The following is a 506,244-nucleotide window of genomic DNA, read 5'->3' on the forward strand; positions in this document are numbered from 1 at the left end:
GGAGCACAAGCTCCAGATGCACAGGTTCAATAGTTGTTGCTCATGGGCCCAGTTGCTCCATGGCATGTGGGATCTTCCCAGACTAGGGCTCGAACCCGTGTTCCCCACACTGGCAGGCAGATCCTCAACCACTGCGCCACCAGGGAAGCCCTATATGTTCTTAATATTAACCATTCTCATAGTCATAACAAGCCTGTGCCCTTGTTATTTCATCATGCTTCTTCTGCAGTCAGCAGCAGCAGCCTCGTGTCACTAAAAAGGCAAACAGTGCCGTGCCAAACAGTGCAGCCTTTGCCATCACACAGAGCTACATTTAATTGTCCAGTCTGCCACTTATTAGCTGTGTGACCTGAACAAGACATCTAACATGTCTGGTCTTCCTCAGTTTCTTCATCTGAAAGTGGGAGTAATAACATCTATCTCCTAGGCTTCCTGCCAAGATTAAATACAATAGAGCCCATAAAAAGTTTAACACACAGTCTGATGCACAGGAAATGCTCACTAAGTAATAGCTGTCATTATCATCACCATCATCATTCCATCTTAGGCCTGTGTGCTTCAAATGCCTCATCAATCTGCCCCGTTGCAGTCCTGACCCAAAGACCTTCATCCATCAATTCTTAGCTCAAATGCCACCTCACCCTTTAAAGTCAATCTCTCCACACATTACTTTGTTTATTTACTTCCTTGCAATTGTCGCAATCTGTAATTAACTTGGTGGTTTGGGTTTACTTGTTTATTTTCCTTTTCTCCTTACTGAAATGTAAACTCTAGAAGAGGGGAGGGCTCTTTATCTGTCTTGTTCATAATAGAACACAGTCTGGCTAATAGAATATACTCATAAAATATATGAGGAATCAAAAAGGGAAATGAAGAGAAAATGCTGGTGAAGGAACTATTTCCAGGTTCCTTCAGTTATACGATCCACAGGGGCAGGGACTTCCTATCTAACTCCCCATCGTATACCCATACCCAGCAGAGTAAGCTCATGACTATTTGTTAAATGAATGCATGTATAAATTCTACTCTTAGGCCCAGCCTGCTGGTCCTTGTGGCCCTCAAAGACTTATCCTGAGGGTATCCGAAGGGATTCAGTGGGAAGCAGTCCAGTCATCAACTATCTGCCTTGTGCCTATGAGGCTGTGGTTCTCACAGTTTGGTATGCATAGGCATCACCTGGGGAGATTGTTAAAATCCAGATTCTTGGTCCTCACTACAGCCAGTACTGGATTAGTAAAATGGGTAGGGCCTTAGAATCTGCATTTTTAGCTAGACTTTCTAGATGTTCCTGACATAGGATATTGAGGACCACACTTTGAGAAATTCTCATTAAAGTATCCACCTTGAGAGAAAATGGTTAAGAGTTAGTCTCTTCCATAAACCTGTGGTTGCCAAGGTTGGGGGAGGGAAGGATTGGGAGTTTGGGACTAGCAGATGTAAACTATCATATACAGAATGGATGAACAACAAGGTACTACTATATAGCACAGGGAGCTATATTCAATATCCTGTAACAAACCATAATGGAAAAGAATATGAAAAAGAATATATATACACACATATCCGAGTCATTTAGCTGTACATCAGAAATTAAAAGAGCATTGTAAATAAACTATACTTCAATAAAAAAATTTTTAAAAGGGTTATTGTCTTCCCACAAGATGAGATATGACAATCTGGTTGAGGAGATAGGACAGTAAATCCTGAGGGGTCCAGATCAAGATGGCAAAGGAGGAAGATCCTGAGCTCACTGCCTTCCATGGACACAGCAAAACTACAAGTAAATATAGAACAACTATCTCTGAGGAAGACTAGCAGAACAGATTTTCTACAACTAAGGATATAAAGAAAAGGTCACATCCAGATGGGTAGGAGGGTCAAAGATACAACCTAGTCAGAACCAATACCCTTGGTGCAGTAACCCACAAGTGGGAGGGATATCATAACCATGCAGACCCCGCCCCCTGCTCAGAAGTGAGGAGTCTGAGCCCCACATCAAAATCCCCAGTCTGGGGGACCTGCACCAGGAAGACAAGCCCCCATGATGTCTGGCTTTGAAAGCCAGTGAGACTTACATCCAGGAGAGCCAGAGGGCTGTGGGAAACTGAGACTCTGCTCTTGAAGGGCTTGTGCACAAACCCACTCATTCCAAGTCCCAGTACAGAGGCAGCAGGTTGAAAAGTGCATGGATAATACAAGAAGGAAATTTATTAACTAATTTTAGGGCATACGCCAGAGGGCAGAGATCTGGTGGAACTTTCTCCGAGAACAAAAGCACTGGAGGGTGCCATTTATTTCACTCTCCTTTCACCTAGCTGGCCCATCAGTCTCCATCATTTCTGTCACTCTCCATCAACCTAGCTAATGCTGTGTGCCCTAACCTGGCATTTCCTGGGGACCACCCCCCCACAACCCACTTGCCCTTGCTGGCCCCAGCAAAATCGTTCCTGCCCCACCCCACCTGGCAGGCTGTGTCAACCTGCACTGGGGCCCCTCTAAAGAGGCTCCCATTCCAGGGAATCAGCCCTATACTCCAGCCTGCCTACAATAGTTGCAGCCAGGACTCACAGCCAGGCATACTGAAGACAAGTCCCACACATCAGCTTGCCTGCAGCAGTCACAGCCAGACCTCTCAGCCAGCTGGCCTGGGGCAAACCATGCCCTGAAGTGCACCTGCAACAAACAAACCCAACCAAAACAGAGGGTGCACAGAGCCCACATAGAGAATACCCCTTGGAATACCTGGTTCTGGTGACCCAGAGGATTGCTCCACTGGGCCCCACAGAACACCTTCTACATAAGGCCACTCTTTCAAAACTGGGAGATATAGCTCATGTACCTAATATATAGAAACAAGCACAGAGAGTTAGACAAAATGAGGAGGAAAAGAAATACTTTCCAAATGAACAAAGAAGACAAAACCTCAGAAAAAGAAAAAGATAAATAGTTCAAAGGAAGAGTCATAAATATGCTAACCAAACTAGGGAGAAGAATGGATGAATTCAGTAAGACCTTCAACAAAGGGATAGAAAATATAAAAAAATAACCAATCATAACTGAAGAATACAAAAACTGAAATGGAAAGTATACTAAAGGGAATCAGCAGATTAAAGGATGCAGAAGAACAGATCAGCAATCTGGAAGACACAGTAGTAGAAATCACCCAATCAGAGCAGAAAAAAAAAAAAAAAGAAGAAGAAAAGGATAGTTTAAAGGACCTCTGAAACAACATCAGAATTCTAACATTTGTGTTATAGAGGACCCAGAAGGAGAATAGAGATAGAAAGGGGCGGAGAATTTATTTGAAGAAATAATAGCTGAAAACATCTTTAACCTAGCAAAGGAAACAGACATTTGGTCCAGGAAGCAGAGACTCCCAAACAAGATGAACCCAAAGAAACTCACACCAAGATACATTATAACTAAAACATCAAAATTTAAAATAATCTTAAAAGCAACAAGAAAAAACAACTAGTTACATACAAAGGAACCACCCTAAGACTATCAACTGTTTTTTCAGCAGAAACTTTACAGGCCAGAAGGGACTGGCATGGTATACTCAAAGTACTAAAAGTACAACCAAGAATACCCACCCAGCAAGGTTATCATTCAGAATTGAAGGAGAGATAAAAAGTTTCCCAGACAAACAAAAGCTAAAGGAGTCATCACCACTAAATCACCTTTAGAAGAAACTTAAAGGATTTCTTTAAATGGAAAAGAAAAGGTCACTACTAGAAATAAGAAAATTATGAAAGAAAAAAGTCTCACTGGTAAAGGCAAACATATGATAAAGGTAGTGGATCAAGTACTTATAAAGTTAGTATAAAAAAACAAAAGTAGTAAAATTATCTATATGTGCAATAAGTAGTTAAGGAATACCCAAAATTAAAAGATGTAAAATATGATGTAGAAAACACATGGAGGTGGGAGTTAAATGTAGGGCTTTTAGAATGCATTTGGACTTAAGACATCATCAACTTAAAATAGACACTTATATATATAGGTTGTTGTATATGAACCTCATAGTAACCAAACGCCTATAATGTAGATATAAAAAATAAAGAGAAGGTAATCCGAACATAACACTAAAAATAGTCATCAAATCACAAGTGTAAAGAGTAAGAGAAGAAGAAAAGAACAGAAAAGAACTACAAAAACAACTAGAAAACAGTTAAAAAAATGGCAATAATCACACATCTGTCAATAGTTATTTTAAATGTAATAAACTAAATGTTCCAATCAAAAGGCTTAAAGTGGCTGACTAGATAGAAAAAATGAGACCCACCTACATGCTGCCTACAAGAGACTCACTTCACATCTAAAGACACACACAGACTGAAAGTGAAGGAATGGAAAAAGGTATTCCATACAAATGGAAAAAAAGAAAGCTGGGGTAGCAACATTTATATCAGACAAAACAAACTTTAAAACAAAGACAAAGTAGGACATGACATAATGATAAATGGATCAATCCAGCAATAGAATATAACACTTGTAAATATCTATGCACCCAACAAAGAAGCACCTAAATTCATGAAGCAGATATAAAGGGAAAAATTGACAGTAATACAATAATAATAGGGAACTTTAACATCCCACTAACATCAATAGCTAGATCATCCAGACTGAAAATCAACAAGGAAACACTGGCATTAGATGACACATTAGACCAGATAAAATTAGTAGATTTATACAGAATATTCCATCCCAAAACAGCAGAATACACATTCTTTTCAAGTGCACATGGAACATTCTCCAGGACAGATCACATGTTAGAGCACAAAACAAGTCTCAATAAATTTAAGAAGACTGAAATCATATCACGTATCCTTCCAATCACATTGTTATAAAACTAGAAATCAACTACAAGAAGAAAACTGGAAAAAACACAAACACACGGAGGGTAAGCAAAATGTTTCTAAATAACTAGTGAGTCAGTGAAGAAATCAAAGAAGAAATTTAAAAATACCTGGAGACAAATCAAAATAGAAACACAATATTCTAAAATCTATCGACATAGCAAGAACAATTTTAAGAGGAAAGTTTATAGCCACACAGGCCTACCTCAGGAAACAAGAAAAATCTCAAATAAACAATCTAACCTTACACCTAAAGGAAGCAGAAAAAGAACAAAGCCCAAAGTTAGTAGAAGGAAGAAAATAAAGATAAGAGCAGAAATTAATGAAATAGAGACTAAAAAACAATAGAAAAGATTAATGAAACTAAAAGCTACTTCTTTAAATAGATAAACTGATAAATCTTTAACAAGATTTGGGGGGGTGGGGGGAGGGGGCGGGGAGAGGCCAAAGAAATAAAATCAGAAATAAAAGAGAACTTATAAGTGACACCACAGAAATACAAAGGATCATAAGAGATTACTATGAACAAGTGTACACCAACAAATAAAACAACCTAGAAGAAATGAATAAATTCCTAGAAACATACAATCTTCCAAGGTTAAATCAGGAAGAAAAGGAAAAACTGAACAGGCAAATCACTAGTAATGAAATTGAATTAGTAATTTTTAAAAAAATCTCCCAACAAACAAAAATCCAGGACCAGACAGCTTCACAGGTAAATTTTATAAAACATTTAAGTGTTAACACCTATTCCTCTCACACTATTCCAAAAAATTGAAGAAGGAACATGTCCAAATTGTTTGATGGAGGCAGCATTACCCTTATACCAAAACCAGATAAAAACCCTACAAAAAAGAAAACTACAAGCCAATATTCCTGATGAACATGGATGTAAAAATCCTCAACACAATATTAGGAAACTGGATTCAAAAATACATTAAAACAGTCATACACCATGATTAAGTGGGATTTACCTTGGGATTACCCCAGGAATGCAAAGATGATTCAATATCTACAGTCAATCAATGTGATACACCACCTTAACAAAACAAAGTATAAAGATCATATGATCATCTCAGTAGATGCAGGAAAAACATTTGACAAAATTCAACATCCATTTATGATAAAAACTCTCAACAAAGTGAGTATAGAGGGAAAATGCCTCAACATAATGAAGGCCACATGTGACAAACCCACAGTTAACATAATACTCAATATTGAAAAGATGAAACCTTTTCCCCTGAGATCAGAAGACAGGGATGCCTGCTCTTGCCTCTTTTATTCAACATAGTATTGGAAGCCTTAGTCACAGCAATCAATCAAGAAAAAGTTATAAAATTCATCCAAATTTGAAAAGAAGAAGCAAAACTCACTATTTGCAGATGACATGATACTATTATAGAAAACCCTAAAGACTCCACCAAAAAAATTACTAGAACTAATAAATGAAATCAAGTAAGTTGCAGGATACAAAATCAATATACAGAAATCGTTTGTGTTTCTATACACTAATAATCAACTATCAGAAAGAGAAATTAAGAAAATAATCTCTTTTACAATGGCATCAAAAAGAAAAAAATACTTAGGAAAAAGGTTAACCAAGAAGGTGAAAGACCCATACTCTAAAATCTATAAGACATTGATGAAAGAAATTGAAGATGACACAAATAAATTAAAGATATACCGTTCTCATAGATTGGAAGGATTATGATTGTTAAAATGTCCATGCTACCCAAAGCAAGCTACAGACTCAATGAAATCACTATCAAAGTACCAATGGCATTTTTCACAGAACTGGAACAAATAATCCTAAAAGTTGTGTGGAAACGTAAAAGACCCTGAATGGCCAAATCAATCTTAAGAAAGAAGAACACAGCTGGAGGTATCATGATCCTTAATTTCAAACTATATTACAAACTATAGTAATCAAAACTGTCTGGTACTGGCACAAAAACAGACACGTAGATCAATGGAACAGAATAGAGAACACAGAGATAAACCCACATTTATATGGTTAAGTAATTTATGACAAAGGATCCATGAATATAGAGTGGGGATAAGACAGTCTCTTCAATAAATGATTTTGGGAAAACTGGACAGCTATGTTTAAAAGAATGAGACTGGATGATTTTTCACCACATAGAAAAATAAACTTAAAATGGACTAAAGATTTAAATGTAACACCTGAAATCATAAAACTCCTAGAAGAAAACATAGACAGTACACTCTTTGACATTAGTTTTAGCAATATTTTTTGGATCTGTCTCCTCAGGCAAGGGCAACAAAAGCAAAAATAAACATGGGACTACCTCAGACTAGAAGGCTTTTGCATAACGAAGGAAACCATCAACAAAATGAAAATGTCACCTACTGAATGGGAAAGATATTGCAAATGATATAGCCAATATGGTTAAAGTGAGCATAGGAATTCTTGAGCACTTTGGGAGTGCATTGAATGGGGAAGCCTAAGTGTGCCTGGGGCTATAGTTCACCTTTGAGCTTGATATGAAGAGAGGAAAAGCTGGTGCCAGAAAAGTAGAACTAAAGAAGTTTCCCCTGTGTATCAATCCATTTGACTGAGCAGTGAGTTACCAATACTATTGATATCCTCAACATCTCAGAAAAAAATGTGTCCTGATTTCAAAAGTCTGACCTCTTCTCATGGCATGACCCACCCCACAGAGGCACTGCTAAAAGAAGTTTCTGGATAAATGAATTGATTTTCGAAGTGTTTCTTTAAAAACAAATGTGACAGAGCAAAACAACTTCAAAAATTCCATATCTATTTTTTTAGCTTGTTTTCAAGAGCTGCATGAATGTGGGAGAAATGAAATCAGGATGGATACTTATGAATTACATAAAAAGAAGACAGATTTGAGGGAGAGAAGTTAACAAGTTTTTACTTCATTAGAAGAAAAACTGTCAATTCAATTAGTATTTATTTCATTTCTGCTCAAGGAAGGTCACTTTTCTATGCAACAGAATACTGAAGAAGTTTTTATTTCAGAAATTAAATAAATTCAAGCTAATTAGCAATCATGTTCATCTCCTTCTAAAACTGTATCATGATATGGCATAAAATATATTACAAAATATGTTATATTCCACAACTGGAAAGTCCCTTATCAGCTCCAAGGATTATGTTACCACCCAACCTCAACATTTTTACTTAGGGGAAAAATTCATTCTAAAAATCATATTCAAAAATTTTTCTCTGTGTTTAACCATTTTTCCTCATTTTGCACACTCACTTCAAATTAGAGCCACAACAGGACAGGAATAAAGACACAGACATAGAGAATGGACTTGAGGACATGGGGAAGGAGAAGGGTAAGCTGGAATGAAGTGAGAGAGTGGCATGAATATATATACACTACCAAATGTAAAATAGGTAGCTAGGAAGCAGCTACATAGCACAGGGAGATCAGCTTGGTGTTTTGTGACCACCTAGAGGGGTGGGATAGGGATGGTGGGAGGGAGATGCAAGAGGGAGGGGATATGGGGATATATGATATATATAGCTGACTCACTTTGTTATACAACAGAAACTAACACACCATTGTAAAGCAATTATACTCCAATAAAGATGTTAAAAAAAAATTAGAGGCACGAACTATTTTGCAATAGCCAAGACATGGAAGCAACCTAAATGTCCATCAACAGATGAATGGATGAAGAAGATGTGGTATATTTATACAATGGAACATGGCTCAGCCATAAAAAGAATGAAATAATGACATTTGCAGCAACATGGATGGACCTAGAGATTATCATACTAAGTGAAGTAAGTCAGACAGAGGAAGATAAATATCACATGATATCGTTTATATGTGGAATCTTAAAAAAAATTATACAAATAAACTTATACACAAAACAGAAATAGACCCTCAGACACAGAAAACAAACTTATGGTTACCAAAGGGAAAGGGGAGGGATAAATTAGGAGTTTGGGATTGACATACATACACTGCTATATACAGAACAGATAACCAACAAGGACCTACTGTATAGCACAAGGAACTGTATTCAATATTTTGTAATAAACTATAAGGGAAAAGAATCTGGAAAAATATATATGTATGTATAACTGAATCACTTTGCTATACACCTGAAACTAACATAACATTGTAAATCAACTATACTTCAATTTAAAAAAATTAGAGCCATGATTAGAATGAGGGTGTCTTTCTCTGCTATAGTTTTATAGCAGGTTTTTCTAAAGATACTGAATCCTTGTAAGAGAAAGGAAATAGACCATATTGAAAGTTTGCCTGGTCAATGTGAAGTGTTGGCAAAATTCCACTTTCTGCTCTGCAGGATTCTAAAAAGATGAGCTTATGTATTTAGTGTAGGATTTAACTCTCACTTCTGTCCCCTAAGGGATTCTTCCATTCATGGAGTTCCTTCGGAAATCAGGACAGCAGATGAGTTTGGGCAACAATACTGAAGAATGTATGAGGGTGAAAGTGGGTAGTATTGAATAATCAGCTTGCCGGGTAGTCTCAGGATTGTACTAAAGCTGGTTAAGTCTGGTTGGAAGGAACATTGGTTTAAAACAGTTCAATTTATACATCTTCAGTGTAGTTGCTCTATAATCTATAAATAATGTCAATCTCATTGCTGGATGCTTAAAGAGTAGAGGTGGGAACAAGTGGATTTTCTGCTATCTGTGTGATTCTAAGCAACAAGGAACAACTGGTTAGTGATACGGAAGTGACTGGAACCTTGGAAGAGAGTGAGAGTGTTTCTTGAAGTTGAACAAAAACAAAGAAAGAAGGGATTGTTTTTTTCCTAGACTATACATAGGATGTTTAAAAATCAGAGAAAAGAGCTTATGGAAGAAAGAAACTATAAAAAGAGACACATGTGAAGAAACTCTAAAAATTACAATCCCTGCTAAAAAAAAAACAAGCTTGGAGTGATCTTGGTGAGAAAAAGGAAGAACTGAGTTAAAGACCGTGACTGCACATTCTGCTCTCAGAGAAGCTTCAGTTTTAGAAGAACCTGAATGTGAACAGTCCAGCTGACTCCACGGCCGGGCTCATGCTTCCCCGGCCAGAATGCCTCTTCCACATCCTGCCCCGCAACACAGTTAAGAGCTATGATTAATTGAGCATTTACTATGTGTAAGGGAAAGATACCAAACTTCTCTTTACATAGCATTCACTCACACTGCTCACCACAACTCTGCAAAGTACCATCTCTAGTCTAAAGGTGAGACCATTGAAGTTCAGAAAAATTCAGTGAATTGCCTTAAATCACACAGTTAATGAGCAGCAGAGCTGGGATCCCTATAAATGGGTTTATATTGTACTTTTAAACAACTTAGGAGGAAAGTGTCAGGGGAAGATGGGAAGGTGACGTGATGTTCACAGAGGACAGCAATAATGGTGAGAAGGAAGGCCTACTGTGCACTTACTCTACGTGTGTCATCTCTGCAGAGCTAATCTCCATGGATTTCCCCGCATATATTATCTCACTTAATCTTACCATCAATCTACTGTAGGAACTCTTATTGCCCCATTTTACAAAGGAGGAAACAGATTAAGTAACCTACCCAAGGTTACACAGGCAGGATTTTGAAACCATGCTCTTAGGCAGTAGGTTATGATTCCTTCCAAAAAGAGGCAGTACTGGCCAATTCCTCTTTACCTTCAATTGGTCATTTGGCAATGATTTGTTAACTACCTGCTGGGGGCCTGGCACTTTCTAGGCACTGGAAATACAACAGTGAGCAAAACAGACACAGACAAATGAAAAGCCCTGCTCTTGTGGAACTTAAATTCTTGTAGGAGAGTGAGATAATAAAAAACAAGATAATATAAAATACCTGTTATGTTAGATAGTAATAAGTAGTACTAAGGAGAAAAATTAAGCAGCCAAGAAAGAGAAGCAAGGACGAGACAGAAAGTATGCACAGGAGAATGAAATTTTACATAGGAGATCTACAAAAGGCTTCAATGAGACTTTTAAATGAAGATATGAAAGGAGTGAGGGCATGAGTCATGTGGGTATCTGGATGAAGAGCATTTAGGGCATAGGAACAGCAAGTGCAAAGGTCCTGAGGCAGTAGTCTTGCTGATGAATTCAAGGAGGAAGTGTGGCTGAAACAGAGTGAGAGAGGAAAACTAGTAGGAGAGGAGGCCAGAGAGTAATTGGGCATAGAAGTAACAGGGAGCCAGATCATATAGTAGGTTATGGACAGGACATCGGCTTTTATTCTGAGTGAGCTGGGAAGACATTGCAGGGTTATAAGGAGGGGAATCACATGTTTGAGAAGGAGCAGCCTGGCTGCTCTGTGGAAAACAGACTGAAACAGTGCAAGGGTGAAAACAGGGAGACCAGTTAGGAGACTGTTGTTACAAGCATCTAATAAGAGAAGAGGGAGGGGCTCATCCAGGGTGGTAGCAGTAAAAGGAGTGAGGAGTGATTTGATTCTGAACATATTTTAAAGGCAGAGCCAGTAAAATTTGTTGATGTTATGAGAAATAATATAAATCAATGACTCCAAGGTTTGGGGGCTAATGAATTTAAAAAATGGAATTGTCATCATAGAGATAAGGGAGCAGATTTCAGGTTGGGGAAGGGAGGCATATCGGGTGCTCAGTTTGAGCTTGTTCAGTTTGTGATACCTATTTGATATTCAAGTAGAGATGCTAAGTAGGCAATTGAAGTATGAAACATAAATCTAAAGTTCTGGGGAGCATCTGGGCTACAGCCATGAATTTCAAAATCACCAACATAAAAGAGTTACTTGAAGCCTGGAGACCAGGTGGGGAGCAAACAGGAAAGAGCACCAAGGACTGACTCTGGGGCATTCCAATATTTAGAGGTTAGAGGTGAGGAAAAAACAGTAAAGGAGAAGTCACAGTGTATGGAGAAAAGTAGGTCAGAAGAAATCAGAAGAGCAGGCATCTTGGAAGTTAAGCGAAAAAATATTCCAAGAAAGAGACACCAACTCACTATGTTAAGTGCCTCTAATGGGCCAAGGAGTAGCATGATCATTGAGCAAGGATTTAGCAATGTGGGTGATATTGGTGGCCTCAACAAAAGAAGTTTGGGTGGAGTGAGGAGGGGAAAGCCTGACCAGAGTCATGGAGAGCTCAAGTACAGACCACACATTCAGAGACTTTTCCTGTGAAAGGAAATAGGAAAATGGAGCAGTAACTGAAGAGGGAAATGAGGTCTCTGGAGGCCTGTGTTCAAAGTGAAGGAAATCATGTCTATACTCTGGTAAGAAGATCTGAAGAAAAGGCATTATCTGGTAGCACAGAAAAGAGCGGGGAGCGTCCCTGAGTAGGCGAAAGCAGGGAGACCCGGTACCCAAGTGGAGGCAACAGGCAGAAGAGAAGCCCTAGTGTACGGACACAGGCAGGAGGGTAAGTGGGCTGGAATGATCTTGTGGGAGCACCTTCTAATGGCTTCAATTTCCTCAGCGAAGTGGAACGCAAGGTCACCAGTTGAAACTCAGTGAGGGAGGAGGTGTTAAAGTTTCAAAGAGAAGGAAGAGGAAATCAAAGAATTGTCTAGGAAAATAGAAAATCATGTTCAATAAGAAAATACAGTACAATTGATGGATGAAGTTATGACCCACTTAGGGTTAGTGATCATGAATTTGAAGTGAGAACAGGCAGCACAGGTAAGTGTTTTTTCTTAGCCATGTTAAAGGTGGAACTATAGGCAAGAAGGAAAAAATGAGGGGATTTAACCAGAGTTAGAGTTTAGCCAAGAAAGTACAGTAAAGCAAAGGAGAGTCGTGGGAGTTGAGGGTATACACAAAGGGGTGATAATAATGATTGGTCATGGAATTTAAACTAGGTAAAGAGGGAAGCGAGATACTAAGGATGCTGGTGAGGAACAGTTAAAATGTGACAGAATGAATAGACTGAAACAGGGCTTTCATGTACACTTGTGAAGCTTGTGTGCTGCACAGAAGTACCCAGCTGAAAAGGGTAAGTGGTGGCTGAAATCTAGTCTGTGTCCCAAGTCATGGTCTACATCACCCATTAGAGGGAGTTGCTGACCTAGGACAGAAGACAAGATAATTGGAGGAGAGAAAGTCAAGAATCCTCTACATGTCTGTTCAAATTGCCAACAGTAAAGAAAGAGTGATGAGGGAATGGCAGTGAGCCAAAGCTAACGTCTTCAAGAAATTAGGCTGAGTGGTCCAAGTTGTGTTAATTGACTGCAACGAGGGAGTGGGGACTAGTGAGATTCATAGCTGAGTGATTTTAGTGGAAGAGAGAGAGAGAGTGTGGTCCAGAGGAGGAAATGAGTAAAAGAATATACCTACTTCACCTCCAGGTCCAGCAGTGCAACAGGGAAGGAAGAGAAAACAGCAATCTCCTGAGAGGGCTGCAGGGAAGCAGTGTCTTGGGGTGAGCAAGGAGGTGAAGAGAAGATTCAGCAAAGCCTTGAGGATACAGGGGATTATGCTGACAGTTGACCTTAAATTCCACAGGGCCAGTGAAATCCTTTAAAGAGGAGACGTAGAATCATAGGGGAATTAGTGTCTAGGGACGAAGATGGCCAGGCAGTCTTGGGCTTCGGGTGATGAGTGACATGATAAGAGTAGTCCTGGTGGTCCCAAGGCCACAGAGGAGGTAAAGAAAGTATGTGTTGGCAGGGAGGTGGGAAGGGCTGGTTATAGGAGCCTGAAGAATTCTACTGCACTCACTTGACTTCTACTGATGGAAACCTCCAGGCCAGAAGGTGGTCCTACTCTTTTGACCATCTAACCCGGTGTCGTTCCATAGAGCTATTTGTGAGGATGGAAATGTTCTGTCTCTGCTCTGTCCAAAATGGTAGCCACTGGCCACATGTACTATACTGGAAAGCACAGTTCTAACTCCATCCATGTCTCTAACCTTTTTGACCATTCTGTTAGTGGTACCAGGAAACCTACTCCTTATTTGGCCACCAAAGAAAATGTTCTTCAAATTATAAAGCATAGAGTGAACCTCATAAAACAGACCAGAAGCCCAAGGGAACAAGCATTTTCCCTTTGAATAAATTGAAGTCTACAGTTCCAGAGGAATTATTACAGGTGATAATTAGAAATGCACACACATTATGATAAAGCTTAAGCCTAACAAAGTTCCAGGATAGATTATTACAGAACTGATTTCTGACACGTACTAAAGGATGTTCACCAGAAGACCACATTGGCTCACTTAAGAGAACGTCATGGGAACCTCTCCAGAGTCCATTTTACAATCACTCAGTAAATATTCTCTGCTGATGATGACAGCACACTTTCACCTCATCCATGCACTTCTCTGCCAGAAACAGCCTGATGTCCAAAGAGATCACAAGAGAGGAAGCGTGACCTGCGCCTGGGGAGCTAGCAGCAGAACAGCATAGAAATTAGGTATCTCCAGATTCAGTAAGCAAAAAATAGAAGCACATCAGAATAGATTAGGAATAATTCAGTTGGGAACATCAAATGCACTAATTTCCATTCCCATCACTGCATACATGGGACACCGGAGAGAGAACGGAGAAAATAAAACCAGTTATTTTCAATGCTTCACTGAAAGAGAGAATAACATTGTTTTTTCCTCCATTCCCAGTGGGTTTCATTACGCCTCCAGCAGTTACCACAGCACCCCACCTCTTGGCCGCTCACCGTCGTAGATGCTGGATGTGAGTGGTCCTCCTTAGCAAATAGAGAGATTAAAGACAGAGAGAGAACAAGGGATCCAATTTTGAGATCTCCCATCAATAAGCCACCCAGAAAAAAGCAAAAGGTTTTCTTTTCAAACCCTTTAAGAAAACACGTATTTTGTCCTCATCTCCAGGGAACCATGGCCATAGAGCGTGTGTGTTGTATCACCTGTCTTTCTCCTAAATGCAACGTCTCCCTTTGTAAAGCTTGGTGACGGCTGCTTGCTGAGGTTAACACAAGCTTCGCCACCACTGACCCCCAGGCGGACACGGTTTAATGAGTCAATAAGCGTTAACCTTCAACAGCTATTAAGTCCCAGAAAGGGGAAGCCGAGAAACATCTGTCTCCTCTGCTTGACAATGGTGTCATGCGTGGGACATGGTTTCCTGGCTCTTGGAGCTAGCCATGCAGCTAATAAGCTGAATTCCAGTTAAAGAGAAATCTGGGGGTCGCTGATAGAAAGCACTCTCTTTCTGTCATTCAGTCATAACGTTATACACTTGACCAGAAAAAAAGCAAGTATTCTGGAAAAGGCACCAGTTATCATTTTCAGCTGCAAATTAGTGGTGTTTTGTGGGCACTTCCTTTGTGAAATTTTCTCTTAGCATAATTAAAATTATGGCTACTATTTATTGAATACTGACTATGGACTCAGTAGGAACCGAAACAAGTACTTTAAATGCCCTTTCTCCCATCATCCTTAAACCACCTTTTATTTTTTTTCAGTATATATATAATTGTAGATAGTTTATTCTCAATGCTCCAATGCTGTAGAATATGTATCTATCATAACTGACTTATATATTCTATTGTTATAGACTTTTCAATAATTTCCAATTTAGCACCACTATAAATAGTATTGCTATGAACATTCTACAACGTGTCTTTTTAGAAATACATGTGCATAGTTCTACTGGAATCAAACCACCTTATATTCTTGACATCATTCAGATGATGATCTAACTGAGACTCAGTCCAAGATTTCAGCTATGAGCTTAGCCAAGGTAATAAATGGTTGAGTCAGGGCAGTCTGACCCCAGAAGCCCTTAATCATGATCATGCTATGGGATAAACAGTGTGCAAGGTGAAGCCAGCAGTCAGTCATCACACTCTGAGCAACAACCCCTGAGTCCTGTTGATGGCTCTGTAATCTAATCTATAAAAATCACCCTGTATTATCTTCAATTTTGGCATACCTAATTAAAAAAAAAAAAAACCTATTGTCTGACTTCTAGGTTTGACTTTCAGCTCTTATGGAGCCGAATTAGCCTTCCCTCTCCCCCAAACACCCAATTAATGATATTATTTGTATGTGTCACTAGGCTAATCCAGGGCTCTGTAGGAAGTCATAATTGCTCTCGGTTCCTACTTCAAACCAGTCTCTAGGCTCATTTCAAGATCATTGCCAATTAATCCTTGAAAACTCTTCAAAAATGAGGAAACTCCAGAAGAACAAATATAAGAAAATACTGTAACTACGATAATGAGTCTTTGTGATATCTATTGGATACGATGAACAAAAGAAATAACATATTAAATAACTGACATTAAATGCTTACCATTTGTTTGACACTATGATAAACCCTTTACATAATTTATCTTATACATCCCTCACTGCAACTCTAGTAGATAGATATTTACTCACTTTACAGTTGATGAAACTGGGGTTCAGAGAGGTTCCATAACTTCCCCAATGTCAGTCTGCTAATCAGTAAAGAGCTTCAAACTGAATGGTGACTCCAATTTGTAGGAAGATTCAACTGGTTGAATCCAAAAGCCAAGTGTTGATTATTAGATGGGTAAAACCTCAGAGTAAAATTTGTGGTGGGGTGCTGGAGTGTGCTGGCTTTGCCTTTTCTTATTTAGTCTATGCTAAAAAATTACAGATGGCACGAATCCCTCTAACTAACAAATTCAAAATTACGTCAGAGGATAGGTGAACTGAAATTATTTAAAATAAATTCATGTAAGTAGTTGCATTCAGGCTCACAAAGCCAATTATACAACTATGGGGTGGAAGAAACCTGAGTGGATAATGGCTCTTATAGACATTTTCCTTTAAAAGTTAAAAGTCTTAGGTTACATTAGTAGATGTAGAACATCAAGGAGACTCAGTCTGCGTGTGGTATGTTGAAACGCACCCGGAGGAGGACTTAGAACAGCACCGTGGATGTCCCATGTCCCAGGCAGCGTTCCACACACATCTCAAATGGTAACTCATTGAATTCTCCCACCAACTCCATAGGATCTTATACCCTTTTTACAGACTAGGAAACTGAGGCCAAAGGAGAGCTGATAACTTCCCCAAGATCACACAGTGTTTAGACAGTAGAACCAGGAATAGAAGCCAGGCAACCCAGCCCTGGGCTCCTCCCCAAGCTCTTTACCATTTACTGAGTTGGGAATTTGTATTGCCATTCCCCTCTTCCAAAGGTGAAACTCCCTCGAGACAGCGTCTGACACTGAGCACATAATAGGTGCTCAATACATAATTATTGAATTCAATTCGCACTTGAAATCATCTGGAATACGTGGCCGGGGAACGGGGTATTCAGATACATTCTCAAGCTGCAGTTTAATCCCTGGCATAAAATCTGCTTGTTCTCCACATTCTACTTTGCCTTTGTGGTTTTCATGTTATTGGCGTGTTATTGTTATTAGCTTGGGTCTCAAAGGCATGTATCTGGGCTTAGGCAAATCAAAGATAAACGTGGAGAACTAAGCTACTAGCCCCTTGTGGCTGCCTCACTTTCTTAAAAAGCAAACAAACAAACAAGAAAAAAAAATCTCAGCTTGTCAACTGGTAACTCAATAAAGAAACTTCCTTTACCAGAAGGGACAGAATTTCTTTAATCTACTCAAACCTTTCTTTGTGACCAGGTTTAAGCCTCAAATTAGTATATTGTTTGTGAGTTTAGTTGAAAGCCCCCAATTTTATTTTTTCTTAAGTTTTTTTGTGGGTTTTATTTTTTTTTCCTTTATTTGTTTTATTTTAATTTGGGGTATAGTTGTTTTACAATGTTGTGTTGGTTTCTACTGTACAGCGAAGTGGAGTTCCCTGTGCTATACAGCAGGTTCTCATTAGTTATCTATTTTATACATAGTAGTGTATATATGTCAATCCCAATCTCCCAATTCATCCCATCCCCCTCTTCCCCCCTTAGTTTCCATACATTTGTTCTCTACATCTGTGCCTCTATCTCTGCCTTGCAAACTGATTAGTCTGTACCATTTTTTTAGATCCCATATACATGCATTAATATACAATATTTGTTTTTCTCTTTCTGACTTCCTTCACTCTATATGATAGTCTCTAGGTCTTTCATTCCTTTTTATGGCTGAGTAATATTCCATGTACCACATCTTCTTTATCCATTCATCTGTCGATAGACATTTAGGTTGCTTCCATAACCTGGCTATCTTAAATAGTGCTGCAATGAACATTGGGGTGCATGTGTCTTTTTGAATTATGGTTTTCTCTGGGTATACATGCCCAGTAGTGGGATTGCTGGGTCATATGGTAATTCTATTTTTAGTTTTGTAAGGAACCTCCATACTGTTCTCCATAGTGGCTGTATCAATTTACATTCCCACCAACAGTGCAAGAGGGTTCACTTTTCTCCACACCCTCTCCAGAATTTACTGTTTGTAGATTTTCTGGTGATGCTCATTCTAACTGGTGTGAGGTGATACCTCATTGTAGTTTTGATTTGCATTTCTCTAATAATTAGTGATGTTGAGCAGCTCTTCATGTGCTTCTTGGCCATCTGTGTGTCTTCTTTGGAGAAATGTCTATTTAGGTCTTCCACCCATTTTTTGAATGGGTTATTTGTTTTTTTGATATTGAGCTGCATGAGCTGTTTATATATTTTGGAGATTAATCCTTTGTCAGTTGATTCATTTGCAAATATTTTCTCCCATTCTGAGGGATGTCTTTTTATCTTGTTTACGGTTTCCTTTGTTGTACAAAAACTTTGAAGTTTCATTAGGTCCCATTTGTTTATTTTTGTTTTTATTTCCATTACTCTAGGAGGTGAGTCAAAAAAGATCTTGCGGTGATTTATGTCAAAGAGTGTTCTTGTTTTCCTCTAAGAGTTTTATAGTGTCCAGTCTTACATTTAGGTCTTTAATCAATTTTGAGTTTACTTTTGTGTATGGTGTTAAGTGTTCTAATTTCATTCTTTTACATGTAGCTATATGCTTAGAGGCTGCAAATCTTTCCATTAAATTCAAATAGTTTCTATCGAAAGCTTGAAATTCACTCCAAACTGTACTTGGAACTAAGAAACATACAAAGAAAATTAAAACCAGGTCCTTTTCTTAAGGACAGAAGGTAAGAGGATTTCCCATTGCTCAGGGCAAAAATCTTGGAGTCTTCCTTGTATAATCTATTGGGAAATCCTTCAGGTTCAGTCTTCAAGATATATCCAGAGTCTGCCCAGCTGCTTACTATCTCCACTAATATAGCTCTCCCAAGCCACCATCATTCTTCACCTCCATTATTGCAATAGCTTCCTAGATGCTCTCCCTGCTTCCACATTTGTCCAAACTTCCTCCCTCCCAGAGTCTATTCTCAGCACAGTAGCCAGAGCAATCCTTATAAAACATAAGGAAATGATGTGTTGGGAGGAGGAAATATTGAACCATATCCTCCAAACTGAGAAGGAACTCTGAGACTGAAAGATGAAGCAGGCAACTCCATAAAGTGCAATTATGACGTTTATCGTAGGTAACTTGCATATGGGCAGGATTGGGCAGACAGCAATCCAGAGGCATTCTCAGCTGTAAAGGGGGTACAGGGGGATTTAAAGGGGCCAAAGCTAAAAATAGAATCTGACAACCAAGTGAGAAGCATGTCCACAGCCACAGGATCCGGGATTTTTTCCTCTCCCCAGGGTGTCTCATGACCGTGAACCATCTGTGTCAGCGAAAGGCATTCTTCCAGGTTTCATATCAGATGAAGGCAAGAGTATAAGCTGATAGGGAACTTATCTGGCTTGGGTGCATTCCTTGTAAGTTAGGCTAAAGCTCAGTCACACAGAAAGGGCTGGAGTAGGACAGCGGGCCTAAGATGGAGCTGACAAAAATGGAGCCAGCGTGGTTCAGCCACATACAATGTCACTTCTCTGCTGAAAATCCTCTAGGGATTTCCCATCTCACTCCTAATAAAGAGGCAAAGTCTTTCAAATGATCAAAAAAGCCCTAAATGGCTTGCCAGCCCACACTACCACTGCCTCTCAGAGGTCACCTCCTACCACTAGCCACTCAGGAAAACTCCGAGATGCCAGGCCCACTCCTTCCTCGGGGCCTTTGCAAGTGCTGTTGCCTCTGCCTGGAATGTTCTTCCCAACATCTGCACAACTCTCTCTTACCTCCTTCCATATCTTTGCTACCTAATTTACTCAGTTATTTTATTATCTGGCAGGAACCAGGAACTCTCTCTTACAAGTCTCAGAGTCCCAAGCACTATTTCAGTGCTCGACAAATAGCTGGTGCAGAGGGAGGGAGGAAGGGTGTGTGGGTCATGGCATGTCATTAACAGTTGCTTACAGATTTATGGTGTTCAAAACACCTTCACGTATTTCTCTTGTTTATTCCTGACATCAACCCTCTACAGTTGGCGAGGCAGGTATGATTACTATCCCCATTTTAAATTAAGACATTCAAGTTCAGCTATAGGAAATAACTTGCTCAAGGTTACAAAGCTAATAACTGAAGAAGCCCAACCTGGAAGCTAGGTCTTTGCTCCGGACACGCAGGCTCAGCAGCCATGGCTCACAGGCCCAGCCGCTCTGCGTCACGTGGGATCTTCCCGGACCGGGGCACGAGCCTGTGTCCCCTGCATCAGCAGGTGGACTCTCAACCATTGCGCCACCAGGGAAGCCCTGGAAGCTAGGTCTTTTGACTTCAGATTCCATGTCTTCTTCTCTCCATCAAACAGAAAACTGCTTCTGGAGAACTGTGAAAGGTAGAGAAGTTTAGACCTGGGATGAGCAGAGCTGTGAATGGCATGCAAAAGAGTTTTGAATTCCAGGACATGGTATCGGCCAACGTGCACATGCCAAAAAGAATGTCCCCAGAGAATGAAAAAAACTATCTGATCCAACTCCCTCACTGGATTAGTTAGGAATAGTTTTCAGCTGCTGGTTAAAAAAAAAAAAAAAGCCCGAATACAGTGGCTTCCATAAAACAAGGATATGTCTCTTACCTAAAAGAAGTGCATGAATATTACTCAGCCATAAAAAAGAATGAAATAATGCCATTTACAGCAACATGGATGGACCTAGAGGTTATCATACTAAGTGAAGTAAGTCAGACAGAGAAAGTCAAGTATCATACGATATCGTTTGTATGTGGAATCTTAAAAAAATCATATAAACGAACTTATTTACAAAACAGAAACAGACTCACAGACTTAGAAAACAAACTTATGGTTACCAAAGGGGAAAGGTGGGGGGGGAGGGATAAATTAGGAGGTTGGGAGTAACATATACACAGGACTATATATAAAATAGATTAACAACAAGGACCTACTGTATAGCACAGGGAACCTTACTCAGTAGTTCTATATAGGAATAGAACTATTCTATATAGGAATAGTTCTATATAGGAATAGTTCTATATGTAATAACCTATATGGGAAAAGGAATACATATATGTATATGTATAACTGAATCACTTTGCTGTACACCTGAAACTAACACAACATTGTAAATCAACTATACTCCAATATAAAATAAAAATTAAAAAAGATTTTTAAAACCCAAATGAGATATCCCTACATACCAATGAGAAAAAATAAAATAAAAATATATGACAACATTAAAAAAAGATAAAAGAAATTCATTTTAAAGAAGAACAGCCTATAGGTTGTGTGGAGGCTCCAGGGTCATTAAGAACCAGGCTTTCTGCATCCTTCAGCTCCACCATCTTTTGTGTGGTGGGAAGAACTCTAAGATGGTCCCCAAGATTCTTGTCCCTTGTGTATATGCCCAGAATAACCCCCTCCCTGTGAGAGTGGACAGTGCTGTGAATTGGATGGCTCTCACCATCATGATTAGGTTACATTATATGAAATAGGTGAAGAGATTTTCCAATGCAGTTAAAGTCCCAAATCAGTTGATTTTTACTTAATCAAAAAGGAGACTATCCTGGATGGGCCTGACCTAGTTAGGTGGGCCTGACCTAGTTAGGTGAACCCTTAAAAGGTGTTGGGATCTTCCTAAAGGAAGATGTTCAAAGCTAGCTTTTAAACCTTTCTGAGTGAGATTCACCAGCTCGCCTTTATGAAGAAAGCTGCCATGTGTGAGAGGGCCAGGGCGCTAGGACCTGCAAGTGGCCTCTAGGAGCTGAGCAGGAAAACAAGACCTCAGTCCCACAACTGCAAGAAACTGAATTCATCCAAAATCTGAATGAGCTTGGAAGAGGTGCCCAAGTTCCAGATGAGAACATAGCCCAGCTGACACCTTGATTTCAGCCTCATGAGACCTCAAGCAGAAAATCCAGCTACCTCCTACCCAGAACTCAGAGCCAGAGAAACTGTAAGACAATAAACTTGTGTTGCTTTGAGCCACTAAATCTCTAGTAATTTGTTACACAGTGGTAGGAAATGAATACACTAGGCATATCTTTTATTCCCGGGCACCTCAAGGTGCAAGTTGGCTGTTGAAATTCTGACATCTGCACACCAGGTAGCAGGAAAGAAGGAAGGAAAGGCAAAAAGGAAGCCCTCCCACTCAGTTACCACCTACTTCGAAGCAGCCCTAAGTCTCCATAAGTCTACACAGAACTTCACTGAGCTCTCCCCAGCCAGACATATGTGGCTACAGTTCCTGCCAAGGAGGCTGTGGGAAATACACATGTTTGGTGAGGCATTTTGTCACCTCCAATAATATAAGGAAGGGAGACTGGCTACCAGGGAGGCCTCTGTCATACAGAGACTGAAGCCCTGAGACGTTAGTGACTTACTTGCCCAAGTCTTCAAGCCCTCTCTTGGGCAGGGCTGCATGTCCTGACCCTGACATCATGTGCCAGGTTCCCAGGAGCAGGCCCTCTGTGGGGACCAGAGGCTTTGACCAATGCCTGGAGCCAGCCCTCCACCACTCTACTGGGGTCCTTTCCAATTGCCTTGTCTTTCCTTTGTCTCCTGTGACCCCACAAGCACAAGGGCTGATCACACTGGGCCCACTTACACTATTTCACACCCTCCTTAGAAGGGAGAGCATCACTTTACCAGTTTGTAACAGGACTTTTTCTACTGATCAGAGGTTAAAGAGGGCCAGGGTAGAGGATGAACACTGGGGACTCAGGACAGGGGCGGGGGACATGGCACATCATAATTCTGTAGGAAAGGATGTGACTTAGAGCTGTTAAATCTAAAAGGTGGACCTGGTAGAAAGGGAGAGTGTGGGAAGAGATTTTAGAAACGTCATGGAGGTAAAAGTCGCCAGATCAGACAGCAATCAGAAGATAAAGCACAACTGGCTAAGAGCCGAACTGACCTTAAGACAAAGTACTTATCGGACAAAGGCAAAGGTGCTCTGCCCACAAAAACTAGGAAATTGGGTGTTCAGAACACCTGAGGGGAAAATCAGTTGTGCTCAGCAGAAGCCAAAAGTCATTTCAGCAGGCAGAGGCATTACAGAGGCAGCTGGAAATGATGAAATGATAGGAAAATTGGGGGTAAAAGGGTAGATCTGGGAGCTGTTCACGTAGAGAAACAGAAACAATGTCTGGGGTGCAGTGAGTGCTAACTGCTTGATCACTCTGTGGGGTGAAGCATTTTGCAAATGGAAGTGGGTTATCATTGTTCTATCTATGCAATTACAGAGCATCATTTCCCTCACCACTAATGAGAACTCTGGGTGAGTTTCCACAAGATTTGCTACATTTCCTGGTCTTTGGTGATCTTGTAACACCAGCTCTGCCTTTAACTCCAGGCATTTCCTTCAGAAAGCAAATTCCTTTCATATTACAAAGTCTGTCCTGGTATGTATGATAAAATAAAGATGCCGCTCTTGCATGAATCTGGAGTGGCTCTGCAATTTTCAAACATTAAATGGCCCGATGATGCCTCTATGGCCTGTCTTCATAAAAATTATTATTACTTATGAGCGCACACATCACTTACCAGGCACCAGTGAGAAAGAGGAATTGCAGAGACTAATAAAGTCAGTATTTTTAACAAGTATGTGACAAATCCCTACAACGTGAGCATATGTCCCTCTACACAAGCAAAAACTAAGAGAGAGGCAGCTGGTGGGTGCTTCGAAATACAGGTTCTGGAGTCGGGGATCTTGGGTTTGATCTGTCCCAGTGCTTAGTAACCTAGTTTAGCAATTTGGCTCATCGTTTAACCTCTCTAAGCCTCAGTTTCTTCATCTATAAAAAATAGGGGTAATAATAGTACCTGCCTCATAAGAGTATTGTGAGTATTTAATAAGAATTATTTCAAGCCCTTAGCACAATACCTGGATTCATGAATGTTAGCTATTATTATTTAGAGAGTGGCCTCAGTTCACTGTTTTGCTTTGCCCCTGAAGTGCTAACCTGTAATTCCAATCTGCTCACTTGCATCCACCTCCACAAGCCACAGCAATATCCAACAACCCGCGTGTATTTCTGAAACCACAAGTCATCTTATAAGTTGCGTATCCAGTCAAGGGTGTACAACCAAGGATGTGCCAGACCCTCTGGGCACCAGTGGTATTGAAAAAGCTTCCCTAGTTGAGAACCTCTGACCTACTCTAAACTTCCTGTTTCCCAGAGGAGCAAACTGAGGCCCAGAAAGATGAAGAATCTTCTAGGGTCCCAACACCATTTTCAGGGTCTGCTTATTGACAGACTGGCTCAGGCCTGAGACTGGCAGCAAAGTCTCTTGACTCCGATTGCACAATTTTGGCATCACCTCAAGCTGCCTTATGGAATTCAACAAGCATTTCCTGAGAAACCACAGTAGGGGTCATGAAGGAGAGCAAGACAGTGACCCTGCCAAGAACGACATTGAAACCTAATCAGGGAAACAGGCATTGGTGGTGTTAAGAATTCTAAGAGAAGTGCCAACAAAGTGCTAAGAAGGTTTAAGTGCTGCCTCTAACTCATGAAACTTTCATGAAGAAAGTCAGTTTCTACTGGATTGTAAAGGCTAAGGGGTAAAGGGAGTCCTTCGCAGCAGAATAAATCATTTGAGCAAAGGTCCAGAAGTTTAGAGAAAGCTTATAATCTTCTTGAAATGATGAAGGAGATGAGCTATAGTACTGAAACATCTGGGTTCAGGAAAAGCCAACTGTATCTTATCAAGCTGCAAAGAGAATAAAATACTTCTCTTCCCAAATGATTCACAGAACGTCTGCTTTCTGCTTGCCACTCATTCTGAAAGATGAAATGCCGGAGATGGTAGCACCAAAAAACAATTCCCATTGGATTCCACTCTGAAGACATTCAAGGGGGTGAAGAGGCTCACTATTCATTCCTTGGAAAAGTGGAAGCAAACCGGAATACCTCAGCCCCTCCATTGAAAACTTAGGGACATGCTGATGGAGCTGACTATGACAACTACCATCATTATATTTGGTCCTGCTTGAGAAAAAGTAGGAACGCCAATTTTTTTTTAAGTATCTTTATTGGAGTATAACTGCTTTACAAAGTTGTGTTAGTTTCTGCTGTACAACAAAGTGAACCAGCTATATGTATACATATATCCCCATATTTCCTCCCTCTTGCATCTCCCTCCCACACTCCCTATCCCATCCCTCTAGATGGTCACAAACCACCGAGCTGATCTCCCTGTTCTATTCAGCTGCTTCCCACTAGCTATCCATTTTACATTTGGTAGTGTATATATGTCCATGCCACTCTCTCACTTCGTCCCAGCTTCCCCTTCCTCCCCTGTGTCCTCAAGTCCATTCTCTATGTCTGTGTCTTTATTCCTGCCCTGTCATTAGGGAACTCCAATATTTTTAAATCACTGCTTTGCTCTGGAGTTCCAGTAAGCAATAACTACAGCTTTCTATCACAAGATAGAGCTATTAAAATAACAGAAGTAACACAGTTCCAATTTTCTTTACAACCATACTAAAATGTTAAGAATAGTTTTGAAATAGATGAATCTTCCGATCTTGTCCTGGTTAGCTGTTGCTGTGTAACAAATTGCCTTAAAACTTGATGGCATGAAACAATTATTTTACTTTGCTCATGGATTCAGGTAGGTTAGGAATTTGGAGAGGGCACAGGATATATGGCATATCTCTGCTCCTTGAGGAGACTCAAAGGCCAGAGGCAGGCTAGTATCATCCGGAGGCATCTTCAGTCACTGGTGGTTGATGCTGGCCATCAGCTGGGACCTCAGCTAGGCTGTCCACCAGTACACCTACATGTGGCCTCTTCACATGGACCAACAGGGGCTTGCTCACAGCATTGAGGCTGGCTTCCAAGTGTGAGTGTTCCAAGAAAGCAAGACAGAAGTGCATGGCATTGTCTTCCAAGTGTGAGTGTTCCAAGAAAGCAAGACAGAAGTGCATGGCATTGCATAATCTAGCTTCAGAAGTCATATAATATGTCTTGCCATACTTGCTTAGTTGAGGTAGTCACGACATCACCCATGTCCAACAGGAGACATAGACCACATCTCTCAATGGGAGGTGTGTCAAGATCACAGTGCAAGAAGAGAACACGGGATAGGAGATATTACTGCAGCCATCTTTAGAACATACTATCTGCCACACATCCCAAGTTAGGATGTATTAGTTAGGGAGTTAGAGATTGACACGTACACACTGCTATATTTAAAATGGATAACCAAAAGGACGCTACTGTATAGCACAGGGAACTCTGTTCGATATTATGTAACAACCTAAAAGAAAAAGAATTTGAAAAAGAATAGATACATGTACATGTATAACTGAATCACTTTGCTATACACCGGAAACTAACACAACATTGTTAATCAACTATACTCCAATATAAGATAAAAATTAAAAAAAAATAAAGTCTATATTATTTTCACACTTCCTTTTAAGTAAGTGAAAACGTGTTTATCCAATAGATAATGATAAATACATTCACAGAAATCAATAAATACTAAGTGAATGAACAAATGAATAAACACTAGACTCAAATTGGCAATCATTTATCAGAGCGCTAAGGAAATGACTTAACTTAGTTTTGATAAAACAAGAAAATTCCTTTGGAGGGTAAGCCTGGAAAAATACCACAGTAGAAAACTCTGATGGTCAATTTGGACTCTGAAAGTGGGGAGGAATTGGTCAAGGCTAACGATAAAGTTGTGAGTGCTTCCAAACTTTCCTCTACAAAGCTTTTGAGGGGAGGAGTTTTTATTTCTATTTTTCTTTTCAATAATAACTTGAAGATTTCATAGACAATTTAAATAATTCCCAGTTGAGATATAGGTAGACCTGTCTAAGGGAATTAAACATCCTTGGAACACTGAAAGATTTGGTTTTCATGTTTAATTCTTTGGACAATTTTTCCTTCCACTACAGTCTACTAATTAGAGCACTATTTGCCTGATCTAGAATTTGAAACAATTTCTTGTCATCTCCTCCCAACACTACTCGCCAGTATTATTCCAGGAGGCATTGGATTAAACTTTTGAGGAAAGCAATCTTCTGTCATTTTTGTTTTAGCATCTTTATTGGAGCGTAATTGCTTTACAATGGTGTATTAGTTTCTGCTTTATAACAAAGTGTATAAGCTATACATATACATTAAAACTTTATTGGAAATTAATTATCTGAATATTAGTTCTACCTCAATGAACTGCACAATGAAAAGTGATAAAATAATTTTAAGATCTCACTGTGACCTTTAAAATGTATTTAGGGACTAATAAATGAGTAAGTAAATTCTCAGTTCCTCAGATGTTCGAAGAATTGGCGGAGTAGGCAGAAAACTAAAAATCTTCAAGTATTGGTTAGACATAAATGAACACAGATGAAAACAAAAATAACCTCAAGGCTTCCAGACTATGACTGTTTTTCCCTAAAACTTTCTCTTTCAGTATCCTTGATTTAACATTAGAAGTTCTTTAACATTAAAGGAGCTGAATGATGGTCATTTATATCATTTCATTATTTATAAATCTGTCCCAGATACGTACTGGAGCACAGAGACCAATTCATATTTCACATAATTCAGTATGCTTCTTTTTATTTCTCTACTGAACAGAAAAATAGTAACTCTCAAGACTGTAATCTCCTTTTTAAAGGGACCATTAATGATTTACAAGGGTGGGGGCTTTTTTTCCAAAGGAAGGGAAATAAAACTTTGTATGCATTCTCTTCCAAGACGGCTTTTTCAGAACACTGATATGAAAAAATTATACAGCATTGAGAATAATTAGAACCAAACCCAACCCAACCTCTCCCCTTGGCATCCTGGGCCCTTCATAATCTACTCTTTTTATTTTTTAATATTTATTTATTTATTTGGCTGCCTGCACCAGGTCTTAGTTGCCACGTACAGGATCTTTTTAGTTGTGGCATACAGGATCTACTTCCCTGACCAGGGATCGAACCTGGGCCCCCTGCACTGGGAGCACAGAGTCTTAACCACTGGACCACCTGTGGAATTCTGGAAGTTCCTACAATCTACTCTTTACTTGCCTTTCCCATCACTTTTTTCTCCATCACCCTTACCCTTTCTACTCTTAAGTTCAAGAGAATCCCTCTCTAAACCCTTTCTGGACCCATGTCTGGGTCATTCTCCTCTGTTTCTCCATTTACAGCACCCATCATCCTCTTCCAAGATCCAGATCAAATGCCATCCTTGGCTGAAGCATCGTCTAATCTACTCAGGGATCCTTAGTCACACTAGCTTCCCCTCATCTTGTAAAAATAATACAACATTTATTTCATTCTGGTTGAGTTTTAATTGCTAGCTCTTTGCATAGCTGGCATTCCAAATAGATTGCAAAATGCAAAATCCCTGAGGAAGTGATATAGTATTTCATCAATATATTCCTGCACAATGTCTTAAAGTAGGCTCTTAATTTTGTTAATGTTTACTATAGATGATATTTATTGATCACATACTATATATTGGTCTTGGTTAAGTATTTTAAGATATTATTTCAATTAACTTTCACAAGAATCCTAAAAAAAAGTACTATAGACATCATTCCTACTTTACAAAGGAGGAAGTGAGATCACAGGATTTAAGTACCTTTCCCAATGTCAAATAGTTAGTGAAACTAGGATTTGAACCTGAGTGGTCAGATTCCACAGCCTAAACTCCTCTTCTCTAATTTTACATCTCACTTGACGGTTTCTGAATCAATTTTAATGAAAGTTAAGAAACACACAGACTTTATTTATTCACTGAAAATGAGACTTTAAGGTAGGCAAAAGAAATAGCTGCATTTTCCTACATATCATCTCTGCTGTCTACAGAGTAAATGACAACAAGTGTCAGGTATTTGATCTCATAAGCCAACACCTAGATTTTCTTAAGATTTTTTTTTAATCCATTAATCAAAGTAAATCCATCTTCCCATAATATGACACCACCCTGAGTACTAGCAAATCCTCTACTAATCATTTTATTCAGTATACAATTATGGGACATAAAAGAGAAAACATTCTTCCTTTTAAATTACTTATATCCACTAAGCAATAAAAAAGGTCAAATAAGGTTCAGGCTGTGTTGTGGCCAAATCATTGAGTCTGACATCCAATAGGCTGATTGATATGTTTTTTAAATACTTTACCACTCAGTCAAATCATTTAAATTGCTTCATGTATGCTAGCAATCACTGTGTTGGAAACGCTTCTTCCATGTACCTACTTATTATGTACAGCTTGTCCTGAAACAGTAAGAGATAAATTAATTGAGAAAAATTCTACCAAGTCTTTTCTTGTCTCTCCAAAACATTTTTGCACATTGTTGACAGAGCAAGCTTTCTAAAATGCAACCTCGAATGAAAAGAAATGAACCTCATGTTCATAGCAGATTTATTCATAGTTGCCAAAACTTGAGGCAGCAAAGATGTCCTTCGGTAGGTGAGGGAAGGAGGGAGGGAGAGAGGGAGGGAGAGAGAGGGAGGGAGGGAAGGAAGGAAGGAAGGAAGGAAGGAAGGAAGGAAGGAAGGAAGAAGGAAAGAAGGAAAGAAAGAGAAAGAGGCAGGAAAGAAAGAAAAGAAGAGAAAGACAAACGACCTAATAAATCTCCTGATCTGGAATGCCCTATTGGTGCACTTAGAAAACTCCAAATTATCCTTCAAAAGAGTGGTCAGCACCACCCCACATGTAAGCAGCTCACTCCAAGCACATACTCTATGCTTTTTTGATATCTATAAACTAGTGTTATAATCTCTCTACTGTAGACATTTATGTAAACGGATAATTACATTAGACTGTGAGTTCTTCCAGGGACCCACTAAATTCTAGCTCCCCAGCACCCAGGAGACAATGCCCGGCTCAAGGAGTTACTCAATAAACCTGTGTTAGCCTGAGCTTTTCAGAAGAGCAGAATCCAGGCTTTCCTCTGTCTCCTCTGAGTCCTGGGTCTGATTAGGCTGCAGTGAGGCCTGTAATAGGAAGTGTGTGTAAAGGAGAAAAGTTATATGCATAAAGTTCTCACAGAGAGAAGAAAAAAAGGGGTATACATAGAGTAAAAAGACATTCATAACCCAACAGTAACAAATATAGGGAATTAGAAATGACCTTGAACTACATTTTCCTCTGAAAAAACAATCCCTCAAAGAAAGCAAAAGAGGGACTTCCCTGGTGGTGCAGTGGTTAAGAATCCGCCTGCCAAAGCAGGGGACACAGGTTTGAGCCCTGGTCTGGGACGATCCCACATGCCGCGGAGCAACTAAGCCCGTGCACCGCAACTACTGAGCCTGCGCTCTAGAGCCCATGAGCCACAACTACTGAGCCCGCATGCCACAACTACTGAAGTCCACGCACCTAGAGCCCATGCTCCACAGCAAGAGAATCCACTGCAGTGAGAAGCCCGGGCACCACAGCGAAGAGTGGGCACTGCAGCGAAGAGTAGACCCCTCTCGCCACAACTAGAGAAAGCCCACGCACAGCAACAAAGACCCAATGCAGCCAAAAATAAATAAATAAATACATAATTTTTTTTTTAAAAAAAGGAAAGCAAAAGAAAAATGAACAATGGCAGGATAAGCAAAGCTGCTTATACCAAAAGAATACTTGGAAGATAAAGCATGAAGTGAGGGGACACACATTATCTCTTCCCAAAGTACAGGTTTGTTTCAGGTCTGTTGCTCGGCACCACCTCCCCCTACCAGCCCCCCACCCCCCGTGTCTGCAAGTCATGTAGTTTCACCTCGGCTAATGTCTTCAGTGTCCCAAGAATGATTTCGAACCCGCAAGGGGTAAAATTATTCCACTGATGAAGGGGGTTCAACTTGGCCATGATACATTCTGAATCCTAGGGCAGTAACACATGCTCTTCGAATCACTGAAAGAGGGAGTTTCTAAGAGCTTGACCAAAACAAGTATTTGTGTTACAGAAGAGGACTTTGTGCATATTAAAATTTTCCAGAAGTCCTCACAACGTCTCACCGAGATCGTTGGCTCAACACTACTTATTTTTCTCAGAGTTTCAGAAGATATCACTGCTTTTTGCCCACCTGCAGCTGATTAGTTCATCGCCAACCAGGTACTAAAACATTACGAGTGTAAGGAGACAGCTCACCCCACAGTGTAACCCCAACCTCATACCTTAGCAAGTCCTGTCTCCGGATGTAAGAGCCAGTTCTCCTGCTGCTTTTCGTAAGATTCCCATTAGTTCTATTTTAAAACACCATAATTTTTATCAATCCTTTGACTTTTTCCTAGGTCCATGTGTCTGTGTGCGTCTGTGTCTGTGTCGAATCTTTCATTGCATTAATTGAGTCTTAAACTTGGTAAGCAGTCATGCATCACAGACCTAAATGTGGAAGTTCACAAGCAGGGCCAGGACTAGGGTGAGGGAGAGATGCCAAAGGTGCAAAATTTAAAGAAACACCCCGGTCAGAGTGCTCACTGCAAAGCATCTTCACTGCCCGTCCTACTCATCTGAGGCTCTGGAAAGGGCAGCCACACGCCTAGGTACTGGGTGGAAAACTTTATACACAACCTCTCAAAAAAATGCTAAGTGTTCCCTTCACATAACTGGCTACTCCTCAGCCTTCAGGATCTAGCTCAAACATCTCCTCCCTAGAGAGAACTTTCCCAGACACCTTCTCTAGAGTAAGCATTCCCTGACGAAATCTATCACGGCATTCTCTTACACTTCTTCTCTGCAGTTATCAAAATGTATAATTACTTCTTGTTTATTGTTGGTTTCTCGTGAGGATGTAAGCTCCCTGAAAGCAGGAACTATCACTGTCATGTTCCCCATTATAGCCCCATTGCCTGGCACAGCGCCTGGCACATAGTTGAAACATAATAAAGAATCTGTTGAATGAATGAAACTTTACTGAATGGCTTTTGGGATGTTTCCCATCCAGGTGCGACCTTCCTTACCTTGTGACCTTCCATAAATTGCTTATTCTCTCTATGGCTCCGTTTTCTCACCTTAAAACGGGGATATTCATTGATTCAATCATTCAACACGTTGCTTGCGAGATATCTGTTATAAAGCAAAGAGTAAATGAATGACTAAATTAATATCTATTTTCCCATTTGGAAATATAAGTTATATACTGTTTAAGTACGCATGGCCAGTATTCTGGTTAGCTATGACCCTACAACAAATCACCCCAAAACTTAGTTCCTGTGAGTCAGGTATTGGGGAAGGGCTCTGCTGGGCAGCTCTGGCTTGGGACTCCTCATCCAGTCAGAAGGGGCTGGAGCATGAACAATGGAAGGTCTGGGGTAACAGGATTGGCCGGGCATCTCTCTAAACAGTCAGCCCTCCCTATCCACAGATACAACCAACCATGGATTGAAAATATTCCCCCCCAAAATTCCCAAAAGTACCAAAAAAGGAAAATTTGAATTTTCCATGTGCCTCAACTATTTATGTAACATTTACATTGTATTAGATATTATAAGTAATCTAGAGATGGTTTAAAGTATACGGGTGGATGTGCAAACATTATATTCAAGTACTACGCCATTTTATAAAAGGGATTTGAGCATCCCTGGATTTTGGTATCTGTGGGGAGTCCTGGAACAAATCCCCCAAGGATACTAAGGGATGACTGTATATGTGTAGATGGATAGATAGCTAAACTAGATAAACAGATGATAGATACAAACATAGAAACAGAGATATGTAGATAGAGATATTGCTTCAGGGCTCTTTATGTAATGCACCAGTTGCGTTTCCTTACAGCATGTTGGCTCCAGGGCAGTCAGATGGCTTACCTGCCTGCACAGGACCCCAGTGCAATGTTCCAGCAAAGAAGGCAGAATTTGCATTACCATTTATGATCTACCTTAGAAATCACATAGCATCCCTCTGCCCTACTCTATTGGTCAAACCATTTCAAAAGCCCTCTTGGCAGGAGGAGTGCCAAAGTGATTTCAGATGTGTTTTTAAACCACCACAGTTCACTTTCTGAGCCCAAAATATACAAGCAAAATTCATTTACCCTCTTCACAAGACCACTATATTTTCATTACATTATGGTATCAGGCTTGAGGTTCAAGACATTATCTAAATCAAATCCAAGTACTATGGTATTCCTTGGGTCCAATTCCTTGGGCGTGGTATTTTGTGTACAGTCCCTCTCAATGAGAAAAAAATTTTTCTCAATTATGAAATAGAATGACAAGTTGTCTGTCCCACATACTTAACACACAGTGGTGGAAGAGGCATAGGACAACCATTATAGACACTCCCTTTCATAAAGGGAAAAACAAGAAGCACATAGCAGTCTCTAGTCCATGCAGCTGAAACCCAGCTGGGCACATGTTCCCAGTTCCTTGCTGCAGGCCCAATCCTTCTACCAGGGAATGTTTTTCTGTGGTTCTTGGCTTCACTCCCTACACTCTTGGTTTTACCGAGTCATTTTTACTTTTCTGTAAAAAAACAGCCTATTTGCAGCTGAGTAGTTTCCTCAGCCTCCTTCTTGGTCATATTAGTTTGAAGAAACATAGGCCTCTTTTCATTTTGTTTTGTCTTTGTTGTTTTCAGTTCAAGCTGATACAGTTCCTTTAAAATTTTTGTGGGATTTTTGTATATTAATGTATAATCCACTCCATTGAACATAAGCTATACAAATCTCTTTAAGACAAGCCTTCCCTACCTTGGGCTTCCTGTGAAGTTGCTATTGGAAAACTCTCTTAAGATTCTTAAAAGTCCTATTTAAACAGCCTCTCTCTGTTTAACAGAGAGAAGCTGTGAGGCACGCCCTCAAGATCCTTACAAGATGTTTTGTCTGTTTGAAATGATCTAAGAGGTACCACCTGACATTTTTCTGAGGTCTTAACCAAAGACATTACAGGACCGCCATGGATTTGATCTTTGCCCTAAAACTATTACTAAATTTGAGAGGGTTTTTTTGTCATCTAGTTAGATTACAAATAAGAAACAGTTTCGTTCTCAAGCACAGAGAGTCTTGGCATCTTAATACTTCCTCTAAATTTTTATTGAAAACTGAACAGTTGCATTTGGACTTATCTCTCTCTATTTGTATCTTAGCCCGCACATCTAAAAGAAAGCAGTTGGCCTTTTCAGCCTTCTGCCTGCAAATTTTCTCAGCCGGATCCATCCGTTCATTTGGTGTGTTTTCTTTTCCACATGACTCTAGGTGACAATTCTGCTACACTTTCTATCACCGTCTAACAAAGGTCCCCTTTCCTCCAGCTTTCAATAAAATTTTTCTCATTTTCCTTTAAACTTTTACAAGAGATTCCTCAAGGTCCATCAAGCTTCTGCTAACAATTTCTTCAAGGCTCTTCTAGCATCTGTCTGCTGCCCAGACCCAAAGCTAATGCCACATGTTTTAAGTTTTTGTTATAGCAGAACCTCACTCCAAAAAAAAAAGAGGAAAACAAAAATCTCTTCCATTTATCTATCGATGTGTAACAAATCTCCCCAATACTTACTGTCTTTAAACAACAGCTAACATTTTATTATGTCTTATGGTTTCTGAGGGTCAGGAATCTGAGAAGGGCTTCACTGGGTAATTCTGGCTTGGGGGCTCCCATGTGGTTGCTGTCAAATAGTGACTGAAGCCCAACAGTAGTGGGATTGGAGCAACTGGGGGCTAGCGAGGCATCTCTCTCTCTCTCTCTCTCGTAGTCCTAGGGCTTCTCCATGAAGTCTCTATACAAGGGCTAACTTGGACTTCCTCATAGATGGCACCTGGAGCTACAGCATGAGTGTTCTAACAAGCGAGGCAGGACTGCATCTCCCTTACGTCTTCTCTTTGGAAGTCACTTAGCATCACTTCCACCACACTCTATTGGGCAAATAGTCAAAAATCCTGCCCAACTTCAAGAAAAAGAGCATAAACCCCATCTCTTCATAGGGGGACTATTAAAAAAAAAAAACTGCAGATGTGTTTTCAAACTGCCACATCCAGTAAGCAGTGAAGTTGCAACTGAATTACTTGCTCTTCATTACATTAAAGGAAATAGATGGGTAGATTCATTCACTCTTTCCATTATTCGTTTATTCATACTCCCTGAGCTCCTGTGTATATCCTGTTGATAGAATCACATTGTTTTTAAATGACCTCTTTTTTTGGGGGGGGGGGGATTTTTTTTTATTCAAACGGAAAGTCACAAATATAATCATCCTCATCAGTTCACTCAGTTCCATGTAATTAATTTTTTTTCATCTTGATCTTTCGTTAGCACTTTTATGAGTTCATCAGTTTTCCACTACAGTTCTGAAAATGCTTATTCATTCAGTTCAGCAGTATAGTCAGTTACCAGAAACCTGTACTTGTCAGAGTCTTTTCCACGAGTTCCTTGAAGATGAAACCCTTTTTTTTTTTTGTTTTTTGCGGTATGTGGGCCTCTCACTGTTGTGGCCTCTCCCATTGCGGAGCACAGGCTCCGGACGCGCAGGCTCAGCGGCCATGGCTCACGGGCCCAGCCGTTCTGCAGCATGTGGGATCCTCCCGGACTGGGGCATGAACCCGTGTCCCCTGCATCGGCAGGCGGACTCTCAACCACTGCGCCACCAGGGAAGACCGAAACCCTTTTATAGGAACATATTTGCAAAAGCATCTGAGTACACCCAGAACTGTCTGTAAGTGACAAAAGACTTAAAAATGACCACGGTTAAAGATTTGATGAAAGTTCATAATAATGCAATTGACAAGGAAATTTAGTTATTTATGAGATATACATTTTAAAGTAATAACTAGAATTATGACATAACATTATACGAGAACATATAAGATTTTTAGAAATTTCATGTAATGTCTGAAACATTTATATTAACATATTTCCATACAAATAACCCAGAGAAAGTTTAGTATTAGTTGTTTGTTTGTTTATGCTGCAGCTTCTTATTAGTCATCAATTTTATACACATCATTGTATACATGTCAATCCCAATAGTCCAATTCAGCACACCACCATCCCCACCCCCCTGCGGTTTTCCTGCCTTGGTGTCCATACGTGTGTTCTCTACATCTGTGCAAATGACCTCTTTTTGTATCTGTCTCTTCCTTTACACTCTTACATCCCTGTGGGTGGGAACTATTTTATTCGTCTTTGTATCTCCATTATTTAGTGCAAAATCCAACTCATAAAAGATGGTCAACTAATATATGCTGACTAAATGGATGAATAAATTGCAGTTTTACCTTGTTTACAAATATTGAAATGGAACATTTCCTATTAAGTAATGAATCACCAGAAACTAAATTTATATTTCTATTCCCTGTTGCCAGAAAACTTTGTTCCTATTAAGAAAAGTCAGTAGCATAATTCACATTTATATTGGCTTTATTTTACAATTTTACAAATATGCATTTTCTCATCATTTTTTGTACCACTTTTTGACAGAGTCGTTTACCTGCATAGACTACAGAGAAGATATCCCTGGGCCCAGCATCCAAACAACTCAGGCAAATGTCAAAACACCTCCCAAAAGAACGTTGACCTAATCACAGCGCAGCACTGACTGCCTAACGTGGGGAAAGTGACAATAGAACAACCTGGTGAAAGGGCAGTAGGAGCAGGAAAAACTATTGTGGCAGAGATATGGCCCTCGTGAGGAAAGGAAAGAAGCTCTGCTGTAATTCTGGGGACATGTCCATCTCAAGGAGACTGAGCTAAGGAAACTTCTGCATAAGAGATTCAGGGGATGGAGGAAGTGGAGGAAAAGGACATGCTAATTATGCATGCTAGGGTGGTCGGGGGCACGGGAGGAGTGTCAAGAAAAAAAAAAATGAGAAAGAAGATAACTAAAAGATCAATGGGAAGATTTTAGCAGAAGGAGACCAAACAGGCAGATTCCCTCTCTGAACCTCCACACCCTCACCTAAAACCCAAGTTCCTCCCAAGATGAGGATTGGTTCAGGAAGCTGTCACATGGTCATCATCACTGAGCAGGAAAGATGTGGCTGACATCCAGGCACTGCAGCCCTAGAGCTTAAATGCAAAAAGGGGTGTTTTATTGTTGTTTTTAACTCTGTTATATAATGATCCATTAAGACAGGTTGGTCAATTTGACTATTCACTCACATAACTGTTTGGTTCCCTGGTGGTGCAGTGGTTGAGAGTCCGCCTGCCGATGCAGGGGACACAGGTTCGTGCCCCGGTCCAGGAAGATCCCACATGACGCAGAGCGGCTGGGCCCGTGAGCCATGGCTGCTGAGCCTGCGCGTCCGGAGCCTGTGCTCCGCAACGGGAGAGGCCACAACAGTGAGAGGCCTCTGTACCACAAAAAAAAAAAAAAAAAAAAAAAGTTACCCGGAAAATTATCAAAATTCTCAAAACAAAAAAAGTATTGCATGTATAATACGTCTTTGGGAAAACTGAACCCTTTGTCAAAAGATCAAATGTTGATACCGTGAAAAACGATTCTATTTGTCATGAGCGTGACTGAGGTGAGGTTAGCAGAGCTTCCCACTCTACTCGGATATGAAGTCACACAGGACGGACTTACTGGAGGACATCGAAATGACCTGAGCACTCATGTCGTTTGATTTCAGTCTCTGATCAAAATGGTGCCTCAATCAGATTTCCTGTTTTTCCACCCAGTTACCCAATGATCCATTAAGGCAAGTGGATCAATTTGATCAGCCATCCGTGCAACTGTCTGAGAACAAAATTTACAGTTCACTTGCAAAAGCTGGCATCATGTAAATACAATGCCTGAGAGTCAGTTTAGAATCTCTGTTTACCATACTATCAATCTCTTCTAGTGAACAAAGAGGAAAAAAATATCAAGCCTTTAATTACATTTAAATGAGGACATTTTCCATTCCCTCACACACACTCTTCAATCAAAGAACCTAAAGGCACTAATACCAAGTGAATCATTTTATGCCTGCTTTTGCAAACAACTCAGTTTTTTCCCAAATTTTGGAACTGGAAAACTTTGAGACACTTCTAAGCTTCCCCTTATATTTAGTCGAGATGTGCCAGACAACTGCAGAGATGGAGTTATTTCTCGTCCAACACAGGATGGATGGCATGTGATTCACAGTAACTTTTACTATGGCAACAAGCTGCAGGACGTGAATTTATGAGAAAATGATGCTAGAACTCATCATATCCAGAATTTGATAATTAGGAGTTGGAAAGCAGTCAAGTTCTAGTATTTTGAACTGTAAAAGGGATCTAAGTTTAAAAGTAGACTTTTAAATTTTATGTCTCAGTAAGTTTCCCACCAAGAATAATAATTAGACAACTTTATAGATGATTCAAAACAAAAGACCTCAATTGAGGTATTATTTAGTCAAAAATTTTTTAAAATTGGCAAGAGTGAGGTGCAAAGGGCACTCATGTATTTCTGGTAGTATAGTGTATTGGCAAAATCATTTTTGACGGTAGTTTGGTAATAAGTATCCTGACTCATAAAGGTATTTGTACTGTTTGGTCCAGCTTTTACAATTTGGATAATCATTCCTAAGGAAATCATTTTAAAATATATGGGAAAAGATGCTTTCCATAAGATTATTTATAGTAACAGAATTGGAAACAATTTAAATGTCTCAAAATTAAGAGAATAATTATCTTATTGGGGGGGACAGCCAACAATATGGAAATGCTTAAGTAAACTGTGGTACTGTTAGGGCAATAAAAGCAAAGGCATATTTTTCCTTTTTGGTAAGTTCCAAACTTGCTATAAAGTGGTTATGATATAGCTATATTTTAAAAATAACATTTTAAAGTCCTCGAAACCCCACCAACGCATTAGAGTGTCGTGAGAGCTTCAACACTGAGGAAGTTTTACAAATAGCTAAAGGGGTAGCTTCATCCATACTTTTGACACTTCAATTTCTTCAATAGGAGATGCGTTTCTCAATATGAAGGCAGCATTTGAACAGACTTCATGAAAATAGCATACCATCATACATTTTGTCAAATAATTACAGTTACTGTGTGCTTGGCACATGTCTGCAACCATGCTAGGCACAGGGGAGAAAAAGAGGCAAGATGCCCGAGCCCTTTAATAACTGTGAGAAAGAAACACGGAAAAGGAGCAGGTACTGAAAATGAGCACACCCCAGGGTCATAGGGTGCACGAGGGGCCGTATGCAGCCAGAAGAGGTGAACAGACTCCCTCTGGGACATTTCCCCAAAGACAATACTTCTGAACTGAGTCTGGAGGCATGAGCACAATTTCATCATGCGAGCAAGTCAAGAAAGGACATTCCAGGCAGGGACCATCAGGGAAAGACAGGAGAGCAAGGAAACCTCAGCATAGTCAAGGAGGTTCAAGTAGTTTGAAAAAAGTAGGGAGGATTCAGGACACAAGGTTGGAATGTTAGGAAGAAACCAGATCATGAAGACCCTTGTGTGTCCTCGTAAGGAGCTTGGGCTTCAGTTAGTGATTCAAAGAGTTTGAGTTGTTTTAATATTTCCATTTTAATTAGAATTATAAGAAAACCCAAAGAATAAGGTCTTGATACAGAAACTTAGAATGGATTTTACAATTCAGTTTGAACTGAATTCAGTTCAAATTCAGTTTCTCTAAGGTCAAACAATGGAAAAAAAATTAGGCTGTTTGGGTAAACATAAAGTATAAATAAAAAGAATTACAAAAGTATAAGTACACAATTTGAAACTGAGGTTTATGGACACTAGTTGCAATCATGTAGCAGCCTCAGCAACCAATTTATTTCTGTATTCTAGTTTGCTCAGAATCAAGAAAAATTCTAATTCAAAAAACTTAGGAACTTCAAATCATAGCAGGGTTGTTTTTGTTTTGGATGTGGTTTGGTTTGCCCCCAAGACTTTACTTTGCAATCTCCTGCTCCTGAGATAAATGCATCTTGAAAGCATTGTAATAAGGAAGAACAAATCTCACTCCATATTAGATGTTTCTTTTACTTTAACCTTTGTATTCTATTATTTTGCTTAGAGTTAAGAATGTTGCCTATAGCCTGAAATATACAGGATAGTCTATTCTCAAGGCTCTGACCTTTAGGAGTATAACACTTTTCCATTCACACAGAGATAAAAAGTTGCAAAACAAAGAATAACATTTGTCTTGTTGGATGTTTACAGGAACATCAGTACCTGACCTACATGGACAAAGAATTCCTGCACCAAGAAGTTTGCAACAGCTAACCTCGCCCTTCCCTCATCTTGCCTTTAAAAATGCTTTGTTGAGGGCTTCTCTGGTGGCGCAGTGGTTGAGAGTCCACCTGCCGATGCAGGGGACACGGGTTCGTGCCCCGATCCGGGAAGATCCCACATGCCACGGAGCGGCTGGGCCCGTGAGCCGTGGCCGCTGAGCCTGCGCGTCCAGAGCCTGTGCTCCGCAACGGGAGAGGCCACAACAGTGAGAGGCCCGCGTACTGCAAAAAAAAAAAAAAATCATCAATTGATGCTCAATCTAGGGGAGAAAGTTTGATGAGAAGCCAAGTATATACATGTTCTTAAAGTGTCTTCCCAAGGACTGCAAGGGAAAAATAGACTCAGTGAAGAAACTGGACAACCCCATGACCAGATGATCAGAATGAATGTCATAAGCCTCTGGATGTGATGCCCTGAGAAGGACACAGCATTCCTTTTGTAGTATCCATGCTGGAAATATACAACTGAATCCAATCATGACAAAGTATCATAAAATTCACATTGAGAAACACTCTATAAAACCAGGGCCTATAATCCTTTTTTTTTTTTAATGACAATGTCATGAAAAACAAAGAAAAGCTGAGGAACTATTCCAAGTTAACAGACTAAAGAAATTTGAAACACACCCCCACCCCCCACCCAAGATGCAATATGTGGTCCTAGATCCTGTACTGAAGGAAAAAAGTTTCTGTAAAATACACTACTACAACAATGGATAAAAATGACAAATGGGGACTTCCCTCTTGGTGCAGTTGTTAAGGATCCACCTGCCAATGCAGGGGACACGGGTTCGAGCCCTGGTCCGGGAAGATCCCACATGCCGCTGAGCAACTAAGCCCATGTGCCACAACTACTGAGCCTGCACTCTAGGGCCCGCGAGTCACAACTACTGAGCCCACGCACCACAACTACTGAAGCCCGCGCACCCAGAGCCCGTACTCCACAAGCCTCAGACTTCCCTGGTGGCACAGTGGTTAAGAATCCTCCTGCCAATGCAGGGGACACGGGTTCAAGCCCTGGTCCAGGAAGACCCCACATGCCGCTGAGCAATTAAGCCCATGCGCCACAACTACTGAGCCTGCACTCTAGACCCCGTGAGCCACAACTACTGAGCCCGCATGCCACAACTACTGAAGCCCGTATGCCTAGAGCCTGTGCTCTGCAACAAGAGAAACCACCACAATGAGAAGCCCGCACACCTCAACAAAGAGTAGCCCCCACTCGCCTCAATTAGAGAAAACCCACGCGCAGCAACAAAGAGCCAACATGGCCAAAAATAAAATAAATAAAATAAATAAATTTATTTTTAAAATGGCAAATGGACTACAGATTAGATAACATATTATACAAATCCACAGTTTCCTAGATTTGATAACTGTACTGTGATTACATAAGAGAGCATCCTTGTTCTTTTTTTTTCCCCCTTGTTCTTAAGAAATACACACTGAAGTATTAAAGAGTAAGGGAGCAGGATATTTACAGCCTATTCTCAAATGACTTAGAAAAAGAATAATTGTTTGTGTGTGTGTGTGCTGAAAGTCAACAGATATGGCCCAAAATTGATTAACCAAATATTATTATTAGCATATTATTGATGTAGAGCCCGAAAAGAGATTGAAGAGCTAAGAGAATTTAAAGTGGTTTCCTCTGAGGAGCGGGACCGGGGAAGGATGAAGTAAGGTAAGGTTTGCTGCTCTTCTGTACCATTTGATGCTTTCAACCATTCAACAAAAACTTAAGAATTTAAAGAAAAGGACATTTACTGCTCTAAGTATTGAGACAGAGGGACTACAAGCAAGGGAAAGATGTGAGCAGACTGTTTTAGGAATAGCCCCCATGGTGAGTCTGGAGAATGGATTAGGAGGAAGTGATAGAGACAGTCTGTTGGAGCTAGAAAGTTTTAATGATTATTCTTCACATTTGTGTTGTACTTTATAACTTTCTCACTCCATTATCTAATCTGAATACTCACCATTTAAAAAGGCAATAATTAGACATCAGATTTCAGAGGAAATGAGCATGTAAGTGAGGCATCACGCAAAGAAAACATCACAAACGCGAGCCCCACTTAAAATCTACAATAAAAATACCAACAGTCTGCAGTTGCCAGGAAGCTCTGAGGCGCTTAATGTTTATCATAGGATCTGTACTGAACTGTATTTTAAATGTATCTGTTCCATCTTCTTTCCTCGAGGTCTTTTGAGAGTTTATTCTTATTGGAACAAGCTTACTGCTGTCCCCAAAGGTCAGTCGCTTGTCCCACCTTTATCTTCAAGCTATCACACTCCAACACTCCCACCTCACTGACTTTTACCCAAAAAAAGGACCAAATGGTCACTGATGGCTTGGACAGAGCTGTTCTCTATCCCCGGGATCTTTTTTAATCCTTTCCCATTTACCACTCTGGCTGCAGAAAAAGAATTGGTAGACTTGCCCCAATCCGGAATATTGGTCCCATTCAGGCTACACCAGTCCCCACCCACCCCTCCTGAGCTCAGAGGAGAAGCAGCGATTATGACACTGAACCTCCGTCTGGCCTTGGGCAGAGCACTTTACTTGCACGGTTTCAGCCGTGCTCCCTACAGCCCTGTGGGGTAGGTACTATTGTCCTCTCCCCTTAGCTGTGAAGAAAACAGAGCTCAGAGATATCTTGTAGCCAGCTACAGCCACACAGCTGGTCAGTAGCAAAGCTAGGTTCAAACCTAGTGTGTGTAACTCCAAAAGTTTTGCTTAGGCACGGGGGTAAACGCGGCACTATTCTTGGGTGGTCTCCCAGGCCATGTGTCCTTCATTCCTGTAGCTTTCACTTAAGGTTGAGTAGAGAAAGGGGTCTTTGTGAAGCCACAGAAGGCTTAAGGATCCTTTGCTTCTAGTTAAACCCAGGAGTAATATATTGATCTTATCTGAGCAGCCACTTGAATGTACTAACTCAATTCCTGAGTTTTAACTAGTATATAAAAACAGGCCTATTCCTGAAATGCTACGGTATGAAGCATCTGAGTCAGATTAAACCAGAGCATGTGCCAGGCTATTTTTAGAACAGGGCTGTATATAGGACATAGTTTTCTGGTTATGTCACAATCTTGCAGGTGTGCCTTCTATTCACATTTTGGATAAAAATAGATACATGTATTGGTGATAGAAAGATAAATGCAATACAGTTTCTGCCTTGAAGGGTTCCAAGACTAGTTACAGGGACAGAAAAAGTAGAAATCAGGCAAAAGAATGTAAAAAAGGGGCATAACGGAGGCAGAGGAGCACAGACAGCGGGAATTTAGGACGGCTTAGTGGCCCGCTTCATTGGTGCAACAAACTTTACTAGGTGCAGGCGCTGCAAAGACAAAGATGCACAAAAACGGACACAGTTGCTGCTCTCAGGACACTTCCACCCTCATGGGAAAATCAGACCTGGTCAAACCACAGCACAAGAGCAGCGTGAGATGCTGAGAGCAATGCTCAGAAGGAAAGCCGTACTGTCACGGAAGACACATAACAAAAAACTTGATTTGGACAGGAGCTGGGATACTCTGCCCTGATGGGGACATGATTCCTGAGCTGAGCAGTGAGGAAAGAGGGGCAGGGGGTGGAGACCATTTCAGTCAGAGGCAATCACAGCCCCTGTGACAAGAGAAAGCAGAGCCTTTCCAAAACATTGCAAGAAACTCGATGTGACAGAAGTGCAGAGAGCAAGGGGCAATGGGGACAAGATGATGGGGGAGGAGACGTACCAGGGCCAGTGCTGCAGGACCTGGCCACCGATGGTAAGGATATAGCTTGGGAAGATATAACCGTCAATAAGACTCTTGAGTCTCCATTTACCTCCTAGGTACCGTGTCATTTAGGCAGCTGCCTTTCAGTAGCCATGCATGGTAACAGAGGTATCACAGACAAACATTCAGGCAGATCATGCAAACTCTTAGTTTCTTCAATTAATAGAAATCAACATTTTGGCCAAGGTAAATGTTTTCAATTAGGTGAAATTTTTTAGCATCAAAAAATTTTCCGACCTTCCTCCCTACCAAAGTTTAGTAGTACTTTTATTCAATCCTGATTGAGATATAATGATAAATATCATGATAAATAGCTACTATGCTTTCAGTCCAGACTTTAAGTGAATCTTAGCAAAGTAAATTAGAGTAGCATCTATTGATATGTACATCTGAAAAAGTATAATTCATGTATGTGTGCCAGATTTGCGCTTTCTTTCATCGGCAGGGCAGAGTTTGTGACCTATGTAGATTTAAGGACCACTTGTAAAAACGATGCGGCGCATGGGAGTTCCCTGGAGGTCCAGTGGTTGAGACTTCACCTTCCAATGCAGAGGGTTGAGGTTCGATCCCTGGTCGGGGAATTAGGATCCCACATGCCTCAGGGCCAAAGGACCAAAGCATAAAACAGAAGCAATGTTGTAGCAAATTCAATAAAGACTTTCAAAGTGGTCCGCATAAAAAAAACCAACAACAAAAAACCAAAACTATATGGCGCATAGCTTGGAAACCACCAGTCCAGATAAATTCTAAGATCCCTTTCAGCTCTGAAATTCTGATTCTATCATAATTTTCAATAAGAATGGCCTTAACCCTTCTATATAATAGAGGAAATGGCAGAAATAAGTTCTCCTTTGACTCACTCTGCGTCTAAAGTCTTCCTCTGGATCACAAAAGCAAGTGGGAAAATCTGCTTAAGTTGACCCTGATTTAGCGAGATTCCAAACATGTGTGCTCTGCAGCTGATCAACACCTCTCTTTAATGTGCTTTTTAAGCTTCCTGAACCTCTTAACCTCAGCTTTCTGAACCTTGATGTCATCAGCCTTGATCTCTCCATGTTCAAATTTTCTCTGTGAGCTTTGCTTCCGGACAGTTCTTTTCCACATTAATGGCCCCAACAGCTCTGGGCTGGCAACTCCAGTGTTGTAAATCTAGAGAAAATCTCGCTTCATACTTCCAAGAGTTCCTATAAAAATCCTTAGCTGAGTCTCTCTGACATGGATTTTGCCTTGTGCCAGTCCCTGAACCAATTATTGTAGCCAAGAAGTTGGAATTCACTGATTGTCCAAGCCAAGTGCCACCACCCATGACTTAAGAGTGGAGAGGTGCATGGGTTCCAAACAGAAAACCAAGGGGGTGATTAAATAGATGCTCAGTAGCCAAAACGGCATCTTGTATATTCTGGACACAGTTTTCTGTTGCAAATGACAACAACCCAATTTATCTAGTTTCACCAAAAGAGAGCCCTAATTGGCTCATATAACTAAAACCTCTAATAGTAGTGTGCCTTCTCGCATAGGAAGAATCAGGGATTCAAATAATAAGAGAATTCCCAATCTCTCTCTCTCTCTCTGTCTCTCTCTCTCTCCCCTGCTTTCTCCAAATGGAAGTCTATGTCCTCCCCTGGCAAGCCCTGAGGAGCGTGATCTTAGCTCTTGAACTTGCCAAAGGAGAGTGGTCCTCTCCTTCCCTCCATATCAGGTTCCAGGAAGGGCTCAGAATAGTGCAGCTGGGGTCACATGTCCCCCCAGGTGACAAGTCACCTTGACCAGGCAGGGCATGAGCTACTCTGCCTGAAAAGCTTAGAGCTCTTACGGTAATAATCTGAGTAACACTTACGCAGCACTTACCAACACCACTATTCTAAACAGTTCACGTGTTGTCTCTCAATTGAAAACGTAGCACTTAAGGTAGGTGCTCTCATTATCCCCATTTGACAGATGAGAAACCAAGGCACAGACAGGATGTCACTTTCCTAAGGTCACACAGAAAGCGGTGATGCTGGGATTCAGAGCAAGCATCTCATTCCAGAATCAGTGGACTCAAACTACACTCTAAACAAATAGGCAAATAATTTCAGACAACGGCCAGACAATGAAGAAAATCAAAGCGGGTGGTGTGAGTATGCCTTGGTGTGCGGAGGCCGCATTAGACGGGAAGTCAGGAAAGGCGTTTCTGAGGAGGTAAATGACACTAGAATTAAGACTGGAAGGATGAGGTTTAGTGGAAACATTGTTCAATTGGGTGGAACCGAAAGTGCAAAAACCCCGAGGTAGGACTGAGCTCGGTGTATTCAAGGACCAGCAGGACAGTCAGACAGACTGAATAATAAACAAGGCAGGGCCGGCACCACATCTAAGAGTCAGGCAGGGGCCAGGCCATGTAGGGCCTCAAAGGCCATGAGACATAGTGTGGGTTTTATTACGAGTGGACAGTAAGTCACTGGGGCCCTTGGAGGGGAGTTACTTCAGTCATTCCATAATCACTGCGTCTGGGCCGGAGGCAGTGGGTAGGAGTCTCTGGGGTGTCCTACAAGGACTCATGGGCAGAATCTGCTCTCCAGCAATTATAAATAAATCTCACACCTCTCTGGTGTGAGCATGCTTCAGAAAAGCAGTTTTAATAACTCATTTCCAGGAGCTAGAGTTTTGTGATCTGTCAACTGGGTCTTATTATAAGGTTGATTGACACGGACCTGGTATTTATGTTTATGGGAAAGGAGCTGTGCTGATGTGGCTGCTTTGCCCCTGTTTTAGGGAACGGTCCTCACTGGCGGTGGCGGCCTTTGTGGCCTCTACTGACTTCCCTAGGTCTCCCTTACTTGGGAGCCTACCTTGCTCCAACCTCCTTCTCCCTGTCCTTCTAAAAAAGACAGCAGTTGTGTGCACTGTCTTCCTGGAATTCTCTGAGTCTACTTCCTCCAAGGAACATCTTTCTTGCTAAGGTGTTAATGGATTCTTTTCCCTAGGTAATACTGGAATAACACAACGAAGGCAACTACTTTAAGCTGGGGGTGGGGAGCAGAGGACGCTCTAACACTAACAGTGTCACGGATTATGGCAGGATAAGGGGGGCGGGCAGTCACTGGAGCTATCTTAGATAGCAGTCGCGCTGCGTGGCTTCTGCGTGCATCAGGAAGCATGGCAGCTGCCCCATCAACCCCTTTCAGGAGCCCCTGGAGAACTTGGAGGTCGTGCTAGGATCCATTGACCCCTGTACTCCAGGCTCCTTCCCTAAGCTGCTGCTGATGCCACTGTGTACGTGTGTGTGTTTAATTAAATTCACAAATAGTAAAATTGACTTTTCTGGGTGTACCATCCTATGAGTTTTAACACTTGTTTTTTTTTTTAATTTATTTTATTGAAGTATAGTTGATTTACGACGTTGTGTTAATCTCTGCGGTACAGCAAAGTGAGTCAGTTATACGTATACAGACATTCTTTTCCATTATGGTTTATCACAGGATATTGAATATAGTTCCCTGTGCTGTACGTAGGATCTTGTCGTGTATCCATCCTATATATAATAGTTTGCATCTGCTAATCCTAAACTCCCAACCCATCCCTCCCCTACACCCCGTCCCCCTTGGCAACCACAAGTCTGTTCTGTATGTCTGTAACACTGTGTCTTGACACCCCAATAAGAATACAGACTAGTTCCATGACTCTCAGTCAATCCCCGCCCCTCACACCTAACCCCTGGCAAACAATGACCATTCTCTGTTGCTATAGTTATAAATATATATTTTTGAGAATGTCATATAAATGAAATCATCCAGTATGCAACTCTGAGACTGGCTTCTTTCATTCAGCATAATGCTTTTGGGATTCACGCAAGTTGTCACATGTATTAATAGTTTGGTCCTTTTTATTGCTAAGTGATATTCCATCGAATAGAGGCTTACTCATTCACCCATGGAAGGGTATTTGGACTGTCTCCTATGTTTGGTGATTATGAATAGAGGTGAATCCCTTTATTGTGTGAACCTAAGTTTTATAGTGGGTAAATACTTCAGAGTGGAATGGCTGGGTCCTATGATAAATGTATCAAATAATATAAACTAAAAATAATTGTAAGAAATTGCCAAACCATTTTCCATTACTCCAGAATAAGTGATGCTATAGAAATGGCTCTTCTAGTGCCCCAGAGCTCACTCATCTAAAAGCAAAGCAAAAGAGTATTCTTATCTAAAAGAAGTAGCCATTGATAATTTGTCTTAATGTTTATTCCTACACACAGCTGTGAGAATTCACCCCAGAGGGAAAGCAAGCACTCTTGTGTCTTTTTATACCAAAGTAGGCTGACTTAGGAGTAGCTTAGGTTGGGGCACTGTCTGGGTCCACAGCATCAAGAAAAGCCTAGAATGGAGCAGTGAGAGATGGCCGTGCTTTCTGCCTTAGCCCAGAGGAAGAAAACAAGCATGAGGTGCTGCAGGGTAACACTGCGTGTACATGAAGCAATCAGCAGGGACAATTCCTGAATTGATCTTCCCAACGGTATCGTGAAAAAAGAAGCAGATAAAGTGTGACAGTCCTCTAGCACGTGGGTTGTCTTTTCTTCTGATGGGTCTGAGTGCCTGAAACAATTCCTGCAGCCTGAATTTCTGGGAATTCAGATTAGCTAGCATCCAACACATCTTCTCGTGAAATCCATCAGCAATTGCACACAGCAAGAGTTAAGCAAATCTTAGGAAAAGCTTTTTACTAATCACAGAAAAAGTCACACTTCACTTATATTTTAACACATCCCACTATGCTAAACCCACTGAAATGAATCAGAGATAGTTATATAAAGGATAAATATACATTTCAGAGGTAACATTTTTGTAACATTTTCTAAATTTATTTTTCTGATTTAAATTCTATAATAGCACAACTTTAAATCACTCCTAGGACAATTATAAGATAGAAAAATTGATATATGTGTAAAGGACCTAATGGATCAAGGATCATATCAGACAAACCTATAATTATAAGAATTATGGTGAATGATAAGTAGCAATTGGAGAACCTCAGAAGCCTTTCCGGCTTGTCTTGGATGACCACCTGAAAGTTTCATCCCTCAGGCAAATATTTTGTCTCTGCAGTCTAGAAAAACTGGACTGGAAGGGCTTCCCTGGTGGTGCAGTGGATGAGAGTCCACCTGCCGATGCAGGGGACACGGGTTCGTGCCCCGATCCGGGAAGATTCCACATGCCGCGGAGCGGCTGGGCCTGTGAGCCATGGCCGCTGAGCCTGCGCGTCCAGAGCCTGTGCTCCGCAACGGGAGAGGCCACAGCAGTGAGAGTCCCGCGTACTGCAAAAAAAAAAAAACTGGACTGGAACTCTTAGGACAACATGATTTCCTCCTTCTCTCGGGATATTTAGTACTTCTGCTGTAGCCCCTTCCAGAAATCAGAAATTTAGAGATCCTACAACAGTTAAAAACCAACAATGAAATGGTCACTCGTATGATCAAGTGACATCTTGCCAGTCCCTTCCCTCCCCCAAAATGTCCACACACAGCTGCCTAGCTTTCCTGAAGTTTCTCTCCACTCTTCCTAGGTTATTTTCACCTTTCTCTTCTCTGAAAAGGAACCAGAGCTACAGGTTCCATTCTTTTCTTTTCTTTCTTTTATTTTAAATTATCTAGAGTGCAAATTATCTTTCTTTTGTTTTAAATTATCTAGGTGTGTGTTTGTGCTCACCCTCATTTGAAATGCTCTCTCCTTCCCCTGAAGGCCAAGCATCCTAGCATCCCAGGTTTGAGTACCACTCCTGTGATATTTAACCCCCACTGACCTGTATTCTAATGAGATCTTTTTTTTTTCTAATAGACCAACTTTGTCACAGATCTGGGTACATTCATTCAGATTTTGCCTCTCGCTTGATATCTAGAAGTGTCTTCAAATGAGCAGACTCTCAAGACATGTTTATTGAAAAATTGAATTCATTCATTCATTCAACAAATATTTAGTGAGCACCTACTATGTGCCACGTACTACTCTAGGCAGAGAGGGGATCAGAAGCAAACCATGAAAATTAGACCTGTGCCCTCAAAGAGCTTACATTCTGGTGAGCAAGAAAGTCTCAACTCTCTTTGCTTGCATACATCACATATTAAAATTATTATTTTGTCCCAATCCAGCATATTCAGCGTCAGGAGCTATCTCAGTCCTATAAAGTAGATAAAATTGAGGAGTAGTAAAGGTACATATTTTTTCTATTTACCAAGTATGTATCATTCTGAATAAAGCAGTGCTAACCTTGAAGTGTCCTATCCAAGAACCACATATAGTTCCACCTGAATACTTTTGTAGATTTTATTCCATATTTAGGTTTCTGTGACTTCTTAAATATCCAAAATTGATGTGGATTACTCACTGAAATCTGAAATGGTAATTTTTGGTCACCGAAGAAGAATAAAAAATGAAAATGATTGCTTCAAGATCCTGCAAGATGTTTTGCTGTAATTACATACCAGGTTTAATAATGGTCGAGTCTGACACATGCATTCCAGCATCCTGCTGAAATTAATTGAGGTAAAATATTTGTGGGTCATTTCCCTCTTTTCTTCTCTGGAAATTTATAATTCAAAAGAATGAAAGGAGCCTGATTGCTAACTAAAGAGAGTTCACTAGGTTGCCTTTTTTGGTTATTGTTGTTAGAGCTGCATAGCCACAAATTACTGTTACTTGTTACCTGCTTCTAACTTCGGTAACATTACCTGATGATCAAGTGCCCTGAGAGATGCTATTTTTATATAATGCTATAGGGCATATGCACAGAATTTTTTCACATCTGACATTAGGTAACAGAAAGGCATTAGAACTAGTTCTGAATGAATCTTTTTGTTTAACCAATTCCTAAAGAACTCATCTTTTAAGTGTACCAGCTCTCTTGTATAGTTGAACAATTATGATTCTCAGAGGTCACTGTGTGTCCCATTGAACCACAAAAATAGCAGTGTGATGGTCTAGAACAGTTTGATTTCTTATTTTCCTTATATGCCTTCTTTCTGGTGTAAAAGCATTAAGGACTTTTGACATAATGATAAGCTGCTATTTAAAGGCCTCACTTGTGAGATCGGAATGCAGTGCATTCAGAAGAAATGTACACGCTATGCATTCACGCTGGGTGAGAGCTCACAACACAGAGCATTGCTCAAAAGTGGGAAACAGTTCACGTTTAAAATTTCTGTGACCTTGATTACATTGACTGTGGAGGTGATTATCAGAAAAATTTGATAATATCTTTAAGACTCTTATACGGTCTTATAGGAAGCAAAATATGCTGGTGATAACTAAAAACATTTTATGGCTATCCAGATGTTTTGTTCCGGTAATGCCAAACATCTGGATGTTAAGAAACATTTGGATAATTGAGTGCATTTTTAAAGTTGGGTTTTTATGCTTGCTATCCTGTGGCCATGGCTGTCTAGTCAACATCAGAACATGACTGTTTCGTAGTTTTATATCATAATACTAGAACATAATCTCAAAAGTATATCTGGGGGCTTCCCTGGTGGCGCAGTGCTTGGGAGTCCGCCTGCCAATGCGGGGGACGCGGGTTCGTGCCCCGGTCCGGGAAGATCCCACATGCCGCGGAGCAGCTGGGCCCGTGAGCCATGGCCGCTGAGCCTGCGCGTCCGGAGCCTGTGCTCCGTAACGCTAGGGGCCGCAGCAGTGAGAGGCCCGCGTGCCACAAAAAAAAAAAAAAAAGTATATCTGGAAGAGCTCTCTTTCCCAGGTAGAATCCTCCTTGATTTCTGAAGAAATTGCATCCAGCTGCATAAGGGATGCTTATAAGGAAACTACATGGATGAGCGATCATTATCCAATTACGCTGATGTTTTTACAGGAGGCTCCTTGCAAACTCAGGGTTACACATCAAGATGGAACTGAAGGAAACAATTTCGATTCGAGGAACTGGAAAGTGATCCAGAGGGTTCTAAAGACTCATAGGATAACCCTGTCACCTAAAACAAGCAAAACACATAACCTGAAGTTTTCACTAAGGGAAATCACTATAAAAATTGATGAAAACTATTGATCTCCTTAGAATTACAGTAATGGAAGTAAAGCTGTATTTGACCTAAAGATATACTAAACAAATCAGACAGAAATCTGAAGCAATTAGGTGTTAGAACTATATCAGAAGATATTTGGTATTACCTTTCTCATGTTTAAACAAAACGGTTGATGAGGATGAGAGGACATTTCCCCATTTATTTTGTGTCCTTCCTTAGTTCCCTGGAGAGATTTTTATGCCTCCTATATACTCAATTAAATGCTCGTTTCTTCTAAAAGTGTCCCCAAATTAAACCAAGCCGAGACCTTAGCGTTGTAATTTATGATTGCCTGCATTCTAAATGCCTCCAGGTACTTTTTTCTAAGTTTGTTTTCCCTAGACCAAAAAGTAATACAAAGTAAAAAAAGCCTCCCAAAGTTCCTATATCAGTTATTCATTTACTTAACATACATTTAGTAAACACATACTACAAGCAAAACACCTTGCTATGTACCAAAGGGATACAAAAAGGAAAAGGGAAGGGAAGGGATGAGATGCAATGAGAAGTATGAGATACAGTGTCCCAAGCAGAGTGCCAGACATTTTATATCTGTGGGGCTATTTGAAGACATGATTACTACCTTCAACAAGTTTGCAATAGAGTAAAAAGGAGATGATGGGTACTGTACCCACAATCCAAGGTAAAATGTGAGCAGCGCTACAAGATAAACACCAACCAAATTTCATATGAGAGCAGAGAGGAAGAGACCATTTTCAACTGGGAAGGTCAAGGAATCCTACTCATTTGAAAAATGGTTAGCATTTCAACAGGAGGAGATGGTATTGGTGGGTAGAATTTGAGGAAACTAGAGGTCAGCATATGGAGCTATTGGATGTAAAGTGTAGAGCAGGAGAGGAGTAGAAAATCTTTGAGCAAAAAGAAATGCACTTGAGTTGGTGTATAAGGTATGCCAGTGCCTCCCAACATGTCAGAGCAAAAGAATTATTTGTGTGTATGTGCGTGTACCCAGGGGGAGAAAAATGGATTCCTCAGCCCCACCTAGACTTATTGATTCAAAATCTCCAGAATGGGCTTCCCTGGTGGCGCAGTGGTTGAGAGTCCGCCTGCCGATGCAGGGGACACGGGTTCGTGCCCCAGTCCACGAAGATCCCACATGCCACGGAGCGGCTAGGCCCGTGAGCCATGGCCGCTGCGCCTGCGCGTCCGGAGCCTGTGCTCCGCAACGGGAGAGGCCACAACAGTGAGAGCCCTGCGTACCGCAAAAAAAATCTCCAGAATATATTTTTAGCAAACATTTTCCTTCTTTAAATAAGCACTCAAAGTGATTGCTAACAGCTGGTGAGTTTGGGGAACACTAGAATGTGAGGCATAGGTTTGAGGAAGTCCTTGCATTTGGTTTTTATTCAGGAGGCGATCCATTTGCAAGTAAGAATTCTCACTTCTCAGGTCAATAAGCAAAATATTTCTGATTTTTTTTTTTTTTGGCTGTATCCCTTTGTTAAATCACATTGTTTTCAGTTGAAGTATAGTTGATTTACAACGTGTGCTAATTACTGCTGTACAGCAAAGTGATTCAGTTACATATACATTCTTTTTTTTAATATTCTTTTCCATTATGGTTTCTCATAGGATATTGACTATAGTTCTCTGTGGTATGCAGTAGGACCTTGTTTATCCATTCTGTATATAGAAGCTTATTTCTGCTCACCCCAACCTCCCCCTCCATTCTTCCCCCAACCCCCTCTCCGTCGGCAACCACCAGTCTGTTCTCTATGTCTGTGTTAAATCACATTCTTTATTTTTTTAAAATTTATTTATTTGCTTTTGGCTGTGTGGGGTCTTCATTGCTACGTGTGGGCTTTCTCTAGTTGTGGAGAGCGGGGGCTACTCTTCACCGTGGTGTGCGGGCTTCTCATTGCAGTGTCTTCTCTTATTGTGGCGCATGGGCTCTAGGTGCGAGGGCTTCAATAGTTGTAGCACACAGCCTCAGTAGTTGTGGCACACGGGCTCAGTAGTTGTGGCTCGTGGGCTCTAGAGCTCAGGCTCAGTAGCTGTGGTGCACGGGCTTAGTTGCTCTGCGGCATGTGGAATCTTCCCGGACCAGGGCTCCAACCATGTCCGCTGCACTGGCAGGTGGATTCTCAACAACTGTACCACCAGGGAAGTCCTAAATCACATTCTTGAAGAACTTTGAGAACCCAGGCCTGTCAGGTAGATGCAACACCAGCCCCCACATGCCTTCATTGAGCAACTAAGAGGCTGTGAAGTGTGGATGCTCATAGCCCAGCCTGAGGAGGCAGCTGCCGTGTTAAATGCTCTTATTGTGCTGAACTGGGCTGTGTTCTCAGTGGAAGGTTTAGATAGTCCTCTGAAGGCAATTCAAACAGTATTCTTTTGCTCATGGCTTCCTCTTGGCTGCCCCAGTGGCAGGGCTGGGACATGTTTTGAGTGGTCAGGGAATGCCAGTCTTTGTCTCTTGTGTCTCATATTAAAGTAGCAAAAGCACAGGAGCTGTTGGAGAGTGGAGGGACAAAATGAAAAGACATCGCTGCTGGATCCAGCCTTTTTTATTTTCATAACGAATGCTGTCCTGTCTGTGCTATGAGGCTGATACCATGCTCTTTATTAAAATATTTTTATCGCATACTAGCAGAGGACCACAGGGCATGATGGCATTTTGAATGCCCAAGGAAAGGACCTTCTTTTTTCACTGTGTCCTTTTCTTTTTCTTTTCTTTCTATTTCATCTTTCTGGACCCAGATCCTCTTTTCTAAACTCACCTCTCCTTGGCTCTACCTCCAAGGACCTGCCCCTCCACGCCCCTTCCTGCTGTTCCCACCCCTCAGCATCCAAGCTCATTCTCATATCTCCTTTACTCCCTCCCAACCTCCTGAGTTTCATTCTTGCACATCAACCCCGTCAGCCCACTTCTAGCTTCTCCCGCCTCCACTCCACGTCCCTTCCTTTTGCTTCTGCTCCTCTTTGTGTCCTGTTGTCCAGTCTCAGCCCTCCTTCCTCTGTTTCCTTCAGTATCTTTGCTCTGCCTCCCCCCATCTGCTCTTTCACTGCCCTCCAGCTGCCTAAAGCTACGGTAATAGCATTAAACTGTGCTCAGAAGTGGGAGTGAAGGGCTTCCTTGGTGGCACAGTGGTTAAGAATCTGCCTGCCAATGCAGGGGACACAGGTACGATCCCTGGTCTGGGAAGATCCCACATACCACAGAGTAACTAAGCCCGTGTTTCACAGCTACTGAGGCTGCGCTCTACAGCCCACGAGCCACAACTACTGAGCCCGTGTGCCACAATTACTGAAGCCCACATACCTACAGCCCATGCTCCACAACAAGAGAAGCCACCACAACTAGAGAAGGCCCGAAGACCCAATGCAGCCAAAAATAAATAAATAAATTTATTTTTTAAAAAAAGAAGTGGGAGTGAAGAGTGGTTAGAAACAGAGGCTAAGGTGGTGGGGAAGTTAAGAGCAGAGGTTCTTGGGCTCTACTGCCTGGCTTCAAATCCAGACTGTGTGATCTCAGCAAGGTACAGCCTCTCAGTGCCTCATCCTCATCTTTAAAATGGGCCTGCAAGGGCTTCCCTGGTGGCGTGGTGGTTGAGAGTCCACCTGCCGATGCAGTGGACATGGGTTCGTGCCCTGGTCTGGGAAGATCCAACATGCCGCGGAGCGGCTGGGCCCGTGAGCCATGGCCGCTGAGCCTGCGCGTCCAGAGCCTGTGCTCCGCAACGGGAGAGGCCACAACAGTGAGAGACCCGCGTACCACAAAAAGCAAAACAAAACAAAACAAAAATAAAAATGAGCCTGCTAGCCGCATGTAACTCTCAGGGGCATTGTGAGGACTGAACAAATTCATATAAGTCAATCACTTAGGATAAGACCTGCATGTAAATATCATGTAAGTGTTCGTTGTTATTGGTTTCTTTGCTCTTGACCTGTAACTGATGTCTTTTTCCTTCATATTGAACATGTCTCTGCACATTTGCCAAGTTAAAACATTATCATATTATTTGTTTAAAAAATGGTATATTTAAAAAATATATTATTCTTTCATTTCAGATGGGAAACTTTAATGTTTGAGCTCTACAATATTTGCATGTGTCTCTGTATCTGTGTAAGATAGTGTACAACAAAGACTGTGCAATCCCTTTCTGCGCTACATGTCTACTCAAATAAATGACTGATGCATTTTTGTGAGCAAGCAGTTCACCAGCTGAAGATTGAATGGATTCAAGTGATTTCTCCTTGCTAAGTATACACTTGAGCCGTGGCCGCTGAGCCTGCGCGTCCGGAGCCTGTGCTCCGCAAAGCGAGAGGCCACAACAGTGAGAGGCCCGCATACCGCAAAAAAAAAAAAAAAAAAAAAAGTATACACTGAGAACTAGCAAGCTGTTCTTTATCTTTCTCTTATTTCTCGCTATGTTCGTTGACCTGCACCCTGACAGTTTGTGTAATGCTCATGGGCTACAGATCAAAATTACAAAATATAAGGAAGAAGGAATAGAAAGAAGAGACTAGAAGGGAATCATCTTACAAATTGCTAGAAGATGTGTATCAGCACCTTGTTTTAAAAGAAGAAATGGATCACCAGGTAGGTAGGGTCCATCATCCGCTAGAATGAAAGGCCTCAAAAATGTCCTACATCAGATTCACCTGGAGGGTTCCAGCCTCAGGATTTCTGACAAGTGCAAAATTTTAAACAAACTCCCAGGTGATGCTGATGCTGTGATCCCCAGCCCACACTCAGGAATGCTGTGGTAGATTTCTCTTCCCATCCCTTTCCTTGGCGACACTTTATTCTTTGCTTCTTATTCATTAAAAAATAATAGTATTCCTTTAATTTCTTCCTGTTTTAAAATGATTTAGTTTTCATTGGAGTTACTGCCATTTATTGTACTTTATCATCCGTATTTGTAAAGTTACCCTCATTTCTTTGCAATGAATCCCTCCCTTCCCCAGTCCTGTCTCCTCTCATCCCGCTGCCATCACCCCTACACCCTGACTCCTAATGGCCAGTACACCCTGGAATAGGGACTGTCCACTGGGTCAGGGTACAAAAAGAAGGGGTCTTGGGGTTGGGTTAAAGCAAGAGGGATGTTACCAGGAGAGTTTCCTAGGAGTGTGCCGAGCCAGGAAGGAAAGAAGAAAACAACGAGGTCAGGGGTCAAATGCTGGGTGACAGACACAAGATGTGTCAAGCTGAATGTTAGGTGAGGACTGAAACAGACATCTGTCGCTTTTGCTTTCCTATCACCCCTTTCCTCTTTCTGATACTACATCTGACTTTTCCTGTAAAAAGCTGTTTCTCTTATACTTTGTGGGCTGATCATTTGGGACCTCACCATCATTATTCCAAAACAAGGATATAGGCTCAGTGGGTGTAAATAGCTGAACTGTTTGTTCACTCTGCCCAGTGTCTAGAACTGTGCCGGCACGTAGTCAGCAGGTATTTACTGAGTGAATGTAGGAAGCGTCCTATGAATATGTGATCAAGTACTCCGGTTGCAATGGAATTCTGCAGGGATGCCAACCTTACATGGAATAGCCTGCTGACTGCTAGAGGCTGGATGTTTCAGGATCAAAATAAAAATCCCCAAAAGCAATTAATTAAATAATTAAATAAAATAAGCTCCAGCTGCAGGCCGTATGGATTACGCCTAACCAGTCCTATAATTTAAACCTAACTAATTTCAAGTTCCTCAGGGACCGGACCTGTGCATTTCAGTGTCCCCATCCTTTCTGATGCTCCCAGAAGGTGCCTAATAGTTTTTTAAATGAATGGAGTGTAGGAATGAGTATGCAAGGGTTTAGTAAGAAGTTCAGACTGATGATAAGAGCACTTTAACCAAATGCCCTTCCAAGTTTCTCTTTCCCATTTCTCTGCCTGAAACTCCGTGGTCCATAAACCAAATCCATATACTTTTTCAGAGTAGAAACACTGCCTTAGAACCACATAAACATCTCCTTCTGAGTTTACAGAGACAGGTTAAATAAACAAGACAATATCATGTATTTATCTCTGTGGTTGAGGCCATTTTTAATGCACTACATTTTATCCTCTTTAATGTCCATCTCCACCTGACCTACCCTCTCCCGGTCACCTCTTCACTCCACCATGTTGGAAATCCATCTAACTCTTCTCAGAACACATTTCCCTCTACTGGAGAATAGCAAGGTCAGGTACTACATTTCTAGAATTTACTCTGACTCAGATACTATTTAAATGTGTTGACCATCTAAAGGTTGATGTGGGTAATTGGACATAGGTTTCATTTCCTCTCTTCTGGAATTAGCATTTCTTTAAACTTCACAACCACACATTAGTCTTCTTTTTCCTTCTTTTTTAACATCGACATCAAAATATTCACTCACGTTATTATACAACTGTACCAATCACATCACAGACAACTTTCAAGTAGTTTAGTACAGGAAGTAATTACAAAGAATTATATTTTGAAAAAGTATTATCTGCGTGATTTTTATCATTCAAGAACTATGAATTTTTACTAAAATTACATTTTTTCATAAATGTATGCACACGCACACACACGAATTTGTGATTCTGTCTGAAGACTTCAATACTACCCAGAAGCACGAAAACATTAAGCAGCCATTGCTGGTGCTGGCTCCAGGCACATAGTATCTCTTTTCATTAAAACAGGACTTTTTTTCAGCAGTAAGAGCATGGCAAGACCTGAAGGAGGTTCAGCCGTTTGGCCCAGGAATGCAGACACAGCTCTACTGTTTAACACTGAAATGCTATTTATTAGATAAACATTACATTGAAATAGCCAAAGAATATACAAGGCCATTACACGAGTGGACTTTTTTTTGCCACCACTTACTTCTTTTTATGTTATCTCCTTAAAGAAAGACTTTCATACTAGAGCAACCTTGGGGGAAATGAGACCACAAAAAAGGCATTCATGGTGGTGATTTTCTAGACCCTCCATTCTATTATTTTGGATATTTCCTTTTGAACATGGGCTCTCTTTCCCACAGCTATGCTTGGCCTCCTGGTTTGCAATGACGTTATGTCTGTGTTGGTGACTTCCCAAACTGTCACTAGAAAAATTAGTTCCACAAATGTAACATAAAGAGCTAAATTCTAGCCTCAGTTGTTTCACTCTAATTCAAGGATACTTTGACTATAACTGAAGTCTTGATATGGGGATTCCTTTTTTTCTTTTTTTACCATTTATTATTGATGGAAGAGAAAATAACAGTAAAAGTAAAACCCATATGCCAGATACAGGTCACCAACATTGCATCCAATTTTCCCAATTCTGTCCACTAATATTTATCCGGTACCTTCTGTTTGAAAGACAAAAAACAAAATTTTCCAGGGGCTACTAAGATAAATAAGAAACAATGTTATTTTCAAAGGACTTACAGTTAGTAGGAATACAAAGGAGAAAATACCTACCATACACACAGAATAATTTCCATTTATTTGTATTTTTCTTTTGCTTCACACTTCTGATGTGAACCAAAAGAAAAATATAAATAAATGGAAATTTAAAGAGAAGAAATTACCTTGGGAAGAGAATAAAGATGGTAAATTAAAGATGCTTTCATGAAGGAAAATTATTTGAGGTCTGTATCTTATAGAATGGTTTAAAATTCAAAGCGCTGAAATTGGAGAAAGCAGACAAAAAGGCGTGTGCAAACATCAGAAACAAGCAAATGAGGTGCCTGGTTAGGAGACCAGTGAATAGTCCAGTTATGTAGCGATGATCCATTTGGGCAGCATATGCTGTGGTCTGTGATTGCAACACCACCTACACACCGCTTCTGCATGGTTCTTTATTTCTTCTGCATGGCTCTCCAGCATCAGCTCATGCCAATCAGTGTCCCAGGCTTGTAAGGGGAGGGTTGACTTTGATCATAATTGACATGGCCCAAGAGAGCCAAGACCAGAAAGAAATTAGGTCGGACCTAATTCTAACCTGAAAGATTAGAAGATAAATTGTATATTCCGAAATATGAATAAGAAACTTCAGACCCTTAATGTTCACTGCCATTAGCTATAGAACTGAGTGAAGCTCAATAAATGTTTTTTCGAATTAATAAATGCATGATGGGAAGAATAAAGTTGATCAAATTTTTGCAGGTTGCTAAAGTTATTAGCAGCAAACTGTTAGATTTTTGGTCAGTCTGTCTGGAAAGGAGATTCTTTCAAAGTTGCCGTATTTTTGTTAACATAAAGACATTTAAAACATGGCCTATTGATTCAAAGATTGTTCATATTTAAATTTCTAAATTTTCTTGGGCATATATGTCTTCTCCTAGATCATGCTTCCCTAGCTCAAGATGGGGAGAAATTCTTGAAGTAGCCACACGTTTGATTTCAGAGTTGTTGAAAATCAAAGCATACTTTTTTTTCTAACTCTCTTCTCAGACCTTCACTTTTCAAACTGAAATGCTCTGACAGTATTTATGTTTATAATTTTCTAACATGACCAAGAAAGATAGAAAATGTACGACCAAAAAGATCAATTGCTGCTGAAAATGCAACACCATCACAATTTATCTTAAAGGCCCAGGACTAATGAAAAAGAGTTAAATCTATTTGTTTTTAAGGAAAAGCTTTCCTCGGTTCAACTTTAAGAGATGATTAATTGCAGTGATTTTCTCATGTGTTCCACTGATTTCGCTGGATTGCCTTCATTGAATTTAAGTGGCAGTTGGGGCTGAATAGCTTTATATATCTTCTGTATCACATGTCCTGCTTCCAATGTAATTACAAGTTTCTAGAAGCAGAATATAAAGAACTCATTTAGAATGGCTATTCAGGTTGTTTACTATACACCATACATACAGTTATTCAGAACTGTAAACTCATTGGGTTCCTAATAGGCTTTTTTTTTTTTTTTTAATGAATAAACCTCTTGAAACAGGGAGGTTTTGCTTTAATCAGTACCTCAATGTCAAATTTTGCTGTCAGACCAAAGTCCAAAACTGGGGTTTGGTTTTGTGCCATTGCAGTGTAAATCGTTCATCTGTCTGTGTTCACATCAGTGACCTGCTTTCCCAGCGCTCACTGAGTAGGCTCAGCATCTGAAAAGCAGAAAAAGGAAGCGCCTCGATCTGCTAAGGAAAAATGGCAGCTGTCAATCTGGAACCATGAGCCATAAAGAGGAACAGCTCATGGTTCAGTCCATAGTTTTAAAGCAATGAAGGTCCCAGGAACATTCTAATTAGCAAATTAGTACCCTCAATGTTTTGAGTTTGGAATTTTGTGCTTTATTTGTCTGGTAACTTTTTTTTTTTTTTTTTCACTGCCGTGGCCTCTCCCGTTGCAGAGCATAGGCTCCGGACGCGCAGGCTCAGCGGCCGTGGCTCACGGGCCCAGCCGCTCCACGGCATGTGGGATCTTCCCGGACCGGGACATGAACCCGTGTCGCCTGCATCGGCAGGCGGACTCCCAACCACTGTGCCACCAGGGAAGCCCCTGTCTGGTAACATTTTGTCCCTTGCTTTACCTTCTGCTTCTTTTTAAACAAAAAAGGAAGTTTTTATATTTTCTGCCCTGTTTCAGGAGTTGAAAAATCCTATGACACATTTAATAAGTGTAAAGGGTAACCTGTCACATAGTGGAATGCTTCCGTTTCTATGAAGCAGTGATATTACCTAAATTAAACACCATTGGAATTTTCCTGAAATTGTATTCATTTTTAATAAGATTTTTTTTGAAACGTAAGCAGGCTGATCTGTCCTTTTGCAGTAGGCTTCATTTTTCTTCCCAGGAATAAAATAGATTATCCGGGGTCTTTATTTCATCTGGTAGCTCTCAGATTGCCATTTGCCCATGCCAGCAACAAAATTATGAAAGATCATCAATCTTCAAGTACAATATATCAGTCTGAAATTGTGAGACCATCTAGCCTGACTGGTAAATGATTGGCAAGATCAGTTTAGTTACACAATAAATGGAATTCCCACCATTTCTAATACTCTACTGTATGTCTGTCCCTGTGGCTATGTAGTCCTCACCATAATGGGCAAAAAATGTTCAAATAATATCCCTGAGCTACTACTCCCCGGGTAGGGGGATGGCTGTTAAATGGGGCGACAAGAGACGTCTTGGCATCCAAATTGCTGTCCAGTGAAGAAATCTATTTTCAGCTCTGACTCCAAGCACAGAGTAGCTTTCCCTGCCAGAGGGGGTTTCCTACTCCCCTCCCAGTACCACGGCACACAGAATGTTGAGTCCATCAGGACAACACACAGACCAGAGCATATGCAAAGGCAGAAGTGCACAGGAAAGTCCAAGAGGGTGAGGGTGTCCCGCCGTTAACATGTAGCCATTGTGGTTGATGGGGGAGCAGGCAACCAGCATTTGCAGACCACATGGGAGGGAAGCCAGCTGATACCACAGTGTTCTGGACTTTACACCAGTGGCTTCAGGGAGACTGGAACTATTCCCTTTATCAAGTGTTACTTAGTGGAAAGGAATGAGAAACTGCCTTCGAGGAGCTTACATTCTAGAAGGGATCAAGGGAGAGAAAATAAACACTTGGACAGGTAAGTAGCCCAGGTGCTAGTCAAAGTAAGAAAAACACAGAACAGGCTCAGGTGCTTGAGGTTGACTGAGGGATGGGAGAACTGATTTTACTAAAGACTGGTGGAGACAGCCTCTCTGAGGAGGGAATACTTGAACTGAACGTGGGAGCAAAGAATTCCAACCAAATAGTACAGAGCACAAAGTTCTTGGGACATTAAAAATACTTTCTATTAGTTTGCTAGGGCTGCCGTAACACACGCCACAGACTCAGTGGCTTAAACAGCAGAAATGTATTTCCTCACATTTCTGGAAGCCGTGAGTCTGAGATCAAGGCGTCAGCAGGGTTGCTCTTCCTGAGGCCTCCCTCCTTGTCTGGTAGATGCCACCTTCTCTTTACATCTTCTCATGGACCTCCCTCTGAGTGTGTCTGTGTCCTAATCTCTTTTCATAAGGACACCAGTCACATTGGATCAGGGCCCATCCTGATGACCTCATCTTACCCTAACTGAGGACCACGTTAAGGACCCCATTTCCAAATACAGTCCCATTCTGAGGCACTGGGGTTAGGACTTCAACATGTGAATGTGGGGCACAGTGTTCAGCTCATTGCAAGCTTGGTATGTTCAGGGGGCAGAAAGAGCACTAGAAGAGCCACGGTGGGCCGAGCAAAAGCGAGTCAAGGGCTTCCCTGGTGGTGCAGTGGTTGAGAATCCACCTGCCAATGCAGGGGACACGGGTTCAAGCCCTGGTCGGGGAAGATCCCACATGCCGCAGAGCAACTAAGCCCGTGAGCCACAACTACTGAGCCTGCATGCTGTAACTACTGAAGCTCGCGCACCTAGAGCCCCTGCTCCGCAATGAGAAGCCACCGCAATGAGAAGCCCACACACTGCAACGAAGAGTAGCTCCCGCCACTGCAACTAGAGAAAGCCCATGTGCAGCAGCGAAGACCCAAAACAGCCAAAAATAAATAAATAAAATAAATAAATTTATTTAAAAAAAAAAAAGTGAGTCGAGGGGCAGCAGCAGGGGGAGAGGCAAGGACTCCAGATTTTATTTTATGAGTGTTATTCCAGGGCCTGGAACAACCAAGCTAAGCCCTTTCCATGACTTCAGTGCTTTATTCAGTGTTATCTTATTCCCAATAATTATTTTTTTGAATTTTATTTTATTTATTTTTTATACAGCAGGTTCTTCTTAGCTCTCTATTTTATACATAGTAGTGTATATATGTCAATCCCAATCTCCCAATTCATCCCACAACCTGCACCACCCAATAATTTTTGAACGGCTTATATAGAGCACCGATTTAGTACACAGTTTTGTATATTTTTCTGTGGTATTTTGAATTCATTGGCACAAAATAACAACCCATTTGTTCTTGTGTCATAGTATTATCGTCAGGATTTGACTAGACGATGCATGTAGACACTAGCACAGTGCTAGAATTGAGTAAGCAATTCTACTTGTATCATTATCTCATCATTATTGGGAAGGGAGCCCTAGATGCCAGTCAGAAGCAATGTTCCCCTTAACTACCCCAAAAGAAGAAACTTCTCCAAAACAAGACTTCTCCACACACTCCCTCAGCTAACCACAGAGAAGCTCAGGAGGACGGACTTGCTCTGTTGGTTGGGATCATGTGGGAATGTGGTGGCCAGGGCTGGAGGAGCGCCCACCCCGTCAGGGAAAAGCAGCCCTTCTCCTCCCTCAGACCCGCTGTTCCTGACCCCGCTACAGAGCCTTTCTGCGTTCCTCGCCTTCCAAGGCCGTCCTTTCTGTACAGTGCTCCTATGTGTGTGATCCCCACATAATACGAGTAAAAATAAATAGAAGGAAGCAGGGCAGAGCACTTTTTTCTCCCCTAGTTGCTGGAAACAAAAGCCCTCAGAAAACTCCAGAAGGGCTTTGGCTTGTGTGCACAACCATATATCTTTTTTTTTTTTTAAGATTTTTTTTGACGTGGACCATTTTTAAAGTCTTTATTGAATTTGTTACAATATTGTTTCTGTTTTATGTTTTGGTTTTTTTGGCCACAAGACCTGTGAGATCTTAGTTCCCCGACCAGGGATCGAAACTGCACCCCCTGCATTGGAAGGCAAAGTCTTAACCACTGGACAACCAGGGACATCGCACAACCATATATCTTATCCCCCAGTGAGCAAGTAAGGAGAGAAGACTTTGTTGAGACCAGCAGAGGCAACTAGAAAGAAGTAAGTGAGCCCATCATTTAGGCCCCTGGGAGAACTAAAGGAAAGATCCAGAATCCTCCTAGGGTATCCCCCAGAGATTTCATTCACACCAGGAAAAGTTCCCACAGCCACCTTCTTTCAGAGTCACCTAGTTCCTCAGTTGTCCCTCGCCTCCCAACACCCACCCTGCTCAAATCCATGCCACAGACCATGGCAGCCACCACCATAACTTAGAAATTGAGTCCTCTACTCACAATTCCCAAACATAGGAGGAGAGGGGAGAGGCAATCATAAGGATAAGGGGGGGGAAAAGGCTGAGAAGACAGGGGAAGGGATATCCTCTTGAGAACTCTGAACACATTTTTCTAAAACAAAATGTTATTCGTGCTTTTTATATCAAATAGTCCCATCAGTGTTCTTTACTGCAGTATTTAAAAGAGCAAAGTCTCTTCTATCTCAGGTCATGTAAGTTCTGATGGCTGGCCTGGGAGCGTGACCTCATGCATGGCATTACTTCTATTGGAAAGTGCAGTATGAGTTCGGTAGGGATTCAATGCAGTTTTACAAAATAATTTGTTATCCTGACCACTTGAGGTAGGCATAAGAATGTCCTCCCCAAATATATTCATGACCTAATCCCCGGAACCTGTGGATATGTTATCTCACCTGGCAAAAGGGACTTTGCAGATGTGATTAAGGTTAAGGACCTTGAGATGGAGAGATTATCCTGGATTATTCAAGTAAACCCAACGTAATCATGAGAATCCTGAAAAGCAGAGAAGCTTTTCCAGTTGAAGCCAGGCAGTGGGAGATGTGACTATGGAAGAATATCAGAGAGATGTTAACATTTTTGTCTTTAAAGATGAAGGAAGGGGCCACAAGCCAGGAAATTCAAGTGGCCTCTAAAAGCTGAAAAAGGTGAGGAAATGAATTTCCCCCAGAGTCTCCAGAAGGGAGAGGAGCACTGTTGACATCTTGATTTTAACCCAGTGAGCTCACGTTTGACTCCTAACCCACAGAAACATAAAATAATACATCTGTGTTTTTTTAAGCCGTTAAGTCTGTCATCATTTGTTATGACAGCAATACAAAGCTAATTCACCACCAAAGTAATGTGTGTTTATCTTAGGAATTTTGGAAATTTGGGGAAATGTTTAAAAAGGAAACAAAAATCACCCAGAATTCTACTATCGCATAATATCCATTATTAACTGTTCAAGGTATATCCTTCCAGTCTTTTTTTTTCTTACAAAATTAAAGCACACCTTTAACCAATCTGTTTTTAAAAACACAAAGATAGGCTTTTCCCGATCAAAAGTTGGAATCATACTTCACGTGATATTTTTATAATCTGCTTTTATTCTGTATTGTGTGACTATTTCCCCACGTTATTATATATTTTCTATAGCAGTGTTATTTAGGCTACATAATATTCCATCTCATAACTGTAAGTTCAAAATTATGTTTAAAAGTCTTTTAAAATTGACTATGTTGCATTCAATTATTAAGTTGTAACTATAGATTATATTCATTTATATATTATAACGCAATATATATTACATTTATATATTATAACACAATGAATACATTTATATATTATAACGCAACTAGGTTGTATTCACTTATAAATCTGTGCCAATATATATTACCACTGGTTATTTTTCCAACACCTTGTCTTTTCATTTCCCACTCAAAGATCTTCCCATTCAGAAGCTGCAGATATATCATCATGACCTATGATGAGTCATGTGTTGGCCAGCAGATGTCAGGATAGAAAAGGTCAAAAGGTCTATGGACTACCTCAATACAAGCATACATATTGTACTTCATAGCTTAGTTATATCTAACTCACCAGGGTCTCCCTCTGGAAAGAAGAGTTCGTTCAATTTTCCATCTAAGATAGGAATCCATTGAACTCCATCTCTCACAGAGGGCAATCCAGGCTTTGCCTTATTTGTCCCAGTGACTGAGAGCATTCTATAACATTAGACAGCTTGTTCATGTTAAGGAAGCTCTTATTAATAGAAAATATACCCTCCTATCAAACCCAAGTTTGCCCCCCTCTAATTTCTACTCACTAGTCTAGTTAACCCTCAGCAGCAATACACAATAACCTCTTCTCCACAGTAGCTCTTCAAATATTTGAAGACAGCATTTATAACCTCGACATGTGTGAATCTCCTGAAGGAATGTTGGGACTTTGAGATCATGACTGAATGGTAATGAAATGTGGTTTCTCTTAAAGACAAGTCATATGAACATTCTGTTGCCGATCTTCAGAGAAATGTCAAGCAATTCACTTACAACTCAGAAGGCAACAAACAGAGCAATTCCTCTCTCTCTCAGGGCTTCATTTTCTTGGATCTAAATTTCGAGGTCCTGGAGATACTAAAAATATTTCCAGAAAGCTGGAGTTAAAAATGGAGATACTAAAAATATTTCCAGAAAGCTGGAGTTAAAAATGCTTTCCTCTTCATGGAGGAAGACCAGGCGCTATGCAGGGATGTATCCTTCTAGAGGAGCACAGGCTAAGAATGGGGTAGAGAAAAATGGGCAGAAACTGTCTAGTGTTCTGTTACTCTGTTTCCACTTTGTTACTCACCTAGCCTTGATTGTAGTCCTAGTAAAATATTCCAATCTTGACTCAACTGTTATCTAGGTATTCAAATAAGGATCATAAAGCCTTTGGTGGTTGAAGGGCAGAATTATCCTCCTGGAAGCAGTACTTAGCAATAGAGCTTTAAGGTAGGGATTGCAAATAAGCGTCTTTAATGCCAATAGCAATCAATTAGTAGTGGCTGCCTGGAGTACTGTTGAGAAAGATTCTGAGGCCATATCCAGATTCAACAGAAAAGTATGCTTTGATCAGTTACTGCTATAGATCATTACTATGACAGAGGGAGAAGCATAGATGAATGATGAGTACCATCCTTGCCCTAAAGGAAGTTGCACATCAAGGAACAAGGGTTAAAACCTTGGAGAGGGCTTCCCTGGTGGCGCAGTGGTTGAGAGTCTGCCTGCTGATTCAGGGGACACGGGTTCGTGTCCTGGTCCAGGAAGATCCCCCATGCCATGGAGCGGCTGGGCCCATGAGCCATGGCCGCTGAGCCTGCGTGTCCGGAGCCTGTGCTCCACAACGGGAGAGGCCACAACAGTGAGAGGCCAGAGTACCACAAAAAAAAAAAAAGAAAAAAGAAAAAAAAAAAAACCTTGGAGGATCTAAGTTTTCTTTAATTAAGAAAGAAAATATTCATTAAGAAAGTAAATATACTAAAGAAGCCATCACCTTACAATTTCTCACCATAATTTTTCTAAGACATTTGCCTCTATTTCCTTCAAATATTCATCACTCAGCATGGTTTTCAGATATTTTGACATCCAGATTATCCACCATGGGGGTACCTTCTAAAATGTTATGCCCAGAATTCCCTGGAAAGTGGTGGAGTAGGAAACAACACAGCCAAATATACCCCCAAGTAATACTGGAAATAAAGAGAATTAAAGCCACAAAGAAGCAAAATTAGCCTCAAACACTTTTATCAAATCCATGAAAAATCTAACAAGTATGACACCTCTGAAAAGGAGAAGCAGGCAAAAATCTTAAGATGACCCCAGTGGCAGAAACTCCAGTGTGAGGATAAACACATTTTTATCCTGTGTCTTTTTAAAGATTGATAACAATTATTGCTGAAACAATAGGGAAAACACTTCATTAAGTAATATTTAAGAAATCAGACTTATTTGGAGAGAAATGTAATAGTAGAGTTTTATATACTTATTTGGAGAGAATGAAATAGTAGAGTTATATATATATATATATATATATATATATATATATATATATATATATATATATATAAAATAAAAAGTACCAAGCGTGAAACACAATTATAAATGTTCAACATATTCTTGGACTATTCTAATTTATTTTTCTACCTACCTGATTACTTTTCCAATGTACATGAAACCAAAAGTCACAGGACAGAATGGAGTTCAGCAGTGTCTAGTCTTCCTTTGGAGAACTGTGTGATCTCTAATAAAAAGCCGTGCTGTTCAAAGGCCTCTTACGGTCCCAGGAGTCGCTCTCCAGGCTGTGCACAACAGACACTTGGAGAGTTGTGGGATTTTGCGCTTGATGTTTTGTTTTGTTTTGACTTGTTTATTGTTGTTTTTATTAATTCCAAAGTTTGGCTGATTAAATCAAGCTCTCTGGCTAAAATAGCCTCTCTAGGGTACTCTAATAAGAAGCCACATTGAGTCCTAGCTAAATTCTAATACAGTTTAGCCTGCTTCTTCTCACTTCTCTGACCACTACTCAGCCCGGCATTCCAGCTGGTAGAGTGAAAATTGACCGTTGAGCTGGGAAAATTAAATTCTTCCTGCACTGTTTTATCAGATAACTTCTCTCTGTTCCCAGTTCAGCCATGACCCAGTCCTATCTCGTTTATGCACATTGCAGATGATGTGCCCAAACTAGGAGAACATAAGAGAAGCAAGGTGCCAAATAAAGGCTGGGAGGTCAAACGCATCAGGAATAAAAGTATTTCTTCAGTCCTGTTCATCAGTCCAGAGCTGCGAAGACTTGGTTCCAAGAGTGCACATGTTTTTAACAAAGTAAGAGTGTTTGGTACATTTTTGGCAGATGGCAAGATAAAGTCCACTTGCTTAAGAAGCCACTCCTTCTTTGATGTGGGTAATTATGACCTCTTGGGGCACATACCAACCTTATCAAAATCCATCTCGGTTGTGCTCTCTCTCGTAAAAATGCCTCCTGTTGCTTTAGTATTAGTGTTGCTTTCATGCCAACAGTGTTCCTGACACTGTGTAATGCCGGGAAGACAGAGTTCTGCACCAGTGACTTGAAACTTAAATAAGACAGACCCAGAAATTGAGACATAAAACTACAAGTGAGAATGTGGGAAGATTTGAAGACTGTAAGGCTTATTTTCCTGTTTCTTCATCTTTCCTTGAGCTATTCATTAATCCATGCAGTTAAATTTTTTTCTCCTTATTTTTTTCCTGTGCTACAGAATAAAACTTGCTGACTGTAAGGGAGAATTTTTTTCCCCAAAATGCCAAAATACATAAAGAAAAAATTGAGAGTTCCCTCTCACAGTTCCAGTGCTAACAGTGAGGTGTGTGTTATTCAAGATTTTTTTCCTATGTATATACTGTACATGACTTTCAGTGTTGCTATTTAAAAAAAACAAAAGAAAAACAGTTTTACACAGAGACATTCACACAAAATGAGTTTTATGAAGATTTTTAGGAGAGAAGCTTTAGGTCAGTCCACTAGATTCAGAGGAAAAAGAACCAAAGGATTAGTATGGGCAGTAAGAATAGAGAACATGAAACTAGGAGATGAGAGAAAAGTCTAAAGCCATCAACAAATGGAGAATTAAAGGAAGACTTCACTGCGATCCAGAGAGTTAAACAGAGGCTACAAAAACAATAGAAAGAAAAGAAAGAAGTCTATTTTATTCTCAGTGGTATACCCAGGGCCTAGAATAGTAGGTGTTTAATAACCATTTATCTACTAAATGAATACCCTATAATCTCACTTCCATTGCGTAGCCTAGATCAAATGAGAACCCAGGAAGGCAGGGACACATTGTAATAGTTAAGGAGACAAGAAATTAGCTCAAGAAAAGCATTTTGATAATGAAAAAGGTGACATTTGATACTGGCTTTTACATGTGGAAGAGAAAGTGTATAGAGATAAAGTTACATGAAAAAGGCAATATAGATTAAATGTAGCTGGTAATTACGGCAGACACAGAAGGAAACTATTCAGTATTTGTTAGGGAAGACAGCCAGACCCGCTGAACTGGGGAGCCCAGGTGTGGAGTCCCACCGTGGGACAGACTCTTCCTATTGGGTTTTCTTATTCATCTTCAACCCTAAGAGGGAGGAATTCATTTATGGTATGGAAAGTGAAGTTCACAAAGATTTGGTGTCCCAATTCTCTCAGCTAATACGTAACAGAATCAATTTTCAAACCCAGGCCTTAGTCCTCTAAGCCCAAGCCTCATTCTAAGAGACCAAAACTTTCTCCAGAGCATTAGGCGGCGGGAATGGACATATCAGATTGATAAATAGTAGGCTTAGCATCTTGCTACTCTGAGTATGAGGTAGGGACCATTAGTGTCGGCATCACCTGGAAACATAACCTTGGGCCGCACTCCAGAATCACTGAGGCAGCCTCCGCATGTTAACAGATCCCTAAGTTATCTGTATGCGTCTTAAAGTTTGACAAGCACTCCTATAGACCATCATATTACCTGGAACTCAGCACCACCTGTTTTGGGGAATTTTAAGAATTCTTTGCAACTGAAAAGCCTGTAAATAGTGAGAAGCTATTTTCCACTTGGTCCCTGACAAATTGCATACGGGACTCTCTTTAATTATTTCATCCCTGTTATGTGCATATTAGATTGTTCATATGGTGGAACAGAATAAAACAGGCCCAAGGCCACGACTGCTCCAATTTGGCACAGAGTGGGCAGTGCTTCTCAGCGGCATCCACCGAAAAGGCAATTTTCCACCCAAATTCATTCCTCTCCTTCCTATGCAAACACATATGACAGCCAATTTTAGCTCCCCCTCTACTGCTTAGACCTCAGAAACAGCCCGTCACAGGCTGTGCAAGTCGTGTGGGGATGGGAAAGTGTTTACTTTGGAAAGCCGCCCTGCATTTCTACGAACTGCTGGGCTTAGGTAAATGAGACCCAGAAGAGCGAGGGCTTCATCCTAGTGTGATCCCTCCCACTCCCTCACCCACAAGATGCAGCTGGCTCTGGACACCTGAAAGGTACAGAGCTCTCCAGGCTTCTGGGCTCTGCCATCAGCTACCCCATAGCCTTGAGAAAGCCACTTGTCCTTCCTGTGCCTCAATTGCCTCACCTGTAAAATGGGCCTTACCTAGTTCACAGGGACACTAGGAAAATTAGTGTTTTGTAAAGCGTTGAGATTCCCTAGACGTAAGTGGCTGTATAAGTGTAAATGATTATCATTATTATTATTTTTACATAAAGTATGGATGACAGATTAAGCATGGGATTACACATCAGCCTCCTGGGGATGGTTGATTTCTGGATAAACAAAAAGTGCTGTAGACTGTTATTATCCACCCTCCTTTCCCATGCCTGTTCAGGGATGCACCACCATGTTTGCTACGCTAATAATACAGAAAGAATTCCTTAGTTCACCAGTGAATTCAATAAGATGGAAATGACTGAAGACTAGAAAATCCTTTGAGCTGTATATCTCCAGGATCAAGCAGAGCCTGCTACCCATGTGAATCGTAATCATCCAGTGAATGGGTATGGAGACAATTCTAAACCTAGTCTACCACAGAAACAAATGACCAAGTTAGTCCAATTAAAAGTTTGCATTTTCCTTTCAGACATACTATAAAGGAAAGTGTAAATAAATGCTAAGAGAAGTCTAAATCTCCCCCAGATGATCTCACCACACAACAAAAGTTAAGGAAATCTGTGGGGGATTAAGGCCACTTCTGTTCACTCTGAATAAAATTGAATCAGCCTCATAGCATATGTTCAGTCTTTCCATTTGCTAGGACCTGGCCGTGTGTGTGTGTGTGTGTCTGTGTGTGTCTGTGTGTCTGTAACAGGGTTGGAAGTCCCAGATGCCAGCCAGGCAGAGCTGCCACATGAAGAAAGCAGGAACTTTGGGGGGAATAGCTAAATAAGGGGCCCTTAATATGGAGTCCCACATTCCTGTGTGTCTGGGGGTCTGTGAACTCCCTGAAATAGCCTGAAGGCTTTTATGTCTATGTGAATTTTTCCAGGGAAAAGGATCACTGCTTTTAGAAATTTTCAACAGATTCTGTGGCCTAAAAGGATTAAGATCCAAATGCTTTCCTCCCACTTATTTCACTATTCTTGGACATACACAATTTCAGTTCCCCTGAAACCCTAATTCATACCACTTCCTGATATGGAAGTGATAACTGCATCTAATATCACGATTTTCCTAGAAATTCCTCTACTATGCTGATCATTTTTAGGAATAAGTTTGACAAAGTCAACATGAGTCGTATAACCTGAATCTGGTTCTGATTTTATGTTTAGTTAGGGACACTTTGTTGTTCCAAACCTTGCTCCATTTGGAATAACATTTGTGCTCTGCTATGCAAGTTTTGTTTTTTTTTTTTTGCGGTACGTGGGCCTCTCACTGTTGTGGCCCCTCCTGTTGCGGAGCACAGGCTCCGGGTGCGCAGGCTCAGCGGCCATGGCTCACGGGCCCAGCCGCTCCGCAGCATGTGGGATCTTCCCGGACCGGGGCACGAACCCATGACCCCTGCATCGGCAGGTGGACTCTTAACCACTGTGCCACCAGGGAAGCCCTATCCAAGTTTTCTACTAAACTTCTAATGCTTATGCTCTTCATTTAACTGCCCTTTCACCGTATTAAAATGAACAGACTATCATTGAAATTTGGTGGAGAGAGAGCTCTGTCTGAGAAAGTATGAATCTTTTATTTTATTTCAGATAAGCTCCTGGAAAATGTACATATTTTCCAAAGCAATCAATAAGAATTCACTTGGCAACTAAGTAATTCCACAGGCCCCAGTTCCCTTATGTGATTTATGACAGCTTCTCTTTCCAATAAAGTTGAGAGTACCTGGAGAATAGCTTCTCACCCAGCAGTTTTTAACTGTAGCTTCCAAGCTAAGCCAAGAATCAGAAAGGAGCACAATGGGATGCAAAAATTCAAGGAGTGAAAAAAAGAGATGGAACAAATTCTATTTGAAGGTGGAATATCCTCCTTAACTCACTTTCTAGCCCAATGATTCTGCATTTTTCACTGATGCAAATATTAATTTAAGTACTGGTTTATACCATAATTCAGAAGAGGTCCTGACAGCATTGAGTAGTGTAAGAAATTGTATTCTTTAATTACACAAACCACCCTGGGGTAGTCCAAAGAACATTGGCCTGGGAGCTAGGGGGCTTGAGTCCTAGGCCACCACTTGCTTCCTGTGTGAACTATCACTTTCTTATTTGTAAAATGAGGAGGATCTACCAGATGCCCTCCTGTTCTAAAATTCTGCATCCATGGAACACTAGACGAATACTCTGAATACTGTTTAGGAGCACCCCATTCAGGTTTCTGACGCCCTGGCTATCATAAAGAAACATGTATTGAAATGCTGTTTTATGCTAGGAGCTGAGCCTCATGCAAGATGTTCAAAATAAAGAAGACAATATCCCTGCCCTTAAGTTGCTTCTTTCTCTGTGCCCGGAGACCACTCTCACCATTTCCCTGTGCAGCCCTACAAGGTGTGGAGCCCTCTCCTCTTCAGAACTGCACAGAGTGAGGTGCTGGAAATACAACAACCAAGCAGCCACTGACAGTGCCTACACAGAGCTGATACTTTTGGTGGGAGAAAATCAAGGAAGAAGCAAAATTTGTGGCCCTGAACCAAGATGGCGGAGTAGAAGGATGTACTCTCACTCCCTCTTGTGAGAACACCAGAATCACAACTAGCTGCTGGACAATCATCGACAGGAAGACACTGGAACTCACCAAGAAAGATACCCCACATCCAAAGACAAAGGAGAAGCCACAATAAGACGGTAGGAGGGGTACAACCACAGTAAAATCAAATCCCATAACTGTTATGTGGGTGACTCACAGACTGGAGAACACTTATAGCACAGAAGTCCACCCACTAGAGTGAATGTTCTGAGCCCCATGTCAGGCTTCCCAACCTGGAGGTCCGGCAACGGGAGGAGGAATTCCTAGAGAATCAGACTTTGAAGTCAGTGGAATTTGATTGCAGGACTTCAACAGAACTGGGAGAAACAAATACTCCACTCTTGGAGGGAACACACAAAGTACTGTGCACATTGGGAACCAGGGGAAGGAGCAGTGACCCCAGGGGAGACTGAACCAGAAGTACCTGCTACTGTTAGAGGGTCTCCTGCAGAGGCAGAGGGTGGCTGTGGCTCACCGTGGGGACAAGGACACTGTCAACAGAAGTTCTGGGAAGTACTCCTTGGCGTGAGCCCTCTGAGAGACTGCCATTAGCCCGCCAAAGAGCCCAGGTAGGTTCCAGTGTTGGGTTGCCTCAGGTCAAACAACCAACAGGGAGGGAACCCAGCCCCACCCATCAGCAGTCAGGTGGATTAAAGTTTACTGAGCTCTGCCCACCAGAACAACAGTCAGCTCTACCCACCACCAGTCCCTCCCATTAAGAAACTTGCACCAGCCTCTTAGATAGCCTCATCCACCAGAGGGCAGACAGCAGAAACAAGAACAACTACAGTCCTGCAGCCTGTGGAACAAAAACCACATTCACAGAAAGATAGACAAGATGAAAAGGCAGAGGACTATGTACCAGATGAAGGAACAAGATAAAACCCCAGAAAAACAACTAAATGAAGTGGAGATAGGCAACCTTCCAGAAAAAGAATTCAGAATAATGATAGAGAAGATGATCCAGGACCTCCGGAAAAGAATGGAGGCAAAGATCGAGAAGATGCAAGAAATGATTAACAAAGACCTAGAAGAATTAAAGAACAAACACACAGAGATGAACAATACAATAACTGAAATGAAAACTACACTAGAAGCAATCAATAGCAGAATAACTGAGGCAGAAGAACGGATAAGTGACCTGGAAGACAGAATGGTGGAATTCGCTGCTGCGGAACAGAATAAAGAAAACAGAATAAAAAGAAATGAAGACAGCCCAAGAGACCTCTGGGACAACATTAAATGCAACAACATTCGCATTATAGGGGTCCCAGAAGGAGAAGAGGGAGAGAAAGGACGTGAGAAAATATTTGAAGAGATGACAGTCGAAAACTTCCATAACATGGGAAAGGAAATAGCCACCCAAGTCCAGGAAGCGCAGCAAGTCCCATACAGGATAAACCCAAGGAGAAACATGCTGAGACACATAGTAATCAAATTGGCAAAAATTAAAGACAAGGAAAAATTACTGAATGCAGCAAAGGACAAATGACAAATAACATACAAGGGAACTCCCATAGAGTTCATCCAAAATGAAAATAAATAAGGAAACTTTAAATGACAATGATAAGAAGCTTTAAATGACACAATAGACCAGATAGATTTAACTGATATTTGTAGGACATTCCATCCAAAAACAGCAGATTACACTTTCTTCTCAAGTGCACAAGAAAATTCTCCAGGACAGATCACATCTTGGGTCACAAATCAAGCCTCAGTAAGTTTTCCAAAACTGAAATCATATCAAGCATCTTTTCTGACCACAACATTATGAGATTAGAAATGAATTACAGGGAAAAAAATGTAAAAAACACAAACACATAGAGGCTAAACAATACGTTACTAAATAACCAAGAGATCACTGAAGAAATCAAAGAGGAAATCAAAAAATACCTACAGACAAATGACAATGATCCAAAACCTATGGGATGCAGCAAAAGCAGTTCTAAGAGGGAAGTTTATAGCTATACAAGCCTACCTCAAGAAACAAGAAAAATCTCAAATAAACAATCTAACATTACACCTAAAGGAACTAGAGAAAGAAGAACAAACAAAACACAAAGTTACTAGAAGGAAAGAAATCATAAAGATCAGAGCAGAAATAACTGAAATAGAAACAAAGAAAACAATAACAAAGATTAATAAAACTGAAAGCTGGTTCTTTGAGAAGATAACAAAATTGATAAACCATTAGCCAGACTCATCAAGAAAAAGAGGGAGAGGACTCAAATCAATAAAATTAGAAATGAAAAAGGAGAAGTTACAACAGACACCACAGAAATACAAAGCATCCTAAGAGACTACTACAAGCAACTATATGACCATAAAATGGACAACCTGGAAGAAATGGACAAATTCTTAGAAAGGTATAACCTTCCAAGATTGAACCAGGAAGAAATAGAAAATATGAACAGACCAATCACAAGTACTGAAATTGAGACTGTGATTATAAATCTTCCAACAAACAAAAGCCCAGGACCAGGGCTTCCCCAGTGGTGCAGTGGTTAAGAATCCGCCTGCCAATGCAGGAGACATGGGTTTGAGCCTTGGCCCGGAAAGATCCCACATGCTGCAGAGCAACTAAGCCTGTGCACCACAACTACTGAGCCTGCGTTCTACAGCCCGTGAGCCACAACTACTGAGCCTGCGTGCCACAACTACTGAAGCCTGCATGCCTAGAGCCCGTGCTCCGCAACAAGAGAAGCCACCACAATGAGAAGCCCGTGCACCACAGCAAAGGGTAGCCCCCGCTCGCTGCAACTAGAGAGAGGCCGCACGCAGCAACAAAGACCCAATGCAGCCAAAAATAAATAAATAAATAATAAATTTAAAAAAAAATAAGTCCAGGACCAGATGGCATCACATGTGAATTCTATCAAACATTTAGAGAAGAGATAACACCCATCCTTCTCAAACTCTTCCAAAAAAAGAAGAGGAAGGAACACTCCCAAACTCATTCTGTGAGGCCACCATCACCCTGATACCAAAACCAGACAAAGATACTACAAAAAAAGAAAATTACAGACCAATATCACTGATGAATATAGATGCAAAAATCCTCAACAAAATACTAGCAAACAGAATCCAACAACACATTAAAAGGATCATACACCATGATCAAGTGGGATTTATCCCAGAGATGAAAGGTATCTTCAATATATGCAAATTAATCAATGTGATACACCATATTAACCAATTGAAGAATAAAAACCATATGATCATCTCAATAGATGCAGAAAAAGCTTTTGACAAAATTCAACACCCATTTATGATAAAAAATCTCCAGAAAGTGGGCATAGAGGGAACATACCTCAACATAGTAAAGGCCACATATGACAAACCCACAGCAAACATCATTCTCAGTGGTGAAAAACTGAAAGCATTTCCTCTAAGATCAAGAACAAGACCAGGTTGTCCACTTTCACCACTATTATTCAACATAGTTTTGGAAGTCCTAGCCATGGTAATCAAAGGAGAAAAAGAAATAAAAGGAATACAAATTGGAAAAGAAGAAGTGAAAATGTCACTGTTTGCAGATGACATGATACCATACATAGAGAATCCTAAAGATGCCACCAGAAAACTACTAGAGCTAATCAATTTATTTGGTAAAGTTGCAGGATACAAAACTAATGCACAGAAATCTCTTGCATTCCTATACACTAATGATGAGAAATCAGAAAGAGAAATTAAGGAAACACTCCCATTTACCATTACAACAAAAAGAATAAAATACCTATGAATAAACCTACCTAAGGAGACAAAAGACCTGTATGCAGAAAACTATAAGACACTGATGAAAGAAATTAAAGATGATACCAACAGATGGAGAGATGTACCATGTTCTTGGACTGGAAGAATAAATATTGTGAAAATGACTATACTACCCAAAGCAATCTACAGATTCAATGCAATCCCTATCAAACTACCAATGGCATTTTTTACGGAACTAGAACAAAACATCTTAAAATTTGTATGGAGATACAAAAGACCCCAAATAGCCAAGGCAGTCTTGAGGGGAAAAAAACAGAGCTGGAGGAATCAGACTCCCTGACTTCAGACTATACTACAAAGCTACAGTAATGAAGACACTATGGTACTGACACTAAAACAGAAACATAGATCAATGGAACAGGATAGAAAGCCCAGAGATAAACCCACACACCTATGGTCAACTCATCTATGACAAAGGAGGCAAGGATATACAATGGAGAAAAGACAGTCTCTTCAATAAGTGGTGCTGGGAAAATTGGACAGCTACATGTAAAAGAATGAAATTAGAACACTCCCTAACACCATACACAAAAATAAACTCAAAATGGATTAGAGACCTAAATGTAAGACTGGACACTATAAAACTCTTAGAGGAAAACAAGAACACTCTTTGACATAAATCACAGCAAGATCTTTGTTGACCCACCTCCTAGAGTAATTGAAATAAAAACAAAAATAAACAAATGGGACCTAATGAAACTTCAAAGCTTTTGCACAGCAAAGGAAACCATAAACAAAACGAAAAGACAACCCTCGGAATGGGAGAAAATATTTGCAAACGAATCAACGGACACAGGATTAATCTCCAAAATATATAAACAGCTCATGCAACTCAATATTAAAAAAACAAACAACCCAATCCAAAAATGGGCAGAAGACCTGAATAGACATTTCTCCAGAGAAGACATACAGATGGCCAAGAAGCACATGAAAAGCTGCCCAACATCACTAATTATTAGAGAAATACAAATCAAAACTACAATGAGGTATCACCTCACACCAATTAGTATGGGCATCATCAGAAAATCTACAAACAACAAATGCTGGAGAGGGTGTGGAGAAAAGGGAACCCTCTTGCACTGTTGGTGGGAATGTAAACTGGTATAGCCGCTATGGAGAACAGTATGGAGGTTCCTTAAAAAATAATAATAGGGCTTCCCTGGTGGTGCAGTGGTCGAGAGTTTGCCTGCCAATGCAGGGGACACGGGTTCGTGTCCCTGTCTGGGAAGATCCCACATGCCGCGGAGCGGCTGGGCCCGTGAGCCATGGCCGCTGAAGCCTGCTCATCCGGAGCCTGTGCTTCACAACGGGAGAGGCCACAGCAGTGAGAGGCCCGTGTACCGCAAAAAAAATAAATAAATAATAATAATAATAGAATTGCCATATGATCCAACAATCCCACTCCTCGGCATATACCCAGAGAAAACCATAATTCAAAAAGACACATGCACCCCAGTGTTCATTGCAGCACTGTTTACAATAGCCAGTTCATGGAAGCAACCTAAATGCCCATCGACAGATGAATGGATAAAGAAGATGTGGTACATATATACAATGGAATATTACTCAGCCATAAAAAGGAATGAAATTGGGTCATTTGTAGTGATGTGGATGGATCTAGAGACAGAGTGAAGTAAGTCAGAAAGAGAAAAATAAATATTGTATATTAATGCATATATGTGGAACCTAGAAAAATGGTACAGATGAAGCGGTTTGCAGGGCAGAAATTGAGACACAGATGTAGAGAACAAACGTATGGACACCAAGTGGGGAAAGCTACCAGGGGGCGTGGGGGTGGGGTTGTGATGAATTGGGTGATTGGGATTGACACGTATACACTGATATGTATAAAATTGATGACTAATAAGAACCTGCTGTATAAAAAAATAAATGAAATAAAATTTAAAAATTAAAAAAAAAGATGTGGCATGTATATACAATGGAATATTACTCAGCCATGAAAAGGAACAAAATTGAGTTATTTGTAGCCAGGTAGATGGACCTAGAATCTGTCATACAGAAGTGAAGTAAGTCAGAAAGAGAAAAAGAAATACCGTATGCTAATGCATATATATGGAATTTTAAAAAGTAGTACTGATGAACCTAGTGGCAGGGCAGCACTATAAACGCAGACATAGAGAACAGGCTTGAGGGCATGGGGAGAAGGGGAAGCTGTGATGAAGTGAGACAGTAGCATTGATGTATATACACTACCAAATGTAGAATGGATGGCTAGTGGGAAGCAGCCACATAGCACAGGGAGATCAGCTTGGTGCTTTGTGACCACCTAGAGGGGTGGAATAGGGAGGGTGGGAGGGAGGCTCAAGAGGGAGGGGATATGGAGATATATGTATACATATAGCTGATTCACTTTGTTGTACAGCAGAAACTAACACAACATTGTAAAGCATTTATACTCCAATAAAAATGTGAAAATATATATATATATATATATATATCCCTGCCCTTAAAGAGCTCTCAATCCAACCACATACTATTAATATAATATTATGGGATTAAACTAGCAGAATCAGCCAAGTTCCATGAACACAAAGTAGGAGAGAAAAAGGCCAGGGCATTTGAAACAAAAGAGGTGACATGTGCAAAGTCACTGGGGTATGAAATGCCTGGGGGGGCTGGGGGAGGGCAAAATGCTCTCAAGACCTTGCCTCCCTCTCTACACCAGTGAACCAGCTCAGGCAATCTAAAAGGAAGCCCCAAGGTCTCCTTATCTTTCTCTCTACAGCTTGTGTCTCCCCTACCTCCTTTATCTGGACCCATCTGGGCACCCTCTATTTCTAGAGCCAAACAAAAGGCGGCCCCACCCAGAGATAAGGACCTACTGAAGTCTCCCCAGTTCATGCTCACTTACTTCTTTACTCTCTGCACCTTACCTCTCTCTGTGTTGTTTGTGCCTCATAGGAGGAAGTGTGGAACGGAAGACTGGGGTCGCCTTTCTCCCTTTCTGCTACAGGGTAAAGAATTCTTTCACTTCCACACAATTTCCTGTTCAAATGTATTTCTTTTTTTCCCACTGTTCAACTTGATTGGCATCTCTAGAATAGCTCCTTCCTCCTCTCTCCATATCTTCCGTTGTAAAATAGTAACCAGATCTCTTCCCTGGGGATGTAGAGAGAGGAGGTAGAAAGTCTGGCCAAAGTACATTCCCATCAGTATTAATGGGTTGCTCTTCATAAAAGATGACATTACCAAAGGGGTTTTCTCTTTAAATTAGTTTTCTAGCAATGGTTCTGAGTTGGTACTAACTCATGTTTTTATCCCATCTCCCTTGGGACGAAGGTCAGCAACTGAGCCAACAGTACAAAATCCAGGATTCACACTTAGATCTTCCTATCTAATGTACCTACTAAGATATGACATTAATTTATTAGTATCAAACTAGCAAGCACCTGAAACAACCTACAATTCTTATGCTATTGGTTAGAGTAAACGTTTCCAATAAATAGTATTTGGTCAAATAACAGATATTCTCCCCCAAAAAAGTTTTGTAATGAAATAATTTGGGGAAATCCTGGGTTTAAAAAGTTAAGCAGTCCCTACTGCAGGACTTCTCAGAGCCTTTAATGTGCTACTTTGGTTTGTAAATCTTCAAGAAAGTGGGTCACAAATTTATTGGACCCTTTATTCCCAGAGGATGTATGAATCACCCTGCGGAACCCTTAAAAATCTAGATTGCCAAGCCCCACTCCCAGAGAATGGGAGTCCACAGCAACCCTGGAGTCTCTATTTTAACAGACACCCCAGGAGGCTCAGATGCAGACCACCAGCACGTTTAGAAACACTGATCTGGACAGTTTCCCTAAGTAGGCTCCTCAGAATACACTTTAGGAAATGCAAATGCTGGTGTAGGGAATTAACTCAAGTTTAGTAAAAAAAGACGTGTTGATTTGTTCCACTACACAATGGTTCTCATTCATATTAATTTGAACCAGTTTTCTTATAGCTTCAAGAAAAGACCTCATTAATGAAAAGGGGGCAAACCAGCAATAGAATTGAAAGAGGGCAGCTAGCTATTGGCAACAAGACCCCAAGATTCTGGCATCCAAAAGTAATTCTAGCAGAGCTAATAGTACTAGTGTCAAGATTTTCATTGTTGAGTTTATTTTTAAATATGATCATCCAAATCTAGACAGACTTTCTCCAACATCTTTTTAAAGGCAGAGAAAGAAGAGAACACTATATTTGGGGTGGGGGGTGTAAATTTAAACCATGTTAACACTTGGCATATTGTCAAGTTTGGTCCCTAGGTTTTCATGAACGGTGACAATTAACCACTAACACCTCTGAGTTATCAGTAGTCAAGTACCAGAAAGTAAACATACCAAAGGGATTTTGATTCTTTTGAATCAACAATATGTGAAATGGGTCATAGCTGTAGTGAGACAAAGTAAGGTGTTAAATACACACTGGAGCAGTGTCAAATTGAAGAGTATTCCTACTACCTCAGTAGGACCTACTCCAGACTCAATCGCTAATTAAGAAACAGGACCTCGGGGTACACATTGGCAGGCAGCGCTTTGGTAAACTGAAATCAATAATCCAAAGAGGGAAAATGCAGTGTTCTTAAATGTAGAGTAACTATATTCTAACTGGTTCTCTGGTAAGAGTGCTATGATTTAATATAGGTAAGATTCATTTTCTGAGGAGAATTAAAAATAGGTTTTTAAAATCTTATAAAGTTATCAACTTAAAAACAATATTTCATTTTAAAAGGAAGGAGAAAAATTTTGTAAAATGAACTGAACATTATTAACATAAGTTTATTCCATTTATATTATGACTTTAAAATTCAGTTCTAAGACTTTTAATGCTGACATTATACAGAACTGAATATTTGAGTGAGGACAGATTGGGTGAGTTCACTAGAGACTATTTTTATTTGACTTCTTTCAAAGATAGTAACTATGGGCACTGAAATATCTAGCTAAGGAGTTCCCCTTTTACATACTCTGGAATCTTATTTAATGTATTATCAAAGCTATGAGGGAGTTTTAGAGATGATGAAATCTGTATTATCAAAAGACTTTCATTCATAAGTTACAGAAACTTAATGTGGTTTGAGCCTGTTTCTCATCCAACTAAAATACCAAATGCTTACCTAACCTTAAGAATCTTGTCTCTCTGCCTCCCTCAGCTCTGCTTTCCTTTTTCTTGGCATTATTCTTGGGGCAAGCTCTCCACAAATGACTAAAATGGCCCTTTGGCTACTCCAGGATTATATTTTACTAGCCTAGCAACAAAGTAAAAAAGCAAAAGGTCTTCTCCCAATAGTTTCAGCCAATGGAATAATGTAAATATTTGACAACTGGCTTTCCAGAAAAAAAATTCTGGTTTGTAGCATTCGTCAATTTCCATGGTGTAAGTACTCCTACGGTGGCCAATTTCAACCTACTAACTTGACATCACTAAACGTGGAGTTGGGAAGGGCACTAGTCCATTATACAGTCATCCCTTGGTGTGGCTGGGGGATTGGTTCCAGGACCAACCCCTCGGATACTAAATTCCGTGGATGCTCAAGTCCCTTATATAAAATGGCTAGTAGAGTTGGCTTCTATCCAGGGGTTTCCAATTTTAATTGCAGTCATCTGTTGGTTGAATCCACGAACATGGAACCCTTCAATACGGAGGGTGGATTGTTTAGTATTTCCACCATACATAAAGGTACGACACATATATATAACTTTAAGAGAATAGATAATAATAAAATGGAGTACTATAACTAGAAAGCTGTAAATTTTGAGTATTCAGTACCTTTATTTTAACAGAATTAATTGTAAATTCATATAGTCTAATTTTTTAATAATAGCTACGTTTAACAACTGATTGGCAAAATTCCTAGAAATTAACATTGGCTCTTGCAGGCCCTGTGAGCCAGTTCCATCAGAAATCCAGGAGGACTGTTCACAAGAGCCTGGCTTGGGCCACACACCCACATTTAGACCCATCTCTGAGGCAGAGGGGATGTGGTGCTCTGACTGGCCAAGCCTGGTCATGTGCCTCGGGATAGAGTTAGACTGCAAGGTGTAGGCTGGGAAAGAGTCTGTGATAGTGGGAAAGGTGGTTCTGCAACACATAATGACAAAAACAGGCAAGGCAGCCAAAACAACAGACATCCATGTCAACAGGTGAAATACCTCCCATATAGATAAGTAGGGTAAGCATAGGATTTGTGGTCCCCTTTGAGAGTAAGGTAAGATGCTAGTAATTATTGTGCTGGAACCAAATAAGGAATCTAAGGCCCAGGCAGGCTAACTGGCTGGCTTAGAATCTCACACATCAGTACGTACCAGGACCAGGACTAGAGACCAAATTTCCTGACTGCCAATTTAACGCACTCTAAAGAGCTTCTCAGTTGTAATGGTGTTCCATTTTTCTTTCTTTGGAAAGGTTGTCTAATAGAAAATCTCCAAAAATAAAGAATCAGAGCATACTTAGTTGTTGAAATTAACTGAAATCTACTTTTTCAATCTATGTTTTATACTTTCTACCTTTTGAAGTTTCTTATCCAATGTTTTAGTTTACCATTTATTACTGGTGGGAATATAGAATTCTGAGAAAAATTTGACAAAACTAACAAAAGCCTTAAAATCCTATATATCCTTTGACCTAACAACTTAACTTCTGTGAATTAGTTTAAGGAACAAATCACTGATGTGCTTAAAAATTTTGCTTTAAGGATATTTATTGCAGCATTATTAATAAGAGTGAAAAAATAGAAATAACTTAAATGGTCAATAGTAGACAAATAGTTACAGAAATCATAATACATCAGTCCACTAAAGAGCCATAAAAATGAGGCAAACCAAAAAAAAAAAAAAAAAGAAAAAGGAATTGACACAGAAGAGTCCATAATATATGATCACATATTTTTGTAGGAGGAAAATATGACCAAAAGGATAGACCATACCAAGATATTAACAGTAACAATCTCTACATTGAACAAAAGTTGTTTTTGTATTTTTTAAAGATTATTATTTTGTTTCTTTTTAAAGATTAATAATTATACAAGCTGCTCAATTATTTTTTAAATTGCTGTGCTCTGTCCACTGTAATGTCCTGACTTTCTTCACATCTCCATTGCTGCATTCATCCTGCTGTAAAATCAGTTTAAAACTTTTTAGCTGAGATGGATCCACCACGCGGCAAAAATAAAAGAAATGAGAAGAGTTTTAAAAACACAACTCAAGGAAAATCTCTATGTAAAAATTCAGTAAAAGAAGCCTGATTTCCCTAACCTGCAAACACTACAATTTACAACTCTGTGCTGACTTTTCCACAATTGTTCTAATTTTATTTTATACTGCCTACTTTGGGAAACTTTTGTAAAACAGCAGAAATAGACGTCAACTCAGATTATTTCCAAGAATCTCTCTCGTTTCCCACATAAAGGATGAATTCAGAATGACATGGACTTTTAAGAATCCAGCAAAGACAGGTTTGAAAGACTCTCCAAATACAGTTTAGGAAAGAGTCAAAAGATCGAATTTTGAATTCATTTAACCAGAGGAAATTGAAGAAATAAAATTAACTAAAGGATATGAGACAGGGAGGGGAAGATTATGGTAAATGATTCCCTTTTAATTCACTTAGGGACTTCCCTTGTGGCGCAGTAGTTAAGAATCCGCCTGCCAATGCAGGGGACACGGTTTCGAACCCTGTTCCGGGAAGATCCCATATGCCATGGAGCAACTAAGCCCGTGTGCCACAACTACTGAGCCTGTGCTCTAAAACCCACAAGCCACAACTACTGAGCCCATGTGCCATAACTACTGAAGCCCACGTGCCTAGAGCCTGCGCTCCACCACAGGAGAAGCCACCACAATGAGAAACCCGCGCACCACAATGAAGAGTAGCCCCTGCTCGCCACAACTAGAGCCCACGCACAGCAACAAAGACCCAACACAGTCATAAATAAATAAATAGATAAATTCACTTAAAGGAAAGCTTATAAATGCAAATTTTAAAACACACAAATGCACTTTGATTTTGCAAGTCATAATGAATTTTAGGCTACCAAACTCATCTAATTGAAAATGAAATATCCACCAACACACATAACAAGGAGCCCCTGAAATTAGAAATCCATTTCCCTAGAAATGTGTTTATTTTGCCATTAAATAGTAAGTGACAGAGTGAAAGAAGAAACAAGGACGCTTCTAAAGAAATGTTAGCTTCAGGGCCCAGATTTTTAAATTACAGCTATTGCATCAGAAAGAGCACTGTACTCGGAAATTGAAAATAAGAATTTGGGTCCTGGCTTTGCAATTTACCAGCTCTATTACCTTGGAAAAATAACTTTACTGCAGTATTTCAGTCTTAAAATATGCATAAAATCGTAACAACTATATAGCTGTTACAAGCAAAATGACTGGTATATATGGGATGCTCAATAAGTATTGGTTAAATGAATTAAGGGTGTTTGTGAGATTACTTTGCAAACTGTGTAGACAACAGTACTTCCATAGCACTTAACAGCACCTGACACAATGACACATATTACTCACTTATATTTTGTTTTCTGCCTCCCGCCAACTAAATGCAAGCTCTATGAAAGCAGGAATATTTTGCCTTTTCTGGTTTTGCTTCTCAATTGTCTTCACCTTTCAATTTAAATTTAAATTTAAAACAAGGATCTCAGGGGTTTCAGGCCCTCTGTCCTCATGTAATCTTGATGACCAGACTAATATATCTATAGCAGAAAGCGCTCATGGCTCTGAATTACCAAAACCTTAACATAGTGAACACAATTTTCTCTTAATAAGAATTCTGTCCTGAGCTCGGTAAAATGTGTATAAACTGCACCAGTACACATCTTGGGATGAGAAAGCTCGGGAAGATATAAGGTAGACCAACCTATATTTTCAGTAAGAAGCTGACCTCCCCTCCCTTTGAGCATAAGCTCCAGGAGGGCAGGGATCTTTCTCTGTTTGGTTCCCCCCTTTACTCCAGCATCTGGTACAGAGACTTGCATACTGTTCTTCAATAAGCATTGTGAAAAGAAACATTTTGGGGGTGAACCTAATCTGAAACCTCTGATTAGGTTTCAGAATACAAAGCTGCTCTTGGACGGTGAAAGGCAAGTCTATGTGATGGGCCTGGAGTCCGAGACGATTATCCTAATCTTAATGGAGTAGGATAGTGACAGAGGCTGAGCTGTAAAGAAAGAGAAATATTAGTATGTAACTGAGGAGAAGAAAATTCCTCTCCTCCTGGGTTGATCATTCTTAGAAATGGAAGCCTGAAGATGATGGAGCCATGTTAGGCTACAGATCCCAACCCAAGGTGAACACACGTAAAAATAAATCTTCGAGGAAGAATGAACTTGGTTTCTATGTTTTAAAAGGCAGCTGGGCAGAATTGTCACCCTCTCTTAAAATAATTTGCTCTTGGTCACCTGGAAAAACTGCAACAGAGAGAAAACAGACTAAAATCAATTTTCCCCACTTAATGCCTTAAAGCAGCTTCAATTTTAGCTATTTCACCAGAAAAATATATTCTTTTATTCTCTCAGACAAGTTCAGTTGTCTCAATGCTTTCTTCGTGTGCATTCATGACAGATAATTAAAGAGCAGTTGGGAAACTGCACTCACGAAAGTGGCAAGGTACCTTTTTTTTTTTTTTCGGTACGCGGGCCTCTCACTGTTGTGGCCTCTCCCGTTGCGGAGCATAGGCTCCAGACGTGCAGGCTCAGCGGCCATGGCTCACGGGCCTAGCAGCTCCGCGACATGTGGGATCCTCCCGGACCGGGGCACGAACCCGTGTCCCCTGCATCGGCAGGCAGACTCTCAACCACTGCGCCACCAGGGAAGCCCGCAAGGTATCTTTTAAAACCTCTTAGAGTTACCTGAAAAGCCTCACTCATCTCAGAAGTTGAGACTTCCTCAGTTTCCCTAATTGTTGACACCTCAAGGAGATAATTAAAGTTAGCTCTGCTCTGTACGGTGGTGCTCTCAAAATACAGTGTTCCTTTCAGACGTGTGAGCGTAAAAAGAAGAGAAAGTTGCATTTCCTTCTAAAACGGGTGCACAGACTCCTAGTAAAGCCCCATAGAGATTTCCTGTAAAGCAAGGAGCTGCAAAAAGGCCCAGTTTCCTGCCATAAACAGTGACACAGATTAAAATGAAGACCTAAATTATACCCCTTGTAAAGTAACGTGTGTGGCCACTCTTGGTCAACATCATGGAAATTGGAATGTCTCTTTTATCCTTCTGAACTTTCCTGCAGTGACTCCCCAGGCAGGAATGCACTTGGCAAGATTTCTAGAAAGAAAAGAAAGACTTCAGCTTTGAAATTACTTGACATGAATTAATAGGAGCTTCAGATGGAGAAAATGGAAGCCGCTGGCCAAAGCTCAGGTTGCGTCATTGAGATGTAGACCTGGGTACCATGGGGTGGGGGTGGGGGCATCATCTCTAACCATCATTGGCAGAGCAAACGGGCTAGAGACACACGCAAATAACAAGTCCATGTGGCGATGGCTGCAAGAGCAGAGCTGCGGCATAAGGCAGGATCTCGCCCAACGAACATTACCACCGAGGTTCTCTAAAGCCAGCTACACAGTCAGAGCCAAAGCCCTACTCTCGAAACTATGAGCAGCTTTCTAATAGTCGACAAAACTCAGACAGTGGTCTTGAAAAGCCAAGCCAAAAAAATTCTCACACAATAAAACAGAGGACTTTGCCTCCAAGATTGTGTTCTACATTTAAAATGTTCTCCTAAAAACTACTTTTAACAATTAGATATTCTATCAAAAGATACTGTATACTAACTGTATGTGATCTTTGGAGGAAAAAAAGACAGTAATTACTGGAATATCCTTGGGTTTTGACTGGAGTCATGGCTACAGAAAAAGAGTCAATGTGGCAGCGTTGGCTTCACTGTCTGGGACCAGGACTCTGCAGATAGAAACTCTATGCAATCAGTCCATTCACATTTTAATTGCACTGTGGTTTAATTGTAAAACTTGTAATTTGAAAGGGATTGGTTGGTATGAAACCCGACAGTGTTTATCTTAACACTTTTATTCTTTCCATAGACCATTCTCTCACAATTAGAATGATGAGTAATTGATTTCTTGACCTGTCACAAGTCTCTGATGAATAATCAATCTATTGATTTAGTGATTTTATTTTGTAATTTACTTTTAAATATAATAAAAAGGAGAGAGGGAATTCTTCCAAGAAGTTTTTTTTTTAAATGAGCCTTATTTAAATGGTGTTTAAAATAATACACAAAAGTACTAAAATAATTCAAAGTTATATTGTCTACTCCATTTTCACTCATGACATTTCAGTGACTGAGGACCAGGCTAAGTAATGACATGAAAAATAGGTGGGAAAACAAAGAAGCAAGACTTTGATAAAACAGGTTATTTCTATACTTGGATTTAGCCAGTTCATCTGCCTGATATTCTGACCTGTGTGTTTTTCCAAAGATTTTCTTAGCGATAACTGAGGTATACTGAAAGGAACTCGGTAAGCAGAATCCTTTTTTAAAAAAGTATGAATTTGGCTATTGATGACCTGTGTGGTCAAGTCACAACCTCTCTAAGTCTCATGTGTAATATGGGGTAAATAATTCAAACTTCACAATGTCATGTTGGGGAGTCAATAAAATAACTCGTGAAAATATTGTTAAGTACAAACCATCTGTGGTTGGATGTTAAATTCTAAACGAGGGTCCCATTCAGTTGAGGAAAACCTAGACCACAGCAGCTGATGCATCACTTCCTGCAGCCCACTCTGGGGTACTCTGAGCCTCTCAGAGAAGTAGGAGTTCTGTGGGCTACAGGGCAGGTGAGCAGCAATGCTGAGCAAGAAACCCAGGGCAGTGTCCTCGGGTTGTCTTATAAACCAAAAAGCTATCAGGTATTTACTCTGTATCACGTACTCTCAAAAGCATTTTGCATATGTTAACCTATTTATACCTGACAACAACCATCTAAGGTAGAGTTACCATCATGATCACCCTTCTTTTCCAGGTTGAACAACTGAGACAAAGAAAAACACAAAGAGACTCGAGGTCACCGGGCTCCACAGAACCAGAACACAAACCCAAGAGCTGAGGCTTGGGAGCTTGGGTCCCAGTGCCTCTCACGCCCCTTCCATCAAAGATCAAGTTTCCATGCCTGAGCAGTGCTGAGAGGACCAAAGAGGCCTGGAGTCTGTACAGAGAGCCCCAAGCTGCTGGGCAAGGGATCCTGGGGACTGGGGGCAGTGGTCAGGCCAGTGGTTATCAGTGGTGGTGACCAGATTCAAGTGCGGAAGAGGAGAACAGGGTCAGGGCACATTGCATGAACCTCGGCAGACAGAGCAAGGACAGAGGCTGAGCCCCAGGGACAGAACAGGACCAGACTTTTCCCTCGGCTGGAAGTGAGCACCGTGCTGTGTAGGCGAGGTGGAAGGAGCCCCTGGAGAAGGGCAAGAAGGAACCATTAAGACAAGGCATTACCAAAAGCAGAAGAGACTCCAATGTTATTCGTCAGCAAACCAAGTGTTTCCTTCCTTAAGGGAGCTTGGAGCCTGAAGGCCCAGATCAGGTCATGTAGGAAAATAAATCTACAGGCGTGTACCCACCCAAGATCTTCTGCTCACTATTCCCTCTACGTGGAATGCTCTTCCCCACATCCTTACAATCTTTCTCTTGCTTTGTTCAGGTGTCTGTTCAAATGTCACCCTGGGGAGCTTTCTATGTCCTGCTTTCAAATACCAAGCACCATCTGTAATTACTTCATTTATTATCTTTCCTTCAACTAGAATGTTGAAGGGCTTTGTCTCCTTTCCTGCTTTACTCTCCATGCCTATAACTGTGCCTAGTGAATAACAGATGCTCCGTGGTGTTTGTTGACTGACTGAATGGATCAGAATGTGTTCACATCAACCCCAAGGTGAACATATTTAGGATAACAGCTAGAAGGGAGCTTAAAGTTCAAACTGGCGAATCCCAAATCTTTTTTTCCTTTTAATCAGTGGAATGCCTTCTTTAAAGACTGGATATAAGTGGGGAAAGCCCTATTAGCTCTGCTTGAACCCTGAAAGTGAGGGAGAGGCACTTTCTAGTAGGAATCATAGAGAACGGTTTAGAGAACACTTCTCTAGACCAACTGCTTCGTTTTTGATTGAGGAAATTGAAGCTCAGAGAGGCTATAAAATTTGCTGAAAGTCACTAAGTCGAAAAGTTAGCTCTCAGGAACTCCAGTCTAAATGAATACCATATTTGCAAGTTACCTATTTTGTATTGGGCAGAGTGGAGGTTCTGGTTCCAGAAGCAAGCCCCTTGTTTAGATTTTGTGTGATGGCGACTCTGCCTGCAGACTCCATGAGTCATGCAATTTCTTGAAAATTATAAACTCAGGCTCTGGGTAAAGAGTTTCATTTCTTCTTTGTTGTTGTTCTAATAACGAAAATTTGGCAGACACGGCGAATGGCGCGACGTGAGTTTGTCCTATCTTCTTAGTACTGTTTCCCTCACCAAGCCCTCCCTGGCACACCCAGGATCTTAGCCTCGTCTCTTCTGGCAGCTCAGTGATATTCCTCTCTCCCCCGGTCTTCCCCTCCCTTGTATGAAGTTGGGCCACACATGTTCCACATCTGTCAGAATGCCCTCCAGCAGCTACACACTCCAAAATACTTACATACACAATTCCTCCTGAGTATGTGCACGTGGCACTCTCTCTCTCACCCTCCTTCCCTTCTCTCTCCCTTTCTCCCTCTCACCCTGTCTCCCCCTCTCCTCCCCTCAACAACCCCACTCAGCCCTTGCTGCTGTGATAGGCTTTTCCTTGTCTCTCCCAATCCAAGCCTCTCTCCTCTCCCTCTTCCTCCAGGCTCTGACAGGCTTGACTCATTTGCCACTTTCCTCCATCCCATGGCTCCTGTAGATGGCAGTGGGGAGTGGGACCATTGGCCATGAGTACCAAGTGATATGTTATTATGGAAAATTCTTCTCTAAATGAAACTCAGCCATCTGGCAAAATGTGTAACAAGGGGAAACCAAAGCAAGAAGGAATAATCCATGAAACATTTGCTCATTTCAGGTTGGGAAGGAATATAAAAATGGAAGATGATATACTCCAATCCATCTAGTTAACATGGAATAGAAAGTAGAACAGCCTAGGTTAGTGATAGAAACACCCATATCCCAGTCTGTGTACATAATATTGAAATTCAAGGTCTGAAATTAAGTTTTGCCAAGAGAAGTTTGTGGTAAGCAACATTTTTAATGAAGTTCGTTGGGGAGAAAATTTGCACCTCTGCCTGATAGAATCGATAAATAACATTGCTTTGACCTTCCTAAGTGAAAGAAAAAACTGTCTTATGGAAGATTTTTCTTTAAGTTTTTAGATAACTTTTTAAAATATTTTAATGTCAAAATAAAAAAATTCCTAATATTTCTCTTTTATATCCATATTCCAAGTAGTCTCTCTGATTTTTAAATATCCTATGCATGTAACTTTAAATCAGAACAGAAGGTCAAAGGATAGAGTTAGAATCATAATATGTACCTTCTCATAAAAAGCTATACATCAACCACAATGAAGATTTTTCCACTTTATTTTCAACTGAGACAGAATTTTGGCATGAAGCAGAGAAAGAATGTGCTTTATGAAAAACAGACAGTGCTGACTTTTCCATAACTTGGCTCTATCAAGTAGAAAGTTATTTGCTAGCAAAGAAAATACAAGACTATTTATGTTTGAATAATAATCATATTTGAATCAGTCACATCATAACTGGGATATGAATTATCTATGTCCAGTGTGGAAAAAGGGAGTGGTAATTATCAAAACAACTCTCAAGGCCCTCTCAGTTCCCCCAGCATGCAAATAAGATGACAATATGCAAATTTCAAAATATCGTAATCAGACCTTGAATAACAAATCATTCCTGGCTCCTACCAATGGTATGTGTCCTGTGGAGGGATCCAAGAACCAACATTTGATCTGCCCAAGAGGACCGGGATCTTTCTGTTGGGCATACACTCTGCACATGGAAACTTTACACTTGGACCCTGTCTTTCAAAACGTATTTCTTTCCTGACTGCAGCTGCATCATGCTCTGTGTGATTTGTTGCCATGGGCTCTGGGCTCCAACCTCTCACACACACACCACAAAGTTTCCCTCAAGGAGGGAGTGTGTGACTGTGATAAAGAAAGGAAGAAAACCTCCCATTTCCCAGTTTGATGAAGACCTCTTTGTTTATACTGCTCTCTCTTCCTCTACCTTTCTCTGCTCCCTTGGAGTTGTGGCAGAGTGCCAAATGAAATAAGGACTGGGTAAATACGAACTAGTTAGGATTCTTTGGATTAGAAGTGACAGAAGAAAACTTCACACCTGCTCAAACCAAAAAAAAAAAAAAAAAGTGGGAGTGTTATCATAATGATACAGAGGTGATAAAAAAAAAAGTGGGAGTGTTATCATGATGATACAGAGGTGATCTCACACCCCGAGGACAGGAATGTGACCAGGCTTCAGGAATACAAGAACGAGAATGCAAACGGGTCAAGAATTTCTCCACCTCTCCTCCAGAATCTTCAGCCTCTTCCTCCATAACATGGTGTTACTTTCTGTTTTTTTGCGGCACGGGGGCCTCTCACTGTTGTGGCCTCTCCCGTTGCGGAGCACAGGCTCCGGACGCGCAGGCCCAGCGGCCATGGCTCACGGGCCCAGCCGCTCCGCGGCATGTGGGATCTTCCCGGACAGGGGCACGAACCCGTGTCCCTTGCATCGGCAGGCGGACTCCCAACCACTGCGCCACCAGGGAAGCCCCTGGTGACTTTCTTTAACCGAGTGAATATACGACGGACACCCGTTGCTCCTGGGTTCAACTCTTAAAGTTCCAGCCCCTCCGAGAGACAGATTCTTCCTCACAATCCCACAGAAGGGGTTCTGATTGGCCCTACTGCACACCCTTGGCCTAATCAGCGGTGTCTGGGGAGGGTGAGTCATCTCCCCTAGAACTGCTGGGAGCCCACCATTCAGAAGGGCCAAGCGAGTGGTGACGTGCTGGACAGACACAAGATAAGCAACAACCTGGTGACTGAACCAAGAAAACTAACCAGGAAGTGGAGTCAGGGTGACAGGAAAGAGAAACCGACTATTTTATCCTAAAATATATATATATATATTTGCGACAGACAAGGCTTAAATAACTGTAAATCACATAGAATCCAGCATAGTAGAAAGATTAAATGTGTAACCTGGGTGACCTGTGAGGAAGCATTTCTCATCTCTCCTCAGAAATCCCCAGGAAAATGATCCCCCTGAGTTGCAGTTGACATAGGGTGAGGCTTCGTAAACTCTGACAGTTTTCTTTTTAAACTTTGTGGGAGAGTTGGGGTCAGTGGGGGGAAGGAGGATGAGGGCACAGGGGGACAGCTTTAGAAGAAAGCGTTTGACTGAGCTGTAACAGAGCTCCACTCTGCTGTGCCCCAGAAACCAAAGGAGCGGGACCTTCTCGTCCAGGCTGTGGGAAAACCCGCGTCCTCAGCAGTCAGCTCCACCTCAGTCTGCTTCTTTGGCTGTGATCCCTTCAGCCTAAAGCAAAGAACAGTTCGAAACCAGGCTCTGGGTAGAGACAGCTCTCACCACTTAACATCTCCCAGACCCAGAATCCAGCCCACTGGGTGTCCTAAGTTCCTGCATGTCTGTTAAATGTCACCGTGGCAACAGCATCTCCCAAACATAAGCGGGATGTTGAGAAAATGAAGTGTCTTTGCAAAGGGTAAGGACGCGCAATGTACCACACAAGGCTGTCACCTTACATTCACATTCCCTAAGGGACCCTCCCAGACTTAAACCCAAAGGCCGGAACCCACTTGTGAACAAGGGCAGGGCCTTGTGGGTAGAATTTTTTTTAAGGTATGAATGGACTTACAATGTCTCTGGCAGGACCAGCATGAAATCTAATAATGTACACTTACTGTGTATTAAAGAGCGTCCATCCTAGAAGGCCCAAATCTAAATCACAGCGATGAATGCAAAGGCAGCAGCCAGCCAACAGTGTTAAGAGCTTAGCTGTGAGCAGGCTGCCGGATTGCCCACGTCAGCTGCAGCCCACTCCCAGGACTCAGAAACCTGATGTGTCACCTTCCTCCCGTCTGTCGCAGCAGAACACCCATTCTCCACGAGAAAGATACAGGTCTCAACAGATCCTTGCCCTCTCTGCTTCTCTTCTCCCCTCCTAGAAGCTCCAGTTGCACAGCAAGTATTATTTGAGACATTGGGAGAGGAAAAAAGAGGAATCAACAGGATCAGGGCAAACATGAACCCATTTAAAATAAAGGAATGGTGTTGCTGACTTTTAATTCCCAAAGCAAAAGCCTGCAAATGACACTACTGCTCAACTTGGTAATGAGAAATATGCTTTAGAGTTTATAAATTCCCTGTGAAAGAAGATGAACTTCATGGGCTTACTTGACTTCTTGCCGAAGAGTTTTCCCAAGACCTTAGGACCATTTAACTCCAAAGGGGGTACTGGTGGCAGGGCCTTGTTACAAACCTACAGTATTTTAGCTTCTGTCACTCTTGCCCTTCTGGGGACTATCAGTGTTCCTGAAATCCAGATGAGCTCTCCTTCCATCCGTCAGTCAGTCTTTCATTATTTTATCGAACACTGTTTCCCTCCACATTTACTATGTACCAGGCATTGTACTAGATGCTGGAGATGAAACAAGAAATAAGATATCAAAACTGCTCTTAAGGGGGGTTCAGTGGGTGGAAGAAAACCCGTGATAGAAACAATATGCAATATTCCTGCTTGGAGCCCCCTAGAAACTTGGCAATCCTGCCTAAAAGTCCTAACCCTATTTGAGAAGCGTGTGGCACATTTTCCACCTGCTGTCCACCGTCAAATTGCTTCAGTGCTGTGAAAGATGACATTTTGGAAGTATCAAATATCAAGATAAAGTACCACCCGACATTTGAAGAAAATCTAGTGGAAAAAAAGTAAATAAATTACAATCTTCAGAAAGAAGGGCCAGGCTACAGAGACACGCAAAAATGAAACAAAATGTTTTCAAATGAAATGTGTAAGGTAGAAAAGTAAGTTTCAGCAATTTCGCATGTGCCTAAGAGGCTGAATGCTAGGACTAGGGTGGAGCTGAGTACAGTCAAACATATAGACCTAAACCATAAATTGGATCCTGCTATGCCCTTACTTAAAAACCTCCCTTGGGGCTTCCCTGGTGGCGCAGTGGTTGAGAGTCCGCCTGCCGATGCAGGGGACACGGGTTTGTGCCCCAGTCCGGGAAGATCCCACATGCCGCGGAGCAGCTGAGCCCATGAGCCGTGGCCGAGGAGCCTGTGCGTCCGGAGCCTGTGCTCCGCAGCGAGAGGCCACAGCAGTGAGAGGCCCGCGTACTGCAAAAAAAAAAAAGAATCCACCTGCCAATGCAGGGGACATGGGTTTGAGCCCTTGTCCGGGAAGATCCCACATGCTGCAGAGCAACTAAGCCCATGCACCACAGCTACTGAGCCTGCGCTCTAGAGCCCGCGAACCACAACTACTGAGCCCATGTGCCACAACTACTGAAGACTGCATGCCTAGAGCCCGTGCTCCACAAAAAAAGAAGCCACTGCAATGAGAAGCCCGTGCGCCGCAATGCAGCCAAAAATAAAATATAAATAAATAAATAAATTTATTTTTTAAAAAATATTCTAGGACTTCCCTGGTGGCGCAGTGGTTGAGAGTCCGCCTGCCGATGCAGGGGACATGGGTTCGTGCCCCGCTCCGGGAGGATCCCACATGCCGCGGAGCAGCTGGGCCCGTGAGCCACGGCCGCTGAGCCTGTGCGTCCGGAGCCTGTGCTCCGCAACAGGAGAGGCCACAACAGTGAGAGGCCCGCGTACCGCAAAAAATATATATATATATATATTCTAAGTGCCAGATTTGGTGCTAAATCATTGAAAAGACACGGCTCTCCCTCAGATAGCATACATTCCAATGGGAAAGACAGACAATAAATAGAAAATGAGTTTAAGAGATCATAAAAGTTGCAACACATGCTGGGATGAAAACACAGAGTGATGTGAGAGGCAGCTGCTCTTTTCTGGAGCAGTGATACTTTGGCAGAGATCTGAAGGGAGACTGAAAAATTGTACTTCTAGAACTAATGTTTCATTTGAGTTTCTACATGGATTAAATTAATAATTATTGTATAAAAGGGGAAAGAATGCACTTTGGAGCTAGACACACAGAATCTGTGTTTAACTGCTTTGGGTGAGTCACTTCTCATTTCTGGGCATCTGCTTCCTCCTCTGCAATTTAGCCATAATAATACCATCTAACTGAGCCATTAATGGCAATAAAGGAGGAAAATACAATAATGGGCCAGACACACATTTCTATATTAAGTCATTTGTATCTCCCAGCAAACCTAGAATATAGGTACCATTATTATCCCCATTTTACAGATGAGGAAACTGGGCATCCATAAGGTAGAAGTGGGGTTTAAATGAGGGCAGTGTGACTGCAAATTCCATGTTTTTTAAATACTGTCTTATGCTGCCCCCCGATATTAGTACCTAGAAGTCAGGGCTAGTTAGTCCTCTTCCCTTCACTTTGGATAAATACAGTTTTAGAAAACAGAAATCCTTTCACAAGTTTATCCTATGAAAGTAATGAATGAGCACAAAGAGTTAGCTAAAGAATGCTCATCACCAGTTAAAGAATGTTTATTTTTTCAAAGTTATTTTAATGTTAATGGCCAACAAATGTATGTTATAGCTATAAAATAATGGTTGTAAAATAATACTGACATGGAGAAATGTTCATTATATATTAACTGAAAAGCGAGTTTCACTTGTCCAATGTGATCAGTTTCTGTAATATATGTATGTCCAGGGGAAAAAAAAGACCAGAGAATACTTTTCTTTGTGCTTTTTTATATTTTTCAAAATTTTAATAATGAGCATGTTCTTTCAGTAGAAGAGAAACCATAGAATGGGAGTTATCCAAACACTACTCCTTTTTAAACAGGCTATTCATCTTTGTGTATTCATATAATATTTTTCCTTGTGGAATAATACTTCTTTTAACAAAGATAAAGCATTCCAACCATACATTGCATTCTTGGAAGTTTAAAGACCAGGGGTGGACAAATAGAGACTCAGCTCCGACATTGGCACTATCTCCCAGTTTGCCTGTGATAGGCCACCCCCTTCCAGAAGTTCCTCTCTCCAAGTTCATTACTTTCGTCACAAAGGATCTTCACCCACCTCTCCAGGCAACAAAACGGGCAGGAGGAATGTGCAGTTCCCTGGTGGAGAGGAGACTCATCTTGTTCCTGCTACTTGAAACCATTAAAACACTGATCTTTAATGTGAAACAGCGCTGCAGAATGGGTTGTTGGAATGAGACATTTTAAGGTAATGGCCATTATGCCACGATAAGGAAATTGGACCTCATTTTATCTGAATTTAACTGGAAACCTCATCAGCATTCTTCTGACTACAACGACAAATGATACCTTTACGGTTGGAAAGCCCTATATCATACTAACCTATAAAACAGATGAATCAGAGGAAGCATATCTGCATCACAAAAAAAGATGCTTTGCTTCACAAAAGATTCACCTCAGGGCTTTTTTAATATCTGGATCCCCTTAGACAGCTGTTTATTTGTTTACAGGTTACTAACTATTTGGCTGAAAGATGAGAAGAGGCCAGGGTGGGCCAAAGAGCCAGTGCCACCATGAACTAGAGATCAATTAAACCTAGAAACAGAGCTTTCTGGTGGAGAATCCAGCCCCTTTTTTTCTGCCCCATGTCTGGGAAGGAACTGTTAGGGAGCCGAGAAAAAGAGGCAGACTAGCAAGGAAGCACGTGGTTTTTGTGTACTTCTGAGAAAGCTGCCTTGGGTTCACACATGGCGGGGGAGGAGGGGCAGGGGAGGGGCTCCCACAGACCTCAGAGGGAGGCCTGGCCCTTAGACTCTACTTGGTGGCTGGGGCTTTGTTTTCACAGGACTGTGACGGGAGGAACTGTGACTTACAGATCTCTGTCAAGGCCCGGCTCTGCTGCTGCAGCTTCGGGACAAGGGCTCTTGTTTTGCTTCCAGAACACTCCCTAAGACAAGTCTTAAGCCAGAGAAGGGTCCCAAGGAAGCCCTGCCCTGGGAGCTTTTTAACCTACTGCAATTTACAGGTCTGATTTTTGGAGAAATCTGTACCTCCATTAACTAGATGGACCCAAAGACCATTGAAAACAAAAATGAGATATAGACCCATTTCACCTCCTCTCATTTCCTCGGAATTCTATGCCAGTTCTGCTCAACGAGGTCCAGGCCTGGGTCACTCCACCTCTTATGCCCCCTGGAAAGCAGGCTGGTTTGAGGTTTAAATGTTCAAATGTTGCTTTTTGTTTCACTTAATGAAAATTTTAATTTTTCTGGCAATTACTGATCTGGTGTCAGTCCTTCATTCTACAGGCAATGATTTATGGCCAGATTACATAATGTGCGTTGACCCAAGGTTTTTAATACCCCTTTACCGCATTTAATTCCCTACTAGTCTGAGAATCAGAGCTGACAGGATTCACTTTCTGACGACTATAGCATCTTTACAGTGGCACACAACCCCTTCTGAGTTTAACTTGTACCTGGACTATTTGGTACTAGCTCCAAATCCAAGGTACCCATTTGGCCAACAGAAGAGAAGGACCCTTTTTATGCTGATCACATGGTACCACTTTCACGTTCCAGGAGTGGCCTCTAAAAGCAGTTGAACCTGTTGACCAATAACTGCCTAGGAGAACAGCTAAATAGTAATTATGTCAAACCAAACTCTTGTCAGTTGCACTGTCATATGTAAATGGATAACACTAAACAATTTTAGCCAAAAGATTTCCCCATTCAGTTATACAGCGCTTCATCTGGGGAACGATTTATCTTAGAATCAAATCAGGTTGCAGTCCTTTTCAAAATTAAACATAACTCAGGAGTTAAGGATCCTCGAGGGCAGAAATAAATGAGGTTTGGGGTAAATTTTTCCCTCAAAATACCCAGGTCAAAGTCTGTTCTTCTTGATTTTTTTAATGGGACAGAATTTGGGGAATTCAACAAAGTATTTCTTTAAATTCTGAAACAGATGAAGAGCTCAGAAAGGAGGAACTCCTCTACATTGTCCATAGATATTACTGAGTTAATTTTCCATGATTTTACTCAAGAGCATTTGCTGTGTAGGCATCCTTTTGACAAATTTCTTTAAGAGTTTAAAATTCTCCTCCCTCAAAAAAAAAAAAAAAGTGTCTTTCTTTTGCGATAAACCTTGATCCTTGAGAACTTCGTAAATTGTCCTATTTCCTACCTTATCTGGGCAGCTAGAGAGTATAGTGCCTGCCTGGCGAGAGGAAGCCTGGGTGGCTAGGAGAAGGGGTGAGATGGAGGCTTTTTATTGTCTGTATGTTTTAACTTTCAAATTTTGAAACTTATGCAGGTATCTTCTATCTAAAAAATTAATAAACTTTAAATAAGATGGCATGATGATGGCAACTCAGAAGGCCGTTCTTTATTCTAATATTATTCCCTTCCCTGGTTATGGTGAGAATCAGTAGGCTGTTTTACTTCGTTTTGTTTATTTTATACTAACCTTATTAAGTTTAAGATTTTGACTCTTATTGAATCAGTGCCTTTTATTCTAATCTGCCTCACATTCTTATTGGAATTAGACTAGATATAAATACACAAATACAGACAGACAGAAACACGTCACACACACACGCAAGTTACACACTCCAATCTTAATGCTGAAAGATCCCTGGAAGTCTCCTCTTCCAATCCCCTCGCCTGATGAATGAGGAAACCTGAGCAGAGGGGATTCCCACCCTCCCCTGTTAAGGGGGGCCCTGGACCCAGAAGCCAGGTCTCACAATTTCCATTCCATTGCCCTTTCCATTAACTTTTTGTTGTTGCTTTAATTTTTATTAATTAATTAATGTATTTATTATTTTTAAAACTAATTTTTATTTGAGTATAGTTGCTTTACAGTGTTGTGTTAGTTTTTGCTGTACAGCAAAGAGAATCAGCTATATGTACACATATATCCCCTCTTTTTTGGATTTCCTTCCCGTTTAGGTCACCACAGAGCATTGAGTAGAGTTCCCTGTGCTATACAGTAGGTTCTCATTAGTTATCTATTTTATACATAGTAGTGTATATGTCAATCCCAATCTTCCAGTTCGCCCCACACCCCCTTCCCCCTTCGTATCCATACGTTTGTTCTCTACGTCTGTGCCTCTATTTCTGCTTTGCAAATAAGATCATCTATAGCATTTTTCTAGATTCCACATATATGCGTTAATATACGATATTTGTTTTTCTCTTTCTGACTTACGTCACCCTGTATGACAGTCTTTACATTTTAAGTCCATGAAAAACATGATTTGCTTTATAAAAGTACTATTGTATACCACTGGGAAAGACTTAAAAATTGCAAAAGAAAAAGGTATCTCCAAGAACTAATTTTCATCTTTATAGGAAAATAAAATGAGCCCGGGTCTATTTTTTCTTTAGCAGAGCTATTTATATTTAGCAACGTGTATTACTTTGAGGAAAAGGACATTAGTATTGCAGGTTTCTGCTCTGCTGGTTCTTTCCTCCCCATCACCTTGAGCTAAAATATAAACTCCTTAGAACAGCATCCAATGTCCTTTAGATTTCTTCTTTCCTGCCTTGGCTTTCAGGTCCCCTCCACACAACTCCCCACTCTCTACCACCCCAAAACATTTCTGGGTTCCTAAGCCTTCCGGGTTTTCCTGCAGCTGCACATGCTACCCCCTCCACCAGGGACATCTCTCTTCCAGCGAAACCTGACCCGATAACTCTTCCATGAAGACTCAATGTCACTTCCTCGAAAACGCTCGCCTGGCCTCATAGACGTCATTAGCTGTCCCTTCCTTTGTGCTCCCACTTCGGAGATGCCTCCTTCAGCATTTATCTCACTGCTGGGTGAATAATGGTGACATTCATCTCCCTAATAAACCCAGGCACTCCAGAGCAGGGCAGAGGTCTTTCATAACTGTCTCCCCATCATCTCCTCCGCATTGTGCTCAGCGTATAGTAGTAGGTGATCAACAAATATTCTCAGAAGGAAAGAAGGAAGAGAGGGAGGAAAGGAGGCCATTATTTGGGATGCAAACAGAAAAAAGCCCTCCTATATGTTTGCTTTTGGATTGTGGTCAAAGAAAAGAATGTTTGCCCTGCGGCCAGTGCCCAGAAATAGCTGCTTAAAAAGAAACTTTACAGAAAACCAGGCAGCCTAGGCCTCGGGTAAGAAAGCCAGCAGCACACTTTTGGCTGCCACGTTCTCTTCTTTCTCTTTAGGCTCATGCCTGGGAGCTACTGCTTAGTGGAACATTCTCTTTGTCCCATATCAAGGCAGAGAAGCATTCCCGATAGCCCTGGGTCCTGAGTGACGTGCAGAACACCCTGTGCTCTACTTACAAAACAGCCATCACACTCAAAGCTAAGAACGATGCCTTAGCATCTCAGGATGTGTGCCATGAATTCGTTTTACCATCAGCCCCTAATCTCTTGAACTTTACTTAATGAAACCAGTTTCTCCAACTGGGAAGGAACAAAAGGAAATCATAGAGGTCTGACAGCTGAGCTCTAATCTCCGCTTGGTGTTGTGCCTATGAGCACAGTTTTCTCTTTCTTCTCAGTTTTCTCTTCTATAAAATGAGTCTCCCACGACTCTTCTATGATTTTGTGTTCAGAGTACATTGAGGATGTAGAAATACTCAGTTAATCAATGTGAGTCATCAACCAGCATGTATTGCTTTCCGACAGTGTGAAGACACAGTTCCACGTGCATAGGTATATGGGAGAGATAGAAAGAAATCTTTCTATCTTTCTAAATCTTTCTAAATGACCCCTGCCTTCCAAGGGCTAACAATCTAATCGGCGGAGCTTTAAAGCACACAAACCATGCCAAATAATATGAAAGCAGATGTACAGGACTTCTTTGGTGGAACAGTGGTCAAGAATCCTCCTGCCAATTTAGGGGACATAGGTTCAAGCCCTAGTCCAGGAAGATTCCACATGCCACGGAGCAACTAAGCCCGTGCACCACAACTACCGAAGCCCGTGTGCCTAGAGCCCATGCTCTGCAACAAGAGAAGCCACCGCAATGGGAAGCCCACGCACCACAACGAAGAGTAGCCCCTGCCGCAACTTAGAGAAAGCCTGCACGCAGCAACAAAGACGCAACACAGCTAAAAATAAAATTAATTATTTTTAAAAATGTATCCTTTAAAAAAAAAAGAAAGCAGATATGCAAAGTGCCAGATGAGAGGGAGAGATGGTAAAAACTTTGCCACCACATAGCTGCTGTGTCAGCAAACCTCATTCATAAACAGAATAGAGAGAGAATGCACCACTTAAATACTAACAATAACACACCTAGCATCCCATCCTTATGGTGCCCATAAATCAGTGAATAAGCTGAGGTTTTTGTTTAAACATTTTAAATCAATTTCAGCATCAAATCCTAAAAGTGAGAAGAAAACTTCATCCTCCAGTATTAACCCTCAAGAATCCAATAAAAATAATGTCGATAAGAGTAACAATAACAACTTGCCCAGAGCCGAGTCCATTGATAGGCATTTGCACTATAAATGGAATGGCTTAGATCTGTTTCCAAGGACTTTGCTCCCACGGAGAGCACTTCCCTGACGGAGGCATCCACCGCAATTGGGGAAAAATAGTATCAGTATATTCCCGCCGGGTTGTGACAAGAGCTCCATTTCCTTTGGCTGTGTTTTGAGAGTTGCCTCTCCTTTCTCTTCCTTTTCCTCCTTACTACTGTCACCCACACACCTTTGCTGATTCTTGCAGAGAGAATCGCTGTGCAGAGACATCAACTTCCCACTGTATTCACATTTCTCCCAGGCCCTGCTGACAGGACTGCCTGCCTGTTTTAACCTATTTAATGAGACAGTAAGAGAATTATAGCTGCTTCCAGGCAAACTCCAATTTCAGACTAGAAGAGATTTCATATAACTTGCAAACATAGAAGTTCAAGCACCATGCAGAAGCATGGGCTGGGATCTCACCATCTCGAGTCATTCATTTGGGAAAATTCATTGATTTCATTTTCAGCTCCTGTGTGGGGTTTGAGGTGGGGTTTTTGTGTGTTTTTTTTTTTTTTTTTTTTTCCTTTCTCTCATATTGACTTATTCTGTTTTGGGGGCTGGAATAGTACTTTTTAGCAAGAATGGGTTGTAACTCTGAAACTCTATAAAGTGGATTAAGCGTGTTGATTTGCTTGGCACCCTAATTTCCTCTGTTCCTCTATTAAGCTCCTTAAACTTCATCATTTCACCATATAGAACGCTAAATTAAAAGAGAAATACCCTGTCAGATAACTAATTCTGAAAATTAAAATATTACCATTTGATTATGGTTTCAGTCTCTCATTTGCCTTTTATCCTAATGGAGTTAGTAAACTCATTTCCTTTGTACATTTCTCTCAACCACATCACGAGTGACAGGTCATTTTGCTAATGCTTTAGGACAGTAATGGAGAGTCACGTGGTCAACACACTAACATAAAAGGCTAATTTCCAGGCCCATCAGTGGCTCTCACTCACCAGAAAACCACATCCTGGTGGAGGGTGCCAGTCTGGCAGCCCGATCTCAGGGGATCAGAAATGCTGCCCTCATCCTCTTTCTACCCTGTGGCTTGTATCTGAATTTTCAGAGTTGCTAAGCAAAGCCAACAGCTCCTGTTTTTGCTCATGAAATGGCATGCAGTCAGCACCCCACAATTTCGCCCTTCCCATCTTAAACTCCAGAAGAAAATGGGTGTAAATCTAGCAATCTCTATTTGAAAGTTGCTCCTTTTTGACACTTATAGCCCATAACCACACTACTGAGCATGTCATTTATTTATTTTTTTTATGCTTGCTTGAGCTTTGTTTTATTTTTTATTTTTTGTGGTACGCGGGCCTCTCACTGTTGTGGCCTCTCCCGCTGTGGAGCACAGGCTCTGGACGCTCAGGCTCAGCGTCCATGGCTCACGGGCCCAGCCGCTCCACAGCATGTGGGATCTTCCCGGACCGGGGCACGAACTCGTGTCCCCTGCATCAGCAGGCAGACTCTCAACCACTGCGCCACCAGGGAAGCCCGAGCTTTGTTTTATTTTAATGACCCACAAATGCTGGGCTCAGGGTGGGAGTTGGGACATGGGGTGCAAGTATGATTAGGAGTCGTGGGATTATTTAAACTCCAACATCTGGGAACTTCTGTCCCAGCCAAAGCACTAGTGAGGGGAAAAGCTAATTCAGACATTGCAGGTCATACCTGAAGATATTTATGGAATGCCATGTGTTATCTGTAGGAGAGCTTCAAGCCTGGGGCCAAAAGAATAAGCCACATTCTGAAGCAGGAATTGCTACTTTTTATAAAAAAAAGAGAAAATAGGTAGTAAAATCTAAGAGTAGAGAGACAAAGGTTTGACTTTAGTCTTCCTTCAGTGATTCAACTACAAGTTCCAAAGTTCCTTTCAGACAAAAAAAAGAGAAAATAAAACACCATTTAACCCAGGATATTTCCAGAAAGGTCATTAGAAGCCATCATGCCACTGTCTTAAGTTTTGTAAGCTGTCAAAGCGAAAGAATTAGTCTTAGTGCCTCTACATAGCACAAAGACCTGAAATAAAATAGATAGGGTTGGAAGCAGCCGCATAGAGCAGGGAGAGCAGCTCGGTGTGGTGCTGTGTGACCGCCTGGAGGGGTGGGATAGGGAGGGTGTGAGGGAGGGAGACGCAAGAGGGAAGAGATATGGGAACATATGTATATGTATAACTGATTCACTTTGTTATAAAGCAGAAACCAACACACCATTGTAAAGCAATTATACTGCAATAAAGATGTAAAAAAAAATAGATAGGGTTAACAGCTGTGAGCGAGAGGACATTAACTTTTCCTCTCTTTTTCTCAAACTCACAGGTATGTGAAATCGATAGTGTCTGGTCTGAAGTATAAAGAAGGACGCCAGAATCAGAGAACCAAGATAAATAAAACACCAATCTATTCTCCACACCAGCTCCTCATTTTGGCTGCGGAGGTCTGGAATTCATCTTGTTCTCCGAAGTTGGGGATCTCCTATAGGGCTTCTCTAAGCAGCAGCTGTGCCCCTATCACACAGACACCACTGGACTTCACCCTGATTTCTAATTTGGCCACTGGGACTCTGGTCCACCCTTGAACCTCAGCTCCTCTGGTTGAACACTGACAACCTGACACTCCATCTTCCTGGGATGTTAGACCCTGCCCCTAAACCCCGATTGCTGCTTCCCCTAGCCCACTGCCTCTCCATCTATGGAGTCCCTACTGCCCAAAGGCCTGGTCCTGAGCTCCTGCAGATTGAGGACCACACTAGCCTTGGCTGGACCACCTTAGGGTGGGAAGACCAGCCCTACCTGCCTCCACCTCTCTCCCTCCTCCCCAGCAGCTCTCCACTGGGTCCCAGTGTTCACTTATCATTCTGTGTATATTGAGCACCAACTGGGTTCCAGTCTCTGTGCCAAGCACTGGAGTCACAACATTGAAAGAGGCAACACTGCCTTCAAGGACCAGACTAGTGGAAGAGACAGCAAATTAAAGACCACAAAGATTGCTGTGATGGACGAGTGGACCCTGACCCAGTGATCTCCTTCCACTCACCTTTGAAATGGCCTTCAATTCTCAGGTGTCCTGAGTAGGCACAATTTTTACAAGAGATCATCAACTGGCCTCAGCTGACTGTTAAAATATACAATTCCTTTTAAAATGAGCAGCATGGAATAGTTCAGTATTTCCCAGGGATTATAATTTCAAGATCACTGCTGGTCAAACTCCCCAAAGCCTAGTGCACTTTTATTTAAGGAGGATTGCCTGAAGGATATGCAGATTTGTTGGTCCACTTTATGGATATGAATAAACTGCTGAAACCCCTCGAGGTGCCCAGGACCCGCCCGTCAGGCCCTCTGAGAGCCTCCATTAAACCTCTTAGTTTAGGGGTTCGATAGAACTCTTAGGGCTCCATGGAACATAGTCTGCTCTGGACAGTCTAAAATTTAGCAGAAGAGGGTAGGTACTACTCTCTTCTTGAAATACTCTCTTCTTTTGAATTCTTGCACACTGCTTTCTCCCTAGCTCCTTCCACTTGCTTTAACTACTTCTTAGCTAATATTGAAGGTTACTTTCTCTTGTCTTCCAAAACTGAATCTTCCCCCAACAAACTTGTCCCTGCTATTAAGCTCATTCATGACCCAGCCTCTGCCCACCTCTCGAGGCTCATCCAAGCCTCCACCATCACTCTCCCCCAGTACCTCAGACTGCAGCCAGACGGAACATGTTTCCGTTTCTCAGATTCGCCGTGTTTATACTCACCTCCTCACTTTTACACGTGATGTTCCCTCTGCCTAAAATGCTTAAACACATGTACACTCACACACACACACACACACACACACACACACACACCTTTCCCTAGGTTAACTCATCGTTCAGATGACTCTTCTTCTAGGAAGCCTTCCCTCACTCTACCTCTGTCCCCTCCAGCCATGTAGCTTGCCTCTGCTATGCACTACCAGAGCACTCTGGACCTCTCCCTTTAATGTCATTGCTCACACTCAGTGAAGTGCCGGTCACAAAATGAAGTGAATTAAATTGCTCCTTCTTAAACATGGATTTTCCTTTTTCTTTTTACCATCTTTATTGGCTGAAACACGGATTTTCTGAAGAGTGAATTGAGGGGTGCTCTGGGAAACAGCCTCAAGAGACCCATTGTTGTGTGCTTCTGGGACGATTTTGTTGAGGATATTGTTTGTCAGTTTTCTAGAGCCTTCTCCATAAAGACCTGGGGTGAGGGTGTTACTTTCTGCTCTTTGATTTAGCAATAGTTGTACTTCTCTTAATAGGATTGTTTTACCTTAAATACATTTTCAATTGTGTAAAAATTATGTAACCCTTATTATACTGGCTGCTAGAAAACTAAAAGCTAAATTGTGTCCCACTCTTTATGGGATGAATTTTATGAATTTGTCTCATTTCTGTTTCACATTTCATAACTATTTTCAAATTACAATTTCACATTAACTTGCTGCATTTTATTGTTGCGTGATTGTAAGTGGACTTAGATCTTTTCTGGAATAACGTCAGGTTTAATTAATTAAGCAAAGTGATAAAGGAGTGGAAAGTTGAACAGAGAAAAGTGACATCTAAATGGGAGAGGGATATACCAGTTAGTATTCTTTAATTTCAAGTCATTTAAACCCCTAACTGGCTTAAATAACAACAATAAGATATTGATGTAATCTGACAAGTTCAGTGGTAGTTGTTTTCAGGTAGGGTTTGATCCAGGGGCTCAAAGAAGATCCACAGGGGTAGAGACTTTGTCTGTTTGGTTTACTGTTGGATTTCCAGTAAAAAGGTGGCTGGTACGTCAGTGCTCAGTACATATTTGTTGAATTTGTTGTTGTGGAATTCCTAAAAGCTTGTGCACGAATCTCAGGACCTGACTTGGATCACATACCCTTCCCTGAACCAATCTTTTGATCAGGGGGATCCAGAGCTCTTCCTTTCCAGGTCTGGGTCACATGATCCCAACAGCAAAACCAGGGATGAGTCTGCAATGAAAGCTTGTGCACTCACAGTGAAGGAAGCTGGTTCCCCAAAGGAAATCTGGGGTGTTACAAAGGAGAAACAAATTCTGGGCAGACAAAACAACAAATATGCAAATCAATGGACTGTCAAGAAGTTGATGCTTGAGTTGAATTTTAAAGGATAAGCAGGAGTTAGCTAATAAAGAGGACCTTTTGTCAGTGGATAATGTTCTAGGTGTGTTCAAAGCACAGAGGCATAAAATAGCTTGATGCTTTCAAGGAATTGTGAATAGCTTAATATGGTAAGAGCAAATAGGATGGGGAGTGGTAGGAAAATAAAGTAGAAAGATAAGCAGAGTGCAAATATGACAGACCTTTTAGGCTAACCAAATAGGGTGCACTCTATCCAGAAAGCACTGGGAAGTCTATGTAGGATTCCTCAACAGGGGAACATGCCTTACAGCTAAGCCCATGCAGGTCATTCCAGGGTCAAGATGACTCACTCTGGAAACATTAAGTGGGGCTGAGCCTGCAGGTCAGGGAAAAGAGTCCCAGATGTGGGCAAACAAGAGACACAAGGAACAGGAACCAAGCAAAGCCTAGGAACCCAGCAGACCAGGGAATCAAACAGAGCCTGACAACACCATCAGGTTCTTCCTTTTTAAAGTCCCAAGCTTGTGGCCTAAACCGTCGTGAATTCCTCATCTTCACCTGGAAGTCCTCTTCAGCGAGCCAAGGCATTCATAGCATGACTTGATTGGGAATTGAATTTGTGAGCGGGGCTGCCATAACAAAGCACACACACTGGGTGCCTTAAACAAGAGAAATGTATTGTCTCACAGCTCTAGAGGCTAGAGGTCTGAGATCAAGGTGTCAGCAAGGTTGGTTCCGTCTGAGAACCACAGGAAGAATCCGTTCCAAGTCTCGTGCCTAGTTTCTGGTGGTTCCTTGGCTTATCTATACGACACATCACCCTGACCTCTGCCTTTTCACATGCTGTTCTCCCTATGTGCGTGTCTGTTTGCACTTTCTAGAAGAACACCAGTCATGCTGGATTAGGGCTCACCCCATGACCTAATTTTTTCCCTGATCATCTCTGTAAAGACCCTATTTCGAAATTGGGTTGCATTCCGAGATACTGGAAGCAAGAACTCCAACACATGAATATTTGGAGTACACTTCAATGCATAAAGGTATCATTTACAAAAAGATGCATTTGTTATCAAAGCTTTAAAAGAAAAGTAGACATTCCCTAAGTGAACTGATTTATTTATAAAAGATTTGGTACTTGTTGGTTTGTAAAGACAAAGAAAATAACACCATTAATATAAAAGACCCAGAAGCAACCGAATAGTCCACAATGAAGAATGCTTTTTCAGATTACGTTCAAAATTGTTCTTTTCTAATTTGTAGGATTTCGCATGGAGGCTGGTGTAGAGAAGAGTGGTGTGAGACAATGCCTTATACAATGGCATTGTATAAACTTTCCACCTACTGAGTCTCTTCTGCATACCTAGCATTCAATCCTCCCAACAGCTCTCTGAGGTGGATATTATTATCCTCATTTACAAATAAGAAGCTAAGCACCACTTTAATCCTAACTACATTATCCTAGGCTGCATTTGGTAAGCAGTTGGGCTGAGATTTGAACTCAAATTTCTCTGACCACAAATTGTCACATGTAACATCCAAAGTAATTTTGTGAGTCCTGGTTGAAGACCAAGGGTTCGTCTCTGCAATGGGTCCAAAAGATGCTGCCCAGCGCACTGTCCAAAGAGGCAACAGTCCTCTTAAGGGACAATTATGAATGTCCTCCTGTGCCCAACATGTTTGATACCAAACAATAGGTGCTCAACAAACAAAACCTTTGTGAAGTCACCATAGAGCTGTAAGTCCTCTGATATCAGATTCATTTCTAATCATAAGAAAGTAGCATTGTCTCCAGTTAATAGGGAGAGCCAAGTGCAGTTTTCACAAATATCCTCCTCTTGAGCTTCTCCATACTCAGCTCTGCCTGCTACAAGTGTCTACTGGTCCATCAAAGAGGACTTTCTCATGAAGACACAGCTGCAGGAGTTCAATGATGCTGTCCTCCACTCCATCCTCCATTGATTCTATTCCATTGCGTCATTCAGTGTGTTGGGAAACTGCTTTCATTTGAAGGTCTCCATTGAGACAATAGACAGATAGGCACCCACAGATGCTAATAGGAGAGTGGACTCTTTGCCCTTATAAGTACTAATTTTCATGACCTTCATGGGTGGAATAAATCATTTTGTCAGTCTTCTTGGCATTTCTGGAGTTCAGGTAGAAGATAAAAGTTTACAGCTTAATAGAAGCATTTGTAACCCTGGCAAGATAAACAGACACAACTTAAAAGGCCAACTCCAATAAAATGCCGAGGAGCAAGACAGCCCAGATTGTTTTTCCCTAGATTCCCATTAGTTACAAACACCAGGAACAAGTGGAGTTATTTCAAAAGCAACAGCCTTGTTTCCTGAGGGATCTATGCTCAGAGGTTTAGAAACTCAGTCGTGAATCTAGAGGGGTTTTGACGGTGCAGGGAGATCTGAATCTGACTTGGAATCACAGAGCACAGGGCTGTGGTCAAACATTTTCCTAGATTTGTACCTTTTCTCCTTCCTTCTGCCTTTAGATGTTATTGCTCTACATCCTCTTTTTCATCAGCTCCGAATTTGTTTAGTATTCCCTTGTTTTACTCCCAATGAAAATCAAGGAGATTTGGTGCTCTGAAAAGTCCAGAAATTGGCTGTTTTGATTTTTCTTAAAGGAATAAAAAAAATGCATTGATCAACACTCCCCCCCCCCCCCACACACACACACATACACACATCCTCATCTTTCTGGAAGATGTTACAGTGTCTTAGAGGGCTGTAGAAGGGATTGAGAGGTCAACAGAGCTCCAGCTTTGCAGAGACACCTGTCAAATTGGGCTCAGCAGCTGCTGTCGGATTCACCCTCTGCAACGGGGGAAACAGTACTCCCACGGTGTGAGACTCCACTGATCTGGAACTGGAACGAGTGAAGGGTTTTAAGGTTCTAAGGTAACCCAGACGTCAGGGCAGAACTTTCAAACAGGCTAAGTCCAAGTTCCTCCTGAGCAAAAGCGCCTGAGAGCCCAGCCCTGGGAACTGGGCAGAATGAAAACATGGAGAGTAGCTTGGCCAATGAAAAATGATCATCGTGATCAAATTAACACTTTGAACACGGCTTTAAGTTCGCCACGCTAACTTGGGTCAGGTTGAGGACATTGCGATGGGCTGAGGTTCTCACGTGCACTTCCCAAACTTAGAGATTTTTTTTTTTTTTTTTGAGATGACCAGGATCGTCGGGGAGGGAAGGGAACAGACTAGAGGCTGAATCTTTGGCTTCGTGCTCCGAGGCGGAGACAGCCCAGCCTGTGGGATTACACGAGATAGGATCGGGTCCAAGCGGGTCCCCAGTGAGGCGAGGCGCGCCGGAAGGAATCTAAGTAAGAGTTTAATTAACTACCCCCCCTCCACGCCGAAGGAGAAGAAACCCAAATAGGCAACCCCCAAACCGTTTGATCAGAGGAAATTGAGTCTGTCTTTTCCCCCACTTCACCCTTCCTGTCTTTCAATCCATCAGAATGGTTGGTTAAAAAAAAAAAGGCGTAAGATGGGGGGCGGAGCAGAGGAGACGACCCAACTGCACTTGAGAACCTGGGCTGCGCCCAGGCGAACTTCATCCAGCCTGTCCCCCCGCGCCCAGCTCAGCCCTCCTGCTGCGCAGAGCCGGTCCTGCCCGCCCCGCCGCCGGAGCCGGGCGCCTACCCGGCCTTTCCAGGCGGAGCCAGGGGCGCGTGGGCGCGCGAACAGCCCTGATCCCGCGGCGGCGTCCGCGCTCCGCGTTTTCGCTAGCGCCGGGCAGGCTGCCGAGGGCGGGGTGCGCTGCAGCGCGGCGCGGGCTGCGGAGCAGGGCGCACTCCGCCTGCAGCCCAGCGAGCGCCGCCTCCCGCGGCCGCCGCGCCCGACAGCGCGCCCCGGAGCGTGCCCGCCTCGCACAGCCTGCGCTGACCTCCGCGAGGGGCACCGCGGCCGGCACGGCCACGTCCCGGGCTTCGGATGGTTCGCGTGCTGCCCACCCTCGCCCGCCGCTGACGCCGCGGACCTCAGCTCCGCAGACCCGCCGCGGCGCCGACGACAGTCCAGCCGAGTCCCGCTCCCTCGCCGGGGTGAGTGGGCTCCGCAGAGGGGCTGCGGGTGCGGCGGTGAGGGGCGAGCGCCGCGGGGGAAGGGCCCAGCACGGTCCGCGTCACTGCGGGGGGTCTGTGACACCCAGACTGGGTCGGTGTCGCAGAAAATGGGGGAGATGGGCATAATCGGTTTGTTGGGCTTGGTAGACAGTGAAAGCAGATACTGGGGCTGCAGCACCAAGAGGGCTTCAGAGAGGCTGCCCGCACGGCTCCCGCTTGCGGCATCACAACCAACTCTTCCCTTGATTCTCTCCTGCGTGGAAACCCGTTCAGTAGCCCCAGAGTTGGGGCGATGCGGGGCGCGGGGAGGCCGGGGTGCATTGGTCTGTGTCCACCTCTTAGGATCGCCTGTCACCTACTGGCGTCCGGAGGCAGGGTGCCTATTCTCCCCTAACGCTCTGGGGAAAGGGCCGATTGCTTTTTGACTGAGGTGCATCAGCTCCCCCCTCCCGCCCCCGCCCCCGCCCCCGCTCCCGCCCCAGCAGTGGTGTTTTCTGGATTTTGCACGTATATGGGAAAGAGTGGGAGCGTCTTCTTCCCTTTAGGCAGAAAAAGTTGGAGAAACTGGGCATGTTAATAATTAGCAGGACCGGGACTCAGGATGCAGCAGAAAGCTGTTAAATTTTCATTGCCCTCTAAGAAAAACAGACGGCATCGCCAGTGACTGTTGGCAGTGCCATGTTATTTGGGGGACTTCGGGAAAATTGTCCACAGATTGTCTTCAGGAGGCTGAAGAAGGAGGTGGGGGTGGGGGGAGGATGGCTGGCACTGCCCTGAGTTCCAGCTTCCCTGAGGAGGATTCAGAGTCTTAAGCCAAACACGTTTGGTTGCTGATTTTGAAGAGTATGGTAGGCAGAGCTGCGGCCCTGAGCAGGGTGAAGAACACAGCATGGGAACTGCCTGAAGGAAAAGAACATGTAAGGATCTTGCCTCTCCCGAGGAGTTAAGATGCATTTGTGCTACAAAAAGCATGCATATATACGTGGCTTTGGGGACGGGTTTTATGAAGGACAGATTACATGTAATGAAATTGTATTTGTGCATGCCGGTACAGTTTTGTCTACCCCCCGATTTTAACCAGACTTCAGAAGGCACTGTCTGCAGCTGATGTTATATAATTGATGCGGTTCACCATCAGTTAATTTATAATGTGCCTTTGGAGTAAAAGGAACTTCCGTCTGTTACTTCAGACAAACCCAAGGTGTAGATGGGTGAGGGTTGCTGAATGTTTGCCCTGGTCTGGCTCCAGATGTGTGAGCTCAGCTGTTGCCTGTCACTTAGGTGACAACTGGCCTTTTCCCACTAAGCCTTTGCTGTCTCCATTATCCTCAGTGAAGTGTCAATGTTCAGCCGCCTTCTATTATCAGAGTGGACTCTAGCCCCTTGGGAGGTGGCAGCGTTGTTTCACCATCCCCAACAATATGTCTGTTTTCAGACTCTAGGAAGGAAAAAAAAATCCCATGACAGCAAGATAGATACATTTTGAATTGAGCACCAACTTAATCCAAAGATTCTGCTTTAATCAAGACAGCTCTGGAAGGATGACGCAATATTTGTCAAGCCTTTTTCTTTGGAACAATATTTACTCCCACTAGGGGATTTTAAACTTAAACAGCAGCCATTTATCTTGCTGTCTGGTGGGGCCCGGTTCAGTTTGCCTCCATGTGGTCCTAGCCTAGGTGGCTGGGCCGGGCCTGGGACAGGAATCTGTCATTGTAGCCCAGCTGGAGCCTGAAGAAAACAAAATACAGCACCTGCTGGTACCAGGAGGTTCCTAAATGCCATCAACTGGCGAGTCAGGAAACACAGAAGGAGATATTTTACAAGCTCTTCCAGAAATGTTTATACAAAGGATTTAAAGGTTAACAATGCATGTGTTCTACATATTAATACTAAAAGGTGCTAGAAATGAATGGACGTTACCCACAGTTGAAAGTTAGCACACTTGCTGATGAACTTGAAAATCTCTCTTTTAATAAACCATGGCTAACAATAGTGACTTCTTCTTGTGAATCAGTGTGGGAGGGAGGGAGAGAGGGCTAAAGGACTGGATGGGACATAGGGGTAGCTATATTGACGTGAGAGAATAGATTTTGTAAATTAATTTTCAATCCTTAATTTGGTACTAATTGGTGATTTATCACTGAGGGAGCCTGTTGGTTCACAGGTTTTTCAAAGAAAAGTGATGTATTTTACTCAAGTGACAGATTCAATCAGTTCTGCCAGCAATACCACTGAACCTTTAATTAAAAGTTTATCATGTTTTTAAAATCAAGGTCCATGGAACCGCCACTTTTCTCTATAATAAAGGAGGTTGTAATGAGTCAGCTTGGGTCACCCAAATAAAAGCTAATATCAGCTGGAGGAAAAAAAAGACCCTTATAGGGTTAATAGCTAAACTATTAAGTTTAGAGTCAGATATGGGTAAAAGTCTGGTTATTCCTAATGTCCTCTGCTATGATAACTGTGAAAAGACAGAAAAGAAAAAAGGTGACAAGTTAAAATTTCTTAAGTCAGAATTTTAAAAAGTAAGCTGAAATCTAAGTTTTAAAAAGTGACACTGTAAGATAATTTCTCTAAAACCGTTTATAATTACTTGAAAACCAAATACAAATACTTGAGTATTATGAGTGACTTTTCATAATACTCGTGAGATAGAACAAGAATTTTTAAAATGATTCTCCAGTAATTAACTATTTTAGTGATATAGTTTGGGTTGTCCATATTACAGGAAACAATTTTCAGAAAAGATTATTCTAGTTAACTACTGTTAATTTTCCCATTAAAGTAGTTTCTAAAGAGTAAAATTTTCCTTTTAAAGAAGGAAAGTAATTTTGAAAATCAAAGTGATTCTCATCTGTGCATAGAAATGTTAAAGATGCCAGTAGACCAGGGTATACTCCTTCCCCTTGGGAAAAAAAATAGCTCTCTCTCTTTTTTTCCCTCCAGGTTACATAAAATAATGTTAATTGTTTAACTCTTATTCATGTGAGAATATTCAGATTACTTAAATGCAGGTCCAATTATTTCACAATAAAGAGGAATTAGGAAAGTAAATGAGTTATATTTCTTAGTTGGTTGGTTGGTTGTTTGGTGTTTTGAGGGAGCACTCCTGCTTTGTCTTCTGGTCACAGAATAAAGCAGTACCGTATTACACACTAATGTCTTCAGAAGGTCGTGTTAGCACACGAGCTGGGAGAGGGAAGTACAGTAGTCCTGGTGCCAAGTCCTGCCTTGATGCAGTTCCTCGAAACCTCAGGCGGTACGTGGAGCCAGAGCCAAGTGCCAGGACCCAGCCGGCCCCCCTTCTGGACTCTTCCGTCTCTGGATGCACACAAGCCTAGCACCTCAGCGCCGCCAGCAACCAATAGCCAACCTTCCTGTCTGTGGCCGTGCACAACTGAAGTCGCGGAGGTTAACTAAGTGTGTGTTGGTGGAGGAACATTCTGGAACAGTGGAAAAGGCCTGGCCCGAAATGGCACACGGGGGTCCACCTCACTCTCCATTTCGCTCACTCTCCTCTCTCCTGGAGGAGGGATGGTGCGAAGAGACGGGCTTTACAAGATGGAGCACGCTGATGTCATGACACTCCTGGCGCAGAGACACGACAGAATAATCGGACCCCTCTCCCGTGTGCCAGAATGACACGATTTTTCCAAGAACCGTTCCTGAGCCAGTGGTCCACTGGCTCTATTTCCAGTCCCCGGGGGGTGGCAGGGGGGGCGGGTACAAACCTCGCAAACAGAATGCAGTAATTCTTCCTGTGTCTCTGTTTTGTGCGCTTGTTTAGACTAAACTCTAAATGCATTTTGGTCACTTTTGAATGGACCTCTCTGGAACAAGAACGATTGCCCAGCCTGAACTGATTAGACCTCTCCAGATTCATTTCCTTATGAAGAGAGATTTTAAATGTAAAATAAAAATAAAAATACCAGCAAGACAGAAGCCAGTGTAAACATTTTAAAACTTAGAGCTGTAAACTAGCGGGCAACTGTCATTCCCCTTTACTTAACTTTTTCCTTCCTGTCCATAACTTCGTCTGAAGCGATCCTAAAAAACAACGGACCGGTTCGACTGCAGTTGCATTTTTTCTCACTGGTAGATTTGTCCTAAAGTCTTGGGAGAGAAGCCTTTCATTTCGAGTGGATTACACTTCAGAAGGAAAAAAAAAAAAGTGCGGGCTGTGTTATTTCAGTTGTTCAAGTACTAAAGTCATGTACTCCTTTCTAAGAGTTTTGTCCCGACTGCTGATTTATAGCACCCACCAGCTTTTGCTTTGTGTACGCTTCTCTCTGTTTCCTTCTTGTCTCATTGGGCCTCTGGAAAGAAAGAGTTGTCAATAATACAGTGAAAATATTGTAGTCAGATGTGGCCTTAAGGAGACCCCTGGGTGCAGCGTGCTCTCCCTCAGCTGCCCTGCTTTTATCTGCAGTGCAGATCCCACAGCTTACAATTATGGTCTTTGACTTTGGTAACAATTCTGTTTGAAATGTTTCCAATTACACACAATATTGGCGGCATGTAGCAGCTGCATGCCAAAAAGCATTTCCAAGTGTGTTCCAAGAATCAGGCTGTGATTGCTTTTAATTTAAATAAAGGCTATTTGGTTTCCTGGGAAGCTTTTTATAACCACCTTCTCTCCCCCACCCCATTTTTGTCACCTTTTAAAAAAAGTCTCATATAAGGTAGCCACCACTTAATGTGATACAGTATTGGCCCTGGTTTTCTAGGATGGCCCTTGGCTTTGTGCAAGCATGAGGACTGTTCAGTAAAGGAAAACGTAAAGAAACATTGTACAGCAGTTTGGATTTCCCCAAAGAAGAAAAGAAGGAAAGGTTATCTGATCACATATTGTAAGTAGCCAACGTTTTCGAATTTTTCCCCCTCCTTCTTTAGGGATCTGTCGTTATAATTATCAATTTAGGTCACTGAAGATTATTGGGTACAATGTCTTTCATTCAACTTCTTCTACTTTTCTTTTTGTGAGCCCATGAACATACGTTAAAGACACATTGAAAAGGTAGAGAAAGTTCAATAAGAATATTCTTAAAACAGTGGGCATAGGGTGGGGGGCGGGGCAGGGAGGGAACCATGGAAATAATTTCACCATTCTACAGCAACCAAACCTGCCAGATCGCCCACTCTGTGGGCTTGAAATCTCTGAACACTGAAACCTTTTAAAACAGTAGTGGCTTAAATCTTTTAATAGCTACCAGATATACTTATTAAATCTGAAAATAAGAAAATATACACTTTCAGGATTTAGAGTGAAGGGATTAGTTGCAAGACTGGGGGTTCTGTTTCCAGGATGGTTTGTTGGCCCATTTGAAACATAACACCTAGAGCTAGAGGGTATCCAATAGCTGAGGTGCTAAGATGGTCCCAATTAGGGTGTTTTCACATAGGCTCTTTCAATCCTGGCAAACACATCCTATAGAATATAGTGCTTCTTTGGGTTGAACAGTAGTTGACTTGCATAAATGCCAACATCTCTTCTGGCATTTTTGGAAATCTTCCATCATGTAATAAATAGTGCTGTGTAATCCAAATTTGTAAATGCCATGTTTCATGTAGCCCCTGTAGAGACAGCTGAAATTAACCCAGGCTGCCAGGGATCCTTGAGATCCTGGAGGTTAAGTTACTGCCTGCATCCAATGTCCCACCACTAATGAATGATGGTGGGGGGCTTTGACCAAAGCTAGGAGAGGGTGCGAGGTGAGCCTTAGTGTAAGAAGCACCTACCAACCGACACTTAGACTTGTCCTTTCTCCTTGAAAACTCTTTCAATTAAGCAAACCTTCTCAGAGGAAGTTTATTCAACTCAAGGTAGAATGAGATTTATGTTGCTTTCCCAGCTGAGCACCCCAGCCTGCCAGATACTCAGCCCACCCAGGTCCATTGCTATAGTGACAAAACCCACTATAGTAACTATGGTTGAAGTAGAAAGTCTATATTAAAACCCATTTCTATATTGGCCAGCTCCTCTGCCCTCATTGCAGTGCAGTGTTCTGGATACACACACACACACACACACACACACACACACACACACACACACACTCATACACAACATTCTTTTAATCTAATAATAGTAAACTGATTTAGACCATGTTATAGTTTCACGAGAGGCATTTGTACTTGTTTCTTTTTTGTCTTTTATCTTAGTGATAAGTAAATAGTATGGTATTCTTCTGAAGAAACTCATAACTTGTTAACTGTAATTGATGTTTCCAACTCTGTTATTTACATGCTTGAATAATCTATGTTCCTTCGTTAGGATCTGAAAAAGACCTAGATAGCATGGCATTTTGTTTTGCTTTAAAATATCTCTGCCTTGAAATAGAGACACAGATGTAGAGAACAAACGTATGGACGCCAAGGGGGGAAAGTGGGGAAGGGAGGGAGGTGATGGGATGAAATGGGAGATTGGGATTGACATATATACACTAATATGCATAAAATAGATAACTAATTTTTAAAAAGACCTAAAAATAAATAAATAAAATATCTCTGCCAAACAATTTCAGGAACTGTTAGATTTTATGTAAGAAGACTCCTTAGTGCTCTAGTGTTGAAGTACTTGTTATAATGTGTGTCAAAAGGAGACAGCATTTTAAATTCTTCTGTGACTATGTAATTAATAAGTATGTTCAGTGCTTGAAGTATGTGCATGTTACATAATTTTTAGAAAGAGATAAAGTTAGCTCTGAAGTGCATTAGAGCATCACAGATGTTTCTTGTAAGAAAATTCATATGCTTCTTAGGAATTTTGAACTCCTTTCTGATGCTTAGCTTTTGTTCCTTGCAAGGATCATATGAATAATTTCATTGAGTTGCTTCAGTTCTTATTTACACAAGCCTTGGGAAGGGAGCTGAAGTGATAAATAACTTGCCTCCTCACCTAGTTCTGAAATGCTTTAGCCTTTTATGTTTTTGTGAATGTGAAGGGAGGGAATAAAATATACAGAGAAGATGTTTGTGTTTAACTAACTTAATCATATAAGTTCCCTTTGTGGGTCTTCTATAAGCTTAAACAGCTTGTCAGGCTAATAGCCAAAAACATGTCCTCAAGTACTGCCAAACGTGTTAAAAGCAGACCAAGCTTTCTTCATATTGAGGTATTGGAAACATATTTTTTTTAACCTTCTGAATTTTAGGAATAAACCAGAAAAAAATTACTCTCTTCTTCTCCTTACCCACAAAAGCCAAAATTATTATTCAGTGCAGTGCTGAAATGAGAAACTGATAGGAATAATGATATTTGTGTGGGAGAGTTTTAAACTGGCTTGACTTGGCTGTTTAAGCAGGGAGCAACCAGGTTACAGTGGTACATGATGGGTCTTTGTTTTTTATGTGTTCATGTTGCCTGTACACACTAGCTTTTTTTACTTTGGTTCAGTAACTTTTGGTCAAGTACTTGTCCATTTATCCTGTTTCTTCTTGAGCAGAGATTCAAGAACAGACAGTGGTGATGCAATATAATAGTACAGAAAAAGTCAGTTTTTCTACCATCATTTTCTGAAAATCAGAAAATTTGGACTGTGGTATAATAGCTGTGTGATTTCTAGTCAGCCACTCAGCCTTTCTGGGCCTCAGTTCCTCATATATAAAGTAAGGGAATTAGGCCAGGTCAGTGCATGCTAACCAAAGATTTGAACCGTAAACACCTATGGAGCTTTTTCAAAATGCAAATACACAGAGATTTTTAAGGCAGCAGGTTTGGGGTGGGGTCTTGCACATTTAAGTTGAAAAAGCTCTTCAAGTAATTTGATACACAGCTGTGGTTAAGAGCCACTAAATTAGATGATCTCTAAGATTTCCTTCCAGTTCTAAAATTTTATGTTTCTAATCCTACTAGACTGAACATTTTTCCTTCCTTCCTTCCTTTCTGTTTTGTTCATTTGTTCATTCATTCTTAACAGCTACGTTCATTCCTAATGTTGCTGTCAAAATATAGACATCATTTTAACTCAGTTCTGGGAAGATCTATGTTCTGCTCCTGTGAGTAGATGGTAATTGATATAAGGGAGGAACCACATTAGTTCACCATTTCATACCCAACGCCTAACACAGTGCCTGGCACATAGTGGACACTCAACAACAGAGAGCCCCAAAACTCAGGAATCTTTGAAAATGTGATGTTAGTTATTTTAGAATAATATGGTCGACATTCTGCAGTGTACACAGAAGTATAAATATAATGCTGTACACATGAAACATATAAGCCAATATTACCTCAATAAAAGATAAATTAAAAATGAAATAAAGTAAAATAATATGCTCAATATGTTTTTCGTCAGCCTTCAGGTACCTTTCAGGTAAAGTGCCTCCAAGTTTAAAACAATGGATGTAATTGTTCATCTGAAAGATAACATAATAAATACATTATTTCCCTTATGTTTCCAGACTTTTGGGATACTCTATAGTGTACTGACTGTAGTTTTTCCGAGATTAACAATTGGCCTCATTGCTTTAAATGTGGAGTTACATCACCTGAAAAGGTATCTGGAGGTTGACAAAAAAGATACTAAGCATATTACTTGAAAGTGCAATTAATGTACTATGAAAAACAGATTCTCCTATGAAAACCATAATGTGTCTTATGTTTCCTTATCTCTTGGGCTCCTGCATTTGTTGAATGAATGATTGTTCAGTTTTCTGCCGTGACCTATGTGTGTCAGTTTAAGAAGTATAACCCAACCAAACCACTATAAAGGTTTCAGAGCTTATCTGACAAATGTACAACTTTATTACAATTTTAAGTCTTATTTTAAAATATTTTAAATTACAGAGGTCAAACTTTTTAAATCGATTGCTAATTATAATTGTTTTTTATAGCCAGCAATTGTGTTGGATCCTTTTACAGACATGATTCCACATCATATATTTCATAACATATAAAGTGCTTTTAAAGTGTCCATATCCACAGTGCATGTGTGTATACACAGATATATGTATATGTACACACATATGCATATTGTTCTAGATACGATAAATCAGAAAATCTCAATAAAATATGAGAAGCACACTCTGTTTTTCTCATAACTATGATGCATCTGAAAGTTTTATTATCAAGGGTAGGAAGATTCTTGGTTGCATAGTTTTGTGCAAATTGATTAAAAGAGTTTGTTGCTCATTTTGTTTCTCTGCTCTTCAGTCTTTGAAAAATTGGGTTATTTCCTATCATTATCCATTATTACCATTACTGTAGAACATAGACTAAATAAAAATAACTTAAACCAATCAGTATAACTGCTGGCTGTGTCTGCATAATAGGAACAAAAGGAGACATTTGATACCTACCTAGTTTACTTGATTTTTTTGTTGTTATTGTATGTTGCTGTTCTTGAGAGGAGGGAGGGTATTGTTTTGTTTTTAATTAAAAGAACTTTAAAAATTCACCTTTCTAAAACCTGGATAACTGTCCAGTTTCCTCTGAACTTTTTCACTGTGAAGGCATGGCCAGTAGCAAAATCAGCTAGCGTGAGCTCTTTTTTCCTACACCCACTGCCAAATCAACTAATCAGGGCCTCAGAGTGGACATTGACACCTGAGTTATCTGCTTGGGTTGTTTGTACAACGCAACAGGAAAGCTCTCTCTTAGTCATTATGTGAAGGGATACTACTGTGAGGCATTTTAGTCAGGAAAGAGATTAAGTAGTCGCTAAACAGGGTTTCAGGATCATTGGAGAGAAATTGAGGGCTGGTCCAAAGTATGGTGTAAGCCTTATTATTTGTAGGTTTCACTTTCCTGAAGTTTCACAGCTAATCTTGTTTGTTCTGGACTTCAAGCTAATATAAAAGCACACGTGTTGGTTTTTCCAAGTGGGAAGATGGCTCACTCCATCCCTTCAGGTCTCGGCTCCAAAGGCATCTGATATCAGGGAAGCCCTCCCTGATCACCTTACATGAAACACCAGTGCGCCTGCCTTCCCAGCCACCAGTTAGCACTCCCAAAACCCCTTAGCCTGCTTCACTTTTCTCCATAGCACTTACCACTCCTGGACAGATATCTACTTATTGTAGCTGTTTGTTCCAGGAAGAAATCTCTATGCTGTCTTATATATGGCTTTATACCCATTCTTAGAGTAGTGCCTGGCACATAGTAGGGCACTACTTAATAAATACCTGCAGAATGAATGACTGCAAATATTTGGGGAGCTTCGAATTGGAACACCCCTCTCTGATCTAATAATATGTATAATAATGTGTATAAGCTAGTTAGAGGGTTTTACTCTTACATTCTCATTCTCATAATAGAATCATAAAGTTAGCAAATGGCCACTCTCATTTTACAGGGTAGGCATTTGTGGACCATTTTAATGTTATATATAAAGTAAAAACGGAAACCAGGACTTCCCTGGTGGCACAGTGGTTAAGAATCCGCCTGCCAATGCAGGGGACACAGTTGGAGCCCCAGTCCAGGAAGATCCCGCATGTTGTGGAGCAACTAAGCCTGTGCGCCACAACTACTGAGCCTGCGCTCTAGAGCCCGCGAGCCACAACTACTGAGCCCACGTGCCACAACTACTGAAGCCCGCGTGGCTAGAGCCCGTGCTCTGCAACAAGAGAAGCCACCGCAATGAGAAGCCCGCGCACCGCAATGAAGAGTAGCCCCCCGCTCGCCGCAACTAGAGAAAGCCCGCGCGCAGCAACAAAGACCCAATGCAGCCAAAAATAAATTTAAAAAAAAAAAAGAAAAATCTATATGTCATAAAATAACCCTTAAAAAAAAACAAAAATACAAAACAGAGACCTGACTGCTGTTTTTATCTGAGAGAAAATCTCCAAAACAGAGTCTTTTGGTTATTTGTCTGGGGGCGGGGCAGCTACAGTGGAGTTTCTGAGCTGTTTCCTCCCTTATCTGAGTAAAGCCAGAGAAATCTTATGGAGTATGAGAAAAGAAACTGATCAAATACCCCTCCTCCCTTCTCTCCACCACAAAGTGCTCAATGATATGTAATCTTATAGCGAATGGATGCCATATTAATAGAAGTAAGACCAAATATTTGTGAGCTATGTGACTTCCCACTTCATAATGCACCCATGCTGTTCTGTAACCTTAAAAAAAAAAACAGGTAGTATCTTCTGACAGACTTTTATGTTAAAATAAGGATGATGGACTATCTTTCACTCAAGAAATCCTAACTTAAATTCCAGAGGTGAAAAGCTAATCCTCTAAGTGATGTCAGCCAGCTCAGTAGGAAACCTGTTTGCTTGAAATTATTATTTTAATGTCTCAGGTTCCAGGGCTAAATTGGCAGTGAGTCAGCTTTCCTGTTAAGGAGCTGTGCCAATGTATTTGTCCAGAAATTATCATGTTTTAACTCAGGGGTTCTTTATTACTAATATGGCTAATACCTCCGAAGTACACAAAGCAATTTCAGATTCATCTCATTTACCTTCACTGCATCTTTGTGTAGAGGTCTAACCAAGGTTATCCCCAATTTACTGATGGAGAAGCTGCCTGTTCGTTCAAGATGCACCTTCCTAAGGAGCTTTGGTTTGATGACTCCTAAATAAATTAGTAGTTCAATTTTTCTAGAGAAGGAAACAAAAGAAAGAGGAAAAATAAGCAGGCACTTACAATCGATCTAAAGTAGTTTGATAAAGTTTTATTGTTTTGTAAACATTGCTGTGTTTATATTTGTTCTATATTAAATGCTTTTAGATAATTATAGCCTCTACTACTACTAACTTACATGTAATCTTGGACAAGTCACTTAATTTTTTGGACTTCTTACCCACTTTGTGCCTCAGTTTCCCGAATGATAAGTGAGAGGCCTGATGACATTTTAGGCTCAAAATTTCCTTGATTCTAAAATACTAGACTTCCCTTTGGAGGCTAAAACTTTAGGGGACTAGTTAACAAATGGGAGCTAATATTATTATTATTAATTTTCATTATTACCTAAGTCCCTGACTAGAATTATTTAACAATCTACTCAAAATTATTCATGTTAACCAGGTGCAACTTTTAAAAATGGTCTCTTTATTCATGATTCAGTGTGGCCAATTCAAAATTCAACAGTAGCGGTGTTTTAAAGACCTAAGAGAATGTACACTTCCCCTTACCAAAAGTCTGGTTTAATAAGTTACATTATAATTTAATATGAGGAGCTAAAAAAATGCAGTAATACTCAGAGCAAATTAGGAATCTGATGTAGTTACAACAATGGCATAGTTATATTCATACTAAAAGCTACAAACGTGAGTACTGTGTTTATACATGGGAAATATGGAAAATTTATAAAGTAAGACTCAAAGTAGTATGTTCACTTACTTATGTAATCAATAGTGATTATAATTTTGTTTAAAATGTGTGTGTCCATTGACCAAATTGGAATTAATTGGGGGAGGTTTAGAGAGGGTTTGCTGGAAAATAAAAGTAGCCCAGCATCCATTTTAGTTGCATTCTTAATATTTTTTAAACCATAATAATATTCTTATCTCCCCCCACCCTCCCAATAAAAGCTGGTATAAATATGCAGTCAGTGGTGAAACTCTTTCTGTATTAATCTTAAATAATACATGTTGGCCTGTGTCACCATACCTACTGGCCTGGCTGTTCCATTTTTGTAGCAAAAATCATTTTTGTGATTAATTAAATCACTAACTTTTACGCAGATTCTCAGGCCCTTGGATCTTATTCACATTCTAATTAGGCTGAGCCTGAAGTTACAGCCGCCCACTGGGAAGTAGGGTACTACTTATATCTCTGAAGATGGAGTTCGTGAGTTGCTCAGATGAACAACTCAATGAGCCGTGGCCCCGATCCCAGCAGATTTGCAAGTGACTATAAGTGCTGTTCCAATAGGAAGTACTATAGAAATGTGACATTAATAATCACCAGTTTGAATCTGGGTCGCTTCAGCCATGACTCAGAGATCAAACGCTATCAGATGGTAATGAGTGTGTGAAAGTGCTGCAAGAAGGCATTCCATCTCTTAATGACACCTTTGTGGGCCTTCTCAGCAGAAGGTTAGAGGGAGGAATAGAAATAAAGTTGCATCTGCTCCTTGGTCTGGAGGCCAGCCCTCCAGGTTACAGTTGGCATACTTTTGCAGAGATGTTTTAGGGACAGCTCACAGTAGTTTCTATTGTTCTAGCTCCTTAAATGGGTATACAGAACCTTTCATCTTCTGCCTCATTTCCTGACCGTTTATTCCCTTCAAAGTGATGGTAACTATTTTGCATATTCTCTACCGCCTTTTCTCTCCTCTGAAAGGTAAGAAGAAATTGCACTTACAAACGATGTTAACCATTTAATGTTAAACTTCCCATTTTTATTTCAGGTTGGGGGCACCATTTTCACTTCAGCACATCCTCATTGAGTCCTATGGTTTGCCAGGCACTGTGCTAGGCTCTGGGAATACAAACATCAAATAAGAATGGTTCCTGTCTTTAAAAAGCTCACCATTTTGTAGGGAAGGAAGGCATTTAAGCACTTGTGAAATACTGTGGTAGAGGCAGGAATAGAAATGTACTAGATATAGTAGTGGCACAAAGCCAAAAGTGGAAGTCATTTGTTCTGTGTGAAATGTTAAGGAAGGCTCCAGAGAGGAGGATATGGTTGAGATGGGTCTTGACGACTGAATAGGAGTTGACCAAGCCATTAGAATTGGACAATGACTCAGGTTGGGGAGAAGGCAAAGTGTGTGCAAAGGCAGGAAACATGAGACAAGCATGATGCTCAGTGAATTGCAGATCTTTCTATCTGGCTCTAAGACTAATTATGCTCTTAGTCATGGACTTATTGTCACCTTTATAAAACTTCAGTTTCAATCAGAAGAGATGAGTTTTGACAACTTTAATTGTGACCCTGTCTTTCTTCTCTGTAATTGACTTTAAGCTTCTGAATAAGGGCTCTCTCTTCTCCTTAAATGTTGCATTAACCTGGCCAACCCACCAGGTATTTATTTACCCTTGTGTCTTTTCATTGTTATGTTGGTACAATCTAAATTTATTTACTCTTCGGTTTCACTGCCAGGTTTCAATTTCAGACTCAAGTGTTTAGACAACATTATATAATGTGTTGCACTTTTATGACATCTGCCTTAGTACTGTAAGTGCTTTCCATGAAAGCTAATGGTTGGGACAAAAAAGAGCCTAAATGTCACCAAGTGGCCACCAGATGTGTTTTATTGTGTTCGTATCTCTGTTTTGTTTTCATAAAAACTTTTTCTTAGTCTAAAAAACCTTAGCAAGCAGAAACAGCAGACAGTAGACTTGTAGGAGATGAACTATTTTCTTCATTTCCTGATTGTTATTTCTTGATCTCCTGTTTCAAAAACTATGATTCAGCTGAAAAAAATCCATAACAGTATAATTTACTTTTTAAAAGCAAATTACGTTACGTTTGTTTTTCAAAGGTAAGTTCACTTCTTAGGCTGGAAGGCCTGCTGTGTTTCAATATGTGGTTCTTCAGTGTAGTGAGATTAAAATTGTGATTTAACATCTTCCAGAATTTCTGCCATCTGATTGTTCACTGAGCAATCAGTATGTTTTCAGGCAGTCTGGCGTGTGATAAATATTTTGTAGCATATGTGGGTGAACATGCCAATCGCAAAGGGCTTTACAAGCTTTAATTAATTTTCACAACAACCAGATGCACTCTGCTTTATTCATGAGAAGTCCGCAGACAGTGGAGTTCAGAGTGTTGCCCAGATTCGTCTAGCAAAGTGGTTTACAAACTTTTTTTGGATAGCTGAACCCTTTTCTCAAACACAAGATAATCTGGAACTCCAGCACGTCAAGTAGAAACTGCTTTTGTTGGGAGGGAGAAAGGGAGTTAGTGATAGGGCTGCCAGGTTTGTCAAGATAAGAAAACCACACAAGATGCCCAGTTGATTTGAATTTCAGGTAAACAATTAAGAATATTTAGTATAAGTGTGTCTCAAATATTGCATGTCCCTAAAAAAATGATTGATGGTTTGTCTGAAATTCAGACTTAACCGTGCACCCTGTATGTTACCTGGCAACTCAAAGTTCCCGTTTATAGCCCTGCCCTTTCAGTGCCCTTGTCTCCTCCTCAGCCAGGTGAGGGTCTTGGTTCCTAGCACACAGTTTGAAAGCCACAGATAGAAGAAATGTATACAAAAATTTATTCTTAGGATAAAATACTTCAGTCTAGGGCTTCCCTGGTGGCGCAGTGGTTGAGAGTCCGCCTGCCGATGCAGGGGACACGGGTTCGTGCCCCGGTCCGGGAAGATCCCACATGCCACGGAGCGGCTAGGCCCGTGAGCCATGGCCACTGAGCCTGCGCGTCTGGAGCCTGTGCTCTGCAACGGGAGAGGCCACGACAGTGAGAGGCCCGCGTACCGCAAAAAAAAAAAAAAAAAAAAAAAATACTTCAGTCTCCCGATCTTTGGGAACAATGTTTGTCAAGTCACCTATTCGTATAAGTCAGCAATTTAAGAGGAAGGAGAACTGATGGTAAATCCGGATTGCAGGTTGGCCAAATAGAGTCCATCCATAAAGAGAAAAATGGATGGGAGCTTGTGAGCCTGATTCTAATGCAACCCAAGGGAGAGGTGCCTGCATGGGCCCATCCTTGGCTTTTGGTCTAGTTGACATGCACATGTTTTAGTGGTCCTGGCTTGAAGAGAATGCCTGTTAAGGTAATTCGGTTATTTTGCTCCAGAATTTTAAAGTAGCCCTCATTATTATTTTCATTTCTCAAGCTGACTCCTTTGTGGAATATTCTTATTTATTTGGCCATTACATTTCTCAGTGTAACTGAGTACAGTCTAATTAGCGATCAGAAGCCACTAAATTTCTTTAGGATAAAACAGTCCTGCAGTGCTCGAGGAACTCCCTGGATTAACTGATGAAAAGTCTTTTAAAAACATACAAGAAACTGAGTACCTTCTCCTGGACCTATGGGTCCCCAGGTGCTTTGGGTTTGATGCCCTGTGTGGATGGCCTACTGACTCTCCATGAAGTTTTTGTATCAGCAGAATGTGAGTAATGGTTTATTTCTTGGTGGGTAGATTAGGAATGGATATGACTTTGTGTCCCTTTTTCATTTTTTCCATAGTTTATGCTGTAGGTGTGTTACTTTTTAAATAAGGAAATTAAGTATTAGTGATATATTTTACACGTTTCTTGGCAGGGGAAAAACCCATAAATATTTCCTTGTTTAAATGTTCTAAAGTATAGATGAAGATAATCTGGAATATAGATAGTTTTCATTTGCAAATGCTTATATATCTTTGAAGGTTAATTGTAATATGAAATCTACCCGAATTGTTCACACTTAAAATTTATCTCTCATTCATTCATTTTATTCATTCAACAAATATTTATTGAAGAAACATAGACATATTCCTGTACAACACAAGAAAGGGGGTGATGAGTAGAAGCAAAAGGAAAGGAAGATCCAAAGATGTGACCCACCCGCTCCATCCTTCAGGACGCCACGATGTGGTGGGCTGGGCTGGGGAATGCACTCACGCAAGAGGAAGGATGCTTGGCCTGCATTAGTAAATGAGCCCTCTGATGCTCAATGAATGAAAGTGACTTTCACGAGGCTGTTGGCACATCAGGACCTGAAGACCCAGGTCACCCGAGTCCTGCTGGGGGATCATCATCTTGTACCATAAAAACAAGTGCAAGCTTCCATCCCAGGAGCTGGATTTGAAAAGCCACAGAATCCCTGCTTGTTTCCAAACCAAAGGCTTGGGAGCCCGGAGTTCGTCTGCTTCTCACCACTGGCTTTAACTACAGACTGGGTTTGTGCTAGTTGGTTTTACCCTCCCCTAGGCTGGTTTCAGGGATTTTGGTTTTGATCAACATATAATATAAGCTACAGGGATATTTTCTTTTTCCTATTAGCTTCTTTTTGAATTCTCTTGGAGGAGGAAATAACTTCTTCATAAAATCCCTTTTACTGGTCTTTTTTGTTGACTCTGAAACTCATACCAAGTCTATAATATGGAGAAACCCAAAATATTTGTTTTTTTTCTTTTCTAATATTAACATGTGCAAAAATGACCTATCCATGACATTTATACTTACTTTCACAGTTCAAATAGGCTACATTTTTCAGTGGCTAGATGAAGGTAGAATTTGACAGGTGATTTGAGGGGATTTGCACGATAAAGCCTAGGAAATTAAAGGTTTTATATTTGCTCAGACAACTTCTGGGGTTAAGGTTACATTCGCACAAACTATTGCGTATTAAATTAAACTGGTTATTGTTGACCTTAACACATAAATGCTTGTGAAAATAATTTCCCAAATATACAAAATAGTTGCTTCAAAGTAAAGTTAAATATTTTCTTATTTTGACTATATATTTTAAAGTTTATATAATAATTTTCAAGAACTCACTGAATTTGGAATTTTTAACTTGTGATATTAAACTGAAATAAATATGAAAGGACTTTCTTCAAGATTTATTTTACTTATGAGTAAACTAGGTATTTTCTAGAAAGAGAAATATGGGTGCCATTCAGAGTTGCCTCATCATAATTCTGTGAGCTGTTGAAATCAAATCAATGTCTTGATAAGTTGAGCTTCCAGATGGAATTTTATCTAAAATCAGTACACTTCGTTTATACTTTAGGACTCCAGTGAATTTTATGACAAAAATCACTTCATACCCCATTTGGAAGGCAGCCACTTAAGCGTGGAATATGACAATTGTTTAACAGTGCACAGTAAAACTTAAATAATCTATGACTCATGGAAGGGAACTATATCCAATTGAAACTTCCAGTGTAATTCAGGTAGGTGGACATAACCACACAGGTGTCTTGGAACTATTCCAGTTCCAATTGGCTAATGAGCTCATAAGGCCGAAGTCTCCTTTGCTGTGTGTCCCTTACTGGTTTACTTGTCCATTAGCACAATTCCACCTAACATCATGCTGGGACATTGATTTCACATTGATTCACAAAGGAATGCCTTGGGTCACACAGTGACTATCTAGTCTGTAGCAGGTGTCTCTGCAGGACTCTGATTTCAGAATCTGTGCTCTTCAGCCGCTGACATAATCTTTAGCTGTACCGGCTAGAGCAGAGTTTCCAGTGCCACACTGCTCATCTTAAACATGAACTTTGGTGGGGTTACATGTTTCCATCATCAATCCATCTGTTATAGGGATTACATCACCACAAAGGAGTTAATTTGTCTTGTTTTGAGGGTCATGTCTAATTGCATAGGTCAACAAAGGATAATAAATGACTGCTTTTTACTTTACTTCAAGTCTGTGCCTCACTTTTTCTCTAAGACTGCTGAGCAGGACAATTAATTTCCTTAATCGGCACAGCTGGTACCGTAAGAATGCCATCCAAGCTGAAAAAGGTTACTGCTATCTGTCTAAAACCTGAGTTAACCAATCCAGAAAGTTAACTACAGACTCTCCTTAAACTTGCTCACAGAAAGCCTCTGCATCCAATAGGGAGAAAGGAGGCACTAGATGGCAGTCTTAAACAAATTTGAAATGACCTTTCCTTTCGTAAAACAAATGCATTACCTAAAAGCAGTCACTTCTGTTCCAAATGAATGTGGACTTGAACTATACTTTATAAAAATTGCAAATATAAGGGCATTATGAAGCTTAATATCACAATATAAAATTTTGCTTCTGATATGGAAAAGTATTCCATATGCAAATCTTCCTCAGCCCACAGGTTAGGTGTCCCGATAAACCCATTGTAAATTGAAAATACCGTAAGTCGAAAATGCATTCAGCACACCTACCCTATGTATAACTAAATCACTGTGCTGTACACCTGAAACTAACAGGACATTGTAAAGCAACTATACTTCAATTGAAAAATTAAAATAGGGACTTCCCTGGCCGTCCAGTGGTTAGGACTATGTGCTCCCACTGCAGGGGGCATGGGTTCAATTCATGATCGGGGAACTTGGATCCTGCCTGCTGCTCGGCCAAAAAAAATAAAATTAAAATTAAATAGTAGTAAAAAAATAATAAAATAGTAGTAATAATCTTTTTGCCCCTCATATACAGAAATTGGAATAGTAAGGAGTTCAGCTAACCCTTTGCCAAAGATGGCATGCAAATTCATCCAATTCATTCATCCTCGGACCTCTGTTACAGTGCTGAACACATATTGTAATTCATCTCTTTATATTTTATCTCCTGCACGCTGAAGTTTGAGGCTCTTAAGGAAAATAGTGTTACTTGTGTTTCTGTTTTTAGAATAAGTGTAAAGTAGGGCTCAAAATTTTTTTCCTTGATGAGTAAATAAATGTTTCTCAAGTGAAAAACCAAGTTTGGGACACGAGATCCTGATGACTGTATCAGCCCCTGTGAGATTACTGTCCACTTCTGTACCTCTGGTTCCTGGCTGAAAATAGTACCAAACGTTTGATGAGTGTAGGGGGGTGTGGAGACTTTCTTAGGTTCAGACTTTCAATGCTTCAGCATTGAAAATGCTTTTACACACATTCTCATTTAGTCCTGGTAACAAACTGTGGGTCAGTTGTCTCATTTGATACATGAAGAATCAGGTTCCCCATGGTTGAGAGAATCACTGTGGGTTACACAGTTACTAAATGTTAGCACCAGACTGGAATCCAGACTTCTTACACGAGTCCAGTACGTTCTCGCCCCAGTTTGCTTGAGATCAACACGTAGGGTACCTACGCTGAGACACCACTGTCACCTCCCCGGCCAGCCACTCTGCTTGCCACTGTCCATCCTCAAACCTTTCCCACCATCTATATATGTCCTATATCTATACAGTAACGTCATAAACCACGTAGTTGTCCAAGTTAGAAACCTGAATGTTATCCTCCACTCCTCTTTTTCACATTCCTTCAACCACAAGTCCCATCTAATTTACCTCCTGGACATTTCTGGGACCAGCTATCCTGTTCTCTCCAAGATTCAGTTCTTCATCTTCGTTCACTAAACCACCATCCAGACTGCTGGACTCTAGTCGTGCTGCCTTCACAGTGCAGAGTGATCTAAAATGAAAATTTGACTGTGCCACTTCTTCGTTCAAATTGTGCTTCTCCTATGAGCCCTCCATGGCCTGGTTCTTGAGCCCACCCCGTCAAGCATCTCACTCGAGTCTCTTCTTTGCCTTTAACCATCTAGCAACACAGGCCAGACAGAGTGCCCCCATATTTTACTTAGATTGTCTCTTTCCAGGTCAGAACCACATTTTCCCTCCCCCTCCCCCTCCCCCCACCCCCAGATTCTCATTCTGGCCCACTGTAGGTGAGTATAAAAGCCACAGAATCAGGCGTTAAAGCCAGAGACCTGGAGGAAAGCTCCTCAGAGGGTAGTTGTAGTTCTTCCATCAGTTCCTTTAGCCCAGTCCGTCTTCAGCAACCTCCCCTCACCAGCCTCTGGGATCATGAGGTCAGTGCTGATTTAAAAAGAAAAAAGGAAGCTAGGGGAACTGGCTGTGGGTGAAAAGCAATTAGCAAAAACAACAAAAAAAAGCAGATGCAAGCAAATAAACAGAACAAATGGATAAAACTGCAGGATTGGGGAATTCCCTGGTGGTCCAGTGGTTAGGACTCGGTGTTCTCACTGCTGGGGCCGGGGTTCAATACCTGCTCTGGGAATTAAGATCCCATAAGCCAAGAGGCCAAAAAAAAAAAAAAAAAAATTGCAGGATTAGCCAGGCTTTACCAGTAAGGAAGACGTGCTGCTTTGGTCCTTTGGTCGTTGGGGAGAGTGAACCCATAAAAAGGGCTCCCTTTTTGTTTACCTCTTCTCTTTCCCTGTGTCCCTTAAGGATCCCAGCCTATATTCCATGTTGCTTTTTTTTTTTTTTTTTTTTTTTTGCGGTGCGCAGGCCTCTCACTGCTGTGGCCTCTCCCGCTGCGGAGCACAGGCTCCGGACGCGCAGGCTCAGCGGCCATGGCCCACGGGCCCAGCCGCTCCACGGCACATGGGATCTTCCCGGACCGGGGCACGAACCCGTGTCCCCCGCATCGGCAGGCGGACTCTCAACCACTGCGCCACTAGGGAAGCCCCCATGTTGCTTTCTTTAATGCCAGTTCATCAGGGTCTTTATGGCCTCTGATAAAGCACCACTTTGGGAATGGGGCATGGGGGGAGGTTGAGGTGGGACAGTTGCTTCCCACACCCCTGCTCTACTCCCCCTGTCTCCAAAACACACCCCTCCTAGATGGAGGTACTTCCCAGAGTCTCTGGGCTCTTAAGGTGACCCAACCCACCGGTTTTCTTCCCCACACTGCTCTCCCCTATCTCCAACTTGCTTGGCTGATGAGAATTTGGAAGAACCCCCTGTTTTAAAACTTTCAGCGCTGATGGCCTCTCCCTTTAGGCGTCACCCACAGCAGTCCTGCTGTGCTGCTTGAATGTTCCTCAGCACAGAGAGAGCTGCTGTCCCCAGAAGGCTAGTGATATCCAGCAGCAACTCAGATGTCCCTGAATCTGGGAACCCTAATTGAGATATTAATATTTGTATTTGACCTTGACCGTACTGACTCAGATATTTATGAACGATATTTTCAAACATGTGGTATCAATGTCAACTCCTTTTGAGATTCTTTGTTTACTTTCAGTTTGCTAGTGCTAGTGTCTTGCCCCAGATAAAATGTATTTGTATTTATTTAATGCAAATTAAATGCAAGCTAATCCTTTTTGCAATAATTGAATTATTGTTCTTTATTACCAGTGTCACTAAGCTCTACATCTGGATACATTACAGTAAATGTATCCTTTTGCTTTTGTTTACATTCCACTTGGACTTTGGAATCCAAATGATTCTGAAACTGACAAAAATTAAATTAAATCCTTTTACAACTAACCCTTCTGAGGATATTTCTTTGAATTCTTCAGTGAAGTTTGGGAAATGTTATTCCTACATTTTAAAATACGACCTCCAGAAGGATTGCAATAGAATTTTGGAAAGGGACATTTTTCATAGTGGGAGAAGGGGGGGTGGTGAGTCCAATTTTTTTAATGTTATTTCACTTTAGAATTGTGCTATATTTAGGATGACTATACATCCTGGTTTATGTCTATTGTCCCAACATAGTTATTAGTTGCACTCAAAAAATGTCCTGGTTTGCATTGATAAATTATATGATCTCCCAACTGTATTCTATTTAATTATGAAACAACTGATCAGGATTTTTGTTTGTCTGTAATTAAGTCTTGCAAAGAAATGCAAAAAAAAAAAAAAAAAAAAAAAAAATATATATATATATATATATATATATATATATATATATATAAATGGCTTTTTAAAAACCCAATATGTAAGTGTAGTTTGAGAAAGCCGCAGTCAGTATTCTTACTCACCCTGCTTGAACTTGGCTCACCACAGGCAAGTTTCTGTTTGTGGCAGTAACTTAGCTCTTTATCTTCCAGAGCTGTGAAATTGTCCTGATCACAATTTTAAAATTTTAATTAAATCTGCTAAAATTTGAATGCAAGCTATGTCTTTGTTGGTGATCCAGTGTTTCTGGCCAGTGATCTCCATCATCTGTCTTAGCAGCAAAGTTTCTTCCACTGTTACATCATTTATTTTTTTCTCTTTTCCATCTGTGATTTAGGGTACTGAAGCCACTCTTCATATAAGGAGAAGAGTTCGCATCTTCACCACAGTATGAAGTAGATATTTAAATTTTATCTGCAGGTCTTTGCCTTGCTTTGATTCTTTCTCATCTTGGCTTTTCTTACATATATTCATTCATTTATTCATTTCTCATTTCTTTCATTGCTAGTTCTAATTTTTTTCATTTTTTAAATTTATTTTTAAGATATCTTCCAGAGGTGCTTTATTTCAGAATTCACTTCAGCTGATTTCAGGAACATTTCAAGTACATTAGCAACTTTTCTTAATTTCCTTTAGCTCTGTTATGTGTATAATATACTTTGAGTCTGTTATCAACATCTTTTACATCTTCAAAATGGGTTTCACTCTTTTAGACAATCTCTAGTGAGGTTTCCCTCCCCCTCCTAATCTTTCCCTTTGTATTCTTACCATGTTAGCACATATATTTTAATTTTCTAATACAATAAATGAGATAAGATATCTTTGCCTTTTGACTGATTTGAAAATGGGGGGGTGAGACATTACATTTTCACCTGTTTGTCTGGGAGCAACCGTAAGGTGACTTCAATGACTGACAAATTTCCCACAGTGATTTTGAATTAGCAATGTATCTTGGCCATTCTTAGAGATGACTTTTCATAATTACTGTACATAAGCGTTGAGTCATTTTCATTAAAAACAGACATCTAAAATGGAAAATAAGACAAATTTCATTAGACACCCTGATAAAATCTCTAGTGAGGATTTGTAATGTATATATTTGCCTGCAATTGAAAAACATTTGTGGGCTTCTAAAGTATGACCTTTAAATTTAAACCAAATTAGTTCATTAGTTCTTGGACAGAATAGCGTTAACTTTCTACTGTAAATAACGCATTTGAAAACACATATTCACCCAAGATAGATGCCAGTAGTAAGCTGTTCTGTGACTGAGTGTTACAAAACTGTGAGTCGAATGGAGTAGGAAAAAAAATACTATTCAGGAGAAAAATTTGGGTGGAGTAACAGGAAAGTTTAGAAAAAAGAAGGTCAGAGAAGTGACTGGGAGTGGTTAGAAAGGGCTTTCAAAATGAAAAATGCCTTTGGTGCTGGAGACTTTTCTATTGTCTTATTTTCTATTGTGTTATTGTGTTATCTTTTTAATAGATCTTTCCCTCACAAGCACACAGAAAAGGAAAACAGAATAAAGGTTATTACTAAGTATATGGTTCCCTTCTTGCCTCAGTGCCCACCATCTTGCTGTAGCAGACAACAGTGTATTATTAGTAAGAGGCATTTGAAGGATGTTGGTTTGATAAAGTATAACCCCTAAGCCATTTCCCCTAACATGATCTTTCTAATATCTTCAAAAAGTGTCTGAGGCTTATCTGGTTCTAATCTTGTCTGGCAATGTGACAAATGCCTCAGGGAAGTGGGAAGGATATAACCTGTCTTCAGAGATTTATAGCATTTCAGGCATCACAAATCCTGGAAGACATTTTTGTTCTTTTGGGGGGTAGGATTCTATTAATATTTTTTATATTATTAACACAAGTTAGCAATATTATTACTGGTTTTTAGAACTGCCAATGGTACATGTGTTTCTTGCATGAAGATGGTGCTTGGGACCTGCCAAGATTAAGGGAAATTTTTTCCAGAATCAGATGCACATCCATTCTTGCCTACCGTTCCTTGTGAACAGTAGTGGCCATGTGTGAAGTGACTGTCCAGGGTTGGGGCTACTGCCTTCAGCCATGGCAAAGCACAGATGTAACTAAATAACTGCGTAGTCCAGAATTAACAAAAGCTTGCCTTTAATGGAAAATTGGATCACTTATTCTCTTTCTCCCACACTCTGTCTCTGGTACTATTTCCACACTCTTCAACCAATAGTCTCAGACAATAGAAATGGTATACATAAGTTTGAATACCGAGTTCAAAGACTAAGAATATCTAAATGTTGAATGATTTCCCATTTTATCTGTGATATTTAAAAATTTATATCATCTCCACTTTGTTTGAAGAACTTGTTCCTATTTATTTCTTTTCCAGCGTATGTAGAACTAATGGTTAGCACATTAATTTTGTGAAGCAATGTTTAGGGAGCATGGATACAGTTGTTTTGCTTGCCAATGATTTGTGTATCGTATAACACCTTCAGCACAGGCTCCAGACTTTGCACCTGGAATGTACTTCCCCCGCTGTGAGAATGTGGTAAAAACCTGTTTAATTGTGGTCAATCAAATCAGGTAAAATCAATACTGGAGCCAAGGGCAGGTCGGTAGCCTATATCTAAGGGAAGAGAGATCAGGATGTTTCCCTTCGCATGGAAAGTCTTAAGTAGGTTTTATTTTGGTACATTTTAATTAGGAAGGAGCATTTAAGCATCTTGACATCAAAATAACTCTTCTAAATAAAAGACCTCTGATGGCTAAATGGATTATATAGGTTAACATTATTTTCTAAAAGCCACCAGGAAACAGAGTGGCTGTTGAAATGAGAGATGATATTAGTGACAAAGAAGAAAAAGTGATTTCTTTGAAGGAGTTTCAGTGCATGTCTAGCACTTCACATGGGCCTGAACTCGTTGTCCTTTGATTTTCTTTTCTTTCAAACTACTTACTGCTCCCAATTTCTCAGTTTTCTACAGAAATTTACCCTCTACACTGCAACCTAAAAGCTAGGACGTCTCACAAATGAAAAAAGACATGTAAAATAAATCATTCAATTCAGTACGCCTGGTTAAATGTCAGATTAAAAAAAAACTCCTGCCTGTTTGGTAGCTGTTTGACTGCCTAAGAAAATTAACTAATTCAGTATACTTGTATTTCCAGCAGTATCTTCTGCCTTCTCAGTTTAGCTTCCCTTGGCTGTGGCGTATACCGTGTCAACCGTATACATCAGCTCTGGCTCCTCTATGGGAAAAGGAAGTTCTTTAAAACAATATAAGGTCATGGGACTTCCCTGGCGGTCCAGTGGTTAGGACTCTGTGCTTCCACTGCAGGAGGCCCAGGTTCGATCCCTGGTCAGGAAACTGAGATCCCACATGCCACATGGCACAGCCAAAAAAAAAAGAACATAAGGTCGTAAAAGCCACAAAATAGCACTTTATTACTTTCTGTAAGAAGACTTTTAAAACAGAGCGTTTCTTTGTAGCTTAGTGACCCCAAGGCAAAAGTGATGCTTGTCCAGTGAGCCTGTGGTCCAGCGCCCACTCCCGGCTGGCATCTGCTGCTCCCGGGAGAGCTGCTGGGGACCCAGACATGCCGAGTCCTGCTGGAGACCTTCACCGCATTTTCCACAACAGCATCAGAATTTTCCTAAGGCACTTTCACATCTGGAATTTTAAAGAAAGTTTGCCCTGCAATAAAATGGTAGTAAATCTTAGGAAACATTGTGCCGTTTTTGTTTTAATTAACCTGGCATTTTTCTCATAAACCATTAACAAATTATGGGTTGTTCCCTCTCTTTTTCACCCTTAATGGTAATAATGGACAAAGAGAAGAATTATGAAATGCTCTTTTGTACTTTACTTTTGACTTAAAGTAGCGTGTTTCCCAGAATATCTTTCCATTTCTAACACAAGAATATGTGGGCACTAAAGTGTAAATATTACATTTTATTTATGCAAAATAGCATTACTTTATTATGAAGATGTAGCATTTGTATGATTAAACAAGATTGAAACACATTTCTAATGGGCAGCTCCTGTGAGACATGCATTTATCCAGTCTTTAGAGACACTGTCTTCCTTGGAAACCTGATTTGGAGGCTGTCGCCACTACAGTATGCCAGTTACGAAGCATGTGAAGTATCTCTCTAAAAGCCAATTTTAATGACTCCAGCTTGCTATTAGAATAGTTGAATCAAATTCTGAAAGTGACAGTTTATTTTAAAATGTCAAAGCTGTTCAGTTTTTGATTGAAAAAATTGTGATGATTTTGGAATATTTTAATGTGTGTGAGGAACCTTTTTTATATAGACAGAAAAACTTTGCATGGTTACATAAAGCAGTCATGAAACCTAGAATTTTGATTTGCCAGTTTTATAGAAACAAAATGACTCCCACAGAAAGCTCAGAATTGTAATAACTCAAGTATTCCGTGTGTCACAGATGACATAAGGAGGGATCCAGCCTTTCCAGTCCCTAAAGCATGTTTTAAGTAAACATGGACATCTTTAAAAATAAAGCATTTGCAGAAAGGAAGAGAGGGTGGTGTGTGAATAGGTGATATAAAATCTGGAGTTCCATTTGCTATTTTGATTTTTGACTTGCCCCTCATTTTTGTTTGTTTGCCCCTCATTTTTAAGGGAAGCGTATGTGAGGGGCAGGGAGTTGTTAACTATGGCTCCTCTCCTGCTCTGATATAATGAGAGTCCTGAACTACATGAGCCTGCAAGTTTGGTTAGAACCTGAAATGCATTTTCCAAGGTCATCAAACAAGGTGACCAGTCACAGTTGGCTTGCTGCCTTCATTTGACTTCCTTCATCCATTTAACAAACAGTAATTGAGTTGCTCCTCAGGCCAGGCACTGTCCCAGGCCAGCTCACAAAAGGTTAAAGCAGAACGAATATGTGTTGAATAAACTGGCTTTATTTATAGAGCATTCACTGTTGTCTTGAACCCTCCCCAAGGCTTAGCTCTTTGCAGCTCAGATGAGTTATTCTGTGGCTGAGTAGCACCCAGCAGTCAATGCTCTGGTAGCAATTAGTGGCCTGTTCTTGGTCTGTGTCCTACACTGGCCCAAGAGCTTTTTGGAGGCAGGGCAGTGTCCCCTTCTAGCCTGGGTGCCTGGCACATTGTAGGTGCTCTGCAATATTTGCTGAGCAAATTTCTGCATTATCCATTTAAATCCTCCTTTGAAACTCATAATGGAGTTATGTGTAGAAACTGGGAAGTCAGGACTGACTGTATAGACGTCTTGACTAATTGTAGAAGTCATTTGTTCAGTCATTTAATAAAGATTTACTGAGGTCCTACTTTGTGCAAGACCCTATCTCTGTATAAGTGTCAAGATGGGAGAGCTCAGGCCTGGAGCCACACTGTGCTTGTTTGAATCCCGGCTGCCACACTTGCTAGCTGGCAGATCTCAAGCAGGTCCTTTAATCTCTTCTGTAGAGTGGGGGTAATAATAGTCCCTCCACTCTAGGGTGTTGTAAGGACGAAATTAATTGCTTTATATCCAGTGCTTAGGTCCTGTGTGGGTAGTAGTTATTACTGTTGGTGGTTATTAGGAAGAACAAAGATGAGCATGTTGTGAGATGAAGCCGTGAAGGTCGGAGGACCACATCTCCAGTTTGGGGCCTCATCCTCCACCCTAGGAAGCCTTCAAGCTGGGGCACGGTGGTGGTGAAGTCTGTAGCATTTTGCCTCCATCAAGGCCAGAGAACCTCCTTCAGTGAATTCAACAAGCACTTGCTTAAGGCACCCTTGTAAGTGGCCACTTGAACATAATCAATAGGGCTTTATGTCTGAACCACAGACAAGAATATGGATTGTATTCAGGAACTAAGTGGGGTGGTAAATGTTTGCCTACCTTCAAAGTGGAATTAAGAGGTACATAATATTACAGACCTGCCTTCAGGCTATTCGTAAAGAAAATCAAATTTGGTGATTAAATGCTGAAAGGTGTAATTCTTTTTACTTTCTGGGTTCCCAGATAATGAAAGGTTTATATGCGCTAGGAATAAGAGTAAGGTTGTTGCTAATTCTGAGTAACCATGTAACATACAAAGAAATGCTGTTATAGGAATAATGGTTATTCTAGAAGGATCCTAGAGGGACGATTTTAAAAAGCTCTTCTTGAATAAGTAAGCTTTATTTCTTATTGTTAAAATATTTAGACTCTTATAATTTACAAATACTCGTGTGTCACATTTCAAAATTATGTGTTAGACCATAAAAAAACATGAGAAAAAATTTAACCCTGAGCTCTTGTGTCATTTGAAACTTGAAAATACATTAGAAATAATTATTTTTGTACATTCTTATTTTAAAAATTAATTATATGTATGTAGTAATCAGTACATAGGTTGTGAAAGATTTTAAATTTTGGATGTGGGGATAAGAAAAGGAAAGCAAAGAAACATTGCTAAACTGATTTTATAGTCCCACAGAAAGATTATTGTTTTCCACATATCTAAACAAAATAATATTATTTAAACCCCCCAACATATTTGGCCTAAGTTTATTCTATTTTCCTTTATAATCTAACAGAATTTGTGTATTCTAAAGGAGTTTGAAATTTTTTTTTAAAGCTACCCACTCAAAGCAATACTTTTAAGTGGACCATCCCCTCCAAGTGTCTGTATCACACTACCTAGTATGGCACTCTTGGTTTAAAAAAAGGTCTAGGTCCATTCTCTGTGATTCAGACTAGAGAAATTTTCATATTAATACCCATTATTGCCCAGTGCCTTAGGGAAAGAGTTGATGAAGGGAACTTGAACCTGGGTTTTAGGGGGAAAGTTCCATATTTTAAAACCTCCACCTCGAATAGGACTTGGACTTGTTGACATTAATAAATGCATTCCCTTGCTTCTCTTGGGTTTATTGAACTTGGAGCTTCCCATTTTAGTAGGCATTTGCCTTGCTTCGTGTGATACTTTTGCTGTCTTACAGGTTTCTATTAATAGTTCCTCCACTGAATAATTTGTGAACTGTTAATGGGTCTAAAAGGGAAATACAGAAGTCATCTCCCACCTTTGGAACGTCTTAGTCCAGACTCCTTTTAAAAGGATTATTAGGGAAAAATATTTCCATAGTTTTCTTAGAAATAGTGTCTTTCTCCAACCACAATTCTGGTCATTTTTATACTATTTAATTCTAGAAGTTTCCATTTAAAAATTGAGTTATTTTACTTTTTTCTGGTTCGTTCATTTTATTTTCTAATTTCTTTACAGTAAGAATGATAGGTACTGTGTAGTGAGCACTTAATACCTGCAAGGCTTACATACATGCATTATCTCTTTTGATCTTTACAATGATAAGCAAAATGAATTCAGTTCTAAGCCCCATTGTAGTATCAGCTTATTTAATGCTTACATAACTTGATGAGTATTTTTATTATCACCCCTTTTCAAAGGAGGAAACTGAGGCAGACATTCAGTGATTTGCCCCAGGTCACCTAGGGTAAATGGCAGCTCGGGAGAGGCACCCTGGTCCCCCTGACTCTAGAACCCATATGCCTTTTGATAACATAATACAATGGACATATTTGTTTGAAACTTTTTAAAAAAAGAAACTGAGGGTGGCATACAAATATTCATATCCTAAAACACCTCTTCCCTCTTTGCCAAAAGATTTGTTGTGTTTACTCAGCTTTAAAACAGGGTCTTTATGTACATTTCTGATAGAACGGCCGCTTGTGGTACTGCTCACAGCTATCTCAGCCCAACTCTTTCAACTTCCTCCCTGGATTCCTTTTCAAAAGAAGAGAGAGGATGCCTCCTTTCTGGCAATGATGCCCCTGGCAGGGGTGATCCCTCAGGAATCGTGATGATTCCTAAGATTTTCCTGCTAGTTTCTACCGTAAGACTGGCCATAATGATAATAAGAATAAAAATGACAAAGATAACTCATATTTGTGGGCACTTTCTCTGCTCCAGGCCCTGGACTAAGCACTTTTCATACATTATCTTTTTTTTTTTTTTTGCGGTTCGCGGGCCTCTCACTGTTGTGGCCTCTCCCGTTGCGGAGCACAGGCTCCGGACGCGCAGGCTCAGCAGCCATGGCTCACGGGCCCAGCTGCTCCGCGGCATGTGGGATCCTCCCGGAGCGGGGCACGAACCCGTGTCCCCTGCATCGGCAGGCAGACTCTCAACCACTGTGCCACCAGGGAAGCCCCATTATCTTTTTTGATTTTCACAGCCCTCTATGGTAGATACTATTGTTTTCTCCATTTTACAGAAATAGAAAATAAAGTGTTAGGACATAAGTAACTTTCTTAAATGTATACAGGTAGTGAATGGCTAATGGAGATTTTAATCAGTGTCTGTCATACTTTGCAAAACCCATCTTCTTAACCCCTCTGCTGTTCTGTAGGTTAAGGACCATAGTAATAACTAGTTAAACATTGTAGAGCCAAAGTGGGTTTTTTTGGTGGGCTGGAGTGGTGAGGATTAGCTGTTTCTTACCAACTGGTTTTAAAAATTCAAAATCCTTCGTTACATTGGTTAAAAACTGGACAGTCTTTGCCTATGAAGTTAACTGGGCTCTAACAGTGGACGCATACAAAAGCAGACAGTCAGCTGGCTTCTTTTCGGAAGGGAAGATGTCCAAATAAACATCTCCTCCTCCCTTGGGCCACACACACACAGAAGAAACTGGCTTGGAGCTCTTGGCCCAACGTGTGTGTTTCTCTTTCCTCTATTCTCCTCCTGCTTTATTTATTTGCCACCATTCAGAGATGGCACCCTTATTCTTTACAGGTGGATCAATATTTACAGCCATTCAGAGGAGACGTTGGCTCTTCCCGTTTTCTAGGCTGCCGTGTAACAAAAGCTGCCTGTTTTTCTTCACATCTGCTAGCAGAACTGCAGTTAGATTTAGCAGGAGCTTTGAGAGATGACCAGTTCAAAGGAATTTTGTTTGGAGCACTCAGCCATTTTCCTGTTTGCTAGGAGAGGGAAACATCCCTCCGAACACAGGCATGAGACCCAGAGGCGGGTATGTGGTTCAGAGTGGACATTTATTTCTCATCTTTATTTTTTTCTCATGATCACCTCAACATTCTGATGTGTGATCACAGCCATCTGTACAATTACAGCTACTTAACCTACCGTAAGTTTAAAATTAAAGGTTGCATAGGTGCATATTAACAAGGGTGGTGCTGATAAATTTTAAAAACCCAGCATTTTTAAATTAATGAATGTGATTGGCTTTAATTATAAAACAAAAATACGTATGTCTAGCAGGCTTCCTCAGTAAGACGCTGACTACAGCACATGTTTCCTCAAATAATTGCAGAGCTCAGCATTATCATTAAGCAGATGGTTTCTATTAATTCCCAAGGAAAGTAAATGATTGCAATTAACCAAATACTCAAAACTTGAGGATTTTAGAGTTCAGTCCTACGATTTCCAGCATGAGTCTGTGTGTCACCCTTTTCCTCGAGGGATGCAAAGACAATTTCATAACATCGCCCATTTTATAGGGGGCCTTTGAATGTAATTTTGAGAGTTCTCAAAGCTAAGTTAGTGCTAGGTCTCTGTTGTCTGGCTGCTTCTAAATTTTTGTGGTATTTCTGTTGTTTTGGTAGTAGAGAAGAGGTTGAAAATATTCTAGTTAAATTTGAGTATCAGCAGGGTGGAAAAGAGTTCCAAAACCCTGTAAATTCAGGTAGTACCATAGAGGTCATTTCTTTTAAACAAATGCTCCTTTGCTTCCTTGCCCTGTTGTACAACATGCGTGAGTCTATTTCATTGGCTTGACAGTTTCAAAGAAAAGATAAACTGTTGGAGAATATCCCCATGCAAGTCCACCCCACCTCCAATTAAATAGACTATAATGTTTGCAGTGGATTTCTTCAGACTTGTTGATTTTAACCAAATAATATCGATTCCTCTCTTTTTCATTTTAAAATTAGTCATTTGCTCAACAAAGTTTTGTTTGGGTGGGCACTGTGTGCAGGATGCTAGAGCTGGAAGGAAAAAGGTTTTTGTTCCTGATTTCAAGGAGCTTACAAAGCAGGTGCAAAGACAGACATTGTAAATTGTCACAGTTCTAGGCTATACATGGACAGGAGCATCTCAGCACATGGGCAGGTGTCAGGAAAGAATCAGTGCAGAGAAAGGACTTGAGCTAAGGCTAGAAGGATGAATAGAAATGTTCCAAGTTGTCAGCACAGTGGGAGGGGAGAGTGTTTGCAACACGGGGAGGCCCCAAAGCAGGGTGGGTTCCGGGACCTCTCAGGTAATTAGATGTTGCCAGGGTGCAAATTTCAAGGAAAGAGTGTTGGAAGCTCAGGTCAGACGGGTCGGCTGGGGCCAGATAATGATGCCCTTTTCTGCCTTGCTAAAAAGGAGTTGAGATTTTTATCCTGCAAGTGATACTCTTTGTGGCAGCAGTCTGGAGAATATATAGATTATAGGAGGTGAGACCAGACTGGGGAGATAGTGACCCATCCATTAAAGAATCTAAGGAAGAGACAGAAGTCCATGGGGACTTTCAGGTTTCTGGATTAGGCCACTGTTGGGAGGAGGCATGCGTATCCTATGAGATAGACTGTGGAAGGAGAAAGGAAAGGGTGCCTAGAGTCACCCAAGTGGAGATGGTCAGTAGCAGTAGGGTGGAAGATGGGGGCATTACACCATCCCAGGGCATAAAGGAGACTTTGAGTCAGTGGAAGCCCCACTCTGAGAACTCTGCATATGACCCATGCAACTATGTCAAGATAAGCTTAACAACAACAGGTATTTCAACCCGTTCCCTCTTGTGTTTCTTACACTTTATTTTGTATTCTCACAAACCCCCATTTGGTGTGGATTCTGCTGTAGCTTGTTGGATGTATGTTCTTACCTCTGACCAGCTTCAGCAAGACCCCTCGATGCCACAGGGCAGATGAGGAACGCTGGGATGGGTGCCAATTGTTCCTTAATGTTACCCCTCATACCTTTATTCTAGCTTCCTGTGGGGGGAGGCGACCTTATCTAGAAAGTTACAAGTTCTCTCCCTTCTTACGCCAAATCAGGGAACCTTCTGAGACTCTGGACTGCAGCTTTATCATTAGTTTAAATTGTAGATGGGGGTTGGACAGGCCAGCACATTCTTTCCATCTGAAATAATGACCTTGCTCTTCCCCACCTCCTCTCCGGAAAACTGACCTTTAGGGCCCAGCTCAAATTCCCCCTACTCTTTTTTTTTTTTTTTTTTTTTTTTTGCAGTACGCGGGCCTCTCACTGCTGTGGCCTCTCCCGTTATGGAGCACAGGCTCCGGACGCGCTGGCTCAGCGGCCATGGCTCACAGGCCCAGTCGCTCCGTGGCATGTGGGATCCTCCCGGACCGGGGCACGAACCCGTGTCCCCCGCATCGGCAGGCGGACTCTCAACTACTGCGCCACCAGGGAAGCCCTCCCCCTTTGACCACACCTCCTGAAAGGGAGCCAGCCCTTGCTCCTTGGAACTTATTATTCCGGACCCTTTATTCACCACTTAGCTTATACGGTCTTGTGTAGTTCGTTATTCCGGTGTGCGTGACTGCTGTGTACTCCTAGATGGACTGTCCTTGGGGGAGGACCCAGGATTGTCCTTTTTGTCGCCTGTATTACGCTTATGCTTAGAAAGCACGAATACATATTTTTCTGTTCATATATTAGGGAGATTTAAAGATAGAAGGTATGTTTTCTACTATCTATACTGTGAACTTTAACCTTGATTTTCTTCTCTCATAAATTAAAATTGTCAGTTATAAAAATCGCTGCCTTCATTAGGTACATAATACTGTTCATCTGAGAACCTTGAAAGTAGGTTTATCCAGTTCCCGGTTTTTAATCTGAATTGTTCTAATAATGGTAGCTCATACTTTCTGACCCTCACACATTTTGTCCCATTTGGTTTTTAAAAATAACATTGTGAATTAGGTGTAGTATTTTCTCCATTTGGCAGCGGGGAAGCTGGGCCTCAGAGAAGAGAAGTAACCTATCCTGAAACACACAGGTGTCTACAAAACTCTACATCCTGGGGTTTTGTCTATTGCATTGTGCTACTGACTCTTGTGTGTCTATTACATTACATAACTGCCCAAGTACTTCCTGGGTATCTGTTGTTAGCCTCTGTTAGAAGTGGTTAAAACTATCTGGCTCCCAACCCCTTGCTCTTTTGACCACGGTGCACCACTTCCTATTATCAGCCCTTGCTAGGAAGATGCCTCAGGTGGAGGTTTGAAAGTACCTCATTCTAAGAGCCTCCCCATTCTGAGATTCAATGTTATCAAAGCTAGACATATAAGGGAAATAATATTACAGGGGATAGAAATTATTCCAGCTACAGAAAATAATTTCACATCTGCTCCAGATTGCTCCTGTTAGTAATAGTACGTGCATACTTGGAGCCTGCAGCTAATTACAGAAAACAAAAACAAAAAACAAAACTCAGGGTCTCTTTTGTCAGAACTGTTAACAAGTAATCAAAATGGCTGGTTTCGGTTTCTTTCTTTTCTCTTCTTGCAAAATAGTTGAAATGCAATGAAAGTGAAAGGCCCAAAGACACACAACAAAACATGGAGAGTGAGTTCTTGGAAAATGCACAAAGCTACGTAATTCAGCCAGTAAATTTAAGAGTTTTCGTGCCTTGTTAGAAAATCTGATGCTGGTTGAAGTCAGCTTGAGAAATTCTCAAGTACTAAATGGAAGATTTGCCACTTTAAAGGTTTCCAAGTAAAGAAGAATATTTAATTCTTTCATCAATTTGCCTCAGATAGTCCCGAAAGCTGGATAATACAAAGAGGCAGCAGCAAGTCAGGTGAAAAATTCCTTCCATTGTATGAATCTGTTTTCATTTAACTTTTGTTAGTGTCCACTACACCTATTTTGTCTTTGTATAACATAATTTTGTCTGTGATTGATTATCCGTCCATTTCAAATGTATGTGGACTGTGATTTAATTAACTTTACCCTTAAGCAATGTGTTTTGAGACATATTAATGAGGTGGGAGTCTTTTCAGAGTATTCATAACTTATACTTTTATTTTGGCTTAGCGTCAAACTTTGAAATTCTGTGAGGCAAAGGGCTGAATTCTGAGCCTGCGTGACTCCAGGGAAGGTCTCCCATATATTTTCAAGCATGTTTGCTCATCATTGTTTAGAAAAGACTACTTTCTCACATCTAAAGTAAGAAACTAGAGATTTCTTTCTCTACTGCCAATTAAGAATTTACTTGAAAAAAAATCTTTGGGCTGCAGAGATGTTTTTCCTGAGTCCTTTTAATTAGTTTCATGACATTCCTCTTTTAAAAATATTTTAATGTGTTGAATTTTAATGTTTTCTAAGAACATACTAAAACAAAATACAAATAACCGACTTAATGTATGTGATTTGGGAAGATGAGGTATTTCTCCTACATTCTGCTCAATGCATACTTGCTATGAGAAACTGCAGAATGCATCCTGGCTTTATGCATTTGGATATCTATATCATTCATCCAATGACATTCAACAGTATTTTTAAGGCCCACTAACCATGTGCTAGTGGTTGTCAAAATTCAGTGTGGTCGGGCTTCCCTGGAGGCGCAGTGGTTGAGAGTCCACCTGCCGATGCAGGGGACACGAGTTCGTGCCCCGGTCCGGGAGGATCCCACATGCCGCGGAGCGGCTGGGCCCATGAGCCATGGCCGCTGAGCCTGCGCGTCTGGAGCCTGTGCTCCACAACGGGAGAGGCCACAACAGTGAGAGGCCCGCGTACCAAAAAAAAAAAAAAAAAAAAAAAAAATTCAGTGTGGTCACCTTAGGAGTTCACGTTCACTTCTCCTCCAAAGCCAGTACTAGGAAAAGCAGCTAATCCTCATCTACTGTAAGAGGAAGTCAGAGATAATGACTAAAATTTTTAAATTAAGTATAATAGTTCTACATATTATTTAGAAATATGGAGGTAAGTAGTGGAAGAAATAACTACAAGAGTTAAAAGTGGTTGACTCTGTTGGTCAAGGGTGGCCAAATGACTACTGTTTCTGTTGTGAGCCTTTTAGCATTGTTTTGCTTTTAAAAAGTGTATGTGTGTGTGTGTATATAAATCTTTGATAAAAATAGACATTTTCAAAAGCATAACTAATTTTACCAGATGGTTAGCATTGTTCTTAGAGTTTTGGGTAGAGATTGAATTCTGTCCATATCCCGATGGAACTCCCCTGTCCTGCAAAAGGTAAGGCCCACCATCTTTACTTGGCAGGTGGAGGAAAAGGCCTGAACCTGCAGTTAGGTCCATGAAGGTAACACTGGGAGGTGGAAGTAGGGCAGATTTGGCTCACCAGATTCCCAACCCAAATAATGAATGTTGCAGAAGGATTTTAATTGGTAAAACATGATACATTTACAAACATAACATAAAAAATAGCTACAAAAATTGAGAAATTGTTGAGGAATAGCCTATCTACATAGTACCAAAAAAATTACGTATACTAACGATTGACAAAAACAAAGTAAAACAAAACCCACTTTTAAAATGGAGAAATATGGTGCTCACCAACTAAACGGAGTGATCACTCTGAAATTCCGTAACAGTGGGGCGATCTTATATGTTTCTTGATGTAGAACAATAGGAAGCAAGGTGAGATGTGAAACAATGTGAAACATACCACCACCAGTGAAATCTTCTTTCCAAGAATCCAGTCAAACCTGACCCAGGTTACAGGATATAGAGGGGCTAGCAGAATATGTTAAAAGACGATATAAGGAAACAACCAAATCCAGAATGTGGCCCTTCTAGAAGACAACAGTTGTGATGCTTCATAAAGCCAGTGTGATTTAAAGAAATGATGGGAGGGCTTCCCTGGTGGCGCAGTGGTTGAGAGTCTGCCTGCCGATGCAGGGGACACGGGTTCGTTCCCTGGTCCGGGAAGATCCCACATGCCGCGGAGCGGATGGGCCCGTGAGCCATGGCCGCTGAGCCTGCGCGTCCAGAGCCTGTGCTCCGCAACGGGAGAGGCCACAACAGTGAGAGGCCCGCGTACCGCAAAAAAAACAAAAAACAAAAACAAAAACAAAAAAAACAAAAAAATAAAAAAAATAAAGAAATGATGGGGACACTATTCTAGTCTAAAAGGTCTAAAGAGACCTAGTGACCAAATGCAGTGTACCACTTTGTTCGGATCCTGGTTAGGTGAGGAAAAAGCTGCTATTAAAACATTTTAGGGAATTCCCTGGTGGTCCAGTGGTTAGGTCTCTGCACTGGTACTGCTGAGGGCCCAGGTTCAACCCCTGGTCTGGGAACTAAGATCCCGCAAGCCAAGTGGCGCAGCCAAAAAAAAAAGAAATTGAAAAACAAACTGAAAATTTTGAATAGAGATTAAATATTTGATGATATTATGAAAAATTATATAAAAACCCTAGTTTTAGAACCTTACTTGCTTTGACAGTGGAGAAAATAAAACCAAAGGCCACAAGAACCACATCTTGGTGAAATCTAGTGCTGCCACAGGCGAGTTCTCAGTGCTTCCCTCCCCACAGCCCTTTTCTCGCCCTCTGCCCACAGAATGACGTGGATGGAGTTCCTACCTCTGCCACGTTGCTGGTTTTCTTGGGCATGCCATCTTCCCCTCAGACCTTCATTTCTTGACGAGATAAAATAACTGTACCAACCTCATGAGGACCATGGTCAAGTGAGTTCTGTTATGACCTTGTCGATGGGACAGTGCTATGCACACGTGCAGTGTCAAGCCTGTTTCTCTTCCTTGCTCCAGGCCGCCCCCCCACCGCCCCGCGCCTGGGCCGCCCCCCTGCCCCGCACCTGTGTGCTACAAGCTTATTTACTGTGTCAAGTGCCATATGATCAGTATTGCATTAAATGCTCCCAGCAATCCTGTTCTCATTCCCATTTCACAGATGAAGAAACTGAGTCTTAAAGAGATAGCTAATTTTCCTAAGGCTGACATGATGAGGCTGAGTGGAGAATTTATATGACTGGAGGGGGCCTGGATTCTGTTACTGACTAGCACTGTCATAAACATCTTCAATGGGAATGTGTCCACCGCCCTCCCTTCAGAGACAGGTCACCCTGATGCAGGGAGTGTGTGCATCAGACCCCTTCTCACCTGACTGTGCTGACACACAAGCCCTTTCTTTGGCTGATGATGGGAGCTTGGCCAGCCCGAGCGATTGTTCCTGGGACCACTGTCTCCTGTCCCTGATGAGGAGAACGGTTCTTGTTCTTTCTCTGTCAGTTCTGCGCTCAGTAAGGAAAGAGAGGAGTTGACATGATTCTTGTGTAGGCAACAACCAAACTAGATACTGAAGGACAAAAACAGTCCTCTGTGTGAACTAAGTCAAATTTTCCCCCTGTGCAATATAAATTATGTATTTGTCTACTTCTACTTCGTTCTCAGCTACTTGGACCTCACTTCAGCAACCCCATGACTGAAAGTTTTCTTCTAGAAGAGTGTATCTAATGTTACTGACTCAATCTGGGTATTGATACTATATTTATTGAGATTGTACTTCAATGTCTTTGAATCATTTTCTCTCTGAATAGGGGCTATAGAGCATTTCCAGGTGAGCAGATAACATACTTGTTTTGAAAAAACAAATCCCCAAATACATCTTTTATTTCTCTCATAAATAGATGTTTTTTTTTAATATTTTAAGGGAAGATTTCTAGATGCAAACACAAAGTAAGAGGTCTTAAAGGAGCTTGATGAAAGTGAAGGAAAATATTTCATGGCCACTGAGCTATGATATATCCCTTTCAGATCTAGTAAAAATAATTAAGGTTCATTTAAAGCTTACTGTGTGTTACATGCTTATTTACTGTGTCAAGTGCCATATGATCAGTACTGCATTAAATGCTCCCAGCAATCCTGTTCTCATTCCCATTTCACAGATGAAGAAACTGAGTCTTAAAGAGATAGCTAATTTTCCTAAGGCTGACATGATGAAGAGGCTGAGTGGAGAATTTGTATGCAGCCAGTAACTCCAGACTCAAACTCTCAACCATCATACTGCTGCCACCTTCCTGCCAGAGAGCAGTCTACTCTCCTCCTAGGGGAAAAAATGCTCATTTAGTTACCCTCCCCAAAATGAAGTGGGAGTTTGAGGAATCTTAGCACAAACTTTTATTGGCTTAGGTTGTGTAGCATAAATAAATTTATTGATTTAACTCTTGAAACATTTCCATCTTTTAATGTGTCCAAGAAGGTCTTAAACAAAACTAGGGAGGTTCATGACATACTCACAGTGTAATCCCTGATTATCTTGACGAGGTGGGATGATTTTGTGTTGTACTCATCGCAGTTGATTTTCTTACACCGGCTCGAATGCCAACTGGAAGAGATATCAGATAGTCTTCTCTAGGACATTGGATTGTAATTAAAGGGCTCTTCTGTTCCACTGCTTCTTTTACTTTCTCTGAAGTCCAAAATCAAAACCAGAACTCTAGCATACTTAACATTTCTTTCAGTCTTGTGCATTAATAAAACTTTTTTTTCTTGTTGCTTTATAAGGAATACATTTAGAAAGGCACAGAGGACTCATTTCTTTAAAAGCTTAATGCATAGATATGTGACTTTTAGATACAAAAGTGATTGAACTCTTAAACCTAATGCAAAGTTCTTAATTAATAACTGACTACATATAGTAATCACTGAAATTTCTAGGAAAATGGAAATTGCTGATGGAAAACTATGATAAGAATTATAGAAGTGCCTGCTCATACCAAGACAGCTGTCAGCTGTCCCATTAAGAAAGGGTGCCCTGTGTTTCCAGGCTAGGAAATAAGGCCACAGTAATTTAAAGACACAGATAAAATTTCTTATTGTATTATTTTTGTAAATATTTTAATCATTTTCTAATTTTAGAGAGAAGTTGGATATTCAATTGTACTTTCAGGAGACTATTTAGCATCCATTCAGCTATCAAATATACCTTATATATTTTTTCTCAACTATTTAAAAATTATTTTAAATATGTATGCTTTAGTAAAATTCACAGTTCATTTTAAAACCATTAAATACAATTAATTCCTATGTGTTTTCTTGAAGTTGACATAGTACAGCTACCAGTGTCTCACTTTTGGGAAATCAAAGGCAGTGAATGGTTAGATCAAAGACCTGGTGTCTTTTGAAAAGAAAAACAGGGAATTTCCTGGCAGCCCAGTGGCTAGGACTCCGTGCTCTCACTGTTGAGGGCCTGGGTTCAGTCCCTGGTCAGGGAACTAAGATCGCACAAGCTGTGCAGTGTGGCAAAAAAAAAAAAAAAAGAAAGAAACTGTTTATGTGTGTGTGTTTATGTGTAGCATTGCAGTAACTTGCACCAAATATAATGCATTTATAGATAGGAAAACTTACTCCTGGTCTGCCCCTACGCTGTGCAGTCATGATGAAGGATGGGAAGTATAAGATGTGGTGCTCTATCTTAAGCAGCTTAAAATCTCATGGGGCAGACAAAAACATCATACACATTAAACTGTTAGGACACTAACTCTTGCAGTATTAACTGCAGTATTGAACCAGAACCTTGACACTCCATACTGCCAAGTGTGGTCCTCAGACCCAGCACAGTTCTGCGGACGGAAGCTTATGAGGACTGTATAATGTCAGGCCCCATCCCGACCTATACTGTATCAGCATCAGCATTCGTACATGATCCCCACAGACTGGGTACTCTGCCTATTAAAGTTTGAGAAGTGCTGAGCTGGAATAAGGCAAGCAGTGTGTTTTAGACCCCACAGCACTGTCCAGTGAACTTTCTGCAATGATGGAAACAGTCTCTTTTGTTCGCTGCCCAATACAAGAGCCACCAGCTTTTGTGGCTGTTGAGCACTTGAAACGGAGGTAGTACAGCTGAGGAACTGAATTTTTAATTCTAAATTTAAACTTAGAGAGCCGCATGGGGCTAGTGGCTACCGTACTGGACGGTGCAGGAGAAGAAAGCACTGGATGAAAAACCAAGAGATTTAATACTTGTTTCAGCACTAATGATATGGACCACCTGGGGGAAGTACCCTTAACTTACTTTGCCTCAGGTTTGTCATCTGTAGATGATGGGTTGAATTAGATGATCTTAAAGGTTTTTTGTGTTTGTTTTGGGTTTTTTGTTTTTTTTTGTTTGTTTTTTGTTTTTTTGTATTACTGTTACAAGACTGCTTTTGTTGAAAGAACGCTTCTTTGAACAACTGAGCCTTGACATGGACATGCTATTTTTAAGAGTATATCCTGGGAAGAGTCAATAAAGTAGGAAGGAAAGATGGATTTATCTCCATGAAGGAGGAGGGCATAGTTTGGTACTCAGTACATACAAAATATTCAGAAAATGTCTTGTTCCCGCCTTATCCCCAAAGCCTAGATCACTGTCTGATACGCAGTAAACACTCACTGTAAATTTGTTGCATAAGTGAATCAATGTGATGGTTAAATGACTGCTCAAATCATTAGAGTTGGTATTTAAGTCCGTTTGACTTGGTCCATTATTACTGGGTTTTGGTTTTTGTTCCTTGGTGCATTTATTCAAGAATAGTCTCCCCTCAGGTCCCAGTTAACACAAAACAGATAATTCAGGAAGCGTATTTGTGTTGAGTGAGGCGTTTTAATTTAGCAACACCCAAATGGGATCTTTATGTTGAGATCTTGTAGAATGGAGAAGAATGAATATAACTCTAGGTGGGCTACATGTAATTTTTCCAAACAGTTAATTGAAGAGCATTCACCTCCACTAAATATGAATTAAATCTGTGATTTGGGCATGAAACTTAATGAGTCTTCATAGCAAGTAGGGTGAAAAACCTACACATCTGCACAGCGAGTTGGGAAGAGGCCCCGTCTGAAGGCTGGACACACAGGAATGTAGGAACCCAGAAGCCAGGTGCTCTTGGTAAGTTCTGGGGCCCTGGATCCTGCGTTTGGCAGAGCAGTTCATGTCCCGCCTCACTGAGGAGGGAGCCAGATATAGAACTGCTCAGGGAAATACAGTAATTGGTCAGGAGGAGAGATGAGCTACTGAGAGCTATGGTGGTAAAGGCCAGAAAAGTCTTGCAGCGTTCATGTCCTTTTGTAGCAGCTGGAGGCATTTTTCACCATGGCTCTTTGTGGTGTCCCCCCTGACATTCTCTTCTCAGTTCCTAGATTGATTTCTTTCTTTAGCAGCTTTATTTCTGGAAACAGACCAGAGTCCACTTAGATTCCTGCAGTTCTGGTTCTAACTAAGCCTTTCTGCCCATAGCTGCTGCTGCTACCAGGGCTGGTCTCTCATCTTCCAGGTCTCCCTGTCTTTTGGCCTCTGCACTTTCGAGCCTTTCATTATAGAGTTCAGTGGACGATGTTTATGTCTAGACTAGAGAACCAAGACTTTCTTTTTAATCAGGTGCTGTTTTTACTGCACTGTGTTCAGTTTGTAGGTAAATTATGATGTAGGTATGCTCACCTGTGCTTCCTTCCTTTTCCCTCTGGAGTAGCTATGAACTCCAAGGGGGAAAGGGACTGTGTCTTGTTCATCAACATATTTCTGCACCACAGCGCAGAGTCTGGCACCCCTCAAGCAGCCAGTAACTCTAGGGAATGAAATGTTCCAGTTGCCTAGGTGTGAAGAGTCATGTGCTCAGCCCTAAAGCAAGCCAGGGGTAGGGTCTGCCCTACCAAAACCACTGTAGACTGAGAGTGGGGGAGGGAGAGCTGCCCAAAGAAAATAGTTTTTACTAGAAAAAAATGAAAATAATGTGTCAGGAAGACAAAACCTGCAGGTATCTCCTATAGCATGCTACACATATTTTTCTTTGTCCTTCCTCTGTGGTTCAGACATGAGCGAATTTGGTCTTTCGTGTCCATAAGATAAGTTTCTCCTTCTAGGAACAGAAATCTCAGTTTCTTTGTTTTTTTCCAGTATCCTCTTTCAAAACACTCTGCCTTTGCCCATAACTCTGGTGACAATGGATCAGGGTGCAAAACTTGGAAGAGAGGCAGTTCATCCAAGAGGATGCTGTGTCAGCAGACCCCCTACCCTGCCCTCTACAAGTCATGTCACCTCAGACAAGGTTCTAACCTCACAGGTGCTTCATCATCCCCATCTCAAAGGGCTGCTGTGAGGAATTAGTCCATGATTGTGTGTAAAGCTCTTAGCATGTGCCTAGCTTCTCAAAAGTGCTTATATTTTATCTACTGCTGTCGTTGTTAATACTAGCAATGACCATGCTTACACACTGGCCCCTCTGCTAGACTCCCACGGGCTGGAGTGGCTCCAGCCTTCTTCCACTCCCTAACCCTAACCCAGCCAACCCTAGATTCCTGAATTTACCTGCTCTCGTCCACCCGGGGCTGGGACATGCACATCTTCAGCAAGGCACTTCTTCCCGCTTTTTCCCTCTCATCCATCAGGCCTCAGCAACAGTGGGTTTGTCCTTTGTCATTGGAGAGGGCTTTCCTGACCACCACCCTGCTCCTGCCCCAAGCCCCAGTCTATTATCTTCTTCCATAGCACTCTCTTCTTTTCCGTTATTTTCCTTACCACCATTTAAAATTATTTTTGTATTTTTATGTTTTTGTATATTTCTCCTATCTGATATAAGCCCCACTTTAATGCAGTAAATAGGAACTCAGTAAATATTTATCAGTAAAATTAGTTAATGTCAGACGTTTTCTGGACCTCCTTAAGGGCCCCAGGAATTTTGCTGAGGATAAAATGAGGACTGCCAGAGAGCTAGACAGTGATGGGGAATATTGAGAAGAGATGGTTGAAGAGGAAATATAGGCTGGTTTGTCTTAAGAGCCTTTTTTGTGGGGTTTGGGAGGGTGGGCTACAGTGATGAAGAGGGTCAGCAGAGTAAGCTCTCTGCTGCTTGAAGGTGGATGCCGAGCTTGTAACAGTCATTTTAGTTTAGTCTCACTTTTTCAAAGTGGATTTTGTCTGTATTTAGCATCTTTGCCCATTTAATATATTTTCTCTCTCTTTTTTTGTGTGTGATTTGGGGTACGAGGAGGTGTTGGTCACATTGCCTATTTATTATACAATTTCCCGAGTACCTTGAATGGAAACTTTATAAATAATGGCTACTTATGATTTTTGTCTAGACTTGAAATGGTTATTTAACAGGCAATGAAATAATTTACTCACAGTTCTTATACTGTAAATACACACACTGCATTCAAGGGGCAAATGTTAGGGCTCATGCTCAAAATCTTGTACATAGTGGTGAATTATTCTCTGAGGACAATGAAATTTGTATTCACTAGTATGAAATACAAAATAAATACAGTTACTTTTCAGGGATCAAATTCTTAGAAAGAGTTGAATGTCTAAGGTCATCATAAATCTAATCAGTGCTGACTAGAGCCTGTTAACAGAATCATTTCTTAAATTCAAAATAATACAGGTTTATTTTCAAACATTTAGAAAATACAGAAGAGAAAAAAGAAAACAAGAAAATAACTATAATCCTGCTTCCTAGAATAATACCGTGAGCATTTCGGCATATACCCTCCTATGCTTTTTTCTCCTGTTCATGAATTTTTAAAGCATATGATTAGAAACATACTATAGATATTTCATATAATCTGTTTTGAAATTTTCATACATTATTAACTACTTTCTAGATCTAAGTATTGTCTGTGACTGCACTGTTCAGTACTGTCACCACAGCAGCATGGACTGTTGAGCACTAGAATTGTGGCTAGTTAGAATTAGGATGTGCTGTGACTACAAAAAAGCACATCAAATTCCAGAGGAAGTACATAAAAAGGGAAAATGCCTCATTATTAATTTTTATTTTGATTACCTGTTGAAATATTGGGTTAAATAAGATATAGTAATAAAATTAATTTCACTTTTTAAAAACTTTTTTTCATGCACCTATTGGAAAATTTAAAGTTACAAATATCACACACTATTTCTGTTGGACAGCACTGGTTCTATAGCATCATTTTTATAGCTGCACAATTTTATACCACTTGAATATAATTATTTAACTAATTCTTAATCAGTCCCATAATGTTGAATCTTCAAGGTACTTCTTATTTTTCAGTATTAAAAATTACTCTTGGAACACGCTGTACATAAATCTTTTTGCACATCTCTGATTACTTCTTTAGGATTTACTGCTAGAAGTAGAAATGCTGGGAGAATGGAAATTCCTTTTTTTTTTTTTTGGCTGCGTTGGGTCTTCATTGCTGCGCACAGGCTTCCTCTAGTTGTGGTGAGCGGTGGCTTCTCTTGTTGCGGAGCACAGGCTCTAGCCACGCGGGCTTCAGTAGCTGTGGCTCGAAGGCTCTAGAACGCAGGCTCAGTAGTTGTGGCGCACGGGCTTAGTTGCTCCGCGGCATGTGGGATCTTCCCGGACCAGGGCTCGAACCTGCGTCCCCCGCATTGGCAGGCGGATTCTTAACCCTGTGCTAATAGGGAAGCCCGAGAACAGAAATTTTTAAATGAGAAATATGTTATAAATAAATGAAGAAAAAAATAATGCTTTTGTTTCTCATTATGTTATCATCCTCATAAAGATATGCTTCTGATTATTAACTGTTGCTCATTTTACATTGAATCAAAAATATCACGTCGACTATATTCAAATAAATCAAAATTAGCTCTAAGTTGTCTGTAAAGTTGGCTCGAATTTTCATGTTTTATGTGAATTGTAAGGGGTTCAGAGTTGGACTCAGCATTATTCTTCCTCCCGAATTAAAACGCATACGCTTTCTCGGTTGTTGCTTGTAGACAATCATGAAATGGAAAAGGTTAACAGTATATAGTTTTTTAAACCTTTCTGATTTATCTTTGTAAAACTACATCATGTGAAGGGGGAGGGGGTTGTGAGCCTAAAAGATCATTTATCAGAGATCCAGAGTATTTGATCTATCATTGGTGGAAAGGTACCACTGTTTTAACACTATCGTACATTAAAAACAAAGCCTTAGGATGTTTAGCGATAAGGCATATGTTCGATGAACAAGGTTGTGCTTTTCTTGTAATATTAACTGGACAAAGTGCACTTAATTTTTTGTGTCACTTGGCCAGTAGATCCTCTGTGAAACCTTCCTTGCTTATTTAGGGTTTTTGCCTTTTGTACTTTTCTCTAGCGTCTCAGGGACTCTTAGAGAAAAAGTCAGGAACCTTCAGGAGTTACTGAACTCTCTTTCGTTTCCCCAGGGGAGTAGTAAAGAAAATGCCGATTCAAAAAGAGAGCTTATGTTTGACTAGGGAAGTTAGCAAGTCATTAAACAGTGACTTCAATATAATTTAGGGGGAATGATTCATGGCATTTCTAAAGTAGAAAATAAAGAGTTTCAGGTTCTCTGTCAGTGTTTCATTTAAAATAATGAACTACATTGTCTACCAATGGAAGAAGCAGAAATAAAAATCCATAATTTAATCCAACTTGACAAATTCTTCCTTTTTCCTAACTTTGGATCTAATGAATTTGATCCAAACCCTACCTCCATGAACAGAAACTCCAAGCTGGATTTTTCCCCTTATGAGGGAGGGGAGAAGAGAAGACTGACTTTCAACGGAATGGTATTCAGAACTACCAAAAAAGAATTTTTAGTCCCCGAAGATAATGTTATGTAAGACTCTACTATCTGTACATTTTGGATTATTATTTAGTTGCTTTGTCTTCCCTCCAGAGGAGATAACCATCCAAGATAAAAATATTTACATAACTCTTTTATTCCTAACTTGCAGTGAATGTTTCCCATCTTTGCCATCTGATTGCAAAAAAAAAGATTCTCCATTTATTCACTTTAACATGAGTCTTCAGTGAAAATCATCTTTTACAGACTTTGCTGTCTGCCTCTCAGTTCAACGTACATGAAAGTACACCATGTCGTACTAGCTTGGGATAGTTTTGTTTTCGATCGGATATAGTAGCAGTAGATCTGAGATGACCTGACTTCTGTAAGAATCACATTTTTATCCTATGGTGGCATTTTAAATAAAAGGCTAGTATTTATTTCATAAAAACAAGTAGCAAAGTACAAGCACTTCATCATTACTCAGTTTCTAGCTTGACTCTTGTATCTCCCAGGTAAGTAGACAAGTATGAGAAACATTTTTTAGAGGTCATTCATTTAGATTTCTTTTAACTTGTATATATAATTAATAGCTTAGTTTAATTCCATATTAAATCTTTGCCATCTGCAGGATTATCATGCAGTGGCGACATACAAGTCACACAGGAACATGTTTAATTGAGTAATTAAGCCTACAGAAAATGCTTCCAGAGAAATATTTTGATTACAAATAAAATCAAAGCAAAATATCTAGTTTTGAAGGACTAGAAATTTTTCCTAATTAAAAAAAGAACCTGCCATTTTTTAGTGTAATTTTGTAAGTGTTTCCGTGTGTAGTGCCACAGAGCAGAAGGTCTAAATCTGACACATCCATTCTTTAAAAAAAAAAAGTACAGAGGAAGAGGGGCTGCTTTCAAGGGAAGCTGCCCTTAGTGGTGGTACTTCAGAGGCAAAGAGCCATCTTTTGGTTTTCACATGAAGATTTATGTGAGAGGCTACAAGGACTGCTTTCTAACTAAGATGCTGGAGGTCTGTGCGATCCTTAAAAAATTAGCTAATACAGCTCATTCACATGCTCGTCATACACCTACATGTTAGGTATGTGATGATTATTTCTTGATTTTTTCACACTCAACAGATTAAAAGAAAATTTTTTTAGTACAGTTTTAGGTTCATAGCAAAACTGAGAGGAAGGTACAGAGATTTCCCACATACCTCCTGCCCTGCCATGTGCACGGCCTCCCCCGCGATCAGCATCCCTCACCGCAGTGGTACGTTAGTTACAATTGATGAACCTACACTGATGCATCATAATCACCTAAAGCCCGTAGTTTACATTACATACAGTTCATTCATAGTGTTGTATATTGTATGGGATATGACGACCTGTATTCATCATTGTAGTATACAGAGTATTTTCTCTGCCCTGAAGATCGTCTGTGCTCCACCTTCCCCCAACTTCTGGCAACCACTCATCTTTTTACTGTCTTCTTTCCCTGAATGTCGTATTGTTGGAATCATACAGTATGTAGCCTTTTCTGATTAGTTTCTTTCACCTAGGAATATGCATTTAAGTTTCCACCATGTCTTTTCATGGCTTCATACCTTCTTTCTTTTAGAGCTGAATATTCTATTATCTGAATGTACTACAGTTTATTTACCCATTTACCTATTGAAGGACATCTTAGTTGCTTTCAAGTTTTGGCAATTATGAATAAAGCTGCTATAAACATCCATATTTCTGTAAACATAAGTTTTCAACTCCTTTGGGTAAATACCAAGGAGTGTGATTGCTGTATCGTATGGTAAGAGTATGTTTAGTTTTGTAAGAAACCACCAAATTGTCTTCCAAAGTGGCTGTACCATTTTGCATTCCTACCAGCAATGAATGAGAGTTCTTATTGCTCCAGATTTTCACCAGCATTTTGTGTTGTCAGTGTTCTGAATTTTGGCCATTCTAATAGGTGTGTCAGTGGGTATTTTTTGAGCCGCTGTGAGAATATCAAATGGAGTCTCATGTTATATTCCAAACATTTCTAATTACATCAAATTCTGCCTGATTGATAGCTATAAAAATTTCTGGCAATTTAAATTTAATACATTTAACTTTTTCCTAATACCTAAGATCTTTAAAATCTTTAAAAAAATAATGTTTTATTATGAAATAATGTTTAAAGGCAACTGTAAAACCAGGCCATAAGTATTATGTTCTTATTTTTATAAATATGAAGACTTCTTGCAAACATTCAGTTTTTCTCAAACTTAAGAAGTTTTTCTCAAAACTTTCCTTAAATATAATGTTTTCCACAGTAAGACTTCCATACAGATTTAGCTTTCCCATGTAAATTTGAGAAAGCTTGCACTTCATTTTATTTGTTTAATTGCTTTATGGCAAAAAGATACAAAATAAAACTTTAGATAGACATTAAAGAGTATAGAGTATATATAAAATTTTTAGTAGATTGCTTATCATTAGATACAGAACTTGGGTAGTTATTCCTTTCCAACATCAATACTCCTTGATCAGGTCTTGCTTATTTTAAGAATTTTCTTTCTCTAATTCCTAACATTTTTATCTCCATTTTATAAATTTATTTATTTATTTATTTTTGGTTGCACTGGGTCTTCATTGCTGCACGCAGGCTTTATCTAGTTGCGGTGAGCGGGAGCCCCTCTTTGTCACGGGCTTCTCATTGCAGTGGCTTCTCCTGTTGTGGAGCACAGGCTCTAGGCATGTGGATTTCAGCAGTTGTGGCACGCGGGCTCAGTAGTTGTGGCTCGTGGGCTCAGGAGCGCAGGCTCAGTAGTTGTGACGCATGAGCTTAATTGCTCCGCAGTATTTGGGATCTTCCCGGACCAGGGCTCGAACCCGTGTCCCCTGCATTGGCAGGTGGACTCTTAACCACTGCACCACCAGGGAAGCCCTCATCTCCATTTTATAAATGAAAAAACTCACAACACAGGAGTTCAGTAGATTCAAGTAATTTTGAGACCCAGTCCACTGTTTTATTCACTTCCTGCTTATCAAATTCACGGACACGCGTTTATTAAGTGCCCTCTGCATGCCATGTCTTCATGGGCTCCCAGTAAAGTCTTCTCATGACAAGGTATCCTGGTCATGAGATGGGGCCTCCAGTAGTGCTTGTTGCCTGCTAAGTGAATCTTGAGTTGCATCTTGGGTTGGAAGGAAGAGAGAAGGAGGCAGTTTTCCTTTAGGAAAACACACCCTTAAATTCTACCCTTTCCCAGTGACCCAATCTGACTTCCTCACTTCTCCTTTCTTAACTGCTTGATCATCTGAATGTGTAGAGATAATGCTGGTCCACAGTTTGATATTGGACACACTGTCCTTGACAAGGCCATTTCACAATGGCCCCTGTAACATTCAAGCACCATAGACTATTGTGTCTTCCTGGGAACTCGCCCTCAAATCTAAGCCTTCCTCTCATTTTCATTGCCACACTTAAGGCACCGTGATTATTTAACAGCTTCCCAACTAGTCTTTCTGCCTAAGCTTCTTTCTGCATTCCTCTGAACCATTTTCCACACTGCAGCCATGGTCCCTGTTCTGAAGAGCAATCTGATCATGGCCTGGCCCTGCTACAACATGCCAATGGATCACCCTTCACCGGAGTTCTCATGCAAGGCCCTTGCAAAGTGGTCCCAGCCCACCCTCCAGACCTCTCTGGCCACGATTTTGCACTTGCACTCTCTGTTTCTCAACCACGGAACCTCTCACTACCCTCTAGGCAGGAAAACACACGGATTTCTTGGGAAAAGGCATTCATCCCCTCCTTGCCCATTATGATGGTCTTTGGTCCATTCGTAATAGTGACATTTAACATCTGTTGAGCACTTACTGTGTAGAAGGCATAGTGCTTTATATGAATGATCATTTTTATTGGTGCTGTTGATGTAGGTGCCATTATTGTCCCTGCTTTAGAGAATAGGAAATGGAGGCCCAGGGAGGTGGCACAGCTAGTGAGTGGCAGAGCTGCCATATGGACCAAGTCTTGATGATTCTAGAACCCATTTCCTTAACCACTGTGCCTTACTGTCTTCCAAACAAACATTTCTTCTAAAAAGGATCATAACTAATAAAGAAGAATTTTAAGGTAAATGTGAAAAATTTAAACAGTAATTATTACAATAATATTTACTCAATAATTTAACTTTGGTTTTTATTTCAGGAAAACTTTAATCTACTATTGGGTTAGTAGGAAAAAATTAATTTAAAAAGGATTACATGACTAAAATTCAGGTGCTTGCACTTACTGGTTCTTTGTTTTTCTATTATTTGCAGTGTTTCAGAATAGCCTTGATTTTCATAATCACACATTCTATACAAAACAACACTTTGTAAAGCTGCTGTATTATAGGTGTGCTTGCTGTTTCAAATTACCTGTGTTGCAAAGGCCATTTTAATGGAAATAAAATTAGCTTAAAGATAGGAAGTGCCTTTTATCAATGAAGCCATGGTCAATTCAATTAAAGTGTTAAAATATATTTCAGAGGAAAGAATGTTTAGGGTCATAAGTTAATTCAACATTGTTGAATTGTTGTTCCTAGGCACTTACTATTTGCCTGGGGACGAGTACTGTGTTTGGTACTTTGAAGATAAATGTTATTTACAAAATGCCTAGTTAATAAAAACTTGCTTCAGAATGCTATGTTTGACATTCAAAATCTTTTTTTTTTTTTTAATTTTTATTTTGTCTGCGTTGAGTCTTGTTGCTGCACCCGGGCTTTCTCTAGCTGAGGTGAGCGGGGGCTACTTTTCATTGTGGTGCATGGGCCACATTGTGGTGGCTTCTCTTATTGCAGAGCACTGGCTCTAGTCGCGCGGGCTTCAGTAGTTGCAGCACGTGGGCCCTATAGTGCACGGGCTTCGGTAGTTGTGGCGCATAGGCTTATTTGCTCCGTGGCATGTGGGATCTTCCCAGACCAGGGATCGAAACCGTGTCCCCTGCATTGGCAGGCGGATTCTTAACCACTGTGCCACCAGGGAAGTCCCTGACATCCAAGATCTTTATCCTGAACTTTGTGGCTGACACGGTTTAATTTCATTTAAGCATGGGATAAGTTTGGTTAAGTTTGCAGATAGATAAAAGTTGCAGGTTTATACAGATCACCTGTTTTGACTGTGTTTGTAAGATGTATTTCCATCTGTACTATGTAATGTGACCCCCAGATTTTTACCCTTTAATACACCAAGAGGGTTCTTATTTATAATTGGGCATTCCTTGAGCCATCTCCCTGAGAATGTGAAAGACGTGCATATGAAAATCCATTGCTTCCACCCGTCTTCTTTCTTTCCTTTCTTGGTCGTTTGAAGACTCAAGAAAGGTGGTTAGTATCAGCCTATTTTTTCACACAGGTTGGGAACAGATGCACTTGTGTGAAAAAGAGTTTATTGAAATATTTACCAGGTGACCTTTTTGTGAAGTAGCCATTAAAAGACCTAGTTCCCTGTGTCCTGTTCACAATTCAAGAGATGCCCCTGCATCAATTGGGCTAGAGGGAAATTCAGAAAATGGGCAACTTGATTAACCTTTAAATGCCTGCTCCAAGTTTAAAAAGAACTTTGTAAAAGAGGTTTTTTTTTTTTTTTTTTTTTAATCACCTTTCAACTAACATGAACTGCTTTGGGACATGGGCAGTCTTTATATTAAAGTGGTTAAGGATAAAACGGGTGGAGTAGCACAAAGCTTGCTTTCTTTATGAGAGTTCACTGAAAATTCCTAGATCCCTTAAGATCAAATTTATGTAACATATCCACTTTAAAAATAACTTTGCCAGTGTCTTGCTTTAAAGAAAGATTCTGTTTGCTAATGGAAGAAAAGAAAACTTTGCTCAGCCACCAAAGTAATAAAACTCACTTGGTGCCGTGGTGGGCTTCCCACGGCAAAGTGCCACAGGAGGTGCAAAGGAAAAGAGCATTAATGTGGCCAAGTCCCAAACCCCGCCAGATGTACATAGCTCTCATTTTCAAATTTTTAGGGTATTTTTTGACTGTTGGCTACATTTATTAAAACAAGATACATTGTCAGATAAATATACTTTCTCTTGTCACATTAGGTGGTAATTCTATGGACTGTGCTGTGGTATAATTTAGAAACCAGGGTTTACAATACCAAACTTGCAAATTTCAAGGCCAAGACATAGCCTGAATTATCTGAGTAAAACTCAGTAAAACTTGTCTGCTTTGATCTGGTTCTATTGCAAATGGACTGTAGTCATTTAATTCCACATTATTCTAGCTGTACAAGCAAAGTAGAAAATGGCAGTCCTAAAAAACCCCTGATTTCATTTGAAGTATTTAGATAATTAAAACCAAATTGGGTTGTTCTGAGGGTAGTTGTCTCACTCTTCACTGTTGGTTTATACAGCTAGTGTCTTCATAGGAGACATTCTCAGTGCTGGGAGAAATGGGACAGATTGCAGCAGACCATTTCTTCTGAATTTTAACTGGTTGGTTAATTTCCACTGTTAATCACTTTTAACTGTATTCCCTTCCTAACGGTCTTGAAACTGAAATACATTGTGGTTTTAAAAGTATTTCTCTTCATCCATTAACTGTGTAATTGGCAAAGAAATATAGTGTTCCTCAAAATAAGGTTTTAAAGTTTCTTTGCCATCACTCTTTTGACTTTCAATTGTATAATCAACATTTGTATTAATACAGTATAAATTGCCTAGATTAACTCATTTTCCTTGTATCAGTAGATGTAAGCACACACTACCAAACATGACATTACATCTGATTCAAATTGTGCATATACTGAAAAATTTCTTTGACGCTTACATTCTGATTTGCAATACCTCACTGTATTGCTAACCAACCAAATTCAATCAACAGTTTGAGGCTCTGCCTAAATTAAAGAACTTTTTCTTAAGTTCAAAACCTTTTGAATTAAAAGTGTATTGTTAGGTTATACAGATAACACAAACTAAAGTGAAGACTTAATCAAATTAAAACAATGTAAAGGACTGTTTGGCATGGATCTTGTTCACTGAATCTCCCCACTGTGCTAAGCACTTTTCATGCATCATCTCATTTAATCCCCATCACAACTTGGTGAAGGAAACTTTACATCTCCATTGCGTAGTGGAGGAAAATGAGGCTAAGAGAGAGTGAAGTGACATGCCCCCCTCAGGAAATTACTAAATGGGAGAGCTGGCATTCTAACTCAGGGCTGTCCTTCTGCACAGTGCACTGTCTCTTAATATTCTTCTCATGTATGTCGTCCACCAAGGCCCTGCATCTTTCTTTTCCACATGTTAGGCTGGTTATGGCGGAAGAACATGGTGAGCGGTTCGGTTGCCAGGGTGTATTGGGGGAATCATCTGTTCTCCTGTGCAGATTCCATATAACTCTCTTACTTCCAGGACTCCAGATCCACCATAGATCTGGGGACTCATAGGTATACAGTGACCTTATCATTTTTTATCCAAACCTGAACACTTGAGAGGTTGAAAGAGGGTGACGTCAATAATTGTATGTGGAAAGGAGGCACAAACTAAGATTTTCCAAATCAAAATGGGGCGTGTGGTTACGTTACATAAGCAGTGGTTGCTGGGAGGGTGTGCCATATCAGAACTGCAGGGGAGGGAGTGCTGTGGGTTGAAATACACCACCGTGGGGACAGCTACTGATCCTGATCGGGACAAAGAAGATTGAAAAATTCTGGTTTAGAGCAGTATTTCTCAACTGTTTTTAAAAGCACATGCCTGGGCTTCCCTGGTGGCGCAGTGGTTGGGAGTCCGCCTGCCGATGCAGGGCACGCGGGTTCGTGCCCCGGTCCGGGAAGATCCCACATGCCGCAGAGCAGCTGGGCCCGTGAGCCACGGCCGCTGAGCCTGCGCTTCCGGAGCCTGTGCTCCGCAACGGAAGAGGCCACGGCGATGACAGGCCCGCGTACCGCAAAAAAAAAAAAAAAAAAAAAAAAAAAATAGCACATGCCTATGCTGCTAAACACACAGGTCTGCCTTTAATGTTATTTGAATTGCTAAGTAAACACTGGATTAAAACACTCAAAGCCACAGGAAAGTTCTGCTTTGTTTTCCTCACCAAGATCAGCGAAGGGGTTGGAGTTGATCAAGTACATTAAGCCACAGAAGTCTTGAAGTATCCCTTTTCTTTGGTAAAAGTCTAAAGCTAGAGCTAAAAATTCAGTCAATGTCTATTAACAACACAGTGGAGGGACTTCCCTGGTGGTCCAGTGGTTAAGACTCTGTGCTTCCACCGCAGGGGTGTGGGTTTGATCCCTGGTCATGGTACTAAGATCCTGCCTGCCACGTGGTGCAGCCAAAAAAAACCCAACCAACCAACCGACCAAAAAAACACAGAGGAGGCAATAGTTTAGTTCCCTGAGTGCTATTTAAGAATTGGTCATGTTGAAGACATTTTTCAGTATTAAAGATGACAGTGATTACTGTTGAGGGTTATGTACATGAGGGAGAAATAAAGTAGCCATTCTTTCAACATTTCAGGCCTGACTTTCCTAAATAAAGCAGAGAATTATCCATTATGAAGCCACAGTGCCTCTCATGGAAGACCTGCTACTTTATATGAATTCTCATTTTTATTGCCCACATCAGCACCGTTATGCTGTAGGTACTATTATTGCCCCCATTTTAGAGAATAGGAAATAGAGGCACAGGGAGGTGGCACAGCTAGCTAGTGGCAAAGCTGCTGTGTGAACCAAGGCTCCAAGATTATCTTGTCAATAAGTGCAATTTACAGTTTATTGGAAGGCTGTAGGGTTATTGTTGCTAGGTTTCACCCTACAGAGGGTGAAGCAAGGTCCTGGAGTGACACCCACTGTGTGCAGTGGACAGAGGACAGGACGTGGCGGCAGCCTTTGCTCCCAGGGGGAAGGGGAGATTACCAGTTATAAGGGAAATTGACAACAGGTTGGCTCATTGGTTGCCAGGAAGCTAGCAGAGGGGCACAGCCCTCACCACCCCTTTGATAAGCATAGTGGAGAGTTCTGATCTAAAGCTAGAACAATCATTAGCTTTGGGCCTGGGGCAAGTATGTAGGAAGGTCAGTCATGTGAGTAGCGTGTAGCTAAAGCAGGCACTGGTCAAGCAGGAGCTGTACAGAGAGCAAGAGAACAGGTATCTTGGGTGGCCTGACCATACAGGGATCCCTAACCAAAACCAGAGGAGTCAGGTAACATGCCTCAACTTACCTTCCACATCATTCAGCTGGGTATCATCCTGTAGGCAGGAGATGGGAAGTGTTCTCTGGAGAATCTGGTTAGCCAAAAGTGGGCAAAAGATGAAACAAAACTAGAGATACCGACTTTGGGGGTTCCTGTATTATCTTAGTCTAGAGTGAAGACAGAGTCAAAAAGCTCCCTTCCCCTGATCCCATTCTCCCAAAAACAGACAGCGTCCAATCAGATTTTTAGTGTCTCACTCTGAAATATAAACAGATAGCCAAGGATCATCAGACATTAGAAGAATGTCTGGAAGACATTGGAAGGAATATCTAATATGAAATGAACAGACAGAGAGAGAGAGTACTGATAGAACAGATACTACCCAGGGAGAAGAACACTTAAAAAAAAAAAAGAAAAAGAAAAAAATATATATAATTAGTATTGTCTGAGAAAGGAGAAGATAGTGTACCCAGTAAACAAGAACAGAATGCTACAAAAAAAGGAACCTTCATGGGCAAACAAAGCAACTCTTGGAAATTAAAAATAAGAAATGAAAAACCATCCCCTAGAAGCCTTGGAAGCTACAATAATAGAAAATCTCTTAGAAAGTAAAATGAAAGCACTAAGAAATGAAAAATCTGAGAGAGAAGATGCGAAAATGGGAAGTCAGGTCCAGGGAACCAACATCTAAATAGGAGGAGAAAATGGAGGGGAGAATATCATCAAAGAAATCATTCCATAAATTTTCCTGAACTGAAGGAAATGAATTTCTGGATTGAAAGGCCCACCAAATATCTTGTCCAGTGTATGAAAATAGACTCAATATGAAGGCACATCATCGGGTAATTTTAGAATGCTAGGAATATAAAAGGTCCTACAACCTTTCAGAAAGAGTAGAAAAACAGGTTTCATGTAAAGGATGAAGAATCAGAATGGCAACGCTGGCAGCTAAAAGACAGCAGAGTGGTGCCTTCAAAATTCTCTGGAGAAATCAGTTTGGGCTTAGAATTCACTAGTCCATCAAAGTATCCTTTGAAGTTAAGGGTAGGTGATGGTAATATCAGGGATTCGAGGTTTCGACAGGTTTACCTCCCATGAAAGGGTGCGAGAGATAGAGTGAGGGTAGGAGTTAATAGATAATACATTTAAAAAAAAGAAAAATCAAAGTATTAATATCTCTGCCCTATCTAGAGAAGTAGAGATAAATAGTGAAAGGATCAATAAAAAGCGATGAACTTGGCTGTCTTTGGGAAGCAGAAAACAGGAGAGGGAGGTACAGGAGGGGACTGCTATTTTTCAGAAAAAGCCTTTTAGAATTGTTTGTTTTTTAAAGTATGTGCTTGTATAATTTCAATGAAATGAAATTTTAAAAAAGAAACTTGAAAAGTGGAATAGGCCAGGATGGGCAAAGAAACTTTGTTTTCATTTTTGATAATGTAGATATTTCAATGTGACAACGTATAATAGATAAATTGTTCAGATTTAATTTTAGCTTATCAGCCAGTGAGTTTCCCAAGGCATTTTTGTTGGTCTGCATGCAATCATTCTCTTGTAACAAAAATTAAGCCGTATTTGGATATCTATTTCTTATAAGAACACTCACAAGAAATTCAGAAAAAAAAAATAGATGATGATCATTCTTCTTCCACTGAATAACCATGAGATAAGAGTTCTGTCTGATGGGGGGTTTAATAGTCTCGCAGCACACACAGAGGAAAATATGAAATGCAGAAAATAAAAGAATCTGTAATTCCAGAATAGAAGACGTAGTTTCATTTGCTGTAACCTGAAACTAATTGCTTTATTAGATCATTAATGTTTCATGATTTGGGGATATATTTGTATACCAAACTACTGTTGGACTATTTTATTGCAATGAAGATGTCTCAAAGGATTTTTAAAGACAACAAATATATATTGGAATGGTTATAGTCTTGGGGCTACTGTATATACTAAATTGAATAGCTCACTAATATACAGTGAGATTATATCCATGTTTTATTATGTAATAATTTTTTAAAAGAGACACACTAAAGCTTTAAGAGAGACATAAAAATGAGGAAAGAATTGACAGTATATATTTAAATAGAGGGAGTAGTGAGTTGCTTCAGGGCAAAAAGCAGCTGTTGTTCCTCTTTATACCGCAGTGTCCAGCACGGTTGCTTATATCCATTTATGGAATGCATATTAATTGAGAACCTACTATGCACGAGGTCCTGGAGCTACATCAGTGAACAAAATTGACAGAAATCCTTGCCTGGTGGAGCTTACATTCTAGTGGTGTTGGGGGCAGGGATGGAGGCAGGGGCCAAACAAAATAATAGTCTGTGAGATGGGGCTAGGAGCTATGAAGAAAAATAACGCGGGAGAAAGAGATGAGAAGTGAGGGGCAGAGAGAGGGCTGGGTGGATACATAATGGGCTCACTAAAATGCCTGTTGAAATTATTTCTTGACAAAAACAAATCTGTCCATCTCCCTGAGAACCTTGTCTGAACGCGTTTTTTTCCCCCCTTTGGTTGATTAGTAGGACATGCGCTGTTACAGGCATTCAGGCTCCTCACTGGGGTTGAAGCATAGACAGGAACCTGAAAAGAACTAGGGCGAGGTTGCTTGAGTAGCACGACCCCAGTGGGGGTCGAGTGATGGCTTAAAGGACTGCCCAGACCTCACAGTCTTATTGGTGTTCAGTAAGGCCACCAAGCTCTTTGCAAAGTACAAAGGGTTCCCTATAATAATTGGAGGTTGTTTGCTTGTTTTGAAAACACCCTTGATACCCTAGAATGTACAAAGTACAGGCTTTGAAAAATAAAGAAAACCTTATAACTTACTGTTTGATGTCGACAAAATCAAGCTGTTCCTTATTCGGCCTCCTGCTTCCCAGTATCTAAGTGCCTGGGTTTCTTTGAAATAACCTATCTCTACATGTCTCTAATACACATCTCCAAGAAAGGCCTGGCAAACCTCAAAGGTAAGTTTTTCAATCATTTCCATACCTGTTTTCCTGTGGAACTTGGTTTGGGAAAGTTCGTATTTGTTTTTGATTTTCAGGAAAGTTGAACAAACAAGGCCAACAGATCAGAGCCCCCATCACAAGGCCAGACCCTCAGAGGGAATACAGCAGATTCTGTTCTTCTGTTATCCTCGTACCTGTAGGCTTTCTCTTTGCATCCTGCGAAGCCAGTGTAGACTTTTTTATTTTTATCCACATCTGCAAATTTCATGCGGACACCTGCAGATGATTCTGGGTTATCTGCAGACATACTTCTTTCTCTCTCTCTCTCTCTGTCTCTCTCTAATTATGCGCTGAGGACGCTGCGCTGAAGCTCACTTCCATCCCCTTGCAGCTTCCTCACCCTAGTAGAAAAAGGAGACCCTGGCTTTTGAGAACTCCATGTTGGGAGTAAATGGTGTTTAAACTGAAGTTTCCCCTGGCTTTATTGGTAAAGACAGAGTCCTTGACTACTCTGCAGGCGTGATGCCCTTGACTGTCCCACCTCGCCTTTATTGTGGGATGAGCTGTTGGAATGCGTGTGTAAACATCCCGGTGAGGGGCAAACTCAGGGCATCCTCTGTGCGGTGCCCGCTTCTTTTGAAGTGTCTGGTGATTGTACCATTGTCATGCCAGTTGGAGGAATCCTTTGTTTTACAATGGCAGGACTCTGAAGAGCTAGCTGATAAGACTTGGGACCCTGGTGTGAAACTGACCCTTTGAACTAGGAAGAATCTTTTAAGATAAGCAAGCCTTGGCATTTTTATCACACACTTTTTATTAGGGCTCTAAATGGAGCAGGTTAGTGGCCCCGCTAGGCAGGTAAATAAAGGTTTTTTCAAGCTCTTCAGTAATGACACAGGCTAGGACCTGAGCTCCTTTTTGACAAACATGTAAACCTTCCAGTTGCCCATCTCAATGAAGATTTTTGGGAAATAGTATCAATTTGGGGGATATGTTTGTTTGTTTACTCATAACAAAAAGATGAATTGTATCAGGAATAAAATACAAATGAAACTCAATTAAAGACTTTTTCAAGAAAATGTCATGTTTCTGACTAAAAAATGATCTTATCTTTCAGACCAAATGGCATGACTTATTTCTTAATAAAGGTCATTGGTAGAACAGAAAGTAGAAAAACTGGGTACATGGTAATCATTTTTTAATTGACATTTTAATATCCTGAATGTTCCACATCTCGGATATTCTCATAAAATTAATGGCACTCATCATTCAACCATTCAGTCACTCGACAAACCTTTGTCAGTCCTGACGGGCGTGACGGGTGTTAGGCTTGTTTTCAGGGGCAGTGCTGAGCACGACCATCACGCTCTCCATCTACATAAGTCCTCCAGCCCAGTGGAGACCCCAGACATCACACAAATGATTAAAGGGTGAACAGAATATGGTAGGGAAGTAAGAAGTGCTGTGGCAACATTATTCTTAAGAAGTCCTTTAGAACTTTATTCTGGAGTGTGCTTTAAAGGAAGAATCTCATTTTCCTTTTTCAACAGTTCTTTGAGAGTGTCTACGTTTTATGTCCGAGTTTGCTTTCCAACTGTTCCTTCACGTTAGCCTAAATGTATCCCGAGATGGTTTCCCGAAATAGAATTTTCTATTCAGACTAAGGAGCCGCGGATGAGATGGGGAATTTAGGGTACATGCCTGGGAACTTTCATTGGAAGTTTTGTACCATCTAAACCCCAAAGAGACAAGAAGGGTCCGTGAGGCTGCACAGACGGTCAGGCCCATCACTGTGTGTGGGCTTCTCTCCTGCTGCCCTCGCTGGGAATTCGGGCATTGGGTCCACTTCACCATGCTGGGGTGTGGCAATAAACGCTAAAACCAGCCTTTGGTTAAAGTGGCCTCTGTGCATACAGCTGACCTCCTCCATTCCTAGGTTTTCTAGACCGAAGAATTCAGAGAATTAGAGGATTTCACAGCCAAAAGACCTCAGAGATCATCTACCATTTTGTGGATGAGAAATTGAGGCCCAGAGGGTTAAGGTCTTCCAGCCAGTTACTGCCAGAGGCAGGACTACTATGCCAAGCCCTGCCCTCCCCTCCAACCCAGATCCAGAGTGGAACAGCCCCGCTCCAGGACCCTGAGAGTGTGCCCACCCACTTCCATCACACTTCTTCATTCTCACCGCTTCTGGGACCTCTCTGCCCATCTGTGTTGGAAGCCCGCAGTTGTGAGCGATTTCCCACGTTTGACCTAATCTAAATGTCTCTCTATATTGTTTTTCCTTTAAACAAACAACTAAATAATAATGCTGTTTATAATAGCTCTCTAAGTAATAAGTAAAACTCTAAAGAATAAAGCTATTTATGCAACAGTTCTTTATCAATGAGTTCCATTGATGAATTTCTAATTTGGTATATGTTATATACCCATACATAAAACTGTTGAGCCCAGACCAATAAAGGTTATCCTAAAAACTGAGTAGGGATTTACAGATTTATTACCACTTGCCTTTTTTTCCCCCCAAACAGTAGCTCATTTGTGGGAATTACATTACACATTATGTTCAGGCATACTTCAGTTTTCAGCCAAAAAACTCCATGGTACAGGATATTCTAACAGGAAAGTATGTTGTGCTAAGATTATTGCTATATAATAAGTTCTTAGTGCCCTTAAGCAGCATGAGTGGGGAGGATCCTTTATAAAAATTCTTAGTCTAGGACAAACATTCCACCCCCTTCCCCTTTTCCTGTTCCCTCCTTCCTTCTCAGAGCCACATTCTCCATACTTCTCATTTTCCACTGTGACCATTACAAAAGAAGGGTTATTATCTTTTCACGATTTTTTTATTAATGTAAAAGCAGTGTTCTCAATCGTCGTTAAAATATATTTTCACTTTTGCTTATTTTACAGTTAACTTTTGTAAAACCCCATAGTGACAAATCGATGGATTAATTCAAATAAGATTGATGTAATTGCATTTCATATCCTGATAAAAATCACACAGGAACAGGAGGTGCAATCCTATCCTACTCTGTGTCCTCAGATATGTATTTATCTTGTTCTCTGACTAATGAGGAAAAACTAATCCTGTCAATACTGTGATTCAGCCTGGTGATAAGCTTCTATGTCATCTGTCACATGACTAACCATAGTCACCTTCTGTTTCCCTGCATTAAATCAACACAGATGCGTTGGCTTTGGAAATGTCCATCAACCTCATGTAGGCTCTGCTCTCTGCTCAGCGCGATGCAACCTCCATTGATGGTGTGATGGGGATTGGAGGTTAGTTCCTCCAGAATAATTCTTTCTTACAGTAATATTAATAATATCTGCAGGAAAAAATCTTCCATGTAATAAAACAAATTAGAAGACTGAGCACGAAAAAAGCTGGTGCAAGAAGAAAGGGAAAATACTATAGCAGAGAAGAGCAAGAGATATAGTTGTGGACAGTGAATCATTGTTGTTGTTACTTTGGGACAGACAGCAAGTTGTGGGATAGGGGAAGGCTTTTCTATCCTCTGCCAAGACAGTGCTCTCCCAGTGAATTAGTTTAATTCAAACACCTTCCCAGCTTATGTCTGTGAGGGTCACGTGATTTATTATTTTTCTGCTTTGTCTACACACCTTGATCTTCTTAGTATTTTCAGTAAATATCCCCTGTCTCCCGAAATGACATGTGATCTGCTTGCGATGTGTCCATGTGCTGGGACGCTAATGAACACTCAGAACTCAGGGAGACAGCAGCTTCCCAGCAACCTTCAAGTTTCAATAGCCTTACCCAGCAGGACAGCAGTTAATTTACATCAGTGGGAGCAGTACTCGCCTCAAAAGCATCCTGAGAGTGGAGCTTCTGCAGAGGAAATGTGTTGAAATGACAGAAACTATGCATAAATAAAATTAAGCATTGTATGTCCCCCCAATTATGGGCTTAAATATTAGATATTAAATGGCTTTGAGTTCTAAATTTCTCACTTCATGCTTTTTTCTAACCCATTCTAGAAACCATAGTTCTCAAATGTTTTGTGGATTAAAACCAGCACCACAGGTCACATTAAAAGAAGAGTTTCACCTAATATAATAAAAGAGAAGTTAACTTTCACTTGAGCAAGACATCTTAACTAAGGTGGGTCAGATCCCTAAAATGATATGTATCCCTTTAGAACTTTTTATGAAAGAGATCTGAGATTTACTCATCAGCATGCCTGCTTCATAAGCAATATTGAAGACGCTGGAGGGTAGAATTTTGCTTCGACCAACTACTCAATAAGAACTTGAAGTAGCTTCTCTTTTTCATTCCACAAATTTACCACTGTCTTAGGAGAGCTAGTAACCAAAGTGAATGGTGTCTATAGATCAATGCCTGGTTCCTAAACCCAGTTACAAACTGCAGTTACCTGGGAAGACTGCCTGAAATGCAAACTTCTGGGTCCTAACTCAGACTTACTGAATCAAAATCTATAGGGATGTGGTCCAGGCATCTATATATTTTTAGGCTTTCCAGGTGATTCTTAAACTGTCAACCAGCTCAGCATCAATTTCTCTTGGCTCACCGTTATTAGGGACAATGCCCGTCCATAATATCTAATAGCAAGTTCTCTTGCCCCATTGTACAAATAGAATTTTTTAATCCATTTAATAGACAGTTTTGGAGTATCTGTGCAGGACAGAAACAGGTCCACCTTCACTGGGAGTTACTGGCCTGCAGCCCATGAAACACAGTTGCCCAAATCCAAATCCATGTACCCACGTGGATACATGGTCAAGGAGTGGGGCCCTTGGCGGTCATGTTGCATTCCAACACCAGAACTGAGAGGGGGCCATTTTTTAACCTCATAGACTAAGGAGCCACCAAGCCCTGTCTGAAAGGAAAGAAGCACAAAATGTTAACCAGAAAGCAGCAGACGGAAGACTAAAGGAAGAAAGAATACTGTCTAGTTTTCTGAGCCTTTCTCTTTCTGAATCACATTTTCTGAAGCTCAGCTACAATCCTGCTCTGTGTTGCCTGAGACACCTCTTGTATCCATCCAGCAAATGATCACTCCCCACCCTTTTTTCCCTTAAATTAGTCTGGTTTCTGTTACTTACAAAAAGTGTCCTCACTAATACAAACCTCATTAATTTCAACACAGCCCAGTTTGCAGCAGTATAGTTCCCTAATGTACTTACCATGCTTGGATGCCACCAAAAGGGAGAGGAAGTAGCCCCGTCTGTAGAATCGGTTCCAAGTGACCCAAGTTCCACTCAGACGTTCTGCCCAAATGTGCTCATTTGGGAGGCAGGTACACTTGTTCATCATCGGAATATTCTCCTTAAAGACCCTTGGATTATAACTAAGCAATTTTCCTATACTCTGCCTACCAGATTTCCCTGAACAAGAAGTTTCCTTTCCTGGCACCACTCCCAGGACTCTGGTCCCGGAGAGGCGCCTCTGAGCCTACTCTGTTTTCAGAAATCTGCATTCAACTTTTAACATCCCCTGCTTTTTTTTTTTTTTAATTAATTAATTTATTTATTTTTGGCTGCGTTGGGTCTTCATTTCTGTGCGAGGGCTTTCTCTAGTTGCGGCGAGCGGGGGCCCCTCTTCATCGCGGTGCGCGGGCCCCTCACTGTCGCGGCCTCTCTTGTTGTGGAGCACAGGCTGCAGACGCGCAGGCGCAGTAGCTGTGGCTCACGGGCCTAGCCGCTCCGCGGCATGTGGGGTCTTCCCAGACCAGGGCTCGAACCTGTGTCCCCTGCATTGGCAGGCAGATTCTCAGCCACTGCGCCACCAGGGAAGTCCCATCCCCTGCTTTTTAAATACCCTCATATTTTATGACATAGACTTTTCCTAGGACTCTACTTTTCTTCGCATCTCATTTCCCTTTTTAAAAAACCATCAGCAGAATTAATACTCCAGTGTGATGATCATTTAAATCTTCTAAAATCCATGTATGATTTTTGTGAGGAAGTGGGGGTTTTGTTGTTGTTGTTGTTTTTCCACAGACATAAAATTTAACATAGATGTTTGTGTCAAACCTCTTTTCCCCAAGAATCCCCTTTGTCACTTAATTAAATAACCAGGACCCCCTTTCGAATTACTTGCAGATTGATGATGGGAGGACCACAGGGATGGATTTGTGGAGGATGTGGGAATCTCAAACTTGACCTAGGCTTCATCCCTTTATTACGGTAATTGAGTTAGGGAAGGAAGAAAGTGTGGGGATAAAGATTTCCACAGCCGAGCGTTACCCCAGCTGGGAATATTCTGATGAGAATTTATTTTGGACATTCACATTTCTTAGGACTGTAGGACCTAGAAGAAAAATCAGCTTTCATAATTTGTTACTTGTTTGTTTGTTTTTGGTTGGTTGGTGCTTTCCTTAGAACAGACATTGAAGTCTATGGCCCTTAATTGTTTGTTTTTTGTGTAAGTGTTACATGGAAGAGCTCTAAATAGACTGTCTCTTATGATGGTTTTGTAAAGGTCTGTGCTCTTTTCTGTGATTACTTTAGTTAAGATCTGTATTGTGATAGTCTATTTGGGAAAATTCCAGGGATTTTAGTGTGTGTCTTAATTTCTTTACTACCCAGCACTGCAAAGAATCTATCCCCTTGTGTAAAATGAGTGTGAGGGAAGTCTGGACATGCTCATCCAGGTGGGGAGTCTCTAAGCCCAGAACTGTTCTAGATAAGTAACAGGTGTGAAGTGTTGTCAAAAGGCCCTTCTCTTTGACAGGTGAATTGAGCCATAAAAATTTTGAATAATTTATGCAAGTCTGTGGAAGCCCAGATAGAGATTGTTAATCCAGGGTTCAGAAAGCGCTAGTGTCCATTTCACAATGAAATCCTTACAGTTTATTTCTTGTGTGTGTCTCTTATCTTTGGCTGAGGTGAAAATATTCAGATTGCCCCATAAGTCAAAATTAATTTTGTGAACTATTATCCATGGTCTTAGCATCTTCTCTGTGCTTCTAAGTAAAATCAGAGCTTATCACAATCATATGTTTCAATTTATATTTTAAAATATTACAAGATGGCCAAGACTGGGGTTAAGAAACCTTTATAACATCTTTAATTTCAGTGAACTGCTAAATTTGCATACTCTTCTTGTAAGCTGGATTTTTCCTCCTCAAGAAAAGGAAAGCAGAGCAACACGTGGTTTGTGACATTCACTGCTCCTCTTAGCCTGTTTTGCATTAGGAGGTTATGGAAACCTAAGACTGAAAGCTCCATAAGGAAACCTTACAATGAAGGAAAGAAATAGAGAAAAGAGACATCTGAAACTTGGCCCTTTTTCCCCATATGCCCTAAGAATACATGCCAGTGTAAAATGTGGGTCCCTGAGAGTTGGAAGTATAAAGGAGCAGAGAAGCAAATACTTAAAAAATAAAATCATGCCTATTAATACCTTGGGTAAGTAGCCCCTATATTTCCCCTTTAAGAGCTGTCGAACACATAAAACCCTCTGGAAAAAAAACAGAACCATAAATGTCCATTCATTCCCAAGCCATTCTTTAAATTAACTGACAGTTCCTCACCTACTCAAAACAAAAACTGCCACCGAACATCTACCCAGTGAGGGTCCTGGCTGCCATACCCGTTGACAAGCTTCTAGGAGTCACATGGCAGAGGTCCCAGCCCACTGTTTCCTAATTTGTCCTAGCGCTGTTAGTGGTGAGAATATCTTCCTCACGACGCACAGAAAATTTGCAGCCTAGCTAGCACACTAGTGGTCATCTTGAATTCTTTTTCCCCTTATAATTCCACTACAAATTAAACTTTTTATTACACAGCATCAGCGTCAAAATGCCTAGATGTTCCTACTATAGGCTTTCAAGGAACCCAAATAGTTACGTATGTGAACATCGTACTTATTCTCCCTAAGAACTCTCTTAATTAGGCATGAGAAACATTTTTCTGTAGAGTGACAAGCATTCTTCTGTAGATTTTAATTTCCCTGACTGTGCAAAAAAAAAAAAAAAATGCACTTCATGAACGGTGCTCTTAGGAATCAGAGAGTTACATGTTCGGGAAAGTCACTGTAAAGATTCTTGGAAGGACAAGAAGATGATCAGAAATGTTGCTTGTGCAGGAAGTGGCGCTCCTCTTTTATCTTTTGAATGGTGGCTCCATTTGAAGAGGTTATCTAACCATGTCGTTGGATTTTTTTCAAAACACATTTGACTCTTTATATCCTGAAAGCATTATGTCATAAAACTATTTTGCTAATGATACGTTCAGTCTTCACTAAATTACTCCCCCTCCGAAACTTACCTTTCCAAAAGGTGGAGAGAAGCATTTCAGAGATTCCTGGAATCTTGTTAGCATCTATTGAAAGAAGCTAAAAACTTCAGAAATGGTGGATAATGGAAACGTGGTTTGTTCTATTACATAAGCAACAAAGAAGTCAGCAGTCTTAAATCAGAGCTAGAGTTTGTGTTAAGTAAAAAATGTGTGCCCTTCAGTAAGAAGCAGATTGTCTTTACAAGCCTGTGTGGTATTATATGAGTCTTAATAGTTTCCTATTATTTGTGCTCATCTGCAACAAATTTTTGTTGGGGAACATACTGGCAATTACAATTGCCAAGAAATGCTGCCAGACAGACTATTAATTCTATTGTCTTTTGTTTCTTTCATGTGCTACAACTGAACTGAAGGACCTTAGTAAAATAATAATAATAGTGGATTATGGTCCTGGGAGTTGAGCTGTAATCAATTTTGTCTGACAGGCTTATTAATGGCTGCGTTATTACTTCAGTGCCTTTTTGCCTTCAGGATGTCGTGTGAGATGCGTTCAGCAGAGTGGGTCACACACGAGCTACAAAGCGAACCGTTCTCACGGTTTGCCCTTTGTTCAGCATAATCTTCCTCTAAGTTGAGGAGCTTATGGTGGGCTTCAGAACCCATCCGAGAGTGATACCCTTACTTGAGTAGGAGCTTAGCACACCCTGATACTGTAATGACGAACAGTTGCATCAGAGCAACTGTTATATAAATGATCTTCAAATACAGGCCAGTTTTGTTGTATTTGGACAATAAATGATTTTGTGTCTGTAGAAATTAAAATGGTGCAGTGAACTGCTTCCAAAAGCTCAGAGCCGCATTTGTCTGAGGATCCGCAGGATTGGGGGCTGAGGGTGATCCAGCTCCTTTGAGCTGTGCAACATACTGGTCCTAGAGGTCAGCACAGCCAGTGTGTTGGCTGTGCTCCCCTCAGTGAGACCGACGATCACTGCTTTATTTCTAGATGAAATAATGCAGTATGAAACTTCTAGAATTATCCTTCCTACTTTCTGGTGATATCACTGAATGACAAGTTAGGGAAAGCAAAGCATTTTATTTCACTATTTATAAGAAGCTCTGCTTCAAAAGCAAATAACGTAGTGGTTTAAGACTGTAGGCTTTGATGTCAGACGCAGTTCTGAATACAGGCTCTTGCACTAAGTCACTGATGATGAGATGACTGAGCAACTTATCTTACTTTTCTCATTTGTAAAATGAGGAATATAGGATCTACCTTATCACGTGGTTCTCAGGATTGTCTTTAATGTACAGGATTTAGCACAAGGCCTAGCATACAAGTACTCCATACGTTATAGCTGCTTAATAATCATCATCATAATAGAGGTTCACTTGACATTATGTTCTTACTCGATATATCACCAGACAAAATGCAGTAACATCATACTATATGTCCAAAGAGACACGCAATTCTAATACATACTTGACTCTCATTCTATCCCACCCCCATCTTTAGGTCACTGCATGTTCAGTGAAAGGAAGGCCCTGTACGAGGTACTCGATGGCCTGCTATGAGGCAGCACTCCCTTTCCCCAAAGGGCGCTAGGGATGTTTGTAGCCTCCAGATCCACCCAGACCGCAGTTTTATCCCTGACAAACAGCTTCCTCACCATGATCATCATGGGATGATGTTACTGCTTTTTGTTTGGGAAAGCTCTCTGAAGGAATTAGGAACATCAGGAGGTCTATTTCTCAAAATATATCTCTTCCATACACTAATATTAACCAAAATAGTGACTACAGCCTATCCTCATTGGTGTAGCTGCTGAGTGGAAAGTTTGACCCTCTGGGTTGTCCCAAAGCTGTGTGCACAGAGGAAGAGAAACACGTCACTTGAGTTAATAGAATTTCTAACTGAAAAAGAAAATAAGCAGTAATTATGGTGTAGGGACTGGTCTGAATAAGATAGGTATCTTGGGGCTAATGGAGGGTCTTGGAGCAATGGAAGTGCAGCGTAGAAACCTTTGGTCTGATGGGGCCTCAGGGAACATTCCTGGACCCATCCCAAATTAAGTCCTGAAGTAAGAGTTAGCCAGGCAAATAAAAGTGAGTGGCTAGACAGTTGCAAGTAGAGGAAGCAGCGGGATTAGGCAAAGGGGCCTGAAACAACATGATACACTTAGAAACCACCAGTTCTGGAGCCAAAGGTGAGGTATGACAAGTGATGGAGATAGGGTTGGAGGGATCAGTAGGGGCTGGAAATGGAGGACCTTCCTTTATTCCATGGAGGTGTTGGGAAAGCTGAAGAAGGGAATTTTAAAGGAGAATGACATAGCTTTGTGGTGGTCAAGTGAGGGAGAATGAGTGTAGGGAAGAGAAGCCCTGAGGCGATGTTAGGCTGCAGTAGCATCCCAGGGCTGGGGAGATGGGTGGGCAGCAGTTTTAGGGGTGAGAGAGGGATATACACATCAACAGAGAAAATTGAAAAGATGCAAAGATTTGATAAGCAACTGACTGAGGGCAGGCAAGAGGGAGGGCGCCTAATGAAGGAAGCACCTGTGATGGTCAGGTGTCTGGCTTACTGGGAGTACTGGTGGTACCATAAACAGACTTGGAATAGAGGAGGAAAGAGGCTATTGGTCTGGAGGTGGGTGGAGCACATGATTTAACAATTTGAGCTTTCTAAAGAGATTTCAATTTAGCCAATTGGTTTGTGTTCATATCAGATCTTATATGCTAAAAAGAACAAGTAACTTAAATGATAAACTTGATGAGGTTCCTTTAAATATTAAAACTAGAGAACTGAACCCTAAATTAGTTGACTCACTTTTTTTATCCAAATAAAAATAAAAACAGAATCAGTAGATAGATAATTGATATAAAAGTAGGAGTGCTTAACAAGGTCTGAGTCAGGGTTTATGGAAGGTCAAATGTGAACCAGTCATTGACCACTCAACAAATATTCACTGAGACTCCACTATGTAGCAGGCAAAGTACCTAATGGACCAGGCCTGTGTATCTAAGCACTTGGGATAGATCCATCACTAAACAAAACAGGTGAGATCCCTGCCCTTAGCCCCTGTATAATTCAATGCAAAATACAATGCTGAAGAGGCAAGGGCTCCAAGCATAAAGGAGAAAGGAACTATTGAAAGTAACTTTCATCAAAAGACAGTTACTGAGATTGGTTCAAGATGGCGGAGTAGAAGGACGTGCGCTCACTCCCTTTTGTGAGAGCACCGGAATCACAACTAACTGCTGAACAATCATCGACAGGAAGATACTGGAACTCACCAAAAAAGATACCCCACATCCAAAGACAAAGGAGAAGCTGCCACGAGGCGGTAGGAGGGGTGCAATCACAATAAAATCAAATCATGTAACCGTTGGGTGGGTGACTCACAAACTGGAGAGCAATTATACCACAGAAGTCCACCCACTGGAGTGAAGGTTCTGAGCCTCACGTCAGACTTCCAAACCTGGGCGTCCAGCAACAGAAGGAGGAATTCCCAGAGAATCAGACTTAGAAGACTAGCAGGATTTGATTGCTGGGCTTTGACATGTCTGGGGGAAACAGATACTCCACTCGTGGAGGGCACGCACAAAGTAGTGTGTGCATCAGGACCCAGGGAGAAGGAGCAGTGACCCCATAAGAGACTGAACCAGACCTACCTGCTAGTGTTGGAGGGTCTCCTGCAGATGTGAGGTGCGGCTGTGGCTCACTGCAGGAACAAGGACATTGGCAGCAGAAGTTCTGGGAAGTACCTCTTGGCATGAGTCTGCCATTAGCCCCACCAAAGAGCCCGGGTAGGCTCCAGTGTTGGGTTGCCACAGGGAGGGAACTCAGCCCCACCCATCAGCAGACAAGTGGATTAAACTTTTACTGAGCTCTGCCTACCAGAGCAACACCCAGCTCTACACACCAGCAGTCCCTCCCATCAGGAAGCTTCCACAAGCCTCTTAGATAGCCTCATCCACCAGTGGGCAGAGAGCAGAATCAAGAAGGACTACAATCTTGCAGGCTGTGGAATGAAAACCACATTCATAGAAAGACAGACAAAATGAAAAGGCAGAGGACTATGTACCAGTTGAAGGAACAAGATAAAACCCCAGAAAAACAACTAAATGAAGTGGAGATAGGCAACCTTACAGGAAAAGAATTCAGAATAATGATAGTGAAGATGATCCAGGACCTCAGAAAAAGAATGGAGGCAAAGATTGAGAAAATATAAGAAATGTTTAACAAAGACCTAGAAGAATTAAAGAACAAACACTTGGAAGAATTAAAAAACAAACAAACAGAGATGAACAATATAATAACTGAAATGAAAAATACACTAGGAGGAATCAATAGCAGAATAACTGAGGCAGAAGAATGGATAAGTGACCTGGAAGACAGAATGGTGGAATTCACTGCCATGGAACAGAATAAAGAAAAAAGAATAAAAAGAAATGAAGACAGCCTAAGAGACCTCTGGGACAACATTAAACACAACAACACAACATTCACATTATAGGGGTCCCAGAAGGAGAAGAGAGAGAGAAAGGATCTGAGAAAATATTTGAAGAGATGATAGTTGAAAACTTCCCTAACATGGGAAAGGAAATAGCCACCCAAGTCCAGGAAGTGCATAGAGTCCCAGGCAGGATAAACCCAAGGAGAAACACTCCGAGACACATAGTAATCAAATTGACAAAAATTAAAGACAAAGAAAAATTATTAAAAGCAACAAGGGAAAAACAACAAATAACACACAAGGGAAGTCCCATAAGGTTAAAAACTGATTTTTCAGCAGAAACTCTACAAGCCAGAAGGGAGTGACGCGATATATTTAAAGTGATAAAAGGGAAGAAACTACAACAAAGATTACTCTACCTGGCAAGGATCTCATTCAGATTCGATGGAGAAATCAAAAGCTTTACAGACAAGCAAAAGCTAAGATAATTCAGCACCATCAAACCAGCTCTACAACAAATGCTAAAGGAACTTCTCTAAGTGGGAAACACAAGAAAAGAAAAGGACCTACAAAAACAAACTGAAAACAATTAAGAAAATGGTAATAGGAACATATATACTGATACTTACCTTAAATGTGAATGGATTAAATGCTCCAACCAAAAGACACAGGCTCACTGAATAGATACAAAAACAAGAACCATATATATGCTGTCTACAAGAGACCCACTTCAGACCTAGGGACACATACATACTAAAAGGGAGGGGATGGAAAAAGATATTCCATGCAAATGGAAATCAAAAGAAAGCTGGAGTAGCAATACTCATATCAGATAAAATAGACTTTATAATAAAGAATGTTACAAGAGACAAGGAAGGATACTACATAATGAACAAGGGATCAATCCAAGAAGAAGATATAGCAATTATAATTATATATGCACCCAACATAGGAGCACCTCAATACATAAGGCAAATGCTAACAGCTATAAAAGAGGAAATCGACAGGAACACAGTAATAGTGGGGGACTTTAACACCTCACTTACACCAATGGACAGATCATCCAGACAGAAAATTAATAAGGAAACACAAGCTTTAAATGACACAATAGACCAGAGAGATTCAATTGATATTTATAGGACATTCCATCTGAAAACAGCAGATTACACTTTCTTCTCAAGTGCCCATAGAACATTCTCCAGGATACATCACATCTTGGGTCACAAATCAAACCTCAGTAAACTTAAGAAAATTGAAATCATATCAAGCACCTTTTCCGACCACAGCGCTATGAGATTAGAAATCAATTACAGGGAAAAAAAAAACCGTAAAAAACACAAACACATGGAGGCTAAACAATAAGTTACTACATAACCAAGAGATCACTGAAGAAGTCAAAGAGGAAATTGAAAAATACCTATAGGCAAATTACAATGAAAACACAACGATCCAAAACCTACAGGATGCAACAAAAGCAGTTCTAAGAGGGAAGTTTATAGCAATACAATCCTACCTCAAGAAACAAGAAAAGTCTCAAATAAACAACCTAACTGGGACTTTCCTGGTGGCGCAGTGGTTAAGAATCTGCCTGCCAAAGAGGGGACACGGGTTTGAGCCCTGGGCCAGGAAGATCCCACATGCCGCGGAGCAACTAAGACTGTGCACCACAACTACTGAGCCTGCGCGCTAGAGCCCGTGAGCCACAAATACTCAGCCCACACACCACAACTACTGAAGCCCGTGTGCCTAGAGCCCATGCACCGCAGCAAAGTGTGAAGATCCAACACAGCCAAAAGTAAAAATAATAAATTAAAAAAAAACAAAAACAAAAACCTAACCTTACACCTAAAGCAATTAGAGAAAGAAGAACAAACAAAACCCAAAGTTAGTAGAAGGAAAGAAATCATAAAGATCAGAGCAGAAATAAATGAAATAGAAACAAGGAAAACAATAGCAAAGATTAATAAAACTGAAAGCTGGTTCTTTGAGAAGATAACAAAATTGATAAACCATTAGCCAGACTCATCAAGAAAAAGAGGGAGAGGACTCAAGTCAATAAAATTAGAAATGAAAAAGGAGAAGTTACAACAGACACCGAAGAAATACAACGCATCCTAAGAGACTACTACAAGCAACTCTATGCCAATAAAATGGACAACCTGGAAGAAATGGACAAATTTTTAGAAAGTTACAACCTTCCAAGTCTGAACCAGGAAGAAGTAGAAAATATGAACAGACCAATCACAAGTAATGAAATTGAAACTGTGATTAAAAATCTTCCAACAAACAAAAGTCCAGGACCAGATGGCTTCACAGGTGAATTCTATCAAACAGTTAGAGAAGAGGTAACACCCATCCTTCTCAAACTCTTCTAAAAAATTGCAGAGGAAGGAACACTCCCAAACTCATTCTGCAAGGCCACCATCACCGTGATACCAAAACCAGACAAAGATACTACAAAAAAAGAAAATTACAGACCAATATCACTGATGAATATAGATGCAAAAATCCACAACAAAATACTAGCAAACAGAATCCAACAACACATTAAAGGGATCATACACCATGATCAAGTGGGATTTGATCCCAGGGATGCAAGGATTCTTCAATATACGCAAATCAATCAGTGTGATACACCACATTAAAAAATTGAAGGATAAAAACCATATGATAATCTCAATAGATTTCTCAACAGAAAGCGCTTTTGACAAAATTCAACACCTATTTATGATAAACACTCTCCAGAAAGTGGGCATAGAGGGAACCTACCTCAACATAATAAAGGCCATATATGACAAACCCACAGCAAACATCATTCTCAATGGTGAAAAACTGAGAGGATTTCCTCTAAGATCAGGAAGAAGACAAGGATGTGCACTCTCACAACTATTATTCAACACAGTTTTGGAAGTCCTAGCCACGGCAATCAGAGAAGGAAAAGAAATAAAAGGAATAGAAATTGGAAAAGATGAAGTAAAACTGTCACTGTTTGCAGGTGACATGATATTATACATAGAAAATCCTAAAGATGCCACCAGAAAACTACTAGAGCTAATCAATGAATTTGGTAAAGTTGCAGGATACAAAATTAATGCACAGAAAGCTCTTGCATTCCTATACACTAACAACGAAACATCAGAACGAGAAATTAAGGAACCAATCCCATTCACCATTGCAACAAAAAGAATAAAATACCTCGGAGTAAATCTACCTAAGGAGGTAAAAGACCTGTTACTCAGCAAACTATAAAACACTGATGAGGACTTCCCTGGTGGCGCAGTGGTAGAGAGTCCACCTGCCGATGCAGGGGACATGGATTCATGCCCAGGTCCGGGAGGATCCCACATGCCGCGGAGCGGCAGGGCCTGTGAGCCATGGCCGCTGGGCCTGCACGTCCAGAGCCTGTGCTCCACAACGGGAGAGGCCACAACAGTGAGAGGCCCGCGTACCACAAAAAAAAAATAACAAAAAAAAAAAAAAAACACTGATGAAAGAAATCAAAGATGACACAAACAGATGGAGAGTATACCATGTTCTTGGATTGGAAGAATAAATATTGTGAAAATGACTATTATACCCAAAGCAATCTACAGATTCAATGCAATCCCTATCAAATTACCAATGGCATTTTTTACAGAACTAGAACAAAACTCTTAAAATTGTATGGGGACACAAAAGACCCCAAGTAGCCAAAGCAATCTTGAGGGGAAAAAATGGAGCTGGAGGAATCAGACTCCCTAACTTCAGACTATACTGCAAAGCTACAGTAATCAAGACAATATGGTACTGGCACAGAAACAGAAATATAGATCAATGGAACAGGATAGAAAGCCCAGAGATAAACCCACTCACCTACGGTCAATTAATCTATGACAAAAGAGGCAAGGATATACAATGGAGAAAAGATAGTCTCTTCAATACGTGTTGCTGGGAAAAGTATATAGCTACATGTAAAAGAATGTAATTAGAACAGTCCCTAACACCATACACAAAAAAAAACTCAAAATGGATTAAAGACCTATATGTAAGACCAGACACTATAAAACTCTTAGAGGAAAACATAAGAAGAACATTCTTGATCTTTTTTGACCCACCTCCTAGAGTAATGGGAATAAAAACAAAAATAAATAAATGGGACCTAATGAAACTTAAAAGCTTTTGCACAGCAAAGGAAACTATAAACAAGACAAAAAAGACAACCCTCAGAATGGGAGAAAATATTTGCGAATGAGTCAACAGACAGAGGATTAATCCCCAAAATATATAAACAGCTCATGCAGCTCAATATTGAAAAAGCAAACAACCCAAGCAAAAAATGGGCAGAAGACCTAAATAGACCTTTCTCCAAAGAAGACATACAGTTAGCCAAAAGGCACATGAAAAGCTGCAAAACATCACTAATTATTAGAGAAATACAAATCAAAATTGCTGCTGTATGACCTCACACCAGTTAGAATTGGCATCATCAAAAAATCTACAAACAAAAAATGCTAGAGAGGGTGTGGAGAAAAGGGAACCCTCTTGCACTGTTGGTGGGAATGTAAATTGATACAGACACTATGGAGAACAGTATGGAGTTTCCTTAGAAAACTAAAAATAGAACTACCATATGACCCAGCAGTCCCACTACTGTGCATATACCCAGAGAAAACCATAATTCAAAAAGACTCATACACCCCAGTATTCATTGCAGCACTATTTACAATAGCCAGGACATGGAAGCAACCTAAATGCCCATTGACAGACAAATGGATAAAGAAGAAGTGGTACACATATACAATGGAATATTACTCAGCCATAAAAAGGAACGAAACTGGGTCATTTGTAGAGACGTGGATGGATCTAGAGACTGTCATACAGAGTGAAGTAAGTCAGAAAGAGAAAAACATATCGCATATTAACGCATATATATGGAACCGAGAAAAATGGTACAGATGAACCTGTTTGCAGGACAGAAATAGAGACACAGATGTAGAGAACAATCGTATGGACACAAAGAAGGGAAAGCAGGGGGTGGGGGGAGGTGGTGGTGGTGGTATGAATGGGGAGATTGAGATTGACATGTATATACTGATGGGTATAAAATGGATGACTAGTAAGAACCTGCTGTTTAAAAAAAAAAAAATTTTCAAAAAAAAAAGACAGTTACTTATCTAGAACTATGTGAGTCAATCCAATAGAACAATTTGAATTCTAACTCCTGGCCCTGGCACAATCTAATTAAAGCTTGTAAACCAGTCCCCACTACAAAGTCACCTTGTTTAAGTTGCAGAAAGGGACTTGGGATCTTAGATAAGATAAAGAAATGTTATGGAAAGCTTGGCTGACCCTTTTCATTTGGCAAGAGGCTGCTTGAAATAATTCTTTGCTGACACCTCTGTACGAAAGCTTTTTTTTTTTTTGTAAGCCACAGACTTAAAAAAATTTTTTTTTTTATTTTTGGCTGCGTTGGGTCTTCGTTGCTGCGTGCGGGCTTTCTCTGGTTGCAGCGAGCGGGGGCTACTTTCGTTGCGGTGCGCGGGCTTCTCATTGCGGTGGCTTCTTTTGTTGCAGAGCACGGGCTCTAGGCACGCAGGCTTCAGTAGTTGTGACTCGCGGGCTCACTAGTTGTGGCTTGCGGGCTCTAGAGTGCAGGCACTGTAGTTGTAGCACCCGGGCATAGTTGCTCCAAGGCATGTGGGATCTTCCCAGACCAGGGCTCAAACCTGTGTCCCCTGCATTGACAGGCAGATTCTTAACCACTGCGCCACCAGGGAAGTCCCTGTAAGAACGCCTTGATTATTTATTGTACACGGTAACTGTTAAAAGCTGGCCTGCCTTGATTGGCCCAGATTTTTCATTGTGGAGAATCAACCATCTTAGGTAGGGGAGAGTTTAAATAGCATAAGAAAATACACAGGTGAGTGAAATAGCTTTGATCATGTAGTTCATGAAGAAAAGCAGCAAATATTCTATAACTTTAAAATTTAAGACAAAGCAATATTTATTATGTAGATGTTTTGTACAAAACACTAACTGCTAGGTGTAGACCCCACATAACACAGTAAGTTTCCACTTTCGATTCATCTCTGCATCTGCGTTGGTTGGGTAGTTCTTCTGCATAGAAGAACTACATAACACAGTAAGTTTCCACTTTCGATTCATCTCTGCATCTGCGTTGGTTGGGTAGTTCTTCTGCATAGAAGAACTACTATCTTTCAACCTGAAAGTCATGGGCCTGTTTCCTTCATAGTGATGGACCCTGAGCTCTTAACACTGGAGGATGCCAATGTTTTTTATATATATATATATATATTTTTTTTTTTTTTTTTTTTTTTTGCGGTACGCGGGCCTCTCACTGTTGTGGCCTCTCCCGTTGCGGAGCACAGGCTCTGGACGCGCAGGCTCAGCAGCCATGGCTCACGGGCCCAGCCGCTGCGCGGCATGTGGGATCTTCCCGGACCGGGGCACGAACCTGTGTCCCCTGCATCGGCAAGCGGACTCCCAACCACTGCGCCACCAGGGAAGCCCGCCAATGCTATATTTTAAGGGTGGATTCCAACAGGAAGATAAAGTTTGAGCAGAAATGTAAATACTTCAGGTTACCTTGAGTTTGTCTCCCATGGGCAGTGAAATATATCCGCGGTTTTAAGCTGGAGTTTATATCAGGGCTAAAGCATTGGTTGTCTTTCCAGTAAACTAAGGGAACACTGACTCCTTCAGAATGTCAGCCCCCATCGGCCACCCCTCAGTCCTCACCATACACACTGGGCCACCACAGTCCAGTCTGTCTGCCCTCAGAAATCACACCCTCAGAAATCACGCCCTCAGACGCACTGTTTTGTGTTTTCTGCTCTTGACTGCTGGAGCGGCTTCTAGGCTCTTCCCATCTGGTTTCCCTGCACTGTTCTCTCTGCCCTCTTTCTAACGAGGGCATAGATACAGTCATGTCACTTTTCTTTAAGCTTCTGTGGCTCCCTGTAGCCCTTGGAATAGCTGAGCGGTCCCGGCAGTCCTGGCACACAGCCATTTAGAGCCTGGTGCACCTTTGACTGGCTCAACCTGGGCCCTGTTTCCTATACCCAACTCCACTCGTTACCCTGATTAACTATTCAAATCCTTACAGGCCCAGCTCAGATGTCACCTCACCTTCCTGGATTCTCACCTTCCAACCAGAATTGATTGATCAACATTTCCTCTTGTTCCTGTATTAGAATTTTAACCACACCTCAACTGTATAATCACAACATATCATGGTTTGTTATGTATTTTGGAAAATTAGACCAGTTGTTTATTTTCCCCGCTCATCTTGTGTATTTTTCTATGCCTCTATTTTATCAAGATATAAATAGAATATGAAATTTAAATACGAAGTCCTTAAGTTAAGGGGAAGGTCTAGGTCCAATAGTGCTGCCGTTCAACAAATATCTTTTGATTCAACCAAAGAATCTATCGGTGAATCAATGGATGGATTCATGAGGCATAAGCTGGGGCAGCTCCTGTTCCAATATGTCTGGCTCCATGGAAATGTGGGACTGGTGACACGCCCTTCCCAAAGTATTATAAATAATGCAGCAGAGATTTCACCCTTGAAGTTTGTGACTGAGCGGAAGATAGCACAGTGAGGAATTATGTATTCATACTTCTTCCTATATCAGCTAATAACTTAAGAAAGTCACTTTCTGCTTCTGAGCTTTTCTTATATTCATATTGTAGAATATTTTCTCTAATGTTTCTTAAACCATTTACAAAATTTTTATATGATCATTATAAAAAGAAAAAGTTTATAAGTAACGTGAAGATACATATAAAAGTACATTTATTTTACAAATATACAGTGGATGCTTGAACAACACGGGTTTGAAACTGCACAGGTCCACTTACACTTGAATGTTTTTCAGTAGTAAATACCGCACTGCACAGTACTGCACTGCCTGTGGTTGGTTGTCTTTGGATGCAGAGGAACTGAGGATAGGGAATTATCCATGGATTAATCCCCACGTTGTTCAAGGGTCAACTGTAAACTCAAAAGCGATAGTTTCCCATCATCTGCCTTTCCCTAGAAATCATATGAATGGTTTGGTATTTATATTCCTCTAACTAGTTTTGCTATGCACACACTAGCCCATATATTATTAGTTACAACAATGTGATCATACTATATATTGGGATTTGCATCTTAATATTGTCTTGGATCTCTTTTCATGTATAGATCTCTCAATATTTACTGGAAGATTTATTCTTTATTTCTTAATATTTTGGCAGTTTTTCAGCAATGAAATCTTAAGTATGTTTGTATTAAACCACAGGTCTACAGGAGTAGAGAAAGTTGAAGAACTTAAGGAAATGTGCTTGAATCCTGGTTTAATTATCTGTCCACGGAAAGAAACGTTTCCTGGGGTGGGGAAGGGCTATTTCAGAGCAGTTGAAAGTGAGGAGTGGGTCGGGCAAAGACGGTTGCCATTTTCTATTAGAAGTCATAACCCTGAGCGAGAGTCAAATCAAAGGACCTGACCCCATATTCTCCCACCCAGCCTGGGCTGTAGACTCAAGACACCTGCCTGGTATTAGTGTCACAACGAGCTATCAAATTTTAAGAGACTGGGCTTCCCTGGTGGCGCAGTGGTTGAGAGTCCGCCTGCCGATGCAGGGGTCGCGGGTTCGTGTCCCGGTCTGGGAAGATCCCACATGCCGCGGAGCGGCTGGGTCCGTGAGCCATGGCCGCTGAGCCTGCGCGTCCGGAGCCTGTGCTCCGCAACGGGAGAGGCCACAACAGTGAGAGGCCCGCGTACTGCAAAAAAAAAAAAAAAAAAAAAAAAAAAAATTTAAGAGACTCAAAAAGTATTTGAACTGGCGGAGCCTCTGGGAGCATCTAGTCTGAGATGAAGGAGCCTGAGGTCCTCGTTGGAAGAGTAGGTTTGGGGAGGTAGTTGTGGGAGGGGTTTGGGAAGAAACCAACCCAGAGCTTCAACAGAGCAGTTTTACGTTCATCAGTTTCTATATTAAGATTCCTATTTTAGGGGCTTCCCTGGTGACACAGTGGTTGAGAATCCGCCTGCCAATGCAGGGGACGCGAGTTCGAGCCCTGGTCCAGGAAGATCCTACATGCCACAGAGCAACTAAACCTATGTGCCACAACTACTGAGCCTGTGAGTCACAACTACCGAAGCCCCTGCGCCTAGAGCCCGTGCTCTGCAACAAGAGAAGCCACCGCAGTGAGAAGCCTGTACACTGCAACGAAGAGTAGCCCCCGCTCGCCGCAGCTAGAGAAAGCCCACGCGCAGTAACGAAGACCCACGCGGCCAAAAATGCATAAATGAATAAATAAATTTATTTTTTTAAAAAGATGCCGGGATTCCCTGGTGGCGCAGTGGTTGAGAGTCCGCCTGCCGATGCAGGGGACACGGGTTCGTGACCCGGTCCGGGAGGATCCCACATGCTGCGGAGCGGCTGGGCCCGTGAGCCATGGCCGCTGAGCCTGCGCGTCCGGAGCCTGTGCTCCGCAACGGGTGAGGCCACAACAGTGAGAGGCCCGCGTACCGCAAAAAAAAAAAAAAAAAAAAAAGATTGCTATTTTAGTTGAAAAATTGGTTGCGTTCCCTTCTCAGAAGTTCTACCCACCGACCTAGCCCAAACACTAGCATTTTTAGAAATGAAAAAAACTAATACCTTAGATAAATGATTTATCCCAATGTCACAGAGCCTACTAATTGACGGAGAATAGACTTTTAAGTCTCCCAACTCCAAACCCAGTGCATCTGGGTACTTTGCAGGGAGGATTTTCCTCACTCACAAAGGAGGTAGGAGTTGGGGGAGGGGACGGATGGCTGGGAGGACTGGAGTAGTAAATCTGAAGAGGGATTGGGTGTAGAAAATGTTAAAGAACCATTGCTCTCTAATCACATTGCTTTAAATGTAATCAAAGGGGGAAAGAAAGTAATTTGAGACCTAGAGAAACTGCAACCTATTATAAAACACCATCCAGCCTGTTAACTCTGAGAAGAGCTGATATCTTCCTTTGGGCCCTTCCCTGGGGCTGCTACGGACTTAGCTAATGCTAGAATTTGCATATGTTCAGTGACCCAGCAGGATATACCGCCCCATCGGAAATACGACACAAATGTTTAAAATTAACAAGAAAGTAAAACATTTTTCGTAAACTTTTAGTGGTAACAAATTTGGTGACAAACATGAAGAATTATGATTAAGATTGTTTTTCTGGATCTCGGTTTCTTTTTCTGGACAAGATGTAGGGTCCTACAGGTTGTTGTCAACTCTAACATTGCCTGATTCTGTGATTTGTTTTTTGTTTTTGGCCGCACCGAACGGCATGTGGGATCTGAGTTCCCTGACCAGGGATGGAACCCGCGCCCCCTGCATGGGAAGCACGGAGTCTTAACCGCTGGACCGCCAGGGAAGTCCTCTATGATTCATTTTTTAAGCTATTTTATTTTCATTAGAAATTGCATCCTACAGGTGTTGTGATTCTTTTAGTTACCTATCTCTATATAGTCAGAACTACCCAACTGCTGTCCTGAAAACTAAAACTGTCACCCTACTTAACATTACTTATGCCGACTGCCCCTTCAATTTAGTGAGTGAAATATCATTTGATGAATTTTAGAGCCCTTGATTTCTCTTTTCTATTCAGAAACTTAGACATCCAGTCATTTAAATATACTCTTCCTAGATGACTGGCTTTTAGCTACAAATCCTTCCAAATGTCTGAGACCAAGAGCAACTCTTACTCTTAAAGCTAGAAAGCAGGTCTGTTTTACAAATGAAAAAACAGAAGGAGCAGAAAAGACCTCAAGGTCTCTATATACAAATCATAGGAGAACCAAGGAATAGAGCCCAGGTGTGCTTTATATTTTGTATGTTTACCTCTTTCTTCCAGACCCAATAAAGGTGACTGGCATTTGACAACCAAAATGCTCCCTTCTTTATTTCTCTGCCCTTGGCATTTTTCTGTCTTTCTATCTTAGTCTCCTCCATTAGGACACTGGAGTTCAGTCTGGCTTTTAGGTTAGAAACATTCCTAGTTCAGGTATGGTATGGCTGTGAGGGCCTGAGAGGAATGTCCAAAAATCATTCCTTCATTTAACTCGTGTTTACTGAACTTGTCTGCTAAGTGCCAGCCATGAATCTCAGTGCTGAGAATATAGTGACGAATCCCCAAAGTCCCTACCTTCTAGGGGAGAAGAAAGCAAACATGAACAAATAGACCTATAATGTCAAGCAAAGTGCTGTGAAGACAATAGCACAAATAAAAAGGGGGGAGGGTGATATTTGGGATGGGTAGTTGGAAAAGGCCTCTCTGAGTGAGAGCAGAGCAGAGACCAGGATCGCAAGAGGGAACCGAGTCCTGTGAATTTCTGGGCTTCCTTTCTCAACCTCCTCGCAAGTGTGATCTGCAAGCAGTGAATATTCCTCCTGGCTGAAACAAAAGGATGCTGGTTGGGGGTCTTGCTCCGCATCCTGAATAAGTTCACCCTTGACAATAACAGTGCCTTTCAGACCAGACGAAGGTCTGCTGCATTCAGATTGAAACTTTAGTGGGAAGCTCTTAACTGTCTCCAAACTGCTTCATCACTGAAAACACTTACAATAGGCAATAAAGCTGACAGTACTGGTTGAAAATGTAACAAACAGTATTTACAAGTAACTGCATGAGAGGAAGCATACTTACAATGGCTGACATTTAATACTCCTAAGTGTTGCTATGGCTTGTAGTTGGGAGGGTTCCGGGGCCTTGGCTAATGTGTAGTTCTCCGTTAAAAGCTTTCAAAAAGGATCCATCCACCAGGCTTGAAGCATTGGTGTGCTGATACTCCCTTTATTATAATGACACGATAGTTCAGGGTTGGATTTAAATCAGTAATGGACTGTACACTGTCAGTTGATGACTTCCCTGAGAAAGCCCAAAGGGAAGGAAATAGGAAAAAGGAAATCTGGCCTAGGTATTCATGGTTAATTTCACAGCCCCACAGAGGAAAGTGGTCACCTGTGAGGTCCACCACCACCCTCTCACAAATCCCCACAGGACCTGAAGGCTAGAGGAGTTCTATATGAGAACTGTTTGGGAACTGTATTCAAAACTGGAGTCTAGATTTGCCAACAGAGAGTCTATTTAAATTACAAATCCTGTTGTCTAAATCAGTGTTTCCAAGCTAGTCTACCAGCCGAGGTGCAACCTTTTTTTTTTTTTTCTTGTCTCTGCCACTTTAAAAAAGTAAGTTAAAAAAAAAAGCGGCTTCTCAGCTGCCTTGCCTTGCAGCGGAGATAACAGAAATTGGCCACAGAATTATTTACTTGACTGCTCTATTTATGGCAACTTATTTGTGTATTTTTAAGTCAGTTACAATGGGCTATTGTTCAGTTGTATACTGTAGAAACATATATGTTGCAAATCACTGCCAAGGAATCCTGATGGTTTAAGGATTTTTTTAAATATATATAGCCTGAAAAAGAGATAGGATACCCAAGGAACTGGTGACCATTTTAAGTTGTTTTCATTTATGTGCATTTTATAAACTGATAGAGCTCTTAAATATTGCATGTTTTTCTCTCCCTTCCTTTGGCATTTTTTCACCTTGTGATAAGGAGGCTATTGTAGAAATTAAAATTTGTAGTTCTGAAGACTCAGTCCTCTGCTGTGCGTTATTAATCTATCGTTTCTTTCTGGGCTTGCTTTGAGGTCCTGTTTTTGCTTCTCTTTGTTTTCTGTAGACAACTAATGTCAAGCTTCGCTTTCTCTTAGTGTACCTATAAGTAGCTCAGAAACAAGATTAGCCTTGAGTATGAGCATAGTTCTTGTGTTTGAATAATGATACTCACTTAACCTATTTATAAAAACTCTTATTCATGTGCTTGACTGAGTGCATCCCGCGACCTGGTTCCTTTTCTTTTGCTGTTATTTACTGATAAAAATAAATCTCCTGCGCTAAGCAGTAGGAATCTCTCCGAAATGCGAGGAAAGTCCTAAGAGGAGAATTCATATGTTAATGACCCCTTCCAAGTGAGAACTTGGTTAAACGTGCCATTTGCTGACATCATTGTTATGGGCAGAGTGGAGATGATTTCTTTAAGAGGTGGCCTTGCATATGCTCCCAGCGTTTTGTGGCCCGCGCGTGCACCTGCGGGAGGGGGAAGTTTACATAAGCGTCCTGGGGTATTTGCTTGTCAGCTGCTCCACTCACTAGGGCTCCCGGGAACGGAGCGGGCTGACCGAGGTAGGTGCTCGAGCTACGAGGCTGGCCAAGTGGGGGGGTAACTTTTCGAGGAGTAGCGTGTGCTTGGGACCTCGTGGAGACCTGCCAGGGGCAGGGTTTGCAGTGACAGTTCCTGGAAAGCGGGTGGCAGCGAGATCAGGCCGGGCAGGCGCCTCCTGCGGACTGGAGCCGGGTGCGGAGCAGGGCGTGGATCACAAGCCGGGCTGCCGGCCCGCAGCGCTGCGAGGAGGGTAGGACCGGCAGGAAGCGAAATGGTTACTTTTCTTTAATGCGGGCTCTGGTTACTTCTGAAGATTGCCGGCCCAGGGCCGGCTCCCGGGGCTAGAGGGGAGACGGGTTTTTTCTTTCCGCGGTGAAGGATCTTGTAGAGGCGCGGGGCTGGGGCGTGGGGGACGCTGTGGCCTGGGGTAGGCAACTCAAATACGGGGGAAGCAGAGTCGGCGACGCCGTCGGGGACAGAGGGTCTCTGGGGAACTGGGGCACCTCTTGCCGGTTCCCCCACGGCAGGTTAGCTGGCGGCCGCGGGTGAGGATCTCCGCGTTGCACCGAACGGGGGCTCGCGGAGGACCGGCCGACGGTGAGCGCGTCACGGCGGGCGGTGGCGACCCCTCGCCCGCCGGGTGGGGCCAGCATTGCGCCGCGACGGGGCCCCCGCGCTTGCTGCCCCCGCCCCTCGGTCCCCGCCCTGCTGGGGTCTCCTCCGGAAATGGGTGGGCGCGGGTGACCCGCAGAGCACCCAGCCCTGTTTTCCTCCGGGAGCCACCCGCGCCTGGCCGCCAGCCTTGGCCGGTCGCAGAGCGGGGGGCGGCGAGTGCGCGCCGAGGGCTCCGCGGAGGGGCTGCAGGCCGCGTTCGGTCGAGCGGCCGCAGGTGGGGAGCCGCCGTCTGGGTCCCGGGGCTCTATGGCAGCCGGGCGGCAGCGGCTGAACGCTGAGACTGCGGGGAGGGCTTCGCGTCCGAAGCTGGGGATAGACGCGGGGATCCGCGGGGCGAGTGCGGTCCCTGGGAGATGACGCTGCGACGAGGGCGGCGCGGGGCCCTCTCTGGAGGTGGCGAGGGGGTCGGGAGGCTGCCCTCGCGGGCCTCGCGCCGGTGCCGAGGAGAGCTTCTCTCCCCGCCGCTGGGTCTGGAGCTCGGCTTCTGGGTGCGGGAGGCCGCGGAGGCGGAGGAGCCGGGGGCCGAGTGGGACCCGCGGCCCGGGCGCCCCCTAGCGGCCCGAGCAGCCAGCGCGGCGCAGAGGGTGGGTTTGCGGGGCGCGGGGGCGCGGGCTCCCGCTCCGAGCGTCTTCCCGAGGCGGGCGCGGAGGGCCCGGCGGAGCCCGGCGGCCCATCACCCGCGGCCCATCTCGAATTAGCCCGCAGGGTTTTCCCGAAGGACGGTGGCATCCTTTCCTCCGACTCCCCTCCCGCGGCCTTTTTAAAAAGCCCGGGTTTTCACGTTAATCTGTGTCAGCTAAGTCAGGCTATGTGTGGAATTTGTTTTTACAACTCGAGTCTCGTGACTTCTCAAACACTTTCTTGAAGTGTTTTCTCTGGAAACTTGTTTCAAATGAGGGCTGTAAGTTTCACAAAGAAGAGTGTTGTTCGAGAGCCAACAGGTGACGGGGTGAAACCCGAGTCTGTGTGTACATTGGAGTCAAGTCTGGCTGCCGTTTCCTTGGGCCGCCGTTGAAAATGGAAATTCAAAAAATCAATAGGAGACTTGAACACGATTTTGAGAAAGTATCTGCGTCCCCCCATTATGGAAAATAGTGAATTCATTAGAACAGTGCCTCGCGTGGCCCGTCTTACACCGTAGCCAGCGTTTCGGGTTTTATCTTTACAGACCGGTTTACAGCCAAATAACCTGACCCCCAAAGCGCCGCTCTAGCAAGGGACCATGCTTTGTCATAATGTTTCCTCCTTTTGTTTAAGCAGGCTGTCTTTCTGTCGTGGAATGTATTTGTGCATGAAATAAGAATGCTTTGAAACCCTGCAGAGTTCCACATTTCCTCTTGGAAAAATGGATCGCTTCTTGGCAATGGTATGGTGCCTGACGGGCCACTCAGCTGTCGGAAAATGTACAAGTTGGATGGAGGTTTACCTGGAAAATACAGAAAAGGTCAAAGGGCACATGGCCTAATGCCACTAATTGCTGGTATGAAGTCCTTTTAGCCAAGGAATGTTTCCGTAAGCAATATCTTTGGATACCTTCATTCTGTTTTTATTTTACAGTTATCATTTCATTTCAGTATAAGTCAAATTGGGTTGGCCTCTGTTGGCCTAGCAGACAGTAGGCTTGAGTGCTGTTTGTGTGAAAACTTTAAAGAGATTACAGTTTAGTGTCATTTACTAGAATTCAAATCTTGATTGTAATAGTTTTAAGAGCTATGGCTTTTGCAGGTCTCTGACTTTTTTAAAGTTTTAAGCTAAGGACATCATAAAACTAGGATATATATATACACACACACATACATGCATACATACATACATGTATACATTGTGTGTGTGTGTGTTGAAAAGGATGGAAGTGTTGGGAGGTTCTGTACTACCAAATTAGTCTGTAGCTAAATTTAACTCACCTGAATATTTAGCCCAGCTGAATTAGAGTAGCTCTTGAATGGGTGTGTGTGATCTGCATCTTCTATGTACAAAGGCCTTGTTAACAAGCAGTTTAACAAAGAAGTTGTTAAGCAGCTTGTGGCCCACAGGATGGCACTTAGCAGCAGGGGACACTTAGGGAATGTTAGCCCAACTGACTTCACAAATCAGTATCTGTTCTGGTTTTTGGTGATCAAAGGACTTCTAACTTCCCTGGGCGTGTTCACACAAGAAATACTTTTTCCTAGGGATTCTATAATGCTATGGTAGTCTTCTCATAGGAACTACAGTGGAATTTCATTGGGAAAAGTATTTGTAATTAGGGGTATGACCTTAGACTTCATTATTCAATGGCAGGCGCTGAAAATTATTGTTTTCTATTTGCATGATTTTAATTTGATTTGGTAACTTGGTCCAAGAAAATGATGAATAATAGGAACCATACCAGAACTGATGTACAGTTATAACCTCAATCTGAATCTGATTGAACTCATTCTCCTCAATGCTCTCAAATCCTAAGTCCCCTTCTGACTCGCCTATATAGTATTTCCATATTGGTGCATCATCTTTCAGCCACCTAGGACTCAGAACTCTGTTTGACCCAGTTTCCCCCTTTCTTATCGGCTCCTTTTACTTTCTCTTCCCAAGCCACCATGTTTAGGCTCTCTTGATGGCAGTGGGCTAATAGGCCCCTTCCAGGTTCCTTTTCTCTTTTAATTTTAAGACCAGGAGTGGCACCCTCCTACTCATATGCATTTTGTTCTTTCTCATTAGGGTTAAACCCAAAGTCTTCTGCTTGAGATGTGTAATTCTTGAAAATGTTACTCAGTGCATAGATGACCATGGTCATCTATTGTTGCTTCTTTGGAAGAACGTGTCTTCCAGCAAAATGTCAACTCTTTACTGCCTCTGGACCTTCATATACTGTGTTGACCTGTTAAGCTTTTTAAGGAAAATAGTAAAGGCTCATTTATGTATATGTCAGGATCAATCAAAATAATAATCCTTAACTATCCTGGATGCAGCATACAGCCCAGTAGAAAATAAATGATCTCCAAATGGCCAAAACAGCATAGCAAAATAATAAGGCAGTTTTTTAGTTTGAATAACACCTTCACATACTGTATGTTATCTTCCTTAACCAGTGATTACTGTGCTTATGGGAGGAATGCTTAAGCCCTTGTCCACAGCATAATTATTCTGTATACTTTTGGACAACTTTTCAAACTGTATTCGCCTAATTTATAGAATACCGAAAGCAACAAATTAAAGGCACGTGTCTGAAGCCATGCAGTTCTGGACATCACCTCAGCGTTGTGAGAGAGCCCTCAGCTCCTCCCAACTGGATGGCTGACTTAGAACTCCATTTGCTGGAATCCTGAAGCCAGTGTTCTTTATATTATTCATTTTCTACTCAAAATGAAAACAAACGATCAGCCAAAGGCTAAATCACATGTAACTTACACACATACCACCATTAGAGAAAGCAAGGAAATTCCAAATGGAATTTGGAAACATTCCTATCACAGTGGGTACATTTTTTGTTTTTTAAGTTCTAGCTTTTAATGGAATAAATGTCAGTTTCCTTGATTTTTGATGTTTCCCAGAATGACTCAGTAATGGTCTTTAAATATAAGGATGAATGCGTGAGTGAAGTAAATGAATCTGGAAAGTAAATCTCACAAGGAACCCCTCCTTAAATGAGTGAATTTGGGGAACAAGTGCCATCTCACAGCCAGTCATATACTGGGTGCTCCCAATTTTTGCTTTGCCAAAGACACCTGGAAAGACCCTGCCATGCTCCGCAGACATGGGGTGTGTGTGTATATGTCTGTGTCAGAGATTTTATGTAGGGACTGGTTAGAAGCTCACTCTGAGGGCTAGTAGTGACCAATAGTGTATCAAAATTGTTTGCCCTTCAGGAGTCTAGAGTGTCCCGAACTCACAAAGAAGATGAAACTCCCCTGTCAACATTCGGTCTTTGTTACTAAAGTGTTCTTATTCTGGTCAGCTTCAAGATGTGTGTAATCAGTGGAAGTAACAGTGGCGATTGACATGTCAGTGGTAACTCTAATTCTTTATATTCATATAATTATTTTCTTCTTTAAAACTTTCACATCCTTAGGCCATCTTTGGAAGGAAAATAGTTGCTGTTTTAAAGAACCAGGTCCCACAATGTTTGGTGACTTGTCAAAGGTCTGAGGACTTCAGGGCTGAGCTTACCGAATGCCCGGGGCAACAGGTTGCCTTCCCTCAGCACTGCTTCTGTCCCTTGGGTCAGGTGTTCTCTTGACAAGTATATGATGATTGAGAAGTCATACATCTGCCGGCTGTTTGTCTCTGAGTCTTTTTAAATGGTGAGAAGTAGCTATTTAACTTTTTTTTTTTTTTAACTATTTTGAAGGAAGAAGGGAAATAAAGGACAAGGGGGGGAAATGGAACTCTTCAACTTCGTTGCATGGCTTTTGGGGAGCAACCCCGAATCCTCGTGTTTCTGGGAAAAAGTATGTCATCTCTCCTTACCCAGCCTCAGGCCTCTTTGACAGTGGTTTTAGCTTTAAAGATGTTGCTTCCCCTACACATTTCCTTCATGGTCAGACTCAAACCGTTTCACTTCTTTTCCCTGCCTTATCAGACTTATTTACATCCAGAATCATAAAGACATTGGAGCGGTGGAATCCCTACTGGTTCATTTCCTTAACAAACCTAACACAGAATTGGTTAATGCATGATTGTCATTCACTTGTGATTGAGTTCATTCAGTTTATGGCAGCATTTCAAGACCAGGACAATAAACCTGCCTCAGAATAAGCACGGAATACTGGCGGCCTGAGCTGTTTTGGCTTTTTTATTCTATTTATCTCTAACATATAACACGGTACCTTGCACATAGTCTTTTTGTTGTTTTTTTGTTGTTTTTTTGTTTTTTTTTTGCGGTATGTGGGCCTCTCACTGCTGTGGCCTCTCCCGTTGCGGAGCACAGGCTCCGGACGCGCAGGCTCAGTGGCCATGGCTCACGGGCCCAGCTGCTCCGCGGCATGTGGGATCTTCCCGGACCGGGGCACGAACCCGTGTCCCCTGCATCGGCAGGCGGACTCCCAACCACTGTGCCACCAGGGAAGCCCGCACATAGTTTTATTTGTTTTTAAATAAACTTTTTTTTAAGAGAACATGTTTAATTTAATTGGGGTTAGGCAAGAGAATGTGAAAAATACTTCCAGATGGTTCCCACAGAAGTGTGTGGGTGTGCTGGTGAGGCTGAGGAGGACGAGGTGGGGGTGACATGGCAAAGGAAGGAAGATGCAAACAGCTGGTGAGTCTGGGTGAAAGGCTGTCTAGGAGTTCCTTACTCTTCTTACAACTTCTCTGAAGTTTGAAATTACATCAAAATAAAAATGTACAAAAGTAGTGAATAACATACAAAATGACTAAAGGCCGAGTCACAGGACGGGGCCACTCTTGTCCACGTTAAGTGTGGTTCTGCTAAAAAGAAATCTCGAAGAGCTCTTGCCCTCCATATCAAAGCCCGCAGCAGAATAGTCCTGTTTCCGTTATCATTCAGCTTACTTGCAAACCTGATTTGTGGGCCCTGTTTCACAGGTCAACCTTAAGAGACAGCACCTGGAAAGAGAATGAACGGAATTTTCCTGTTAGATCTAATTCAGGCGTGGTTTCATGTTTGGCCTAAAAGGTAGTATTTTGGCAAAGCAAACACAACCACGTGTGGATGGCATTCGGAAGACCCTTCGTCATCACCCAGAGAGCACAAGTAATGGCCAGGCTTCCCTCTTTCTCTCGTGCCGCAAAGCAAATACCATGTAGTAATGTAAATGTCTACATAAGGTATATTTGTGAGATCACATTTTTGTCAGTTATTTTATACATTCTTGCATGTGCAAGAACCATGCTGCTTCCATATGACAAAGTCTGAGATGGCGAGATACTTAACAGTATGCTTTCTGGACCTGCTGACAAGACGGGTAATTTCTAAAAGAAAAATCCAACTTCAGGTTGTTATGCTATCAGGTAGAGAAAAAATACCTGGTGGTAATGCAGCATGTATACCACTGCCTGGCACGTGGGGGTCACGCGAAGTAACTTACTATTTTTTAATCTTTCTTTCTTTCTTTCTTTGGTTGTGCTGGGTCTTGGTGGTGGCATGCGAACTCTTAGTTGCGGCTTGCATGTGGGATCTAGTTCCCGGACCAGGGATCGAACCTGGGCCCCCTGCATTGGGAGCACAGAGCCTTGTCCACTGGACCACCACGGAAGGCCCTATATATATATTTTTAATGTTTATTTTTTGGCCAGCTCTTAGAACTTGTTAGTAAATGTAATGTTTTGTCATTTTAAGTAATTATCCTCTGATATAAAGGAAAACGAGAGGCTTTCTCCAAATTTAAGAAGGCTGAAGCAACAGCTCATGAGGCCATTGAATTTTTATAATCCTTTTTGACTGTATGTCCTCCTTAAAATGCCCCCTCTGGGTGAAGTGGACTGCCCCCCCGCACCCTGTCCGGCTGTGTCATTGTGCATGTCTGCAGTGCAGCAGCGTGACTACTTCACCAAAGAAAAGGTTCCACCCAGGGGGCAGTGCAGGGCTGCAGGGGTTTAAGGTCACCCAGTGAGCCCAGTTCTAAGGCCACTGCCCTTGGACAGCTGACCCGTGGAGGATCTCTCTGAGGCTCAGTTTCCTCCTCGGTTTTAAGCAAGATACGCCCTCGTGGGGTTGCTTGACGTGGTGATCAGATGTCACAGCACTGATCATGCCAGGCTAGGCACGGAGGTGAGAGGTAGCTGTCAGAGTGTCAACAAAGGACACTGAAAGCTGCGCCTGTGTCACTCATGTTCCTTCAGTTCATCACGAAGTTCGTCGCTTCGCTGATGAGTGGTGAGTGACAGTTCAGTTTGAACCGAGGCTGGGATGGCTGTGGGAGCTGCAGGCTGGAGACGCGGCCGGCACGTCCAGGTGATTGGGAGAACAGGACCATGGCACTGAGTGCTAAGTTATTTCCCTTGATGAGGGTAGTCATTTTCTGTGCAGTTTCCACAGAAGGCTGACCAGGCAATATAGCTGTCAAAGTAATTCAGCTCTTTGGCAATCTGCATCTTTGTTCTAGCCTGGAAAATTTGCAGTTTGTCTTAATTTATGGTGTTTTCTCTTGTTTTAAAATATAGTGACATTTAAGATTTAGGTTCTAGTTAATATTTATGATCTTAGTAAGTCTGTGCAGAGCAGGTACCTTCACATTTCCTTCCTCGGCCAGATTTGGCAAAGGGAAGATGTGCGTATTTCAGGATTCAGGTTCATTTGCATTGAAGGCACCCATTCTCCTGGTGTGGGATTTTGAGCTACTGATTAAATTCTTAACCTCTAGTTCTCTTCCTTCCATTGGGGGGAGTGGTTTTTTTTCAAAACAAAAGGGAAAGACTAGATCCAAGAAATGTTCTGACTTTCATTAACACGTCCTTTTTTACTGAGGAGTACAAGGAATGTGCCAATGTTTAGAAAGCCTTTCCTCAGACGTGAATGAAGTGCACCGGTGTGAACTTATGTCTTGTGTAAAAGGTCAGTCCCTCCCAGTGGTGGGGCAGGAAATGAGGTCACCTTTACTTTTTGTTTGGGGTGAATGAAAGTTACATTTATTAGTTGGAATAATATCTACTGTTGGGCATTGCTCCTCCCTAATAAAGATTGTAGCCATTGGATGTTTGGCCTCGCATTTGTGAACTGTTACAATTTTAATTTTTTAGTGTCCTTTGATTCATCAGAGAAAAATCGTCAGTTTTCATACTCACAGGCTTTAATAGGTACCATGTTCTAACAACAAGTATCTAGTGTTGCACTGTGAGAGTCACTGACAAATGACTGAGTGTCAGGCTGACAATGTTTACGTTCCACTGTCTTTCCTACTTGTTGCAGCAAATGAGAGAATTTTTTTAAGGCAGAAGAGTTTTTGGAAGTCTGATGTGTCAGACACGCAGTGTGACTAGACTCTGGTTTTCAGTTGTGAGACCTTAGGCAAGTCACTTAACTTCCCGGAGCCTTGTTTGCTTTAAAATGGGGTTGGGCTAATTATCTGTATATTTCTTTCCTTTTTTTGGTGGAGGGAAAGGGGCAGGTATAAAAAGCTGCATCTGATCCTGAAAGTCTTGTATCTTTTTTTTCTTCTTAGTGCCTGGGGACAGGGGATGATTTTTCAGAATTGGAAGAAACTTAGAAGGAACACACATGGTGATAACAAAGTTCCTGGGCTGTAGGTCAGGGACTGTTGTCTTGACACCTTTATAGGCGTTCATCTGAGGAGACTTTCAGAGCCGGACTTACCCTGGTGGCGCAGTGTTTAAGAATCTGGGCCCCGCAGCAGGCTGAGAGCATGCAGGACAGTAGGTACTGCAGAGCTTTTCAGTGGAAGCCTTCTAGTAACACCGCTAAACACGAGTTGTCACCACGCTGGATTTTATTTTAACCTGGTGCTTGGATTCAATTACTGTCTTATGAAGGAACTCATTACTGAACGTCTGGCTGACTTTAGCCCATGGATAGTAAAGGCTTGCGGATTTAATGTGCTGTGAAAGGATTTAACTGTGCTATTTCTACTCCATGAGTAAACGAAGTTCAGTGCCTCTCAAACTTTATTGGAAACCTGAAACCTAAGCAGTGTGGCCCAGCCGACCCAATCTGTGCAGGCAGCCGTGCTCCGCTGGGAAGATGGACGAGGAAATGCAGGGAACCAAGTGGGGTGACTGGAGCCATCTTTTCACGGCACACAGTAGTGGGCAAGGCGGGGGGCGCAAACCCAGCTTCTTCCTACAACCCCCGAGGCTTCGCAGGATTTCATTTGTGGGCAGTCAGCAAAGCAGTTTTCATGAGAACCTTTCTAATGAACAGTGTGTAGAGAAGCACCTTTTCAAGGCATCTGGACGTAAACTAGTTTGGGTGGCATTTTCTGAAATGCTGAGCTGGTAAAGGGCCTCTTTCCGAATCACGCGGCCCTAGATTCTAAGTTCCGGGGGCCTGGGGACGGTGACATTGGCGTCTTGGTCCCTCTCTCTGGGCCCCGCTGTGCGTACGCGGGAATTCAGTAAAAGCTCTTGGAGGGTGAGAGCAACGCCTTCGGGTTCATCTCTTCGGTTTGTCTTATATTGTCCACAGCAGCCACTGTCTGATGTCCTGTGACTGAGAAGCTGGCTGTTTGACTTTGTTATGATGCCTTTGGAGATGGAGCCCAAAATGAGCAAACTCGCCTTCGGGTGCCAGCGGAGCTCCACGTCCGATGACGACTCGGGCTGTGCGCTGGAGGAGTACGCCTGGGTCCCCCCAGGCCTCAGACCCGAGCAGGTAGGAACCGAGTCCTCTGCTTTTCTATTTTTCAATGTGATTTAAGGTCTTCAAGGGTTGTTTTTTTTTTTTTTTTTCCCACACAGTGACATGCTGTGTCCTTGGGCCTCACTCTTTGGATGGTTTTAAATGTTTGCTTTTAAGGTCACACTTAGTTTCTCCATGGATGTTTTCAATCCCTTTTGTACTCTTGGATCCAGAAGCCCTATAAGGATGCTATTTTTGCCCTACTGAGTGAAGACCAGAGTACTGCCTATGCATTTGTCATGTGGATTTCTGACTGGGGTGTCCCTTTGGAGAGAGTGGGAGGAGTTTAACTTTTTAAAAAACTTCAGTAACAACAAAAAGGTAATCAAAGGAAAGAGGAAAGTTTCCAAGTCAGTTCTCAGCAGTGCCTTTGCTTTGGAAGAGAGGAGATACAGAGCTGTGAGAGACCATCTGAAGTGTTATTGCGTAGGATTTGACCTTTGATAACCTTGCACGTGAAAGATTCTGTCACCACATGGTGTAAATTGGAAAAAAAATTAAAGAGCGCATTTTGTGCTTTGTTGTATTGTTATTTTAAGGAAGATGAGAACATTCTGTGTACCTATTTTTATCTTCCCAATATCCTTATAATGATGAACTTATTAAAAATTGCTGGTGTTAGACATAAGGGCCAAGATAGTTTGAAATTAAAAGAGCCAACTAGGCGTATGATTGCTTCTGAGTTATGGTTGTGTTTCCCATTTTGATGGGAGCTCCGATTCATCCAGGGTCTAGAACAATACCTGGCACACAGGTAGCTAGTATTCAGTAAGTGTTTACAACCATACCAGCTCCTGCGGCTGATACAGTGGAAGAGGGTGGCGAGCTGGTCCTCCAGGTAGGAAAGCAATGTTTTGATAAACTGCTTCTTAAATGAGAACCCTTCTTGCAGCTTAGGGTGAGTAGGTTTTGTGAGACACTAAGATATTGAAGCAGACAGGCCCCAAATTGCCTAATCTCATATTTTTTTTTCCTTCAATCCTTTTCATCTTTCCTCAGCACTGCAGTATCCTTCGCAGTACTCATTAAGGATTTCCTTTAGATACAACAGAAAGAAAAAAAAAATCTCAAACAAAAACTGAGTTCTTTCCAAGTGAACTAAGTACAGGTTAATACAGCTCCCTTCCCGTTTCCTTGGGGAAACTGACTCCAGATATTTAGAAAATAGCACCCATGCAAGCAAAGAAAGCTGAACCTTGAGAGAACCTGATAAGGGAGAGTTTACAGAGTTTAACAAAACAGCTTTTGTCTTTGCAACGTGTAAAATTCAGAGAGCAAATCCAATGTGTTGTGTCGTGGCTGGATTGTGGACAGTGTCACACAGCCCTGTGTGGTCATTTCCAGCATTCATTTAGGACTCTCTCGGCTGACCCTAGCATTAAATGTGCATGTCTTATGGTCCATAATTTATGGTGCCCCTAATTGTCACTATGAATTGCATTCCTGAAGAGCAATTTAGCAGCTGGATGCTAGCTGTCTGAGGGTTTGCAGTTCTGCTGAGTTGGCTCAGCTGCTCTTCTCATTAGCTACCAGTAGCCAAATCCTGTCCGAGGCCAGAGCCAGTACCTAAAGGGCAGGGTAACTCGAAGATGGAATGAGCTGAAGTGTCCGCTTCCTGTGTGCTGACGTCCTCTTCTCTCTCTCTCAGATCCAGCTCTATTTTGCTTGCTTACCAGAGGAAAAGGTTCCTTATGTTAACAGCCCTGGAGAGAAACACCGAATTAAACAGCTTTTGTACCAGTTGCCACCACATGATAATGAGGTAAAATAACAGGAAGAAGGCTAATTAGGAAAAAAAAAAAAAAAAAATCCACCCTGAGCATCGTGGTGCCTCCCATAAACCCCAGCTCCTCCCTGGCTAGGGCCCTTTTGTCCTTCTTCAGTTAAAATTGGGCCAGAGAATACAGCTTTCCATTCTTTAGGAGAGAAAAGGGTGTCAGTGCAATAAACTTAACACAAGTTGGTTTTTACAGTGTTTGCAGCCACCCACCAGTTATCAGGAGCCTACAAATTCCTGCGATCTCCCTACCCCTTCACCCAGAGTCAGTGCTTTATGGTGGCTCAGGCCTGCAGTGGACTTGAGTGCCTGTAGAATGTAGAATGAAGGTGGCAATTAGCAAGTTTAAACCTTTTGTAGAGAGGTTCATGTCTTATGTTTTTTTAGTGACTCTGCTGTTAAGAGTTTAAATTAAACTTTTCATCTTTAAAAAAAAAAAGGACTATTCCTTCAAATTGCATTTCCCTTTTGCTAGAGAGGCTGCAAGATTTGGGGTCATTTTAAACGTATGGGGTCATTTTTAAACTGGCGATTCACGGGGGCAGGCCAGCTCAACTTGCTGTTTTATTTCCTGAAACTTGATTCTGGAAATAAAGAATTGGTGACGGACGCTGTTTGCTTCAGAGTGGTGCTTCTGTTTCTTTCTGTGAAGGTGCGGTATTGCCAGACTTTGAGTGAAGAGGAGAAAAAAGAGTTGCAAGTGTTCAGTGCTCAGCGGAAGAAAGAAGCACTCGGAAGAGGGACGATTAAACTTCTGTCCAGAGCAGTGATGCACGCTGTGTGCGAGCAGGTAGCCGGTTCTAGGATGAGTAGTGATGTGCGTGGATCAGCTCGGGGGGTAGGTGGCAGCGCCAGCACAGGCGTGGGCCCTAAAAGCCTCCAAAAACTGAGAGAAGGAAAGGCAGCGTAGCTTCTTACTACGTGGGGATTCGTGTTGGTAACTGGCTACACTGCTGTGTATTATGGGGGAGGCATGTAAGCATCGGGAGAAATACGGCCTTACGTGGGGTCTTGGCTTGGAGTGCGGTGCTGGGGTGCACCTAGTGCTCAAGAACGCAGGGGCGTAATGAAGACATTCGGGGCCTCCTTACTGGCTGTCCTCAGAGTAGGAGTATATCCAACAGGAGGACGCCTCCAGAAAACCACTGCGCATGTCCGAGGAGCAGTCCAGTGTGGTAGTAAATCTGAGGCATGTTCATTCCAGTGGAGAATCACGAACAATCCAACATTAAACAGCAGGGGGGGGGCTTCCCTGGTGGCGCAGTGGTTGAGAGTCCGCCTGCTGATGCAGGGGACGCGGACTCGTGCCCCGGTCCTGGAAGATCCCACGTGCTGCGGGGAGGCTGGACCCGTGAGCCATGGCCGCTGAGCCTGCGCGTCCGGAGCCTGTGCTCCGCAACGGGAAAGGCCACAGCAGTGAGAGGCCCGCGTACTGCAAAAAAAAAAAAAAAATAGGAGGGGACAAAAATTAAAGTTTCGCTGACAAACTTGGGATTTAGCATAAAGTGGAAAAGGCTGAGAATCCAGTCATTAAAAAGGGGTCATTTAAGATCTAAATCCTTTTGTTTTTAGTGTGGGTTGAAAATAAATGGAGGTGAAATTGCAGTGTTTGCCTCTCGAGCGGGCCCTGGAGTATGCTGGCACCCATCCTGTTTTGTCTGCTGCACGTGCAACGAGCTGCTGGTCGACCTCATCTATTTTTATCAGGATGGAAAAATTCACTGTGGCCGGCACCATGCTGAGCTGCTCAAACCCCGGTGTTCAGCATGTGACGAGGTAAAAAAGTTCATCCCTTAACACTGGAAAAAAATAAGCTTCTAGTAAGCCAATGTTCCACTGTTCACACCTAAGCAAAATACAGATCTCTCCTGCTTGAGCTCTGTGTGTACGTTTTTAAGATAACCCTTCAAGTTGGTACAATGGAATAATATGCAGCTAATAAAGAGAAAGCAGCAGGTGTCTTTGTGTATTGATAAGTAGCATGTCCTTGATGGACTGTGAGAAAAAAGCAAGTTGCAAGAAGAGTATGCAGCAATTGATCTTACTTCTGTTAAAGGGGGGAAGAACAAGATTGTATACATATTTGCAAACACTCAGAAATGGTATGTAAAGACATACACTAAGTTAACAGTGGTGAGCATGTTAACTCAGGGGAGGGCTGGTGGTGTGAAATGAAATTTTTTTCCTTAAGCTCTTCATTTTTAAGTAATTTTAGATTTATAGAAGAGTTGCAAAGATACAGAGAGTCCCTGTGTACCCTTCTCCCAGCTTCCCCTATTGTTAAAACGTCTCACATAACCATGGTATATGCATCAAAACTAAGAAGTTAACACTGGTGTAATACCATTAACTAAACCATAGATTTTATTTAGATTTCCTCAGTTTTCCTACTGATGTCTCTTTTTTATTCCAAGACCCCATCCAGAGAACCTCATTGCATTTATTCATTATTATCTCCCTAGTCTACTTCAATCAGTGACAGTAAACTTTCAGTTTTTACTTTTATATGTTTAAGTTTTTTCAATGATGTGCTATTTGAAAATTTTTTGAAACCAAAAATGTAAAAAAATTAAAAGTCCTTAATCTGGAGACGGCACCGTCAAACGAAGTGTTATCTACACAAGTGGTGTTCACATAATCCAGCATTCAGAGAGCGCTAACTATGTTGACTCCACAGCCACTTTAATGAGTTTTCTTTATTAAAAGATGCACAGACCGCTAAATTATTTCAATGTTAATGTATTCTTTGCCAGATTATGCCAACAAAGTGTGATTGCGGAGCAGAAATAGGACCAAGTGAATGATATCCAATGTAGAATTCTGTTTTGTTTTTTAAAGCATAAGCATGCACTTAGTTTCTCTTTTTCAATGTTTTCACTTTCTGTTCTTGTTTTATAGCTAAATCAAGTTAGTCAGTTAAGCTTAAGGCTGTAAGAAACAAAGTACACTGTCTAAGCGGCTTTAAGATCCAGTGCCTGTCAGTTGCCCAGCAAACGTGCAGTTACTTGACCTTTAAAATCGTTCACAATGATTTTTTTTCATCCTATGGCCTCATATTCCTCTGAAGATAATTTTTGCTGATGAGTGCACAGAAGCAGAGGGTCGCCATTGGCACATGAAACACTTCTGCTGCCTTGAGTGCGAGATGGTCCTGGGGGGACAGAGGTACATCATGAAGGACGGCCGCCCGTTCTGCTGCGGCTGCTTCGAGTCCCTGTACGCCGAGTACTGTGAGACCTGCGGCGAGCATATTGGTGCGTCCGTGGCCCAGCCGGTTGGCTCTGTCACTTATCCATCAGTCTGTCTCTGATTACCCACACTCTTTTTTCTTTCTTTCCTTTTTTTTTTGTTTTTTTAATTGAGGGATAGTTTACATACCGTGAAATGTATAGGTTTTAAATGTTTCAGCTTGATGAGTTCTGATAAATGGGTGTACACTGGATTCTCATTACTTCTGCTAGTCGTGTTCTGTAGAGTTGCCGTGGACGCTGAATTACCCCACACTGAGCCACTGGTCCTAGGGATACAGTGGGTTAGGTTCCTGTGAGCCTCTGGTCGCAACATTGTCATCAACCAATCAATATATAATCTTGTTTTGTGTATGTTTAGGTTTAAAGATACCTTATTTAATATATGTTGTTGATTCATTAACATTGAACTCACAGCCAACAGCACTGTAACTCCTGCCTGAACAAAGCTTCTCTAACACATGGATTGCTTCTCCAAGGCCTCCTTGCGCTTAGGAACACTAGACAGCATTTCAGCTCTATGCTTGGGCCATTTTAAACAGCAAAACCACCCACAGAAAGCACAAAAAATGCGAAAAAATGCCCCTAAATCGGCCGCAGGTGTGAGTGCAGTAGTGCCCTTTGACCCCAGCTGGAACACACACACACACACACACACACACACACACACACACGCATCACTTGACTCAAAATTTTTTGCCACCTTGCACATGTCCACAAATGACCTTGAAAGCTCTGTGAGTATTGATTTTTTTTTTTTTGAGTATTGATTTTTGAACTACAAAATATTTAGCGCGTAGGCAAGTTTGTAAATATGGAATCTGCAAATAATGGGAATTAATTGCCCCTGTGTAACTCACAGCCTTGTCAAGATCTGGAACAGTCCCATCACCCCCAAGCGTTCCCTCATGCCCACAGTCTGTCTTTTCTGTTTCTTCTGCCTTTGTTTCAAGATGGAACTGTGACCTGTTACTGGATCCTTTTTTGAAACAGGTGTGGACCATGCGCAGATGACCTACGACGGGCGGCACTGGCACGCTACAGAGGCCTGCTTTTCCTGCGCCCAGTGCAAAACCTCTCTGTTGGGATGCCCCTTCCTTCCCAAACAAGGTCAGATTTATTGCTCAAAGACATGCAGCCTCGGTGAAGACGTCCATGCCTCGGATTCTTCGGACTCTGCGTTCCAGTCGGCTCGATCCAGAGACTCCAGAAGAAGTGTCCGGATGGGCAAAAGCAGCCGGTCAGCGGATCAGTGTCGACAGTCTCTCCTCTTGTCCCCTGCTCTGAACTACAAGTTCCCTGGCCTTTCAGGCAATGCCGACGACACCCTTTCTCGGAAACTGGATGATCTGAGTCTTTCCAGGCAAGGAGCAAGTTTCGTCAATGAAGAATTTTGGAAAGGCAGAGTAGAGCACGAAACCCCAGAAGACCCTGAAGAATGGGCTGAGCATGAAGATTATATGACGCAGCTGCTCCTCAAGTTTGGTGATAAAAGCCTCTTTCAGCAGCAGCCCAATGAGATGGACATTCGAGCCAGTGAGCACTGGATATCTGATAACATGGTTAAAAATAAGACCGAGTTAAAGCAAAATAACCAGAGCCTTGCAAGTAAAAAATACCAATCTGATATGTATTGGGCACAGTCACAAGATGGACTGGGCGATTCTGCTTATGGCAGCCACCCGGGCCCTGCGAGCAGTCGAAGGCTCCAGGAATTGGATCTGGACCATGGGGCTTCGGGATATAATCATGATCAAACACAGTGGTATGAAGATTCCCTGGAGTGTTTGTCAGACTTGAAACCAGAGCAGAGCGTTCGGGATTCTATGGATTCCTTGGCTTTGTCTAATATCACAGGTACATAATCTAGGGGTTATGGGGTATTTGAAAAAGGAGCCCCTAAAAAGTTCATTCCACAAATTACAGGTCAGCACCAGCGGGGGCTATGTTATTTACAACTGTAGACCAAGGAGAGGAAGGAGTTTCAGTTAAATGCCAAAAACCCTGTAGCAAAACAAACACGTGTATACATGTGAGCATACATATAAAATATATTTTCAGTACAGTCTTTGGGGATAGGTCTTATTATCCCTGCTTTGAAGAGGAGAAATGAATTTATTGGGATCATGGAGTCTGCATCTGTATCTGAAGAAAGATATTGGACTCTTTGGATCATGCTGTGAATTTCAAGATATTAAAATCAACATGTGTACTCTATAAGCACAGAACATTTTTTGTATTTTCCTAAATTGCCCTGTGGTGACAGACAGCTCAAAAAGAGCTAAGTTTTTTTTTACCCAGATTATAAAATAATTTCACAAAATAATTTTCAAAACACATTCATGTCAGTTATCTATGTTTCGTCCTTAAAATGACCTGATAGAGTGGATATTATTGCATTTTACAAATGACGAAACTTGAATTTCCAAGAGGCTAGGGAATTCCCCGGTGGTCCAGTGGTTAGGACTCGGTGCTTTCACTGCCAGGGTTCAATCCCTGGTCGGGGAACTAAGATACCGCAAGTGGTGCCGAGAGGCTAAATGCCAACTTTACATAGGTGTTTAAAGACAAGATTGAACCTGGAACCCAGCCCTCCTGAATCTTACATTTGCAGTAAGTTTTTGGATACAGAAATACTGCTGTCACTTGGCTAGTTTTACAGTCCAAGGAACGACATTCAGTCCTTTCATAAAGGTTATGTTACATTGTAACATAGGCAGGAAAGGCTTGAGCAGCTGCCCGCCGCCAGGAGGGACCCTGTGCCAGGTACCGGGCAAGGAGGGATAAGACGGCTACTCCCCTGGCTTAGGTCAGGCTTGTCAATGTTAAGGCCTACAATAAAGGGGACCTGAGGAATGGTGGGCAAGACTAAATATTAAGCACCTCCTGTTTGCTAGGCCCTATGACAGGTGTTTTAACAGTTAATATCAAAAATAGACAACATTTGGTATACGTCGTGCTGGTGCTGACGTTTCTTGACAATGATGGGCTGAAAAACAGGCTTTCTTTAGAAAGTAGGAAGCTGTGTAGCCTCCATTTGACAACAGTTCACACCACTTCCTGTTGTTCCTTGCAGCTGTCTGGGTTACATCCATTTCTCTTAACTTGCCTGAGCCCTGTTATAACAAGGAGTGCAATATTGGTTTTGAGAAAAGTTTTAAAATGAGATTAATAGGGAAGTGGCATTATTAGTTTATGGGTTGAAGGGGCAGAAGACTGGATGAAGGTCTAGGTCAGGGGTTTGGCAGACTTCTTCCGTCAAGGGCTAGAGAGTACTTTTGGGGCCTTACAGTCTTTGTTGCAACTACTTAACTCTGTCATTGTGGAAGAAACCATAGATAGCATGGGAGCAACTAGGTGTAGCCGTGTCCCAGTGAAACTCTATCCACAAATAGGCTGTGGGCTGGATGTGGCCCTTGCGCTGCACAACCAGGTATAAGACTAGTCTGGCTATAGGAAGAGGACCATAATGTTAGTCGTGTGACAGCAAAGGGAAGGACTGCGTTCAGAGACGTTCAGATGAAGCAATCTGACTTTAATGGGTTGAGAGACAGAAGCTTCTATGTGTCATACCAATAAGCTAACGACAGGACTCTTACGAAGAGCTTTTCAAGTTGGTGCTCATCCCATGGGCTGTAACTCACGTTTGGCTCCAAAACGGCTGGGCTCGTAGGAGATGCTGGGCCCTTTGTTTCAATAACAAAATTCATACCTCTTGTCAATTAAGTGTATATTATAGTATGTTGGTTTTGCCTAGTGATCATTAATCAGATACTGAGGTTTGAGAGACTTCACTTTGAAATGCTTCCTTTCAGAAGCTTGTTGGTAAGAACTGTCAGAGTGTCAGGATTACTGAGAATCACATCTTGTCTTGGCTTTTCTTTTAGGGGCTTCGGTGGATGGAGAAAGCAAGCCAAGGCCATCGTTATATTCTCTGCAAAACTTCGAGGAAATAGAGGCAGAAGATTGTGAGAAAATGAGCAATATGGGGACTTTGAACTCTTCCATGCTGCACAGGAGCACAGAGTCCTTGAAGAGTCTCAGTTCAGAGTTGTGTCCAGAAAAAATCCTGCCTGAGGAGAAACCAGTCCACCTGCCAGTGCTCCGAAGGTCCAAGTCTCAGTCCAGGCCACAGCAGGTCAAGTTTTCGGATGATGTCATTGACAACGGAAGCTATGAGAACATCGAAATCCGGCAGCCACCGATGAGCGAGAGAACTCGGAGACGGGTGTACCATTTTGAAGAAAGGGGACCCCGGTCTCATCACCATCGCCGCAGAAGAAGTAGGAAGTCCCGCTCGGACAATGCTCTGAACCTTGTTACAGAAAGAAAATACTCTCCCAAGGACAGGCTGCGGCTTTACGCCCCTGATAACTATGAGAAGTTTATCCAGAGTAAGAGCGCGCGGGAGATCCAGGCCTACGTGCGGAACGCTGAGCTCTATGGGCAGTACGCCCGTGCCGCTTCCAGCTACACCCTGCGGAGCCCGGGGGGCCCTCGATTCCTGGGGCTCCACGGGGAGGACGACAGCTCTTGGTGCTCCTCCACCACCTCTTCCTCCTCCGACTCAGAAGAAGAAGGATACTTTCTTGGACAACCAATTCCTCAGCCCCGGCCGCAGAGATATGCATACTATACAGACGACCTTTCTAGTCCAACTTCCGCACTCCCCACTCCTCAGTTTGGCCAGAGGACAACTAAATCCAAGAAGAAAAAGGGACACAAGGGCAAAAACTGTATCATTTCTTAACCGAGTAGCTGTGGAGATGGTTAAGCTTAGCCATTAACCATCTTACATCGAATCTTTTTTCTTCCATAGGAAAGTTGCTAAAATAGATTAAAGTGCTTTGCCCATGTAAATGAGACCCCGACTGCTGTTTACAGTGTCAGATTAACCTTTGGAAGGTGTGATTTCTCCATTTACCCTCCTTGGATGGTGCCAGGTGGACGTGACCTCTCGTGCCTGTTGGGTGCATCACAGTTTGATACAGCTGCTTTGATCTCCAACCCTCAGGAGAGCCTCAAGAACCTGTTGAGAGGTGACTGGATGGGGGTGTCGATTTTAGACAATGGAGAACTTGAGCCACCTTTGTAAAGCACTAGTGTTTGTCCTTTATCTGCGCCAGGTTGGCCCAGGTCCTGACAGTCTGTCCTGTTGTGTGGCATGCACGTAGTCATGTGACCCAGCCAACACTGTGCGTCCCATCATGCGAGGCCACGTCGTCCCCTTCCAACTCTCATTAGCCAGGTAAACATTATATTGTATTAGCTCCAGCTAGAGATCGAAAAGAACATTGCTATTTATAATGTAGTATTTCATAGACTTAAGTGTATTCCTAATTTAACGGTGCAAATATTAATGTATATACTGTACAGTTCAGATTTTAAAGCTGATATTTTTATATCCCTGAAATGTAAGATGTTTGTTACACTGCAGTGCTAGATTTGTTAGGGAACCAGAAACAGCATTTATGGATGAAATGATTGCTTGTATTTTAGTCAGGGTTTATAAGTTTAGATGGTCAAATTTATATTGCCTAGTGATGGAAAGTTCCCTTTTTTTTTTTCAATATTAAAAAGGCTCTGTATGCATGGTGGGGCTATGTAAATACTCTTTAAAACTATGGCCCTATTAATCTTACAAGTGTTATTTATGGGTCAAGCAATGTAAACTGTATAAATGTAAAAACAAACAAACAAAAAAAAAACCCCTACACATACACGTACACCTGGAATATATGGTAAAAACAAGTAGAAGCTGTTTGGGTGAATACTTTTTTTCCCCTTTGGGATGGGCAGGGGTTGCCTTTCCCATTTTCAGCAAGGTAGTGATTATCTCATGGAAAGAGACCAAAAAAAACTACAAGGATCTGCTTTCTGTGGCAGAGTACTTTGTAGATTTATTCCTTTTCATCCCTCCTTTCCAGCTAATTTGTTGGCCTTTAGCAGCAGTTTTGAAAACCGGGCCTTCTGGTTATGTTTTTCTTTTAAAATCTTTAGAGGATGCTGTATTACTGGTTACTTCAAGTTAATATGTGGTTCTATTTCAAGGGAGAATTACGTTGGATTTGAACTGATGAGCTAATATTTTGGTATGAGCCATTCTTGCACATATGTTTCAGTCCTAACTCAATGTCCCAGTGGTATCTCAGAACTTTAGGAAGGTATTTAATAAATGCTTAATAAATAACAAACTACCTTTCTGAACACAGATCTCTGCACACATATCCAGATCACTGGATCCATTCTGCTCCTTTGATTTACCTTGCCGTTCTCCTACCATTAACAGACCAACATTTGACTCCTGCGTGTCCACTTGCCCTACCAGTCGGCACAAAATAGAAGTTGAGGTACAGAAGCAAAGCTGTCCGTATTTACTGGTATGGGGAAAAGCTGTTAGGCCTTGGGAGGGCAGACCTGAATCCAATAGGAAAACCAGTGCTCGACAGCATCCACTATACCCACCCCTGGATAGGGCAAGGTTTGGTATCTAGACAGAGGCCCTTCAGAAACACACCAGTGAGGGGAGAGCTCTTTCCTCAATAACCGTATCACCATTTCCCTTGTCTGGTTCATTTTAAAAACATAGCAGCAAAAAAATAATGCATACACGTGGTTAAAAAACAACAAGAACAGTGAGGAATCTCCTTTCCCCTCTCCACCCCTCAGTTCCCCTCCCTAGAAGTAACCACTGTTATCCATTTCTAGTGTATCCTTCAGATGTTCAAACCATATTTACATTCATGTATCTTTTAAAAATGGCAGCACACTAGACCGGCTTAGACTTGCTTTTTTCACTTTACATGTGGACATTCCACATTAGTGCAGATAGGTCTGCCTCATTCTGTTCTCGCAATGACTGCTTAATAGTCTACTTTTGGATATACCATAATTTATGTCACCAGTCCTTTAGTGATGGGCTTGAATTTCCTCATAGACATCTTATCCTGCACTGGCACATATGCACATAAATTCTGAGCAGCACAGTTCCTGGGACCAGGGTTATCACCAGTTTTCCTCCAGAAGGCCATCTCCTGCTCTACATTTACAACGTATGCGAGTGCTTCTTCCCTCAGAGTCTCACGTGACACAGGAGCAGACTTCCTGATTTTTGAAGACCTTTTCAGAACCTATGCTGCCAACAGTGGGCATCCTTTTAGAAAAGACTGTTGCTTGGAAAGGATGGATAACAAATAGTAAACAGGTAATATTCAGCCTTACTTCACCTGGAGAAAGGCAGGTATAAGCTGAAGTCACGGTCCTCTAGCTTTCAAGTCATAGTTGCTTTTGCTTCTGGCAATAATCACTCTATTCATCTTTTCATTTCCTTATATAAGGGTCATATAGATTGCCAAAGGTTTTAAGGGAATGCAGAAATATTTATTCATAATAATAATGTACCCTTTAAAGATTTTAAATCTTGGTTAATAGCAATAACAAAGAAGACTATCTACAAAGGAAGAAAGGGAAGCAGCTACCTTGCAGTTCTGTAAAGAATTAGGCTAGAAAACTAGGCCTACAGTTGCTATAAAGTGTTCATATAGATTTAGTTAACAAAGTGTCTAGTCAGTCACTAAACTCTAAAATTTGGTCCCAAGGTAAGTATCAAATATTAAAACACTGCCTCTAATCTCTACCTGGGTGAAGCAGAACCCTAATGATTGCATTTTCCTCACTTCAGACCAAACTGGAGAACATTTTGCTTACAGCCCGCGTAGGGATGCTGATAAAACGTCAATGGGAACTCCTTTCAGCACTCAGTAAAAGAAAATGATTCACCTTGTGTATGCACTTGCTCTTCTTGGCACTCTGCTTTCCAGTTCCTGAGTTAAATAAAAAGTACCAGAAGTGCAGGGAGAGATTTGCTGTCTAACCCCTCTCACTTTAGAATACAAAGCACGGGCCATCCTAAAAGGGTAGTAAAATTGGAATGGGCACTGAAGACTGCTAGATTTCCCTGTGTGGCATGTTGCCCTGCCCCACAAGGTCCTCAGGTGACAGGCTGGGCAAGTATGGGTGTGGAGGTGTTTGGGGAGTGCCCGAGGGTGCGTAGCGCACAGGATTGTCAACACTGTGTGGGCAGGCTTTGGTTGACTGACCTGCTCTCTCCTAAGGAGCACTCGACTGCTGCTGTGGACAGAGAAGAGTGTACATGCTAGACCTTCAGACTTTCCAAAAGGAATGAAGAATTCGAACTTCTCTAAAACGTCTGCCAGATTCTCAATGCTAGCAACTAATTCAGACATTTCTGAAACCCTTTGAACAAAATGAGCCTGCCATCAGCAAGCCACCAATGCATGGGTTATAAATTAAGCACTTGAAGCTGTCTCTTGGAGCTGTCTAGAGGAGGCACGATTAATTACTGTTTACAGAAATACATGTGACCGTTTTTTGAGGCACAAGGAAGAAAAATTATTGGGATTAAAAAAAAAATTCCACTAAGAGCCTCATTACCAATTTAATGTTAGCAACACAATTATAAAAAACCTTTTAAATTAGGCAAATGAGAAAATTGCTAATTGCCTAGTTAGATTCTCTAGCCATTCTTCGAACTGTCTAAAAACAAGGCATGCTTCTGTACAGTCGCATGGGTTTTCTGTTCACTGTCAAGCACAGGAGGAAGGCTTCCAGGTAAACAGGAGAAATACACAGGAGCAACTGAAATTTGCATCTCTGAGCTCATGTTTTGCCAAAGTCACAGAAGCAGTAACTTTACCAGGGGAAGAAATTTGAAGGGTGGCTTCCACAAAATGTTTAGGAAGGAAGTGTGGAGGAAAAGTAAGACATGGGGTATGTGTATAGACTTGGTCACAGGATCAGAGTCAGTCTATTCTTTTTCAACAGACCCAGCTAGCTGGTCAGGTAGTCCCATTTTAGAGATCCATTTTAGCCTCAACTTCTCTTTCTGCAAAAGAAATTTCACATCCCTACTGCTGCGTGTGTACCAGGTGCTGTTAGGACAACTTTAGAAGTAGCTTGCAGCCCATTCTCCAGAAGCATTTGATTCCAAACATAAAAATACTAAAAGTAAGAAACTAGTTCTCTTAAATGCTAATACTTGCTATAGTGTGCTTAGGTCAACGAACCAAGTAACTGATGTTGGATAAGGTGATTACTGGTCTAATATAAACCTACCATAAAGCTGACCTTGGAGTGACGCAAAGCACACTGGTCTTCAGGATTCAGGAGATCTGGGTTAGGAGACCGTCTCTCATTAACTCAGGCGGGTTAAAAGCTCCAACTCAGTTTCCACTTCCGTAAAATGAGAGTACTCAGCCACCTCAAAGGTCTCCTTCCAGCTTCAGTATTCTGTGGAGACTCGATTTATTGGGTCAGCCAACAGAAGAGTCTTCCCACTCAGCATAAAGTGTTGTTTCCCTTTTCTGACTCTTTCATTTACCAACATATTAGGCAAGGATGCCTAAAAGGATGATCCTTCCAAACACCATGGCTCATGGGAGTTGGGAACTGTAAAGGCGGTTGGTGCTTTTTTATATTAATGCTTGGGACTCTGAATGGGCAAGAGGTTAAACTAAACTGTGAAGTTTGGAAATGGTTATCTCCCTATCAGAGCATGTAGGCAGTCTGGAGATGGCATAGAGTATGTGGAAGACAAGATATTTTCCTCCCAAATGTTGTTTCTCCCCAATTAACAGGATGAAAAGTAAGATTTTTTTTCTACAATGCTATTGGCAGCATAGTCCGGAATCTCTGAACAAGTTGTAAGCAAAGCTGAAAAAGTGTTAACTGTTTAATCTTGGCTCCTAGAATAGGAGAGTTGAATTACCAGGCTCATTCCACTGAAATGGCTCTTGGCAAACCACAGTGGGTCGAGTACCGCAGCCAAAGAGCTCTGGCTGTGGGAGCTGTGACCCTACCTGCTACCTGCCCCTTAACAACCGCCTCTTAGGAGCCTCAAAGGTGTATTCTAAACTAACTAACTCCAAAGCACAGGTCATGGGAACTGACAGGTGAAAACCAGGAAAAACCTACTGAGCTAGGATTTGAAAGTTATCGAAACTTTTTTGTAAAGTTACTTTTATATATTGCCCATTACAATCATATCACACTTTAACTGTACGTACCAATAGCTAGCGTGTCCTGGAGTCAGGATTGGAACCTAGTTCTGAGTGACCACCGAACTTCCACTTCTTCCAAGAACACTGAGTGTAGCGTTGAAAGATTTGGGTAAAACCTTGCCTCTGCCCCTTCCTGCTATATGACCTTAGATGACTTATACCTTCTGCCCTTAACAGTAAAGTGAGAAAAAAATCCCTATTGGCTTATAACATGTGAAAGTGTGTGTGAATCTAAAGAACACTAGTGTGGTCATTCTAACCTTGTTCAGATAACGAAACAAATGAAAAACATGGTGTTCCTCTCTGAATCCTACACTTAGTATCTTAAACCTGAAATGTACTGTAAGCTACATCCGATATGGTACATTAGAGTCTATACAGAAGTAACAGAACACAAAGTTTTTAAAAATGGGAAATTCCTACAAGGCGGGACTAGTCCCAGGCCCCTCCCCCCGCTTGGAGGGCGTATCTCCTTCACTCAACATTCCCACCTCAGGACAGGGAGGCCGTGGCCTTTGCAGCAGAGGTTGAGCTGCCCCAGAAGATGAGATGTTGAGAAAGCAGTGCCTCTCCTCTTGGCCGCTGGGGTGGACCAGGTTGCTCTTGTGTTGGAAAGGTGATTTTCACACAAGACTCGCCTCTCAGTTGAGTAAGCCCCACAGGGTTCAGCAGAACTCCACCCACTGGGATGGTGGAAAGCCACACTGGCCAAGCCCACATCATGGCTAAGGTTCAGTCCTGGCCAGTGAAGGAAAGGGAACACGAACGCTTGAGCACGAAACATACCTCAGCCTGCTGAGCTGCAGTTCTGCTGGGCTGTAGCTTCTCTCTCCCCTCCCTGAGCCCTCCACACTCTCTCTCTCACACACACACAGCCCCATCTGCTGGGGGCTGACCCCCTTTCTGGCCTCAGAAGCCTCAGGCAAGCGTAGGGTGTGGGCACACCAGTCGGCTGGTGCTGGGCCCGCTTGAAGGCATCGCAGACGTTTGGTCCGTGTGTCTTTCTCAGGGGTTTGGTTATGAAGGATGGCCTCTTCCCACTCGAAGGATGCAGGGACAGCATACCATGTCTTGTCACCGGGTCCTCTCCCTCTCCCTGGGCAGCTTGCCCAGGCTTACCCTCTCAGTGAACCCTCGCTGCCCTCAAGGACAACAGGGACAGCAGGGTCTCAGCCAGAAAGCCTGAGTGGGGGCACCGGCAGGAGTCCCAGAACAGGGCCCTGAGGCAGGAGGAGCTTTCCTGGATGGTGCAGTCCTGAAGGCCATGTGCCAGTCAGCCAGGCCTACTCTGTCCTCGCCTCCCCCCATCTCATACATGTTCTAACCAGGAGAACCAGGACAGCACATGGGCAGCTCAGGTGGTGGATAGAGACCTCAGATGTCCTCTTGCAGCAAGCGTCTGTATATGTTGTGGTTATTTTCTATCTTACTTGTCCTCGAATGTTTATATTTCAATAAACTTCAACCTTTTCTCTCTCTCACATACACACACAAATGGGAAAAAGATTTAAAACCTTACACAATTTTAAACAAGTGTTGGTGAAGACGTGGAGAAAAAGGAACTCTCATACACTGTTGGTGGGAATATAAATTGGTGCAGCCACTACGGAAAACTGTATGGAGATTCCTCAGAATAATTTAGAACTATCGTATGATCCAACTATCCCACTTTTGGTATTTATCCAATGAATATGAAAACAGTAATTTAAAAAGATACATGCACGCCTATGTTCACAATAGCCAAGATATGAAAACCACCTAGAAGCCCATCTGATGAATGGATAAAGATGTGGTACATATATACAATGGGCTACTACTCAACCATAAAAAAGAATATCTTGCCATTTGCAGCAACATGGATAAACCTTGAGGGTATCATGCTAAGTGAATAAGTCAAATGGAAAAAGACAAATACCATATGATTTCACTCATGTGAAATGTAAAAAACAAAACAAATGAGCAAACCAAACAAAAACAAACATGTAGATACAGAGAACGGAGCAGTGGTTACCAGAGGGGTAGGGGTGGGAGGGAGGGTGAAATGGCTAAAGAGGATCAACTGTATGGTGACGGATGGAAATTAAATTTTTGGTGATGAGCACACTGTAGAGTATACAGAAGTAGAAATACAAGGTTGTACACATGAAACATATAAACAAATGTTACCTCAATAAAAACTAAAACACAACCCCCCCCCAAAAACCTTACACAATTTCAATAATAATGGTCTAACATTAGAACACCATTAATCTATGGGAGCAGAGCTCAAAAAACAACATGCTATAAAATGCAGGCTGTCTCTACTGCTATACAAATGTGCACGCAGCCTTAAAAATATTTGTCATCAAGTGACATCCTAAACACAACTTGAAATAGACTCAGGAGACTAGCAAAGCCTTTTATATAATCAGTCCCCATTACTTCAAGATCAATTATTATCGTACAACGGAAATGCAGGACTGGTGCAGCCTGCTGAAAGCCAACTTCAGTGAAGCTAACCCTCAGATATCATTTGTATTAGTTTGAGCAAAAGGTGAGCTGCTAACCAGAAACCAATAATATGGCTTAAACCGTAAAGACATTGATTCCTCTTTCACATAACAGTTCAGCACTCCATATGGTCACACAGGGATCCAGGCACCTTCTATCTTGTGGCTCTGCAACAATTCAAGGCTGGGTTGCTATTCCTATTACTTTAGGGAAGGGATAAGAGAGAGCATGAAGGAGGTACATCCACTGTCCTAAGGGTCCCAGCCCAGAAGTAGCAGCACTTCCACTCAAAAAAAAATCAGTGGTCACCTGATCACAACTGTGACAAGAGGGACACAGCAAATATAGTCCTAATTAGGCTGTCATGTGACTCAATTTCAATTCCATTACCACGGAAAAAGGGAAGACTAGATTCTGCTAACTATACCTTAGTTTTACTAGCTGCCCCCGCCCCACCACTTTTTTCTTTTTCACTGAATTGGGTACCATCAGTGCTCTCAAGAGAACTGGCAAGAAGGAGATGCTAACCCACAAACCTTGGTCTAACAAGCAGAATGTGGCCATTACTCACTGGAGGTGCCGGTGCCAGCCTGAGCAGTGTGACAGACATTATGCCACTTGGGTGGCTGGCTGCCCAAAACACTGAATATTGTCCACCATGAATATTTCAGGGATGACCAGATCACCATCTCCAAAGTTGTTGCCAAAAAACTGTCAGTGTTTTCCTAGGAGTTTAGGATCCCTCGTGGGAAAAAGTGTGAAATGAAGCTGAAACCACTATACAATATTTTGGCATTGTAGCACAGTCCTTTCTTAAGGGGATCTGCCCTCCCTTTCCTTCATGAGGTTCTGAGTCTGTGAATTGGCTCAGGGCTGGGGCGCTGTGAGAAATCAACATTTTTGGCAAGAATAAATACAAAGGTAATTATTTTAAAATCTTATTATTCTTAAGTAGGAGATTTCGGATTCAAAGTCCTTCATATTCTGCTCTCAACCTACCTTTTCCTACATTCGTCCCCTATTGTCTTCCCCAACCTGAACTTCTAATACTTTTCCTTCTCTCCCTGAATAAGTCCTATTTCTCCAAGACCCGGGGGATCAAATGCCACTTCCTTTGTGAAGCATCAAAAACTAGGAGGACCTACAACGTTCCAAACTGTGCTAGGAACTGGGGTCACAGAGACAACGTGGTTCCTGTCCGCCAGAGGTTACTATAAAGACAAAGGATTTTAATTCTGTAATTCTCTGAAACTCAGAGTCCTAATTACACAATTATTGAGCACTACTGTACACTCAATCTTATCTCGCTTAACTGCTTTCTCAGATATGGAGACTCCCCAAGTCACCAAAGTTAATAGCTTCTCAAACTTCCTCCATCCTGCTGCTGAGTCAGGAGCAATCTTTCTGTAGACAGTAATAAAAATCTACATTTAAGCAAAACACTCTAAGCCTGTTAAGAAAAAAAAAAAAAAAAAAAAGACAATCTAATTATTTAAACCCAGTTGCTTTATTTTGCACTTTTAAAATTCACAAAAAGCTTCACAATATCTGCTCTTCCCCTGTTGATCATCAAGGCTTAATGGTAAGACAGTGAAACCTTTATCACAGGAATTGGGCATACTCAAAAACAATGGATCATTTACAAACAAATTTCTTTAATCAAGAACATTTTGCAACATACATACTCTGGCACTATCTGAATTCATCTATCTTAAAATAAGACTTTAAAAAGCTTTAAAAATAAAACAGATTTAACACTGACAAGCCTACCAGAATAATGCTGATGGCAAGCTATAAATAGCTTTAAATGTTGAATGTAATTTGGGGAAAGGGGAAAAGGAATTATCTGTTGAACCTATATTTAAATGCATCTGTGAGTAAAACGTCTCTAGTTTAATGAATTTCAACAAAGTGAACAACTCCTTTGCCTCAAGGTAGTTGAGTCTCAAGTTTTATTTTTAAACTTGTGACATATTGACTTAAGGAAATGAATCCTGGAATTAGAATATTTAAGAAGAAAAACATTGGCGCAAGAGAGAAACAAGACTACTTTCTTAGTCTTTCTAATGTGGATAACAGATAAAACCACTGTTCACATTAGGGAAGAATAGCAAAGATGATACGCAGGGTTTAGTTCTGGCTTATGTACAATATCTAAATTCAAGGTGGTCTCATATAGGAAACTTAATAATTGTTGCCTTCAATTAGTTTTTTAATTTGTGGAATGGCATAATACATATTTTGAGGCACGCATTACAGGATCCACTACAATTATTTACACTGTTGTTTTCACTTTTAATATAATTTTTATCTACTCTGGGGTAGCTCTCTGGATATAATCAATAGAGGCCACTAAAAATAATGCCAGAATTCAAGTGAGAAGAGAGTGGAAATGGAAAGAGGATGGGAGGATAATGAAATTGGGTAGCAATAACAAACATTTTTAAAGGTTTCCGAACACATGCCATGAAATTACATATTTTGGCTAAATGCCATTGGGCAGCTGGAAGTGATCAGGAAATGAGTGGAATATCCTAATTGTCCCAGTTAGATTCTTAACTAACCCGTGATTTGGATGGCTCGCTCATGAAGGACTGTTTACATAGGCTGCTTGGTGAAGGGTAGTTGTGCTAGGCTTACAGCCTACTCTGCTTTGTTTCGTTCAAGAACACTTTTAGAGGGCTATGCATCCCTAAAAAGGGCAGCAGAACAATCTGTTAGACTACAAACCGAGATTAACAAAGGCATAATCCGTAAATGGCTTAATTATGGATATGTCATCAATCACCTTTTGTCTTGAGATGGGGAATATGGGCCTATGGAAAAAATGAAACTCCACTACTCCCCCATATTGTAAATTTTTCTCTTCTGGTTAGAAAGTTTTAAAGAAATCTCAACTTTAAAATAGGCCTCATCTTTCATCTTGAATTGCCCCTTCTCTTAGTCTTATATATGATATTGTTTAAAACTCACACATCAGTGAGACTAGTCAGGAGTTTCAGGACCATTTTAATAGAAGACACTGAGTTTATTTACTTGGAAAACAGGATTTTATTATGGGGTGACTTTTAGAGATTTAAGTGCTCTGTTTTATCACAATGAGAATTATCCTCAAAGCAAATATTCTCTAAGATAACAAAGTATTCAGTTTACTTGGGTAATATACTTAAACATATTAAAAGTTACAAAGCCTAAGATAAGCAAGCAACAAGTCAATAAAATCGCCTCAGGATTCTAACATCTTCACATGGTGTCACTGACTATGAAATGCAAAAAGACTATAAATGTTTAAGTGGAATGGTCTCTAACCTATACATTACACTAGTGTGACCAAACAAATGATCGCATAACTAAGGAAGACTACAGGACATGAGTAAGTGCAGAAAGTTGCTCTCCAGGACTGCATTTTCAAGAAAGCTTGAAAAATTAACTGACCCATCACTTTAGGAGGGAAAAAAAGATAAGTATGGATTAGGAAGCTCTACATGTAGATAAAAAAAATTCTAATTAAAATATCTTAGACTATTTTAGATGTTTATTTGATATTGGAAATACGGTCACTATCATAAAGTATTTCTCTTCATCACAAAAATTCCATATATTAAGGATTTACACAATCCAGGGGGGGAAAAATCTAGAAACTTTTTTTTTGCCTGAGCAGGTAATCTAAAAAGGCTCTCCAAAATCTTGACTAGAGGTATCATACTCTGCAATAAAATGCTTGAGTTCTTCAACACACCGCTCACCTATTTCATGTAAATTCTGTCTCAATGCAAACTGTATAGACTTTTCTAATGAAGGATCTTTTTCAATCAGCATTTTCACAACCATCCCAAAAGTTTCACAGTCTTGTCGGTAAACCTAGAAAGATGAAATACATTGTGGTTAGCTAAGAATAATTAGCCAAACATTGAGCTGATTCAGCTGGCAGAACTATGGTGCTAAAAATCTAAAAGGGAGACACAATACTGCTGAACCTCTCTTGGCTCTGAGTATACACTACTGCCAAAGGCCATTTAAACCTCTGTCTCTGAGATTTGCTGACAAGTTGAATGAGTAGAAAAGCACTGATACACCACATCACTGACTATGGAAATCTGGCATGGCATTTGTCAAGCATAAGGCAGTCTACTAACAGGACATCAGACTAGGAACAAGAAGAACTGAAAACAAATGCCAGCTAGGTAAGGCACGTTGATGGCTTTATTCTTTACTTGTTTGGAAGAAGTAAGTTACCAAGCCCCTAACTTCAGATTATTTGTTTGAATCATGACCAGATGACAAATTTAAAATTGTTTAGTATACAAAAAACAACTATAAGGAGGCTGAAAGTATTTATTTGAAAAAAGCTTTTCAAGTTATAAATATTTAACCATAATTAAAATCACCAAGGCAGAGTTAAGATCAAAACAGTATGTTATACACGTACATGTTCATGCATGCATGTGTGTACACATATATGTATATATAGATACACACATGTATACATGTGTATATATGTATATATTTTTTCCACCTCAATGTATACATTATACTATTTTACTTCAATATGTATATATAATTTTTATCAATGGCAATTAGGTATTATTTCCTGTCCAAAAATTGCTAAATTTTCTCCAGACTAAATGTTATTTCTTCAGTTTACAGTCACAAAATGCACTTTAGATTTCTATGCTATTTTTCATACTCTGCAATTCATGTATTTAAAGAAATATTACAGTTAAGTCTTCATGAAAATTAAGTGAAATACAAATTGTCTGATTTAAAAGAACTGTCACATTAATTTTAACTTTTCCAAATTTAACAAAAACAATCAACATAACATGTTTATTCTCTGAAAAAGGATTTTATTCATTTTTTAAAACCTTAGAAAGAAGTAATTTGAGACACTGCTTCGCTTATGATAGTTTTCATTCCTCAAATGATCACTGCTAGTTGTGGTGGTTGCTGCTAATATTTTTTAAATGTCTGCAAGATTGTTTTTATCCTTTAAAATAGCTATTTAAAGAAGAATATTTATTTTTGACTATCAGTACTAGGTTGCTAAATTATACTAAATTCACTTCTTTGCTCTTGAAAACTATTCACAAGCCCCAAATTAAAAAGAATAAGTTTTTCAAATGACCTAGAAATTAAAATATATAAAACCCTCAGCTGCCTTCTCCATCTCAGCACAAACACACACACACACACACACACACACACACACACACCTTTTTCTAAATAGTGATGAAATTTACTAATAGCCATTAAGTTTAATCCAACTATTTAAACCAAACATTTATTCCAGTTTATCTTAAGGTTTACATGACCCAGAATTGATATTACTAACTACTCTAATAAACCAACTTAGGAAACAGTATACCACTCACATGATATTACATAGGCTGTCAAGGCAATAGAGCACAGGAACTGGCCTAACAAACACAGAGTACCTAACCTAATGAAGCCAATGCAGTCCCCATGGGGGAAGGTAAATTCCTTACCAAACCAGTCAAGCCACATAATAACAGCATTCTAACACCAACCACAGGCCTCAGAAGACCACTTTGTGGGTGGCCTAAATTTTATAGGCTTCTTTATAGCAGATGTAACTAGATGAGGATAAGGTTACACTGTGAATTAACCTGCAAATTCTTTAATGTAAATCTGCTGTTTTACCTAAACTGTAACTCTTTGTTTAGCATATTTACAGAACATAAATGTACTACAGATTTGCATATCAAAAGTAAAACCATATTAAAATGTGTTCATACATTTAAACTGCAAACTACTGTCACTCTGGAGACAAGATAATACAAGCATTTAAAGGTTCTGTTTTATTTTTTAATTGTAAATCCTTTTTGAATTATTCACTGAAATAGACAAATTTTTGTACATTAGTTGACAAGAACAACTAGAACTGCCCAAAGCAATGTAATTCTCTACTACAGGGTAGATTTTCTAAAAACACTGCTTAAAATGCAATGGTTGGGCATTAGACAGGAAATAATCAGTTTTTTGTTAAAGGAAGAACCTCACCCTCCAAACTTTTATAAATAAAATTCACAACGGTCAGAAACATATTTCCGAAATCTGTTCCACAGTAAACTCAATCCCAAACAGGAAGGGTGTAGTTATCTGTGGAAGAGTTTGTTTGCTTATGGTCCCAAGCTGGAAATGCATTAATAATCTTCAGATCTGATATCTACAGGCCACACAGGAAGATTTTTTGTTGTTGCATTTTCCCTTGATTGGACCTCATCAAAATGGGAAACATGTTAAAGTTTGGGTGGGGCTCACATACACTGCATAGAAACATAGTTAAGTTTGCCAGCATAATGAAAACACTATCCAAATGTGCTTTCACACAGTCCCTTATTATAGTAGTCTGTGTTAATAGTTGAATTCTCATAAAGTGCTTCTAGGAATAAAGGGATATGATAAAATAAACTACCAAGGCTTTTTACTATTAATTATGCTGTCTAGTGACTGAAAGAAGAATGTCTGGCAAAACAAACTACATACTTATACATACTTATAATGACATAAAATTCCTCTAAAATGTATATATCATTGTAGACCTTACCTCTGTTCCCACAAAAAAAGAAAACAAAATAGGCAAAATGAGTTGTTAGAATTTTCATTTCAGACAAACCATCTTTAGCATATATATTACAGCTCCATAAGAGTAGTTCGGTGGAATGATAGAACAGAGCCATTAGCCACAGGAAGCTACTTAAATTTAGGTAAATATGCATATACTTATCTTAATATTTAATTTATAATTTATATTAATATTAGGAGGTACATGGATAAACTGCAAAAGTCAGACATGCACACAGCCTTAAAAGACTGAGGAATCAAAAACAATGATTTTTCTCTATTGTTGATACCTCAACATTCCATATAATTTCCTTTATCTGAACTAATTTGGTTCAAATCCTATGTGTCCTATTTCAGGAGAGTCACATCCTAACGGGAAAGGTAAACACAGACAAGTAAAACACAGCACAAAGGAGATAACTAGATGTGGAAGGTGACGGGGAAGCTAGAAAAACTGAGTTCAAATCCTGACTCTACTACTGTGGTGGGCTGAATAATGTTCTCCATCCCCACCCCATCCCCAAGATGTCCATATCCTAATGCTTGGAACCTAGGAATATGTTACCTTACACGGTACAAGAGACTTTGCAGATACGTTTATGTCAAGGATTTGAGAAAGGGAGATTAGCCTGGATTATCCAGGTGAATAAAATATAATCACAAAAGTCCTTAAAAAGAAACGCAGAAAAAGAGAGGAAATGTGATCACAGAAATAGAGGTTGAGTGATGACCTTTAAAGATGGAGGAGGGAGCTACCAGCCAAAGAGTACACACAGCCTCCAGAAACTGAAAAAGGCCAGCAAAGAGATTCTCCCCTAGAGCCTCCAGAGTAAGTACGGCCCTTGCAGACACACTCTTGGACTTTACACATTCTTCTTAAGCTCACATGGAACGTGCACCAAGATACACCACATTCCAGGCCATAAAACACGCCTTAGCAAATTTAAAAGAACAGAAATCATACAAAGTATACTCTCAGACCACAGTGGAATTAAGTTAGAAATCAAAAGAAAGAGAGCTAGAAAAATCCCAAGATACTTGGAGATTAAACAACATACTTCTAAATAACACCCAGATCAAAGAAGTCTCATCAGAAATTTTAAAATATTTTGAACTAAATGAAAATACAACTTACCAAAATTTGTGAGATGCAGCAAAAGCAGTGCTTAGAGAGAAGTTTATAGCATTAAATGAGTATGTTAGAAAAGAAGATAGGGCTTCCCTGGTGGCGCAGTGGTTGGGGGTCCGCCTGCCCATGCGGGGAGCGCGGGTTCGTGCCCCAGTCCGGGAGGGTCCCGCGTGCCACGGAGCGGCTGGGCCCGTGGGCCGTGGCCGCTGGGCCTGTGCGTCTGGGGCCTGTGCTCCATGGCGGGAGAGGCCCGCATACCGCCCAAAAAAAAAAAAGAAAAGAAAAGAAGATATAAAATAAACAATGTAATAAGCTAGGATTCTAGGGAAAAAAGAGCAAATTAAATGCAAAGTAAGTAGAAGAAAATAATAAAAATCTGAGCAGAAATCAATGAAATTGAGAAAAGAAAATTAGAAAATCAATAAAACCAGAAGGTGGTTCTTTAAAAAGATGAATAAAATTGATAAACCTCCAGCCAGGCTAACCAAGACAAAAAGAGAGAAGACACAAATTATTAATATCAAAATTGAAATAGGGGTCACTACTACTGACCTCCCAGGCATTTATAATAAAGGAATATTAAGACAACTCTATGTGCACTGATTTGATAAATCAGATGAAATGAACCAATTCCTTGAAAGATACAGTCTAGCAAAACTCAAACAAGGAAAAATAGATAATATAAATAGGCCTATATCTATGAAAGAAATTGAATTAACAATTAATAACATACCAAAACAGAAAGTACTAGGCCCAAGTGGTTTCACTGGTAAATTCTACCAAACATTTAAAGAAAAAATGATACCAATTCTTCACAATCACTTCTAGTAAACAGAAGCAGAGGGAACATTTCCTACTGTTCTATGAGGTCAGCATCACCTTATTACCAAAACCAGACGAAGACATTACAAGGAAGAAAAATTACACACCTGTATCTCTCATGAACACAGATGCCAAAAAATTCTGAAATCTAAAATACAATAAAAAGAATTATACATCACAATCAAGCGGTATTTACTGCAGGTATGCAAGGTTGGTTCAACATTTGAAAATCAGTTAATGCCATCCATCACATCAATGTGCTAGAAAAGAAAAATCACATGATCATATCAATAGACACAGAAAAGCATTTGAAAAAAATCCGACATTCATTCACAACAAAAAGTCTCTGGCAAACCAGGAATAGAGGAGAACTTCCTCAACTTGACAAAAATATCTACAATAACCCTACTGCTAAATCATGGTGAGAAAGTAGATGCTTTCCTCCCAAGACAGGAAACAAGACAAGTATATCCCCTTTTACAACTCCTATTCAACACCATACTGAACACAGATAATGCAGTAAGACAAGAAAAGGTATACCAATGATGAAGGGAGAAATAAAACTCTCTTTGTTTGCAGATGACATGACTGTGTAGAAAAATCCCAAAACTGACCAAAAAACTAGTGGAACTAATAAGTGATTAGTGTAAGGCTGCAGGATACGAGGTTAGTATACAAAAGTCAACTGCTTCCCTAGATGATAGAAATGAACAAATGTAATTTGAAATTAAAAACAAAACACAGCACCAAAAAAACTAAGTATAGTATAAATCTAACAAAATAGATACAGGATCTATATGAGAAAAACTATAAAACACTGATGAAATAAATCAAAGAAGATATAAATACCAGCATACCTCATTTTATTGCACTTTGCTTTATTGCACTTTACAGTGCCTGCAGTGTTTTTTTACAAATTGAAGATTTGTGGCAACCTTGCATCAAGCAAGTCTATTGGCACCATTTTCCAACAGCATTTGTTCACTTTGTGTTTCTGTGTCACATTTTGGTAATTCATGCCATACCTCAAACGCTTCACCAGCAAAAAGATTATGGCTCACTGAAGGCTAGCATTTTTTTGCAATAAAGTATTTTTTTAATAAGGTATGTATATTGTTTTTTTAGACATATTGCTATTACACCCTTAACAGACTACAGTATAGTATAAACATAACTTTTATATGCATCAGGAAACCAAAAAATTCATGTGACTTGCTTTATTGTGATATTTTCTTTATTAAGGTGGCCTGAAACTGAACCTGCAATATCTCCTAGGTATGTCTGTAAATGGAGATATAGTCCATGTCTATGGATAAGAAAATTCAGTATTGTTAAGAAATCAGTTCTTCCCAACTTGATCTATAAATTCAACACAGTCACAACAAAAATTCCAGCAAGTAATTTTGTAGATATTGACAAACTGATTCTAAAGTTTATACGGAAAGGTAAAAGACCCCAGAAGAGTCAACATAATACTGAAGAAAAAGAACAAAGTCAGAGAACTGACACTCAACTTACTATAAAGCCACAGTAATCAAGACTGTATGGTATTTTCAAAAGAACAAAGAGATCAGTTGTACAGAATAAATAGCCCAGAAATACATTCATACAGTTGAACAGTCAACTGATCTTTGACAAAGGAGCAAAGGCAATTCAATGAAGAAAGAACAGTCTTCAACAGATGGTGCTGGAAGAATTGATCATCCATGTGCAAAATCTAGACAGAGATGAACTCAGAATGGATCATAGACCTAAATGTAAAATACAAAACTATAATACTTTTAGAAGATAACAGAGGAAAAAATCTAGGTGACAACACCAAAAGCATGTCCCAAGAAAAAAAAAAACTGGATTTCATTAAAATTAAAAACATCTCCTCTGGGAAAGACAATGTTAAGAGAACAAACAGACAAGCTAAACACTAGGAGAAAAATCTTTGCAAAGCGTATATCCGACAAAGCACTAGTATCCAAAATATACAAAGAATTCTTAAAACTCAAAAACAAGCTCAATTTAATAAATGGGCAAAAGATCTGAACAGACACCTCACCAACAAAGACATTTACATAGCAAATAAGCAAATGAAAACATGTTCAACATCATATGTCATTAAGGGTATTGAGTATTAAAACAGTGATGAAATGAGATACCACTACACACCTATTAGAATTGTTAAAATCTGAAACAATGACAACCCCAATTTCTGGTGAGAATGCAAGCAATAGGAACTCTCATTCGTTGCTGGTGGGAATGCAAAATGATACAGGCCACTTTGGCAGACTACTGAGAAGAATCACACAAATGAAAAAAAGAGGGGAAACGTTAGGTACCCTCTGTACCTTAGTTTCAGTATCTACAGACCTAACTACGCTGTTGTAAGGACTGAGATAACAAACAGCACTCAGTATAGTGCCTGCTCTGTAGGAAGCATTTAATATATGTTAAAGATAGTGATGCTGATGACGGAAAGAGGAAAAACACTCTTCTGACTTTGCCTAGAGAAGGGAGTATTAGAAAATGATATTGTAACTTCTTTTTAATGTTTAACATCTAATTATATTTCTAACATCAAAGACTACAGTTAAAATTTTATCATTAATGCTTTTATTTTGGTTTTAGTTTTATCTCAAGCCCTTTGCTTTCTGCTGACAGTAATCACATGCACATTGAAAAAAAAAAATCAATGTGAAGACCACATTTCCCATCTCAAGAGCTGATTAAACATGAGGAGTTCTCACTAGGAATACATGGAGGAGGAAAAGGAAATAGCATTTTGGGGAAACTCAACTGGCTTGGCATAGTTAAAGCATGTTAACCTCAAAGTAGGTCATGAAGAGCTTTCTTTCAAGGAGTTTAGATGTCAACTTATACATTAACAATTAGCAAATGAGTAAAAAGCTACAAGCAGGAAGTGGATTCTTTTGATGTATCAGGGAGATAATGATTAGGAATCAATGAAATGGGTTCCTGAGAACCAGAACTATGAATGCCACATGGTGTGTTAAAGAAAGAGGCTTAATTCAGAGTAATTAAGAAGCAATATGGATATGATAATATCAAAAAAACAAACAACCCAATCCAAAAATGTGCAGAAGACCTAAACAGACATTTGTCCAAAGAAGATATACAGATTGCCAACAAACACATGAAAGGATGCTCAACATCACTAGAGAAATGCAAATCAAAACTACAATCAGGTATCACCTCACACCAGTCAGAATGGCCATCATCAAAAAATCCACAAACAATAAATGCTGGAGAGGGTGTGGAGAAAAGGGAATCCTCTTGCACTGTTGGTGGGAATGTAAATTGATACAGCCACTATGGAGAACAGTATGGAGGTTCCTTAAAAAACTAAAAATAGAGCTACCATATGACCCAGCAGTCCCACTACTGGGCATATATACTCTGAGAAAACCATAATTCAAAAAGAGTCATGTACCACAATGTTCAGTGCATCACTATTTACAATAGCCAGGACATGGAAGCAACCTAAGTGTCCATCGACAGACGAATGGATAAAGAAGATGTGGCACATATATACAATGGAATATTACTCAGCCATAAAAAGAAACAAAACTGAGTTATTTGTAGTGAGGTGGATGGGCCTAGAGTCTATCATACAGAGTGAAGTAAGTCAGAAAGAGAAAAACAATTACCATATGCTAACACATATATATAGAATATATATTTTTAAAAAAAAAAAGGTTCTGAAGAACGTAGCGGCAGGACAGGAATAAAGACGCAGACGTGGAGAATGGACTTGAGGGCATGAGGAGGGGGAAGGGTAAGCTGGGACGAAGTGAGAGAGTGGCATGGACATATATACACTACCAAATGTAAAATAAATAGCTAGTGGGAAGCAGTCACATAGCACAGGGAGATCAGCTCAGTGCTTTGTGACCACCTAGAGAGGTGGGATAGGGAGGGTGGGAGAGAGGTACAAGAGGGAGGAGATATGAGGATATATGTATATGTATAGCCGATTCACTTTGTTATAAAGCAGAAACTAACACACCATTGTAAAGCAATTATACTCCAATAAAGAGGTTAAGGGCTTCCCTGGTGGCACAGTGGTTGAGAGTCCACCTGCCGATGCAGGGGACAGGGGTTCGTGCCCCAGTCTGGGAAGATCCCACATGCTGCGCAGCGGCTGGGCCCGTGAGCCATGGCCGCTGAGCTTGTGCATCCGGAGCCTGTGCTCCGCAACAGGAGAAGCCACAAGAGTGAGAGGCCTTCGTACCGCAAAAAAAAAAAAAAAAAAAGAAAGAGGTTAAAAAAAAAAAAGAATAATGGGTGGAAGGTTTTAATTTATTTCAAGGGGGAGGGTATTGGGAATGGGAGATAAGGTCAGTACCTAATATGTAATTGAGGCACCTATCAAAGGGAAGTTGAGTACTGAGTCTAGACTTTAGGAGAAAGAAAGAGAGGAGGGAGAGAGGGGGAGAGAGAGATCATTTTCAGCACCAGTGCCAGCTGAGGCCATGGGAGTTCCTTGAAGAACGGGATAAGTTCTTTCCAGCTCCAGTATCTGATAAAGTAGATATTCAGTAAATGCTGAATGAATAGCTAAAGTCAGCTGAGAGAATGTGTAGCGTAAGAACAAAAGACAGCCCAAAGTAGACATCTAAAAACGTCAATACCAACCCTAAAAGTGACAATAAGGAAGACTAAGAACCAGGAGAGAATGAAGGAGAAAGTTTGTAAAATAAGGACACAGTCAATCAAATGCCAGAGAAGGGTTTAAGAAGCTGACAAACAAAACATGTTCATCGGATGTGGAAATTAGGGAGTAGGTGGTTAACTGCAGAAGCAGTTTACTGGGCTGGTGGAGCTTATGGAGCTATGCTGACCAATCCAGTAGCCACTAGCCATATGTGACTACTTAACTTTAAATCTTAATTAATTAAATCAAAAATTCAGTTCCTCAGTTGCACTTCAGTGGCTTCCATATTGGGTAGTGCAAATACAAAACGTTTCCATCGTCAGAGAAAATTCTATTAAGCAGTGCTGTTACAGAAAATTGAGCAGTGAAAAAAGGGTGAAGTGACAAGTGTTGACCTGGTAAATTAATTAATATATATTTGCAACTATTTTACCATTAAAGTAGAAATAAAAGCTTTTACCACTTTTAAATAAGCACTGTGAAATATTAGTACCTGTGAAATATTCTATAATCTTTTGGTGAAATTCATATAAAAATGTAAGTTAAAAAAGGTAACTCCAATTGAGGCTTAATATACAAGGGAACATTCATAATGTCTAATGTGTTGATGAGGCTGGGAAAAAAGTGACAACATACTGATGTTCAATACTGGAGCAAACTTAAACCTTTTAATTTGGGTCTGTGGTAATGCAGAAGGTATCAAAACTATTGTCATCTATGTTGCTCCTTGTGCTATATTAATAGAAAAAGATATCTTTGAAACATCCTCCTCAAAGCTGCACTGGCTCTTAAAAACACAGCTCCTAAAAAGAACACTGATGGTTGCTAAGAAATGCATTATGAATACATGGATTAGATCTCAACCGCCTACATTCAATATGTGGGTACAACTACTACAGTCACATAAAAAAGTAAGTCCAAAATTAATGATAAAGTAGTTAAATGCTAAAAAACCTTAGCAATTAATGTTTGTAGAATTCTCATCCATAAATACAGATCAGTTTATAAACTTACACAATTCAATCAAAGGTTAATATTTAAATGTTTTTCATTTTATCCTTTCCAGCTTATTGGTTCTTCCAATACTAATATACTCAACAGACAAAAATAAAAGAAATAATTCCAAAGAGTCTACAAAATTTTTCGCTGATGCCAAAACCAGGGACCACTGAGATTAAATACAGGAACAAGACAAATCTCAAATTAACACTGAGCAAAAAAAGTTGCAAAGGAAATTAGAGGTACCATTTATGCATGTCTTTAAAAGTTTATTTCGTTTAGGTATACATACATATAAACTAAAAATACATAAGAATGACAACCCTGAGAAGGGAGGGAGCCAGCAGGGATCTGCGAGGGGCTTTATCTACATCTGTAATATTTTATTTATTTAAAAAGAGGGGGGGAAAGCCACAAATATTAAACTCTAGTTAATGACATACATGAAGTATTTAGGTGTGAAGTGTCCTGAGATGGGCAACATATGTTGACATGCACCTAAAGTAAGATGAATTAATGGATGAACAGAAGTGTGGATAGATATGTCAAAGCAAATAAAACAAAATATTAATTAGAGAATCTAGGTGATCAGTATATGGGTTTGCACTGCATAATTCCTTATGCTTGGAATTTTTATAATAAAATACTAAAGGGAAAGAGAGATCTAAAGCAAAATAAGGCCTAATGATGGGTATATGGGTCTGGGCATCTCAGCTTACAAATGAAGATGGATCTCTGTTTTGCTTGGACTCTGGGTACTGAACTTTGCATCTTATCAAAGTGGGTTGAGAATTACAGATATTAATGAATCTGTAAATGCAGATATAAATTTGAATCATAGATAGCTGTGCCTGTCAACTAGAACTCACCTACTATGTGCAAGGCACTGGATTTAGTCAGTAATAGAGCAGACCCTGCCCAAGGAAATTAGATTCTAATAAAAAAGAGTAATATGTTTAAGATAACCATAAGGCAAGGTAAAATACAGAAATACCTCAGAGATATTGCGAGTTCAGTTCCAGACCATCATAATAAAGCAAATATCACATCCCATTAATTTTTTTGGCTTGCCAGTGCATATAAAAGTTATGTCAGATAACCTATGGACTAGGAGAAAACATTTGCAAACGATGCAACCAACAAGTGGTTAATTTCCAAAATACACAAACTGCTCATACAACTCAATATCAAAAACCCAAAAATCCCAATCAAAAAATGGGCAGAAGAGCTAAACAGACATTTCTCCAAAGAAAACGCACAGGCCAACAGGCACATGAAAAGATGCTCAATATTTCTAATTATTAGACAAATGCAAATCAAAACTACAATGAAGTATCACCTCACACCAGTCAGAATGGCCATCATTAAAAAGTCTGCAAATAATACATGCTGAAGAGTATGAGGAGAAAAGGGTACCCTCTTTCACTGTTGCTGAGAATGTAAACTGGTATAGCCACAATGGAAAACAGTGTAGAGGTTCCTTAAAAAACTAAAATTAGAGCTACCATATGATCCAGCAATCCCATTCCTGGGGATATATCTGGAAAAGATGAAAACTCTAATTTGAAAAGATACTACTAAGCCATAAAAAATACTGAAATATTGCCATTTGCAGCAACATGGATGGACCTAGAGATTATCATACTGAGTGAAGTAAGTCAGACAGAGAAATACAGATATTATGTCACTTATATGTGGAATCTAAAAAATAATACAGACAAATTTATTTACAAAACAGAAACAGACTCACAGACATAGAAAACAAACTTATGGTTACCAAAGGGGAAGGGGGTGTGTGTGAGGGGATTAACAGATACACACCACCATATATAAAATAGATAAAACAATAAGGATTTACTACCTAGCATAGGGAACTACATTCAATATCTGGTAATAACCTATAATGGAAAAGAATCTGAAAAAATATATATATATAACTGAATCACTTTGCTGTATATCTGAAACTAATACAATATTGTAAATCAACTACACTTCAAAAAACGAGTAATGCTGGGACTTCCCTGGTGGCGCAGTGGTTAAGAATCCGCCTGCCAATGCAGGGGTCACCGGTTCGATCCCTGGTCAGGGAAGATCCCACATGTCTAGGAGCAACTTCTGGGCCTGCGCTCTAGAGCCTGTGAGCCACAACTACTGAAGCCCACGTGCCTGGAGCCTCTGCTCCGCAACAAGAGAAGCCACCGCAATGAGAAGCACGCGCACCACAATGAAAAGCAGCCCCCATGCGCCGCGACTATAGAAAGCCCACGCGCAGCAACGAAGACCCAACACAGCCAAGAATAAATTTTAAAAAGTTATGTTTACACTATACTGTAGTCCATTAAGTGTGCAATAGCATTATGTCTAAAAAATTGTATATACCTTAATTTTAAAATATTTTATTACTAAAAAATGCTAACACTCATCTGAGCTTTCAGTGAGTCATAATCTTTTTGCCATAATGACATCAAAGATCACAAATCACCATAACAAATATAATAATAGTGAAAAAGTTTGAAATACTGCAAGAATTACTAAAATGTGACACAGAGACACAATGCGAGCAAACGCTGTTGGAAAAATGGTGCCAGCAGACTTGCTAGATGCAGGGTTGCCACAAACCTTCAATTTGTAAAAAATGCAATATCTGCAAAGCCCAGTAAAGCGAAGCACAATGAAACAAGGTATGTCTTTACAGTAAATGCCATAAGACAAACACAAAATATTGATATTATAATAATTCCAAAGAAAAGATCATAATGAGTGGAGGGGGGAGGATTAAAAGCACTTAGAATGCTGGCTATTTTCAGGAATCCTGGAAGATTGCAAACAAAAAAGCATAGAAAGAAGAATGAATCTTGGAAGATAGGGAAGATTTGGAAAAGATGGCTAATGGATAGACTAGAATCAAATGGAGCGAACATATGAACAGACTGGACTTGAAATAACTTATGACTGGCCTACGGTTTAACTTCTCCTTGGACTTAACTTATACTACATTGTAGACAAACTTATATTACACCGTAGACATTTTTTCCTTATTCACCAGACAACAAACAAATCTCTGAAGATTGCTGATTAGAGGAAAATGAATGTATTCATTACCAATATCCCCTTCAAATCTGATTCAGTAGACCAGGAAAAGTAATTTGGTGCTCAATGCCAGTTTAAGAAAAGAAATTCTAAGATTCAAAATATTTTATAAAGAGGCTATATCTAGGGACTTCCCTGACGGCGAAGTGGTTAGGAATCCACCTGCCAATGCAGGGGACACGGGTTCAAGCCCTGGTCCGGGAAGATTCCACGTGCCGCGGAGCAACTAAGCCTGTGTGCCACAACTACTGAGCCTGCGCTCTAGAGCCCGCGAGCCACAACTACTGAGCCCGTGTGCCACAACTACTGAAGCGCACACACCTAGAACCTGTGCTCCACAACGAGAAGCCAAAAAAACAAAAGGCTATATCTAAAGAAAAATAGTCATAATGAAGATAAAAGGCAATTAAATAAAATAGGTTTAAAAATTCCAATTGCTGAGAAAATGGTTAACAATAAGCATTTTGCAAAATGACCAAATTTATCTGGTGGCTTTTAATATTCTCAGGTCTAAAAACAATAAAAATTCTTTAATAAAGGCCAGGAAGGATAGGCTCAATTTAGACATTTTCCCAAGTTAATGTCTAAAACGTTCATCACCATGAAAACAGATCACAGGTTAAGATGACAAGTCAGCTCCTTAAAAGATACTTGTCACTTAGAAAGTATTTCCCTTGAATAATAAAAAAATCAAATGTAAAATTTCTCATGTATATACTGAGCTGATTTTTTTAACATATAGCTATTTGTTATAAAAGAAATTATTAGTTGAAAATTAAATGAAGCTAATGAGTATACAACCAAAAGAAAAACCTAACATACAGTTTAAATTAGTGTTATCCAAAGAAAATTTATTTTAACTAAGATTACTTCCAAATAAATCTTTTTAGAAATTAATAGATTTTAAATTGTTCATGAGGTTAGTCTAGTCCTCAAATGATTTAACATTATCAATCAGAAAAGTACAAAGTCCTGCCTTACAAAAGGTCAGATTTTAGATTTGAATAAGGCTAAAAGAAAGTAAATAATTAGCAACAGCTTGTTCCATAAGCGAAAAATCTTACACTGGTTTGAGAGAAATAAGAGGAGCAACCTCCACCCACCCAGTAACCCTCTGACAGGAGAAACCGTTAGGAGTGACTAAGCAGGAAGCAGCTTAGCTACTTCATGACCCGTCCACCACACCCCCTTCCTCCTGGTTCGTCTCTCACAAAAGAGGTCGGCGAGAATCCAAAAGTAAGGTTGCTTTAACCTTACGAAGATATGGAAGAACGACTCAGAACCTAAGCCCAGTCAGTGAGCCATCAGGAAGGGCTCACTACGCAGGAAGAATTTTAAGAAAATGGGGAGGCATCCTAAGCAAACGTCTCTATGACTAGAAATGGTTATGGGTTACAATTCTAAAGGCTTCTTTTTGTTGTTTGTTTAAACGTAACAGCATTTAGAAATTACTGGCATATTAGAAACATTAAGTCACTAACAACATCTTCTCATAGGCTTTTTACATTATTTTATGTACCAGGACTATCCTCATTTTACAAAAATACTGAAGCAGAGTGGTTAAAGTTCACAGTTGCAAGAAGTATGACTAACATTCACAGCCTAGGTTTCTAATTTAACCTTTACAATACTGCTGCTATAACCCATGAGAATTATTTAAATCCAAAATTAGAAATAAAGCCACGACTGAGACTAAATCTTTGGCAAAGATAAATTAATCTGCTTGGTTTTGAAGAGTGATGTAAAGAAAGATGACCTGGAAGGCAGGTCATCTGATCACGATTCCTAACTATCTTAAGAAAATGAGACATTATTTCTGTGTGTGTGCTTCATGTCTAATACTTTATAAGTCATTCCCCTAGTGCAATCTGAAACTTGGGTTATTTTTCCATACAGTTTCAGGGATGCCACTAAAATAAATTTATGAAAAATAAGTCAGATCAGCCATCTTCCCCATGCTGAGAAAAAGCACTACTGTTCTGTAAACTACTTATGCTGTTGGTTTAAAGAGCATTTTATGGCTGAAATGGGACATTTTCAATGAATTCTACAGGGGAGGCTAGTTCTTCTCTAGCTTTTTTGCCAGGTGATTCAGTGCACCTTTTTTGCTATGTGATTCACTCTATCATCCCATTTCTTTCAACATTAAAATTCTATACTGTAAAGTTGATTTTAAGGGAAATTACTTTTCCTACTGTGAAATTTCCCGATGTCTCACACTGAAAAAATTAAGTTATGGTTCAGCACATATGTGCTGTTGTGCTACTTTTTCTTTTCCTCTGTTTTCAGCGACCCTAGACAGTTTAAATATTTTGTATGTAGTGCAGTTTAGAAAAACTTTCATTTTCGTTACAGTATCAAGGTACTGTGAATTTTCAGCTCAAGATAAGAAGTCCTTGCTAATAGTTTTGGGAGACTTAAAATGTATGCCATAGTCTCTTGTAGTGAAGGTAATGGGAGTGGGGGTTATGAAGAAGTCGCCGAACCAGAAGGTGCCAGTGAAGGGGTTGGACGCACTAGAGGTGGTCAGAATTAACTATAACTTCAGTATTCTGGCAGCTTCAGCAGTTTCTGCTTAGCTGTACCTTATCCACCCCTACCCCGACCCCCATCCTGAGAGAGGCCTCTGGCAGCTATATTTATATTATATTCCAATTGAAAAATATATATTTATAGAATAAAATTTAAGGGATTTTGGTGAAAGACATATCCCAGGGCGTACTAGATTATGAATTGGGTTTATGATGCTGCATTGCCAAGGAACAGGAAAAGTAGACAGCTGGTGGGGAGGGAGGCATGGGGAGAAAGAAGGAAAATTAAGGAAGAAGTTCAGAAACTGCCTGGTAGCCTTCCAGTTCCAGGCTCTAAACCTGGTTTTTGCCTTGTATTTCATGAGAAATCCCCATAAGCTTTCAATACTTCCCCTTTATTTGCTAAAGGTAGTCTGAGTGGATTTTATAACTTGCAGCCAAAGAGAACTTCCTCCAGATACCTAGCATGATAGCCTGCTGCATGTAGTAGATGTCATCTGGCCTTCTGGGCTGGGGTGACGATCTGCAAGCCGCAAAGACCTGTGCAGTTATACCTGCACTGCAGCATATCTGCTCATCAGCAGTGCTTTCACACTGGCAAGAATGCCAAGGTGATGGTAGAAATCTATTTTCTCTTCAATACAGTTGCAAACCTATCAAAAAGGTGCTTCACAAGGCTTTATCCAACATAGTTGAAGACAGGCTATACTGTTTCATGGTGAAAACTAAACAACTGCCAATCCTTGGAGTTCCATTGAAAATACAGCTTTTGTTACTCCTACTGAAAAAAAAAACCAATGTATCTGCTTTCAACTCATCATATGCAAATGTAAGAAATAGAATATTATCAGTCTACTTAATTGTACTTCTACCAGAGAGAAGCTTTTCAATTAGATAACATATAGTACCACTCTGAATACTTCTAATATGTGTCCTTTTTTCTTTCCAGAAGAAAGGAATTATTCATAACTAACACAAATAGCACAGCTTCATTTTAAAAATAGGAACTGCGGTAACCGGTATATTAAAAGTAGGTTAAAATTAATGAATGTTTAAAATAATTTATTATTTAACTGTTATCTCTGAAGGTATTTATATTATGTACAGTGGGAAAAGTCCATAAATCCCACTACATATGAATGGAAATACATATTTTCAAGGTCTCTCTGCAAATATTTTCTAGTCTATACATTTAATAGCAAAGTCTACAGAGTAATTGGTATGTGATTTAAAATTAGTCTTGATATGTCTACTTGACATTACAAATAAAACTACTAATGACTTCTCAAATGATACTGAAGTACCTTCCAAGAATCAGAGACACACTTATAACAATACTGTGCACACAAATGAACAGACACATGCTAGAATCTTGATGCTGTCATCATTACATCAACCAATTATGCCACTACTTCCATTTTATGTTCAAGATAAGGACCATGTGTTGTTATCTGATGTTATTAAATTTTTGTAAATAAGATGTAAATCTGGTCCTCAAAAAAGCCTTTTTGAAGATGGAATTTAGCTACAGCCAAGGATTTGAGATAGGAATCCAGTCAAATGAAATTTTCTGTTTACAGATAATTTGGGGTAAGCTGCTATTACAGAATATGACTACGTATTTCTAATTTGTGGTAAGCTGCTATTACACAATACAACTAAGTATTTCCATTTATTTGAAATTATGAGGATAAAAATGAAAGTACTAAAACTGTACTTTTAAATTAATAACTTTTTTTAGCTGGCAAAAGTCACTAAAATTGGAGTGATCAGTATATTTTAGGTAAGAATAAAGGGGAAAACCAGACATTAAATCTTTGTTTGGATTAGCAGCACTGAACACTGAATTGTTTCAGATAAAATAATGGTCAAAAGGCTGGCCACCTTACTACAAGAGCCAAAAGAAACTGTAGGCTATAGTTTCCCCTTTAACCTTACTTCATTCAAGATTCTCATGTGGTCATGTTGATACAACATAGACACAAGTTTTTCATACAAACACATCCTGGAAAAATGCATTAAACCATTTCTTCCCCCATACATATTTTCAGTGTCCTATGTCAAATAAAAAGCATAAATATCAAAATGTGCCTTCACTCTCTGAGGGTTCAGTGTGCTTCATGTTATAGTAATTAAAAGGCCAGAAATTAATATTGAAGGTTAGGACTTACTGCCTGAGAAAACACGAAATCATCTATAAAATTTAATTGCTAAAGTATTCTACTGTTAAAAGAGACTGTTTACACACTTTAGGAAGTACCATAGTGCTGAAATCTGACTCTGTTGTATACCTCCTTATTTCTTGATTGTGCTATTTCTATAGTCACAATACTGGTGTGAACCTAACCAATACAACTCTTTTATAACACAGTAGCCTTCTTTCTAATTGTTTTGTTTCTAGTCTTTTTATTCTAAACTCTCCTGCTCACAGAAGCCATCATCCTATTGGCTTCCAAGATCTGACTCAAATTCTTTAATAAAATCTTAGCTACTAAAATAGTCTCATCACCTTCCAAAATATCATGCACTACATTTTTCAGGATTTTACCTGCTCTCATATGCCATTTGCATTTCCTTGGTTGCTTTTCTACTTTAATTTATTCAAAATTTTGTTCAAGATATATTTCATGAAGTTTTTCCAGATCAAATTTTTCCAGTTACTTGAAATATCTAAGAAGTATACATTTATTTCTGGCCATCGTACCTCTATTATATTGAGGGTAAATACAATTTATTTTGCTTCCTTTGTAACTGTCTCCCATTAGGTATAAGGCTGGGAACAAAATGGATCTTTAATTCTCTGATTAATTTAAAGGCTTAACATTATATATTTTGGCCTTGGCTCAAACTTTAATTAGACGTTTTGGCCATCCATCCAATTGATCCTAAATGCAAATTCTTTGAGATTAGTAAATGAATCTGTTCATAGGTGTTGTGAATAAATATTGTTCCTTGATCAAGTAAATATCATAATTAAATTTTTAATTGATTTAGCATTACAAGGAAGGTATAACCAGCCCTGCCCACACCCACCAGTCTGTAGGCATCAGTACTGGAACACATCAGGCCAAGCAACTAACTGGGCAGGGACACAGCCCCACTCACCAGCAGACAGGCTGAACCTGAGCCCACAGTCGCACTTGGACATGGCCCTGCCTACCAGAGGGCCCAGGAACTGGTCCCACACACCACTGTGCAAGTACTAGACCCAAGACCCCCAAGCCCTGCAGCCAGAGCACCAGGAGCCACCAGTGGGCAGAGAGTAGGCCCAGAATCCCCTGGGACTTGGCCCTGCCCACCAGCAAGCCACATCTAGCCTTGGGAAAAGTCTCATCCACCAAGAAGCAGACTCAAGCCCCAGGACCACTACAGCCACAAAGCCTGCCATCAGGCTAGTATCAGCCCTAGGATGGGATGGGCCACGGCCCTGCCAACCAGAAGTCCAACACAAGCTTCAGGATGCCACAGACCACACAGTCAACTGTGTCATGAACTGGCAGAACACACCAGCAGTCCAACACCAGCTCTGGGACCCCTGGGCCTTGCACCCAGACGCCAAGACCCAGCTCTGCCCCCGCAGTAGGCTAGCACTAGTCTGAGGACTTTGCTTCATCCATCCACTGGTGGGCAGGCACCAGCCACATGATTTCCTGGACCCCGACTCTGCCCAACAGTGAACCAGCACTAACCCCAGTGCCCGCCGGGGTTCTGCAGCCAGGCACCTCATGATGCAGCCCTGCCAACCAGCAGCAGGCAGGCTCCACACAAGGCAGAACCTGGCAAACAAGTGGACTGGGAGCCAGCCACGCCTACCAGACTGCCAAGAGCAGTCAGCCCGCCAAAAGGGAACAACCCACACAGCCGACCTAGGAGGGAACCCTAGGGCAGATAACTCTGGTTACCAAAAAAGAGTGCACTGCTGGGACCCATAGGATGTCTCCTACAAAAGGTCACTTCTTCAAGGTCAGGAAATGTAGTCAACCTACCAGATACATAGAAACAAAAACAGCAAGTTAGGCAAAATGAGGAAACAGAGGAACATGTTGAAAATGAAGGAACAAGATAAAACCCCAGAAGAACAACTAAGTAAAGTGGAGACAGACAATCTACCTGAGAAAGAGTACAAGGTAACAGTTGTAAAAATGATCAAAGAACTAGGGAGAAGAATGAATGAACAGAGCGAGAAGTTAGAAGTTTCTAACAAAGAGTTAGAAAATATAAAGAATAACCAAATGGAGATGAACATCATACCTGAAATGAAAAATACACTAGAAGGAATCAACAGTAGACTAAATGATACGGAAAATAGATCAGTGAGCTGGAGGACAGAGTAGTGGAAATCACTGAAGCTGCATAGGAAAAAAAGAAAAAAAGTATAAAAAGAAATTAGGACAGTTTAAGACACCATTGAAACAACATCAAATGTACTAATATTCACGTTATAGGAGTCGCAGAAGGAGAAGAGACAGACAGAAAGGGGCAGGGAACGTTTTTGTAGACATAATAGCTGAAAACTTTCCTAACCTTGGAAAGCAAACATACATCCAAGTCCAGAAAGCACAGAAGCATACAAAAACTGCAGAAAACCCAAACATGTGAGGCTAAACAATATGCTACTGAACAACCAATGAATCACTGAAGAAATCAAAGAGGAAATCATAAAATACCTAGAGACAAATGAAAATGAAAGCACAATGATCCAAAACCTATGGGATGCAGCAAAAGCAGTTCTAAGCGGGAAGTTTATAGCAATACAAGCCTACCTCAAGAAACAACAAACATCTCAAATAAACAACCTAACCTTATACTTAAAAAGAAAGTAGAGAAAGAACAAAACCCAAAGTTAGTATAAGGAAGGAAATCATAAAGATCAGAGCAGAAATAAATGAAACAGAAACACACACACACACACAAAAAGGCAAAGATCAATAAAGCTAAAAGCTGGTTCTTTAAAAAGACAAACAAAATTGATAAGCCTTTAGCCAGACTCAACAAGGAAAAAAGGAAGAGGGCCCAAATCAATAAAATCAGAAATGAAAAAGAAGTTACAACTGACACCACAGAAATACACAAGATCATAAGAGACTGCTATGAACAACTATATGCCAACAAAATGGACAACCTAGAAGAAATGGACAAACTCCTAAGACTGAACCAGGAGGAAAGAGAAAATATGAACACACCAATTATTTTAGAAATTGAATCAGTAATAAAAAAAAAAATTCCAGAAAACTATAAAGTCTAGGAACAAGTGGCTTCACAGAATTCTACCAAACATCTAGATGGGAGTTAACACCTATCCTTCTCAAGCTATGCCAAAAAACTGCAGAGGAAGGAATGCTTCCAAACTCATTCTATGAAGCCAGCATTACCTTGATACCAAAACCAGACAAAGATATCACAAACAAAAGAAAATTACAGGCCAACGTTCCTGATGAACATAGATGCAAAAATCCTCAACCAAATATTAGCAAAATGAATCCAACAATACATTAAAAGGATCACACATCATGACCAAGTGAGGTTTATCCCAGGGATGCAAGGAATGTTTCAACATCCAGAAATCAATGTGATACACCATACTAACAAACTGAAAAATAAAAACCATATGATCATCTCAGTAGATGAAGAAAAAGCTTTTGACAAAACTCAGCATCCATTTATGATAAAAACTCTCCAGAAAGTGGGTATGAGGGAATATTTCTCAACATAATAAAAGTCATATTATGAAAAGCTGACAGCCAACATCACACTCAGTGGTGATAAGTGAAATGCATTTCTTCTAATATCAATAACAAGACAAGAATGCCCACCCTCAACACTTTTATTCAACACAGTATTGGAAGTCCTAGTGAAAGCAATCAGACAACAAAAAGAAATAAAAGATCCAAACTGGAAAGGAAGAAGTAAACTGACACTATCTGCAGATGACATGATACTATTCATAGTAAATCCTAAAGACACCACCAAAAAACTACTAGAGCTCATGAATAAATTCAGTAAAGCTGCAGGATACAAAATTAATATACAGAAATCTGCTGCATTTCTATCCACTAGCAATGAATTATCAGAAGGAGAAACTAAGGAAACCATCACATTTACAATCACATCAAAAAGAATAAAATACCTAGGAATAAACCTACCTAAGGAAGTAAAAGACATGTACTTGGAAAACTAAAAGACACTGATGAAAGAAATTGAAGATGACATGGATGGAAAGACATGCTGTGTTCACAGATTATAAGAATTAATACTGTAAAAATGACCACACTATCCAAGGCAATCTAGACTTAATGCAGTCCCTATCAAAATACCTATGGCATTTTCCACAGAACTAGAATAATTTTAAAATTTGTATGGAAGCACAAGAGACTGTGAAGAGACAAAACATCTTGAGAAAGAAGAACAGAGCTAGAGGTATCCTGCTCCCTGACTTCAGACTATACTATTCAGTACAAAGCTACAGTATTCAAAACAGTTTGGTGCTGGCACAAAGACAGACACACAGATCAATGAAACAGAAAGAGAACTTAGAAATAAACCAACGCACTTACAGTCAGTTAATGTACAACAGAGGCAAGAATATACAGTGGGGAGAAGACAGTCTCTTTAATAGGTGGTGCTAGGAAAATTGGATAGCTACATATAAAAGAATGAAATTAGAATTTTTCCCACACCATATCCAAAAAATAAACTCAAAATGGATTAAAGATCTAAAAGCAAAATGATAAACTATAAAAACTTATAGAGGAAAACATGGGCAGAAGACACTGCCTGTCTCCCTAGGCAAAGGAAACAAAAGCAAAAATAAACAAGTGGGACCTAATTAAACTTAAAAGCTTTCGCACAGCAAAGAAAACCATCAACAAAACAAAAAGACAACCTACAGAATGGGAGAAAATATTTGCAAATGATATGACCAATAAGGGGTTAATATCCAAAATATAGAAACAGCTCCTACAAGTCAATACCAAAAAACAAACAACCCAATTCAAAATTGGGCAGAAGATATGAACAGCCGTTTTTCCAAAGAGGAAATGCAGATGTCAACAGGCACATGAAAAGATGCTTTACATTGCAAATCATCAGAGAGATGCAAATCAAAACCAGAATGAGACATTACCTCATACCTCACACCTGTCACACTTTTGGCTATCATCACAGAGACTATAAATAACACATGTTGGCGAGGATGTTGAGAAAAGGGAACCCTTGTACACTGTTGGTGGGAATGTAAATTGGTATAGCCACTGTGGAAAAGAGTGGAGGTTCCTCAAAAAATGAAAAAAAAGAACTACCAAATGATCCCTTTTCCACTCCTGGGTATACATCTGAAGGAAATGAAAAAAATTAATTCAAAAAGATACATGCACCCCATGGACTTCCCTGGTAGTCAGTGGTTAAGACTTCCAGACTCCCCCCCTGCAGGGGGCGCCAGCTTGATCCCTGGTTGGGGAACTAAGATCCCACATGCCATGCGGCACAGCCAAAAAATAGAAAAAAAAAAAAAAAGATACATGCACTCCAATGTTCACAGCAACATTATTTACAACAGCCAAGATATGGAACCAACTTAAGTGTCCATCAACAGATTAAAGGATAAAGAAGATGTGGTACATATATACAATGGAATACTACTCAGCCATAAAGAAGAAGGAAATTTTGTCATTTGCAATAACATGGATGGACTTGGACGGTATAATGCTAACTGAAATAAGTCTGACAGAGAAAGACAGATACTGTATGATATCACTTAAATATAGAATCTAAAAACTACACCAAACTAGTAAACATATAACAAAAAAGAAGCAAGACTCACAGATATAGAAAACAAACTAGTGGTTACCAGAGCGGAGAGGGGGAAAGAGAGAGGCATGATAAGAGTAGGGGATTAAGAGGTACAAACTACTATGTATAAAATAAGTAAGCTATAGGATATATTGTACAACACAGGGAATATAGCTAATATTTTATAACTATAAATAGAATATAACCTTTAAAAATTGTGACACTACGTTGTACACCTGAAACTTAATAATAATACTGTAAATCAACTATAACTCAATTTTAAAAAATTGGTCTAAAGTTTTTTCCCTGTAAGACAATCATATTGTAGAAAACTAATAAAATTCAATTAGAAACACTGTGCTTCACTATACATTCATATAGTTTTCACTACGAAAACTGAACACCAAAGGAGAAAATAAGTTTTTTAAAAAAAGGTTATTATACAAAGAGACAAGTTGCAAAATGTCTAAAAATATATTTATATTGCCTTGTACAGAAAACAAACAAAACATACACAGAAAACCACAAGAACAACCACAAAACCCAAAGCAAAACTCATCCAGAAATGGTACCATTCAGATGACAGTACTTAAAATGTCAAGAGGATTGCATGTTACTAAGATGAAGCAATAATTAAAATGTAAACATATTGCATGTAAAACAACAGAAAATTCTGCCTCTGTCTCTACTGTGTAGGTGTGACAGGAACGCTCTAAATTTTTCCCTCAAACACTGAATCATCTCCAGTGATTCAAGCCAGTATTTATCTCATATAACTCAATTGTGTAGCAGCTGCATTCTGTATTTTTCTTTAAATGGCACTTAAGTTATTTCAGTTTTAGAGAAAAAAGAAACCACATTAAATGGGAAAAACCAAATACAACTTTAAAAGTCAAATTTTGACTATAACATCCTATATCTCTGTCAAAAAGAAAAAAAGAATAATATACCATTCTCCTCACATACAGAACACATTCTGAATTATCCATATGAAAATTATCCATATAAAAATCAGATTAACTATGTTTTCTTAGCCTTCTATCATATGTGGGACATAATTACACAGTAAAAGCTTCAAATTGAAATCTTTTGCACAATAAGAATCAACTTGTTATGACCTTGAGGAATAAGCCACTTATATCCACAGGTATTCCAAAAAAGAAAGGAAAACAAAATGTAAAAAATTATCATAGGTATCATTTCTTATAATTTTCTTTCTACAAAAGAAGTAATTTTTTCATTCATCCTAAACATAAGTAGTTTAAATATAATTCAATATTCAAAACTAAAAAAAAAAATCTTAATTCTCCAACCCTTTAAAAAATTCCCACAGATGCCACTATTATAAAAGGTAGGCTCATAAGCATTTTAAACGTCCAGTTTTATTTTTTCTTACTTTTAAAAATGTGTATGAAAGAATTTAAATTATTAACAGGATGGAAGGGGAATATGGCAGAGTGATGGAGATGATGGATTTTAAGGTCATGGAGTCCCTAGATTTGGGTTGCTGTGTGTCTCTGGGCACAATATTTAATTCTGTAAGCCCCAGCTGCCTTGTTTATAGTGTGGGTATTGTAACAGGACCTTATGTCACAGGGCTTTTGTGAGTATTAAGTGACAGAGCAAACATAAAGTACTTAATACTCAGAAACCATTCACTCAACAAACATTTTTTTTTTAATTTTTTTCATCTTTATTGGACTATAATTGCTTTACTCAACAAACATTTGAGGGCCTACTAGCCAACAAATATTTGAGGACTTACTATGTACAAACCCTGTGCAAGTGGTGAATAAAAAAACATACAGTCCCTATCCTCAGGAAGCTTTCTTTTTAGTGGGAAAGATATGCAATAAAAAGTATAAAAACATATAAACATATGTATAATTGTGGGAAGTGTTATAAAGGAAATAAAGTAGGTTCAGTGATGGGGGAACTACTTTGATTGGTCAGGGGGATAAGGAAATGTTTCAGTGAAAGGGTAATGTTCAAGCAGGGGCCTGAAAGATGAGAAGAGGCCAGCAAAAGCATTCCAGGCAAAAGTAATAGCATCAACAAAGGACACCCAAGAGGGGAGAAAGTGTGTCCTATAAGAGGCCAGTATGACTGCAGCACAGTGAACCACGGGGGTAATACGAAAGAAATTTGGAGGGAGAGGTAGTAGAAAGAACCAGCAGATCTCTACAGCCACGGTAAAGACTTTGGATTTTTATTCTGAAATACTATAATGGGAAGCCACTGGAGGGTTTCAAATGGGAAGCCATTATATTTAACAGGTTTAGAAGTCAGGAAATAACCATAGCAACATTCCATTTGGCTAAAAGATAGAGATTCAATGCATCCTGGAGCACTGCAACTCGCTTGTTTAAAATACTATTGTTTGGGACTTCCCTGGTGGTTCAGTGGCTAAGGCTCTGCGCTCGCAATGCCTGGTCAGGGAACTAGATTAGATCCCACACGTCCCAATTAAGAGTTCGCATGCCGCAACTAAAAGATCCCGTGTGCCGCAGCTAAGACCTGATGCAGCCAAATAAATAAATTTTAACAAAGTATATATTCCCTATTTAAAAAAATAATATTATTTGTTTCTTTTAGGTGGAAAATTCTGAAATACATTAGCCATTTCCTGCCTAAGGCTAATATATATGTATTTTTAAAAAGACACCTCAAAAACATTAAAAGCTAAAGTAGTTTTTTCTTTCCTCCCCTTTTAAATGTATCATGATCAACCGTTATGCGAAGTTATGAATGTAAGTTTAATTTTTATCACTTGCCTCTTCGATTTTGAGTTGCACTATATGTAGTTGTTCAAAAGCCTGGGCAACAGAACTGGTCAAACTTCCTGGCATATAAATAACTGAATTAAAGACCTTTAAAAGAGACTAAGTTTGTGTCTTTTTTTTCAGTAAAATCATCACCTTCACCATCTATCAGTGAGCTTTTTTTGATTGTTTAGTCATATTTAAGGTGTTCTTACTTGGTTAGCTATGGATAAACAATCTGGTTTGCTTTTCTACTCTTACTCAAAGGATACTGTGAATTGCTGGAAAAAATCCAAAACTGCAATTATTTGATCCACCACAAACTCTTTAATCTCCCTGTTGAGTTCTATATCAACATGCACCATTTGGGGTATCCTAAGCCCTTTCCTTGCCCAAATCAGGAACTCCAACTGCTATAGGACTCTCTCCTCCGTACCCATTTCCCCTTTTACTCTGAGCAAAACTGCCTCTCCTAAACTGATCCTCCTCTTCACCTCAAAAATGCTGCCACTTTATTCTCCTTTGCCCTAGTCGCAGGAAAAAGGGTTCTCTAAATTTTCAAGGTTAAGTCCCTCTATCTGTGCTACTGATAGCCTCTCTTGCTTCATCAATTATTTCATCTGTTTTTTTATCTCTCTCTCTCTCATATTACCCTTAACCTTTCACAAGTGGTCAAAAGTAAGTAAGTAAATAAATAAATAGGGCATCAAGTTTTGTTTGTTCTCCTGCCACATGTTCTCACACACTAGCACTCCACTGCTGACTTCACCAATCTAATTCAGGCTCTCATCATCCCTCACCCGAAGAGTAGCCAAACAGCTCTACACAGCCAAACTCATCTTCAAAACAATCCTGATCCTAATTCTCATGTATTTGAAATTCATCCATAAACCATACTGCCTATCAACAGAATTCAAACTCTCTTTTTCTGGCACTTAAATTTTTCAGCAATCTGGCTTCAATCCACCTATCCTCAGAAAACTATCCTAGGCTTGCTATCTACTATCTTTTCCCTACCAACAAATTTCTGTAAAATACAGTCTATAATCACACCCTTTCTCACACTACCTTAGTTTCTCATCTTCTACTTGGAGACTGTGCCCTTTAACTTGTGGGATCTACACTAACTGTGAGTGGTTAATGCCAGAATTGAACTGCAGTACACCAGTACACCAGCTGAAACAGAATACTTCCTTCCTGATTTGTATCCTTTATAACAAAACTGTGATCAGAAGTTTAGCACTTTCCTGAGTTCTGTCAGTTGTTCTAGCACATAATTGGACCTGATGGGATCATGGGGAACCTCAAATTCGCAGCCAACTGGTCAGGAGTTCAGGGAGCCCCAAAGTACAGCCAGCTGGTATCTAAAGTAAGGGCAGTCTTGTTGTGCCCTTTAACTTCTGGGGTCTGCACTAACTCTGGTGGTTAGCAACAGAACTGTAGTACACCAGTTGGGACTGAAACAAAATACTTCCTTCCAAAGCCTTTCTTCCAAAGCAAGACAAAGATCTTAAGCCCATTACTCGAGACTATTCAAGATCTTTCTAATAATACCACAGGAAATAAAATTTTGTCAACATCTACTCTATGAAATCATAGCAATAAATGCTGTGGCTGGGGAGTGGAATAGGAGAATGAAGGGTATGGGGGAAAGATTAAAAAATATTCTTGTACAGATGGGCAATAGGCACATGAAAAGATGCTTGTCATTGTTAATTATTAGAAAATTGCAAATCAAAACTACAACGAGGATCTTCCCTGGTGGTGCAGTGGTTAAGAATCCACCTGTCAATGCAGGGGACACGGGTTCGAGTCCTGGTCCGGGAAAATCCCACATGCTGCAGAGCAACTAAGCCCGTGAGCCACAACTACTGAGCCTGCGTGCCACAACTAATGAAGCCCACGCACCTAGATCCCGTGCTCCACAACAAGAGAAGCCACTGCAATAAGAAGGCTGTGCACCTCAACGAAGAGTAGCCCCCCGCTCGCTGCAACTAGAGAAAGCCTGCGCACAGCAAAGAAGACCCAACACAGCCAAAAATAAATAAATAAATTAAATAAATTAAAAAAACCCACAAACCTACAATGAGGTACCACCTCAGAATGGTCACAATGGCCATCATTCAAATGTCTACAAATAATAAATGTTGGAAAGGGTGTGGAGAAAGGGAACCCTCTTGCACTGTTGGTGGGAATGTAAATTGGTGCAGCCACTATGGAGAACAGGATGGAGGCTCCTGAAAAAACTAAAAGTAGAGTTGCCATATGATCCAGCAATCGCACTCTTAGGCATATACCCAGACAAAACTGTAATTCAAAAAGATATATGCACCCCTATGTTCATAGCAGCACTATTTACAATAGCTAAGACATGGAAACAACCTAAATGTCCATCGACAGAAGAATGGATAAAGAAGATGTGGTACATATATACAATGGAATACTATTCAGCCATAAAAAAGAATGAAACAATGCCATTTGCAGCAACATGGATGGACCCAGAGACTATAATACTAAGTGAAGTAAGTCAGAAAGAGAAAAACAAATACCATATGGTATTACTTATATGTGGAATCTAAAATACAACTTATCTACAAAACAGAAACAGACTCACAGACACAGAGAACAGACTTGTGGTTGCCAAGGGGGAGTGCAGCGGGGGAGGGAAGGATTGGGAGTTTGGGATTAGTAGATGCAAACAATTATATAAAGGATGGATAAACAACAAGGTCCTACTGAATAACACAGGGAAATGTCTTCATTATCCTGTAATAAACCATAATGGAAAAGAATATGAAAAAGAACATATATGTGTATAGCTGAGTCACTCTGCTGTACAAGCAGAAATTAACACAACGTTGTAAATCAATTATATTTCAATAAATTTTTTTTAAAAGTAGAACCCCCCAAAAATTCATGTGGAATATGGTTTTACCTAAACTAAACTATTTGTAATTGTTGATTGTTCCCTACTATTTTTCATCTTATGTTCATGTCATTCACCACTATCTAGAATCTTTTACCTCGTATTCCTACCTATGAGACTCCTACCTGAATTTTAAGAGTCCAAACAATTGTCACTTCCAAAATGAAACCTTTCTGGTTCTCCTAACTGAAACTGACTCTTTAAATCTCAGCTTCAAGGCAAACAAGAATAACAGAATGCAATAAGTTAAGAAGCAGTCACATTTTTACCATTTCCAGTATAAACTTGAATAAGTCACTTGAGCTTTTTAAACTTGTAAAATAAAGATAGGGCAAAACAACATACTATTATTTCCCAGAAAACTCTCCTTCCTTAAAAAACTTAGAAACACATTCTTTTAGAAGCATAGCTAAGCTCTTAAAATAAGTAAGGGGAACTGCCCTTAACAGTCACAAATGAAGAAAGAAAAGAAGCAATAAACCAGAGTGCTAAGCTAATATCATGAGCCATGGCTGCCCCAAAGAGCCAGGAACTCACAGCCTGTTGGGCAATGAGAGACACGACTTCTGGCTCATTCAAGACAGAGTTGGTTTTAAGGCCTCTGTATAAAGCTAAGATTTTTGTGAAAGGTCGAACTAGAAAAAAACAAACAAAAATCACCTGTCAGTAAAAGAAAATGACAGGAAAACTTCTCTGCCTTGGTCTAGGCTCTCGAGGTGAAGAGAGGCAGTTTCCTCTGAGAATTCATAAGCACAGTCTACCTTCATATGCATTTGTAGTTCTAAATATAATATCACAACTCCAAAATACAAATTACGTAAATGAGGGCACATGCTACCATAAGCAAGGGTTAGCAGAAACAACAGCTGGATTAAAGACCTGAGACTTCAGCTATTAAAATGATCAGTTACAGAAAATAAGATGTTTAAAGAAATGAGAGAATGAAAACATAAGCAATAAACAATCTAATTCTAGGTAGATTTACAAAAAGAACCAAATTGAACTTCTAAAAGTGAAAAATATTAACCGAAATTAAGAACTCAGTGGATAGGTTAAACAACAAATTAGATACAACTGAAGACTTAGAGGGAGTCCTGAACAAAATACCCATAATTTCAAATAGAAAAAGATAGAAAAGACAAAAGAAAAAAATTTAAGAGAAATGAAAGATGGGATGAAAACCTGTGTCCAACTGGAGTACATAAAAGTAGAAATACAGGATACTCAAAATTCAGAGAGGTAACAGTTTATAATTTTCTAGCTCTAATGAAAAATGTAAATTCTCGGAAAGCATAAATTATCTTACACAGAATAAATTTTAAAACATCCTTATCTAGACACATTATAGTGAAACTGCACTTCAAAAGTAAATAAATTTTAAAATAATAATCTCTTCCTTGTCCCTTCATAGGTTGCTGTAAAGATCTAATCTTTTACATCAATAACAATTTCTTACATCAATCTTCTAATATGTATTTTAGTCATATGTAATAAATATATGAGAAATCCTCTCAACCTTGTAGACTATGAAAACCATAAAAATCTGGCTATGTTTTTGCAACAAAATGAATGAAGATGGTTTTCCTTCTTCCTTTAGCTCCCAATCCCTTGAAGGGAAAGATCCTTGAAGCTAAAATGGCAGAGCAAAAACTACGTGGGACCAAGGTTGCTTTGGGCACTGCTTCTAGTTCCATTCGTTCAACTGGTAAACACTCACTGTGAGTCTACTGTAGGCAAGGAACTGGATGATACAAAGATGATTAATTGGTAATTGTCCTTTCAGCCTATTAGAAAGGTAAATAGCATTGTGGATGAACATATGTTAACTACGAGTAGGAGAAAAAGATGTTATTAACTTTTGGCTGTGTAACTTTCATGGGCAAACAACAGTTGGCTGTGCAACTGACGAATTCAGTGAATAAAAATAAAGTTTTAGCATAAATAAAACAAAATTTAGAAAAGTAAACATGCTGCAAACAAACTGCCCTCTCTTAATACCCGGTTTCAACTAGAAAATCAATAATTTAATATTTTTTACACTTTTGCTTTACATGGGGCCCTGATCTCTTTCACAATTACAATCAAGAATGTACTACGTTAAAAAAATGGAATGGAGGGCTTCCCTGGTGCGGCAGCGGTTGAGAATCTGCCTGCCAATGCAGGGGACACGGGTTCGAGCCCTGGTCTGGGAAGATCCCACATGCTGTGGAGCAACTGGGCCAGTGAGAAAGCCCTTGCACAGAAACAAAGACCTAACACAGCCAAAAATAAATAAATAAAAAGAAAGGGGAAAAAAAAGGAATGGAAAAATATTTTTATGTAAGAACAAATTCTTTACTGAGAGAATCAGATGCATTTCTTCTAGCTTGGTTTCAATAGTACCAAGACTTTTTACTAACATAGTTTGTGATTAAACACTTAAGTAGAATAAATGAGTACTATTTAACTCTCTAGATTAAAAAATCTGTGTTGGGCTTCCCTGGTGGCGCAGTAGTTGAGAGTCCGCCTGCCTATGCAGGGGACACGGGTTCGTGCCCTGGTCCGGAGGGATCCCACATGCTGCGGAGCGGCTAGGCCTGTGAGCCACGGCCGCTGAGCCTGCGCAGCGGGAGAGGCCACAACTGTGTTATTATTAAGACCTTATTTGATCTATAACTTTTGAACAACAAATATAAAGGACAGAAAAACACACGCAGTTGTTGAAGTAGTAAGTACAAGAGGTTTTTCTTAGTTCTCCTCAAACAGTGTCGATGAAGGATGTTAATAAACAGAATAAAATTTCAGGGCAGAGTAACGTAAATCATAATTAGAGAGCAATATAGTATGGAACTGCCCAAGCTCTGGGCAAAATTATAATTAAGAATCCTCAAAAGAAGTGTATGTATGCCTATATGTAAGAGAGAGAGAGAGAGAGAGAGAGAGTGTGTGTGTGTGTGTGTGTATATATACACCCCTATAATTAAGCCAATGAAGCTAATGAAAACAGATAAATAATCTTCAAAGTCAGAAATATCCTGAAAATAAAGATAGAAATAAGCACCACAATTCAATACAGTCTATATATAGTAAAAGACAATGGAGTATATATGTTCAGGAAAATGTTCAAGAAAAACTGGATACAAAGAAGTGGTTTGGGCTTCCCTGGTGGCGCAGTGGTTGAGAGTCCGCCTGCCGCTGCAGGGGACACGGGTTCGTGCCCTGGTCCGGGAAGATCCCACATGCCGCGGAGCGGCTAGACCCGTGAGCCATGGACACTGAGCCTGCGCGTCCGGAGCCTGTGCTCCGCAACGGGAGAGGCCACAACAGTGAGAGGCCCACGTACCGAAAAAAAAAAAAAAAAAAAACAAGAAATGGTTTAATGGGAGAAAGGCATACTACTACATCTGCTGACATGGAATTTTAAAAACTTTGTAACTTGAATTCACATACCATAAATGATTATTTCAAAATCCCCGGAAATAAAATACTTCCTATCAATCTAACATGCGGATTGTATGGATAAAGCAATAAATAAAAGACAAAGCCCTATTCAAAATATGAAATTTCTAATACATCTTTTATAGACTTTTTCCAAGCAAATTAATCTTTTAAAGATATATATACAAAAATTAAGTCCTACTATAGCCTCAATATAATCACTACCATCATAGGTAAAATGGAGATGACAATATAGCATCACATTATCACCATCCTACATGTTTCAGTTATTCAATATCTACTTTGCCTTTCACCTTTCACTGCTAGTAAGAGGGACTCACTAGATGAAAGTGAGAGTTGTCATTTTTGTCCTCCTTTGTTTCAATGACGTTAATTATAATTTTAACCCATTCACAAAGATTATAATTTAAAATACAAGACTACCAAAGGAACAGATTATTTTTCAGTGTGACTTACAAGTTACTTGGTCAGTTTAAGCCTTATTTTTTCTAAGTTGGGATTCCATGCGAATCCACAAAAATCCTGTAAGCACACAAGACTTAATACTTTTCATCTACTATGAAAAATAGTACAAAACAATAATAGCAGCCATGTTGATACTGACAATATATTAGGCAACTTAAATATGCATTCCCACTTAATTCTACCTTTACTATGAAGTGGGTAATATCACCATTCCCATTAGAGTAGTGAGGAAAAACCAAGGCTCAGAAAAAGTTAAGTGACGTTCCCGAAGAAGCACAGCAAGCGGCTGAACTGGGATTCAAGCCAAATCCCCTAACTCTACAGTTCCTACACTACTTATTCTAACTTCTAAAATACTGCAGCAGCACTGTGGTAATTCTCCATAAATCCTTCTACTGAGTATACAGAATTCCATAGTGTGGATGTGCTGGAATCTATTGAGTCATTGTTCTTCAGGTAGAAGAAAATGATCCTTGATGGAAGTTAGAGATATAAGAAGCAATGAAAATAATACAAACGGTGAATATTTAAATAAACCAAATGAACATTAACTGCATAAAATACTATTAAGTATCTTGTGGGGTTTAAAATACATATGGGAGTAAAATACAAACTAAATCAAATCAATCAAGAGGAAGTTCAATGGATTTCAAACGATCTATGGTGCCTGCATTGATCATCAAGGAGTGAAAAGTATTAGTTTATATTAGACTTCAATACGTCAAGGATGCACGGTGTAAAGAATGTGTAACTACAAAGAAAATGTGGGAGTATGGGAGATGAACAATAAATTTAAAAATACCAAAGAAAGAGAAAAGGACTACAGAACAGGAAGAACAACTAAACATAAATATAACAGTAACTACAGTAAATGGAAATGATTCAAAGAAAAGACATATTTTATTCAAGATGGATTTTTTAAAAACGTAACTATATGGCTGCTTACAAGAGAAATAACTTAAATACAAGAATGAAAGTAAGGTAACAAAAACAGATATCATGCCCAAACTAACTTAGATAAATATGAGACATTAGAGATTAAGGGGACTATTTCATAAAGACATAAAATAATTCTAAACTCATATGCACTTTACATCATAGCCTCAATATATAAAAGGAATAGAAACATTTAAAAGAGATATGCAAATCCACAAACATATTTGAAGGTTTTGACACAACTCTTTCAGAAACTGTTAAGACAAGCAAAATCAATACGGATATGAAAGAGTTGACACAATAATAAACTTTACCTTATTGACATACTAATAGAACAATGCACTCAACAAATAAAAAGTACACCTTCTTTTCAAGTATATGGAACACTTAGAAAAACTGACTGGACTTCCCTGGTGGAGCAGTGGTTAAGAATCCACCTGGCAATGGAGGGGACACAGGTTCGATCCCTGGTCCGGGAAGATCCCACGTGCTGCGGAGCAACTAAGCCCGTGCACCACAACTACTGAGCCCGTGTGCTACAACTGCTCAAGCCCGCATGCCTAGAGCCCGTGCTCCACAACAAGAGAAGCCACTGCAATGAGAAGCCCACGCACTGCAACGAAGAGTAGCCCCTGCTCACTGCAACTAGAGAAAGCCCATGTGCAGCAATGAAGACCCAACACAGCCAAAAAAAAAAAAAAAAAAAAAAAAAGAAATAAAAAAGAAAAACTGACGATGTGTTGGGCTGCAATGTAAGTTACAACAAATTTCATAGGGCTAAAATCCTAAAGAATGTTTTCTGACTAGAGTGGTTTAGAAATAGAAATTTATTTTTTTAAAAACCTACAAAATCCCCATATGTTTGGAAATTAAGAAATATTCTAAATAACTCTAAATAAGAAATCCAAGGAATATTAGGAAAATATTCTAAACTGAATGACAATAAAAATAACATCAAAATTTGGAAGATGAGCTAATGCCATGTTGAGAGGGAATTTATAGGTTAAAAGAAAAACTACAGGGCTTCCCTGGGGGCGCAGTGGTTGAGAGTCCGCCTGCCGATGCAGGGGACACGGGTTCTTGCCCCGGTCCGGGAAGGTCCCACATGCCGCGGAGTGGCTGGGCCCGTGAGCCATGGCCGCTGAACCTGGGCGTCCGAAGCCTGTGCTCCGCAACGGGAGAGGCCACAACAGTGAGAGGCCCGCGTACCGCCAAAAAAAAAAAAGAAAAGAAAAACTACAAATCAGTAAGTATCTATCTCAAAAATTTTTTCAATAACAGCAATTAAACCAAAAAATGAAGAAGGAAAGAAAACAATAAAGTCAGAATTTAATGAAATATAAAATCAAAACAAGAAAAAAAAAAGAACAAAACCAAAAGTTGGTTCTTTGAAAAAGACTAATAAAGCTGGTAAATTCAGGTTACAATGATCATGGAAGATGTGGCAGCCAACCCCCAGAGAGCCCCCAGTGATCCCCACCCTCCTGGTATTTTCATCCTTGTGTAATCCCTTCCTGTTGAGTGTTGGCTGGGCTTAGTGACTCACTTGTAATTAACAGAACAAGGTAGAAGTGACAGACAGTATGTGACTCAACAGACCAAAAAAGGCAGCAAAGCATTGCTCTTTTTTGCTCACTCTTGGGGGAGGCAATGATTACATGCAAGAAACTGAAACTCATGCCAACAGCTACATGAGTGAGCTTGGAAGTGGATCTTCCAACTCCAGTCACATCTTAAGAAACTATAGCCCTTGTTATCAGCTTGACTGCAGCCTCGTGAGAGATCCTGAGCCTAGATCCCAACAGGCTTTGTTTGTTAAACTGAGAACATGAGAAACCAATTCTAAAGTTTCTACAGAAATTCACAGTTCCAAGTACAGGTACCCTTGAAAAAACAACAACAGGGAGGAGGATTTGCTCTACTGGATATCAAGACTTAATTGTAAAGCTACAGTAATGAGGACAGTGCAGTACTTTTACACGAATCAAAAGACCAACAGAATAGAACAGAGTCCAGAAACAGATTCACACATATATGGACACCTGACTTATTACACAGGTGTCAATGCAGAACAGTGAGGAACACATGGTCTTTCCAAAAGATGGTTCAGTGTCAAATGGATATCCACATGGAAAAAAGTGAAACTCGATCTCAGCTACATTTAATATACACTATATATAAAATCATTTTCAGATGGATTGTAACTCAATGTAAAAGACAAAACAGAAAAGCTTCTAGAAGATAATAAAAGAGAAAGATATCTTAAATAGGAGACAAATAAAAGCAATATAGAATAAGACTCAAAAGTCTGGGCTACATTAAAAGTAACAATTTTTATTCCTCCATAGATATCAAAAGAATGAAAAAGCAAGACACAAAATGGGAAAAGATATCTGCAACACACATAACTAACAAAGGGCTTGTATATATATATAAAGAATATATAAAGAACTTCTACAAATCATTTAAAAAAAAAAGAACTCAACAGGAAAACTAGCAAGAATCTCAACAAGTACTTTACAAAAGAGTACTTGTGCTATGTGCGAATAACCATACGAAAATATCCTCAGCATCATCTGTAATCAGGGAAATGCAAATCAAAACCAAAAGGAGCTATATTACATGTAACAATATCAATGAATCTCATAAATACAACGGTGAACAAAAAAAAGCTAGGCACAAAATAATATATACTGTATGATTCCATTTGTGTAAAGCTCAAAAACTATACTACAATGTTAGGAATCAATTTAGTGGTTACCTTTGGGAAAGGAGGGGCAGTGATTAGGGAGGGGGTATGATGGGACTCCTGGGGTGCTGGTAATCTCTATTTCTTGCCCTGAATGGTAGTTTTCACTAGTGCTTGCTTTGTGAGAAATCATTCAGGTTAACAACTCTGTTTTGAACACTTCTCTCTGTACATGTGTTATACATCGCTAAGGTGACTTTCTTAAAGTAGAGCATATTAGCAATCATAGCAGAGTTTAGCATAATTGAACGTCAGCTAACCAGAAAACTGAACGATGCTGAACTGCTCATTTCCTCTCAAGTCCAGATAACTGAAGGATTAGAAATCTTAAGATTCAGTTCAGAGGCAGACAAAAAAATCTCCAAATAATCTCCTGGCTAATTCAAGTAAACAAGTATTCTAAACAGAAATGATATACACTGCATTGTCCAATTTCCTGTACTACTTTTTTTAAAAACAAATTTTTAAAAAGAGAAAGAATAAAGGAAAAGTACACAAAATAGATAATTATATAAGTGACTCCCAACATCAACTCATTTCTAGTGTTTAATTTCAAGTTACCTTTAAGCAGAAACATAAGATTATCTAAGTGCAACTTTTAAAACACCGTCTGTAAATGAATTGAGAATATCAATTAACTCACACTGTAGTCAGCAAATGAGTGTATATAACAGACAAGCTTGTTATCTCCTTGCACAATACTTGAATTAAACAACAGTTAAGAGAAGACAGCAGATGTTATAGGAGGGATCACATGTTAAAAATAAGGGATGACAAGTGAAGGGTGATATATGGGAACAATTTATGTTTTAGGAATGGGGAGGGAAAGCAGGGAATTCTAAGGAGAAGGAAACATTAATCTTTTATGGTACTTCTTATGTCTAGAAAAATAGATAAGGACCAGTGAGATAAAAAAGCAATCCAAATGGAAAATGTGAAAGGAAAATTACAAAGCCCCCCAAAATAAATAAAATATTTCATAGTAAAATTATTTTCACATTTCATTTTGAACAAATAAAGGGGAAATCCCCCAAAATAAAAACAGAAGTAAAAGGACAAGAGGTAAACAGCCCAAATCTTCACACTGATGAGAAAATGGGCTCTCAAAGTTAAACTTATACAGGAAACTTGCTATAAAATATTCCTAAGAGGTAATCTGAAAGTAGTCAATATTCCAAGGTTGCAAAGAAACAGGCAAAGTAATACTCAACACAACCGTAACCACTTGTATAGTGATTTTCAATATATAAAGGGCTTTCACATACAAGAGCTTGTTAATTCTGCAGGAAAACATGCAACTAATCCCATTTAACAAATAAGGAAAAGGCTCTGAGAAGTTAAAGCACTAAATGGAAGCATCCAGCAATTTCTATGCCACACTACTTAGAAATGTTCCCAATGTGAAGTACTCAGAGACTAAATAAAATTGTTAACTTACAAAAGGGGAACTGAATAGCAAGTGACAGTAATTTGGAACCACTAGAGAAAATCCTTACCTAACACTGGTTGACAGGAAACAAAGAAGGGAGGTGAGAGAAGGAAGCTCACACATGGGCTTACGCCATGGGGAATACCTGTATTGGGTACTTTTGTTTAAATGATGACATTCCCAGGTATAATGTCCAGGATGGCCTCATCTCTTCTGGTACTTGCAACATTTTAAGTATGGTTTTTATAAGGCTTGGTATTTGTATTGTCCAAATTTTATATTTTATGTAAAAATTGTATCTTAACAGAGTCATCAATCTCCGTATTTATGAATTTATATCAGGTATAAATAACTTACTTTTAATTAAACGTAAAAGCTAAGACGCTTGGTTTTGACATTTCAAATATGATACAAATTACCTTCTGAGACAGCTTCCAGATGAAACTCCCTTAAAGTGAAAACTTTACACTTACGTTTCAGCAACAAGCATCTATAGTAAGAGCATGCACAGAATCTGACTGATAAATTTCAAAAACTCTGAAATTTAGCCAAAATAAATGATTTATTTTCAATGGGTTTTGGGAATAAGAGATTTTTTCAGAGGTAAATCATATGTGAGTATATTTTACTAAATCTATATATGTAAGGTCCGAATAAGTGGTTGGTAATAATGGACTGTTAAATACAGTAGGGTAGACTTGATGTCTAGACAAGATAGTGGTAAGAGCTACACTTTTAAAAAGTTCGTTACTTGCTCTGATAAAAAGAAAAAACAAAGAATGTTTCTATCATGTAGGACTAGTATAAAATGCTTATTAGATCATGCATATACAATGATAGAGTTGCCACTACTTTGGAAACAATTTCATTTTAACCCATCATGTGTGACTCTTCTCCATGTCTGCAACTCTAGTTGACATTTCAGGAAGATGGTTCATTTGATTAATTTTCAAGCCTTTTCTCTGTAAAAGTAAAACAAAAATATCCTATTTTATATTGAGGGAGAAAGAGAGACCCAGTGAGAGGACTGGGAAGAATCAGCTATATAGTTAGACGGTGACTGAAGCTAGACACTCGAAGAAAAGAAGAGGGCCACAGGCAGAATGGTGACTAACGGAACGTCTTGTCTACTGAAGAAAACCCTTTTCTGCACAATTCATTAGCTCAACAAGCACTATTTAATTACTGACTGATGCATAGCAATGATAAATATTTGAGTTTTTAAAAAGCATTTTAATGTAAGTACACTGTGTCCTCATTAAGAGGTTTAAAAAAGAATCAACACTTAAATATTCTATAGTTAAATCTGAAATTAGCTTCTTTATGTACACATATAATAGTGTGTACAGAAGAAGCAATATTTAGCTTTTAATTTTTAATATGATTTAGATTAGGAAGAGACCTAAGATTATTCAGCCTAACTTTTTTATTTTGAGGAAGAAAATGAAGAAAAGCCAGTGAGCAGCCCATACGGTCACAAAATGGTTAACATGTAGAATTCAAATTAAAATAAAAATCACATATTAAGTAGATTGATCTAGACTTACAGCAAAACTGTATTAACCTATAAGACTGATGACCTAGACAGGCAACAAAATGATTTCTGAAGTAACTTGATTTTTATTAACTAGAGTAAGGAAAGTGGCCCCAACATGGCTAAGAAATAAAATTTCCTCAATATAACAAGGCTGGCATAGCTATGATTGACTATAAAAAATAATGTCTTTACCAAAACAAATGTATATTCAGTTTAAGTCTTTGGAAGTTAAAAGAAGGAAAGAAGAAAAATACACAATCCCCCCTATCAAGAGTCTCTGAGTAGTCTCTCTGTTTTAGAACATTAGATTGGCACCCTCTCTGGATCTAAAATGATTCCTGTCTATATTTCAATTATAAATTATCAGATAAATATAGTAATCAACCATTCTGTTAATAGAGAGACTTAACTTGCAGGTAGAAATATCAGCTTTTTCATAAAACAGCTTTATGTTATTAGGATAGTGTCCTGAAATAGCCAAAGAGGTCTTAAAAATGAATTTGCCTTCATGGTACTTGTTCTTTTTTGAATTACTCACCAAATAAGAAGAAAGAAGAGATGGACCTTCCCCCTTACAAATGATGACTTTCTGCGATTTGAGGAGCATCATGAGTAATGTATTTAAAGAATATTATCAGGTACATCCCCGCAATTAGATTGGCTTAGATTTTATTAATTGCATCTACTAACATAATTTTTAAGAAAGGCTGATAAAGATTGGTACAAGCAAGAAATTCAGATTCTCTACAAACTCACATATTACAGTTACGCTCAAACTTGACATGCCATTAGAACCATAAGAGGTAAACAGGCACTCTGGTGATCTCCTATGCAGTTACTAAAACCTGTACAGCACTTCACAAAACATAAACACAGGCATTTGACACCCACAGTATTAAAGCAACTCCACAGCCCCAAAATGTATATATTAAATGTAATATTTTGTTTATTTAAAAAAATACATATATATACATTTTTTTAATGTGGAAAAATCAGAGGACCTATATTTTGAAACACGGTTCCCAAGGGATTATAAATGTCTATTAATAGGGGACTAGTTATATATACTGATATAGAATGGTCACTAAAACATTGAACAGGGTACAGAGTATGGTACTGTATTTAAAGAAAAAGCATGGAGACACACACACCAACTTTTATCTCCACTCATCTGAATCAAACATGCTCCAGATGTGTGTGTGTGTGTATATGTATGTATGTGTGTATACACACATACATAAATACTGTATATAAACTCTGTGTATACACATATATATGTATATATACACATATATACACATACATCACATATACAGTATATCTACACTCTGGGGAAAGAAACTGGGCAGCTAAGAATTATAGGTGAGAAGGAAACTTGTTTTCCCTGCATAATCTCTTGTGCCTTTTGAATTTTATCCTTGTGTATTTTATCACTTAAAATACAGCTTTCAATGGATGGGCTGGAGGACATTTTAACATAATAGAAAAGACTTTCATAAATAGTTGTTTTGGGTGATATTTACAAAGTGCTACAACTGTTACAACTTATCCAACTGAATATTTAAGATCTATGCATTTTATTGCATGTTAATTATACCACAATTAAAAAACAGACAGTACAAAAGTCTCTTAATTTACATAAAAGGTGGTCATAGTTTTCAACCTTTCAGTACATTAGAAAGTATAGAAGAACCTAAGAAAAAACAGTCACCTCCTTCCAACTCCTTGTTACTCCAAATATGGTACAGACTAGTAAAATCAGCGTCACCTGGGAGAATGTCAGACATTCCAATCTCAAGCCCCATCCCAGATCTACTGAATCAAAATCTGTATTTTAACAAGATCCCCCAGTGATTTACACCCACATTAAAGTTTGAGAAGCTCTGATAACTAACTTACCGGAATATTTATGGTAGATATCCAACAAGCTCTACTTTTTAAAAGCCCCACAGATGTACAACAAAAGCAGAGAATTACAATATAAGCATGGTGCCTTGAGAGTGAAGAGATGAAAGGTTCTTTTTTTTAAGACTAGTTGGCAGAGCAAAAGATCCTAATAAACTTCAGTTACACACCAACTATCCTTACAGTTGCTTCACTAGGCACCTGCTTCTCTACAACTTCTTGGGTCTTTAGGAGGATTTTAGCCACCTGACACTCTTAGTCATATGATCTGCTAGGCCAACAATGCATATGCATATTTTTTGTCTGTGTATGTATACATATACATATGTGTGTGTGTGTGTGTGTGTGTGTGTGTGTGTGTGTACCCACCCCAGATCTACTCATATTATCTGATTCCATCTGAAGAAAGAGGAAGATAGAACAATCAAAGCCAGATCTTGCCAGTGGGAAATTACAAGAAGACTTAAATATCATTAGATGCCAGGTCCCCAAGAAAACAGAGGATCTCACTGACAGGCTATGTCTAAGCACAATTTTATCAAAATTTATGAGGGATTTTGCAAATCTGAAATAAGAGAATTCCAAAGAGTTAAAGTAAATATTGCTTTATCCCTCAAGGTACAATAAAGGGAAGAAGGGTATGTAATAATGGAGGATTTCAATTTGCATCGTTCATTCAAAGTAACAATTTGTTAAAAGCCAAGATTCCTCACTGGTAAAATATCAAGGAGTAGGATGCACTTTCAAATCAAATAGTTCAGTAGTAGTAGGTATGTGAGGACTTGAGAGATATATCACGATCAAGGGGTTAATGCCAAATACCTGAACCAGAATATGAATCACCTATATATTTCTTTTGAATTTTAGAATTTTATTTATTTTTTATACAGTAGGTTCTTATTAGTTATCCATTTTATACATATTAGTGTATATATGTCAATCCCAATCTCCCAATTCATCACCTATATTTTTGTGGATTAAGTCTCTCTAGGAATTACCATAATGACAGAAGAAATTCTGAAGTTCGCCTTTCTAAGCTCAGAAGCCAGAAAGCCTAGGAAAATATTCCAGTATTTGAATGTAAAAGGTGGCCCAAACTGGGTAAGAGGGGATAATCTGGGGAAATAGGGGGAAAAGATACACCACAGGATCCAAAGCATAAGGAGGATAAATGTGCTGTAGCAAGAGAATGAATCATATCCACTAAAAGATATTTATGTAAAAGTGAGATGATTCAAATGATCTCTAGCAACATAATATTCAGAGATGCAATCTGATGTCTTCTGGCTCAAGGATTTTAGACCAGTGGTTCTCCACCATATATGACTATAAGCTGGCAGCTTTTTCAAAAGACACCTGTACCTCTACCCTACCGAATTCTTATATGCCCAGGAATGAGATGGCAATAATATGGCAAAGAACATGAATCTGCTCTTATTGAAGTGATTCTGATACACTCTATATCCATATGCGTGCCCTTAAACATCGAATAAGCCACATTTGTAGGCCCTCTGAATTAAATTAAATTTTGGCCTGAAGATTTAGTTTATTACATATTGTAATACTGCCTCAAGTTAATGACTTTCTTTGGATTCAAGGGCTGAAGGACCTAATTTATATAAACCCTCAAAAAACATGTGGAAATTTATAAGATATCTGAACATATTGCACTTGACATAACAGGGAGAAAAAGCAACTTGGCTATAACACCAATATTTACATTCCTACATTATTCTAAGTTTGATTTGTTGGCCTCATCTATGCAGGCTCTTTTTGGGGGGGCTATTATTCATTTTTTAAATCATGCAATATTTCAAGCATATGGAAAAATATAAATTACTAGACAGCTGTATAATAACTACCATCTAGCTTTCTCAAACCTTTATAATATTCCTATCCATCTGGTATTTAATCTCTAAAAATAAAATGTGCAAATGTTGGAGAGAAATCCCCTTAAACCTAATTTTTTCATTTTCAAAAATCACTGTAACATTAAGACATGATTTATAAAATAATTACATGTCATTATTTACTAGCTTTGTGACATTTTGAGGAATTCTGGTTTGATTTTCTTGTCAATATATGAAAACCAAAGTATCCTAGCAACACAGTAGTTACATTCCAATATTTAACATCATTAAGTTCTCTATTTTATAATGGTTTTACTTCTCTAGTACATCAGAATACAGTAATGACCTTTTAGAGTTATTTTTCTTTCTTTAGTTCATCTTTCCTTGTTCAATATACTTTAGTATCAGATTTTTCATGTGTTTGAACAATGGACAGATGAAAACAGAAATATAGTCATACTTACAGGTCAAACATATATGGGTGTCTGTAAAGTATACAAACACTGGTTTCATACTAAATAATTTTATGTGTGTGCTGCTAAGCTAGGCTCTACCTCTGACTGGTAACCCACCTTTTCAAGATCAAATAGATCACCTATGACTAATAACAAGAGGAGACAGTACAAAAATATTAATAAATAACAACCGAAAATACTCCCTCCTAATAGGGGAGTCAGTCAAGTTTTTCTACCAGTTATATTCTTAAGAAAACCTCTCCTTTAAAGAGCTGCAATTTAGGTGAAAAAGAAAAATAACATTAAATAATTCATTCACTTAACAATCACTTATCAAGCACTTACTAAGTGCTGGGCCTAGGCACTCTGTTAAGTGGTCAGGTTAAGACACACTCTGATTTCAAGTGACTCAGTGACTATTCATACAACACATATTTCTTGTGAGCCCACTACATGCCAATCGCTATTCTGGGTAATGAAGATAAAGCAGTAAACAAAACAAAGTCCTTGCTCTCATGAAGCTTCCATATGGAAGGGAGACAAGCAAACATATGTCAAATGGTAGGGAAAAAAAAAAGCTACAAAGAAAAATAAGTCAGAGTAAAAAGACAGTAATTTTATATAGGGCAATGATATTCATATTCTTACTGGAAGATACACCTAGTGAGCAAACCATTTATTTACTCCCATTTAACTGATATCTCGAAAGGCACCAATCTGCCTTTCACATCACCAAATTAAACCGGATTTTCTCAGTCACCGTTTTCCTATATAAGCTGCACAATCATATCTAGGATTTAAATAAGATCTTCTACTTAACCAAGGGAAATAGATTTTAATTGATGTGGAAATGGACAGCGCCTTGAGAAAAGGTTTAATTTTGTTCTTAATTTCCAACAGTTTTTAGAAGATTATATAACAATATAATGACATTTACTCAAGGCACTAGAGAGTAACAACATCAAAAACAAACAGCTGTACAACATGTCACATTTTAGAAAGCCCTTTCACATTTCATTTACTTCATTTAATTCTCATAAAGTGATAATACCCTATAAAGCAGGTAATATTTCCATATTGAAACACTTTCAACTTTTCTATGCATAATGAGCATATGCGAGGAGGATTAAAGAGGAAATGATGGCTACTTTTTAAATCTTAGGTAAGACAAAGCCTCTAGGCTTATTCTATTCCAAAATTACATTTCACACTGTATTAAGATACAGATAGAAGGTTTTGTCCTATAACTATTCCTTAAGCAATCTATTCAATCTATTAAAAACAAGACCCTGACTTTTCAAAATGACATCATTAAAATTAGATTTAAATACCTATCCTTTATTTTTTCTTTAATATTTGAAAAATACTTAAAAGTATAATGAAAACCATCAAGAAACATCTGTAATCCCAGTATTCAAAACTAACATTTGCTATTATATTGGTATATTTAATATTTTTCAACCCATCTCTAAGTTTAATAGTTCTTTAATTGCTCCACACTAACTAGAATATTAATATTCTCTAAAATAGAAGCTTGCTTTTTATTAAAAAGAGAAAAAAAAGTAAGCAGGGGTGGAGGACCAAACTGATCAAAATTACTGTGAAATCAAATCAAACATTTTTTAGAATTTTTTACATTGTAATTTCAGGGTCACAAATGGAAAAAGACAAAATGAAATATTTATTCAATAAATATTTACTGTAACTACTGTGTACAAAATGACAGGAACAAAAGATTTTATACTTTAAGCAGACTGGATTCTCACCTGTTCAATCTCTTTGGTTTTTGAGGCTATTGCTTTAGAGCGACTGGTTAGCTGACTGTCTTCGAATAATTCTATGCCATCTGTTGCATTTGTCTCAGGTTCTTCTGGCTGGTCAATGAACAATGGTGCCGTGGATCCCGCCTTTAAAAAGAATTAGAAATCTTTTATTACTTTCTTAAAGGACATACAGCATTTTAGATGACTGAATATAAGCACCAATTGGCAGATTATCTCAAGAGAAAGTGCTAAATTTAACCTGTCTTAAGAAAAGAAACACTTTCAATCTTGCTATGCATAATGAACTTATGTGAGGAGGATTAAAGAGGAAATGATGGCTACTTTTTAAATCTTAGGTAAGACAAAGCCTCTAGGTTTATTCCATTCCAAAATTATATTTCATACTATATTAAGACAGAGATAGAAGGTTTTGTCCTGTAACTATTCCTTAAGCAATCTATATAAGAAACACAGAAGAAAAAAGTCCAACTGGAAGTGAGAAGTGTGAACACACATAAGCAAATATATTACACAGAAACATAGAAAAGGACTCTACTTCAGAAGTTAAAAATACCCTGCCTCCTGTAACCTAAGAATTTATTGAAATAACTGAAAAGAAAACAACTCCAAACAGCAATAATTATTACTTCAACAATACTGCAATAGTTCATTAATGAGTAAATGATCCCATAAAAAGCCCAAGGCCGATTATCTTACTTTCTAAAAATACTTTTGATGAAAAGAGGAAAACTAAATAAATGAGGGAAAACTATTATTTAACTACAATGCATTAGTTTACTCAAAAATTTATTCTATGATAAATGCCAAGCACTGCTCAAGTGACACTAGATCTATCAATGAACAGAACAGACAAAAATTCTTGGCTTCATGGAGCCTGCAGTAAGCAGTAACTTGGAAAGAGTAAAGTTTGAGCTAATATATTTTACTGTTGTATATTTTAGTTGGGTGGGAGGTGAAGGAGGAAATAAGAAAACTGTACTTATCACAAGTTTATCAAAAAACTTACGGTTTTTGTGATTGATGTAGCAGCAAACAGCAGTAGGTTTACAGAAGTCACAAGATATATATTAATTAGTGGTATTTTTCACCTGTAAGAGCAGTGGCATTCCAACATCTAATGTGTTGTACACTGCCACAACCTCTTTAGAGAGTAATTTGGCAATATTTATCAAAATGTACCACATATCCCTTTCACCAAGCACCTTCACCTGTAGGAACTTAATCTACAGATACACACATGAGCAACGAATGCTAAGATATGGTTGCCGTTAGTGGCAAATGATTGAAAACAACCTAAACGTCCATCAAGTAAATTATGCACTATCTAGAACCATGGAATACTAAGAAATCATTTAAAAGAATAAGAACAGTCTAAATATACTGCATAATGTATCCTAATTTTTCTCCTGGCAAGTCCTGAAGGTCATTCCCCATAAATATACTGCCAGTTGTGTCAAAAACAAAAGGGAAGAGGGAAGCATAGATATATATACCTTTATGCATATATATGAACACACTATCTCTGGAGGGATATAACCTATGGGGAAAAAAATGATAGAAGAGGCTGTCTCAATAGGGATAACTTAGAAGACACTGTACCTATTCCAATGCCTTTTGAATTTCTGACATGTGCATGCATAATCTACTTTTTAAAAAACCTGGTTTTTATAAGTCTGAGTTATATATCTTAAGGGATTTAAATTGAAAGTATATGAATCATTTAAGGGGAGAGGATTCTGGGAAGACAGCAGAATAGGAAGCACTAGCAATCTGTCTCCCAACCTACACAAAAAATTACACTGGCATAATGTCTGATTTAACTATTGTGGAACTCTGGACTCTGTTGAAGTCTTGTCCCTTCCGAGGAAGACATGGGTGGTAAAACTGAGGTTAAATTCAGCTCTTCACACAGTAGCAGCTGCCCATCTCCCACCCCTACCCACTTGGCAGGAAGCTGTGTACATGTTCCTAGAGCAGCTTACACATTGCTTATGGGAGTCAGACCGGGGAAAAAGTACCCTATCCTTCAAATATCAGGGAACTGTGCTCCGATCACTGATTGCTGCTTCTGATCAGAGGGGCAGACAAACAGGTGAACAGCCATTATTATTATACCTCCCCTGACTGTTGCAAGCCCCTCTTATTCTGACTGAAGTGACTTCCAGGGGATATAAAGGACCAGAACCCTCCCCCCTTCATTTTTCACACCTTCCTCTTTTGGGAGCCAGACATTAAAGATAAGAATGTTAAAAAAAAAAACTGTATACATGGGGGAAGTTAGAAAGTAAATGGGCACAACAAGGGAAAGGCTCAGAAAGAACAGAGAAGACTTTGTTTACACCTCAGACTGATCCTCAGTACAGAAACAGCCAACAATAAAACACAAACAGTAACAACAACAACAACAAACCCAGCAAGCCCAGGGGAACAGGGGGAATCTGACTTACAGAGTTACCACATTATTAGATTCAAATGCCCAGTGTTCAACAAAAAAAATCACAAATCATACAAAGAAACGGCAAAGTACTGCTCATTCAAAGAAAAAAATGAATCAACAGAAACTGCTCCTGAAAAAGACCTAATGTTAGATCTACTGGATGAAAAAACTTTAAAATAACCATCTCTAAGATGCACAAAGAACTAAAGAAAGTTGTGGGAAAAGCCAAGAAAGCAATGTGTGAACAAAATAGAAATATCAATAAAGAAATAAAAAACCTAAAAGGAAATGAAAAAGAAATTTCATAGCTAATAAGACCAATAATTACAATAAAAAATTCACTAGAGGGATTCAAAGGCAGAAGAAAGAATCAGTGAACTTGAAAAACAGGACAAGGAAATAGGAAATTATTGCCTGAAGGACAGAAAGAAAAAAGATTGAAGAAAAGTGAACAGAACCTAAGGGATCTGTGGAGCACCATCAAGTGGACCAATATACACTTAATATATACATCCTTCTGGGAATCTCAGAAGGAAGAGAGAGAGAAAGGGGCAGAGAAGATACTTGAATGAATAATGGCTGAAAACTCCCAAATCTGATGAAAGACATGAATATAAACATCCAAGAAGCTCAAAAAAACCCAAGATGAACTCAAAGAAGCTCAAAAGACACATTATAATCAAACTTTAAAGATAAAGACAAAGGGAGAATCTTGAAAGCAGCAAGAAATCATCATCATCAATACAAGGGGTCTTCAACTAAGATTAAGCAGATTTCTCATCAGAAACTTTGGAGGCCAGAAGACAGTGGACTGATATGTTCAAAGTGTTAAAAGAAAAAACTGCCAACAAAGACTGCTATATCCACCAAAACTGTCCTTCATAAGTGAGGGAGAAATTAAGACATTCCCAGATAAACAAAAGCTGAGGAAATTCATGATACTAGATCTGTCATGCAAGAAATGCTTAAGGAAGCCCTGCAAGGTGAAATGAAAGGACACTAGATGGTAACTCGAAGCTGTATGGAGGAATAAAGAGCTCAATGAAGTTAAATGCATAGTTAAAACAGCTAGTATTACTGTAAATAGTTGGAAACTGCACTTTTTATTTGCAACATGATTTAGGAGACTATGACATTTAAAGAAAAAAATTATTAGTGTAAAAACTAGTATCACTGCAATGTTGGTTTATAACTCCAAGTCTTATTTTCTAGATAATTTAATATGCTAATGTATTTAAAATAATTATTAGTTTATGGTTTGGGGCGGCACACAATGTATAACGATGTAATTGTGGAACATCAACAAATGAGGAGGTAGAGACAGAGCTGTAAAGGAGTACAGGCTTTGTATGTTATTGCAGGTAAGCTGGTATAAATTTAAATTAGTGTTACAATTTTAGGATGTTAAATGTCTTCTCCATTGTACCCACAAAGAAAACAGCTATAAAATATACACAAAAGGAAACAAGATAGAAATTTTAACATTTCACTACAAAAAATCAACTAAAAACAAAAGAAGACCTGAATGCAGGAAATGAAGATCAAAAAAGCTACAGGGCATATAGAAAACAAATAGCACAATGACAGGAGTAAGTCCCTTCTCAGTAATTACTTTCAAGTGTAAATGGTTTAAATTCTCCAGTCCAAAGACAGAAATTGGCAGAATGAATAAAAACATATGATCCAACAATATGTTATCAACAAGAGATTCACTTGAGACCCAAAGGCACAAACAGGTGGAAACTAAAAGGATGGAAAAAAGATATTCCATGCACATAGTAAACAAAAGAGAGCAAGAGTGGCTATAATAATATCAGACAGATAAACTCTAAATAAAAAAAGGTTACAAGAGACAAGGACATTATGTATTAATAAAAGTTTCAATAAAGCAAGAAGATATAACAATTACAAACATTTACACACCTAATGACAAACTATAAAAATATATGAAACAAAACCTGACAAAATTGAAGGGAGAAATAAACAGTTTCACAATAATAAGTAAGGAAATAAGTAAGGGAATAGTGGGCTTAAGCAACACAATACACTAACTACATCTAACAGACATATACAGAACAATCCACCAAACTTCAACAGAGTATACATTCTTCTCAAGTGCACATGGAACATTTCCCTGTATTGGGGCACATATTAAGTCTCAACAGATTTAAAAAGAAAAATCTGGAAAATTCACAAAATTCTGGAAATTAATGCACTTTTAAACAAACAAAGAAAAATCACAAGGGAAAGTAAGAAATACTTAGAGATGAATGAAAATGAAAACACAACATACCAATGAAAAGAAAACAAAATGCAGTACACACACACACTGCTATACTTAAAATAGATAACCAACAAGGACTTAACTGTAAAAAAATTTTTCAAAAAAGAATGTACTCCTAGCCCATCCAAAAACCCCAATCAATTTCCCAAAATATCACTAAAGTATCTTTTAAACCTATTTAAAAATCCACTAAGGAATTCTAAATAATATAAAGCATTTAACACACACACACACACACACACACAATATAGTACACACATACACAGTGGAATATTACTCAGCCTTTTAAAAGAAACAGGAAATTCTACAATATGCTACTACATGGATGAAACTAGAAGACACTATGCATAATGAAATAAGCCAGTCACACAAAAAAAATACTATATGATTCCACTTAAGTACTTAAAGTAGTTAAAATCATAATGACAGAAAGCATAATAGTGATTGCCAGGGACTGAGGGAGGGAGAGAATAAACTGATAAAATTGCTTTGGAGAGTTGTTGTTTAATTGGTGTAGAGTTTCAGTTTTACAGGTGAAAAGAGTTAAGGGGATGGAGGGTGGTGATGTGCATAATAATGTGAATGTATTTAATACCACTGAACTATACACTTAAAATGGTTAAGATGAGCCTTAAATGACACAATAGACCAGATAGATTTAATTGATATTTATAGGACATTCCATCCAAAAACAGCAGATTACACTTTCTTCTCAGGTGCACACAGAACATTCTCCATGATAGATCACATCTTGGGTCACAAATCAAGCCTCAGTAAATTTAAGAAAACTGAAATCGTATCAAGCATCTTTTCTGACCACAATGCTATGAGGTTAGAAATCAATTACGGGGAAAAAAACGTAAAAAATACAAACACAAACACAAGGAGGCTAAACAATACGTTATTAAATAACCAAGAGATCACTAAAGAAATCAAAGAGGAAATCAAAAAATACCTACAGACAAATGACAATGAAAACATGACAATCCAAAACCTATAGGATGCAGCAAAAGCAGTTCTAAGAAGGAAGTTTATAGCAATACAATCCTACCTCAAGAACCAAGAAAAATCTCACATAAACAATCTAAACTTACACCTAAAGGAACTAGAGAAAGAAGAACAAACAAAACCCAAAGTTAGCAGAAGGAAAGAAATCATCAAGATCAGAGGAGAAATAAATGAAATAGAAACCAAGAAAACAATAGTAAAGCTCAATAAAACTAAAAGCTGGTTCTTGGAGAAGATAAACAAAATTGATAAACCATTAGCCAGACTCATCAAGAAAAAGAGGGAGAGGACTCAAATCAATAAAATTAGAAATGAAAAAGGAGAAGTTACAACAGACACCGCAGAAATACAAAGCATCCGAAGAGACTACTACAAGCAACTCTATGCCCATAAAATGGATAACCTGGAAGAAATGGACAAATTTTTAGAAAGGTATAACCTTCCAAGACTGAACCAGGAAGAAATAGAAAATGTGAACAGACCAATCACAAGTAATGAAATTGAAACTGTGATTAAAAATCTTCCAACAGGGCTTCCCTGGTGGCGCAGTGGTTGAGAGTCCGCCTGCCGATGCAGGGGACGCGGGTTCGTGCCCCGGTCCAGGAAGATCCCACATGCCGCGGAGCAGCTGGGCCCGTGAGCCATGGCCGCTGAGCCTGTGCGTCCAGAGCCTGTGCTCCGCAACGGGAGAGGCCACGACGGTGAGAGGCCCGCATACTGAAAAAAAAAAAAAAAAAAAAATCTTCCAACAAACAAAAGTCCAGGACCAGATGGCTTCATAGGTGAATTCTATCAAACGTTTAGAGAAGAGCTAACACCCATCCTTCTCAAACTCTTTCAAAAAATTGCAGAGGAAGGAACACTCCCAAACTCATTCTATGAGGCCACAATCACCCTGATGCCAAAACCAGACAAAGATACCACAAAAAAAGAAAATTACAGACCAATATCACTGATGAATATAGATGCAAAAATCCTCAACAAAATACTAGTAAATAGAATCCAACAACACATTAAAAGGATCACACACCATGATCAAGTGGGATTTATCCCAGGGATGCAAGGATTCTTCAATATAGGCAAAGCAATCAATGTGATACACCATATTAACAAATTGAAGGAGAAAAACCATATGATCATCTCAATAGATGCAGAAAAAGCTTCTGACAAAATTCAACACTGATTTATGATTAGAACTCTCCAAAAAGTGGGCACAAAGGGAACCTACTTCAACATAGTAAAGGCCACATACGACAAACCCACAGCAAACATCATTCTCAATGGTGAAAAACTGAAAGCATTTCCTCTAAGATCAGGAACGAGACAAGGATGTCCACTCTCACCACTATTATTCAACATAGTTTTGGAAGTCCTAGCCACGGCAATCAGAGAAGAAAAAGAAACAAAAGGAATACAAATTGGAAAAGAAGAAGTGAAACTGTCACTGATTGCAGATGACATGATACTATACATAGAGAATCCTAAAGATGCCACCAGAAAACTACTAGAGCTAATCAATGAATTTGGTAAAGTTGCAGGATAAAAAATTATTGCACAGAAATCACTTGCATTCCTATACACTAATGATGAAAAATCTGAAAGAGAAATTAAGGAAACACTCCCATTTACCATTGCAACAAAAAGATTAAAATACCTAGGAATAAACCTACCTAGGGAGACAAAAGACCTGTATGCAGAAAACTATAAGACACTGATTAAGAAAATTAAAGATGATACCAACAGATGGAGAGATATACCACGTTCTTGGATTGGAAGAATCAACATTGTGAAAATGACTATACTACCCAAAGCAATCTACAGATTCAATGCAATCCCTAGCAAATTACCAATGACATATTTTACAGAACTAGAACAAAAAATCTTAAAATTTGTATGGAGACACAAAAGACCCCAAATAGCCAAAGCAGTCTTGAGGGAGAAAAATGGAGCTGGAGGAATCAGACTCCCTGACTTCAGACTATACTACAAAGCTACAGTAATCAAGAGAGTATGGTACTGGTACAAAAACAGAAATATAGATCAATGGAACAGGATAGAAAGCCCAGAGATAAACCCATGCACCTATGCTCAACTCATCTATGACAAAGGAGGCAAGGATATACAAGAGAAAAGACAGTCTTTACAGTAAGTGGTGCTGGGAAAGCTGGACAGCTACATGTAAAAGAATGAAATTAGAACACTCCCTAGTACCATACACAAAAATAAACTCAAAATGGATTAGAGACCTAAATGTAAGACTGGACACTATAAAACTCTTAGAGGAAAACACAGGAATAACACTCTTTGACATAAATCACAGCCAGATCTTTTTGGATCCACCTCCTAGAGTAATGGAAATAAAAACAAAAATAAACAAATGGGACCTAACGAAACCAAAGCTTTTGCACAGCAAAGGAAACCATAAACAAGACGAAAAGACAACCCTCAGAATGGGAGAAAGTATTTGCAAACGAATTAACGGACAAAGGATTAATCTCCAAAATATATAAATAGCTCATGCAGCTCAATATTAAAAAAACAAACAAGCCAATCCAAAAATGGGCAGAAGACGTAAATAGACATTTCTCCAAAGAAGACATACAGATGGCCAAGAAGAACATGAAAAGCTGCTCAACATCACTAATCATTAGAGAAATGCAAATCAAAACTACAATGAGGTATCACCTCACACCAGTTAGAATGGGCATCATCAGAAAATCTACAAACAACAAATGCTTGAGAGGGTGTGGAGAAAAGGGAACCCTCTTGCACTGTTGGTGGGAATGTAAATTGATACAGCCACTATGGAGAACAGTATGGAGGTTCCTTAAAAAACTAAAACTAGAATTACCGTATGACCCAGCAATCCCACTACTGGGCATATATACCCAGAGAAAACCATAATTCAAAAAGACACATGCTCCCCCAGTTTTCATTGCAGCACTATTTACAATAGCCAGGTCATGGAAGCAACCTAAATGCCCATCGACAGACGAATGGATAAAGAAGATGTGGTATATATATGCAATGGAATATTACTCAGCCATAAAAAGGAACAAAATTGGGTCATTTGTAGAGACGTGGATGAATCTAGAGACTGTCATACAGAGTGAAGTAAGTCAGAAAGAGAAAAACAAATATCGTATATTAACGCATATATGTAACCTCGAAAAATGGTACAGATGAACTGGTTTTGCAGGGCAGAAATTGAGACACAGATGTACAAAACAAACGTATGGACCCCAAGGGGGAAAGCGGTGGGGGCGGGGTGTGTGATGGTGGGATGAATTGGGAGATTGGGATTGACATGTAGACACTAGTATGTACAAAATGGATAACTAATAAGAACTTGCTGTATATAAAAAAAAAAAAGATACCTGTGTCCCTACTGCCACCTAATGGTTCTTTGAGCATTCAGGTCTCCACTGCGTAGTTCTTTTTTTCCCAACTGCTGACACTATACCAATAAACTGGCTAAATGTGACCATATCAAACTATGTACCACTAGTCTTACTGTGGCAAAACTCTGGGGCTCATTCTGGCTTCTGGAAAAAGTCATATTAACTGTCTCCTTTTTCCTCTTTGCATTTGGGAATGTATATCCCTGTACTCCCCATGGTTGTTTGGTATAAGTATCCTTTTAAAAAAACATTGTTTTATTATCTATCCACTGTGCAATAAAAGTGATGTGGAACGTAAAAAAAAAAAACAAACCAGTTAAGATGGAAGTTTTATGTTATATGTATTATACTACAATAAAAAATAATTTAAGAAATAAATCACAATATCAGTATATGGTTTCTAACACTAGACAGACAACAGTTCATTTCAGATGATGTCAAGAAAGATTATTTATACTGTGTTCTGACTACCCCACGGTCAAAATAATTCTGCCACTAGATTCCATCTTAGGTCAATGCAAAACAAACAAAACAAAAAGTTATTAAAACACACTCAAAATAGGAACTTCAAGCTTCATCATAATTCTAGACCTACATACAAAAATATAAATTGATGAGCATAATAAACACATCAGAGTAGATGAGTTTTGGGAAAATAAAAGGCAAGTAACGAAGAGAGAAATAACTTGAATTGACACTAAAAGAGCTCATTAGCTACAGTAATCAAAACAGTATGATACCAGCATAAAAAGAGACACATAGGCCAAATGGAACAGAACTGAAAGTCCTGAAATAAACCCATGCATATATGGCCAACTAATATTTCACAGAGGAGGCCAGAATACTCAAAGGAGAAAACAAAGTTTCTCCAATAAATGGTGCTGAAGAAAGCAGGTTATTCACATGTCAAAGAAGGAAACTAGAGCCCTAACATACACTATTCACAAAAATTAACTCAAAATGCACTAAAGACTTAAATGTAAGACTGGAAACCATAAAACTCCTACAAGAAAACAGGAAAGAGAGTTCCTTGATATGGGTCTTGGCAATGATTTTTTAGATATGACATCTAAAACACAAGCAACAAAATAAAAAATAAGTGATATTATATCAAACTATGAACCTTCTGCACAGCAAAAGAAATGATTAACAAAATGAAAGAAAAACTACAGAATGGGAAAAAAATATTTGCAAATCATATATGTGGACAAAGAGTTAATATCCAAAATAAAGAACTCATACAACTCAATAGCAAAAAAAAAAAAAAAAAAAAAAACCCACACAAAACCAAATAATACGATTAAAAAATGGGCAAAGGACCTGAATATAAATTTTTCCAAAGAAGATATATGAATGGCCTACAGGTACATGAAAAGGTGCTCAACATCACTAATCATTAGGGAAATGCAAATCAACACCACAATGAAATATCACCTCACACCTCTTAGAATGACCAGCCTCAAAAGGACAAGATGTAACAAATGCTGGGAGGATGTGGAGAAAAGGGAACCTTTGTGCACTGTTGGTGGGATTGTGAATTGGTACAGCCGCTACAGAAAACAGTATGAGATTCCTCAAAAAATTAAAAAGAGAACTACCATATGATCCAGCAATTCCACATCTGGGTATATATTTGAAGAAAATGAAAACACTAACTCGAAAACGTACATGCACCCCAATGTTCATAGCTGCATAATTTACAATAGCCAAGATACAGAAGCAACCTAAGTATCAATCAACTGATACACAGACAAAGAAGTTACATGCACAATAAAATATTATTCAGCCATAAAAGAAAAAGAAATTCTGCCATTTGCAACAACATGGATGGACCTTGAGGGCATCATGGTAAGTGATATAAGCCAGACAGAGAGAGACAAAAACTGTATGATCTCACTTATATATGGAATTGTTTTAAAAACTCATAGAAAAAGAGATCATATCCATGGTTACCAGAGGTGAGGCTGGGGAGTAGTGGGGTGGGAATTGGATGAAGGTGGTCAAAAGGTACAAACTTCCAGTTATAAGATAAATAAGTACTGAGGACGTAATGTACAACATGGTGTTTATAGTTAACAATGCTGTATGGTGTATTTGAAAGTTGACAAGAGAGTAAATCCTAAGAGTTCTCATCACAAGGAAAAAAATATTTTTCTTTTTTGTGGTGTTTATATGAGACAATGGATATTAACTAAACTTACTGTGATAATCATTTCACAATATATATGTCAATTCATTATGCTGTACACCTTAAACTTATACAGTGCTGTATGTCAATTACATTTCAGTAAAACTGGAAAAAAAGAGCTTATTAGTAATTAAATTTAGTTTAGTTCATTAGATATATATTATCCAAGGTACTGGAGGGAAAACAAGACATGAGATACATTCTATGTATCTATCTATCTATCTATCTAAATAACTAGACAAGTAAAAGAAATTTTTAATAAAGGCAATATAAGGTCATCAGTGAAATAGTGGCAAAAAACTTTACAACAGGAAAGGAAGAAAAGTGGAATCAAGAAAGATATTGAGTCTTATTATCTCGAGCACTATTGATTTCACTGAATGGATCTGAATTTGAAAGAGGGCCATGGAAGTTGGGCATACTTCACTAGGGACAGGGTAAGCGGAAAATAACACCTGATACATGGAAACAACATAATTCACATTTTCACATTGAAATAAGAAACATTTAAAATTTTTCTTCTGCAGCAAGAAGCAACAACCTGCTCTACTGCGACATTCTAATCATCTCTGAATAATTTGCTTTTCATTTTGATAGCCAAAAGCAAAACTCTCATGGCCATATATTTACAGATAGTAAATTATATCTCTACCAAACTTGACTGCAAGCTCTTTGAAAGCTAAGATGGTGTCTCTAATGCAGTGTTTGACACAAACAGACACAGAATGAATATTTAGTGAATTTAAATAAACTATGAGAAAGCCAGTATAGTATTATTTTCTGAAAATACATGCCTTAAAACACTAATCCTAAAATTAGCACTGTGAAAAAACAATTCAAGCCAAAAATTTGATAAATTATGCAAACTTTATTATTCATCCTCCTGTCACAGACCACTGATGAGCATATTAACATATTAAAATCTCTGAAAAGTGCTGAAGTGCCAAAATCAACCTACCTCTTTTAAATCTAGCATTTCCCAAATGTAAGGGGGCTAACAGAATCTTTTTTGTTCTTCCTCAGACCACTAAGACCCTTCAGAATTATCATTCTATCAAATACTTTGGGAAATTCTCTATTAAGAGTCCAAAAGGTTAATGTATGCAAACTGTTACAGAAGAATGAACTATAATATTCCTGAATATTTAAACATATCACTGAATTTACCTTCAATTTCACTGGACTCTCTATAAACTACATGGTCTCCCAACCAAATTGCTTAAAACTATATTGATGACAGCAAGAGAAGATAAACTGGAAACTTAAATATTTAATCTCCTCTCTATTCAACAGCTAATATAAAGATTGCCACAATTAGATTTAAACACACACACACACACAGCACTATGCCAAACTCTTCCACAGCATCAAAGTCCTTTTTTCCTTCCACCTTATTCTTTCAAATCAGAAAGGAGTTTATAGAACCAAAGTCAAAATTCTCAAAAAGTTTATTTCTCATAAAACATAGATCACTGAAATGAGCAACTATTTAAAAACTACCCAAGAACAAATGTGACTATCTGTGCCCAAAAGACAGAGTATCGTTAAGAATTTCTCAACTGCTTTATCTCCAGTATGGAAAAGTATCAATGTAACTTGAAGAACATTTAGATGCTACGAGATTGATAATGCTGCTCAACACTCATGATGTACACCAACTAACAAACATACTCAAGTATGTTCTCACCCTGCCTTTGGTCCAACAAAAAATCATGTCTGACCTATGACCCACATATAGATTTTTAGGATTACTGACTTCTCATTAATTCAAAACCTAGCAAATTCTGGGCATATTTTAGAGAAAAAACAAGAAGCCTGAAAAAAAGTCTTTCTAGACCCAATGTCACTGACTATTCAGAGTCAAAATCCAGTCAAGCAATGAAAAAAGATTATAAATAGAATATTTAAAATCTGGAAAAGGTGGATAATGAGATTTTTTTTTTAATTAAGAGATATCAAAAATGACGAGGGGGGAGAAAGAATATATCTTAATAAAGCTTTGCTAATTGAAGATATAGTATTTAGGAAACAAAAAATTAAGTATTTTTGGAAGTTTTTGGTTTAAGTACTCTGAGAAAAATTATCAGCTGTCCAAATTAGCAATTTTAAAGCACATATTTCTATTATTAATATAAAAACCATTATTCTAAATTATTAAGGAAAATAGGCAAACTGACCCTATTAATGTATTAGTGTATTGTTCATGCTTTTAAATAGTGCTAGAAAGGTACCAAAGAAGGACAGCTTGATATATTTATATCTTTACTTGAAAATACGCATAAATATCTATTATTATAGCTACAGTAACAAGGAAACCTTGACCTATTTAAGAACAACTGATAGCTAAATGACAGATCAGCATTTTAAAAAAGAAAGGCTCTATTTCTGAGTACTGATAGGGTTTGTACTGGTTTGTACTTTCTATGAGCAGTGTACATTAGTTACTTTGGAAAGGATCTTTTCATAGTGTATTAAGATGTATGTAGGTATACAATTTGTACATCGAACTCTAATGCTTGATCTGTTTTATCAAAGGACCTTCCTTAAAAGGCAACCAAAAATATATTGTAAAGTGAGAAATCTCCTCCAAATATACATAATTTGTCATCGTACAGAGATTTTTATATTCTCTGCCAGGTCAAAATAATTCCTCTAGTAACAAATTCTAAATCTAGAAGCTTAACTTGGCCCACAAAATATCTGTATTTCCCTCTATTACAGGTTATAGAGAAATTTTTCAGTTCATTTTCAAATATTTTAATGAAAACATTCTATAAAGAGTATTCTGTGGACCCAAAAATGTTCTCATTTTTTAGTACTCAAGACTCATCAAAAAGTACAGGTAGACCAAACAATGCATAATTGCATTTCTTGGAATATTTATGAGATAATTTGCATAGAATATAACATGCAATATAAATATAGCCCAAGATCCAAGGTTTAATTAGATTTTTGTTCTGAATTCACTGATTTATGACTAGTGGCTTAGCATGATTTCTAGAAATACTTTTAAAAGCTCACAAAAGAAGGATATAAATACTGCATTTTCCTTATACTCCATATTTATACTATTCTTACACTTCTAAACTACTAGAGACATTCAGACATAGTGTAATTACTGAATTCAGAGTCATTCATATTCATTCTATTATTGTGTGTGGTAAAATTTAATAATCCATGAGGACATTTTCCCCAAATATACTTTAAAACACTAGAACAAACTAAAATTTTCATCAATAATTTAAAATCCAGGCAAAACTCTCAGATGTGAAACATAAAGAAGAAATTTTGCCTTACCTCATACTCAGAAATTTCAGGTAAGTTACTTTCATCTGCCTTCTCTAGCTTTTCAGCAGCCCACTTGCTTGCAGCCTCAGCAAGTTCCTTTTCCGTTAGCCGACTGGGTTTATCTAACACCTAATAAAAACAAAAGAATGGTTCTGTTACAGTTCTCAAGGGCTTTTAAATTTCAAATACATCAAGAAGTATACCCCACTTACACATGAAATCATTTAAGCCTTCAAATTTATAAAGAGAACAAGTACGTTCTTCGCTTTTTCAAAAATATTCAACACAGAATTTCATTAAGTTGCAATTTTGGGGGGACATATAGACTAAATCTGACTCCTACTTTCATTTATATAAAGCTTTAGAAATTCATCTAAGGAACGAAACAAAAAACACTGACAGCTAATATACTAAATATTATTTAGAATATACAAGCCATTATACTGATTTCAACTTTGTATCTTTAATTATATTCAATGACATAACCAATGCCAAAATTTCATCAAGGTAAATTTCTAATTAATGAAACAGAGAAGTCCAGATATGCTATTTTATACTTTGTAATAGTTTATATAAATCCTACTCTTTACATGAAATGTATACACTTAAATTTCATTTTTTGATACTATCACTACTTCCCTTCTCCAACCACATACAATACTAAACAAAGTATAGGATTTGGAGTTACAGACAAAGCTGGGTTTGAATAGCCATTTCATCACTAGTGAGGGTAGATGATTTTATATACATAACTTATGACACTGTGAGCCTTCATTTTCTCATTTACAAAACAGGGATTAATAATATTATATTCACTCTTAAGGTAGTTGTGAGAATCAAGGGAAGTAACAGACCTGAAAGCATCTAGCATAACGCCTGGTACTTTAATTTTGTCTCCATCTCTTACTTCTATAAAGTCACATCATTGATTCTAAATATACCTCCTCTGGATGACAGTGTCAGTAAAAATCCCCATGTTATGGTACACTATCATTTATAAAGCGCTTACACATGCAAACCAAAAAAAGGTATTTTAATTAAATGGAATTCCATGAAGGTGGCTAGACTTTATCACCCCCAACTTATAAACCAAAAAACTGAATGCCAAAAGGTTAGTGATTTGTACACAGTTACCAATAAATGCTGAGCTGGAACTTAAAACTAGGTCTTCTAGATGAGTAAGGCCCTTGACCACCTTCAATTCAATTTACCAAAAAACTGGTTTGCCATCCATAATATTTACTAGAAGATAATCACAGTGTATCTACATGGAGTATTTCCATGGCCACTGAGTAAGTCTCAATATCTTATTCCAAAGCTCTACCCATACATAAGGTTAAAAAGATATAAGCAATACCTTTACTATTACTTAGTAATAAGGTTAAAAAGTTTTTTTAAAAATAAGAAACACAAACAAAAATATTTTTTTAAATGTACACCTCACTTTTCTTTGGTACCTGTTTTGAAGAGAAAGTTAGAGCAAAAACAAAACAAAACATTGTAAATTATCTCTAGTAAAGAAGGAAGCAAAATCTTTTATAACTGAATCCTTCTATTCAACCATCATTAACTCTGTACACTTAAAAAACTCTCATTTGAAACTGACTTCTAACAGCAGAAAATAAACTCTGAAAAACTATTCCTACATGACAGTAACCATAATGTTTCAAAGAAAAAGTCCTCCACCATATCAGGAAATCTAGGTAATAAAGCTAGCATGTAACCCTGGGAAGAGGACACAGGAAGCTATACTTCCCCAATATATAAAATGATTATAGATCTAAAATTCTGAAATTCTAATTCCATTCTAAGACAAAAATGCAAACATCTAAAATAAACTGTCAGATGAAAATATCTAAAATCCATTAGGGTTGGATTTGATGGTTAAAATATATTTTCATCACGTACCACAAAGTCCTATGCTATAACATATTTACACCACATTATAGTTCAAGGGAAATAAATATTTCAAATATCATAATTTAAATATTCATAGTGACTTAGATGGGTAAGTATTATTTACTCTTCATTCATTTCTAGCTGGGGGAAAAAAAAAAAAAAACAAAACCAAGCCAGTGTTTCAGATGGGTAAAGCACCCTTGATATGATAAGAAAGAACCAAAAAATCCAATCAATCTTTCCTATTCAAAATCCAGCATTCTAGCATCCTGACTTCTGGGAAAGCTCCAAAGACACAAGTTGTCACAAAGACACCTTTTCTTTTTTCCATTTGAGGCAGAGAAGCAGCTGCCCACTGAACACCAGCACAGACCACCAGGTGATATCTTTTCTTACAGAAAAGCCAAACATACCAAAGACAGAAAACAAAAAGAAGTGAAGAAAGACGAGAATAGAAGTAACAACAGTTATGGAAAGAGAAACAGTGTGAGGTTGGTGAAGAGAACCTCAGAAACACCCCAAAGTTTTAAGTTTTGAGGATTAGAACGATGCACCTTTTCAACACGTTTTCAGATGCTGAGAAGGAAGGACTGAGAAGAATGATGCAGTGAAAACTGGCTATGTCCTTGAGAAAATTATTTAACATCTAAGCCTTTTCCATAAAATGGAGATATATACCCACTTTTTTTAAATTGCAAAATAATCACAACCTTAGCATTAGCTAACACCTGCATCATGTCACATAATTACCATTTCTTTTTTGTGGTGAGAACATCAAAGATCTCTTAGCAAATTTCAATTATACAGGAGAGTATTATTAACTATAATAACTATGCTATATATTAGATACCCAGAACTCATTCATATTATAGCTTCAAGTTCATAATCTTTGACCAACATCTCCCCTTTTCTCCTGTCCCCCAGACTCTGGTAACAACCCTTCTTTCTGTGAATTTGACTTTTTTAGATTCCACATGTCATCAGGATCATAGAATACTTGTCTTTCTCTGTCTGGCTTATTTCACTTAGCATAATGCCCTCAAGGTCCATCCATTTTGTCACAAATGGTAAGATGTTCACCTTTTTCATGGTCGAATAATATTCCATCATGTATGTATACAATATTTTCTTTATCCATTCATTGAGGGCAGGTTAGGTTGTTTCCACATCTTGGCTACAGTGAATAATGCTGCAATGAACACAGAAATGCAGGGGAGTTCCCTGGTGGCCTAGTGGTTAGGATTCAAGGTTTTCACTGCCATGGGCCAGGTTCAATTCCCCCCGCCAAAAAAAATGCAGATATCTCCTTGAAATACTGTTTTCATTTCCTTTGATTTCTTTAGTGATCCATTGGTTGTTTAGTAGCATACTGTTTTGCCTCCAATGTGTTTGTGTTTTTTGCAGGTTTTTCCCTTGTAGTTGATTTCTACTCTCACAGCCTTGTGGTCAGAAAAGATGTCTGATACAATTTCAATTTTCTTAAATTTACCAAGGCTTGTTTTCTGGCCTAGCAAGTCATCTATCCTGGAGAAAGTTCCACGTGCACTTGAAAAGAATATGCATTCTGCTGCTTTCCGGATAGAATGCTCTCTATAAATTAATTAAGTCCATTTAGTCTAATGTGTTATTTAAGGCCTATGTCTCCTTATTGATTTTCTGTCTAGATGATCTGTCCACTGATGTAATAAGTGGGGTGTTAAACTCCCCTCCTATTATTGTGTTACTATTGATTTCTCCTTTTATGTCTGTTAATATTTGCCTTATACATTGAGGTGCTCCAATGTTGGGTGCATATATATTTACAACTGTTATATCTTCTTCTTGGATTGACCCTTTGATCATTATGTAGTGTCCTTCTTTGTCTCTTGTGACAGTCTTTATTTAAAGTCTATTTTGTCTGATATAAGTACTGTTATATAGCTTTCTTTTGATTTCCATTTGTATGGAATATCTTTCTTCATGCCCTTCCTTTCAGTCTGTATGTATCTCTAGATCTGAAGTGAGTCTTTTGTAGACACCATATATATGAGTCTTGTTGTTGTATCCATGAAGCCACTCTATGTCTTTGGTTGGAGCATTTAGTCTGTTTACACTTAAGGGAATTAGCAATATGTATGTTCTTATTGCCATTTTGGTAGACCTTTTCCCCCCCTTTCTTCATTTTTTCTCATCTCTTGTGATGACTAATCTTAGTATTATGTTTGGATTCCTTTTTCTTTTTTGTGTGTATATATATTATAGATTTTTGGTTTGTGGTTACCATGAGGTTTCTGTATAACTGTATATTAAGTTGCTGATCTCTTAATTTCAAATGCATTTTTAAAACCTTGCATTTGTACCCTCCTCCCCTCACGATTACTGTCTTTATCTTATTTTACATCTAATTGTTTTGTGTATCCCTTCACTGCTTATTGTGGATACAGATGGTTTTACTACTTTTGTCTTTTAACCTCCTTACTAGCTTTGTGTGTAGATGATTTCCTACCTTTATAGTACGTTTGCCTTTACTGGTAAGCTTTTTCATTTCATAATTTTCTTGTATTCTTGTTGTGGCCTTTTCTTTTTCACCTAGAGAAGTTCCTTTACCATTTGTTGTAAAGCTGGTTTGGTGGTGCTGAATTCTTTTAGCTTTTGCTTGTCTGTAAACCTTTTGATTTTAAATCAAACCTGACTGAGAGCCTTGCTGGGTAAAGTATTCTTGGTCACAGGTTTTTCCCTTTCATCACTTTAAATATACCGTGCCACTACCCTCTGGCCTGCAGAGTTTCTGCTGAAAAATCAGCTGATAGTTTTATGGGAGTTCCCTTGTATGTTATTTGTTGCATTCCCCTTGCTGCTTTTAATACTCACTTTATCTTTAATTTGTGTCATTTTGATTACTGTGTGTCTCAGCAGGTTCCTCTTTGGGTTAATCCGGAACAGGGCTCTCTGCGCTTCCTGGACTTGGGTAACTGTTTCCTTTTCCAGATTAAGGACGTTTTCAGCTATTATGTCTTCAAATACGTTCTCTTCCCTTTTCTCTCTCTCTTCTCCTTCCGAGACCCCTATAATGTGAATATTAGTGTGCTTCATGTTGTCCCAGAGGTCTCTTAAACTGTCCTAATTTCTTCATTCTTTTTTTTCTATTCAGTGGCAGTGATTTCCACTACTCTCTCTTCCAGCTCACTGATCTGTTCTTCTGTATCATTTAGTCTACTATTGATTCATTCTAGCATATTTTTTATTTCAGTTATTGTATTCTTCACCTCTGCTGTTCTTTATATTTCCTCTTTGTTAAAAACTTCTCACTCTGTGCATCCATTCTCCTCCCAAGTTCTTTGATCATCTTTATGATCATTACTCTGAACTCTTACATGTAGACTGCCTATCTTCACTTAGTTCTTCTTCTGGGGTTATAGCTTGTTCCTTTCTAGAACATAGTCCTCTGCTGCCTCATTTTGTCTAAGCTGCTCTTTGTATTTTTATGTATGTGGTAGGTAGGTTATGTTTCTCCACATTGGAGAAGTAGCCTTCTGTAGGAGATCCGTTGTGTCCTAGCAGTACACTCCCCCCGCCCCTCATCACCTAAGCTATATGCTCTAGGCGTTCCCCCTAAAAGGGCTGTGTGGGTCCTCCTGTCATGGTGGGCTAACTACGTGGGTAGTCTGGTAGGCTTGGTTGGCCCCTAGTCCAGTTGGCTGCCCCCTAGTCCAGTTGGTTGCCAGGCCCTGCCTTGTGAAGATGCTGCTGGCTACTGTTTAGTGGGGCCTGGTCACAAGGTGGCTGGTTGCAGAACCCTCGGGGGCCCCAGAGCTAGTGCTGGCTCACTGGTGGGCAGAGTCAGGGTCTCAAAAACTCTAGAGCTGTTGCCCACACTGGCAGGTGAAGCCAGATCCGGGGTTAGTGCCGGACTACTGGCAAGCAGAACTGCTTCCTGGAGTCCGGCTGCAGGGCCAGGGATCCCAGAGCTCATTTCAGATTACTGGAGTAGGGGAGAGGCAAGTTCCTGAAACAGTTGGGTATGGGGTCTGGGGTGTCCCGAAGGTTGTGTTGGCCCGCTAGTGGTCAGGGCCACGGCACAGCTGGTCCCAGGGTAGGGTCTGGCTTGCTTCTGCTGGTGGGTGAGGCTGGTCTAGAGGCTAGTGTAGGCTTCCTGGCAGGAAGGGCTGGTGCCTGTCCTCTGGTGGTTAGAGCTGGGTCTTGGCCCTTTGGTGGGTAGGGCTGTGTCCAGGGGTGCGTCTAGAGGTCAGGAAGTCTTTAGGCAGGCTGTCTGTTGATGGATGGGGTTGTGTCCCCGCCCAGTTAGTTGTTTGACCTGAGGCAGCCCAGCACTGATCCCTACAGGTTGCTGAGTGGGGCCAGGTCTTGGTGCTAATGAGCCAAGATGACAGCAGCCAGCAACAGTGTTCATGTGTTTGAGCGTTCCCTAATATGTCTGCCGCCAGTGTCCATGTCTCCAGGGTGAGCCGCAGCTGCTCCCTGCCTCTCCAGAAGACTCTCCAAGACCAGTAGGTGGGTCTTGTCCAGGCTCCTATCAAATTACTGCTTTTGCCCTGGGTCCCACTGCACGTGGGATTTTGTGTGTGCCCTTTAAGAATGAAGTCTCTATTTCCCCCACTCTGTGGGGCTCCTGCAATTAAGCCCTGCTGGCCTTCAAAGCCAAACGCTCTGGGGGCTTGTATTCCTGGTGTCAGAACCCCAGGCTGGGGAGCCTGACATGGGGCTCTGAACTCTCACTCCTGTGGAAGAACTTCTGCAATATAATTATCCTCTAATTTGTGGGCTGCCCACCTGGGGGGTATGGGATATGATTATACTGTGAGTCCATCCCTCCTACCTGTCTCGTTGTGTTTCCTTCTTTATGTCTTTAGTTGTATATCTTTTCTGGTAGGTCCCACTCTTTTTCACTGATGGTTGCTCTGCAGGAAACTGATTTTGGTGTGCTCCTGAGAGGAGATGAGCTCAGGGTCTTTCTACCTTGCCATCTTGGCTGCTCTCCTTATGAGAGCAGTATGAGCAGTGGTCATACGTGCATACTGAAGCATCATGGCAGATGGACACCAAACTCCCAGTGTTGACACGTGGGCTGAGTTTTGTGGCCAATAGGAGGCAGTTTATGATAAAAGATGCTTAGGCAAGGTTAAGTGAAGGGGTGCAGAGCTTCCTTGCACTCTCAGAGCTGCCATGTGTTCACCCTGTTTTCAATTCCTTTGCATACATAACTAGAAGTGGCTTGCTGGATGATAGGATAGTTCTAATTTTTTTTTTGGGGGGGGGAATCCCCATACTGTTCTCCAATTTACATTCCCACCAAGAGCACACTAGGGTTCCCTTTTCTCCATATCCTCGCCAACATTTGTTATTTGTACACTTTTTGATGACAGTCATCCTGGGTGTGTGAGGTGATATCTCATTGTGGTTTTGATTCACATTTCTCTAATAATCAGCAATGTTGAGCATTTTTTCATATGCCTGCTAGCCATCTGTATGTCTTCTTTGGAAAAATGCCTATTCAGGTCTTCTGCCTCTTCTTTGATATTGAGTTGTATGAACTATTTATATATTTTGGATATTAATCCCTTGTTGGTCCTATCATTTGAAAATATCTTCTCCCATTTTGTAGGTTGTCTTTTTATTTTATCAATGGTTTCCTTTGTTTTGCAAAAGCTTTTAAGTTTAATTAGCTCCCATTTGTTTATTTTTGCTTTTATTTCTTTTTAGGGTTTTCTACATATAAAATCATGTTATCCACAAATAGTGACAGTTTTACTTCTTCCTTTCCAGTTTGGGTGCTTTTTATTTCTTTTTCTTGCCTAATTGCTCTGGCTAGTACTTCCAATACTATGTTGAATAAAACTGGTGAGAGTGGGCATCCTTGCTTGTTCCTGATCCTAGAGGAAATGCTTTCAGCTCTTTGCCATTGAGAATGATGTTGGCTGTTGGCTTGACATATATAGCCTTTATTTCGTTGAGGCATATTCCCTCTATGTCCCCTTTGTTGAGTTTTTATCATAAATGGATGTTAAATTTTCTCATCATCTACTGAGATGATCATATGATTTTTATCCTTTACTTTATTAATGTGGTGTATCACACTAATTGATCTGCAGATACTGAACCATGTGTGCTAGCATGCCTGGAATAAATCCCACTCGATCATGGTATACGATCCATTTAATGTGCTTATGAATTTGGTTTGCTAACATTTGGATGAGGATTTTTGCATCTATCTTCATCAGAGATACTGGCCTGTAGTTTTCTTTTCTTGTAATGTCCTTGTCTGGTTTTGGTGTCAGGATAATTCTAGGTTCATAAAACAAGTTTGGAAGTGTTCAATCCTCTTCTATCTTTTGGAAGTTTGAGAAGTACAGGTATTCTTAAACGTTTGGGAGAATTCATCAGTGAAATAATTTGAGAAAATTATTTAACTTCTGAGCCTGTTATATAAAATGGAAATATACACTTACCTACATCATAGAATTTTTATATGAATTAATAACAGAAGAAAATATATAATATAGCACATAGAATCAAGTCATTATACAATAAATGTTAGGTCTCTGCCTATGACCCCACTTCCAAAATAAAAGCACAGTCTCTCAAATATGCCTCATCTGGATATTCATTCCCACTCGGCTATGGTCAAGATGAGAAGGGGATCAGTAAATACTAATTTTAGCATAACCTGTGGAAATAATTCTATGAGAAAACTGCTCATTTACTCTGGAGGCAACTTTTAAGTTATGGTTACTTGAAACTCAAGCTTTCAATGCAGCAAATTACCCCCGTTAGGTGTGACAGTAAAGAATAAAAGCACCTGTACTATACAATCCATCTCATTTACTTTGTGTTTCCTCTTTGAATTGATTTTAGAAGTACAACAAACCTTTGATGAAGGAACTGCTGAAGAACTTGAGGGTGAAGTGTCTCTTGATGTTTTCAAAGACTGAACAGGTCTTTCTTTACCTATATAAGAAAATATAAAATGCAATTTTCTAGCTTATTTGTTTTCAACTAGAGTGTTTTTGTAAATGAATAAGGGGTGGAAGTCATACACTTATTTTAATAGTGAAATCTTTATTACATTATTAAATTAAATCTGTTAATATCTAAATCCTCCTATCTGTCTTTGAGGCTGGGCACCATCAAAAATTTCAAATAACCTAGAACCAAAGGACAGTATATATGGCAATCTAGGCCATATCAATGCCAGTTAGCAAACACGGAACCACAGAGAAGACCTCAGGAAAGGCAAAAAACATTTTAAAATCATAAATGCTTCCACCTCCAAGTTCCGAAAAGTTAACTTTTAATACATCACACTAAAAATCCAATGGAGGTTATTATATAGATGCTACCAAAGAGAATTAGCTAATTATTAGCTAATTAAGCTATAGCTCAAAGAGAAGGGTATGTAGGAAACTTAGCAGGTATTCATGATATGTTTTAAAAAAATTAAAACTAGAAAACTATAATAGAGCACTAATCCGGTACCTGATATGAATGAGTACCCAAATATTTGTTAAATGGTGAAAAATAAATCTGTATGAGATAAAGTCACTAAACTTTATCTTTGGTCACTTCAGACACTCACATAGTGCTCTATGTATACTATTATTTTTATGGAAATATAAGCCAGAAAATAAATTTAAATATTATTTTAGCCAGTTCAACGAAAACAACAACAAAAATGGGTTTAGTTAAATATAATCTTAAAAATAACAGTGAGCTGTTGCTAACAGAAAAACGTTTCATTAAATTATCTATATGTCAACTGTAACAGATAGCCTCTGCTTTCAAGTGCTAGGAAAACTTTAATTTCAGAGAAGAGGAAAAAGCAGCACCAAGTTTGGAGTGACACAGAAACTGGTCAAGACTGGATAGTGGGTTAAGGCCAGGAAAGCAGTCAAGAGCAAAAGCGGAGGAAAAAAGACCTTGAAACTGAGGCAAAGCCAGTTTCAGTCAAAAAGCCTCTTAAGCTCTTCCTGCTATGGTCAAGACAGCAAAGTAAGGGCCTGGAGGTCAAGGGCTTCCAACCACCTTGGGGACGTAGTGAATAACATCTCTTTCCAATGTCCTGCAGAGCCGGAAAGGCTTTCTCAAGATGCCCCCCACAGCTCCCCGCACCCACAACACGTGGCAATGTGTGAAGATATTTCTGATTTTCACAGTGGGTGAGTGCCACTGGCACATGGTTAAGTAGAGGTTAGGGATGCTGCTAAACATGCTACAAATGCACAGGACAGCCCTCCACAACAAAGAATTATCCGGCCTCAAATGTCAGTAGTGCTGAGGTTGAAAACTCCTGCTCTAGGCACAGTATTCCAACTGTGAAGCTCCAATAGTCTTAAAAAAGACCTAACTCTAGAATCTTTTAACTTGTGGTACCATTAAGAGACTTTCGCACTAAGCAAGTTTAAAAGTTCTTACAGACCTTAAAAATCAAAAGCAAAATGATACAACCATCACTACATCCCCAAATGGCTAAGAACATGGCTTATTTAGTCATTCCCTACTGTATTTCCATTGCACATGGCAAATTCCATATGATAATGTGACAGTGTCAGTCTATCCCACTGCACCAAAAGCCCCTAGAGGAACAAGTATCATAGCTCATTTTTTCCCGAATACCCAAGGCCTACCAAGCTGAGTCCTTTAAGAAAAGAGTAGGTACTCACAAACTTGTGAAAAGATGAATTATTTTTCTACCCTTAGGATTCAGTGACCTCCCCAGTCTATTCTGATTAAGTATTTCCTTGAGAGATGAAGAACTGGACCAATCAGCACAGCACACTATGTTAATTAAAGACATAATTATAGGCTCAATTCTGGCACACAGCAGCTAAACACAGCAAAAAACTTTCACAAGCAGCTGTTAATCTCTTATTTAGCACCTCCTTTACAAACAAAGCATCAGCTCTACAGGTATGCCAAGTATGGTGTCCAAGTGTAGTCTTAGGATCTTTCATGATTTTAGCTGCATAAGGCTAATTTAAGCAGATTTCAACCAATCTCAGTGTGCAGAAGCAAAGGAACATTGAAGGAGAGGGCAGTGGTTTATATATCAACATATATTCATATATACCGGTGGCATGAAGGGCAGGGACAGGCAAGAAGCAAAGGATAAAGAAAAAGGATGATACAGATGGCAGCAGAAAGAGCACAAAAATGGTAAATAGAAATATCCTGATCCTACTGATGTTGGGTCCTTTCGGCCAGTGACTTGTCTACTCTACAGATCTCAACCTCCTATGAGGTGGCAGTTGCTGACTGGGAGTGGCTAGCCCAGACAACAAACCCACATGTCTCCCCAAATCCTACTACCTGAGTCTGCTATTGTTCAACTCTGGTTCCAACAGCAGACTAATGGAGCAGTTATACACTTTTCCCATTTCTATAACCTCTACAAATTATAGCCCCCCACCCTTCACGATCCCAAATCACAATCTAGCTCAAAACTCACCTCTTTCTGGCTTTCCTTCATTCTGCCGTTTGTAGGAGGCACCAGCACGCACGGACTCTAGGGAAAGGTGGGCAGGGAGGAATTAACACCAGCACCTCTGTGCCCAGGAGGAACAGGAGAAGAACCCAGAAGTAGGAGTAATGAGAACAGGAACTTCTGAGCATTTGCCGGTGACCCTAACCACCTTCCTACCCTGCTTTCAAGTTGGGCTGCCTGAGCAAACACCAATAAAGAGAAATAAATAACAGAATAGGAGAAAAACTCTGTTTAAGATTGGGTCCAACAACAATGATGTATGAAGATGAGGCTAACCAAGGACAGCATGAGCAGAAAGAAATGAGAAAAGGATCCTATGATAAGACACCAAAAGTTAAAGACGGGGATCGCACGTCTTACTTATCACTATAAGCATCTAATCTAATCTCCTCCATAAAGTCAATACTCAAAGGATTAAAGAATGACACCAAAAAAATCAAGAGTGAAAGATGAATCACCACTAGAAATCAAAAAGGACACCTGGGAAAGTTTTCATGGTATATCATATCAGTTCCCTGAGCATAGGATGGCTACCTGCAAGTAATCATTCTGACTTGTTCTCAACAGGTAGCCTGTTACTAAATCTTGCTAATTCTTTTCATGCAAACTCTCTCATGTATGGATTTTCCTTATAAACAAATCCACAGCTACTTGATCTCCTAATTATCCCATACTTAGAATCTTGTAAATATTTTGTTAGTTTCCTTACCTGCAAACTCTTAATGATGCAGATGGAATCGGCTTTCTAAATAGCCTAAATAAACTAGAAGGGGCTCTCAGCTATATTTCCAATACGTTTTCTTATCATTTATTTCAAATTATTCTATTATAGATCCCAAATTGCCAATTTTATCCTTTTTTCTGAGAAAATAATACATTTTCTGAATCACTTTGGCACTGTCAGCACCTTGCACTAAAAAAAAAAATTCAAGAAATATCACACAAATACTGCCATCCTACTTTTGCAAGAATGTTGAAGAAGCAGTATCCTTATCTAATTGTTCACTGATGTCATCAGAAAGTTTTGTTCCTCCTGAGCAGCTGATGTGTTTTTATCTAAGTTTCACTATGAACACTATCTATTGCTCATTTCCTCTTTGTTTTAGGCAAATCCTTAGCTCACTTATAGTAATTGCTGAAATCCTTATCATAGGTATCTATTTCATAAACTACTAACTTTATTCTTTTATTTTCACACCCTTATTTCCCTTTTTTATAAAATTCTTTACCCGTTTACTTAATCCTGTTTTAATAAGTGTTTATTTTTGTTAACCTGCCTCAAATTTTTTGTAGATGAAGAGGTCAGGACAACGATATTTTTTTATAGGAGTGTCTGGGGCTTGGGCTTGGCTCACACTAGCTGTTGAGAATGAACTGTCTGTATGTCTTCCAAACTCTTAAGTTCAGTGACTCCACACTGGTAGCCTGAAATCAGCCATGGTAAAAGTATTCACTCCACAAATATTGGCAAATGTCACAATCAGGTGTTTTTCCCCTGAAGAGTCAGTTTACTAACACACAACTGGTGCTGTGTTGATTGATTTTGATTCCAAATTTCAGAACCACTGTAGGAATGACTGCATTTAACTACAGATTCCCATCCATGTTACCTTCAACAGACCTGGGCTATTTAATAATATCCTAACAGACAGTAAAACCAGCTGAATCCAGCTCAGATTGCAAAATCATAAACAAGTGGTTGTTTTAGCCCACGAAATTTTAGAGTATTTTTTTTAACATAAGAGGTAATAGAAACAACCCATTGTGCTTAAACTCTTCATCCCAGAGTTTCCAATGATCTGCTTATATTAAAACTGAAGGTCTTTCTTCTTGTGCTCTACTACTGCAGCTTAATGATTCATACACAAGTTCCTCTTAATATTTTAGCATTTGCTTTTCATGCCTTTGTACGTTTCTGTTTGTCATCCTACATCTTCCTACCTTTCTCTTTCTTCTTTGTTGGTTATTGTTCCTTAAATATGAATGTTCCTCCTATCCTCAATCCTTTTTGTTTTGTTATTCTTCCGTGGCTCCAACCAATACTATGAAGACAAATGTCTCTCAAATCCACTTCTTTCACTCACACTTCTATATTTCTAACTGACAGAATGCTACTCCTTGGCCACTTAGCCATTACTTCAAATTCATCTCACATGTGATCTTAGTAAGCAGAAACTAACTCCTACTTGAGAGCAGGGCCAGAGGCTCAACACATTCCTGCCTTTGCTGTGACTTGCTAAAGAAAATGAGTTCTAAAGTAGGATGAAGGAAAGAAACCAGGAAAGAAAAATTCTAAAGTTGGCAATATGGAAATCAAAATCCAAGTCAATGTACTGGTGAGTGAAAGAATAAATGGTGAGGAAGACAATGAACAAGAATTTCAAATACTGGTGCCATAGACTAGGTATAAAGTGCTTCCCACGCAGGTGAAATGAAAGCCAGAGAAGCAGCTTCATGTTACAATAAACATTTAAAAGTTCTCTAAGAATTTAACATTTGCTGTCTCTTTGCATATAATAGCTGTAAGTCTGAAACGATCTTTCAGAAATATACTTTCTTGCTGATGTGTTCTCCTGATGAAAGCAGCGATGAACTTAACCAGACTCACCCAATCCTATCAAGTATTATTAATTACTGATAACCCATATAGGAGCAAAATACACTGCTAGGAAAAAAAAAAAAAAACATCCCTAGAGGGACTTCCCTGGAGGTCCAGTGGTTAAGATTTCACCTTCCAATGCAGGGGGTGCAGGCTTGATCCCTGGCTGGGGAGCTAAGTTCCCACATGCCTCATGGCCAAAAAACATAAAACAGAAGCAATATTGTAACAAATTCAGTAAAGACTTTAAAAAAATGGTCCACATCAAAAACAAAAAATCTTAAAAAAAAAAGGAAAACCATCACTGGAGATAATAAAATTAGGGGCTACATCTTGCAAACTATTAAATTCTTGGTACAGTGCCTGATGTATAAGAGAAAACCAGATACTTCTGAATGTCTTATCAATAAATAAATAAACTTAACAGCGCAGGTAGTAGATTCATCTCTCCTTTATAGCTGAAGCATTAAAGGGGAAATTAAGATATGAACAAATGAAGATGGGGTGGCTATAAGGATGCTGAGGAAATGATTCATTTTTCTGGATCATGGATGAAGACATGCAAATTTGGTGCTCTTGGTTAGGAAGAACATGATTTCTCAGAGATCTACTGGTTCATTCAAGAAGGTATGAAACAGGGAATTCTCTGGAGGTCCAGTGGTTAGGACTCCGCACTTCTGTTGCAGAAGGCACAGGTTCATCCCTGGTCAGGGCACTAAGATCCCGCATGCTATGCGGTGCAGCCAAGAAAAAAAAAAAGAAGGTATGAAACAGAAAAATGGAGGGGACACAGAAAAAATGATCCTTGTGGTAAAGACACCAAAAAAACAACCAGACACAGGGGTAGAAAAAGCTCCCTCTGTACCACCTCTGCTTCCCACAAATAACAAACTTTTGGAGGTAAGAGATCCAACAAGTTGAAATAAAGGCATATTAACTATGAATACATGGAAGTGCATTTCTGAAGAGAACTTTCCTTTAATACATCAGTTACAACCACATGGGCTCACTTTTTAAAATATAAGTAAAATATTACATCATCTGTACATATTATGAACATGTGCAACAGGGATGCTATAAATGCCTACACATATGAAAATGCCATTAGTTGATTACTGTTTCAGAACCTCCATCACTCAGGTGCCAGAAAAGCTATAGCTGTACTCCTGGGATTCACCCAGAAAACTCACAGCCAAAGCTCTTTGTGATATAATAAATAGATTCTCACACAAAAGAATACATTGTAGAATCTAATTCAATAGCACATTTACAGCCTGGATCAGTTAAGAGTCCAAGATTAAATTCCTCATGAAACAGCTCATCCCAATAATCCTTCTCCACTTTCATCCTTCCACAAACTTCTGCCCACTCGTCAGATATCACCTAAAATGCCTATTCCCATGTAATGATTTGTATCCTTCTCTAAATCATAAACTCAGAGGGCAAAGACTAGGTCTGTCTTGCTTGGCAAACCATTTATATGAAATATATTTTTGTTGAATGATTTTATGAGTACTGAACATAAATACAATGACTTTCAAACCAAGAAACACTATAATATTTAGCTGCTAAGAAAACAGGTTCTTACTGCGTAATAAACATAATCTGATGGTAAAGTCTTATTTCCATATTCCCATTATCACTTACACCTGCACAGAAAAGCCTTCTTTCTAAAGGCAGAATTAAACCTCTAAATTTTATTGGAATTTCAGCTATGATCCAAAAATTCATGTGGACTTCCAAATTCATTCACAGCCAACAGGTATTAAGACATGTGCCTTTTCCCATTATACTTAAGTTCAATAATAGAGTCTATCTTCCAAATACACTCTTCTCAAAATAGTATTTTTAATTCTTGTATATTTTCAGTTATTGTAGAAGATATGCTTTCGAAAAGGATTAAACACTGATGAATAAGTCTTTCTTAAAAATATCTTTCATTCTTAATAGTGGCTGCTGATATTGAGAAAGTAAGGGGAGGCTGGGCCCAAAGTCAGAGCTATAGAAAATCAGATACAGACCAACAAAAACAATAAACTGACAAATCTTCCATAGTAATGACATTTTAAAAATGTCATATACTTAATTTATATATGAGCACCACTGGTAAATTTGACATTAATCTGTAGCAAATGTTTAGAATGAATTAACAAAGAGTTTGTAAATACCTAACATAATCATCCCAAGGAGCCACAACAGACTTACAACACTAAGCAAGGCAATCTTTATGTCACTGTTTCCACAGTGGAAATGCTTTGTAATCCTCAAGTGGAAAAGAAAACAAGATGGGGAATCACAACTGGCTGAATAACAGCAAACACTGCAGATAAACACTGCAGAGGTTTCTATATTGTGCCTTATGCTACTCAACAGAATTTTTTTTTAACACCTTTATTGGAGTATAATTGCTTTACAATGGTGTGTTAGTTTCTGCTTTATAACACAACATAATTATTAATGATTAATACAAAACACATAAAGCATACTTCATTTGTAGATAAAACAAAGCTCTTTTTATCTGCTGCTAAATATATAGGATCACTAAAGAGATTTTAAGACCTTTATGGAAGAGAATTATAAGTCAAAGTTAACTACATGAAATATATCATTCCCAGATTTTTTTTTAATGAATTAACTACAAACAAGTAATTGCAGCTGAAAAAAGTACAGGCTGCAGGGCTTTTTGTTTCATAGTAATATATGTGAAAATGGCCTAGGTTTCAGTTGCCTGCAGTTTCAGTAAGTACCAGTAATACAATATGGTTGACAAAATAAAAGTTCACTTCTGGCATCATGACTTAAAAGGAATAGAAAGAAAATTAGGAAAGCAAAAGGTCTGAAAACCATGTCAAATGAAAGGAACAGCTGAAGGAACTAAATATATTTAAACCTGGAAAAAAAAAATCGAAAAGATTATGATGGTACTTTTCAAATACACAAACCGTTCCAACAAAAAAAGAAATATCTTTATGGCTCTAAGATAAATAACTAGTATTAAGTAGACATTACAGGAAAAGATTTTAGCTGTTTTTAAAAATGAGCTATACAAAAATGGAAAGACTGTACTGTGATACAGTAAACATCACAGGAAGTACTTTAACAAAAAGCCTCCCATACCCATATGGGAGACTAAATATAGTGATCATTATTAATGCTATTATCCTAAACAGAAGGTAAATAGCAAAAGTATAAGATAGGAAAACAGTGAGATTCATTTGAGAGAAGGTAGGGAAAAAGGAAATAAATATCTAAGAGATAGTTGACAAATGGGGAGATGTTTCATTAGATTAATTAGAATAAAATAAAATTCAAGTAAAAATACACAAGGTATACATAACAAAACTATTTAAACTATAACAGTATCTTAATAATGTGTTAATAAACAGATTAAGAAGGACAACCTACACTGTTAGCATGTAAATATGAACAACAATAAGGAATGAAAAATAGTATAGTAGTCACCGTTATGAACAGGTTAGTCCACTTAAGTTATAGGCAGAAAATTCTTAAACGTGGAACACAAGGTGTAAACAGTTTGATTTAGGAAGCTAATTAGTCTATGTCAGTACAAAGTTCCATAGGATTTAACCCAAAAGGCTATGCAGAAAAAATTTAATTAAATAACATGTGTGTGCGTGTGTGTAAGCACAAAATGGGAACTAAGCAGCTGAGATGAAAAAGTAATAGTCATTCTGTGGCTTATAATTAAGCACAGATATATTAAATGCACAGAACAATTGTGAAGAATTAGTCCTAAAATAATTACCATGGACAAACTACTAGTGATTATTAAAATAAATAAAATTATTCTGAAAAGTATGAACAAGAAGCAAAAAATTAGAAGTTAAAAAAGAATTAACAAAATGAGGGCATAAGGAATAAGAAAATTATTTTTTACCTGTTACAGAAACATTTAAAATCTTTGTCAAAATTTCAATTTACATTGGAAAACTAAATTAACCCATCATTGTTAGTTAGCCCAGTTTAAGTGACTGATAATTGAAGGATGATATTTCTCAGTCCTTTTTTGAAGAAAAGTAAGGTGCCATCAACATTTCTGAGATTTAGATTTAAAGCAAAAACCATTATCACAAATATGTAAAATAACAATTACTTTTTCCTTTTATTGTTTAAAGCAAGACTTTTACTGTTAACTTTTTGGAAGATTATCTCATGTAACTATTCTAAAAACTATTTAGTGAAAGGAGTACAGAAAAACATTTAAACAGTTCAGCCCAAACAGCTAAGGAATCAACCAAAGTAACCCATAAAGAGAGTTTTCCCAGAACGAACTTTTTTTTCTTGATTAAAGAACTTTACTTTCAAAGCTAAATGACTTAAGAAAATAAACATGAAGGCATTAACAAAGTCATACACTCTATTTCATTCAATTCACACCAGATTTTAGTCTCCCAACTTTCTCTGTTATCTTTCCATCACTGCAAGATATTAAAGGTACTAGACCTCAGAGGATGGGGAAAGCATATCGCAGACACTAAGACAGGAGCATCACCGTGTGACTCTACATTTCATCTTGAGATTTTAGAGTTGTGGCCACTGACTACCAGGCCAAAGGCAGATAGAAGATGCCCCCCTAGGAATCTGTTTTAGAGGAGAAACGTAAAAAATAAGGCTAATTCAACAGTAACTTAAATAACTTAATAGCTTCACTATAAGCTGTAAAGAAGGATCTCAAGCTTCCGTTTTACTCATGTTTTGTTAAAAAGGCTTCAAAATCAATTTCCAAAGACACTTTCTTCCTCTTAACCAAATTATTAATAGATTTGGATTTAAGTCACACACATCTAAAAAAATATGGTCTTAGAAGGTATATCTAGCTAATTTGGGATATTTAGGTCTGTGCATGTGAGCATAAATTAGACTTAGAGGCTATTTATCCACTTGAAGGGTGAGGGGAGAAAAAGGAAGTAAAGCATAGGAGAAAATACCAAACTTTTAACACTGAACTCCACAGTAAAACTTTCAGTTACCTGGAACTATTCCAAGAATATTTTAAGCAGTCAGGCATGTGTAAGTGACTGTGTTTGTTTTAAATCCTTCAAATGGCATTCTTACACATATATCCAAAAATATGTTTTTTGGAAACCCCACTCTACCTAGCTCCTATCACAGTAGACAAGTGATAAATGCTTGTTAAATACAGGAATCCAGCAACAGCTACAATGGAGACAATCTAATGATCTGAAGTGATCTTCCATCATTCTGAACATGCAGGAGGCAAAGACTGTTGAACTAAAAACCTTATTATTTGAAAAAAACAGTTAAAAGGAAGGAAGTTAAAAAGGAAAGAAAAATTATTGGCTTATAATTCCTTCCACCTAGAAGATACTTCTCCACCTGTAGAAGTCTGAACTAAAAGATAAGCCCAAATGTCATTTCCTCCATGGCGTGTTCTTCCACCCCAGAGTGAGAGTCTCTTACCCTGACAGGCTAATGTCACGTTAACTCATTTATGACATAATGAGCCTTATATCAAAGTTATACTTTACATGTTATATTTACATAATGATAAAATTGTTATCAGTTGGGGAAAAATACACATATATATTCTAGTTCCTTGGTGACAGGGACATCATTCTAACATAGTGCCCTGGATACAGAAGGCATGAGGAAGTGTTTTGTGAATGAGCTCAACTGCAGGTAGTAGAGTCTAGAATGACAACACAGGAAAGCATTACCTAGAAAAGTTGCTTCATTTATTTATTCCAACACATACTGAACAACTGGGCCAGGACGACATGCACTGAATGCTATGCATGGCCAGGCACTCCAAACTTAAAAAAAAAAAAAAAAAAAATTGGAGGTTGGGAAAGAATGAACCTAAGGTAGGTTTTAGCTCTAAATTCTATAAGGCTATACCTTATATTTAGGGGGATCCACTAATATTTTTCATGAAAAATATAAATAGATTTCCCCTAGTGATAGAAGAGTAAAGAGGCTGGATCAGCTCAGGAATTAGCAGAAAATACAGGAGGTGTGTGACTTTCCAACATGATTACAACCTCTTCCACGCTGAAGAACTAGAAGTGAAATGTCATACAGACTGCAATTTGAAATGGTTTAAAAATGTGTGTGTGTGTGTGCGTGTGTGTATGTGTGTGTATGACATTCATTATACTATTCTTTCAACTTTTCTGTATGTTTGAAATTTTTCAAATAAAGAGTTAAAAATAATATCTTATAACACATATAAGGCAATCTGACTCAATACATTCTTATCAGTGGAGGTTGAAAAAAAAAAAAAAAAAAAAAGGAGAACTCTTAAAAATACATACTTCTATGTTGAGACTGATGGAAAGGGTAAGTTTTGCTTTTTTCTGGGGAGTAACTTCTACTGCTGACACTGGAGCCAGATCTGCTGTGTGGAGAATCCTTTCGGCCTGCAGGTGATTCTCTGAAAAAAGAAGTGTCTCTTTTATGAGGAGACCGGTCTCTCACATAATGGGAAGAGTAGAAACTTTTTCTTCTAAAGCCATCTCTCATGCCCCTTTGAAGAAAAAATAAAATAAGTTAATTATATTCTATACTTTATATATACAAGCACAAATGGCAAAAGCTCTGGTTACAAACCATTGTTTGTGTTGTAATTTATGTCCCCTTTTTCTACCACCACCTAACTTCTGAAATCAGTCAACAAAATGAAACTTTATCAGTGAATTATGTCATTTTTTCAGTTTGGGGTAGAACCAGGTGGTTAAGTGCAAAAGTTACTTTATTTTAAGCAAGCACAAAAATTGTTCAATGTGAAAAAGTCATATAGTCTCTACTTCTGCTTGCTACCAACAACATACCACACAGCTACCATACTCTCAAAGACACCTAGAGAATGCCAAAGATTTCCCCAATGAGACAGTTCATGGTCTACTACCCTCTTCTAAGTACCACTGGTTTTCAACTAGTGTGATTCCCCGCTGCCCCCTGTGATAATTTGGCAACATCTACAGACACTTTTGTTGTTACAACTGGAGAGGAGGGAATGCCCCTAGTGGTTAGGGGCAGGATGCTCCTAAAATGCTACAATGCCCAGGACAACACCCACACATATACACAGTAAAAACCTATGCAACCCAAAGTGTTAACAATGCCAAGGTTGAGAAACCCTGGTATATACCTATAAAATCCTTGCTCTCTGAATTTACAACAGATTGTTGCCAATCTCTAAATACCAACTTTTTATATCATCTTTACTTTTATAAATTAACTTTCCTTATTAAGCAATATCATCAACTCAAAGCAGAAAGCCCAAATAATAAAGACTTATAAAGCAAAACTATCTTTATAACAGTAAAGCAAATTAAAATTATTAAATACAACTATGAAGACACAAGCCTCGCACTTCCTTGGTGGCGCAGTGGTTAAGAATCCACCTACCAATGCAGGGGACACAGGTTCAAGCCCTGGTCCGGGAAGATCCCACATGCCACGGAGCAACTAAGCCCGTGCGCCACAACTACTGAGCCTGCACTCTAGGGCCCGTGAGCCGCAACTACTGAGCCCACGTGCCACAATTACTGAAGCCCGTGTGCCTAGAGCCTGTGCTCCACAACGAGAGAAGCCACCGCAATGAGAAGCCCACTCACCGCAACGAAAAGCAGCCCCCGCTCACCACAACTAGAGAAAGCCCGCGCAGCAATGAAGACTCAACACAGCCAAAAATAAACAGATAAATTAATTAATTTTTTTAAAAAAGACACAAGCCTCTATTTAAAAGAACACTTGGAGTCAAACAGGTTTTAATTGAAGATTTAGCAAATGTACCTCCATATTAAAATTAGAGACCATTATCTTCAGACAGAAGAATGGTAAAAAGATGAGCCAATTGTATGAAATTTCAACTGCTCAGAAAATAATTTCAGCATATTGACTGGTAGTCCACAATATATAAGTAGGCTGTTGTCATTAACTGATTAATACCCAAACTATATCCTCTTTCCAGATATAATTTTCTCTGTGCAAAAGTAGAAAACAGTTAAAACTCATTTATGATAAATAGACTCAGACAAAATACTAATACTGAAATAAAGCATTAAAGAAATTCCAATATATTCAAGTTCAATCACTAAAGCTATAGGAATCATATGAATATCACTGAGAGCTGAAGTAAGTAGCTATATATGTATTACACAGATTTTAGGAACTGTACCAGGCACTGGGGACCCAATGGTGAACCACACGCATGCAGTCCCTGCCGTTACGGAACTCTCAGGCTAGTGGGAGAGGTTGATATTAAACATACAGATAAAACATGTAGCCAATGGTGTGTGCAGGGAGACTAGGAGTCTACTTAGTCCAAGCAAGAGACAGTGGTGACTTAGATAAGGCGGGAGCAGGGGAAGGGTCACAAATTCAACATGCACAAGAGTGCAGTTTTGTAGACTCAACGAAACAAGGTAAATGTTTGACTAATGAGTGTGAGAGATGGTGGATGACAAGATGATACCCAGAATTCTGGCCACGATGAATTACTGAAATAAGAAAAATAGATCTGAGAAATAGGGACAGGGTGGGAGATCCACATTTAGACTTGACAGTGCTATATTTGAGATGCTCATGTAATATCTTGGTAGGCAACAACAGATACTGGTGATAATATCAGAAGAGATTTTTGGCTATAACTATAAATTTGTCTGTAAACAGGAAGTATTTAAAAGCCTTGGGTATAGATGAAAACAAAGAATAAAAAGTGCAGAAGGCCCAGAATCTAGGGTTATAAAACTGCCACACTGAGAAGGAAATGGGCTGAGAATAGAGTGGCCACAGAAACATGAGGCACAGGTGAGTAAGTTATCAGGGAAGGCAATGAAAGCGTGCTCCAAGAAGGAGAATAAAGGTTTCATACAGCGAAAGTAAATGAGCTCTTCCTGATAACTTACTCAGGAAATGGAGAAGAACAGGCCCACATTCAGAGGAAAGACTGCCTATTTTCTCTGGAGGGAATGGAAAGATGAAATGCTGAACTACAGTTTCCTAATCCTGACACCAGATGGCAGTAAAATCACAACAGCACAGTTCAGAGCTATCAGAGCGGCTTGGGGTGGCTAGATACACATGGGGGAAGTGCACATCAGATTTCAACATCTCAGAGCAGAGCAACGTCTCTCCTCTCCTTCACATCAACATCTCCTACTGACCATCAGATTAAACAAAACATCACCACAGGCATCATCTACCATAAGTATATGGTACTACTTTGATAAAGTGGTAATATTAGCCAAGTCATTTATTCATGTGTGTATGTATACATATTTTTTCATATCTATATATCTATGTCCCAATATATGAAAGGCACTATGAGGAATTACTCTGGCTCTGAAGAAGCTTAATATCTAATTGGGGGGATGGGGAGTAAATGTTCCAAAAGGCTGGTACTGTAATTTAGAAGAGACATATATACATATTAATAGATGAAAAACTGACCAAGGAGTCTTTAAGCAAAGGTGAAATTTAGATCAATACTGTCTAAGAGAAATATAATCAAGGCACACATGATGTAGTCATATTTCAAAAGTAAAGAGAAACAGGTGAAATTAATTTTAGCAATATTTTACTTAACCCAATATATCTAAAATATTAGCAACATGTAATCAATATTAAAAAATTTAGTGAGATAGTTTATATTCTCCCTTTCATCTTACAGCTTGAAAATCCAGTATGTATTTTACACTTACACAATATCTCAGTCTGACTGGCCACATTTTAAGTGCTCAACAGGCACATTCAGCTAGTGGCTCCCGTATGAACAGCACAGAGTTAGATGGTGGGAAAGGCATTCCAAGCTTCAAGAAAAAGTAGAGAAGGATTAAAGGATATTATGCACACAAGAAGAGAAGTAGTCAGAACAGTGAAAACTTAAAAAAGTAGTAACTAAAAAACAAAGGAAGAAATTTTTGAAAAGGGAAAATGTAGTTAATATCAAATACTGCAGAGGCTGGAACAGATCTTCATATTTAAAACCTAAGAGTCACATGACCAGTGAGTGGGCTGTCCAGTAAAACTTTGGAAACCAAATCAGACTATAAGAAATTATGACCTATCTACTAACAGAGTTAAACTATTACTTTTCTTCTAAAAAAAAAGTTTGGTAGAGGGAAGAAGGAAGAGAATTGGGACAATACTCTGAGGAAAGGGGCTTACTTGGTCATATTTGGAAGTTGGGGGGAAAAGGCTAATTTCCTATAGATGGAGAAACTGATAAACCAAGACACAAAAATGGTAACTGAAAAAGGAGCCAAAAATCACCAGGAAAAAAATGGGACAAAAGAACTAAGTAGAAGAGAATAGCACTGAAGGCAAGAAGAGAAGAACACAAAAAGGATAAAGAGGAAAATTTTCATTTCAAGAAGAAAAAATATGAGAAATCTCTCTTCAGAAGTCCTTTACCTCAGTAACATAATTCTAGAAGTCATTAATAGAAGGTAAAGAAAGTAAGGACACGAACAGACGCTTAAGGCAGAGTGGAAAGTATCTGTCCTTTGGGGGAATGTATTCATTTGAGCAGTGTTCCTCAAAATACAGGTCCCCAGACCTTCATCAGCATTACCTTGGGAAGGTGACAGAAATTCAAATTCAGGGCATCAAACCACACCTACTGAATCAGAATCTCTGGGAGTGAGACCAAGAATTCCAGGCTTTAACAAGGCTCTCCAGGTGATTCTGATGCACAGGAAACTTTGAGAAGGACTGAACTAGACAAACTAACGTCTAAGAGCTGTGTACAAATAAATATGGTATCTTTAAGTCAAAAACAGAAACTCAGGGCTAATGATAGAGGCAGAACATTTTCCAGGGATGATGATTGTAGGGTTTGACCATGCCAGTGGAGAGCTAAAGAGTTGAAAACACAAGAAAGAACTGGTGTTAATTAAGAGCATCATCAAATCAGGACAGGAAGGGATGGAGGAGAAGACTATATGCCAGAAACTATAATAATCCAGGAACAAGAAATGGGGTCCTGGAAATTCATCAAAGAGTACAAAGATGAGGACAGGTGGTACAAATGGAGAAGTTCAGAGACGACACTGGAACTGTGGCTTGGAGGAGGTAATAAGGAGCAAGAAGTATGCCCAGAACTCATCTCAAGAATCAAGGAATTAGGAGGCAAGTGAGTTGGGAGGTAAGTGGTTTCAACCCTTGGAAGTTAGGCTCCTGTTGCAGAAAATGGATGGAAAGAACAAGAGAAAATATATCCACTCTACTTTGATACTAAAAGACCAAGTCTTTGCCCTCACTGGGCAATGGAGAAGACATATAAATACAACATTTCAGATTGACAGGCAGTTTAAAGAAAGGTAGATGTGAGGGAGGTTATTTTTGATGGGATGATCAGGAAGAACATCTCTGAGAAGGTAATATCTGAGCAGAGATATAACAGAGGGGATGGAACCCAACAAAGAATGAGGCAGTAGAGAGATCTGATGTACATTTACAATGATCACTCTAACTGCTCTGTGAAGGCATCATATGTTGGTGCCAAGGACACAATGATGAGTCAGAGAGCTTTCTTGGCGTTTATAGAATTATACAGCACCTACATTTCAAATATAATACTAGCCCTATGTATAGGACTTAACAGAAGCATAAGTAGTAGAGGAAGGAAAGAGACTGTTAAGGCCCTCTGTGAACTAGCCTCCTAAGTACTAAAAGCCCCTCCCAAAGTAACTACTGACTCCATGTCCTTGAACAAGTTACTTAACCTCCTTATGCCTTAATTTCATCATCTACAAGGTGGGGATAATAACAGTACCTACTTACAGCTGCAAGGAGTAAATGAGATATTATATGTAAAGCACTTAGAACAGGGCCTGGTACACAGCACTCAACAGATGTTAGCTAATTCTATTGACAGTATTACCCCACTATGATTTCCATCAAATCAGTATAAAGGCTTATTCAAGAAATTAGCTAAGCGTGCCAATACAACCGCTTGATAGCTTTGTCATTCAGAAAAACTATGAAATCTTACATGTTTGTAAGAGTTTAAAACCTACTCAAAATAATAAAACCTCCAGAACAAGACTTCCACTTGACTTCGCAAGCAATTTGCTTTACAGAAGATGAACTGTGGATAATTCAATGTAAAGAATGGCAGTTATGGAGTTCTGTACACAGATGAAACACATATAAAGTGAAAAGTAGGCAGAATGGCCATTCGCTAGACTAGGGGTCAACAAACATTTGCTTAAAGGTCCAACTACAAATATCTTAGGTTTTGTGGGCTATATGGTCTCCATCACAACTCCTCAACACTCCACTCTAACACAACAGCAGCCACAGATGATATGTAAACCAATGTGTGTGGCTGTGTTCCAATAAAACTTTATTTACAAAAATAGACAGCTGGTCAGATTTGGCCCATGGGTTATAATTTGCTGATCCCAATGTCAAGTATGTACTTCCTGAAGGTTTCCAAACACAATTTATTAAAGAATAAAAAGTTTACCTATAGCTTCCTTTTTCTTACAGAACACAAAGAAAAGTATGGGGATTTTTTTCACCCTACCCCTTGCAAATATCTCAAGATTTTTATGCTTTAGAAGTTTAATTGTATTTTGGAGAGCAAATTCATTACATAATGATAGAAATATGTTTTGGCTGATTCATATTTTCTACCAGAGACCTGACTTTATATGTTTATAATGTAACTGTAAATATACAAATTTAGTATTTATTTACTTATAATATAAAAAAGCCTTTCTCAAAATATGTTCCACAAAATACTAAGCCACAACTGTGGGAAACACTGAGTTTAATAAAATTAAACACCTTTATTTACAGTGACACTTCTCAGAGCATCCTCTGCAGGAAGACACAGACCCAAAAATTAGTTCATCTGCTCATGTATGGCCTTTGATCTTAATTTACTTCCTAACTCCTTTAAGCACAGCAACTTTACAATGAATATGGTATCTATGACTATAGTTTTAAGCTTTAGTCTTTTCATTATCCGTTATCTTATTTTTAACCTTCCCCCAAACACATGGATCCTCAAGTTATAAAATATTTTACCTAACTTTGAGACAATGTGGGGAAGAGGGTGATAGATTCTCTTTCCTTTAACACATACCATGACAAATTCAGGCTGACTAAAAAGCTAAATGTTTGGAAGGAAGGAATAGGAGAAAAAGACCTGTCTCTCTATCTGTCTGTCTGTCTGTCTCTCTCTCTCTCTCTCTCTCTCTATATATATATATTTAAAAGATACTAAATAATTATAAGTCTACAGGAAGAAACCACTGTGTATCAAAATACCAAGTTTAAACTACATACAAAAAAAGAGCCTAAAGTTGAAAATGTAATTAGATTTAAAGCAAATTTCCAATTAAGAGGGAAAATTCCAACATCTGATGGCAATCTTAAATGTTAGTCTTTAATAATTTAATGAATGTTGACAAACCTTTGAACAAGATGAAAACACCAATAAAAAGTAGATGAAGGATATGAAGATAAATCAATGAAAGACAAATGTATCATCTCACTAAATATTTAATATAACTCAAGTTATTTTAATTTTTTCCTATCAAATAGGCAAATGATCCCATCCAATAGTGAAAACTAGGGTGGGATATATAAGCCTCATCATAATACACAATTTGGGTTGGGCTGGAAATTGCTAGGGATTTACTGGTCCTAAAAATACTACTCTAGTCCATAAAACAGAGTTAGACTTCAAGGTCCACACTGACTGTCAGAATGCCTTTCTTATCTTTAAATAACAAGTTTCCTTTCTCTCTTCCTCTATTTATATTCTGTACAAATCTCACTTTTTCTAGGCTCAATCTAAAGTTACAAAATGCTACACAATACTTTGAATTCCTTCTTTTTCTTGGCGTAACACCTGGTTAATTTAGTTTGCGCTTGGTTTCAAATGTCAACCAGAAGAGTTTCTTTGAGAGAAAAAAGTTACTGTTATCAAAACAATCCAGTAATCCATAAATAAGATGGGTGTCTTAATATATATCACTGGTGCACGTCATATTAGTTTTATGACACAACTGAGTCTTAATTTTCTTAAATTTTTGTCTTCCACTATAATTTATGCCAGACTTAGGTAAAAATGGATATACTACAAGGGCTTAGCTGTTTTGTTCTTTTTTTCTTTAAATTAAGATAATATGGCAAGGACAAATTGAGCAACCTTGTATCTTTTACCTTATACCTAAACAAAAACCTTTCACTTCTATTTCTTTGGCATAAAATGTAATGTGAGAGTGCAATGAGTTTTTAAAGCATGTAATTCAACAGAAAGTCAACAGTGCTTTCATCTGTAAACTTATTCCTAGTAAAATCAAGGAATTTTTTCCTTTCTTTTCAGATGATTTCTATAATGTGATTGTAGTACTTCATAATGTAAGTTTTAAATTTTTATTTAATTAGAAATTAGTTAAGCTTTTTTTTTTCATTTCATTGATTGATAGTTCCTATTTATCAAGTGGAAGACCAAATATTTCACAATTATTTAGTAAATCAGTTTGACTATTATGAAAAACTTATGTAACTAAATATTTTCTGATGTCAATATTCTAAGTTCCCTATTTTAGATTTTAAAAATTGATCTTCCATTACTCAAAGCCACCTCCCTCCAACACCAACCTTCCAATCCAAAAAGAAATCTGGATAGCTAATATTCTCCACAGTAATTAAGTAGCTGTAATTATACTTCAAAGAGGAAAAGCAACCTCTAGAAACAGTTTCCTGATGCTTAATGTACTCAAGTGAGGAGTACAACTATTATTACTGCTCTGAGAATCTGATACTCTAAATGCAAAAAAAACCTACTTATCCAAATTATGAATATGAAAAACAGTCAAAATATATGCAAGGATAAAAAAGGATTCTATTAAGTGAGGCTCCTTAGTATATTGATGGTTCTCAAGTGACAGTAATTTTGCTCCAAGCAGGACATGTGGCAATACCTGAAGACATGACATTTTTTACTGTCACAACAGGGGGATACTATTAGCATCTAGTGGGTAAAGGTCAGGGGTGCTGCTAAACAACCTACAATAAACAGGACAGACCCCCTCAATAAAAAACTGCCCAGCTCAAAATGCCAATAGTGTCAAAGTTCAGAAATCCTGAGACAGACACACGTGCATGCACCCACGCGGACACACACACACACACACACACACACACACTCAAATTTAATCTATCAGTTTAAGAAATAAGAAGAAACATTCTAAAGCTTTCTTGGAACCACTTAACGATTCTAAAATGTTACTTTATAACATACCTAACTTCAAGTATTAAAATTCCTTCAACTCTTCTAAACATTCAAATTATATGTTACATTTTCAAGTAAAGTATTTTCTACTCTATTTTCAATCTTTAATTTATATACAGTCCAATAGTTAAGAGCACAGACTCTGGAACAAGTCTGCCAGGGTTCAAATCCTGGCTTCATCATTTGGTTACCATGGGAGAGGTGTGACAGTTACTTAACTTCTCTGTGCCTGTTTCGTCATCTATAAAACGGGAATGATGGATTAAGAGGAATAATGCCTACATAATTCATAATACATAATAAGTATTCATACTTATTAACTCAAATTTTAAAAAAAAACACTGAAAATACCAAGTGTTGACAAGGATGTGGAACAAATGAAATTCACATGTGTTGCGGATGGGAATATAAATGGGTGCAAAGCTGCTAGCTCTCAGTCCACAAATCACCACAGACTAGCAAATGCACATCATCATCAGTGACGAATCGCACTGCATTTTTCAAAGGCTTTTGGATTAATCACGGTGCATCTGTTACTCAGTTCATACACAGACAACAAAGCACGTAGTTTTGTTGCCTTCTTGTTCCCAGTGATAAACCCACGTGATATTTTATAAAAATGGATAATTGAAAGAAAATTAGTCAACAAAGACAAAAGTGCAGCCAAGAAACAAAGTGACAATGGTAGGAGTGGAATTCAAATTGAATGTAAATGGAGTTACCGAAGAAACATGTGACCATAGGAATGTTGACAATGTTGCCTTCAAGATATACAGCCTCAGGAAATTGGTGAAGGCAAGCTTATTGAAGGCAAACAACAAAAGGGACTGTGACAAAAAAGGATGAAGATGTCCCAGAGGAAGTGAGGCTAACAAAAAAATTCCATTAAAGGAACTCTCAGAGAAATTTCACAACAATGAAAATGCAAAGGATAAAATGTCGGAAACTGATCCAAACTCAGAATGGAGTACGTATGACCATTCACCAAGGCATAAAAAAGATGCTTGCTTCAAGAAGACGACAAACACTGTTCAAACTACTCTTGATAAGTTTTTTTACAAAGAAATAAAACTCAAACTCTCAATGTTTCTAATGTTATAAATTACAGTGTATTAAATGAATATTAGTTTTACCATTTATTTTACTTCCCTATACATTTCTATTGAAAGAGTTTGATGTATTGACAAAAAGTTTTGCAAGTCACAACGACTGTAATTATTCTCATTGACTATTAAGATGGCTTTATGTCAGAATAATGATCACCTTTGGAGAGGAAGGAGAAAATAACTCTATAGGAGTTATGAATAGGAGCATGAAGAAGCTTCTGGGATGCAAGTAATGTTCTATTTCTTAACCTGGATGTGGTTACACTTACGGTTAACACTGAGCTATACACCTTGATTTGTGTACTTTATGTATGTTATATGCTCTAATAAGTGTCTATGAAAAAGAAAGCTATTGGGACTTCCCTGGTGGCGCAGTGGTTAAGAATCCATCTGCCAATGCAGGGGACACAGGTTCGATCCCTGGTCCGGGAAGATCCCACATGCCGCAGAGCCAACAAGCCCATGCACCACAACTACTGAGCCTGCACTCTAGTGCCCGCAAGCCACAACTACTGAAGCCCATGCACTCTAGGGCCGGTGCTCCACAAGAGAAGCCACTGCTATGAGAAGCCCAAGCACTGCAACGAAGAGTAGCCCCCAATCGCCGCAACTAGAGAAAGCCTGTATGCAGCAACGAAGACCCAACGCAGCAAAAAAAAAGGTGCTTATTTTCCTCTAAAAATGTGATATATAAAAATTTAGCTCCTTATCACTTAAAATGATGTGAAGGGATTTTTTAAAGAAAGCAAAAAGGGACTTCCCTGGTGGCGCAGTGGTTGAGAGTCCGCCTGCCGATGCAGGGGACAGGGGTTCATGCCCCGGTCCGGGAAGATCCCACATGCAGCGGAGCAGCTAGGTCCGTGAGCCATGGCCACTGAGCCTGCGCGTCCGGAGCCTGTGCTCCGCAACGGGGCAGGCCACAACAGTGAGAGGCCCGCGAACCACCAAAAATAAAAATAAAAAATAAGAAACCAAACAGAACTTTCATCTTCGAGAAAAGAATTTTCATTTTTAATATTTATTTTAAGGGAAAACAAATTGTAAGACTAACTACTATCTAAAAATCATTATTATATTTTAAAGATTTATTTCAAACACCCGAACAGCATAGCATTACTCGCCAAACCCAAGATAAGGCAGCCTTGTCAACTTCAACTACCAACGTGGTGCCAGGTAATCTTCCCAGAGGATCACCAAGAAATCAGTAAAATATGATTAGCTTCCTCCACCTCAGGATATTCTCTCTGCAAAGGCAAACCTTATAATATGTCTTGACCAAGAAATAATCCAACTTATATTTTGTTGCTATTTATTTTTCCATTATTCAGAAAAATGCTATACCTTAACAAAGCAATTCTTAACCTTCAACATTATTTCCAAATATGAGTCTCTTCACCTGACCTGCAGAATAGTGCACAGATTCGAAGACAATCTTTTATAGACAAAACATTTAAAAAAAAATAATCCTTTGTAACAATATATAAAATTTAAAGATTTTTTTTTGTCTCCCATAGTTTTTCTTAAATCTTTGGTGCCTGCTACTGTATGTATGCAGCTAAACGTTATCAAATGACTAATGAATAAGCAAACACAAAATAATTTTTTTTTTTTTTTTTTTTTTGCGGTACGCGGGCCTCTCACTATTGTGGCCTCTCCCGTTGTGGAGCTGCGGATGCGCAGGCTCAGCGGCCATGCCTCACGGGCCTAGCCGCTCCACAGCATGTGGGATCTTCCTGGACCGGGGCACGAAGCCGTGTTCCCTGCATCGGCAGGCGGACTCTCAACCACTGCGCCACCAGGGAAGCCCACAAAATAATTATTAACAGAAAAATGTTAAGTCTTCCGTTGCCCTTGCTTTAACAGCTTGTATTTCTGTAAACTCACTCATGGTTTTACTCTGTACCATATATTTAATAGATATTTTATACTAATAAAATCTTTGACATATCATTTTTTAAATATTTCTGTTTCATAGAGTTTGACCTAAAGATACCATTACTTCAAGGCTCACCTCGATTTTTGCTACTTCAATAAAATACCACTACTACATTTAAGAAATATTTCTACGTCCAAAAATGGGGAACTAAATAATTCTAATTTGACTGCTGAAAAAAATCTAGAGAAACTGGACAAAAGATTTGTTTTTTAGTAATCTGCTCAGAGCCATCAGAGAGCTAAAAACATAGTAAAGAACTATGGATCCAAAGTACAAGAGAAGTAGGAAGCCCAGATTGCTGAGCCTGTCTTTTTTGGGCTGCTTTTGCTTTTATATATCTGCCAATTTCAGAAACAGTAGTTGAGAGGATGAAAAGCTGAGAAATAATTCTGATGGCTTCACAGAATTAGGATATAAAGATCTTCCTAAGGGTTACACAATGAGCAGGGTGAACTGGAAGTAGACTCGCCTGGCTTCATATGACCTAATTTCCCTTAGGTTGACCCTGAACTGCTAATGACTAACCCTCTATTTGAAATACTTAGAGATTTCTGTCTTCTTGATCACTAATTAAGATTCCTTAAAATTATTTCAGATGTAAAAATCCCATTTTAACAAGAAAATCTAAGTATTTAAAATCGCGTAAGTAAAATAAATTTAAGTTAAACATTCTTAAATACAGAACTGTCTCCTGAAGAATGGTACAAATTAAAACAAACCCACATATACAACTGTCATTTAGTACTTAAAATGCAAAACATAAAATCTCTATAGTTTATCATTAGTTTGTCCAAAAAAAGTTAAAAGAATCGATTGAATAAGTATCACAGCTTTATTCATACTTTTTTCTTTTAAAGTGCGTTAGTCCCAACACTCATTATTAGCTATAAAATTCAATTAATATCAACTAGTATAATTTTCTTTATGCAAGTATCATCCTGATTTTAAGAAAGAATTTTGTTTAAAGATGCCCCTGAGGCGTGCTAAACACAGCAACATGATACTGGGAACTTGAGCACATTTTAATTGTCATTCCATAATTCACAGGGTATAACTCTGCACTGCAAGTAAGACGAAGTTCCATTTACTGCACAAAGAAAACTTACATCAAAAGCCTTCAAACTCTAAAGTTTCTAGCTATGTTGAAAACGAGGATATCAACATATATAATGAATCCAATCAAAAAAGAGAAGAAATATAAGTACAACTAGAATGCTTACTATGAGGCCTCTCCCAAAAAAACATATATTTAACAGAACTGATCATTTTTATTATCAAAAAAGTATATAACTTGAGAGCTAGGACAGCATCTTTGGCTGTGTCACAAACATTTCAGCCATAATGCTGGACATATATATAGGGGGCAAAGTAACCTAGAGAATGGAAGATGGGAAGAACTAATATGCTATAAGGCACTGTTTCTCAAAATGTGAACCTGGGAGAATCGACACTATAATTACCTTGAATGCTGGTTTCAAAAGCAAACTTAAAAAGTTCAGGATTCTCACCTGTTAATATACACCCCCAAACTAATTCCACCCCTCACACCAAGCCAGACAAATTGTGATCAACCTCTCAGTTTCAGCAGATGTATGTTTACTGGTTAAGAGTAAAAATCAAAGGCAAAGATACAATGGGAGGGAACAAGGGGGAGAAAGCAAGCATTTTACTTCTTATTCAGGACCTCATATTTCTTTCCTTCCCGCATTCAACACTCAGAAATACTTCACACAAAATACTGGCTACTTCATTTCTTGTCAACAAGAACTTCAAAAAGGAATTAAATTTTCAAGAATCATTTAGAGAGAGCAGCTTGGTAACTAGTAGAGCAGGGTTAAGAATAAGTTAAGTGCAGACCTCAAATATCTGTTTTTAAATGTGGAATAAGAGAACGAGGGGTACTGTTACTTAAGCTAAGGGATTTCCCGCATTACTTTTTATTCTATACTACCCCAAAATCAAGTAACTGTCTTATACCAGAGTTGAGATGGAAGTTTGGGGACCCAGTGCAGAGTTCTTTCCACAAAACCACATCTTTACAGTTAAAAGTAATCTGGGAATGAGATATGGGCTGAGATCTCCCAGCTAGAATATAGATCTTTTCTGTGTTATTCACAATTTGATCACTGACACCTAAAACAGTGCCTAATGTTATTAAGGAAAAACGTTCCTAACTTGCTATAACAAAAATACCAAAAAATGTAATGTTGAGTCATTACACAAAAGAAGTCTATCTAACCACCAAGAAACAGTCTAGGGCAGGCCTTCCAAGGTGAGAGACTCTGCTCCATGCATCATCCAAGAACCCTGGCTGACCACTCTGCTATTTCAACATGTGGCTTCCAAGGTCACATGCCTGCTGCCATTGCATTCCAGGGTCCACCCTGCAACACGGGAAAAGGTAAATGCTTGTGGAAGAATATGTGTAGAAACAGAACTCCTACTCACATTATTCTGGAGATAAATAGTTACATGGCCACACCTAGCTGGAAGGAAGGCTGGGAAACGTAGTCTACCTACATGCCTAAGATGTGTGAAGAAGAGCTTGAAGTCTTTTCAAGAATGATGAAATAAAAAGTTTTCAATGAAAAGTCTGGGATTCCCAAGTGAAAATGTGTCTAACAGGCAGTTGGATGTGGAAATGTTGAGCTCAGAAAACAAGCCAAGGCCAGAGATACAGATTTGTCTGCCATCAGCAACAGACAGTACAGGTCAGAGATTCTCAAAGTTCAGTCCTCAGACCCTCTGCATCACAATCATCCAGGGGGCCTGTGAAAAATACAGATGATTCAGATTCTAAGGCTCCATTTACTGAATCAGAATCTCTTGAGATGAAGACTGGTAATCTTCATTTTTAATGAGCTCCTAAGCAATTCTTACGAACACAAGTTTTAGAAACATAAGCAAAGGGAATAACTGCTGTCAAAAATAAAAGATTCAAGATGAAGTTAGCACAAATGAGAGAAGGTGCCAAGAAGTCACTGTTAACATGATCCCGCAGTCTCTGGACTGTTGTCGAGCCATACTACCTATTAGATCAACGGTTCTCAAGTCTAGCTTCACATTAGAACATCTGATGAGCTTTTAAAAAATACTGATGCACCGGTCCCACCCAAGACCAATTACATCACATCACCAAGTGTGAGGACCAGGAATTATGGAGTATTCTTTTTTTTAAAAAAAGCTTTACACCTAATTCAGAGTACAGCCAGGATTGAGAAACGCCATTATGAGACAGCTGCTTTTACATGCTCTTCATTTCGGAGTCCCAGATTATTGCCCTACTCCAGAGATCACAAACCCTTGTTTTAATTAGCTGTGAACGCTGAAAAATCAAGAGATCTAACATTTTTTTAAAATCTGGATTTCTGACTTCTTTTGAAGCAGGCCACAGTGGCCTTATATTATTAAACAGCAAAGATCAGCTGGTACCAGGTAGCAGCTGCTCCAATCTGACCCTTGGCATTCGTTTACATTCCCTAACTGGCCACCGTAGGCACATGAGTTACTGCCATTGATAGACAGGGGCATTATTACCACAGATAAACAAATATGTTAACTACTCACCTGTAAGTATTACAAGTACTTTATGCTTAATAACTGTATTTGTTTCACTCACGTAACAAAAATATAGTAATCTGAGTCAATCTTGTAATGTTTTCATATCAGCTTCTTCATAAACCAATCCCTCCAACTTTCTTTAACTGAAGCCTGGCAATGGAACACAAATACTATCTCCCCTCAAACTCCTGAGTAATAAGTGCACATTGATGACTTTACCTCAAGCTCCTGAGGTATATGGGGCAGAGGATTATGTTCTAAATCCTCCATCCTCTAAAAAATGGGAGAAAGGGCCCGACAACTCCTTATTTAAAGTAATGGCTTCCCACTGTAACCCCACATTGCCTATATTACCAACGTTCTGGGAATTTTCCCACATTTCCTAAAGCCTTTAACTCAATGACACACTGTAACACTGTAACATATCCTATGCACTGTAACATATCCTATCCACATCATGAGTGACTTTCAGAATTCATGTGGATCATCTGTGCAGCACGGTAGCAATTCCTTGACCACCTCCTACCTCTTCACAATACTTAGGCACTCCCTGAAATCCAAAACCTTGCCACTTATTACCCAGAGGTGCTCTTCATCAGAATCCAATACTGCATTCTTATCACAATGTCTTATCCTTCAGTTTTCTCACTCCTACAATAACTCCACCTACACCTCATGGATACCTTAAGTCTCCTATATTTCCTAGCAATCCAGGAACCCCATTCTTATTGTGCTTCCAGCCTAAATTAGTGTTTGAAATACTTTATGAAAACCACTAACTTTCCCTCCTGGCAATTCTGATACATCGTCTAAGGCAACCCAAAGCCTGAGTTAATTCCAAAATCTGTGATTTTTTTCACTGATACAGTTGGGTTGCCATATCCTAGAGAAATTACACAAGCCTACAGATTGGTCCCCCTTTGGATACATGGTCTCTGACTTCCACCGTGCCTTCAACTCCACTAGTAATATTTTTATTTATCATTAGTGAGCTCCATCTCCCATTCATGCCAGTAAGTATTCTATATGTTGATAATTCTCCCCAAGTCCTTTAACCTAGCACCAAACTTTTCACTCTCAATGAGTTGCCTTACATACTGAAAAATACAGCAATCTTTAGGCATGAACTACCTCAACTGCCAGCCCACACCCGTCTCCCCCAATTTGCCTTCATCTGCCCACCCCTAATTTTGTCCTTCCTTTCTTGGTATATAACTCTCTCCTCCCCACCATTAAAAGTTAGACCTTCTTAAATTGGAAGATTGGGATTAACATATACACACTACTATGTATAAAACAGATAACTAGTAAGAACCTACTGTATAGCACAGGGAACTCCACTCAAACTCTGTAATGACCTATAATGGAAAAGAGTGGATATATGTATAACTGATTCTCTTTGCTGTACAGCAGAAGCTAACACAACATTGTAAATCAACTATACTCCAATAAAAGTTAGTTAAAATAACAAAACTATCTGTCAGGATGCCACACCACAGCTACCTAAAAAAAAAAAGTTAGCCCTTCTATCAATGGTGTTCATCCTCGTCCTCATTCACCTGCTTCATCAGTTATCCCTTTTCTGTCTTGTATCTTCAACCTCTCTTTCCCTGCAACCTATAAATATGCTCAAATTACTGATCAGCTAAAAAAAGGTTTTAGGTGATCTCCCTTTAGCCAGTGTCCTTCTCCAGCTAACAACACTGCCTACTTTCCATCCCAGTTAAGTATTTTTAAAAAAGTTATCCACCCAGGCTGAATCTAGCCCCTTCACATGTCATTCATCCTGACACTGCCAAACCCAAGAGATATTTTAATCTTTATATCACTGAAATACTCAGTTGTATTAGACATCGGTGACCCATAATATCGTTTTAAAAAGCTTTATTTTCCACCACTCCCGTAAAAGTGTTCCCTAGGGTTCTGACCTTAGTCCACTGCTCTTGTCTAACTATACCTTGGACAACCTCAATTTTGAATGCAGCTCCTCCCTTGAAACCATTCCTCCTATACTGCCAATCTCAGATAATGGTATTATTACACACACAGTAAACAAACAAAAAATCCAGATATTCCCCTTTTTTTCTTTTATTTAATAAATTTATTTATTTTATTTATTGATTTTTGGCTGCATTGGGTCTTCATTGCTGTGCGTGGGCTTTCTCTAGTTGCAGCGAGCGGCGACTACTCTTTGTTGCGGTGCGCGGGCTTCTCGTTGCGGTGGCTTCTCTTGTTGCGGAGCATGGGCTCTAGGCGCACGGGCTTCAGTAGTTGTGGCACGCGGGCTTCAGTAGTTGTGGCCCTCAGGCTCTAGAGCGTAGGCTCAGTAGTTGTGGCGCACGGGCTTAGTTGCTCCACGTCATGTGGGATCTTCCCGGACCAGGGATCGAACCTGTGTCCCCTGATCCAGGTTCTCATCGCTGTCGTTGTCTTCCATGTCTGAGTTGATCACAACGCGGCCTTTCCACTTCTTTACCATCGTGGTCCCCCGGCTCCCATGCCAGACACCGCCCGGACTCCAGATATTCCCCTCTTCTTTATTCCCACATCCAACAACCACATCTTGCTGATTTTTCACTTCCTAAGCATTTATCAAATTTAACCCTTTTCCTCCACCCCTAACTCCCTTTCTCCAATTAAGATATTCATGGTTTCTTATTCTATCTCTAGTGCCATCTTTATTTTTTTTTAATTTATTTATTTTTGGCTGCGTTGGGTCTCTGATGCTGTGTGCAGGCTTTCTCTAGTTGCGGTGAGCAGCGGCTACTCTTCACTACGGTGTGTGGGCTTCTCATTGCGTGGCTTCTCTTGTTTCAGGGCACGGGCTCTAGGCGCCCGGGCTTCAAGAGTTGTGGCTCGCGGGCTCTGGAGCACAGGCTCAGCAGTTGTGGCGCACGAGCTTAGTTGCTCTGCGGCATGTGAGATCTTCCTGGACCAGGGCTCGAACCCGTGTCCCCTGCATTGGCAGGCGGATTCTTAACCACTGCGCCACCAGGGAAGCCCTAGTGCCATCTTTAAAAGTCATCCCCTACAATGAAGACAAGCTACAACCTGACTGCGTTACTGGAGCCCCCCCCTTTCTACCAAGCTAAAATTTTTCAGTAGTTCCCCGCAGTTAACAGAATAAAACCCAGACTTCTTAGTTATAGTTTAATCCACAGTTCCCCAGCTCTTACATAATCACCCATTAATAGCTCTACACATCATGCTTTACACAGCTTTGCTCATGCTCTTCCCTTTGCAGGAATACGGTCCCTGTTACTCTTTTTCTGATTACCTCTTACTTTTCCTTCAGGTTCTGTTCAAATTATCCACCCCTACCAGAAACTTTTAATAAAACCTCAGTACAGGATAAGTGCTTATTTGTCTTCAGCACTTGATGAAACTTCAGCACATATTATATTATGCTATGTACTTGTGCATCTATTTCACTACCTAGACTGTAAGTCAGTGATACAAACACAGTGGCCTACACATAGTAAACACTCAATAAACATTTGTACCCCTGAACTAAATAGAAAAAGATGGGGCTTCCCTGGTGGTGCAGTGTTTGGGAGTCTGGCTGCCAATGCGGGGGACATGGGTTCGAGCCCTGGTCTGGGGGGATCCCACATGCCACAGAGCGGCTAGGCCCGTGAGCCACAACTACTGAGCCTGCACGTTTGGAGCCTGTGCTCCGCAACGGGAGAGGCCGCGAAAGTGAGAGGCCGGAGCACCGCGATTAAGAGTGGCCCCCGCTTGCCGCAACTGGAGAAAGCCCTCACACGGAAACGAAGACCCAACACAGCCATAAATAAATTAATTAACTAATTTTAGAAAAAAAGAAAAAAAGATATTATACAGTATTTTTCTCCATCAAACAGATTATCACCTAAGAAGATAAAATAGCTATAATAAAATTAAAAATTAAATCTACTCTTTTAAAAAAATCAATACGTATGAAATACTTAACTAAATCAAAATTTTCCATATGTGAATGCAGGAAAAAAATACAGTATTTAAAAATAAAGTATACTGACCACTTGGTGACACTCTTGTTCCATATTTTTAGATATTATTTAGTACTTTAAATAAATTCCATCCTAAGGTTTATTATAAGACCTCATAAGTACAGGGGGAAAAGTGACTGTTAAAAATAACCTCATTCTATCTAAATCAATAAAGTATGACATGCTCCTTGAATACAAAATGAAAAAAATCCTAACATATTCTGAATTTCATCTACAAGTGTGTTTTGAACAAATAGATAATATAATCACTGAGTAAATACAGAACCAAGATTAGTAGGCAATGATATACTTGAAATGTACCAGGCATGTGGCTCTATTAAATAAGAAAGTGAGGGAGGGGATATGGGGACATATGTATACATATAGCTGATTCACCTTGTTGTACAGAAGAAACTAACACAACATTGTAAAGTAATTATACTCCAGTAAAGATATTAAAAAAAAAGAAGAAAGTGACAAGCCGGGGGTGGGGGTTGTTGCATGAGGATGATAGAAAACTTGATACATTCTCTTTTCCTCTGTTAACTGTTATTTCATCCAGTTGCTTCCAGTGATTCCACAGTCCCATTAATAAAACATATTTGAATATAAACCACTAATACACACACACACACACACACACACACACACGCTAGATTTATAAAGTACGTAATGTGCTACAATATGAAACACATAAAACAGAACGTTCCACTGCCAGTAACAGACCTGTGGAAGATGGTGTGAAAGCAAGGCACCCCAGCAGCAGCCAGTGATGGCAATCCGCAAAAGGAAGGTGCTGGGGAGTATGAGAAGAAAGACCGACAGGGTCAGAGGATTAACTATGTACAGGAATGTAAGCAAATATATTGAGGGTGCTGGTTTCAGGTCTGAGATCAGATTTTACTCTATTTACAAGCTAATGAGTTAGACCGTTACTGTTTCATGGATGCCTGCAGAAGACACAAGACTCTTGGGTCAGAGACAAAGTACTTAATACATCAGCATAGCAAACAACATAAGCACTGGCACATTTGTGTCAGTTTCCCCAGGTCCCAAGTCCCACAGGGATGATATGATATGAGCCCAGATAGATGCACATGTCATGGGTTTGGTTCATAACTGAGGAACACTGAACTTGGGGAACCCAAGTAAAAAACCACTATTTTTACCCCAAGCAATAAGCAAGACTGCTCTTTGACACAGAGAGTGATATTACCTTATCCTTCAAGAGTGCTTGCTCACTACACACTCAGCTCTGAGAAATAATATGGATAAAAAGTGATCAGGGCCTTGCACTCCTGGTGTAACTTGGCCAGATGTGTAGCAGTGCAAGAGACCCATGGAGGACTGTCTCTACCAACAAATGGAAGCCAGGTTTCTCACTGATGAAGAAGCAGGGTAAAATATGGAAAAGATACTGCCATGAACTCATATATGTAAATACTGTATAAAAATAAATACAGACGTAAAGGTGTGTGTGTGTGTGTGTGTGTGTGTGTGTGTGTGCACGTGCATACATGCACGCACCTAGTGTCCAGATCTTGGTTATAAAAAACCACTCTCCACTAAAGAGAACCTGTGTTCCTTAGAGAAATTGCTGATTTTAGGGTCAGGGCAGGGAAAGTATAAAAAGGACCATGAACATCTTTCAGCAGAAATAATCAAAAAATGAGGTGGATAAGTCAAAACAACACAGGTGATCTTAATTTGGCAATAAATTCTTACATGACACAAAAACATTAGCAACAAAAGGAAAAATAGATACATTAGATTTTATCAAATTTAAAAATTTTGTACATCAAAAGTGGACTTATCCAGGGCTTCTCTGGTGGCGCAGTGGTTGAGAGTCCGCCTGCCGATGCAGGGGACATGGGTTCGTACCCCAGTCCGGGAAGATCCCACATGCCGTGGAGCGGCTAGGCCCGTGAGGCATGGCCGTTGAGCCTGTGCGTCCGCAGCTCCGCAACAGTGAGAGGCCCGCATACCCCAAAAAAAAAAAAAAAAAAAAAAAAGTTTTGGAAATAGTGGAGATGGTTGTACAACACTGTAAATGTAATTAATGCCAGTGAATTGTATAACTGAAAATGGTTACAATGGCATATTTTATGTCATATATATTCTACCACAACATAATATTTTTTAAAAAAAAACACAGAAGTTACTTTGAAGGGATTCACACTGGCCAAATTTGGGCATCAAAATAATAGTGGCAACAGATTATACCACAAAGAACAAAGTTTTGTTTGTTTTTTAAAGGGGCTGGTGGAGAGAAGAGAAAGCTCTTCTCACAACAGAATGCCTGCATAATAAATATAGAAAGAAGCACCTAATTACAGAATCACCCATTTAAAAGCATCTCATTAATAATTAATTCAGGCAAGAAACATCAATGGATGCTAAAACTAGGGGGTGAAAGTGGGATGAAGAATGGCATAATCACATACTTTCAAAGTATCTCCCCACAAACACTAACTTTAAGGGAGAAGGCTAACTTCACAGTGAAGAAACTTCACAGGCCCCATCTTAATCAAGTGATAAAAGACAACAATACTAATAAGGGGACAAATCAACAGCATGTGCAACCTAACAGGATGCAATACAAAGAAGACAGCATCACTTCAGAAACTGCATCAGAAAAAAATGCATAACCTGGATCTAATCACGAAGAAACAATAGAAAAACCCAAATTGAGAAACATTCTATAAAATGTCTGTCCTGTATTCACTTTGCCAAAAACAGCCATAAAAATCAAGGAAAGACTGAGAAACTGTTCCAGATTAAGGAAGTCTACAAAAACATGACCCATGAGGTCAGATAGATCTTTTTGCTATAAAGTGCATTACTGGGGCAGTGTTGGAGACATTAATGGGGTCTCTGGTGAAGGATTACAGGAATTCTTTGAATTATTCTTGCAACTTTTTTAAATTTTAAAAACTGTTTCAAATAAAATATTTTAAATGTTCTAATATTTCCTTCCCACAATAAGGAATTATTATGTATACCCCACTGACAAAAACAAAAACACTGACTAGCATGGTTCTCCTAATTGCTCAGAACATTATTCTCTTACAAAAATACACAACTACTCTCTTTGTCTGGTTTACAATGCAGTAATTTTTCCCCCTAGAACAACAGTTATTTTCCACTCACAAAGTCTTTTAGGTAGAAGCTCCAGAAAGATGCCAGCCAGCAAAAGCTATAGTTTTTGTGATAGTGTAAAATGTGAAATGTTACTGAAGACATCCAGACATCAAGTGAAGGTACAGGAAGGTGCTGAAGTAGAAGCACTTTCTACTCCACTACGCTGTTTTATTTTTCTTCATAAAAATTATGGTTTTTTTTTATCTGTTACTATCTATAATCTATAGTAAAATGTAGGCCTCGTGAAAGTAGGAGCTTATTGTCTCCAGAGGCTAGAAGAGTACCTGACATAGTAAACACTATGTAAGTGTTTGGTAAACACTTACCAAATGAATGAATATACCATATAGAATTAACTCTATACCCTGAAAAGTTAACATTTATTAAATGATTACTATGCGACAGGCATGGTAAAATATGCATTGTATGTGTAAAATCACTTAATCCTTTTTTAAAGTTGAAGTATAGTTGATTTACAATATTGTGTTAGTTTCAGCTGTGCAGCATAGTGATTCAGTATTTTTGCAGTTTATATTCCATTACAGGTTACTTCAAGATAATGGGTATAATTCCCTATGCTATATAGTATTGGGCTGGCCAAAAAGTGCCTTCTGTTTTTAAGTAAAAATAAAAGACACATTTTTCATTTTCACCAAGAACTTTATTGAACAACGTATTCACCTTTTTGTTTCATTACCTTCCGCCATTTTTCAGGCAACTTCATAATTCCATCTTCCCAACACTTTTTATCTTTTTGAGCAAAGAACTGTTCCAGGTGCCTTTTACAGTCTTCCAGGGAACTGAAATTTTGTCCATTAAGAGAATTTTGTAAAGACCAAAATAAATGGAAATCTGAAGGTGCAACGTCTGGTGAATATGGCAGATGAATCAGAACTTCCCAGCCAAACTGTACGTTTTTGCTTGGTCATTAAAGAAACATGCGTTCTTGTGTTATCCTGATGGAAGGTTATGCATTTTCTGTTGACTAATTCCAGATGCTTTTTGTCAAGTGTTGCTTTCAGTTGGTCTAACTGGGAGAACTACTTGTTGGAATTAATCGTTTGGTTTTCCAGAAGGAGCTCATAATCCCACCATATACACAACATCACCTTCTTTGATGAAGACCGGCCTTTGGTGTGGTTGGTGGTGGTTCATTTCACTTGCCCCACGATCTCTTGCTCCACATTGTTGTACAGTATCCACTTTTCATTGCCCGACACAATTTGTTTTAAAAACAGAACGTTTTCATTACGTTTAAGTAGAGAATCGCATGTGGAAATATGGTCAAGGAGGTTTTCTTCGTTTTGCTTATGTGGAACCCAAATATCAAAGTGATTAACATAGCCAAGCTGGTGCAATTGATTTTAAATGCTTGATTTGGATATTTTGAGTATGTCGGCTATCTCCCATGTGGTATAATGTTGATTGTTCTCAATTAATGTCTCAATTTGATCGCTATCAACTTCAAATGGTCTACCCGCGAGTGGAGCATCGTCCAGCGAGAAATCTCAAACACGAAACTTCCCACACCACTTTTGACATGTTCAATCAGTCACAGCACCTTCTCCATATACTGCATAAATCTTTTTTGCGTTTCAGTTGCGTTTTCACCTTTCTTGAAATAATAAAGCATAATATGCCAAAAATGTTGCTTTTTTTCTTCCATCTTCAGTATTAAAATGGCTACATAAAAATTCACCAATTTTGATGTCTTTTTTTTTTTAATGCACGCTGATATGACAGCGGTCACATACAATCTAACAAAATTGTTTCAAATGAAGTTAAAGACAACTAAGTTCTACTAGAGCCATCTTACGGAAAAAAACCGAACAAACCTTTTGGCCAACCCAGTATATAGTTGTTTTTTATCTGTTTTATACTGATACACAGTAGTTTGTATCTGTTAATCCCATACCTCTAATTTGTCCCTTCCACCTTCCCTCTCCCTTTAGGTAACCAGTTTGTTTTCTATAACAGTGAATCTGTTTCTGTTTTGTATATACATTCCTTTGTATTATTTGTTAGTTACCACATTTAAGTGATACAGCACTTGTCTTTCTCTGACTTATTTCACCTAGCATAATATTCTCTAGGTCCATCCATGTTGCTGCAAATGGCAGTATTTCATTCTTTTTTTTATAGTTCAGTAATATTCTATTGTGTGTATATATATATATATATATATATATATATATATATATATATATATATATACCATGTCTTCTTAATTCATTCGTCTGTTGATGGGCACTTGGGTTGCTTCCATGTCCCGGCTATTATAAATAGTGCTTCTATGAACACTGAAATGCATGTATATATCCAGAAAAAATTCAAGAAGAAAATATCTTATTTTAATGCTCATGGTACAGATAAGAAAACTGATCAACTAATGATCAATGAATTTCAAACAGTAGAGTAAGAATACAGGCAACATTCTCTGATCAGAGAATAACTAGAATATACTATGTCAGAATCAGTATAAAATTGCTACATATCTGAATCAGTGGGATACAGTTACAATGCTTAAAGGAAATTTCAAAACTTTACTTATGTTAATAAATAAGAAAAACACTTCACAAGGGTAAGAATGGCCATCAACAAAAACATCTACAAACAATAAATGCGGAGAGGATGTGGAGAAAAGGGAATCTTCCTACACTGCTGGCAGGAATGTAAACTGGTATAGCCACTATGGAGAACAGTATGGAGGTTCCTTAAAAAACTAAAAATAGAACTACCATATGACTCAGCAATCCCACTCCTGGGCATATACACAGAGAAAACCATAACTCGAAAAGATACATGCACTCCAATGTTCACTGCAGCGCTATTTACAATAGCCAGGACATGGAAGCAACCTAAATGTCCATCAACAGAGGAATGGGTAAAGAAGATATAGTACATATACATACAATGGAATATTACTCAGCCATAAAAAAGAACAAAATAATGCCATCTGCAGCAACATGGATGAACCTAGAGACTGTCATACTGAGTGAAGTAAGTCAGACACAGAAAGACAAATATCATATTTGTGGAATCTAAATCTTATATGTGGAGTCTAAAAAAAGGGTACAAATAAACTTATTTACAAAACAGAAGTAAAGTCACGGATGTAGAAAACAAACTTATGGTTACCAGTGGATGGGGGGTGGGGTTAAACTGGGAGGTTGGGATTGACATTTACAATACTATATATAAAACAGATAAATAATAACCTGCTGTTATAGCACAGGGAACTCTGTTCAATACTCTGTAATGGCCTATATGGGGAAAGAATCTGAAAAAAAAAAAAAGAGTGGATATATGTATAATTGATTCACTTTGCTGTACACCTGAAACTAACACAACATTGTAAATCAATTATACTCCAATAAAAATTTTAAAAATATAAAATAAAAACTGCTTCACCAATGAGAAATAAAAAAGAAAAACAGGGCTTCCCTGGTGGCGCAGTGGTTGAGAGTCCGCCTGCCGATGCAGGGGACACGGGTTCATGCCCCAGTCCGGGAAGATCCCACATGCAGCTCAGCGGCTGGGCCCGTGAGCCATGGCCACTGAGCCTGCGCGTCCGGAGCCTGTGCTCTGCAACGGGAGAGGCCCGCGTACCGCAAAAAAAAAAGAAAAGAAAAAAAAGAAAAACAAATTAAACTTGAATTAAAATATTAGATTTTTAAAATGAAAGCATAAGTGTTTTAGGCTTTTAGAAAGCAAACTGGAAACATCTATTAAAATTTAAAATATATACGCCCTTTGACCCAGAAACTCCACTTTTGGCAATCTATCCCATAGAAACCAAAGTACTGTTTCTTAAAGATATTATGTACTCAGATTTATTGCAGCACTGTTTTGTATTGGAAACAGCGTGAATGTTCATCAATAGGTGAACAACTAAATTATTTGGTATAGCCACAAAATGGGACATTACTTGGCCACTAAAAACATTCAAATTAAAGGTAAACCAAATAACTCGGAGGGATTTTCATAAGCCTCTGAAGGAGAAAAGCAACTTAGAGAAAAGTGTGTGTAACATGATCTCATTAACAAAAATCAAATACCCCAAATGCCTATGAATATGGAGAAAAGTAGAATATACACCAAGCTGTTAATATAGCTGTTAAGACTGAGGAGTCACATATATGATTTTATTTCATTTATGTAAAATTATACACAGGCACAGGGAAAAAAATGCTAAAAAAGACAAAAAGAAAAAAGATAAAAACAGAAACTCTTATTTTAAACAATAAAAAACAACAGAATTAAAATAATCCAAGAGCTGTTTCAAAAAACAAAAGAGCTGTTTATTTAGGGAGAAATATAAACCATTAGCTAATCTAACCAAAAGCTGTGTTTTTTTTTTTTTTAATTTTGCTTTTCATATTCAGGTCTCTATTATATCAGATTATTTATGTTGACATGCCAGGCTTCCAATTTCACATTTTTTTCCCCCAAGTGGATAGCAGTTTGTCCCAGTACTATTTATTAAAAAGTTCATTCTTTCCCCATTTGACTTTTAATACTACTAATATCCTAAATTCCTTGACATATCTAGGTTTGCTTCCAGATTCCCTATTCTATTTCACTGTTTACATTACTACAGCTTTAATAAGTTTTGATATATGGCATATTCAGTCTTCACATGTTTTTCAATATCTAGGTTTGCTTCCAGATTCCCTATTCTATTTCACTGTTTACATTACTACAGCTTTAATAAATTTTGATATATGGCATATTCAGTCTTCACATGTTTTTCAATATCTAGGTTTGCTTCCAGATTCCCTATTCTGTTTCACTGTTTACATTACTACAGCTTTAATAAGTTTTGATATATGGCATATTCAGTCTTCACACGTTTTTCAATACTATTTTTGCTATTTGGCCCCTCACTCTTCATATTAATTTTAGAATCAGTTTGCCAACTTCTATGCAAAAAAAAAAAAAAAAATCCTGGAATTTAGACTGGAACCACATTGAATTCACACCTGAATCTGAAGAGAAATGACATATTTGTGATACTGTCTCTTCATAGCCAAGGATGCTGTGCTGCTCCTTTTACTCAGGACTTTAAAATGTTCCTTAGAAATGACTTGTAATTTCATCCAAATAGGTCTCACACACTTCAGTTAAATTTATTCTTATTACTCCTTATAGTTTTCATACTATAGTATTTTTCTAATTAATTAATTAATTTATATATATATATATAGAGGCTGCGTTGGGTCTTCGTTGCTGCGCATGAGTTTTCTGTAGTTGCAGCGAGCCAGGGCTACTCTTCGTTGAGGTGCGTGGACTTCTCATTGCGGTGGCTTCTCTTGTTGCAGAGCACAGGCTCTAGGCGTGCGGGCTTCAGTAGTTGTGGCATGCAGGCTCAGTAGTTGTGGTTTGCGGGCTCTAGAGCACAGGCTCAGTAGTTGTGGCGCATGGGCTTAGCTGCTCCGTGGCATGTGGGATCTTCCTGGACCAGGGCTTAAACCTGTATCCCCTGCATTGGCAGGCAGATTCTAAACCACTGCGCCACCAGGGAAGTCCCTGCTATAGTATTTTTAAATTACGTTGTCTAATTTATGCTGCTGATAGTTGATTTTATTATACTGAACTTTGCTAATATCCTAGTAGTTCTATAGTTTATAGACTCCTTTGGATTTTCTGCATAGATAATTATACAATCTGTAAATAGTTTTGTTTCTTTCATTCTAACCCTTAACCTTCATTTTTCTTGTCTTACTGAAGGTGTTGAGACCACCATTACCATAATGAATAGAAGCAGTGAAAACAGGCATTATTGCTTTGTTCTGGTTTTAAGGAGAATGCTTCTAACTTTACCATTCAGTATAGCAAATGCCTATCAAATAAAGGAAATTCTCTTCTATTCCTAGCTGGCTGACAGTTTTTATAATTACTGAGTCTTACATTTTATCAAAGTATTTTTCAGCATCTATTATCTCTGTTGCTTCTTTTGAGAGAGGCAGTCTGCCATGAGTTCTGAACGTCCTTGTACATGCCTGCCATACATACCAAACTGAAAGACCTAACCATCCAGTGATACTGAAGAGTTTCTGTAACTGGTCAGAGACAGTTCAACAGGTCAGGGTGATCACAGCATAATTACCATGTGACTGCTTACTCCCTGGGAAAGGACTGGCTTGCTTCCTGATTGCAACAAAAGGTACCTATCACTTAACTCTGGGTTCCTTAGCTGCAATGCATAGCCACCATCTCTGCCAATCACATCACCCTGTGGGACCTGGGGGCAGGAAACCAATACTGCCATGCTGATGCCCCTTCTGTCTGCTGTGCTATGAGTAATTAACTGCCCTTATCCACTGAATCCAGCTGTCTACTTCTGGCACCTATGGAGCTGTGGCAGTTACTCCTTGCCATTCTCCATGAGTTTGGGGTTCTTGTCTGACAGTCTATAAGAGATCTTTAAAAGGCTGCTTTTACAACTTCCAACACTACCAAAGTGAAATCATTTAAAAAAACAACTATCAACCTGGTTAAAAATGTCCATCTTTTTTTTAACTATTCTATCAAATGCCTCTATTAAGTAACCAAAGCTAACAATGATCGAGGTCCTTCGAAAATGCATTTTCCCAACAGAACTTAATTGATCAAGATAAAGCAACTGAGAGATGCTTTTTAATAGGAGACAATTTGTAATGACTCAAATGTTTTCAAGAAGGATACTCCTGGAAAAAATGCCTTATTTTCTAATTAAGCAAATACATACCTTATAATCCACATGACTCATTAAGAATAATTAAATAATTAGAGAAGAATATAACAAGAGTTTAAATATTTTTAAATATATATTTTTACTGTCAATTACAAAATACCAAGAGATACAGAACGCTAGCTATTAGTGCCATTAATATATTACACAGTCACAAAAAGAATATAATGGTAGTTGCTTTCAAATTTTTAAATCCTATTAAATATTTCATTGATGTGCCTTGAGGTTAGATTTCAATAGCAGACATCTCAGTGAGGCAAATATCAAAGTAATTATGTTATTTTTATCTTTTTACCTGTATTCAGGCTGTCGGCTTGCAGAATGATCATCTCTTGTCCACCGATAGCCAGAGTCATCCTATAACAGAAAAACGTTACTTAGATATTCATTTACATTATTTTGGTCAGGGAGGGTATATATGTATCTAACAGAATTACTGGAAACTAGTCTCTAAGACCAAAATAATATGAGGGCAAAGACACCTTTCTAAATTTCTCTGAGCTTCAAAGGCATAAAAAAGTAAAAAGGATACCGCAAGCCATCCATTTCAACAACTAATTTGGTAGACTGAGAACCTGTGGTACCATTTATCTCTATTAAAATACGTAAAGTATTTCTTTGGTAGGCCCAAACAGCCTTATTACCAAAAGCACATGCCAATATTCACAACATAGAAAGTCTGTTCGAGAACAAAGGTTCAATTTAAATTTAGCCAAGCACACATTTCTCAACCTTTCATTTTATTCTTCCTCTGTCAAGTTTGCTCAGCAATTTTCATATTCAAGCCCAATGAAGAACTTGTCACTTTTCCACTCTTCTTGTTCAAGTTTCCTTTTCTCAACCTACCTCCCATTAAAAACCACAACTGGAAACAATATAATAAGAAATCAACACTTACTGATAAGCTATATTAGAACAAGATGTGGCACTAAGTTTAAAATTAATCAAAGAAAGCACACTTTGTCCTCTAAAACAAATTTGGAAAAGATACATATAAAAGAACCACATGGTAATCCATACTCAATTACTTTAAAATTATACAAAGAACAATGTACAATCAGCCATCCATACCCACTGGTTCTGCATCGGCTCAAAAATACTGGGGAAGAGGGAATTCTAGAAAGTTCCAAAAAGCAAAACTTAAATTTGCTGCATGCCAGCCACTATTTACATAGCACTATGTTGTATTAGGTATTATAAATAATCTAGAGACGATTTAAAGTATATGGAAGATATGCATAGGTTATATGCAAATACTATGCCATTTTATATAAGGGACTTGAGCAACCTCAGGTTTTGGTATCCTGGTGGGTCCTGGAACCAATCCCCTGATATCGAGGGACAACTGTAACATGTGCATTACCTACAATCAGAAACACTGATTCACCTAAAATAAATACTATCTTCATCCTCCTCTTTAGCATCATGTACTCTATTCTTACAGAAGTAAAATGTATTTATCATTTTCCTTCCCGACATTAAACTATTAACAAACAAAAGAAAAAACTCAATAGCTATAATAGAATATTGGATCAAGTAAGCAGTTTGTTTTATACTAACTGAACCCTAGGTAAGAATTAGCATCATGAGAATCCTAAGGATCTCAAGTGGGCCTGCTTGTTTGTTTGAAGAAAATTTAAAGAGAAAATGTGTCAAGTATGAATAAACACAATTTGTAACAACAATAGTAAAAAATATTATCGAGGCACTATTATGCTGCAAGGTTTTAGAAAAAAATCTTGTCCATACGGCTTCAAATGCAAATTGGTCCAATGAATCCAAAATTCCCTGTCTATACTAAATGGCCACAGGGTTTTCCTAAGGGATAACAACTGTTTATGCAAAGGCCAAACTGTTTCTCCTTGAGACTACCTGGAAGAATGGTTCTGATGGCAAAATCCAGTATTTCTAAAACAGAGATAACACATAGTATTTACTTTTCAATACCAAACCCTTCTTCCTAAAGGAACAGCATGACATTTAAAATTGAACAAAATAAAAATCAATTCTATTGAGAAGTAAGGAAGCTGTAACACCCCAAACTTAAAAACAAACACAAGAAAATATTGAATAGTCTCACTGCCACTTTAGAATTGTCAAGGGTCACGATGATGTGGTAGTAAAAGAACTAAACTCCCATACATACTTATCTTGGGTAAATCACCTTAGTTCCATTTCCTCAGGTGTAAAGTAAGGAAACTAATTCCAATGGCTACTGTGAGGTCAAATTTATCATAAGCAATGTCTGAATATGTACTGTTAATTACAACATTATATAGAAGGGAAGGAGAAAATGTAGGAAAATGGTTTAGCAAAGGAATGTTATAAACATGCAAGCTAGGTCAAAGGAAGTGCATCAAGGAATAGTTTAATCAAGTTCAATAACAGGTTATTGCAACATTAAATATATACTTCTAGATTACTAAAGATGATCAAGAGAAAAAACATAATAATAATAGCAATAATGGCTAACACTTTAAAAGTGCTTATTATAGGAAAGGCAATGTTTTGAGGGCTTTCTAATCTGAGTTAGGAAGTAGACTTTAATAATAACAAAAATGAGACTGAGTCTCAACAACCTTAACCCAACCTTACCCACAGCATTTCATCATGATAAAAATAAAGTAACTGTAAGTGGGCACATCTAGTAAAAGATAACTACCTGGTTATCACTTATTGAATACAAAAGCAATAGATAAGATTACCTTTATCTGGTTCTGCAAATCCTTGCCAATTTAGGGGATAAAAAAGCAGGCTAGTTGGAATTAATGTAATTTAGATAGAGCTATCCAGAGGGCTTACCCACTTTGTCCAGCACCCCAAGATTCTTGACTACCAGTTCCCATTTGACAGCTCCAGCAGGCAAGTCAACAGAGCATCAAGCAGGAAGTGTTTATTCAACTGCCTTCATGGTCAGTCCCATAAATTCCAAAAATTACATGATTTTTTAAACTTATAAAAAATAACAATTAGTACATGGGGGAAATTTACATACTCCTCTGTGAGGTGGACCACTTCTTCGATCATGAGAAAAACTGCGGCCCTCGTCATATTCTCGGTAACCAACATGACTGTAATATCTACTGTAGCTTCCTTCACCAGGTCTGTCTAGCAGTGGTGGTTTCTTTGGCACAATATTAACTACTCTACGGTAGCCATCCTAAAACAGACAAAAAGAAATATATAAAAATCACTAACTTCTCTATTTGGTTTTGGAAAGGTTTTTAAAAAAGCACAGGAGTTCTTATCCTTAATCAAATAGAGTAAATGTATAAACAAACAAAAATGCATTAATGAAATAACATGAATATAACTAATAGTAAGGTCTTCACATGAATTAAAGGAAATAAAACTGTTCAATGAAGAAAGCCAGGTGTTTAAAGTAACATGCAGCAATGCAAAAAACCAATCATAAGTAAAAGAAAAAGTACAATATTATTGTTTTAATAAAAAATAAACTACAAAAGTGAGAATGTTACAGTAGCTCTAATCCCTAACTGTCTAGGAATTTTATAAGTAAAACCATTTAAGATAGCACACATCTTTGGTCTACTGTGTTTGAAGTACTGTTCAGAAGAAATATAAGATTTTTACACATATCCAACAGCAAACAGGGAGGTAATACTGAGCTAGAAAGATCTAGAGAAAACATTTTGCCATTTCTCCAGCAGCACTAGAGAGAGGAGAGACTTTGACATCACGAGTTTTGAAGCAAAATAAAACTCATTATAAAATTTGAACTAATTTTCAAAGTAATACGTTAATGTTTTAAAGTTTTAGCAGCTGAATGGATTCTTAGTGGGAGTTGGGAAACTGGACAGAGGGAGAACACCTGTCTTAGACAAGAAGCTGCTGTAAAATAACTAAACAAAAATGATTATCAACAAGAAGAACTGGAGAGCTACAGAACATGTATCTGTAAACAATCTGGTCTTAAGCAATCTTGCTATGTTTATCAATATCAGATGAGGTATATGTGAAAGAAACTGGCAAGCTATCTAAGTATACGATATGATCAATATCAGTTAACTAATTTGACAAAATGAAAAACCAAAATATAATGCCCAATGTTCGGGGCTGGTTATTTTACCACCTTAAGTCTCAGTTTCATTATCTGCAAAATTAATATTAGTACCTAACTCATGGAGTTGTAAGGTTTAAATAAAAACCAAATTGTAAAACATTTAGCATAGCAGGACACACTAAGTGCTCAAAAAATGTTTGCTATTTTGATTACTATTTTTGCAAGTCTAAGTGAAACACTAAATTCCTCAGTGTCTATTTCCTTACATTACTTCTTAGCATTAATAACTACAACTATTCAGATATAAATAATTACATCCAATTCAAATTTCCCGATGGGTAGGAAATTTGTCAATGTGCTAGGAAAAAATAAAATCAATAGTTCATATCTATTTGACAGTTAAAATGACCCACCTAATTTTTTTCCATGGGGATACAACTTGGTTTCCTTCTTTAGTATGTTAGACATTAGATTGTAATATATATTCTGTATGATTACATAAAATATAGTACACAAATGAATTTATTGACTCTTTCTTCTAAACACTATCTTTCACAGAGATTTCAATTAAATCTAAACAAATACTGAGTTTCTTAAAAAAAATTGGCATTAAGCCAAAATTAACATTACAATTTATAGCATTTTCTATTTCAAAATTTATTATACATAAAATTAGAATCATTGATATCTCCAGTTTCAAGAAACCATAAAATTCCACTCCACAATACCCTTGTTTGTACATGCTTTGGTGAAGGGATGGCGGGGTGAGCATATACACCTAAATGCTTCTATTAATAGACAGCTTATTACTTTACCAAGCAGCCTGTTTCTGTGTTCAACTCCCCCAAATTACTACAAAGTTATTTCAGGATTTTAAAATGTATATGGTAAAACTTTCAAAGAAGTAAAACTCAAGTCACATTTAGTTATATATTTAACAAATTGTTTCTACAAAATAATACAAATGAAAATAATCATTCCAAACTTGTTAATCAGCAAAAGAAAAAGTCTCCTAATGACAGTTCTTACATCTAGCAATGAAGATGAAACTGGCATTTTCTTTATGTTTTGCGAAAGTCTTTAAATGTAAGTAACATTATACCATCTCTGCTCTGTAGGCATCTAATCTTAAAGAAAATTCCCTCATTCTATGAAAAGATTTAAGGAAACGAAGATGACTGTAGGAGTCTGTGACAAAGCAAGACTGTATTTTCAGAGAGTTCACAGCTCATCCAGATATACCATTCAAGAATTTTTTTCTTTCCGATAAAATCCATGATGAGAGGCAAAGATTTCAGAATTTCTCTTTCAAAAGCTTATATTATTAAGAAAGTTCAAACAGTATTTTATATTACTTACAAAGCCAGATCTTAATGGAAATACCACCGTTTGAAATTCTTGTACAAATCTTACATTAAGCTATAAATATGTAATTTTCCTTCCTAAATGCTAATGGAAGTACACAAGGCTTCAGATACTAATGTTTGGAACCTCCTTTTTAGAAATGTTTTGGAAAACAATGGCACCATAATACATAAACCAGAAATAAAAATTATGACTTATGAAGAATATGTTATAGAGGGTTTTTAAGGACAACAGGATCATTTTCAATTAATTAAAAAATAAACTCAATGGAATAGAAACATTTCTATTATTTAAAATGCAGATGGATCCATCGGATTTGCTTCTCCAAAGTTAGTGTTAATGGTATGATCAGTCAGTCCAAAAATAAAAAGTATATGTAGTTCATTAAAAAAAAACAATAAATTTGAAAACCCATTTTACCTAATCATTTATCCACTCTGGCAGGACGTAGAAAGCAAAAACATGTATATAAACTTAACCATTTTTTTGAAAAGTTATAGTTCTATGTTTTTTACACTTTCGTAATTGTCATTACCTTAGAGACGAGACAATTCCTACCACAAGGCTGTCTGCATTTCTGAAATATGTACTATTCACAGTTTGCTTGTGCTAATAGAAATCTGATCAGATTAAGATACATATCAAATTAGTTTTGCAATTTTGAAATCTGAAATGGTGATTGTGTCTTGTTGCAAAACAACGAATTATTTCTTCATTTTCTATAAATTCCAATTTAATATAACTACCTGTTATGAAAAACACTTTCATTTTAGTTAAGTAAAAGCACCAAGTTTGATGTTTTCTTTGATTCAATATATAAATTACATCAAATTTCCCATACTAATGTGTAGTCTCATTACTAACTGGGTACAGATTATGAGGATTACATTTCTTTAAAAACATTTATTTTCCATTGTCCTTAAAATATATTTTGCACCCATTTTAACACAAAAACATTTTATTTAAAATAAAAATTTTAATATATAAGCACCCCCTTAAGCATCTTTATCTTTTAGGAACACATACTGAAATATTTTCATTTGAAATAAGGCTTTTTGGATTTACTTCAAAATAATCTAAGAGGGAGGAAAGTGGTGAAGGCATAGACAAAACAACATTGACCATGAGTTGATAATTACCATTTGAATGATTTGTCCTTGAGAGTTCATTACATCATTTTGTTTACTTTCATATACTTAACTTTCACCCTTATAAAAAGTCAAAAACAACTAAAACATTAACCTACCAACGAAGTAACTAAGTACAATGGTACATGTAACTATTCAATGCCATTATTTCCTGACACAATCAACTTAGTATGAATGCAAGTTTCATGGGCACAGAAACTTTGGTCTTATTCACTGCTCTATTCCCAGCACCTGGAACAGTACTTGGCACACAGCAAGCATCACATACATAATATATATTCCACTTTGCTATCTCAATTTTACGCTCCTGTTGGCATCACATGCTTTTTACTAGAAAAGTACCACACCTAACTAAAAAATTTGATTACCCACCAGGCTGGTGGACTTCTGCTTTCAAAAGCCTGAGGTTTCCTCACTCTGATCCTTCATGTTTTATGACATGTCTCTGTATTGTAGCACTTATTGGCTTAATTCACTCACTGAATTTTCAATGAAATATTGATTTTTCTGGGTCATTTCAATGGCTTTCGGGAATAATGGGTCAAATATCTGAAACTGGAACTGCCCCAGAAAATTAGGATAGGACTTCCCTGGTGCAGTGGTTAAGAATCAGCCTGCCAATGCAGGGGGCACGGGTTCAAGCCCTGGTCCGGGAAGATCCCACATGTCGCGGAGCAACTAAGCCCGTGCGCCACAACTACTGAGCCTGCGCTCTAGAGTCTGCGAGCCACAACTACTGAGCCCACATGCCACAACTACTGAAGCCCGCGTGCCTAGAGCCCGTGCTCCACAAGAGAAGCCACCACAATGAGAAGGCTGTGCACCACAACGAAGAGTAGCCCCCACTCGCCACAACTAGAGAAAGCCCACGCATAGCAACGAAGACCCAATGCAGCCAAAAATAAATGAAATAAGATAATTTTTAAAAAAAAAAGAAAATTAGGACATATTACAGAATGTAGCCAAGAATTGGTCATATCTCTCTGGAAATAGTGACAACAAAAATAAAGTTAAGTTCATGCAATTCTGCCAGCCAAAAAAATTAAACACCTCCTAGGGCAGCTCTACACAAACGAACATCAGCAAATGAACACTTAAGATTTTGTATTTCACGTATGTAATTTTCTCCATTTCAAGTAAACTGTAAAAAAAAAACATTGCACTTTAGGTAACGATATGCATGTTTAGGTAGGTAATGTAAAGTGTACTGTTGTCCACAGTTTACTTTGAAATGCATCCCCAAAATCTGATGGATTAAGTGTATGCATAAAGGACAGACAGATGGATAAAGACATGATAAAACAAGTTCAGTTAAATGTTAACAGTTGAATCTAAATGATGAGTAAATGGATGTTCACTATAAAATTCAACTTTGCTGTAGGTTTGAAAACTTTCATAATAAAATACTGAAAAAAGTTTTATTTACATGGGTAAATTTACAGGAACACTGACTAGGTAAAACAGTAAAATGCGGGGCATAAAAAGAATTAAATTATGCATGTGCACACTTTTAATAAAAGTGTTTCATGAAATAAGAGTGGGAAGAAAAGGAATATTTCCACATTAATATACTTTATGCAACAGTATCTGGAATATGTATATAACTGAATTGCTAAATGAAGTAGACTTGATTATTTATTTCAAGTTGGATTAAAAACAGATGTCTGATTTTATCTTGGATACATTTAAATATGAGAATATATGGAACAAATATATGTCCATATATTATCTATAAGACCTTAGAAATTAACAAACTCATGTTCTGAATTCACTAAAAACTTGATTTCTGATTGGTTAGAGTCTCCAGGAGGGAAATAACCAATGACAAGAAGAGGAGATACATTCAACTAACCCAAGGAAATAAATATTGTTATGTAATTACTTAATTATAAAACCTAATTATGTAACTCAAAACTAATTATATGTGACAGAAAAATTTTTTAAAGAAAAATTTTTTTTGGCCGCACAACACAGCTTGCGGGATCTTAGTTTCCCGACCAGGGTTTGAACCCGGGCCATGGCAGTGAACGCTCCAAGTCCTAACCACTGGACTGCCAGGGAACTCCCAAAAAATAAAATTTTTTAAAAATGTTGCTGCTCATCACTACCCTCAGGCTTTACAATTCTTACTGCTACCAAGATTAGAAAATCTTTACTTAATATGCATTTGTTAAAGGAACAGAAGAAGGCAGGTAGAAGCAGATAGGACTGCTTCAGTCCCAGTTACATTACAGTGCCCCAAATATAAGCTGCTAGTGTTTTGATCCTAGTTTCCAAACTTTAAAAAGTTTGGGAAAAGTTTAAAAACATCTCTAAAAATCTGAAAGAAGCCAATGGAAAATGGACATTTTATGTTGCAACTTCATTAAAATGTTCCACATTACCTATCTGTTCCCTATCAAGCTAACAAGGCGGACTTCCACAACTGGAAATTTACTGGTATCTAAAAGCCATTGTTACAAAAACTTGAAAAAGGCTACAAAATCATATAACCAAGCTCACAGAAATTACAGATTAAAAAGTAAAAAGCATGGTTTTAAAAATAAAGACCTTACAGGGACTTCCCTGGTGGTCCAGTGGTTAAGACTCCACGCTCCCAACGTAGGGGGCCCAGGTTCAATCCCTCGTCAGGGAACTAAATCCTGTGTGCCGCAATTAAAGATCCCACATGCCGCAACTAAAGATGCCACAACTAAAGATCCTGCATGCTGCAACTTTATTTATCCTGGCACAGCCAAATAAGTAAATAAATATTTTTAAAAATAAAATTAAAAAATTAAAAGTAAAGGCCTTATAGACATCTAGAAGTTAAATGTAGATGTTGGGTGACAATCAATGTCCTCCCAACAAAGGAATGTGTATGTTTACATGCAGATTCTGTGTAGTATACTTCTTTGAGCTTAAGTCTCCTATTTATCTACCCAAGTTTAAGACTAAATAAAAATTTATGTGAAGCACCTTAAAAGTAACTTATTATTGACACAGAAGTAACTTTTAAATGCTCTAAAGTGCTAAAATAATAATTGATATATTTGTCAAGTTGTACATTGAGGATAAGCTTTCCAATACTCAAATTAAGTGTAATTTAACATCAGCACCAAAATACATGTGTCCAATTGCCTTCCAGGTTTATCAAAGCTAGAAGCTCACAAAATAGTTGCTTTATAACTGAGGTCATACTAGTGTAGTAGGTACCTTCTAGAGTCCCTATTTGATGTCATACTTTATGTCATAGCAATAGTTTCTCAAACACATTTCTGATGTATCAGAACTGGAAATGAATGGGACAAAGGGAACAGTAAGAAAAAAAAAGAGAAATGCAGTAAAATTGTTTGTTGTTAGAGAACAGAACCCAAACATACAAAATAAAATAGAACATTAACTTTGTCTATCCCAGACACTAATGAGAGTGGGTTCTCACTTTATGAAGAACTAGCTAAAGTTTTACATTTAGAAAAATATATATATTCTGTCCTTTCAAACTTTTAGGTAAAGTTTTATTTAGGTATGACAGCCACATAAAAAAGTGTACAAACCGTAAATGTATTTCTGGATAAATTTTCACAAGGTAATCACACTGTGTAACTACCACCCAGATCAAGAAACTGAACACTCCCAGCATGGCAAAAGTCTTCCTGTGCTCTTTGTCTGTCTCCCAAAAGTAACCTCTTTCCTGGCTAGTTCTGCCTGTTTTGAAACTTTGTATAAAAGGCATCATACAGGACACACTCTTCTTTCTTCCAGTATTGCTGTTGCATATGGCAAGCAGTCCATTCTTTCTCATTGCTGTATAACTGCACAATTAATTTATCCATGCTGTTGGACACTTGGATTGTTGCCAGTTTGGAGTTCTTATGAATAATGCTGCTTGGGAACATTCTTGTACATATCAATGTCATACACCAATATACTTTTTAAAATAACATTAGATGATCTCTGCTTTGTAAACAAGTATTTTTAAACTTTTTATTATGTTTTTATTAGATCCAAAGTCAGAATTACAACTTTAGTGATTTACATTTCTAGTTCCAGTGTCACTTAAACACTTTAACCCAAGAATTCTGTCGGTCCCTGAAATCAGATGTGAATAAAAAATTACTTTTTCACCTAAAAGTAGGCGACAAACAACACAACAGCAAAAGCAGCATCTGTGGCTTCACCACTAACAGAAATCACAGATATTTTTATGTTCATGTTATAGCTGTTGCAGATACCTCAAAGTATCATTTACACTCATCACTCCTTTGAAAACACAGCAATGAAATCCCCACCACTACTTCTTGTTTGATAGCTAATGACCTACTAAAAGAAGTATATATTACTATATCACAAATTTGGTTTCTAATAGTTTTATAATTATATTCAAATATAAGTGGTCTCCTTTAATTCTGTGTATTTTATTTTACAGTTTTAAAAATGCTATTCTAGGGCTTCCCTGGTGGCGCAGTGGTTGAGAGTCCGCCTGCCGATGCGAGGGACACAGGATCGTGCCCCGGTCTGGGAGGATCTCACATGCCGCGGAGCGGCTGGGCCCGTGAGCCATGGCCGCTGAGCCTGCGCGTCTGGAGCCTGTGCTCCGCAACGGGAGAGGCCACAACAGTGAGAGGCCCGCGTACCGGAAAAAAAAAAAAAAAAAAGAAAAAATGCTATTCTAGGAAGAGATCCATAGGTTTCACAACACTGCTAAAGGGATCATGGCACAGAAAAGGTTAAGAACCTGCTTTTTTAACTAAAATGTAGGTGTAACATAAAAAGCAAAGGGATAATTTTCCAAGAGCCATCAAAGGGGTATAACATATCGAAAGGAAAGGAAGGCTTTAAATTACTAACCATAATAAGACCAAGTTCACCAGAAAAAATGTAGTGTCTTGAGTCTTGTGGAGGGGGGATGTGGGAATACAAAAGGATTTATAAAGTAACAGAAGTTGATTGGTGGGGGGGGCGGTTGGAGAGACCAATCTAATGGAATTAAAAGAAGAGAGACCAGAGGAATGAACTTGGACAAGTTCTGGGCACATTCCACGCTCCAGAAGGAGAAAAGCAGTCTGGGCTCCTCCCCATTTAGGAGAAACCTAGCAGCCAGAGAACTTAAGGAAGTGAGATTTACCTTTAGGCACTTACAGTTGAGTACATCTAGTCTGATTTTAAGGGCACTTGTGGTAAAAACATACCTCCCTATCTGCTTACCACTGATGAAAATTATGAAAATTGCCTCTGTTTCACTTTTACACACACACAAAAGGTATAAAATGAAAACGTTTGGGTTTGTTTAAATTTTACTACAATATCCTCATTCATTGAGGACTTCCCTCACCTGTCATCTTTACCTCAACTGTCATCATCAGCAACTTCAGTGTTCAGCTACAATCTGACTTTCTTAACTCTGCATACAGGAATCACCTGATGAACTTTTAAACAACACTATTGTCCAGATCTTATCCACAGAGATTATGACTTAATTATCTAGGGACCATTCACTGGTATTTAAGAGCCCTCTAGGTAATGTACAGTGAGGACTGATAGCCCCTAATCTAGATTACTGATCCAAAATCTAACCTCAAAGTTTTGTTGACCTCAACTCCAATAACCTTCACCCACCCTCATTCCCACCACCATATACTGAACTTCAGTCACCCAGAACTGTTCCATCTTGGAAACTCTACATTCCAAAATACTGATTGCTTATCTTTCCACCATACCCTGGTTTTCAACCTCATTAAGCCTTTCCTGTCCCTCAACCCCTTACTTCTTTCAATCCATTGTCCCTCTCATAGCCTTATTCCCTTTCCTAATCAGCCCATTCCATATATCGCCTCAATAATTCTTCAATATCCTTATCTCCCTGGATCCACCATTCATTTTGGAATCTTAAATCAATACAACTTGCTTTCTCTACTCCCAACCTGGGCTACTTAGATAATAAAGTACACAATCCTGCAGATTGGTGCCCCTATAAAATTTAAGGTACATAAGCTTACAGCCCCTCAGCAACAGTCTTTTTAAACATCTCTAGTCAGGAGATACCTACAATGGCTTCAATGGCCTCAAGTCTCCCTCTATCTCCTCCACTTTCAATAGATGATCTTGCCACCACTTACTTGAGAGAAAAATAAAGGCTGTTAGCTATGAGCTCTCTCAAATCCATTCTCACACAGACAATGATAGAGAGGGCCCTACTTATTGGTCTTTATGACACTGATAAACTGATTATTCCCATCTTAAAACTCACTCCTCCCCCAGCATATTTAAGCCAGCTTCCTTGATAAGCAATAACCTCTGGGCAGGTCCCTCAACTTCCAGTTTTAACAGCTCTTTAAGCCAACTCCCACTGCAGTGTGTTCTATCATATAACACAGCATGCACACATAATGCAGAATGGTGTCTTAAAAGTTTTATGTCATAACTTTCCCCATGATTTTATCATGAGTATTTCCCATTGTTCTCTGAAATTATATTTCTGTATATAAATCTCTGTCTACATTTTAAGGCTTCTAAAACACTCTACTACATTCTAGAAATGTACCATTAACACTCAGAATTGTTTTGAAGATTAGGAAGTTGATATATACCTCACTTATAGTAAGTAGGTACTAGTTAAATAGATGGTTACAATAAATTTCCATTTAAAGTAAGTCATCCCCTCTCTAAATTACCTTATTTTATAATTTGGAGCCATGTAAAAGTGTTACATTAAAAAAAAAATCTAATTAGAAAAGAAAAATAAAAGGCAAACCCCCAAAATCAAAAACAAAGTACAGCTTCCCTGGTGGGGCAGTGGTTAAGAATCGGCCTGCCAATGCAGGGGACACGGGTTCGATCCCTGGCCCAGGAAGATCGCACATGTCGCAGAGCAACTAAGCCCGTGCACCACAACTACTGAGCCTGCACTCTAGAGCCCATGAGCCACTTGAGCCCAGGTGCCACAACTACTGAAGCCTGCGTGCCTAGAGCCCGTGCTCTGCAACAAGAGAAGCCACGACAATGAGAAGCCCGCACAACTCAACAAAGAGTAGCCCCTGCTCACTGCAACTAGAGAAAGCCCGCACACAGCAATGAAGACCCAATACAGCCAAAAATAAAAACAAATAAATAAATTAATTTAAAAAAAAAAAGGTAAAACAAACCCAACTATATATTCAGTTAATGGCATAACCACACAGAAAATTCTTTTAAGTATCCCAAATTTCTAATGGGATATATTTATGGGAGAGTAAGGGACCTAAAAAAATAATTTTTAAAAAATTCATCCCTTTTCCCATCCCTGTGTTAGTCCTACACCTTGTTTATCTATCACTTGTTTGCTCTAGGTAAACTACAAAATAATTCTATCAAGCTGAAAAAATTTTTAAATTGAGATTTTGATTAGAAACATCAAGACTATTAATTAACCTGGAAAGAAATGACATTTTATAATAATTAAGTCTGCCCCTTCTGAAATATGGACGGCCTCTTCATTTTTTCCAACTTAATTCATTTTAGATCAACCCCAAGCTAAGCTGTAACCTAGGCCAAATGACAACCATGAAGATGATATCACTCATTTAAGTGGGTTGTAGGATTTACTTACAAAATATACAAAAAATAACTAACATATAAACTAATATTTGTGCCCTTTGATAGTGTATAATGAATCCATAATATACCCATATACCATCACCATGAGCCCAATCCCTTGGTGCTTAGAATGGGCCTAAGCAAAAGTTTAATAAGATTGACAGCTTCTTGACCTTACCCAAACCCTCCCTTGGGTCTCTATAGAGGATTCTGAGGAGAGAAAGAGAGCATACATACATTCAATAAACAGTGAGCTCCTACTATGTGCCAGGTACTATACACAGTGCTGGGAATACAATAATAAGCAAAACAGCAAGCTCCTTTAGAAAAGAAAAGGACTGGTTCAAAATTACCAATTCCCAGAGCAACAAAGAGACAAGCAGTAGAACAGCAAAGCAGAAACTGCCTACCTCCTCCTACTTTAGAATTTCATATATCCAATTTGCAAACATTTTTAGGAATATAGAAAAACAGGCGACAGCCAATAGTAGGAGCAGGTGCTCAAATATTTCTTTGTTAACTGATGGTCTGAGCTTTATCAAACCTCAAATTTTCTTCACAAATTAACTCCCTTTTAGAAATTTAAGCAAGAAATATAAAATACAGATTTTCTACATAAATAAAATGTTGCCTTTCATTTTCAAACTTTTGACTTTTAAAAGATAAGCTTGATCTATCTACATTTCAACTAGCTTTTGGTAGACAAAATTCACTTGGACACTTGGTTCTGAATTATTCTACAGGTAAGAATAACTTACACTGGGGTGACTTCGAGGAGGTACTCTTTCTCTTGGAGGTCTTTCATAGTCATATCGTCCCTCAGACCACATTTCATCTCTTCTGTAAGCCACTAAAGAATAAAAAAAAAGAAATCAAAGAATAATGGGTTTATGTTACTATAAAATAGTAAAGAAGAAAAGGAAAAAGTAAATGATTACATTCTAATACAGATATTTTCCAGAGATACTTAAGGGAAAAAAAAAATGTAAGTGACCAAAAGGAAAAAACAATGATTATGGCAATTCTTCAAAACAATTTGAAATTTTCTTAAAAAAAAAAAATGTAATAGAAAGCCCCATCTTCCTTCTATTTCCAAGGCTATTTAAAAGCTTCAAAGACCTTATTCTCATCAACTGTGGGAAGATCCATAAGACCACAGATTTTTCATTCTCATAGAGTAAAAATTAGAAAAGATTCATTTTAATGAACAGTGTAAAAGGCTAATAAGCAAAGCTGGATGGTGTGTACAACAGTAGTTTCAGCTTTTCTACATCCTTGGAGCTTACTGTCTCTTTATGTCCAATGAAGTGTTTTTAACTGAAAAAAATACTAAATAAACACTCCTGTAAAAACACACTCAACAGGACTTCCCTGGTAGCACAGTGGTTGAGAATCCACCTGCCAATGCAGGGGACACGAGTTCAAGCTCTGGTCTGGGAAGATCCCACACACCACAGAGCAACTAAGCCCATGTGCCACAAATACTAAGCCTGCACTCTAGAGCCCGCGAGCCACAACTACTGAAGCCGGCATGCCCCAGAGCCCAAGCTCTGCAACTACTGAGCCTGCGCTCTAGGGCCCGCGTGACGCAACTAGTGAGCACACATGCTGCAACTACTGAAGCCCACGCACCTAGAGCCTGTGCTCCGCAACAAGGAAAGCCACCGCAATGAGGCCATGCACCACAACGAAGAGTAGCCCCACTCGACACAACTAGAGAAAGCCTGTGCACAGCAACAAAGACCCAACGCAGCCAAAATAAATAGGAAAAAACCCCCCACAAAACACACTCAACAAACCCTGAGACAAACCACTCTTGATTTTGTTTTTAATATTATAATCTTATTTTAATGCAGAGGCACCTTCATAAAATTTGAAATTAAAAGTTCTGTCAGCATTTTTCCCATTTGGGATGCAGAGAGAGGCTTCCTACTTTAACAGACAGCTGACATTTTCTGGGTAGAGGGCTAATGCAGTGCATTACAGAGTCCAGATGAAAGAGCATCTGTGAACAGGTAAACAAGGCAAATAAGACAGAAGATGAGAATAGGGTACAGGAAACAGCCCAAAGGTCATTTACATGAAATGGTGATACAGTAATTGAGGGGTTGGCAAATGTTTTTTTAACGGACCAGACAAATATTTTTGGCCCTGCAGATCACGGGTCTCTGTCACGACTACTCAATTTTGGTAGTATAAATGACAGCAGTCATAGGCAATATATATATATATATATATGTATGGGTGTGGCCATGTTCCCAAAACATTTTATTTACAAAACCAGGCAGGTGGCCCACAGGGAATAGCTTGACAAGCCCTGGAGTAGATGACAAATGGTTAACAGGGCAGAACTGGGAGAGGGTGAAGTAATCATGGAACAGGTTAGAACTGTGAACCATCCTGATGTGTAGAAGGATGATCATGAGCGAGAAGTGAAAATGGAACAGGTACCAAGTTATGGCCTTTTAGTACATAGAAAATAAGGCAACAAGTCCACATTACATAGTCCACAGATCAGTGAAGATGAAAAATATTTCAGAGGAGCCATATGTCAAGAGATTTTTGGTGGTTCTTTCTGATGTAATACTAAGGGGGAAGAAAAAGAAATAGACAATCCATTTTGGCAGCACAGAACTGTAATAGTTTAGGTTAGTTTAGGCTAAGGAAAAAACAAAGACTGGAAGATGAGAGCAATATTTTTTTTAACACTATCATAGTAAAATCAATCTTAATTTTCTCTGTACAAACAAACCTATAATATTTTCTAATACAATTAGACCAAATAAAATGAACTAACTAACCAAAGATGCCTAGGGAAATGTTAATTTAAATTACAAATTAGCTTTTAACATTATGCATACATCAACCTGAATTCTAACTCTACAATCAGACATCATTAACAGTGTTATTTCAAAGTAACCAGTCTTTTAGGTAGAAGAACTGATGGAAGCTTAAAAGGAAAAGAAATAGTCAACATGGAAAAGAAATAGTCAACATTGCTTCTCCTCACCTACCTTTACTGAATCCAGGTTTCAGTAAAAGGGTTTCAGTCTAAAGAATGAGTTAGGTTTTATACTACTTAAGATATAGTACACAGAAAGAGTAACAGCAACAAACTGAAATCAAATCACAGGAAAAAATCAACAACCCAAAAGAAAAATTGACATATGATATGAAGACAGTTTACAAAAAAGGAAACACAATGGCTCAATCTTTTGAAAAGATGCCCACCTTTCTTCAAAATAAAGAAGATGAAAACTAAAACTATAATGGAGTACCCAAAGCTCTGAAGAAAGCAAACTGTTTTGATGAGAATAAGGAAAGCAACACTCATAATTAATGGAGGAAATATAATTTGGAATAGACTGGGAACAATTTGACAATATCTATTGAAAATGTTAAATGCACATATGCTTTGACCTGGCAATTCCACTTCTACGTATACTTGTACATGTGCATGGCAAAGACTGAAAGCAACCTAAAATGTCCCTCAGGAGGGTACAGGTTAAATACAGTGCTGTACATTCACATAAAGGAATTCTATGCAAACCATTTCAAAGAAAAATAATCCCATATATAACAATATAGAAAGATTGCGAAGATACACTGTTAAGTAAAAAAGAGCAAAGGGCAATCTAACATGTAGAGTATGCTGACACTCTGGAAGTAAAAAGGCAAGTTATGAATACATATATGCTTTTGCACAGACCAGTTCTGGGAGTGTAAGCAAGAGAACATAACCGTGCCTGCGTCTGGGAAAAATGGGGTGGCTGGAGTATAGGAGGGTAAATATTTTCACCGCATGTTTTATACATCTTATTATCTATTATAAAAATAAGAAACTGTTTTTAAAGGTCCTGAAAAATCATTCAATAAGTATAATGTGTCAATTGATGGCAAAAATTATGACTATAAATTAATGAACTAAAGGAGAACATAAGGAAAAGTAAGATTTTGTAATTAATGAGAAACAAAAATAAACTACAAGAATTCTAAAGAAATCCTATATAGTTTCTTAACTAGATACAGCAATAAAATACTGAAATCTACTGGCTGCCCACAAAGAATGTATGAATAATTACTATACTACTTACTTGAGTCTCTTCAGGAATCAAATTTAAAGTTTTCAACAATCTCCTGTAGGTGGGCGGGAAAATACAGACATAAGGATTTGTGTCTGTATGTACGAATGGAGAAAAATAACTAAACCTTCATATTTGTATAAATAAAACTCTCAAAATAAAAAATTATGCGCCTTAATAAGCAAGACTCCCTTCAAACACATCTTTGAAAATAGAAGATATTACTTTGACCACCAGAGGCCACTCAAGTTTCGTAAGAACAACAAAATTACATCAAGAAGACTTCTAGTCCTAACTTTGCCAGCTGAGAGCTGGACAGGGCATAACTCTTATCCTTTCTCTGAAAGGATTGCACTAGATGTTTAAGTCATTTTTACCTAGAATATTAAAAACACTAGCTTTAAAATACCTCACATATTGAAAGAAAATCTGGCATCCTCAGTCTGGAAAACGCTACAGTTTTATATTGGCAATAAATGGTCCCAAGTTCAAAAGTAATCCCAATATCAAACCAGTAATCATTGACTCATCAAAGAACACCAAACTTATTAGGTATAAGTTTAATGGAGAACTTTTAATGACTTTCTCTTAAAATATACAAAGTACACTGAGCAGGCTTAGGTAAAATTAAAAAAAAAAAAAAGGGCATGTACGATTAACAAAGGAAATTCCAAGTATTTCAAATATTCTTACGTTTAAAAAAAAAGTGACTCCAAATCTACTCAAGGCTGTAGCCCTACCTACCACTTTACATGAAATTCAAAGGATAGAGGAGTGGGTCTACTAGAAAGACTAGGGTCACCTAATTGCTTTATAGAAATTTTGAGAAGTGCCTCACTAGCTGAGTGCAGAAATAAGACTGTATTTATAGTCTTATATTTATAGGTCACTCCTGATCTAGTTGCCTTTTTCTGCTTGGCAGTTTGGAAGACAAATAGCAAAAATTTTATTGCAATTACCTCACAGTATTTCTACTTTAATTAATAAATCCACAGCTTACAGAAGCTAAAAAAAAAGCATCAAAGAAAGTAACAGTATTTAATTTTGATGAAAACCTAGCAATTGGAAACAAAGCTGCTAGAACAAGGCAAAAAACAGAAACATAATCATACAGAAAGTCAAAATAGCACTGTCTAGAATATACATCATCAAGAGACAAGAGGCCAATTAAATTCAGTTGTGGAAGAGCTAAATGTAAGCAAATGAATCAGAGTTAAAATCCAGAGACAGAGAAAAAACCTAAATAAAAGCAAACTTATCTGATGGGGAGTCACTGTTTAATAAGTATGTCGTTTCAGTTTGGGAAGATGAAAAGCATTGGGTGGTGGTGATGGTTGCACAACAGTGTGAATGTAAATACTTAACACCACTGAACTGTACGCTTAAATAGTTAAAAAGGAAAATTTTATGTATATTTTACCACAATTAAAAAAAATTTTTTTAACGTGAGTTTATCTGGCACCAGCTGACTTTGCTGAATGTAACAATCATTTCTGTAAGACATCAATCTGTATTTTGAACTTAATTTCTACTAGAAACAGAGAGCATCCACAGAACAGCAAGATATTACACTACTGTTGACCCAAATTTCAATTCCTGTAGTTAATCCTATGACAACTTTGCATATTTGACTTCATACCTGATGATGCCCCAATGGAGTATTCACCTTACCTGGAGCTACAGAAATCTCAGTTTCAAGCAAAAATGTTTAGTAAATAAGGTAAATTTTCTTTTACCTTAAAAAGTTGACAATTTTTAAAGATCTTAATTTAAAATTTCAATTACTGTAAATATAGGAATAATTTTATAAAAGGAAGTTAGTTTCCTTTACAAATAACAATAAATTGCTTACATGTCTATATTACAATGATTAAATAGAAATATTAGGCTATAAAGTAATCTCTTATAATCAATTATTTCATTTTTTAAGTTACCTCTTACCAGTGAGTATACTGAAATATTAATATCTTTACAGAATCTGCAGGTATTCAGTTTTTAAATGTACTCTTACCATACCTATTGCTTTTACAAAACAGCAATATCAGAATATAATTCTTTATTCTATCCAAATTACTGTGTATTTTCAGAATAAGAACATAAAAATAGTAGAACACAATGTAATGGTGAAATTAAACAGAACTTGGTGTAGCAAAATAATTAGCACCTACTAGTAGAAAACACCCCAAAAAATCAAACACCACTGGTAAGGCCCATGCCAAATTATTAAACTTCTTTTATCCTTAAGAAACCTAGACTACCAAGGGGGAAGGGGGGTGTGGGATGAATTGGGAGATTGGGATTGAAATATATACACTACTGATATTATGTATTAAATAGATAACTAATGGGAACTTACTGTATAGCACAGGGAACTCTATTCAGTGCTCTGTGGTGACCTAAATGGGAAGGAAAACCAAAAAAGAGGGGATATATGTGTACATATAGCTGATTCACTTTGCTATATAGTAGAAACTAACACAGCATTGTAAAGCAACTATACTCCAATAAAAATTAATTTTAAAAAAAGAAGTCTATATAATTGGGGAAGGCAGTAATATAAACAGATGATTCCATATGCAACCCTGTACTGTTAGTAAAACAAAACAGAAGACACAGTTTGATGATTACATACAAAAGAAAAGAACATTGGGCTGTAAAGAAGATTGGCTTTAAGCCAGATCTTTAATTAACACAACAGAAAAGGGAAAAGGTATTAGAGCAGGGGGATATAACGAAGGTACTATAGGATAATAAGGGAAGAATATGCTAATATCACCTTGAATTCAAAGAATCTTTTTTGTAACTTTCAAAGAGCTTTAAAATAACTGATGAGAATGGCCATCATCAAAAAATCTAGAAACAATAAATGCTGGAGAGGGTGTGGAGAAAAGGGAACACTGGCACTGCTGGTGGGAATGTGAATTGGTACAGCCACTATGGAGAACAGTATGGAGTTTCCTTAAAAAACTACAAATAGGGCTTCCCTGGTGGCGCAGTGGTTGAGAGTCCGCCTGCCGATGCAGGGGACATGGGTTCATGCCCCGGTCCGGGAAGATCCCACACGCCGTGGAGCGGCTGGGCCCATGAGCCATGGCCGCTGAGCCTGCGCGTCTGGAGCCTGTGCTCCGCAACAGGAGAGGCCACAACAGTGAGAGGCCCACATACCGCAAAAAAAAAACAAAAAAAAAACTACAAATAGAACTACCATATGACCCAGCAATCTCACTACTGGGCATATACCCTGAGAAAACCATAATTCAAAAAGAGTCATGTACCAAAATGTTCATTGCAGCTCTATTTACAATAGCCAGGAGATGGAAGCAACCTAAGTGTCCGTCATCGGATGAATGGATAAAGAAGATGTGGCACATATATACAATGGAATATTACTCAGCCATAAAAAGAAACAAAATTGAGTTACTGTAGTGAGGTGGATGGACCTAGAGTCTGTCATACAGAGTGAAGTCAGTCAGAAAGAGAAAGACAAATACCATATGCTAACACATATATATGGAATCTAAGAAAAAAAAAATGTCATGAAGAACCTAGGGGTAAGATGGGAATAAAGACACAGACCTACTAGAGAATGGACTTGAGGATACGGGGAGGGGGAAGGGTAAGCTGTGACAAAGTGAGAGAGTGGCAGGGACATATATACACTACCAAACGTAAAATAGATAGCTAGTGGGAAGCAGTTGCATAGCACAGGGAGATCAGCTCGGTGCTTTGTGACCACCTAGAGGGATGGGATAGGGAGGGTGGGAGGGACGGAGACGCAAGAGGGAAGAGATATGGGAACATATGTATAACTGATTCACTTCGTTACAGAGCAGAAACTAACACACCATTGTAAAGCAATTATCCTCCAATAAAGATGTAAAATAAATAAATAAATAAAATAAAATAACTGATGAGTACAGTAACCTTATGATTAGCAGCACATGTTTATGACATTATCCAGATTTAGGCTATTGACCCGTTCTGCAACTGAAGCCAGTCAGCTAAATTTAAACTAAGGTGCTCTGACTCCCAGTGAAGTGATCATGTTACTTACCCTGTCATCACTTCACAAATCTCCTCCCATTAGGGAAGTATCAGAAGTACTCCAGTAAAGGTCTCTGATCCAACACCGTATGAAAACTGAATACAACTGAAAAATGGAAGGACCCCTCTACATGACAATTAAGCAGAGAACAGAATTAGAATTCAGTGTGGGGAATGTAGGCTTCATTTAGAAGTTTGCTAATAACTGGTCAGATTACAAAAATCTCATTCTCTTATGCCATATTCAATAGAGTACGTTTAATATACCATCATGGTATATTTATGTCCAGGAAGAAATAAGCTTTCTTAGAGCATTCCATTGAGCTACCCAACCACTGTCATGTTAGCTTCAATTGAGGGCGAAGATGACAGGGAGGACTTGAATTCTCGGTAAGAGTAGCCTGGAAATTGAGAAACTAGAAAGTCACAGGCAATATTCTTCTGTCAAACTATTCACGCTTTGAATCCACAGGCAAGGCAACAGAGAAAGATCCGTTTTTCATTTTATCTAAAAGGTTATAATAGCAGCTTAGACTACAGAGAAACTCTGTACATTGCTCCAGCCAGCTTCCAGTATTAAATACACACAGGATAAATAGCTTTCCCTCCTTCCCAAATGCATTCCTTTCACTCTTTATATTCATTCAGTAACTATTTTGATAGCAAACCATGGTTAGCAATTAGGTCACATTTGACCTCATGCTTTAGATGAGCCATAGGCCTTCACACTGGCAATTGCCCACCCAGGATGCTTTTCTCCAGGTATCTGCATGGTTAAACCCTTCAATGTCACCTCCAATGTCTTCTTAATGTCATTTTTCTACCAGATCCCCCAATCTTGCTATTTTTTTCACAGCATTAATCATCTAAGATACTATATAACTTTGATGTAAATTATTGGTCCCTTGCTACTAGGAATGTGAACTATATGAAAGCAGGGATCTCTACATTGTTCATTGATTAATATTAAGCACCTAGAATAATTTGCACAACATATGTGCTCAGTATTCATGGAGTAAATCTATTAAAGCTGGTAACATGCCCCCTCTGGATAAATGATTCCCACATCTCCACTTCCTTTCAAGAGGATATCTCACAGCACCTCCAACTCAATATGCCAGAACAGCTCTTCACACTTCTCAGAAAACTGCTTTATCTCCTGTTTTCCCCATTTTGGTCAATGAAACCTGAGTCACACAAGACCCAAAACTTTTCATATCTAAGTAACTAAATCCAGGTATATCTACCATCTCAATATATAACGTACATGTATCTCCACTTCCTGAACCCAGCTACCACTGTCTTTGTTCATATGCTCTTAATCTAGCCATTGGACTCCCTAACAGTAAAACACTGGTCTCCTTGCTTCTGATGCCATCTCTTCCACTCAGCAAACTGCAGCCAGAGTGTTCATTCTGATAAGACACCTGATTTAAAAATCTCAGTTATTCCCCATATCCCAAAGAATGAAGTCTCAGCCTAAACTTGAAAAAGCTTATTTATGACCTTGCTCCTACCATTCCAGCTTCACCTCCTACCAATTCCCCAACAGCCTCCAGAACCTCCAGACATAACAAACTACATCCTGTTCTGCAAGTGTGCCACTATTTCTCACCACCATATCATGGCATGCTTTTCTCCTGCCGAGAATATCTTTCTTCTACTTATTTGCCTTCACCCTCTACCTAGTGCTATATAACATTACATTCAATTTACTTTCCTTCCTCTCCTCCCTCCCAATCTAAACACCACTGCAAAGGCAACGAATGTGTACCTTTCTTATTCCTGTTGCTTAGCACAGTAAAGGTACTTATTAAATACTGATCAAATAAATATATTATTCATATGACCACTACATGAGCCATTCTGAAGAACCTAAATAATAGTTTGTACCTTTTGGTTACTCAGAAAACTCCCAATGAGCACTATTAGATTATGGCTCCTATTACACTTCTCATGACACTAATGCCACTTCATTTTTGAGCAAAAGGTACCAATGAGAATCCTTTAGCTCTAGTACCTAAAGCAGTGATTCTCAACCCTGTCTGCACATTAGAATCATCTAAAGAGCTTTAAAAAAAAATACTAATGCCTAGGTCTTGTCCTCTGAAATCCCTATACGGTTGCCTGGGACATTTTTTTTTAATCTTAAACTTATCTTAGGATGAGATCCATTGATGTTAAAGCAAGGTAAACATATTCCTGATATCCTAAATTAAAACAAGAAGTTTTTAAGTATAGACTTGAACCTAAAAATTACATAATACTACTTCTACTTGAAAATGTTTAAACTTCCAGACATCTAAAACAAAAATGAATTTTAGAATATAGTTAAAGTCTGTGAAGAAAAAAAATAACATTGGATGTCAATTAAAATGGTCAAAATAAAGAATCCACAAGAATTAATCATTGTTCAGTGCCCAGGGAGAGATAAATGCAGGCAATGATACTTAAAAAAAAGCCAAGAAAATTTAAATATAATCTTGAGAGAGAGCTTAAGTGTGGGTGAACAACAGACAATGGTAGAATCCAAGAAAACAGAAAGGAATTGGGGAAGATAAAACGTCCATGAGAAAGATACAAAGTACCAGGGCAGAAGACTGGCATTGCAAAGGAGTGGGAAATGAGCCTGCATAAGTATTCAACAAGCTTTCATTTCCTCCCCTGAAGTAGATATTATCCCTCCCATTCCAGAAAAAAAACCACAGAGGCTCTGAAAAGCTCAAATCTCAGAGGCATACGGAGCCTGGAATCAGACTCAGGCCTGTATGACTTTAAAAACCAAGCCCTTTCCACCATATCACCTTGCTTCACAAAGCAAACAGGCAAGGACAGAGAAAACAAAATTCAAGGGCATTAAATGGCACAACAAAGCAAAAAAACAGGGACCTGCCTGGTGGCACAGTGGTTAAGAATCTGCCTGCCAATGCAGGAAACATGGGTTCGAGCCCTGGTCCGGGAAGATCCTACATGCCGCGAAGCAACTAAGCCCGTGTGCCACAACTACTGAGCTTGCATGCTGCAACTACTGAAACCCGTGTGCCTAAAGCCCGTGCTCTGCAACAAGAGAAGCCACCACAATGAGAAGCCCGCGCACCACAACGAAGAGTAGCCCCCGCTCACTGCAACTAGAGAAAGCCCACGCAACAATGAAGACCCAACGCAGCCAAAAATAAATAAATTTAAAAAAAATAAAGATACATGTCAACTAAATACTTAAGAAAAAAATGCGAAAAACTAGAGGAGGAGCTCCCTGTAGGCTTTTAAACCTAGAAATAAGGTGAGGGGAAAAAATGTCATTCCAAATGACATTAACCTGGCAGTATACAGGAAGGACTGAAAGTGAAGAGGCTAGAGGAAAGGAGATCACTGATTGCTTCATAATGAACAATAGACCTTAGTACTATTAAAGTACTGCATTCTTTAGTAGTTTTACAAGTTACTTGACTTTTCACTGCTTTAAGGAAACTTCTTTTATGTAAGTATTAAATACTTAGTAGTAGATTATTGTTCATCATAAGTGATCAAGTAACAGAAATTACTCAAATAGGCAAAGTTTGTGTGTAATATTTTCAAATCTACATCTCATTTCACATCTGGATGGAGTTTACAGTCTTTAGTGGTCAGCCTCCTTCCAGTCTTTTACCCTCCATTTCACCCTTAAAAAAGGATACTCAGGGCTTCCCTGGTGGCACAGTGGTTGAGAGTCCGCCTGCCGATACAGAGGACACGGGTTCGTGCCCCGGCCCGGGAGGAGGATCCCACATGCCGCGGAGCGGCTGGGCCCGTGAGCCATGGCCGCTGAGCCTGCGCGTCCAGAGCCTGTGCTCCGCAACGGGAGAGGCCACAACAGTGAGAGGCCCGCGTACCGCAAAAAAAAAAAAAAAAAAAGGATACTCAATTAACTTTGCTAATATGTCATTCATATTTGAAGTTTCCCTGATCAAGAACCCAAACAGTTTCTTATTAATTAACTGTAACAAATCCAAACATCTCTGCCCTTTACATGCCCCCTTCTACCATCTCACCTAAACTTCTGTTCTCTCGGAAAGGATCATTCATGCCTTCCTCCTCACTGGGTCACAAAGTAACAAACACTACCCTGGAATTGTCTTATTTCCCAAACCACAATACCTCTTTCTATTCTCTCACTCAACTTCCAAACATCCATAGAGGCCCAGTTCAAAATCTATTATTCTCCAGAAAGCCCATTACTGAACCCTACAACACTCACAAAAGATTCCATACCAATGGCTGCGAAGCCCACGTGTGACTCATGTTTGGCCCAGGTTTCTTTTTTTTTTTTCTTTTTCTTTTTCTTTTTTTTCGGTACGCGGGCCTCTCACTGTTGTGGCCTCTCCCGTTGCGGAGCACAGGCTCCAGACGCGCAGGCTCAGCGGCCATTGCTCACGGGCCCAGCCGCTCCACGGCATCTGGGATCTTCCCGGACCGGGGCACGAACCCGTGTCCCCTGCATCGGCAGGCGGACTCTCAACCACTGTGCCACCAGGGAAGCCCCAGGTTTCTTTTTTTTTTTTTTTAATAAAACTTTAGTCCATTGACCACACTTAAAAACTGGAAGATAACCCTTTAAGAAACTATATTTCCAACTTTCCTTGAAAAGGCTGGACACTCTGGCAACGCTGGGATCACACAGTCACACAGCCACAATCAGCTGTAGCTGAGTAGCAGCTGACGTCTTTTGAAAGATTTTTACATTTTGTTTGTTTGTTTTTGTTTGTTTGTTTGTTTTGCGGTACGCGGGCCTCTCATTGCTGTGGCCTCTCCCGTTGCGGAGCACAGGCTCCGGACACACAGGCTCAGCGGCCATGGCTCACGGGCCCAGCCGCTCCACAGCACGTGGGATCTTCCCGGACCGGGGCACGAACCCGCATCCCCTGCATCGGCAGGCGTACTCTCAACCACTGCGCCACCAGGGAAGCCCAGATTTTTACATTTTAAAGTCAGGAGATGACATCAACCGCCTGACTTCTGAGGCTGTATCTGCAGCAACTGCAATGATTCAAGAAATACTTGACTGCCTATTAGGCACTGGAGTTACAAAAGTAAACAAGACAAACACAGTCCCTCCCCAAAAGCCTAGCTTAGTAGCACAGACAAAGAGATAAGCAATCAGGATACATCCTATAAGTGCTACTAAAAGGGAAGTAGAGGGCACTTAGCACACAGCAAGGGTACCTAATTCTGTCTATGGAAAGTCAGGGAACACCCCCTCAGAGAAATTGACTAAACTGAGATCTTTAGCAGGTATAGGAATTATCCAGAAGAAGGTAGGGTAAGGATCAGGAAAATCAAAGAACTTTTGCAAAGACGATGCCTGAAGAAAAAAGCATTAAGGAAGTGAAATCAGTTCCATATGGCTAGAGCCATGACCCACCCACAAACGCAGGTGTCAAAAGAAAGGGCTCAATTGAAAGGGCTGGAGGGAAAAAAACAAGTGTTAGTTAGGGTCAGGAGACGTAAGAAAATTTCCATAAAGAGGCTGAATAAGTAAAAGTTTGTTAAGCAAGGAAGAAAGGTTTCAGAGAGCCCAGTTGTTGTGTTGAGGGGTGAAATGTGGAAGAAAAGTAGGGAGAAGCAGTGAAAGCCTAAATCAAGGCAGAGGGAGCGAGCATAAAGCAGCACGGGGATGGGGGTGTAGCATAGAAGACCAAAGGGGCTTACATCTTGGACGGTAACCAAGGATAACAGGGATGTGAAGCATGGCAGTTTTGGCTGGCCACAAGTTTGCCAAGAGAATTAGTCCCAACGGTCCCCTGGTGGACGCGGAGGCATTCGGGCCTCTCAAAATTCTGCTGCGCCCTGGCTGGATTGCACTTCCGTCTCTCTAGAAGACATCGGCTTCAGTCTGGATTGATTGTGCAGGCTCCAGGAGAGGCTCTGAGCTCCAGGCTGCTGGCACGCAGGCTCCCAGGGAGTGATTAGAGGCCTGGTCTGTGTGTGCTGGTTGGTAGAAGTTAAGTATAAACTACCTTGCATTATTTTCTGTTTTTTCTGTCGGAATGATGGGCTTGTTTACAGCCACTTGGGGAAAAAGCAGTGTGTGCCCATTACAGATTTACAGGAAGAAAAAAGGTGCCAAGAAAGTTAACATGTGTCCATACCAATATTCAGGATGAGTCATTCTGTGAATCCGAGTCTCCCCAGGTTGACCTTGTCTCCCCAACGAGACTGAGATATCCTCCAGAAAAGGACCGCTTTACACTTTTTTGTAGCTGCCGAAGTGCCTATAACCGAACTGGGTACGTCGAACACATTCAGTAAATTTACCGACTTACTAACTGACCTCGGCTCACTGAAGTCACCTAGTTCAGTCCTCTTTTTGCATATTACGATGCTAAAGAGAAGCGAACCTGTGTCACAGACTCAACACTTTCCTTTATTCCAAACTCCGCTGCGTCTCTCCACCCTCAACCGCAGGAGCAGAATCGTTGCACGATTCAAATGCAGCGGGAAACTCCAGGTTCCGCCGCGGAAAGGCCAGCCCGCCCGCGCACTCCCCTCTCCCCGGTGTAGCAGCCCGTGCCCGTCCCCGTCCACCTCTCGGAAAGGTAAAACGCGCTCACCGACTCTGGGCCGCCGGGAGACCCCGTAAACGTAGTCGTTCACTCGTCGCAGCGCTTCCAGGGAGGCACTTCCGGCGCGCGCGATGACGTCGGCAAAAGCGCCCGCCCCTAGACCCGCCTCCGGGGCTTGGGTCGAAGGACATCCTGGAAGAGGCACTGCTGCTAACTTCTTGTCGCCGGCTCCTGACCCTTCCCAGGACCCGTGATGCCAAGGCAGCTGCAAGGGGCGACGAACTGTCGGGGTTGAGCCCCGAGCGAGCTGAGAGCTCGCGCTCTTCTAGTCTCCCGGGCCTGCCCCACCTGAAGGTAAACGCCTACCCAGCTGCGGCCTTTCTCTCTGCGGGCTCCTCCCCAGACCCAGCTGCCGGAAACATTTGACCCACTCTCCCGCCACCCTTTTTATTCCAAGACCTTTACTTTTCCCTGCCCTCGCATTCTCACCAGAACGGCTAACGTGTGAAGAGTTTCAGTTGGAAGCTTTTAAAAAGCGACCTGTCGATGAAGTTGTCCCCCAAAACATCCCAAGTATCAAGCGGTTTTCCCATTACATCGCGAACTGGCACGCCTTAGAATCAATATTTTGACATTTGTGATTGTAAATACACCACACACACATTTTAAATCGAAAATTTGAACTTGGTTGATTGAGTCTAATATAACTTTCAGAGATAATTTTCTGACTTTGCAATATACGGTATGAAAATGAATTACAGATTATATTTGTAAACTGAAAAATACATATACAGGTCAATACCCTTCAGGGCCCTGAAAACTATTCCAATAATGAAATGTATCATTTCATAATTTAGCAATAATATGCAAAATTAGAGATTTGAAAGAACTTTATTTACATCGTCAAAATGTGAGGCTAAAATTTCCTCTTAGCACCGCTCCAGAGAAAAATATTAAGACAACCAAAAAGTTACCCAGGCAAATTAGTGAAAATCAACAGCTAAGTTTCTTTCTGAGCTCCCAGGCTCTTTCTCACGTGGGTAGGCAGGGTATTAGGTATATGTGAAAGCACTTTCTTGCTCTCAGCCTGAGGGGAGGTTAAGAGTAGCCTCAGAGTTTTTCCTTCATCTGTTTGAAACCCACCTCTCCATTCACTCCATATTCCATCACTGAAAGGGGTTAGTGTAAAGAATCTACTTGAAAGAAGGACCAGAAAACTCTTTTAAGTGGTGTCTGGAGAAAAGGAATCCCTTAATTGACCCAGCTGGAGTCAATGTTCCTGAGTATTACTAAGACGGAAAGTATATAAATTTGTCACTTACCTATAGTATTGGTTTTACTTGGAATGAAGAATACCTGGTTTAAATTGCTTCTGGGTTTGTTTGTTTGTTTTTTAGAAATGAGTGGTGGATTGGCCCCAAGTAAAAGCACAGTGTATGTATCCAACCTGCCCTTTTCCCTGACCAACAATGACTTATACCGGGTAAGTTTTTGTATTAGTATTGTTATCCACTGAATTCTCTATTTGAGATACAAATGTAGCTTAAGCAAACAGTTCTCTTAGGCAAAATTCATAATAAATACATTACAATGCACTTAAATCATTAATACCAAAGACCTGTATGGTAAACATAAGTAAGTGAAAAAATTAGACACTTGTAATTTCCAAAGAGAATTCCCAGTGCTTTATAGAGGATAACAAGCTTTTTATAAACACAGAAGCCACTACTAGCATAATGATGCTGATTTTTCCTCCTTGCTTACTTGGCTTTTGAAACTGGTAGTGGGGTGGAGGTTTTGGAGGAAGGGCTGATGGAAGCAAAACAGATCCCTTTCCTAATCCTCCAATCCTGAAAGTATATCTTAATTTATATATGTGGCGAAAACTTAACAGTTTAATAAAGTTTGTTTTCAGTTCAGGATAGGGGTGACTGGAGGAGAAAAAAATCCCTTCCAACATCTTCTTTCACCTTGTTACCTTACAGAGAACAAAATTTCCTTCTGTGCCTGTCCTGCAGATGGGTGGTTGAGAGGGACTGGAAGGAATGACATGAGTCGTATCTACAAGTGTGCCCGCTTTTCTCTGCTACTTTGGGTAGATGTTAAGTACAGTAGAGAGATGCTGCATAGGTGATACATAGTACTCGATTAATTAATTAACATAGCTTGAGTCTCGAACAGAGAAGAAAACAAACTTTATTGTCCTTCCTTGTATCCAAATAGAGACATATCTTTTTATTGAACACTTACTATATGCCAAGGACCACTTACAAGTACTAGGTACACATCAGTGAACAAAAAGGTGAAAATCCCTTTCGGCACTCACAATGTAGCAAGATAGAGAAACAATTTGAAATATAAAAAATTTAAATGATGTTATTTGTTAGATACTAAGTTAATACTAAGGTATTAGGTGCTAAGGAGAAAAAATAAAGCAGGAAAGGAGGGTTATTAAATAGTGAAATTTTACTTTAGGAAGGTGACTTTCGATTAAGACATGAAGGAAGTAAGAGGCAGCTATGCAGATGTCTAGGGGGGACAAGCATTTCAGGCAGACAGAGTAAATAAAGTGGAGAGAAGAGGAGGGGCAATCAGAGGTAAGCCCATTCAGGGGTGCCTTATAGGGCTTGCATAGATAATGGTAAGAACTCTGAATGAAATGAGAAGCCATTAGAAATGTTACGTAGAAAACTGTCTTTCATACAGATGGCCAATAGGCACATGAAAAGATGCTAAACATAGCTAATTATTAGAGAAATGCAAATCAGAACTACAAGGAGGTACCACCCCACACTGGTCAGAATGACCATCGTTAAAAAGTCCACAAACAATAAATGCTGGAGAGGGTGTGGAGAAAAGGGAACCCTCCTACGTTGTTGGTGGGAATGTAAATTGGTGCAATCACTACGGAAAACAATATGGAGGTTTCTCAAAAAACTAAAAGTAGAGTTGCCATATGATCCTGCAATCCCAGTGCTGGGCATATGTCCAGAAAAAACTATAATTTGAAACGAGACATGCACCTCTGTGTTCATAGCAGCACTATTCACAATAGCCAAGACATGGAAATAACCTATATGTCCATCAACAGATGAATGGATAAAGATGATGTGAGATAGATATACATACATACACACACACACACACACACACACACACACACACACACACACACACACACACACACACACACACAATGGAATACTACTCAGCCATAGAAAAGAATGAAATACTGCCATTTGCAGCAACATGTATGGACCCAGAGATTATCATACTAAGTAAAGTAAGTGAGAAAGAGAGACAAATACTGTATGATATCACTTATATATGGAATCTAAAATATGACACAAATGAACTTATCTACAAAATGGAAACAGACTCACAGCCATAGAAAACAGACTTGTGGTTGCCAAGGGGGAGGAGTGGTGGGGAAGGGATGGATTGGGAGTTTGGGATTAGCAGATGCAAACTATTATATACAGAATGGATAAACAACAAGGTCCTACTGTATGGCACAGGGAACTGTATTCAATATTCTGTAATAAACCATAATGGAAAAAATATGAAAAAGAGTATGTGTATATATATATATGTATATACATGTATATGTGTGTATATATACATATACACTTTGCTGTACACCAGAAACTAACACAACATTGTAAATCAACTATACTGCAATAAAGTAAATTTTTTTAAAAAAAGAAAGAAAATGAAAGGCAAACCACAAAAAAAAAAAAAAGAAAAGAGAGAAAACTGTCTTTTTGGTCTTCAGAATTCAGTATTACTAACACTGCAATCCAGTTATACTATGTTCCATGGTTACACAACTTATAGAACTCAAGCATTTATTATTACTGATTACATACATTAATGTATTCTGAAAGACTTTTGTACCAAGCATTATATAATAAATAGGACCGGCTGAAACAGTAGAAGTAGATAAGATTGCTTAGAGTGAAGATGTAGATGTAAAAGAGAAGAAAGGGCCAACTGTAAAGTACCACCAACATATTAGGGTGGGCAGAAGGAGACTGATGGTAATGGATTTTTCATTATAGAAGCTTTTTTGTTTTATGAACAGTCTATGTAAGGATTTGTCTTCTGACATAGTGATTGCTTGATGGAGTGGGGGGCTGGGGGGTAGGCCAGGAACAGTGATATTCCACAACATTGATAGCTGAAGCACAGGGTTTCTCTGGAGCTATGGTGGGGTTGATAGTTGTCATGGATATACCACAGGAACACTCAGCTGTGCAATGTGTGTGCCTTCAATCTACCACACATGAATAGTGGGTTTTTTCCTCTGTATGCACTCTTTTGTCAGAAGTTTAGGAACTAAGGCAAATACCTGTGACACCAGTAGCCAAAAAAGAGGATTATGCTAGTCACTAAAAAAATATATCTTCGAGGGCTTGCCTTATAGACCAGAGGCTAAAAATTTTCATAAACTACAACAAACAATGTGGTCAGTATATACAGCCTGAAAATTTAATGTTCTTTTATGATTTTAAATTAAATTGCAAATTATTATGTGGTCTTTTGTTTCAGATATTTTCCAAGTATGGCAAAGTTGTAAAGTAAGTATATCAGATTTTGAAACTTCATTTAAAAGTCTATCAGAATTTACTTCTCCATTATTTTCTTAATGGAAGTAGATTTACTATTTTTTATAAAACAGATATTTGATATAAAAAAGAAATAAAAATACTACTGTTAACATTTTATATATATTTCAGTAATTTTTTAATATACATAAATATCTATAGACAAGTTTTAAAAGACAATTCTATACATGCAATTTTGTTGTCTTTTTTTTAACTTGACATTATATTGTAAATATTTTTCCATGTACCATATAGATACATCCTTGTATTTAATGATTTCATGGTATTCCTTTATATGGCCTAATTTATTTAAATAATATAATTTTGTACTATATTACTAAGAACTAAAACTGATCCTGTTATCCAATATAAGACATAAGTGAAAGGCTCCGATTAAATATATATTTTAGGTACTAGGAGGTGTGTTATCAAGTATACTATAAATGGATTATTATTTGTCAAACAAATAGAATATAAAAACAAACACAGTTGACTCCTGAACAATGCAGGGTTAATGAGAGTGTAAAGTAAAAGCAAGATAGTGTTATTCTATCTTACAACTAATAATATGTTCTGGTATAAATTTAAAGTCATATTTAAAATCCCAAGAATTTAGAGCATATTTATCTTGCCTAGTTGTTTTTCTTTTAGCTTTGATAAATGAATGTTAAACAGTTGAAGTTCATGTGCATCCTGAGGTTAACTTCTTTTAAACTTACTTCTCTATTAAAAAATAATCAAAAATGCTACTAGGTCTTCAGAATTTCAAACAGTGATCATTATCAATCAGAACACTAATAATGATGATACGTAACAATGAATACATAAATACGCTATGCATTGTTCTAATATCTTTACATAAATTATCTCATTAAAGTCTCACAACTACCTTTTAAGGTAGCTACTGTTATTATCCTGATATTATAAATGACAAAACTGAAGCACACAGTAAACCTAAAATCATATTGCTGGTTAGCAGTGGAGCCAAGGTTTGAATCCAATAGTTTGATTCCAGCCTATTCCTTTAACCTTTACCTTTTCTTGATTTTTCCCTGTCAGAATCCTTGAATGAATTTCCGTACAAATACATAATTATAAGCCATGAGAATGCTATGAAGTTAGACACAGAGTTATAAGCACCTGTAAACAGGGAAGACCTGATCTAGTCTAGAGAGTCAGGGTAGATTTACCTAAGTCATTATCCTTTGAGTTGAAACCTAGAGGCTGAGTAAGAGTTAAGTAGGTTAAAAGAATGGGAGGAACATTTCAGGTAGAGGGACTTGCTTGTGCAAAGGCCCTGTGGCAAGAGAAAATAAAGCGAGATCAAGAAACAGAAAGAAGGCCAGTGTGACTTGAGATGAGTGAGCAAGAGGGAGAAAGCACAAGACAGGTCCAGAGATGGAAGCAGGTTCCTCTAAGGGCACCAAGAATCCATTAAATAATTTTAAATGAGGGAGTGACATGATTTGAATTTTTAGAAGCTTATTCCATCCAGCTTCAGTGTAGATATTGGATTGGAGGGGAACAAGAGCAGGTGCAGGGAGACCAGTCAAAAGATATAACAATAGCCCAGGGGAGAAATTTGGACTAAGATGATACAGGTAGAGAGGTAAAGAGTGGTCAGATTTGAGAGATCATTAGGCAGGAAAATGGGTAATACTTAATGATATACTTACTTTGTATGTAAGGGTTGGGTGAGCGAGAAGGAGGTGTTATGGATGACACCCAGGTTTCCCAGAATAGTGTCTGCTTCACTTCATGTGCTTAAATGAGTACATCATCTACCTTATATCAGGAAATGGTACCACTGTCTAGCTTTTTTCCCATGCTGGAGACATGGGAATCATCCTAGGTTTGTCTTTTTAAATCCTTGATGTAATTATTTTTCTGTTACCGTAGAAGGTACCTCTATCAAAGTAATGTATTTTAATTGGTTTATAGGTCTTTCTCCACCTCTAGACTGTAAGCCTTTTCCTGAGGATAAAAACCCATCCTACTGCCAGTGCTTAGTACCTGTGCTTGAGGCTAATGGAAAGACTGAATGGCCACATGAACAAACAAATGGATGCACGCTTTTGAGAAACTGCTTTCCCATTTGTATCTGTCTTTTTGTTTTAACATATTGAGGTAGGATTAATAGGGGTTACAGAGACAACCTTAAAGAAGATTTTTATATCAAAATAGGTGAGATGAAAGGAACATTTTATAGATAAAGCTTAGAGAGGTGCCTGGCAAATAATAGAGTAAAAATTCCATCACATGTATCCAAACATAAAGATTTGTTATTACTGCAAAAATAAATTTTTTGAATAGGGGAGATGAGGCATTGTTTATACAGAGATTTCAGTGGAGACAAGCAGAAAAGAAAGGAGAAGAAATTATTTCCAGTTAAGAACTGATACATTTTGAACCCTGAAGAAGGAGTGAAATTTTAATGGGCAAAACATTGAGATTTGAAAGCGGATAGAAGCCATATGAACAGAGGCACCAGTTTAGGGGAAGTTCAGGCCATGCTTCATGAACACTGAGTGCCTTCTTGTGGCTAGACCTCATAGTTTGCAAGTGAGGAGCAGTGAAAGATGAGGGAATGGGAGCCATAATCATGAAGGATATTGATTGCTGGACCAAAGAATAGGCAACTTGAAGAACCAAAGATTTTTGAGCAAAGGAATAAGTGATTTTATTTATTCCTCAAGTAGAAGACTTTTCCACTAGCATGTGAGCATAACTTAACACCAAGGGAACCAGTAAGAATAGATTATGGAAACAGTAATGCCACCGTGGACAAGAAAAAAAGCAGTGGGAATGGAAAAGAGAGGACAAATGAAAGAGGTCATTAACTGAGTATGACTTAGAAAGCTAACACTTCCAAATAGTACTTTCAAAAATAATGATTTATGACTTTAACTGACCATCACAAACATTATAAAATTTTTAAAAAGTTAAAGTAACTATCTTACTTTATACTTCTTTCAAAATTGGTTAAAAACTTTCCTGTTTATGCTAACTGGTGTGGCTTTGAAGAAAACCAGCCTAAACTTGAGCTGCATCAAGTGCTTGACTTCTCTTCCTTCCTTCTAAGCCCAATGAATAAACAGATGCAGCCTTTTGAGAAAGTAAACCATTTTAGTTGCCCATTTTTCCCTAAATTATTGTAACTTATATTTTTTTTAATAAGACATCACTTTTCTTAATATCGTGGCATCTTTTTACCAATTTCATTCCAATGACTCTATAGGTACCTAATCCCAAATCCAAATAAAATAAATTTTAATATGTGAAACGTAATACTAAATCAAATTTCTGTTTATTTATTCATTCATGTTCTCTTGTCTGTTTTCCTGTTAATTCAGTTTTTAGAAAATTATTAAGCTTTGTCTTAGAGCTTTGTCTCTTTTTTTGCTATTTGGAAATAATTTCAAATTTATAAGTTACAAAAATAGTACAAAGAACATCAAAATATCCCTTGCCCAGATTGACTTATTAACATTTTATCCCCATTTACTTTATCATTTGTACTCTCTCCCCAATGTGTGTGCATGTATGTGTGTGTGTGTGTGTGTATACACACACACAGCTATATGAGTATGTTTATATATATCTATGTGTATACATACACACAATTTGTTTTTGTGAGTCATTTGAGGCTGTTATAAACATCATCACCCTTTACTCCTAAATACTTCAGTGTGTATTTCCTACAAATACAATAGCGTTATATGTTATATAACCACAGTACAGTTACCAAACTCATAAATTTATCCTGATGCAGTACTTTTGTTGAATCAGTCATCCATGTTCCAGTTTTGTCACTTGACCCAATAATGTCCCACATAGAATTTTTTGCCTCTAGTACAGAATCCAGTCTAGAGTTAGGTGTTATTTTAACTGTCCTATCTTTTTAGCCTCCTTTAATCTGGAACATTTATAAATAATATAGCTCTAACCCATCTTTTTTTCCCCTCATTTTGTGTTTTCCTGATGTTGCCTCATGATTATGTGGTGGTTATGTATTCTTGAGTGTTATACTCTATAGGTGATGTGTTCTGAGGGTGTCACATCTGGATTCATACAGCATGCATCTGTCCCTCATTAGTGATATTAATTTTGATCACCCAGTCAAGACATTAACCAACTTCTCCACTGTATAATTACTTTTTTTCCCTTTTGCAACTAAGAAGCAGTCAGTGGGAGACACTCTTGAGACAATGCAAACATCCTATTACACATAAAAATTTCATTTTAGACATAGCATTTGTTGATAATTCTTGACTGATCCAGTACCATGATTGTTTCAAATGGTGATTTTCCAACTCTAGCACTCCCTATACATTCACCAGTCATCCTTTGGCATTCAGTAGCTCTCCTTTCTCCCCCTTTTATTTATTATCAGTATGGACTTATGAATTCCTTTTTTATGTGGTTTATAATTCATTACTGTATTTAATTATTTTGGTACTCAGACTGTCCTAGATTTGGCCAATCGGTGCTCCCTCCAACTGGCTTCTCTGTTCTTGTGCCATGCCCCATCGTTACTATTTTTTTCAAGTACTCCCTTTCTTTTTTTTTTTTAATTAATTTATTTATTTTTGGCTGAGTTGGGTCTTTGTTGTTGCACGCGGGCTTTCTCTAGTTGCGGCGAGCGGGGGCTACTCTTTGTTGCAGTACGCAGGCTTCTCATTGCAGTGGCTTCTCTTGTTGCAGAGCACGGGCTCTAGGCGTGTGGGCCTCAGTAGTTGAGGCTCATGGGCTCTAGAGCGCAGGCTCAGTAGTTGTGGCGCACGGGCTTAGCCGCTCCGCGGCATGTGGGATCCTCCCGGACCAGGGCTTGAACCCGTGTTCCCAACATGAGCACTGTGCCAACCACTGTGCCACCAGGGAAGCCCCAGTACTTCCTTTCTGACATAGCAAGATGTTCCAAGAGCCCTGTTGAATATTTTCTTAAACTGTATTTAATGACATATGATGAGCGAGGACCACAGGACTAGGGATGGGTAAAGCATCAGGAAAAAGAACGGGCTCTGTGCTCTTACGACCATCCCTACCACTTACGTACCTTGGGTAGTATGGCTAAGAAGCACAGAAGTGGAGATTCCTTAAAAGAATATTAAGATTATAGTTATGTTCTAACACCTAGAAAAAAATAATTTGAGTAAATCACTTTACTTTTTGGGTAGAAGAGAACATCTCAGTTTTGTTTTGTTTTGTTTTTTCCTGCAGAGTGAGGGAGTCAGTAGAGAAGAGGAATTATGCTTACTCCTCAAGATTCCATTGTCTCTAATCTCTTCATCCTTCAACTCTGATTAATGTTAGATTTATCAGATACTCCTAATCATAGCTGTGTTCACTTGTGTGAAATCAGTATCACACTTTCCCATTTCCATTCTTCTTGATATCCCATGACTTTGAAGAGTTAGCTATTTGTCAAATATATTAATTTCCTTGCTTACTCTATAAATGTTTTATTAACCCTTTTTGACCACTTGAGTCTTTCAAGTATTTATTCATATATGTTGTTTATGCTGCCTTATTATTTTTAACTGGCTATTTGTTTATGCTTTAAGGGTTACTATAATGAAAGATAAAGATACCAGGAAGAGTAAAGGGGTTGCATTTATTTTATTTTTGGATAAAGACTCTGCACAAAGCTGTACCAGGGCAATAAACAACAAACAGGTAAGCCATTCATTCCCAACAAGGTTTTTAACCAAAAGCCTTTGTGCTTATCCAGGCTAAAAATGTGGGGATGAGGGGATAGTCAAGTCTGATGGATATCAGTAGGTCCTGAGGGTATTTAACGTACAGAATAGAGGTCAAAACTGTACTGGGTTCCCAAAACACTGGTAGAATATAAGGAATAAAAGTCTATTCTACAGGAAAGAATTTGTCACACCTAAGTGGGCAATTGCTAAAATAATCTAAAAAATAAAATGGAATTGAAGGTTTGAGGAAATGGGATCCAATAACTGTAGTTTTAGGTTTCAGTGAAATACATCCTATTGCATGTGCATTTTTCTCTGTTCTAGTTATTCGGTAGAGTGATAAAAGCAAGCATTGCTATTGACAATGGAAGAGCAGCTGAGTTCATCCGAAGACGAAACTACTTTGATAAATCTAAGTGTTATGAATGTGGGGTGAGTAAACCTAAAACAGTATAATTTTCCATAGTTTACTTGAAGGTATTTTTCACATCAGTGTTTTGTTTGTGTTCTCCAAGACTTCTGGATGGCTAAAATCAGGTTATGAAAGTTTTACTTTGGGACTCTAGACTCATGTAAGTAAACTCAATTGAAATGTCGTATGTAAAGTTAACCTGAGTTGGGTAATATAGGGTGGTATTTTCTCCAGTTTCCAAACCTTTGAAAGTTGTTAGATTAAAAAGTTTAAGACTAATTACTTACATTATTGTCTGAAAGATTTTAGTGACCCATAAATGATTTTAGTGACCCATAAATGATTAAGTATCACAAATCAGTAAAAACATTATGATATGACCCATCCTCTATGGGATATTGTTTTGAAGTTTTCCCCCCTATTTGTACTGCTGATGGTTCAGGAGCTGAACTATACCCAGATTTTCTTATCTAGTTCTCATCATCTGTTGTTATCCATTTAAACTTTGGGTGATTAGGAGAGATGTATAGCCACAACACAACGTTGCCCAAGGCCCATAATTGTATCAAGAGAATTTCAGTCTGGGTCTGTTGCTGCCTATTTCTAAAATGTCTTTATGTATACTAAAAAGCAGGATCCAGAGGTTAATGGGGAGCTTTCTACTGAAGAGTAGATTACTGAGAGACATTGTCCTGGCTACATGATCATATGGAAAATAGAAGGAAATGTGTTGGGGTCCTTTCCCCAGTGCCACTCACTCCCCCTCAAAAATATATACATATACAGACAGATGGGTGGGTGAATAGACAGATGGATGGATGGACGGAAAGAGAAAGCAAGCAAGGCACTGGGTACATTCTGTAAATTTTTATGATTCTGACACCTAAGTTAATGTTTCAAAACCTGTGTTCCAGAGTCCATCATAAAAAAGAAAAAAAAGAAAGGAAAGGAGGGTGGAGTTGTTATGGTCAGATAAATAAGTATATATCCACATATTCACAGTAAATATTAAATTAAGAACTCCTGGATGAATCTGTTAATCTGTCTTTTTGGTTTATGGATCCATAGATTTGTCATATTATACTTAGTACATTATAATATTTCTTAAAACATCCCCCACAAAAATCTGTTTACGTTTATTTTAGCCTGATTTTTCCCAAAGCTATTTCACTATTAAACCCCTGCCCCCATTTTTTTTTTTTTTGTATGGCATATGTTAACAGGTTTTGGTATACCATTATTCCAAAAACAATTTGAAAAATGGTTCTCTAAGTACATCCTCTCAGCAGTTCATTAACAATAACACCTCTTGGGTTCAGCCGTGTCCCCAGGTATACAAAATACACAGTCTATTTGATGCTTTGTAAAATATACTTGAAAAGCATGATTATTTTTCTCTTCTGTTGTTCTAATCCTGGCTCAGCCTCTCCGCACACCCTCATTCTCACATATTACTTCTAAAGGTATTTTGGTAAGCTAATACACAGATTCATTGTCTCATTTTACAACTCAAACCATGTTATGGCTCATTATAATGTTATGGCTAGTCCAGCACTGTCAAATACAAACATATGCAAGCCACAGATTTAATTATAAATGTTCTAATAGCCACATTAAAAAAAGTAAACAGGGTAAAAACTTAATATATTTTAATTCAAAATATTTTCATTTGAATTATGGAATTAAAATTTTTTTAATTATAATATTTTACATTCTTTTTTCATACTGCCTTCACAATCCAGTATGTATCAATTCAGACAGGTTCTCAGTAACCACAAGAGAATTATAGCTAGTGGCTACCATAAGTGGACAGTGCAGGTGTAGTCTAGATATGAAAGAAGCAAAATGAAATTAATTGATAGGAAAAGTGAGGAAGACTTTAAATTTTCCATTTGTTTTTAAAAGAAAATGTTCAGCAACATCTTGGAAGTTAGGAATAGTTTTGTCCCCATTTTATCATAATAACTTAAAATTTTTACAACTAAGGTAGATGGTCCATTTAAATTTTGAATTATTTTATATCCTGAATCTTCAGATTTAAAATGTTTGAAGGAAGAAAACTTCTTTTACTCTTAGTGAAACGACTAGAACACTTCCTTATTGGGAGTTATAATATCATAATTTCTTCCTTCTAAATATTAAAGTAATGGGTTTTAATTTCTTTGTGTATATTCCCTGTGTGACAATATTCTTTTTTTAAATTAATTAATTAATTTATGTATTTATTTTTGGCTGTGTTGGGTCTTTGTTGCTGTGCGCGGGCTTTCTCTAGTTGTGGCGAGCAGGGGCTACTCTTCGTTGTGGTGCGCGGGCTTCTCATTGCAGTGGCTTCTTGTTGTGGAGCATGGGCTCTAGGCACACGGGCTTCAGTATTTGTGGCTCGCAGGCTCAGTAGTTGTGGCTCGCGGGCTCAGTAGCTGTGGTGCACGGGCTTAGTTGCTCTGCAGCATGTGGGATCTTCCCAGACCAGGGCTCAAACCCGTGTCCCCTGCACTGGCAGGTGGATTCTTAACCACTGTGCCACCAGGGAGGCCCCTGTGTGACAATATTCTTTCTTAAGTTATAAAACATTTTAGTCTTAAGGAACCACCTAGTTTCTGTTAATAACACAACAAATTTAATATTTCTCCTTTCCTTTTTAATGGGAAACAAAAGGAAAGTGGACACTTAAGTTATGCCTGTCCTAAAAATATGCTTGGAGAACGTGAACCTCCAAAGAAGAAAGAGAAAAAGAAAAAAAAGAAAATTCCTGAACCAGAGGAAGAAATGTATGTATAGCCACTCTTAGCAAATGCATTATTGTGTAGCTTCTGTCTTTTTCCTAAGTGCATTCTGATTTTTTAAGTGCATTCTGATTTTTTTTTTAATAATTTAGTGAAGAAGTAGAAGAAAGTGATGATGAAGGGGAAGATCCTGCTCTTGACAGCCTCAGTCAGGCCATAGCTTTCCAGGTACTAAATAGTTCTTTTCTAAGGTACCATGCCATAGCTGCCTTGAGTTAACGGTTTTATATTCCTTGCTTACTTTATTAATCATCTCCTGATGGCAACCTCTGTCTTCCCCTTTGCCCCTAAACTTTAGGAGATAGGCTTTTTCTTTAAGGTCTTTAGAACAGTGTGGTGGAAAAGTGCCTATCGTTTCTTTCTAGATTTTGAGGGCCCCACAACACTTTTACTGTCTTAATCTGTTTTCATTATAGAATTGAACAGAACTATTTGATTCAAGTGAATTTAGCCCAAAGGAAAAGATTTTACTAAATCGAAGATACTGTTTTAAAAGAAGCTTCATTTTAAAACAAAACCAAAAACATATTTTTGACCATTAAATATCCTAATACAAGTATACGAAACATTTTTTGAAGAAGGGTGTATAACTTCCTGATTTTATATAACCACTTATTTTGTTTTAATGTAGTTGATAAATCGTAAATGCATACATCAATTTATTTTTTCCTTTTAGTTAACTAATGTATTTTATGTAACATTCCCACATCCAACAGGGATGACAAGTAGGCTTCATTTCATATGCCTGTTAATTAGTAGAACTTGTCTAAAATAATTTTGATTAACATGGTAAGACTGGGACAAAACTTGGGGGTAGGGGAAATGGCATCTTAATGGAGTAGAACTGTCTGCACGGGCTAGGAGGGTAGAGAGTGCTGGCACTTGTCATGTATGTTTTGCCATGTTTTGAATCAATGGACTGTAAATAATATTAAACAGATTCCTGATTTTGTTTTGTTTGTTTTCCGAACCACATTACAGCAAGCCAAAATTGAAGAAGAACAAAAAAAATGGAAACCCAGTTCAGGGGGTCCCTCAACATCAGATGATTCAAGACGCCCAAGGATAAAGAAAAGCACATATTTCAGTGATGAGGAGGAACTTAGTGATTAAAATTATATATATTATGTCAATATCATTAAAAAATTTTTTAAATCTTGGAGTATCAAGTTCCATTGGGACTAAAGATTACTTTTAGAATTTGAACATAAGAACACTTAGTACCAAATAGTTTTTTACTTTAAAATAGTTCATAGGAAATTGAAAAGTAATTTTAAAGTATGTTTATCTTGCATCAAGATTTGCTAATAATCATTAATCTTGAAAACAGTTCATTTGAATAAAAAAGAAAACTTAGTACTATCATAATAATGCTATTGTCATCCCAAGAAAAAAGGTAGATAAGTAAAAAGATTTGTTTGAGAAGTTCATTATAAAAGTTTATTCATGATTGGCTTATTTGAAGACTTTTGAAATAAATTTCATCTTTAAAACAAAAACCTCTTAAAGACTGAAAAGGTTGAATGATTTATTGTGATTAATGTTAATAAAATTTTCTCAAGAGAATTTTATTTTTAAATGTAGGTGTTTTTGTCATCTTATTTCTTTTACCTTTATCCCAATCTGGATACATTGTAATTACCCATAAAATTTAGAGTAGCTCTCAAAGGTTTGTAACCAAAGAGCAGTAATTTGTCCTTTGGCACAAAGTTCCATTCCCCAAAAACAGCCAGCTTCTATATTTGTGCCTTTTCACTTGTACATACATCTTGCTAAATAAAATACATATATTTCTGCCACTTAATCCTTAAAAGGATGAAAGAAGACTTTTCAATCTCCTATACTCCCCTCTGCCCTCCTCCACCTTCTCAACATGGCTACGTTAAAATTTTTGGTTAAATCCATATTTTATTGTTTTTATTTTAGGACCATTGAAATACTGTTCAGAGCTAATGAGTGTGCTATGATTACATTTTTCCTAGAGTTAATAATTGCCTGGTTTTTTTCATGTTATATTTCTTTGTATTTATGACTGAAGCTTCCCATACCTTTTGCAGATGGATATATGGGAATGGGATTACGGAGCCTTTAATTTTCTACTTTCTCTATTTCTGTACTATTGAATGCTTTTTAAAAGAACATCTATTTATTAGTTTCTTAATTGCTAAAAGCAATAAAAATATTTCCACTTTGAAAACTATAAAGGCAATGAAAGTGTTAACCCCTTACCAGCAAAATATCTTCTAGATCTCAGTGAGGAAACCAGACAAAAAGGTTGAATGCTGGACTCTATTTTCTGTTTCACCCATTAATTCATCAAATTTAAAGCAAAGAAAAAAATTGGGAAAAAACATGCCACAAAATACAGAAAAGTTTATATGAATACCTTAAAACAGAATAGAGAATGAGCTAGTGACATAAACAATATATAGAAAATTTAAAATAGTAAATGAAAATATTTTATCAAAGAGTCTATTCAACTAGTAGGACATTAGTTTTTTTTTTACCTAATTAAAAAAATTAGTGGTGATGAAGATGTCATAAGAATACTTGTATTATATACTGGCTAATTTCTGAAGGGTAATTTAACAAGTATCAACTATTAAGTATGTTCTATTGTTTGAACTAGAAACAACATTCTCTTTTATCCTAGGGTTCTAGTCAGAAATACAAATATTTATGTACAAAGGTATATATTGTTATTTAAAATTCAGAACACAAATAGTTAAATATCAACAAAAGATAAAGCATGATACATACAAAATGATTATTAGAAAGCATTAAAATGTTTCAGAGAATTCCTAATGGGATGGAAAAACATTATGGATTTAATGGCAAGTGCAAAATACCTGCTGTGTATGGATACATACATGCATATGGATGGGAAAGTCAACAACTAAGGTAGTAATGGCATAGCAGTTAAGACTATAGTCTCTTGACGGACATACCTAGGTTTCTGTGGCCACGTTTCCACTTAGAGTTGATGGCCTGAGGCCATTTACTTAACCTGAGTTCTCTGAAAAATAAAAAGGTACAAACAACACCAAAAGACAAATATTGTATAATTCTACTTATACGAGGTACCTACATTAGGTAAATTGATAGAGACAGAGTAGAATCGAGGTTACCAGGGACTGGGAGGAAGGGGGAAGGGAGTGTTATTGTTTAATGGGTACAGAATTTTTGTTGGGGATGATGAAAATGTTTTAGGTGTAGACAGTGGTGGTGGTTACACAGCGTTGTGAATGTACTTAATGCCACTGAATTGTATACTTAAAAACGGTTAAAATGGTAATTTTTTTTTTTTTTCCTGCGGTACATGGGCCTCTCACTGTTGTGGCCTCTCCCTTGCAGAGCACAGGCTCCGGACTTGCAGGCTCACGGGCGGCCATGGCTCACGGGCCCAGCCGCTCCGCAGCATGTGGGATCTTCCCGGACTGGGGCACGAACCCATGTCCCCTGCATTGGCAGGCGAACTCTCAACCACTGCACCACCAGGGAAGCCCTAAAATGGTAAATTTTATGTATATTTTACCACACAAACAAATATACAAACATAGCTGGTTAAAATTTTTGTGTAAAGAGCAGTTAAGCCACCAGGACCCTTCCTGCCACCCGCCAGTCATGCTGAACCATGATACCTGCAGTCTCCTTCCCCTGCCAATGTCCAAAACACTCTCAGATAAGTTCATTTCACCTCGAGCAGGGGATTGGTGGGGGGGGGGGGGGCGGAGATGTCGTTCCTTCCCAGGAGAAAAGACATAGACACTGGAAATTTGGGCCCTAAAAATAGGTCAGTTCAACAATAAAGTCCCTCAAGTTGATATACCCAAGGTGGTGGTGGTGGTATATGCTTCTGATCAGCTTTTAAGTGCTCCACATTCAAATAATGAACAGACATATCAGCATCAACAAGTGTTTGAGGAAGTCCTCAAACAGCAGAAATCCAAATGACTAGACCAAAGAAAGGAGCTTGGAGGAGCTGAGAATTCTGGCTTTAAAAATCTGACTCCCTGGGTTTCCGGGAAAAGGACTGTGGACCTGTAATAAACTAGATGATTTCTAACGTAAAAGCAGCTGTCAATCAGAGAATGCCCATCCTACCAGATATAAGATATGTTTTCTTTCCCTCTGCAATCATTTATTTACTCATTTGTTATTTTGGGGTTTTTTTTGACTAGGTGCCTATTCTGGAACTGCTGGTTATAATTTTCAGAAACTGCTGCCTATTCTGGAACTGCTGGTTATAATTATCACAGAAAACAGATGGCCACATGTAATAGGACATATTTATATTATAAGTATTAACTGTTAATTCATTTCTTTGTTTTATATTCCATAAGTGTGTGTAATTTGTGGTACACAACAGTGATCACGAAATATATAGGCATTAATACGTGTAAATAGTAAAAGAGAAGTACTTGAAAGCTTTACATAGAATATACCAGAGCTAGATCAGTAATTTAGGCACAATTGTTTGTAGAGGAGTGAAGCATGATTTTAAAAGGGGAGGTAAAGGATCACTGGATCACATAACTGAGACATTTAGCTTCAGAAATGGATGAAGGGGTTAAAAATCTAATTACAAATCTCTTTTTCTTTGTCTCTTAACCACTGCTTTCCTCTGTACTACCTTTGTTTTCCACAAACTTGCTTTATGAGATAGCAGGGTTGACCACCAGTATCTCTAAAGCTAGGAATCCTAAGAATGAGAACTCGTCTCCCCCAACGGTTCCAGCAAAAGTCCCAAGAAAAGCCCTAATATGCCAGTCCTGTGTCCCAGTCCCCATTCTGGAAGATGAGTAGGTCAGTCCGACCCAACTCACATGGATATTCCCATGCAATGTGGTATTTATGTTCAGTTTGGAATCAACGTGGAAGTTCCTTATCTTGTCAAGCCTGTTAGGCTCTCCCTTCATCATTGTCAAAGGCAGAATACTGAGGCAGCTGAGCGGGATGCACAGAGAAAACAGATGCAGCACCAAACAAAAAAGCTATTTCCCGGGCTTCCCTGGTGGCGCAGTGGTTGAGAATCTGCCTGCTAATGCAGGGGACAGGGGTTCGAGCCCTGGTCTGGGAAGATCCCACATGCCGCAGAGCAAGTGAGCCCGTGCGCCACAACTACTGAGCCTGCGCGTCTGGAGCCTGTGCTCCGCAACAAGAGAGCCGCGATGAGGCCCGCGCACCGCGATGAAGAGTGGCCCCCGCTTGCCACAACTAGAGAAAGCCATCGCACAGAAACGAAGACCCAACACTGCAAAAATAAATAAATTAATAAACTCCTACCCCCAACATCTAAAAAAAAAATTATATAAAAAAAAAAAAGCTATTTCCCATAGTCAGCAATGTTCACGGGTAACTTGCAAAACATGGAAGGAGGGTAAAGGCTCTTTGGAAAGCAGTTTGATAAGCACTGTTACTTAAAGTAACAACGTAAGCAACTGCAGTCAGAGAGCAAACCCAAGACAACAGGATGGGTTTAGCCATTGTCAATTATTTTAAAAATTGCTTTCATAAGATCCAAATTTTCAGAATCTAGGTACTGTTACAGATGGAACCAATTAATAATTTTAGTTAAGCTCTGGTACCTAGAATAAGCAGACCAGAAATACAACACCTTTTATAGAATGTGGTCTTTTAAGCAGATTCCTTTCTGGAATTGTTGCATTTTTTATCACTACATCTTTCCAAATACATGGCTTTTTTTTTTCCTCTGATTGTGTTTTTCTTTTCCATTATGGTTTATTACAGGATGTTGACTATAGTTCCCTGTGCTATACAATAGGACCTTGTTGTTTATCCATTCTATATATAATAGTTTGTTTGCATGTGCTAGTCCCAAACTACCAATCCAACCCTCTCCCACCCCCCTCCCCCTTGGCAATCACAAGTCTGTTCTCTATGTCTGTGAGTCTGTTTCTGTTTCATAGATAAGTTCATTTGTGTCATATTTTAGATTCCACATGTAAGTGATATCTTTCTCTTTCTGACTTACTTCACTTAGTATAATAATCTCTAGGTCTATCCATCCATGTTGCTGTAAATGGCATTATTTAATTCTTTCTTATGGCTGAGTAACATTCCATTGTATATATGTACCACATCTTTATCCATTCTTCTGTCAATGGACATTTAGGTTGTTTCCACATCTTGGCTATTGTAAATATTGCTGCTGTGAACATAGGGGTGCATGTATCTTTTCGAATTATAGTTTTGTCTGGATATATGCCCAACAGTGGATTTGCAGGATCATATGGCAACTCTACTTTTAGTTTTTTCAGGAACCTCCATACTGTTCTCCATAGTGGCTGCACCAATTTACATTCCCACCAACAGTGTAGGAGGGTTCCCTTTTCTCCACACCCTCTCCAACACCAAATGCATGGCTCTGTGTGAAACACATAACCTTTTATAAGGAGATGGTATAATTTGGTGAGATTTATTCCAGGATGGAAGGATGATTCAACAGCCACAAATCAAAACACCATATAAACAAAACAAAGGATAAAAATCATATGATCGGGCTTCCCTGGTGGCGCAGTGATTGAGAGTCCACCTGCCGATGCAGGGACACGGGTTCGTGCCCCGGTCCAGGAAGATCCCACATGCTTGCGTACCGCAAAAAAAAAAAAAAAAAAAATCATATGATCATCTCAATAGATGCAGAAAAAGCACCTGACAAAATTTGGTATCCAGTTATGATAAAAACTCTCAACAAAGTTGGTATAAAGAGAATATACCTCAACATAATAAAGGCTACATGTGACAAACACACAACTAACATAACTCAATGGTAAAAAGCTGAAAACTTTACCTCTAAGATCAGGAACAAAACAGGGATGCCCATTATCACCACTTTTATTCAACATCATATTGGAATTCCTAGCCACGGCAGACAAGAGAAAGAAATAAAAGAAACCCAAATTGGAAAGGAAGAAGTAAAACTCACTATAGGCTGATGACATGATAGTATATATAGACATCCCTAAGCACTTGACCAAAAAATTATTAGAATAAATGAATTCAGTAAAGGTGCAGGATACAAAATCAATATACAGAAATCTGTTGCATTTCTATACACTAATAATGAACTATGAGAAAGAGAAATTAAGAAAGCAATCCATTTACAACTGCATCAAAAAGAATAAAATACATAGGAATAAAATAACCAAGGAGGTGAAAGATCTGTACTTTGAAAACTATACAACACTGAAGAAAGAAATTGAAGACAACACAAATAAATGGAAAGATATAACATGCTCATGGACTGGAAGAATTAGTACTGTTTAAATGTCCACTCTTCCCAAAGCATCTACAGATTCAATGCAAACCCCATCAAAATATCAAAGGCATTTTTCACAGAAGTGGAACAAATGGCCCTAAGATTTGTATGGAACCCAAAAGGCCCAAATAGCCAGAGCAATTTTAAGAAAAAAGAACAAAACTGAGGTATCATACTCCCTGATTTTAAACGATACCACAAAACTACAGTAGTCAAAAATGTATGGTATTGGCATAAAAACATATACATAGATAAATGGAACAGAATAGAGAGCCCAGAAATAAACCCATGCTTATGTGGTCAATTAATTTAGAACAAAGGAGCCAGGAATATACAATGGGGAAAAGACAGACTCTTCAATAACTGGTGTTGGGAAAACTGGACCACTTTCTTACACCACATATAAAAATAAATTCAAGGATTTCCCTGGTGGTGTAGTGGTTAAGAATCCGCCTGCCAATGCAGGGGACACAGGTTGGGTCCCTGGTCCTAGAAGATCCCACATGCCACAGAACAACTAAGCCCGTGCGCCACAACTACTGAAGCCCGTGCGCCTAGAGCCCATGCTCCGCATCAAGAGAAGCCACCGCAATGAGAAGCCCGTGCACTGCAACAAAGAGTAGCCCCCCGCATGCCACAACTAGAGGAAGCCCGCGCACAGCAACGAAGACCCAACACAGCCAAAAAAAAAAAAAAAAAATTAAAATGGATTAAAGACTTAAATGTAGATCTGAAACCATAAAACTCCTAGAAGAAAACACAGGCAGTATGCTCTTTGACATCAGTCTTAACAATATTTCTTTGGATATGTCTCCTCAGGCAAGGGAAACAAAAGGAAAAATAAACAAATGGGACTACATCAAACTAAAAAGCTTTTGCACAGCAGATAAAACAATCAACAAAGCAAAAGGCAACCTACTCAATGAAAGAAGATATTTGCAAATGATATATCCAATAAGGGGTTAATATCCAAAATATATGCCTTCAGGGCTTCCCTGGTGGCGCAGTGGTTGAGAGTCCGCCTACCGATGCAGGGGACACGGGTTCGTGCCCCGGTCCGGGAAGATCCCACATGCCGCGGAGCGGTTAGGCCCGTGAGCCATGGCCGCTGAGCCTGCGCGTCCGGAGCCTGTGCTCCACAACGGGAGAGGCCACAATGGTGAGAGGCCTGCGTAATGCAGAAAAAAAAAAAAAAAAAGAAAAGAAGATCAAAATTAGAGGGCTTATACTACCTGATTTCAATACATAATATAAAGCTACAACAATTAAGAGAATGTGGCATAAGGATAAGCATATGGAAAAAATGAAACACAATTTTGAGTCTGGAAATAAACCCTTACCCGCATGTTCAGTTGATCTTTGACAAAGATCCCATGGCAATCTAATGGGGAAAGGATAGCCTTTTCCACATATATTGCTGGGAAAATTGGATATCCACATACAAAATCATTAATTTAGACACTTACCTCACACCATAAAAGTCACAGGAACTTAGTAAACACCTTGAACTCAAGAAGGGCCAGGCCTTATGAATAAAGATCAAGTTCCTAGAGAGGAATAGGCTCTAGGACAAAACCTAAACAGATTCATACTAAAAAAACCTACAACCAAGACTAGAAGATCAGGATGATTCTCCAATAATATAATTGCCTGCCAGAACAAAAATCAACACTCTGCAGAGGAAGATATTAGAATTCAGAGTCTCGTCATCTTATCATCCACCATGTCAGTATATGATAAAAAATTACTAGACACGTGAAGAAATAAATTGCCTACACTAGTATTTTTTATTACTGAATTTGACTCAGAGAAGGATGAACAAAATTTCTAAGGTTAATCACTAACCCTTTGGCTTCTTTCTTACCAAAACAGGCCAATATTAATTTTTAAATGTTTAAGGGAAAAAGCAGAACACTCAAGAATGAACTCCTTAAACAAGTTGTCTGAATAAAAAGTATTATTCAGATTTCATGGAGTCTGTTATTGTTTGGCTCTGGATTCACTTACCAAAATTGATGCTATGGAAATTTTCACTTTTATTTAAACTGGAAAGAACAGATAGGAAATTATGTAATTAATAATTTTGATAAAGCAATTATAAATGGATGGCAGTGTTTGCAAGAAGCTGTCAGAGGATAGCTGTTACCTATTAACACTGCCTTGATTTCTGGAAACTCAAAAAGGTTCTAAATTAACATAAGACTGTTAACAATGACCATAGAATTTTCTAATAGTAAAACTTAAAAGCTTTTCCATTGTTAAATCCTGCAAAGTTTCAGGGTGGGAGTGGGGAAACCATTATTATATCAGTGTGACTGTATATAGCCCAGAAAATCCATTATGTATCATTTTGACTCATTCATTTGACATAATATGAATAAAACTATCTTTTCCCTTTTTCTACATAGTAAGTGTACTTTCCTAGGAACTAAATAGCTTCCTGCCACCACCTGATCACCACCTCTTTAGTTATTTTACTCACACTTAACACTGTATGATACCACCTCAAATAGAATCAATTAGTTAAATAAATTTGGTTCATAACCCAACCGCTCTCTCATTCCCCAAGGAAGAAAGGGGAAAATGCTACGCTAAATGCTGTTCATAGTGCCAAATAATTCAAGGTACATAGGCAGAAGTGTGGTCAGGGTATATTTGGAATAGAATGATGACAATTCTGTATTCAGGTCACAATTATAGGAAAAAGTCTGCATTCAAAGTTCACACATGGAGAAAAGATAAAATCAGAAGCAAAATATTTACTTCATAGGCAGAAGCTGAGGTTTGGGATTCAAGCCAACTTCAAGGAACCAGTTCATAACCAGGCAGGAAACTTATCTGGAAACAAAGCAGAGAAATGAGGTCACACAGTAGTGGAAGCCTGGACTAACTGCCCACTGCCCTCTCAGTGATGTAACGGATTGAACAGATCAATCTCAACAAGTGTAGATTACTCTTTAGAGCAAAATGTGTTTCAGGAGGTTGCAGTTGATGTGTCTTTATATAATTTTAAAAGAAGTGATGAGCAGACATAGAAAATAAACATGGTTACGAAAGGGGAAGGCAGTGGTAGCGGGAGGGATAAATTAGGAAGTTGGGAGTAACATATACACACTACTATATAAAAATAGATAACCAGCAGAACTGTTTAGCACAGGAAACTCTACTCAGTATTTTGTAATAAGCTATAAGGAAAAAGAATTTGAAAAAGAACATACATATAGGTATGTATGTGTATATATATATATGCATACATATATATATATCTGAATTGCTGTGCTGTACATCTGAAACTAACATGATATTGTAAATAAACTATACTTCAATTAAAAAAATGAGGAGGATCCTTTAAAAATTTTTTTATATCTAATTCTCTTCATCTCTAATAATACTGAAAATAAGAATTCAAAGGTTTCTTCTAAATTGTGATTTTCTATAAATTTTTTTACCAGGTGACTATAAAATGATTCAGAAACACACACACACAGAACAAACATATGACCCAGCAATTCCACTCCTGGGCCCCTTTAGGGCCTCCTATAGGCAGAGCTGATACAGCTAACAAAGAAATGTTGTTTCCAGAGTCACAGAACCAGCATCACAAAGGGGGATTCAAGCTCAGAGACAGTAGCTTAATAACCAGCACACTTTCTAATCCTTATATCTTTTACTTCTTTTTCTTGCCTTACTGCCCTAGCTAGGGCCTCCACTGCAACACTGAATTGAAGTGGTTACAGCAGACATCCTTGTCTTACTCCTGACATCAAAAGAAAAGCTGTCACAATTTCACCATTAAATATGATGCATACTGCCACTTATTGGTAGATTAAGAAAATTCCCTTCTATTCCTAGGTTTCTAAGAAATGTTAAATGTTATCAGCTAATGGATATTGAACTGTATCAAATGCTATTTTTCAGCATCTATTGAAAGGGTCTTATCATTTTTATTTTATTCTGATAATGTGTGAATCACATCACATTCCTTGAATAAATCCCACTTGGTCATGATGTATGTTTATGGACTGAGTATTTATGTCCCCTCAAAATTCATATGTTAAAGCCCTAACCCCCGGTGTAGCTCTATTTGGGAATGGGACCTTTGAGGAAGTAATTAAGGTTAAGTGAGGTTATAAAGTGGGGCCCTGATCCCATAGAACGCGTGTCTTTATAAGGAAAGACTTCAGAGATCTCCTGCTCTCTCTTCATGGGCACTCAGAGGAAAGACCCATGAGGACAAAGTGGCCATCTCCAAGCCAGGAAGACCGCTGTCACCAGAAACCCAACCAGCCAGAACCTTGATCTTAGACTTACCACCCTCCAAAACCGTGAGGAAATAAATTCCTGTTGTTTAAGCCATGTATTCTCTGGTATTTTGTTACGGCAGTCTGAGAAGACTAATATGATACATTGTGTTATTTATATCTTGCTGGATTTGGTGTGAGAATATTTTGTTTAGAATTTCTTCATCTATACTCTGAGGGGCTTTCCTTCTCATGATATTCTTCTAAGTTTCATTTCTCTTTATATCCCTGTTGAGTTTTGATATCAAGATCATGTTTGCCTCGTATCCTCTAGCTGAGATGTTTTACACTGGCATTTCTTTCTTAAATGTTCCATGAAAATATGCAGGGGAGCTATCTGGGCTTGTGGGTTTCTTTGTGGCAATTAATCATAGACTCAATTTGCTTAATGGCTATAAGAATATTTTGATTTTCTAGTTTTCTTGTATCATATTAGATAAGCTGTATTTTTCTACGAATTTGACCATTTTTTCCTGAAATTTCAGAAGTATTAGTATAAAGTTGCTTACAATAGCTTCTATTAACTTTTAAAATAGCTTAGAACAAATAGCTATTTGTGCCTTCTCTCCTTTTTGATTTATGCATTACCAGAGGTTTATCAATTTAATTTTAGCTTTGTTGATTTAGCTTTCCACTGTTTGTTTTTTTAATTAATTTCTATTCTTATTGTCATTATTTCTTATTTTGACCTTTTGAAGTTTATTTTGTTGTACTTTTTCTAACTTCCTGAATGTTTAGATCATTGATATTCAACCTTTTTCATTTCCTAACATATACATATTTAGCCTAGAAATTAACCTCTAAGTACTATTTAGCTGCATCACACAAGTTTTTTTTTTTTTTAAATCAGGGGTGATATTATTTATTTATTTATTTATGGCTGTGTTGGGTCTTCGTTTCTGTGCGAGGGCTTTCTCTAGTTGTGGCAAGGGGGGGCCACTCTTCATCGCGGTGCGCAGGCCTTTCACTATCGCGGGCTCTATTGTTGCGGAGCACAGGCTCCAGACGCGCAGGCTCAGTAATTGTGGCTCACGGGCCCAGTTGCTCTGCAGCATGTGGGATCCTCCCAGACCAGGGCGCGAACCCGTGTCCCCTGCATTGGCAGGCAGACTCCCAACCACTGCACCACCAGGGAAGCCCCACACAAGTTTTAATAAGCTGTATTTTTATTATCACTCAGTTCAAAATACTATCGAATTTCCATTGCGAGTTCTCCTTTGAAACATGAGTTATTTGGTAACGTACTTATAAATTTCTACAACGTATGAATATTTTCTACTTCTATAATAAAATTCAAGTTTGACTTCATTTTGATCAGAAAACATACCGTATATAATTTCAATCCTTTGAAATGTGTTTATATTGTACAACAAATGGTCAATTTTTATTAACGTTCTTTTTCTTTTTGAAAAAACATGGATTCTGCAGTTGCTGCATGCAATAAAATTGTTAATTATATTGTTCAAAGCTAGGACCTGATTTTCTTTTCCATTTGTTCCGATAGGAATGTTAAAACTTCCCATTATAATTTTCAATTTATCTACTTATTCTTGTAGTTTTGTCCATATTTGCTTTTGATTGGGGGAGCTGTTACTAGTCACCATAGGAATTTACAATTTTTCTATACTTCCCTCTGAATTAAAACTTTTATCATTATGAAGTACTCTTCTTTATCTCTGGTAATTACTTTTGCCCTAATATCTATGTCAGCTTCCCTTTGGCCAGTTATTTTACAGTATATATATTTTTCCTTTTTTTTACTTTCAATCTTTTTTCCATTAAATTTCTATTTCAATGTTATGCAACTGCATAAGAATAAATATTTGTTCAATATTTACTTTCAATCTTAATGTATTCTTACATTTTAGCAAAATATATTTGGGTATTTTTTTAGTTGAACCTGAAATTTTCTGTCTTTTAATTAGAGAACTTAGTCCGTGTATCAGTCTAGGTCCACTCAGAAGAGAGAAACTGTACGGTAATTTGAAGGGAAAATGTAATATAAAGAATAATGGGGCTTCCCTGGTGGCACAGTGGTTGAGAGTCCGCCTGCCGATGCAGGGCACACGGGTTCGAGCCCCGGTCTGGGAGGATCCCACATGCCGCGGAGCGGCTGGGCCCGTGAGCCATGGCCGCTGGGCCTGCGCGTCCGGGGCCTGTGCTCCACAGCGGGAGAGGCCGCAGCGGTGAGAGGCCCACGTACCGTAAAAAAAGTAATAATAATAATCATAATGAACTATAACAGGTGGTTGGATAATGAAGGGTTAGCTAGTAAAAAGCAGAGAATTCTAATAAATATAGCAGATATAAGGAAAAGCCACTACTCTAGGGCTGAGACAGAGTGTCCAAGGAAAAGTGCACCTCCCTCCCCCACCATCTCAGGACTGATCATAGCTAGGCTCACTGGATGGCAGAGAACTCTCTGTGGTGCCATGTGGGTGGAACTTTCTGGAAGTCTACTCTCTGGAACTTACCGGAAATCCTCACTCCAGGACGCTGGGGAAAGCTGTTCATGGGGAAGCATCTCAAAATGCCACCCAAGAAATGGAAAGGTGCTGGCCACTGCGTGCAGCTGGTCACCATGCGTGCAGGAACTTTGTGCTGGAAAAAGGACAAGTGCTTGAGGCTGGGGAAGCCATGTGCACTGCAGGAGCTGGATGCTGGAAAGCTGCGCATGTTGCCAGAGCCTGAAGAGTGAGCACAGTGGCACCAGGATGTAAAAACCCTTTCTCTCTGTAATGTCTCTCCAGCGCCCTCTACTGACAAAGCCTCAGTGCCCTCTGGCAAAGGAAAAATATTTAAAAGGCCCAGAACCATTTCCACAGAACAGAAAAAAGGATGAATTTGGAGCTGAGGCAATAAATTGAAAAACAGCACACAGTCCATTTATACTTTAATGTTATTACTTATATATCTGAGTTTAAATCTACCATCTCACAGTGTGCTTGGTATTTGTTCACCTGTTTTATGTTCCTCTTTGTCCCCTTTCTAGCTTTTCTTTTCTTTCCTTTTTGGTTAAGTATTTCTATTATTCTATTTCACCTTTATTTTGCTACTGTTTTAGAGGTAATTCTGATTACAAAGCATGTCATTTTACATAACAGTTTTTAACAGCTTTATTGAGGTAAATTGCATACCATAAAATTCACTCATTTTAAGTGTACAATTAAATTGTTTTTTAGTAATTTTACAGAGTTGTGAAATCGTCACCACAGTTTAATTTTAGGACATTTCTGTTGCCCCCAAAAGAAAACTTGTGGCCAATTTGCAGTTTCTAATTCTAGGCAACCACTGATCTTTTTATCTCTATAGTTTTGCCTTTTCTAGAAATTTCATATAAATAGGAGCATACAAAATGTAGTCTTTGTGTCTGGCTTCTTTCACTTAGCATAACATTCTGGAGGTTCATTCATGTTGTAATATGTATCATTACTTCATTTCTTTTCATTGCCTAACAGTAGTCTGCTTTATGTCTGCACTACATTGTGTTCATCCATCCACCAGTTAATGGACATTTGAATTATTTCCACTTTTTTGGCTATTATGGATAATGTTTCTATGACCATGTGTGTACAAGTCTTTACATGGCCATATATGTTCATTTTGAGAGGGTAAATACCTAAGAGAAGAATTGTTTGGGTTATGTGGTAAATTTATGTTTAACATTTTAAGAAACTACCAAAATATTTTCCAAAGTGACTGTACCATTTTACATTCCTGCTAACAACATATGAGGGTTCCAGTTTCTATACATCCTCACCAAGAACTGTTATTGTCTTTTTTTTATTAGAGTCATTTTTGTGGGTGTGAAGTGTCATCTCATTATAATTTTAATTTTCATTTTCCTAATAACTAATGATATTGAGCATCTTTTCATGTACTTATTGGCCATTCATATATTCATTTAGCTGAAATGTCTATTGAAATCTTTCCCCATTATTTGTCTTATCATTGAGCTGTAAGAGCTCTTTATATATCATGGATACAAGTCCCTTATCAGATATATGATTTACAAATAGTTTCCAATGGATTGTCTTTTCACTTTCATATTATGTTTTCTGAAGGACAAGTTTTTAATTTTAATAAAGTCCAATTTATCAGTTTTTTCCTTCCATTGTTTGTGATTTTCATGTCCTTTCTAAGAAATCTTTGCCTAACCCAAGACCATGAAGATTTACTCCTATGTTTTCTGTTAGGATTTTCATAATTCTAGGTCTTACATTTATGTCTATGATCCATTTTGAGTTTATTTTTGTGTATGGTATGAGGCAAGGGTCTAAATTCATCATTTTGCATGTAGATATCTAATTATTCCAGCACTATTTGTTGAAAAACAATCTTCCCTTCCCTCACTGAACTGTCTTGGCACCTTTATTGAAAATCGACATAATAAATATGAGGGTTTATATCTGGACTCAAAAATATATCCATGACTTGTCAAATTCTAATGATAATTAGTACTTTACTTTTCTTGTGGTGCACTTTTATTCTACTTAACCTCTTCTATTGGTTTATATGCTAGTGTTATCATGTTTCAATTTCTATATACTTTGAACCCCCCCCACAAATCCTAGTATTATTATTTGATACAGTCCCTGTTTACTCAGATTTACCCATAGCTTTACCATTTTTGTGTTCTTCATTCCTTCTTGCATCTGGAAACTTCTACCTAGGACCATTCTCATTTTGTAACCTAGAGAACTCCCATTAGTATTTCCTTTAATACAAGTGTGCTGAAGATGGATTATCTTAGTTTTTATTTGTGTGAGACATTCCTGAGGAATATTTTCACTCGGTACAGAATTTTAGGTTAGTAGTTGTTTTCTTTCAAGTTCATTGAAAAGTGTGTTCCATTATCTTCTGGCTTCCACTGTCTTTTAAAAAATATATTTTATTGGGACTTCCCTGGCAGTGCAGTGGTTAAGACTCCATGCTTCCACTGCAGGAGGCATGGGTTCAATTCCTGGTCAGGGAACTACAATCCCACATGCCATACAGCACGGCCAAATATATATATATATATATATATGATTATTACCTTTGGGATTTTTATTCTGAATATTCTCTTCCAGTTCTATCATCCAGATCAGTAATTACTTCTTAAACTTTGTCAAAAATTCTGTGAAATCAACATGTTGCAGTCTTAATTTTGTCCATAATGATTTATATTTCTAGAATTTTTTTCAAATTTGCAGTTGTTTAAGGATAGCCACAAATTCTTTGTTACACTTCCTATTGAGACATTAAGTCCAGCTCCTCTCTCTGAATCTGAGGTGACTTTAGTGATTTGCTTGGCTAATAGAATGCATTGGAAGTGATGTTCTGGGACTTCCAAGGTTAAATCATAAGAAGTTCTGCAACTTTGACCTGAAATGCTTGTTCTTGGGACACTTAGTACTCAAGATGCTCCCTTTGGGAGCCCAGCCATCATGTTAAACAAGCCACGTGGAGAATGTGTTGCCACTCGTCAGAAGTTCTAGCTGAGCTCCCAGCAGACAACAAGCATCAACTTGTCTGCTAATATCCATGCAAACAAGTTGTCTTGGATATCCAACCTGTTTAAATCGTCCAATAACTGTAGCCCCAGAATAGAATTCCTAAGTTTACAGTTGGACACGGGAGCAGACTAGGATCAGCACTAGATTAGCCTCAGTGCTTCTCTTTCACTTTTCTTTTTCATGCCATCCTTCTCCCACCTTTTTCTAATTAATTTTCAGAGTTTTCGAAACTCCATTTTTCTATTCCTTTTACTGCCACTCTTATTCTTCTTTCTCTGGACATGAAAGTATCCATTTTAGACTATAAAGAGGTGATGGAAAATGGAGTTAAATAATACAATTGGAATTCAGGAGAGAAAACAATGTACATAAAATGTGCAGAATATTGAAAAGAATGGTTTTATTTTTTTAAGGCCAAATTTTACGAAGTTATTCTCTTAAGTTTAAAGATCAATGATTCAGAACTTGTACAAATTTTGGAAAACAATTAAACCAATTATACTGCCATAGTATGATGGAAATTACTTGCCTTACTAGACACAAATATACAGAAATCCTGGTGTTGGTGAGGAAAATTAATATCTTTTTTTGCCTAACATTATAATATTTGTTTTTCAGGGAAACATTATTTGACCCATCGCTTAAATAAAATAATAAATTAATGAGATTTTGTTTTAGGACAAGGTATAACTTTCAGTGGAAATGATTTGACACAGCACACAAATCTAAGTGCTAAACAATCTGTGTTATAGGGACTTTAACATACTAATAATCTACAATGGAAGATTTTCTAGGGAACATTTAATTCAGGGAAAACTTTTTTAAACAATAAAAGGTATGGTGATAATAAGTACTACTTTATGTATTATGTATAACATTTTAAGTTTATTTTGTTTCCTTTGCTTAAGGGGTAGTAATTATATAATGTATTACTGAATGCTCACTAAATATTAATTGTGCCTAGGTTATTTTTAAGAAATTTTACTTTTTATTGATTAGGAAATATAAAATATTTTCTCCAAATTTTAGGCAGGTAAATTCTAAAACAATATGCCCTTTATTTATTTTCATATTACTACATATTAAGCCATCATTTCCCATATGATAATATGGGAAATATATATAATATATATGATAATATATATCCTATGTTGAATGCTACTGATAATATATATCCTATGTTGAATGCTTACAATGTGCCAAGAACTATTCTGAGCACTTGAAATGTATTTTCTAATTTAATCCTCCTAAGAATGGAAAGGGTAATGCCCATTTTACAGATGAAGAAACCAAGTCACTGAGAAGTTAAGTAATCTACATGTTTTATGGCTGTAATACTAGGTGACGCTTAAGTTTATGCAGAGTCAATCTAAATAACACATCTTGCTTAAATTATATAAATTACTTAAATTATATAAGTTATATAATTTTCTAATACCTTTTTTAAAAATGACTGTTAAGGACACCGCAATTAACTTCAGTAGAATGTCAGATGCTAATACCTAAAGGTTATGATAAAGTTAAAGGATAAAGATTAAATTGACCTGTGAAAACTTAAGCAATCAAAAAAATTCCAGCATAAATGAGAAAATACATCTTACTGGACTAGTCTTTTGAAACCCACATTTTCACCTCCATAGCAAATGTCAGGAATTCTAAGGTTGGACTTGAATGTTTTATGGCTGCAGTATTAGGTGATGATCTCAGTATGAGCTTTTCCAACATTCTGCATTTTTCTTGTACTGTCAAAATGTATGATAATTGGTCTTTAAAATCCTTGCTCAGAAAGATATCTGTATTTTTATAAAAGTTTTATGTTCTATAATAATAGTTTAGCCTGGAAAATGTCAAGATTCTTTTTAAATAGAACCTCTAACTCCTTTTTAAAAAATGTTCTTGCATACCTTCATTTAGTTCTCATCTGATAAATCTGAACATATAGCTTTAGATAATGTATGCCTTCACCATACCATTTGAAATTAAAGAATCAAATTGTAGAAACCCATATACATCAAATTATGAACTGCGTCTTTAAAATAACCTCTGAAAAAATATCTTTACTTGAATAAGCTAGAGAGATGATGATTCATGCCATAATTTTATCTCATGAAACTATAGCAAATCTCTTTTGGCTAACATCCCAGCCAAACTCTAAATGTGACTTAAATCTAGATGGAACATAGTTGTCAGATTCTGTACTCATTTTAAGTTTCTTAACTCTATACTCCAAAACTGTATTTGACCACCTGTAGCCACCAATTACAGAGAAGACTGAAAATAAAACCACGCTTTAGATTTTAAGCCCTAAGTATAGCTCTGGGAGGTGCAATAGTTACATTAAGCACTAAGTAATTTTTGCATTTTCATTCAGTTTTGTGTGTTTCTGTATCTAGCATAGAGGATTTTCTTAAATAATCATAATAGGAAAATGAAAAAAAGAGCTACAATTTGAGGATCTCTGCACCATGTACATTACATACGTACTGCCAACGAGCATTACGATCCTGGAAGATAGGTGTTGCTCACAGGCAAAGGTGGTACTCGTTGCTCTAGTCTTTTGTCCTCTGACTCAGTCTGTAAGGAGGAGTTTGGTTTGGCCTGGTTTGGTTTAAGGAACACTGCATTGGCCACATCCAGGGGCTCGGTGTATGGCCATTTATCAAATGCCGCACCAAGACTGGGGTACCAATAAGAGCTAAGAATTAGTACTACACCTTTAAAATGGGACCAGCTCTTTCTCTTTTGATTTTATCCTCACAAGAGACCTACTACCTTGGAAATAAAATCGTCCCTTAAGAGTTGAAAAACACTTTATTCTGAATGTTGGCAGTAAGGAGTTAAAATATATGAAATGGCAACTTGTAGGGATGCAAGCCTCCTTAGTGCTAAAATGAACAGTTTTAGCTCATAGATGAGACTCAATCTAAAAATTATAGAAATCACTTAGATTCACATGTGGTGTCATTAATTACTCGAAGGAAAAACAATGAGATCTTTCTTTGCTAGATTTCTATCTATTAATTAAGTGGGCTAATAATCTGCATTCGTTTTGGGGAATAATAGCTCCAAGTTATTTCTAAAGGCAAGCGAAACACTTTCTCCTATGGATACCCAGCATTCAATTCATGTTATAAACAAAAGGATGGGAATTGAGAGAAGAAATCTTACTTTCAATCCATCCTCATTACAAGATGCTTACTTATAGATCATAATCCAAGATTGTAAACAAGCTTCAACTAAAAAGCCTACAAATAAACTCATTTTAGAAGATGGGAGGTCATAGGGGCTGATAAACCAGTTTACACTGTTCTAATGTAGCTCTCCTATCTCATGTTGCACGACGGATCAAAGTCTCTACAGACCATTAAGGAAAAACTAAAGCAAAAGTAGTCAGAGGTTGAAACCAGATACAGAGAAGGGCACAAGCCGGTGCCCAATGAGATCTAGTGAAATAAAGCAAAAGCAGAATCAGTAACTGGCAAAGGACACAAACCAAGTTGCCCAAACGAAACAATAAAAACTAGTAGAGATAGAAAGAGCAGAGATCTAAAAGATAGTTAAGATTTAGATCTGCTTGGGCTAAAAGAATCAAATCAAAGAGAGCACACACACACAAAAATGTCTTTGTGGAATCCATCAAAGATGTGCTGTAGCAGCCTGAGCCAGAAAGCATGAGAATGAGTGTGAATCTCTCTCTGCTAATAAGACACAGCTCAAGGCACCTGACCCACCAGGATTAAATCAGAAGAGCCCTATCTGTATCATGTTACTAAGAGAAGGTATTGGCCCTTTTGCAAAGGTTCTGCCAATTGGCTCTTTCTAAATGTGGAAAAACACTTATCACCATTCTTGGGACCATTGGGGTTATTGGCTCTGACTTCAGATAAGTAGGATAAACAAACCTCAGCTCAAATGGAAGCTTCTTCTGTTGCATTCCTCCACACCAGGCTCTCACAGCTAATTCTGATTGAGAACTTCTAAAGGATTACCCATATCTATTTATTTGCTTTTCTCATGTGTCTGTATCTTCACATATACCTGGTTTAACGGACAGCTCTTAAGAGTGTTGTCATTTCAGGTATTTCCTAATGACTAAATATTTGCCCTATCAGCTCACCTGCAGATAGGGTTGTCCAGTGTATTTACTTTTTGCTTTTGTTTTGGGCAAGGGTCAAATAGCTTATGATGGGCCCCTTTTTAAAAGCATTAGTGATATATTTATTTAAATAATATTCTCACTTAAGTTATATGGGGACAGGCAGGATAAGGTATCAATCTGCCAATGGATAGGCTGATTTCACATGATCTCTCCACTAAAAATTATGAAATAGGAAATGGAAAACATTAAGATTTCTTTAGAATTCTCTTTTACGGTTATACACATTGCCCTACACCTACCATTCTATGCTTAAGATTGCTATGATAGAAAAGCAGGATGGTAGAAAATGACTGGGGGTAAAGTGCAAGAAAATGGAATGAATGAGAGAGCCACTTATAATTTGTTCAGATTTAAGTACTGGATTATCGATTTGCTAATAGGATGGTTCCCCCCTCCATGGAAAATATATGCAAAGCTGACATATAATTTTTGTTTTTTTTAAATTGCTATATATTACTATACCTTACTTGTCTAAAAGACATTCAGCCAACAACCTCTCACCTCTGTATTATAACCAAGAAGCAGGAAGTAAGGGGGAAGGCTGTAATAAACCAAATGAGAAATTAGAAGTTTTGTCCTCTAGTGCTCACCCAGAAAACAACCCTTTGGATTTTCAGTCAGTCTCTGTTTTCCCTGCCTGTGGCAGCATAGAAGCAACAGATTAGAAAGGAAGACAAGGCAGGTAATAGAAAGCACAATGATAGCATAAGAAGTAGAATAATGAATATGAAGGAAGTGACAGCTGAATAATGAGGGAAGTGACAGAAAAAAATGCAAAAGCAGATTAAAGACCTTAAAAAATTTAGGCATCTGAGGGTATCTATTATATATACAAACAAATTACACATCTGAATAAGGGAATATCTTTTATATGATACTAAGGAGTTTAGATAAGTAATTAGAAGTCATTAAAGACCTTTAAGTGTTAGAATAACACAGTCAGATTTAAATTTTAGTTTTAATCAAGCAGACAAGGAATATTTAGCAAGAACAATACTACCTGGGCTGGTACTAGGGCCACAGAGGTGAACAAGTTACACTCCCTGTTCTCGTGGGGTTTACAATGTGGAGAAGAAATTATAGAAGGAGTCAAAGGCACGAGACCAAGCAGAGGAATGGCTAAAATACAGAAGATGTTAAAGAGGTAAAAGCAACAAGACTTAGACGTGGATGTGGAAGGTGACAGGATGCCAAGATTCTAAGATGAGTCCTGATTTCCAATGTGGGCAGCAGGGTAGGTCATGATGACATTAAGCAGGATATGAGAAACAAGAGGAAAAATGTATTTTAGGGAAAGGATGAGTTCACGTTTGAGATGTTTACGGGACAGCCGGAAGTCAGAAATACTGTTGTGGAGTTCTAAAGAAAATTCTTGGCATTATCACTGATGGTTAATTTTATGTGTCAAACTGACTAAGCTAATGTCTGCTAGGATTACCGGTGAAACATTATTTCTGGGTGTGTCTGTGAACATGTTTCTGGAAGAGATGAGCATTTGAATCAGTAGACTGAGTAAAGTTCGGTGTGGGTAGGCATCATCCAGTCCATCAAGGGTCCAAATGGAACAAAAAGGCAGAGGGAGAGCAGAGTCTCTCTCTCTTCTGGAGCTGGGATACCCACCTCCTCCTGCCCTCAGACATCAGAACTCCTGTTTCTGGGGCCTTTGGGCTCTGCCACTTGCACCAGGGGCCCCCAGGTTCTCAGGTCTTTGATCTCAGGCTGGGAGTTACAACATTGTCTCTCCTGGTTCTCAGACCTTTGGACTTTTAGTCTGAATTATACCATTGGCTTTCCTGGTTTACTAGCTTACAGATGACACACTGTGGTGTATCTCAGCCTCTAGGATCACGTGAGCCAATTCCCATAATAAATCTCACATATACAGCTCCTACTGGTTCTGTTTCTCTGGAGAACCCTAACTAGTACACTCATGTATACATGATGAGGGAAGATGGAGGTGAACATGAGAATACTGTATATAGAGTGAAAAGAAGATGAAGTCCAGGAACTTGAAACATCTATGTTTAAAATATGCACAGACGAGGACAAGTTAGGAAAGATATTGAGAAGGATTTTGTTCAAGGAATAGGAAGAGAATTAGGAGAGAATAGTGCTATGAAAACTAAGTAAAAGGTCAAGTAAGGTGAGTGTTGAGAAACGATTTTTGGATTTGACAACTAGGGCATCTTTAGTAAGCAGTGAAAGGGGGAACCAAATTCTAAAGGTTTGAAAAGTGAATGAAAATGGACAGAATGGGGAGAGCAATTGCAGACTTTCTCAAGAGGCTTGGCTATGAGGGTACGGCTGACAGTCTCTAAAATGGCCACCTGGTATCCATACCTTTGTGAAACCTCCTCCCCCTGAGTGTGAGCTGGACTTAGCAGCTTGTTTCTAGTGACTAGAATATAGCAAAAGTGATAGAATGTCACTTCCCAGATTGGGTTACAAAAAGACTAGATTCTGCCTTACTCACCCTTTCTTGTACACTCTGCTCATTCTAATGAAAACCATCTGCCATGCTGTGGGCTGTTCTGCAGAGAGGCCCACATGGCAAAGAACGCTGGAGGCTTCTAGCCAATACCCATTAAGGAAATGAGTCCCTTGGTCCAACAACCTGCAAGGAACTAAACCCTGTCATTACCAGATGAATGAACTTAGAAATGGATCCTCCTCTAGACAAACTTCGAGATGACGGTCACCCCAGCAGATATCTTGATTACAGTCTTGTGGGAAACCCTGAGCCAGAGGACCTAGCTAAGCCATACCAGGGCTCTTGAGCCCCAGGAACAGTTATTTTTAAGTGCTAAGTATTAAGGCGATAGGTTAGACAGCAATGGATAACAAATACAGAAGATAAGGTGTGAGACAGTGATGCCCTAAGAAGAAAAGATTTTGGAAAGAGACTTTTTTTTTAAGATCAGAGAAATTCATGCATTTTATATGCTGAAGAGCCAGTACAGAGAGTTTGAAATTAAATCAGGGAGGAAAGATAATTAATCGGTAGAGCAAAAAGAGATGAGAGGGTATCAAACAACAGCCTTGTTACTCCAAGTGTGGTCTGTGGACCAGCAATATCAGCATCGCCTGGAAGGTTGTCAGAACTGCATAATCTCTGGTCCCACTCCAGACCTGCTGAATCAGCATTTTAACAAGATCCCCTGATTATTCATGTGCACTGACCCAGAACACAAGTAAACAAAATAGACCCAGTCAGTAGGAAGGTAATCTCCACTTGACACTAGAGGGACTAGAGAAAGAGATGGAACTATAAATAAATTTGTAGATGAAGTTGAGAAAGTGAGAACTTGTTCACAAACTGCTTCAGTATTTTCTATAAAATACGAATTCATTCAGAGCACAGAGCTTGAAATGAGTGGCAAAGAATTACAAAAACTACTAAAATGGATGGAAAAGGAAACTGGCCCAGAAAAATGTATAAGTATTTTGCAAAGAAGTACTAGGAGCTCAGCTGAGATGGGAGAGTAAGAATTTGCTGGGTGTGGGTTTAAATGGTTTCTGCAGTATTTCTCAGCAGCCTGTGTATAGCACCAGAAAAGGCAGATAGCAGAATCACTGCAAAGATGTGGTAGTAGATGGGAATTCCCTGGTGGTCCAGTGGTTAGGACTCTGAGCTTCCACTGCAGGGGGCATGGGTTCGATTCCTGGTTGGGGAACTAAGATCCCACATGTCGTGCAGTGTGGCCAAAAAAAAAAAAAAAAAAAAAGATGAGGTGGTAGAAATGGGATGGCAAGTTGAAATAATGCACTAGAACATCTTGGCTGCAAAGGAAAAGAAGCTGAGCCCAAGCTGGGAAACACAAGATTTAATTGACTAGTGTCTAGAAGTGAATATGAAGAAACAATAAGAATACTGGGAAAATAGACAATTATATTTGGAAACCAAAATAAAAGAATACAAGATTTCAGAGGTGAAAAACTTGGACTGTGAAAATACTTCATCTTTCCCCTCCATTCTAAGTCCCTCTAAACAACAGAACAGATATAAAAATTGTAACCATATCATTTAACAAGCTCAACATAAGGTTATGATTGGTGAACTATGTTATCCCTTTAAAACTTATTAAGTGAGGGAAGTAGTTCTGTTGCCCCATTGAAATCTCCAGCAGGCCCCCAAGACTCTCTTGGTCTCTCTTTGGAAATAGACTCTTATGTTCACTTTAAGTCACCAAACACAGTCTGAATATGGAAATTAGTATGGTCAATTCTTTGCAGGAATAATAGTTCTAAAACTGGTTTGGAATGAAATCTTCTCTTCTCTTACAGTTAGGGTCAGCTTCAGGCAGGCCTCCTGACACGTGAAAGAGGAGATGTCATGACTTTCTTTTCCTTCTTTGTGTTTCCTCCCTCAGCGTGCTACTCATAACTTATGGTCCCTTGAGGGTTGGGCCACAAAGAGAGAGGAAAAGAAAGGGGACACAGAAAGTTCTCATTTGACAGATACTGTTATAAGTGACCTCCTTCTCTCTAGGTCTTGCAGGTGTTCAAAGTGGACTCTCTCATGGGTGTTCTGTAGGTCCTTTGCTGTGTTTATCCAATTGCATGTGCTGTGATGAATTCATTTTCCTCAGTGGGCCCTGCTACTTCTCCTCTAGAATCTCAGCCCACTCGCACAGACCCCCTCTTGAGAGGGTGTCTCCTTTTCCTACGGCAGAAGCACTGGAACACTTTTTTAAAAATATTTATTTATTTATTTTTGGCTGCATTGGGTCTTCGTTGCGGCGTGTGGGCTTCACACTGTGGTGGCTTCTCTTGTTGCAGAGCATGGGCTCTAGGCGTGCGGGCTTCAGTAGTTGCGGCACGTGGGCCCAGTAGTTGTGGCTTGCGGGCTTAGTTGTCTTCCTGGACCAGGGATCATACCCATGTCCCCCGCACTGGCAGGTGGATTCTCAACCACTGTGCCACCAGGGAAGTCCCTGGAATGCTTTTAAAATGACCCTTGGCTGATATCCCTCCCAAGAGTTCTACACTTCATCCCTGATGGTTGTGCACTTTGGCTTGTGTCAGAAAGGAATGCAGTTACTTCTCAAAGCAGAAACATCTCTCTGTGGCTCTGCCCTGACTCCCCAGCCCAATGGCAGATGCCAGACCAACGTGCTTCTCAAACTCCAGGGAACACATATCAAGCTCTCCAGTGGTCCCTTGAAGTCTACTCTGGCTAGGCTTGAGGGGATGAGGGAGTGGAGGGTTGTAGGACAGGAGTAGAATTAACATTACGGCAGTAGCTCTCCCCACAAAATCTCTCCACACATTTTCTCCCTCCTCTATTTTCTTAACCTGTTTATACCTTCATCGTGGGTCTGTTTTCTAACTGCTTTTCAATCTCCTGCTTTGAAAATCTTTATATGAGTCTATCACTTCACTTTGCGATCTGATTATCTACTGTCTTATGGTCTGGGTCAGAACTTCCAATTTCACAACCAGTCACACTATAAATAAATTCACGACAGTGTTGAAAGCAAGTAAAGATGCTCTTGGTGGGCCAAAAATTATGAAGCATCCCTCAAGGCAAAAAGTAGCTGGACTCAGTTTGAGGAAACAACCAAAGCCCAAAACAAAGAAAAAAGAGGACTGTTAAAAATATGGGAGTGGGACTTCCCTGGTGGTGCAGTGGTTAAGAATCCGCCTGGGGGCTTCCCTGGTGGTGCAGTGGTTGAGAGTCCGCCTACCGATGCAGGGGACACGAGTTCGTGCCCCCAGTCCGGGAAGATCCCACATGCCGCGGAGCGGCTGGGCCCGTGAGCCATGGCCGCTGAGCCTGCGCGTCCAGAGCCTGTGCTCCACAACGGGAGAGGCCACAACAGTGAGAGGCCCACGTACTGAAAAAAAAAAAAAAAAAAAAAAAATCCGCCTGCCATGCAGGGCACACGGGTTCGAGCCCTGGTCTGGGAAGATCCCACATGCCGCAGAGCAGCTAAGCCCGTGCACCACAACTACTGAGCCTGCGCTCTAGAGCCCATGAGCCACAACTACTGAGCCCACGTGCCACAACTACTGAAGCCCACGCAGCTAGAGCCCGTGCTCTGCAACAAGAGAAGCCACTCCAATGAGAAGCCCATGCACCACAGCGAAGAGTAGCCCCCACTCGCCTCAACTAGAGGAAGCCTGCGTGCAGCAATGAAGACGCAACGCAGCCAAAAATAAAATTAATTAATTAACTTAAAAAAATATGGGAGAGGTTTTAGGGATGCTAAAGGTTCAGAAGGACTGTACAGGGGGAGCAAGAAAGAGCCCAATGAAACTGTCAGAAATACTGGCTGGAGTACAAGTAGCCAGAGAGCTTAGGTCCTCCCCCTTCTTGGTTTATGCCAAGCGGCAAATAGTGGAAACACACAGATCTCACATAGTCTAGCCATTCTACTCCTAGATATTTACCCAAGAGAACTGAAAACATATGTCTATACAAAGACCTGTACGTGAACATTCATAGCAACATTCCTGATAAAAGCCAAAAATTGGAAACAGTCCAAACATTCATCAACTCACTGATAAATGAATAAACAAAAAAATGGTATACCCGTACAAAGAATACTACTCAACAATAAACAGGAATTAGCAGCTGACACATGCAACAATGGGGATGAACCTCAAATTATTATGCTAAGTGAAAGAAGCCAGACACAAAGATTACATATTGTATGATTGCAGTTACATGAAATTTCTAGAAAAGGCAAAACTATGGAGATAGAAAATCAATGTGTGCCTGAAGCTGAGCGAGAGAGGGGATTGACTGCAAAAGGACATAATGACATTTTAGAGGATGATGGAAGAGTTCCAAAACTGAATTGTAGTGGTGGCTACACAATTGTATAAATTTGTAAAAAATTATTGAAAAATCATCCACTTACAATGGGTTTATTGTATGGCATATAAATTATATACCTCAATAAAACTGTAAAACAAAACCTTATTGGTTACTACCAAAATAGAAATAGAGTGTGTAACTCCTAAACAGTTAAAATAAAAATGAAATCAATAAAATCTGATTAACAGAAAGCAAAACAGGGATAAAATGAAACGAGAACATGTACATAATAAATATAATGGTAAAATTTCTCCAAACTTATAACTGTGAACATCAAAAATGGATTAATTTGCTAATTAAAAATGGACTACCCTTTTAAAAACTTAGGTATACATTAAAATTCTAAGAGTTATCTCTATACAAAGCAACACACAGACGAGCTCAAGGAGGCAACATGGTCCTGACTGTGGCTTTGGGAAGGGGCTGGTTGAAGGAAGTCAAGGAACGTCAAGATCAGGGTGTTGGACATAAGTACAGGCACACCTCGGAGACACTGCAGGTTTAGTTCCAGACCACTGCAAGAAAGCAAATGTTACAATAAAGTGAGTCACACTAACTTTTTGGCTTTCTAATGCATATAAAAGTTATGTTTACCCTATACTGTAGTCTATTATGTGTGCAAGAGCATTATGCCTAAAAAAAAGCAATGTACATATCTTAATTAAAAAATACTTTATTGGGCTTCCCTGGTGGCGCAGTGGTTGCAAGTCCGCCTGCCGATGCAGGGGACACGGGTTCGTGACCCATTCCGGGAGGATCCCACATGCCGCGGAGCGGCTGGGCCCGTGAGCCATGGCCGCTGGGCCTGCGCGTCCAGAGCCTGTGCTCCGCAATGGGAGAGGCCACAGCAGTGAGTGGCCCGCGTACCGCAAAACAAAAACAAACTTTATTGCTAAAAAATGCTAACCATCGTCTGAGCCTTCAGTGAGTCATAAATTTTTTTTTGCTGGTGAAGGGTCTTGACTCAATGCTGATGGCTGCTGCCTGATCAGGGTTGTGTTTGCTGAAGTCTGGGTGGGAATTTCTTAAAATAAAACAATAATGAAGTTTGCTGCATCAACTGACTCTTCCTTTCACAAACAATTTCTCTGCAGCAGGCAGTGCTGTTTGGATAGCCTTTTACTCACAATAGGACATCTTTCAAAATTGGAGTCAATCCTCTCACACCCTACCGCTGCTTTATCAACCAAATTTATGTAATATTCTAAGTCCTTTGTTGTTATTTCAACAAGTTTCACAGCATCTTCACCAGGAATAGATTTCCTCTCAAGAAACCACTTTCTTTGCTCCTCCATAGGAAGCAACTCCTCATCCATTAGTTTTACCATAAGATTGCAGCAGTTCAGTCCCATCTTCAGGCCTCACTTCTAACTCTTGTTCTCTTGCCATTTCCACCACATCTGCAGTTACGTCCTCCACTGAAGTCTTAAACCCCTCAAAGTCATCTGTGAGGGTTGGAATCAACTTCTTCCAAATTCCTGTTAATGTGAATATGTGGACTTCTTCCCATGAATCATGAATGCTCCGAATGGCATCTAGAATGGTGAATCCTTTCCAGAAAGTTTTCAATTAACTTTGCTTAGATCCATCAGAGAAATCACTATCTATGGTAGCTATAGCCTTATGAATTGTATTTCTTAAATAATAAGTCTTGAAAGTCTAAATTATTCCTTGATGCATGGGTTGCAGAATGGATATTGTGTTAGCAGGTCTGAATACAACATTACTCTCATTGTACATTTCCATCAGAGCTCTTGGGTGACCAGGTGTATTGTCAACAGTCATTTTTTAATTTTTTATTCATTTAAGTCTATTTAATTATTTATTTTTTCGCAGTGTCGGGTCTTAGTTGTGGCACATGGGTTCTTCATCGTGGTGCTTGGGCTTCTCTCTAGTTGTGGCACGCAGGCTTAGTTGCCCTGCAGCATGTGGGATCTTAGTTCCCCTACCAGGGGTCAAACCGGCGTCCTCTGCATTGCAAGATGGATTTTTAACCACTGGACCACCAGGGAAGTCCCCTATTGTCAACAAACAGTCATGTTTTGAAAGGAACCTTCTTTTCTGAGCAGTAGGGCTCAATGATGGGCTTAAAATACTCAGCAGAAGTGTTGTAAACAGATGTGCTGTCATCCAAGCTTTTTTGTTCCATTTATAGAACAGAGGCAGAGTAGATTTAGAATGCTTAAGGGCCCTAGGATTTTCAGAAGGGTAAATGAGCACTGGCTTCAACTTAAGGTCACCAGCTGCATTAGCCCCTAATAAGAGAGTCAGCCTGTCCTTTGAAGCTTTCAAGCCAGGCATTGACTTCTCCTCCCTAGCCATGAAAGTCCTAGAGGCATCTTCTTCCGGTGAAAGGCTGGTTTATCTATATTGAAAGTCTGTTGTTTAGTGTAGCCACCTTCATTATTTATCTTAGCTAGATCCTCTGGATAACTTGCTGCAGCTTCTATATCAGCACTTACTGCTTCACCTGTGCTTTTGTATTATGGAGAGTTTCTTTCCTTCAACCTCATGAACCAACGTCTGCTAGCTTCAAACTTTTCTTCCACAGCTTCCTTACCTCTCTCAGACTTCATAGAATTGAAGAAAGTTGGGTCCTTGCTCTGCATTAGGCTTCGGCTTAAGGGGAATGTTGTGACTGGTTTGATCTTCTACCCAGACCACCAAAACTTTCTCCATAACAGCAATAAGGCTATTTTGCTTTCTTAACATTCCTGTGTTCACTGAAGTAGCAGTAACTTGTCTGTTTGGTGCAAGAGGCCTAGGCTTCAGCCTGTCTTGGCTTTCCACATGCCTACCTCACTAAGGTTAATCATTTCTACCTTTTGATTTAAAGTGAGAGATATGCAACTTCCTTTCACTTGAACACTTACAGGCCATTGTAGGGTTATTAATTGGTCTAATTTCAATAGTGTTATTTCTCAGGGTACAGGGAGGCCCAAGGGGAGGGAGAGAAATGGAGGGATGGCTAGTCAGTGCCATCTTTATATGGGCTGGTGGCACTTCAAAACAATTAAAATAGTAACACCGAAGTTCACTGATCACAGATCACCATAACAAATAATAACGGAAAAGTTTGAAATATTGTGAGAATCACCAAAATGTGGCACAGAGACAAAAAGTGAGCAAATGCTGTTGGAAGAATGGCGCCAATAGACTTGCTCCACGTAGGGTTGCCACAAACTTTCAATTTGTAAAAAACACAGTATCTGTAAAGCGCAGACAAAGCAAAGTGCAATAAAATGAGGTATGCTTGCATTGAAACTGTCTGCAATGATTATGGAATTCGGGCTGGAGAGTGAGATTGAGGGGGATTCTCTGGGAGGTAGGACAATGATAGCAATAAGGAATGTTAAAGGGTGGAATCAGTGGTGTGTCCCTGGAAGAAGGAAGTGTTTTTGCATTAGAGTGGAAGAATGATGGTTAAAATTGACAAAGAGAAAGGCAGAGAAAGATGACTCCTCCTCTCAGGCCTTTGCTTTGTGGGGTATGAGAGAAGGAGCAACCTCTTCTCCATGGGCCTCTAGTGAAAATGGTGTGATAAGAAGGCAGCCAGTGAAAGCATGGGTTGGGGGAGACAGAAATAGAGAGGGTATGTAAGAGCTAGGTCTGGATTTGCTAGTACGTAAGAGAATTTCGACCTACATTAAGCAAATAAGGAATTCCTGGATCTTATGAAATAAAAAGTCTCAGAAAAAGCATTGCAGGGTCGGTAAGATGACTTTACGAGATCATCAGAGAAGGATCATGCTTGCTTCTTGAGACACCATTCTTAGCACCTGGCTTTTGACCTCATCGTACCAAGATGGCTCCTGTAATGCCAGACATCATGTTCTATTTACAGAAGGAAGAAGAGAAAAAGGGCAAAAGTGTGTGCCAGGTTGAGTCTTTCCCTTTTAATAGCAAAATAATAGTTTTTCTGGAAACTCTGAAGTAGACTTGTGTCTACATCTCATTAGCTAAAATCATGTCAAATGACCACTCCTAGCTTTAAAGGAGCTTGAAAAATCAAAATTGTTTGACCTGGGGCACATTGATATTCCAAGTAAAATTGGTATTCTGTTAGTAAAGAATAAGAGGTAATAGAATTCTGGATATGTAGTAAGTGAACACCAGAGTATTCATGTATTACGATCTCATGTTGTTCTGAAAGGTACTTAAGGAGGTTTTACAAAGATGTTAAAAACGTAGCAAAGATTTTAAGAAGTCTTAGAGATAGGGACTTCCCTGGTGGTCCAGTGGTAAAGAGTCCACCTTCCAGTGCAGGGGATGCAGGTTCGATCCCTGGTTGGGGAACTAAGATCCTACATGCCGCAGGGCAGCTAAACCCGCGCGCCCCAACTACTGAGCCCTTGAGCCCTTGTGCCACCATGGCACAACTAGAGAGAGAAAACCCGCACGCCACATCCAGAGAGAAGCTCGCATGTCGCAACTAGAGAGAAGCCCACGCGCCTCAACGAAGACCCGACATAGCCAAAAAAATAAAAAGAAAAAATTTTTTAAAAGTCTTAGAGAAAAAGCAAAGGAGAAATAAAAATAAGATCATACATTGGAGATGGAAGTGGGCTTCATTCACAGAAGTTGCTCTAAGCTTTCTAGCAGCCAATTCAAAGAGGAAAGCACTTTTAAAAGGAAACTCCGTGTCGTTAGAAAAGGGTTTGTTTGGTTGGTTGGCTGGTTGGTTGGTTGTTGGGGGGAGTGCTCCAAAAGGCATAGTAAAAGGGCTAGGATGGGTGGGCAACCACCAGAGGTAGAGTGATTTATTGGGGAGAAAGTACAGAGCAGTAGCATGACAGCAGTACTTCAAAAGACAGAGTGTAAATACTGGTGGAGGAGGGAGATCATGGTTTGCCATTGTGAGAGTGATTGAAAATGACAGAGATTAGAAGCATGTTAGTATCAATTGGCTTTGAGGTTCAACACTGCTCCAGGCTAAGGCCTCTGATGGTGTCAGACCTGATGAGGCTGAAGTCTAGACCTCTGTCAAGAGTCTGCAGCCTTCCTCTTATACACATTAGAACAGTGCATGGTCTGTGTTGTGAGCTCCTCAGGAGACATCCGGCCAGATGAGAGGGACGCGGTTCCTAAAGTGTTCTCTTGCTGAGTAACTGAGAGAGGAGGAGGCAGAAAGGTGTGTTAGTTCCAAGGATCTCACTTCTCAGTGTAGTTTGGGCCCAATGTGACTTAAAAGCTATAGTTTCCACTTAAGGAAATTAAAACTCTCTTCAATGTGCAAGTAGTACTCACATTCCTAAAGCTGTCTCTCCACAAACAAAAGTTTGTGGGTACTTGCACCACTTCCATAGATGGTAATAATATAAGTACTATTGATTCCAAGACATGATTGTATTTAGCTTATTTATCTGTGTGTCTTTTTTTAACATCTGCAGTATATTCTAAATGAATAAGGGTCTAGTGTTTTAAATTCCTAGCATCTAGGACATTGACTGATAAATAAATAATAATAAACAGGGCTTAACAAATAAACATTTAGTTCTTTGTCGTTTTTGTATCTTTCATTTGCTTCTCATAGTATTTTAAAAACAGCATTATGGAAAATTCTGGGGACTTCCCTGGTGATCCAGTGGTTATGACTCCTCATTTCTACTGCAGGGGGCGCAGGTTCGATCCCTGGTCAGGGAACAAAGATCCTGCATGCTGTGCAGCACGGCCAAGAAATTTAAAAAAAAAAAAAAAAAAAAGGAAAGAAAAGAAAAGAAAAATCTGGATGAAGCCATAAAATAGCTTATTAAAGAAATTATTAATTTTTTAAAAAACCTGGTACAAAAGCTATTTCCAGAGCTAAGTGCTTTGGAATATCAGATTTTCTTTTTGCAAACAAATAAAATTTAAAAAGTTAAAAATCCACATTCTGAATATACCTCTGATATTAGAATTTTAGAAAACAAATAATGCTGTGAACATACTGCTGCTCTAGTTGTCATGTAAGTACAAGGAAATGTTAGAAATTCTTTGTTGAAGTATCTTTCCTCTCAGTAGGTTCTTCCTGACTCTTCCCACGAGGCATACTATTGTCCATCGTCATCTGAAATCCATTTTCTTTTCTAAATGTTCCTCTTAAATTTGGCAATAACATATGAAAAGCAATGTTAATTAAGTATATCTTTCTTTTAAGACTTTAGCCAATAGTGTGGTGGTTCCTCAAAAAATTAAACATAGATTTACAATGATCCAACAATTCCACATCTGGAGATATACCCAAAATAACCGAAAGCAGCCATTGAACAGATACTTGTACGTTAGTGTTCAGAGCAGCATTATCCACAATAGCCAAAAGGAGGAAGCAATCTGAGTGTCTGTCAACAGATGAATGGATTAAAAAATGTGCTATATATATTTTACTCTCAAAAAGGAAGGAAATTCTGACATACGCTACAACATGGATGAACCTTGAAAACATTAAGTGAACTAAGCCAGTCACAAAAGGGCAGATAGCATGTGATTCCACTTGCATGAGGTGCTCAGAGCAGTCAAATTCATAGAGACAGAAAGCAGAACCATGGTTGCCAGAGGCTGGGGTGGGTGTGAAGGGGGAATGGGGAGTTATTATTTAATGGGTACAGAGTTTCAGTTTGGGAAGATGAGAAAAGCTCTAGAGATGGATGGTGGTGATGGTTGCACAAGAATGTGAATGTACTTAATGGCCCTGAACTTAAAAATGGCTGTATATGTAAAAATGGTTAAAATGCAAATTTTATGTTATGTATATTTTACCACAATCAATCAATTAATCAATAAGACTTTAGCTCATGTAAAGATCTAAACAGTTACAAAATTAAAGGGAAAAAATCACCATTTTAATAGTTATAACTAAAGCAATAAATAAAAAGTGACCATAGCTTGGTGTCACTAAAACTTAATAGCAGAGAGTAATCTATTACAACATAAAATCACCTGGAAACAACGATTGCTGCAGAAAAAACTCCATTCTAAACATCTGTATTAGGTTAGCTATGATAAGATGTCAGGTTGTATTTGGTAGAAGTGAAAGATTTGTTGCAGAAATTTAGAATCAGATAGTTGTATCCCAAAATAACCACAAATGTTAAAAAGTCAGTTCTTAACAAATTAATCTGTAGATTCACCCCCATTCTGATCAAAATCTCAGCAGAATTTCTTGTAGATATCAGCAAGCTGATTCTAAAATTTTTTATATAAAGGCAAAGGAACAAGTATAGCCAAAACAATTTTGAAAAAGAAGTTGGAGGACTCACACTATCTGATTTCAAGATTTACTATAAATCTATAGTAATCAAGACAGTGTGGTTTTGGCCAAAGGATAGATATATAGATCAATGGAACATACAGAGTCCAGAATTAAATCCTCAAAAATATGGTCAATTAATTTTTGACAGTGGTACAAAGGCAATTCAATGGAGAAAGGTTAGTCTTTTCAACAAATTGTGCTAGAACAATTGAATCCACATGCAAAATATAAACTTGATTCATACCTGACACTTTATATAAAAATTTGCTTAAAATGGATCATAGACCTAAAGCAAAATTTTAAACCATTAGAGGAACGCATAGGAGGAAATCTTTGTGACACTGGGTTAGGCAAACTGTTCTTAGGTATGACATCGAAACCATAGTTCTTAAAAGAAAAAAATGATCATTGGACTTCATCAAAACTAAAATTTTTCCTCTTTCAAAAACCTCAAAGAAAATGAAGATAAGCAACAGATTGCAAGAAAATATTTGCAACTTACATATATGGAAAAAGACTTGTAAACAGATGTAAAAAGAGCTCTTTAAACTCAATAATTAGATACAATGGAATATTATTCAGCCATTAAAAGGAATGCAACTTTGATATATGGTACAACATGGATGGACATTGAAACACTATGCTTAGGGAAATAAGCCAGACACAGAAGGACAAACATTCATTTATATGAGGCACCTAGAATAGGAAAATTAATAGAGACAAAAGGTAGAATAGAGGTTACTGGAGACTAGGGGAAGGTAGGGGAAAGGGGGTGTTAGTGTTTAATGGGTACAGAGTTTTTGTTGGAGATAATGAAAAACTTTTGGATATAGGTAATGGTGATGGTTATACAACATTGTGATTGTATTTAATACCAGTGAATTATATAACTATAAATGGTTTAAAAAGTTAAATATTATATATATTTTACTAAAATTTTGAAAACATTAATAAAAAATAACCACATTTTTTAAAATGCACAAAAGTTTTGAACAGATACGTCACCAAAGTAGATGTACAAATGGCTAACAAGCCCATGAAAAACTGCTCAACATTGTTCATCATAAAGGAAATGCAAATTGAAAACACAATGAGATGCTGCTATATACTCACAAGAATGACTGTAGTTAAAAAAAAAAAAGAAGACTGACATACCAAGTGCTGATGCATATTTGGAGCACCTAAAACTCACATACACAGCTGGTAGAAATGCAAAATGGTATGGAACTTTGGGAAGATGTTAGGCAGTTTCTTATAAATTTGAACATAAAATGCCACATGACCCAACAATCCCAGTCCTAAGTATTTACCCAAGAGAAATGAAAATTTATATTCGCACAAAACCCTGCATGCAAATGTTTATAGCAGCTTCATTCACATCACCAGACTTGGAAACAACTCAGTGTCCTTATACTGGGCAATGGATAAACCACCTGGGAATTCTACTCAGCAATAAAAAGGAACAAACTATTGACACAAGGAATAGCACTGATGAATCTCAAAAGCATTATTCTAAGTGAAAGAAGCTGGACTGAAAAAGCTATATACATATATCTGTATGATTCCATCTATATAAAATGGTAGAAAGGGCAACTCTAGGGGTGGAGAACAGATCAGTAGTTGCCAGGAGTTAGAGATTGAGGGGAAGTTTGACTACAAAAGGGCTGAATGAAGGAAACTTTTTGGGTGATGAAATTGTTGTACATCTTTACTATTCCGGTGGTTCTGTGACTCTATGCGTTAGTCAAAACTCAAAGTAGAGTGAATTTTACTATATTAAATTGAAATATAAGTTTTTAGAAATAATCACATATATGATAATGAAAACTGTAGTTAATAATAATAATAATCCTACCAAAACGAGATGTGTAGGAGTGGAGACGTAGTACCTTCAAGTACATACCCCCAGGTAGAAAATCCACAAACTGGAGGATAATTACCATTTCAGAGGTTCTCCCCAAGGAGCAACAGGTCAGAGCCCCACATTAACCTCCACAGCCCAGGGTCCTGCACCATGAAGACAAGCCCCCAGAATGTATGGCTTTGAAGGCCAGCAGGGCTTAATTTCAGGAGAGATACAGGGTTGTGGGAAGTAAAGACTCAACTCTTAAAGGGCACACACAAAATCTCACCCGCTCTGAGATGCAGAGCAGATGCAGTAATTTGAAAGGAACCTTGGTCAGATGAACTTGCTGCTATTGGAGAGTCTCACAGAGAGTAAAGAGGCTATTGGGACTCACCTGGGGGCAAAGACGCTGGCAGCTGCCATTGTGGGAAGCTCATCCTACCACCAGGACACTGGTGGTGGCAAGAGCTATTTTGGAATCCATCCTCTAGCTTATTGGCACTGAAACCTGGTCCCATGCACCATCTGGTCAACACAAGTCCTGGGATACCCCCAAACCAAGCAGCTAGCTGGGGAGGGACACAGCCGCACCAACAAGCAGGCCAGCTGCCTTAGGACCCCCTGAGTCCCAGCTGCCCCAGACCTGGTCCCACCCACCAGAGGGCCCAGGACCAGGCACCACATACCAGTGGGCCAGAACCCAGGCATCGCAACTAGTCATCTGACACAGCCCTGCCCACCTGCAGTCCAACACCAGCTCCAGGAGCCCCGTGCCCCACAGCCAGAGACCCCAGGACCCTGCTTCACTTATCAGTGGGCCAGCACTAGGCCTGGGACCTGGCCTCCACTCCCAGGGGGTGGGTACCAGTTCTGGGACCCCTGTGGTCCCACAGTCAGCCCTGCAGCTAGCCATGTCAAGACCCAGTGCCTCCAGCAGGCTGGCACCACCCTAGGATTCCATGGACCCCCCACCTCACCCACCAGTAGGCTGACAACAGTTCAAGGATACCTTGGGCTCCTCAGACAGCTGCCCCAGGATCTGGCCCTGCCCACCAGCAGGTCAACATTAGCTCTAGGACCCCTGGTCCTGCAGCCAGCTGCCTTGTGACCTGGCCTTGCCCACCAGCAGGCTGGCACCAGGCATGGGACTCCCTTGGCCATGCAGACAGCCATGCCAGGATGTGGCCTTGTCCATGAGTGGCCTGCAGCCTCTGCACAAGGCAGGGCCTGGCAACCAAACAGGCTGGGGACCAGTTATGCCTACCACACCACCCACAGTAGTCAGCTCCCCACAACAGAAGGATACATGCAGCCCACATAGAGGGCACCCCTAGAGCACAGAGATCTGGTTACCAAAGGGAGTATGCTTCTGGGCCCCATGGGACATCTCTCCAAAACTGGGAAATGTAACCAAACTACCAAATACATAAAAATAAAATTAGGCAAAATGAGGTGACAGAGGAATATGTTTCAAATGAAGGAACAAGATAAAACTCCAGAAGAAGAACTAACTAAAGTTGAAGTAAACAATCTACCCCCAAAAGAGTTCAAGGTAATGTTCATAAAGATGCTCAAAGAACTCAGGAGAAGAATGGATAAACACAGTAAGAAGTTAAAAGTTTCTAACGAAGAGTCAGAAAATATAAAAAAGAACCAAACAGAGCTGAAGAATATAATAACTGAAATTAAAAAAATACGGTGGAAGGAATCAGCAGTAGATTCAGATGAAACAGAGGAATGAATGGATCAGCGACCTGGAAGACAGAATAGTGGAAGTCACTCAAGCTGAACAGAAAAAAGAAAAAAGAATTCTAAAAAATGAGGACAGTTTAAGAAACCTCTGGGAGAACATCAAGCATACTAACGTTCACATTTTAGGGGTCCCAGAAGGAGAACAGAGGGAGAAAGCAGTAGAGAACATATTTGAAGACATAATAGCTGAAAAATTCTCTAACCTAGGAAAGGTAACAGATATCCAGGTCCCGGAAGCACCGAGAGTCCCAAAGAGGATCCACCTATAGAGGACCACACCAAGACACGTTGTAATTAAAATGGCAAAAATGAAAAATAAAGAAAGCATGTTAAAAACAGCAAGGGTTGGACTTCCCTGGTGGTGCAGTGGTTAAGAATCCGCCTGCCAATGCAGCGGACACAGGTTCAAGCTCTGGCCTGGGAAGATCCCACATGCCATGGAACAACTAAACCTGTGCACCACAGCTACTAAGCCTGCACTCTAGAGCCCGTGTGCCGCAACTACTGAGCCCGCGAGCCACAACTACTGAAGTCCACGTGCCTAGAGCCATTGTTCCGCAACAAGAGAAGCCACGATGATGAGAAGCCCGCACACCACAATGGAGTAGCCCCCGCTTGCCACAACTAGAGAAAGCCCGCGTGCAGCAACGAAGACCCAGTGCAGCCAAAAATAAATAAATAAAATAAATAAATTTTAAAACAACAAGGGAAAAGCAACAAGCTATGCACGAGAAAACTCCCATACAGCTATCAGCTGACTTTCCAGCAAAAACTCGGCAGGCCAGAAAGGAGTGGCATAATATATTTAAAGTGATGAAAGGGAAAAATCTACAACCAACAATACTCTACCTAGCAAGGTTATCATTCAGATTTGAAGGAGAGATGAAAAGTTTTACAAACAAGCAAAAGCTAAAAGAGTTCAGCACCACAAATCTGGCTTTATGAGAAAGAGACTTCTCTAAGCAGAAAATAAAAGACCACAACTAGACTATGAAAATTAGGAAAGGAAAAATCTCACTGGTAAAGGCAAATATACAGTGAAGGTAGTAGATCAGCCATGTATAAAGCTAGAAGGAAGGTAAAAAGGCAAAAGTAGTAAAATCATCTATATCCACAATAAATAGTTAAGAGTTACAAAAACCAAAAAGGTGTAAAATATAATGTCAAAAACAGTAGAGTTAATACTTATCTTTCTCAAGGTATTCCAAAAACTTGCAGAGAAAGAAATACTTCCAAACTCATTCTATGAGTACAGCATCACCCTGATACCAAAACCAGACAGAGACAGCACAAAAAAAGAAAATTATAGGCCAATATCACTGATGAACATAAATGTAAAAACCCTCAACAAAATATTAGCAAACTAAATTCAACAATACTTAAAAGAATCATATACTGTGATCAAGTGGGATTTATCCCAGGGTTGCAAGGATGGATCAATATCTGCAAATCAATCAGTGTGGTATACAAATTGTGTGATATACAAATCAGTGTGATTAACAAGTTGAAGAATAAAAAGTATATGATCATCTCAATAGATCTGGAAAAAGCATTTGACATAATTCAACATCCATTTATGATAAAAACTCTCAACAAAGTGGGAATATACTTCAACATAATAAAGGCCATATATGGCAAACCCTCAGCTGACATCATGCTTAATGGTGAAAAGCTGAAAGCATTTCCTCTAAGACCAGGAACAAGACAAGGATGCCTACTCTCACCACTTTCATTCAACGTAGCTTTGGAAGTCCTAGCCACAACAATCAGATAAGAAAAATAAAAGGAATCCTAATTGGAAAGGAAGAAGTAAAACTGTCACTGAAAAGATACTACACATAGAAAATTCCAAAGATGCCATCAAAAACTGCTGGAACTCCTCAAGGAATTTGATAAAGTTTCAGTATACAAAATCAATATACAGAAATTTGTTGTATTTCTATACACTAACAATGAACTATTAGAAAGAGAAATTAAGAAAACAATCCCATTTACAATCACATCAAAAAGAATAAAATACCTAGGAATAAATCTATCTATGGAGGTAAAAGACCTGTACTCACAAAACTATCAGAAGCTGATGAAGGAAACTGAAGATGACACAAACAGATGGGAAGATATACTGCAGAACTAGAACAAATAAATCTAAAATTTGTACAGAAACACAAAAGACTCCAAATAGCCAAAACAACCTTGAGGAAGAAAAAGCTGGAGACGTTATGCTTCCTGATTCCAAAATATACTATAAAGCCCCAGTAATCATAACAGTATGGTACTGGGACAAAAACAAACACACAGATCAATGGAACAGAATAGTAGGCCCAGAAATGAACCCACACTTATATGGGCAATTAATCTACAACAAAGGAGCAAGAATATACAATGGAGAAAAGACAGCCTCTCTAATAAATAGTGTTGGGAAAACTGGAGAGCTACATGCAAAAGAATCAGTCTGGAATGCTTTCTCACACCACACACAAAAATTAACTCAAAATGGATTAGAGACTTAAATGTAAGACCTGAAACCATAAAACTTCTAGAAGGAAACATAAGCAGTATGATCTTTGACATTGGTCTTAGCAATATGCTTTGGATATACCTTCTCAGGCAAGGGAAACAGAAGCAAAATAAACAAATGGGACTACATCAAACTAAAAAGCTTTCACACAGCGAAGGAAATTGTCAGCAGAAGAGAAAGGCTGCCTACTGAACGGGAGAAGATATTTGCAAATGATATATTTGATAAAGGGTTAATGTCCAAAATATACAAAGAACTCATACAACTCCACATCAAAAAAACCAGCCCAGTTAAAAAATGGTCAGAGTACATGAATAAACATTTTTCCAGAGAAGACATATGGATGGTGAACAGACACATGAAAAGATGCTCAACATCACTCACCATCAGGGAAATGCAAATCAAAACCACAAATATCACCTCACACCTGCCAGAATGGCTATTATCAAAAAGACAACAAATAACAACTGTTAGCAAGGATGTGGAGAAAAGGGAATCCTTGTCCACTGTTGGTGGGAATGTAAATTGGTGTAGCCACTATGAAAAACAGTAAGGATATCCCTCAAAAGATTAAAAATAGAACTACCATATGATCCAGCAATTCCATGTCTGGGTATTTACTCAGAAAAAACAAAAACACTAATTCAAAAAGACATATGCACCCCAGTATTCACAGCAACATTATTTACAATAGCCAAGATACAGAAGCAAACTAAGTGCCCGCCAACTGAGGAATGGATAAAAAATGTGATATATATACACACACACATATATATACAGTGGAATATTACTCAGCCATAAAAAAGAAGCCTTGCCACTTGCGACAACATGGATGGACCTGGAGGGTATTATCCTAAGTGAAATAAGTCAGACAGAGAAAGACAGATACTGTATGATTTCACTTATATGTGGGATCTAAAAAACAAAGTAAATGGATGAACAAACATAACTAAATAGAAACAAACTCACAGATATAGAGAACAAACAGGTGGTTGCCAGAGAGGAGGGCAGTGGAAGGAGGAGAGAAATAGGTAAGAGAGATTGAGGGATACAAACTTCCAGTTATAAAATAAATAAAATGTACAGCTATGAAATGTACAGTGTGGGGAATACAGTGAGTAATTATGTAATATTTTTGTATGGTGATAGGTGGTAACTAGACTTATCATGTTGATAATTTTAAAATGTATAGAAATATCGAATCACTATGTTGTATGCCAGGAACTAATATAGTGTTATAGGTCAATTATACTTCTAAAACAAAGAAGCAAGCAAACAAACTTATAGGAAAAAAGATCAGATTTGTGTTTACCAGAGGTTGGAGGGATGGGGGAAGCACAACTGGATGAAGGCAGTCAAAAGGTATAAACATCCAGTTACAGAATAAATAAGTACTAAGGCTGTAATGTACAACATGGTAAATACAATTAACACTGCTGTACATTTACATGAAAGTTGTTAAGAGAGTAAATCTTAAGAGTTCTCATCACAAGGAAAACATTTTTTTCTATTTCTTTAATTTTGTATCTCTATGATATGATGGATGTTCACTAAACTTATTGCAGTAATCATTTCGTGATGTATGTAAGTCAAATCATTTTGCTGTACACCTTAAACTTATACAGTGCTGTATGTCAATTATGTCTCAATAAAGCTTGAAGGAAAAAAATAATCCTGTAGATCAATTGAGGTGATTAGTGAAACAATGAGTATATGATCAAGAAACATGAAAAATATCAACACAGATACTGCACAGTATGTGAGGAGATGTGCTAATGTAAACATTTTGCCAGGTGTGATAAAGACAAGGTGATTCTGCACCAAAAGCTGTCTTTCAAATATGCATTGGTAAGTGGATCACTATACTACTGCAACGATAAACCCAAACCATATTTTAAAGAATACTATAGAATTAACCACTATATGACATACGAAGAGCCATAATAATATATGAACAAATTTTGCCAACAGATTAGTTATTCTGCTATCTGATAAAACTAAAAGGCAGTGGAAAAAGTGCCTTGCTATTAAAAACACCAGAGAAATTTATCTGGGAGTGGGGGGGGTGCAGTATGTGCCACTAGCAGAGGAGCTGAAAGCAAATGTGGAAACTCAAAACCATCAAAGTAAAGCTGCTTATCCTCCTAGCAACTGGCATGACTTCATATACATGAAATCTTACTTGGACATCTTATCACATAGAAATGCTTTGATGTCAGTTTAGAATCAAGGACTTCTATATGCTTCTTAAATAACCAGAGGTTTCTATCTCCATAAACTGTTATAAAGTTCTTTTGTTAAAATAAGTTAAGATTGATTTTTTAAATGATCACATCTAGGGACTTCCCTGGTGGCACAGGGGTTAAGAATCTGCCTGCCAATGTAGGGGACACAGTTTCAAGCCCTGCTCCGGGAAGATCCCACATGCCACGGAGCAACTAAGCCCATGGGCCACAACTACTGAGCCTACGCTCTAGAGGCTGCAAGCCAAAACTACTGAGCCTGTGTGCTGCAACTACTGAAGCCTGTGCACCTAGAGCACGTGCTCCACAACAAGAGAAGCCACCGCAATGAGAAGCCCACGCATCACAACGAAGAGCAGCCCCTGCTCGCCGCAACTAGAGAAAGCCCATGCAGCAACGAAGACCCAACGCAGCCAAAAATAAATAAATAAAATTATTTTTAAAAAATCACATCTAGTGTTTGTAAAGTGTATTAACTGTGTGAAGAATATATATGTGTGTGCACATATATATATGTATATCTCCTCATTTAAACTTAGGTTGGAATTTTAAGGATTTTAGAAACTTTCAAACCTATAAAATTCTGTTATTCCAAAGTAGTTCAAGAGTTTTATGGCAATTTAGTCATGGAAATACATACATTATAAACATTCTAATTAACTTTGGTACTTTTTCTCCATAATAACAAGAAATTATAGGATTTGTAGAGACCTACAGTTTAGGCAGCTGCTACCAACAGTGCGTGGTATTTGAGCTGTGGACTTGATTCAAACAGCAACTGAGATTCCATCTCTCTCTCAGACCACACAATGTGGATAGAATGCTAGAATTTTAGAATTTTATACCTGGAAGGGACATGAGAGATTTTTTAGTACAATCCTCTCATTTTACAAGTAAGAAAACTGAGGACCAGAGAAGCTTAATGATAAATCATTTGACATATATTTAGATACCAAAAAACAACTAGATTAAAAATAGTTCCAGAGTAGGAAAACCAGAGCCAACTCAAATATGTTACAACCTTCAGCTGATTATATACCTCTCTCCTTGTTGTTTTCATCTAAAAGATAAATAATTTTTATTATCTGTAAACTTCTAGTTGTCTGAAGTGCACAGGGAACCCTGAGCAGAAGAAATCCCTGTGTTTGGCCTGCCTACCACATAGGAGCATCAGTGGGTCCAGGGAGGATGGGTTGCCTAAAAGTTCCACTAAGTTTTTAGGGCTTTCAACCCTCACTGGCATTCAGCTGCTGGTAAAAAGAAATGTTTACATAGTTTACTGTGTACTAACCATAGTACTTTATGTATATCAACCCACAATAATTCTACGAGGCAAGTATTAGTATCATTCCCATTTTATAGATGAGGAAACTGAGGTACAGTTTAAAAGGTTTAATAACTTGTCCAATGTTAACCAGGCAGTAGTAAATTGTAGAGCTGCGATTAGCAACTGTTAGTCTGGCTCTAGCCATTCTGTTGTTACCTCAGAAAAACTGCATCCTTTCTAAGGGCTTTACATATATCGATTTGTTTAACCTGCATAATAATCCTATAAATACCTAATATTATTAGCTCCATTTCATAGATGTGAAAGCTGAGGGACAGGTTAGGTAATTTGCCCAAGGTAACACAGCTAGTAAGTTTCAGAGCCAGAATTTGAATTCAAGCAAACTGCCTATGGATAACGCCCTTAACCACTGGTTAAGCAAACAGTTTTGTTTTGCTTATTGTCAAAATTTATTCATATTAAAATTTAAAAATATATTTAATCTGAGAAATATGAAGCAATAAATAACATGTAAAATATGTTACTTAAGTATATTACTGATATACTTTTGAGAATATACTAATGAAATGTACTGTTTAAATGGCAGTGTGTTTGCTGCAAGAAATCCTTGTAGGAATTGCTGGAGTTTTATTTGTATTACTGCAAAAACCGATGCTAGTTCAATCACTTTCATATGAAGATATATGACAACAGATTGAAGTTTCTCCTTAAACATCTGTCTCCAAGATTATGTCTAAGGGAAATATTACTTTCACTAGTGAGAAATTTGACATTGCAGTTGTGTTTGTGCTATTGGCAGAAAGATTTGGGGCGCTTAATAAAATTTTCAGACGTTACAGTAGACTTTTCTGGGTCAAACATGTTAATATAAAAATGTTTAAAATATATTTGACTTTACTAGGGGTTCTAAGTGTAGCTATAGTATTTATATTTTGTATTGGAAGTCTATCAGATTGCTTAATATATGATTGAGGATGAAACCTTTACAACTGTGGAGTCTATTAACATGCTCCTTTTTATAATAAATACAACACCATTAACTTACTTGGTTATAGGATATGCACATGGAGTTGCTTTCCTTGCACTCCTCTCATATTAAAGATGCAGATGTGTGAAGGCACCCAACAGAGTTAGTGATGCAGTATGACTGCAGTTAACAAAGACTATTTCAGTTTTGAACACTCTGATTGCTAGGAATATCAAAGTTATGACCTTCTCAACAGCTAATCCCACCATACTACATTAAATATTCTCATAGACTGTAAATTTTGCCATTGAATATCTGTAAGATCTATAAGGATAAATATAAAAAACTTATCCCAGGGGCATGTGTTAAAAACTTAAAATGGAGCTAATAAGAACTAGTAGAAATGAAACAGAATTAATAAGAAAATACAGAGATAAAAGTGGAGTTGGGAAAGAACAGGAAACCTAAGAAGAAGAAAGTGTGTCAAATAGAAAACTAAAATAAAGGAGAAAAACTTGGAAACGAGCAATTGAAAAGGCAGTATCTGTAGAAAACAAAAGAAGGAAAACATAAGGAAAAATGAACATAAAATAATGAGAATGAAACCAAAACAAAATACTGAAGACCAGCAGATTAAAGAACATATTTTTAAAAACTTTTTATTTTATATTGGAGCATAGCCGATTAACAATGTTGTGATAGTTTCAGGTGCACAGCAAAGTGACTCAGCCATACATATACATGTGTCCAATTCTCCCCCAAACTCCCCTCCCATCCAGGCTGCCACATAACATTGAGCAGAGTTTCCTGTGCTATACAGTAGGTTCTTGTTGGTTATCCACTTTAAATATAGCAATCTGTACATGTCGATTCTAGACTCCCTAACTATCCCTTTCCCCCATCCTTCCCCTCGGTAACCGTAAGTTCAAAGAAAACACTTTTAACAAAAAGACTTCTTTTTTTTGGCTGCGCTGTGCAGCTTGCAGGATCTTGGTTCCCTGGCCAGGGATCTAACCCATGCGCCCTGCAATGGAAGCGCAGAGTCCTAACCACTGGACTGCCAGGGAAGTCCCCAAGAAAAATTTTTAACAAGAAAAAAAATCTATAAGAATGGTGCTATTTAATACTCAAATAGCTGTACATATAAAATATTCACTCCATTGTGTAGTAAGCAGATATCCTTTGCACCAAAGGGAAATCACAGTGCAGACCGCTAGGGCTTTGGAGAAAATCCATGTTCCCTTTTTAGATAATTATTCTCCTTTTTAGGAAGAGCTCCAGTCTTGCTATTTAGCCCTGGGTAGAGACTGAATGCCTAACCATGGGACATCAAGTGACCACAATAACTGAGCTTCCTTTTATGAAATGAGTGCTATTTGGACCACCAAATGATAAGGCTGATTGTGCTTGGCAGCAATCTATCACCGAGTGGAAACTGTATATGATATTGGATTTGAGCAAAGATGGAAGGCACAAGTAATTGCATGAAGTGTCCTTCAACAGTGACTCTTCCTCTCCTTCAATCTATATTTACAGCCTTATGGGAGATTCTTATAACTGGTTTATTGAGGAGGAAGGTGAAAAACCCAGGACTGGTTTACAAATGGTTCTTCATGATATACTGGCATCAAGCTGGATGGTTGTATCATTACAGTTCCAATGGAGAGGTGGCCCTGGAGGGCAGTAGTGGAGGGAAATTCTCTTAACGAGCATAATCGAGAGCAACACATTGGACTGTCCACCTCCTCTGGACTGAAACACGATCAGAAGTATGGATCTTCAGTGATTCGTGAGCACTTGCTAACATTTAGATTGGACTGTCAGGGACTTGGAGAGGACAAGGTTGGAAAATTGATACAAGAAGGTCTGGGGAAGAGCTATATGGATAGACCTCTCAGAACAGGCACAGGGTATATGAAGATATTTATGTTCCATGCAAATTCTTACCAAAGGGCATCACTTGAAGAGGAGGCTTTCAATAATCAGGTGGACAAAATGATGCTCCCTTGATGTCTGTAAACCACTGTCCCCAGCCACCCTAGTGCTTTCTCAATGGACCCATGTGCAAAGTGGCCATGTGGCTGAAATGGAGGCTCTGCATGGGCACAGCAATATTATCTGCTCACCAAGGCTGACCTTGTAGCCTTGTTACATTGTCACTGCTGAGTGCCTAACTAATCAACAGCACAGACCAACACTGGGTCTTCTGTTTGACACTCTTCATTGGAAGGACAAACCAGCTACCTGCTGATTGGTTGATTATATTGGACTACTTCCCTCGTGGAAGATGACAGAGATCTTTTCACTGGAATATATATATATATATATATATATATTTTTTTTTTTTTATATATATGATATAGATTTGCCCTCCCTGCCTATAATGCTTCTGCTGGCACCACCGTCCATGGACTCACAAAATGCCTTATTCATTTTCATTCTATTCTGTACAACACTGCTTCTGATTAAGGGCCTGGCCAGATAGAACAGTGGAGTGGATTACTCAAGATTCAGTCAGTTTAAAGACAACATCCAGAAAGAATGTGGTTTCACATTTTACATCATCCACATCTTACATCTTAAAATGCAATATATGCTTTGAATCAGAGCCCAGTGTGTCGTGTGTCTCTCCCATAGCCAGACTAAACACGGGAATAAAAAGATGAAAGTGGGAGTGGCTCTTCTCACTATTATATGTAAAAACCTGATTGCAAAATTTTTGCTTTCCATCCTCCTAACATCAAACTACTGATCTGGAGATCTTGATTCCTGGGTTAAGAATGCTTCCAGGGCTTCCCTGGTGGCACAGTGGTTGAGAGTCTGCCTGCCAATGCAGGAGACATGGGTTCAGGCCCCGGTCCAGGAAGATCCCACAAGCCGTGGAGCGGCTGGGCCTGTGAGCCACGGCCGCCGAGCCTGTGCGTCCAGAGCCTGTGCTACGCAACAGGAGAGGCCACAACAGTGAGAGGCCCGCGTACAGCAAAAAAAAAAAAAAAAAGGATGCTTCAAAAAGGGGCCACAACATGGTTCTTCTACTGGACTGGAAGATGAAACTGCCAGTTGGGCATTTACTGCTCCTCATGCTACTGAGTCAGCAGATCAGCTTTTTTTGGATGGAGAGATTGATCCTGATTACAAAGGGAAAACTGGGTATCTGGTATACTGTGAGGGTAGGAAGGACATGTCTTCAACCCAGAACATTCTTGAGAGCACCTCTTAGTATTTCAATGTCCAAACGTAAAAGTTAACGCAAATTTCAGCAACCAAATCAAGGCAGGACCACTGAGCATTTAGGAATGAAATTTTGGGTCACCTTTTCAATCTGAATTCATTCTCAAATTCTTACAGATCCACAATCCTTTGTCCACAATTCTGTAATCTAAAAGCACTGAAACTTGAAAGCATTTTCACATTTTGCCTGTTCTAATTTAGCAGTAAAACCTGAGTAGAACTGATGTGAAGTAACTTATAGACTTTATTTTTCCACTTAGTGTGAAAATTTATATGTTTTGCAGAAACATTAATGCATTTGATTATAGGTCACTGTTTCAGAACCCACGTAGAGTGTTAGGTAATTACACAGTTTTGGACCATACTGCCTTTTGAAAAATCCCAAATGTGTTACTTATGAAACATATCCAGCCTTTAAGGGTTTCAGATGAGGACTGTGAATCTGTATCAGTAGTGTTACAAGAATGTGCTGGATATGTTTATTTAAAAAAATCTTTGTTGAACTTTTTCACTGGTGTAATGGGGTGAATTCTGTTCCCCCACCCAATTCATGTTGAAGCACTAACCCCTAGTACCCCAGAATGTGACTGTATTTGGAGACAGGGTCTTCAAAGAGGTAATTAAGATAAAATGAGGTCCTTAGGTTAGGCCCTACTCCAATATGACTGGTGTCCTTATAAGAAAATGAGGTTAGGACACATATACAGAGGAAAGACCAGATGAAGAAACAGAGAGAAGGCGGCCATCTGTAAGCCAAGGAGACAGCCCTCAGAAGAAACCAACCCTGCTGACACCTTGATCTTGGACTTCCAGCCTCCAGAATTGTTAGAAAATAAATTGCTGTTGCTTAAGCCACCCAGTCTGTGGTATTCTGTTTTGGCACCCCAGAAGCTAATACAACTGGTAACATATAATTTTTATGACCAACAAACATCAATAAAGGTATCTCCATTTTGTAAAAACAAAACACCAACTGACTAAACAAAAACCAATCAACCTTTTAAAATGTGATTGGTTTTACACCTGTAGCTTGCTATTGTTGTACTTCATTTTGAGTTCTTTCAGGGAAGGTTTGTAGCTTATTTCTGCTTGTAGCTTGTAGCTATTTCTGTTTGTAGCTTATTTATACCATTTTCCCCCTCAAATTCCAGTTGATAAACAAGATGGTACTTCTCATTTCAGGTAATAGCTCCTGTTGCCTAATAACTATATATAAAGCTTTAATACATAGTTTTTATTGCTGTTGTTATGCTTGCCTTGTTGATATAAACTCAGGACTAATCAGAACAGCCTGGGGTCTCTGGGATCCAAGGTCAGTTTCTTGATATAAGACAGGTGCACTCAATCTTTTTTATCCACCTCCACAGAGAACAGAATCCTGTGTGCAGGAGTCCATGCACGTTTCAGTAACTTCTCCAGTCTCTACCATTCTCGGAAGCATAAGAGAATGGAAGTTAATATTATTATATTGATGGCCCACGGATTTTTTTTTTTTGGCTGTGCCATGTGGCTTGTGGAATCTTAGTTCCCTGACAAGGGATCAAACCCTGGTACCCTGCAGTGGAAGCGTAGAGTCCTAACCACTGGACCACTAAGGAATCCAGGGATTATTTTAATTTTTAAAAGGTACAGCATTAGAAAACTTCAAGAATTTATTGTTAAATGGTTAAAAACTATTGTTAAACTGTACCATTTTACAAGTGACCCTAGTGAATTGCATGTCTAAAGTACTGAACTCTGGTGTACTAAAAGGATAAATGAATGGGTAAGAACCTGCATCATCTAGTGACAAGCATCTTTCTCTTCTCCGCCAGCCACTCTTCCAGACAGGTAAGAAACACTTTAGGAAAAAGGTGTGATTTTTGTGGTGAAGTAGGAGAAGTAGCTCCTGTATCTCTGTCTCCATGGAAGCCTAGTACAGGAAGGGGTTTTTCTAAGATAAGCACCAATAAATGGGAGGCAGCGGGTACAGTGCAAGGGCATGTGCCTTGGTATTTCGCAGAAAATGGGTTTCTGGTTCTTCTACAGGGACTACATTGCAGAGTTGTAAAGTAGTTTGGAGAGTTGTAAATTTCAGCAGTGATTGATGATCCACTGCCCAGAATGTGCTTAACAGGCTGTAAATCCTGGTATGAAAAAAAATTACCTCACTGTAGAATTGTGACACAGGTGAATGTATTCATTCTGAGAATATTTACTGACTGCCTACTATGTGTCAGACTATTCTAGGGGCTGGAGATGCAGTGATGAAGACAATGGATAAAAGTTCCTGCCCTTCTTGAATTTATGATTCAGAGGTGGAGCTTACTTTATAATGGTGGATGTTATATTCTAGCGAAATGGTGATTTGCACGTTGGGGATTTTTAGAGTGCTCCATTTGCTTTTCTTTTGATTTAAAAATACTTTGTTGCCATCACTTTTGCAAGTAGGCCACTTTTTGTTAATCTCCTTGATAATCCATCCAGCTGAGGAATTTAAAAACATCACAATACCTTAGACTTGGAAGGGACCTGCATTGAGATAATAGTTTTAACTCCTTTATCTTACAGATGGAAAAAAGGAAGTGACTTACCTAAATTTACCATTACATTACTGAGAGATTGAAGACTAGGCCTTAGATCTCTGTATGCTTTCCTCAATCATATTCCTCATGGTTTCTGGGTTTCTGAATTGAGGTCTGAGTCATAAGAAGCGATGCTTGCAAAAAACACAGATGGTGCGATTTCAGAAACGGCTGTAGATTGCAAACCTGATTTGGTTAATCAGAAAGCAGGGCTTGAAAATAGAAACAGACTCACAGATATAAAAAACAAACTTGCTACCAAAGGCGAGAGAGAAGCAGGGAGAGACAAATTAGGGGTATGGGATTAATAGATACAAACTACTATGTATAAAGTAGATAAGCAACAAAGATATATTGTACAGCACAGGGAATTATAACCATTATCTTGTTATATTTATAATGGAGTATAATCTGTAAAAATACTGAATCACTATGCTGTAACCTGAAACTAATACTGTAAATCAACTATATTTCAATTAAAAAAAAAAAAGCAAGCATGACTTGGTGAAATACTGACGGGGTATCTGAGCTCTAATCCTGGCCAGTTCATTAAAGAAAACATTTAACCTGGTCCCTAAATTCCTTCTTTCAAATGTAGGGATAGGCTAGTTGATGAGAACATTTGCATAGTACTCTGAGCCCTTTAAAACATGCATTTATGTAAAGAGATTTACAAAGTGCCAGTACATAGTGGTAAAAAGTGTCATTAGGCTAAGAAGTCTCAGAGCCTTAGCAAAGTTCTTGATCAGCGTGGTGACATAATGTTACCCGCATTTATTATTAATCTGGTTGTGAATTACTGAATAGATTGAGGAGGTGGGGCTGGAGCTTCAGAGACCAGTTGGATGGGTTGCCAGAGTCCAGTACAACACGAGGGCATCCAGTACGCTACGGTAATGAGACCTGGGAGGAAAGTGTTCTTTTCTTAACAACGTTCAGGGCACATGCAATCTCGTTATTTACAAAGAAGAAAAAAGGTTTTATGAGTGTTTTTTGTTGTTGTTTCTTTTTAAAGCAGCTACTGTAGAGGCCTGGGAGGCGAGAAGAGCGCATTTGGAATTAAACCAGGGTTAGATTCCTGGCTTTATCCTTTTCTAATTAGGTAATATAGAGGAAGTCACCTAACCTCTCGAGCCTCGGTTTCGTTTCCTCCAAATTAAGGGCGACAATCCCTACTTGGTAGAGCATTTGTGTGCACAAAACCAAGTGGCTTAAGGCACCTAGCAATGGCGCTCACTGGTGGCTGCCGCCTGCCCCCGGGTATCCTTCGAGCTAGGGCTGAGACGCCAAGGACCGCCCAGGCCCGGAAAGCGGTTCTACCTGGAGACCGCAGTCGCGCACTCTGCTCCGGAGTCGGGCTGACCTCTGAACGCCGGCCCCCGCCTTGGACCAGGCTTCGCGCAGGATGACAGAGCATCTCTCGCTGGAGGGGCTCCCAGGATGCCGACAGGAAGCGGGCGGCACCGGGCGGAGAGGCGGTGACCGCGCCTGAGGCTGCGGCGGCCACCCCCACGCGGCAGCCCGCGAACTCGCCGCGAGTGCTGGGCCGCGCTGGCCTCGTTTGAAGTCTCCGGCGCGGCCGCTGGTTGGCGGGCGCGGGTCACGTGGCCCAGGCAGGAGTTTCCCCGACAGCTGGAGGCTGCGTGGGATCCGGCGGCGGCTCCGGAGCTCGGCGGTGCGGCCTTCCCCGCCCCCTCCCTCCTCCCCCGCCCGCTTCCGCCCGTCTTATTATCCTCCTTATTGACAAATAGAGCGGCCGCGGCGGCGACTCTCGGCGTGCGTTTGTAGCCAAGCCATGGGAGACAAGAAGAGCCCCACCAGGTAACAGCGCCCGGGCCCCCGGGCCCGGACTGTGCGGGCGGCGGGGCCCTTGCGCCGGGCTTCAGGCGGCCGCCTCGCTCGCAGCCCGAGCAGAAGGGCGAAAACGGGGGCGGTGCCGCCGCTGCGCGAGCGCTGCCGCGTGAGGGGCCGGCGCCGGCCGCCCCACAATGGAGTCGCGATGGCGGCGGCCGGAGCGGCAGCTCGGGGTGTCCGAGCGGCGGTGGCGGCGACGGCGGCGGCGGCGGCGGCGGCGGCTGCTGCTGCGGCAGCGGCCGCGCTCACGCCCCCGCCTTCCTGACTCCCCTCCCCCTTCGAGCCGGAGCCTGGCGCGCTGGGGGCCTGCAGGGCTGGGGTCGCGGGACTGGGGCGGGGGGCGAGGCGGGGGCGGCCGCGGGGCCCGGGCGCGGCCCGCTGGTGACCCCGCGCCGCGTCGTGTCCGGGTTGTGTCCTGCAGGCCGAAGCGGCAGCCGAAGCCGTCCTCGGATGAGGGTTACTGGGACTGTAGCGTCTGCACCTTCCGGAACAGCGCCGAGGCCTTCAAGTGCATGATGTGCGATGTGCGGAAGGGCACCTCCACCCGGTGAGTCCCGGGCTTGCCCCGCGCGGCGCCTGCCCACCGGCTCGCGGCGCCAAGGACGCCCCTGCGGCCGCCGCCCCCTCCCGTGACACTGGCAGACCCGGCGGGCGGAGGCGAGCCTGAGGTGGTGGCCGCGATAGGAACTGGGTCAGATTGATCGCGACCCAAGCGATGCTTTGCGGTGAGGGGTAATTGAAGAGGCTGGAACGGTTTTTGCTGCCAAGAGAGAATAAATTGTTTAAGGGAGGCATTAGCTACTGCGATTTAATTCGTGTCGCTGGGTGTAATGACCCCCCGCCCCCCACCCCTTCCCCACCACACAGTCCGGATGTAATAACGTTGGCTGCATTGTTGTGTTAGTGTGCAGGAATCAAAGAAAAACGATGAAATCCTCTTTAGGAGCGAAAGATGTAATTTAATGTCGTTCCTCAAAAAAGTATCTGATTATAGAATCCACAACAGATTAAGTTTCCTTTTTTTTTTTACATAGACGTCTGGAAGGGTCAGATCAGGGGTTCGTGTAGTGTTTTTAATCCCAGGTCCTCTAATATTGTATAAATAAATAGTTGGAGGTGAGCCCAGTCACAGGGACACATTTTTTCTGAAAGTGTCTGAATATCTTTAGTTTGATTAGATGGCAATCTGTTAGACTATACAAATGGGATAAAATGATCTCTGCTTATTTTCAGTCTTTATTTTATTGTAAGCTTACAGTATGATAAGAGTCTTTTAAAAAACCACTTAAGTGTATTAAGTGGATAAAGAAAATCATTCAGGAAATTCAAAGTCTGTGGCATTCTTGATCTGCCAGCACTTAGTTACTGTGATTTATGGCCTAATATTTAGATGGCATATACTCTTGATTAAAGTCTGTTAGAAACTGTATTATCATGAGAATACTAATGCGTTATACTGTTGTTTTTAAAAAGGGCTATACAATAGTAACATTAGAGGAATAAATATATTCAGTAGGAGTTAGATTCCTAAAAATGAGATACCCAGATTTTTAAACACCATTTACAGCATTTTATTAAATTTTTAAATGTGAACACATAAATGGTTGTCAAAACTTGAAATTTTAAGATTTGCTGAGTGAAGCTAGCTGCTTTTGACATACCTGTCTTTTTGTAAACCACAATATGCTTTTCGTATATTAATTCTCATTACATTGGATAAAATATATTAAATATTTTAATCATGTCCTTTAAAAAGAAAATTTTCAAACAGCTGCTAAATTCAAGGGAATATAACAGAACATGCTAAAAAGAAAAAAGTACCATTTGCTAAAATGAATGTGGTAACTATTTTTGGACCCGTGATTTAAGTATTTTGAAAAGCAGAGTATCTTTGTATCTCTAAGTCTATATAAGGTTGGATTTGGCTTAGATTATATTTGTATATCTATGTTAGTACTTTGTACTTTTTTAAACGCTCAATAAGCAATTTTCAGAAAAGGCAGGAACTTTAATGTGGAGACAGTTTTTATAATCTTAATCTCTGGTGCGATATTGTTGCTTTTTGTTGTTCCCTCTCTATTTTCTTGTAGCCACTAGAAAAATACTGAAACTAGAAGAGCCTGTATGTTTATTTGCAGGGACAGCAAGGAAGGGGGGAAGCTGGTGTCCTACTCCACAGCCAGTCTTGGGGTTAGAGGAACCCTGAGAAATAGAGTAGGTGGTGGCAGCTCAGAAGAGAAGAAACAGGCCGAATACCTGGCACCTGGAAGAAGAAGGAATATAGTGCACAGGGGAGTTGGCCCAGGACAGAGAAGTGGGCCTAGTTTAAAAGAGGCTTGAGGCCCACATGGGGGCCCCTGACATTTCTTACCAGTACATCTGAGCTCTTATAGATCCAATTTTTAGTGGTGGAAACATTACTTGAGAAGGACTCAGAGAAGCATTGTCATTTGGATTGAAACTGAAGAGGCTCTGGGCAACTCACCAGAAGTCTAAGGGACACTCTGTTCCTAAAAGTAAGTGTTCTACACTACGACCCTCTCAGCTTCTTCCTTCCTCTCTCTGAATTTGTCTCTTCTCTTTTGATTTTGGCCCTAAGTTAAACCTAAGAGCTCTAATTTCTCTGTTACCTGTTATTTTTCTCCCATTGTTTCTGAAATTCAGAGTGGAATCCATGTTTGGGTAGAACAATGGAACAGGGCACTGTTAATAGGGCAGATATTGATTGCACCACAAAATATTTGTCTCTGGTAATATTAGAAAAACAGGATTAAAGGGCTACATAACACTGGAGAAGCAAAAGTTTCAGTAGTTAGAAGAAATAATTCTCTACGACTGACATGTTAATTAGCAGTTAGGGTAATTTCAAGAATAAGGTTGGCAATTACTAAAGCAGGGACTGGATAGCTGCAGAGCCCAGGGATGCAGTTTGCTTATTACTTGTTTTTGTGACTGACAAACAGGACTCGAATCCCTTGGGTCAGACTCACCTTTGAACTGATTTTGTCTTAGTCACCAAATGTGAGGCCAAGTCTAAGCCAATCCCAGAAATTTGAAAAATCTTCTTTTTAAACCTCCAGAGAAGATGGAGTCCATGACCTCCCTTTTTTTCTTTTTTCTTTTTTTTTTTTGTGGTACGCGGGCCAGTCACTGCTGTGGCCTCTCCGTTGCGGAGCACAGGCTCTGGACGCGCAGGCTCAGCGGCCATGGCTCACGGGCCTAGCCGCTCCGCGGCATGTGGGCTTTTCCTGGACCAGGGCACAAACCCGTGTCCCCTGCATCGGCAGGCGGACTCTCAACCACTGCGCCACCAGGGAAGCCCCATGACCTCCCTTTAAAGTCTTTCTGACAGTCTTTTTTGTTTAAAGGATATCTGATTCAAATCCTTTATATTGCAACAGATGACCTTTTCCTTTGGCAATATCCCTGGTAGGTCATGTTCTTCTGCAGAATAACTGTATGGAATGAAATGAGGTTATATTGATAGCAGTATTTCAAAATGAAATGTGATTTGAAGTAGCTTCAATTCCTAAATTGATAAATTATATTCTTTAAGTGTATGCCATTTCTCTGATTGAATTTTAATTTTGTACTTGCTGGCCTTAATTAGTTTAAATTTCACTAATCTTTTTTAAAATCTAGAATCTAAATAACTAGATAGTTCAAAAGTGAAGTTTTCTACAATGTGCTTTTGTGAAAGAATCAATGATAAATGTCAAACTGACAGGAAAAATGTAAAAATGAAAAAGTTACAGTGACAATTATTTTCAAAGGTACTACACAATTTCCTTCATATTTATATTTGAAATTCTTTTAACGCAGTAAGTGTCTCAAATATAAACCTAAGAAACTTTAAGAAATCAAGAACCATTCTGAATCATCAGAGAAAAAGAAATATTTAGTATAGTGTGTGTGAGGGTAGTACAATCAATGTATTGAGTTAGACTAGTATCTTATTGCCACTTCATATAGAAATAGAAATTAATGCTTAATTCAGATCGCAGATAGTTGAAAATGTTAGAGCTATTTGTTTTGGTTTTGAACTGTGATCTAAATGAGAACCCATAAAACACCTAGTCCAGAGCAGGCTTTCAAATGTAATTTCAAGCGTAACAGGTAATGTTATATTTTCTCAGGATAAATTGTAGTAGTCCCTTTAGGTTTCTCAGAGATGTTATGTTAGAGAACGATGAGAAAGATTTCACATATTAGCAAGAGTACTGGGTGTTATACTAGGAGTCTGGCAGTGAATTCTTGTCTCATTTCAACCACTTCAACATTCAGCAGTTTTTATTGAACGTCTTACTTTGTACGAGGGCTGAGCTAGGTACTAGACATACAGTGGTGGGCAAAATAGATGTTTGTTTCTTCTGTAAAATTTTATGATTTGCTGTGAATTCAGAAACACTTTGAATTGTAACCAACTCTGTACATGAGGTAGTATTAGCAAATCTTCATGTGTGAGCTGAAGAGGTGAAATTTTCTTGTTAAAAGAAATAGTGTTTATAATTGAACAAGTATTATGGTTAGGATCTGACTGTTGTTAAAAAGAATGAGTTATTTCAGCTTCTATAAAATGGGAGTAAACAATATAAAATTCACATTTTGAAGAAAATTAAACCAGTTATCATCTGATAAAACTCTTTTCCAGTATCATCGTTGTCTTGTCATACTTGCTTTCTGTCTTCTAATTTGAGGCTTGGCAGATTCTCCTAGACCCTTGGTGTGGGAATGTGAGAAAAGAATTGCGGACCATCTCAGTCAGTCTGTTTTTCAGAATGCAGAGTTCTGAGCCTCCCTTACCTGAGGAGCCTTTCCAGCTACCACACAGGTGTTGTTCAGAGACTCCTTATTCTAGGAGGTTGGTTGGTTTGTTTTTCTCTCTACATCTTGGGTTAGAGTAGTCACACGGGTTCATTGTTTAAGAGAAATTTTGAAAGTGATTAGTGTTTGGATAGTAGTGGTTTTCAAAGTGTGATCTGATGAACCCTGAGGGTCCCTGAGGACCTTTTAGGGAGTTCATAATCATACTAAGATGTTATTTGCCTTTTTCACTGTGTTGACACTTGAGGAGGTGGTACAGAGGCAATGGTGAGTAAAACTGCTGGCTCTTTAGCATAAATCAAAGCAGTGGCACCACATTGCTATATTCATCGTAATCTTCACCACCATGCACATGCAGTAAAAATAATGCTAGTTTCACTTAAGAATATTGTTCATGAAGCAGTAAAAATGACTAATTTTAGCAAGTCTTGTGTCTTCTTTAATATTCTGTCTGATGAACTGGGAAGTACAAGTAAAGCACTCCTGCTGCATACCAAACTAGTGTGGGTGAGTCGCGAGAGAGCAGTTGGAGTTGTTTGTAGTTGTTTGAGTTTTGAGCAGAACTAGCTTTTTTCATAGAACGTTATTTTTATTTGAGAGAATGCCTGGCAAACTGTGGTTATTCAGACTTGGATATTTAGCAATTTTCTCAAAAATGAACACAGTCAGTTTGTCACTTCGGAGAAAACAATTGATAATATTTGTTGCCAATGATAAAAATTGAGCTTTCAAGTGAAAATTAGAATTTTTGAAAACTTGTAACCACTACAGTGAGCTTAAGAGCCTCCTAGTAGTTTAAAGGTGAGATCAGATGGTTATATCAATGAATGTAATTTCTGATATTTTATTATGTGGTTTGTCAACATTTGGAAAATTTGCATCACTCAGTAAACCAGTATTTCCCAGTAACCAATGTATGATGTTACAAAACCATGCATAGATAATCCACTTAAAGTATAAAATAAACCAATGGATTTTAAGGGAACACTATGAAAACTTCATTGACGTGCTTCCAGATTTCACATGCAGCTAACATTTGAGAAACAGCTCTTTGTTGTGCTTTTATTTAGTATCAAAGAAGAATATCCACAATTATCTGAAAAGCCTATTAAAATACTCCTCCCTTTTTCAACTACATAGTTGTGGGAGTCGAGATTTTCTTCATATTCTTGAAACAAAACAACACATTGCAACAAATTGAATGCAGAAGGAGATATGACAATCCAGATGTCTTCCATTAAGCTGGGTAGTTGAGTACCGCTAAGCTAAAAATATACAATTACAACTCTTCACACAAAGTTATCTTTGTTTTGGAAAATATAGAGTTTTCTCATAAAAGTATATTATTTATATTAAAATATGATTTTTTAAAAATGAAATAATGTATATTTAAGTTTTTTTCTCAGTTTTTATTTTTGATACAGTAATTTATTTCTTGATTTAGATAAGACCTAGATAAACAAAAGCTCTTTTAACTTTTGAGAGTATAAAGAGTTCCTGAGAGCAAAAAGTTTATACACTATTGGCATAGAGTCTTATTAGCTTTGGTTTCTGTATACAGCAGGTTTACTTCGGCAGGCATTCTTTCCCTTTCCTTTATCCTTTGTTGAGTGAGAGCTCTGATATAACCTAGTGACCTAGTTGTTAAACTCAGGGACCTAATCTCAGTCTTCTTTCCATGTCACCTCAGTAGTATTTGATGTTGGCAGCCTTTTTTTTTTTTTTTTTTTTTTTTTTGCGGTACGTGGGCCTCTCACTGCTGTGGCCTCTTCCGTTGTGGAGCACAGGCTCCGGATGCTCAGGCTCAGCGGCCATGGCTCACGGGCCCAGCCACTCCGCGGCATGTGGGATCTTCCCGGACGGGGGCACGAACCCGTGTCCCCTGCATCGGCAGGCAGACTCTCAACCACTGCACCACCAGGGAAGCCCTCCAATAACTTTTGCGATTATATTTGTAACAATATTACCAGATTATTTTGTCCATAATTTGTAGGTATTTATTGATTCAGCATTATTTTTATTTTCACAATTTTGCTTCATATTTTGATACTGTGTTATTTGATTAAAAGCACAATTTTTATAGTTAGATGAGTAACTGAGATGAGTGATTCTGAGTATTTAAACACGGGAATAGTATTTTTATAACACAGTATTTGATTATTTTGAAGATTAAATAAAAACATAAAGAACTTAGCACGTCTTAGCATATTTTATTCTTATACACATTCTCAAAAGCATGTATGTGTACAAGAGAAAATAAAACTTTTATCCCAGTTTTAGAACATTTTTAGCTTTATCATTTTTTTGTATTGACATATAACATTATATAAGTTTCATGTTGTAGCATTATTTCAAGGATGACATTGTACATGAATACCTTAGCATTTTTAAGGTATAACTTTGGAAAATTGTGTATTTATTACCTCACAACATTTTCTTTAGGTCTTGTTATTTAGATTACTGAAATTTACTTAGTATAGCTGAAAATGAGAAGTATTTCTCCTAAACTACTGAAGTCATGAAAGAGTACAGCATATTATGAAATATATTTTATTACTCGATTAAATTGTGGGTTCTCTGTTAAATGATATTTAAAGTTAAAATAGTTGATGTCAAGAGCCTATCAAAAACTAAAATATACTAAACATAGATTTGTAGTATTTGTGATTGTTTAATTGAAAAATAGTTTAGAATTCAGATTTTGCATTTGTTTGAACTACACTGAATTTAAAATTAATGGGATGAATTAAATTTAATTATAATTCAAATGGAAGTAATTTTTACCTTATGATTGAGACAGTATTATGTTATCTATGAACATGTTACTTTCAAAGATAAATCAATTGTACAAATTAGCAGACACCTATATAACTATAGAAATAGGCAGACGTTGAAAAAAGAATTTTCCCTCATCTTGTGCTTCTTTATTATTTCTAGTTGTTCAGTCAAGCTAAAAAGATTAGTCATTGATATCTTTCTAGAATTTGTTATTTTGCCTTGCTCGTTAACTGCTTATTCTTCAAGATCCAGCTCACATATCTAGTCCCTGTGACATTCTCCTAAGCCCATCCCAAACTTGCATTCCTTTGTGTTTTTTGTTGATATCTCTGATTGTGATCTCTATCTAACTTCAGCATTTCCTCATAAACCCAGAGTTGATTTTGTCTTTCTTATGAAGCTGAGTATTCTCTCTCAATGGGACAAATTAGCCAGAGAGAGGAGGATGGCTGTATTCTCTTCCTGGAATTAGTTCCTCAAAGTCAATTTGTGATGCTTACCTTTATTCTATCATTTAGCATACTATGGTTCTGTTAGATGTGTGCATTTACTCTCGTTATGAGCTTCTTAAGAGGAATATGAGTTTTTCATTATCTTTTTCGAAGATGTTTAACCAAGTGCCTGGGAAATAATAGGTGTTCAGTAAAGTTTTGTTGAAAGAGGAATATAGGTATTAGAAAGGAAGTTATTATTATTTTTTCAATAAGCTTTGAAAAAGTTGGAATTTTGATACAGGTTAAGTCATTATTTGGAAAAGAACCCTCCTGTATACATGTGTGAATTATTGGAAATAAATTATCAGAAGTGAACAAAATTCTAGAATTCTGCACACGCTTATTCTAGGTTTCTTTGCTTATTCCTCTTTCCTTCAAGGTTGGATATCTGGCCAACATACTTTGGTAGAAAGATTAGCATTCTGTGGGGTATCAAGTTTTCATTCAATGAAACCTTAGGTGTTTTTTTTTTTAAAGACACATTTTCCTTAAATAATTATCTTTTATAACTTGTAATGTTAGTGGTTTTACAAGTGTGTAAAATATTATTATGTCATCGTGACTTTGAAACTAAATTATTCATTTAACAAATATTTACTGAACACTTAACAGTGTTTATTGGCTTTCATGATTGCTAAAATCTCTACCTTTTGTTATATATGACCTGTGGTTGATAATCGTCTGTTTTAAAAGATTCAGTAGGGGGGCTTCCCTGGTGGCGCAGTGGTTGAGAGTCCACCTGCCGATGCAGGGGACACGGGTTCGTGCCCCGGTCCGGGAGGACACCACAAGCCGCTGAGCGGCTCAGCCCGTGAGCCATGGCCGCTGAGCCTGCACGTCCGGAGCCTGTGCTCCGCGACGGGAGAGGCCGCGACAGTGAAAGGCCCATGTACCTCTAAAAAAAAAAAAAGAAAAAAAAAAAAGATTCAGTAGGCATTTTGTTCTGTAATGTTGTTTATTATGGAAATTTACAGAATTACTGAGAATTTTAGAGCTGGAAGGAACCTTTTAAGAGCTTCCAAAGTGTTTAGTCATTTTCTGAGAGAGGCTATTTTTTATTTCTTGAAACCTTAGTGGTAGAGATAAGATAATTTTCAGGGGGAAGATCTTGAGGGGTATGGGGTAGAGATGTTATTATTTAAACTTTTGAAATTGTTGAGGCCACTATTGTTTCCAAACCCTTTCCTCTGGGATTTTCAACTCTGGAGGATTCTTGCTGTCCTGCAGTCTTAGAGAACTGCCAGGTAATGCATAGCAATCTGCTGGGTGAGGTCTTTTCTATTTGTTGGAACTCATGGCTCTAGCTTAGTAGCCTCTTGACAAGTAAGAAAACAGGCCTGGAAAGATTGAGCTGTTCAAGGTCAATAGTTGGTTAGTGCTAGATTCAAATGTTTGGATTTCTAAGTCCTTTTTATTACCTTGCTGTGGTAGCATTCAAATTTGTAGCAAGTAACTTCTTAAGGATTTCTTCTTGTAAATTTCATCATACCTGCATCTAGTGCTGTACATCTTGAGAACTTCTAACATTAAACCTACTACTTACAACTGATATAAGAACTTATGTTAAAATCTGGGCTAGCACTATAGTGAATGAAAAACAAAATGACGGTCGGTTGTTTTCTCTATTTTAAGAAATATTTTTGAAGTTAAAATGTCAAACTTCATTTTGATGTCTTTTACAATAACGTTTATTGTGTATACCTTGACTTCTTTGATATCATAGTATTTCTTAGGAGAAAAATCCCAGTAAATATTATTTCCCTCTTTTATTTGTGATATAAATTCTAAGAATCTCTGATAGTATAACAAATTACAAATTTGAGTGTATGTGAATGTGTGTGTATGATAAAAAATTTGTACAGTTCTCTGACAGTTTTTAGACATGAGCTAAATCACTTCACCTTTACATAATTTATAGTCTGATCAGGGTTCTTTTACACAATATCATCCTTTATAGTATATACTAGCAATGATCAACCTAAAACAGCAGCAAGTAGATTATATTCAATGCCAGAGAAGTAGTTGCTCAGGAAGTAGAGCTCTATGTGTATCTGTAAAGTAGGCAAAGTTGTTTTGGTCCTTTTTTCATCTTTCTCCATCCTTTTTTTTATTTACTTTTTGTCTACCCAGGGCCCAGAGTCTCCTAGCCTACTTTCTAAAATGTTCTCATTCCTTTATTTACTAGAAAATCTTTCCTGTTTTAGGTAAATCTTAATAAAGTAGTAGTTTCAAGTGTGAACGTAAGTAACCTGGGCATGGGGGATAGAATTATTTATTTCTTTAAGATAATAACTCTTTTTCTGATGATAAAAGTGTTGCATGTTCATTGAAGATACTAAAGTGTAAGGAGGAAAATAAGAATGCCCACCATCATAACATCTCTCAGGCCAGAGAGATGTTAGCACAGCATTGAATGCACAGCCATCCATTCCTTTAGCCGTACTGTTCTTTCAGGGCCAGCTTTGGGAAGCCTCTTGTGAGAGAGCAAGTTGCAGGAAATAAGGGAGTAAGGAGGAGATGGGTTTGCCAGTAAGAATCAAGTAACAGGTTTCTTGGCGTAGAGAGAGCTGTCCTTCCCTCAAAAGGGCCCAGAGGTTTTGAATTGTGCTCTTTGGAGCCCCGAGATCTCCTGAAATTATCTCAGTGGCTGCCAATGGGAGCAAACAAGTGGGACTTTGTGTTCCCACACTCCACTTCAGCCAGATCATCTATGCTCTTATACATTTTATTTGTTAGGATTTCTCTTAATTTTTATTTCCTAAATGAGTTTTGCTATTAAAACCTTTTTTTTGAGAATCATTGCCCTGTTCCGTCCATTTAGCCTTCTACCACTCAAAGTCTGCTCAGCACAGGCTGGATTAATTGTGTGACTAATTCTTAGCCTCACATTTCAAAGGGAAGAGCTAATAATGAGTTTTGTATAATGGTGGGGAGATTTGAAGCTTTTCCCTTTGAAAAGCCTTTTTTCTTTCTCCCTCCTTCCCTGTTCCTTTCCTTTTTTCTCACCCATCTTCTTAGACATTTTGCTTTCTTTTTTAAGACCAAGGCTGATAAGGCCCAGGGCTCTATAATCATTGATAAGTAATGAGCAGTACAACTTACAGATGAAAAATATTTTAAATTCATAATGTCATCAAATTGTACTTTTTGATAAAACTTAAGGCTATTTCATCATCTATATGAATGTGGTTATCAATTTTGCTCAGTATTCCCTTGTTGCCAACTTTTTGTAAACTTAATGTCTCTGATTCACACAGCACTTTTCTGTAATATTCCTTGGTAATTTACATTTTAATTGTAGTCTTGCCATCTTCCACTTATGTAGGATTTCATTATACATGTTTTTAGTGCAGGAAAATATATCTAGTTTTATTTTTCCACTGTGTATTTGTTTTTAATTTTTATGTGTACTCATGATAATGGAAAGCAGAAAAAAGAAAAGAATGTCTATATTTATGAGTTGCTTGCAATTATGTAGTATAGTGGTGAAGAGTTTTGATTCTGGAGCTCAACTATTTGTGCTTATATATTAGTCTCACCACTTACTGGCTGTGTGAACTTGTGAAAGTTACTAACTTTGAGCCTCAGTTCTTTCAGTTGTAAAATGGAGATGATAATAACAACCAAGTGTTGTGAGGATTAAATGAGATAATTCTTGTAAAGTACTTGGCACAGTGCCTGGCATACAGTAAGTCCTCAAAAAATATTAGCTGAAACAGTGAAATACATGAGTGGTAATATATTAATAGACTTCCATATATAACAGTCCCTATTGTCAAATGTGTGGATTCTAGTGGGTGACTGACAAAACCAGAACATAAGAAGTGTTTTCTACTAAAAAATAATACTTCCACAAATTGCTTCAGGGATATTTTCACCCTCTTACCCTCCTTTCCTCCCTCCCTCTCTGCCTGTTTCTTCTCTTCCCTTCGTGTGTGTGTGTGTGTGTGTGTGTGTGTGTGTGTGTGTGTGTGTGTGTGTTAAGCTGATGTGTACTGTCACATAAACATTTGGGCCTTACCAGTAAAAGTCTTTACATCTAGAAAGTACTTTGGTAGTGTAATAGTGGTAAGCAGTATATATAGACTTAAGAATTGAATAGTTAAAAGCAGAGTTGTTTTTTTTTTTTTTTAACTATTTGTCAGAGTTAAAGAGTAAGTCTGCTTTCAAGGTTGGATGGTCAGACGGCACGGTCATGGTCTTTTTTAGGCCACAGTGTCTTGTTTATATTATTTCCTCTGCTTTGTACTCTCTTATCCTCCACAGTTTCTTTCTTACTCTTTATGATTGCTCAAGGCATCTTCTCTCTCAAGAAGCATTTCTTTATCCATAGGCCAGAATGAATGCCCTTTCAATTACTCTTAAAGCATTCTGTGCAAAATGTGATGATTATGTTTACACAGTGTATTGAAAATATTTCATTTTGTTTCTCTCTCCTTCCCTGAACTGTAATTTCCTTGAGAGTAGTGCGACCGGTCCAGAATCACATTTTAGTTTAAATCCCCACCATGCCATTTATGGTCATCTAACCATAGGGCTTTGTGGTGATGATTAAATGTGATAAATGATGTAAGGAACTTAACATAATTTTTAGTTAATAATAATGGTAATAATTGTAAATGATATTAATAAAAAATCCCAGTGTCTGTCTTTGTGTCTTGCGTAGGTACTGACAATGCTTAACCGAACTGCAAAGTCTCTTTATCATTTATCTGATTCTGTTGTTGCTTTAAACTGTTTTCCACTTGTTTTTAAGGAACATTTACATCATTTCATTTCATGGGCCTGTGAGTTGGGTAGAGTATGTCTAATTATGCATATTTACTTCATAAAAGAACTTGTGTCAACCTAAATTACCTTCATACTCAACTTTTTCAGCAGTTTAAAAAATGTTTTCTTTTGTCATCGACACAATACATAGTTGAAACCACAGCAAGTAGCATTTTATTCTACGTTGTGATTATTGTGTTGAATCTTAACTAGCGGTAGAGAAACCATTTGGTGGAAGCTGTTGCAGTAGTCTAGGCAAGAGACAGTAGTGGCCCAAACAAGGATAATGCCAGTAGGAGAGAGAAGTGAATGGATTCTAGATATGTTTAGTAGAAAATGTATAGGACTTGATGGATGGTTGGATATGGTTGTGAGAGATAGGAATTTGGGTTTTAGAGAGGGAAGAATCAAGGATAAATCCCAGGATTCTGGCCTAATTATGCAGCTAGGTAAATGGTGGTACTTGTCACTGACCGGAAACAAGAGGAAGGACAGGTTTTGGGGAAGGTAGTGGTTCACTTTTAGGTTTGTTGAATTTCAAGCATCTGAGAGAAATCTGAGAAGGGGGATCTATGAGGCAGTTGGATATGTGGGGCTTAAGCTTAGGAAGGAGATGAGGGCTATAAATACATGTTTGTTTGTCATCAGCATACATGACCAAATTGAAGCCATGGGAGTGAGACAGATCAAGGAGAGAATAGATAGAACAGCATGAGAAAAGAGAACCCAGGACAGAAACTTGAGAAACATCATCACTTCCTTGTGGTGGTGGAAGAAGAGAATCCTACAAAGATGAAGAAAGAAACAGAGGAGAAAGAAAAATTAAGTAGGGAGTGAGAAGCCCAGGAGAGTGTAATGTTATGGGAATAGAGGGAAGAGAATATTTTCAAAAGGAGGGGATGTGGTTGGCCATGGCAAATGGCTTTTACTTTCATCAGAATCTTAATTTTTCCTTTGCATTCTGTGTAATGTTTATTTTAACAAGTGTTGCATTAACATTTATATTTTAAATTGTAACAAGATTATAATCCTGCATAGTGCTTGCACTAAGCTTTCCATGGTAGTTACAACATTCTAAATTATATCTAATAAAGGAGATTAATAATGGTAGGTCAGGAGATGAGTAAAATTATGTTACTAACTAACTTGTTTCAAGGAAGAGTGCTCTAATGATCTAGAGCATTCTTATCTAAATATCACCAAGCCTCTACTTTTACAGGTAACTCCTGGTTATAGAAATTAATAGAATTAATTTAAAAAATTGGGTCCATGTTGGTATCAAGAATTTTTTAAGTGGTAAGTACAGCAACTTGGAATGCTTTCTTGGAAAACTGCATAGTTAATTGTGAGGGAGCGTGTATAGTTTGAAGAAGTCCTTATCTTCTGTTTTTAGAAGGAATGAATCATAGCATTAGGTCAGCTAACCAAGCAAATCACAGCACTTTTCATAAAACTGTACAGTATATTTGGTCTGTAAAGTGGTAGTCATTGTGGAGTGTATGGGATTTGATGTGATCCATGTTTCAGATTTTTTTTTTTTTTTTTTTTTTTTTTTTGCGGTACGCGGGCTTCTCACTCTTGTGGTCTCTCCCGTTGCGGAGCACAGGCTCTGGACGCGCAGGCTCAGCGGCCATGGCTCACGGGCCCAGCATGTGGGATCTTCCCGGACTGGGGCCCCAACTCGTGTCCCCTGCATCGGCAGGCGGACTCTCAACCACTGCGCCACCAGGGAAGCCCCATGATTCAGATTTTTTTTAAGGCAAAACATAATTTTGTGACCTTTTAATGCCATGCTAGACAAGCTCTAATAAGCCCACTTGTGGGTTATCTCTTTTGAGAAGTATAAGTTCATTTAACTTAATATCCATAATTCAGATTTTATGAGTGCTGAATAACAAAGTTATTATTTAGAATATAGTCAGTAGGTTGCACTATTACTGTTGACCTTAGACTATTTGAAACTTATTATATTAGAAAAATTTGCCATTGTTTTATAAATCAGTTTTACAGGACTTCCCTGGTGGCGCAGTGGTTAAGAATCTGCCTGCCAGTGCAGGGGACGTGAGTTTGATCCCTGGTCCGGGAAGATCCCATATGCCACGGAGTAACTAAGCCCGTGCACCACAACTACTGAGCCTGTGCTCTAGAGCCCGCAAGTCACAACTACTGAAGCCCGCATGCCTAGAGCCCGTGCTCTGCAACAAGAGAAGCCACCGCAATAGAAGCCCACGCAATGCAATGAAGAGTAGCCCCCGCTTGCCGCAACTAGAGAAAGCCCATGTGCAGCAACAAAGATCCAGTGCAGCCAAAATAAAAATAAAATAAATAAATTTGTTTAAAAATAAATGTTTTACATCAAGAATATGCACTTATGTTTTAGAGATAGTTATTAAGAATTGATTTGAAAATTAATACAGGGCTTAGAATCTCGTTAGATTAATTTTAATATGGTCAGAAAAGGTGAGAAAAAATTTGAAACTGCAAAGTAAAAGATTGATTTCCTTATTGTGTTGACATAATTGTTGACATGCAGAGTATTGTTAGCTGTTATTTTTGTGTATTGGGTTGGCCAAAAAGTGCCTTTGGTTTTTAAGTAAAAATAAAAGACATGTTTTTCATTTTTACCAAGAACTTTATTGAACAACATATTCACCCTTTTGTTCCACTACCTTCTGCCATTTTTCAGGCAACTTCGTAATTCTGTCTTCCCAAAAATTTTTATCTTTTTGAGCAAAGAACTGTTCCAGGTGCCTTTTACAGTCTTCCAGGGAATTGAAATTTTGTGCATTAAGAGAATTTTGTAAAGACTGAAATAAACGGAAATCTGAAGGTGCCATGTCTGGTGAATACGGCGGATGAATCAGAACTTCTCAGCCAAGCTGTAACAGTTTTTGCCTGGTCGTCAAAGAAACACACAGTCTCGTGTTATCCTGATGGAAGGTTATGCGTTTTCTGTTGACTAATATCAGACGCTCTTTGTCGAGTGCTGCTTTCACTTGGTCTAATTGGGAGCAGTACTTGGTGGAATTAATTGTTTGGTTTTCCAGAAGGAGCTCATATTAGAGGACTCCCTTCCAATCCCACCATATACACAACATCACTTTCTTTGGATGAAGACCGGCCTTTGGTGTGGTTGTTGGTGGTTCATTTCGCTTGCCCCACAATCTCTTCTGTTCCACATTATTGTACAGTATCCACTTTTCATTGCCTGTCACAATTTGTTTTCAAAACGGAATGTTTTCATTATGTTTCAGTAGAGAATCTCATGTGGAAATACAGTCAGGAAGGTTTTTTTCACTTAACTTAGGTGGAACCCAAACATCAAAACGATTAACATAACCAAGCTGGTGCAAATGTTTTTCAGTGCTTAATTTGGATATTTTGAGTATGTTGGCTATTTCCCGCGTGGTATATCGTTGATTGTTCTCAATTAATGTCTCGATTTGATCAACTTCAACTGGTCTACCTGACCGTGGAGCATCGTCCAGTGAGAAATCTCCAGCATGAAACTTCAGAAAACTGCACAAATCTTTTTCGTGTGTTTCAGTTGCGTTTTACCTTTCTTGAAACAATAAAACATAATATGCCGAAAATGTTGCTTATTTTCTTCCATCTTCAGTATTAAAATGGCTACACAGGGGCTTCCCTGGTGGCGCAGTGGTTGAGAGTCCGCCTGCCGATGCGGGGGACGCGGGTTTGTGCCCCGGTCCGGGAGGATCCCACGTGCCGCGGGGCGGCTGGGCCCGTGAGCCATGACCGCTGAGCCTGCGCGTCCGGAGCCTGTTTTCCGCAACGGGAGAGGCCACGGCGATGAGAGGCCCGCGTACCGCAAAAAAAAAAAAATGGCTACACAGAAATTCACCAATTTGATAAGTCTTTTTTAAAATGCACGCTGATATGACAGCTGTCACATACAGTCTAACAAAATTGTTTCGAATGAAGTTAAAGACAACTAAGTGCTACTAGAGCCATCTTATGGAAAAAACCGAACGAACGTTTTGGCCAACTGATCTTTAACTTGGATACTAACTATAATTAGCTAATGAAGGACTAATGCTTCTCACATTTTGGACTAGGATCAGGAAAATGTTTCCTTGAACTAGAAACTATTAAGAATAGAGGATATTACTTTTCTACAGAAGTATCCCATTTTAAGATACGGTTTATAAAATGTGGTGCTTAATTATGGGACTAGGGTATTTGTCAAATTAGGAAGATCAGAATATTGTTGAAGATCAATTAATGTGATTAAGGTATCCTTAGGAAGAATGACTAGAACACAAAATAATATAAAAAGAAAAACCACACAGCCAACTGGTTAGTGTTTAGCATAGTACAGGAGGTGGTAGGAAGTGAGAGATTATTTGGCGGTTGCTAGAATGGTGCTTTATTCTGGAGTTGTAGTAATGTAGGCTTCTTTATATTTAAGTTAACTGCATCTTAAACTTTAAAAAATTTCAGTTAAAAAAAGTAGCTTGTAGACACAACAACCAGTTTTCAGGGCTGCTGCATACTTAGACTGTGTGCATTATGCAGTTCTTTGTAATGCTTTGGTTCTGTCCAGATTTGTTGGGAAGGAAATGCCCTGGAAGGTGGTGTGTGGTTTATTAAGCAGTTTGAGGAGGTTGGTTGGTATAGTTCAGTTGAGTCTTACCTGCTTTAGCTTTAGGTTGAATTTTTGGACCTAAAAACCAAGAACCAAATTCCAAATTGGGCCCCCACCCATTAACTCATATTTTCTGTGAGTTCCTTTTTAGGAACCTAATTAATAGTCACTTTGCAACTTTTAGCGTAATACTAATTACTTTGTAATGCTTTCCATATTAGTTGCCTGTTGCTTTATAACAAGTTACCACAAAACTCAGTGGCCAAAAACAATCAGCATTTATTATCTTCTCTCCCTCCCTCCCTCTCTCCCTTCCTTCCTTTCTTGCTCCTTTCCTTCCTTGTCAAGAATTCAGAAGCCGTTTAGCAGGTGGTTCTGGCTCAGGATCTCTCAGGCTCAACTGAGGGAGGATCCACAACTAAGCTCACTCAGGGTTGTCAGCAGACCTTAGAATACCTGCTTCCAGCTGTTGGCAGGCCTCAGGACTCTGGTTGTTGGCCAGATACATTAATTTATTGGTCATGTGGACCTGTCCATGGGGCTGCTCACAACATGGCAGCTTGCTTACCCCAAAGCAAGATATCTGGGTGAAAGTCACCAAAACGGGAGCCACTGTCTTTTTATAACCTAATTTTGGGAGTGACATCCATTACTTCTGCCAAATTCTGTTCCTTAGAAGTGAGTCACTAAATCCAGCCCATACTCAGGGGGAGGAGATTATACAGAAGGGCGTGCATACCAGGAGGTGGAATCATTGTGGACCATCTTAAAAGGCTGCTCATCACACAGTCCTTTAAAGTTTAAAACTTTTTGTGGTGGTTGCAGAATTCTTTCCTGAAAGGGAAGCTTATGGAGGAAACCCAAAATATAAACTAGATAAATGGAGAGCTGTTCTGTCCAGAGCAGTGGTTCTAAGGACCTAGAGCTTACCTGCTAGCATCCCTCCACTTCAGCTTTTCTGAACAGATTGAATATTAGTATCTTTACTGTCTAATGTCAGTCAAGAACATGAATATGTACTATTTTTCTCATACTTTTAGAATTTGTCAGCAGTTGCAGTTCTAAAATTCTAGCTTATAAATAAAAATCGGGTATTGGAACATTGAAAATTATTTGTGTAAATGTTTCTGGCAACTTTAACGGTCTGAGGAGCTTTCTTTACTAGTAAATCTAATGGAGTGACTGATTTTGTAATATTAGCAGATATAATTTCTATATTGGTAGGATAATGATAGTGACTTAGTAACTACTGTCTAGAATGTTTCTTAACTATTTCCAAATTATATGTATTTTTGTATAAGTGGTATTTGCACTTTTAATATTCATGTGTTCTTGTATCTCTTTCATGCTGCACATCGTGATTCCTAATCAATACCATAAATTACTTATTTTCTTTATCTTGCAATATAAAGAATATAGTCTCAAAATAATAGTACAGTCATCCCTTGGAATCTATGGGTGATTGGTTCTGGGACCCTCTTGGTTACCAAAATCTGAAGATGCTCAAGTCCCTTACTAAAATGGTGTAGGAGTTAAACATAAACCTGCATACATCCTCCCATATACTTTAAATCATCTCTGGGTTACTTATAATTCCTAATACAATATAAGTGCTATGTAAATAGTTGTTAGCATGTTTTGCTTTTTGGAACTTTGTAGAATTTTTTTCCCGAATATTTTTGATGTATGGTTGGTTGAATCTGTGGATGCAGAACCCCTGGATAAAGAGAGCCAGCTGTACCAAAATTAATACAAACACTAAATCTCTAAACTTAGAATTTTTTTAATAGTTCTTTAAAGATATATAAAATCATTTGAAAATAATTCCGTTTCTGGGTGGTTATGTTACAATTTGATATATGGTTAGATTCCAGGCATGGTTTTTAAATGCATTACTTATATTTTTATTAACTTAATCCTCACAATTGCTCTGTGAAGTAGGTTCTGCTGTTACCCCTATTTTACAGATAAATACAGTTTTTTCCATCTTGATTTTAGGTTAATTTATGTTAAGAAAATAGTACTCTTTTTGTTTGTTTCTTTATGGGTTCATGTAGAGCTAAGTAGTGGATAAGGCTGAAGGAAAGGAAAATTTAATTAAGAAACGGATTATCTGATGAGCTGTTTAAGGAGCAAAAAAGGATGACAGTTTCTGTAAATAACATTATTTAGTAAGTGTATAATTCACTTTTGACCTTATTTTGGTTAACTGAGGTACATACATCCCCCCATATTTATGAACCATCAATAATGTCACTGAAATATGTGTGAATATATGTATAATGTTGAATTTTATTACACTGCTAAAGGATTTCAAGTCCAGGATTTACCACGAACAACTTTCCACAGCTATAATACCTTACATTAGAATTTTAAATCTTAATTGAAAGTTAGAAAATAATGTACTTGGAATCACAAAACCAGTTGTAATTTAAGTTGCTTCTGGCCAAAATATAATGTCTAAAACTAATGGGTAGTAGTGGAAGTGAAAGTTAGCTAAATAAACTCTTTTTTTCTGAACAGTTCTTTCAAAAGTTCAAATTGATTTTATGCAATAGATTCTCATTAGTGAAACACTTGATTAGGTTCTTGATTCCTAAGGAGTACCTTTTTGTGGATGGGCGTTACAATTATTAGAGCTTACAGAGGATACTTTTGAATAGAGTATCCTAATTTCTGGAATTTCTTTTCTCAGCTGTTCTGATAAAATCCATCTTAGTTGAGCTTATGCTATGATAACAACAACAAACAGCTTTGAATGCTGGTCTCTTAAGTGAACCTTTTGGTTACCTTAAAATATTTTCAAGATATTTTGATTCTCAAATTATTTTTTAAAATGCACTTGATTTTATTTTCAATTCATAAGATCTGAGTCTAAATGGAGACTGCATGTGTTACTATAAATTAAAATTGGAAGTTATCATTTAGTTTTTAATGACAACTTTTATACTAGCTTATACCATAAGGACAGAATATTTGGATTATTGCTCCTGTATCTGTTGCATCAATCCAAACACGTAGAACCTTCATGCCATGTACCTACTTACTTTTCAGGGAACAGATGTTAACTAGGAATCTAGTTAACTAGATGGCCCTTTTGGCGTTTATCTCTGTATTACAGTTAGAAATTGAGTTCTGTGTAGTGCCCCTGTTTGCCTGAGTGGGTCATTTGAAAGCTAATGCATTAAGCAGCTCATGCAGCTCAATATCAAAAAAACAAACAACCCAATCCAGAAATGGGAAGGAGACCTAAATAGACATTTCTCCAAAGAAGATACACAGATTGCCAACAAACACATGAAAGGATGTTCAACATCACTAATCATTAGAGAAATACAAATCAAAACTGCAATGAGGTATCACCTCACACCAGTCAGAATGGCCATCAACAAAAAATCCACAAACAACAAATGCTGGAGAGGGTGTGGAGAAAATGGAAACCTCTTGCACTGTTGGTGGGAATGTAAACTGATACAGCCACTATGGGGAACGGTATGGAGGTTCCTTAAAAAACTAAAAATAGAACTACTATATGACCCAGCAATCTCACTACTGGGCATATACCCTGAGAAAACCGTAATTCAAAAAGAGACATGTACCACAATGTTCATTGCAGCACCATTTATAATAGCCAGGACATGGAAGCAACCTAAGTGTCCATTGACAGATTAATGGATAAAGAAGATGTGGCACATATATACAATGGAATATTACTCAGCCATAAGAAGAAACAAAATTGAGTTATTTGTAGTGAGGTGGATGGACCTAGAGTCTGTCATACAGAGTGAAGTAAGTCAGAAAGAAAAAAACAAATACTGTATGCTAACACATATGGAATCTAAAATAAAAAAGGTTCTGAAGAACCTAGGGGCAGGACAGGAACAAAGATGCAGACATAGAGAATGGACTTGAGGACACGGGGAGGGGGAAGGGTAAGCTGGGATGAAGTGAGAGAGTGGCATTGACATATATACACTGCTAAATGTAAAATAGATAGCTAATGGGAAGCAGCTGCATAGCACAGGGAGATTCAGCTGGGTGCTTTGTGACCACCTAGAGGTATGGGATAGGGAGGGTGAGAAGGAGACACAAGACAGAGGGGATATGTGGATATATGTATATGTATAGCTGATTCACTTTGTTATACAGCAGCAACTAACACAACAATGTAAACAATTATACTCCCAAAAAGATGTTAAAAAAAAAAAGTGAAAAGAAAATTAAAAACAAAGGATCCTAATTCATCCAAAAAAAAAAGCTAATGCATTAATTATTATTATTTTTTTAAATTCAGATTTATATAAAAATGGATATAATTTATCTGAGACAATTTGTATTTTTAAGTGGGAATCTAGGAAAAATCAGTCGACATGGTGCTGTCAACCTTTACTAAATACAAATACTACCTTATAACAAGATTGACACTTAAGATTTTCATTAGAATTACATTTTCAGTTTGTTTTTGTTGAGTAATGATTTTATACCCAATTTTATCCTGTTTACTCTTAAAGGAAAAGCTATACATTATCTTTAATTTTTTCCATAGAACGAAGAACCATGAAACCATATGTTTCTTGAAGGTAGGGGATAATTATTAAATAGGAGCATAATGGTAGCAGGGAAGACTATAACTGAAACGTATCTGTATCTTCAGTAAGAGCTAGTGTTTGAAGTCATCACTGCTCTAGCACATTGAAATGAACATGTACCTGATTAATATGTATTGAGTTAAAGGTAAAGGCAGTCTTCATGTGAACCTGAAATAAAGTTCTGTTGAGGAGACTTTTCTTCTGTTAGGAATAGTTTTTTGTTTCTCAATGACAGGTCCAATTTAAAAAGTGTAACATGGGGGGCGGGTGGGAAGGGGAAGCTGGGAGGAGGTGAGAGAGTAGCATTGACATATATACACTACCAAATGTAACATAGATAGCTAGTGGGAAGCAGTTGCATAGGCACAGGGAGATCAGCTCGGTGGTTTGTGACCACCTAGAGGGGTGGGATAGGGAGGGTGGGAGGGAGATGCAAGAGGGAGGGGATATGGGGATATATGTATACGTATAGCTGATTCACTTTGTTATACAGCAGAAATTAATGCAACATTGTAAAGCAACTATACTCCAGTAAAGATGTAAAAAAAATAAATGAAATGGAAAAAAATTAAGTAAAATAAAATAATTTATTGCTATAAAAGTAAAAAATATAACAGTTAATCAAAAATATTACTGTACTACTTTGTACAATTATTTACATTAAAATCAGCATCATTGTTTATCAGTGGCCTGGCATACTTTTTTTTTTTTTGTGGACATACTTGTATATGTGTATGTGGTTGGTTTGTTGTAGGTAACAAATGGTTATTTTAAAGACTTATTGACTGATGAATGGGAATTGCATTGATGCTCTTTATCTGAAGTCTTACAGATTGTTAATCCACTGTGGTGGCCTCTACACCAAAATTCAAGCAATGTTAATGACAATGGCTAGTTAAGAAATGGTAGATTTTGATCAACTAATTATCCTTTACTAATATTAAAAAATGATGGTGGTGTTTTAGTGAGATAGAATAGTCTGATAGCTGATTTTTTATATATTAAAATATAGCTCTTGTTACAGCTGGAGATTTTAAAATGAAACCATTCAAATCATTTTCTTTTCCTTGTGTTTCTGATAATGCCAGAAGTTTCTGTTGACCTCATAGTTAGCACATTGTTTCTGTATTTACTTTGGTGCATTCATATATAATAATCTGATGAATTTACAACTCTGTCCCCTGTAGTTCTACATGTATTAATAATCTCAAATGAATTTAAATAATTTTCTTATTCTGATAGAGAAGAAAAAGCTGGATCACTTACCAGTAACTGGAGTTCTCCTATTGGGTAATCTCCACAGATCCACATTCTTTGAAGTTATTGTGAATGCCTCGAGGACCAAGGGACCGTTGAAATTTCCAATTTCAGGAAGGTAAGCAAGCACACTGAAGCATGTCTCTAGCATCTCCCAAATCCCCTCCCCCCAACTTTCTTACATATGCGTCTGTACTGCATGCCCCCTCAGTTCCAGTGGATGCCCATCAGGAAGATTCTCATGCTGGACAGAAGGGCAAGAGAGGTGGATCTGTGAGGGAAAAGACCCAATAGGATAACTCAAGTTGCTGGTAAGTAATCTAGTTTTCACAGACTTAAGATTTTTTCCCCACATTTCTTCTCTTTAGGAGTTCATTTAATTACAAAGAGAGGAAGTTGTTTGGGATAGCCTCTTTTTGTAAGTTTGATATGGATTATAGAATTTACTGTATGGATGATAAATACCTAGTGCTTAATGGGTACATGAATAAATGTGACATTAATTTTAAAGTATACATTTACATAATAGCTGTTTATTAAAATTATATATTTATTGCCTTTTGATAAATAGTGCAATAGTTCTAAAGCAGTGTGAGGAAGCTATATGTTGAATTATTTTAATTCCTTTATTTGTGATGTTTGTTTTATTGAAGTAGATACTTGTACTGTAAAATTTCTGCTTATGTCAAATTCGGCCAAATTCTTTTGGCACAGTACTAAACAGCAAGAATAGTTTTACTTCTTACTGACCTAGTTTTCAGTGTACCTTTTAATTTCGTTGAAGGTATATTTGGAAATAATTCAGGGTGTGTTGCAATTATACTTACCACTTCATTATTCATAATGGATTGGCTTATTGATGTGAAGGGGTGACATAGTTGTTTCACTATGAGCTCTGTGATTCCTCATGTACCAACCCCATTTATTTATGTAAATGTTAGAATTGGACTGAGTTCCTTGCTTCCCATTTCTCTCTCACTCATTCTGCATTGTTACCAGGTTACCATTGTTAAAAGGCCACTTATAGCACATAAAGACCTGTAGTGGTGCTGTGCTCTTGCTGTTTATAAAATTTCATCCATTTGCTGGGTACTTAGGGCCTCCCGTAATCTAATCCCATCCTATTTATCCAGCCTTAATTTCTTCAATTTGAAACTTTTGTTTTGGTCTTACCAGGATACTTCTCATATTCATGCTTTGGCTTGTGCTTTTCCATTTTCTTGAAATGACCCTCTTTTCATTCTTCTTCTCTATACTTTAAGGTTGAGGTCAGGTCCTACCCCTTACATAAATCCTTTTATGCTGGCATCTCTGTTATTTCTGCTTCTTCAGTGGAAAAATGAGATTGTTATGAGGATTGAATTAACTAATTCTTGGAGTGTACTTAGAACAGTGCCTAGTGGCACATAGTAACTTCTCTTATTAGCTATTATTTGATTGTAGTTTGATCTTAAATATTTCTGTGATTGTAGGTATAATTCTTATCTGTATGACACAGTTTAGCTTTAAATATTAGCTTCAGGTTGTATTGATTGTTATTTCTTCTGATATAAAACTCTTAAGCTGACTTGTATGGTCTTTGAGAGCAAGGATAGGATTTTATTGTGCTATCTTACTTCCTAACATTAGTGACTGAGATTAAATCGTGCCCATTGAAAAATTAGTTTTTATGTAGAATCACAAATATACTTGCCAGTTTTTTCATTTATAAAACGGGTTCATTTGGGTAATCAATCCTGTTTGTACTGTGTATTTTTTTTTTTTTTTTTTTGCCGTATGCGGGCCTCTCACTGTTGTGGCCTCTCCCGTTGCGGAGCACAGGCTCCGGACGCGCAGGCCCAGCGGCCATGGCCCACGGGCCCAGCCGCTCCGCGGCATGTGGGATCCTCCCAGACCGGGGCACGAACCTGTGTCCCCTGCATTGGCAGGCGGACTCTCAACCACTGCGCCACCAGGGAAGCCCCTGTACTGTGTATTTTTTCTTAAGAACAACAACTTTTTTCCTTCAAAGCTGGTATAGTGAAATTATAATTGTTTAATACACTATAAACTTCCATTGCACGTTAGAAAAGAATGTATAGCTTTGAGAGTGTTAATTCAATTGTATTCACTTTAAGACTCTGTGTAGTAGTATACTTGATTTTTGAGATTGGAATATCTTAGAAGATTATTGCTTGATTTTTTCAGAAATGCTTGGATTTAAGATACCTGTCTGATGAAGCAGTAAATGAAATCTGATTTCAAGGTCACTGAAGGAAGGAAATGCTTTTTGACAGATTGATTGTCACTTCTAAATAATCACCAGAGAACCACTTCAGGTCTAATTAGACAAGCCAAAATGAAGAACAGTCAGTCAGATGATTTAAGTGTTTGATTTGAATCTGCCGACTCTTCAGTCTCCTGGTTTTTTTAGTGTGATATGGTATGAGAATGCCCTTGTTCTGTAGAGATGCATGCTGAAATATTTAGAAGTGAAATATCATGATGAGTTCAGAAGAATAATGTGTGGCTATCTGGATGTAGTGATATGTGTATGTAAAGAGAGAGAAAAGGAGAGAGCGAGCAGATCTGGAAAATTTTAACAGTTTAAAATCTAGGTGAAGGGTATGGTGGTATACATTGTACTTTCAACTTTTCTGTGGCTCTGATATTTTTCAAACAAAAGTTGGGGAGAAAGTATTTTATAAAGAACTTTATTGTGCTTCAGTTTCTCTAATTCTAAAATGGCAATAATAGGACTTATTCTTTCCATGCCTTGATGCAGGTAGGCACAGTGGGATAACATTCAGTGAATAGCATTCAAGAGAGCTCTTAAGAAGTATTTTTTTTTTGACATTAAAGAAGAATTTTATAATGGAGAACTTTTCAAAGAACATTTCACCTAAAAGTATATTAGATTAAAGTATATCTATTCCTTTTTTATTATTCAGAGCATATTCCATTATAATTGAATAAGAACAGTCAAGAAAAAAATATATGTAGATATATAAATTAACCAATTGAAATCTTGAAAATGAAAAATATATCTAGTTATAAAATAATCATTGGGCGACTTCCCTGGTGGTGTAGTGGTTAAGAATCTGCCTGCCAATGCAGGGCACATGGGTTCGATCCCTGGTCTTGGAAGATCCCACATGCCACAGAGCAACTAAACCTGTGCGCTGCAACTACTGAAGCCCACGCGCCTAGAGCCCGTGCTCCACAGCAAGAGAAGCCACCGCAGTGAGAAGCCCGTGCACCACAACTAAGAGTAGTCCACGCTCGCTGCAATGAAAGAAAGCCCACGTGCAGCAACAAAGACCCAGTGCAGCCAAACATAAATAAATAAAATAAATAAATTTTTAAAAAATCATTGGGCAAAATAGAAGATTAGTTGTAGCTAAAGATAGAAGTTGTTAATTTCAAGATAAAACTGGTTAACTCTTCCAGGACTAGAGCACAGGGAGATAAAGAGATGAAAAATAGAAAATAAAAACTAAGACACCTTAGAAATAGATTGAAAAGCTCCAGGGTGTCTCTAATTAGAGTTTCAGAAGAGAGAATACAGAGAATGGTAGAGAAGCAATATTGAAGAAAAAATGACTAAGAATTTTCAAGGATTAAAAAAAAAAGTGGAAATTATGAAATAATTAGAACTGAATCACAACAAAAGCATTGTATCAGAACTTGAGGGATATAAGAAAAGTGGTGCTTAGGGGTAAACGTATAACCTTAAATGCATGTATTAGGTTGAAAGAAAATAAGTGACCCGGATATACAGCTCAAAAAACTAAAAAAAGTAAAAAGTAAAACCAAAGAAAGAAGGAAAGAGGAAAGGAAAATAAAAGTAGAATTTGATGAAATAGAAAGTAATCAACAATAGAAATAGTAGCAATGTTCATTCAAATTGAAGCTGGTTCTTTTCAGTTGATTAAGTTCTGGAAGTACTCACCAAGAAGCAGATGACACAAATAATAAAGTTATAAAATGGGATATAATTACAAATAGTAATTGTAATTTTTAAAACCATAAGAAATCACTATTAATTTATGTGTATATAAATTTTAAAAACCTGGTGAAATGGTCTGTTTTCTAGGGAAAAAATCATTCAAAAATTGTACAAGAAAAAGAAAACCCATAGGAACTAAAAACCACTAAGACATTGAAGCTATAGTAAATTTCCCCAAGAAGTTTTTTAAAATATCAACTTAATTGAGCTATAGTTCATAAACCATACCACCTACCCATTTAAAATGTACAATTTAATGGTTTTTAATATTTTTACAGAATTGTTCAATCATTACCACAGTCAATTTTAGAATATTTTCATCACCTCAGAAAGAAACCATGTACATATTAGCAGTCAGTCCCAGTTCTCCACAAACCCTCAAGCCTTAGACAACCACTAATCTACTCTTTGTTTCTATAGATTTGCCAGTTCTACACATTTCACACAATGGAATCATTCAGTTTATGGCCTTTTGTGGTTTACTACTTTCATTTAGCATAATATTTTTAAGGTCCAGCCATGTTGTAGCATGTATCAATATACTTCATTCCTTTTTATGGCCAAATAGTATTGCATTGTGTGGATATACTACATCAGTTGATGGGTATTTGGATTTTTTTTCCTATTTTTTGCCTATTATGAACAGTCCTGGTACCAACATTTGTGTGAAAGAGTTTGTGTGAACATGTGTTTTCATTTCTCTTGGGTGTATACCTAGGAGTAGAATTGCTGGGTTATATGGTAACTCTGTTTAACCTTTTGGGGGGCTACCAGACTGTTTTCCAGAGCAGCTGTACCATTTTACTTTTCCACCAGCAATGTATGAAGGTTCTAGTTTTTCTACACCCTCACCAACATTTTCATTATTTCTCTTTTTGATTAAAGCCATCCTAAAATTGGTGTGAAGTAGTATCAGAAGGATTAGTTTTAATTGTGATTTTGTAATCATAATTTCACATATACTTTTGGGGAACAGGTAATCCCAATTTTATACAAACTGACCCAGATAATAGAAAAAGAGGGAGAGCTGCCCTGTTGTTTATCAGACAAATTTAGCCTTGAAACCTAAACTGAAAAGAATATACAAGGGAAAATATATTACATTCAATCTCATTTATGAACAGAGATAAAAATTTTATTATTTTATTTTTTCTTGAAAAATTTTAATTAGGATAAGAATGTAAGGATAGTTCAATATTTGAAAATTATATCAATGTAATTTATATGGTAAGATTTAGGGAAAAAAATCTTGAAAGATTTGGTAAAAGTATATGATAAAACTCAGCACTCATTAATGTTTTTTAAAAAGGTAACCCTCAAACCATGAAGAGAAATGAACTTTTTTCTTCCAGTAAAGGCTGTCTTTCAAACAGCAAGTGTCATGCTGAATGGCGAAACCTTAGAAACATTCCCTTTAACGTCAGGAATAAGACAAATATATCTCTACTAATAAGATAAGAAAAAAATAGAAATAAAATACAAAAGGATTGGAAAGGAAGAAAAATGAGATGAACATATCCCTAGAAAAAATTTTTTAAAAAATCAACAGACTGTACTAATAAGAGAATTCAGTGTTACTGGATACAAGCTCAACGTTCAAATTGACAACCAGTTAGAAAATGAAAAATACCTCTTATACAGCAAATTCTATAAAGTACCCAAGGTTTTATTGAAGGACATAAAAGTAGACATGAATAAAAGGATATACTATAATTATTAGTGGGAAGTATACATATTGCTAAAAAATTAACTTCTCTGTGATTTATATGTAATTTCAGACAAAAATCTCAGTAGGATTTTTTTTTCTTTTTTGGTGGAAAATGACCTTCATATACAAAAGTAAAGGCACATGAATAACCAAGACAGCTCTGAAAGAAGAAAAAGAACAAGGAAGAGGGAGTTGCGCTGTTGGATATCTAGACTAATCTTAAAATTATGATATATAGAGTAGAATCCTACATAGCATGAAAAAAAATAAACTGCTACACACAACATGAGATGAAACTTCTAGACTAAATGTTGAGCAAAAGAAGTGAGACACAAAAGAGTTCATATTGTATGATTTCATTCCTAGGAAGCTCAAAAACAGAACTAATCTGTGGTGATCGAGATCAGAATAGTGGTTATCTTGGAAGCATGGTACTGACTGAGATGGGATATGAGGAGCGTTCTGGAGCATGAGAAATGTTAATATCTTGATCTGAGTTGGATCACCCAGGGGTGTACATATTTAAAAATCAGGCTGTACATAGTACTTGAGTACTTGTATACTTTATATAAATTATACCTCAAAGAAAAGTAAAGCCTTATCGTATTTAAAACAGTATAGGCTTAATACAGGAAAAGACAGATTAATATAACAGAATAGAGAGTTCAGAAATGGATCCATATATATTTGAGAAGTTGTTAGGTGCTAGAGATGGCATTTTCTATCCCCAGGGAAAGAAAATGTGGACTGTTGAATTGGTTTTTCTATATGGGGGAAAACTAGATTTCTACTTCAGACCATATGCAGAAATAAATTCCGGTTGAATTGAACACTAAACATGAGAAACTGTTTTTAAAAAATAGGAAAGTATAGAAGACTATGTATCTTTAGGATATGTAAGGCCTTCTTTAACAAGTCAAGAAAAAAAGAATGAACCTTCAAGGATAAAAAAAATCAAGGATTTGACTACCTTAAAAAGAAAAACTTAGGTTTAATGTAAGGCATCATAAACCAGACTAAAACATAATGTCTCATCTGGCAGATATGTGTAATGTCTGTAATGTCCAGTGCATTTGTGTCCAGAATACGAAAAGATCAAAAGAGGTACTATAGGTGATACAAATAAAATGAACAATGGATAGTAAGGTAATTCACAGCAGAGGAAACTGGAAATTGGACTGAGAAGATGCTTAGCCTCATTTGTAGGGAAATGTAGTTAAAAGCTTATGAACCATCGATTTTCACCCATTAGATTGCAAAGCTCCGGATCAGATAAGTGTTACACAATTTAAAATGTGCATACCTAGTATCCAGCAATTACTATTCAAGGTATTAGTCTAGAGAAACTTGCACATTTGCCCAGGGAGATTTATGCAGGGATATTCGTTTGGAAAAAATATCTAAATGTCTACAATAAGAGGCATGGATAAATAAAATAAGATATAAAAGTTATTTAATGAAGGATTACCTAGATCTATGATTAGGTTATTGTCAGTGATTTTTTTAAATTTAAGAAACAGATTCTACTGTCTATGCCCAGGAATTCTTCTAAGCATTTTATAAACATTAAGTATTTTAGTCCTCATGAGAACTTAGAAATAGGTACTGTCATTATTTCCATTTTATAGATGGGAATACTGAAGCATAGAGGGGTAAATAACCCTACCTACTCTCATAGGTAGTAGATAGCAGAGCTGGGATTCAAAGCTAGCATTGAACCTCAGTGGCCTGGGTCCAGAGCCCACTGTGCCATGCCACCTTTTGATGTTTATAAATATGGAGAGACCTCATAAATGCAAGGGAAAGGTATTGCAGAATGATGCATACAATATGATCTCATTTACACCAAACTCATGGTAGTTGTTACCTCTGGATGGAGTTGGGAGGTGAGGGAGATCTTAATGATGGTGGTAAAAAGAAACTAGCTTATGGAACTGCATGTTTTTCCTTAATATGAAAGTAATATAAGTAAAGTAATATGTACATTATAGCTTTTAAACATCTGCACTTAATGTATGTATATGCTTATTTTTGTAAAAGGAAACACTGGAAAGATTGACCTTTATTGTTTTAATCTTTATTTATTCTTGGTATTGGTTATATAGAAAAAGAAAAAAGCAGTGGCCCTAGCAAAATGGCTGTAATTTAGTCTAGTTCTGCGATAGTGAGCAGCAGGTAAGTGCCAGACCCTGGGTTAGGTGCTGGGGATAGGGTGCTTTCACCCTCTCTCTTTAAGGAGTTCAGAGTGGAACAGGGAAAGAGATGAGAAAAATACTTTTAATTCAGTATGTTATGTCTCTATCTCTTCTTCCCTGTTTCTCCATCCCCACCCTTTCCCCTCCATATACAAATAGGAGAAGGGGGAAATGTCTTGAGTTGGGGCAAGAGAAACGGGCAATGAAATATTGATGGCAATCCTACTTCTTATTCTTTTACAAAACTATGAGAGAATAAATTCTATAATGGTCAGAGATTGTAGCTTGTTCACCATTATATCTCCAAAACTTAGTTTAATACCTTGTGCTTAGTAGACCCCTGGATGTTGAAATGAATGCACTTTGACACTTCGCTCTCAAATTAACTAACACCTGAGCCCAGAGTTCTCCTCTAGCCGTCTAGGGTGTCTTCCACTGGTTCCATTTCTTCAACTGATTACCAAAGTCTAAGGCAGTTTGAGAATTATATATGAAGTCTTGAATTGTTTTGTGCCAAAGAATTCTGACTTGAGAAATATTTTAATCTGTAGGAAATATTGGATCTCTAAAATCCAATATAATTTTCTTTGTGCTGAGTCCAATACATTTTTTAAAAATTAGTAGTCTTGTAATATTGGGATAGTTCAGTTGTTTTTCTCAGATATTGCATTCTCTGTCTTTGAGTCAGTGCTATCTTGTAAAAGTTTTATGTTCTGTATCTTGTTTGTGAAATTCTTAATTTCCTAAAACAACATTCTTTTTAAGTTTCCAGATGGACCATGGAATGTTTCCAGATGGTATTAGTGTTTATGAGAATTGCACTATCTTTTAAAATCTGTCATGGTATCTCATAAAGAGTAATACAGTTATTTCCTTTCACCCTAATGAGAGAGGTGTGTTTTCCTTTATAGCAAATTGAAATTAGGCGAGCTCTGTCCTCAAAGGGTGAATTTGAATATCTGAAAATTGCTGAGAATGGGTAAGCTTGAATAAATCATAGTGAAAGATATTTATCTTACACTGTAAGTTTAACACTAGGATTGTAATTGAGAAAAATCCTAAAACAAAGTTTATTGTTATCCTGGATGGATTTGACTAAACTATTGGTCAAATCCTGTTCTATGTGTACATAGTGCTTCTTTCTTACTATGTAACCCTTTTGCCAGAGATAACATGAAGAGAGCCTGGCTAACATTGGGTGGAACAATCCTGCTGGCTCAAGCCCCTCCCCAGATATTTGATTCAGTCCATTTTCTGGACAGTCTGGTAAGCTGTCATTGTTCTTCACATTAAAATCATCTTATTCAGGATGTACCCAAGAGGAATTTAGTACTAAAGGAACAAACTATTAAGTTCAATGAAAATGTTAAAAATAGTCATATTAACTTAAGGCTTCACATTAAACATGACTAATTTATAACAGCACTGTCCAGTAGAAATACAATGCAAGCCACAAAAGGGACTTATATATATAATTTTAAAATTTCTTGTGGCCAAATTAAAATGTAACTCAATTTATCTAAAATATTACCCTTTCAGTTTTTAGCAGGATATTTCACAATCTTTTTCATATTAAGTGTTAAAAATCTGGGATGTATTTTATACTTAGAGCACATCTCAATTCAGATTAGCACATTTCAAGTGCTCAGGACCCACATATGGCTTCTGTATTATACAGTGCAGATTTGGAGCATCTGAAAAACATTTGGTTTTATATAGTTCTCCGTCTGTTACTTCTCGTTAAAGATGCTTTGAGTATTTTTTTTTCTTTTATTGCTTCACCTGTTCATAGGTGCTTAGCTTTACTATTGATTATTGGTAACCTGAAACCCTACTATGCATTCCTAAATTTGACAGACCATTTAGGTCTTTCTGTAATGTTTTCTCATTTCCAGGCCTACTTAATTTCTTTAGATAAATTGTAAAGTTTCCTTCCTATAAGCTTTTAATCAGAGTATCAGTTCCTCCTTTCATCAGAATATCGGACTCAGATCTTCTACATGGGCATAGTAGGTAGCATTATACAGTTGACCTTTGAACTGCATGGGTCTGCTTATACGTGGATGTTTTTCAATAGTAAATACTGCAGTACTACACTCTGCCACTGATTGAATCCATGGATGTGCAGAAACCCTGGATACAAAGGGCCAACTATAAGTTATATTCAGATTTTTGACTGCATGGGGGTGGTCACCCCTAAGCCCTCTGTTTTTCAAGCGTTGACTGCACATTATTGTCATTGTTATTTCCCTCATCCCAGCAGGGTAACAAACCTCTCCTTTCTTGGTTCAAAGTCACTGCTCTGAAGCAGAAGGTTTCCTTACATGCAGACTTCTTTTTTATGAGGTGAGATTTAACATCTTACTTTACGGGAATTGAGTATCCATTCTCTAAGATACTAAGGGCTTGGAGATTTTCAAATCAACCCATTTTTTCCCCTAGTTGATACTGTTTGAGAATGAACATACTGCAAAATAAAGCCATAACTAAGGTACAAGACATGTGACTTGACATTTTAATAGCTTTTTGGTTTCATCTTTCCTAGATGAGGGACATTTAAGAAGATTATTCTCAGTAAATGAATTTGTAACCTCTGATGGTTATCCATGTGTCCCAGTACCAGCAGAACAATCTTCTGTAAATTATTTCAAAGAGTGCCAAACCTTATTCTTCTAACATGAGATTACTTGGGCTCTGAATATATAAATGCTCAGATTCTGGGGTTTCCTGGACTGTTTTCTTGTCTTAATTTTTGTTTAACTTTCGTACCTGTTTGGAGTTTCCAGTCTTTCTTAACCTACCTCTTTGTTACTCCATCTCCCTTCTAGTAGAATCTCAATCCCATTCTATTTTCTTCCTAACCCTACTATGTTCATAATACCCATTATGGTCAGTGCACGTCACTCAGCGTAGTGAGTGCAGCATTTGAGTGTTATTTATAGGTGATGTTAAGGTAGTTTTCATCTCTGCCTAAATTTCTTCCTCCATTTTGGACTTCTCCCATAGTGCATATATTTTAATTACTTGTGTATTTTTCTGTTTCTCACACTAAACTGTAAACTAAGGGTTAAAACCATGTCTGTCTTGTTTTAATCACCTGTTGGTATAATAGTTTAACTGATACTGGCAGTTGGAAGGTCTTGCTATTTACCATATGCATGTTTAAGATGTGGGAGTGTTTTCAATAAGTTAGATGTAAACATCTCCCACTTTTTTGAGTGTGAAACATTAGACAGTTATTTAGGCAACTCCACTTCGTGTCTTCCAGGTATCTCAATCTTTTTTTTTTTTTTTTTTAATTTATTTTTGGCTGCGTTGGGTCTTCATTTCTGCATGCAGGCTTTCTCTCGTTGGGGTGAGCGGGGTCTACTCTTTGTTGCAGTGCGTGGGCTTCTCATTGCGGTGGCTTCTCTTGTTGCAGAGCACGGGCTCTAGGTGCGCGGGCTTCAGTAGTTGTGGCACACTGGCTCAGTAGTTGTGGCACATGGCCTTAGTTGCTGTACGGTATGTGGGATCTTCCCGGACGAGGGCGCGATATCTTGTCTCCTGCATTGGCAGGCGGATTCTTAACCACTGTGCCACCAGGGAAGTCCTAGGTGTCTCAATCTTAATGTGCAAAATTGAACTTAGATTTCTCTCCCCAAATTCCTTCTTTCTGATGACACATTCTCTCTCCCCTCACTCTCTCTCTTATCCTTTACTTCCTATTCATCTACAAATCCTGTCTGCTGTACCTCCAAAATATATTTGGAATTCTGCCACTTCTTCCACACTCTGTTGTTGCCTTCCTAATATAAGCCACCATCATCTCCTGCCTGCCTATTGTAGTAAGTTCCTAACTGGTTTCTGTGATTACTCTCTGCTCCCCTACCATCTGGTCTCTAAATAGCAGCCAGGTAATTTTTTTTTTAAGTTTCCAGTGCTCATTTTAATTTGATCCTCACAAACCCCTTTGTAGAATGACTATTATTATTGTAATTATTTTCTCAAGAAAGCAGTGTCCAGAAAGGTTAAGTGACTTACATAAGAACAGAAGTCATTCAGTAGCAGAGCCAGAATTTAATTATAGATCTTCATGTCTCAGAGCTTTGCCTTGTGGACCACAAACTCTAAATGTGATTGACTTGGGAAACTATAAGAAGGACATTACCTTAAAATCTCCCCCAGACTGTTTTGCAAGGGGATATGTCATTCATACCATTTATATTCACTCTTCTAAAGCAATCAGTTTTTGTTTTTTAAATAGACTATTCTTTAGAGCTGTTTTAGGTTCAGAGCAAAACTGAGTGGAAGGTACAGAGATTTCCCATATATCCCCTGCCTCCACACTTGCATAGCTTCCCCCATTATCAACATCCCCACCAGAGTGGTACATTTGTTATAATTGATGAACCTGTATTGAAACATAATTATCCCCCAAAGTTCATTGTTTACATTAGGATTCACTCTTGGTGTTACACATTCTGTGGGTTTGGACAAATATATTATGGCATGTATTTACTATTATAACATCATGCAGAATAGCTTCACTGCCCTAAAAGTCTTCGGTTCTCTGCCTATTCCATCCTTCCCTCCTCCAACCCCTGGCAACCACTGATCTTTTTATTGTCTCTATACTTTCACCTTTTCCAGAAGGTCATATAGTTGGAATCATACAGTATTTGCCTTTTCAGATTGGCTTCTTTCACTTAGTAATATGCATTTAAGATTCCTCCATGTGTTTTGGTGGCTTGATAACTCATTTCTTTTTAGCACTGAATAATATTCCATTGTCTGCATGTACCACAGTTTATTTATCCATTCACCTATTGAAGGACATTTTGGTTTCTTCCAACTTTTGGTAATTATGAATAAAGCTGCTGTAAACATCCATATGTAGGTTTTTGTGTGGACATAAGTTTTCAACTCCTTTGGTAAATACCAAAGAGCACGCTTGCTAGATTGTATGGTAAGAGTATATTTAGTTTTATAAAATGCTACCAAACTGTCTTCTTAAGTGACTGTACCTGAGAGTTCCTTTTGCTTCACATCCTCTCCAGCATTTGGTGTTGTCAGTGTTCTAGATTTTGACCATTCTAAGTAGGGCAACCAAGTAGTTTTGGTTTTAACTTTAGTCAGATCATGTTATTCTCCTATTCAGAACCTTCACATCCTACTTCATTTCCCATCCTACTTAGAATAAAATTCCAAGTTATCTCCATTGTAGAAAAGGAGGGCTTTGCATGGTCTGGTCCTTGGCCACCTCTTCAGACTGATTTTACCATTTTCTCTCTCACTCATTGCAGTTCAGACATTTTGGTCACCTTAGTGTTCTTTGAACATACCAGCCTTCTGCCTCAGGGCCTTTACAGTCGATTTTGCCTTTCCTGGAATGTTTCACATCTAGATACCTGCATGGCTTCCTCCTGCACTTCGCTGAGGACTCTGCTTAAGAACTCTGCTTAAGAGTAACCTCATGAGAGGTGCTTACCTGATTTCCCTGCAGAAAAATAGCACTTCTGTGCTTCTTCCCATACCCTGCTTTATTTTTATTCTACTCCTACCTTCTACTCATACACACATATAATAATATATATGTGTATGCTTGTTTATAATAATACAGATAAATTATATATATATATATATATTTGTGTGTGTGTGTGTGTCTGTGTGTGTGCCTATCTCTAGCAATTAATATGTGTGCTCATGAGGGGATATTTCTGTATACCTGTAGAGTAGGACCTGGTACATAGATGGTGTTTGGTAAATGTCTGTTGAGTGAATGAATGACTATACTACATCAAAAAATGCTTTAATGTTACCCGATTTAGAATATTATGGTAGGACATAATGAGATACATAAAGAAGACTTAGTTTTATTTTATTTCACAACATGTAAGCTCTGCAAGGCTAGGGATTTTTTTTTTCTTTCTTGCTATATTCCCATGCCTAGAATGTTTCCTGGCAGTAGTAAACATTTGATAAATATTTACTGAATGAATGAGTTTATGTAGCATGTCTTTTTAATAAGCAACCAAATTATACTATATGTAAAAGTAATCTTGAATAGGTCTAAAAGTAGACCACATAACTCCAGAACTGGGAGAAGGGTAAGAGGAAGAGTGATAATACCACCTTGATTAAAATCTTTGGATCCATCTTCACCATTTGCCAACTACTCCAAGTCACCACCGTCTCCTGTCAGGGCTACTCTAATACTGTACCACTTGGTCTCTTCAGTTCCATACGTGTCACGCTTCATTCTCTACGTTTAAAATTTAAAAGTATTTCAGGATACCTATTGTACCTAAAATAAAGCCAAGATTCTTTCTTTAACTTGGCCCATTTGAAGACCTGATATGGCCTTTCTACCTCTTAATCTCATGTAGTTCTTCCCCCTTGCTCAATATCCTTCAGCCTTTCCTTCAGTTTCTATAGCCCACCGAGTTCTTTGCCACCTTTGTACACTCATTGCTTACTTTCTGCCCAATATAATCTTTCTCCCACTATTTCATTGGAGCACCTCCTTTGTGTTATTTAAGTCTGAGCATGTCAGATCATGTGAGCAATCTTCCTTGGAAGCCTTATCTATGCCAACTCCTGTTAGAATTGCTAATGGTATTTGAGTGGGGGTGGGGAAGAACAAAACCAGTTTGTAATTGTATGTATGTAGCTAACTTTTTTGTTTACCATTGTGTTCTTAACACTAAGTATGGTACTTGGCACATAGTAGGTGCTCAGTAAACATTTGTTTAATATGTGAATAACTGTGTAGCAAAAGATGGAAGATAAAAAGAATGAGCATGAAAGGAAAAACAGACCCAGAAAACATAGAAGCAAGATCATATGTGCTTATTAAAACAATAGAAGCCCATGACATAAGCTTAGCTGTTCAGCAAGACTCAGATTAGATAAAACACAAAACCCAGCTACACACTTGATGTTAGAGATATCTAGAACAAAATTACTAAGGGGGTTGGAGGTAAATGGATAGTCAAAACAAGATACTAGGCAAATAAAAACAAAAAATTAATCATTGGATGGTATTGCTAGACAGTGTTGAATTAAAAGCAGTAAACATCAGGTGAAAAAAAGAGAGGCCCTTTGTAATAATCAAGGATACAGTTACCAATATGAAGAGAACCACAAATCTTTATTTTCCGAAGATGAAGCATTGAAGTGTTTAAAGTGAAAACTGTAAATTCAAGGAGGAAGAGAAAGAAATATAACAGTAACGGGAGACTTTAAAACATCTTTCAGTCCTTTCCACATCAGAGAGATTAAATATGAGATATGGAGACTCGGAATTATATAGTCAATAAATCTGATATAATATATCATACTTTTTTATTGTAAAAAGAACGACACCTTTTTTATTCCCCATGTGACATTTTCAAAAATAAGTACTAGAAAGAAAACTGGGAGGAAAAAGGTGTTATCAACCATACACTCTACGATGAAAATTTAAGTTAATAAAAAAGCAAGAACTAGAAACCAAACCATGAAACCTTCCCAAACCTCAAAACAAAAAAACCTCAATTAATTGAGTTTAAAAATGTAAAAACATTCTCCTAAAAAATCTGGAAACAGTCTTTAATAAAACCATAACATAATTAAAATATGCACCTCAAAACCATAATCAGGAAAGTGCTTCATGGAGATATATTAGAAATTAAGTGATATTAATATTAGAAACAAGGCAAGGAAATTCTCTTCAGTATTATTTAACTTTGTTCTAGATGTGCTAAGAGTTATAGAAATTAGAGAAGCGTGATATTGAAGTAATCCCCAAACCCTTGGGATAACATTCAGTGCTTTGTTCTGGGCATTCGGTTACTAGATTCAAGAACTATCCACCTTGTTGAATTTTCAGCCATTTTTCAGTAATTTCCACAAACACAGTCCTACAGTGTTTTTGGTTAGTTTATTTTAATAGTTTTCCCATTAAAAAAAAAAATCTCATAGGACTTCCCTGGTGGCGCAGTGGTTAAGAATCCGCCTGCCAGCACAGGGGACACGGGTTCGAGTCCTGGTCCGGGAAGATCCCACATGCTGTAGAGCAACTAAGCCCGTGTGCCACAACTACTGAGCCTGTGCTCTAGAGCCCACGAGCCACAACTACTGAGCCCATGCACTACAACTAGTGAGCCCACGTGCCACAACTACTGAAGCCCGCTTACCTAAAGCCCGTGCTATGCAACAAGAGAAGCCACCACGATGAGAAGCCCGCGCACCGCAACAAAGAGTAGCCCCCGCTCGCTGCAAGTAGAGAAAGCCCGGAGTGTGGCAGTGAAGACCCAATGCAGCCAAAAATAAATAAATTTATAAAAATGAAATCTCATATAATTTTGTTTGGAGCTCCAATTAATAAAGTGAAAGCAGAGCTGCTTTCATTGCAGAAGGGATAAGGAGCTCTGTAGTCACCTCTTCCTCATCATCCGCATCTCCCCCATTAGCTTCTAGAGTGCTATATGCAGCTTTAAGAATTACAACCGTATTCTGCTTCATGCAATTTTTTTGTGTCACAGTTGTTAACAGTGATGTAAAACAATTGTATAGAATATGATCACCAATTTGATAAGATCTCATTCTTGGCAATTTTCCCTTCTTCTTTGATTATGGTAGATATTAAATTAGAAGCAGCTTGGGGCTTGGAGTTGTGACTGAGAAGACTAAGGTTGCCCAAATCAGATATACGGAGAAGTGGTAGCTGACGCCAAGACAGGAGAGAAAAGAATCACCAGCTAGAATGAGACAGCATTCTGGAACTGCCATTTCAGATAAGGGGATAAGGGCAGATGTCCCCAAACATCTTAATGGCTCCAGAATAACATGCTGCATGAGGTTCTAAAAGGTGATTCTGAGTAAGCCAGACAAGACAGCCTTGTGACATGTTGTAAGTATGGGCTGTGGAAAGACAAATCCTGCATGGTGTCACATATATGTGGAATCTAAAAAAGTTGAACTCCTAGAAGCAGAGCAGAATGGTTGCTTCCAGGGGCTGGGGGTGGGAGAAATGGGGAAATGTTGGTCAAACGGTACAAAGTTTCAGTTATGCAGGATGAGTAAGTTCTGGGGAATCTAATGTACAGCATGGTTACTGTAGTTAGTAATATTGTATACTGGAAATTTGCTAAAAGAGTAAATCTTTAATGTTCTCACCACCACAAAAACAGGTGACATGGGGTGATGGATATGTTAGTTTGTGGTAACCATTTCACAATGTATACGTATATCAAAATATCACGTCCACCTTAATTATATACAGTTTTGTCAGTTGTACCTTAATAAAGCTGGGGAAAAAAAAAAAAGTACAGACTTTAGAGTCAGGCAGACCTGGAGTTGAGTATGACTTGGAATATGATCATTGCAGATGTCTTAAACATTTTGAGCCTTGGTTTCCTTGTCATATAAAAAGGAATTTGAAATTAAGTAAGTTAGTGAATGTAAAGAGCTTAGTATGATCCTTGGCACACATAAGACATCTTTTAAAAATTAATAGCTTTTATATGTTATACTATTTACTAAGACAGTGAAGCATGTAATAAATTTTAGGAACAAAATAAAAAAGATTTGTTTTTTTGAAATGTATATTTTAGTTAGCTGGAAAAATCAATTTTATCTAAATATTTCACCTTCAGTTACTCATAACTAAAGTCTTGCTACATTTAATTATTTAATTGAAGTGTAATTAACATACAATAAAATGCACAGGTCCTAAATGTTCAGTTTGACTACATTTAACTTTGAATATTAATGTATAGTATCTTTCATTTGCACTGAACTATTACTAGTGAATTGCTAAATATAGTTGATAACTTAGTAAATGCTATGTTAAGAAAGTGCTTTTATAGAAAGTTACTGTTATTTTTAAAAACCGAGTTGATTTGTAGTCATTGTTGGTCTCTATTAACTTAGTGGCAGTGTTTTTTAGTAAAATTTATTTGTGGCCTTGTCCACCAAAAATTTCTGCACATAGCTTCCATTTATTAGTACATAGTGTGTGTTAACTGCTGTAATCTTGCGTAAGATTTTAAGTTTGTCTTCTCAAATTTCTTTTCTATTTATCTCATTGGGCCTAATATACTTCTATTTTTCCTTATACTTTCCTTTTATCAAAAAGCAAAGATCTGAAGTAGTCATTTATGCCTGCTTGTTGATTTCTTGTATGTGTTTATAAATTTGTCATTTCAACCATACATTTGTGTTTTAGCTCTGTTCTAAAGTAAGTTTTGGCTAGTATGAATCAGATGGGGAACTATGGGATGGAACGGAAAATTACAACTATTTCCTCAGCTGATTTGGAAAGTAAATTTAACTTAAATCTCTTAGGATCATTAGAGATAGAGGATCCTGAACGGGTTTCCTTATTGTCTTTGGAAAGAGAAGCTGGGAGTTCACTTGTGTTTGGCTGAGACATGCCGAGAGTAGAGGACATTTGTCTTTCCTAAATCAGGACTCTGTTCATCACTAGAAATTCCTTCTGTAGTCTTTTCCTACCCTCTTTTACTTTAGGTAAGCCTCTTTTTGTTGCATGTTTCTTTATATTTGATGTTATCATTAAACCTTAAATTCCTCTTTTTAGTTATTTTGGCATATATCATTATAATCCATTCATTCTAAGTTAATTTAGTTCACTTCTGTACAACTTAAGTTGGTCACTTACTATTTTGTGATATACTTTAACTGATTAGAGCTAAATCTGTCTTGGCAAACATGTGGACATTTATTTACATTCAGAATACTGTTTTTATTCTAAGAAATGTGATATTCTGCCCTAAACTTCATATATAGTCATTAATCCAAATTTTGGAGACCTTTACAAAGGATGAATTAAATCTTCTGTTAGCGGACAGAAGATAATAACCATTTGTTGATTACTTATGCCTCTGAAAAATTAATATGTAGTATAATGAAAAGGAAACAGACTAGCAGTGATTTGTATTACTGGGCTCAATATTTTTTAAATCTTTCTAATTACAGGATAGGTATCTTTAAAAGAACATTCTTTAAATTAGAATGAGATCTCTGTGATTGTAGGCATCTTGAATTAAATAGAACAAACAATCTAAAGAAAATGACAAAAGCAAATTGTATGGCATCGTATAATATATTAAAACAGACAATTTTGATCACAATTTGTGATTAACATTTTCAAAATTAAATGTAGCTGCTTTTATTATTTAGAAAGTATATGCTACAGTGATATATATATATTATATAACCTGTTTTTTGTCTTGAACTGATTATTTGTATATGAATTATCAACAAAATGTGCTTATACTAGGGTAATTTTCTTCTGATACTTAGAGTGGGTTTGTTTACCTTCCCTGTCTATCTGTAGCGTATACCATCAGTTGGTACTTATGAAATCTCATCTAATATTAATATTAACCTAGGAAACATAATGAGAATAAAATTTCTAAGGATCTTATATCTGCTGCAAATGTTATATATTGTATATAACTTTTGTAATATATAATGTATGTAACATTTAAACATCAGATAATATATAGATAACTTGTATATATGTATGTGTTAGTACATATATACATATGTAAGGCCAAATAGCAAATTTTAAGTACGTCTCTGCTATTGTGGCATCATCATGCCCTTAGGCATCAGTTGTAAACCTTGATGTCATTGTTTACTCCTCCCCTCTGTCTCGACACCCCCAAATCCAAATAGACTTCTGAGTATTTTCCTTACATATGCTCTCTCACATAGCCCCTAAAGCCCTACTTTAGACACTTACCGCCTCTCTCTCAACTATAGTAATGATTTCTTAATGATTTTTCTTGCTTCCAGTCTGACCCTGATGCCCTTGCATTGTCAGCAATGAGGATTCAAAACAAGATTCAACTTTTAAACTTTTATTTCTATAACATTATGTAAAATTTCAAACATGCTAGAGAGAATAGCATATAGATTGAATTTGTGATAGCTCCTTATTCCTCCAGAATAAAATCCAGACTCCAGACGACTGACTCTATCAATCAGAACTCTGCTTAGTCTGGTTCCAACTTGCCGTTCCACCTTTGTCTCTACACGTAAGGCTCACTTCACTTACCAGCTCCTCAGGAAGGCTTCCCTGACACGTTTCTTTTCCACTCTGACTCTCCCAATTGTAGGTGTGCTCTTTTAGTATTTCCTACCCCTCATATTTATTCAACAAATATTTATTGAGAATATACCATGTTCTAGGCCATTATTGAGTTCTTCCTGACAGTTTCTCCTACTAAATTGAGGCTCCATGATGTTAGGAACCATGTCGTCTTCATCTTTTAGTCTCTTCTTACATTAAGCACAGTGCCTTGCATATAGGTGAAGCTTTTTTTTTTTTAACATCTTTATTGGAGTATAATTGCTTTACAATGGTGTGTTAGTTTCTGCTTTATAACAAAGTGAATCAGTTATACATATGTTCCCATATCTCTTTCCTCTTGCATCTCCCTCCCTCCCTCCCTATCCCTCCCCTCTAGGTGGTCACAAAGCACCGAGCTGATCTCCCTGTGCTATGCGGCTGCTTCCCACTAGCTAGCTATTTTACATTTGGTAGTGTATATATGTCCATGCCACTCTCTCACTTCATCCCAGCTTACCCTTCCCCCTCCCCATATCCTCAAGTCCATGCCCTAGTAGATCTGTGTCTTTATTCCCGTCTTGCCCCTAGGTTCTTTATGACCATTTTTTTTCTTTTTTTTTTTTTTTAGATTCCATGTATATGTGTTAGCATACGGTATTTGTTTTTCTCTTTCTGACTTACTTCACTCTGTATGACAAACTCTAGGTTCATCCACCTCACCACAAATAATAGGTGAAGCTTTGAAGTCAGTAGTGATCTCAACAGTTGACCTTCAGTTATTTTCAAGTAGATTATTACCTAATAAGATTATACACATGAAATTTAGAAAGTTTTTAGAATTAAAAAGCATATTTCTGTTTTTATTTTAAAAAGTAAGATAGATTGTTAAAAGTGTGGAAAATATAGAAAAGGACAAAGAAGAAAATTAAAATGATCTTTGAAACCTAGAGATAACAGCCTAAAACATTTTTAACACTTTGCATTGTTTTATTCTGTTCACTTTGATTAGGTCTATTCCCATTCCTCTCCCTTTCCCTCTTCCATGTTCCCCTTTCCCACACCAGAAACCACTGTTTTTTCACCTGGATTTTTGGCAAACAGATTTATTATATATTCTGTGTAACAGCATTCCAAAACATTTATTTTCTTACAGTTTCTGTGAGTCAGGAATTTGGGAGCAGCTTGGCTTGGTAGTTCTGGCCTTGGGTTTATCATGAGGTTGCAATTAAGATGTTAACTGAGGCTTCAGTCATCTGAAGGCTTGACTCAGATGCAATATCTGCTTCCAAGATGGTGCGCTCTCACTGGCTGTTGTTGGCAGGAGGCCTCAGTGTCTTGCCACGTGTACTTCCCCCTAGGCTTGCATGAATGTTCTGATGACATAGCAGCTGGCTTCCCCAGAGTGAGTGATCAAGAGTGAGCAAGATAGAAGGCACAGTGTTGTTTATGACCTAGCCTCGAAAGTCCCACTTATAGCCATTTCTGCAGTATCCTTCTGTTGGTACAAATTAGCACTGTTCATTGTAGGAGGAGCCTGTTCAAGGGCATGAATGCCAAGAGATGTGAGACTGTCTTGGAGGCTAGCAGCAGTCATCTAACCTAACTCTGGAACTGGGAAACACAGAGGTGAAGTGAATAAACCAAATAGCTTTTAGTTTTTTCCAAATTGGGATTTTATAGTGTAGTATTGCCATTTTGTTTGAAGATGACAAAGTATGAAAAACTTAATCTCTTATAAGGATGTGTTCCTAAATCATATTTTAGTAGTACCTTCACATATTAGCTTTCAGATTTTTTTTTTTTGTGGTACGCTGGCCTCTCACTGCTGTGGCCTCTCCGTTGCGGAGCACAGGCTCCGGACGCGCAGGCTTAGCGGCCATGGTTCATGGGCCCAGCCGCTCCGCAGCTTGTGGGATCTTCCCGGACCGGGGCACGAACCCGCGTCCCCTGCATCGGCAGGCGGACTCTCAACCACTGCGCCACCAGGGAAGCCTTCAGATTTTTTATATACTCAATTGTTTGAATAACCTCAAAGAAGAAGAAAAAATAAGTTTATTCTTGTTCTTTGTTAATACTTATTATGTATAAGACAATGTGTTAATGTATTTTCATGCTCACAACTTCTACTCCCCACAATATTTACTTCCCACAGTTACGGTTTTATAAATGAGAAATGAGATTTTAAGTAAGTATCAGAGTAGGATTAGACTCCAGGTAATCTTATTTAAGAGCCAGACTCAAACATTATGTCACTGCATCTCAATCGTTTTGTATCCTTGGAACACAAAGGATATATAAGCATACCACTAGTTTTTGGTAAATTAAAAAAAAAATTATCACTGTAAAGTAATAAAAACAAAATAGTATTTTAAAAACTAATATTTATAATAAGTCACATCTGTGAAAGAGATGTTGTTTACTAGATGATCTATAGGGCTTGTGAGCTTGAACTCTATAGATCAGGTTACCCATATTGTATATTTCTTTTCCTGCTTAATTTCTGCTAACTTACAATTACAGGTTGCTGAAATGGTAACAAGCAATGGCTTGCTCAGATAATTCTGGATGTTAAAATTGAACATGACTCCAAAATTACAGATAGTTTCTTAAGCTGTTTCTTGAACTCTCAGATTCTTGATCAACTTTGTCTCATTAAAATGCTGAAAGTTTGCATATTTCAAATTGAGTCAGTGGTAAATGTAATATTAATTAACTTCCTGGTTATTTTTAGTGGGAAAGTCAATCTCTCGGTGATCAACCCCATATACCATATTTGGCTTTTTCTTAAACTAAAAATTAAATTTATTGTATTGTACCCTAAATCAACATATTCATACTATTCAAGATTTTAAACATATTGTTCAGATACATATACTACTTGAGCAAATCTCTAGAAATCATAGAAATGATCATTTCAGATGTTAACAAGTTTTTAAAGAAATCGAAATACTTTTTACTGCAACAGTTTATATTAAGGTGGAAAATTCAGTATATTCAATAATGTTTTCTTTGTATAGCAAAAAACCTTATGACCATTCTGATCACATTGAATCAAAATTGGGAGGTGTATTTTTGATTGCCAGCTATACACTGAACACTAAAGCAACGTGTAGTTAGGCAGTCAACTGCAATCTCCTTTATAGCTTGATATCTACACAAATAGCTGCTGTTCTATCAGTACTGACCCCAACCCACCTTTTGCAGCTGACATTGTGGTTCACAGTTTTTAATATAGTTTCACTCTATTGGAAATAACTTTTATGTAGCTTGGGATGTCAGTGATAAATCAAACAAAATCCTTGATCATTTCTCTCTGAAATAGGTTGTCTATAATGATGTAAGAACTGCTTGATTTTTTTCACATTTATGGTTTTTTTCCAACTGTGAAACAAAAATACCTGCTAGCATGCACAAGTAATAGTAATAATTATTCCCTTTAAATTATCATTGACTTTGTGAATTTTTTTTAAAAAAGCTTCTCTTTATAATATTTTTGATATTGAGTACAACTATGAACGCTGCCTTTGTAGTTTTTGACTTATCCGTTTTTGGTGACAGAGTGCATTGATTTTATACCAAAGAGCATATTTTGCCCTTGTTTTATAAAAACTTACTTGGTTTGCCAGAAAAGTACTATATTTTTGAAAATAATTTAAAAGCTTTAATGCTCATGCCACTATTTGAAAGAGGATTATACTGTGATCACGAAAGGTGACAGGATGCTGGTTTGTTAAAAAAAAAAAAACAGTTTTTATATATTTATCAGTATGCTTTCCATTCATAATTTTCTTTTCCAGGTGCTTGTGCATACACGTCAATACTTGCAGATTCACTTACCTGTCATACTGATTGACATTCTATATTCTAATGAAGCCCTGTTCAGTGAATTCTGGCATTTCTGGAATTATTTTCATCTCTACTTTTATGAGCTAAAACAACTTCTATGAGTTTGGATTATACATTACAAAATAACAAGTTTTCAGTGAAAAATCATAATTGATCTTACCTTTTAAATTTATGATTATACCAGGCTGTCTGTGGAGCAGGCAGATGACAGGGACCACTGGTGGTACATAAACCAGGCTTTGAAAACATGGCACTGAGCTGTTCCAGGAGCAGTTATTAAAACAGCCACAGATCTGATTATTACATAAGTAACAGCTCTGGCTGGTGAAAGGTAAAGGAGAGAGAAAAATGAAAGGAGCAGTACTGCTGCCTGGTGATGACTCTGAAAACCACTGTCTTACCCACACCAGGCCAAGAAGCAGAGGAAAAGCAATAGAGCAAGGAGTAAGGACAGACAACACAGAGTAAACTGCGTAACAAGAATAACTGACAGCACAGAATAAAGGTGAACATTACAAAGGAGTGAAAAGAAATACCAGTTGGAACAGCTGTATGAGAATGTTAAGTGAAGAACAAATCAAGTATTTACTTGAGTAACCTCAAGCACAGGACAACTTGTCCCACACTGAAGGTGCTATAATCTGATGGGTGACTTGTTGTGGTCCCCTGGTGAGCTAAGTCAGTACCATAACCTCTATGTAACATATAAAGATTCAGTGGATCAGAGCTAGGTGTATCAGAGAGACCATCCTCCAGTATGGGTATCAGATTTTCTGTAACGAAGGATGACATCTCAATACTTGGAATATAATAGGTGTCAATAAGTATATTAGTTATCTGTTGCTGCATAACAAATTACCTCAGAATTCAGCTGCTTAAAACAACAAACATAAACTGCCTCACCATTTCTGTGGGCCAAGAATCTGGGTATAGCTTAGCTGGGGCTTCTGACTCAGGGTCTCTCACGGGCTGTGGTCATCTAAAGGCATTCATGGGAGAGGAAGGAATTTCTTCCATGCTTACTCAGGTGGCTGTTGGCAGGCCTCACTTCCTCACTGGGTGTTGAACAGAGGCTTCTTTGTCATGTGGGCCACTTTACAGAGGCGCTCACAAGGCAAGAAAAGGTGAGAGAGATAGAAGCTAGAGTCCTCTGGTAACCTGATTTTGGAAGTGGCATCAATCAATTTTGCTATATTCTATTCGTTAGAAGCACTTAATTAGGTCCAGTCACTCCCAGGAACATGAGACAAGAACAGGAATACCAGGGGGTGAGATTATTGGGGACATCTTAGAAGAAGGCTGCCTGCCACAATAAACATTTTCATGAATGAGTAAATGAATGAAGAAAAGAAGAGAAACTTAAGAAAAATTGCTTGTACTAGTAAGTCCTCCCTAAATACAGATTACTAGAAGGGAAGCTGGACCATAAAACAGAAAATTAATCTCTGGATAAGACTTGTTTTAGCTTAAAATAGACATTTTGATCAGTAAGTACAGTACGAGTTCATCAATATCATAAAAGAAAGGCTTGGAAAATATGAGTGCTGTTTTCTGCAGACTGTAACTTAACATCTTTTTAATGCTGCCAAATCCCTATGTTTAGAAAAGGTAGAGCTTCCGAATTTGATGCATTTCAGTCATTGGTTCTCAGCTGTCCTGCACATTGGAAACGCCTTAGAAACTGAAAAACCAAGCTATCAATACAAAAGGATAGCTGGGCTCTATCCCAGGCTAAATAAATCACAACTCCTAAAGGTGGGGTCCAGACAAGGATATAGTTTCTTTTTTCTTTCTTTTTTTTTTTTTTTTGCGGTACGTGGGCCTCTCACTGCTGCAGCCTCTCCCGCCGCGGAGCACAGGCTCCGGACGCGCAGGCTCAGTGGCCATGGCCCACGGGCCCAGCTGCTCTGCGGCATGTGGGATCCTCCCGGACCGGGGCACAAACCCGTGTCCCCTGCATCGGCAGGCGGACTCTCAACCACTGCGCCACCAGGGAAGCCCAAGGATATAGTTTCTTAAAAGCTCCTCAGGTCGTCAGGGTTTGGGACCACTGATTTAAGTGGCTCTTAATGGAAAGATTCAAGCATGCACCCTTTCTCAGGTTTAGTACAAATTGAAAAGGGAAATAATTTTAGGAACAAACTTTCTTTATTCAACATGTATTTATTGTGTCCAGTATGTGCGTAGCATATGTGGGGGATTAAAGATATACATATAAGTAGTTTAAAATGGGACTAAGCTATACTTCATGGTATATATGTATTTACTATGGTTATCAGAAACAGTCCACATGTGCTGTAGGGTTTCAGAGAGGGGAGAGATGAATATAGGCTAGAGTAGATAAAGAATGCGATTTGGAAGAGATGGGATCATTAGGTACATTAGGAAAGTGTTGCATTAGGGTACATTAGGAAAGTACATTAGGAAAGTACATTAGGTACATTAGGAAAGTATTACAAGGTGAAATGCAGTAATTTGCTTCACTTGACAGATCCTAGGGTCTGACTTGGAGAAATCTGACAGTTTAGCTAGCACTTGGATCTTATTCTGTAGGCCAGTAGCTGCACAAGAGCAATTGAGGAGCTTTGAAAAATACCTGGAGAGTTTTCAAGTATTTTTATCTCCAGGTAAATACTCCTGGAGAATTTTATTCAGTTGGTCTGGGTGGGGCCCAAGTATTGTACTTTTTAAAAGACTTCCTGTGATGCTGATGTGCAGCCAGGGTTGGGAAACTGCTGTAGGATCACCTAAGGTCCCTGGAAATTTTTGAGTAGGAGGGTTTCATATTCACCCATCCATTAAAAGCACATTAGGATGTGTTTTGTTTTTATGCCACAGGAAGAGGGCAAACAGCGTTGAACAAAATAAAACAGGAAAAAGGTGCCTGTTTACACTTATGGGGGTGGAAGGCAGCTTGTATTCTTTTTTGGTAAGGAAGACAGGCAATAAACTAATAATGCGTAATTTGGTAAGTAAAAACAAATGCTTTGAAGAAAATAAAGCATAATGAGGGAGACAGGAATAGGCAGAGAAGGGGAGTAGAGTTGGAGAGGAGAGTGCTATTTTATGTCAGGTTAGGAGGGACTTCCCTAACTGTTGGCATGTGTACAGAGACGTGGAAGAAGCGAGGGAGTGAGTAGGCAGAGGAGATCACAGGGGAAACGCCCAGGCAGGCACAGGCCAGTGAGGTTGGGTGCTGTGGACTACATTGTGCGCACACACACACACACACACACACACACACACACACACACACACATACTGCCCCCCACCACCTCCCATTGTATATTGAAGCCTTAATCCCCAGTGTGACTGTATTTAGAGATAGGGCTTTTAGGAGGCAATGCAGGTTAAATGAGGTCATAAGGATAAGGTCCTAATGGGATAGGATTGGTGGCCTTTTAAGAAGAGGAAAAAGATCTCTCTCCCTCTGTCTGCCATGTGAGGAACAGTAAGGAGGCCTTCTGCAAGCCAGAAGGAGAGCACTCACCAGAAGCTGAACACTGACATACCTTGATGTTGGACTTTCTAGTCTTCAGAACTGTGAGAAAATAAATTTCTGTTCTTTCAGCCACCCACTCTACAGTATCTTGTTATGGCAGCCCTAGCCAACTAAGACTGCAGGAACAGAGGGTTCCAGAGGGGGGAGTATAGGAGATGAGGTAGGAAGAGGGACTCAAATCATGTGGGGCTGCAGTCTAGAGCAAGAATTTTGGATTTTCTTCTCAGTTGCCATATACTCTGGTTGCCAGAGTATAACTAGGGAAGGTGTTTGGGTGGGGAGGAGGAACCCATTGAATTGTTTTAGGAGAGGAGTGGTATAATTTGATTTATATCTAGAAGGATCAACTGGCTGCTTTGTGGGAGAATAGTCTGTAGCAAAACAGTTGAGGAGTCAGGGACATTAGTTATCTTCATAACTATTGCAAGGGTGGTTATCAGTGGGAGTAGTGTAAAATCATCCAATCCTAGATGTATTTTGAAGGTAGAGTGGACAGAAATTGCTGGTGAATTAGATGTGGGTGTGAGAGAAAGTGGGGAATGAAATATTGTGTCTTAAGTGTTTGGTCAAAGCAACTGAAAAAATGGAGTGCTATTTATTAAGATAGGAAGACTGTCAAAGAATGGAAGAATGGGAGGAGGGAGCAATCAAAATTATAAGCTAGTTTGAGTTGCTACTGAATATCCAGATGAAGATGTAAGTAGGCAGTTGGTTATATAAGTCTGGAGTTTCGGGGGAGACGCTGGGGCTGGTGATGCAACTTTTGGAGTATCGTATAGATCAGTAATTTTCAACCTTGGTTACACTTTATAATCAGCTTGGGAATTTTCAAAAAATTTCTGAGCCTGGTCCCACCCCTGTATATTCTTGTTTAACCTGGGAGTGGGGCTCAGGTATTTCTGTTTTAATTTGATTAGTGGTTAGGTTAAACATTTTTTTAAACAGCTTTTACTGAGATATTATTGACATACGATACACTACGCACAAAGTGTACAATTTGATAAGTTTTGACAGATGAATACATCTGTGAAACCATCACCACAATTAAGGTATTGAACATACCCATCATCACCAGAAGTTTCTTTGTACCCCTTTTCAGTTCTTCCCTACTATCCCTACCTCCCTCCCATCTTCAGTCACTAGGCAACTACTGATCTGCTTTCTGTGTAGATTAGTTTGCATTTTCTAGAATTCTATAAATGAAATCTTACAGTGTGTACTCTTCTATGTGGCTTCTTTAAGCATAATTGTTTTGATACTCGCCTATGTTGTTGCATGTATCAGTACTTGATTCCTTTCTGTTGCTGAGTAGTATTCCATTGTATGAACTTCTTTATTCAGCTGTTGATGAACATTCGGGTTGTTTTCAGTTTGGGGCCACTACAGATAAAGCTGCTGTGAACATTTGTGTACAAGTCTTTGTGTAGTCATGTATTTCCTTCTCTGGATAAATACCTTAGAGTGGAATAGCTGGGTCGTGTGGATCACATTTTTTCATATGTTTCAACGTGAGGGGTTTTGTGTGTGTGTGTGTGAGTGTATGTATGTCCTTGAGGAAAACTTTTATGCCCAGAAAAGATTATTCAGACACTATTTTCATTATTAAAATTAATGTTCAGTTTATTAATTTCAGTTTAAATATCTAGTTTGTAAGGTTTAGCAAAATTTAAGTTCTTTTTTCCTAGGTGTAATTATTATTATTATTATTTTTGCGGTACGCGGGCCTCTCACTGTTGTGGCTTCTCCCGTTGCGGAGCACAGGCTCCAGACGCGCAGGCTCAGTGGCCATGGCTCACGGGCCCAGCCACTCTGCGGCATGTGGGATCTTCCTGGACCGGGGCACGAACCCGTGTCCCCTGCATCGGCAGGCGGACTCTTAACCACTGCGCCACCAGGGAAGCCCCCTAGGTGTAATTATTTTTAAAAAGCAACGCAGGTTAATTCTAACGTGGAGCCAGGGCTGAGAACCATTGTACAGATGGTATTTAAAGCCAAGGATTGAATGAGATCACCTAGCACAGCCATTTCTCAAGCTTTTGCTTGCGTAAAAATACCCGTAGTTGGGGCAAGTTCTGAGAATTTGTATTTCTACGAGGCTCCCAGGTACTGATACCTGGGAGTTGGACTGATGGACCATACTTTGAGTAGCCCATCCTAGAGGGTTAGTGTAGATAAAAGAGATACCTGAAGATTAAGTCCTGGCCCCTCCAAAGTTTAGAAATTGGGAAGGAGAGGAAGGAACCAGTAAATAAGACTGTAAAAGAATAGCAGGTGGGACTTCGCTGGTGACGCAGTGGTTAAGAATCCACCTGCCAGTGCAGGGGACATGGGTTTGATCCTTGGCCCGGGAAGATCCCACATGCCACAGAGCAACTAAGCTCATGAGCCACAACTATTGAGCCTGTGCTCTAGAACCTGCTAGCCACAACTACTGAGCCTGCACGCCACAACTACTGAAGCCTGCGCACCATAACTACTGAGCCCGCATGCTGTAACTACTGAAGCCCATGTGCCTAGAGCTGGTGCTCCGCAACAAGAGAAGCCACCACAATGAGAAGCCCGCGTACTGCAGGGAAGAGTAGCCCCCGCTCACCACAACTAGAGAAAGCCTGCACAGAGCAATGCAGACCCAACGCGGCCAAAAATAAATTAAAAAAAAAAAAGAAAAAGAAAGCTGGTGAGGCAGGAGAAAAACGAAAGAGTGTGGTGTTCTAGAGGCTTGTGAAGATAGTTTTGCAGGAGGGAAAGCATGATAAACTCTGTAAAATATGGCTTGAAAAGACCGAGCGAGATGTGAGTTACAGTTGACTAATGGATATGGTAAAGTGATTGTTGATGACCTTGAAAGAAATACTTTTGGTAGAATGTCCAGTCAGGGCAAAAACCTGATTGAGGTGAGCCCATGAAAGAAGGGAGGAAAGTAAGTATAGACAAATCATTTGATGCTTATTGTGGAAAAGAGAACAAAGAAATGGGGCAGTGGCTAGAAGGGGATGTGGAAGTAGGGATGGGTTTTCTTTTTTTTTCTTTTTAAGGTAAGAACTATCATAATGTGTTTGTATGCTGACAGGAATAACTTAGAGAAGGAAATATGGTTGGAGCAGGAGAGCAAGAGGTCAGTAGCAGGAGTGGTGTCCTGGAGAAGGGATCCAGTTGGCAGATAGAGTCATGGCCTTAAATAGGAATACGGAGAGGGAAGTTAGAGTATGTGGGCACGGATGGCAGCTTGTAGAAATGTTAATTGAATAGCTTCTATTTTCTCTGAAATAAGAATCAAGGTCACCCCATAATAAATAAACAAAGCACAATGAAAGTTTTGTTCAGTACTGTCTCCTCAGTGCTTAGAACAGTAGTTTGAACATAGTAAGTGCTTAGTAAATGTTTGTTAAATAAATGAATGTAAGGAAGAGTAACCCTGGATTGGAGGGAAGGAGGCAAGTGAGGTAGCGCAGAGGTGGCTGTCGGGTTAGGCGAGAGCAGTGCTCCTGGGAATGATGAGGGGAACTGTTCCAGTCATATGGAAGAAGAAGTGAAAGGACTTGATTCTTCTTTGGCTAAGGGGAAGGAAAAGTTGAGTATGACCTGTTTGTAGCTCTGGAGCATGTCCTTAGTCTTTCAAATGAGTGGACTGTGATGTTGTTTAATGATTTGAGGGATTTTTCAGAGACTTAATTGCTGAGCACTCTAACCTAGTTTGTATAAAGCTGATGTAGTCATCTATTTTGTCTGTACTTACCAGAAAGTGCTCAGCAATTAAGTAGCTGCCAAGGAATCAAGTCTCTCCTGCCACCACCTCCCAGGAGTTTAGGGAAAATTTTGTCCTGGGCGTCTGCGGAAGTGTTTGATGTTGAAAATTAAATGTATGTAGACCTTGGAGTAAGAACTCTTCAAAATACTCAACATAGATTCTTAAACTGTTGAAGGATACTATTTACTGCATTCTATAAGCAAACTAAGGCAAGTGACCAGAAAGAGTGCATTGAACCTGAGGTGTAAATTTCATTAGTTTAGTGTGAATACCTTGGATCAGCAGATTTTGAATTGTTTTTCTCAGAGCCACACCTCAGGGCTAACTGGGAGATGCAAGGATGAGCACTGAGTGGATGGGGGCTGAAGCGGATGTCTCCACATCAGCTTCAATAGAAGTTAGTTTGTTTTCCGTTTTATACACTGAGATTCCTTGTAAGATTTTATTTGCATGGTGATTGTACTGCAGAAACAATAGCAGAGAAAGCATTTGAGTATCATCAGTGTAGGTAACATTTGAGTTTTGCTGGTAAGTCAGATAGTGCTGGTTTTATCAGAGTAGATTATTTCATTGTTTGGAGGTGGGGAAAACCACTTAGAAAGGCCTCTTTTATCCTTTGATTCAGTAATCAGTTTTTATGGAAAGCAGTGTACCTTAAGCCCTTCATTCCATTTTCATGAAAAAGGAAGTAAATGGCTCAAAAGCAAAATGACATCAGCAAATTCTTCAAGACAGTGAATCCTTGAAAGTTGGCGCCTAGTTAAATCAATGTTTTACACAATTGATTTATAGTTGTATTTATGCATCATATTTAACTGGTATTTATAATTGTTAATATTAAGAGACATTTATTGAGTATTTAATACATGTAAGATCTACAGTACTAGGTGTTGGGGATACAGAAACAGGCAAGATGTGATCTTTTCCCACGCAGGGGTTAGAGTCCAGTTGGGGAAATAGAACACAGCCATAAAAAGATCAACAGCATTGCAGAAGAGTGTAGAAGACCACGAGTTTGCAGAGCTGCTGCAGGGGTTCCACAGATATGTGATGCACATTTCTTTTTAAAATATTAAATAACCCGTCAAATAAAAGTGTCCTATGCACCAAATATTAACGTGCACAGAAGAAAGACGACCACTAAAGCTCATTAATTTATTTTGTAGATTAATTCACTTTTTTTTTTTTTTTTTTACCATTTCAAAATAAAGTAGCAGATCCTTTATTTGTATTTCTCGAAGCTGTTGAAAAAAATCACGTAGCAGCAGCAACATGTTTTGGCCATCATTTTCCCTCTTCCACCTCTGCCCTCCCAGAGGATTTTGGCCCCCAAGTCACACTCCTCACACCTCTTCAGGCCCCAAAACAAAGCAAACCCTGTTTCAGCGGTTTCTTCCTAACTTCCTTTCCTTCTGATGATTCATCACAAAATCTCAAAAACGGATCTATCAGATAAGATCTACCTCAGAAATCCTGGGAAGGGAAGATACATTGAGCAGGCCAGTCCATAGAAAGCACTTCCCAGGGCCTGGGGAGAAATCCAGGGAATTCACGCTGAATAACTTACAGCCCTTCATGCTTGTTAACGCTTTGTAGGCTGCATGGTGCTAGAGCTCTCTGAGCCTTCAAATGAGAATATCCTGGACGAATTTTTCCACAAAGCCAAGAATCGTTATGTGAACAATGTATCTTTAAGGACTTAAGAAGGGAGTATGGTTTCTCATGAGGTGAACAGTCATTCAACAGAAAGGACTTTATCATGCAGTATTTTGTGACCGTGAACCTGAACCATCTTTGTTTTATCCTAGGATTAGGACAAGTGATGGATTTCTTTCATCTTCACTGATATTTGGCATCAAAATTTATTTGATACGATTCATAAGTGGACAGATGCTGAAGGGTAGGGATGTATACCTAGTCTAGAAATGGCAATGTTTGATAATTTTGGAACAAGGAATGGCTGTCCCCTTTTCAAAAAATTGTGAGCCATCAGGGTTTTCAAAGTAAAGTGTTTTGACAATGCAAGTGCAAGAAGTGGAAGTAAAGATAAGCCAAAGTCTATTAGAGATGTATTTGAAATCAGGAATCACTCACTGTTTACAAGATTAGATATGTTCCTAGGATTAGGCTTAACAGCTGATGGGGAATTAGTTACATTAATCTATATCAGGTCTATATACCTTCAAATGGAATAAAAAATTGGGTTTAACTACACTCTAAAGTCTTATTAAAATTTTTAATATTAATTGTTCCTTTGTTTCTTATTTCTGTAAATTATTCATAAAATGACTTAAAAAGGGGGGTGGCAGCCCATGGTGATGAACTAAACATGAACTAAAGTGCTTTCCACCCTGTAGTAAGTCCTCTAATTTTTAAAATCACAGCACACCGTTTTTTCCTTATTAGGGCTTCTGACAAAATTTATTTAGTTAGTTTCCTTTTGTGTGGCTTCTATCCCATGCACTAAACAAACTGTGAGGGCGAGGACTGTGTCTGTTTTGTTCATGGTGAGTCTCCGGCACCTTAGGTAGTGCCTGACACGTGTTAAGTGTGTAATACATTTGTCAAACAGGGGGCTTACTTATAAAAATCTTCCTTGGTTAGATTTTTGGACTTTTGTTAGCAGTGTATTAGCAGACTCACAACAGGTTTGGGTTAAGTTCAGCCTTTTAACTCATTGAGATTTATACTGCTTCAATTTACTATATATATTTTAGTGTTGGGAAGCAGATTGCCTCTTTCTGAGCTATGAATAATGCTGCCTCCTTTAGAAAAGAATCAACAATGGTTTTATATCGTATTTGTTTTGCCTGTCCAACTTGACAAAGCTAAATTGTTGTGATGAGGTTAATCAAGCTTAAAACATTTTTCTTATAGTATTTAGCATACAGGATTTTTGTTGTGGGGTGGAGGGCAGACACATAGTTAGAAACTATATCTGATGAATAATAGTTATCCGTAAACGGTTGTTGAAATGTTCCCCCCCTTTTTTCATGTCACAGTAAGTCAACAGACCTGCCAAACTTTACACAGACAGTCTGTTTGAGCTATTTATGAAGGATACATAGGGACACATAGGGATCTCAAAATTTTGGAACATCATATTTTACAAGTTACAGCTAATAATGACGTATGTGAACAAGTAGATGACAATAGAGTGCAGTTGGGATATGTCTGGATAGCACTGGATGACCTTTTTGTCCTCCTTATCACAGAACCTTTAGCATTGTAGGTGTACTGTCAAAATCATGAATGATAAATCGCTGAACATAAAAAAGGCACACCTTGTAAATAATACCCTGCCCCTTATATCCTAAGTTAACTATCTCCCACCTCTAAAATTCCCTACTATCCTCTAGATTTTTCTCACTAAGTAGAAAAAGGATCATAGTTAAACTTTTTTAAGATCCCTAGAGCTAGGAGGGCTTTCTTTTTAATAGAGCATGGTGAAGTTGAGTCACTTTATGATAGGGTACAAAGATCATCATAAGCTGTGTTCCTCCTGCCTTCGTTGAAGAATCTTTAAAACTCATTCAGGCCGTTAGAGAGCAGCAGAGAACTTTATTTCAATAGTTAAGCTGCGTGGAAACACATATTTTGTGCTTCTTTTCTCCCAAAGTTGAACCAGGTCAAATAATCCTAGAAGAGAGGAGCAAAGTCATTATCTTAAGTGAAAAAAGAATGAATTACTACACATTTAGGAAAAGTTAGGATAAAAAGAGAGAGAAAGACATAACAACTACTGAAAAACAAAAATAATATTTTTCTTGAGGCAGAAGAGAACTACTATAGAAAATTTGTTGGTGATTAGAAACTAACAAAATCAACCACAGACAATGCCACGTATAGAAATTACTGGTTGCTTATCAGAACACTAGTCTCACATTTCCACTTGCCCCAGGGACACCTTTGCTTAAATTTTATAAAATCCACAAACCCAGCATGACCAGCACCATCGTTTCTAGTATGAAGTGGTGGTCTTCTAATTTGTCTCCTGACCGCAGTCTCTCACCTGACCAGGTCAGCTAATTGTTCTTTCTTTATTGGTTTTTACCTTGTAAGAGAGTATACATTTACTGAGTATTTTGTTCTTACCACTGAGAATATAACACTTAGAAGAATTCTAGATTCATAACTTGTTTTAAAATGTTAATTTAGGGACTTCCCAGGTGGGACAGTGGTTAAGAATCTGCCTGCCAATGCAGGGGATGCGGGTTCGAGCCCTGGTCCGGGAAGAACCCACATGCTGTGGAGCAACTAAGCCCGTGCGCCACAACTACTGAGCCTGTACTCTAGGGCCCACATGCCGTAACTACTGAGCCTACGTGCTGCAACTGCTGAAGCCTGTGCACCTAGAGCCGGCACTCTACAACGAGAAGCCACCACAATGAGAAGCCTGCACTGTGCACTGCAATGAAGAGTAGCCCCCACTCGCTGCACCTAGAGAAAGCCCCCATGTAGCAACGAAGACCCAATGCAGCCAAAAATAACTAAATAAATCAATCTTTAAAAAATGTTAGTTTATTTAACTCTCTTCATGGTTTCATGGAGCAAATCGTGCTGTACTGATATGCTTTCATTTTCAGATTTTTTTTTTTTTTTTTAATTTTTGGCTGCATCGGGTCTTCGTTGCTACACGCAGGCTTCCTCTAGTTGCGGTGAGCGGGGGCTGCTCTTCGCTGCGGTGCACGGGCTTCTCATTGCGGTGGCTTCTCTTGTTGCAAAGCACAGCCCAGCTCTGCGTGGGCTTCAGTAGTTGTGGCACATGGGCTCAGCATTTGTGGCTCGTGGCCTCTAGAGCACAGACTCAGTAGTTGTGGTGCACAGGCTTAGTTGCTCCGTAGCATGTAGGATCTTCCCCGGGCCAGGGATTGAACCCATGTCCCCTGCATTGGCAGGTGGATTCTTAACCACTGCACCACCAGGGCGTTCCCTCATTTTCAGATTTATGGGCCATATGAAAAGGGAAAATGATTCTAGGAAGATTCTGGAGAGAGAAAACCTGTTAAATATGAAAAAGACGTGGCAGCAGTTGTAAGATCCATGAAGCTGGGGAATTAGGATTATCCCTTCTCTCACATAAAAGTGGGAGTGATTGAGGAACTGTGTCACATAATTGATGGACACCAACTTGGAGACAAATGCTGGAGGGGTGGGGGAGTGATTGATAATGTTATAAAAATATTCTGTACCTAACCACAGCACAATTGTTATATTCCTGAAAAGCTTCATGATCAGAGAATCCATGATTGAGACAGTTACATCTTATGGGAAAAACAGCACCGAGTACTGAGGTTATTAATGAATCCGGAAAAACTTAGAAGAATATTCAATTTTACTTAAAAAAGGCAGCACTAAATAAAGAGAATATAAATTATTATATATCTTAAGTTAGTGATAATGGTCTCTCAATAATGTCAATTTATTGATTGCTAGGAACTTCAGGATTTCTACTCTAGAATGTAAATTTATTTTAATGTTCACAATTTTCATGTAATTTAGTTTAACATTTTTATAAATTCATTTTGCATTAAATTTTGGGACGAAGGGAGCAACAGTACAAACTATAATAAAGGATGTTGTCAAACTTTCATTTGTTACGACAGGAAGAGATTCAGAGACCCATAATACCTTAGGAGACAAATGATGACTACCCCTCAATTCCATTGTATAGCTTGGAGTGACTCTTAATTTTAGGTGACTCACTGTTCACCAGGCACTAGTCTAACCAAACCTTTTCACAACCTGTCACACCTTTGTACTTTCTTTCTCTTTCCATATTCCGGCATAATTAAAAGAGGAATTAATTCTTGCTGCTCTTACTTTTCACTACTTGTTTACGTCTGTGTAGTGAGTGGTTGATCCTGGCCCGTGAGTAAGCATCGAGACAGTATTCCGTGTCTTTTAAAACATCTTCATTCCTCATTAAGCCTGATTTTATCATTCATTCATTTTTCAACAAATATTAAATATCTAGTATTTTTTCAGTACCGTGCTAGGTACTAGTTATCCAGTGATGTATAAACCTGAAACCATCCCTTTCCTTGTGGAGTGTATATCCTAGATGAGGAAACAGACAGTAACTCCTTCCTTAACACTCCCTGTGTTCCTTTATTTTTTTTTCCATAGCATTTATCAACATCTAAGACTTTATTTTTTGTTTGATTTCATCCACAGAACGTTGGTTACATGAGGACAAACAAGAATTTCTGTATGTTTTGCTAAAGGAATATTTTTTGGTTGAGAAGTGAGAAAGGCACGTTTAATTTGTCACCACGTCCCCTTGATTCTGCTTCTTCAGCCTGTCTCTAAATAAGCCCACTGCCGCTTCCTTTTAGTTCAAGCCCTTTTTATTTTTACCTGGTCTATTAAAGTAGCTTTCCCTGCCTCTGTAGTACCTTTCCCCTCCAGATTGCTGCCAGTAATCTTTGTAAAATTGAAGTCTGAATTTCTTCAGTGATCTGCTGTCTTTTAAAGGTAAATCAGACTCCTTCGCTTTTCATTGTCGGGTTCCTTCCTATCTGTCCAGCCTTTTTTTTTTTTCTCTGCCACTCCCTGCTCTCCATCTCAAACTTTATGCTGCAGTAGTATCAATATATTGCACTTCTTCAAGCTTCTCTGCTCAGTGTGGTGGCTGGACCAGAGGCTTCCCCTTAACTTGGAAGCTATTTAGAAATGCAAATTTTAGGCTCCACCCCGAGGCCTACTAAATAAGAACCCTGGGTGCAGAGCTAAGCAAGCTAAACAAGACTTCCCAGTAATCCTGATGTACCTTAAATTTGAGAATCACTACTTTAGTCCTTTTTTTTTTTAAAGTTCATTTCCTTAACAAGCTCAGCCATTAATTACCATGCTTTCAATATCATTTTCATTTGTGTAACTCTTAATTTACATCATTGACCCTGGTATCTGTGTCAGTCCTGCTTTTTAAATTGTGTGTTGGACATCTTTCCTGGATATCCTTCCTGTACTTCAGACTCTGTAGGTTCTAAACAAAATTCATTACCCATCTATTAAGATGTTTTATATACTGCGTTTCCTATTTCCTCCTTCAAAGGATTCCTCCTTGCAGCTTTGAATCCTAGATTATGCAGTATTTTCTCTTTGGTTTCTATTTTGTCTTGCTTTAGAGAAACAAAGGAAAAGATTTTTTAATAACCCTACTGACCAGAATAGGGTCAGGATTTTCCAGGCAATAGATTACTGTTGTTTATAGACCATCTGTTAAAATGTGTTTTTTTAATGTATTTTTATCTTATTCTTCCTTGCTTTTTCCTTCCCACCTTTTTTCCCTCCTCAATTGTCTTTTTCTCTCTCATTTTAAGAATTTAGAGACCATTTACTTTGAATCTTGACCTCAGCTGCCCACGTTCTACCGTAAAGCTGGAGGCATCCTTGACCCTGGGCTAATAGAGTGACAACTTGTACCAAAAGTGACAACTGGTACCAAAGATTGTAGTCAGGCAACATTTCATCTATCTCGGTACAGTTTCTGCAGTAGGTTCTCAATAAATTTTTTGTAATGAGTAAGTGAGTAAGTTAGGCAAGTCTCAAAGCACTGGACAGATCTCCAAGGTCAAAAAACCACAGTGAAATTGTGGCTGGATACATAAGGAACCTCAAAGATTTAAGCAGTAAGTGAGAAATTTTGACACTTAAATATTTATTCAGTGAATAAATGAAAGATTTTAAAGAAAAGAATAGCCATTGTAACAGATGGTGAGGTATTTCCTTCTCTGAGAGAAGAGGGATAAATTTAGATTTTATTTCAGTGTGAACTTTCACGTTTAATTTTAAAAATTTATGTTTATGTGTGCTTCCCCATAAGCACAGTTTGATATACATTTTTAATAATTTTCGTGTCGATTTATGTAACAGTTACATTTTAATGGTTTGACTATATATCTTGGGCTATAACTTTTAACTGTTATTATAGTTCTATTTTTGTTGGATAGGAAAGACAGTAATGTATGTGTGTGTATATATATATCTGTTAAATTGCACATCTGAATTACCTTACGTATGAGAAATTTTTATATGTGAAATCATATATCTATTCTCATAATTTGAGCTATTCTCTCATAAAAAATACATTCTTAAATTATAGTAATAAAAAAAACTTTCTTTTTAACATGCACACAGGAAACCTCGGCCTGTCTCCCAGTTGGTTGCACAGCAGGTTACTCAGCAGTTTGTGCCCCCTACACAGTCAAAGAAAGAGAAAAAAGATAAAGTAGAAAAAGAAAAAAGTGAAAAGGAAACAACTAGCAAAAAGAACAGTCATAAGAAAACCAGGTAAATTTAGAGTGTTTTAATGGCACTTTTGAAGTAATAAAATTAACCATTTAATATTGTCTTTTAACATCAATATATAAAGTATATAAAGTAGAAATAAAAGATTTCATCTCTTTTACTATATCATGAAAGTGTGTTTCTTAGTTGAAGGTATATTAGAAATTAAACACAGAGGCCACAAATACAAGTGTAAGTGTGAGGACACTTTCTGTTTTTTGTTTTTGTTTTACTAGATTACAAGACATTTGTGTTTGAAATGTTTCTTTTTCACTCATAAAGCCAGGAGTGATGTTCACAATACTGAACAGATATTTGCATGAGCTTTAACCAATCAAAATGGTCATGGGTCCAGGCAGAACAGACAGTCATGATGCCCTTATCATAAGTGCACATCAGTGGAGTAACAGCCCTGCATATAACTCAACCTTAGCTGTTGTCAGCTTCCTCTGTGATTCAGCTATGTCACTGCTGTTCTAAAACATTTATTTTAGTAAAATTGATAAGCTGTCTGCGAAATTATGATAAAGCTATAAAAGCACATTTAAGAGAACATTACTCCCAGAGTTTTTTGTCATGTTGAGGAAGATTCAGGAATGATTGGCTTGATTAATGTTAATGATTTCAAACATTTAATTATATTTTTGTGGCTAGTTACACATGAATATAGAGCTTTAAAGATAGATGTATTTGTTTTGTTATTTTTACCTAATTTAATATGCATTACATGCTCAGAAAGTTGTTAGAGAGAAAAGCTAGTTTAAAATTTTATCATCTTTTGTGTTTAGGCCAAGATTGAAAAATGTGGATCGGAGTAGTGCTCAACATTTGGAAGTTACCGTTGGAGATCTGACAGTCATTATTACAGACTTTAAGGAGAAAACGAAGTCACCGCCCGCATCTAGTGCTGCTTCTGCAGATCAACACAGTCAGAGTGGCTCCAGCTCTGATAACACAGAGAGGGGAATGTCCAGGTCATCTTCACCCAGAGGAGAAGCCTCATCATTGAACGGAGAATCTCATTAAAGTTTATTTTCTCCAATTTCCTAGTCACTTCTGTCATACCATGCAAATACACAGATTATGCCAAGAAGTACCACATTTTCATGACAAACATATTCATGCACAATCCATAATTTGCATTTTACATAAAATAGAAATTTGTTAGATTTTATTGCAATCTATGCCTACCAAACATTTCCAGACTTAACATTTTGGTCTCCACAGTTAAAGGTGCCATGAAAATGTGGTTGAATTACTCATTATGCAGTGTTATTGGTAAGTCTATTTTCACTTTTAGTTTAGTGAATTCTAACACATAATTCTTGAATTCTCTACTATTGGCATGTAACGAATTTAAATTTTTATAACATAGTGCAAGCTGCCTAAATATGTATTATTTGAGAATTGTGAAACAAATAGTTATATGTATACAAGTCAAAAATCAATTTAATCAACTGTTGCTACAACAGAATTTTCTTAATGGTTATCCTCTTAAATACACCTGCTGGTACTTGGTGTGGTTAAATAGGAAGATTGTTATTAAATAAAGAATTTGTATGAACCATTGCCAATGTTTTTGACACATTTTACTAAATTATTGTTCCTGAATTATGTTTTAGGTTTTATCTGTTTTTGGGGGGAATTTTTGCTTATCTTTCAAAACATTCATTTATTGTAATGTTTACTAGCAGACTAGTAAACAATAAAACATTGATTACTTGGCTTTATAATTCAGATTTAGTGCTATTGTCATTGAACACTGGTATTTTCTGTATTATATAGAACATTAAAATTCAAGTAATTATAAGCATTTGGCAAAAACAGAAGAGAAGAAACCTGTCATATTTTAAAAGCTGCAGTTTTGGAAAAGCTTTAACTTAATAGTTTTATCACTGTTTCCTTGCCCCAGACTTATTCAGGGTCATAGAAGTGTGAATCTAATTAATACAGAAATGGGAACTGTTGCACAGAACTGAGAAATAACTAATCTTTAATCAGTTTAATTGGCCTCTTATTAAATATAACAATTCTTATAAAAATTATAGTACCCTATTTTCAGAAACAATTGCCAGTTTATGCATTTATCAATATCCTAAAATTTAAAAAGCATTTACAGCCCCACTTACTATTATGTAAATTTACCAATAAAATATTTTTATGACTACAGATTTTGCATTTTTGTTTACAACTAATAAAAGTGTTTTTTGTTGTTTCTAAAAATCCAACTTAGAAACCACACAGTACTTAAATTCTAGGGTCTCCTGCTTTCTCTTAGCCATTTGTTTAGTATGTATTCACCTATAGGAGACTTTTGAACTATAAATGAACTTTGAATCATAACTTGGATACAGAATATCACATAAAAACATCATGATAGCATTTGAAGAAAGAAATAAAACTGTAGACCCTGACAGTTGTGATATTTGGTGGTTTCATGTGGTAATGTAATTTTCTGTTTAATTGCAGTACTTTTTACAGGCACAATGGTACTGTCTTTTTTGTAAGATGCAAGTTGTGAAATACAGTTAATTGCATACAGTAAAAGTCTGTGATTAAAACATTTATATACCTCATTCTTTAGTGTTGTTAAATGAAAGAATTTTATTTGTTTTTAAGATACTTTCAGTGGAACCCCAAATGACTGGTGTGTTCTTTTAAAACATGAAAATTTTTTTCTCTTATTTTATTCTTTTTCACATGTTCCAAATGTTTTATATATATACATATATATTCATTTTTAGACATAGTAAAAACTACAAGTACTAACTGTAATAGGGAAAATATTCTAATTTTTAAGTCAAAATTACTCTTTGGAGGTACTGGGTCTTATGATGATGATCAAATACTTTCTGGATATATTTTAAATGGATTGCAAGAGAGAAAAATCTGACAGAAGATGGGATTTTACCTGAACGGGGCATAGTCATCTTTCTAAATAGTAGGGAGACAGTTAGCATGGAATTTGAGAATGCTAACTGATGGCTGGTATCTGAATCTCTGTTGTAGAACCTAAGTGAGCTTGAGTAAGTCATTCAAGGTCATTTCCCGTCTATTAAACAGGGATAATGGTAATCATATCTAACTCATAGGGTTGTTGGGAGGATTAAATGTCAATCCATACAAAATTCTTAACAACTACCTGACACGTACTCTGTGCTCAGTAAATGTGAGCCTTTACTATCTTTATAGGTAAAATCCCATTACAGAAACATAATTTTTTTTGTAACAAAAATTGTTTCCATGCCTTCTTGGATGCCCAAAAGGAATTGTGTTCTGTAGGTTAAACTGAATTTTTTACATCAGATGTTTGCTCTGATCCCAGACCAGCTGTCTTTCTATAATTAAAGAACCTGATGGTATGCATTATGAGACAGGAGAAATGAGCTGAGTTGTCTACTTTGATACTTTGTTTTCCTTTCATTAATCACAGTTATCTTTTGCTGTCTTCATTTCACCCTACCTCAAATACACTTCCAAACCAGGAAACAGACTCAAATTCCATAAATACACCTAATGTTAAAATATGCAAAAAGGTTCAGAGCCTGGGCTTAGGGTATATTTTTAGCTCTGGTTCATCAACTTACCCTATGGTTTTAATAGTGGGTTATTTTAGCCAAATTCTATACAAAAAGAGCATTTGGATGTTTTTCAGAGTTTATTAGCTTATTTTGATATAAGTAAGAGTGAAGATATAATTTGAGGCATACAAGAATACATATTCTTAAACCTTTTATATTACACAGTAGAAATAGTTGACAATAACTTAAAGGTTTTATTTTTATTAAATGCTTTCCTAAAATTATAGTGATGACTGTAGACAAAGTGAAAACATTAAAAAAGGAAGAAAAACCTTTGCTTTTCTAAGTTGATAACATTTATTACCCTTCTTTTAGAAAGAAGTTCTTATTGCCTGAAAAGAATATAGCTTATTCATATTATATACATTCATGCTGAGTGGTCTAGAAGTTTTAGTTTCCACTGAAACCCTTATTTTACTTATTTTCTTGGTCTGCCACTTATCTCTTTTCTGGAATCTTGAAGACCTGAAGTACGAACTGGGCCATTGATAGAAATTTCTGTACTGTACTTCGAAAATTAAGTGCAAACAGAAGAGTGAATGTGTGTATAAGAAGAGTAATCATGAAGTAATACTTCGACTTACTAGCACTGGCTCCCCTCTTCAACCACAGGCACCTTCAGGTGTCTGGAAGAACTGAAATGTAGAAAAACTGAAATGTAGAAAAGTCATCAGTGACAAAAATAGCTGAGTAGACTCAAGAGACAGTGAAGATTGCAGAATACAGGATGTGACTGATCATTTGTGAAAGCAGAAGGAAAAGAACACCCTCCCTGGCTATTGAGAGTGATGAAAAAGAAGATGCCCTAATAATAAAGGCAAGGAAGGTTAGAAATGGGGAAAAAAATGAGGGAGGAGGAAGGAGAAAAAGCAAAGATAGTAGCAGAAATTAGAAAATGGGGATTGTGATGTAGTTGATGATAGCAGAGAAGAATCACTCAGAAGGGAGAGAGAGAACAAATAGAATGTATAGCATCTCGGTCTCTTGAGAAAAATTTTAAAACAAGCTATGATAAATCATCTTTGTAATGACTCAGTCATTAAGTTTTCAGTTTTGTTTAGTAGACTGTTTACTAGAGCAGCAATATGTGTAATCACTATAAAATGATTTTCTTCAAAACCAGTTCATTTTTAGAAGTTGTCATAGAGATTTACCTTGAATTATATGAACACTTTACTTTCCTGAATGCACAGCCCTGCTAGCCCAGATAGTTTAAATGTTATGTTTTTAATGTGGCTTTGTATTGAGCCAGTGCAGATATTCCAGCCTTTGTGGAATGGGCCAATTCTGGAGCATATGAAATGCCACGATAAGACTAGGTACTTATATAGAAAAATCGAGTAGAGCTCTGAAAGCTTTTAGTTCTCTGGGACATGTTTCATGTTCTAAATTGTTTTTCAGTGGTGATTTCTTTCCTCCCCATCAGTAGGAGTTGTAGACTGTAGTACCTATTTTACTGCGGTAATACTTTCATTATTTTCCTGATCTAGATTTTCTTTATGTCAGTTTTCAATTCAGTGAACATTTATTGAGTATGTTTTGTGTGCTAGGCACTGGTCTGGGGGTTGGTTGCAAAGAGGACAAAGATGTGGAACTCACATCTTAGAGGAGAGATCTGTAAATACAATGCCATTATTTCAACAATAAAAATACATATAAGATACAGAAGTAACAGAAGAGGGAGTGCTTGCCACCATTTTTTTTTTCTTTTTCCTTTTTTTTTTCCCCCTAGAAAATTCAGCTTGGCCTGAGTATCCACTGTAAGTCCGCAATGGAGATGTTAGGATCTCATCTTGATAGTTGCAGCTGGTAATGTTGGGTGTCACCAGTAATTTTAGCCAGCTACCATTTCATTACTCCAGTTTGAATTTTCAAAAGTTAAAGACTTTAAGGCATGTAATGTGAGATTATCATTTTCCTATACTAATTTTTAAAAATCAGTAAACAGCTGAATGAGGTCTCCTGTTGCCTTTTTGTGAGGATATTGAGGAAACATTACATCACTCAGAATCCAAATGAGAAAATTTATTCAGACCTGTTTCAGGAAAAGCTTTACTTCAACCTGAGAAATCAGTTTGCCTTTTTCTTGTGAACAATGCAAATCATTGATTGTCCTCAGTTTTTGCTTTAGTTGTGGGAAATCTCAGATTAAAATTAGGCATACTTTTAATAATGTAGAACTCAGTCATCTGCATATCCATATTCTAACTTGTTATTCTTCATCTAACTACATTTTTAACTTCATCTAACTACAGTTTTTATCTACTTAACATTTTCCCTTGTGTTCTTATAAAGATTCTCAAATCTCTTTTGTACATAAGGCTAAATAGTAATACTTTTTTTAAAAAATCTCAAAAAAACTGCTTTATTTTAGTTGTGAGGATAAGCCCCTACGTGAAATTTTCAGTTCAAGGATCCAGTAAAATGGATCCAACTGGAACTCCTGCGGAGTGGAAATAATACACAAGTTTGGCAGGTCTTGAATTATACGCAGGTAAACCTGGATCTGCTGACTTACCTGGAAGTAGGGAATGTGGATGAAAGCTACCATCTCATCTTCATATTTTCATTAACTCTTTTTTCAAGAGAATTCAGAAACTAAACTGGGTACCAAGATTTACTAATTTAGACTTTGTATGTGTATTATTTTCACTAACCTCTTTTAATTCAGACTAATAGCAACAATGAAATTAGCCTGTGTTCACTTCTGGAGTCAGCAAGATTGAGAAGAGTTGGGATACTGTATAAAACCAGTTTGGGAGAAGAAGACTCCTAAAGGACAAAAATGTAGTGAAAGCATTAAAAAGAAAAAGAAAAGTAGGCTGTTTTCAGAATTAAAAAACAGTGATCTGGCCTTAGGTCCAAGAGGTAGCTTTTGGTCTTTAATAAGAGAAAATGTAAAAGCCTATGATGTTTCCAGTATAGGATAAGATAAATAATTTAAGGGACACTTTAACTTAATTAGAAAGAAAAAACAGAATTTTTTTTACTTTATTAAAAATAAAATATAGACATGTGAAAAGAAAAACCATTTCAAAATATGAAACCTATTAATAATAAAACCTATTAATATTAAAAAAAAAAGAAAAACCAAACATAACATAGGACTATTTAAGATGTAGCTTCTATACAGAAAGGAATATAGATAACAATAATTCTGACTTTATTTTTCAACTAAGTACTGTATTTCTGAAGTGTAATAGTATCAGAATTCTTAATTATTTTCATTTTTCAATTTTGGGGAATCGGGGTCCAGAGACTTATCTGTTACTTAATATTATAATCATGACCTTGATTGAGGGCAGGTTTTGGTGAACTTGTGCATGTATGTTTTTTTTTTTTTTTTTTTTTTTTTGGGTACGCGGGCCTCTCCCGTTGCGGAGGACAGGCTCCGGACGCACAGGCCCAGCGGCCATGGCTCACGGGCCCAGCCGCTCCGCGGCATGTGGGATCTTCCCGGACCGGGGCACAAACCCGAGTCTCCTGCATAGGCAGGCGGACTCTCAACCACTGCGCCACCAGGGAAGCCCACATGTATGTTTTAATTCTAATTTTCCTCATGACTAAATTTCCCTGTAAATCTAGCTTTTAATTTCACTGACAGTATTTTAAAAAAATAACAGTAGGGTTTCCCTGGTGGCGCAGTGGTTGAGAGTCCGCCTGCTGATGCAGGCGTCGCGGGTTCATGCCCCGGTCCGGGAAGATCCCACATGCCGCAGAGCGGCTAGGCCCGTGAGCCATGGCCGCTGAGCCTGTGCGTCCGGAGCCTGTGCTCCGCAACGGGAGAGGCCACAACAGTGAGAAGCCCGCGTACCGCAAAAAAATAAATAAATAAAATAATAATAGGTTATAATCTATTAATGGGAATGGAGGGTTCCTGGAGATTGAACCAGGGAGAAATGTAAGGATGGTCCGTAGCATATTCGTTCTTTCCCTCCCCACTCTGCCCGCTTCATAATCTCTCTCCTTTGTGGATGGAAATACTAGCTGAATTCTAGGATTATTTAGGAGTTAAGGTGTCCCCACTTAGTTTTCCACTGCCACTTTTTCTAATCTTATGATCTATAGCTGAGTTTTTTGAGCATGAAGAGAATCCGTTTACTCTTTCGTCTTCCCCCTTACCCTACCCTTTTCCCACATTTACTAGTCTGAATGAACACTTAAAATGAAATACTCTTTGCTCCAACTGACAACATACTTTTCCAACTTTTTCCTCCAGCCCAACAAGGTCTCTAGGAAATGGACTGTGAAAAATGAAAAAATTTCACTAGAGGCCAACAAGAGGAGAGAATGATTTTCAATTTTAGTGTGAATTTCTGATTCTTTGTGCTCTGCAACTAATCTGATTTGTATTTTTTTAAATATAAATTTATTTATTTACTTGTGGCTGCATTGGGTCTTTGTTGCTGCATGCAGGTTTTCTCTAGTTGGCAGCGAGCAGGGGCTACTCTTCGTTGCGGTGCACGGGCGTCTCATTGCGGTGGCTTCTCTTGTTGCAGAGCACCGGCTCTAGGCGCCCGGGCTTCAGTAGTTGTGGCGCAGGGGCTTAGTTGCTCCACAGCATGTGGGATCTTCCCGCACCAGGGCTCGAACCCGCGTCCCCCGCGGCGGATTCTTAACCACTGCGCCACCAGGGAAACTCCGTGATTTGTATTTCTGTGATTGCAAGTTTAATTTGTTTTAATCCCCAAGACCAATCTAAGAGATTTTCATATAACATCTTTTTTGCTTTTTTGCTTTTACTTTTAATTTGCATCACTCAGTTTAGCATTTATTTTTTCACAGTGAGATAGCATGGTATAAGGGAAAAAACAAACATGCACTTTGGATCCTCAAAGATTTCCATTTGAATTATGGATCTTCATCATTAGGCATGTGGTTAACAAACTTCTCTGAATTTCAGGTTCCTTGTTTGTTAAAAGAATAAAGTATAATTGTTATCAGGATTAAGTTAGTTTATGCATAGACCTTTATAAAGTGGAAATTATGTTAAAAAGCTTTGAACTTTACTATGAAAAGGTATAGAATTTACCTTT

General features: G+C 38.9%; 4 protein-coding genes and 1 non-coding gene across 30 annotated transcripts; 4 read left to right on the forward strand and 1 right to left on the reverse strand.

The window, feature by feature from the left end:
* The first annotated feature begins 112,542 nt into the window (after nucleotides 1–112,542).
* PRICKLE1 (prickle planar cell polarity protein 1) lies at nucleotides 112,543–218,679 on the forward strand. Of its 9 annotated transcripts, XM_033866904.2 has the most exons (9): nucleotides 112,543–112,807; nucleotides 117,559–117,681; nucleotides 207,208–207,393; nucleotides 209,069–209,182; nucleotides 209,850–209,987; nucleotides 210,770–210,973; nucleotides 212,265–212,451; nucleotides 213,439–214,302; nucleotides 216,333–218,679. In XM_033866904.2, the coding sequence occupies exons 3-9, from the start codon at nucleotides 207,259–207,261 to the stop codon at nucleotides 217,193–217,195; spliced, it is 2,505 nt and encodes an 834-aa protein (XP_033722795.1). In that variant the 5' UTR covers nucleotides 112,543–112,807; nucleotides 117,559–117,681; nucleotides 207,208–207,258; the 3' UTR covers nucleotides 217,196–218,679. The 9 variants fall into 9 exon arrangements, with proteins under 9 accessions (XP_033722795.1, XP_073644910.1, XP_073644911.1 ...); XM_073788809.1 differs by lacking the exon at nucleotides 117,559–117,681; XM_073788810.1 differs by lacking the exons at nucleotides 112,543–112,807; nucleotides 117,559–117,681 and adding an exon at nucleotides 197,337–197,473.
* On the forward strand, nucleotides 150,174–150,246 carry TRNAT-GGU (transfer RNA threonine (anticodon GGU)). Its single transcript has one exon. It is a non-coding gene; the product is annotated as a tRNA-Thr (tRNA).
* Nucleotides 218,680–226,502: 7,823 nt separating the features above from the next.
* Nucleotides 226,503–384,379, reverse strand: PPHLN1 (periphilin 1). 13 transcript variants are annotated; one of them, XM_033866906.2, is made up of 11 exons: nucleotides 384,361–384,379; nucleotides 354,002–354,093; nucleotides 342,148–342,312; nucleotides 339,448–339,509; nucleotides 309,739–309,950; nucleotides 300,808–300,864; nucleotides 298,231–298,310; nucleotides 289,476–289,595; nucleotides 274,843–274,983; nucleotides 233,658–233,698; nucleotides 228,700–228,875 (listed from the first exon to the last, which is right to left on the reverse strand). In XM_033866906.2, exons 2-11 carry the CDS (start codon nucleotides 354,071–354,073, stop codon nucleotides 228,836–228,838), a joined length of 990 nt encoding a protein of 329 aa, XP_033722797.1. In that variant the 5' UTR covers nucleotides 354,074–354,093; nucleotides 384,361–384,379; the 3' UTR covers nucleotides 228,700–228,835. The 13 variants fall into 13 exon arrangements, with proteins under 13 accessions (XP_019790168.1, XP_033722799.1, XP_033722796.1 ...); XM_019934609.3 differs by lacking the exons at nucleotides 233,658–233,698; nucleotides 384,361–384,379 and adding an exon at nucleotides 367,957–368,080 and having other exon boundaries at nucleotides 226,503–228,875; XM_033866908.2 differs by lacking the exons at nucleotides 233,658–233,698; nucleotides 384,361–384,379 and adding an exon at nucleotides 367,495–367,628 and having other exon boundaries at nucleotides 226,503–228,875.
* Nucleotides 368,079–382,991, forward strand: ZCRB1 (zinc finger CCHC-type and RNA binding motif containing 1). The gene is made up of 8 exons (XM_004322480.3): nucleotides 368,079–368,262; nucleotides 369,306–369,391; nucleotides 372,460–372,488; nucleotides 378,080–378,191; nucleotides 378,542–378,649; nucleotides 381,285–381,397; nucleotides 381,505–381,580; nucleotides 382,394–382,991. Exons 2-8 carry the CDS (start codon nucleotides 369,308–369,310, stop codon nucleotides 382,523–382,525), a joined length of 654 nt encoding a protein of 217 aa, XP_004322528.1. The 5' UTR covers nucleotides 368,079–368,262; nucleotides 369,306–369,307; the 3' UTR covers nucleotides 382,526–382,991.
* Nucleotides 384,380–434,424: 50,045 nt separating the features above from the next.
* On the forward strand, nucleotides 434,425–500,046 carry YAF2 (YY1 associated factor 2). 6 transcript variants are annotated; one of them, XM_019934610.3, is made up of 5 exons: nucleotides 434,776–434,933; nucleotides 435,388–435,513; nucleotides 458,331–458,402; nucleotides 497,478–497,630; nucleotides 498,416–500,046. In XM_019934610.3, the coding sequence occupies exons 1-5, from the start codon at nucleotides 434,908–434,910 to the stop codon at nucleotides 498,651–498,653; spliced, it is 615 nt and encodes a 204-aa protein (XP_019790169.1). In that variant the 5' UTR covers nucleotides 434,776–434,907; the 3' UTR covers nucleotides 498,654–500,046. The 6 variants fall into 6 exon arrangements, with proteins under 6 accessions (XP_019790173.1, XP_019790169.1, XP_019790172.1 ...); XM_073788823.1 differs by having other exon boundaries at nucleotides 434,777–434,933; nucleotides 458,270–458,402; XM_019934613.3 differs by lacking the exon at nucleotides 458,331–458,402.
* The last annotated feature ends 6,198 nt before the right edge of the window (nucleotides 500,047–506,244 follow it).

This window comes from Tursiops truncatus, chromosome 11 (assembly GCF_011762595.2).
Source record: "Tursiops truncatus isolate mTurTru1 chromosome 11, mTurTru1.mat.Y, whole genome shotgun sequence".
Taxonomy (NCBI): domain Eukaryota; kingdom Metazoa; phylum Chordata; class Mammalia; order Artiodactyla; family Delphinidae; genus Tursiops; species Tursiops truncatus.

Coding starts and splice junctions, on each gene's coding strand:
- ZCRB1 (XM_004322480.3), top strand. CDS start 369,308: ATGAGTGGTGGATTGGCCCCAAGTAAAAGCACAGTGTATGTATCCAAC. Junction 369,392..372,459: donor CCAACAATGACTTATACCGG/GTAAGTTTTTGT, acceptor CTTTTGTTTCAG/ATATTTTCCAAGTATGGCAA. Junction 381,398..381,504: donor CCTGAACCAGAGGAAGAAAT/GTATGTATAGCC, acceptor TTAATAATTTAG/TGAAGAAGTAGAAGAAAGTG.
- YAF2 (XM_019934610.3), top strand. CDS start 434,908: ATGGGAGACAAGAAGAGCCCCACCAG. Junction 434,934..435,387: donor GACAAGAAGAGCCCCACCAG/GTAACAGCGCCC, acceptor TGTGTCCTGCAG/GCCGAAGCGGCAGCCGAAGC. Junction 497,631..498,415: donor AACAGTCATAAGAAAACCAG/GTAAATTTAGAG, acceptor TTTTGTGTTTAG/GCCAAGATTGAAAAATGTGG.
- PPHLN1 (XM_019934601.3), bottom strand. Junction 300,865..309,738: donor CCATCAGTCTCAACATAGAA/GTATGTATTTTT, acceptor ACCTTTCCCTAG/AGTCCGTGCGTGCTGGTGCC. Junction 298,311..300,807: donor TGAAGGAAAGCCAGAAAGAG/GTGAGTTTTGAG, acceptor TTTCTTATATAG/GTAAAGAAAGACCTGTTCAG.
- PRICKLE1 (XM_033866904.2), top strand. CDS start 207,259: ATGATGCCTTTGGAGATGGAGCCCAAAATGAGCAAACTCGCCTTCGGG. Junction 209,988..210,769: donor TGCACGCTGTGTGCGAGCAG/GTAGCCGGTTCT, acceptor TTTTGTTTTTAG/TGTGGGTTGAAAATAAATGG. Junction 214,303..216,332: donor GGCTTTGTCTAATATCACAG/GTACATAATCTA, acceptor CTTTTCTTTTAG/GGGCTTCGGTGGATGGAGAA.